Here is a 544,234-nt window from a genome sequence, read left to right as displayed (position 1 = left end):
GGCCTCTGTGAATCGGAGTGAAACGATTGCAGGGGAGCAGAGGTTACCCTGCGTGGAGGGTTTTGCTAGAAACCACTCAGACTTTCAGAGCATGGAAAACAAAATTGCAACAAAATGAGCAAAACCTGAGAGGAATTTTTCAAGCCTCTCTTTGTGTTGCTTTAAGCCTGTGAGGGTTCATTAAACGATTCCACAAGTAGGAAATTATGTCTTCTCGTTCCGTTTTTTATTAAAAAGCACACAAGTATCTCCATGAAGCTGAGCATCTCAAGGCACTCGACAGAAAAACATACAGATCCTGCCCTGCAAACAAAGGTGTCAATCCTCATGTGACAGCACGAGAATAACCAACACAGCTAAGCACAGAGAAAAGGGGCTGGGCACAAAAAGCACGCAAGACTTGGCAAATTCAAAGTCGAAAGCTACAATTTCACAAAAAAAAAAAAAAAAAAAAAATTGAAAAGGAGCTAGCAAAGATGGATGTATAAAAAGTGAAAGGAGCAATGGGAGTGTGCAGGTATGAGTGGATATCTGGTTACATCACAGATGATAAAGTATAAACACAGTGGTGCATGCTTTTAAAAAAAAGAGGAAAAAAAAGTAAAAATCCCCTCGTGCCCTTTTCCCATTTGCATCCCACATGCTTCCGCTGAGCCACTCGGGGCTGTGTAAAAGAGCCCACTGTTCACCAGCAACTGGGGAGCCAGGGGCGGCTCCTGGGCCTGGAAAAAGCCACATTTCACTTATCTTTCCTCCCCTCCTCGCACCCAGATGCTTTGCAAAACAAACAAACTACATATCTACATATCATAGCCAAAACTGCGTATCAGACTACATCCACTGAAAGCCTCACTGTCTGGGGCTGTGGGGTTCAGCAAACCTTGGCTGGGCTGTCCTTGAGCCTGCTGCTTGATTTATGTTTTCAGATGGAAACTATATGAAGCTCTCAGTTATGCCTGGTTTTCTGCCAGAAATCAGTTTGACCTAAACTGGGCTTTATAGAAACCTAAAGTGCAAGGTGAAGTGTCACATAATCCACAGTAAAACCTGTGGCTCTATTTTTTTTTTTTTTCCAATAAAGAAAGCATACATTTTCCTAGGCTGAACTGTGAAGTTTTCACTCATTTTTAGGCTTTCTCTGTGGTTGCTATGAAAGGAGTAGCTGGAAGGCCCAAATTGGCTTTCTTGTCTTGTCTTTTTTTCATGTCACATCGGTGGAGTCTGATACCCAGGCAACAAAGAGGGAATGAATTGGAACCAAAAACGATCTAAGTAATAAGCACTATCTCTGGAGGAAAGGAACTAACACGTGTAGAAGGCTAAGAAATTCTAACAGAGGCAAAAAAATCACTGTGAGCTCAGAGCATCTTAGAAAATAACAACAACAACAATAAAAAAAGTGGGGATAAGAAGCTGAGACAGAGAATATTCCCCAGTCGTGCCTTTAAAAAAAAAAAACCAAAAAACTGTGCATCAGGTTCTGTGCCCTGCAGCCGATTAAACAGAGCAGGCAATGTTCATTAGCGGCATTAGACGTGCGGGTTAATTACTGTAATTTGTAGGATGGGAAGTGCCACCTAGTGGCACGGAGCGCGCCGCCGCGGGAGCGCATCCCACATCCCGCATCCCGCATCCCGCGCTGCCAGGGGTGCCCCAAATCTGCCAAAAACTCCAGAGAAACGCAGCCTATTAATGGTTTATCAAGTGCCAGTGGGAATCACGGCTCCAGGCAAACACGAGAGGCCTCCTGGTCTAATTTAGCCGGGACAATAGGTCCCAGAGACCCAAGATGGATATCCCCGGTGCAGATACATTCCTTTTAATTCTGTTTGGTTTACCAAATAGGAATTCCTCTAGGAAACCTCAACAAAGAAGTGGATTAATGAGAACCCTAGCAGAGAGTGTTTGCTGTATAAGCAATTCCGAGCCTAAGTAAAGCAAGGGGCAAAGTCTGATCAGCGTTCAGTACCAAACTCAAATAAATTCTGACAGAAGTGGGTGAAAAATGCACCAGCTGCAGGTCAGCAAGAAATGCTAACAACCCTCAAACACTCGCCTGCCTGCTTTCATTAAAAAGCAAACAGGGAGAAAAACAAACACTTATTTTCCCCCTGCCTTTTGTTGCTTTGTGGAGTTTGTTTTGACACTCGTCCTTCCTCAGCTGTAGCATCCCCTGATTTCCCTCGTTCTCCTGGCATCTTGCTGTTCCTCAACCCCCTTTTCCTCTGCATGGGCAGCTCTCTCTGCCATGTCCATTCCCTGTCTCTGCTGTCCCAAAGGCTCCTCAAATTCCCCGTTTTTCTTTCATGCACAGAAGCATGACCCTCCCGTCCCGAGCTGCTTCCCTGGAGCAAGGCAGGGAGATCCTCTCCTTGGACTGACCTGAGTCTGCAGTGCAGCAACTTACTGAATGGAGCAGAGGGAGGTTGTTGTGCCTCAGAGAGCTTTGTTGTAGCAGCTTGGTCATAACCATCTTCAAATGGCAAAGCTGTTTGATCCACTGGACACAAAAAAATGAGATATCCTGTGGTGCTGGTGGTGGTGAAGTGTGAAACTGGGGATGCTGCTGGGTACCATTATTTCTGGTTTCAGTAGAAACATCTCAACCCCACAGCTGCCCCTATCCCTCGTGCATCTGAACCAGGGGAAGAAAAATGTAAGAAGGTGATCAAACAGCTCCTTCCTCTAATATGCTGTGGAAGGATGCAGCGGAGGTCAAAGACAACAAAAAGAAATACATCACCTCCCCATCTGACCAGACCTGGACCACATCTCACCCTTCAAAATCAAATACTGGGCAGGTGGTTTTATCTATATTTATGGTTTCTTGGCTCACAGGACCATTGGGAAGGACCAGCAGCCACCACAAGACTTCCATATGGCAGCAGCTTCCAGAGAGTCTTGGGGAGACCTCGTGCCCCCAGTGTGAGAGCTCCTTATCTGCTCATCACCCACCCTATTTGCAGAGTCACCACCCCAAAGAGATAGCAGCAGCTGCTATCTGAGCACTTTGGGCATGGAATTATCCAAAGCTTCTGGGGCTGTTGTGCTGAAGGCTTGTGCTCAGCCAGGAAAGAGGAGAGCCCCTTCGTTGCACTCATGGCGAGAGTAGGTCCACTTGCATTAGTATGGAAAAATCTCACAAAGTTTATGGTATTTCTGTCTGATTTTTTACTAAAAAGGGTATCTTTTAGCTCCTACAGCCAATGTTATGAATGCTAGCATTATTCCCATTCTGGGAGACCCCACTTGCGAGAATAGAGAAAAGGTTTCACTGGGTGTCTAGACACCAGAAACACTTCTTTTTATCCTTCCTTTAGCAGATGGAGGATAAAAATGGCATGTGTCTCACCAAAACTTGGTGAGAAATCCTTGGTGCCAGCCAAGACCAAGTCAGAGCAGAGACCTGGGGATGGTGTGGGGAAGAACATGGAGCTTGAAGCTCTTGGTCAAATCTTGCAGGTTCGGTCTGCGAGGGCACTTTAGCAGCACTTCTTGGCCTTAAGGCTCACCCAGGGGTCTTTGTTTGCTGTAGCTGCCTGCCACAGCCGTTGGAGGAGGTGTGAGGGTGGCTGGTGCTCATGGTGTACATCACAAATCAGCTCTCACTCACTGACAGTCCTGGGCTTCCCAAAACATGGAGCACATCTTCCTCACAAAGAGTAAGATTATTTGGCAAGTCACTTTTTTTTTGTTGTTTTTTCCTGACTCTGATTATTTTTATTTGGTGTTTGGGTCTTCAGGGCAGAGTTACTTCCTCTTTCCAAACTTGTCTCTGCTCCCACTGTGATTCATGTTCTGTGTAAAACTCAAATGAGCTTCACGAGTGCTACATTTCCTTAGCTGAGGCCTTCAAAAAACTAGGAAAAATCGTTTAAAATCAGAGAATATTCAGCAAAGCAGGGTAGCTTTCAACAGAGAGGCACTGAATTTTTCTCTCTGCTTTTACACCCATTCTTTCCCCACTGAACAAAAACTATTTCCTTCATAGGAAATGATAAGTTTTTTTGGGGGGGGGAAATGTCTACAGCTACCCCAAGAGTCTTATAAATTGAGCACGAGATATTTGCAGACATCCCCAGCCCATTTTTTTGTTTGTTTGTTTGTTTCAAATGGCATTATGACAGGTATTATCTTGGACATGTCTGAGAGGCAATCAAAAGCTGTGAGATGCCAGGACAGGATCAGCTCTTTCAACCTATTTAAACTCTTTTACTCAAGGTGGACTATGACTCTTCCTGTAGATATGGGGGTTTTCATCTTTCCTTGCCTGCTAACAGCTACCAAGATTGCCACCTTTCTATTTTGATCTGCAAAAAGAAGTCCCCCAGAGAAGAAAAGCAGAGAGTTTCCTGCATGGTGGGGGGCAAAGAAAAAGCCTGAACTCCCTCTTTCCTCCACTTTTTAGGGTGTTCCTGATCTATTTCATTTCTTCTCTTCCCCTTCACAGACAGCCAAGGAGAAGAAACTGTTGACTGACACTTGTGGAGTCAGCAGGATCTTTCCAGTGACTTCAGCAGGGTTTGGATTAATTACGTTGTGAATGTTTGTTATTGCTTTAGCCAAGGATGAGAAGGCCCAGGAAGAAGAGATTAGTTAAGAAAATCTCTCTTAATCCATTTCAAGAGTTTTCCCTATCAGTGTAGAACCAGACCCAGCGAGTTTACTCTTTGCACAATGGTGGTACCTTCATATCATAAAGAAAAAAAAAAAAAGAAAGAAGAGTATGAAAGACTCATTTCTTTTGGTAACAGTAAGAGAACAAACCCACATTTGATTATTCAGGATTACTTCTGCCGTCAAGCTTATGATGCAGCCACAGAGTTATCAAAACAAAAAAAAGCATGCCCAGGATGGAGTTTATCAGAGGAAGCCCAGGACAGCATGGATTAGCACAACACTTGACTATGGCTCAGGCCACCCTGTGCTGATAAGTTTCTTAGTTCCTTTCCCCCTTGTTTGCCTCGTGCTGTGTTTGGTCCTCACAGGGACCAGCCCTGAGAAGGACCTTGGTGGTGACCTGCCCACACTGACCACTCCTCCCCAGAATCACAAAGCAGCCATTCTTTAAGGAGCCAGGCTGTGGGAAGCAGGCTGCTCTTCCAGCCTGACCTGGAGACACAGCCTGACACTTACACCAGCCAGAACTAAACACCACCAGCTTCCTGACACAGCTTTTGGGGGGATTAGCCGTGGAAACATAAAACATCCCAGTCTGGCCCCTTGTCCTTGGAGTCAAGGCAGAAACACTGAGTCAGAACAGAAGGCAGCATGAGAACACAGGAGAAAAACATCGTCGCCTTTGCCATCATCATCCAGTGCTGCTGAAAGCCTGGACCTCCTCCTGATAAATCCTGTCCTGGAAACCGACTATCGCAGCGCAGATAGTGCCGTGTCTGCATCATTACATTTAATGCAGAAATAATACCCAACCATCAATTGTGGCTTGTTCTGCTACCAAATGAAACACTCTATTCATAGTTTTTCGTAGCTGAGTGCTCTCCCCTCTGCTGAAGAAATATGGAGTAAAAATAGGTGGAGAAGGGTTTTGCCACAAAAGAAACATTGACATAAGCCATCAAGTGTTTTGTTTGAGAAAGTGGTTGTGTACACTATGGTTACCACTGCTGCTAAGCCTGACTCCTTTGGAGAGTTTAATTTGCCTCTGAAAACATATTTCACTTGAAGCATAGGAAAGAGAAGTACTGGGGAAAAAAACTTTTCTTAAATGTGGAATCTGAGAACTTGTAAAAAGTCTATTGTTTCGGGAGATTTTGTGGTTTCTGAAAACACATTGGGGTTTAGATAACTGAATCACTGCAGAATAAGGAAGCAGCCTACATTTCTGTACCTTTGAGAGGAAAGTTGGGCCAATGGACTCATTTTTGAGCACAGCTGGCATGGCACAACCCTTTGCAAGTAGATGGGAGTGGGAAGTTGGACCTTCAGAGCCACTGACCAAGTGGAATAACTTTGAAAGGATCTTTGATTTTGCTTGAACTGATCTTAGTACTGCTGACACCTAAATTGCATGAATTATTTCCTTTACTTTTACGTAAGGTTTTTTCACACACAGCAGCTCAGGAGGAAAAGAAAAAAAATGATGGAAGAGACAAAGAAAAGGTGATTGTGAAGCCACAAAAGATGGCTTAAGAGAACCTATGCCAGACAAATTAGTTTCTCCTTGAGAGACTGTGTTTCAGATCCACAGTATTCTTTCAAGTGACTGGAAACTTGTCCACAGATGTTCAGTTTGATATTTGCACATTGGCTGTAGCCATGGTCTAATTAATTTCAGATATTTTAAAACAATGGTTTCTCATAAAGAACCATTTAGGGCCTGTGTTTCACATTTAAAATGATAATCATTGTTGAGTCAGTAACATAAAACCTGTGCTTAAGAAGTGTGTAATGAAAATAGTATTTTTCTTCATCTCTGGACTACGATGTAGCTGGGAGGATTATTTTTTTTTCTCGAGTGATATTGCTTTAGGATGGAGACAAAGCCTAAACATTTTCCCTTTTGTTGGGTTTTCTCACAGAAATCTGAACATCTGAAAACAATGATTTGTCATGGGAGACTTTGGCAGCCTGAGCGGAGGTTTACTGTTTCTACTTTGCCTAAAATATTTACAAAGAAAAATATCTGACATTCACAGTAAATCAGACAATGTTTCAGGCCCCTGACATAACCCATGGAGGCAGTTTGCGTGGTCTCCAAGAGGAAGAAAGGAGATCCCCTTTCTGGAGAGTTTTTTGGTTCACTGCAGAAACCTTGGCTCTCGGGGAAGGTTGGGGAGGGTTAAATAAAGTGGGATGAAAACACCGAGGGGTTGCAGCGGTCTGTTTTTCCAGCTTGATCCGCTCCTCACTTTCCCCAGTCATCCTTAAAAGCCCCGAGGGTCTCCGGTGTAACCCACCCCCCTTCCTCCGGGGTTTTCTCTCCCTGGCGAGCTGGGGATGCCCGGGAGGAGTTCCTCATCCCTCCCTTCCCAGCCCCACAGGAGCCCTGCGACCACCTCCGCCCGCGCCTTTGTCTGGCCAGCCCCAAAGCCTCCCCCGTGCCCAGGAACCTCCATCCCACCGTGGGAAGGGCTGGGGGGAGCGCAGAGCCCCCCGCCCGCCTCCTCTCCTCGTGGCCCCGCCGCCGAGAGGGTGAGGAAGGGGAGGCTCCGCGCCTCCAGCCCCGGGGCCCCGAGGCTCCGCGGGGGCTCCGGGAGCTCCGCGCCGGGCGGAGAGGAGGAAGAGGAGGAGGAGGAGGAGGAGGAGGAAGGCGGGGAGCGGGCTGGGGAGGAGGGGGAAGGGGGTGGGTTCTGCATCCTCCGCTTTCTTTCCAGCTCCCAGACTGAGCGGCTTTGGCCGGCCGGTTCCCATCAGAGCTCCGGCAATCGGGGGGTGGGAGAGGAAAGGGGAGGGAGAAAGGGTCTTTTCTCTTTGAAAAAATAATCTATTTTCTTTCCCATCGTGAAAAAGAAAAAAGAGGTGCCAGCAGCGAGCCGAGCCGAGGCTGGTTAGCCCCGGGCTATAACTACTGGTTGCTTCTTGCTGGTGCTTGCAGGGCAGAGTGCAGCGCTACCCCCCGGCCCTACTCCCTGCTCAGATTTCTGGTCAGACTCAGTATCTCCCGATCCCCTGGGTGGTGGAGGGGTGGTCAGTCCTTCAGCTGGACCCCCAGCACAGCGGGTGCCCCAGTGGGAGCAGAAACCCGCAACTTCCCCTCGTGGGGTTGTGCTGTTGCAGCCACAGCTCTGAGAGGATGCTCCACAGCACAGCAAGGATCTCGACAGGGCATGGGCAGCAGTCATCCTCTCCTCTTCCCATCCTTTGCCAGGAGCAGTTGTTCAGTCTCCAGTGGACAAGAGTCAATGGGTGATGAAGAAGCAAGATCAGGGCTGCAGAGGTGGCTCCTGCTCTGTTAAATGTCACTCCTCCTGCCTGAAGCCAAGGCAGGGAGCAGAGCAGGAGCAGGTGAAGCTGGAAAATTGGGGACACTGAAGGCTAGAGGTGCAGCTTGACTGGTCACTTAGAAATTCCTTGTTTGTCCTGGAGAGTGGCCTGGAGATACCCAATGCCATGGGGTATGTCCTGCTTTCCTTTCCAGAGGCTTGGGATGGCGGCAGGATAGTCTCCCACCCCTTCACCTAGAAAAGGGAATGTCCCAGAGAGATTCCTACCTTATGCAGGTACCTTCAAAGGGTTTGTCTGCAGCCTGGGAAGGCTGACATTGTATGGGGAAATGGGAACAGTGCCCTCACCGTGTGTCTCACACAACCCCCTTATGTCTGGGGGGGGGGGGCCAGAAGAGGCTTGTTTGAACCAGCGTTGGAGAGATTCTATGTCAGTATCCTCCCTTCATCACAACACTGTGCAGGGGAAGTGTGCCCTGCCTCAGCACTGACACTGCCCATGGCAAGGCAGGCAAGGCCAGCAAAAACAGGAACTGCAAATCGTCCCTGTGAATTTGCATCAAACACCCTCAAAAGCGTGCCCACAACTCTTTATAGTGTTCGAAACCAGAGTGTTGTCTTTCTGTCAGCTCCTCTGACGCACAAGGTTCAAGGATTGAGAAACCTTGTCCCAACGTGGCGTAGGTCCGGTGTGTTCAGGGGTGGCAGTGCCCAGGAGGCACGTGCAGGGACTGACCCATGCACGAGCAACTGGGGGGACTGGTGCTGCTGGGAGGTGGCAGTGGTGGCAGAGAAGCCTCTCTTTAACATCCCAAGTAAGCAATTGTGTATTTACTCTGTGTAAGGAGAAAAAACAAACAAGCTCTGCAAGTCGAGATAAGGATTTCACCCAGCACTCCAGCTCCATTCACCCAGGCCACAGCTCCCACAAAGCTGATCTGGTTTAAGCCTCCAGGTCTCCATTTCTCCCTGCTTGGCTGTCATCTCTTCCACCTCCCACCCCTCCAACTTGGCACCGAGGTTTGTCTTTGGAAACAAGGGCTTTGGGCTTGCCTAAAATCCTCTGTACCCCTGGGGGCACAGCGCTGGAAGAGTAACAGCGAGAGGATCTGGAGGAAAACTCCTTCTGCCTCTTCCTAGTTGTCGTACCTGGGGCTGCCAAAAACGTGCCCAGAGTAGTGCAATCAGACACACCTATTTCTCTAGGCTTTTCTTTTCTGTCTCCAGTTTTATACCTTTCTGGAGGAGGGGGGCTTCTGGCATCTGCTTGAGAGAGAGCACGCCAGAGGCACTGCTCTTGCCAGTATTTTGTGCCTGGTGAGGGTGCCTCACATGTCTCCCACATACTGAAATAGGTACATTTTGGGATGGGGGCTGCCTGGAGAGCACAGCAGACCCTTAATTAACTGGTGAACATCCCTTGTAAAAGGGTGGTTTAGAGTTCTGCTTATGACTTCATCTCTGAGAGGTTTGGACAGCAAATGCAGAGTCTAATCTTAAAAAAAAAAAAAAAAAAGGAAAAAAAAAGAAAAAAAAGTGGCTGGAGATGCATGGGTGGAGAAACTTGGCTCGGGCGGCTGCCGATGCGAGGCTGCCTGTGAATTGGCATCGGCAGGGGAAGTTTGGAACCAGCACCAATATATTCTTTCATTGCAACCTCCGCTGAGACTGGGGAGGCAAAGGGGAAAAAGGCATTTCGGTCCCAGTCACTTTCCCCATTTCAACCGGCTTCGGGAGCCAGGGTGGAGGAGGTCTCTCCATTCTCTTCCCGGTTAATTGTCTAATTGGGGAACAATGCGCCTCTCGCACCCGCCTGCCCCTCTCCGGAGGGCTGGTGCCGGGCGAGCGGAGGGACCCGTCCCGCCGCACCGGGCTGAGGGTCCCCGCTCCGGGTCTGGGGGCCGGGGGGTGCCCCGAGGGGGCGGCCGGGCCGGGCTGGGGGCGGGGGGGCCCCGCTCCGAGGAGGCAGGCGCTGGGAGCTCTCCTGCGCCCAGCAGCTGCGGGAGCTTTGGAAATTGCAAGGAGGCTCTCGCAGAGCTTGTGAACCCTCCTCTCCCCGAGCCAGCGCCCCTCCTCTGCAGCGCTGACGGTACAACGATATAATAATGATGGGTGGCTGAGGCTCGCATTTGAACTTGCAGGCTCGCCGCCTTTGCCCACAGCTCGGTCCCGGCTCCGCGGCTCGGAGTCAGGTGCTCGCCGGCGGGAAGCGAGCGAAGCAGAGGAGACCGAGCTCCGGCAGAAGGGGAGACCCCGGAACCACCGGCTCCTTCCAGCACTAACGAGGGGATTTACTCTTTCATGCGGCCACTGGGATCTCTGGACTAGCCCAGCCACCACGTTGTGATTTTTTGCGATCTCTGCAATACGCTACCTTTTAAGGTAACTATAACTCTTTTATTTCGGGTTGGTTTTTAGAGTTCCCCCCCCCCCCCCTTTTTTTTTTCTATATATATGACTGCCAGCAATCACTTAAGTCTAAGATTTAAAACAATTGTTTTACTTCTTGTACCAACAAAGAGTTTGAACCGCAAATCTTAAGCGGGAGGGAATAGAGATGATTGGTGAATTTAAACAACCTGGGGTAAGTTCAACGGCACGCGGGGGAAGAGGAAAAGGAGGGATGCTCGGGAACCCACAAAAAAAAAATAGAAAAAAGAAAAAAAAAACAACAACAAAAAACCAAACAAATAAAAAAAAAAAAAACCCAAAAAGAACACCCCAAACCCCGGTGCAAAGAGGAGAACAAAGAAAACTAGGGAATAGAAGACTTTGGGGTGGGAGCCCTGACAGAAGTGTTCGGTGCTGGTGGTTTGAATGGATGAGAAGGTAGAGCCAGCCGCACCTTGGCGTGCGATGGAGCTCCGGAGGGAGACGGGAGGAAGCTGTTCCTTACGGGTGTTAAGTACACAAAGCGCCCGTGTGGCAGGAGCGACGAGAACGGACCTTTTCCCCTCGGCCACCAGTTTTCTAGCGCTGGGAAAATCGTGTGCTCTGTGTCCTCCACTCCACTGTGCTCCCCACATCCTTTTTTTTTTTTTTTTTTTTTCCCTCCAATCCCTTCCCCCGATGTTCCTGGAAAGCTGCTCGCAGGGCAGAAAGCGGGTCTGAGGTGCTCAGCATCTCTCCAAAGGAGCCGGAGAGCAGCGTGCCCTGAGCCACATTTTCTCCGCGGAAAGGGGGGCGGTGGGTGAGGAGGAGGATCGCGAGGTCAGTGGAGCAAAACGCCCCCTCTTACACCCACGTCCAGTTTCTGGGGCACGGGCTTTGCCTTCCCCCTCCGCTCCCCGGGATTTCGCCTTTGTGTTACGAAGGAAAAGTGAGAGCACCGTGGAGGGCACGCAGGGAGTTCCGACGGCGGGAAGGAGCGGGGGTGGGTGGGTGTGTGCGGGGACGGCATCGGCATCGGGACCGCGGGCAGCCCCCGCCGGCCCCCGGCACCGTCCCCACACAAAGGGGCGGCGGGGAGCGGGCGGGGGCCGGGGCCGGCCCTCATTGTCCCCCTGGTCACGTCCTCCCGGCCACCCCCTGTCCCTCCCTCTCGGCACCGGCGCTCGGGATTAAGCCCCGATGGCTTTTCTTCTTTTTTTTTTTTTTTTTTTTTTCTTTTTTCTTTCCTCCTTCTCCCTTTTTATCACCCGCTTCCCTCGGTTTTTCTCCCTTTCCCCCATTCTCTTCCTTCCTCCTTGTTCTTCCTCTTTTTCTCCTTCTTTCCCTTTCCCCCCATTGCCCCTCCTTCCTCCCTCCTTTCCTTTTCCCTCTTTTTCCCCTTCCCCCTTTTCCCTCCTCCTTCCCACTTTTCCTTTTTTTCCTTCTTTTTGTTTCCTTCCCCCCTCCCCTTTCTTCCCTTTCCTCACCCGATTTCCCCCGCCTTTTCCCCTTTTTGCCCTGTCCCTCCCTTTTTCCTCCCTTCCCCTTTTTTCCCTTTCCTTCCCTTTTCTCCCTCCACTTTTTCCCTCCTTTTCTTTCTTTTTTTTTTTTTTTTTTTGTTAATTGAGGCGTGAGCGTTGAATCGCTCTGCAAAAAACCAAAAAACAAACCCAAAAAACCATCCCAGGATGGGAGAGCGTAAATGTTGGGTGGGTTCAGGGATTGCCTTTATTTCCGTGCCTTTTTCTTTTTCTTTCTTTCTTTCTTTTTTTTTTTTTAATTATTTTTCTTTTTTTTTTTCGCCTTTCGGTCTGAGCGAAAGGGGAAGTTTCCTCCCCCACAAGGAGCGAGCGAGGCTCGGCGGGGCGAGCCCCGGACGGGGCGGGCGCGGTCCCTCACTGCCGGGGCGAGGGGGAGGCTGTGGCAGGGCTGGTTTTCGGGGGTCTCCGTGTCGCGTGTCCGCCGGCAGCTCGTGGGTTCGGCCCCGGTTTTGGGGTGGCAGGATCGGTCCGGTTTTGGGGTCGCGGCTCGGTGCCGCTGTGGCGCCGCGGGCCCGCTCTCGGCCCGAGGGCGCGGCCGCTGTCGAGGAACGGGGCGGGCGAGGCGGCGGCCCCGCGGCGCCCCCAGGCGGCGAGCGGCGGCACGGCAGCTCCCGCGGCCCCCGGTTTCCCGCCAGAGGGCTCCGGGCCCATCTCCGTGAGGGGAAAAAAAGGCCAAAACCCCCCAGACCACCGCCGTAATAAAGTAATTTAAAGAGACCAACACCCCCTCAAAAACATCTCTGTCGCCGCAGATCTTTGCACTCCCCATGCAGCCCCGGGAGTCCTCTGGACAAAGAGTGGGCGCAGAGGAGGCACCAGGATGAGCAGAGGGATGGAGCAGCTCTGCTGGGAGGAAAGGCTGCCAGAGCTGGGCTTGTTCAGCCTGCAGAGGAGAAGCTCTGGGGTGACCTCACTGGGGCCTTGCAGGGCCTGAAGGAGCTGCAGGAAACCTGCAGAGAGACAATTGCCAAGGGCTGGAGGGACAGGACACAGGGAATGGCTTCCCAGTGCCAGGGGGCAGGGCTGGATGGGAGATTGGGAAGGAATTGTTCCCTGGCAGGGTGGGCAGGCCCTGGCACAGGGTGCCCAGAGCAGCTGGGGCTGCCCCTGGATCCCTGGAGTGTCCAAGGCCAGGCTGGACATTGGGGCTGGGAGCAGCCTGGGACAGTGGCAGGTGTCCCTGCCCATGGCAGGGGTGGCACTGGATGGGCTTTAACTTCCCTCCCAGTCAAAACCTGTGATTCTGTGGCACGGGAGCTGGCAGTGCCCGATGGGCAGTGTTGGACAGCGGGCTGGGACTGGCATGTTTCTGACTGGGCAGCCCCTCACTGCCCGGGCTCAAGGTGTGAGGTGGGACCGGGGCTGTGGGGATGGCAGAGTGAGGTGAGGGCAGCTGCAGCCACCCTTGTGCCCAGCAGTGGCACTGGGTGAACCCCAAGAGGCACTGAGGAGACCCTGCTGAAGTCCACAGGGGGGTCCTGGTGCTGAATCCCATGATGGCAGTGCAGGGTTAGACCTGTGGGTGCCATGACACCTTCACATCGTTTCCTCATGGCTCCACCTCTTGCTCCCTTCACCAGTGAGGGTGCTTGGGAGAGGTGGGCAAGAGAGGCCCTCAGTTCTCCTGGAACAAGCTCATCAGGGTGCCAAGCCTGACAGAGGTCAAGGTGCACTTGGACAACGCTCTCAGGCACAGGATAGGACTGTCAGAGCATCTTGTGCAGGGCAAGGAGCTGCACTTGGCAATCCCTGTGTGTCCAGCTTGGGATATTCAATGTTTCTATAAGGCAGGAGCAAGAAGGTGGAGCTGGGGTGGTGCAGGAGGAGCGGGGTGTGCTCGCTGCTCCTCCATGTGCTGTCTCTGGCAGTTTTCCACTGTGTCTCTGCATGGCTGTCCCAGAGCCTGGAGCTGCTCCTGGCATAAAAGCGCAGGGCTGTGAGGGATGTCCTGAGGCAGCAGCTGCTGCAGCCAGGAGCGCCAGAACACGCTGTGCTCTGGTGACTGCTCCTGTCTGTGCTCCAGCCTGGAGGCAGCACCGCAAGGGTTCAGCCTGGAGGAGTTTCCCCCCCACAGCTGCTGGAGGTCATAAGGAAGGGGCGATGCAGACACCCCAAAGATCTTCTCCAAGGCCTTGGGGGGAATTTTCCAAGGGATAACAGGCCAAGCAGAGGCCACCGATGAATCGTATGCAGGCTGATGTGCCATGTGTCGGCACAGTGGGCTAATTAATCATGTGGCAGAGACGTGGTGAAGCTGGCAAAGTTAATTAGGCAGCGCTGACGGTGAGGCGCATACATGTCAGCAATTAACAGTCAGATGGAGTACCAGGATCAAAGGAGTGCAGAAGCAAAAGAAAGTGCAGGATGTGTGCATTTGAGGAAGGATGGCACCTGTGAAGGTTTCAGAGCTTGGAAAGTAGCGAGGGATGTGTTATGACTGGGATTGGTCATTTCCAGCTTGTTGGGGTTCCACTGGAAACTGTAATTTACTGTTTTACCCATTAGTACGAGCAGCCTTCCTTCTCTTCTCTAGTGACGGGTTCTGTTGGTTTCCACCCTCTTATTTTTCTTCTTTTAATTTTTTACATCCTTCTGACTTTCACTATGTGGGTCAGGTGTTCAGAGGCTGCTTTTTACATGTTTAAAGAACATGTCCAGATTTCACAATGCAGCTGTAGAGCACATGCAGAACCTGAGAAGTTGCAGGTTTTAGAAACATTGTTACCTCTATGAAAATGGCTAATTTCTCATTGCCTCGGCTTCCGAGAAACCGGGAGTAAATTTCGATGGTAAGCTTTAGTCTGTTCCACACCAGGACAATTCACTTTCTGAACCTGGAGTTTTAAACAGAAAGAGAGACATGATGTTCTCCCATCTGGTTAAATTAAAATAGCATTGGTGTGAGATCAAGCTTACACTGCAAACTAAACACAAGCTGGAATTTGGTCAGAACTTACTGCTCCTTTGAGTTTTTCTGTAGTAAGGAAAGGTAGCAGTGCCTGCAAAAAATAGGAGCTATGCTCTTTCCCCTCAGAGACAACCCCTGCTGCTAGTTTTTAAAGATGTGAAGTTTGTCTAGGACTTCGCCATCTTTTGGTTAAAAGATGCTGCACTCAGGGTTGCATCCCATTTAAAAATGTGGCACAAATTCCTGCTGTAGATCCATCTGCCTGTAGTAGCTCCTAATAAAATGGATCAGCCCAGTTGGAAACCAGCCAGCAGGCAACCCAAGTTTGGTCACGTCAAGTGAGGTACTTTTTTAGCAGAAGGTGGAAATTAAACACTTACTCAAGCCTTGCAGCTTGAGTTGGCAAGATTTGCTCACTGTGTCCAGAGTGTTATGGATTTCTTTTACTATGGGTGTAGTGACACCAAGGGAAAGAAGAAAAAATCTTGTGGAAAAAGGTATGGTTAGATGGATTTTGGGTAACTGCAGTGGACGTAGGGGCAGTACAGCAGCCAGACAGCAGACTTCTGTGAACAGCAGAGTGCGGGAATGGGAAACATAAACCAGTTTGAGAGATTTAGCGCTGGAGGCTACAGGGGAACGCAGTCCTCTGCAGCCTCTGCCAGCAGAAGGGCAGGGGGCAGGAGCAGGCACATTCAAGAGCCTGGAAATGTGGGCAAGAATCGGGGTGAGGTGTAAGCAGCAGCCTCTGCCTCACCTGTGGGTCCCCAGGAGGATTTTTGGCACCAGGTCTGCAGAGCTCTGTCTCCTCCTAAGCCAGGCTGCCCTGTGGGGCTGGAAAGGTGCTGCTGTTATGGTCTGTGTGTTTGGAGAGGGTGGCAGGGGTAATTGCACTACTTTTCATTCTGGCAGCTGTAGTGGAACAGCACTGGGCAAGCCAGGAGTGTTTATGGGAACCCACCAAGGCCTGGAGCATGAAAACCAGCCCTCAGGTGTGGAGGGTTGTGTGGGGCTCACACTCCTGACCCTAAGGGCTGAAAATCAGACTGTTGTCCCAGGGCTTTTCATTGCTTGAGTAAGCATTTCAGGATAAAGGAGATTTATAAAAAATCAAGAGGTGGTTTTCCAAGAGTCGAGTGGGGATTTTTGTCAGGTGTCTCATATTAAACTCTTTGCTCAAACAGTGCAATTTCTTGGAGCTCTCCAAGCCCTTGGTGTAGCAGGTGTAATTCCTGCCCTACTCAGTAAAAGGCTAGGAGCCATCACAGCCAGGAGTGCTCTCTTCTGTTCCCATGGATACCTTGAAAATTGTCCTTCCATAGTTGCCTTTCTGTTTTCATCTGTCTCTGTGGGTGTGTGTGTTGTGCTTGGTGACTGGCAGCGTAGCAGCAGGGTTTGTGTTCTTACCAAACGTGGAAGCAGTTGTGTCATGACAGCAATTACAATGAACTTCCAAGGGCAACAGGCTTCCACTGGCACGTGCCAGGCACCCAGGTACACCAGGTCAGAGCCAGAGAACTGAGCCGGGTGGTGGCTGCAAAATGCAACCAGCCCTGTTTGGGTGCAACACCCCTGTTGTCAGGAAAAAGAAAATGCTTTGTTCTTTTCCTTGTCCGGTTTCTTTGATTCCCTTGATTCTGGTCCCAAAAGGCAAGGTTGCCTTCAGGGGAAGGAGGGAGGTAAAACTTACGGGTAAACATGGAGAGCTAAACTTGTAAATATTCTGTTCTGGACCTTGGCTTTGCTGTGGATGTGGCCAGCATGTGACGCATGGGACCATATGTGAGCAGAACATCTCAAAAGGTCTGCAGCCACTCAGCTGTCACAGGGGCCAGAACTTTGTCTTGCAGGCAGGTCCATCACTCATCACCTTGGAAAGTGGAGAATTGTATCAGTCTTCTTTTCGTGCTCTCATCAGAGCTCTTGTGTTACTGTAGGAACTTCACTGCAGTGGTTTTGGTGCTTGACGCTTCCAGCATTTTTGGGATACAAGGGTTGCTATAGGCTCAGACTGACATCACTTTCTTTTAATTGTTGTGAAATAGTGAGGATCACTTAAGTGTTCATCTAAGCAAGCATGTGACTGTATTTCAGAGCTGGTCTGTTGCATTTAAAGGACTTTGATGTCTGCAGCTCTGATCTTGTGCAACCTCCTCACTCATAACAACCATCTACAAGGAGTTTGTACCAGGGCACAGTATAGAATTTTAAAGTTAGCTAATAAATAGTCACTTTTGTTTTCTTCACATGCAGCTTGGCTTGTGTAACTGTAGAAAGAGATAAAAGTCTGGCTGAGTGGTGTGGGGGGTATGTGTTAGGGTCTTCAGAAGAAGTTTTATGGCATGGAAGGCTTAAACTGAATGAAGTCCCGGTTCTCATTTGGGACTCAGTTGTGAAAAGTGCAAATTCCATGAAGTTCGTGTTGCAAAATAATAAAATTAAAAAATAGTGATATCACACTCTACACTCAGCTGACCTGAATGGCTGCAGCAGAGATGGGGCGTCCTTGGCAGTGTGCAGCCTGCTCTGTGGAAAGCAGCTGCATTTCTCCCTCCACGCCCAGGGAATAGGTTGTAGCACATGTTTCCCCGTGCAACCAGCTGACTCTGGCCGTCCATGTACAGGGAATGAAAGCCTCTGGGGTTTTCAGCCCTTTTGGGTGGGAATTTTTAACTTGCCTCACTGGAAAGGCTTGGTTGGAGATGTTTTGCGTCTTTTCCGTGCTGCTCAGACGTTACAGGATGTGTGCCAGTTCACACAGACTCATGTGGAGTTTGGGCTGCAGCTGTGGGCTGTGGGGAGAACTGTCCTGAGGCTGAACACGTCACCAGGAGATTTCTGAGGTTGCCTCTCTGTGTGTCTTGCTGTCACATTCAGTGCAGCCTGAGAAGTTTTTAAAAGGGGAAGTTTTAAATTGTATGTGTGTGCAGCACAGGTTCCGTAGTTATAACACAGACAGGTACATATCTATTGAATATCTGCTTCACTGATCCTTAAAACAGTTCAGCTGCAATCTCTCTTGAACAGGAAAAGCTGTCAGCTTGGTTACTTGCCCAGGTGAAGAGGCCAAGTAGCAGATCTTGCAGAAAATCAAGGTCGTGATAAAAATTTGTCAGCGGTTTGACAAACTGCTGCTGAAAGTAATTTCTTATGTTGGGATGTTCATAGCACATATGGATGAGGGACTATTTATAAACCCTTTGTGGTCATTGATGTTTGCGTGTCTTGCAATGCTTTTTTAAACTTTGGGGATATTTACAGGTTCAAGATGTGTAACTATGAACTGAAATAAAAACTGATAAATACTATTGTGAATATGCAATTTATTATTGTGTATGTATGATACATGTCAAGAGCTTTCCAGCTGTTTGAAGGTGGAGCCTGTAATGGAAATGAGAAGCAAACCCAAAGAGAGCTGACATGTCTGGGAATCACTCAGGACTCAACAACCTGAAACTCATTATAAATCTCTATTCCATAGAGGCACATGGCCATTATAACAAATCTCCACCATAAATTGTTAAGTGAAGGTGTCCTGAGAACAGAAAGGACTGCTTCTGGTACCAGTGACAAATATTGATGTACAACATTTGCTAAGGACACAGTGCAATGCTAACCACTTACTCCTTTGTTCTTCATTTCTAGGTCAAGATGTTGTTAAGTATAAAAAGTATCTTATGGATGTACTCTACATTAGTTATAACATATATGCTACCTAAAGGTAAGTCTGCTGTATACAGAACCATTCATTAAAATTAATTTAGTGGTCTAATTGGTAGGGCATTTCACGGGACTGGGAGAACAGCCCAAACTCAGGAAATTTACTTTCTTTTCCTCTGCCATGCTGCACCACATCACTAATTTTGTTTCTGGGTCCTCCTCGAGGCCCTTGCTGGTTTATATCTGTTGTGCTTGGGCTGCCATGAGCTAAGCTGGGGCAGGTCCCTTGGCTGCTGGGGTCTGCAGCAAGGATGTGTCAGGGCAGCTGCAGGTTTGGGTAGAAAGGAAGGAGCCCTTACTACTTCTTTTGGTGATTACATGCTAAAACTGAGGTATGTATCCATGTGTGGTTGCCATGGTTACTTGAAATTTTGGGTCAGGCCTTCAGTAAGGAAAATATCCCAACAGCTGCTGCAGACTCACAAAATTAGGAAAGCAGCTTTCCCAAGTCTCAAAGCAAGATTTTTCTTTATTTTCTTTCCCCCTTCTTTCCAGGAACTCCTCAAACTGATTTTAGCCTTTGGGAAAATCAAATTTACTATTTTTTTCCCCCACCCAGTTTGAAGACTGTTGCTAATAATGCCTTTAGGTACTCCTGAATGATAAGGAAAAGGATTGGTTCATTAGTGGAACCAGTCAAAAAAAAGGATAACAGGTTTAGATTGGATATAAGGAGGAAAGGTCTGGATCAGACCACAGACCCGACTCACTGCCTTACACAAGCGCAGAATTCAGGGATACAGGGGTTGAGAGAGCAGCACTGTGAACAGGGAGGAGTCGCATGGATCCTTGGAGCTGTAGAACATGAGGTGGCATCTTTACATGTCCGCTCACTTACTCCACCTTTTATTACCTCTTAAATGGCTCATCTTATCTCCAGGGTAGAATTTTTGGTACTTAGGCAAGTTCTTTATGAACATCCCATTCTTTGGAATGTAGACCGGGCTGTGACCTATCCTTACTTGCCCAAATTTTTTCAAAGAGATTCAGAAATACCCTGATGTTCTGAGAGCACACTGTGAACTTGGTGGGGTTTGTTTTTTTAAGTTGGGGGCCATTCTTTTGCCCATGTTCAACCATCTCTTAACCATGTTCAAAGTATGACCATGGTGAGGTAGACAAGGATGAAAAAAATTTCTTTTTTCGTGAATTGGTCCAATTCATGATCCCAAAGAATATGTGGGATCAACTCAGGCCATTACCTTTTGTAGAAAAGTCAGTTGGTGCAATAATATTTTTGAAAATGAGTGTTAGAAGACTACACACAACCTTTATACGTATGGCTTTTGTTTAAAAATACTCTAAAAATAAAATATATCTCAGCTTTCTGAAGAGATAAACATCTTAAGTTTCAACCTTTTCTTTTTAAATCCTTAGTTTGGATATAAAATTGAAGCCTGGAAATCTTTTGTGAAACAAATTCCCGCCATTTATCACTATTCCTGTCTCTGTTTCCTCTTCCATGCTCATCTTTGTGAATGGCCACACTCATAAATATCATGGCGAGCCTGTTAGATTTTATGTAGCCACAAAACTGCTTTTTTTGTTTGAGGGCAGAGTGAGAGAGGCCCTGCATGGCCCCTCTGAGACCTGAATTCTCAGGTTTGTGTGAGGAAGGAAAAGGGGTGTGAGAGGATGGGTCACCTTGGCTGTTTGCTTGGTACAGGTGAAGGATTAATGACACGATTAATGCTCACACTCAAGGCTCATGCCTACTGCTAGTGTGGCATTTGCTCACTTTCCACTAGCTGGTGTGAGGATATTGTGGTTTACAAGCTGGGCCTTGCGGTTATAATCAACGCTGGCATTTCTCTTACCTGTTTTGGGTGGCTATTTGTGGTGTTATGTTGAGTTCTGCAGCTGAGATTTACATTTGCCTGCCTCCCTGTGAGTGTTTTGCAGACTTTAAAAGTAGTTCATCATCACTCTGTGCCTCCTTCTCTTACTCTGCTTGCTCAGACCACAAACCACCTGGTAAAGGACTCAGGAAGGGTTTTTGTTGGGTCTCAGTCCATTACCTGTCAGTGTTTCATACAAGTTTCACTCATTTGAATTCATTAATATCTTCACTAAAAGACTTGTGGTTAATGAAAAGGCTTCTCTTAGGTTCAGTGCTAGTAGCTGGATTGACAAAACACACAATTTCACTGATCCTTTCTATTTCTGCTGCTAGACAGGGCAATATACCATATGTCCCAGCAGGTTGTTGATGAACTGAAAAATGAGATGCAACTTTTTTTTTTTCACTCATAAATTTAGCTAAAAATAAATAGAATATTTTATTCTTTAAGCATGTGGGATTTGTCTGCATAGTCAGTAGCAACATTCTGTTCAGTTAAACTTAATTATGTGGCAAATTCAATCCTCTAAGCAGTGTTACACCATGCAGGGCACTCTTTTCTTCAGATTCCTTGTCCACTGCAAAGTTATTGGCTTGGTCATGGTGGTTAATTTGACACAGAAGGAGAGAATTCTCCCCTTTTTAAAAATTATCTAGATTCCTACTTTAAGGTTTTTTTAACACTTATCACAGATTTCCTTTCCTCCCACCTCAAAAGGAAGATATCCAGCTATGTGTCATTAGTCTGTCACAGCCCATTGATAGGGCTGGACATGGAATACAAGCTCAGCAAAAATGCAAAAGGGAGAAAAAAGGGTTATATGGATTGATACAAGATACTGATAGCTTCTGCATTGGTCAGTACATTCTGCTAGACTAACTAATCTGGATTGCTTCAAGAAATCAAGCTTTTTGGTGTTGTGCAGGAACATCACTTAATCTTGTATTTCAGATATTTTGTCAGCCAAATATTTTGTTTTTCAGTAGGGAAAAACTTCTTCCTCCTTTCTCCTTCTCCTCCTTCATCCCTCCTCTCACCACAACAAGTAGTTTCTTATAAAGTGTGTTCTAATGCTTTCTGAAGTTGGACAGAACTGCAGCTACACAAAATGTCCTATTCTGGGAAGTAGCACAGGTTAGGCTCGATCTAGTTTGCATATCAAGGTGATAAGTGTTGTTTGTCAAGGCTTCCAGCTGGCTGCTGTGAAGACACAAATTTTAAAGGGAGGAAATTTCCTCAGGGTTCAGTGCTGATATTCCAGATCACTCATAATCAGAAACAATGATCTTAAAAAGTTTATTAAAATTCCGTCAGTCAGAATGATTATAATTGAGTCATTCTTCATTTAAGAAGAAAGTTCCTGTAAGGTGTATAGATGACAAGAGATCATAATATATTCTAAATATTTTGAGACTGATTTTAATCTCCCACCTGTGCAACTTGGCAGTAATTCCATCACAACGGATAGAACTGAGGGTTCATTCTCTTTCTTTATCTCTAACCTACTGTAACTCTGTGAAGTTTCAAGAAAATAAAGGTGATATGAAAGGTTTCTGGTTTCATCAGTTTTGATACCATCATCTTGACTCTATCTGAATTGTGTGCCCAAGGAATTCTAGTTTGGTAGGCATGGATGGAAAGGACCTGAGAGCTCCCATTCAGAATTCTGTGTCTTCCCCATCAGTCCATTTTTCTTTTTTTCTGGTACTTTATTATTGAAATGCTTGGGTATCAAGCTGATGATTCTTGTATTGACCCTTTTTAGATGATACCATTAAGATTTTATCCTGTAGAAAATCATCTGCCTCTGTTAAAAATAATCGGGTTAATGAGTAATTTTCATTTTTTCTTCTATTTTCTTCACACCCCCCTTTTTTTTCCTCTTTCTTCTTTTTTTAACTTTTTTTTTTTCTTATTATCCCCCTCTTCCTTTTCTCTCTTCCTTTTTTGCTCGTCTTCTTTGATTCTCTCCCTCTGCCCACCCTTCCATCCCACCCCTTAATTTTCTACTCTTTGTGGAGTGATTGTATCTTTTATCATAGATAAATAGCTAGATCATTTTCATATGCTGGTGTCTCCTATTTCATGTATCACTCTGTTAATGGGTACTATATTGTTATATTCCTAAACTGTATGTCTTAGCTCCTTTCAAAGTAATGATGACCGTGTCCTACCTTTCAAAAATATTATAGTGAAGGACAGTGAAAGAGGTAAAATAGACACTATTGTGCATCAGCTTTTAATCTTCTTTAAGACATTATGTGTGATGAAATAACATCACATAAAAAAGGTAAATCTATCAGAAACCCTCTCTTCAGTTGCTTGGATGAACAGTAGTCAACTTCCCCCTGAGGATATTGTCAGATGGAAGCATTTCACTGTGAAATGTTTGCAGCTGGAGATGACATAAAAAATGATAAAAGTCCTGATCATGTCAAGTCTGAGCCAAGTAGGGACTTTCTGTGTGCTTTACTTCCTTCTTTGCTTTTACATCCTGAAATATTTCATTTCTGTGATGTATTAAAGACCCCGAGGCTACAAGGAAACAGCTTTGAAAGAGTGACTATTTGGGAGACACTCACTGGAAAGGCTTTTGTTTCAGCATGTATGCAATAAAAAGAATAAACCCCTGAGAGAACAATGGGGTCAGGGGTGACAGGAATGCAAAGCCATGGGCTGTGTTTCCTTCTGAGGACAGGAGAAGCTGCCGTGAGGTGAGGCAGGGTGTGAACACCAGCAGCTCCCCTGTATTCAGGCTTTTGGCCAGCGAGGTAACTCATCATCTTTCACTCAGAGTGGTCTTCCTCCTTGCAGTCCATCTGTCACCTAAAATTTCAGTTCTTTTTCCAGAGGTTAATAATTTGGTGACTGTAACAAATGGAGAAAATAAGTCAGAATGAAATTTTCCCAAAGAGAACACGCTCCGTCATCAGCCTACGATGTACCAAGATTGATACAAAGACTTTCTTAGCTTATACTCCCCAGTCCTGTTAGAAATCAGCTAAGGTCCATGGATTTCAGCCTTTGCACAAGTGAATCATTAGCTAACAATGAAATATATCTGTTTCTAATTTTCCTGTTACACTAATGTGATTTCTCCTTTCTCTCTCCTCCTTCTCTCCCCTTTTTCTAGTTAAAGCAGAAAAAAAAACCCTAGTCAAGGGATCTCTCTCTGGAACTTCAGTCCTGCCGTGCTTCTTTTCAACCACACCCACCATATCCTCCAGCTATGCTGCTGAGTACCTCCGGATCAAATGGTCCAAGGTGGAACTGGACAAAAGCGGGAAGGACGCCAAGGAAACCACGGTCCTGGTGGCCCAAAATGGCAACATCAAAATAGGCCAGAGCTACAAGGACAGGGTGTCTGTCCCGAGCCATTCGGAGGAGACTGGTGATGCCTCGCTGACCTTCTCGAAGCTGCGCGCCAGCGATGCCGGGGTCTATCGCTGCGACGTCATGTACGGAGTGGAGGACACACAGGGCATTGTCTCCCTGGTTGTTGAGGGTAAGGATTTGTCTATTTCATTTGTAACCAACAGTGATTCCAGTTAAAACAGTGAATCTTAGTAATTACCACAAAACTAGAGAGGATTTAAAGGAGTGTCTTTAGCAATTTGCCCTTTGAGTGGGGGGGAAAGAAGCAATTTATGATAAAAAGGATGAAAGCCTATGATGAAAAGAAGCCACTGAAGCTGTGATTGAGTGGTCTTGATGTCCCAAACTGTGTTGCCACGAAAAGTGGGAGCCATTCTTTCTGGGACAGGAACATCAAACAAAAACGATGTGTTTCTTTTCACCCAGTAATAAATTTTGGATGGGCAGAAGGAAGCTCATCTGGGAGAAGGTGCAGAAAAACAAGTGGGGAGGTGTTTGCTAAATGTGGGACATGCAGTGATAACAGTTTTCTTGCCATCACTATTATGAAATAGCCTCCAAAATTTTGAGAGGGACAAGTCTGCGTGTTGAGAGACAGAAGAGACAGGACTTTCAGAATTGTTGCGGTTGGAGAAGACATCTAAGATTATCGAGTCCAAGCATTAACCTAGCACTGCCATGTTCACTACTAAACCAGGCCCCCAAATGCCACATTCAAACATTTTTGGAACTCTCCTGGGGATAGTGACAACCTCACTTCCGTGGGAAGCTCCTTCCAGTGCCTGACTACCCTTTCCATGGGGAAATTCCTGCTGCTGTCCACCCTGAGCCACCCTGGCTGCCCCCTCCCTGCCCCAGGGAGTTGTGCAGAGCCACAAGGTCCCCCCTGAGCCTCCTTTGCTCCAGGCTGAGCCCCTTTCCAGCTCCCTCAGCCGCTCCTGGGGCTCCAGAGCCTTCCCCAGCTCCATTCCCTTCCCTGGCCATGCTCCATCCCCTGAATATCTTGTCTTGAGTGGCCCAGAGCTGCCCCCAGGATCTGAGGTGGTCTCTCAGAAGTGCCAGCACAGGGATGGTCACTGCCCTGTGGTTGGGGCAGCCCAGTGGCCATTGGCCTCTTGCCCTACTGGATACCCCTGGGCTCACATCCACCTGCTGTCACCAGCACCCCCAGGGCCTTTCCCAGCTTCCCAGCCCCTCTGCCCCAGCCTGGAGCGTTCCATGGGGTTAAACAAAACAAAAGTATGAGTGGCCAAAGGAGCATGTGATGTGTAGGTGTTTCTGCCCTCGGAGCCTGCTTGTGGAGCACGGTGAGTACGGCTCAGAGGCTGCTGCAGAGCCCCGTTGGGCTGGCACTGAGCCTGAGCTGACAGGCTGTGCTGAAAGGCAGAGCATTAACCCAGGCCCTGTGCCATGCACAGGAAAGTTCTGGACCCAGGTTTCTGCCTGGGCTTAGAACAACACTGAGCTGTGTGGATGGATCTCCTCTCAAGAGGCTTGCTTTGGGCCCTGCTTTGCACATCCCTTTGCAGCTCGGTGTGTTTTGGAAGTTCGGTATTTACTCAGATGAATGAATCCCAAAACAAACATTAATATCTGCTGCTGGAAACCATGGCTTTGGCTAAGACCTTTTTGGTGAGCTTAATACTGTATTGTTCTTCCAATATGCCTAACCTAATGTGAACAGTCTGTTGGCATTGATTCGATGAAGGATTCAAAGGTGTGGCCTTAATTTGGAAATACAATAAATCAGTGTAGCCATTAATGTCTGCATAACTTCATAAACTCTTAGGTCCTAATGACAAAAGCAAAAGAAATCCTGGTTTGAACATTGCTTTTCATAACGAGTGTACCTGGCATTCCTTACTCCTTTTCAAGTGTTCCCTTGACTACATATCTAAATCCAGGAGCAGCAGATGTTTATGACAATAAAATATGGGATGATTTATGTGATACTTTAGCTTTCGTAGTGGCTGCTCTTGTGAAAAAACACTGTGAAGTGTTGAACTGATTAGATTTATGATTTTACCTCAATGAAAATTTCACACACTCCATTTTCTTTCTGCAACTGTTCCTTTCCATGACTACTTTAATGTCAAAATTTCAGGAGAGGAAAAAAGCTAAGTGTTGACCCAAATGGAAAATCACTTTGCTAGACTGTCATTTGTGCCCTCCATTCTCAGTTTTCTGCATTATGTAAACAAATGGCATTTATTAGGCTCATAAGAACTTCATGTGAATGTTTCTGCTCTAATCTTCTGCTCTATTCTTTATGGTTTCTTATGATTACAGCTTTTATTTATAAACCCAAAACCCATTAGTCCTGAATAGAAATTATCTCCATGGTGTTGCCTTTTTGAACCTGCACCCCAAAGTGACACCAGTTGAAGAGGCATGATCCACTGTCCTCCCTCTCTGTGCATTCTGCACTGCCTGTCCTGACTGGGATGCAGGGAGGTATTTCCACGTTAACTGAGGTAATTCCAGAGCTGAGGGATAGCCTGGTTCAGCACTGTGCTTTGGTCAGCTCTCCTGGGTGGAGCTGGGGCGGCTGAAGCCCTGGTAAAATTTTTACCAGTTTTATTATTCTGGTCATTTTATGCTCAGTTGAAAGAACTTATCAGCAGAGTTCTGCTGAAGCAGGCGTAATTCCTCTTTTGCCATTATGATAAATTCGTTGGGTTTTTTTTTTTTTTTTGCTTCTTTGGGTATTTTTAAACCAACTCAGGACTTTTGTTCTAGATATTTTCAGAGTCTCCATTTGTTTTATGGACACTCCCTAATTTTAAACTTTCAAAGAAAAAGCATAATGCAGCATCAATGAAGCCAGGGAGATAAGATTGGACAGGTGGCCTGCTTGTTTTTCAAATTAACCTCTGCTAGTAGCATAATAGATAGCTGGGAGAGCTAACTTGAATAAAATTACTGTAATTGCTATTTCTCTCCTTTAGGTTTGCTGAGAATACAAAACTGCTATTGAGCACACTGTGCATCAAATGAGTGTATTTTACCAGTGATGGAATGTATTGTGAATGAAAAATGGGATTTCTGAGGAAGAACAATTTTCTCTGTAGCACACAGATTTTCCCAGGTTAAGCTGAACAGTGGGTGTTAGTCACTGAAAGTAGAACTTCTAATGCCTAATTATTTTTTTTCCTGAGTCCCAAGCCCAAGACTGTACAAAAGTTACTACTGTGCACCAATGTTTTTTCTGTTTAGCTATCACAACAGACAAATTTGGTAACTTGCATGCAAATACCCAGTTAATTTGCTCTTTTAGATGCCAAATGATCTTTTGAAGTCAGATTCATATGTTATTAACAACAAACTGTTCAGACAAAAGATCTGGCTGTCCCAGAGTCCTGTTCCAATGAAAGCAGCTGATATCAAAGGGCAAACTTAAAAATTTACCCTACTGCTGTCAGAGACTTGTCACCCATTCAATTACCCATGCAGAGGCTTTGTGTTATTCAATCCTTAATAAATATGGCTTGGTTTTTTTCCATTTGCTTTTGAAGGTCTGTAAATTTTCATTATCCACAGGTGGACTCCTTAAGCCACCACTTAACCACAGCTGCTTATCTTAATTATCATTCACAAGGATTGCACGTTTAATCACACACATTGCCTTTGTCTCTGCAGTGCATGTTTCTGCTACATCCATTTTTGGACAGGTAAAAGTTTTCTAAACAATGACAGGATCTTAGAAATTGACATAATTCCATGGCCTTTCTTTGCCTTGGTTATAGGAATTAACTATGCCAGCTGCTTGGGTATCAACAGCTGCTTATATTTGGAAATAGATGATTTTTAAGGTCCCTTCCATCCCAAACCATTTCATGATTCTATCTCAGAGACATCATCAAGACCCCGTGAGTTCACAGGGGATCCTTTATCTGCCGAGCAGTGCTTGACTGTGTGCGCATCAAACAGAGATCAAATATTTTGATCTCAGCACTGTTTAAACTCCTCATCTTAAGCAAAAAAACCCCTGAATTGGCTTGTTTTATTCTAGGGGTGAGAGTAGTTGTGTTCTGGCAGGGGTGGCTCTGCGTGCACAACCCTGGAGATCTGGGAAAGTCACAGCAAAGTGATGACACGTTGGGTTACTTGATCCAGTTTTCCTTTGGCATTGCAAGTCTCCACGCTATGTGCTGAGCCATGTGCCCAAACCCCACAGAGAACACCCATCCACAGGGGTCAGGTGCTCTCCGCACTTCACCCCTGAGATCAGCATTACTATTTTACATTTTGCCCTTGGTGAGAGTGTAAGAGTGAGGAGGGAAACACTTAATTTTAGCCCACACAGGAAGTCTGAGGCAGCCAGGTGCTTGCCTTATGCATTATTTGTGCCTGCAGGGCTGCTCTTGGGACATGCAAGTCTGCAGGATCACTGGAGGGGCACTTTCCTCACACTGGATACCCCCTTTCCTGTTACTAATCATGGGAAATGCTTTCCTGACACCTTGGTTTGCTGCTATAATTACAGTGACCTCTCAGGGGTATTTTGTGTTCAAAATGGCTCTAACAGCATGGCAGTGTTAGATGCTTCAGCTTCTCACAAGCAGAGGAATGGAGAATCTTAGAATATTTTGAGCTGGAAGGGACCCACTGGGATCATCCAAGTCCAATCCTGGATATGTAGAACAAGTCATTCATACTCATTTTAATTCCACATGTTTTCTTCTCTGCCTTCTGTGCATGTTCCTCTGAAATTTTCCCTTTGTCTCAGGAGTAACGCTTCCTTTGTCAGATTCTCTAATTTCATTTCTCTACAGTGTTTTGTGCTTTTCTTCTAACCTTTCTTGGTGTTATTAAACCCACAGTTCAAACTGTCTCACACTGGGAATCCATGGTCTCTCAGCTTTTGGATGTTCCTGGGTGAGGTGAGCTCTCTGCATTAAATATCTCTGGTCACCAGTCAGGGAGATTTACAGACAACTCTTTCAGACTCAGCTTGTAACATTCAGGCAAAGCTAAGTTGGATGAGTTGAATCTCAGAAAGGATTTTATGAAAAGTATTGCTGTACCTTTCTGTGCTCACATTTATTCCTTCTCTCTAGTTATAATGAAGTACACTTTTTGTAAAATACTTTTGAGCTACCTTGTAGAAATCTGACCTGGAAATGAAATGACACAGTACTTTTTATTCTGAAACATTTTTGACTATTCAATGAAGTTCTTGTTTTGTGTGGTGCTATGACATTGGGCAATTAAAAAGAACATGTATGACCCAATGTATTCAAAATTAAGAAATCTGAACAAACCACTCATTTGAGCTGATTTTTTGTTATCCTCGGAGATAATTTGGTTTAAGGAGATCAAAGTAGCAACTGGGATCTTTACACTTTTCTTAGTCTTTTGTCGTAGCTTCTCAGTGAATATTTTTTTGCCAAAAGTGAGATCACTTTATTCTTTTCTAACTGATACTTTGGGAGTTCACTCTTTTCATGGGCCTCATTTTCTCAGTTTCTCTTTGATTCTGCTGCAAATCTGAAAGACTTATTTTTTTCCCCCTTTTTTTTTTTTTTTGGTGATTTCTTTTTAAGGCCTGTAAAGAAAATCCCAGGCTTAAGATCCTGATCTTGTTAACGGAAAGAAACAAGAATTAGGGAGGCAACGTAGATAGTAATTCACATTTTCATTTTTATGCAAACTTGTCTATCTTGCAAGCATTATAATGATAATAAATGAAAGTTGTTTCCGATGTGGGAACGCTGCCACTCAGAGATGGTTAGCCCTGGGAGGTTGTGTGCTGACAACCTAATTGATCTGTTCTCTCTGCAGCAGAAATCCCCTTCTTTATCTCTTAAGTAGGCATTTGAAGAGGTGCTTTTACCTAATCTTTTGGACTTACCTGTCTTGAAACCTTACCACCTCTTGATGTTGAACTTCCGTGCTTCCTTGCTGACTAAATTATCATGGACTGCTGCACTTTTCAGCTCCTGTTTTACTCTCCTGCATAATAGATCCCGAGGAATCTTCCTGGCAAGGGAAGAGCACAATTGGCAGCGGCCACCAAAGGATGCCAGAGAGAAATTTATTTATTAATTATTCACCCGGAGAACTGTAAATGCTGCCCTTTTCCTTCCTTTCACACAGTCCTGTAACCTGTGTTTTTTTGGGTGTGTTTGTAGTGTAAATTGCCTTCTGCACTAAGGACGGGGAGGATCTGAACTGTGTGGTAGCTCTGGCAGTGGGCTGGGGGTTATTTCGGGGGTCTGCACCACAGTGCCCAAGGTCTGAAGACAAAAATTAACAGGATAACCAGCACTGCCATCACAATATTCTTTCTCTTTAGACATTCTCTGCTGTGTGAGGCGACTTCTGAGATTCAGGCTTTATGTTGCCACATCCAACACTGCATGTGGCAGCAGCGTGAGCTGACTGGTGAAAGTGAGCTATACTTTACTATCCATACCAGGAGCTAATAAACTAGCTTCCCCTGCAGTTCCGCAGGGTTTTGATGCATGATACATGGCAAAGTTGCAACCCAAAGGGGTGTAACCAGAGAACCCGGCCCTTACCCGTGGAAACTCTTGTTAGTTAAAAGTTAAACCCTTTACATTCTTATTTTCCGGCCTAAGGCATGAGATAAACGACTAAAAGACGTTCACCCTTGCTCTGACAGAAGTGAGTTTTGGATGCTACAAATTGCTTTCCTGTGAGTGCTCTCTCTTGCTGCTACTCCTTCCTGTAATTACACTGACTTTGTTTGCCAGATGTTCGCTGACAGCATTATACTGCCCTGGTCTGTTTTCCAGTCTTCCAGTCGCTTTATTTGTTCCTAGGACAACTCCTTTCTTGCCTTTTCTTTCGGGGAGGAAATAGACAAAGGGGGGGGGGGGGGGGGAGGGGGGAAGAAGGGGGGAAATCCTTTACAAATGTTTTAAAAGTGCAAAGACCGGGACAATGGGTTTTGCCCCTCTCTCCGTCTAAGTGAAACAATGAAAGTCCTGCACTTTAATCTCCTTAGCCCCAGGGGGTCTTCTAATTATTGCAGCTGTTGCACAGGCTTATGCATAGTGACGTCCTCCTTCCCATTCATCTCGGAGGCTCTTTCATGTCCATTAGCTCCTCACTGGAAACGGAGGAGCCTCCAGCTCTGAGAATAGGTGAAGTTTACCTTGTGGATCTGGGCGAGGAGAACAAAGCATTCCCCGAGTTCCTTTCCAGGATTTACGAATGACCGAAGGCTCCTCTTTGCCTCCGCGAAATCCACTTTAAATTGGCTGGGATATTAACTCTTTAGTCCTGCCTTGTTCAGGTATCACACGGGTCTGGCACGGTGGGAAGGGCAGGGGTGCTTCCAACATGGAAAAAAAGGGAAGGAATGAGAAGTGAAATAGCTGGTTGTGGGAAATGCACTTATGCTTAAGCAGCCCGAAGCTTTAAAAAAAAAAATTCAACTTTAGAGAAATATGTTGCCATCCCCTCTGAGGCAGCAAACCTTTTGGTGACTGTACTGAGAAGCAGAAACTCTTGTGCCCAGTTTGAAGTCATACAGCATCACTGAAGCAATCTTGGAAAAAAAGGTTTAAAAAAGAGACAATTCAAATTCGTACAAAACACATTTAAATTCGGATTAAAGCAATTAACTGAATCCACAAATTGCTTCATATACCTGGGCATTTCTGACTCAGGATCAAACATGCTTTATTACAGAAACACCAATGTTATCAAAGAAAAGTTTTAAAATGTTAAAATATGTTCAAAAATAACATACAGTAAAGCTAGATGCCCAGCTTGTGGATATTATTATGGGCTTATAGATATGAAAAAATATTTTATCTGCTCCTGTTGTGAGCTCTTTTGCCCATTTTTAAAGTCTAGATCCAGAACACCAAGCAGGCCACCTGAACTCGTGTTTTTATTTACTGCAGTACTACTGATATAGCAATGCTCATTTATACCAGCAGGTGTTCTGCTCACAGTGTCAACCACTGTTACTAAATTCTGAATATATTAAAATAAATACTTCTATGCATACTGAATGTTAAAAAAATAGAAATCTCCAGGTAATATTTTTTTGCTATTTTAAGGTTTAAATGCCGATGCTGCCTAGCTCTGTGTTGTGGGGTGGTTTAGCAGTGAGGCTGCGTGGAGCAGGGTGTCCCCCATCCACACTGAAACGCTCCTTTGGCTCCCAGCACAGGATGAAGATGCCCTTTGGAAGCTGTCCCTGTTCTCTGCTTGTTCTTGAAATCCACCCAGAAATTGTTTGGAACGGTGTTGTGGGGCCAGGGCCAAATAATGCAGTGAAATAACCTAACAATTTAACACCCTTAATGGCTGAATTTCAGGCACCGGGAAAATTTAATGCAGTGATACAAACACAGCCATAATTTTCCGGGGTGTATTCTTCACTTGCCACTGTTGCCAAACAACACTTGGATCCATTTGAAGCTGAAATCACGCTGTTGCCTGGAAGAAGCTGTTTCTGATGGGTTTTGTCAGATCTGAAAGGTATTTTATGGGGATGCTCGTGGTCTGCAAGCTTCCAGTTAGTGGCTGCAGCTGGTGACTGCCTATGAAATATGGGGATTCCTGGCCTTTCCTCTTTTATTTCCTGTGTCTCTGCAAGTAGATTTGATAAAAAAATGATGTCTGATGGCTGAGTAATTTTCAGATAATATTTTCTCTATTGATTTCTTAGTGAATCACGACAAGAAGAAAAATGTCTATTTTCTACTTATTGGCTATATGTAGATTTTTGATGACTGGCAAAATTTTACTGGATTTGTTTTCATGAGAAAAAGTTTTCTAAATACATTGGAACATCTTGCATCAACAATCTTCTAAGTGACCTGTATTTCTATTTGCTTGTAAATTAGCAGACTTTCTCTAACAGCAAAGACTCGTTGTAAAATTAATTATTGCTACAATATCACCGTTTTCCCAAACTGTGCTACAGTATGTTGTTTCCTCATCATGAAGTACTCCAGTAAAACCATCAGGAAAAACGAACATTTTATGGTTTAGGGGTTTTTTGTTTTGTTTCCATTCTCTGGATGTTTTATGGTGTTGAAATGCTTCTGAGGATTTTAGAGTACAGTAAGTGAGGTATTGCAAGAGACATGCCTTTGATGCTAAACTGTAAAAGACAGTGGTAATAGGGGGAAATGATTTTGCAAGGTGGAATGGCTGTTTTCCGCCACTTCAGTGCCCTTTATGGTTTGTTCTAGCTGTTGTCAAATTCAGTTGGGAATCGTGTGTGTGTAGAAAATAGAAGGTGGCTTCTAGACAGATCCTGTTTTAAACAAAACCATCTTCACTCCAGGGTTCCCTCTCCAAAGGTCTGACATGCTCCAGAAACTGCTGAAATTGTCAAGGTCCTTTTCAGAACCAGAAGAACCCCCAATAAAAGCACGCTTTGTTTTGTTTGTACCGTTTGTAGCGCGTGCACAAAAGCATGGCTATGAAAAATTGACCAAAAGCCATCTATTGATAAATGCTATATTTGTAGCAATCTTTAATGCATAGGAACACACAACAGGCCTGTCACTGATTAACAAATCTGCTCCAAAAAGCACTTTTTGGGGGGTATTTTGTCATTACCGGCAGCAGCCACTAGAGGGGGAGCATCATTGGTACCGTAACATCTCTCACCTTTTTATATTCTTTTTCGTTCTACCCACCTGTTTTCAGCATTGTGACCACACCTAGGTAAGGCTACAGAGCGGTGATGGCTGCAGAAATGATGCAAAATGTGCCACTAACGGGGGGCTTTTGCCTTCGCAGGTGTCGTGTTCCACTACCGAGCCGCCACCAGCCGGTACACCCTGAATTTCACACAAGCCCACCAGACCTGTCGGGACAACGGCGCCGTCATGGCCAGCCCGGAGCAGCTGAAGGCAGCCTACGAGGATGGGTTTGAGCAGTGTGATGCTGGCTGGGTGTCTGACCAGACTGTCAGGTGAGCGTTTCAAAAGGTTTGAAAAGGTTCAAAAGGTTTCACGCTTTTCCCCAAAATTTGCGTGCCTTGGCTGCGCAGGTTTAAACTGCTGTCTTGCCATAATGATAAATTTCCTGCCTTTCCAGGTATCCAATTAGACATCCACGAGTTGGCTGCTTTGGAGATAAAATGGGAAAGAAAGGAGTCAGGACATACGGGCGGCGCTTCCCCAACGAGACTTACGATGTTTATTGCTACGTGGAGCGCATGGAAGGTGAGATGGGCCTGCAACGCCTGAAAGGGCACTGCAAGACCTAAGAAGTGACTGGGGAGCCTAATGTGGAAGAGCAGAGAAATAGGAAATTCCATTTAAAATAAGTTTTGGCTGCCCCGAATCTGAAGGGGACTGCCGGATGGAGGGAACCTACAGTTTGTGGTCTTGCAGGTCTTAATTAAAGGACAGTGTGGAGTCTGCAAAGAGGCAGTCAGGGTTAAAGCTGCCTATAGTTAGTGCAGAAGATCTCACAAAAGTTGCTGTTGAAGAGTCTTATTTTTTGAATGTTATATAAAAGTATTTTCAAAGAAATGCATTTAATGTTTGAGAAACTATATATGCTATATATAAGTATATACAAAGATAGATACAGTGTATTGCTAACTGTATTATAGTTCATAAAGTGTGTAATTAAGTCTTTTTATATGTCCATGACATAAAATTAGACAGATATTGAATTGCCATCTATGGTTAATAATATCTTTTCAATAAGGGGTCATCTCAGATTCAGAAAGAAACAAACAAGAAAAAAAAATATGTTGCTTCTGGATCTTGTTTAGTAAAATTATTACAGAAATACTTTGCAACCAGGACTAAAGTACATTTTCCACTTACTACGGTGCCCTCAGTGTGTCACACTGCTTCTGTTTGACAGGTTTTTACTCCATTCCAGTGTTCCTTTCTAAAAAAACCCCTGGTAATTCCGAATTAAACATCTTCAGGGATGACCCTTGGCTGTTACACGTTTAATTTAGTGCTCTTGCAGTCAGCAAAACAGTAAATCAGCCTTGGCTCTGAGCAAGCCTGACTTTGTAAGTGTACATATATTTTTAAAAAGCTACTGCAAAATGCAGGTGCTCAGTGTTTTTTGTAATCTGTTTTAGATAAGCTATAGATTGGGTCATGCAAATTTTTGTCCTGCTGGTGACTTACATAGATTTTAGTCACTGAAATCTGTAAATGTTTTATTTTTAGTAGCTGAAGATGTGTCCTAGACAACTTGGAGATTTTTACAATACAAGCAACACAGGTATTGCAAAGCCTCCAGAAAATATATAAGCTTGAGAACTTGAAAGTTGAATTTGAAAATTAAGTGACAGAATTTTCTTTAGTGCTTTTCATTGTCTAAATTTTAGTCATGTCCCATTTATATCCGTCAGTGAGCAGCAGCTGTGAACATCTGCAATTCATGACATTTGATCCTCCATCAGTCCTTGATGGGATTGGGTTCTGAATCACCTCTAAATCAAGGCTTTTAAATTCAGTTTGTGTTTTTCCTAGCTTATAAAAAGAAGTTTTGGTCAAAAAGCCAATCTGCATCATTCCTGGGTGAAGAACAATCCCTTGTTCCTTTCCTTCTTTAAGAACAGAGAAGTGTAACTAATACAGAGAAGCTTATCCTGGGTGCGTGTGAGACAGTGATTTCTCAGGGTCAAAAGTTCTGACTAAACTTTCAAAAATAAATCTTAGAACAAGTCAAAACTGCAGCATTTTTCACTGAGGTTGATGGTCTGTGCTTGGAGCAACCTGGAACCAGACTGCTGTGTGGTTCAAAGAGGTTGCAGTGACCGTGCAGTCCTCATGGGTGAAAATGCACAGGTCCTCAATTTGTCATGGACATTAATTGGTTCTTCTTTGTTATAAAATTTAATTTACCAAGATTTATGACCTGGTTTCCCTCTCTGCATGCATCTGCACTCCTGTCCTATTGCTGTGGGTGATGATCTGTTTAAACATATGCACTGTGGCCTATCAGCTGGACTGTGATGATCTGCTTGCACATGGAACACCCGGATTTTAATGAATATGTAAGCTACAGCACAGTATTACAGAGATTTGGTTCATTATATTGCATTCATTATAGTGAACAAGTTTAATGCCAGATTATTATTATAATAGTTAGCCAAAGACACTCCCCAACTGTTTTTTCCCCCTTTTATTGTTGTTTTTGGTTTTGTTTTGTTTGGTTGGGGCTCTTTTTTTTGGGTATTTTTGGTTGGTTGGTTGGTTTGTTTGTTGGTTTGTGTGTGTGAGAGAGATTCTATTTTTTCTCATTCTCTCAGAAGTTTTCAAATGATCAGGAGTGGCCTCCAGAAGGAGTTTATGGATATAAGAAATAGAAACAGTATAGCTATGTTCTGCTGACATGCAGAGAAGTTAACTTACTCAGTTTGGATGAGGAGAAACAGGCGCATGCTAGGAAGAGAGAGTACATCATGGTGTAGTGCAGGATAAATTATTCCTCAGTGCCTCCACAAAAACTTGAGCCTCTGAGCCAGACTTTCCTTTTTCAGGTGGGGCTGAGGAGCCAAGGTGGCTTTGTCTGTGTAACAGGAGCAGTTTTTGTTAGGACAGAGGTTAGTTTTAAATGAGGAGGAGCTTGTTAGTAGATACACAGCATCTGTGAGTTTATACTTCAGAACAACTCATGCACAGAAGATGGAAATTTAGACAGAACATCAATGGAGTTATGGGAAAGTTGAACTAAACTCGGTTGCTGTATTGGTAGAAAACTCATAGTTCAAGAATTAAGATTCTGCCAAATTTCTGATGGTCCTGTCTACCAAAGGTTGACCCTGCAAGGTTTGACTCTTAGCTCATAACTTAATTCCAAGCAAAATGAATCCATGGTGCTTAGGGTGTGCTTAAATACAACTTTTTCCATGTGAGTTTTAAAGCTCATTTCTGTACCCTGCTCTGATTCAGTGCCAAATCTATTAGACTTGCTTGCACTAAAGAGGGCCTTATTTGGAGGGTCTGTGTCAGTGGAATGACTATTCATGGCACAAGCTGGTGCCTGACTAATGATATCAAAATTTGGGCTATAGCGAGGATGTCACCATGGAAGTCATTGAACAGTTATTGGTCTGTTGGCTGCTATTGGTGTGTTACCCCAGAAGGCCATAAATGGTGGTGGGAATTCTTTGCAATACATTTTAAAATAAATGTGCATTGAATTTGCAGTACTAATTTGGGTATTTGCACTGAGGATTTGTAGGAGCAGCTCCATCTCAATTTTACTCCTTTTTGGCCGTATGGAATCAGGAAGTTAGCCAGAGGCATGGATTTCTCCTTAAATCACAAACTATTAGCCTAAATTGAAACCAGTTGTCTAGGCTAACTCTTACCATTTCCTTGTTCTGAGGAAAGCCAGAGAGATTAAAGACGGCACAATTCTAATTTAAATAGTATGAGTTTTGCTGCGACAGACAGAAGAATAACTATGGGAAGGATTGAAAATTTCTGAGCTCCTAGAGAAAAAAACGAGAGCCTGGAGTCAAAGTATCATTTGAAAGGTACTGGGCATGGTCTCTGATTACAAACTGTTTTACATTCCTCATATTTCATCTCATATTTCAGTGTACCAAGCACTAACAGAAACATTTAGGATACTTTTAACTGCAGGAGATGATTTACTATTAAAGAGTTTAATTTAAAGAGATTGTGCTGCAAAGGTTCGGGTGAGGATCTCTTAACACCACCAGCTGAAGGGGTGTCTCCTGTGGAATAATCCCTTGGATGGAGGTGGGTGGTGGGGGAGAGGGAGCTTGAATTCTTCAGATAAGGAGTGTGTGGTTAGTTTGACAGCGCTGTGGTGCTAGAGATGGAGATAAAACGCTCACCAAAGCCCACTGGTGAGCCCACTGGTGGAGTGAGGGCCTGTGGTGAGCCAAAGCACAAACCACCCCATCAGGATTGTCTCCTGGCCAGACCCCCTCAGAACCCACGTATGCCTGACAAGCCTCTGCCATGTGCTGATGGGGCACTCACGCTAACAGAGTTATTTTTGGGGGGTCTGTGGGGAAGATTATACAGCCTGCCATCTCCCCCCCCACAGTGAGCGCAGGCAAGAAGGATAAAAACCAAAACCAGATGTCCTTTGAATACTTTCCACCTACTCTCATGCGGTTTTGCTATTGTCATGGAAATTTCTGTGGGAATGATGGTTGTAATTAAAGGAGTCAGAGTCTAAAATGTGGCCTCAGGTGAGAAGTTGCTTCTGTGTTTTGGGCAGCTACAGATCTTCTCTGGAGTCTGTTCTGATTCTGGAGCAACAACTAGAATAGGTTTCAAAATGGGGACACAGAGAAAAGCAGCTTTTTTGTCTAGTTCAGGGCCTGTGGTAGAATTACGAGCCTTTCCATTATATTGGACACTGATCCAGCCTTGGATTTGGTGACATCACGCAGGGTTAAGCTCTTGAGAGGATTCCTGTTCAGCCAATGGGTTTGCACAGAACAGACTCAAGACATCCAGGAGAGTTTAGTTAAATAATTTCTGCTGTGCATCAAAAGGAATCGACTGACTTGTTCTGACGTGCAAGAGAAAATGACTTCTTCATCTTGTGCAGCCTCCTGCTTTAAAGTTGAACCAAGCTGCTTAGATGCTTGTGGTTTCCCAGCCCTGCAGAGTGGTTTTGGTAATTAGTGACTTTGTTAAAGACACCTCTTTATTACCCTGGTATGTCAGAGAACCAGCCCTGAACAGCACAGAAAGAGAGGAGGGGGACATGGAAGTTCTTGGTCCTGAAGACACAAGGCTTTAGTCCTCAAAGTGATGATGGCATTCCTTCTTACTTGCACACTTGACTGTGTCCTAGGAATGAAGTTTTGAACAGATTCCACATTTCTGAGGAAAGGAAAGTCGTGGAGGCAGTGTCTCATGCCTTTGACTTGCCAACCACGTGGCTGTGGCTAACCTGTTATGTGGAGCAGTCACTACAGGTTACAGGTGCAGGTGAGAAAATGCCCTTAGAATGCTCTGTATAACATCAGAAAAGATGGCATTTTGTCACTTTTAGCCAATTTTCATATCTGACCCAGAGAATCCTTATCTGCAGCTGTAGTCACAGAACCCAGGAGCTCTAACACTCCCAAAGGACATCTCTGCTTGATGAACGTGGTGGGTTCCATCTCTCAGAAACAAACAAACAAACAGGTCTGGAGTTCAGCACAGGCACATTATGCTCAAAAAAAAAAAAAAAAAAAAAAAGGAAGTGCCAAATCCTTAGTGGGAGATAGTTTTTCTTCTCCTTAAACAAAAACACCACCGAGGAGCTAAAACAAAAAGGCACCGGAACTTTTTTGTCTTGTTTTTATTTAAAGCTTGTGAGAGTTAAGCATTTCCTCCTGTGGGGAATGATTAGCTTGTTGTGTATTTAATATCCCTCTGCATTTTCTGATGTCTGGCTTTAGATGACAGTGAAGGTTGTACAATCTGAGCACCCAACCACAAGGCAAAACTCACCAAATTCCAGATGGGACAGTAATAATCACAGAATCATAGATCATTAAGGCTGGGCAAGACTTTTGAGGTCATCAAGTCTAACCATCAACCCAGCACCACCCCCATGTTCACCATTAAACCATATCCTCATGAAGGCTCTGGATTGTCTTAGAGAGCAAAATGGGGGAAAAGACTGAAAATATAACAAACCTGAGTATTTGTCATTCCCTCACATGAACTGGGTAACAAGAAGGACATGGCACAGGTACTTGGCCAGTACCATCCACAGCAGTTGGTTAAAAGCAGATGTGCAAAAAGCACTCAGAAGGAGATACCCTCCTAAGCTTCTCTGGAGTTTGGGAGAATCATTGAGACCACTGTAAAACTTCTGTCACAGACTTGCACGTGATCCCTTCACCTGCCAGGCGCAGGGGACTTTTACTCTGCCTGGCTCAGTGGCATGTGAAGTTGTGGGATGATGCTCTGCTCTGGGATGAGAGTGCCACATAGTCAGGCTCAAAGATCTCCTCTAGGAAGCAGCAGTCCACCAATCCCTTAACTTTCCTCCGTGTTTTCATCGCAGAAAAAGAAGTTGCTGGTTCTGTTTGTGCTGGAGGGCTTGGATCCAGATCCTTTATGTCTGCCCCAGACAACACAGGTGGTGTGCTGGCCCCTGGCTTTGGTTCTAGCCTGCCCTTCTTCCCACCTTGCTTTTCAGATGTGTGATTAATGACATTCACATCTATCAACATGCCCAGCTCACTGAGACATCTCCTCAGAAGAGAACCAAAGCAATTAAACTTCCTATAAAATCAGCTGATAAGTCTTGTAAACCTTAAACCTTTTCCTCAGGGATTGTAGGCAAATCATCTTTTGTCTTCAAGAGAAAAACCTGACTTCTTCATCTGCCCAGATATTTGGAAAGAGATGGAAAAAAGCATGACTTTCATCAGGTGTCTCTTTTGACCAAGCAAAACAAACACGTGTAAGAGGAATATCCTGGGGATTCTTGGAGTGCTGTGACCGCTGAGGCTGCTCCATCAGCCTGAAGCTTGGTTTGGAACAGGAGCCAGCAATAACACACATTACGTTATTGTCTGCAGCCTAAACACTGTCACGTTCTGCACCCCACCCCCCTGGTATAGCAGGACCAGTTTTTCTTCATCTGCTGGCCTAAGCCCTGGGCTTTGCCTGCACAATATTGCTGAGTTGCTCAGGGTGTGCTCCAGCTATAAAAACATTGCACGTGGCTGTTCAACACACGCAGAATTGAATTTGCCCTGCCTGGTGTTGGTGGCTATGTCACGTGTTTGTCGAGCAGATGAGTTTTCCCTCTTAATTTCCTTGTTTTCAGTGTTTTGGCTGGTAAATTGAGGTGCTTCCAGTCATCATAATAAAAACACTGTAAGAGCGTGGCGGGATCAGTCCTCCTGTTAAATATGGAAACCGCTGTGCTTTCAAAAACAGGAGTAAATTGTAGAGACTGCATGGATTGAATACATTTCATTAACTGCAGAATTTTCTTGGTTTTTAGAGGAAAATTCTGTGCAAGGCTCAAGTCCTTTTCTTTTTGATACTTTGAAGGAGTCAGGATGTTTCAGTCACATGCTGGAAGTGAATGTCTCAAGAAACCCCAGGAAAAAACCTTTCTTTCTTTTTTTTTTTTTTTTTTGTAAGGTGTTATTTGAAGATTGCAGAACAAACTTTTTAACTTTTTAAAGTGTTTCTGGATTTATGTATCAAGCAAGGCCTTTATTAAACTCTTTCTTTGTTTTTCACATTTCATCCCAACAATTATTATGCACATTAAGTGCACATTTAATCACACAAAATTTTAATATATTTTCAAACTGGAGAGACAAATTGAGGAGTCGTAGCTCCTAGAGTAAATTACTGCTATTTGACATCTGACTTTTGCCCATTACTCGATTTTTTAAAAATAAGAATTGTGGAATCATAGAAAAATGCTCTCTAACTAGAGCAATCACAAGATGACATGTTTTAACATCTTTGCCCTTTATCTTATCCCTAGCATTCCTGAAATAAATATGCATTTTCTTGGTATATGACGGAGTTTTGCTGATTTCTCTGCTACCTTTTTGCCTTCCTTGTGAGGTTATTGTGACAAGGTATTGAATACACCAATTAGGTGGCAAATTCTTTGGATTTCACCTATTGGATTGTTTTGGTTAAGATGTGTTCTTCCTTAAATATGTGGAGAGTTTAATTTTTTTTTTTTCTCCTTTTTTTTGGTAAACAACCCGTGACAAAGATGGTGTCTGTATGACCATAGCTGAATTTAAGAGACAAACAAAATAAGCCCATGTGGGGTCAGCAGAATGTATTCAATACAGAGAAAGCTATGACACCCATCTTTTAAGTATGCAGGATTATCACTATTGCAGATACAGGCATACTCCAAGGCAAATTTGAGGCAGACTTCTGCCTAGAAAGTATAGCTTGGATAAGTCAGTTCTCTGCAAAGTGACCTCTCTTAAAGAAGAACCCTGCATTTTGAAATCTTACACCAAGACATAACCCCTCACTAAGTTTCTCTGCCTTAACTGAGTGCAGATGACTGCTCAGAGGAATAAACAGCACTAACTTTAATGATGTTTTGTACAAGCTCCATTTGGAGCCAGTGATCCAAATCACTTGATGGAAAGATTGCTTTTCTAGTAATCTTGCACCGTTTACCCATTTTCTTGTGTATTCTGTAAGTTTCTCTCCGAGGGAATGGTGTGGGGTTAGTTTTTGATCCATTTTTGTTTCCAGAAATCCTGACAATGCCTTGTTCTTCTTCACTTCACTTCATCATCTAACTGGACTGATATCTGGTATATAATTGCAATTAAATTGCATTTTAGCTACTAATTTTCATATACATCATGGCTGCTGTGACAGGGTCAGTGAACAGTCCTCAGAGCAGAGAGGGCTGCTCTGGAGAGGCCTTTCTTTGCTGCTTCACCTGTTTGATGGTGTCGCTTTTGGGACAGGACCGTGGGGTAACTTTCATCCATCACTCTGTGCTGGACATGACACCAGAGCTGCCAGGCAGATGCAGAAGGATGTAACAAAAATTGCTCATTTTCTGTGTGGTCTGAAGAGCTGAATGAAGCATTCTGAGAGTGAACAGCTCTTTGCTTCCCTTATCTGTCCCTCTCCAATAGACACCCTCTGTCCCTCTGCCTCCAAGCTGGGAGCTCCACAGAACGTGTGTAAAGAAAGTCACACTATGGGATTGGTGCTACAGCTGTAATAACAAATCAGAGCCTCTACCTAGGAGGAAAAAGAAAGCTGGCACCTTGCCCCCTTTCACACTTGCGTGCCTTTCGGTCCCCAAACAAGCGTAATATTGATGTGAATGAAACTGCTCGGGGTCTGTGTTCCCTTCAGACCTGTGCAGGGGTGAGACAGATTGCATGGCCAGCGTGGAAAAGCAGTGCTTTCCTGCAACAGTGGCTGTTGTGTTCTGGCCTGCTGTGGCTGAGGGAGGGAGTCCCTGTCTTGCAACAAATATTTTGAATTTGTGCTGCACGCTTGTTTTAGGTCTGGTTGGTTTCACCAGAAGTCTAGGCAAAAACTGGAAAAGGGTCAGTTTACTGCTTCATTCCCAGGACATGAACATGAGAGGCTTGATTTTCTTGAGTGTTTGGGTGAATAAGGCAACCAAGACAACTGCAAAATGGTGATTTACCTTAGAAGCAAAATATTAGATGTGCTATTTGCTTTGTTTTAGTTTCCAGCTGGATGGCTATTACTTACAAACTGTTATTCCTTGGAAGCTGAACTATACTATCAACATTCTAGACTAATTCAGCTTCTCCACACAAAGAGGGCTTTGTGCATGCAACATGTCTTGTGCATTTCCTCACCTTTGTTTCCACATGGGGCAAGATGAAGACTGATGGAAGTCTGACATTAGAAGCTGCTCTAGAGCAGCCAGTGAAGAATATTTCCTACTGTTTGGGTGTTCAAAGTGAGATTCTAGTGATGCCTAAAAGGGCCAGGTAGGAGACTTGCAGAAGTAGAAGATTTGCTTTATGGAAAAAGTAAATTCTGATGGACTGGATTTAATTGGTTCCACTGAGCTGCAAAATCTACTCTAACAGGGGTCATAGGGGGGCCTCCAGGCTGCTGTTATCTCTGCTAGAGACCAAGGAAGGGACTCAGTGTCCAGCCACAGTGTACTTCATGGCATAAGGTTCGCTTATAAATGCTTATGCTTTGTGACAATTTAACTTTCAAATCAAGCCTGGAACATTTGGTTTACAGCTATCTGATTATATTTCTTTTTAAGGAAAATAAATACTCATGTTTTGGGAAAAAGCCCCAACCTTGCAGGACTCTGGGGGGGTCAGAACTGATCTGGATTGATTTATGGTGGAACGTGCTACTCAGCCTTTGTCATTTTTCTTTGTTTCCTCCTCCAGATGAAGTGGTCCATGTCACAGCCCCCGAGAAGTTCACCTTCGAGGAAGCTAGGGAGCTGTGTGAGGAGCGAGGCGGTGTCCTGGCTTCCGTGGGGAACCTCTACGTGGCCTGGAGGAACGGCTTTGACCAGTGTGACTACGGGTGGCTGGCGGACGGCAGCGTCCGGTACCCGGCCTCCGTGGCGCGGCCCCAGTGCGGCGGGGGTCTGCTTGGGGTGAGAACCCTGTATCGCTATGAGAACCAGACAGGCTTCCCTTACCCCGATAGCAAGTTTGATGCCTACTGCTACGAACGTAAGCATTTATTTTTTTTTCTCGGTTGTGATTTCCAGCATGCTTGCCGCGAGACGCGGTTTCTTTGACGCGCGTCTTGTTTTGGTTCGTGCAGCGCGCGGGTTTTTAAAAGCTAAACCGAATGCCTTAAAATAACATTGGCAGATGAAGACAGGCAGAGTTCCAAGGTAAGATTTCAGCCTCAGCAGTGTTTTTACACACCCACAGTCGCCGTGAGCCTGTGGGTGCTCTGTATTTTGGCGCCTGAGCGCACCTTGGTATCTTTGCATCATGTCAGTGGACACAAGGCAGACATTCAAAGCTCACCTGGACATGTCACCTTCTCCAGGTGACTCTGCCTTGGCAGGGGGCTGGACTAGATGGTCTTCAGAGGTCCCTTCCAAAATCACAGATTCTGTGGTTCTGTGATAAGAACAGAAGAAATGTCCTAAAGGTGAATGATGGATGTTCTGTCTCCAGTGACGGCAGAAGGAGAAGCTGTTTACAGGCTGTGTACAAGGCTGGCCACTTTCAGGTCTCTTATATGCCAGTAATTTGGGAGCTATCTCTGGATCCCACGCACATTGTCCCATCATATTCTTTCTCTTTCTTACTCAGTGTTTCATGGGCCACTGGGTAGTCTACATTGCCTTTCTTACTGCTGCTTGTTTCCCTCCTGGCATTTTCGCAGGCACTTCAGGCACTTGCCACATTCACATGGTAGACTTCACCAATCTAAACCAGATGTCCTCCACACCTGTCAGCTTTCTTTGGGGTCAAGCATTCCCCTGTAACCTCATCTATCTTCAGTGCCAGCTGCCTGGCTCTGTTATTATGGTGCAATCTCTCCTTGCACAGTTTCCTGTTGTCCCAAAAGGTTCACCAGATGAATATCCTGCCCAGATGAATATCCTGCTTCCCTGAGAGTTGCAGCCTTCTTGGGAGCACAGCAGGGCTGGACAGCTCAACAATTTCCCTGCAGGCCTCTCTGTCCAAGGAAGTTCCTTGTTGCAAATAGCACAACTGACATTAATGTTGTGTTGAGTTAAAAGAGTTCAGAACTTGGTCATTAACTATGAATATTTAGGTTTTTTTGAACTCAGTCCAGTGTCTGTAACTCAGAACTGCTTGAAATGTGCAGTTTGTACTGTCCCTATTTTTGTGGATGGTGAACCTACTGCAGCTGCAGATCTTTCAAGCTCAGGCACTGAAGACCCTTTTATGAGCAAATCTTACTCTTTGAGAACAAATCCGGACATCTGCTGCAACATTATGGTTTGGCTGCTCTCAGACACTGTTGGTTTGTTGTTTTAATTTTCCTTTATAGTTTGTGGGTATGATGTTCCAAAACTTTGCATGTGGAAATAGTCCTAATGGAACTGCTTACAGGAAAAAGGACTTAAGTTCAGGAGCCTGTGCTCTAATCTGCAGAGCAGCGTTTTGTCATATCACTCCTTCTGTTCCTACTCCAAATTATTTATGACCTGGTTTAAAGTGTTGTGGATAAAAAAGGCTTTAATGAGGGTGTATTTCATAAGTCTCTCTAAAAGACTGGGGTAAGAACTGAACATTTTGCCTGTAAGCTAGTCTTTAGTTAGGACAAATTCCAACCTGCTGTTTGTTTTTGTGAATTTTGCCGCTTTCAAGCAAGGTGTGCCTTTACAATGTTCTTTCCAGAAGTTTTAGTTAGCACAATTTGTGGTAACATACCATTTGTTCTAAAAGTGACTTCGATAGGTACTGGATTGTTGCCTTTTATATAAAGGGTTTTCCTGCAAAGTCCTGCCCTTGGTATATAAAGAATAAATATTTCATCACTTTGCAACCCAGGAATAGACAGTCCAGGACTATCAAACCTTTTACAAGAGAAAATAAGACTAAACAGAACCAAAACAATATGGTAGAGACTGAGCAGCTCTCTAGCACTTTCAATTACAAACAACAGAATATCAGAATTAATTAAACACTGCTAGCTAGAGGACTCAGGTTTTGACAGATACATCTGCTTTTTTGTAGTGAAATGCAGGGGTGTCATGCTGTACCCTCCTTCAGGGTGCCTGTCTGCTGCACATTTCAGAAGTTACTGATAGCTCTTTCTGCCTCTCAGAAGGTGCTTGGGATCTCACAGGAACCAGCTGTGACTCCTCACTGCTTTTGCTAAAAGATTTATCCAAGTGGTGACTAATGAGACTCCCGGCCCAGCATCTTGATCCTCCACATCTCAAGCAGCTGCCTGGTGCAGTGGCTTTAGAGTGAGTCACTCTCTCCCACTGGGGCCTTGGAGCCAGTCCCTTCTTTGGGGCAGGAAAAGGGAGAGGATAAAAAAAATGACACTGCATGAGAGCAGAAGGCTTGAATTTAAGCCCTTTGTTTCAAATCACCTTTTGTCTGGAAGTTTCTTCTGAAACTTCCCATTATCTCTGTTTCAAAGTTGCAGCCTGTCACAAAATCCGCTGTCCCCCAGCTCTGACTGCTTTGGGGTTGACATGAAGCTTTCACACAGCAATTCCCACGACAAAAGTGTCCTGCCCAAGACATGGGCTCTGGGTGTAACCCCAAACCCTCACTGTGTGTCTCACACTCACCTGGGCATGCACAGGAGGTCTGTGCGGGTCTGTGCACACCACAGCAGGTCTGTGCCAAACCAGGCAGCTGTTTCAGTCATCACAAAGACAAGTTGTACCTTTAGGAAAGGGGATATCTCCTTCTTCATCCCTGCTCAGGCTCCTCACTCCTATTTTGTGATTATTAGTCTCTCTGGTGGAAAATCCCAAAATATTAATTTTAATTTGTGGTGTAAAGAAACCTCAATCCATATTTTTGAGCATTTTGTTTGCTTTTAAAGAGAAATCGTATTTATTGAAATACGTGAAAAACTCAGGGAGTAAATTCAATTTAAAATTGATATTCACTAGTTTCAGTACAGCAGCCAACCTGGACAACTTTTAAAATACAGTTAAGTTCAGGATTTTAACTTCAGCAGTGTTCTGGTTACAAAATTACATTGTATGAAGTGTTTTGACTTTATGAAAATAAGAGAGGCCCAGACTAATAATACGTGATTTAAAATCAAAAAGTCTTGTAAAAAACCCCTGAAACTTTCTCCCCTTTGATCACAAGTGCTTTTCACTCTGCAGAAACCACATGGGTCTAAGTTTCTGAAACATTATCTGCGTGTTTCATTTCATCCCTCCAAGGCTTTTGCCAGACCTTTTATTTCTTTTTTTTTCTTCTTTTTTTTTTTTTGTCTCTGAGAGATACCTAATCATGTATCTGCTGGGGCCTGAAGAGGCTTCAGATTAGATACATGATTAAGTACTTGCAGCTCCTTGGAGGCTGTCATCAGAGGGAAAGTTTTTCAAGTGTTAGCATTGTTAACATATAGGACTTATATTAACATGTTTAAATTTGAAAAAAAAAAAATTGAACAGCTGTTGCTGGGCACTTATGCTAATTTACAAGAGATTAAAGGATTTTATCATTAAAATATCCTTTTTAATAGATACATATTTAATAATTGGTTCTTGTGGGGAGGTGGAGGGGATTTATTTAATCCCGTACTTCAGCCTCCCAGTTTCTCCAGGCCTAATTGACTGGATTTTGTAGAAATCTTGTCACAGACTTCAGCTGGCTTTGGATGGGCCTTTTCATCCCCCAGCATCTGTAGAACAAACTGCACTCCAGAAATGCACTAATCAAAACGAATGCATGTTTTTAACTTACATACCTGTGACAAAGCTGAACTTGATGAGCTTCGTACACAGAGGTGGTTCAATTTTTGAAACATAAATCCCGTTTTTGCTGAGAAACACTGATTTATTAAAGCTGAATTCTTTTGTAGACCTGTATTGATTTTGGCGAATCTTTCAGCAAAACATTTTTTACTTGACTCAAAACACGTGTTGACCGTTTCACTCTGGATTTGTCCGTTCTCTTCCCCATTTTCCTCTCTCATTTTGACTTTGTTTCGTGCACCTTTATTGCTTCTCCTTGGTTATACCACTTTGGTTTGGCATTGTGATTTAATTTTAGCTGGAAATTGGAAAATTCCTGTCCTGGGATGGTGTTGCCATGTGTGCTCTTCGGGAGTGGAGTCCACACTGCTTTGATTGCTTCAATACAGCCCCATGAAGAGCGGATCCAAGTCCGCCACTGTTTGGGACTGAGGGCCTCTTGCTTTGATGCTTCATCCATCTAAAGCTCAAAATCAGAGCACGATTTCACAGAAGAAATAGAGGAAATTATGACCTTCCCAGAGTTTTGAGGCATCCTACAGCATGAGCCACCATGATTGCAGGCTCAGCCTCAGGAAACATCCACAGTGCTCCTCTTGTCCAGCAGCAGGAAGGATAAAGACTTTTAGGCACAGCTCAAAAGCTGGCAGGAGAAACGTTGTCTTCCCCTTCTGCTGCATGTGACTTAGCTTGGAAAACCTTGAATAGCTGGGCAGCTCTGTCCTTCTCCACAGCAACCATCAGTCGCTGCATGTCCCAGCTATTTCCTGGATGAGGGAATTATTTCCAGCCTGATGTCAGGGGCTGTGCTATGGGAGATCTGTGGATTTCTGATCAGTTTGGGAATGGACACAGAATAATGAAGACATAGGGCGTGGCGACGCCCGAGGAGCAAGATTGCCAATCTGAAGGGGAAAAAACCCCCCCAAAATAAATTTATCTCAGAAGAAGCACAGTACAGTGCTGGGCACAATAAAGACAGTGTGCTCCACCATTTCACAGTCCAGTACCAGAATGGGCAAATGCCTTTGGGCAGGAGAGGATCCCAAGGTCAGGGCACTGACCACAGGATGTGCAGGGCTGCTGGCTCTGCTCAGGCTGCCTCTCTGTGGAGGTGAAGCTGTACAAAGAGATTACCCCCAGACAACAGCTGTGCAGCCCTTTATTATTTTCCTAGGAAGGTAGATTTCTGTGCTTCTCTCGGGTATGCAGTTTATCAAGACCTGCACAGCTGCAGAGATCCCCAGTAATTTCTTGGACCAGGTGTGGCTGTAATAAATCCCTGCTTCTCTCTGCTGGGCTCATGGTGACAAGCACACACCGCAGAGGCTGCACACACCAACAGCTCCCTGCAGCTTCCTCACCCCACTCTGCCTCAGGGTTTTGAGAGCTCAGTCAGACCACGCTGAAAACTGCAAGAGGATCTCAATTCAGTCCAAATCAGCCTGTGCTGTACATCTCAGCAGTATCTCACCCTGAGAAGGAGGGGAAGGACGTGGTGGCTGGGTGCAGCTCAAACTTTTAAGTGCTGCGTAAAGTAGGAGCAGAAAGAACCTGATTTATCAACCTGACTGATGTACGTGGAGCAGCTGTTTGCAGCACCAGGAGGTGAAGTGTGGGGAGGAGATGCTTCTTTTGCCAGAGCAAGTGAACTTGCATTTACCTGAGCGATTTGAAACTGGGTGCTTTAAGAACAACCCCTAAGTGCAAACACTGTGGCCAGAGGGAGAGAGGAAAGAGAAGAAGATACAGCTGGAGGCATTTCCTTTCATTGCCTCAGGTCGCTGGCTGGGTCAGGTAACAAGGATAGGATCAGGAGCAACAGTGTGAAGGAGTGGAAGATCCACTCCTCCAAGTGTTGAAATGCAGAAAAGACGAATTGATTTTGTTCTTTGTCACCTTTGCTCCGTTACTGCTGTGGGGCCTGGGTATCTCCCATGCCACACACCGGGGTGATTTCCCTCCTTTCACATCAAGTGGGAGGAGCAAAGCAGCAAGAATTCTGCTGTCAGTTCTTACCCAAGTGACAATCTTGGCCCTTTTTGTTCTTCAATTGTTTTTTTGTGGTCACAAAGCAAAGATTATTGCTTTAATTTGGTGCTGGGTTACACATTTAATTAGGAAGAGCTGACTAAAGAGGCTTGCTGTTTTTTTTTTTTTAATTTTTTTTGTCTCTTTGGCAGTTTCATAATAATGTGGAAAGATAAATGCTTTTTTCCTATTGTTCTTTTGTGGATAGATTGGCAGGTTATAATTTGTTCACCGAACTAAACTGGCATGTGGGGAAACCAGGAGATAACATAACGTATCTTTCCCCCTTCAACCATCTGACTTCAGAAGTTATGAAATAGCAAGTGGTTTTACTTAAGAATGTTTGTGTTCACTGAGCTAAAAGAGCTGCTGCCTCTGCTGTTAGCTGGAACAAAAGACCTTGGGCAGTGGTGTGAAGAGGATGCAAAGCTTTTCATTTTAAGTTTTTCTTGCAAATAAGACAGACTGATAGCTTTCAAATTTCTGGTTTTTTGAAGAATTCCATTGGTTTTCTCTGATATGGCACATGCTTTGTAAGCAGGAGCAGATGCTACATTTAGATTTTCATATTTTTCTCCCTATATCTGGCTTTTGATTTCGACGTCGAAACAGAGTGTAGGTAAGTGAGAGTCTACACCTGGAGTTACAGGGAAATTCTTACAGCTGCACCGTCAGATTTTGAATTCTGCTACCAAAAGTCTCATTATTTATGAACAAAATCCCACATCCCCTGGGCACCACTGCTTCTGGAAAGGCGTGAATGAGCAGGTACTGGATCAGTGCCATAATCACAGGTTTTTCAATCGGAGCACTGATTTTTTTTTTAACTGTTTTTTAATCTGTTCTTAATCTTTGACTTGTTCAGCTTGGAAGGTTCTGCCAGTAATTTAAACTCCAGCTGGCAAAACTTTTGGACTCAAGGGAACATTCAGGAGTGTCCTCTCTGCCAGGGTTGGTAGCAGGGAAGGAACAGATACCAAGAAGAAACTTAACATATAAAAATATGTAAAAATTAAGCAAAACAGCTCTCTGCATAGGCATTGTGCTCAAATTGGGCTCGAAGATTTCAAAAATTAATTTTGAGTGCCTCAACATTACTTATATTTTGTAATAATTTATTTTGGCTGTAATTCACAGAAAGAATTCACTTTTTCCAGCTTTTGTTCCAACTTAAACCAATTTTTTGTTGTTCTGGGTGTTAGCAATGACTCAAAACAATCTCTGTCTATAGGGTGTATGTTCTTCCAGGATCTTAGGTACATACCTAAAGGTAAACAGATAAACAATATTTCTGAGTGCAGAAAAACTGCTCAGGTGCTTCAAGTCAGGTACATGGGTAGATCTGGTAATGTTGAAAAAGTATCTGTATAAATTATAATACATATAATTTTAAAAAGAAACATTTCTCCTCCATAAAGTACACTAATACACCCCAAAATTATTATTAGTTAAGTAGCACATACTAAAATCCTTATCTGGTAGCTGCAAAGTTAAACCATGTCTCAAGTTGTGCAGTTTGATTTCTTTGAAAAATTAGTAAGTTTAAATATTGCTCCATTATTTTGAATCCTTGTTTAAACCATGGTGGAAAAGAAGAGGAAGAAAATGCTGTACAGTAAAAGCATAAAAGAAATAAATAGTGAAAAAGAATAGTATCTCTGCAAAGTCCTTTCAAAATCAACTTCATGCATGTTTTTCAATGTAGGAGGAATTGATTAAGGAAAAAAAAACCAAGCAGCTGTTGGTGAGATAATTTGCTTTCTTGCTGCTAATATGTTCATGAATTTTATTAGGAAAATCTGCCTCATGTCTTGAAGCAGAAGGAGGACAAAGGAGATAGCACACTGCATGCATGATGCAAGGAGTACAGTAATGCAAAACATCTGGGTGGAGTGGAGGACAGCTCAAACTGGTGGTGTCTATTAAAAAAGCAACCTTCCCTTTGTTTATTTTTTTCTTTTCACATAGGAAAAAAAAATATGACATGGGTAGATTTCTCATTGAGGAAGCGCTGTCAGGTTCTTTTTTATCCACTCAAATAAGTTTGCAGTCCTGAATGATCTGAGTGAAAAAACTTATCTATAATTTTTTTGACTAAGTGACTTTGGAGGCCCTCTAGTTGATTTTAACCAGAGCTGAACTGCACACAGTTTCCATGGGAGAAAATCTGGCTGTTTATTGATAAACTCTTAAAAAATATGGGCTTTACTTATAACACTCTATAAAGGGAATATTTATTGATTCAGTTATTAATATAAGCAAACCAAATATGCTTGGTGTTTTTGCAGGTTGGCATAATAAATGTGTACCTATTCTGTCAAATCATTAGCAGATAATAAGTCATGAACAATAAGTATCTGCATCCCAGGCATAAATATGTGAAGCCTTGGGACTTCCAAGAATTTCTTGGAAATTTGGAAGCTGAGTAAGCGGTTGTGAGTGAGTGTACACAATTTCCCAGCAGCAATGAAATAAAGTTACCTTTTTTTTCCACAGATTTAAAAAAATTTATCCACATTGCCCTCATTTTTTTCTAGCTCTGTTAGAGGGTATTACATTTTCATATTTGTTCAGAGGGTGATCCTGATGGTCACCCAAAGTGTGGCATCTGGAGCCTGAGTGAGTGTTCATGTTGGCTGCAAAGCCAGTTCGATCCACATTAAGGAAACTGATCCTGTGATTAGAGGGGAGAGTTTGATACTTTGCTGCCTCCTTTCCATTTTGCCATTAAAAAAAAAAAAAAAATTAAAAAACCAGCTGTTGAGGAAAACTGGTGAATTCTTTGGTAGAGATTTAACAGCCACCACTCGGCAGCACACACCGCTTGTGTGCACCCTTCATTTCCCAAGCTGTGAAGCAAAACTTGTGTGGTTTAAACTAGCCCCATGCAAGTAGAGAGGGGAGGAAAAAAATGGCAAGAATCCATTGAGTCTTGATTGTGTGGGCACTGTCTCACAGATTGAAAACAAGAAACAATCACCCACTCTGGGCTGTGGAGCCCCAAACACAAAAATCTCTTGTGTTCAGGCTGTGCTTTGCTTACTGGAGTTTCAAGAACTTTACCCCTTCTTGCTCAACTGAATGTTTTAACTTAAAATAAATAAATAAGTATATAAATTTTATATTATATAAATATATAATTTAGATCTAAGTCCTCTTTGTAAAACCATGAAGTTTTAACATGTGGTAGAGAAAAGAATCTGTTCCTTTTTTTCTGCTGGCAAAGAACACCACCACTTCTAAACACAGTGACGTCATATTTTCTTGCCCTCAGCATTTCCTTTTCACTTTCACTTCTCATTCAGGAAAGCTGAAATATGAACCCTTTTACCTCATTTTCCTACTCTGTAATTCTACCTGTTCTTCTACCATCCTCTGAACAGCCTTCCTGCTTCAGGGCGAATCAAACGCGTCTCTTGAAAAGGTGGCATTTTCAAATCTGAGTGTGTGACTCTGAGCAAATATTTGTGTGACCCTGACTTGCATATGCGGAATTCATATCTGCAGCTATCAAAGGGGCACCTCACCAGTTATGGGTGTGTGAAAAGGTCTGATTTGTGCAAGCATACTGCTTATGCTTGAGTATAAAATGTAAAATAATGTGTTTTGATTGATGTGAGGAGAAGAGACTTGGTTGCTCTATCACAAGCTAAGCAAGATTTTATTTTGCTAAAAGTTCTAGATGTAGTCGTGTCTGTCTGGTAAGCAGTGACTGTTTAATGCATTCTCAATATGCTTAATGTGATTTAAAAACTATACTTTGCTCTTTATTTGCATCCTTATAAGGCTTTTGACTCTCAGTCACTTGGCAGTTAACAGTACTGGTTTAAGACATTCACATCTTCCACCCATCTGCTCCCATGGCCCTTCTGAAGATTACTGACCTGGAAGAACTGGCAGAAGGGAAGATGTTTCCAACCTGGGCTTTTCCTGAGGAAAACCTGTTTTTTGAGCAGTCACCTTTTTCAGGAATTTAAAATCTGCTGACAAACCTTCCAGTGTTGGCACACATTTCCGCCTCAGATGGCATGGAAATGTGGGGTAAAAGGAGCAAGGCCACCAGATTCTTTAGAACATCACAGTTTGGTTCACTGGAAGGACCTTTCTTTGTGCCTGCTGTTTATCTAGGATAGCAGCTCCCTTACCTTTCCCATCATCCAGAGGGTTCAACACTTTGCCTTTGCATGTTCAACACTCCCATGAAGGCATTTCTGTGTGTGGAGGAGTTTCAGATGTGCAACTTTGAAGTGTTTTCCAAAGATCAACATCATTTTAGTATTATTAAGTTTATGATCTTATGGTTCACCATTCTCACCTTTCCCCACAATAAATTTCTCCCAGCATAATTTAAAGGCAGGGCAGCAGCAGTATTATCTGGTGGCATGCTTGATCCTGCTGCTTAAGCACGCTCTCACTGCAGTGAGGGTTCCTTTTTGCAGTTTGTAATTATGTGCTGAAAATAAACTAAAGCAGCATTTCACTCCCTTTATACGTCTGAGTTGGATGCTGCATCAAGCTTTGAAGAAAACCCACAGGTTTGCAGCTCTACTCATTTGTGACACCTTGAAATAAACTTTTACATCCCCAGATCAGTACTTGGCTTACTGATGGCCACTCATATAACACAAGAACTTCTAGGGGTAATTACATAAATGACAAATATGAAGAATATTGCTGCTTTTTTCACTTAATCTGGTTTTAAGTTAGGCATTCTGCAGCTTTATAGTGTGTTATTGCATGTCATTCAAAGCTGTAATCAACCACCTAAAGCCTTTGAACTTTACACTTATTTTTCAGCGTGGCATTCAAATTATGAATTTAAATAATTACTGTACTGACTGTGCTTTTTTTTTTCTTTTCTAAGCTAAAAAAGTCACAACAGAGCCTACGACTGTTGAGCCTGTGACATCCCTGAGAGCTGACAGTGTGAAATCGTCACCTGCTGGAGTTCCTCTCGAACCTCCCATCTCTGAGACTCTGATTACTGAAGTGCCTGCCACCCAAACAGTTACTTTGGAGGAGACAACCCCAGAGTCTGAGGAAGACACGGAAATGACTACTGATGTGGCTGAGGAGAAAAGGGAGATGGAGGTGCTCATGGAGAACATTCCGTTAACCACCCTTCTACCTCAGACTGTCACCGATGGCGAAATATTCACTTATGACACACTGGGAAGGACTGAATACGATGTCTCAGCCAGGCTAACAGAGGCCACGTCCCCAGCTGTGGAACTGGATCACACTTACTCTGAAGCAGAGTTGCCCGAGGAACAAGGTAGGTCTGAAAGCACTGAGGACGCTTTCTTGACCTCTGTAATTTTTCAGGATAGCACAGCTGTAGCTAAGAGTCCCACTGGTTTTTGGGAAGATGCTGAAACAGGAGATGCACAAAAGCATGATGCTGATAATCAGACTGAACAAATAGAAGTGAGTCCTGTGAGGACTGCTACAGATAGCTTCTTACAGACTTCTCAGAGAGAGGCTGCCAGGACAGGGACTTCAGATTCATTGACAAAAGAGAGTGTGTCTCACGGTGCCCACCTTACAAATGCACCCACAAAAAAATCCATGGAGGCAAAATCTGACAAGAAACTTACAACTGTTGTAATCCCTAAATCTTTGCTCACTGATGAGTCTGACCTTGCTGCAGAGGGGGAGGGCAGTGAGAGCATGCACACTGCTGTGCCTGGCACGGGTTCTGGTGTGGCTCCTGGTCATGCCCCAGGATCAGAAGTGCCTGCTGCATCAGAGACACTCCTGGAGGAGCATGCAGTAACCACAGGACAGTTTTCTGCAGTGAAAGAGTCAACGCCGTGGGTTAAATTTAGCTCTGGGACAGTGTTTGACAGCGAGGCCTCGGCTCAAGGCAGCAGAGAGGACCTGAGGGATGTGCAGCCCACCGTGGCATCTGGAACACCTGTATCCTTTTCTGTGTCAGCTGCTGATCAAACAGAATCTGAGGCCATCTCAGGAAGCACAGATTCCCCACCCAGCTCTGGAGAAGGCACCGCATCTCTTATCCCCTCATCTCAGCAGACAGAAGCATCAGCTGTCTTAGAGGAGCACGAGAAAACAAAGCAGCCAGAAATGAAGACAACAGATGTGAGGGTCCCTGACTCCATAGCTGTCATTCCTCCTTGTGTTACAGCAGAATCTGGGGGATGTTCTGCAAGGGAGAAGATCACACAGGCCCCTCCAGGCTCTGGCATGTGGCTGCCAACAGATAAAGAGGAGGGGTATATAACAGAAGAGTCATCTCACACTGAAGGAGAGATTGAGTTTGGTACAGAGGATGGCTTCTCTGGAATGGAGCTTACATCATCTCCAGGGCGCATTGCAGAATCCACAGTGCATCCAGTAGCTCCAATTTCAGCAGCCACAGATGAAACTGAGACGAGCACGGAGCCAGTGGAGACCACAAGGGATGAAGAAGTGCTATCAGCTGATTTTGGTCAGAGTAGAGACACTACAAGTGTCTCCCACATGAGCAGCTCTTTGGATTTGGAAATGACCACAGTATCCAAAATACCAGTGGAAGAAAGTAGTGCAACCATAGGGTCTTTTAGCTCCTCCAGTGTAACTGTATTGCCAAGTGCTGTGCCCACAGCCGTGGGGGTAACTGAGCACGAAGGAGATGAGACATCAGGGACAAAGGGAACTGTTATATGTACAGATGTAACAAAGGTAGATACTGCAGTTCCACAGAAGGAGTATGATGCTTCCCTAGTTCCAGTTACTGTAGAGAGTGAGGTCACTAGAGATATGCCAATTACTGATCAGACTCCTTTTGATGATATCTTTCATACAGAAGCAACAGAAACAACTGCAAAAGATAGCAAGGTGTTCCCAGAGGAACTCTCCACACAGGACCGAGGTTTGGAACCAGGAACTTCCACAGAGCCCACGCTTTCTGTGACATCTGCCCACGCACATGAACCAGGGATGTCACCAGGATCTGAAGCTCCTCAAACAGCAGTTCAGGAGACGCAGGATGAGACAGGCTCAGCTTATGATGAGACATACCCAGCAACAGAGGTACCAGTGCCTGCAGTGACGTTCACAGACCGCGAAGGAGTTCTGGGACCTGAGGAAACCAGCACCTGGCTGCACCTCACGGTGACTCCAAAAGCTGAAACTGCTCCTGACCGAGATGAGGAGGTCACTGAGGTGATGCCCATAACTGCTGGAACTGAAGCAAAGACACAGGACAGCCCAGGAGCCCCCACCAGAGAGGAGGACGGTGATGTGGTCAGCTGGGATTCTGTGCCACCCTCCCATACTATGACAGCAGAGCATTCCACTGTGGAAAGCATTACTCACCTGACTCTGGGAGCTTCTCCAAGCCACGCTACAGAAGGTTCAGGAATGACTACAGAACCTGAGGAAATCAAGCCAGCTGTATTTGCAGCTACTGCAACAGATAAGGCAACGGTTCTCAGCAGTGTCACACCACCTTCCACTGGTGCTGTAGATAAAATTCAGCCCACATCTGCAACCAAGCCTTTTGTCACTCAAAAGTCTCCACGCATCATTCCTGAGGAAGAAGAGGAGGTAACAAGCCATGACATCATCATAATTGATGAATCTGTTTCTCCCAGTAAAGCCACCGCTGAGGATGATCTGCCGGGAAAGATGTTAGAGCCAGAAATCGATAAGGAATATTTCACAGCGTCAACTGCTACGGCAGTGGCACGACCTACTGCTCCACCACAAGTGAAGGAGGCCACAGAGGCCTTGCAACCTCAGGAGGTGTCTCCTTCTACTTCACACCCCGATAATGACATAAGATTGTATGTTATTCAAATCGCAGGCAATGACACAGGTAAGATTTTGCCTTTTAGACTCACAGTCCATCAGAGTGGACAGTTTGTCATGACAAACAGGTGTGCTTTAGAATATGCCGGAGATGTTTCTTGGATCACTGAAGGATGCAAAGTACCACTTTTGTCTAGACAGCAACTAGCTGAATATGGGTAGGTCTATTTTTCTGTCCGTTAAAAGGCCCTCAGGAATGTATTTTATATATGCTGTGTGGTAAGAATAATTTCTATGTAGAGAATGAATATGAAACTGTTTAATTTCTTGTTAAAAGTCATGATGGCTACAGTCCAGTTTTCTTTTTTAATGTTGTCAAGTCACTGATTTAACTCCAGCTGTCTGTGAAACAAGCATTTTAATTTCACAGCTTCCATTCCATGCATTACTAGTCCTAAATGAAGCACTAGATTATTTTAACATTCCATTGGTCTGTAGCAATTAACAATGCCATGTACAGTGTAGTCAGCTAAAAAATGGTTAAAGCACTCTACTGCCTCCTGTGATTTGGAGGAATGGGGTTTTTTCCATATTTTTATAGCATATCATAGCATTTTTAAAATCCATCTTAGAGAATGTGTGGTGTAAATTGATGCAACTTCTAATTCTGCCATATTTTTTAGCTGATGGTTCTGTACATGTGTATGTAGCTTCAATTCCATGGGTATCCAGAACAGAAACTTCTACAGTAGCAATGAACTGTTGGGGTTGATGGTGAATATATCTCCACAATGCAAATGCTGAGGAGTGTGCAGTTTTACATTAAAGAAGCCTGCCAACTGACTACTACTTAAGATTTCATGTTAAAACTTTTATGTTTTAAAATGAAAAGTAAAGGAACTGACAAGCAGTACAAAGCACAGAATTTCTGCTAGGTTCAATGTTTTGTTGTGTTTAATTATCGTATAGTTGTATAATAATTATTTTCTTCTTTTGAAGGAACACAGTAAGAAATGGATTTTTTTTTTTCTGTCTTATATACCTTAACTACATGCATGGCTTTTGAATGGTTGTGTCAGAAACTGTTTTCTCTTTGGTTCTCGGCCATAACCTCCGTGCCTCTGAAGAACTCATCCAGCAGAATTCATAATTATTGGAGTCTTTTGGATGGTTTTGTCAGGTTTGTGCTTGGTAGGGTTCCATTCAAAAATCAAAAGCCAGTAGTGGATTTTTTCCTTGAGATGTGCCGTACATTTCAAACCTTGGCTTGGTATCTTTTCCCACGTTATGCTTATTATCCTGCTTTATATTTACAGGATGCAAATCTGCACAAATTATATCAACAGCAGCTTAGCCTTCTATTTCAGAAAATGGTAGTTCTGAAACTTTTGTTTCTGTGGTGTACTATCATTATTTTGTCTTTATGTGTTACCAGCGTCTTGAGGGTCTCTAGTAAATGATGCAAGTCCAGTAAGTCAGAGCAGAAGGATAACTTCTGAAGACAAGATTTAACCCACATATTGAGTCCTTTTGTACCTGTGGAAATTCACTTAATTTGACTTCAAAATGAGTAGCTGGACTAGGTAGTAGTGACCTTGTTTTTCCTATTAGATTTTTGAGTTATGCTACAGTTTGTTGCATACAGGACAGTGGGTTGTGCTGGGTGAACTGTGTGTTTCAGGTGGTGGAAAGAAGTAGGATGGTGTGGAAGGGTGTGGATGTAGGAGATTTGTCTGCATGTGCATCAGGGAGTGTCTTATTTTACACCTTTTTTTTTCAGGATAGCGTGGGTACTGTGAATCTTTAAATTAAGATTTGTTTCAAAGTGGATTATCTGAAGGACTCTTCATAGCTGCTCTTTCTCTGCCTTGGGTGATCAGGTCTTTAAGACAAACTTTCTTCAGGATTTGTTTTCTTCACCTTCAAAAACTTTCAAAGCTGTGCATGCATTTCCCAGGTACAGATGTGCATATATGTCAGGGTGTTTATAAGCAGACTTAAAAGTATACATCCTTAAAAATCTGCCTTTAAGAATTATTTAGTTTGTAAGGAGAGACAAAAAGTTTATTTTCTTGAAATATTATTAAATTCTCAGTATGCCACTGTCTGTGTTCTGTTTAAGCACAGAGGCCCTCATCCTGTGTCTAGTGCAAGTTTAAAAAGGAGTTTTCCTTGCTTTTCTTTTTTCAGGCCCTGGCAGTGGGAATTCCTCCACTTAGCTATCCACAGACTCATGGCACCCTATACCTGCTTACCCCAAATTCAGTTAGAACTGCCAAAGATTTATTCTCTCTGAGGGTTTGGATTGATTTATTTTATTGCTACGGAAATGAAAGACAGCCTCTGAAAAATCCTGTCAAACCCAGTTTCCCTTCATTGTTCCTTAGTCCATAAACTTTTCTTTGTGCTGGGGAAAATGTGTATAGGGGGTGATGAAGAGGAATGAATTTGGCAAATATTACCAACATATACCTTTCACGAGGATGTAGTTTAACTTCTGATTCGATCATTCTTTATTTGGGAATTTATCCACAGTCATAAAGAACTACATAAACTGTACCTCTGTCTTTCTATTCTCAGCTGACCAGAAACTATAAATACAGTTTTCGTCATTACATCTCTGATAAAACAAAGGTCTTTCCTCCTTTGGCATGTTGTCAAGGTAATACAGCTTAGCATTTTTAGATAAAGTTAATCTGTGAAGGTTATAAGCAAAGGCCTTCTTGGATTTTCAAGTCAAAAGTCCAAAAGTTCCTCCTAAGAAAGGACAGCTTGCTTGCCAAAGCCCTTCAAAAAATAGCTGTTTGAAATAGGAATAATAATGAGAGGTTATATACAGATGGCATTGTCTATAAATGAATATATTTTCCTTTTTGTGTTTGCATAAGTGCTGGAACTATTCACGAGATTATTCTTTCCCCCTCATTCTTCACCTCCTTGTTATTCAGCTTTTGCCAGAAGCAACAGTTTAACAGTGAGGCAGGGCTCAGCAGAAATTCAGCACCATGTTTTGTTTCCTATCACTCAATTACAATAAAAAGCCTTGCTATTACACAGCTGAATATTGCTCTCTGCAGCTCCATTTGCCATCCACAGTGTGGACACTATAACATTTAAGTGCTCCACGGAGGTGCCATTAGGCTCGGTTAGATAGGAGCAGCGTTTTACATTCCACATGGAAGAGAAAGGCTGTGCTAAATGGGTGAATTTCTGAAAACTTGAGATAATTTTATCAGTTTCCGTCAAGCAGGACAGAGAGCATCCCTTGCAGAACAGGGCCTTGTGATGGTGGGAGCAGCCCTGGCTCAGCTGCGTTCACCTGTGGCCAAGCACAGGTGGAAGGAGAGGCAGGAAGGGATTCCTTGTGCCTTGTGCTCCTCCTTCTCAAACCCTCACCAAACTGGCACCAACTTCTCTGAAGAGCTTTGAAGTCTTTGGGCTGGAATGTGCTGTTGATATATGGAATGTGCTGTGGATGTATGGAATGTGGGGGGATATTATTCTTCATTGTTACTGCAGGCTGAAGCTGCAAAGGTGTTGAATTGAATTAAAATCCAGGATATTACTCTATCTCACACCCGCATCCACCTTAATATGAAGTAGTACAATTTATATAACTGAAAGTTTCTATTAAATATTATAATTTCTAAGACTTTCCATTTATTAGACCAAAAAAAAAATGTTTCTCCTAGAGGACCTCTTCTTATCCAAGTGGTAAATAGCTTTTCTCCTAACTTTTAAAATGCATGCTTGCAGTCAATGAAAACTTTCATAAAGGAAGTTTCAGTTACTGTTAAATTTAAAAAAAACCAAACCAAATCATGGAAACAGAAGCAATTTGGAGGCCTGGTGGAAGGTCAAGCACAATTTAAATTCAGGGGGATGCATCTTAGAGCTGATAAGAAAGGACACAGAGCTAAAGAGATAAAGCTGTTTATTTGTGTAAGAGTACAGCAGTTTTGAAAATGTACAAAAAATCCACACTCTTCCATGTGGGCGAACATGAGACAGGTGCACAAATTAATCAGGATAATAAGACTTGTTGTTTCTGACAGCCCATGGCACATGGGCAGATCTAGGGCAGGTGTTTCAATTAATGAGGAAAATATCCTTGCACACGAGGAAACATCCCTTTTTATGCTACAAAAAGGACCACGCACATGTTTCAGAATGGAAAGGACCTGGAACTTCCATTCACTGGAGTGGAACCAGGAGTTTTTCCCCCGGAATCACGAGAGTGAGGAAGCCAAATACCCCTGCACTCTGAGGTGTTACCACATGCACGTCTTCCCACAGCAGCAGATGGGACACAGGAGTTTGTCTTGCACTGTGAGGATGCAGAAGTTGCCACCCTGTGCCCTGTTGTGTCCTCACAGCTCCGATGTTTCATAGTGGTGAGGGCTGCTGCTGGTGCTGGCAGGTCGTGGATTAGCAGCTGGGAAAAAAAAAAAACAAACCTGAAGGAACTTTTCAGCTCATAAAGCTTTTATGAGCTGAAAAATGCTTGTGGGGGTGTTGTTTAACAGTGGTTGAGGGGATGCTGGAAACATAACTCCTGTCTGAATCAGGAGTAATTTGCACACCTGCATTTTTTGGAGACATTTAAAAGTCTTTATTTAGTGAATATGTTTCAAACTGCTTGTTGGACTCTGGGACCCACACCAGCTCTGTCTGGTTTCTTGTCCCCTCCAGCTTTGAAGAGAATGAAATTGTAGGAACTTGTGCTTTGTAGATGTGGAATTTTATGGAAAGGGCTTACAAACCTTTGTGTTTCAACATGTAATTCTCTGACATGCATATTTCTGTCTCAGCAGTGCGAGAGGGCATGTGAAATTTGAATGAAATGCAGAATGGTAATGAGTGATAGTCATAAACCTTAACAAAGGAGGCAAAATAGAGTCTTTTCAGGTCCATCTTAGGCCTTGCCTTGAAATTCATTTAATCTTGTTGTCTTCACGGCTCCTTCTGGAGGGCTGTCAAAGATGGTCATGGCTCTCTTTAAGCCTGATTCTAATATCTAGCCTGAATTGCTTCTTGGCCAGTTTATACCCGTGTTTATTCTTGCCATCATTGTCTTTAGCCGGAATAGGTCTTTTTTCTTCCTGACACTTATCCCTTGATACTTTTATTTCTCTACTCAGTCACAGAGAATGACCATGTCCCCTTTTTCAGCCCTGGTTTTGGTAACTTCTGGGGGGGGGGGGGGGGGCTGTGTGTGTCGAGAGTGGGAATGGAGAGAAGATGCTGGCTCTGCTCTGGGGGCTGGGGGTGTTGGGATGACCAGAGCAGAGGAGAGACAGCAGCAGCAAGCCTCACACTGCCTCTTCCAGGCAGCACCTCACATGCAAGAGAGACTATCTAAGAGCTTGCAGCGTCTAGGCTTGCATCTCTCTTCATCTGTACCCACATTGTTCTCCTTTAAGTTATTTATGCCCTCTGGCAAATAATCTCTCTGGGCAGCATCATTTGTTGTACACGCACACGTGCTAGGTACAGTTTTTGGTGTGCCTTTCAAAAAGTACATGTGCTAATTATTGTGTTAAGAGAGACTTCTGCTGAAGGGGAAGAGACTTTGTCTTTTGTGTGCTGAAATCACCATTTGTTTTTCCTCAAATGAAGTGTATATGCTACTGAAAGCTATGGTTTCTTCATAGGACCTATTTCAAGCCAAGGTTTACTGTCAGGAAAGATGCTGTCTTGCAGCTAGGCTGAACTGAGTTCATTTCGGGTGGGATCTTGAAGCAGCAGCAAAAGTGGCCACATGAGCAGGAGCAATTTCCCACCTAATTAAATGCAAAATCTCCCCTTTTTTTTTTTTTTTTTTTTAAATGGAGGGCTGGGTTTGTCTCCTTATTAACTGTAATATTCTGAAGTTCATTTCCCAGGGAAGCAGGTCTGACTGAAGTAATTTTCATGTCCTGAATGACCAAACTCTTTGTGTTATTCATAAGACCTGGCGTAGAGATGGCCACGTTCTTCTCGTGCCTCGACTAACTGAAGTGTTAAACGCTGAGCAATGTGGCCAGATCCTGATATCATCTTCCCCAGTGTAATTACACCACATTAATTCCAATGAGGTGATTGAGAGCAGAGCTGTTGTGGGGATGTGGGGATGGTAGGCATCAGAATGTCTTCATAACAGTTTGCAGCTTCTGGATCATTGTATAATTAGGTGATTATTTTTCTTCATGCTTGAATTCAATCCAAACTGGTAGATCTGTTGTTTAATTAAACCTGTTGGGGTTTTTCTATATTAAAATAATCTTTTTTTTTCTTTGCTGGTGATGTGGAGAGCTTTTTAAAATACACCATCCATATAAATTCAATTTAAAATGGAACAGCAGTGATGCCCTGTATGAAAGCAAAAAACCAAGTAATTTTAATAAATTCAAGCTTTTTTGTGCACGTCTCCTTTTCTCAAAACAAAGGAAAAGAAAAAAAAAAAAACCCAACCAACCCTACCAGCCCCATATCCAACAGAGCTGAAACTTGATACTTAGAAAGTTTCACAAGAAGCTAAAACTGAATTAACAAGTGGTCTTTAGGCCACTATTGCTGGCTCTTCCTGAAGAAAGACTTATTATAGAACAAAAATTTCTTTTTCCACATTCCTTTCTAGACATCCATAGATACAAGGAACAGTGCCCTCACATTAAATACTGTTCAGAGGATGCCTACACATTCCCTGCTGTTTTTGCATTGTATCCAAGGAGACGTCTCAGATCTAGACATAGGGATTACACATTTCCAGCTTTCTTATAGCTCTTTGTTTATTCATGAGAGAAATGAAGGAATTTTATTCATAGGTACAATGTAGTTTTTCATACTTCTGCTGTGAAGAACAGGAATCCTTTTAGAGGTTTTGTTTATGTGTGGAGAAAGCCTTAAGAAATCCTAATGCAGAAAAGATGAGCTGTCTTTTACATGGTGATGCAATATGACTTAATTTTTTTGAGGAAAGTGGTTTTCTGTACCAAAGTTTTCTGAACGTGTCCAGATTGTAACTTTCTTAGTACAGAGTTTTCGGTGGTCATTTTTTGCAGTTTTTGCACATTTTCAGTTTAATGCTTGGATTAATCCTTGCTAATCCAGCCAGTCTTTTAAAATCTTCCTCTCTTTTTGAAGTGGTTAGGCCATAAATTTGATCAATAATATACAAAACACCCACTGGTGTCTTTCAGAATATTTTCCTGCCACAAATGAGGATGTGTGCAGAGTGGCTCCTGCATATTTTGTGTTGTCTTTGGGAACATATTGCTGAAGTTATCAATGTTTCTTTATGGGGTAATTATTTTTATTTTTTTTTCCAAGCTGCTCAGTGCATTAGGACTTTTCTGACAAGTCTTGTATTACTCCTTTTCTTAAATGAGTAATATTCAGTATGAAAACTCTGCTTCCTGAAGAGGACAGAAGTTGGAATTTTATTACTGGTCAGGAAGGTCTTCCTGTAGTCCCTGCCTGCCTTGCTACTACCTCTGCTAGACTTGATTACCTCTTTGATACTCATCATTAGCTCAAAGAGTGCACAAGAAACATTAATTTTTAACTTTAGACCATACTCTTGGATTTTACATGTAGCACCTCCTCAAGCAGGAGTCCCATAGTTTCAGTGGGAGGTTTTTTGGCATTAGAAAAAGAATTTCCACATATTTGATGTATTTTTTTGGGTTGTTTTTGCCAAAATAGCAGCAAAGAATGTGCCTATATGTACACAGAGTAGCACTGAGATTTTTGATTGTATTTCATTGTGGGATATTTTCCTAAACCATTGCTTTTCTTTTCTTGAAAGTGGTGAGCAAAATGATTCTGGGGTTACTAATATATTCACTACTCTGGCTTGTAGTGAGTTTCCAGTCACATGTTCAGTTAAATATTGAACATTAGAAGCAAAATTCATGAGTCCTTGGGAAATGCTGTGGACACTTGGTCCAACTGACAAGACCAAGGATTAACCCAAAATGTTCTTCAGACATGGACTTGTTCACACCTTAATTGAATTGTTTGACTTCTTGACCTATATATATATATATATATTTTTTTTTTTTTTTTAATTTTTTCTGACCACATACAGAGCCTGTCAGGTGTGAACTAATTCTGCAGAAATATCACCATGTTAGCACAGGATGGAGTTTGTGGCAGTAGTTTATAGTCAAAAATATGTCTCCCTCTGCTGATTTTCAGTAAGGCTACCACAGCAAGGCATCTATTTTCAGCTGTAGTTGGCTTAAAACCTTTGATCTCAATTACTGTCCAAGAGAAATGTCTTTTTCAAAAAAACCCCAAGTGTTTCTAAAAACAAATTAATATTTTCCCAGAACAAATATTCCAGTTTTGTCAGGGAAAAACAAAACAAAACAGAAAGAAAAGAAAGGTGAGATGAAAAAGGTTCTTGAAAGAAGAAATTATGTGATTACATGGTTAAAGAACCACTCATGTTCTGTATGCACTATTTGAAATTCTGTCTGATAGAGAGAAACATTTGTGTCACTCCAGCTGCAGCAGAGGAGCCTTTACAGACTTATGCTGATTTAACTGAGAATCTCTGGTTTATCCCTAGGCTGCTTTGGGTGTTTAATAACCAAAACAATTTTATTTATTAACTCCAATAGATACATTTAAAGAATTTTTATCTTCTTTTTTTTTTTTTTTTCAGAGGTAAGGGATGATACTGAGAATAATCCATTAGAATTGCAATTGCAGAATCCACTTTATGTCTTCTGAGTAATATTTGCAAAGCACAGGACTCAGATCTATGTGCAAAAATCCTTGTGCCACGTATGTCAATATTTATGCATGGAATTACTCTAATTACGTATTCTAAAACTCATTAGCATTTAAGAAGTTATGAAGATCCCACAGTAACTTGAGTTATCACTGCCACTTCTGTAGCAACTAAATAAATTTTTGTACATGCAAAAGGGTCCGACAAGACTGTTTTCCCCGAACAAAGTTGTAGTCATATTTCAGTGAAGAAAAATGAAACACAAAAAAAAAAAAATTGCCACCAGAAAACAATTGTGTCTTGCCACATGACTAATAGCTCAAAATAATGCCCCAAAAGAGCAGGGACTGCAGCCAAAGAATGTGACCAGGGGGCTTGTGCAGGCATTGAATTAAATTCTTACAAGGTACCTGAAAAAATGCTTTAGAAATGGTAGGACATAAAATGCCAGAAAAGCATCATGATAAGGGAAATAAAATTCTCCAGATATCTGTAAAAAGAGAATTTTGGGGTAGAGCAGGTGGGGTAATTGTCATCATAGCTTCAGTTCTCAGAAAAAAAGACATTTCCTTCCTTCCTTTCCTTCCTTTCCTTCCTTTCCTTCCTTTCCTTCCTTTCCTTCCTTTCCTTCCTTTCCTTCCTTTCCTTCCTTTCCTTCCTTTCCTTCCTTTCCTTCCTTTCCTTCCTTTCCTTCCTTTCCTTCCTTTCCTTCCTGTTTTGGAGCTTGAACTGCAAAATATTTTCTGGCTTTATTTTTGCCACATAAAATTCGTCTCAAGAGATAAATCAAGGAGGTAAAATTTAGTATATGCCCAGCATGTGGAACAACCTTTATTATTCCTAAAATAATGTGATGTCAACCTATTATTTTTCCCAAGCTGCCACATTAAGGAGTATACTGCAAATTTTTTTTCCTAAAGCCAAGTGTTTTTGGTATTAGTGGAAAAAGGGAGAGGGGAAGGAATATTCCTTACAGCCCTGAGCAGCCGCAGGAGCACTCAAAGTGTGGGCATATGCTTTGAGATTCTAAGTGTATTCTGACTTTTGCCCCAGTTCATGTTGTGGTACATCAATTTTTGATTCTTTTTGCAGAGGACTCTCTCTCCTCATATTGGTAGGGCCAGAACTGGCTCTTTCTTGTGCCATCTTTGTCATGGCAGAAGCATTTGAGGTTCTCCCAATTAGTAGGATGTAAATGTAATGAAGGGATGGTGGTGAAGTGGGACAGGAAAGCACAAAATCCATTGATATCTCAGTGTTTCCACCTCAGTCATGGAATATCACACAAGAAATAAAGGATGAAGTCATTTTGGTGAACAGTTGCTCTTTCCCAACCAGCTCTTCCTGCAGAGTTGGACTCCCCTCTACACACACCCAGACACACCAGCTAAGTCAGATACAGTCTGACTCCTTGCTTTGTTTTGGATTCCATCTGGAGAAAAATGATTTATTGCATGACAACTGTTTGGGTTTGGGTTGTTTAGCCCTGCAGAGCTTCAGAATTGTCTTCTCTGTAGGCAGCAAGGGATCTGCTGTCATTGGAAGGATGCTCACGTCCAGGACTGCTCAGGAGGAGGCACCATGGGCTGGAGTCGTGTTTTGGTAGTGACATATTGGAGCAGAAAGGAAGTGGGAATGACTGTGCTCAGAATGTTGCATGACAAATATCCAGGCGTTATCCAGGGAGCTGTATCCTGCCTGTGCTGGGGCTCAGCCTCGACACGGCAAAGCTGCCATTTTTAACAACTTGACATTTCACTCAGTCTGCTTCTTTTTAACGAGTTTATTGTCGGGTGGGGGAGACGAACGAAGGAAACGCCGGGTACTGCCAGAGGGCTCCACGATATGCTTTTATAATAAAACAGTTCCTTTCTTTGCGACATGGACTCTGCATCATCCTGTCTGTTGCTTTAGAGTTTGGCAGGGGTGAGTGAGCCCAGAGCCCTGTGCAGAACATATGTCTACCTAAGTGACATCCACTTTCCACAGGTGCCTCTGGCTGTAGCCAACAGCTCCAGCCTGGGGACCTGGCATGGTTGTGACAAGGCTGCAGTGCAGGAACGTGCCAGAAATTGATACTCATGGATTTAGCATGAAAACACCCAAATAAGGTAAAGCAGACGGACTGGATAAGGGAATTTCAGTAGGCAAGACTGACCACCCACCTTGAATTACTTTCAACTCTTACCCAGCCAGCTGTGCAAAAAAGTCACTCCTTACAATTACTTTCTTCCAGAAGTTTACTTGAGTCGTTGAGATTTTTATGCAAGGTAAATTTATGTATATATATGTGTAATGCAATCATCTCTTTTGACTCTCAGAGGGATAACAAAACATAAATTTTGATAAAATTTAGAAGGTAAAAAAACCCCCAATCAATCCAAACCCCAAACTATTGAAACCTGCCCTACATCCTTAAGGATTTGTAAAGGGAGCCAAAGTTAACAAAATTTTAGAAATATATATCCAGCTGGGAAACATTTTAAAGTGAACTAAATAAAACCTTTTGTTTATTTAGAGTGAACAGTAATCAAGAACTGGATTTTACTAGACCTCATCATATATACTAGTCATGTTAATGTGAGGCAGAAGGATTAAAAGCATCAAAAATTTAATTCTTTCTGGACTTTTTTTTTTAAAAACTTTTTTGACATAGGTGTGTATAATAGTAGCCATGTTTCTTTAATGCATTAGACCAGCTCCTTGGCAGTATTCCCACTTTTTCCTGAAGAAGAGAAGGGGTATGCCTGGAGCACTGCTGCACTTTGACTGTGCATAGGTAGGATAATGATACTACAAGATGGCACAAGTTAGAGGAATTGCATGTACTGAAGGCTGACGCTTGGAATTTTGCTTCAGCAGGAAATGTCTGTATTTCAAAATCCTATTTCTTTTGACATTAAATGAAAAGAACAATATATTAACAAAGAAAAAAAAATCCCTTTTCTGTGAAACAAAACACTGCAAAAGATGTTGTCTGATTGGTTTATTTCTGTAAAATGGAATGGTTTTGTTCCAATTTAAATGTAATATCTTAAGGGGAATGGAACCCCTACTTAATAGAAAGGTTTTAATTTTTTTTTTTGTGTTGGGGACAGCTTGTCAAATCCCTTTTTTATTTCCTCAGTATGCTTTTAAAACAAAATATATTCAATGAAACTGACACATTCCTGTGGAATTGGTTGAGGTTTTGGATTTTTGTTTCTTGCTGTAAGAGTTTCAGCAAGCCATGGTCTTAAAGCTGCTCGAATCCACCCAGACTGCAGATCTGGTTCCTGGCAGAGCTGAGCTTCAGGGCAGTCAGTGCATGACATGAAGATGGTTAAGCCTTTCCTCATCCTAGATCCTCTCCCAAGCCCGGGTCTGAGGCTTCACTGGTCTTTCAAAGGGTTTGACCCGTTTTGACTCTCTTCTGCTTTGAGGATTCCTCATCGTTTTCCAGGTGGAGTCTGGATTTTAGTGGTCCATGGGCTCTCTCTGTGGGTAACCTTTGCGATCCCACAAGGAGCATCCCAAAAATGTGCAAGGATTTTGAAACAGCACTTTAAAACCATTTACATGTGTATGCATGTCTTTTATTAACATTTTCATAGAACCACAGAATCATGGAATGGTTTGGGTGGGAAGGGACTTAAAGCCCATCCAGTGCCACCCCTGCCATGGGCAGGGACACCTGCCACTGTCCCAGGCTGCTCCAGCCCCAGTGTCCAGCCTGGCCGTGGACACTGCCAGGGATCCAGGGGCAGCCCCAGCTGCTCTGGGCACCCTGTGCCAGGGCCTGCCCACCCTGCCAGGGAACAATTCCTGCCCAATCTCCCATCCAGCCCTGCCGCCTGGCACTGGGAAGCCATTCCCTGTGTCCTGTCCCTCCAGCCCTTGGCAATTGTCTCTCTGCAGGTTTCCTGCAGCTCCTTCAGGCCCTGCAAGGCCCCAGTGAGGTGACCCCAGAGCTTCTCCTCTGCAGGCTGAACAAGCCCAGCTCTGGCAGCCTTTCCTCCCAGCAGAGCTGCTCCATCCCTCTGATCAACTCTGGCCTCCTCTGTGCTCACTCCAACAATAACTAATAACATTTTAATCTTCATGTAACTCTATTGAAGCCAAACCCAAAACATTCTGATTATCAAGTGCAGGAAATAATTTGACTAATGCAAACTCTTTTGATTTTTCATGCCGACCTGTCTCGTGAATATGGGTTCTTGATGGTGAACGTTATGGATTTTGTGGTAGTGTCACATTATGCAGTGAAGTACTTTTGAAACAGAGTCCAAAATGGTTGTAGTCGTCTCTTTAAAATCTCTTTCTTTTTTTTTCCTATTCAGCTGTATTCTTGTCAAAATATAGGGCCTTATTTAAAGTCCACAGAACATTTTATGTGAATTTCATGGCTTTATCAGACCTCCAGTCCTTCTGCAAAAGACTGGACTGTACTACTGCTCACAAATAACTCAGCATGTGGGTCTGAAACAATAAGTGGACAGATTGCAGGAGCGTGAAATTCTGTTACCTGCAGGATGCCGGATTAGATGTTAAGAGCCCCATTTTGAAAGAGACTTCACAAAACCATAACTCTTCTGAATGAAATATTTTGTGTTTAGAACGTTCGGGAAACATCGTAATATGTTTTCTGTTTAATTCCCTATTAATTCTTCTTCAGACGCTTATCTGATGGTTTTTGAGGGAGAAAAGGCTTTTTACTGCTTGCCCCCTCAAAGATAGTGTTGGAGAAGCTCTTTGTAGAATATTAAAAGTCTTCTTGAGAAAAGAAATATTGCTGCACGTTACACATTTTTGGATGTGTGCAGACGTTATCTCGCGCGCCAGTAACAGGGAGGCAACTTTTCTGTTTGATCCACTGAAAAACTGACGTGGGTTTGGAACCAGTTGTGATGGATGGGAAGGGTTGTAACAAAAATTAATGACACCATGGTCAGTGGCTCTGTGGTTCTGTGCAGTAGCAGGCTAAAATCACCCTGTAGCCAGAGGGATTTCCATTTCTTACGTCTAAGAACTCTTACTGAGATAGATGCCTGTTCCTTGCAGGTCATTTAGAACATCTAGATGTATTAAATGGATTAAGAAACACTCTGTGCTGCATATACAACCATCCACCTGTCCTCTCCATGTCCGTTTCAGTGCATACCTCATCGCTTCCCTCCAAAAGAGGCTTTGCTGATAAATCTCTCCCAGGACTTGTTTGGGTTGGCACTCTGAGCTGACAACCCTTGGCTCTACTCCTTTTTAGCAACTTGTTTTCCCTTTCCTTCTCCTGGAGTCAGAATAACAAAGCAGCTCTTTGAGAAAGGGCTCCTTTTGGCTTGTTTTCCGTGAGCTATTGATAAGCATATTTCATAGCCATACTCCTTCCCTTTAAAGGCCTGGTTTCATCTCTTTTTAGTAGTCTTTGGTCTGTTTTACCTGCAGCTGGAATGGGTGTGAAATATGTAGGAGCAGCATAAGTCAGTGGCATCTAGACTGTTTAAAACTAATTCGAGTGTTTGTATTCCTGCCCTCAGGGTCTAACAGACCAGTTCAACAGACACAGACTTTTTCCTCTATATTCATATTTTATGGTAGGTTTTCATCTCAGTGTCTTATACCCAGTTGACAAGGATGTATGAGCCACATCATTATGTAGATTATTTGCCATCTCAGGAGTTTAAGAGCATTTTTCATAGCTCTTAACCCTGAGCAACCTGAATGAGAACACTGAATAATCAAACCTGTAGGAAGGAAAAGAATTTACAATTAAAAAAAAAAAAAATCATTCAATTTCATTCTTTACTATCTTCTGAAAATCTCATCTTCGGAAAAAAAACCCAAAAACCATACAAAAAACCTCCCAAAGACACTTATTATTTAATGAAAGAGCCTCCTGAATGTCTATTATCAGAATATCTTACCTTTTGCTAAGGTTTTTTTCTGTGGATTTTTGTGGCATGTGGGATCTTGAAAAAGCTAACAAAGTAAAAGTAGGGTCTGATAGAGATCTCTGCATGTGTAAGAATTTGTATTTGTCTTCTAGGTGAATTTGGAACAGATGTTGTTCACTAAATTTATTGCCTACCATAAATGACTTAGCGTGAGCTACTAATTTGAGGGACTCCCAGGTGTGCGCTGCTGAAAAAATACTTCACTGTTGGTCAGAACTTGTTAGTCACGGTGCCCTCCTACAAATTACAGCCCATCCAGTCCCATCCAGTCTTGATAATTTATTTTTTTTTTAATGGACAGTTTCTGTGCAAAGCTGCATGCTTTGTTGCACGGTCTTAATTGCTGTGTATGAAATAATAATTAATCTTTATGGCACACCAGTCTAATACACCAGGTTGTTTCGATGCCTTTTCCTGGTCTTAAAATCAAGAGTCAAACACGGTTAGAAGGGGACAAGGGATTTTACCTTGGTATTTATTTTAAGGATCCCTAGGTGCACACGTCCAGGTCATACGCATCAAGATGCACCCCGCTGAGCATGTGTGTGTCTCCCCAACATCGGGTATAACATTATAGGTTTTACTAATTAGCATATCTATCCAAGATTCCCCAATGAGAGGCTCGAGTGAGCCCCCCTCCCCAAGGAGCCTTCCCCTGGATGGTTCTATCTTGGTTTACAGAATGTGTTCTGGAGAGCACCTTGGGGTCTGGGGCACACTGATCCCTGGCTACGAAGCTTCTAAAATGTTGAGTCTCTCAGCTTGACAAACAAGTCCAAGAATGTAGGCAAAAAGCACTAAGAATACAGAAGTTGTAAAAAGGTATAACGGGGGTATAAAAGAAAAGGCAAAAAGTCTTCATGGCATCAGTTTATACAGATCCCTCCTTCAGCACAGGGCACCTTTCCTGGCCATGCACATTTCTGTGCATGGTTCTCTGGTTCTGTGGGGGGGTGCAGTTATTTTATAGTGAATTTACCGAGAATCAGAAATTCTCAGAGCTCCCTACCAGCTCTGTCTTGGCATTCCTCTCTCACTGACTGAATTCCCATGGGTTTTTGCATGCACAGATTTGAAAGGAAGGTGTGAAACTTCTGTCTCAACTGAAGCTCCTGCTTTTATGAAAATGTGGTTTCTCGATATGTCCAGGGTGGCCTTTAGCTGAAATTCGTGGATTTTGAAAGGGTTGTTATTAGACATGCTCCTCAAAGTCATACTGCCAGTCTTGGAGAGATTACCAAATTCCTGCTTTTCACAAAATTTGAAAGGGAGATCTGGGAAAGCTCAAATAAATGGTTGCAGAAACTTTATTCTTCTGTGGCACTGGGCAGCCTTTCCAAATATTTCTACTTTACTGGAGAAAAATATTCATTCTTTACAAGCATTGCATAAAGTAACTCCCAACAAGCACACGTGAGGGAGAGAGAAGAAATCTCAGCACCGTAGTCATCTAATAGCGCTGTCATAGCACAGGGTAAACACCAGGCTTCTCTGGGCAATGTACAACAGCCAAGCAGAATCCAGGTTAAAAACAACCTTTTTTTTGTTTCACAGGGAGCATTGAGCTTAGTGCTGCACAAACTTGACACTGTAGTTGAAATAAACAATGCTGAAGGTGATTTATTCTCTGTATTCTTCAGCTGGAGCTTTAGCAAAGCTCAGATCCTGTAATAGTTCATGAGTTTAGCTGTAAACACAGCGCGAGACACTAGAACATTAATTCTCAGTGGAGTTGCAATGACCTTTTCAAAACCAAATTGAAGTCAATTTGCACACACAAGCCAGCCCAGGACAAAGAATCACAAACCTTTTGTAGTGCTCTGTGTCAGTTTAACTTGATTGAATACATTCTTTTCCAGAATGATCACCTGATGATTCTGTCTCTGAGGACTCAGTAGTAACAGAGGTTAAATGATCTTCATAGGTAGGAGAATTACTTCAAATTGATGAAGTGCTTAACCTCAGGTTCTCATTGTTTTAGGTCTTGTGGATAGTTTTAGTGAGGAAGATTTGCTTAAAAAATGGAGCTCTGTCACGTACTGGAGATATTTTTTGGGAAGCAATTGTTGCTGACAGTGCTGTAAATTGGATGTGGACAAAGCTCCACTGCCTGTACCAGTTTGTACCAGCAAAGAAAGCAATCCTCTCTGGGCAAAATGGTCATAAACATAGATCCAGAAGAAAGAAACACTGATGGAATAGGATTTCAGCAGGGTTTCCAATTTCAAGTCAGTTGGCCAAGCTGGAAATACGGCTTTTTTTTCTGAGTCTGCTGTATCCTTTTTTTTTTTTTTTTTTTTTTTTTTTTTTTTTTTTTTTTTTTTTTTTAAAATTTTGTTTTAATTAGGATAGCTTCCGTTGTCTGGAACAGAAGGTTTGAAGTAATGTTTTTGCTGAAAGGGCAGGTTTAAATAGTGTCTATGGAATCTGGGGTCATAAATCTTGGAGGAATTCAGGAGGCTTTCTGCAGCTAAAATCTTGCCTTCTTAGATCTTCTTTCTTCCTTTTTATCTCCCTGGCCACCTAGAAACAAACTGTGAGAGGTTTTCAACCTGTGGGAGTGTGTAAATAATTCAGTGAGTGGTAAACAGAAGAAAATTACTGTACTTCATTGATGTTACTGTCTGAGTGGGAGTTGACTTTTGAATCTGTGATATTTTTTTCTAATTTGTTGCATAATGCTTTAAAATTCAAAGTAGCAACAAGTTTGCAAAGCACGACATTATTCACTGACCTAGGATCCAAGTCTAGTGAGCAGAGTGATGTAGATGTTTTGGTGCTCCTAGTAATTTGAATTACTATATACTAAAGAAAAATGAAGATGCAGAGGGAGTTTTTATATGTCTTATTTTATTTTAGACTTTGCCTTGCTTAGCTTTGTCTCAGTTCAGTTATTGGTAAAGGTTAGTTAGTGTCTAAATCCATGGAAACAGTTGCAGCAGGTTGGTCTGAAAAATGGTTTTTCATCTTTGCTGAAAACTGTAGAAGGTAACTCAGGCATGGGTTTGGGACCAAGGACATGTGGAAATCAACAGTACTGAATAATCAATGTGTTCAATATGCAGAGAGGCTCCAACTAGAATGTCACACACCATGGCAGAGTTTAACTTAGTGTCAATAGAGGAACACACTGAATTTACAACAAATTACTGAATTTCTGATTTTTTTGGTTTTGGGGTTTTTTTTCTCTGATGGATTTCTTGTACTTCATGTGTCTACTGTCACTTAGGGATTATGAAAAGCTCTCTTTTTCTTGCAGATCACCCGGTGAATGAATTTTTGGATCTGTTCAATCGCCACATGCTTCCTCATGCAATAGATGAAACCCACATTGATGCAGAGTCCGCTCAGACTGAACCCTGTACTTCAGACTCTGTGCAGGATTCGTCTGAATATATAATACTGGATCCTTTCTTTCCAAACTATGCAGAGTTTGAAGAAGATGAAGACTGTGAAAATACTACTGATGTTACAACTCCTCCAGCTTTGCAGTTCATCAATGGGAAGCAACAAGTTACGAGCGCACCTAAAAGCACAAAAGCTGAGGAAGCGAGGAGTGACCAAATTGAAAGCGTTGCACATTCCAAAAATGTGACCTTTTCTCAAATCAATGAAACAAACACATTTATAATAAATGAATCTGAAGCTTCTGGTACTATGCAACCAAGCAAAGCTGGAGAAGTTATAGGGTCGTTTGAGGTTACACAACCAACGTCAGGGGCTGCAATGTTAGAACCTGTCTATAGTGGGGAGTCTGAAGTTGTTACAACAGATAAATCAGTAGCCACCACTCCTTCACACGAGCAGTCTCTGCAAAACAATAGAGAGACCATGACATGGCAGGGAACTGAGGAGAGCTCTACTAAAGGTAGCAAAAATCTGCTTTTAATTTCTAGTGAATCCTCTGGAGATGGCTCCACCGAATCTGATCTGTCCACTTCAGCCTTAGAAATCACGACAGAAAGGAAAGAGGATGAAAAAAATTCTGGTATAACATCTTCTCCTGATGGTTTTACTGTGGAAAGTTCTGCTGTAACTGCTTCTCTGGAGGCAGCTTTTATTCCTGCTACAGTAGATGAAGGTGTAACTGACCTTATTCCAGAAGAGGCAACCCCTGCTCCAGGAGACCATTATAAAACAACTATTAAACTTATTGCAAATTCCCCTGTTGAAAATGTTCTGGAAACAAGTCATACAGCAAAGCCTGAGATGAGTGCTGCTTCTTTTATGGTTCTAGAAGGCTCTGGAGATGTAAAAGATAGCATCACTTTAACTTCAGCTGTGACAGAGGAAGTAGCAGTAACAGAAACACTTTCAATGAAAGACATTTCCTTGGGCTCCAGCACAGCACTGCCAACACAATTTTCTGTAACTGATTCAGGAATCACCTCTGCTTTGCCCAGAGCTATAAGTACTCCTTACTCTGCTTTTGATCAAAGTCCTGAAGTAACTGTTGCCACCACCTCTGTGTCTGAACTTATTAGGGAAAAAACATTTGCCAGCTCTCTTGTAACTGAAAAGGGTATTGATGATGAAAAAGAAATACAGACCACTGTTTATGCAGGTCACCAAAATTCAGCTACTGCTCCAGAGGAAAATTTGGATTTGAGTGAACTTGGGAGCACTACAAGTGAAGGTGGAACTGTAAGTCAAGGGCCACTCAGAAAAACAGTACCAGGTACCATAGGTTCTGAAATCAAAAAGGTCACCACCATTCCTCTCTTGAGAGAGAAGAAGCTTTTTGTAAATGAAGGATCAGCAGAAGAGCCAGCAGACATATTTTCAGGGGGTCCCACAAGCAAAGTGGTAAGTATTGGCTCCCCATTTATTGATCCAGGTTCTGGAGACATAGATTTTATCATTGAGTCTGCTACTTTGACTTCGGTTCCGTTAAGGCCTGTCACTGAAACACAAACAGAAAGGTATGAAGGAAAAGTTTACAGCACAGATGATGCTTCACCGAAGGATGCAACAACAGAATATGAAAAGCAGTCAAGAATAGATGAATCTGCAGTAACAGTTTTGAGTACTGGGTCAGAGAACCTCACAGAGGGGTCTGGAGTAGAAAGTCAGATGTACCTGGATATGTTTAGCACAAAAACCCCAGGAGAACCAAACAAGGAAACAGTACCAACCTACACAGCTCCTTCTGACATAAAATCTGGTTCTATAAGAGAGATAACATCTCACATTGCACCAGGAATTGACACTGGAGATTCAGAAACAGGTCAGGCCACATCATCTCCAGGATCAGTGGTCAGTAACAACCCTCACGAGGATGTGGTGACACACGGTACTGGCGGTATAAAAGCAGTAGCTGAACCTACAGAAAGCAAAGATGCAAAAGTTGGTTCTTCAACGGTCTCACTGGGCAAGATTTTCCTGATTGAGCATGGCTCTGGAGAAGAAATCAAAGATGACAGCAGCACCACAAAACTTATGTCTAATGGACCTACTGAAGAAATATTTGGAGGTCATTTCTCAATTACTGACCAGGGATCTGGAGAACCAGACACATCCACTGGATCATTTGCAAAAACTGCAGTTGCCCCTACCGGGAGACCAGAAACATGGGAGAAGGATGACAGACAAGCTGTCAGCACATCACCTCTGGATCTTGCCTCCACTACAGACACTGATGAGCAGGTCACAAGTTCTGAACACGAAGTAACCTCTGTGGGAACTGCATGGGACATGAGAACTGAAGAGAAAACCATTGATGAGCTGGCAGTGAGAACATTTTCCACGAAGATTCCTTTGATGGAAGAGATACATTCTGGGGAAGAGAGGCCAAGTGAAATTTCTCCAAAAGCTTTGGAATCTTCTGAAGAAACAACAACAGACCTGTTCTTTAGAAGTACACAGGCTAGCCATGTACACCCGGGATATTTACACGTTCCGACTCTCAGTCCATATTTGGAAGAAAAAGAATTAGAAACTGAACCTGTTAAAAAAATACTTTTGCCATTTAATGATGACAAAGTAACTGAGGCTGTAACAATTGAAAGGAAATTCATCAGCTCTCCAGTCATAGTTATAGAGCAAGAGGAGGAGCTGGTGCCAAACATTTTCCCTACAAAAGATATTCCCCGAACATTCACGACACCTACGGAAGAAAAACTGTCACATGACGAGCTCATTGGTGATCCACTGTTTTCAGGACAGGGGTCGGGAGATGACCTTGCTGTTCTTCCTTCTGTAGTGCCATTTACTGTCGAGGAGATCAAGGCTACCTCAAGTCCTCAAACTTCCCAACCCGCAAATATGGGACCTGAACTTTCCACTGACAAGACACAAGACTTTGAAAGAGGAAGCACTCCAGCAAATGCTGAAGTTAATGAAGAAGTCACAAGCGCTGTAGCTGAGCTGCTGCCAGAAACTGGAGACCAATTCCCCACCTCCACGTTCTTCAGCTCCCCAGCTTTAGCAGAAGCCAGCTCCAAGAGCTTCATCTCTAAAGAGATTGAGGACACCACACATTATTTTGTTGAGAATGAAGAACCTCAGGAGAAGGAAACTGACTATAGGAAAGGCGAAAATGAAACAGACAAGACAATAGCCACTTCTAAAGCTATTTCTCAAGGGGAAAATTCACAATTTCTGATTAAAGGTGGCACAGCTCCTGTATCTGTTATACTGAATGGAACTCCCAATCCTGAAACAGAGGAATCTCCTGTAACATCAACAACAAAAGTGCCAGGCAGAGTATTACCTGAGAGCTCTGGGGAAGGATCTGGCTGGGCTGGTGTTTCAGATTCATCTTCCCCTGATATGTTTACTCATTTCTCAATACCCACTGTGTCCAAAGTAGAACTAAATGTTTCATCTAGTGTTCCTGGACGTGTTTATTCCAATGTTATGACCACAGAGGCACCGAGAGATGGATCACAGACTGCAATCACACGGCTAGCCTCCCTTTTTACAGAAGAAACAGAGGTTGTTGCAAATCCGTCTGCTGTTCATCCAAAGGCAGCTTCATCAGAAGAACTAACAAGCGACACTGGGTTATATGAAAAAATTATTCCCATGATTGATGACAAAAGAAGTGTTATACTGAACGTTTCTGTTTATGGTGATATTACCCTGATTGAAGAACGACTGCAAACCCCACCAGAAGAAACAACTATTATAGACATGGATCACCCAAAGTCAATGCCTGAGGATATAATAAGTGTGCAGACAATGCCAAATCATGTTACACAGTCAACATATGATGATAGCACGACAGCTGAAGGAGAGAACTATCATTCCACTCCCAAGTTTTCCATAGCCAAAGAAAAGACACTTGGATCTGGTTATAGTCTTCCTCTGACTACTTCCAGTCCACCAAGCAGAGAGTTGGTGACTTCTGGGCACAGACCAACCTCAGATGACATGGATTTGGGTTCAGGGAATGACGTGAATTTCTCCACAGAAACACCCACTACCACTGAACCCTCTGAACTGGGCATTTTCCTTCCCACAGTGCCATCTCTGGCAAGCCCTCAGGTACCTCACGAGTCTAAACCTGATGTAACCAGCCCCACAGAAGACACCTATGAGCCAAGTACTTCAGCAAACAACCAAGTAATAGCAGATCAGAGTGAAACAGTCTCTGGCTTTTCTGGGATGGGCCAAGAAGGACTGGCTGATAACCAGCCCGTGGTTCCTTCTCTTACACCGCTTGTAACTGGCAAGCCAGAAGAGGCTTTGACAACCGGCAGGCTTGAGTTAGGTGTTGTCACCACACAGCCTACATCCCAGCTGACAACTGTGTCACCTACCACGAGTGCAGGGAATCGTCCCACCATGTACATGAATATGAAATCAGCATCAGCAGAGTACGAGGAAACAGATCCAGTGAGTTTTTATTCTGTTCCTCAAACTCCTAAATCCTCAGTAACTGTTCATTTAGTAAACGGAGTATCTGAGTATCCTGAGGTAATCATTACGAGCACATCATCATCATCATCATCATCATCATCATCATTGTCATTGTCATCATCATCATCATTGTCATCAAGGGATTCACATCAGTCCAATCATTCATCAGGAGAAATCTTCAAAGAGGTTAGTTCTGATATTACAGTAACATATAAACCACCCACTACTGACCTTCTTGACACAACAGAGCCTTCTCTGCTGGAGCTTTCTCCCGAGCCTGGTTTGGACAGCACAAGCACGGAAAGTACCCCTCACTTTGGTAGGCTTCTAACAGGCAGGCCAGAGGAGACAGAAATCCCTGTAACTGATTTAGCTGGTGAGGAAGAAGCTGATGTTTCTGGAGATTCTCCATCAACACGTGTCTTGCCTACTGCTTTTCTGAATTTTGGAGAAAGAGCGAGCACAGATGTTCCAAAAATCAGTACAACAAAAGTCGAGGTTTCGTCGGGGAGAGTGAATAACCCCCGCCAAGAGGAAGACAGGAGTACTGAGAGACAAAACCCTTGGCTTGCATCCACAACTGTTTCAGACTCACCCAACAGCATTGAAAGTGAAGGATTTAAGCCTGGCCAGGAAGCAGTGACAATGCTAATGTCGACTTCCCAGCTTTTAGAGGGAGGCACAGAAACACAATCAGCTTTGTTTGGTCAGGGGGAGATCACAACCATCTCTTCTAACATTGCAACAAACAGCCTTGCCCCTGGAAACAGTCCCTACCAAAACGAGCCGTCAACAGTGAGCTCTGAGGAGCCAAGCACTGTGGAAGCCGTAACTTCGACATTTTCCCTTCCGGAAGTCACAAACGGATCAGATTTCGTGATTGGCACCAGTGTGGGTTCAGTTGAAGGCACAGCAGTGCAAATTCCAGGTAACTTCCCAACTATGATCCCTGTCGTGTTATGTGTGTTGTGGTACTTGTGAAGGTGTTGCCCAAGCTCTGGTAAGAGGTGTGACAATCAGAGCTCCGTGTGAAATGACAGTGGACCTCGTCACCCTCCAGCTGAGAAATCGGCCTGGTTGTGACTCTGCAAGGTGGAGGAGGATTGGGGGGGGTGCCAAAAAACCCAAGCCCAGTGACTTTCCATTGGTGTTTGCATCGTGGAGCTCTGGATCAGACTGGAGGTAACTAGCCAGTTCTAAAAGACAGGAAGGTAACATTGGCTGTGGTAGGGCATTCAGCTGGAATGATTTCATTCACCAGTTTCCATGTTTCAGTTTTAATCTGATGGCTTTTCTTGTGAGCGTGGTGATAGTTTTTACACAGTTGGTTTATAGGTAGGGCTGTTTCTAACATCTTGACTTAAAAAGCAACAGCGCACATTTTAGGATCAGAGTTTTCTGTAAAAATCTTGACCTACAAGATAACTTTTCACAAAAGAGGAAACCAAGACGTTGTTTTCAGCCTGTCTGTAGCTTTAACTGGTTGATACAGTGTCTGTCTCTTAAAAATTACAAAACTTTTTGTTAGATGTCATTTGCCACAGTATTTTTTTTCCCCATGATGGTTATTGGGCACCATTTCATCAAATACATGGGTGATGCCAGTAGAGTCACTTCAATTCATATTTTGTCTAGGTACAGCCGAGGAAAGAACTGAGCTGGCCAGATTTTGTAGGGTTTTCTATTATTTTTTCTCAACTAATCCAGGTAGCTGTCGATTTGAAAATGTTTACTGGGCAATTATCCAGTCTGTAGGAGGACAAACAGACAGCAAACACACAAAAAACACCATTAAGGTTCTTAACAGAGCCCACATTTGTGACTTTCAGTGAAACAGTCCTAAAACAAGCACCCTGTCGAATGGATGGGATCAGATCCTTTCCAAAACCTCCAAGGTGAAATCCTTAATTACTTGATTACAATCCTAAACTTATGTACATAGGATTTCCCTCTGGGGGCTTTCAGCTGGACCTTCTGCATTCCCACACCTAGACAGGGAACTTGTTATTAAGAAGACTTTGAATGTCTAATTTGCAAAAGTAAAATAGATGTTCTTACTTTTTTTTTTTTTTTTCCATAAATCGTTGTCAGATTGTTTTGGGAAAATGTGATCAAAAAATCTTAATTTTTCTCAAGCCTCTGACTTACAGAACTCTCTTACCCATTTTGTAAGTTTTCAAAGGCAGGGCTTTATTTTTGCATCCCACAAGGACTGTCTCCAGGATTTCCTTCTCTGTCTGAGAAACTAACTCTTAGAAATGGTTTAGTGTGTACTTGTTTGTGTGAGTGAGTGCTCCTAGGCATGAAATCAAATGCACATACCCAGGTATCTAAACTCAGTGGAAATAAACATCACTGGAAGGCATAAACCTCTTCAAGGAAATGGTATTTAAAAGCTAACTCCCGTAACAACCGAAGATTTCACAGCAGGTAAGTTTTCATCTTAATGTTTAGTCCAGTTACAAATGTATTCAGTGCCTTTGTTTGTAGTCTTTAAATGTATTTTTAAGAAAGGCAAGTGGGAAATACACATGTGAGAAAAGAAATAAGACTTTGTGGGCATTGACTGATTAAATATGAGGGAGCCAAACAGCAGCAGCCAGTCAGTATGTTCTGTGTACCCTGTCATTCTGCATAAACTAACCCTGTTCAAGAAAAAAGCATTTTCCATTCATTTTGCATATGTTTAACTGTTTTCAGCTATAATTAATTGTCATGTCATGCAAACTAAATCCTCAGCAGAGTATCATGACTGCCAAATGCAGTACAGATTGCTGTGAAAAAAGTATAATTCTGAGAGTAATTTACATTGGTTTGTAGTAAATGCCATATTGTTGTTAAAGTTGAAAGTAGTGATGCCTGAAGACAAGCTTTACTGTTTTATAAATCTTATTTTCAGTAGTTGAGTATGTTAATAGAGTTTCTGTAGCTACAGTAAAGCCTGCACCACCAATGCAGCAGTGAAGAAAGATTTTTTTTTTCTCCCAAAAATCAAAAATACACCATTTTCTTGAAACTAGGGAGTCAAATTCCTTTTTCTACTTGTTTAACAGGCCAAGATCCATGCAAGAGCAACCCCTGCCTCAATGGTGGTACCTGCTACCCACGTGGTTCCTTCTACATCTGTACCTGTCTGCCAGGTTTCAACGGGGAGCAGTGTGAATTAGGTAATCTGGTGCCATCTGGGTGCTGATTAACTCAGGTTTAAAGCTGTTGTACATGAGATCTGGTGTGGTTTGAAGTTGAAGCCTGCATGGACATTTGAAAAATTCTACACTGAGGCCCTACTTCAGGACAATTGAATGGAGAGTTCCCCATCTTCTCTCCCATTTTCTCTCTCCCCATAAAGTGCACAGATTTGTGCACTTTAACACAGGAGTTAAAGGAGATGTAAATGAACTGCAGGAGCTGGAATTCACAGCGTTGAATTCCAAAACACACCAAATAAAACAAAATAGACATTAATATTTGGGATAGTTCCCTAAGAGCTTCACATCGTTACTTGAAAGGATGGTAAAAAAAACCTGATCCCAAACGTGGCTGTGAAGCTGAGCACTGAACACAAACTTGAAAACTTTTGCAGGAAAATTTAAATATTATCATAATCGTATGCATCTTTGGTATAAATGAGTATTTTGGTAAAAATTCCAGCTGAGAAACCTCCTCCAGTTTCCTGTGACATCTTTGCACCTCCTGTGACTGTAGATTTCAAGAGACTCACCTGTACAGTTCAGACTAACCAGCTTTTCCCTCCAGAAAGCCAGCCAAAGTACGATAAAATGACTGGACCTGGTGTAACATTTGATCAGAGCATATTTTAAAATAGAAATATATTTTTTTAAAGCCTCCCAATGATGCAGCAATTATTTCTAGTTGTTTGTTGGTTTGTGGATAAGTCCAGCTTCTTTCTTGTATTTTAATGAGCGAATGACTACCAGCAGTTCACTTTTGGATGGAGATGTTTGCAAAATCTGCATTGAAGTTTAAGCTGCGATTGTTTCAGAGGAGCAGCACTCATTAGGAAACATCACATGATCTTTATGAAGACACATACTAGGTTATAACTGGTGCAGAAGCAACTTGTGCTGAAAATAATTATATAAAATGAAGTTTTGCTCCAATTTAAAACATGAAGACAAGGTATTTTAGCAGCTAGAGGACGCAGGGATAGATATGTTAGTTGTTTACTGTTCAAGACCATGAGTGCTATGATGTTTTGTCCTTCTCTTGATAAGATTAGACAAGGAAGAAATGAGAAATGCAAACCAATGCCAGGGCCTGCTGCTCTGCAGATTGAAATTAGCAGTCTATTTAATGCTACATGATAAGAGTTCCAATAATTGAGTTTGGTGAAGACATTCGAGGTCCCTGGTGGTTAATGGGAATTTTTGTTGTGCCAGGGTCACATGCACAGGTCAAGTTTTCCCCCAGGAGAAGGCTGCACGCTGCATGGCATTCCTCTTTCTCATCCACACAGTGACCACTGGGATCTTTTGCAATACCTCATTCTTCTGCTCTGAACTGGTCCCAGTCACCAGCGTGACTAAGGCTGCAGAACATTTCCCTCCTGGGAGCTGGGTGGGTAATAAAACCACTTCTATTTTGTGCTGCAGATATCGATGAGTGCCAGTCCAACCCGTGTCGGAACGGAGCCACGTGCATAGACGGCCTCAACACCTTCACCTGCCTGTGCCTGCCCAGCTACGTTGGGGCTCTCTGTGAACAAGGTAAGGGCTGTCCCCTAACCTGTGCTCCTGGACACCCATTTCCATCCCAACAGCCCTCTGGAGTAATGGGGCAAAGCCTCCTAAAAAATGAGAAGGTGGAAGAAACTGACAAAAATCTGCGGGAAGTCACCAGTAGTGAGGAGAGCTCCTAATTTTTGTTAGACTTCCCTGACTTGTGGCTCAGGGTTTTTCCCCATCTCTCATTTTGCACAATCCCTATTGACATGCTAACCTGAGTGGAAGCCATGCTGCCAGGTACCCAATATAAACTGATATATTGGGCAAGTTCTGTGTCAAAACAACAGCTCTCAGGTGTTGCTTTTCAGCGACAGTTTTCAGGTGCCTCCAAGCCTGCTTGCTTTTGTTGGCTTGCGAACTGCTGGGAAGGCACATAATGAGGCTCTCTCATTACTGTAGTGATGCCTAATGATTGGGAGCAGAGTTACTTTCTGGCTGAGTGTTTCTCCTAAAGAATCACATGTAGTGTAAAAGACTTATCAGAATCCATCACCTCCAAAAAAGCATCAGTGAGATGTAGGAATAGTTTAATGAATAAGACAGATTATATATTCATCCACTAGGGACCACAGCTTTGACAACTTCATCCCACAGTTTTTGAAATTATTTGTTCAGGGATTATTTTAGGAAAAGTAGGTGTAGGATTATCATTACAAGGAGATTGTAAAAGTCTTTCTAAGATGGAGAAGTGAAATAAAGATTGAAAAGCCAAGTGCCTGTAGTTGTCAGAAAATTGCCTGCAAGAAATCCCACTGCATTCACAGGAAACATTCACAGTGCAAGATGCTTACTCAATATGTGGGAGGAGGAATAGGGTAGCAACATTTGTTCTGTCAATAAAATTAATGAAGGCATTTCCGTTGGGAAAAAGGAATGGTGTATTAAAGTGTACTTGCTAAAGCTTATGAAATTTTTTTTCCTTTTTCTTCAGCTGAATGATTTTGGTCACAGGTGAATGAACTAAACCTTTGGATTTGCCTAATTAATATTGTGTATTTTCATGTCTGTTTCTCAGCTTCAGTGAAGAGTGGTTTGCAAACTCTTCCAGCTCAACCTGTAGAGATTTGTTTGTTAGATATGAAAAATCTCAGTGCTGATCAGCTCCAGCATTTTCACTGTTTAACCTTTTCAGCAGTCTGGCTAACCTTGTAAGTTGAGAAGGCTTTCTGAATCTTGTCTCCCAAATTAAAAATTGATGGTATTTTCACACCAAAAGAAATAAATGTTCTCACTCCCTTCCTCCTCCCCTTCATTCCAGCAAATCCATAGCAGTCAGTGGCTCTGAGTGCCATGGTAGCTTTAAGCTGCTTTTTATGACCAACCTGAGAGTGCATTTTAGGTGGTTAATGGGAACATTTCCTAGTTTGTCAATCAGAACCAGAGCTGTGCTCTCTCAGCTTTGGAATTTAAATTTCCTCCACTTAAAGTCCTGCAGTGGTTTGGGACTTGGGAAAAGGTTTTAGTGCCAAATTTCCACTCCACCAGACAAAATAAAACTGTGTTGGCGATTCAGACATGGTTGTCTGGCAAGCAGGCTTTATTTCAAGGCATCAGTCCTGACCTCACTAGATTTAAAGACCAGCCAGGACGACAGAATGTGCACCTCGGTGCCACAGGAAAGGTGGAGCTCAGCACACCGAGATTATATTTCATTACTTCTTTTTTTTATTATTTTTTTTAAAATTTCAAATATACTATTCATTTCACAAAGCTTAAAAAAAAAAAAAATCAGGCTGAAGGGATTTCTTAGGCACAGTGCAGAGCATTCAAAATGCCGTGGGAGGGAATGGAATCAGGGAGCATTCGCTGCCGTTGGAAATGAAGCTCAGAGTAGGAGATGACCACATCTGCACCCACTACATTTGTGCAGAAAAAAAATGCAGAGCTCAGAATTTCACCCAAATGCCCCTGTGGGACTGCTCTGGACTAAGGGATCTTCGGCAGGGGTATCATGCTTGTGTCAGCATTTGGAGGGGACAGCGCAGCTGCACATCAGGGAGCTCTGGCAGTGGGGAAGTTAAAGGAACCTTCTGGGTGATCTAATCCAGGCTGAGGCAAATCAGTCCTGAGTCTCAGGGAGCTGGAACTGGCTCCCTGACAGCCCTTCCTCTTGCCAGGTGGAAAGGGTTCAGCAAACTGAGCTCGGGAACATCTTCCTGAAGAGGGCTGCATTTGATGCTAGAAATAGTGCAGCTGAAAGTTCCTTGAAAAGTTGCTTTTAAACTAGATTGTTAGCTCAGTTAAGACAGCACCACTTCTGGTGCATGTGAGATTAAAAGGGATAATATCTTCTTTTGCCCAGTGCCTGTATCTTTTTAAAGGAAAGATGCATATTCTACTTGTCACTTTATGACATTTGAACATCACCCCTTAAAATTCATAAATATCCCCAAAACACTGTTTCAAAGAGTGACTGCGGGCTGCAGTAAATCTTGGTGTGAGTTTTATTCTGGGAGAGCCATGAGTCTTTCCATTGTCATCCCTCTGTGAAAGGCCCCTATGACAACTCTCAGGAAATGGTAGAGACTTGCAATTTGAACCTCAGTTTTAAGGGCGAGTTCTCTTTATGAGAACTGGATGAGCTCCTCTGTAGATTTTCCTCTTCCTTCCTTGGCTGGCTAGACTTTCCTTTTCTTTTTCTCCGTTTGCTGCTCTAGCTGGTGTCTACCTGCTCTCAAGGAGAGTTTTAAACTCAAGGTTTGGCTTTCTTGCAGCTGGACATGTGCGCAAAAATGGCACATGTGTGTTTGTAACAGGACACGCCTCCTCGGGGTAATTCAACCAGCTGTTCCCTTCCAGGTTTTGAAAACAAAAGAACTGTGGTTTTCAGCCACCCTATCAGGAGCCGTGTTTTGTTATAAGCCAAGTTCATTGTTTCAATGTCTGTGATTACTCCAATCTCATTTAATTCACTTTGTTCCCAGGGCTTGGTTGGTTGGGGTTGAAGTAGTTGAGAAGGGCTTAAGGAAAAGATAATTTCTGAAGACAGATGGTCTCTTTCTGATGTCTATCAGCTGAAAAGGGATTATTTTGGATATTTACTAGAGAAATATTTACTAGAGAAAAGTTTCTCCTCAAGATGTGTGGGCTAAGTGCCTCCAGCATTTCCTCATTAGCTGAAGGCAGAGGGTCACTGATAAAATTCACAGCTGAGTAAGACTCTCATTATGTTCTGGTACCTGTGCCAGTCTTTATTTCCTTTAAGCCTCTTCTGGAATTTCTTTAAAGACAAGGGACCTATTGTCAGCAGCTATTGAAAAAGCAGTACCTATTTATGTATCAAACCTGCAGAGAACTGTTTTTTTAATGCGGTATTTAGGGATGTTGTTACACATGTCCAACTGCAGTTACAGAGAACAGAAGCTGTGAGAGCAACTCCTTGCACACACCACTGAAAACCCCTGTAAATTGTCATAAATCCTAGATGCATTTTAAAACACCACAAGTATGGTGAGCAGTGTTTCAGTCTTTCCATCACATGCTGGAATAAGGTTACAGAAATCTGTGATTGGGTACACAATGAGAAGTTAGTGCCTGCACCTACTCTGCTCACTGTGGTTGGGTCAGAAAATTTACAGCCACCTGCAATTAGGGTCTAGTGGTTCAGTAAAGGCACAAAAAATTTATACCCATAGGGAACCCTTTTACCTTTGTGTCACCCTTTCATCTTTCTTCGAGTAAGGGATGCATGCTGGGCACAAAGCACTGCAGAGGTGAAACTGTCCCCACATTTTTACTTGCCTGGTTTGCATTTTTCATCCTCTTGAATCTTCCTTTCCCTATTCGTTTTTTCCCTCTTCTTATCAACCTCTCCTATTAAAAAAAAAAACAAAAAAGCAACTCCCGAAAATGCCAACAACACAAACACCAAAAGCAAAACTCCCCCAAAAACAACCCCAGAATTCCCAACCACTCCCCAAAACAAAAAAATTCTCTTCTCCACCATCTAAAAACATATGTATTTTACAGCCATCTGTATCTGTTCTGTCCCTTTTTTGGTTGTGTTTGTTTGTTTGTTTGTTTTAAGGTTTGGGATACACACCGGCACAGAAGTTACTTAACTTTTACCTTTGTCACTGCTTGGCACCTTTTACCCTAAGAAGAGCAATTGTATTATTCATGAATCATGCTAAAGCAATTATATCTCATTTTGTGAATGCAGTCCTCTCAGTTTTGTGTTTTCAAGCCTCTTTGCCTCCCCAGTGTGCCTTTCAGCAGATCTTCTCTCAAACCCTACACTTCTTCCCTAGCAAAGGCCAGGGAAGGCTTGATTAGAATAGCCTGGAAATCCTCTCTGGCCACATTTTTCTCTGCTCCTTGATATTATCTGACTTGTTTCCTGTGGGACAAAGGAGTCTCTGAACAAGATAAATAATAAAATCTTAAGTGCCTTCGCAAAGGACATAGGTCTGTTATTCAGCCTTGTGTGGTTAAACAAATGTTCTAGAAAACCCAAGGCAGACTAAACTTTAAAAATCACCTAGATGCCAGAGATTAAACCTGTGTCTGCAGCCTACATCTCACACAGAATACAAGAGGGAAAGAAATGAAAACTAACAATTTGGTTAGATAGATTACATTCCTTTATTCGTAGCTGGGATGACTCAAGGCAGAAACAGTTTTCTACAGTTCAACTTCGTGGAAATAGAAGGAGATAATCAGTGTAAGCTGTATTATGCCTTTGCATTTGGTACATTTGTGTCAATACTGATGACTTTTGCGAAATTATTTTGATACCAGACTCCTAAGACAATGACTACATTATTAGAGTCAGAGAAATTCTGACAAGCCTCTGATGTGATATGATTGCACTTTGAAATCCATTTATGCACAGTAAAATCTAGTTTGTGTCATGGGGGATTTAAACCCTTTTTTTAAAAAATAGACACTTTGGTGCGTCAAGATGAAAATGGCCTCTTCCTGCTGTGAATTAAGAACCAGCTCTGTGCTGTGAAAAACTATTTCACAGTTGTTTTTTAGGTGGTAGCAGCTCAAACCTAAGTAATCACTGAGTTAAGGTATTTGCAGTCACCAGCCCTTGGCATATTCTGCAATATTTGGCTGTTTCTGTACTAATGCAAAAAGAGCCCTTTTGGCCAAAGCATTGTTATTGACCACTGGCTACAGTGACTTACTGAACCTGAGAAATCCAGTTCCCATCCCAGAGCATCTCCACAGCTCTGGAAAGGCCGGAACAGTTGGCTTCAGATGCAGTTTTGCTCGGGGGATTGATAAAACTTGCTGGGAAGTAGCGGATTCCCGGTGGGTGGGTAGGGCAGGGGAGGCCAGGCCTTGTGTTTCTGTTCCTCAGCATCCTGCCACTGAGGCCCCTCAGCGTGAGCCACCCCGTGCTGAGATAGCCATGGCTGGAAGACGCTGTAATCTTGTGCTGAAATGTCCTATATGATGCCATTGCATCTGTCATGGCTCGAAACTCTCTGCATTTCCCCTGCTGTTTCTCCCACTCCTCCCCAAAACTCCCTCTTATCACTGGCAAGTCCTTCTCATCCTCGAGCACAGCTCAGACACATTCAGACATCACATTTGTTCTGCCCATCTTATTAATGCTGATTTTTTTCTGTGATTCGTCCCTGCAGAAGCAAGCTTGGAACAGAAACTCTGTTGTTTTTTGACATGCATTCTGTTTACAGCTGCCTAACCTTGACAAAATAACTAACGTCAAATCCACGGATTGTTCCTCTTCCAAGGCTTGTGTTTATTTCTCTTTGGGTTGAAAAGATACAGTAGCTGATGTGAATTCTTTCTGTGATGCGTTCTTATCAGCACAATGCCTCTTGCAAGCACAGACAGCGCGCAATTTCATTACTTTTTGTTTCAGCTTTGCAAACTTCCTGACAAATTGATGCCTAAAGTTGACTTTGTCAAAGAACATGGGTTTTGGGGGAGGGGTAGGGGTGGGAGGTGTGAGTTCAGAAACATAATATTGCATCCTTGCTTCTGGGGGCTGAACAATCGCAATAATTTCCCTTCCTATAATGTTCAGTTATCAGTTTCTTCCAAACTTAAGTTAGTACAGGCACTCAAAGAACCATTTGTCCTTGCAAGTAAAAACTCCCATCCCCACGTACAGGTTCAGAAAACTCTGATGAAATGTAGACTCCCTGCAGTCCAACATCCAGGCATTTCATCCACCCAGGGTTACGGATGAAGATGTCCTCCTGAAATTGCCCAGATTCAGCCTAATTTGATTAGCGGAAACCCACAAAGCGTCCAATTGCAATTATGCATCTTAGATAAGTAATATTCTCACAGCTTGTGCTGAAACTGGGTAAGCAGAAGTGCCTGACAGTGAAGTCTCAAGGATGGCTGTTTGCTTTTGCACGCCTTAACAGACGGGTTTTTTTCTCAAAGCTTTGCCCCACGGAAAACCCATTGGCGTAGAAGAGACGCGCCTGGTTTTGGTGCACTGACAGGGATGTGCTTTGTCTGTTTGCTGCAGACACGGAGACGTGTGACTACGGCTGGCACAAGTTCCAGGGGCAGTGCTACAAGTACTTCGCGCACCGGCGCACGTGGGACACGGCGGAGCGGGAGTGCCGCTTGCAGGGAGCACACCTGACCAGCATCCTGTCCCACGAGGAGCAGATCTTTGTCAACCGTGCGTACCCACAGGGTCCTTCTGCCTCACATTGCGGGTGCCACAAGACCAGAGAGATCTGAAGGTGTCAGAGAGCGTCCAAAGGAGGGTCATGGAGATGGGGAAGGGTTTAGGGAGGAGCTGAGGGCATTTGGCCTGTCCAGTTGGAGGAGACTGAGGTCAGACCTCATTGCAGTCTCCAACATCCTCCTGAGCGGCAGCTCCAATCTGCTCTCTGTGACAGGGACAGGACCCAGGGAACGGCTGGAGATGGACCAGGGCAGGCTCAGGCTGGAGAGCAGGGAAAGGTTCTTCCCCCAGAGGCTGCTGGGCACTGCCCAGGCTCCCCAGGGAATGGTCCCGGCCCCGAGGCTGCCAGAGCTCCAGGAGCGTTGGGACAGCGCTGCCAGGGATGCCCAGGGTGGGGTTGTTGGGGGGTCTGGGCAGGGCCAGGAGTGGGACTGGATCATCCCTGTGGGTCCCTTCCTGCTCAGGATATTCTGTGACTCTAAGCAAGAGGAGTCACTGAGGGCTCAGAGCTGGTGAGATCTCCTCCTCACCACTCAGCTTTTACATCTCCAACTTAAAACACAATTTTAGAATGTTTAAAAGGCACACTTTGTGTTATAAATGTTTACTTCTGCAGTTAATACAAGTTGTCTATCACTATTAAGTTATTATTTGTTAAATAGAAAAAACTTTTTTGGGGAGGAGGAAAACAGGAACTTTTGTTTTTGCATTGAAAGTTTTTGAAACACTTATTTTCTGGAGACTGAAGGGTTTTTGTATATATGACATCAAGCCAATGCCACCATATATCATGTTAGTTAGGCATAAAGAAGTAGTTCCTGTGTGTCACATTGCACAGTCTGGACAACACTGGTCTCAGCCTAACCAAAGCTTGAAAACTGTAGATTAAAATATGTGATTGTAACATTTTTTAAATTTGTTTTTCTCCCCTTCATATGTTCTCAGGTAGTAAACTAATTCTGTTTGCTTTGGTGGACACCATCGGGAGTGAAGAGACAGGGTCGGTTAAACCTGTTAGATGAGAATCTGCATCTTTATACACATCCCAAATTAAAATCAAGAAGCTGAAAAAGAGCCTCTAAACCAGTCGTTAGCACAAAGAGCAGAAGAACCTTCAGAACAGGATGTCTGATTCACTCTGTGCAAATTATTTTCTTTGGTGAAATCTCTTCCATTTATGGGAAGGTTAATAAAAATACCCTTCTGGTTCCCTAGGTATTGGCCACGACTACCAGTGGATTGGCCTCAATGACAAGATGTTTGAGCGTGACTTCCGCTGGACTGATGGTAGCCCACTGGTAAGATGCCTTTGAGCTGAAATCACTCGCTCGTTTCTTTTTGTGGTGGCTTATCAAATTCCCACCAGCAAAGAGGGAAGCTGTGTGGTAAAAAATACCCAAATAACAATAATAATAAAAAAAGAAAAAACCAAAAAAAAAAAAAAAAAACCCTCAAAACCCTGTCACTAAATATGGACCCAAGCAAGCAGCCAGTAAATTCATTTTGGGACACCTAATATTTTGTGGTTTAGTTCTAAAGTCTTTTTCTTAGTTCCTGTTATTGTATGTGTGGGAACTCTCGAAGGATTCAAACAGAAACACTCAGAAATCTGAGACTGGGGTAATTTAAGGGTCTCTGCTGGAGATGCTTTGTGCTCGTCTTGTGCAAGGACATGTGTGGCAATTCTCCTCACTCACCAGGATGCATTTTTGGGTGATGATCTGGCATCCAAGCTCTCTGCTGGGTCTCTGGGGTGCACAGAGGAGCCTCACAAGTATTTCTGGAGCCTGCTCTGTGTGGCAGCTCTGCAGCAGCCAACCTCAGCTGGTTCAGGAGGCCTGTAACCCATAATTTACCTGTAAAATTTTAAGATGCTGTTGATACCTCTTGCTGCCTTAAAACAAAAAAGAAAATCAGCAGAAGGAGATGGAAAACCTCTTCAGCCACGATCAATGAACCTAAGTCAAAGGGCTGATAGACACAGGAAAAAATCAAGCTCTTCCCCATTCAAAATAATCCCTTCTGCAGGAGGGACAGGTGATTTATTTGCTGTTGAGCACCCACTGAAGCACATTACATTAAGAAAAAGCCCAAACTGCTTATTATTTTCCCTTCCAGTTGTGAACTCTTAAATCAGAGAGCATCTGGGCCCAGGTGTTGTTGCTGCAGCTGATGTAGAAAGACACCTGGGCCAAGGCAGGCTTTATTTATTGCCATTTCATGTAAATAACCGGAGCCCTGAAGTTCTCTGAAATGGCACATAAATGAGACTTTTCTTGAGGACATGGCAGTGTGTGGCAGGTGACAGCACAGAGGGATGGGAAACGGTGGTGGAAGTTTCTGTTGTCGGCCTGGTGGCTCAGGGCATCTGGGCTGGGACCAAGGCACCCGCCGGTGATTCCAGACGCCAAACCTTGCAATGCAAAACAGGATAAATGCTTAAATATTCCAAAGACAGGTTTGTTGTGCCAGTGAATGATGAATCACTCTGGTCTGGTGGAAGGTAGGTGTCCCTGCCCATGGTCCCTCCCAGTCCAAAGCACTTTGTGATTCTATGGATTTGAGGAAATTAAAATTAGAGCTGAGATGCTATTTTTTTAATTCAGGCTACTGACTGAATGGAGCATTATATTTTGACTGTAATTTTCAATTTTAAGAAATTAAGATATTCTAGGAACAGAGTGGTACCATCTGTCCAACAGATTTCTGTTCTGATTGATCTTTTTTCCACCTTATTTTTCTTTCATTTTTAACAACTTCCCTCTGTCTCTTCCTTCGGAAACAATTTAGGTGTCTCTTGAAATCATTTATGTTCATTGCTTCTATAGATTTCCCTCATAACTTCTTCCATATGGTTTCTGGATCCCATAGTTCTGAGCAGCTGCCTCATTTGTTCCCTTTTCCCTGTTTTTTAACTCATTTCTCATAATTTCTAACCACTCTTGTGGTTACAGAGATTTATTACTTCTCTAGTAATTAATAGGAATGATAACATAATTAAATATATGCATCAAATCTATTTTCCTGATGATGTCCTAAAATTGCAGTGAATTTAATACTATCCTGGCAGAAAACTTTCATCTTTCATGCATTTGCAGGTGAGCAGAATTCATGATAGCTTTAAACGCATTAGCATAATTTGTGATCATAAAAATTAGCATTATTACACCAATGCTCAGGTTCTAACTGTGTTTTAGAGGTGGCTCTTGCCTATAGCCAAAATTTAAATAGCCTTGATCTGTTTTATGCATCAGGGTGCATCTGTATTCAGCTGTTTCTAAATTTGTTTCCCAACTCTTTGCACTCTCCAAATAAATATTATCTATCCACAATTCTTTTCAACACTTCTGGCATAGGGGAACATTTGTCAAGCCTGGTGGGGATCCCCCTGATATCAGTTTTCTTGGAGATGCTATCGGGAAAGTAATTGTGCAGCTACAAGTGGTGCACATTCATCTTTATCTTGATACTTCTTTGAATTTTCTCCAATAACAGCTTGGTTTAATCCAAAAAATCATGCTTGCATGACTTTATGAAGTCTAATGGATTAAAAATAAACCCCTAACAGTTCTGATGGTTGGTAAACTTAAAAGAAAAAGCAAATTAACAACAACAACAATAGCAGCAAGACATGTTGTGGGTGACAAGTTTTAGTGATTTCTCTGTCACATGAATTTTCTTTCTGAACCGAAACAAGCCCCTAGAATTAGGAATCCCTGAACCACAGGTTCCACCACAGCTTTTGCCGTGTGATATTTTATTGGCAATTTTGGGAAAAGGGATCAAATACCTTTTCTTTTTTTCTTTCTTTGTACCTAAAATATTTTTGAAGCAATGCATTCAATGGAAGGAAATCAGTAATTTTTGACATTTTCAGCCCCTGACAAGTTGTGTTTTTCTGGATTTTTTTAAACTGAGGCCAACAGCTAGCCACCATTAAATATGATATTTGGGCAAAGCATGTACATGAGAGTCTAGAATTAAGGTTCTTACTGGGAAACCTACACTGAACCTAAAGTAGTCTTGACAGGCTCTCAGTCTTTCTGAAAAAGACTGTTTAGGTGCCTAATAGTGGAATAAGCATAATCAGCCACCTTTGATACCTTGGAATTCCTTCTTTTTCACCCCCGTAGAAAATGTTCTCTGTTAACAATTCGTCAAAACCAGCAGTAGCAGCAGTCCAAAAAAAAAAAAAGCCCCTCTATTCCTGTGCACATTTTTTGAGCTTCAACTGGAATTTATGTTGAACTTGCAAAAATAATGCCAGTAAGCAAGCCTTGGAAAAGATGAAGAGTGATCTTGTAAATACATGCTCCAGCTCTCAGAATTCCTGGAGGAAAATGCTGGTGTCTGGAACAGTGAAGCAAGTACAATCAAATCCAGTGAGAAAGCAAGAAATAGTATTTAAATCTTCTCAGCCCACACGACTTTTGTCCATATTTGCATTGAGTCTGCCTGTTTTCCATTAAAAAAACCCAAACAACCTTCTAGGACAAGAGAAATTATCCTAGTAAAGGAGAACCAGGCCCACTCCTAAATCACAATATTGCAAGTTCTGCTCCAGAGTAGAGAACTTGAGGGGGCTTTTTGATTTACCTCTCTGAAATGTCTGATGCATCACTATCTGTGAGATTTTAGGGGGTTTTGGCAGGTTTGTTTCTTAGCTGTAAAGTGGTTTTTAATTCAAAACTAGTTAGCAGTTTCCTGCCTTTTAGCCAAAATGGTACAATCATTGCCAGGGGCTGAGCTGTGCAGATAAAACCTCACCATCTGCTGGTAAAACACACATTTTCAGCTGCTTGTACCCACTGCAACCCAAACACAGACTGGGCCTGAGAAGAGCAAAATTACTTGACTGAAGTAGTTGTGTCCTACCTCTCATGGCCTAAAGTTTAATTGTCAGCTCAGGAGGCATTTTCCATAAAGACAATGGTTTTCAGGTGACTGATATATCATTACTGGCATTTCTTTTGGCCAGACCAATTTGCTTATATTTGGGGTTTTTTTTTGTTGTTGTTGTTTTTTGGTTTTTCACCTCTTATTTATTTATTTTTTCTCTTTTTGAAAGAAGGAACTTCTTTGGTAGTTCTGTTGTTCGGGAGAGGTGGATTCATGTTCTGGAGCTGATGAGCCACACAACAAACCGGTTTTCGGTTCACCAGTCCTTTTTCATATGAAGAGAAAGGAGTTGGTGGCAGCTGTGTTAATGCAGCACAAAAAGTGTGTGTCCTTTCAGGAAACCCAGATCCTCACACGTGGGGCAAGTTCAGTGAGAGCTGGAGATGAGGGGCCACGGCCACTAGCCTGGGCTGGGACTGGAAGCATCATCTGAGGTCGTGGGGACAAGCAGGAAGCTGAAAACTTTGGCAAATCTGCCTAGTCCCTGATTTCAGATAATTTGCCTCAAAGGTGGAGGTGGTGAGAGCAGGTCCTGAGGTGTGTTCAGAGAACTCGCAGCACTCCAGCTCTTTTAGGGCTTTGTTATTCATTACTTCCTGAAAATCAAGCCAATTTCTGCTCCAGACGTTTCAGGTATGATTACATTGATAGATTCAAGAGGCAGGAGAGAATAATACAGTGTATTTTAGAGTATGTTTTGCTAGCTCTGCTTTTCTTCTGTTCAGGGTAGTTATAGGGCTGTTCTGTTGGCTTTGGTGTGGGAGAACATTATTTTCCCTCTGATTTACATTCTACAGTGGAATGAAAATGGCTGTATGTAGTCTTTATTTACATTTAGAAAATTACAGAATCTAAATTGCTCTTGCGCTTTACTGCAGACTTTTCTCCCAGCATTGCCCTAACAGTGAACAACTCTTTCAAGTATGTATCAAGGACAATCTTCATCCCACAATTATCATAAAAAGCTCTAAGCAGTAAAAACAAACACATTTGGGAAATAACACAGTGTTGCAGGAGAAGAAAGCAAGGCCCAAACACTCACACAACTGTGGGAGCAGAGGAATTTGCCTACTTGGATCTTTTTATACTTTAAAAGTGATGCAGTGCAAACTACAGAACAGCAAAACTTACATTATCAGCAGAGGCATTTAATAATTAATCAGAGGGATAAGAGGACACAACGGGACACTTGAAAATATGCCCGGGAAATCGAATTTAAATAATTCACTTAAGCTCTGTGAATGGTAGCTTCTACAGCTGTAAAGCACATCCATCCAAACAGAAAAAAAAAAAAAATTAAAAAAAAAAATCTGGTGTTGCTTTAGGCAGCTCCCGCTTTGTGTTTGGATTGCTGGCGTTTCCCAGCTAAGGACCCTTGTGAGCAGGCACAGCAGAGAAGGAGCCCTTTGGAGCTATTCATGTTATGGATTAAGCACATACAGCTACTTGGGGCTGTGCCCAGGGCCCCCCGCCCCACGAGGGGGGTTATTCACATCCCTGGAAAACGCTGTTGATAATTAGTACTTTGTAGGGCGGTGAGCTCACTGCCATTACATAAGATTAGTGCTGTAATAAGGAGCTGGCCAGTGTCTGTGGCCAGATTGTCTGTCATTCGGAGAGTGCTGCCAGCCAGGAAAGGGACAGGGCATTTTGCCACTTTTAAAGCTGTCCAGAGACCCTGCCTTGGTTCTCCTCCCCTTTGGCACAGGGGCGTTTATGCTTTGTGTTCTGCAAAGCTGGTTCCTCAGGTTGTCAGTGTTAAGAGGTACATTAAAAAAAAAATTAAAAAAAGAAGGAAAATAAACCGGAAACTTAATTCTGGCAAAAACAAAGCCCTCTCTTTTCCTTCCTTTATTGGTCGGTGAATCAGAAGGCTTTAGCTTGAGCAAATCTGTAACTGCACCCCTCTCAGAAAGAGTAACTTCATTGAACACACACACACACAAAAAGCGTGGAGTATGGTAGGGAAGGAGCCTGCCTCTGAGGGTTAAGTAAAGCAAACAAACTAAAAAAGTGCTGTAGTCAGCTGCAAACAAAAAGCTCATTGTGCCCATGTCCCATAGGGTCCTTGGAGAAGGAGATTTTAAACCTACCAAATGTTTTGGTTCTGTGCTGCAGTCAGTCATTATGGCCTCTTTTTAAGATGCTCATTTGACCCACGTTTAAATGGAGGAGAACTATATAATATTATTAATGACAGGTATATTTTTGGCTCAGGATGTGGTAGGAAGGGCCTCTTGGACAAAGTGAGGTTTTGTCTTATTTTTACCAGGGGGGTCAGCAGTTACTTCAGAGACTTTTTACTGCTGGGCTGAAATTACTTGTTACTCTGGGCTAAAATTCTTGGACAGTTTCAGACCTGCAGTAATTGTTGACAAAGTGCAGGATTTTCCTTTTTTTTTTTTTTTTTTTTTTTTTTCCCCAGTGGCTCTTTCTGGTAGCTGTGCACAAAAAGGTTCAGTCACACCCCACACAATTTGCATCACGCTGCCAATGTATATTCGTGTCAGCGTGACTCCAAAAAGAACGTGAATTACGCCAAACCAACACTTCAAATTACACCAAACCCCACTTTGTTCCACAGTAAAACACCTGCCCTGTGGCAAGAGAACTTCTCCAGGTCTTTGCCACTCATTTTTAACATGATTTCTCAGCTGCTAAAGTGATGTCTGAGAGCCCAGCACACAGAGCATACCCTCAAAACTGAAGTGGATGAAAGCTATTATTCTGACAACAAAACATGGTAAAGAGCAGGTAAAAGTCCACGGCTTCATTTAGCTTTGAAAGGGTTAATGAAGGAGGTGTCTTTTCTCAGTAATTATCCCTCTGGAGCAGCTGTGGGCTTTGCTGTGAGTAGACAGTGTCACCTAGCGGGGTTTCATTGCCACGCTCACCGCTTTCTGCTTCTCAGGGAAAAATTGTTGTTCTATGGGGTTGTTTTAAGAACAATCCCAGAGCTACTCATCTGCCCCGCCATACAATCGTCTCTTCCCAAAGCTATAGGATTGACAGTGCTTTTGTGTTTCAATTTCATCAGGTAGCCTTTTTTTCCACTGGTTTAATTTAAATTCATTAGATTTCTTTCCCAAATTATTTATTTGTTTTTTTGCAGAGTTCTTCCTGCTTATTCAATCTGCAATCACTTCTCGTGCATACCCGTAGACACACATTAATGCATGCTTTTCAGAGTCCCTTTCTTTTTTTTTTTTTTTGCAAGCTGCTGCACAGGGCTCAAAAAGTTTTTCAGCACATTCCACCTCTCTGTTACCAAAAAACCCAACTCCTGCAAATGAAGCAGAAGTCCTTAGCAAAGCTCCTCCTGGGAGTTTCTCTTGTTCACAGTGTGTGACTCAGTCATGGGGAGTGTTGGGTTCCTGCCTGGTCCAAATCCTGCCAGTTTCCCAAATCCTATGCAAATAAAACTCAGATTAAGAGCTAAAGGGAAGGCACTCAACTATGACCTATAAAAATACCAGGATCACGACGTGTGATTTTTGTGTGTGCTTTCAGATAGATTTAAATATAGGAGCTTCAAATTGATTTGAGTTTCTCCCAGCAAAGACTTATGTACCCACTTGGTTCCTCCTTCAGGCAATTATTTTAGCATCTGTCTGAATCCTGCATGTGATCTTCCCCGTGATCTTCCCCCTTAAGGCATGAACCATGCCTTTAAATCAAGGTATGTGCTAAGCACTCACTGAATGGAGTTTTTAATCTCAAAAATGCTTTTGGTGAGTTCTGTCAGACTGCTCCCATTCATAAAATTAAACAGAAAATTCCCTTGCAGCACTGGAGGGAACTTTAGTGAAACAGAGCCTGCACTATAAGGTAGTTTATCGTCTTTCCCACGTATAAATGCATTTAAATACTAGGTGAACTTAATGGAAGTATTTCAGACATTGCCAAATCTTCACAGAAATCTGGTTGATTTTTTTTTCCTATGGAAAAGAAATGCAATCCCGTTCAAACTTTCCAAGTGTCTCCTGTAACAGCATCCGTGCTGTATAGCAGCATGAGTCACAAATGAGGGTTTCCTGGACTGATCCATGTGCTCGTTGTAACCTCGTGCAGATCCTGTAGTTCAGCCACCGAGTAATTCCCGAGACTCACTGAAAGTGAGATGTAAGTTTTACTTAAGCTGTCTAATTATAACAACCCCCACAGTGAGGGACTCCTTCAGGGACTTTCCTGATAAAGATTTCTAAGACTTCGTCTGCTATTGTGTTGAAAAAAAATAAAGAAAAAAAAAAAAGTATTCCCGCTCTTATCAGAGTTATGGCAGGACAAGAAAAGGGTGATAGCCAGTGAGGTTTGCAGTGGTGGTTTCAGCTTAGTGATAAATACCAGCCAGGAAATGTTGCTTCACTTCCAGATGAAATGGCACGGAAAGTGTCCAGTCAGCCAGTCCCTACATCTTCCATTGTTGTTTTTTCTTTAATTTGCCTCATTAGTCTGGCATTAAGGAGGAATCAGATAGGGAAGTAGCCTGAATGAAGGGAAATAAAAATCACAACTACGAGCGCCAAAAAGTGCCGAGACAGATTTGTGCTTTAAGCTTATTTAAACATGCTGAAAACATGCTTCCTTTCCCCAGAAGGAAAAGCCTTAACCTGTAAATCTAAGTAGATGTATTTCAAGTAAATGATTTCCTAGCTTCAGTCGTGTGCAGGAGATTACTGGCCTTTACACGATACAGAGGTCAAGCAGTAAAGTTTTGTTGGCATCAGTGGTTTATTTTATTGTGCTTCGTTAAACACAGTGCTTGTTGACTATTTAGGAATGCAAAATCCGAGTGATTGATCTCAGGCGCTTGATGAGCCTTTTGGAGATAAAGGAATGGCTGAAATTCCCAAAGGAGTGTCACAAAGCTGAGATACCCCTGGATCCACCTGAGTGGATTACCCATTAGTAAGGAAATGAGACCATCAAGAAAGGCTGCTTATCTGAGAATTTAAATAACAAATCTCCCACGAGGTGGGATCTTGACCATGAGGAAGATTATGCTCCCTCTGTTTAATTAGCAGTCATCTGAATGAGAATAGGTAGTGACTGGCTAATAAAGTTTTCTGCTTTACAGATTTTGCGACAGTCCTGGCTTTTTTAGCTCATTTTATGTCACAAGTCCCTCTGCCACCCAACATGACTGTGAGTTTATGCAGTGCCATATAAGGAAATCCTCCCCCAAAAATGTGGAACTTAATAGAACGTCCTCATGGGCTTTTGAAACCCATCATATCCAAACTCCTCCTGTGAGGCAAGAGAATATATTTTCCCTGTTTTATGGGCTGGGAATGGCCAGCCAAGTGCATTGTCTAGTGCCACGTAGGAAGCCTAAAGAGCTGAATCCCAACTCAGCTCCAGCTCTACCATGGACCATCCACACTCTGCAGGAGAATTTTTGGGGCGTTTTAGCAGAGAAATACAGAACTAATAAATCCAGTGTGACAGAGAAGGCTTTGATTTCAGCAATAAAGCCAAAAAAGCACAAGGAAGATTAACTAGTGATTACAGTAAAATTAAAGGCATAAAAAGTATAAACTCCAGTTTTTGTCCTGCAATGATGGTCAGACAGAGTGGTGGCTCCCCAAGGACAAAATGAAGGTAGAGAGACCCAACTCCTGTCCCTGGGGGTAGGTCCTGCAGTCACCTGATTACACAGAAACCTCAGGTTTTTGAGGAAAAGTCCCAATTACCCTGCCGTCGTGGGTGTTGAGAGCTTCACAGAGTGGGTGGCACAGTGGTGTCTGCCTGAGCCCGAGGTCGGGGCTTGACCAAGGATGGGTTGTGGTAAATAACACAGAGAATAAAAAATTTCAGCCGAGTTTTGTATCAGTTGGCCAGGGCTTGGAGCAACCTGGTCTAGTGGAAGGTGTCCCTGCCCATGGCAGAGGTGGCACTGGATGATTTTAAAGGTTCCTTTCAACCCAAACAATTCTGAGATTCTGTGATTGCTCTGAACCTTCCTTGCCACAACCACCTCAGTGAAACATGCTGGAGGAGAAGTGTGGTCAGCCAAACCTCCTCTGAAGCACATAGTTTTTTGAGTCTTGTACATAACGCAGACTATATGTCCACAAATATACAGTCTGGAAGTGCTTTGCATGTTAATACAGAGAAAAAATTCACATCTGCTGTGGTAATGTTGCTTAAAAACCAGAGTAGTGAAGGTTTTTAGGTCACTCTGTGCAATCACCCAGTGTAAATATTTCTAATAAGGACTAGAAATCTTACAGCAACTTCTCTTCCATGTATTCACTAAGTATTTGATCCTATCTAGGTTCTGTCTTATGAATGATTCAGCTAAGAGCATTGCCAAAGATTTTTTCCCATTACTTTTTTGCTGATATGGGTTTACTGGAGATCGTGCAATCACCCCAGATCTACACTAGTGTTAAGTGAAAACCAGAGTCATGTTTATGGTCATGCAAAGACCTAATCCATAAGAGAAAAGCAAAATATTAATTTCTTTTTCTAGCAGCCTCATTCCACTCAAACTGTGAGAATCTCCTTGTATCATTGTCCCATTATCAGTGTCTAAATAAGGAATTGAAAAACTACAGAGGAGCTGGGTGGAGACCTAAGAAAGCAATTCAGCAGTCTGGAACTTCCTCTACTAAGCAATTCTGGCACCAGACTCAGGCAAAATCAGAGCTCCTCAGCCAAAATAAATCTGCGCAATGACGATATCAGATGTGAGGTAACAGCAAGTCATGCTGGGGGATATCAGACATTCTTGAACAAGCCACAGGGCCTAGATGTAATCCTTTGCCACTACACTGCAGTCCTGCCAGCTAAGCAAACACAAATTTTGGAGTCATTTTGGCAAGGCAAGTAAGAGCATACGGAGTCTGTGTGCTGAGGGTGGGAGCTGGCAGGCTGCTGAGCACCTCCAGCTCACACGCCCCCGATAACCACTAAATAGCCCTCATTCCCACACTCTCATCCCTATGGAAGCAAGCAGCTCTCCAGGATCATTTCCACACGAAACAGCTGCAAGGCTTGTTGAAATCTTTCCTTTGCTCTCAGGACATTATTGATGAAATTTTCTGCCACTAACCTTGCATTTTTCTTTCATTTTTGTGTGTGTGTATTCACACGTTCTTGAAAGTCAATGGAGTCTGGACTTGAGTAAATGACTTGGTCTGCATTGCAATTTAGGACTATTAAACACTGAAAAGCTGAGATGGAGTTAATTTAGTTCCAAATGAAAAGGGGGATGTTTTATTAGAGGTAATAAATTCAGTGCAGAGCAAATTTATTTGGACTGTGCTGGTTAAATTGCCTGGATAATTAAAACCTATGATGGGTAAGATGACACGTGGTAGGAAAAGGTTAAGTATTTAACTCATTTTTCTTTCACAGTTTGATTCATTGTAAGGTAAATACTACTTGTGTGGGGTATGTTAACTTTATTTCTAAAATGTGTTCACCCAAGCAGTGAATAGGGGTTATTTCACAAAGTTGAGAAAATAGAAAGCTAAACTTTTATGACATTTACACGGGCCAGCTCTGGTCAGAAAGATGTAAGCACTGAGGAAAATATAAGCACTGTAGAAACTGTGTCATTTTGCCCATACAAGGGGCTAGCTGCCTGGTTAATGTCTGGCATTTATGTGAATTCCAGTTCTTACAGATATCTATTTTTATCCTTCATTAATTTCTTCCCAGTGTGACACAACAGAAATCCCAGCAAAAATCACTAGGAGTGGTTTCCAAATATTCTCTCTCTTTTCTTGACATACCATCATGCAAATCTCAGATTCCTGTGCTTTGTTTGGGAACAAGGAGAGGGGTTATCCCACCTCTTCTGGCTGCCAGGACAGGAGGCTGTATGTCTCCTGACAAGAACTGCTGCACAGGTTTCAACCAGTCTGACAAAAGTGTTGCTACTTTTCCTGCTGATTGAAAAAACAGACTGAATCCTCCGAAATTTGCATCCAGAAATGACATTGTGCTGATATTTCATAGCCATTTGAAGGTTCTTTTATGAGGTCTTTTTTTTTGTTTGTTTTTCACATACCAAAAAACAGATTTCTACTTCTAAAAGTAATGGACTTTGAAGAATCGCTTTCTGCTTTTATTCATGTATTTTTGTAGACGTCTGGAGCTGGTTTTTCCACAGAGGGCAGAATTTGGGTCACCATTTCTAAAGCTGAGAGGCTGCTGTCTGGGCTCAGTCTGCCACCTAGGATTTTTAGTGGAAACACCAATCTCCAGTGGTTTCAGGGGCCACATTCTGACTCTTTCACTTACGTTGCACTTAATTCTGCACATCATCCTATGGAATGACTTCATTAAGTGAATGAAGTCATCCAGTGTCATAAATAATCCGAGTCTAGGTAGTCAGTCTGTAATTTCCCACTTAGTAGATGTGGACTAATGAAGGTTATGGGCTATTTACTCTATTTTCTTGCATTATACTTTATGACCCTTATGTAGGAAAGAATGTTCTCGACACACTTCGGATCCAGTTTTCTTCGTGTCTCTTTGTTTTGTTCACCTGACATCAGTTTACAGTAAATGAGAAGTTAGACCAGATTATTTTTCCCCTTGAGATGATCTTTAATAGGGTGGGAAGATATTATACATCTACCTTTGTTCAGCCCATACTTAGCAGCCTGATTCAAACAGTTCAGATTGCTCTTCACCACAGGTGATGCCATGTGCTCTTTTGCTGATGTAAATATTCTCCAGCACTGGGAATGATGGTTTTGCTTCTCTTTTCTGCAGCAATATGAGAACTGGAGACCAAACCAGCCAGACAGCTTCTTTTCTGCTGGAGAAGACTGTGTTGTTATAATCTGGCACGAGAACGGGCAGTGGAATGATGTCCCGTGCAATTATCACCTCACTTATACCTGCAAGAAAGGAACAGGTACAAAAACCATGTTTCCAGTGACAAAACCATAATTTCCTGACTTGCCATTCAATACTTTTTGACATGTTCTCTGGACCTTGATGGATCAGTTTTAAGTCCTTTTGAGTGGTCTGTCATTGAGGATGACACGAAGAGTCTTGAAAATGGGACTTTTTCCTTAAATGCTTGTAGTAACTTCACTGGTTTTCAGGTTTTTGAAAAACCACTTCTTTGTGTGAGTATGCCAACTTTTTGGCTTGAATTTATGTTAGAATTTAAAACAAAAACACAATAGTAACCACAATGTCTGCCATTTTCCAATTTTCATCACTTTTGGTTTATGAGACTGAAGATCTACAGGACAGATTGATCCTCTGTCCTTGTCTGGATGTTCCTCTTGGGAGTCCAGCTGAGGTCCCTTGTCACCTTCCCTTAGCCATTGCTCACAGGTCAGTCCCAGTTCAAACTGGACTCACAAGCTGAAGTTTTGGGTGATGCTCTCTGTTCCTTTCAGTGGCTTGTGGTCAGCCTCCTGTGGTGGAAAACGCAAAGACCTTCGGGAAGATGAAACCTCGTTACGAGATCAACTCCCTCATCAGATACCACTGCAAAGATGGTTTCATCCAGCGCCACATCCCGACCATCCGGTGCCAAGGGAACGGACGATGGGATATGCCTAAAATTACTTGCATGAATCGTGAGTTCTCTGAAAGCAAACCAGTGGCAAACCAGAAACAGTGCTAATTAACCATTAATAAGTAATGAACATGTATTGTAAGAGATGAGCAAAGCTGGCAGGGCAGATTGTGGCAGCCATACTGTCATTCTGTCTGCAGGAAAATACACCAAACTTCCAAAACTAATTGAAATTTTCCTGTTTTGTTTCTGCAGAAGGCATTAAGATTATTTTAAAGTAAGCAGCAACACTGTTAGAAAAATCCTGGAATCAACAGGTTGCTAATAATGCTAATGATTCTTTCTGCAACTGGGTGCATGCCTGTGACACTGTCACAGCTCCAGTTAATCATTTGTTAACCCTCTAATTAACCAAGAGTAAATGGAACTGTGATCTGAAGCGTAGCCAGCCCATTCGCACTTTAATTTTAAACGATTTTCCCTTTCTTTTTTTTTTCTCTCCTCCTTTCTCTCTGCAGCCTCCACATACCAAAGGACTTACTCTAAGAAATACTACTACAAACACTCCTCATCAGGCAAGGGGACGTCGTTAAACTCGTCCAAGCACTACCACCGCTGGATCAGGACGTGGCAGGACTCGAGGCGCTGAGAGCTAAATGGTGAATGGGGATTTCCACCATTTCAGCCAAAGTCATAACTTTCTGTGCCTTTTTCTATCACTTATAGGAGTATTATTAAATCGTTTTGAAACTATGGACTGCAGTATTCACGACGCGTTTTGCAAAAAAAATAAAAAAAAAATTACGGTGTTTATCAGAAAATTTAAGAAATAAATAAAAAAGAGGAGAAGTGCTTATGGGGATAAAAGGAAACCATTTCCAGCCTATAAAGATTATTAGTTTTCTATATGCCATCGGTGTGGACCATTTTATGATATGTACCAGCCTTCCGCAATATTTAAACAGCTCAATTTTAGCACCAATGAAAATGTAAATAAGATGATTTTAATGTTGTTTGACTGTGTGTTGTTTTTAAAATCCTGTATATAAAATGAAAAGTCACACTAATTTCAGGCATATTTATGGTTAGAACGGCCTCAGAGGTCTTCAGTCATTTATGACGTTGTTTCTGTGTTGTTTACCTAGGCTGGAAATGGTTGAAATAATGACTTCACTGACTGAAATTTGCAATTATCAGGTGAAGATAAACACACAAGTGACATGACTTTTTTTTTTTTTTTTTTTTTAATGGGAACTGTGCCAATTCCCACCCGAGGTACAGTTTGTGTCCCGTGAGATGAAAAGTTTAGACAGAGCACATAAAAGTGGCACGAAGCATGAACTAGGGACTGCAATATGGAAAGTTTTTTCTGCTCTCCATTCCAGCTTCAGCACACGTGAGAAAGGACTGCGTGGAGGAGTTGTGTATGACAAGGAGAGCCTGTAAAATTCCAAGTGCTAATACATTAACTTTATCAACCAGGGCCACTTTTTTTTTTTTTTGGAGAAGAGGAAAAAAAAAAGGAAAAAAGGAAAAAAATTACTTTCACAATATTAACCACAAGGTCTATATTACAGGTCTCTGCATTCTAAAATGGAGGTAGACCTGGTGTTTGGGGGATTTTTTTTTTGTAAAAAACAAACAAAAATCAAAAAAGTAAATAATTTTGTATATATAACCATTTTTTAATCTTTTTATAAAGTAATGAATGTTTGTGTATGAATGCTGCAGCTGTGAAGCGTACATAAATAAATGAAGTAAGCCATACTGATTTAATTTATTGGATGTTATTTTACCCATACAAAGAAGATTCAAAGAGCTCACCAGTGCAGTATTAGCCCCTGAGCTCCACTTTTGGAACCATCTCTCAGTTCAGCTTGCTCTTTTTCCCCGGAGAACAAAATTCCTGCTAAACAGGATCATTTGTTTGCGGCTAGATGGGTGAGAACTGTGTGTGACCGACAGAAGAATCAGGATCTTGGCTTTCTCTAAAGAAGTGTGTGCACAGATTGGTTCTAGGTTGTAGCTGGTGCAGTGTGTACGTAGGAGTTTTCTGTTATGATTTCTTGCCCTGGTCAGTGCCACCGCTGACCTCAATGTGTACAGTGAGTGTAGGAGGTGACGTTTGAAACGGCCTCTCCACGGAAAGGACTGTTATTCCTGCAAAGTGCCTTGCACACCTTTGGGCACAGGACAAAAAAAAAAAAACAAAAAAAAAAAAAAGGAAAAAAAATTAGAAAAAAAGAAAAAAATAATAATTAAAAAAAAAAAAAGAAAATAAAGTAAGTTCCTTAGGATGTACCTTTTAAAGTAACATGAAAAATACACGCAGGCGCGAGGTTTACGCCTTTGTGTTCATGTGGGGTTGTGATGGAAAAAAACTGAGAGGGAAAGGAGAAGGATTGAAACCCAGCCAACATAGCAGAGCTGCCCATGGAGAGACCTTGCCACAGCTCGTTGGGAGCTGAAACCAGAGCTCCAGACAACATCCCCTTATCTTGAGGAATGGCAGAGGCTGCTCCCCACCCTCGTGGCGGGGCCTCCCCGCGTTGGCCGGTCCATTCCCCACCCCTCGCCCCCAAACAATGCACATAATACTTTTCTCTATTTATATTATTATCTTGTATAGTGTATAATGTGAATGTCTGGGGTTTTTTTTGTGAATGAAAGTCTAAAATCTTTGTAACTTTTATATCTGCTTCTGTTTCACCAAAGAAACAAGGTTCTGCTATACTGTGACTTGTCTTGTTATTGCATGTCTTCCTGTTTAAATCTATGCAATGTGATTTTTTTCATATGAATACAACCAGACTGTCAGGTACTTCACAATTACCATGGGCTTGGTCAAGTGCCCGCTGGAGTCAAAGAGTCAGCTGGCTGAACTTTAGTAGGTGCTGGATTTGACTTTATATGAGCAGCTTTAGGGGATATTTTAAGATATACATTGTATGTTTTGAAGTCGATTATTGCTTGTAAAAGTCAAGGCTCTGTTCATAAATATACACTAATCTACACATCACTTCCTTGTACCAGAAACACACAGAACAGGAAATATATTTTAACACTTTGCAAACTTTCTCACCATATGTATAAAAAACCCTGCATAGATTTGTTGTTTTCTTGTCTACTTGTTGGATTTAAACAATGTTGTAAGACATTCAGATAACATTGTGATTGTAGTTTTAATTAGGTTAGATGCAGTGCTTATATTGATTTTTTTTTCACCTCCTTCTATTACGCATAATAAAATAGGACTGACAACATTCCTTATTAAAAAAAAAAAAACAACAAAAAAACCCTAAAAAAACCTGTCACCCATGCTTGTTTATTTAGACAGGGAATGGCAAATTATTCAGCTCTGGAGAATTTCTCTAATACTGATGTAAACCTTGAAATGTTTCTGTACCAACACCCTGCACACACTTGTGTCACAGAGTTGGCTCTGCCCTGAAGTCAGGGTGCTACCATGACAAACACCATCATTCCTTCACCTGGAGCATCTGTGAACTCTGTGGAACAATGCTGGGGTTGGAGTGGAGGGATAGAAGACAAAACCAGAGATGTCACAAGGGCCTGGAGTGACTGGACAAGGGGGAATGGCTTCAAACTGGGAGAGAGCAGGACTGGATGGGATATCGGGAAGGAATTGTTCCCTGGCAGGGTGGGCAGGCCCTGGCACAGGGTGCCCAGAGCAGCTGGGGCTGCCCCTGGATCCCTGGAGTGTCCAAGGCCAGGCTGGACATTGGGGCTGGAGCAGCCTGGGACAGTGGGAGGTGTCCCTGCCCCTGGCAGGGGTGGCACTGGGTGGGCTTTAAGGCCGTTTTCAACGTAAACTATTCACTGGTTCTATGATCTGAATACAGATTTTGCATTTTTTTGCCCATGACAGTCTCTGCAGAGTACCCATTTCTGCTCTGAACATCCTCCTGTCCCTTCATGTGTTTCAAACGGTGTTTGAATTCCTGGAGTGCACCCCAGAGGCTGACACCACACAGGGCAGAGATCAGCCAGGCCAAGTCTTTTGGGAGAGCTGCTCGAGCAGCAAGAGAAGGTGCTGGCTGGTGCACACGTTCCTCTTTTCCAGCTACACCCTAATAGATGCACAACCTCATGAAATTAGATAGAGACAGCTCCATGATGGCAGAACTTCTTTGGTTTAATGGGATCTCCTGCCTGAGACATCACAACTCGTCAGAAACTGTAGGAGAAAACACATGTCCCTGGAATCGCAGCAGTTGGCCAGCAGGATGCAGGCAGGGGGCTGCCAGTGGAAAGGATTTGCTGCCAAGAGGGCTTTGGGATCAGACACTGCTTTGCCAGGGCAGTGGCTGGAGGAACACTGAGGTTCAGCATGTGGGTATGGTTAAGGTCAGTGTCTGTGATAGTAATTTTAAGAGAAAAATCTTCATTTCTGTAGGTGACATCTTTGCCCTGAGCACCAACAGAGACCATCCCTGGGCCATGGGAGTTGCAGCAGCTGGTGCAAAAAGGCAAATCCCTCCTTTTCCAGAGAAAACAGAAATTGTGTTATCGATTTTAGGCAGTGACGTGTCCAGGACTCTATGAACACATTGTTTTTCCTGATGAATGGTGAAAAAGATGCAAACAATGCTTGGATGAAACATGGACAAAACCTTGAATGCCACAAAAACCTGTTAGCACGGCAGAGACAAGAAGTAAGGACAGAAATATCATCCAGAAAAAGGTGTTTCATTTCAGCCCTTCAGCAGCAGACATGGAGGAAAGTTTAAGAGCTTTTACAATGCAATTTGGTGGCAAATTCTGTTTTCCATAGCAAATAAATACTTTAAAGTGGGGAAGCTGCCAGCTGTTAGTGCTGCAGAGGCTCAGTCACTGTGTAAATGCTGATAAAACAGAGAAGCAGAACCTTGAGTTCTGCTACTGAGGAATTTATTGCTGAGCCAGGAATGGATTCACGACAGTACCAGAATTTCCAGATGCCAGTAGGTGGGAGAAATGAAGTGAAGCTGAAAATGGCCCAGCAGCTGCATTGTGTGGTGGCTGGAGGAGAAAGTAAAAGGAAGGCAAACACTGTTGGTGGTCCTGCATGGATGCAGTGGTGTAAGGAGCAATTACCAGGCTGCCGGGATTAAGCTCTGGAAGTTACATCACGTAGTGGTGAGCAGTGCTGTGGCAGTAAAAATCCTTACTGAGACAGGAGGGCAGTCATTTTAGGGAGGGGAATAAATGGTGTGGCTGTATCCAGTAGCAGGAGCATGGCAGGAATTTGGGCCCTGTGCTTCTTACAGTCTTTGAGGTGATAATTGCACGTAGTGTTCCTACTTGGTAGAGGAAGAGAGCAAAGCAGAGGTTTGGCACAGGTCACACAAAAAGATCTGCAGCAGATCTGAGTGTTCACTAAAGGCCCTGTTCTTTCACAGCTTTGAAAAAATAAAAAGGGGAACAAGAAAAAATTGACATTTCTAAGCAGCTGGTTTAATTGCAAAAGGCAGCAGGAACCCAGTTTGCTCTTTTCAGAGTTAGAACAAATGTTGGTCTCACAAAAGTACCATGTCTTTGTCAAAATAAATATTCTTAATAAGCTTGGGAAAGGAAGAAGAAGCACCAGATACTGCTGATGGTGCTGTTTGCTTGCTGAACGAGGGATTCCTTTGGTTCCCTGAAGGCAACTTCTTCCACCTCTGCTTAAGCCAGGGCAGCTTCCAGATGCACTCAAATCCTTAGCAACGATCCAAAATCCAGGAATCAAAAGGATTCTTGGGTTACTAAAGATCAAAAATTCTTACCAAGGATCAAAAATTCCAAAATGCATGGATTTTTTAGTACACAGCAGGGTAACAGCCCCTGTGTCTCCCAAAAGTGCATTTTCATGGGAATATGTGCTCTGTTAACAAAACCTGCGTATTCTGGTGAATGTCAAACCATGCTGCAGCCAGGCTGGTATTTGGAGCTTGAAAACAGCTGATGGTAAAAGGCTGAAATGCCAGATCTTCCCCTCTGCTTTTGGGGGAAATAAAGATATTTTCCTCTCAGCAGCCTGAACAGGTGGTGCTGGTTTTCTCATCCTTCCAGGTTATAAGGAGAATCCCGAACTCAGGACAGAGGCACTGATGGTGCCAAAGACATTACACTTCCTTAAAGCTGGCAGAACCCATCTCCCTCATCCCTGCAAGAGGATCTGGAGAAAAGTTCTGTCCCCTTGCACTGTGCCATAACTGACAGATCAGTGGATGAGGCTTTAAGGGAAAAGATATGATTTGGAATAGTGATCCCTTCTCCCCCACGTCCTTCCCGTGCTCTCAGCCTGGCTGACTCCCTGTGGAAAAGCTTCCCAGGCTGACGTTTTCAGAGGCAGAGTAAGAAGGGAGAAAATCATCAAGAAATCAAACCGTTGAGAAAGGGAATTCTGATGGGGGAGATGGAAATGCAGAAAGGGTGATGGGAGAAAAAGTTCATGGGTATTGATTTGAAAATGGAAGATCAGTCTAGGCCAGCTTTGTATTAGGCAGGAATTTGAATTTATACCAATGAATTTAGACCAATCAGACAGTGACACCCCCAGAAAATGCACATCAGTAGAGCAGCTATAGATGATAAAACATATATGCTATTCTAGTTTTTGATAAACTGGCCTAAATGTGTGTGTGCTTTGGTGGTACTTTTTGTTTACACTCTATAGAGGTTTTTTTTTTTAATCTACTTCAGTCCTTCAGGACCTTTTTTTTTTAAGACAAGTCCTTTTAGCCTGTGTTTGCACAATTGGGCTACACTTCCTGTCACTCTCTGGTCCTTGGAAATTGTTAGGAACAGCTAACTTGCACTTGTAAATGCAAACATTAGAGTTTAAAATGACAGGCTGTGTGGACACAGGGATTTTTCAAGTTGAAGTGACATTAACATACTGCTGGAGTGAAATGGCTTCTAAAGATAAGAGCTTTGGACATCCAGCACCACTTAGTGCTGCTCTTGGGAGTGGAGTGGGAGGTTCTTCCTGAAGAAGATATTCCAAATGTGAAAGTTAAGGAAAAACTTGGGGTTTAGACGACAAAAGTCTTTTGAGATTGGCAATATACTGGATAGTAGCTAACTGGATTGGTCCCAAACCAAAGGACAGACACCCACCTGAATTTGGATGTGAAATGCCCAGTTTCACACCTCTGAGCTGTTTTATGGCAAGTAGAGTTAATGGTCTGACCGAACTGCACAGGTTGTTGGGTGACCTTGCAGTCACACAGTGTTTTGGGGTCACCTTGGGAGCTATTCCTGTGTTCATTAACCTTGGGGCACGGCACCACTGAGGTCTGATGCAAACCCCTGCACCCCCTTTCCCTCAGACACATTGCTGACTTTGCGTGGTGAGGGAAACACATTACTTTCTGCTCCCCTACACCACTCAGAGGAGGTTTATATGGGATATTAGGAGCAATTTCTTCACTGAAAGGGTTGTCCAGAACACCAACCCCCTGCAGCTCCAGGCTGGGGCAGAGGGGCTGGAAAGCTGGGAAAGGCCCTGGGGGTGCTGGTGACAGCAGCTGGACACAGCCCAGGGGTGCCCAGGGGCCAAGAGGCCAATGGCCACTGGGCTGTCCCAGCCATGGCGTGGCAGCAGGAGCAGGGCAGTGACCGTCCCTGTGCTGGGCACTGCTGAGGGACCACCTCAGATCCTGGGGCAGCTCTGGGCCCCTCATGTCAAGAGAGACCTTGAGAGACTGGAGTGTCCAGGGCAGGGAACGGAGCTGGGGAGGGGCTGGAGCCCCAGGAGCGGCTGAGGGAGCTGGGAAAGGGGCTCAGGCTGGAGCAAAGGAGGCTCAGGGGGGACCTTGTGGCTCTGCACAAGTCCCTGACAGGAGGGGGCAGCCGGGGGGGTCGGGCTCTGCTCGCAGGGAACAGGGACAGGAGGAGAGGGAACGGCCTCAGGCTGGGCCAGGGCAGGCTCAGGGTGGACAGCAGCAGGAATTTCCCCATGGAAAGGGTGCTCAGGCCTTGGCAGGGGCTGCCCAGGGAGGTTTGGAGTGCCCAGCCCTGGAGGTGTCCCAGGAAGGGCTGGAGGTGGCACTCGGTGCCCTGGGCTGGGGGACAAGGTGGGGACTGGGCAGAGGTGGGACTCCATGGTCCTGGAGGGATTTTCCAGCCTCAGTGATTCTGTGAAATCATACAATTTAATCACAACGAGGTGCTTTATTCAGCCTTTCCTTAAAAATGAGGAAAAGCATCAAAATGGGCACAAACATTACGAATAGACTGTACAAATCTACTAATATATTACATATCTGATTCACGAGCAGGCGAGGAGGAAGAGCTGGAGACTAGAGAAATATTATGAAAAACTCATTGTCGGCGTTAAGTTTTAGTAGAGGTTAGTAAGTGTCCTTCTAAGATCAGCCTCTCCACACTCAGGAATGAGATAAACTCCAGGAAGATTTTATTCACAATTACAACATCTTCGTTTTCACATGCGCAGAAAAATTAAACTCATATAGCTCTGCCCAAGGGCAAAACATCTCTGGATGAAACAGCCAGACGGGTGATAGTAGCAGAATGGAAATTTTTGCATTTTAAGGGACTGTATCTCTCTGTTTTGTACCTTTCCTGCAGCTGCCTAACAGATATCTGAGATACCCTCACCGAGGGAGATGGATGTGAAAAATCTTTTATTTGCTTCCTTGTATTATTTATTTAAAAAACAAAGTAAGTTGAAAAGTGAGACCAAAAAAAAAGGAAAAAAAAGGAAATCAATCAGGAATTTTTTCCCCAAAATCTCAAGAGGAAAAAAAGTACCTGAACAGAGAAAATATTTGGTATCTTTAGGGAAAATTCATTACCTTAAAAATTATTCCTGTTGATGATAGATTCCCAAGTGACTCAGAGACTTTTAATTCCTGTGAGTTTATCAAAATGAGGTTGAATTTTAAGATGTCTTGCAAATCTGCAGCATGTATTTTTGTTCACTGATAATTAATACTGCTGTTCAGCTATTGAAAGAATTGCTTTGGGTAGCTACAATTCCAGTTTTATATCATTACCAGTTTTATGTAATCTGATCTGACATGAATCAGGGCCAGGAAGAAAAAAATACAATAGATTAAAGAATGACTGTACTAATTAATAATCAGTATACGAGCAATGCCAAAAAGCCGTATGTTTTTACACCATCATCCTGCAGGTAAATACATACATCCAAGGATCATGAGGAAATGCATAAGCATAAAGAACTAGGTCGTATGAGATTTTAAACCTCCACACACCTTGTTCTTCATTTAGGTCTGGGCTTGTGCAAACAAATTTCCAACACAAAATGGTTCAGCACACCTGAGATTTCAGGCTCTGATCCAATATGTATTGTTGTCACACAGTATTTGATTTTGCAGTGTGATTAACATTAGGCCCAAAGGCAGTGTTTACTGATTTAAAGTCAAAAACAAATGATGAGACGCCTGTGACTTTCTTCCTTGTGTGTTCAGGAGCAAGTTCAGAATGGCAAGGTTGGAGCTCTGAACACGACTATCAGCAAGATCAAATATTCAGAGAGAAAATGTGCCATGAGGAAACTCTGTTTGCTGCTGATGCCTTGAGAGGCCACCTAGAAACAGAGACTGGACAGGAGTAAGGGAATAAGGCAGGGATTTGTTTGAAAGGCCTTCAAAGGTACCCCTGGGGAGCCAGAGGCCACTGCCCAGATGGACCCCAAGGTGGACCCCAGGTCACAAGTTCTTCACACTTTTATAGGTTGGGTTCATTTGCATAGCAGGGTGAATTCTCCAATTAAAGCTTCAGTTAATGATGGAGTTCCCCCAAGCTCACCTCTCTCTTAAGATGTTGGTTTACACACTTTGGGCTCAGGAGGGTCTGGGTGTCCCTGGAGAGCAGGCCCAGAGAGGCTTTGTTGTGTCTGCCTGGCACAGAGAGCAGAAGTGAACAGGCCACAAGGAACTGCAGAGTCACACACTGGGAAGCACAGGATTGGAAAAATATTAAAACCTAAGGCATCACCATGAGCACAGATGAATTTTTAGTTTTTAAGGCTTGCTTACAAGTCTGTAGAAGAGGCCTTGGGGGTTACTGTGCTCACCGTTTTCTTTCAGCCCCAATCTCAAACCCTCCCGCCCCTCATGGTTACAGGTCAGGCTTTCCCCAGTCCTCCTCCCATGGTGGTAACCACCCCTTTAATCTGCATCACAAGGAAATGCTGGAATGTAACTGATTTTTAATTAATTTTTATTTTTTCAGGTTTCGCTAGGAAACCACTAGGCCGAACATTTCTGCTTTTTAATGAAGGCTGCATAACTGAGTGATTTGGAAAATCAAGAACCCCCCCCAAAATATTACTCGGCCTGTGGTGAAAGAGTTGAATCTGATGCCTTCATGGTGCACGGGAAAAAAGGAACTTCTCTGGTGATCTGCAGAGAGAGACTCATTCAAAATCAATGCTGAGACATAACCATTTGCACCAACAACTACTACGTGCATTTTATTAATAATTTTATTTTGAACTGACTTGGGAAATTCCAGTGATTTTAATAAATTTTTCATTCTGACCTCTATTAAAGTTTCTGGAACTGTAAGGAAAAAACATATATTATTTGCCTGTACCATTTGAGTCTTCACGGTGGCACTGTGTATCCTTTATTAAAGCAGAGAACACTGATGAGAGTGTTAAAAAATGTGTTTTCATAGAAATTGCTGCTTGGGTTTTTATCCTCTTCATATGTTTTTAACTTCACGAGAAAACTGGCCTTTCTGACCAGATCACGACCAATTTTCAGATCTACCCTTGAAGCAGGAAGGTGGAATGTTTGCCTCCCCTTCAGCAGCTGCAAGCAAAGCTGTCAGTCTGTCTTCACACAACAACAATCCAGAAACATCAGGTTATTTTTCCTTCTTTGTGTATTTTACTGAAGGAACACAAGGCCCATTTAAGGACCATTTGGTCAAGCTCCAGCACACAGAAAGAATACACAAAACTGTTCCCCCTCAGGCATAAAAATATGGGTGTGGGGAAGGATTTCTGTAGGTGAATTAAGGGAAAAGAAGGAGAAACAAGTTTCTGTGATGTGTTAACTGAGAGAGATTTACAGGGGTTTGTAATTTAACAGATTCCACCTAAGGATTAGTGTCCACAGACTTTGAGGTTGTTATGTTAGCTTTTTTTTAATCATATGCAACCAGCTATGGACTGTGATAGCTGTTTTGAGTTAAATATCAGTATTTTATAAGCCAACACTTTCTAAACTAGTTTCCCAGGCCTCTGATTCCCTGCTGCTCCTCTGGAGTTTTATTTCCTGTTAGTAGCTGAGCATGGGCAGAGTTATTTTTATTAGCTCCATGATTAGTTACAGTCCCCTGCAACATGAGGTGTCTCTCTCAGAATCTGATTTGGCTTCTGGCAGCCACAGGCCAAACCAAAGTCTCAAGTACTCCATCTGTTGATGTTTCCAGCTCATGAGAAAAAGTGACCTCATGTGGCCTGTGAATTTGTGGTGTTTTCTGCCTTTTTACAAGGAAAATGTGCCACGTGTTTTCTCCTGCAGAGAGGAGGAATATCCTTGGATCTTACCACAGTGATCTGAAGCTGAGGTGGACTACAAGTTACTCTTTCTGCGTGGATGGGCCGCAAAAATTTGGTGATATGCAGATTCAATCTCTGGAGTTTGACCTAAATATTTTCTGTATTGAGGGGAAAAAAAGAAAGGACTGCACTCCCAGCAACTCTTTCTCAGTTTTTCTGTTGAAACAGAAGATTGAAGGGGTTTAATTTTCCCTGCCCTGTAAAAATGTCTTTTTCTAAACTAGATTAGTTAAAGGAATGAAAAATCCTCTACCTTCCTATAACCTTTCCCTTTTTTTTTATATCCCTAGATGGCCTTGGCTAAAATAGCAAATTTAATCTTAAGCCAGAAACACTGTTTCAAATGGAAACTAAAAACCACTTGCTTAAAAGCGTATTTCTTCTCCCTGTCATCCAGTCAACAAGAAAGGCTCCTGAGGATTTTGTATTTTCCTCCTGGCAATAACTGATAAAGGTGGTGTTGGGGAAGATGAAACAGGAAAGCCTTGGAAATATGATTGCCTGACAAAAGATTTTGGGAATATGAAAACTACAGGCAACATCGAAATGAAAGCCACTTTTGAAATACCAGGTCTTAGTTACTGAACAACTAGAAAACAATGGTATGGCCACTGAAGTAATCCCCTCTTGATGGAACAATACCCTCTGCTTGCAGGCAGGTCCAAGGGTCAGAGCAGACCCTACTAGCTCAGCAGAAGGGGTCCAAAGAGTAGTTTTTAGAAGTTAAGATGTAACACTCTATGGTAATATAAGAACTCTTATAGGCTGTATGTAAATGCTATAGGATTTGTATCTTGTATTAGATTGGTTAGTGACAATTAGAATATTCAGTACAGAAGATGATTTATTGTATTGTAACCAGGACTTCAGACATTCTCTCTCTTCTATTCATTCTCTCTCTTCCACTTCTACTCTTGCTCTTACTCTTGCTCTTACACTCTCTCTCTCACCCGTTTACTCTCTTGCTCTCTTGGGCCTGCTCAGAGCTGAGTCTACCAGCTCTGAGCAGTGCCCCAATACCCACGCCCTTTACAATAAACCCCATGTGTCCCAAGACCTGCCTATAGAGATCTCTCGTCTCCATCCGTCACCGTCTACGTCCGGCCGTCCCGACTGGACCCCAGAACCCCGTTAACCTACAAGGTGGGATTCCAAAGAAGGTGCAGAGCTGGGCGTAGGTTTACAACCGTATCAAGAGGATTGAGGGACACAAGAATTGTTCAGCTTTCTGTTCAGCTTTTTTTTCCCTATAATACTTTTAGGATCCTCTGAAAAAACCTCTCCTCTGTGCTTTATTTATTGGACCTGCCCACTGACAAGGGCTGCAATTGCAAATGTCAATGACTCTTTGTGGCAGTGGTCACTGCACTTGTATCCAGTTGAGGATGTGAAACACAACTCGGGCATTCCTCGCAATTTGTATGGAAATTAGAGCACTAAAGCTTGCTCAGTGAAGTTTCATTCCTTAACTGATTTCTGGTTATGAACCGACCTCGTGCACTGTCCCCTGTAAAACTCCCTTTTATTCGCTCCTTAAAGGAAATAAACTCAGTTAATTCGTTTCAGGTTCGTTACTAGTAATAGTCTTTCTAGACTGGATAAACCAATTTCATACCTGTTATCAAATAATTACATCACAATAATGTGCTTTTCCCCCCACCCTGTGGCAAGAGTGAGTGGTTAGGATGACCTGGATGACCTCTCTGAACTCCAGGTCCTTTCCCTTCTTTCCTTTAGAGACTGTGTCAGGATCAATCCCTTCAGCACCCAAGGGGTGGCACAGGAGTGACAGAGATGGGGGACAGCAATGCCATCACCTCCTCACCCCGGATGTCCCCTTCTGCCTCCTCTTTGCTGCAGAGCTGCCCAGCAGCAGGCACAGGGCTCACAGAGTCTTGTCCTTTGAGCAAGCCAACGCTAGATGTCACACACAGGAGGGTTATTGCAAGGGGAAACAGCCTGCAAGAAAAGATTTCCTTTCCTTTTTTTTTTTTTCTGTTTTACTTTCTTTTCACTTCTTTCAGCTTCACCTACGGGTTAACTCGTGATAGACCAGCACATCTATGAACGTTGGTGGCTACAAAAAAAAAAAAAACCTGATGCATTCCGTGAGTTATCCAAAGGAGAAAATAATCCCTTACTCCTGTCACAGGACCAACAGCTGAGGTCTGGGCTCTCTGTCTCCAGACCCCTAGACTTCAGCATGACTCCGTTCTAATTGGGGTTTGCTTAATGTCTCTTGAAGGTGGTAGACTGCCATTTGAAGCTGAATATTACTTAAAATTGTGTTTTCAGATATTGTACGTCGTGGGTGGAAGCTGCTACAGAAATTCCAGCTCTTCCTGCAATTACAATGACAGTGTGGGAAATTAGAATGAAGCCAAACCTGCACTAGATACTCCAGATAAAGCACAATTATCCTCTGCACACAGAGGGTTTCCTGACTAATTTTGGACGGTTCATATTTTCATATTTGCATTAATACCCTCAGTTCTCGGTCTTTGGTAATGACTAGAATTGTGAAATTTTGGCTTTATATAGCACTTTTGATAAGTTTTCTTTTTCCTGATTGTAAAGTTCAGTAGTTTTATTAGTTAAAGTCTGAGCTTTAAAGTGTGAGCCTCAAGTTTTCCCCAAATTATGCAAAATTCCACAAATCATACTTGCAACGCTTTCATTACTTCACCTTGGAGACTCTGGGGCAGGGGGGCAGTTCTTTCTTGTTGTGTGTATCAACACTGCCTCTTATTTCTATTAAAATCACCACAGTTGCCCAGTGCCCACTGCAGTTTCATTTGCAGTCTGGTTGCTTTTTATTACCGAGTAACCATTTTAAATGATTAATTGATGCCTGGAACACAGAACCTCTAACCTTAATTTTGTATACTTTGTTACTTCAATCTTTAGCAGAGAGATATGTTGGTGGTGTGGAAGAATCTGGTAAAAAAAAAAAAAAAGTACATTTTCTGGTAAAAGTGTGCTCACTTGAATGTGTAAGGGAAAATATCCTGTGGCATAGAGCCAGCAAGTCCTCTCCATTTTCAGGATTCTAAAATCTTTGTGGTTTCCTCCAGGGAGTTAAAGCTTCTTCATTTTGTTTCTCAGACCTCTGCAGCATCCCATGTGCTTCTCTCCCTGCCACTCTCCCTAGCCCAGCTCTGTGGATCAGCACATGAAAAATGCAATTTTACAGTATTTTTGGAAATGGTGAAACAAGCCAGGAAAGGGAAAAAAGAGCTCCAGGTATTCTGGATTGGTCACTGTGAGAAGAAATGGCCAACAACCAGTGCTGGAGTAAGATGAAGAATAAAGAAAACAGCTTTTCCATTGTCTCTGCAATTCCCTCTGGGAACTTTTGGTCTTTCTGAGGCTTGTTATATCAAGATAAAGCTGGACACCCAACAGGAACTGAAATCCTGGGCAGGAGTGTGTGGTACCTGGTGAAGCTTGGATGTCCCGTGGTAGCAGAATGCCAGTTTCCACCAGGACTGGCTTCCCAGTCATCTCACAGATGAACGTGAATGGCCATGAATTATGTAGAAAATGGTGACTGGAATAGTTAAAGCCTGAAATTATCGTGAATTTTTACAATTATTTGGTTGCTGGGGGGGAGAAGGAGGTGTTGCCTTGCAGATAGTGGGGTTAAGTTACTCAAAAAGAAACATGCAAGGATGAAAAGCAGAACAGAGGAGATTGTATTCAAACTTTATGTGGCATTATTGCAATGTCTCATTGAAAATGTGACACTGCTATACCTGCATTTAGTTGGAATCACAGAACAGCTGGGGATGGAAGGCACCTCTTGAGTCACCCTGTGCTTGAAGATGGGTCAGCCACAGCAAGCTGACCAGCAATTTTGATTTTTTCCATTTATGGAGATTTTGTAATCTCACTGGACACCTTGTTCCTGTGTTTGACCACTCTCACAATTAAAAAGTTTTTTCGTGTGCTGAGTTTGTGCCCATTGCTTCCTCTCCTGTTACAGAGCATCACCGAGAGGTGCTGGGCTCTGCTTCCTTTTCTCCAGGACTCAGTGACCAGGCATTACAAAGGTCATTCCTAAGTTATGATGTCTTGTAGAAGGGCCAGGCAGTAATGTCATTTGCCTGAGTGCCCTGCAGATGTATTTATCTGCCAAGCAATGTCAGCCTTTTAATCAAACAAATAATTCATGGCCAGCATGTGATGATACCAGCGCCTGGGAATTGTGCACTGTATGGAGTGAAATAAAGCTGTCAGCATGAAAGGGCAGTGTTAGAGCCCAGGACGGATCAATGGAGTCAGAAGAATATTTCTATTTGATTTATAAATAAGTGATCTTTTTTGGAAGGTCTGATTTTTTAGAGCTGTACTCTGGTGATTGCCTTCTTCCATGATCAGCCAAGACTTGAGACGTTTTGAGTAACCTGAACCTCATCTTAGTTAAATGACAAATTCACTACTTTTAGTAAATTCAGCGACATTTTTAAATTGATTTGATTCAGATAGACATAAAGCAATGAAAAAACTCCTACACCAGTGCTCAACGGCTGTTGGACAATGTCCTTGGGGCAAATGGTCCATTTGGCTGCTCATGACTTTCCACAGGATTTGCCAGTTATTTCTCACCCAAATACAGGGTTTAGGCCTAGTTGGTCCCCTGAGTTGCTCATCCTGAGGCGGCTGGGGATGAGCATTTTCCCTCCTGCAGAGCCCTTGGCAGCGGCACCGCAACGCGGTGGCCAGGGGCAAACACCAGCCAAGACAGGGTTGTTTTTTCTTGCGGTCCCAACAAGAGTCTGAGCATGGTCACAGAACGAGGGGTGATTGCTGAGTGAGGAGAGAAACAGCCTTTTCATGGGCTGCTGACAGCTGGCCAGAGCTCGAATTAGTTTTGGGTGTTTATGTTTGTGCGCAAGTGGCCGCGTTCGTGTGGGATCACTTGTGGATCAGTTTGAAACTCCATCGCTCAGCAAATCTAACTCTCAGTGATAATAACAGCTCGGTTGTGCTTTGTTTTTTCCATCTTAATCTGAGGAAATAAAATGTATCTTCTTATTTATTCATTTATGCAAAAACTTTTTCCTTGTATCTAGAGTTTACAAAAAACCCCCATTCCCGAATGCTCTTGTTGGTTTGGTGAATTGTCACATGATTGGAACCCCATTTGAGCCTGAATGCAACTCACTATTAAGCAGTAACAAAAAATTGCCTACCATTAGAAAAAAAGCAATTATTTTCTCTTTCTCTTCACCACAGTTATGTTTCCGCTGTTTTTCTTCACTTTGAATTATACATTTCCTAAAGATACCTTTTTTGGTTAGAAGATGTATTTTTACTTTTCTGCTTCCTTCGTGTCTTCTTCTTTTCACGCTCACCCCCCCCCCCCCCACCCCCCCATCTTTGCCCCAGGGTTTGTTAAAATCTTGATATTGATTTTTTTGTTAGTATGGCATCAAACCAACCAAGTTGGACACAAACGCTAATTTTAGAAATACTGCAATATTTTACCCAAATAAAGTGGCATGCAGGCAGCTTAGAGCAAAAATTATCAACAGTGGCATCTGTACAGTTTCTTCTGTCAGTGACACAGACCTCTGCAACTTTCACATGGGTGCTTATTTCTTCTGAAAACATGTCTCCAAAAACATCCCAAAAGAAGCAGTTGTGTAGAACGAAGCATTACTGTGGAAGTGAATCAGTGTTCTTCCCTTAATAATGGGGCTACTCTTATAACTGGCTTTTTAGAGTTTTAACTTGCAAGAGGAATGAAATTGTGAATCTGTGCTGCATTTCCAAAGCGCAGAGTCCTTGTAATCTTTACCCGAAACTTGTCAAATAGACAAAGAGTGGGAAATACACAATTATTTGCTCATTGTCTGCAAGAGGAATGTCTTTAGAGCAACCTAAGTCAGCTTTGCATCTATTTTTCATTGACTGAAGGGTTGGAATGGGGTTGAGGATCAAACCCAACATCTGGGCGTGCCAAATGCATCAGTCTCCTGGAGACAAAGATTACTTTTGCTAGCTAAAATCTCCTCCAGAGTGAAATTTGTTTAGATAAATGTTGTTTACTGAGAAATGCCTGGAAGCTATTTTCATTAGATTCTTTCCCTTTTTTTTTTTTTTTTGTGTGTGTGTGTGTGTGTCTGTTGTTGGTTGTTTGTGTTTTCTTTTGTAATTTGATTAACGTGAGCCCAATTTCTTATTCAGTCGTGGGACTGGTGGGTAAAATGCACAAAATTCAGTAGAGTTCAAATGGTAAAGAGGTGCATTTATAATTATTCAAAATGAGTATTATTGTTCAAGCACATGTAAAAGAAAACCAAAGTAATGAGAAATGTTGGATATTTCTCATGAAAAAGTGGGGGAGGGTAGTGATGAGGGGGTGATTTTCTCCCTGACCAGAGTCCCGAGCCTCACAGACCTGGCATTTACTCTCTATTGGAAACAGCAGCTTTCACCATCCATTGGGAAAGCTAATCACAACACAGGCTGTCAGACCGTTTCCAAGACCTCTTAGGGCTCTCCCTGGAAAAATCCAGCTGCCCCTGAAGGTCAACAGTGTTTCCCCAGACCCCGACGAGCAGATCTCGGTGTCCTGCTCTGACCACAACAGAAGAGTTGTGGACCACGGTTGCTTCTAGTCCCATCAGGCAGTAAAGCAGAATTTGAAATGCACTGGTGGGTCAAAGGGTTGAACAAGCAGAGAATTTGCTGGAAGATAATCCTGGACACTGCATGGCAATGCTGTGTGGCACAGCAGCTGTAGCTGCGGAGGCTCAGCAGCAAAGGGGACCATCAAGCATTGCACAAAGTGCTAAATTATGAGACAAGAATTTGGATAAGACATTTCCATGACTCCTGTGACCACAGCTGTGAACTCCAGCTGAGATGCAGACAAAACTTGCCTATTTCTTGGCAAGAAACAGCAAGCAGCAGGACTGTCTCTTCAAAAGATGCCTGGCAGTTTATCTTGAGGTGTCCAGTCCATGAGGCTAAGTCAACATTTAAGATGAAGGGGTTAGTGATCTCTCTTTTCTCCCCTCTGTGGGCCCAAAGTCCTCTCCTCTCTGATTTATGAGTTCCTGCTGGTTTCCAAATGGCCCCTGATCCTCCCTCTGAAATCTGAGATCCAGAGGGCCCTCCTGAAGTTTCTCCTTCACACTCAAGTGAAAAAAAAAAATCAGACTCCAAGATTCCTAGTGGATATCTTGTGAGTATCACCCTTCCATCCTATCCCCATAGGTGTTAGCAGAGGAGAGGGGCTATGGATTATCACAGCCCACATGAAGCCCTCATGAAGCGGGGCAAAGTTATGTCCATTTAACGTGGCACACACGAAAGTCAGAGAAATGAGTTGTGTAAGATGACACAGCATTTTGTGACGAGTAAAATGCCGGAACCCAGCCTGCACAGAATCCAACCTGCACTAATTCCTTTCCTGGGATCCCTTCCTGGGATCCCTCATTGCAAGAGGGAGGAAGATTTGCTGATCGAGTGGGAGGCAATCACAAAAAAATCAATCCAAAGTGAAGTGCTCATTCAGTGGCTTCCAATGAAATTTACTGCTTGTCATCTTCCTGACAAGTTTCTTCAGAATGTTCAAAGCTTGAGAGAAATTGACGGTGTTTGAAATTTGGCAGCAGGAAGTGTGATGTGTTTTGGGGCTGTTTGATGTGTTTTTGTTACACATTGGTCCTTATTATTTCTTCCACTATCTTTGTGCAGATTGGAGCAGGATGCTGTGAGCTAACATGGAAATATTTGGCAGCTGAGCAATGGAGCCTGATGTTTTTGGCAGGGGGGAAATGGATGCCATAGCAGTACTAGAGTATGCGCTGTGTTTGAGACACCCCTCAGCTTCCTACAGAGGTCTTTTCCCCGAGTTTTGAATGCAGTGTTTCAGGTGAAGGCAGGGAAAATATTCTTTCAGTAAATTCTACCTGATGCTGGGTGACTTTGCGATGAGCCTTTCTGGTCTCTGTGTCTTCCCTGCGGGTGAGGTGAGGTGGCTGTCTAGGGCAGGACCTAGAGTCCTTTAAAATCCGTGGCCATAAAACACCAAACAAACTCAGAACTGTGTGGCTTTCAGAAAGTCCTTGGCCAAATGCCACTGGATCTTGGGGATATTTGTGATTAACACAGTAACCTTGCTGGAAACTCTGAGCTGTGACTCCTGAAGAGTTTAAAGGACTTAGGCAAGAAACATCTTGTTTTTGTCCATCAGGATAAGCTTAGGGGATGTGGCAGGAACCTTGTGTCCCTTGTCTTCTGTGCTGCATGTCACTGACTGGTCCAGTTGGACACATCCATTTTGGTACTGTCACTGTGGAAAAAGAGCAGGTGAAACCTGAAGGTGTGACTGACAGGAGATTTGCTCGAAACAAATGCCACATTCTACCCCAAAGTCCTTGAATTTATTTTTCTGAAGTAAATTCATCCAGTGTCTTCGTGGGCTCTGCCGACAGTGCTGCCAACACAGCATAAAGCAGTAACATTTATAAAACAGGTTCCACCCTTGCCTTGGTGGTGGTTGCTTTATCTCCCAAACCCTTGGTGCTGAGTTGATTGGAAGGAGAACATCGATTTCTTTATTTTGTTCTGCAGTCATTTGATACAAGATAAGATACCTGCAGGCACCTGATCTGATGGCATGAGTAACAGGAATTTGTTGTCTTTCCAGGTGTTCTTCCACCAGTGGGTGGCCTTTGCTATCTTCCTTGGATAGATGCCCCATTCCTGAATGCTACCACATTTTTGTGGGTGGCATCTCAGCAGCTGTTCCTTCAGAATCAAGATCTCCGTGGCTTTTAACCAAAAGACGTCAGAAGTGCTGCACTCCTTGGCTTATTTCCTCCTTTTCTTTGTCCCAATCTGTCTGTGAGGTGACTTGCCACTGTTCTTTTTCATTAAATAATCTACTGAGCCAAAACATTATTGAGCCAGACAGGGGTGCCAATGAAAACTGACACACACACACACTGCAATGAATCATTTGGGGCTCAGCTGAGACCTTGGCACACGTGTGGCTATCCCACACAATGCCATGTTTTGCTGTTGATTGTGCTCAGGGGTCCTCACACTCTGTGTCAGATATCTGACAGGGATGTATGTCACACTTGACATCTAAATAAAAATATTTAGAGGACTCTTGCTGCTCTGTATGAGGTAAACCCAAACTAACATAGGTTTTCATGCTGGTTTTGTAGCCTGAGTCTGCTGTGTCTCCTTGGACCCTTCACAAGTCTACCCTGGAAATAGAGAGAGGTTAAAATACAAGCATGTGCTGCCTGTGAGGCCTTGGGGGACCAGAAGGGGGATGATGCAGCCAGCATCAGGGACTGGACCTGGAGTGCTTAGGGCAACTGGCCTTGAGGGTCCAGGCTCTCAGGAAGGGATGAGGGAGGCAGGAGGTGCATCCCCAAACCACAACAGAGGACCCAATACCAACCAGGAACAGAAACCAGGAAGAACTTCAATTCATTCAAAAGGAAAATGAAGATTGTGGGGTGGATGCATCAGGGCAAGAGAACTCTTCTTTACTGTGTTAATTTGCCTTTAAGGATGTTGTCATTCTGCAAACTGCTGATAAGTTATCCCGGACTGTTTAGTTTAAGTTTTGTGTTTGTCTTCTTCACTCTGCCTGGAAAAAATCAGAGGCCAGACAGGATGATCAGCAGTGATGCCAAAGCCTGGCTGTACCCTGCAGCATGAGGCTGAGCAAGAGTGAGAGAGAGTGGAGTGGTGGGCCCTTAGAGCCAGAGACACAGCTTATTTTGGGATCTGCTTAATTAGCAGCATGCTTCATTAGAGCCAACAAGCCCTCCCGTTCTCTCTCCAGGACCAGCCTGCTTAGCAGGAGATTGTGCTGCTTCACAAGGCTATTTCTTCACAAAAGTATGCCCATTGTGCAGGAAAATTCACCCCTCAATAGCCACGTGGAAATATTTGTCTGCATTTGCTTCTGATTCCAGCTAAAATGGCTAAATCAGATTTAAGAACCAGTCTCTGAGAGATGGCCCCTGTGAAAGGAGCTGTGATGTGAAATGCTGCCCCTTCCCGCCTCCCTCTTTTCCTTGGCACAGGCATGGAGATTGCTCAACCCCTGGAGCTGTCTGGAGCACAAACCTCTGCAGGAGCACGCTGCAGCCAGGCACTGAGGGAAATCATCTGCAGCCACAGAGAGATAACAACATGCACACGTCCTGGGACCGTGTGAGAGTCAGCATAACAAATCTGGAGACACCATCAAACAGATGAGTTTGTAGTAAACATATGGACTGAAAGAGTTATGGGCAGCCTTTCTCCCCCTTAGGACAAACTCCCAAAATGGGAAGGAGGGGAGTGAGAAATTTGGAGTTTGAAAAGTTCAATTATTCCTGGAAACAAGAATAGCTTTGTGGGGTTTTTTCTTTTTTTTTTTAAAAACAAAACAAGCCGACTCATGAACCTTCACCCACTTCCCTACCTGGTCTCTTTTTTTTCCTTTCAGACTGTGCCAGCTCAGGTTTTCTCTGTGCTGCAGAACACATGAAGCAGGTAGGAAAAAAAATGTCATTGAAAAGAAATACCTATTCTCCAATTGCCCATAATTGGTGTGGCAACATGGATCCAGATTGAGTGAATTAATCTTTTATTTTGGAACTTTTAGGGCAGTAAAGCAGTTACATTTTCTGTTCTGGTGAGGCCAATGTTCCCTGCAGTCTTTACTTGTCATTGAGGCCCTTTCTTTTGTCCCAATCCTGACAGATTTCCACTGCATTTTTCACTTAGTCCTTGTGAATACCTGATAGGGCTGGAGAACCCCAGAGCTGGTCAGAAAAATGCCAACTGAGAAATGTCTGGGGCCTTCATAAGTGTAATTAGGGCTACAGGGCTCTTTGCAATTAAGAATGGACAATTTCCATTACCTTTCATGTAGAATTTGGACTCCACAAAACTGTAAATTTCACCCAGTGGCTTTCGGTTCCATCCCAGTTATTTGTTAAGTGCTGTTTGTTAAGAAGTCATCTGGTCTTTATTTAAAAGCTAGGAAATTAATTGAAACTGATGGAGGATTTCCACAAATGACAAACGCCATCAAACTCATCACTTTCAACCTGATTGAAACAATACTTCACAATGTTTCTGGCATAATACTTGTTTTTATGGATAAGTTAAGGAAGAATGAATGGCCTTTTTTGTGAAATCTTGCCTTGAAGCTGTGGTGTTGTACTGCCAGGTTTTCATTATAATTACTTTTTTATATTGCAAGTCGGTCACTAATTCAATATAAACTTAACAGGAGTTTCAAATATGTCCAAAGTGAGTTCTTAAATACTGATCTAAACTCATTATGAGCATGAACTGGCATAGAGTTTTAGCTGTGTAAGTTCAAAAGTAAATTAAGCCAATAAATGAAGTGTGGGAATTAAATGGCACATCCTGACTCAGTTTTCATTCATTCTTTTGCTCATTAGCCTCATTGCATGTGTTTTTCCCTCTCTCTGTGAGGGAAAAGTGTTGGACAGGTCTGGTAGGGGAAATCAGAGCAGCAGTTGGGAGTCTGCTGTCCTTCAGGTGGGTCACAGGACTAAATCATGGCTCTGTTCACTGGACAGTCAGAATCTGACTGTGTCACATCCTGTGTCTCACCAAATTTATGTTTCAGAGACAGATTCTGAAAATCAGTAACTCAAACTCATCCTGTGCAGGGTAAATGTGGTAACAGCAAACACAGGGCTTCAGAGTCACCTGGGTGGTGTCATCTGGCAATCGCAGTTATCAGAGTTTTCTTCCCAAACTCCCCTTCTATAAACAAAATAAAGCAATTTCAAGCCCACTTTGGAGGGTGTTGTGGTGCTGAGATCCTTAGTGACCTTGCTTTGAAGGTTGCCCAGAGCAGCTGGGGCTGCCCCTGGATCCCTGGCAGTGTCCAAGGCCAGGGTGGACAGGGCTGGGAGCAGCCTGGGACAGTGGAAGGTGTCCCTGCCCATGGCAGGGGGTGGAATGAGATGAGATTTGTGGTCCCTTCCAACCCAAACCATCCTGTGGTTCCATGGCTTGTGTTTGTCTAGTGAGAACTTCTGGGACCCGAGTCTTTCTGCTGCTTGGGTGAATCAGTGACAGGTGAAGTCAACACAATGGGAATGCTTTAAACTTAAAGAAAGTAAAACAGGTTAAGAGTCAAGAACGGAGACAGAAATGTAAGGATCCCAGACTCCCCAGACCTCAAGTTCAAAAAATGTGCAAAACTGACCTTGGGTTTCTCCTCCCCTACCAGAAATTATATCTGCTTGGCCTTGTAGCCCCTAAGGATGAGTCCTCCCTCCCTGTGTTCTGAGAAATCAGAGTGAAACAGGCAAAAAAGAATCCCTGACTGCTAAAGCACGTTACAGAATCAGCCTATTTTATTTTTTTGGTGTGGAAATATTGTTGAAAGGCATTTTTCTTTCAGTTGATTGGGGTAGTGTTTTCCTCATGTCTAGATCTGACTTCCTGAGCAGAAGACATACTTTTACAGAACGCTGTTCATTTAAACTTAGGGGGAAAAAAAAAAGTGTGGGGGGGGTGGGGGTCAGGGAAAATATTTTCTCCCCTAGCTTCTGAAAAATATAATATTTTCTGTATTTTTTGATTTTGGCAAAGACTGCAGTGTATGCCAGCCAGAAAGTAAGTAAAATACAGTCAAAGGCTGCCCTTGTCCACATGTTTGAAATGGACTACCAAAAATGCATCATTTTTTCCAACATTTTTGTTGGGTGGAGCGCGGAAGGTGATTCCCCCTTCACACCCTAACATAAATATTTGTACAGAACAGCTCTAGCTTAACCTGAAAGGAAAATTCTGAGAGTGCTTCAGAAAGCCTGTGGCAGGAAATAAAAACTTAAAACAATTTCCATTAAATTTCTGGCTCTGAACATGATGTCGTGGGCTTGGCATACGCCGTGGGTTTTGAGTCAAACAAACGGCCCTACAGAAAACCCCAGAGTTTTTTGACTACATCTTCACAAACTGTCTCTGTTACTCACCAACCACTGGAAAAGGAGAGGAGGAAATGCTGTACTGCCTTGGGAGAGCTCTTTAAATAAGCCTGCTGTCCTTGTCTACCTCCTCACTGAAAAGCAGAAGAATAGTGAAAGGATTCCCTATCTAAGGGGGAAAAAAATTGCACAGCAACACAGACACAAAGGGGATGTATAACGGATCATAGGACAAGCACTTGTTTTAAAAGTAAAGGGGTCTTAGAGGATTGAAGGTTTGTGTTTGCTGCAGATTGCCCAGCTCTTGCAGTGCTGTTTCCCCCTACCCCAGAAAACCAGGAACGTGCCTAAATTGGGTACTTGGGGAATGGTGATGAGCTGAGATTTAGATTTAGACCTGTCCCTGTTTTTTTCCCATGCTGGTTTGGGTTAAACCTCGTAATTATCAAGTGACCTCTTTGCCAGTGCCTCAGTTGGAGGCTTCACGGCTTTGTAAGGACAGAGCTGAGGCTGGAGGACAACCCCAGCTGCCCTCCCTGCCCTGGATTTACCCTTCTTGCACATTCACAGTTGTGAACCAGCACTGGAAATGTTTCCCCTCTCTGGGCTGTGGCATGGTGGCCCAGGTTTGACCTGCCCTCCTGCTGCAGGTAACCCTTGAGACTCTCCTTCAGTTTTGTTGATGTGGCCCCCACTACCACAAATAGAGAAAGTCAAGAAAAAAAATAATGTTGCAAAAAAGAGATGTCCTGTACAACCCTTCCAGTTTCATTTATAAACTATGGCAACCGATCTCTCAGCTACCTCCTTAAACTGATTTTCTCCTAACTTAAAGCTGAGGACACAAGTCTAATGCATCTTTACCTGAAAGTGGACAGAGGCATCCTTTAAAACCAGTAAATTTTGGCTTTGTTCTGCAAGTGAACTCTTGTTTTTCACTGTATTCCAATCATGTGTGCACACTGACTTGCCAGTGGGCCTCCACTCCTGGTTAAGCACCCAAGAAAGTCAGGAGTAAGGAAAAAGGAGAGGAGAAGACTCAGAGATGACCTTATCACTCCCTACAACTCCCTGAAATGTGGTTGCTGTCCGGTGGGGGTTAGTCTCTTTTTCCAGGCAACAACTGACAGAACAGAAAGACACACAGTCTCAAGCTGCACCAAGGAAAATTTAGGTTCGATGCTAGGAAGAGGTTTTTTACTGGCAGAATAATAAAGTTCTTGAATTGTCTGCCCAGGGAGGTGGTGGAGTCACCATCCCTGGATGTGTTTAAAAAAAGATTGGATATGGCACTCAGTGCCATGGTTTAGCTGAGGTGGTGTTAGGGCACGGGTTGGACTCGGTGACCTTGATGGTCTCCTCCAACCCAGTGATTCTCTGATTCTGTTTCCAGCAGTCTGGGACATTTCTCTTAAGTGGGCTGGTTTGGATGAGTGGGGAGGGCTGGGCAGCGCCCGTTCCTCTCTGAATTCCCTGCATGTGCAAATCTGTAGGGAAGCACCACTTTGCAGTTACCTCCTCCTATTAGGAACCCACAGTTTCAGCCTATCTGCTACCAGCCAGCCCTACACTGCTCTGTGTAATTAGCCAATTAGCGGCTGTCAGCGAGCCCTAAAGCATCTCTCCCTATCTGGGCTCTTTGTAAGCTGCAACAATTCTTGAGTGTCCATAATGCTATCCCAAGAGGAGGCAATGCCTCTTATTTTGTTTGAAGGTTTGTGTTCAGCTGCTCTATGCAGGTTGTGAATCTGCACTGCCATTACCCCAGGAAATGAAGCAAAATCCCTCATCAGGGCTCCTGGAAAGAAAATGAAATGCAGTATTCGCTTGGAAGAGGTGTAAAGAGGCTACTTTGGTTCAGTATAGCTCATTAAAATTACTTTTTGAAGACTTAAACCTTGAATACTTCATTTTCTGGCTCAAAAACTCAATGATCCATCCAGGACCTGAGGAAGCCTCCAGAGGGAGTAGTTGGGGACAAAAGTGTGGCTCTGGGGCTGTTGCTGAACAACTGGGCTGTGAAATTTGACCCTTGCAGAGTCTCTTAGGTTCATCTGATGGCTTCTCCAGCCTGGGTGGCCACTGCCTCGGCTGCATCCGTGCCAAAGGTATTGTTTTTGCAGGAATAGTTTGGTGGAGCAGAGATACCTTGGAGTCCTTGTCCTTGAGTTTGTTTTCTTTCACTCACTGAGTTAGCTCAGCTTCAGAGAAAAAAAACCCAACCCAACAATTAAACATACACACTGCTTTGCATTTTTAATGCTAACAAATAGGTATTTACCAAATGGACAGGGAATCCTTAAACAGCAGAATGAATGTTACATCTTTAAGACAAATCATTGCAGCAAGCTTTTACTAAAGAGTTCTGATTAATAAACCATTGCTTTGCTTTTGGGAAATGTGGTGGATTTATTAATGTGGATTTTCAATCCCTGCATGATGGAAATATTCTGCAGGGCTGCTCAGATACTTGATCTCAGAGCTCTCCTTCATAAATCTAAGTCACATTTCCTGGATATCATTTTTAGTCTGCTAAATAAGGTTTAGGCAAAGACTTTGATAAAAGTGTTTATGTTTTAGGATATGGCTCTAGATGGACTTCTCTGTCAAAGCTGGACTGAAATGATTGCCTAATTTGTAATGGAAATGAAGTTTGAAAAGCTATGCAAGAGTAGATATAAATTGTTGATTGGTCACGGCCTCGTCTTCCCACTGGCATGCATAAATTTTGTCACAAGAGAGACTGTTACATGCACACAAATCACAGTTTTGTGGTGATTGTGGACTACAAGTTCTCACAATTTTTGCTGAAATATCCCTCGGAGCAGAGGTCTTTTCAGCCCATGTGCAGACCAGAGGCTGAGGTGTGTGTGGCTGCACACATGAGAAAGGGGCTGCCCCACCAGCAGCTGCAATGAGGAGTGTCCTGAACAGCTCTTGCGTGCAGTGCATGAAGCTTGACAAGGCCGGCTGTGACCCCAAAATCTTCTTTATATTTTTCTTGAAATCAGAGGAGAGTTTGGCTTGGAAGAGACCTTTATCTAATCCACTCCCTGCCATGGGCAGGGACAACTCCCACTATCCCAAGGTGCTCCAAGCCCTGTCCAACCTGGCCTTGGACACTTCCAGGGATCCAGGGGCAGCCACAGAGCCCTGGCTTAAGACTTGGAAAAGTTTTAAGCAAGGGTTTTTGCCCAGGTCCAATGGCTGGGCAGAGAGCCCTAGCACTCTGTGCATGCAGGACTGTGTCCAGCCATCTCCATCCTCGTCCCCTTAGCATGGAGTGGCTGTCCCTGACTCTTTGCTTCTGTTTTCCAGAGGATCTTTAGGAAAAAAGACAGAAAGTTAAGGTCCTTCTTAGCACCAATTCAGGTGATAGAGCTCCTGGCTGGGCTGATTGCCATGATGAATCCTCTCTGTCACACATATGTTTTATAATTTAATTTCCGGTGGCCATCAGGCTTTGAAAAAAAAATAGGGTGGGCAAATTCTTCATCCACACTGCTCATTGCAGTGGATGTTGCTCATTGCAACTCCTCCTCTTTAAGTTGTATTTTAAACAAAACCACCCTCTTTCTGTATACAAAGCTAAAGCATAGGATTATATCAGAAATTTTGTCTTTTTGTCTTTTTTTACTGCCCCACCTGGGGCAGCAAAAGTGCCGTAGTTCCCATGTGACTCTCCATGACAAGTTCCTCAGCTCTTAACTTTTTTGAGCCCTAACTGTGTTCTAAAAGTGAAGACAATCCAAATACAAATTCACGTTAGTAATTATATTGATCTCCTTGCTGCTGAAATTAGTGCTGCTATATATGTAATAGTAAACCTAAATGAAATAAAATATAGATAAAATAAAAATCTTCTAGTCTGTGAGAAATGAAAAATTCCCCCTTGAAATCCTGCTGAATTCCGTGGTTAACCTTGCTTGAATGATTACTGCATTGCTACTGCAGCTTAGACCTACCCAAGAAAAGCCTTTTCAAAGACTTTGTCACAGGATCGGCTGAAAATTATCAAATTCATCTGTATTGTGGTTCAGTGCAGAATCATTAGCCTTGAAAAATGCATTGGAAAGCTGGACATCTCTATAAATAATGTTAACTGTGATTAAGAATTATCATAAAAATGTGCTATGGGTGTACTTATTCTGCAGGGCTTTCTTTTTTTTTTTCTTTTTTTTTAGTTTTTAGGTTTTTATGTACAATTTATTTTCCCTTTTGAAGAGAAGACTGAGACTTATATGCTATCTTTAGAAATTTGTAAGTGTAGTTATCAACTTTTCTGGAAGTATTCAGCCTTGAAGGTCGTGTTTTAAAAATGGGAAAGGCAGTTTTTCCTGGCGCCGCCCTTGATGCAGCCCTTTTACAATAGCTATCTTTGAGATAATTTGAGAAGAGCTCGTAGAAGCTGTGAGAATTGAAGACCTTTTTCATAGCTCTGTGTTTTGAAGATATTCTTGTCCACTCCAATGTCACCTCTTGGGGTAATAAAGGTGAAGGCGTTCCTGTAGGACCAAGATGCAGGGAAACGGTAAAAAGGGGTTAAAAATACCCCAAATGTTAGTCTTGCGCTGAGCACTCTATTTTCCAGAACTAAATATCCCAAGATACTCCCCTGAGACAAGCTGATGCAGTAAAGCTGAGCTATACTTGATTGCAGTCAGTAACAGCATAAAATCTTATTTTAACTGGCTTTGCACAAAAGCCACGCTGGGTGCATGCTAATCACGCTGTGCTGCATTGATCTCTAAACAAAGAAATGTTTTGTTCATTTCCCGTAAAGAGCAGACAGAAACCAGATTACCTGGATCTTTTGGAGCTGATTAGGATCTAGAGACTTGATGAAAGCAGTGCAATTGCAGTTTAGAGCTGCCAGGTTGCGACACAGTCGGAGGAGCCCAAAAGCTGCTCTCAAACCTTGCTTTATTTGTATCATTGTTTCGGCAGGCTGTGCAAAATACCCCCTGGTTTTAAAAAGTAATTTTGTTTGGGAATGTGTCTGGGAGCCCTGGTTCACGGCTAAGTACGTTGAGGTGCACTCAGTGTCCGAGGCACCCCAACACCACTCCAGGGGGGAGCCTGGAAATGGAGAGCAGGCTGTGGGGAATGGTCTTGTAATTGCCCTCCAAACTGGAGCAACTGGAGCTTCAGCACTGGCCATGGCCAGCCACGTCTACATCTGCACAGTGTTGAGTTTTAGGGCTTTTTTCATCAGGTTGCATTTTAGTTCAGGCCTGGAAACAAAAATCCATGCTATAGATGATTTTTGAAGATGTCCCAGGGCTCAAGGATTGGTTCAGACCCCTGTATTCCCCTTACGGATGGGATGCATTCGATGTTCCACCTCATCCTGAGCTTCAAATTTAGTTTCCTCCAAAGGGAACCTAAATCACATGCACAAAAACTGTATAGAGAGAGGGCAAAAAGTGGAGGTCATTGGGAGATAGAAAATCATATAGCTGCCCTCAATCAATTGCACTGATTTTTTTAATGTACATATGGAGCTGACCTTAACTTGCGTGCCCAGCATTTAAATTGTCAGCTAACTAAAGAAATCACTGTTATTTTTGCTATAATCAAAATTCTAGGACCACTTATCTAGCAGATGTTTAAGTTCAAGGAAAGGCTAAGCAGAGTCAAGTGATCAGTTTAAGTACTTCCACTAGAGACCATTAATAACATAAATGTGAAAGCTAACACTACAGAAATGCTCTTGGCTTCTTCCTGTCATCCCTTCCCTCTGTTTTTTGAGTGTGGTTTTTTCGAGGTGTGGTTTTCTTGTTCCAGGTGAAAATGAAAGATTCCAAATCAGGAGCGCTGACAAGGAACTAAAACCTATAAAAATCATCCTTGAAAGTGAAGAAAGTGTATAGTCACTGATGGCTCATGTTTGCTAACACAGAATATAAATTCGTTTTGTGCTGTGGTTTTTTTAGTTAGTTGTAAGAAGCAGGCACTGACTCCAGACCCGGTTCTGCTGCAAAGAAGACTTCTCAATTTGTCTCTCTTGTGTTGGAGCTGGAATGCGAAAATTTTTAAATCTGACATTTTTCTACAAAATAAAATAAGGAACTTAATTTTCTTTCAGCCATTAAAGAAATCAGGATGAAATTAAGTAGCAAGCAAAAAACATCATGTATATAAATGCAGTGATCATCCGTGTAGGAAGCAAGGAGGTGAAATGCCTTACAATGTGTCTTTTAAGCAAAGAACAGACCCCAAACTGTCCTTATTCAGTACCAAGAAATACCATTTTGGGTTTGTTTGCTGGCATTCAAAAAAATTAATCCATTAAATACCCACTGGGCACACTGGAAAATATACCAGTGAATAATTCATTAGCTGAGGCCCCTATTAGGGCTGTTGTCATTTGTCAAACAAGTGCTTGCCTCTGGAAAAATATTGAAGAAATAGATGGGCTTTACAATTTACTCTGTCGTGGCTTTATGGGTTGAGACATTCTTAGACCCAAAAAAAAAAAGAACAAAAAAGCAGAGGGGAAATATTAGAGTCAAAAGACTGCTGATAAGAATTACTAACCTCCAGATCTAGGCTTGGCAAAGAAGAAGAAGAAATCCCATCCAAACTCTCAAACTCTTGATTTACTGTTGATCTGTTTGGGATTTTTTAATTACATGGTTTAACATGTAGCCTAATAATTATAAGGCCAAATATAACATACTCTGTGTGAAAGATTAGGAACTGATTTATTGTTTTCTGTTGTCTTTCCTTTTTCTTCTTCAAGAACCTTTCAGGACATGCATGTTTTAAGGGGACCATCACTGTTCATGGCATGGGAAGAGGAGAAATTATTTTTCAGTGGTTATCATTTACTAATTTTCAGCAGTGGTGAGTGAGTTGTTTTTGGGGTTTTTTTTAACAACTTTTTAATTTTAATTCTCTTTTTTAATTTGAAAGACAGAGAAATCTTATCTCTTTATATAGCAAATTACCTGGCATTGACATTTTTTTGCTCCACAGTGTATTTGTTAATCTGTTGTAACTGCTTCTGAAAAAGGGAGAAAATGGCTAAAAATATGTGAAATTTGTCTTCTCGAAACCTTCAAGAAGGACAACTGGCAGTTGTTGAACAGCAAGCTGCTGGTGTCATTCCTGAGTAAATGAAAGAATAGCTAAACACCACGGCAGTCTTCTCCTTTGTTTTCTGAGAGTTTGGGTGAAAATCTACACCTCTCTGGTTTTGAGGTAGATCCATCAAGACTTAGATCCAGCCACTTCCAAGCATGAAGACACCTCTGTTTTGAACAGCAGGGTGTCGTTGCAGGGAAGCTGCTGCTGTTAACTAAACCCTTATTACTGAGTGACCATTTCTACAAAAGGCAGTTTTAATAACATTGCGAAATGAAAGCAAGTTCTAAATTTTTTTAAACCAAGTTGCTAGAAAATAAAGGATATTCGTCTCAACCATGTGTTAACGGTAAAATGCATTTCCCTATTCTGAGTGACGAATTTTCCAAAGCTCTTTTTCTCCTGTTTCTAAGCATGGCCAATGTACTGAAACCTTATGGAATATTAGTATTTCCCAGCAAAGTGCTGCAGTGCAGGCAACTTTCAGGGTTAACTTTCTGGCACAGATCAATAAGAGAACGCAGAAATAGTGTGATTACAGAAGCTGAAGAAAAGCTTGGCCAAGTGCTTTGAATAATTAATTCTGGCTTGATGGTGGAAATTTTTCTTGTTTCGATTTACAAAGAGAGATTTTTGTTGGGTTTTAATTTCTAAGGCTGGAGGATTGTATAAATAATTTAATAAATGTCCTCCTACATGAAACACTGTTCTACATCCAATTTCTGGAGATAGATGTGCAGTGTAACATCAGCCATATCTATAAAAATAATTTTAAAAGCACCTCCCTTACTTATGCTTTATTTTATTTTATTTTAGAAAGTGGCAGAGAACACAAAGAAGAAATTGGTACTTGCATTTCTACTTTGAAAATGCTTCAAAGAAGCATAAAACAAAGGATTTGGAGTACAGTTCTCTTTATTTTCTTTGTAAATCATATTCACAGAGTAGTCTTTCTCCTTTCACCCCTTAGTTTTGTAATCATGTTGTTTACTATGGCAAAGTAAGTATTTTCATATGTTGATCTATTCCTTTCCTTATCTGTGTTTTCTGGGACAGAAGTAGAAAAACGTCCAGTCAATAAGGAGAAGTCATCGTTTTGGAAAGAACAACATGATTTAATCGTTAATTCATGGGCCTTAAAATTCTGATACATTGTGAAATAGATAATGACAGAGAACACGACGCTAACAATATTCTCTCATCAACAGAAAATAGCACAGGCTTTAATCCAGTTATTAAGCTGCTTTTTGAAGTTTTTATTCAAGCACCTAGCTAGCATAGTTGAAAATAAGAAAACATCCTGACATTTGACATTACAAAAGGAAATGGAGTCATTAGCTGTAAAAATAAATATAATTCGTGTCTTTTTGTCTATTTGTGCCCACTTCTCAGGTAATCATACACATTTTTTATGGTTTTTATACCTGCTTACATTAGAACTAATTGTTTTTTTACATTTTTTTTTTTCCATACAAACATATTTTCTCCAGGCTATCCAATTAGCTGTTATAATAGCACATAATGTCGTATATCAATACACAGACCTAAATCTAGCCTGATCATAAATTAGACTAACGAGCTCCTCGTGAGCAACACAGCGGGTGTGAGCCCACACCCCGTGACTCCATACATGAAATTATGATCCCTACCAAGCGACATCTCCAACGCGAACTTACAGGCGACAAAACCCAGCGGTAAAATTCGGCCATCTGTGATCACACACCAGCTCGGCGTCCCTCTGGACACACTGACTCCTTGTTGCCCTCCTCGTGCTGCCAAGCCGGGGGAGTACCCTGGGTGGGTGGTGCAGAGCCTGCTCAGCCACCTTGCCGGGGTTGTGCTGGGGTTTGGGGGATGCTGGAGCAGGGGAGGGTCAGGGGATGCTACGCCCGGGCCGTGGTGGCGGCAGCCAGCCCGGAGGAGGAGGAGGTGAGGACACAGAAGGCATAAACTAGTGCAAGCCTGAGATTGCTGAGATTTAGGACCTGGCCAGCCATCTCCAGAGCATTGCAAAGTTGGTGAAAGGCTGAACTTGCCTTTCCCGCAGTGCCTTTGGTCTAGCAGTGAGGGCACTTCAGCCAGCCCCACGAGTGGGTTGGATGTGTACATCTATTTTTTTTTTTATGCAGGCAAAATATCATCCCCATTCCTGCAAAAAAAAAAAAAAAAAAAAAAAAAAAAATTAAAATAAAAAAGAAAAAAGAAAAAAAAAGATGTGTCTGGGTGAAACCCTGTGAGGGGTTTCTTTGGAGAGGTAAAAAAAAAAAAAAAAATTAATGAGGGTTTCTTCACCTCTGTGCAATAAGAAAACCATGCAGCCTCCTCCAGATGTAGCAGATCTTTGGGGAGGGTAGAGCCAGCTGCATAGGGCTCCCCTCTTTACAGCAACTCTGGATCTAGCTGTGGTAATTACTTGGATATTCTCTACAGCTTTTCCTATCCTGCAACCTCCCTGTCCAAACTTCAGAAGAAAAACTGTAGAATAGTCTGCACTTTTTCAAATTTTCTGAAGTTTGGATGGAGGACTGACATGTATTCCTCTTGATCATGGTCCACTCTTGCATACCCCAATCCTTATCCTGCTTGGATATTTAACATTTCTATTTCCATTTCCATTTTTTTTCTCCAAAGGTTTCAGAGAAGGTTCTGAACAGCCTGAGAAAATGTGTGAAATGGGCACCTATGTAAAAAATGGCTGTTCAAAAGAAGGTTGCATGATTTTAGGGACTTGACCTAGAGTAAGTCTCTACTTATAGCTAAGGGTTACCATTTCAAGAAAATCCAATTCCTAGCGGATTAAAAAAAGAGGGGTTTGGCACTGAGATTGCTCCATCTGTAAAGTATGAACAGATATCCACAGAGGATGCAAATATCCCCAGAAGGATGGAAATTTGCTTCTGAGTTCAATGGGAATGAACTCCAATAAAATACTCTATGGCCTCTTTCCACGTATTGTTCCTGGTTTGCTCACAGAGTCTTAAAACAGGACCACAACCACTCCGGGAAAGATATTTATTTACTCATGTCCATGGAAAAATAGCTACACCAAACCGTTCATGAAAGCATACAGGTTGTATCCTAGCTGGATAAATACCACTACACCTCATTTAAGTTATGGAAACAGTGGGCAGCTATAAAACTTTGTATAAATGCAAACGTTGGTCCTCTGAGTTCTTCGTAGTCAGCAAGCATAGAGTAGGAAAAAGAGTTCTCCATTTTTAAGTGTTAGAACCAATACTGAATAGAGAACATCAAAAACCACTTAAGAGATTACCCGAGACCAAGATATTTTTAATCCGTGGCCTCTCTGCCTTTTTTTTGGATATCCAGCTTTGAGACACCATAAGTGGAGTAAATTTTCAGAAAGCCTTGAGCACCTGCTCTCTGAAAAACTGGTTGCATTAAGGTATCTGAAGATGAGCACCAAGAATTGCTGCATCCAAAGTGAGTTTGCATTAGAAATCCCAAATTCCCTCGAACTGGTACTTAGGGAGGACCTAGTGCTTTAGGCAGCTCTGAAAATCCTAGGCACCATGCACAGTGTGTGTTTTTCTCTGACACTGGCAGATTTAGGTAAACATCTTCCACCTAGACCACTGCAGATTTAGTGAAAAGAAGTATTTCAATAGCTTTATTTTCTAAAGGAGGACTAACTAAATAATTCAGGGCTAGCGATATGTATTATTCCTTTGATAGTTTAAAAAACAGACGTACTTTTTTAGATACAAATAAAATGCAAGGAAACGAAGAGTTGTTTTTCTTTTTCTCTTCTAAAACTTAGAATGGTTTCAAATTTTGTCTAATAGTCTTGGTTTAAGACTTCATTATTTCGAATTTTCTTTTTCCTAATTTTTATTTCTTGTGATGTGTAAATAGCTAAGAAATATTAAATATTGTAATGTTCTTTAATTAAGACAATAACATTTCAAAGGCTAATGTAAAATCAAGCTGCTAAAGTTTACAATTTCTCTGTCCAGCAGTTCATTTATACAACTGCCCTGAGTAGATGCTATTATGCTGCTTAGCAAACGGCCTTTAAGGGTTTAAAAATAGCTCAGTAAAGCTACTCAAAGGTAATACAACACTTCTCAGGCATCTCTAATTGGAGTTATGAAGAAAACAGAGTTTTCTCACTACTTAATTATTCACTCAATGACTTATACACAACAAAAATACAATTGAAATGTCCAGGAGAACTAATTGTGCTTCTTCCTATGTCTGGGACCATGAGCTTATTTTTCAGAAAGGCAAGATTTGAGATTGTAAAACTAGTCCTATTTTTGTGGACTGTTTCAGCTGCTTTTATTAAACTCTCTGTTGTTCCCATGTGAACCAGTGAAAACAGTTATTTGCTAACATATATTGTTGTGAGGTTTCTTTGCGAAACCCCACTGATCCCCTTTAACAAAAAGATTGCTTTATTGTAAAATTCCTGATATAATCAATTTGCAATGTTTCTCAAACTGGTGCAAATATGTAAAATCTGTGCTTTTAAAAGCTTCTGCTTTGAGTAGCCTTACACTCCATAATTGTGCCCTAGCAATTGTCAAGCTCTATTGCATGCCCCATTCATGAAAATTATAAGTTTTTTGGGATGACATAGCTTAAAGAATTTGAATCTAAAAGTTCCTTACCTAGAGCTCCCATTAAATTATATTAATTTAAAATATCTATGGAATGATATTTTCACAAAAAAACCACTAAAACAAAACAAAACCAAAAAAACAAACCAATGGGTTGGGGGGGGGGGGGGGGGGAGGGTCTACGAAAACGACTCTTTACAGTAAGTAAAAGAGGTTTATCACAGTTTTGGTAGATTGCATGAGTTCATACCGAGAAAAAAAAAAAAAAAAGAAATCTTTCACACGTTCTCAATGACTTTTTAAAGGAAAACTTTCATGCTGTAGGTACACTCTCTCAGTTGTAGGCTCTGAAGCAGTAGACACCATACAGCTTGTGCTTCTTGTCAGGGAAGCCGACGAAGCGCACGGCGGCCTCGCTGGGGCTGCAGCGCTTCCGCGGCCGGGAGATGGGGTAGCGCACGCTGCCGTCCGCCAGCCAGCCCGCGTCGCAGCGGTCGTAGCCCAGCAGCTTCCAGGCGGCAAAGATCTGCCCCACCTTGGCAATCTGGGACCCGTCCTTCAGGCACGCCTGCACGGCCTCGTCATAGGTCAGCTTGGTGGGGTGGATCAGGTAGTAGAAGCGACCTGGAGGGAAGAAGGCAGGAAGGACGAGCCGTTAGCGGCGCGGAGGTTGAACTCGATGATGCTGGAGGTCTTTCCCAACCTTAAATCCTGTGATTCTATGACCTCAATGGTGTTGCCCAAAGATTTTTAGTTTTTATGTACTTTTCATCTATTCACAGCTCTGTATACTAGTTGTGTAGCTCCTACCCTTTCTCCTTTTCCTACCCTTTCTCTTAGACTTTAGAGTAATAAGCTGACCTTCTAACACGCTCCTGAAATTCTGTTTAGTCTTATTTTCAATTAGAGGACCTACAAGAAGGCATAACAGGAATTGGGGCATAGAAGCCCTTGGACCAACCCAGGGGTGGATTGCTGGGGCAACTGAATCTCCAATGGGATGTACCTGTTAGATAGCCTAATTAATTAACCTTATAAAAATTGTAGAAATTTGATATCCGGTGTGCCCATAGTCCATGACTATGGATGCACCTGGAAGCTTCTAACAAAGTACTGCTTTTTCATCTTACCATTTTAGTACTGTGACAAGGCTTTTTTCTCTTTTGATTTCAGATAACAATACTGTAACGCTGACTTTTGAGGAGAAATGGAGACATCCCACTGAAGGATCACATCAAACCATGGTTCTTTTAGGGCTCTGGCAGCTGGAGTTTGTGTTGTTAAAAATATTGTGATTTTTTAATAAGCTGAGTTGATAAATATCAGGAGGAAAGAAAAAACTTACCCAAAAACCCCCCAGCCATAAAATAGACTATTTGAACAAACAAATAAGAAAAAGGTAATGCTATATTTATTTCTGTTAATATCAAAGTATGGCATCCCCACCTGAATTTATACTCAGTGATAGCATTTAGGGGAGGGCAGCTGGAGGTAACACACGGTCCTTTGCTCTCTGACAGGGTGGTGACCTTGTGTCTGATTAAATACAAACAAAATAATTTTATTTTTTTTGGTGAGAAATCCAAGGTGTCGAACAGCATCTCGGGAGGAGAGTTTGAGCCTGTGGTAGACCAAAATTATTTCTGTTTTAAGTCTTCACCAGCAGTTCTGCTGCTCTGTTTCTCTTTAGGCATCAAAGGATATATCCTCAAGGCAACATGGGGCTGAACTGATAGTGCTGCTAAGAAAAATGTGCCCTGTCTCAAGGTAATGAAAATATATGCCAGAAAATAAAGCCCCAAAAGCGAAGTCTCCCCTCCTAATCCATACACAGCAATGATATTAGCATTGATTCCATCTATCAAGGCAATAAACGTTCATTGTAAGCATTTCAGTCATTATACTTGGGGTTATTTATCATCACTGGTTTGACAGCCAAGTGGACTGCAGAGCAAGCACGTTTCTTTGAAGGCATAAGAGTTTCCAAACAAATTCACAACTTTCCAATGTGCTTGCTCCTGAAGAGGAAAGTTAGCTGAAGAAAAGGAAGGCCTTTATTCTTGTGGGCACCTTTTAATTCCAAAGCACGCACTTTACTGCTTAATTAAGAATGTACTCCAGGACAATATCCATTTTCTGCCTCATAAAAACCAGGTAAATATGCAGAACTCTGCTCAGTTTGAGATTACTTTCTTGGTGGAAAAAAAGTGGTGAGCAAGCTAAGAGTTATGTCAGCTTCAGATTCCTGAAAAAATCAAACAGGGTTTTTTTTCTAAATGAAGGGAAGTCAGGTCAGATGAAACTATAAAGGTAATTGAATTAACCCTGCCTTAAGGGTTGGAAATTGTATATCAAGACACTTGATATCAAGACAAGAACAGTTAAAAAAAAAGGCATTTACATTGCAGCTGTGGTGGAGAAGAAACTTTTTAAAAATTTCATTGCTGTCAGAGACAATATCTACAGAATTTCCACAGGAAAGTATTAAGAACAGATAATCATCCCTTTGTAGAACACTTTCTTTAACTCCATTTCAGCAAGTTGAGACTATTTAAAATTACTATTGACACTAAAGAGAATGCTTATTAAGTGTAAACCTGTTACTGATACACTATTAAGAGGTTTCCCCAAAGCAAACAGGATTTCTGATTTAGGGGAACAGGGGTTTGGACTGATAGTGTGTAAACTTCACCTCGTTTATGAGTTCCTCTTCAAACCATATGTCAATGGAATGTAATTTCCTAGGGATTTGAAGCAAGGTCAGGCTTTTGACATATGACATCAATAATGAAAACTCCCCTATTCTGCTCCTTCCTCAAATAAGAGAAATTTAACAGCAAACCCCACAGGGGTGCAATGTGTATCCAGAACGTCTGATTACATAAAATTCCATTAATAAGCTCTCTACATATTTTCAGTTTTTCAGCTGATAATAGGTGGGAAGGGTTCCTAGCTGTTCAATCTCTGTATTTATTAATTGGTGTAGAAGGAGAGGGAGGCATTTACTGTCTCTCTCTCATTAATGTAGTTGGGTCACTTCTGCAGAGGATGAGCCTGCATGATTTGTCTCCTCACACCCAAATCATGGGGCAGACAGTTTGTGCAAACCTGCTCAAACACCATCTATAACAGCTATTTTAAGATTTTTCATGTAACAGAACAGCTTAAAGAGGAAAACTCCAGCCATTGACCTGAATACCCCACACCCTTGTGACCGTGGGTGTTTGAGGGATGAATCACACTTGGAGATTTCTTGAAGCTCAGTGCTAAATAGAGAGGTTTATTAGTAAGTTTTCTTATTTAAAAAAAAAAAAAAAAAAAAGAAGTTTAAGACCTGGAGACCTGGTAAATATTTTGTCATCCAGTGATCCTCTCAAACAACTGATTTTGAACTAAATATGTGGGAAAAATTTTTTTAAACACACCAATACCAGTAATGATTCTGGTGAGTCAGAAGCAACCACTCCTAATAAAGGGTGTGTAATTTTATTTTGGGTTTATTTCTCTTTTTGGAACAGTAGCTACATGTTCCCAGTGATAAAATACCCTGAAATGGTCAAATGAGCAGTCAGCATTATTCAGACAGGGCTGCCCACACCTTTCTCCCATTTAAATGGCAGGGGTGGTTGGCTTATCACATGTATTGCTGTAATAAACAGGTGGCTCACATCTGTGCTTTTAACATGAATCTCTAAAATTTGTTGTGTTCTTAACTTTGTTAACACGAGATTTTTGCTTGATTCTCCTAGAGCTGATGAAAGATCAATTATGCACTATGGTTCTGTGGACAAAGTATATAACAAAATGAACGTTAATGAGCAGAAAGTGTGATGCAAGCTGTACTTGTACCTAGTTTTATTTTCTTTGGGAATGCTTAATTATAGAGGAGCTGATAAATGTATTTACATTTAGCTCTTTTAGCACTTTTCAGTGTGAAAGATTCTCATGGATTTTCCTTCAAAATAAGTACAGCTCTCCTTCAGAAGACCTTTGAAAATAGATAAAGAATAACCACTCAGCTCTTCCATTATATATTCCTTGGTCTATAGCTATTAGGCTCTGTGGGGAAGACTGTAATAAAAGGATTCATCTGCATTTATTTGCTCAAATTGAACATCTGGAGGGATTGCATCCTATTCCTTGGGACGAGTCAAGGAGAGAAATTGGGGTGATCTGCAGCCCTGAAAAAACTTTGGATCATGTCAGGTTTTTCCACCACACAGGGCAGGAACCCTCAGCTTTTCTAAAGATGACATGGACTAAAGTGGCTTCTACTGGGCAGGACAAATGAAGGAGAAGTTGGCTGTGAGAGAGCAAAGCTGAGCCCTCAGACATCAGGAAATTCCAGTGTGGAATTTCCAAGCTTAAGTTAGATACTCCCCACTTGGGTGCATTCATTTTCAACAGCCTTGATCAGCACAAGGAATGCAAAAACAGATTGGGAAACATATTGCCATCCAGTGTAGGCAGACAATATTTTGTTTTTTTGCAATATTTTGATGGATTTCACAGACAGCATTAAGTGTTACTCTTTGCTTTGTTTTATGGAACAGGTCACTGTATAACATTATAAACTGGTAGCTTGCTGGTACTACTAGATATAAAGTGTATGAAATGATTTCATGTTCTTGGACACAATACATGAACAAGCCTTGTATGAACCAACAGAAAGATTTGAGTATAAATCAGCTTCACGGGCGGAACAAAATGTGGAAGTATTACATTTGCCTTACTCTAAGAAAAGGGATAATAGAGGGCAATTTCGTAAAGTAACAAGATTATTTGATACTGCAGTTTTGCTCAAACTATTTCCTTGTGCAGGTAACAGAAAAGCATGTAAAATTTTTTACTAATGGCATAACCCCTTCATTTTTACCCATTATCTTTTTGTGTATCCAGGTAATCACAGATGGGATCCAATAATTCCAGAGTAAAAACACTGAACTTGGATTTGAATTCACTGCATTGATGATTGCAGTCTCATTTCTTTTTCGTAATGGCTTAAATGCCATGGGTTTTACCCTTCTTATTCTGGTAAAAATCACAATTTACATGTATTTCAAACCAAGACTTTTTGGTTTGACTGCTGAATTTTTTGAAATTGAGCACCCTTTTTGTTTTTTAATGATGCCTGAGATCATAATATATTTGGGGATTTTCTTTCCCTATAGAGAACCCAGTTAGCAAGTATCTAAACCTCACTCAACCTCTTTTTTCTAGAAGCTCCCACAACTGATATATTTTTTGAGCTGTCCTTATCCTTCCCTGCTCCTGTGGCCATTGGCATTTTCCCATCTCCCCTACACAAAGTTGAAGGCTCTGCTGTTTCCTATCAGGAGACTCCAGCAGCCACTGGGAATGCACGATGTCCTAACCACCTCAGATTTTCCTTGGCTGCTCCTGAGCTGAGAGAATCAATATTGGGTGTTGCAGAAATAGCTTTTTTTTTTTTTTTGCCTGCAGCCACTATCTTTGGCAGCTGGCAATCCCAGCCTGGTGGCAAAAGAGGTCATTATAACCTTTTCCCTCTGCAGCGAGAGAGTTGACATATGCCATTAAACACGCCTATCCAAAATGCTGTGCTGGAAACAGGGAACTAGCAGAGTGGCTGGGTTAATTGTGGATATGAAGGTGAGCTCGGGACAGGAATAGTGGAGAGCAGAGCAGGGACAGGTGAGGATAACATAATCTGGTGAGTTGAGGAAATGGAAGCTGAGAGAAGCAGAAATCTGGATTTTCAGCTGATGTCTTGAGAGACATTTGACACTGAGTCATGGAGAATATATATCCTATATCTCTATATTGATATAAATATACCTCTCTCTCTCTTTCTCTCTCTCTCTCCCCCTCTCCCCCCCACTGCTGTGTAATGTTCTGTCTGCAGACCAGTTTCAAGACTCAAGGCTGAGATTCGTCTGTGTCTTTTCTTTGATTGCTCTCCTACCTGTGCACCTTATCCTCACCTTACCTTTCTCCTTCTCTCTCTTTCTTTCTCCTTGTATTAGTGCACAGACAATATTTATCTGTCAGTAGTTATTATTCTCTCTTTTTCCCTGAAATTATGTTTCTTGTTCCTTAAGAGATGCTATTCAGCTTCTGGTGTGTAAAAGGGTGGTGATCAGTGAGCAGTAGTCACAAGGTTTCACCCTGCAAGCATCACAAAAAGTGCGGCTATCACATTGTAATTATTTTTGTTTGATTATTTAATTCCTTGGTACCCTTCCTATAGTACAGGGTTAAATCTGTACAGAAGAGATGACTACATACAGGATTCCACCTTTGATAAATGAAGCAAGAAAAAATTGAGCCAGCATTTACTGGGATGAAGCAGTATGATAAAAAAATCAGCCAAACTTTTGTTTCAGATCACTTTGAACCTAAAGTAATGTTGTTGGCTCGAGGATTTGTTTGGGTTTTTTTGTTGAGGCTTTTGTGGTGGTTTTTTTTTTGTTTGTTTGTTTTGGGTTTTTTGTTAGTTTGTTTTTTTTGTTTTAGTTTTTTCTTTTCCTAGTGTGTATTTTTTTGTTTTGTGGTTGGGGTTTTTTTGGTTTTTTGGGGGGTTTGGTTTTTTTTGTTTGGCTGTTTTTATTTTTTTCTAGGGAGGGTGGTGGAGACTTAGCACTGGAGCACATTTTCTGAAGCCAAGGCTTATGTTTATTTTTTGCTGTGCTGTAGGACGAAACTGCTTCACTGTGGATAAACAATCTGTGCATGAATAAAAAAAGGCCGTGCTCCATGGTCTGAGTGGTCTGCAAGGCAAACATGTGCAAAGTTGTGTAGGAATTATGCACAACTAGGGTGCTGTAGAGGATTGGGCATTCACAGCAATGCTTTCTAAATATCTTCCAGCCTCTAGATAAACCCTGAAATGATAGCAAGCTGAGACTGGGTCATTTAATTTAATTTCACACCTAAAGAAACATCAACTAATAGCAAAAAAAAAACCAGCTTGCAGTTGCTAAAGTAAGGTTTGCATCAGTCCCTCCTCAGAGCAAAACTGATGGGAGGCTTGGCAGCATACTAAAATTGGAAATCTAAATTATTAAGGAATAAAGCTAGAAATAGGTTTGCTGATAAGGAACTATTAGTCATATTAGACCTGGTACATAAGCAGGAGCTGCTTGACACTGCAGAGTAGGTGAAATGATGATCAGAATTTTGTTTTGGTGACATATTTAAGCAATATTAACAGAATTATAATTGAATTCAACAGGAAACCTCAATTAATGAACTTCAGGTATCTTCATCACTTTAACCGAATTAAACTAGTTACACACCAACATTAAAAGGGTATGTATAAATTTTAGTGGGGTTAAAGGGGAAATATTAGAAAGTACTGCCACTATAAGTCCTGAGTTTTAAAAGCTACCTACATAAGCATGTGAGAAAGACGACTTTATTCTGCATGTGTGTCCTTGCAAATTCCACAAAGATTTTAAGTCATTTTTTTCGACTATTTAATTCCTGGCATTTTCCAGGCCCGACACAAGCTTTGACAAACCCAACACAACTTTCTGCCCTTGGAGTTCCTTGCCTAAGCGCAGTCATTTACGAGGGAGGGGTGAAGAAAACGATCTCACCGTTGAAGTTGGAAGTGAAGCAGAAGACGTCGTATCGGCTCTTGTCCTTGTCCCAGAACCCGTAATTCCTGACGCCAGGCACGGTGTTCTTGCCCCCGCAGGGCTCCCTGGGCTTGGTGATGGGGTACTGCACGGAGCCATCGCTGAGCCAGCCGGCGTTGCACCAGTCCAGCCCCGACCTCCAGGCATCGTAGAGCTGGTCAAAGGACGCGATCACCGAGTCCTGCTCCACGCACGCCTGCTGTGCCTCGTGGAAGTTCAGGTTGTACCGCCCCAGCCGCGGGGAGTAGGGGAATACCACACCTGGAGCAGGGGAAGAGGGAGAGTTACGGGGCACTGAAAGAGCAGAGCGAAAGCAAACAGCTTTTTCAGACACCAGAAGGGGAAATAAATGGGAAGTAGAGGTTGGCTCCATGGTGTGTGTCGGACTGTTGGTTTATTTCTGGTGCAACTACACGTTTTTCATGGAAAATTCCCCTTTATCGATTGTAAGATCAATTTCTCATTTAAAAAAAAAGTCAGTTAAACCCCATCTAGCTCTATTTTTGGATTTTTTTTTGTTTGGGGTTATTTTTGTTTGTTTATTTTAATTTTGTTTATTTGGATTTTTTGTTCGTTTGGGGTTTTTTCTGGTGTGTTCGCTTGCTGCTTGGTTGGTTGATTGGTCGGTTTGGTGGGCTGTTTTTAGTGTGGAGTGGGAGTAGGGGAGTTCCTGGCAGTTATTTAGAATGAACAAATTGTTGAATGAATTGCTGAATTTCTATGAATTATTTTTTTTTACTCGTAGACATTAAGATGAAATGTTTCAATCGACATAAAAGACCATTGTGTTCTTTGCATGAACCCTTGCCAAGATTTTCTGAGAGGTTCAAAACAGTTGCTTTTTGTTTGCTTCTTTGCTTTTTTTAATTTTTTTTTTAATTTTTTTATTTTTTTTGTATTTCACATTATTCCAGGAATGGGAGTGTCTACCTTAACAACAGCATGTCAAGACTAATCTGGTAACAGGCACAATTTTACCATCCTGAGGTCTTAAAGTAGGAACACTGTGGGGAAATGAAATCAGTGATGTTGTGTGGGAGACTTTTCTGCTGCTTTCCACCTGGTTTTGGGCAGTTTGCCACCACTCAGGGAGGGAGAACTCCTCACAGAGGACAGGTTTCCCCCAGTGCAGATGGTGGCACAGCCCTGGTAGGAAACCATGCGTGACACCACCTTCCCTGTCTGCCCCTAGAGCACTGATGGCTTACCCTAAGAGAGGGACACTGTGCAAGGAGCGTGGACCTGCCAAATGCTTCCTTCCCCCCCAGAGGACAAGACACAGCCTGTCCCCAGTCCCTGTCTGGTGCTCATCGCTGCCAAGATGTTGCAGACAGGTACAGCAGAGAGACCTCATGACAAAGGACATCCAAGTGGGGCTGGGAAACATGGGGACACCTCCAGAATTGCTTCCAAAGTGATGTCTAATCACAGTCACTGCCCTTATCTGACAGGCTTTATTTTCTCCTGCTTGTTTTATGAAAAAGATCTGAAGTTAAACTTTGTTTCTTGGAGCATGAAAGACGTTTCAGAAAACACTGAAGAACCACCTCCCCATGTGGCTTTGATAAAAGAGAAAAGAGAGACTTGAAACAAAAGTTTGGATCAGACCACCCTAATCTTTGGCAGGGCTTAGAAACTTAACCCAGACCTAAATTTTTTAGGCTTTAGCCTACTCTCATAATAAACTGAAATAAAATGGTATTAGAGAACATCCAGCTCGGAATGTTTATCCTCAGACATCTCTGTAGAACTAAGTGCTGTGGGACACAGGGGACACAGGATAACACATGAGGTGAGCCAAAAACTTTTCACTGGTATAAACATCCATCTTTCTTTTACATTTTTCCTGCTGATGGATCCTCTTGCCTATAACAATTTCATTGTCCTCAGGGCAGTGCAGCATAGGATAGAGAAATTACCTGGTGGTCAAGCAAGGCAGTCACCATGTGATGAAGCCATTCTTCCTTGAAAACAATCTAACCCATTTCTGTATCTATTCCACCAGTTTCTTAAAATCCTTTTCCTTCCTCTTGTCTCCCTCACCCTTCTGTCATCCAAGTGTTATTTTTGTTAAACAAAATCTTTGCTATTACCAAATCTCAGTGACTTGGTCCAAGAAAATAAAGCATACAAATGTAAACTTGGCAGGGTAGTAATAAACAATATTTCGCTCTCCTTCATCATTTAACTAGAGAGTCTGCTTCAGTTCTTTCCTTTTGTAAATCCTTTGTTACAGGGCTTTTCTGTTATGTGATGTTCTGAACCGCAGAGTATGAATGTAATTTAACAACATGTGTTAAATTTAACTTCATAAACAAGACGCTGAAGATGTTTCCTATTTTGCTGGATCTCTGTTGTTCCTTCATCATATCTTTGTTATGAAAATACCCGTTTTTTGTCAGTGCTAATGGAGAGAAGTATTGCCTGGTATAATAAAAATTTAGCAAATGTAATAGGAGTCCAAGCTTTATTACTTTATTTGAAATCTAACACTTACTATTTTTTCAAAACTACATTTCCCCAGACAAGACTCCTTTTCCAGTACATGTGTCTGATTTGCATATACATTAAAAAAAACCCCTATGATGAGGAAAGATCAAGATATAAACTTACATACTTCTAAAAACTGAGCAACAACTAACTGAGAACTATTTAAACAGATTTGATTCCTTAAGGTTTCCAAAATCACTTTTAAAAGGGGCTAACTATGTATGTAAATGTGTTACAAATCTGAGTTTGACAGTTTGGGACATAATGTTTTTATAACATAAATATGCACTAAACTGTAATATTAGCTTTGGGCTATACTCGAGCAGACTGCATAGAAGCCGATTTTTTGTTGGAGTTCATCTGCAGTACAAGCCTGCAACTGATTAGCATTAATTTCACCCTGAGGCTGGGGGGGGCTGGGGGTGGTTTTGCTGAGGAAAATTGACTGGGTATGTGTTTTGTGCACCTTTGCATTACCGTGCAATTTTTTAAACTTTTTTTCCTTCATTTCCTGATCAAACCTTGCTAAAATTCATAGTAAGATGTCACTATTCATATCCACATTCTTAAAATTTAGTGGTGCTGAGATTTAGCTCATTACAGGGTGTCTTCCTCAGTCCTGGATCTTACAAACCCGTCAAAGTCTAATCCATCCCATCTGTTCCTGAATGGACAAAAGCTGTCCTGAGGCTCGTTGCTGTTCCCAAAGCACAGACTGAGCCTCAACTTCTGACTCCAGGCCTGTGTTCTGCCACTAGACAAAACACCCTCTCCCAAACGTTAACAAATTCAGCTTAAAAAAAGGAGGGAGATCAAAACTTCCAGCCTCAGAAGGTTAAAATCCGGTTACTTTGTGGGAAGACAGAGCTAAGGAGCCTTAGCTTGACCTCAGTGATTCCATTCCCTACCCTGAGGAAGCAGCTGAGCCCCGTGTGGTTCCTCAGTGGGGATATTAATTTCCAATATAAGGAATCATGGTGTGGCTGCTCTCCCAAACCCATGGTTCTCTGGAATAGGTTCTGCCCCCAGGGAAGCACCCCCTTGCCCCCCAAAAGAGAGAGGAACAACCTGAGACACATCAGCTTGGCAGAGAATGAATCTTTTAGTGAGAGAGGAGGGGATGTATGCACCTGTGACCAAGCAACTGCAGTCTAGAGAATGAATCCTGTAACGGAAATTGGGATTTCTACCAAATCAGAAGTGGATGTGTTATATAGCCTCCTCACAGGAACACCAGTATTTCTATGGATTTCTCATTCACGTGTGCAAATGTACAAGTCTTCTCCTGTTACTGTGTTTTTGGGGAATTTATTTGTGTTATTTGTATTTCAGAGTTTTATCTGCAGATAACCCCTAAAATTCAGTGCAGTTACTCAGCGGCTTCACACACACTGTCAGTGCAAGGAGTTGTAGCATTTACCCAACAAGGTGAGGAAACAACCTCAAAAAGCTCAACTCCTGTAATGATTTATGGCTGTTAATTAAGCCAGCACCACCCACAATTAGCAGTTGCAAGAGTATTGACATGTAGGAACAAAATAACACGAATTTCTGTTGATCCGTATGGGGGGAAAAAAAAAAAAGATCTTTTCACAGACAGAGTAAAGAAATAGGCTTCTTCAGTTTTAGCCAAAACTGCAAAGTAAGTTTTCTTGCCACCAGTGTAAACACAGGGCAACAGTAGGGTTTGCTATTTACTGTTCTGTAGGGTACAGTTTTCTGCTGGCATACACTCTATGGCAAAATTTTCCATGCTGGATTCCTAAAATTCCATAAAAACCAGTAAGCCCCTCATTTTCACAGAGTCTCCATCCCCATTTTCCTGCCTGTCAGGACTGCCAGCTGTCTGATCATTCAGCCACTGCCAGCCAGCAGGTATCAAACTCCCCAAAAATGAAACTGAACCTTGAAGTAGCGTTCCTCGACCCCACAGCATCCCATAACCACGTTGTCAGTGGGGTTGCTTACTTCCAACAAATAGAAACACACAAACTAGACTGATCTGGGCTAGGGCAGATTATTCCCTTGTATTTCTACAGCCTTTATAAAAAATTTGGAGACTGTTGCCTTTCTTTGCTCTTCTTAGCCTGACTGCTTCTAAATTTTTTAGCACTTTCCTTTTGGGTTGTCAGTTTCAGATATTTTTTTAAACTTTTTATTTCACCTGCATCTTTCAAGGACCATTCCTCAGAGCATGTACAAACACAGCTCTGTCTGCAATGACCTGTCACAGAAGGAATCGCACTGGTCTGTCATGACTTACTCTTGACAACCCTCTCTTGGGTCTTACAAGACTTTTTGCTCTGTTCTAGGGGCCCACAAAAACTGTATCCTATAAAATGGGTTTTTCACCACAGAGCAGAACAGATTATCACACAAAGAATATTTGAAACAGCTTTTTTTTTTTTGTGTGTGTGTGTGCATGAATGTAACAGCAACACTCAGAGGAAAGAAAAATGACATTTTTAGGCTAAATCTGATTTCTCCTGCTCTTGAGAGCATGGAGTTGACTTCCTATTAGTTTCGTTGCTTATATCCTGCTGAAGACCAAATGAACAGATTAAAAAACGATTGTTTTGACAGTTTGGAAAAATTTGTTTATATGAGGCTGATGGATCTGTTTGAGCTATTTTAAAGTAAAGAGTCTGGTTTTGAAAGGGAGGCCTGGGTTTTTATTTCTGTCTTGGACTTAAAGGCCAACATACCTTGAAGCAAGAACACGAATGCTGGTGGTTTTTGGTTCTTGGGGAGCCACACAAAGAATTAGCTTCTATCTAGAAGCTGCTTTCTACAGAGGTTTTTAATGACTTTAAGCAGATCTTCAAATTCCCACTAGCGTTGGAAGTAAAAAGTAATTATTTTATAGCCTGTATTGCAAACTTTGCATGTTCAGCTCTCACCTCCCTTTGAAGAGAGAAACCATTAAAAAAAACTCTAATAGTAAAAATCTGCCTTTGGCTGTTTAGCATTGTCCCACTTTCTCTGTCACCTCTCCCACAGTTCTCCTGAAATAAAGGCACACAAAACCTGTGCCTGAGCAGTAGCTGAGGGCTGGAACCTTCACGTGCCTGAGAGGTCAAGCTCACAAACCCGGTGCAGTGAGATTCATTACAGGGCCAGGTATTCATGAGAAAATAAACTAGTAAGGCACAAACATAAAGAAAATTTAGTGTAGGACTGTAAAAAGCTGCCCTAAAGAAAATTTAGTGTAAGCTAACAATTCATTCTTTGCTTATGACTAGGACAACAGTATCTGCCTGCTGTTGGACACCTTTTAATATGTCAGGCTTTTGACTTTCAGAACACTGAACAAAGAGTGTAAAACCCATGATCCATATTTTATGTGCAGGAGGAGAGTAAGGCCAGTTCAGAGAGAGAAAATGGCTTTGGCAATGAGGTTGATTCTCCATAAAGAATGTCCTGCTTTCCTCAGTACTTGACACTTGTTGCAGCTGCTGTGCCCTGCACAACCCTCCCGAGCCCTTAGACTGGTCCTTGTATTTCAGGCTACAAATGGGATGAAAATGAATAGCCTGAACAGATCCTAAGCTGGTGGTTGTGGAAAACCACAAATGAGTTCCAGTTCCGAGCTTTAGCTGGTGCTCATCACAATCTCTCTAGTCTAGGGCAAAAATATTGTGGTTCTGAATTAAAGAAAAATGAAGAAAACATATCACAAAAATGTAAAGTGTGTAACAAACTCAGACTGAATCTAATTTCAGTGTTTCTTTCAAAGCTAAAAGTGCCCAGCTATTATGAATGCTTTATTTAATGACAATCCCAGAAGGCCTTTAAGGCTAGTAAGAATAGAATGCTATCACAGTGGGAGAAGAAAAAGGGTCCATCCAGGTGGAGGTCAACAATTTTGATATTGATACACAGCCATGGGTTTTGCACGGGGAGCTCACACGGGAGCCATCAGCTGCTTTGCACCGCTCCTGGGCACTCCTGGGTGTAAATGGCTTTGATGCCAATTAACATCCTTAAGGCCACCACCTCAGGACATCAGGCTACTGATGCAAGTGATTCCCACTGTGAGATTAACCTGATTATTTACACCACATGTAGAATGTTAGAATGGGTTGATGTATTTTAATTTTTGTCCAAACATTGTGGGGGTTTTTTCCCCCCCAATCTGTTCTGCTTTGCTCAAATACATTAAATGGCAATTAATGCCAGAACCACAAAAAGCTGCAGGTGAGCTGAACAAATAAGCACAGGGCCATGCAAGCAGAGGAATGTATTCTATCTGTTCTATACCTCCATTGTAATGTTAGTGTATTTTAATACTTATCTTTTTATTAGGAAACTTCAGTGTGCCATAGACCCAAAATAACTGGATTTGGTTGACACAAGCAGGACTGACACAGACACTCTCACCACTCCTATCTCACTTGGAAGGTTACATTTTACCATGAGGTTTTGAAAGGAAATGTGCCTGCCAGTTTAAGAAACACCACTCCATGTTGTCAGAAATGAACAGTCTTACACCTGTCCCCTGTGTGACAAAAATAATTGAAAAGACATTGTTCCTTATGTCAGCCAGGCACTGATTAAAATATATAAACTTTCCTTCGAGCACAGGTTGGAACATACTTGGCTGAAGAAATATGATTCCTTCTCTACTTATGAATTTCCTTATTTTGGAGGAGGGACCCGGGCCTTGTAGCCAAGGCTGGTGCTATATTACAAAACAGTAACAGTAAAAAAGGTAGAAAATCTCCTTTATTTTAGTCGTGTTACTGCATGCAGTAAAGAAAAGATTTCTCACTGCTTTCTCACTGTAGTATCAATCAAATAATGCCTTTCAAGTGTGGATTTCTGCATGTGCACAAGCATTTGTACCAAGCTTCAGGCAAACCTCTTCTGCCTCCATGTTCATCAGCATCTCCCCTTCCCAGGCACAGCAGGAAACACTCACAGCAGAACCCCCTCGCTTTTAAGAGCAGAAAAATAATGAACTTCTGCTGCAGAGGAAGCAAGAGGGTGGGCAGGTGAGGAGAGCCCTGTGTCACTCAGGCAAAGCTGAGCCTGCGAAGAGGAGCTGTTCTCCCTTCAGTGGCTGAGCAGCCCCAGTGGAGGGAAGGCTGATCACACAAGAGCTTTTGGCCAGCAGAGAAGAATAGAGAGTTTTCTCCTCCAGCTCAATTCTGTCTTCACTCATAACTGCTTTACAGAATTTAAATTGAACTTGTAAATGCCCATTTTTCTTTATCTCATAAGTTCGAAAAGAACAGGGTATGTTCTTGTTGAAGACGAGTTCTGTGGGATGGAGCAACCTAAATGCACCACCCTGCTGGCATGGAAACTGGGCAGGGTCTTTCTGCACTTAGGAATAGGAAGTTTCTGTGGCCTCCAGCCAGGAATGGAAGAATAGATAAAGAAGTAAACTAAGCCCATGACATCTGTTTGGTTCCAAGAACCACTCAGACAGTCTTATTGTGCAGGGTAACTGTATATAAATAGCCTTCCCTTCCCTTCCCTTCCCTTCCCTTCCCTTCCCTTCCCTTCCCTTCCCTTCCCTTCCCTTCCCTTCCCTTCCCTTCCCTTCCCTTCCCTTCCCTTCCCTTCCCTTCCCTTCCCTTCCCTTCCCTTCCCTTCCCTTCCCTTCCCTTCCCTTCCCTTCCCTTCCCTTCCCTTCCCTTCCCTTCCCTTCCCTTCCCTTCCCTTTTTTCTTTCCCCCTTCTTCTTTTCCTTTTCCCCTTTTCCTTTCCCCCTTTTCCTTTTCCTTTCCTTTCTTTCCTTTTCCTTTTCTCTTTTTCCTTTTCTTTTTCTCCTTTTCCTCTTTTCTTCTTTTCCTCCTTTCCTCCTTTCCTTTCCTCCTTTCCTCTACTCTCCCTCTCTCAGGATCCCTCTGGCACACACTTGCTGGTAAGTGTGAGAGTATGTGATAGGTCGTCCTGAAACTTTTAATTACCTCTGTGTTCAGTGCAGTGCTTTGGGGAAACAAAAAGGGCCAAACACTCTTTTACATGCATGGAAACTCATAAAATGCATCTGAATTGCTCAAGAAGTAAGGAAAGCTGAAATTTTGTCCTCTTTAAATCCGTTTCACTACTTTTCCAATGCTTTTTACTCTGCTGTTTTCAAGAACAATGCTCAAGAAAATGAGTAGACAATACATGTACAAGTTGTCTTGGCAGGCAATATAAAGATCTAATTTATGTAATTATAAGGCTGGAAAAACCCAAACCCACTGTCTCTGGACAACTACTGTAACATTTTTCATCTTTGCAAGAAGATTTGTATTTTCTGGATAGTGTAAAATATCCTGAAGTTTTGTAAAGTTACTATTAGGGAGGAATTTAATATAATTTCACCTAGGCAAAAAGATGCAGTGGCTTCCGCAAGACAACAGGAGCAAATTAAAAACATGTGGACCTCTTGATACTGTGTTTGTTCATCCTTTCTTGGCTCCTCTCACACCAGGTCTGGCTGGAACCTGAATATTCCTTAGGCTAGCATAAGTTATAGTAGTCCTAATGCTCTTCCAATTTATGGTTGTTCTCATGGGCTGTCAGGCCAAGATTCCCCAGAGCACAACGAATTCTGCTTCTCAGCTTGCTGTTATCACTGATAACATCAGTGACAATACAATATCACTGATAACACAATAGCAGCAGCTCTAGGAGGTAAAAACAAAGCACATGTTCCTCAACACCACATAAATCTGACTCAAAGTGTAGCTCAGGTGTCACCTACCTTCCAAATTGAGGGTCACCACTGCCGTGTCATCCTCCAGCCCTTCGATCACCTCGCACTTGTACCTCCCGTAGTCCTCCAGCATGATGTTGGTGATGACGAGTGAGGCATCGTTCTCGCTGCTCTCCCTCAGGGACACCCTGCCCTGGTAGCTCCCATAGCTCTTCCTGTGGTGTCCCATGGCCACAAACACGTCCACTTCCTTGAGGTAATCGTAGGTGAGTTTGGTCCACTTGACGCGGATTTTGTGTGTTCCTGAGCCGGCCGTGGACGTGTGCTCGTGGTAGAATTTGCATGGCAGTGTGACGTTGCCGCCGCGGTGGGAGAAGATTTTAGCTTGCTCTGCTACCACGAGGAGACGGGGCCCGTTTTCTGTAGCATTTAAGGAGAAAAAACATAGGAAAAAACCCCCAAGAATTAGTTTGCAGTCTTCTTTTTAATAAACGGATGTGGTCAATGCCGTAACAACCACAGCTACATCTGCAGGATCACTTCCCTGCAGTCATTTTGGACCTGCGCAGTAATAAGGTTTATAAACCAGTTATAAATAATTATTTGCTCAGCTGAAAGTACCTCTGTGCCCCCCCACAAAGGCAGAGGCCATCACATATACCCCGTAGTCATGAAGAGGGAGTTGTGTAAATAGATTTACAGAGTTGTACAGCTGGTGAGTGAATGTCATCACCCATAAAAGGCCCCCAAACACATCTCATATTTTTCTGTGGGTTGTTCAAGAGTTGTCTATCAATGCTTTCTTTTTTATTTTCATAATTCAATTTTTCTGGAGGGATGTAGCTTATTCAGGCAGCAGCACACAAAGCTCCTCGAAGTCTGGGATGCAGAGAATCCCACTCACAAAGCAGAAAAACCATTAATGTATCAAACAGCATTACTCATACTGATATTAAAAGTGTCAGCACAGTTCTCAAATAGACACTTCAGGCCTTTTCTATTTGTATTTTATTCTAACTTTTGAGTACGAGTTCCTCTTCTGTCCAGAGTAAGGAAGTCCAGTTATCTCCAAACAGAAAATCTGATCTTCTGCTGCCCACTCTCTTCATCATCCCAATGTGGTTTTTCCTCATCTCTTCTTCTGATTTCCTTAAAACTTGTCACTATTTTGTCTCTTATGTTCTGATCTCACTTTTCAAGCAAACCTGTATGTGCTGTCTGTCTCCTCTCCTCCTCACCCCAGATTCCCGCTAGCAGGTGAAATCATTTTGCTTAGGACAGTCGGCTGGAGCAGGTGCTTGCTTCCAACCCTGAGTCTCTGGGGCTTTTATGGGCTGTGCTGCCTTGGGAAAACCCTGGAAAATGCAGATTTCATGTGGTAGTCAGCAGATGTATCCAAAAGTGAGAATTTTCCCTCCTTTCAGTATCTCTTGCTGGGCATCTCATGTGAAGTTTGCAAAACTGATTGAGCAAGCTCAGCGCTCCTGTTGCATTTGGTGTCCTTGACCACTGAGACGATAAAAACAAAACCCCCAGTAAATCACCAGCTCTCTGGGAAAGCACCACCAGCCTCACTCTGCACTCACAGGCTGTGAAGAAGGACTTTGCAATCCCCCATGCATGTTCAGCAAGTCGATGTAGCTGCCTAGAAATTTGATTCCCCACTCTGTGGCTCGGTCTGGCTCTCTCTAAATCCAGCAGAAGCTATGGATAAGCTCCCAAAAAGAGAGGCTGCTGAGAGGGTGACCCTGTGAAGACAAGCAGCAGTTTTCTGCTGGGGATGAATCTGGGTTGGTTCAGACAAAACTGATGCAAAAATGCCACCAGCCAGGGAGATGTGGATGGCTGAGGCAGGGAAGGACTGGGATGGATGTGGGCTGACAGACAAGGTTTGGGTGATGAGCTCTCCATGCAATGTCTATCCCACCCCTCCAGCTGTCTCTCCACTGCAGGAATCGGTGGTGTGTCCACGGCCATGAGGGGTGTGCAGGAGAGTTTTAGATCATAGGTGTCTCCAGAGAGTCCCAGGCTTCTGAGTCCTGTTGACAGGTCTGTGGTTAAATGAAATATCTGCCTAAACTGCAGCCTCAGCTGGATTTCCCTCTCTGACCACCACTGCACTGAGCTGCACCCCAGGGAATGCAGCATTTTGTGATTATGCAAACATGTCTGGGGCTGGTAATTGCAAAGACAAGCTTGCTGACTGCAAATGTACATCTGCTTGAGGAAAACAGCTGTCCCAAAGGTGCAGTTCTTTGTCAGGAGCTGATGTGTCCAGAGCATAGCTGTTACCTGCACAGGTCAGGGCTCCAGTTTCCTCAGGAATGAACAAATGTGAGCGCTGTGAGGCGTTTCACCTTCCTGCCCAGTGCAAAATCAGTGCTGCAGAGCAGATCACCTGCAGCCCCTTTTAACTGATGTTCTTTTTCACTGCCCTCCTTTCCAGAGGCTCAGGGATGCTCCAATAATCCATCTTCCCCCTTTCAGAGGAGAGCATCCAAGGAAAGAGGTGATCTGAGGCAAGGCACCTTGGAAAGCATTACCAGCAGTTTCCACCGGGGGAGGAGGAGGAGAAGGAAGAAAGTGAAGACAGCCAGCACAGTTTGTCTGCAAATTTTCCTGTTTCCTTCAGGGACAAAGATGTTCCGCAGCCTTCTGTCCACCTTGGGAGGAGAAATGTTATGCTTTGGGGTGGTTATTACCAAGAAATCTGATTCAGAGCTCAGCTATGCTGGGTCTTTAGTACTGAAATAGTCAAGTTAATAAATATTAGCAGAAAGGACTGGGGCAGGAGGGAGAGTCTGACTCAGGCTGTTAATGCTCACTCTTTCTAACAACTGTGCCTGTGCCAGCAAGGCCTGGAGGCTTGCCCAGAGCACTGTCACCTCTGACTCCAGCGTCAGCATCCTAATTTGAGGATGTTCCTCCCTGCTGTGTGCCTCCCACCTCCTCCAGCCCTTTGCAGCAGCCATTACCTGAGTCTCTGTAGGTGTAAAGAGCAGAGGGGATGGTTACCTGGGTAAAGGAAAGGGAAACATGGCTTTTCTCATCCTGGAATGTCTCCTTTTTCTCTGGGGGATCCAAGGGAGACGTGACACTTGAAATGTGCCTCCACCCTCAAGCTTTGTAAAAGGCAGTTCTTTTTTGTAGAAAATGGGATGATGTGCCCTTCTCACTGGAAGGACAGCGAGGCAGAAAATTACATCTCTGCTGGTGCTTCTCCCAGATCTGGGAGAGTTGGAAGGATCTCTGGCTTTCGAGGAAAACCAGATGTCAGATTGGGGAATGAGGCACACTTTGGGCTAGAAGACATGAAGGCAGAAGGGACTTGGGATTAAAAATGAGATGACAGACGTTTGGCAAGAGGCCTAGAGGTCTTTATTATCCAGTAGCCAGTGAGAGCCAGGGCCAAATCTACCTAAGCTGCACATTTTTGGGAGTGTGGCAAAATGAATGCCCTTGGTCTTCCTGGAGCTGATGAATTAAAAAAAACCCAAACCCACAAGAAACCAAACACAGCGCAGGCCAGAATCTCTTCCTTTACAATATGTAATTGTCTCTGGCTGACTGCTGTGAAACTCAGCTCATATAAGCAATGAAGTCTGCTTCCTGGGTTGTCTTAGTGAAACAAGGACCGATCTGTTGTGAAACAGTGATCAGGAGATGGGGGAGACATTGATTTAAAGAGTGGTCAGAGTAGCTCCCTCTGGGCATTCTGACAAGGCCAATCCTTCTGAATAAAATTATTTTTGTCTCTAAATGGCAGGAATATCTGAAAGGTGACTGCAAGAAGGAAAAGGATGGGACCCCCAGGTGTGGTCACAGAGTGCAGCGTGTCACTTGAGGAGGATAACACTTCTTCCTCAGAATTGCTTACTTCGGAAGCACCACCAGAGAATTTGTGAGGTGAACAGCCAAACAACTGTAAACTCTGAAACCCCCAGATTAAAGAGGGTTTAACCCTCATTAAGGAGCTGCCCTTACAAAAAAGGACAGTTTCGATCCTTGCAGGGGACAAGGCAGCTCACATGTGTCACTCCCGAGCCTCAGATGGTGGATGGGCAGTGCTCGGCATCTTCCAGCTGCTCCTTCTGCTGGGGATAGAGGTGGCAACACCCTCGTGGCTCTGGCTTCAGCTCCAAGGGAAGAATTGGGATAAGAAACATTTCCCAGGTGAGGCTTTTCAGCCTTCCAGGCATATTTTGCATGGTCTCAAAGACAGTAGCTAAAAACAGTCCCTGCTGGTGACTAATTTGCTGTATTTTTTCCACTCTTGCTTCCCTACTATTGATTCTGACAGATTGTGGCCTTTTGTTAATCCTCTTGGTGCACTTAGAGGGATGACAAAGTCAGCATAGTGCAGAAGCAGCCAAACTAGCTGAAGCAGAGTTTGCCCAGGGTGTAGAAGATGCCCAGCTGGGCAGGATGACACACGACTCTGGGAGCTGCTTTCCCCAAGCTGTAGGGAAAGGCTGCCTGACAAAAATGAAAACTCACTTAAAAACTTGTTTTTCAGGCTGGCTTTGCTGTATCTCAGTGCTGCCAAGTCTGGTATGAGCTGCAGGGGAAAGGATATTTTGCTACCTTAAGTAGTAAGACACAGGTGGCAGCAGGCTCAGCACCTGTTCTGTCCTCCTCCTGCTCTCTGCCTGCACAGCCTGAAAGCTGCACAGTGAGCACTCCTGTGCTCCTGGTGGTCATTGGTGTGCTCATCTGTAGCCTTGGTGTTGGTCAGTGTGGTGCCCATTTCAAGGACAGTACGGAGGACTTGCTCTATTGGAGCTCTCGCTTCAGTCTCACCTGCTGCCTTGTTGGTTTAGTTCCAAATTTTACTGCTGGACATGTTTTAAGGTTTGTTTGTCTTTTTAGTCGTGGGCTGATTTTTGGTTTGCAGTCTGTTTTGTTGGTTTTTTGTTGGTTTTTTTTTTTTCTTTTATTTTTGCTGTGGGGTTTTCTTCTGGGCTCCTTTTTAAATTTTTCTCCCTTAATTGGCGTCTGCACTCCAGAATGATGGCAAGGTTTGGAGGGCCAAGAACACAGTGTGGGGCAGAGAGGATGAGTCACACCACAACCCTCAGCAAACAGCTTTATCTGCTTTCTCCACCAGGAGTATCCACAATCTTATGCTGAGCTGGCCACAAAACTTGATTATTCCAGCATTTTCATGGAGTGCCTTGCAAAGCGACAGTGGAGGAAAAGATGTGCATTTTTACAGGCAGAAAAAAAATATCATAAGCCAGGGATGACAACACAGAAGTGTTTTGTCAGATAAATTCATGTATTGCCTGAATGTTCCACACTGTTAGCAAGCCCTTAGCTTAATAACACCCTGTGCCATCCTGCTTTAAATAAACAGAATTGTTTCTGGCTTTCCTGCAGTGCTACCAGGGACTTGAGCTCATGATAAGATATCCTCACTTTTCATACAGCAGTGGCAAGTTTTGTTATCCTCAAATTTTTATTTTTGTTATCGAAAATGTTTACTTAAAAATCATAAATATTTTGTGACAACAACAGTTCCCATTTGCTGTAATATGTAGAGAAGTGAGTTATTTTTGCACTGATCTATGGGGGTATTACTCAAAGAATCCTGAGGAAAAACATGAGAGAACATTAGACACGTTTTTTGCACATAATGCAGATTTTTTTCTATCTGTATTTTAACTAAGTAACTTTTTACTTCTCCTTTTGGGAAAAAAAAAATCTGAAATCTTTTATGTATCATCTGCTAAAAGATGCTCTTTTTTGGCTGAAGCACTGAGGCAGTTTTGCTGTGTCATGAGAAAGAGAAGGCAAGGATCCAATTCTGGTGTTCCTGCCTCCAAACAGGCAGGGTAGAACACCCCCAACACATTCCTTCTAAGTTTTGATATAAAATCGGTAGGAGAAATGCTAGATAAATCTCACTTAAAAGCTTCAGCTTCCAAATAATAGTACAGCTAAAAATACCTGTTTTATGTATGGCAGGGAAGAAATCTGTCTTTGTAACGAAGACATTACAAGGCTGAGGAAAAACATTTTTCAGCTGATTCCATCTCCTCAGCTTGAGTAACGTGTTGGAGAGGAATTGTTAAAGAGGACATATTAAGTCAGGTTTAGGTTTCTAGGAGACCTAAGAGCACATAAAACCATCAGGGAAATAACAAACTTCAGCTTTTTCTAAATTATTGCCTTAAATAACTTTTAAGTGTGGTTTGCTTGGGTATAGATAAATCTCACGGAGATCAGAACAGAGCAGAAATCAAGGCAACCTCTCGGCACTTGTTCCTCACAGAAGTAAATCTTCATGGGTGGCATTAGGACTGTTTGACAAAACCAAACTGTTGCACAGAAACATCGAGGAGCTCTTCCAGTTCCTTAATCACCCTTAAATGCTACATATAAAAATATGGAGTTTCACTGATGTAACCAGCAAAGGCAAATTAATGATTTAAATTTATGTTTCATGTGAATCCTTGTGTTTCTGTAACAATTTTTTTTTTTCTTTCCCCAACCCAAATATCCTGGCACCTACCACTTAAGGTCTGCACCAGAACATGCAGCCCAGGGTGCCTTCGATGACAGCACCATCCAACAGGAGATTGGGTTGCTGCTCTCTGCTGACATTTCTACCCCCTGCTGGTGCAAGAGGCCACGATCTGAAGAGGAAAGGAGGTGGTATGGAAATCAAAGAAACAGCTCGATTGCAAGAAGAGACAGCACAGTGCATCGTGGCAGCATTGAAATCGTCCTGAGTGTCAAAACATAAAGGCAAGGAAAAAAACCCGGACATAAAGTAGAGAACAGAAAGGCAAGAAAATGGAGAGAAATGCCAGGCAGCATCATGGAAAATGGAAAGATGCAGAAAGGTGGTAAGAATGAGGGAAGTCAAAAGTAAAGTGGAGTGGCATGAAGATACTCAGGATAAGATTAACTTGAGAAGATAAGATTTAGTGTAAGAGGTCAGAGGAGAAGTTTTTGGCTGGTCCATAAACTCTGTGCAGCTTCTTGTTGGTGCTGGCTTGTTTTGAAGGAAAAGAAGTGTAGATAAAACTCATTATACAGGAGAATAAGTTGGTCAAAGATTCCCTCTGCTTTTGTTATTGGTTATTTGCTTTAACTTATTTGTGTGTGCTTAGGGGGTTTTTGTTATTATTGTTTGCTTGTTTCAATTGGGCAGCATTAAAAAGTTTTCAGTTCATTCCATGTTGAGATATTTTTTGGTATGCATAAATAAATCTGTGCAGAGATCCTGACAGGCAAAGGGGTGCATTCTTGCACCTCAAACATAATGAAATACTCTATAATATAAATTTCTTACATTCAGAGGAAAGCCAAAATGTGAAATTTGATCCTCCAGGAACCAACCTTTGTGTTCCCATCACTGCCTTTCCTTGTATTTCTACAACCTGAACAAACTGGAATCGTGTTAAAGGCTCTGGGTCCCCTTAGGTAATTAACTCAGCAATTACTGTGGTGGCTTAGCCAACTCTGCTTACTTTGCAGGGCAGCTATGCCCAGGGGAATGCCCTTATATCTGAGGGGTGCTCTGCCTTTCTTTGGATAATTGGTCAGCGAGCAGCACCACTAGCAGATCAGAGAGATGGGCAAAGTCAGCACTGCAAGGAGTCCTCCTCTCTCGTGAGGGGTCAGAGAGACTTTGCAAATCTTCAGGAAGAAGTGTGAGTCTCTGATTACATGGATATGCTGGGAGCAGTGTTGTTTTCTTGCTGTGGGCCTCGATGTGGAGTGGGTACACTTTAGTCTCATTTTCACCCGCAGCAGATTATTTCATTTATGTATGTGGCTTTTTCTGAAGAGTGAAACTGGTACCCCCTAAGGCACATGGAGTTTCTCTGGAGTGTGGGGCGAGGGGGATGACACGTTTTATTGAAATACAGTTGTCTCTTTTTATTTTTTGTTATCCTAAAAGTGAGACTGGAATGACAAACTACCAGGGGAAGGGGATAGGGTCAAGCAGCCTGGGATAACAAAGCGCCCTGACCAAAACCATGAAATCCACCACAGGCTTCAGCAAAGAAAATAAAGCCACAGAAGACATATAATACAGCTTTAGATATTTTATAAATTTTGTGCATTGATATTGGAATAAACCCAAAAGGAGAAAAAATATATAAACAAAGCAATAGGGCTGGAGGAAATAAGATGAAAATACTGTGAAAAGTAGGGAGGTGAAACTGTCTCACAGATGAGAAATTTTGCTCAAGTCCAAATTGAGTGTATTAGCCAGCAAGGAGAGAACCAGGAGCTAGAAGTGACACTGTCAACAGGAACAGGGCTGTTGATGAAAGCAGCAAATAATTTCTGAGAAAAATTGAGGTATTTAAAAGAGAATATAGACACAGAACTGTGTCTACTGCAGTTTTAGAGACTGGCAAAGTGTTTAGCAAAAATAAAGAAAAACGGTTTTCCAGAGAGTGGACATTTGAAAGGCAGAGCTCTCTGTCCATGAAAACAAAGTATAATTGCAGAACAGCAGAACTTATGAAATGTTGTTTGTTCTGGCTGAGAAATATTGAATTTGAGAGAGGTGTCAGGAGATTTCACACTGATGGAGGGGCAGCAAATTGGGGTACCCTGACCTACAGGCACTGGGTGTGGCAAACCTGATGGTCGAGGTGCGACCCCATCTGTCACTTTAGGACAGACTACCAGGTGTTCCTGGACAGCAGCAAAATAACACATACAGAAGAAATATAGCAGAAAATAACAAATCAAGAAAGTAATTCAACCATCAACCAGCCAACTAGTCTGACCTCAGCAGCAAACAGGACTTTAGAACAAATTTTTAAGGAAAATTGTTGAGCAGGAATACAGTCAGTACTATAAAGAGGGATAAGATGAAGCAGATACTCACCAAAGAAAGTCAGAGTAATCTGATATCAGATGCATAATAAAACCAAATGTATAAGGCTGAGGAATGTGATGTATCATTTGCTTGGAGCTTAGGGAATTGAGTGATATGGAAAAATGTATGAAAAAAGTGAACTGCCTTCATTACAATTTCTTCAATATTTCCACTAATTTTACCTTATACATTAATTGTGACTTTTGGATTAATAAAATTTTCACAAGGCCTATTAAGCAGCACTGAAGGGAGAAAAGTTAGGATATTTAGAATATTTGAAGAAAGAAGGGCAGAAAAAGTAGGATAACATTTAATGCTGAATGAACAGCCCAGCTTTTTAAGGTCTAGTATTAAGAATTATTAATATGAAGCTTGTACTTGTTAATTTCAAGTGGCAGTGAGGGAGACTGGCTGCTAAATACCATCTATCACCACAGACTATTGATCATCACTGCAGCACAGCTGGGAACAGCAAATTTGATCCAAGGTCTGAAGAACAAAGCATTGTTAACTGGAAAACAGAAATATTAAGGCCAAATGAGAACTTTATCTGGAATAAAGTCCTGGCTGGGTGCACTCAAGGAGTAAGAATTCGGATGAGAGCCAGTGGAGAGATGAATTCCTGACATTATCAGGTTACAGTACCCAGTTGGTACAGTAATCAGGAGGTTATACACTTAGAGAAGAATTTGAAAAAGTACACTCCAGTGATAGCTGTGGGGATACAGTGTTATCTTAATAATGTTTTAAAGCAAACCTCAAAGAAGAAAAAAAAGGAAGCCAAAGGACAACAGCAGGAGAAGAGTAAGACTATAAAATAAACATGGAGAAGCAGGAGGGCATTTTCCACATCAGAAAAGCAGGGTGCAGAACTCTTTTGCAGGAAGGAGATCTGAAACTCAGCTTTTTAAAAAATTAAACTCAGCCTAGAGGAGATTACATGACGTAAAGAATGGGGAATATAGCACAGTTTCCTTCTCTGCCTCAGGAAATCCCTTCCACCTCTGTGTAAGCACTTACATGCACAACATTCACACACCTTTTGTAATTCCAAGGCATTCCCAGGGATGCAACTCAGGAGGAGTTTAGCTACAGGTCACTTGGATTTCAGCTGTGGAGACGGATGCTGGATTTGTTAATGTGATAAGAAACCAGCTTTTGAATGAGGCTACAACACAGCAGTTCCACGGTGTTCCCTGATCTCCATCCCATCTCCAGGTGTGGGATTTGTATCTGCTTATGCAGCCTTGGGCAGAGAGGCATCCCAGCCCTGGTGGGATTCCACAGTGCAGAGAGGAAGGGCAAAAGTCAGGAACAAAAATGCCAAGTCCCAAGCAGTTTCAGCCTCTTTGATTTGTGGTCTGCTTGTGCATTTCAGAGCCTGAGCCAGCTGGTGTTCAGAGCTCGTGGTAGTGCTCACATTTAAATCTTTATCCAGCTTTCCTTGAGGGAACAAACTTGAGGTACAGGTGAGTTTTCATGGGAAGGCAGAATGGTTCAGCTCAAAACTTCTGCCAGCTCTGAGCCATTTGGGTTAGTAATAATTGACACTTGTGAATTACACTAAAGTGCCGACTATTCCACTAATTTAATTTTCCAAAAAGATAAGGCTCAGAGATAAACAGCTGCATTATAGAAAGAAAAGGCAGAATATATGTTTATTAGGCACTGATGTCTGGCTTGAAATTTGCCCTGGGAAACAAGTGTTCATCATTTCAGAGCAGTTCATTTTGACATCACACATTCATTTGACCTTCATCCTGTGAGTCTCCTCAGAGGGAGAGCAGCTATCTGTTACTCCTTGTCTGACCTTGACAATCCATTTTTAATAGGTGCAGGGTGCCTTTAACTTGTGTGGCTTTCCTGTGAACTCCTAAATGTTCAGCCTTCCCTGGTAACCTGCTCTAGTTCGGGAATTAATATTTACACAAACACTCAAACAGCACAATTTGCTGGCTGTTGAGAGAAAGAAATCAAACTTTAAAAAGAGAGAGAGAGAGAAAGGGAGGGAAGGAGGGAGTGGGGACAGTAATTCTGCCTTTCTTAATTTTGCAAAATTAATTTTAGCTAGGCTCAAGGAAGGTAAGAGTGAAAGCAGGAAAATCCCTGTTCATTCTGCCTGTCCTTACTGCATAAAACCCCTGATTCTTCTTATGCAGGATAACCCTCAACGACTGAAGCTGGGACTGAAAAAACAGCTGCATTGTGCTGCAGACTCAAATCCTGCCACAGCTGTAATCTCTGGGACTCAAACATGAACCAAACAGAATTATGCAGAAGGCCAGGATAATATTTAGTGTGAATTAAAGGTATGAGGAAAAGCACATTTCTTTTGGGGTAAGTTACTATATATTTTTTTTCTGATTTACATTGCCCAATTATGATCTCTGATGTGCTCAGCCCTTTAAAATAATACACAGCAATAAATTTCTGTACTGTGGAGGACTATGTATGACAGACCTCTTAAAACCAAATCTATTCCACAATAAACTGAAGTATTTCAGCCCACTGCAGTTGTTTATGGCTTTAGGATGCATGCTTTTTCTCTTTGTCTTAAATCATGGTGTACTTTACTCACTAACCTTTGCAAGGTTGTGACTAAGTGCTATTAAACAGTGCAACTTTCTTTTTTTCACTTTCCTTAGGAGCAATAATAATACAACAGAACCAGAAAAGAACACATTTGGTCCCCAGTAATACAAGTACTCAAAAACCAGTGTGACAGCATTAAAAAAAGAAAAAAAATTAAGGATCATTAAGCACATTATTCTGTTTCCCACAGCAATATGAGGATATTTTTATTTTCTCACTTATTTCCTTACCTTGAATATGAACAATTCTTTCATGCTCCAGACTTGAATTGCCAGGGTGAGGTTCAGCCCAACAGACAGAGATCAGCACCAGAAAAAGTAGACTCTTCATCTTTACGGCCAAAAGAATCTTCTTCACTGTAAGGGCATCACATAGGAAGAGGACTGTGAGTTGTTGGAAACCTTGCACAGTGTTGCACTGCACAACTTGTTAGAGCAGTGATCTTAGGAGGGTTTTTTAATGTATTGAACCCACTCAGCTGAAAGAAGTTGCAACAGCTACTAATTTTTTAGGCATGAATATTGGACCTTTTTATTGTGGACTTTAAATGAAACTGGCAATCCATATTTAACTCTGCCTATGCAGAAATGCAACCAAAAAAAAAAAAACAAAAAAGTGCACAGACAAATATTCCTAAACCAAACTCGTTGCAAGACCACACAGTGAGCAGTACCCGTGTTTCAAAAGAGGTTCTGGTGTACTTTTGGTTTTCCGGAGGTACTCTAGATGTGGTCTGCAAATACAATTAAAACAATCAAAGCTCTATCACTGTATCTGTATCCAGTGCATGATGCAATCTGCTGGTGATAGGTTTTCAAGATTAAAACAATCTTCTTGTAGGTTTTGGCATTTCAATCAAGTCTGCAGCTTAACTTAGCAGTCAGGGTGGCAAATTTGCTCGAGCTAAGAGGTAAAAATGACAAAACATTTATTAGGCTGACTAGGAAGATCAATCTTACTTCAGATCCACTTACCATTTTAAAAGATGCCTAAACACACAATGAAATATTTGAAACCATACACAAAGTAGGTTAGAGTTGAATATGCTACCACTGCAGTTGCCCTGATTGATTTTTCATTCATTTCCACCTAGAATGCTGACGCACTAACTGAGTGTGCCAGGTAGGGTCTCTGCAGTCAGCAGAGCTCAGCGCTGCAGGGAAAATCTCTGCCAGCCTCTGAGAAGTAATTAGGCAAATGAGGACCTGAAATAGAAAAGGAGGCATAAAATGCAAGAGGTTTTATGTGAAGGGTTTGGGCTGCTGTTGTGTTTTGTAGCTGTAATATTTATGAATCTGATTCCTTGAAATAAAAGGTAGCTGTTTCCCAACTTTGCCTTTCAAGAGACTAGGCTTTTTCCCCTCCCCATCACCAAATAGTGGTGGCATTATTAATATGATTTTTCTCAAATGCAGAGAGATAATTCTTTCCTCCTTTTTTTTCTCTTTCAGAGCTAGAAACACATAAAATTTGCAGAGCACTCAGTCAAAACCTGGGTCAAGGTGTGAGCTTTGAAAGCAGTCCCCTACCCCCAAACAGACACAAGCCCTGAAGTGTTTCAAGCCTAGATCTAAATATTGTAACCTGAACCAACCTCTGCTGCAGACTGAAATGCAGAAACGCTATTGCCGTTTTTCCTTATCAGAACATGCACGTTTACTTGCCTGCCCTTCCATTTCTTCAAAGCCAGTTTGGGTGGGAGTTCAAAGCCAACTCAGCATCCCTTAATCCTTCCTGTGGACTGCCTAGAGGTGGGACAAGTGCTGGCTGCACTCTCTTTCCCAGGTGGTCCACGCACAGTAACTCAAGCCTCTGCGGCCACTCCCTCTTTTTCCTGGAAAGCTTGGGAAGCTGGTGACCTCCATTGGGGAGAGCAAGGACGGATGTGGCTCCCTCTAGAGCACATCAGCCCTAGCCTGGGCTCGGGGAGGGTCACCCCAGGGCAGCTGGATGCTCCTTCTTGCACGGTGGCACCGCTGGCCTGGCTGCCTGGCAGAGCAGGGCACACTCGTGTGACACCACACTGCTCTGTCCCCCACAAACCCCACGCCAGCCACACCGCGCCTTCCCCCTCGGAGAGGAAAATGTTTCAGGTTTGGGGTCTGGGGTGTGTTTTTTTTTGGCTATTGTCTAACGTGTGATGGTTCTTTTTCGTTAATGATTTTTACTGATTTAGACGCGGTTTGTTTAACAGAGAAGCTTGGATTTGGAAGGCAAGGTCTGTGGGAGTATTCCCACCTCCAACTGTAGCTTGGAGCCTACGCTGGAGGCAAAACCTCCTGGGCTCTCTGAGTGAGGGAAAAAACCCACAGGGCCTCTGCAGACCTGCCCTGGGAGTGCCTTAACAGCTCATCAGCGTTTTGCCTTTATTTATTTCCACAAATCTGCCCTTTTCTGGGGCACTAGTGAAAAGAAACAGTCACAGGGCCTTACCTGGGGACAGCAGCCGTGCCTCTGCCGAGCACTATGTGCACAGGGTGTGAGGCTCTGCTGAGGAGAGAGAAAGATTCACCTCCTGGTAACATGGATGGAGAACTCCACACGTGCCTCCCTTCCTTGTCTAAGTCTCCATAAATTGGTGGGGGAGATTCCTCCGTGCAGCACCATCGGGTGATGATTTCCAGAACAAAGAATTTCAGGATGCAGGATATACCTTTTAGGGATAGTTACCTGCACCTCCAGGCAAATATGATCTTACCCTAGAGAGTTTGTGTGATAGCATCACACAGGCAGGATGAGAGGCAGGCCAGTGATGATTTGGAGACCTGCTTTTCCTTTTCTTCAGTATCCACCTGAACAAGCCCACATGCTACAGACATGGCAACCTTGTGGCTGCAGACCATCACATTTTTTGGGGTGGGATTTACCCAAGATGGTGGCACTTTAGATTTGTTGATAGGCAGAGACTGTGCCATTGGTAGCAGCAGCTGAGAAAATGTGTGTGCCTGAAGTGAGGAACGAGCTGGTACCACACTCCTCCTGGGATTCCCCACAATGGGAGAGGAGGCAGCAAGCCAAGGCAATGTTACCAGGCCAAGAGTCTGACCCCTGGTACTTTGTAGGTTATCCAAAAAGCAATTAATCAGAGGAATTCACATCCTCAGCCTCTAGCCAAAGCAATAGAAGTCAGACTCCATTTCTGCAGGAGCCTGGGACGACCTCAGGGGAGACATGATAGGTGTGGATGTTTTCATATTAAAATTAATAAAATCTTGGCTGGGAGTGATTTTATTTTTTTTTTTTTGTAAGAAATGGTAAAGATTAGTCATGCTGAAGAAATTCACACTGGTTTCAATTACTGCAGTTTGTGAATCTACTATCTCCCTGGACAGGGACACAAAGAGGCTGGGAAGCAGTTTTAAAGGGAGAACCTCAAGGCTCAGGGAAACATTCAAGGTCACTGTACATACAGTGTTTAAATTCTCAAGAACTGTTCATTCTCAGATACGATTGCAGTTCTGACATTAATCACCATTTTTAAATACTTACGTAGCCTTAACTCATCTGCTGCTGGCATATCTAAAAGGTTGTGAAGTGCCAGTGTTTGTCTTTTAACATAATATTCTGACAATTTACAGAATGCTTTCAAGCAATTCGGCTGCATAAGTGGCAAGCATTTCTCTGAAGGGCAGAGCACTGAAAAACAGCATTGCCTGCCAATGTCTGTTCTGAATAGAATGACATATTTCTTATTTACTTCTGCAGCTGCTGTCTAGCCACACAACATGCAAACATCCACCGTGTGAGGACAAGGTCCTCCTACCTCAACATTCTCTCTCTGGCAGTCGTTAAAAGCCTGTGGAAATGGAAAGCTTTTTTGCTCACAGGAGTTAGTCTTTGTCAGGCGTGAAGAGGTGACGATGTCTTATATCAAATGCTTCTTTCCCTGAGATGTAAAAACCCATGGAAGCCTGAACACAAAAGGACACAAAAGAAACCCAAACTCCTTGGGCAGATCCTCCAGAGGACTTCCTAATAAAACTTTCTGCCCTTCTGTGGAGTATTCTAAATCTAGTACAGGGAGGCCCAGCAAGTAAAGGAATCAGTGCTATCTAAACCAGACAACAGAATCAATAAAATCAGTCTTGATAATTTGGGGTTGAAATAACCCCAAATCTGTGGACTAATCACACCCATGCACAAACCTACTGTACAATATCAGCCTTTACAGGCTCCTCTCTGTGGAGCTCTGATCCATCTGGGAGCTGGTGTTAAGCAGGGAGAGATATCTATGAATGGAACAAAATACGTGTATTTTCAGGGAGACACTGCTAGCAGCAGTAATGAAGGGCCTCTCATCTTTAGACTCTTCTGGAGGGTAATAGAACAGGAGGAAGACCAGTCCAGGCAGTACTCACACATACCCCTCAGCAGCTTTTCTTAAAACTGGAGCTGGAGCAGAACACTTCAGCCCAGCTGATTAAACAGATTTCTGCTCTGTCCAGAGGCTCCGAAAGATCGGATCTTATCTGCCTGTGTAAGTGCCTGGGTTTTGGCAGCTGAGTCAAACCACGACAGTGGAATTCAGCTGCAGATTGTGGACACCTGAGCCCCTGTGTCTGTGGGTAGAATGTTTACATTCCACTCAGAAGCCCAGACTATTGTCACAAGGCAGTTTGTACCTGGTCAGTGTGGTCTGTGCAAGGGAGGTGTGTGCTCGACTGACCTAGGATGCCTTTTGTCCACTCATTTCTGTTTCTGAATAACCTCCATCTCCTCCAGAAATCATCCGTTCTCCAAAGGCAAAAGTAAAACACTCATTTCCAGCTGCAGACTTGAGACCTCAGTTCACCAAATTTAATGAAAAACCACTTCCTGCCATGTTTACCCTTACAACACCTGCTCTGGATTCTGCTATTTACTTACTTTGTTAAGAAGACAAGTTTTTCTCCTTTAAAAAGTCCTCCAGGGTGATGGAACTAGGCAGGACAGATGCAGCAGACGGGTCCACAAGCTAAGTGCAAAATAGAATTGGCTGGTGCCGTGGTAAAAAGAAAGAACAATTGGTGGCATAGGAATGACAATGTTTATATTCTCTATTAGGATGACTTAAAGATTGCATTCCAAGGCCTCTTTCTTCCATGGTACTTCAGTATTTAAGGCAATTTGTGAGCCTGTGTGAGGTTTGGGGCCATCTAAGGTGGCAGACAGTTGCTGTCTGGAGAACAGGTTGGCATCGTGGCTCTCCAGCCATGGGCAGAACAGCTCAGTGCAAAAGCAGCATGACAACCCAAAGACATCTGGAATCCCCTGCAGTCCATTAATTCCTCAGGAGGAATGCTGATAAATGACTTGCAGAGAGAAAGAAAATGTCCTTACAGTCTTTGAAGTGCCTGCCTTGCGTTAAATATGGAATTTATTCCAGGAACAAGGGGTAGCAGAACTTCTGTCATTATTTATAGGGTACAGTCAAGGACATGTGATCTGGAAAATTTGGTACTCTAGGTTTAATACAATCAGGGATAAAGAAAATGTGCTTTACAAAGCACAGAGATCTACCCTGGAAGGAATGCTGATCACTCAGTGCCTCCAGTAGGGTTTTTTGTTTGTTTGTTTGTTTTGTTGTTGTTTTTAATAATGGTCTGTATAAATATATTTTTATTTCAGGAATTTGGATGGCTTTCCTTGAAGTATTTGGGGTGGGGTTTTTTTTGATAACACAGAAAGGTAAATCTGCTTTTTGCTTTTAAATTGGACACATTTTTTTGCAGTCCATTCCGTTAGAGAAGATTGCTTTTACTGCAATCTCCACCTATCAGTGGTCTTCAAAAAATTGAGAGCTGTCTCTCCAGACAGATTGTGTTTGTATTCTGACATCTTCCTCAGCAAAAAGCTCTCCTTGAGCATGCAAGCCTGGAGGTCACTGGGAGTCAGTAAGAAAACTTGATCTCTCTCCCTCATTTTATTTGATTATATGGTTATATTACTAAGAATTTTCAGTATGATTGCTGTCTCTGGGAGCTTGAACTGCCTTTCTGTACCTGAACTCCTTGTGCCAGATTTCATGCGTTAAACTGAATGGTTAATCTTGTCCACCCACCTTTTCTAATCAATCAGAACTGTTGAAGTTTTTGTGTGCAATGAAAAGGCAAAGAAGGTACTCAAAGCCCATTAAGCATAGTGGACACTTTTAAAATTTAACTAATTAGGATGAGACTGGGACAGTAGGGAAGCTCTAGGATTTTTAGTTCCCACTAGCAATTTTCAGGTTATTGAGCACCAAAGCAACACCACTCTCTAAACTCTGCCAGGCACAGCACCCAGGATGACAAGAATTAGGATTTCTAACTTGTAGTCCTATTTCATAGTTTTCTGTGGTGAGTAGTTGCCCATCCCTCCTACAACCCATGCCACATCTCCCCACAGAGATGTCCCATGCCCTCCCAGGCACTGAAATGATGATGGGGCTTTGAAGCAGACCTAGAAGGTGAATTTACACAATCTAAACCTTCTCCAGTTCCCATCAAGTGTGTGCATATCCTTGGTGGGAGAACTGTTACTGCACGTGGAAAACAAAACGAGCCTCAAACACCAACATGCCTCAACCGCCCTACAAGGACAGAGAAAGTTTATTTTCTGGAAATATGTCAGAAAGGAATGAATTCAAAAGAAACCAGGAAAACCACCTACTGATATTCTTTGTACGAATTCCATGTCACTGCAGGCAGCTGCTTTCCAAACTTGTTCAGGTTTTTTGATCGCTCAAGGCGAGTGACCTGATCACCACTCACAGTTTGGTCTTAGACTTTTCGCTTACGAAATACTGTAAAAGTCATGGGAATGTTAAGAAAATGTCCATGTAATGTTAATGCTGTGAGATCTGGAAACAGGCCAGATGCTCTCTGTTTTCTCCAGGGGAGGTGCAGCATCTCCTTTCTGACTGCCCCACGTTTAATTTGGTGGACTCCCCATTCCTTGTCCCCAGCCAAGCTGATGGTACGGGCAATATAAAAATTAAAATTAAAAGCATTAACAGTGCCTTCACATCCTTCAAGGATGCCACTCTGTGAGAGAACAGATGCACTGCCAGACTTCCTGAGAGGGAGCTGGTGCCAGCCTGCTGTAAGGAATTACCAGCAGTAAAACATTTTTGTCATGGATCCTGGTGCAAAGCATAAAACAGGACTCCTTGTCCAGCCAACCATGAGAACTTGGTCCTGTCCTCCTGCCTTTATTTTTTTTTTGTCTTGTGGTCTGAGAATTGCACTGTCTGCAGTCTCAATGTCATTGAGAATGACTTTAAAAAGCCACTCACATTCATAAAGAAATAATAACAGTGATGTAATGCCCTGCATTTTTTCAAATTGCTGCTCCACGTTGCCAATGCAAGTCCCCATTGAATCACTGCTTCTGAGAAGGTAAACACTTTAAGTTTATAACAGCACTGTTTTCATCAAACATCTGCTTCTTGCTGCAAAGATACGTGAGTTTTCCTGGGCTATGTGGTGGTGAAGAGCTGGCTGGCGGTGCAGCCAGATCAAAGCCAGATGGGGATCACTTGTGAAAGCACAACCCTTTCAGCAATTTTTTTTAATTGGATTAATCTGCAATCAATGGCAAAGCATACTTTCTACTGAGATCAGTTGCTCTAAAGAGGGGCGAGGTCTAGGGGTTAGGCCATGGGCTCAGGCTGTGGGGGGACTTGAGTTCAACCCTGCCCTCTCCACCCTTCATGTGGGACCTCGGGGGAAAGGTGCAAGTGATGGGGAGGGTTAATTTTCTGTTTCTGAGCTCCCTAGAGGTGACACCATGATGGTGTTTTTTGTTGCTCAAAGGGTATTGTGGAAATGAATATTTTTAGAGTTAGAAGGGGCTGTGGCATCACTGCAATGAGATTTTATCAGCGCCTAGAATGGAACTGGATTTCTTCACGAACCCACCACTGAAAACCACCACCCATTTCCACGTTCTGACACCCTGTGTGATAGCTGGCCACATGTTTACACACAGGAAAGCATTCAGATGTCCACTTGTACCATTTCCCCTCCTCCCTGCTTTTCTTAACTATCTTTTCATTGCAGTATCTTAGGCCTGAGAATACTGGAAAAACACATGAGTCATATGATTGTTTAGTTAAAGTCTTGTTAGCTAAACTCTATTGAAAACAAATAATAAACATTTGTAAGACTGAGGATGGTTGTAGGAAAATCTTTCCAAATAAAGGCAACCCTTTCAAACTTTAATAAAAGTAAACAGTGTCACCTCAATATTATGCATACACCTTTCTTTTTTTACCTTTTTTTTTTTTTGGCTTGGTTTACAAAAGAATCAACAATAGCAAGGATACAACAAATTAAAACTATGGTCTGAAAAACCACTTTTTGTTTTGAGTCCAAAAATGCATGACTCATTTATTTAAAAAAAAAAAAAAAGTTAAGAGAGGGTTACACAGTCAGCTTTGGTCAGTCAGATCTGAGAAAGATGACAGAAATTAGTATCTTTTTCAAAGGTCCAGACTCTCTATACCTGCAGTTGTAGATACTGACATAGAGAGACTGCAGTTCTGCACTTTGAACTAAGTAAGTTAAAAAGAGCACTAGAAAGAAATAGGAAAAGGCTGTATTAGACTCCAGAGGAAAGGAGAATAATTTGAAAACTGAAGCTGCAAACTGGCAGTGCTGCAGAAATACATCTGTGAGGGAGTGGTTGCTCATGACACATGAACAGTAAATGTGCCAGCAGTGGAGAAGAGCTTCATGAGAGGTAGACCACACCAGAAAAGTTCTGTGCCCAGATGAGGACTGCCCACATTCCTGGTCACCTGGGAGGAGGAGGAGGAGGAGGAGGTGGCTTAGAATGGGACACATTCAGGCAAGGGTTTATTGGGGCAAACAGAAGAAAGGAAAACCTGTTCATAAAAGGAGGCCAAAAGAGCTTGTCTTGGTTGGTCTGGCAAAACACACCTCAGTAAGGATATGATTGCTCTCTATAAATATATCAGAGAGTAAATGCCAGGGAAGCTACAGAATGTTTCAGCTAAGACTTGGGAACAGAACTAGTGGGGCCGTAAATAAGTTTGAGCTTAAGGAACTATATCCTTTAAGGAAAGGATATAGTTTTAAGCTGTAGAAAAACTTCACAGCCTTCATAAAGACATTTTAGCATGGAGGACAGAAACACAGCTAGTTTTAGATCAGAACTTGCTTGCTCTGTGAAAAACTGCCCAGGACGAAGGGGAATGTGGATAGAAGAGGACTAGGTTATGACACAGGGGATCCCTTTTTTTTGTTTTTGTATACCTGATTTTTGGCAAAAACCTCAATATAAGTAGGCCAATCAATTCCTATTTCAAGCAGAAATCTTTTTCTTCCCCCTCATGACAGGTCCAAACTCTCCTGGCTGATGCTATTAATGACACAATGCGGCACACTCAGATGGAGCTTCCTATTGATCCACACAGAGCCACAAACCTGTTCCCAGTAGCACTCAACATTGCCAGCAAAGCACCTTTCTTATCACTGGGACTTCTCTCACGGTATCTGACTCCAGTAATTTCCTAAGTGGACTCTTTGCTTTAAGCAGCAACTGCTGTTCCCCCTGATAAGGATCATTAAATATCTGCAAATGAAATGGAGGCACTTGTGGTTGGCTTGAATGGCTTGGCTGCTGAAGTGCTTGGTCATGCAGGAGGTTTCTCCCTGCCTGCTGCAGTGGTTATGAGCAAAATGTGAGGAAGACAGACCTTACATCCCGAAGGTGTGGCAGAAAGAGAGGAAAATGGCAGTTCCATTTCCACTCCGAACCACTAAGAGTGAGTGTTGTGAAAATAAAGACAATTTCAGGACATGTTTTTAAATCAAAGGTGTAATACGGAAAAGAACGCAGGAACTCCCCCGAGCGCTCTGCGCTGGTGTGACACCCTCATCATGGAAAACCACAGTAGTCTGAGCAAATTTCAGAAAATGCAAAGGAGAGAATTAACTGGACCATTTGCAACTTGCTTGATAAAATCATGATGCAGAACGTATCATGGCAAATAAAAGCCTCTTAAGCTGTGTAAGCACAAGGGCTTGCAGAGCAGGCAGTTTAGTGCACCTTGCACAATTACAAAAGTGCATCATATTGTAGGTTCAGATATATTCAGATGCAGGAAGACACGACTGAGGAGTCTATGCCTAGGAAGCACATTCTGCTGCAGAAAAGTGGCATACATCGAGAAAAAGAGTATGTGGAAAACCACAAACAAGAGAGAATTGGGTTTGGTATACAGAGAGACTGAGAGAACCAAAGTCCAAGGATGGGTTTTAATTTGTAGAGTTGTGACAGGAAACAGAAGACATTTTAAAAAAACATTGATGTAATTGGTAAGTGAACTGGCTTGAGACTTAATTTTGTCTGCCAGCAATATCTGCTGGCTCTTGGTCAGTCTTTAAGATAAAGTAAACCTGTGCAGACTTCAGAAAAAACCTCAAGCAAGCCAAACCAAAACATTAACCCAAGAGCAGGTTTTCTTGACAATCTCTGGACTGGGAAACTCAATTAACAAGGAAATTGTATTGATTTGTTTTAAGCCAGACAAGGCCATACCCGTGCTTAGTCAACAAGAATACCCACGTTAGTAGGCTGAAAATGAGTTGTGTTCCAAAGATTAAATTAATGGCAAATTGATAGGATTCACTTACTTCTTTTTCCAAGTTCCTCCAAAGTTAGTTAATTTCAGGGATCAGCAGTTCTACAGCCATCCAGAATAAACGCCAGGCTTTTGTCTGGGCTTTATGTCCTCAGGACTATGCAGGCTGTTTTTCTGCTTCACAGACGTTATTTCCGGCTCTCCAAAAGCACCTGCCAGGGCTTTAAACACTCCTCAGTCCACATCCTCACCCCTGAGAGGAAGCTCTGCTCCTGAGGCAGGGCTTGTCACACTGTGGAGGGTGACATCCCTGTGACAGACAGGGATCTCCTACAAAAATACACAAGACAGGAGGTCTGCACTCCTCCTGGCCATTTTTTTGGAATAGATATTCTTTCCTCAAGCAATTACAGGGGATCACTGGACACAGGGCAAGGCTGACTTTTGCCTTGACACAGCCATTCTCTATTTTTTTTTTTCAGTTACCAAGACTTCACTGAGCTTTTACACCAAATTCCTGCCCCAGAGAAAATGAGAGAATTTCCATAATAAGCTCCACTCACTGCAAACAGGGCTGTTAAAACTGCGGCCAGGGGTGAGGAACTGAAATACAGTGGAAACAAAGCATCTCCAAAACTGCCTGAAAGGAGAATCCCTGCCTCAAACTGTTGCTTTTGGAAAAAGGATTGATTTCCCCTTTGGTGTGCTAATGGCAGGGGTTGTTGCTACTAGCCTGCGTTGCCCCAAAGGAAAGAGGGGAGAACAGGAGGATGTGATGAGGATTTCCCTGAAAAGCTGGTGTTTCTGCTCATTTCTTCTCGGAAAGTCAGCACTATGGAATACTTGTCATTTTTCTCCACGCCCCGTGTAGCATCACCTACCACAAGTACTTGTCAGACCATGAGGGATCTGTGCATCATCAAGGCTTACCATTTCCTTATTGCTTTTAGAAGTTAAGGTTGTGATTTTCTGCCAGGACCACAAATTATCAAATAAATTAACGGAGATACCAACTTGTACTTAGGCCAGCTTTCATCTCGGTGACATGTATAAATTTCCCAAGCTACAAAAAAACTGCAGAGCACACGGGGCATGGGACCCTGCTCTAGGATCTCTCACTTACCAGGAGTTAAAATCTTGTGGGGTCAGCTCAGTTGCATTTCTTTCTCAGAGGCCAAAGGCATGGATTCCTTCACATCCAAATGTCAGGGTTTGCACTCTAAATGCTGTTCTCCAGCAGTTCTCTTTTGCCGGGGAAGGGTTTTTAAAGAGTCAAATAGCAGAGGTTAAAAAAAAGAGCCCCAAATGCCCAAACCTATCCCTGTGAAGGCCTCCAAAAACCAACCCCAGCACAGCTCCACCTCCCAGCCTGAGGGCTGCCTAACAGAGCTGGGAGCTGTGCTAATCCCTAATTAAGTTTAATCTACACTAAGAGATGGTTTGTTGATTTAGCTAGATAGGTAGGGAGACGCTGACAGGTCAGCCCTGGTGTGGGCATAGCTGCAAGACGGAACAAACACCTCCAAGAGCATAATTGGTAGCAGCTGGTGAGCAAAGTGAACGCTCATTGCAGAAAGCATGTGTTTATCTGCATGTTACATATGTATGGATGCCCATCACAGTTTTGGTTGTTGATAACACTCTGATAAAACAAGATATGTTTCTGACTGCGCCAGTAAGAGCTGGAAAGACTGACCAGTGCACAGGAATTTGTTCATCCTCTCTCTAGAGAAGCCTACCCGTGACAAGGAGAGAAATTATCGGACACAAAAAATAAATAAGAAGAAAATAATTTCCCTCTGTTTTTCAGTCTTGAAACACCAAGATATGTTATTATCTGCCCTGAAGAAAGAATGACTACTCATGCAGTTACTGTGGGTCCCAGGCAGAAAGTGAATACTTATTAATAAACTATTAACTTTCTCTCCTGTGGGACTGGAATCTCACAGGGTGGGCTTGAGCAGAGCCCAGATGCAACCTCCATGCCCACCCCTCCTTCAAAGTTGTGTGGTGGTTAATCTGTTTCTAAAATGGGTTATCCATGTAGAACAGCTATTTTCACATTCTCACCGGAACAGCACTTTAAAGGGGAGACAAGCTTCTCATTTTAGGGGCCATAGGTGTTAATACAGCAAAAAGTAGTAAACAAAATGTCACTGATAACAGAAAATTAGCAAATCTAGTTCCAGTAGGTGATACATGATGGCAACCATAGCAAATATTCTCGTCTTTTGGTCAATTTGAGGAATGGGTGCTATTTAAAAAGCAGCTTCATAGCACCAAAACAAAACAATCTGAGAAGCACAAATATAATTGATGAGCTTTTTAATAATCCAGTCTCACTGGAAAGGCTGTAGACAGTAGAAATCTCTTCCCAAGAAAATCAGGTCATTGCTCAAATTAGATCTGACACAGACATAAAAGCATGCATATAAACCCTGCATTTAAGAGAGATAAATTTCTCACCTCCAACGTGCCACTAGAAGATTACACCACATAGAATTAACGCCTTTGAACCCTGCTGTTTTAATCTCAAATTTATACGACACATCCTTTGAGGTGCAGTCATGGATCTGTTTTGTATAAATGTGGAGTAAGGACCATTTTCCTTGCGCTTCCAGACTAACTTGGGGCATTTGGCTTTGATCTTTGCTGGTGTCAGGATGGAACAATCCCTGCCTTTAGATACCAGAGGCATTTTGGTCTCAGGGAGTCACAGTGTCTCAGATGTGCTGCAGGGGAAAATCAATTAAAGAAATGTGATACCTTCTCTCCCATGGGAAGGGGACGGCAATTGTGGCAAGAGAACAAGTTTTTTTTTTTTTTTTTTATTTCAAGATTGTGGGTGAGGAGCTGGGGGGGGAGTGGAGAAGAACAATTGTTGAGCATCTGACTGGGACCTCAGTTCTCATTATGGTCCACATGGATTATCCAAGAGAAGACAGCTCCTCCTCAGCTGTCACACAGCTCCAGGTGTATAAATCCCACACTGAGTGAAGCAGACTCCAGCCTAGATTTTGGCAGTGAGGGTAAAAGGACAACTGCAGGTTCCCTGCTGAAACAAGTCAGGGAACAGGGGTGGAGGCTGAGTCAGGCCTGCATTCAAACCCACAGACCAGAATAAAGCAGCGGGTGGCTGCAACAGATCCCATCTCCTGAGAGCAGAACGAGAGCAAAAGGGGAAGCCCAAATCAGAGGAGGAGCTGAGGATGGCAGTGGCTGTGCACCTCCCATCACAGTTACTGTCTGAGTTGCTGTGTGACCTCTCTCTCACAGCTGGGACATCAAAGGCTCTAAAGTCAGATGCTATTTAAAAGCAGAAATTCCCTTCATTATTACTATAAAAGGACTGGCACACATATTTTATGAAGGGTTTCAAGCTGGTCATAAGAAAAGACAAAAATAAAAAGGCTTTTGACACTAGTCCTCCACTCCGAACACCTCTGTTTAAATGTCTCAAATTAGATTTTGTTGGAAAAAAGGTACTGGCACACTCATAACCTGACATACTTTCCATTGTAAACTCATTTCTACTATAAACTCTGAACTTAAAAGCTATAAATAGCACCTTGACTAAAACTCAGATTTTCCTTGCGCACTCTGAATTCAGAGACAATGTTTGGACTTCAGCTGATGTCTTGCTTTGCAATTCTTTGCACGTTCTAACATTTATTTACTACTTATTTACCCTTTAATAAAACTCTGCAAGAAAGTATTTTCTGCCTGGTTATTCTGGGGATAAGAGATGTGTTTGCAGGGAAAGGCCTCTCACTTGCAGCTCAGGGAGGGACACAGAGCAGTTCTCTGCTGTGACACAGCAGAGCAAGCAGTAAATTCCAGCAAGGAAAAACATCCAGGACTGTGGCCCAGCATCCAACTTCCCTGTGTTCACTTCAAACTTCTGCAGCTGTTCAGCACCTACAGTTTCTCCATCAACTGTGTTTTTTAGCCAAAATTATATTTTTTTACCTTTCCTCAGGTTTCATTCCCTTCATGAGAAGTTGTGAATATTTTGCTCTGTCTTCCCGCCTGTGTCTTCCCCTTCTGCTTCAAAATTCTCCTTTCTTGTGCTTGTATGTTAAGGATATAAGAAAGTAAAATCTAACAGCCTAGTAGAACACCTAGAAATGGTTCCTCTAGAGGTCCTGAAACATCTGGCATAATGCTACTACTTCAAAAATACACAAAAAACCCCCCCTAACCCTTGCTGAAAAACAAATTAACTAAAAAACCACAAACTAAACAAAACAAACAAAAAAACCCCCACACCCAACAGAAACCCTCCAAACTAAGGAAAATATTTCTGAAGCATGCAAAGATATTTGAGGCTTCTAGGTTTTAATGTTTTACAAGGATAAAGGTGTGCAGGCCCACCCTTCCTTTGGCTGGTCATCACAAAAAAAGGAAAAACAACTTAATTTTCTAGCACTGGCAAAAGAGTCCAGTGGGTGCTGTCAGAGATAAATATCTTTTGGTTTTCAGCAGGCAAAAGGAGAGGTTAAACAACACTGTCTACTCCTCTTGGTTACTGAAGAAAAGTTATTAATTTCACAGGAGACATCCAGAGCTGTAAACACAAGAAACATTTTCAGCAGTCACTGAAGGAATACCCTGACCTGAAAATGTTTTCTGGTCAAGTGTTTCTTGCTGGTCTGTTCCTTGAGTCTTGTGGTGGCTCTGTGCAACATCCCAGAGCAGTGCACAGGGTAATCATGGCACAGGCACTGCAGATAGAGCCTGAATATGTATATTTAGGATTCTCTGCATCGTGGATGCGTCCAGGAAAAATTCAGAAGATTTCTCTTTGATTTGAAACTGCTAAATGTGTTTCAGAACACCAGCTTTAATTTAAAAAAAAGAAATAATAATAATAATAATAAAATATATAATTTTAACTTAGTGTCCACTTAAATGACTTGATTCTAGTTGCCATCTCTCTGTTGGTATTTAAGATGTAGGGATGAAAGGTGATTTGCAAAAACTACGTAATATATTTGTGGTTCTGAAGAAGAGCTTCTGGAGGTGAGCTATGGCAAGGTGGCTGGAGGAACCTGCAGTGTTCTGCCATCTCTCAGAGAGTGCCACAGCTCCTATTTGTTTCAAAACCTGAAAGTATAATGTCAGAAGTGTAGCAATTGCTGGTTAAATACAACACAATTAATGCCTTCATGAGTAACATGTTTTCCAGCTCTATGTCCAAGTTTGTGTTGGCTTTCCTGAAACCCCACGGTCAGAAATGTCCTCTCCCACGTGCTAAAATCTGGAAAACCCCACATTATCTAAACTTCTCATGCAATAAACAAAGGTGAACTTTGTGACATCTTTTATCAAGCACATACCCATAGAAAAATCAGCAGAGCAAGGAGCCAGCACACGACATCATTTTACTTGCTTTGAATAAAAGTACCTAAAATCTTTCCCACTATGCCTACGAATCTATAAATTAGCAATTTCAGAGGCTATCCACACTTTAACAGGGAAATGAAGTCAGAAAATCAAAAGGAATATTATTGGCCTCCGAGTCAATGAGTCAGAAGATGTTAGCATACACAGCCCTCGCTGTAATTATTCAAGATTTTTCAGGCTGCTGTATTAACCTTTAGAAAAGTAAATAGTGGAAAGCTGCACAACTATTTTCAACAAAGCTTGAGCCAGAACTGCCTTTTTTGTCTTCTGCAGAAAGAACAATAACCTCCTTGCTCAAGGCATTTTGACCAGATTTTTATTTTCCTTTTACTTGTGTAGGCACTCACATCTTGGTAAAGTAAGTGCATGGCAGTTACACAGAATATGTCTTAGACACAGTGAATAATGCGGCTTCCCTTGCATTCAAAAAGGCACATAAATTCCCATTTATAATTTCTGTATAGCTTTTTTTTTTTTTTTTTTTACTTTTAATTTTGATCACTAATGTGTCATTTGTAAGTGACAAACTGCATAAATTGTATGTAGGTTTCCTTGTTGTTTCCACATCTTCTCTGTGCTGTTGCATTTTTTTTCTAGAAGCAAGTTGGAAAGTTTCTGGGGCAGATAATGACCTTTTTCTTGTCTTTCCTAAATGATTCCCAGTACTCCTAAGCAATCTAGATTCTTTTATTTCACTCAAATTCACTTTCCTGTAGTCTGTAACATTCAGACATCTCTCCAGTACTTGGAATAATGATTATTTGAAGTACTACAGAAGATGGCAGCCCAAATCTATATGAGTGCTGAGAACTACCCCAGCTTCTAAAGGAAGTGTTGTTTTGGGCTCAGTGGCTGTGATTCAGTGTCTCAACAAAGCTCATAAACCCTGCTGGAAGCACGAGTTTGCATAAAAAAATGTGATATGGTACCAACTGAGCAGCAATTGATGATAGAGATGTACTTTCCATTAAGTTCCTCTGGATTCCTTCATTATAATCCCTCCCAAAGCCATTGGAGATGGCCAGGATTAGATTGGCTGGCATGAAGGCCATCCTGGGACAGTGTCACAAGGAGAAATAAATATGGCCTCAAGATGAAAGCAATAATTGGCCTTGCTTGAACTGGCTGCACAGCCACACTTTATAGGTGACTCTGTGCCACCACCAGATGAACTGCTGAGGCTGCCTGCAGGAATATCGGCATCTTCACACATCCTTGTGAATGGAGGAAGTTTTATCATCCCGTTTTGATAGGTGGAGGAATGAAGGACTATGAGCCTCCAACTTCTTCAAAATCACGGAGGGATTTAAGTCAGAGCAGGGGACTGAAGCAATGCTTCAGCAGCAGCAGTGAAATATCCTTACAGCAAAACGCTCTAACTGCTCGGCAATTCTCTCTCTCCTATTAAAAGCAGTATGTAATTAAAAGGCAACAATTAACATTTGTTTTCAGGTGCCCGAGTCTCAGGTGGATATTGTGCTATGTCCTCTGCTGGCACGGCAAGGTCTTTCCTTGGAACAGCGAGGAGTCAGGATGGCAATAATGACCCCCTGGAAGTCCTCTGTGGGCTCTCCATTGTGCATTGACAAGTTATTGCCCTGAGTGACAGAGAGATGCAAGCAGCAAGGTGCTGGGCTCCAGCTTTTCCGTAACATTGCCTGACTTGCAGTCACCCCAGAATTCCTGCAGCAGTGGAATGATAAACTGTGCTAGAAGGACGCAGCAAGCACTTATCCATAATGGCCTGCTCTGTGCCTGTGGGCCTCTGGCTATCCTCTGCTGTGATTTTATTTCAGGAGGAGGAAAGCAAAGGTCAGCATCACAGGCGAATCTGTTGGCTCATCCCTCGCTGTCCAAGCAGTGCACTCTGTGGAATATATCCGAGGTCATTTTGGGATGAAATACAGCACTTCCCAAGGCTCTCCCAGCACTGAATCAAGCACAAAGCACCCACAGCTTCCTGAGTCAATCTGGAGATGCTCATCAGCTTAGTGCTGGAGAATTGCATTAAAGGTCAAAGCCAGGAGCAATTAAGTGCTGGATGATAGGAAATGGAAGACTCAGTTGGGAAGCCTGAATCATAAATGAGCCTCGTGTTTTCTGTGCTCTGTCCTGCTTTGTTTCCTTCTCTACATTCAGCTAAACACAGTTCTAAGAAGAATTTTCAACATTTTACAACAGTGCCTACCATGCACAGAAGAGCTGAGCTTCCTCCTCACGCCCCTCTGTTCTTTGAGGAAAGGCAATACTGCAATTTTGATACGTTTCACTCTCTCCTGCTGTTTTTGCCCTTCTTCCTTTTTCCTCAAAAGGCAATACCAAGTGCTGCTGAAATGGACCTTTGGCATCATTTTGTAATCTCTTCTCCTTTTTTATTCTTTGTTCTCCCCAGTTTACTCCAGCAGTTCATACATTCAAGCTTTCCATTGTAAGGACAAAGGCCAAAAGAGTTTTCCTACTGGGAGTCAAGAGTCTTATCTGATATTATGGCTTCAAAACTGATGACCTAATAAAACAAACCCACAAAATGTTATGAGAATATTTTTTGTTTTACGCTTTCTAGGCCATTTGCCATATTTAAGCTTCCATGACAGAGGAATATGAACCAAATTTCCCTTGAGGTAAACCCACTTGTGTTTCCTGTGTGTTCTGTTGTCCTTACTAAAGTCTGGAAAGAGCTTATGTACCTCCAGAGAATCAGAATTGCCTTTTTCATGCCAATATTGTGTCCTAAAAACCTGGGAATGGAAAGTTATGGCTGTTGACTAGAAGAATGTTTAGTTCATCCTTTTGCTCATAGTTGTTTGCACATTTTAACTGGACTTGCAAACATTTAATTGCAAAAGAAGAGGAGTATTCTTGCTTCTGGTTTTCCCCCAGGTAACAAATTTCCATGTATAAATTTCCCTGATAATGGGATTGTGACTCCGTGGGCAAAAGAGCCATTCCCCATAGGTGGCACAAGCAGAAAACCAAAATATATTGAATCTAGATCCTGGATTTCTAATGACTTTGGGTCACGGTTAAGGGAACAATCAAGCCTGACACAAAAAATATGTCAAATTGGCTCTTTGGTGTCAAAGGACCTCGAGGATGGTGTGGTCCCACATTAGAGACCTCCACCTCCCTCTCTTTAGATATTTCTCAGGGTGAGCTCTTGCCCTCCACCATGTGGTCACCATTTTTACACTTACCTTTGTAAGATTTTGTTTTATTTTACGTGATAAGCTCAATATCAACTGGAAAGTTGCCACAAATATATATGTAATTTAAAGAAAAAAGCATAAGAGTTGTTCATTCATCATTTTGTGGCAGTTTCAGAAGTTATAATAATGAAGAGTTGATGGATATCATTGCATGTGGAAGGAGGTTTGTTTCCTGATATGATTATTTTGCACTCTGAAAGTCACAGGAATAAATATAGATTTGCTGGAACCCCTAACCAGCTGGAAGTAAAGCCACATTTCCCCAGTACAATACCAGGAAAAGGCTGAAGTCCAAACAAACAAATTGCAGTAATTCAGTAATGATGCAGAAATCAACCAATTCTCCTCAGATAAAATAAAAGAATCTCTATCAATCATCAGAGGCAGCAAATATAAGTCACTCTTAAAATATGGCTTGACAGGACCTGGGTGTCCTGGTCTGGAAATGAATGTCTGTGCTTTCTCTTGACACTTAGAGAGTTTTCCCTCAGTGTGGTAGTTTAACTTTTTATAGTTTTATAATTTTATATTATAATGTTATATTATTATATTATAAAATATAATATGATAATTATAATATTCCAGTAATATAAGAACGATATTATATTATATTATATTATATTATATTATTTTTAAATATTTTTTAAATCCTTGGCAAAGTCATATTTAAGGAGCATCTCATAATTCTCTGCATAATTTTTGCTGCTTGATATGTCTTCAGAAACAGTAAATGTGAAGTTTCTGTCAACTTGGTGTGTAAAATGGATCACTCAGCACAGTAATGTTCACAAGTGAGGATGCCTCTTCTGACTCAGATTTGCAGAATATGATTGATTGAAAACAAATAATTTTCAAGTTTGTGAACCCAAATGAGTTTTGAAGTCAGATTGGGCTGAACTGTTTCTGCAAAGATCTTATATTTGAATTATTTTGTTCAAGAACAGAGTTATGATTTGGGCCACAAAGTGTGAACTCTCATTTTTCTTTTTAGATTTTGTTAAATATTTTTCTGCCTGTTTAGATGCTGAAGTGTCTTTGTATGTTTACCAGTTTACCACACTCTCTTTTGTGAAAACATTACATTCCCCTTTTCTTTTTTCTCCAGTCAGGCAAAACCATTAAAACTTCAAAGCACAGATTCCAAAATAATTCAGTCTCTCCCTACTTTGCATTTTCCGAAAACCTAAGCATATTTTCTATTTCCTTATCCAAGTCACCAATGAAAACCTTGAAGAATACCAATGCTGACCAGCCCTGGCAAAACCCCATTCGAAATGTGCTCCTGTTGTCACAGTGAGCTGTTTATTACCTATCCAGTTTTGAAAACACGTCACACTAGTTTTGTCCGGAAAATATCTCCCCAGCTAGTTTATGAAGATGTTAAACTTGCCACTGCCCTTCTGCCATCCTGCTGGGGAAATGGCCTGGTTGAAAGGTGTTCTGGTTTGATCAGAGTGGAGCTTACACTAAAATGCAGATGGAACCAGCTATGGAGGCTGCTTTGGAAAAGAATGTAGTGGCTGCATGCTTCTCTTAGCCTGCTCTTGGGGGAAAACACATCAAATGCCTGGAAACTGGGAGCAACTACCCATCCATTGGTTACATTTATTGCATCAATGACAATAGCTGAATTGCTGTTCTCCCTGTCTGCTTTTTCAGCTGGGCAAAAGTCTAGAAAACACTTGGGAGATCGACATCTTTGCTGTTTTTCCTTGGTTCTTGGCTCACAGAGGTGACCATGAAGTCCCCACAACACATCAAAATGACATCACATTTTAAATGTGACCAGGCACAGCAGCACAGGCACCACCAGACACACAGTCACTGCATTTACACAGCTTTTTAGAATTATCTAGGTTGGAGAAAGAACTTTAGGATCCTCAAGTTTGCTTACAGTGCACCACTGTAAATGATTTCTAATGAAACCAATCAAAGAATAAATACAGCGACTGAAAAAACTCAACCCAAACCAAAAGATCCGTCTGCCTGCCAGACTTGCTGACAAAAGCTGAATTGTGTCTTGTGTACACATTTTATATCTATATAATGAAAGCTATTAGAAAAACAAGTTACAGAGACTCAGCAAAACGTGACATTTTGCTTCAGATATTTGAAAATCTGGAAATGTAGTTTTTTTGAAAATAAGAGTGTGCACAAAAGTATTTCAGGTTAAACACGAAATTAAAGTCCCAGACTTCCTCTGCTGTGTGTACAGCATCTTGGGTGTTAAAAAAGCTGAGCAAATCACCTCAAGCCATAAGCAGTGTGATCAGAAAATGGTGACACCATCATGGTCTGTTGTAGTTGCACCACTTGTGCATCGCTGCGATTTCAGCAGAACTACCACACAACCTGTAACGTTATTTTTCTCTGATATGGTTCTTATAAATCTCTTGGTTGGGCCCAACACTCCAGCGTTTTCACATTTTGCAGCGTGCTTTTCCTATTTCTGGGCAGCATTATTTTTATGTGGCTCAGGGGTGGTTTTCTTTTTTGCCTGAAAATATGTTTATGGAACAAAACCCCAACCAACAACCACATAAATATACTGGAGTGTAGCATGTTAATGAATAGATGGATAGTTACTCATTATTGACTGGAGATTTTGGGAAGTTATTTTAGCAATGAAAGCTTTTTTTCCCCTACATTGATCATGTCCTTCTTCCATAGGTGCAGGCTTTGATTCCTCTACTCGTTGCAAATGTGCACAGTTTCGCTTAATGCTTTCTTGACACCAACTTATACCTGCTTGTATCTATAAAACTAAACAGATTTGCAGCTTGGAGCTTTATGAGCTGCTTCCTGATCAGCCATGTGTGATACTATATATGCAAATGGATGAATAGTTTTATTCACTGAGGCCTGTTTGGGTTTCTATTGATTTCGCCGAGTTACTGACATGAGTAATGTTGATTATCTCTGGTTTTTCTGGACCAGAATCTCACAGAGCAGATGCACAGAGGCTGCCACTGCTCTGTGTGTGTAGGCACCACTGCAGGAAAGGAATTCTGAACATAAGAAAGTGTTAATCGCAGTAGGTGTAGGTATTCCTCATGGCATAGTTCACTAACACTTGTTAACAATTTAGGTACCAGCTATCTTTATAAGCTGTATTAGCTTTAGGTATCAGGTACCACGACACAAAGCAGTGCTAATTAACATATTACATGCAAAAAACCCCCTTAATATACCTTAATATACTTGCAAAAACACAGAGCAAAAGCGATCAACCCCAAATTTAAATTACCTCTAAGTGACCCCTTGGCAGAGGAGCTGGAACTGGAGCACCTTTAAGTCCCCTTCCAACCCAAATAATTCTAACTTTTCCTTCTTTTTACATCGAAACTCCTGTTCCTTACTGCTTAAGGTTTCTGTCAAACGCATTTCCAATCCAACCTGCCTCCGTGGCCCACAAGCTCCTTGCAGGCTGCACGTGCGTAAGGTAATTAGAAGATGTTATTAATGGAAAGATGTCTCAAGAGGATGGTCTCCTGCAGTAAGGCAAATGCCAAGATGACATTTTCTGGAGCGAGACACATACATCCAGGGACATTCTTCTGCCTCATGACTTTTTTTCCTGCTCTGCCAGGCCATTAGTGATGCAGGTTTTGCCCTGACATGCCCTGCTCCAGGAAGCGGCAGTGCCGCTGTGTGCCAGTGGAAAGCTTGGTCCCAGGAGAGGCTCAGTGGCCTTGCAAAGACTCTCATTAATAAGGTTTGTGTTTCTTTCCATTAGCAGCCCTTGTGATTCACAGCGCCAGGCTGGGTAGAGCTGAAAGGAAAGGTAAGTCACCTAGGAAGCACAGGATTGAGTCAATTAGTCCATTTGCTGCTGTGGTATTTTGCGTTCTTACTCTTTAATTCATAAACTTTTCCTGATTAATGGAACAGCAGACTTTATCCATTAACTCATGGTTGTGTTAACAACCTCCTGTGGCAACGTTTCGTGTGGGTCTTGGGAAAAGATGCCAGGATAATCAATGCACACTGCTGCTGTGTGGCTTCTCCATGCAGGCTTTAAATGCTTTTTTTTTTCAGAGCTACTGGTCATGTTTGAGACACCCATCCCGTTGTCTTAATGTAAAGAAAACAAAAAGTGTGTTTCCAAAGCTGGCAGAACGAGAAGGACACAGGAACTGTTCTGCTGAGTGTGACCAGCAGGTTTGATCTCCTGCTCAGGGATGGCAACGAGGAGAAAGTGAAGCACGGCGAGCTTGACTTTGCCATGTGTTTTAATAATTCTTTGCTCCAACAGCCACTGTGGCACTTATTTTAAAAATGAGCCATGGATTCACCTCGTCTGCAGGCCTAGGGGGTGGCTGCAGTGGAAGCTGTGTTGATGGTGACATTTTTGAAAAGCTGAGGAAGTAGAAGCCTGTAAGTTGGCCATATACCATAAATCCCATCACAAAGTATATCCAGGTGCACGTTTGCCTGCTTAAAACCTCGTTGTTGGATGGGATCCTTTTCGGAGCTATGAGAACCGATAGCACCTGGATACCTACCACTGAGTAAACAATCCTTATAATTGTTAAATAAACAATTTTCCTTTCCCCAGTAAAAAAGACAACTGAAGTGGTGAGTGTGACATCTGAGAAAGGTGGGGAAAAATGGCAGTTGGAAAAAAAAAAGGGATTTACAACCTTTTTTCAGCTACCAGAAATAATACATTTACTTCATTTGTGCTTATCGTTGACACAATATTCAGGGAAAAAAATGGAAAGGGGGTTAAAAAAAAGCATATCCTATGTGATAAAAGACTTTTGGAAGGAGCTTTGAAACCCTTGCTGCTAGACACAGCTTCCCCTGACACAGTATTTGTACAGAAATGTCTTCACTTTTACACTAACAGCTCAGTGCATCAAACTGACTACTAAGTTGTGGCTGTTTGTTACTGAGGGGTTTAAAAAGTCTCTGCAAATAGATGCTAGCGGCAAATTACAAATAAAAGCTGAACTGATTTTTTATCAGACCTAATAAGCACTTAAAACACAGAGATAACCCCCCCATAAAATCTAATTTAAAGAAAAACAAACAAACAAAAAAAACTAGCTGATTTTGTTTTTTAATGGTAAAGGTGAATAAAAGTGACCACTTGCAGTTAAATTGCGCCTGAATTAGTTACAGATGATGCAAATTTACGAAGACTCTGCCAAAAGGCTCGGCAATATCCACTAGGTGGCATCCAGAGATCGTGTTAGAGCTGCCTTATCGCCACAAAACCTCTCTTTCATACAGCAGATAAAGAGCTGCATTATTAATTTATACCACTGCATCCACTCTACACCTAATATTTGTTTAGCCAGCTGCTTCCTCTAATCCTCCTTAAACACCATTGATTGAAATCCTAAGTATATTCAAGACTTTCAAATTTTTTTTAAATTTCTTTTTTTTTTTTTTTTTTACCCCAAAGAACATTTTGTTACCTGCCAGTTACAAGCTGCCTTTTCAAGTGCAGCACTGTGTGCTACAGTTCGTACCAGCGGAGACAGAATGTCTAATACTTCCTCACAAGCAACAGAAGCAAGCCTGTCTTATGAAAGTAACTTTTTCTTCCCCACAAAACTTTTCATTTTCCTAGAGTTTAAGCAACGAAATACACAGGTGTACAGTGAAACAGAAATGCAAAATATTTCAACTTCCAGGAATAGTTTAAGTACTGCTTCAGTGAAAAAGCAAATGAAAAGCAGAAAACATTAATTCCAGTTTTCACACTTTAATCCTTGCAGCGAATTGGAAAACTTCTAATGTATTTAAATGTAAGCAATTGCAAAGTCTCTCTTCACTTGAGGATCTCGAAACACCTTTTAAAGGGTTGTCCGTATTGCTTCCAGATTTTTTACCGAGGGGTAAGGAGGTTAAGTGACTTCAGTAAATAAATATTGATAACAGTTCTTTTGGCTCCAAGCTGTCACCAACAGTGGACAAAAACATGCCCTTTAGTCACATACCAGCATAAAATCAGAAATGTTGGGGGAACCTACAGTGGAAAATGCTCTTCTCACCAATTTTAAGAACTGTAATGCAACAGAAACCCTCCATCCTCTCCTGAAACATCTTCTCCTCCTACCCCAAAACTTTGTACTTCTGCAGAGTTTTGTTTGTTTGGGTTTTTTGGGTTTCTTTTTATTATCTTGGGTTGTTTTAACCAGGCTCACTGGCACTGGGAGGAAACTGAGCCTGCTAGGTTTGTGCTGAGAGGATGCTCTGCTGTGAATTGTGCTGTGAGACTCTGACAGGGACACGACCGTGGACACCACTTTTCTTCCTGATGGTTTTTTGTCTCTTTCTTATTTGAATCTGCTTATACATTCAGGAATCTTATTAGGAAGGCTTTGAAGGAATTGGCCCTTTGGCAAAATTTCCATGAAGACCAGCAGTGTCTTCATTACTACATTGACATTTTTGGGGGTTTAACTTGAAAAAGCTGCTCTCTACATTTTCCCCCCACTTTGCTTTAACTGTAGCATTGAAAAGCATCACAAACTGTTTGTTTCAGGTTTTGTTGTTGTTGTTGTTCCTTTCTGCATTTTTCCTTTTTCCCTTTCCCCTCGACACTAACATAGGTGGGTGTGTAGGGGTTGGAGTCTCAGGCAACTCTCTCAGAACAGCTTTGCCCAGCTGGGCTTTACAGGAGCCCTGATCAGACACAGAACCCCCAGAAAACTAGAGCTGTTTGTGCGTGGCACGAGGACTTTGCCTCCTGCCTGGCACACCTTGGCACAGTTCTGCAGACCCCTGGTTCCTTCCCCACAGGAGCTGGTGATGATTTTGCTGATTGTGATATATATTTCCCCACGTGCTGGAAGTAACCTGTCTCTAGAAGCTGTGTTTATTGAGAGGGTCTGTATCCATAGTTACGTGGCCTCACTTCATCTGTGGTTTCAACTACCACATCATCCATATTCCTAACAGAACAACAGGGCTCTTTCCAGGTTCCTTCTTTCCACATTTAGGCACTTAAACAATCTTGATAGCCATTAATACAAACTCAGAGCTGTTAATCACCTGCACGATTCTCTTGAGCACATTGCCAGGCCCCCAGAGTCTCCTGAAGGTGTTGTATCACTTACATGACATCAAGCAGCAACATATATGGCACCAACTTTCTTGCCCTGAAAGACCCCAGCAGCAATTAAACCCTCACTAATTATATACAAACAGCAATAAACCTCCTTAATTCAAACACACAAAAGCTTTCCAGCCCTGGCTATCTAAACCTACCACACAAGGAGCTTTGCCATGAAAAACGTTTCGAATGGCACCTTTATATGGGTTTGACCCCAAGCCCTGAATAAACAGGCAGTAAAAAGATGCAGTTATCACTGCCCTGGACCAGCTACACTTGTCGAATGCTGAGGCATCCCAACTTTCTCAGTGAGTGGAGATGGTACGGAGACCTGTGCCCAATGGTATTCAGGCTTCCCCTGACAATAAATAGCCAAATATGACATCAGTATGTAACATATCACATCTTATCAAAATCTTCTGGCTTCTAACTGGATGGGCAGTACTTTGTGCAGATTCTGCTTCCAGTCCGTGAAACATTTGTTCAGTCTACCATGCTCTTTTTTTTTCCTACATCCTGAAAACTTCTAAAAGCATCTGAAAGGATGGAGAAATACTTCTAAAAAAAAGACACATCTCTGTGAGAAGAATAATCCCATAGGAGGAAGCCACGGAGCACAAGTATACAACTTTTGTCTTTCAGAGGGAATCTGCAGTTGCAACATGATCCCTCCTTTGGAAACACAGAGCACTTAAAAGTCAAAGACATTGAAGTTAGCCAGTTTCAATCCGTCTTTCACCCTCGCCCCCCGCCTCAGCTGCCAAATTAGAACGCTCAAAAATCCCTCCAGCTCAGGCAGCCCTGCAGCTGATGCCACAGGCGCTGCTTGCAGGGTCCCCATCCGACTCGCAGCAGCAAAGGAGTACAAAAACTTTCCCAAAAGTTTGATTTTTTTTTTTTTTTTTTTACCTTGCGCAGAGCTCCCTGCGAGTTGAGATGCTCTCAGACCTCTCCAGCAGTTTGAAACGGAGGGCAGCAAAGTGCAGGAGGAAGTTTTTTGGTGCTCACCTTAAGTCAGCGTGCGCGTGTGTGTGTCTATGTTCCGAGTGTCTCTCTGTGGCTCTGGGTGGCAGAGGACCTGACTCAGGGAAGAGAGAGCCACTTTCTCACCGAGAGGAAAAGAAAAGCAACACGTCATGAGTTAAGTACGCCTCCAAGATGTCTTAATTACAGCTCAACGTGCTCCCATTCAGACCCCAGGAATGGGAGGAAAAAATAAACCCACCCACGCGGTTTCCCTCTCGCTCACACACCCACACACACCCACCCCGTCCCGGCACGCTGCCCTCTCCCTCCAGGTCCCTGCCCTCGCCCCTCAGGACCAGCCCGCCCAGATCCGCACCTAAAAAAGCCTCTCTCGACTGCAACAAGTCCTGAGCTAAAAACTACACGGGGCTTAAGGCAAAAAAAAAAAAAAAAAAAAAAAAAAAAAAAGAAAAGGGGGAGAAAAGAAAGAATTTGGTAGTGTTCCTCATGAAGAGACCATTGAATTTAGGGATTTAGGGTGTGTGGCACCCTGAGAAACATGACACTTCTGACCACTTGCCTCTGCCCGCTCCCAGCCCCCGCTCCTGATTTACCCCCCACACTCCCATTAACTCTGGGGGTGGGACCCGGGTTTCAGACGGCGAGAAAGTGATGCAGGAAAGGTCTGGGGGGGTTGTAGTGGGGTGGAAACAGCTGGACATAACAGCATCCCCTCCTGTTTTTCTTTTACCCCCAACTTCCAGTAGAATTATTAACCTAGGAAACAAACCCAGCTTCTCTTATCACACCCCAAAACCAGAACACACCTTGCTCAGAGCTCTGGCATCACCAAATCCCAGCAACTGTTGATCCCAAGACTTTCTGCAAATTCTAAACACCACCCCAGGCCAAAGTACTCCTCCAGCGTCAAAAACTTCTGTGTTGTTGTCCACTTCACATCAGGAGACACACAACCCCAAAGGAGCCTGCTAAAATCCGTGGGGTGTGTGGCTTTAACCCCCTGAATGCCACGGCAGGAAAAGCACACACGTCAAACCTCACATCTTACAACTGCAGGTGAAAGGTGGGGACACTGTTGTGACTCTAAATGTGTCTTATTTAAAAGAAAGCAACCAACTAAAACCAAATCAAACAACAGCAGTTGAAAGGAACAGGGGAAAAAAAGGCCCAGCCTTGTTGATGTACTACAGGTTGGCAAATTTGGGCTCAAATAATGTTGTTTTTGTAAAGCAGGTGTTACTTTCCTCCACTTGAGAAAAATGAAGTTCTTGATGTCTAAATCTCCCAACAGCAGTAGGAAATATATGTGGAATTCTTAACCTCTAAAATCTGATGGATTAAAAAGCGCAGGTGGTCCAGCCAACTTGATCTTCTGGATTAATTTTATCCTTTTCCCTCTCCCCCTCCCTCCCACCAGCTCTCTCTCCAATGCTAAACAGAAGAGTGTGACTGTGTCACACCCACTGCAAATCTCCAACATCATTTTCCAGCCTGGACCCTGCTAAGCTTTTATCATTGTGGGTGTCAAACTCTCAGCCTGCACCATCAAAAGAGGCTGCAGCCCATCAATCCTGCTTGATCAGGAAATGCCAGAGCCTGACACATCCTGGTGCAGAGGCACATCTGAGGGGACGTGGGTTTCACCAGCGTCACCGAGCAGGGGTCACCACTGCTGTGCCTCATCGGCGACTTCACAGCACATCCCACTGGAAGGAAAAATAAAACAAAAATAAAACAACCCCCAGGCAAATAAACAGGGCTCTGTCTACAGTCATGGAACATCCTGAGCTGGAAGGGACCCACAAGGATCATCGAGTCCACCTCCTGGCCCTGCACAGGACGCCCCAAAAATCCCTCCTGTGCCTGAGAGAAAGAAGTATCAGGGTATTAGTTTGTGGTTATTAATAAAAGTGGAAAAAAAAAAAAAAAAAAAGGCGTGCAATGCATTTCTCTGGTGTAAAATAACGAGGTGCAGGTGGCCACAGCGGAGGTATTTAGGGACCAAGGATGCTCGGACACGGCCGGGGACTGGGTCCCCATCCCCGGGGCACCGAGGTGGCTCGGGGGTCCCCCCGTGCTGGGGCACCCCGGGGGTCGGGCGGGGCTGCCCACCCGCCTTGGGGCCGGGGCCGAGGGGGTGCTCAGAGCCCCGTGTGGGGCGGCACCGGCCCCTCCCGGCCGAACAAAGGGACGTTTCTTCGGGGCAGCGGGAGCCCGGCCCGCCCGTCCGTCCCCGCCTCCCGCCCGCCGCCTCCGCCGCGGAGGAAGCGGCCTCAGATTTCAATAACAGAAGGGGCTTTGATGGGGCACGGCGAGAAAACACCTCCGGCGGCGGGGCGAGAGGGACGGGGGCGGGAGGAGCCGCGAGGCCCCGCGGGCGGGCGTGATGCGGGATGAGGGATGCGGGATGAGGGATGCGGGATGTGGGATGAAGGATGCGGGATGTGGGATGAAGGATGCGGGATGAAGGATGCGGGATGAAGGATGCGGGATGTGGGATGAGGGATGTGGGATGAGGGATGTGGGATGCGGGATGTGGGGCGGGATGTGGGATGTGGGGCGGGATGAGGGATGCGGGATGAGGGATGCGGGGTGCAGGATGAGGGATGAGAGATGCAGGATGAGGGGTGCGAGACGTGGGGCGGGATGCGGGATGAGGGAGGCTGGGCGGGATGCAGGGTGGGTTCTGGGGCGGTTTGTAGGCGGCGGGGCCTCGGCACAGCGCTCCAGGGACACCCGAGAGGGCGGGCCTGGGACGGCGTCCCCCTCCCGTTCCCATCCTCGGGGCCCTTCTCGCCTCGCTGTCCCCACCCTGTTCCTCCCCACCGTGGCGAGATGCTGCTGCGAGAGCTGGAGCCCCCCCCCAGCACAGTGAAAGTGACCCAAAATGGGCATTTTGCCGAGTTTTTTCACTGCTGTCATGTTTCATGATGTTTATTTCCCCAGGACTCCTCTTTGGGTTGTTTACTCGTTTTATTTGCAGTGGGTTTGGGCTGAGAGACTCCAGCTCATCTACACCCTGTGCTGTGGGGTTTGGGTCAGTAAGTCTTTTAGGAGCCCTGTTTTTGGTTTAGGAGCCCTCTTTTTGGTTTATTAGACACAGTAAACCAAAAGAAACAGCAAAACCGCCCCACAAAGTGAACCTGTGTGGTTTTTCACTGTGTTTTTTCCAGTTATAAGTCAGGTGCAGGTAATGAAGAGGATGAAACATCACAAAGTCTTAGCATAAAGCCTTCTGGTAAATCTTAAAATTAACTCTGGCACCCTTGGTGGTTTTAAGACCAGATAATATAGCGGTGTTGAGCTGCTGGATACCAAGGAGATGTATCTGGGGAAAGCTGATTTTTTGCTAGCTTTTCCATAGTCATCCTTCAGGCACCCACAGCTGAATATTGCTGAGCCAGATGTGGGGCTAGAGGAATGTCATTTTGGGGCAATATGTGTGTTTCCATGTATTAAGCACTAGAGAGATGTTATAGTTTTGTAGAGCAAAGGCATAGGTTTAAAATAAGATGAATTTTAATTTATAAGCTTTGTTTGATGAGATAGATACAATTCTGCAGGAATTTTGGGTTAAAACTGAAAGCTCTGCTCAGCATGACACGAGCTAGTGCACTGTCTCAGAGGAACTTGCCTGATTAGCACTCAACAGAGGTTAAAAAACCCCCCTTATTTCATACAGTTCTGACACTTTTGGGGGCCTAATCTGCATATCTTGATAGTGATGTTTCTGTATCAATCCCGTGGAGGGTTTTTTGAGTGATGTGGAGTTAACTCCAGCTGAAGAGCTGCTCCACATGCAGAGCACTGCTCCGTGCACATCCATCATCTTCGGGAGGCATTAACTAACTGTATCTATAATAGTGATCAAGGATGTTTATTGCCTTTCTTCCAAGCATAGTTTAGACTTTTTCCTTTTATTCCCCTCCCAGTATCTGACCATGAAAGGGTGCAGAGTGAAAGCTGTTTGCTTAAATCCAGCTCAGATAAGATGAACGGATATGAGGTTTGCTTTTACCTAGGAGCACTGTCACGACGGGCAACTTCACAGGCCTGCTGATTGTTATTCCTGGCAGCTCAGACCACAGCAACAACTCAAAAAATGAACATTCAGTATCATTTTATGAAAGATTTTTGAATTTTTTCTTTTTAAAATGGATGCAAAGACAGCATTCTCTGAAAAAGCAAGTGTTGTCATTCACGTTGTATTGGACTACAATGAAAAAGGGTTTTGGAAACTCCCACTGGTGCCACTTAAAACTGGCTATTATTCAGGCTTTCAGGGGAAGGATACTGGGAAAACAGCAGCTAAAGCATAATCTTCCAGATAAACCTAAAGAGCACGAGAGGAAGAGTTTCAGGGTTTTGTTTTTAACAGGTTCATCACTTGTCTGATTTTGCCTTGCTCTCCTCTTGCGTGACTTGCTTTTAAAACTCATAAAAGTCCTGCCATCATGAAATTCTTAAAAATTTTCAAATCACGCTACTTGGTGCCTGTGAGGGTTTTTTGGGGGGGCGGGGGGAGGAAAAGGAGATAAAACCATAAATGTACACAACTGATATAAAAATTAGAGTCCCTCAGTGACGCAGCGAGACGCATTTAGGATTTGTCAGAAAAATCAGGAGTTAGCAAACACTGCCAGGCACATCTTCCTGCAGGAAGATTTCTGTCCTGTGAGAGATGTATAGTCCATTTTCTCTCTGCAACTGCTTTTAGGTTCTCAGCCCTCTTTTGTTGCCAGTTGTCTTCAAGTTTCACCATCACTCTTCCTGTGGGGATCTTGCAGAGCAGTAATGGATCTGCTGCGTGATGCTGGTCCCCAGGGCACCCCAGACATCCCCTCCTTCACTCTGCCTGTGGCCACTCACCGTGAATTTCATTTGCAGGGAGGTGCTCACTCTGAATCCAGGAAAGGGGAAGGATTCAGGCAGCAGAAACCAAGCACACTTGATCCCACTGAGGAGTATGTCAGGTAAAAGCTAATAATATAATGAAAAATGTGAGTTATGCACTTCCTCTGCCTGGAAATTTCAGCAGGGTGGACACTGTGAGTCACTGGTAAGAAGCTACTGAAATCTACAGGAAAAAAAAGGCAGCAGAACATACTCTTTCTATTTATGTTTTTTTTTTTTCTGGAAACAACCCTACACATTCATGCAAATTTTTTACTGAAAAAGAATGAAAAACATAGAAGAGAAATACAAATATGGTGACAAACCAAGCAACATCCATTCAACAATTATGTAATCAAAAGAAAATATATTAAAACACCGGTTTTCCAAAGTGACTGAAAATAAAGGAAATTATTTTATGCCAGCTGAACAGCAGCTTTCCATTTGAGATTATTTATAGATCCTCAGTCTACAGTGTTTTCTCTTTCTTTTTTACAAGTTGGGCTTTTTACACTATGAGGTTGTTCAGACTGGTTGTCAGGTTTCAGTGAGAGCTCGTTAATACTCCTGGCTACATAATCTTTTCCTTTTTTCACAGTATTCTCATTTCTACTGCTTAAGAAATGGAATGCCAAAAAAAAAGTTTGCAAAAAAAATTCAGATTATCTCTCTTCTACCATCACTTTCTCTGGAGACAGATGCATGGGCTCTGTGAAAGGAATTTGCATGGTCTCCATGTAGCCTGATTGTATGAGGAGAACCATTTTCATATAAACACACTTTTGACGTAGCACTTCATCACGCAATCTTTACACAGCTCTCTCCAGAATATTCATTGATTTTTGTCTTCTGATCTGTGTTATCTCTGCCTTGCCTTGGAATTTGATTTGACTTATTAGCAAGTTGGGCTGTGTCCAGGCTTTTCTGAGAATTCTTTTGCTGTTCGTGCTGCATCTCACAAGTAGTTGGGCCTCTTCCACGCGCCAGGCTAAGTGTGTTTTCTCATCTTCTGTAAGCTCAGAAGGTTTTGCTCTTAATTATGTTTCTGTTTTCCTGATAGACCCTGGAGGCGAATTCGTGGGACAGAAGTGGAGTGTGATCAAGAAGCCAAGAAGGAAGAAAAGAAGGAAGATGAGGAGCAAGACTTTGTAATGAAGAGTGTTTAAGCAGAAGCAGGGAATTTTCTGTCACCCGCACTCAAATTAGCAAAATACTTTGCATTTTCACCGTACCTACTGCAGATCTCATGGGTGTCATGAGTGCTCCTGCTCTGCATACCCCAGAAATGAGCAAGTTTTATTCCATTAGGTAGCAGAAATCAGTTTTAGAAAGTGATAAAAGGAAAATATTGAAGGCAATCTTTGAACTGAACAAGTTCAGTAGTGGGTAAGATACTTTTAAAGGCAAACTACCAACTTCTGCTGTGTTAAACACTGATTTTTCAGATAAGTGGAAAGAAAACCATCAGTTCCTGTAAATGACTTGATTTGCTTTTACCACTCATTTTTTAAAGTTACACATATGACTGCAATGCTGGCTGAGTCTCAGAAACCACCAGTGAATGTCCACTGTAACTGCTGGAAAGTCAGGATTTCTCTGTGTGTGGGGATTGTATCATCCCACAAAGATCACAGGTAGTCTCCCACACAGATTAGGTGACGTTTTTCAATCTGTACGAGCACGACTGAATTTTGGTATTCAATATCATGAACCATGTGATTTCAGGCAATTGTGGTGCTCTCAAAATTTGAAGAGAGTCCATGGAATGGTATTTTTATGTGGAAAACTGAGCAAGTTTTTGCTCAGTGTTGGACCATCATCAACAAAATGCTGCTAAAATGACTGTGCTGCCATCTTTCAAGCCACTCAGACAGAAAAAGACACTTTTTATCACTGAACTACCAGGCAACTCAAGCCACTAGAAATAGGTTTCTTTGCTTGCTGCTGCATGTCCTCCCAAGCAGCACCAAAACTCTGAAGGCAAGATTTTGGCCAGTTTTCAAAACAACCACTGAGCAATCTGAGTGCAGCTTCTAACCAGCTGCTTGTCCCAGTGTAAAAAGAGGCAGCTCAGCTTTCCAGTGGCACATTCCCAAGCGCCTGCTTTGCAGGCAGAGGCTGTGCCAGAGGCCTTGGGTAACTGGTGTCTGGTCCTGGCTTGTGCCGGGACCAGCTCTGTGCCTTTGGGCTGGGATGGTGCTGCAGGGCTTGCAGCATTGCAGAGCACTTCTCTTGCTCTGGGTGGTGTTTTCTGAGGCATGTGGAAGTGTGGGGAGTTGTAGGTATACTCAAACAGCAGTGCCTCCAAGGATTTTAGCTTTGGAGGAGTTTGGATCGTGGACCCCACGCAGGAGGCAGTAGCCACTTGGCTGTCAGAAAGGCAGTGGACAGCAGGGCACAAAACCAGCTGGTGTGCAGAGGCAGAGCCCTCGAGGCTCACACTCTGAGGCCAGATGTCCCAGGAGTGTGTTGGACTGACTCTGTGACACACTTTTTGGTCGCTTTCTGTTAGAGTGTGGGATTGCCTGGGTTTGCGCATGTAGTCCCAGGTTTGGATGGGTGAATATTTTTGGCATTCCCACGGCATCCAAAAGGCTCAGACATCTGCATTTACAAGTTTCTGTCAGGAGGTGACCCAGGGACTCCTTTAAGAGTTACTGGCTCACCCTACCTTATTTTACAGCTTCCATGCTCTGTAAGGAGCTCTTGTATTACACTTAGCAATGTACAAACCCCGTTCCTTCTGCATGTGACTGAAACAAGAGACAGGGTTGGTGTCCCACTCATTCTGGGGAAATTATTAACACTTGCTCAGGCCTATTGAAGCAGGATTTCCAGTGTGAGTAAAGGAGCACACTGTCTAGTCCCCATTATCACTGCTCTTTTCAGCTGAATATTCTGTGTAGGTAGAGGAGGTAACATGAACCATAATGCTGTCAGTGTGTGACTGGTACACCTCTTACATCTCTGAGCGAGGCAGTTCATTATCTTTGCTTCCCAGGGGTTGTGAACAAAATTAAAATTTCTCTAAGAACAGATTCCCTGAAGGTTTAGGGTGACCTCTTTTCTCGTTTTGCATGATAGGGCCTCAAATCAAATGCAACGGTTTTCAGTTAATATATTTCATTTGTGACATTGTTGGTATTTAGGCTTAAATTCATATTCTGTCAAATCTCATTAGTTTATTTTAATAAGGATCATCTTGGTTGTAGCTCCCTGGCTTCAATTATAGCTAGGATATCTTTTAATAACCATGAGAAGCTCTGATATCAGTTCCTTATTTGAGCACTGCTTTGTGGTTTCTTATGGGACGTGCCTCAAATGAGAGGTGTTAATATTTGAAAAATATTTTAGGAGAGATGCCTCGTGAAAGGTATCACAGATCTTTTTCCATTTGCATGGCTTAAAAGGTACTTCTGATTATTGTCTTGAAGTCTACTAAGGTTTTTGCGTCCTGGATATCCAGGAATATTTTCTCCAAGGAGTTGTCATGAGCTGGTGAAAGAGAAGAACGTGACAGCCACCCATAACTGTGTTAAAGGATTGTCCTGGGGCAAAGTTTGCAGGGGCAGCAGCTCTGGGGTGGAGGTGCAGCTACAACTGGTTGAGCTGTCCTGGTGATTCCACGTCTGCTGGTGGAACTTGTGCTGCTGCTGCTGGGAATTCATGGATGGCGTGGCTCCCTACAAAGGAAGCAGTCACTTTGTCTTTTGAGTCTGTTAATACATTTTCTGCAGGGAGGCTTCTGTGGTAATAGAATGCTCCTTTTTTGACAGCAGTGTTTTTACCTGCAGGTGTGGCTTTCGTGGTGGTTTTTTTTTGAATTTGCTAGATTGAATGCTCATTATTTGAGTATATATATTGGCCAACAGAAATAATTTTACTCGTCCTCTATGCAGGGTTTCCATCAGTGTAGCTGAGGGAAAGCTGCATGCAATAATTCTCATTTCCTGTTTACTTGTTCTTGGAAAAATTGTCAAAAGGGATGAAAACCTTGTCTGACTTGTGACAAGATCCAGCGAATCACTTTTGATACAATCTCATGATCCCTATCTGGTGGAGTATTTTGAAGTGGAGTCTCTGTCAGTACAAATAAATTAAACATATGCACACATAAGATAGTGCTGCCAAGAACTTAATGAATTTAAATGGCTAGGAGTGCAGCATTTGTACACTGGGGTGCGTTCACACCATGATTTTAAATGCTGTAGACTGTTGGTTTTAATTTCTTGAGTGATTCAGTGTGGAAAATATTCATCAGGTTATAAAAATGTGTTGACTTTGATCCTTCTTTATTTTCTTTTTAGGAAGACTGAAAATCTTTGCCGTCACAGTAAGTGGAAAATCAATATAATAAGAAAATGATGATTTACCTTTTCATATGGAAATATGTCTTCTGAGCACAGTTAGAAAAAGAGTCTTAAAGAGACCAGATTCAGGGAATTTTTCCTTTTTAAATGAGGATGGTTATTTAAGAAAAACAATTTAAATGGGAGAAAAATCTTATTCACCAGTGTTGAAATTAACTTCACCTGCATAAATTCTGAGTTATAATCTATGAAACCATTCATATGAGGAGAACCAAATGCTGTTGGAATGCTGAAGTTTTACAGTTGTGAGCTGTGCCACATTACTAAAAACCAAGCCCTACACAGTAAAAGTCTTTCAGCTCAGCCCAGCTTTCCTCATACTTTTGCAATAAATGCAAAAGGTAAAACCTTAGCAGCAGGAGAATTTATCTGTTTTAAAAGGTACAATACTGCTCTGCAGAGGATCTAGAAGAAAGGAAGCAGAGTTAACACATGAAAAACGGTAAAATAAATAAATAAAAAAATAAAGGTGATGAAGCCTTGCTGGGCAAAACACAGAATGAATAGAGGGCTTCTGTCATTTGTAGAGGATGCAAATTAAAATAGCAGTTCAGGATATAACCCTGCAGAGCTCCAGCCACAGGGACCCTCACCCTGATCTATAAAGAGGATTGGAGTATTTAAAAAAGGGTTTCCTATCTTCAGAGCCCCTGCTCCTTTCAAGCTGTACCACAAACCATTCACCACAAGCGGTAGGCAAATAACTGGCTGAGCTGGGCATGAACTGCAAAAAAACTCTTAGATTTAAAGAAAACAACCCCAGCCAAACAAACAAAAAAAGTTGCTCTTATACTATTTTGTGTCAGTGAATAATGACAGTGATGTTTTCATAACATTCACAAATACATACCTAAATGCCTTCCTAAAATACCTAAAAAGCCATTTTTTAAATGCTTGTTTCGTTTGTACTTTTAAAAATAATTGCTATGTATATGTGTGTGCATGTCTTTTTTTGAACCTGACAGTATTTCTGTCCCCACCAATGAAGATTTCTGTGAAAGATGCCACAGTGAATAAAAAAACAACCCTTCTTTAGTTCTTTCTTGCATCATATACTAATTTTCAGGTGGATCTAATACTGTCTTTTTGTCCAATTATTTGTGCATTATTGGATAATACCAAGAGAGATTAAAGAATTTGTTCTTCAGTCTTCATTTGCTGTGGGAGCCTTTGTGACAAGAGAGCACCACCAAAGCAATTGGTGAAAAGAACTATCCTTCTTTCCAGCAGTGAAAAAAACTTTATGGTCACAGTAAACTCTTAGAACAAGGATGAACAGTGAGGGCAACATTGTTGTATTTTTAAGTATTTAGTGAATAATTAAAATATTACATTATTTTCTTCATGGCAGCAGATTTTTCAGCCCTGCAGACTAAGGCAGATGAGCAGTACATGGGACAGAAACTCAGTCTGAAAGAAGTAGGTTTCGAGGTATAGAATTTTATATTCTCCACATTCCTTAAACATAACAATAATCCAAAATTCTTCTGCCTCTGTTAGTCAGAATACTTGCTGATCTTGGTAGCAGCTGTCCAGTATTAGGGACTACAAAGGAAGAACCTTAATTAAAAAAAAAAAAAAAATTTAAATTCTATGTTACTACGGAAGCTCTCGATTAATTTCCATTTTAGGGAACCAGAAAATTACGTTGTTTGAAAAAGAGGTGTTTATGAGGTATTGGATGCAGCAGGATTACTGAATTTTATAGGTAGATCTGGTCCAGAGTGGTGAAAGAATTCGGCGGTTTTTGCACACATAATCTTATTTGTGTGCAATTATTCTTATAATAAGAATTTCCATGTTTTCTGTAGATTTACCTAATTATTTCTTCACTAAAAACAGATTTATACTTCTGAAGCCACTTAACTCCTTGTACAGTGTGCTGGAAGAGTTATAACATCAAATATAGAGCAAAATACATCTATTGGTGCACAATGTGATGCTGATTCACAGTAAAGTGAGAGGCAGCTGTTTCTGCTGCTAGGTGGAAAACTGAGGATCCACGACCAGTGAAATGCTCCCTGAATAGACTCAGTGGTAAGTTCTGTGATGTGATCCTTAGAGGGATAATTCAAATGCTTGAATTAGGCAACAGAAAGTCAGAATGAGGGCACTGCCTTGAGCAGGGTGGTATGAGAAGGAGACTTCGCCATCTAACAGGCATTTGACTTTGAATTTAGCTACCTACGTTTAACCTGTATTTTATTTTTGGACCTACAGCATTGACTTGGAACTTGCTTTATCACATAATCTTAAATCAAATATCCCCTGCTCGGTGGTCTTTTTAAAGGTGATGGGCAAAATGCTGTTGCCATCTTTAGGCGTGCAATGAAATAAAATGCTGTGATTTTGGTGCCACACTTTCAAGGCAGAAAGAGCAATTGGTATGGGCTGGCTACGATCAGATTAGCGTTCACATTTTTTTGTGAGACCTGCCTTTCTTCCTGGCTATGTAGGTTCACTTTCTGTAAAGGGTATTGATGCCAGTTGTCCTTGTATCACAAGAAAATGAACGTAGTGCTTTCACAGAACAAGACAAATTCAGTCTGAATAAAATTTCCAAAGTATGGCCTTAAGTGCACTTCTGAAAAAAAAATCTAACAAATTCACACCTTGGTTAAAAAAACCCCATGATATCTAATATCTTCGTGTATGAGAAAAATATTCATCCTTACAGAATCAGCTGGTCTTGAGTATGTGCTAAGAGACATTTATGGTCTACAGGTGAGAAATTAAAAGCGACTTGATTTGAAAAAGGAAAAGTGAAAGAGGTCTGGATGCTACAGCTGAAAACCAACACAGGGGCGCTGTTTTCTCAATGGAATAGCAGTCAGAAGGTGACTTTTCTTAGTGAATGGTGAGAGATACTTCTGCTGAGCAGAATTGCCTGTTCCATTTCAGCTCTGTGGGTCTCTTTGAGGGACACCAGTGGAGTGAACTCGCATGGAACAACGCACTGCGAAAAATTCCAGGGGAAGCAGGAAGCAATTGTGCATCTCTGGCTGGAAGCTGGAGGTCTGTGCTTGCAGTGAGTCAGGATTTTTGAGCGTGGAAGGGTGTAAAGGTGCAGTGTGGTGGGGAGGTCACTGAGCCAAGTCCTTGCAAGGACTCATCTTTTGCTGAGCTGCTCATGCTAACCAGCAGAAAAAGCTGTGTATGCAATTGTGGAGGCAATTCTAGTTTGGAGAGAGCTCTGCAATTAAACTTCTCCCAGCACCTGGAGCATCTCATGTCTTTTGATGGTGTGGGTGTCTGTGTGGGTGGACACCACTGCCCTGCAACAAGTGCCTGGAACACTCCTGCTGGAAATTCGAAGATGCAGTTAAAGCTCCTGCTTTATGTCCAGCAGCAAACATTAGACAATGATGTTTGAAGCTTTGCCAAGTTTGGGTGCTGACTTGGGTTCACCCAGGAGGGCATGCTGGAAACTAATAATGAGCAGCATGATGCATTTCAGCATCAGTCAGAGTGATTTTCCTACCCTTGCCTTTCCTCTGCTTTGTTCCCTTGAGCAGTTACTCCCTCTCAGGTCAGATGTTCACTTCAAATATATGTGGGTCTTTCTGGATCACCAATCTTAATCTTTCCCAGTCACTTTTCTGGCTCATTTCTCTTCTGTGCTGATTTCCCTTGAAAATATCAAGTCCTATTCTGTTACAGTGCTGAAGTTACCCCTTTTCCTCCCTACCTCCCTCTTCACCAACATTTTGTGTCCCAATTGAACAGAAGGAGCACTTCTTGTATATTGCAGTTAAAAAAAATGTGTTTAACATCTGCATGTGTTGAGGCTTTTCACAGGCATCATTCATGACCTTTTATGCAGTTCCTGGGATTCTGTTTTACAATTATTTTACAATTATTCAGAATATTTTTCACAGTGGGTCCACTTTTTTCCCCATGCTTTCACAGCTGAACTTACAACATCCACTGATTGCCTTGTGTTGTTCATCTATTTCATGGAGATAACATGGAGCTTTCAAAGTTTCCTTTTTGGCTACCCTGTATCAGTTAAAAATTATTTTTGATTGCAAATTCCATAACATATATGTCAGCAGATCTTAATTTTGATTAATAAATGTGCAGCCAGTTTTGTTAGTTTAATGGGAGAGGGTGGAAAAAGAATGAGCAGAGGCAGGGTTAAATTTGACTTCTGAGGTGGGTATTTGAGCAAAAAGTAAGTCATGGTGGATGAAGCCATAATTTGTTACATTTTTCCTGGAGGAAAAGGCTCCACTCTCCCAAAATGACTTTATTCCGTGCAAGCATTGCTTACAAAAATAAGAAAGAAATGTGGGTTAAAGTCAACAGGTGGAGATGTCAAATGCTGCTGGGGTAGAGCAACTGCTCAGATGGATTTCTCTGATTTCCTGGAGGATGTGAACCTGCATTTCCCTGATAAATGTCTCTATCTTGCTCTGGAGAGCGAGGGAAGAGGCGGGAGAAGAGCCTGCTCAGGTCTCCCACTGAAGCCCTACTGCTTTGAATAAATAATTAAGCTTTCACACCTCTCAGACGAGCGTTCTCATCACAGCTGACACAATCCCATGTCTGTTCTCACCAACTGTTTAAGTATTTTTTGGAAAAGAGAAGCATTACAGTGTCAGAACCGTCAGAACACATTGATAAGAACAGTTATACCCATGCATGCAGCACGTACAGATGTGAATCCACCTCCATTTTCCAGTTTTACTGGTCATTACTGAAAGAGACAAAATTTTCCTGACTCTTTGGTGTCTGGGTGAAACATCTGAGTGCTGGTGTTTGTTCTGGTGGGTGTTTGATTATTTGTGAAGCATGGAATGGTGACGAGAGGAGGGGCAGAGCTCCAGTTAGGGCACAGTGGTTTTGTGCCCACAGTCACAGGAGGAAGGTGAATTGGAAGAATCTTACATGACAACTTGTGGCCCAGGCTATAATTTCCAGTATTTTTCTTGGTAGCTGGACTTCAATATAGCTGTGATTTACCAGAAAATAAATACTTTGGTTTCTTTCCTTGAAACGACTTGCTGCAGCACTTTAAATGGCTCAGTTTTAGTTTTCCTCTGTAGGTAGGTACTGAAGTGACATCAGTTCAGTAATAGACCGAGCAGATCCTATGGGAGAATGACTAACCTTGAAATATTAAAAAATCAAAATATAAGCCTGTGCAATTAGACCAGGAAAGTGGAAGCCTAATGCTCTAGTGAGGGCAAATGGCATATATGAAAATATTAAACAGCTGCTGGCAGAGTGGCACTGAAATATCAGATAATGCCAGTTCTGTTCTCAGATGAATTCCAAAGGCATTTCTTCTTGGAAGCTCTCTTAACACTACTAGGAACCATCTGAATTTTTCATATACCTTGATGGGTTATAAATTAGCTGGGATCACTCTGGAGAAAGACCTCCTCACAGGGGACAAGCTCAGTGGGAACATCTGCTCGGCTGTGCCACAGTGGTCAAAGAGGCAAAGAAGGCAGTGGGTTGTATCAGGGAAAATGTGTAGAACAAAACTGAAATTTCAGTGCTGCTGTTGCATGTATAGATGCATTATCTTTACTTCTGTGCTTAATGCTTCAGGAATTCCAGAATGTCAGGGAAAATGCTGCAAGTGTACAAGCTTGGTGTCTGACTATCCTTTGTTTAGTTTTAAGGTGACAAATGACAGCTAGTTTTATTTTTATTTATAGCCTTGTTTTCATTACATAAAAATAGTGCTTAAAGCTTGAACAAGTATTAACTCTCTGAGCCGTATCATAAATAAAAGTGAGAGAAAATCTTTATATTAAGGTCATCCTGTCTTAAATAAAGATTCAAGTACAAAGCACATCATTTGAGATGTCAGAGGATTTTTCACATGAAGAGAGCTTGAAACAATGGAAAAAGTTTGAATTATTGAGTGTGTAGAGGAATTGTGGCCATAGTAGAAACAAAACTGGGAAGATGGAGCAACAGAGGGAGCTGAGACCCTTTCCTTTCCTCGGAGGAGAACTGAGGGATGCTCAGTGAAATGAAAGATGGCAAAGAGCTTTCAGGAAGGCTGAAGGTGTTAATGTCACTACTCTGCAATTCCTCCCTGAGTGTCTGGTGTTCTCAGGAGATCTCAATGTCTGCCAGAGGCTACTCCAAAATGGCATCTGCTCATGAGTCACTCTCCTTTTCTTATTATTTATTATTTTTTTTTAATTTATAAGAAGAAAAAAACCCTTATAACTGGGCAGAAAAACGCATCAATGCAAACTAAGACAGCTGGTATTTTCCTAAAATCAAAGTAGAGCTTTTGGTAAATGGTAAATGTCTTGGAAAATGTCCTAATTTCCTCTGGAGCAGGGAAATCAGGACGATCTGACGTTTGACTGATGACATTGTGGTCCACATGAAAAGGAGAGAGTCACCTCCCTTCATGCTAAAGCTCTCTGCTGTCTCCCATTTCCTGTTAACTCTTCAAAACCTGTTTAGATTTTCATGAAATACAGTTCCCCTCCTGCTGGGTTTTTTTACTGTGGCGTCTCAGAAAAAACAGGGGAGATTCAGCTTAACAAGGCTCTAGACACTATTAAAACTGGTGTCAGACCTACAGACAATGAGGAAGACTTATAGTGCTTTCCAGAATATTTGTGAGGATTATCCATCCTCAGCCATTACAAAGCTGAGCCTTACAGTATTTTGGGGTGTGGTGCGTGACGTTTTCCATTAATAAGCCCTTGTTTTGGGGCTATTTCTTAGTATATGCTTAAGTCTATAATTTAATATATGTTTTATTGTTAGCATGTTACCGGGAATTTTGTCAAGGTCCTGAAGGGAGTGATTTGAACAAAGACCCTGCTGCTGCTCAAGACCTTTCACATCACACTTAAAGATCTACTTCTACACACAGTTAATTATTTGGAATATCCATACAGTAAAATCATACAATCTTTTAGGCTGGAAAGACCTTTAAGCTCATCCAGTCCCGGCCATGTTATCAAGAATTGGTCACTGAAAGGCAATAAATATTTCAATCTGGGGCCTGTGTGGGCAAGGTGGGAAGAATAATTTTGCAGAGAACAGGTGTGGCAGAATTTTTTCCCAACATTCTGAGGACAAAAGCTAAATTTGTAAATTGTTTTTCACTACAGAGACACAGAGCATGGATGGCTCCCTTCTGTATAATCCAGGAGCACCCCATTATGGTGGGGATGGCTGCCTGAAACCAGATGAGTTTTTCACCTGGCGAGGGAGAACTTTGTTCTTTCCCTGAAATCTGTGCATCTTTGCTCTCCCAGGAGGCATTGGCAAGGATGAGGGATGGAAGCTGCACACCCCATGGGCACTGAGTCCTCCTCCTCAGCTGGTTGTGGCTTTGGAGCTTCTTCGCTGCAGGAGGAATCAAGGGCCAGACATCCAGTGCTGTTTACATGTCTGGAATGCCCTATCTTACACAAATTCCTCTCCTTGCACACATCTTGGTGGGGTGGAGGGGCAGAGCAGGTTTCTTTCTGCTGCTTGCAGAAGCCTGGTGGTTTTGGTGACTGGTTGCGAAGTCAGTGTTCTTTCTTTCTGGAAGAGCTGAACAATGCTCAGCTGGAGCTCCTCCATGGCCTCAGCTTCCCCAGTGAAAATGAATTGGAAGCTGACTGAAGGCTCCCCAGTTTTGCTTTGTGCCATGATAATGTACTTGATACTGCTGGAAGCCCTCACAGAGTAGCGGCAGTGCATCTTTTCCTGTCAGAAACCAAAGACATCCTAGCGAAGATAACAGATAAAGACCTAGGGGCAGAGAGGAGGTCAGCAAGGGACAAGAACATGCCACTTTACAGAGACAAATGGCAAAGGCTGGAGGCAAAACGTCCCTTTGATGTTTCCAAACGACCAAAGAAATCAGCATTGAGTGATCAACGTTGAGACAAGTTTGTTATTGCCTTTTTGTGTTTTAAGCAAGCAGTTTTTCGCCCTCAACAAAGGGTGGAATTAGTGTTTATAAATGATTGTACGTGGCAGGCAATAGTGTCAAGAGTGAGAAGGGACTGCTGTAATCTGAAGATCAGAAGCTCTCTTAGGCAGATAAGGTAGTGCTGACACCTAACTCTTGCTATTTGCTGCCACAAATTCCACTATTTTGAATTTGGTCATGCCGGCGTGATGTTAAAAGTACTGCCAGACCATAAGTCTGAATAGATTTACAGCATTGAAAAATTTGTGTTCAAAAAAGTCAGCCAAGTGACCTAAAATAAAGTAACCACGCTTCATATACACATGCAGGCTGATTTTCTGTGATTAAAAAAAAAAGAAAAAAAAAGTGGCCTTTTTTTTCCAGTTTATAGCAGGGACTTTGCAAGTTAGTAGATTTTAAGTGTTAGAGTGGAGGAAACTTAATGAGAATAGAGACAAAAAAGGAAAAAAAATGTATTTTAAAATTGAATCAATGAGAAAAGCCACACGTGAAGTAGATGAGCTGTGCCAAACTACCATGGACTAGAAAAAGCATGATATTAATATCACCTCACTTTTGGGGTGAAAATTAAAGCTCGCTCTTGATCCATGGATCATGAAAAAAAGGTGAAAGATTGTAAAGAGTGTGTCTGGACCTTTACAGGAAGAAAAAATGTTGAGGAAATCTAAGTAACAATTGATGAATGCTGTTGGTAGTAGCCCTGGTCCAGCTGTTCTGAAGGGAGACATTAATACAATTCTTCCAGGTGTACCTGGAGCAGTGCTCAGGCAGGTCTGCTTAGCAATAGCTCAGGAACAGCTCCCCAAATAATGCAACATACAGTAAATTAAAGATAAAAATTGTTCAGCATTTATTCAGATCTGTGTCTTCTCCATTTAATGGTTTTAGTAGGCATGTTTGTACAGTTAATGTACATCTATTTCTAATAGGAAGACTAACACCCTTCCATCCCCAAATCACTGTTTCCTTAATTAGGAAATATTTTAATTATTATTAATCTCTGTTTCTGAGGGAGAAATAAATATGCTGCAGTCGCATTTGTTCTGTAGCTAAGTTATTGATGCCGTGATTAAGATGTTAATTGATTTGGTGTGACAGCAGGCACAGAAGGAAGAGGTACTCAATCACAGAATCACAGAACCACGGAATATTAAGGGGTTGGAAGGGACCTTAAAGAACATCCAGTCTCAATTCCCTCTGCCGTGGGCAGGCACACCTCCCACTAGACCAGGCTGCTCGAGGCCTGGGTGAGCATCAGTCTGGGGTGACTGGAGACAACATCAGGCTGGAGACAACCTCTCCCTGGGTCAGTGGGACAGGATGGACATGATGGACATGATGGACATGATGGATTTCATCCAAGAGTGCTGGGAGCTGGCCAGTGCCTGTGCAGGGTGAGACATCTGTCACCTCTGGGAGGCCCAGGGATGACCCTCGTGACCAAACGAAGGTGAATGTCGCACCCATATTCCAAAAAGTCCCAAAGGTCAGCTGAAAGGGAAGCTCCAGGCTGGTCAGCCCTGCTCGGTCCCTGGGAAAGCCACGGAGCACGTTCCTGGTATGGGATGGAGAGGGTGCCTTGGAGCTGTCAGCATGGGTTTAAATCACACCTGAGCCACCTGATGTGCTGGGGAGAGGTGACTGGAGGTGTCTGGGGGAGAGCAGTGGGTGTCCTGTGCCTGGGCTAGAGAGGGGCCTTGGCACTGCCACTGTTTCCACACCCAAGCTGGACAGTGATGTCTCAGGGGATGGACAGCGAGGCAGGTAAAAATCCTGGTTGTATGATGGGACTCAGAGGGCTTTGGTCACTCATATTGGTCTGGTAGCAAGAGGGGCATCACTGGGCTGTGTCTGAGACCTCTCTGGTTGAGCATATGTCCTGGTTTAACCCTGGCCAGCCGCTCAGCCCAGTGCACCCACTCACTCAATCCATGCAGTGGGATGGGTGCAGAGTCAGAAGAGTAAAAGTGCTAAAACTGACCATGTGCAATGAGGTGATACAGATTCCCTAGAATACAAACCAAGTTTGCAACTGAGAAGTCTTTTTCTCCCTTTTTTCTAACGCCGTTGGTAGAATTGGGATATTTATTTCACTGGACTAGATGCGACATTTCCTGGGAGAAGATACTTCAGTTTATTTACAGATCATCTACCAATAATTCCAAATGAAAGCAGAGATGAGAAAAAGCCCTCTCTGCGTTGTTCTTCAGAAAAAGCTTAGGAAGGCAGCTTAATCCTTATTTGTACTTTGAAATTCTTAATTTAAAAAGAAATCAAAGCAAAACTGTCTTTTGTAGCTGATAATTTGTTCTTTCAGCAAGAGCTCAATGCCCCAACATGAAGGCAAATGACCCTGTGTCATTACAAGTATCTTTTTCTTATTACCAGGCCAGTTCCTATAAGAATAGAGGGGAATATTCATTTCATGCATATGTTACACTACCCATATGCTCTTTCAAGTACTTTGTTGTGGGTTTCCACTAAATGTTGAATTGTATTTTCTGGTTTAAATGGTGCTTTGTGTTTTCCAAAGATTTCCACCTTGCATTCAGGGTGTCACAATTAAGAGGCAGGTGGCAGAGGCATAACCTGGAGTCTGAGCAGCCTGAGAGGAATAGACTTTTTGAACCTGGGTGCACCAGGACCAAAAGTTTAAATCTTAATCTATACTGAAGATATAAAATTTTAATTAATTTGTTGGTGTTTGCAGGATCTGGTTACCTTTTTATTCTGCCTTTTACTCTGAGATAGTTTCATTGTGAAAAACTTAATCTCTGGGAAATTTGTGGGACTCTGCATTTTCTCTTTTCTCTCCTCTTGTTTCTGCTTTGAAGATCTGTGCAGATCTTGGTATCTGAGATACCAAAGGCAAACTCAGTTTGTTAAAATGCCTGTAAAGCTGATTAAAATCCCTGTAGGTTGCAGAAAGCACCATAAATGGGGCAACCTCTTGGATGCCCTAGCACTGAAAAATCTTGGATGGGCTATTTATCTGTCAAAACCAAAACCTTGCTAATAGATGCTCATTTGGCAAAACATCCAGAGCTGGTACCAGCTCCTGAGTGGGAGCACAGATGTCGTATTTCACCCTGACCTAAACACCTGTCAGACTGCACTGAGCCAGCCTCTCAGGCACCAACAAATCATGACTCTGCTATGAGCATGCTGGGACATTTTAATATACTTTTTTATAGCTGTAAAATAGGTAATGACTTCAGTATATAACAGAAAAGGGTTGGGTTTGGGGTTTTGTTTCTTTTTTTTTTTTAATCCAGCTGGCAGATTGCCACCTTACCCTTTCCCCTTTGGCTCAGTGATTCTGCACTGGGAGCGAGTTGCTTTCAGAACAGATACCCTACCAGAAAGTGAGTGGGCATCTCGCTGATCACAGCACAAAGGGTCACTGTAATGAGGAGACTGGGATTCATCTCGCATCATTGTTTGTAAAAATTTAATTTGACTGTCACAGTGCCTAACGAGGAAACTGAGAGGAACATTTTGAGGCTCACATCAGGGCAATCTTTTGTTTCAAAGACAGGGAAGTCCACTGGTTCCATCAGGGGGTTGGGATGTGGGAGGTTAATTTCAAGTCCTCTGTCTGAAATAGGCTGCACACCTCAGCTTGGGCAGTTCACTTAGGTCAGGCTTTTCTAAGGGCACAACACTACTGAAAACACTGGGAGTTGAGCTTCAGCAAAACTCTGAGGGTTTGGGTCCAAAGGCCCCAAATCACAGGTGCTGTCTGTAGTTTTCATTGAAGTGACCAGTAGTGCAGGGATTGAACTCACGTCTTGAGAAATTCTCTGCTTGAGAAATGTCTCGACTCTTCCCTAGGAGCTTAAGCATCGTCAGCAAGGCAGGAGACAGAGGCCAGGCCTTGTGCCACCTGCCAAGGACACACCTTACCCACACCCATGCTGGCTCCACTGGCCTGTGACCACAGGGCCAGTCCCAGATAAAGCTGGGAAGTCCCAAGGGTGTGAGGCAGAAGGCTGGGCACCAGGCTGCCAGCATCCCAGCTCCAGGAAGGACCATGTGAAGAGGTCTGAGCTGAAACGCAGCTCCTGTCAAGGGTGGCAGCCCCAGGTGGGTTGTCCCAGAGGGATTCCTGGCAGCACAGCTGTTTTCACAGCAGCCTGGTCCCAGGTTATGCAGCTGTGCCATATTGGAGCCATTTGAACACAGACAGCCAAGACCCCTGGAAAGGCTGTGGGTGAAGAGTTTGATCTCAGGCCCTTAATAAAACACAGGTCTTCATCTTCCTCCACCTCTAAGCCCTGAGTGGAAGATGCCGCACTTGGGTCAGGGCAGTCCCCATTACCAGTTCAGACTGGGCAAAGAATGAACTGAGAACAGTCCTGCAAAGAAGAACTACTGGGGGCACTGGTGAAGGAAAAACCGGGCATGACCCATTTTGCCCAGCTGCAGTGGACACGGGACTTCTGTGAGTCTGAAGCCCTGCCACTCACAGACTCCATGATGCTTTCTCTGCCAGGCATGAGCAGATTCATTCACAATAGAATTGCATTAATAGCTGGGGTATCTCTGCAGTAACTCAGAGACATTAGAGTTGAAAAAGGCCTATTTGTACATTTTTGTCCTCCTTCTCTATAAAGGCAGGGTTAAACCTTTTGTTCAGCCACTCCAGTTTTGTCTCTCCAGCTCTATTTGTCTCAGCCCATAGGTTTTCCATTATACCCGAGGGAGTGCTCCGTGGCATGATGCATTCCACTTCTAGGAGCTTATCCAGACACTTGGCTTAGATTATTCCTTGCTTAATTTTCATCTCATTAGTTTTGGTTATTCTCCTTTGTGGTACCTGAGATATATCTTTTCTCTGCTTAGTTTTCATATCCTTCAGCTATTTGTTAATGGTTATCTCGATGCCTTTAAAGCATTCCACAGCCAGACCATGTTTATTTAGATCTTTTCATCTTCCTTCATAAGTCAGTGCCTCCAGCCCACTTTAATCGTATCAGTGGCTTTGCACTGACCTCTCTCAAATTTACAACTCTTCTCAATAATGAGAGTCTTAGGGCTAAACACAATATTCTGAGAACAGCCATACACTGCAGGGAAATTATTTTACCTGTGATTTCAAGTGTGATGTATTTGCAGCTGCAAACTATATTTTCCCCCTGCAGTTTTGCATTGAAAGGTCTGTTTGCTGTCAAGATTACCTAATTTTCTATAAGATGTCCACTTTTTTTTTTTTTTCCCCCCTCCCTCAGATCCATACAAACTATGAAGGAGAAAAATGTTTCAGAGGAATGGGGAGATCAAGGGCACATGGAGCTCTCTCCCAAATGATGTGGAAATATATGGTGGGTTTTTGTATTTTTACTCAAGAAGACAGAAAAATGGGCATAGTTGCTATATCCAAGCATCAGACTCAATGAATTGGCACTGTATATAGTAGAGTTGAGGAAGTGTAATTGCTGTGTTCTTGGGAGTTTTTAGGTTTTAGAATATACACCCAAAGTGGTCATCTGGATGAAAGTCCTTGTCCATGCCAGTGGAGATGGAATAATTTAGTGAACCTTATAAGTGACCCTCATGGAAGGCTTCCACAGTGAAAGTCAGCAGCTTCTATTCAATGTGACAAAGAAAAAAAGCCAGCAGAGGGTAGCAAACAATAAAACGATCGAGGAGAGAGCCACAGAAGGTTCATTTTAGGATTGCTTTTGTTAGGGCCATATACTGGGCAGGAACTCAAAGGAGTTTTGTTATATAGGAAAATGTTTGCTGCAACTGAGAACATCAGTGATGAACATTTTCTATTTAGAAAGACACCCACACTGGCAGAGGGGTGAATGAAGTGTAGATCTAGTTTGTCACTTAATGAGTGATTTGTTGTTATTGTGAGCTCAACTTTTCTAATATTTCTGCCTTTCCTCATGGTGCAGATTTCTTGTTAAGGTACTCCCAAGTTCCTGGATAAACTATGTGGGATTTGTAATGGGAGAAAAAAACCCCCTGACTATGGCAAAAGCGGTAAGTGGAGAACAAATCATGCTCTGCAAACTTCAGGTAGGATTATAAGGAAGAAATACTGTACTTCTTTAAGATTCAAGTTAAAATCCACATTCATTGCTAACATGGCTTAGCAAGCATGCCTGATATTTTTAGCTCATTTTTTCTACAGATTAACTACCGCAATGATCACACTGTATAACTTGTCATAAGAAGTACATGTTTCTCTTGAATACAAAATACTCTCATAAAATGTAGATGACACAACATATAAATTATGGGTACTCTCACAATGTGATAAAACGCAGACTTCTTTTTTTGTGTGAAATATTAGATATTCAGTACTTTATCCAGATTGTCTGAATATTCATCTTGTATTTGTCTTCATTTTGCTGCATCCTCCAGTGGAATTTATGCGATGAATTAAATGGCAAAAACACGAGAGTCACCCCAGATTTATTTAGTGTAAAAAAGGATATGACTGAAAGGAAAAGGGGACTGGGTGTTTACTAGGTGAGTACTACCAGCACAGACCATCCTTTGATCTAGTTTTCATCTCTATTTCTAACAACATGGAGCAACTGGGTGTGACAAAAAAGGCCCTTAGAAATGCCACGTAAACTTGAACATTATAAATAGAAATAGTAACTCATATTTTTTTGGTCCTCACCTCTGTTTGGCTAATGATTCATATGAATAATCAGTATTCAGTTTAGTGGTTTTTCTGTGGCTCAATTTTTAGGCTAAGAGTGCATCCTTTCTCTGTTTAAATATATGTATGTTTATCCACGATGATTTAGCCATGGCCAGAACTCTAATGTGGAAAATACTATCATGAAACATTAAGTTCTTCATTGAATGAGCCTGGTTTTTTTGGAGGAAGTCTTCATTTTGTATGTGATTCCACTGCAATTAATAAAGCTCCAGATTCTAACCAGGATATAAATGGATGTCTGATTACTTATGTATTCAGAGCAGTTATTTCTAATTTGAAATACAGAACCTAAACACACCACTTCCCTCATTTTAGGAGCCCTTGCTCTTATGTTTTGCCATTCATCATTTTCCTTCAACTTCCTGCAGATGCACAGAGATAAAGAGATAGGGAATTTCTCTTTTATGTTTCCTTAATGCATTTTGATAGATAGGGAGTAAAAAATTGTTATCCACACCAGTGTATATAATAGTAGAATGATATTTTCAACCTCTGCTGGTTGAAAGAAAAAAAAATCCCTGAAAATCATAAATGAGTAAAACTTATGAGAATTGATATTTAATTGAGACAAAGCCTAAGTACCCAGAACTTTGACAGATGAAAAATTGAAGTCCCTTTGCAGAGTTAAAGAGTCAAGGAGTAACCACAAACAGTTCAGGTAGATAAGCTGGTTGGTCACTTAGTTACAGCCTTTGATCTCCTGTGATCTTCACCTGCCTCTCCTGGGGAGAAGCAGCCTCAGCACCGCTTTAAGGTGGTGACCTCTCCTGCAAAAGGTCTCCAGGCTTCTGAAGTTTTACCTCAGTGCCCAGTGGAAGCCCTTTAAATGCAGCTGAACAGCATGCAGCTCTTGTAGACACTCTTACGTGCTACTTATGGATGTTTTTAGGGATCCCAATAATTACGGATAATGGTACTCCAGAAATTACCGAAGTAAGAGGAAAATCCTGAGGGCTTTTAATAAAAGCTTGATTGTGTTGATAGAACTCTACAGATTTTATGCCAACAGAAAGTTAACCTGCATTTAACAATAATTGTGAAAAATATCTTTATGTGGTGGCTTTTTTTCCCCCTTTCCTCTTCTGGTCTAATTCTTGAACAGCCAAGTGTCAGCTCTGTTTCATCTTGCCAGCTGTGGATGGCATCAGTTCAGCATGTAGGGTCCAACAGACACAGCAGCATCCCAGCTTTTTGCTGTCATTCCATCTCAGCTCAGCCTGGAAGGAAGTGACACTGAAGCCCATGGGATCCAATGCACCACCAGCAGTGCAGAATTATGACCCGAGACAACCACACTCAGCTCGCCTTTCACACAGTCCCAGAACAAAAAGTGTAGGAAGTAAAGGTGCTTATGGTTATTCTAGGCTAAGCCACAACAGCTTTTCACACACAGGAATCTTGGAAAAATCACACAGGAGCAAGGATACAGTTCTTGTAAGAGAGATCAGCTTGGCTACTTGTGTTTATGAGACACTAATCAAAGAGAATTGAGACCTACAGTCTTTCCAAGTATAAGCTTTCCTCTGAATTCAATAGGACTTGTCAGTGCAAAACAACAGCAGAATATGGCCATGACTGTCACAGTCTTGTGCCTAAACCGAACATGTCATAGTCAGGTACTAAACAGGATCACTGAGAAGTGAATCTGAGTCTGCTGCCAGCCCATTACAAGTCAGTGTCTGATTGTTTCAGAAAGCACAAGCTCAACTGACAGAATTACTTTGTGCTCAGATAATAAAACTGATGTCATTCCATGGCATTTATCTGGATTTACAGGAGCTCTGTGGGCAACTAAATAAAATTCAACCTGTTATTTTTAGAGAACATACAAATTGAAGCTCAGGACAAGTCTATATTGCTCATGTTTAGCAATCACTTTTTTCTCAGAATAAAACACTTTATTTACTAGTTCAGAAACTTTTCAGCATCTGCTGCAGCTTTGCTGAAGTTACAGACTTTCTACTGACACTGAAAGAACTATTTGTGCATTTAATTGTTCCTTTGCAACGCTGAAGAATAATGTTTCATGACTGCTTTCCATGAAGCTTTCAATGCAGTTGTTTCACCTTCTTTCTGTTCCTCTACTTCTTTTCCGACTTACTCCTTCTCACTTAATATATTCATAAAAGTAGGAAAAGTGTGAATTGTCACTGTAATTGTTTTATTCTTCTCTCTTTCAAGAAGATGATCTTAGTTTAGCAGCTTATTAATCACAGAAATAATTACCTTAGCAGCATTCACAGTGTGAGAAATGATTGGCAAAGATGTGTATGTATGTTCACTGAAATATTTGTATTATCCATGTCCTAAAGGCCTGTAATGGCACATAAATCCACGGTTGTTTGTAGGAGGAGTGCAAGGAATGGCACTCACACTGGAGTAACTATTTTCTGCTGTCAAGAACAAACACTCAAATTTCCATACTCTGTAGGGTTTGAATGCTGAACTCATCCAGAATGAGCTTTGCACAGTGAAACTATCACAGTTGTCTTGCTCTTGGCCCCTCCAGCAGTAACAAGAGCTCCACTGTGCTGCCTCTGAATCTCTGACACACCTCAGGGTGAGAACGGACCTGTGGAACAAACCTCGTGTCACAGCGAGGGGAGCCAGGGGAGCGCTGCCCTCGCATCCACAGCAGGACAACTCCCACCCAGAGGCGGGGAGAGGAGAGAGGAGTGGGGTGGGGCCTGGAAATTTACCAGCAGCTTAAATTCACTGTGCCCAACCCCAGGACAGAGGTGGGAAGAGCAGCCTCCTATAGCCCAGAAGCTGCTCTGGTTGCTACACTGGAGTCTCTGCCTGGGACTTGGAGGAGAAATACTGGAGCCCTGATTCAGTGCTGCCCTGCAGCTTTTAATCCTAATTTGTTGTTGCAGCATAGTAAATCTGCACCGTACCATATCATATCTGGATCAAATTAGGCAATTACTGGTGCCAATATACCTTCAAGCTTAGAGAAAACAAAATCGAGGTGCTGAAGGGAAGGTTGCCATGAGATATCGGGGAGGAAAAAATAATTACAGGCTGACTGCAAGTGACATTTCAATAGTGTTATGAACAGAAGTGCAAATGCATTAGGAATTCTTGGATGTGCTCCTTCTTTACCTCCTCACCTCCCGTAATCACTTTTTCCTGTACATGTGTACTCTCTCACACACACTGTTTTCAGAGAAAATTTTCAGAAAGTCCAAACATGAAACTTGAGTCATCCCTCAGTTTTGGGCTGAATTTGAACTTTTTACCTAGTAGTCAAAAAAACTGCCTGAACATACTGTCGCCTTGTTTCAACCCATCAGGTTCCACAAAGGGACCATTTTTGTTACAGGAGCATGAGCACACTGTGGTGGGATTAATCATAAACCTGGGCCTGCGAGTGTCTGTGCGTGTGAATGATGCTTTCTGTGAGCTGAGCTGTGACCAAGAACAAAGTTAAGGCCCAAGCCTCAGAAAGCAGCTTCTGTGCTCTCCTTTAAATGCCCCAATTCATCTCTGGGCAAAGGGGACTAGAACATACCAAGGAGGTCCCCTGAGGTGCCCGGTGCCGTTTGTGTCATGACAAACACACAAGGCGAGGGCTTGTGTCAGATGTACTGTGCACTCCATTGGCAGGCTGGGAAAACTGTGACACTCGTCCAACATTTCCTGCTTTCCTTGTGGATGTAAAATATTTCACCTCAAAATGGCATGTGGCTGGGTGTGTCAGTGTGTCAAGGAGGGGAAGAACGAGGGAAAGCCCCGGAAACTCCCGTCCTTTCGCCTCCGTTCAAATCTGAGTGCGAACTGATGTTTTAAGAGCAAATGTGGCAAAAAATGTCATGTCTTGACAGTGTTCCTGAGTTTCCAGTCTGTGGGGAAAGGGCTCTGGAGTAAAACTTCCTACCCTGTGATTCAGGATCTGGCAGCCCTGCCTGCTTTAATGAGCCACTCAGCCACTGAATTGCCTGAAAGGCAGCCCCGAGAATATCAGCTCCAATGGGCTTGGCTAGGGCTAAAATATTGTGCTGCACTCAGTGTAAAATATTAGTAGTAGTAGTAGTAGTAGTAATATTAGCATTATTACTATTATTACTACTATTATTATTATTATTTCTGGCGACACCCTGAAAATGAGTGTGACACCGACGTCTTAGATCCAATAAAATTCTACTAATGTTTGGCTCCCTGGAACCAATCACCAAGCTGCTTAAGCAGTTTTTTTGAATATTAAAATTTAGAAAACATAAGAAGGGAGCACAGCCCTTGGGACATCTTTTGATATGTTATTTCTGGAAGGCTCCCTAGTGTGTCACCACTTGTTTCTCTTCTTACATGGAACAATTAAGCCAGCAGATTTAAATAGACTTTAAACCTTATCATAGGAAGTTACATTTAAAAAAAGTTCCATAACACCTCTTGTATAAGGGGGCTCTTTGTGCCTTTCCTGGCCTGCATTGTACCTTCCTTGTGCTGAATTGCGTGAGGACAAAGCATCCTCCTTCACTAACCTCAGCTGTCAAATTTGAGTGTTTGCTCTTGATAGCTCAGGTGTGTTACTTGCTCTGGGAAGGTAAATGCAAAGCTGTTCCCCTGGTCCATCCTGCAGGTTGGAAGGAACCTAAGGCAGAAAACAGCCAGCCTCTGGCATTCTTTTTCAAGTCAAAATCTTGCTGCAGATAAAAAGGAAGAGATTTGTGTGTTTGTGATAATTTCTTTAGTGCAGAAAGTATCAACTTCTATCACCTTATAAGCATGGGTTGTTTCCCAGCACCTCAGGTTTCATTATGCTCCAGAAGGTAATGATTATGTGACACTGTTCAGTGAACTTGGCTTCCAGGAGCTCAGTAATACTATCCCAAACATTATGAATTAAATTGATAGTTGATTAAAGCTGATGAGAATAAATTCATTTAAACTGCATATAGAGGTCATCTACTTTTCCAGATAAAGTGTGATGTGATTTTTGCAGCAGTTAATGGACATTTGTCATTGTGATTGAGTCTTCTGCATCAAGATGAGAATAATGGCCTAGAATAACACTCATCTTGTTGATACTTGAATAGCCAGTCTCTTATTTCAGTTAAAGTAATAAGGAAATTAATTGGTAGCAACCACATTGCTGGATTTACTTTTTGAGTCTGAGTTTGGGTTTTTTTTTTTTACGGTGAGGTCACTTTTCCCTCCATGGCTTTTTTTTTTGTCTCTTTTTTTTTGAAAAACATGACCTTCATTATCAAAGCTCTTAAAGAGTGATGAATTAATTCTCATACTATACTCCAAGACTGACCGAATCTCCTTCAGTTTCAAGGGTCTTAAAGAATATGGAGCAAAATTCAATTAATGCAGAACACCGCCCAGATTTTAGTGTGTGTTTATTCAGATTTTATATGACAAACTGTGCTCCTCAGGAACTCAGCTATACATTCCTAGTGAACAAAATTCCCCTGACACCAAATAAATACGTGCTTCAGCCATCATATTTATAAAAGGCCTCTTCATAGCAGTCAGAAAACTCACACAGTCCCCACTGAAGGCAAGAAAAGTCAATTCACTCCTGGCTTGCACCTACCCCACCCCAGTGAGAGGTAAAATAGATGAAGCTGGCATCTTACCTAAAGGATTAAGGCATCAGAGCTCTCTGACTGCAGTAGGAGACAGCCTGTAGGTATTTTAATTTGCTTTTTAATTCATATCTCCACTGATATGAATTACAGCCGGGGAGTGTGAGACTAGAGGCAGTCCTTTAGCTTGCAACATCTGAAACCATGTTTTAGAGGTTAAAATTCAACACCACAAGGCATAGCTGCTAGGGCTTAACAGTGGACCAAAATACTGGACATTTTACTCTACTTTTAGTTCTTGTAGATTTAGAATGTGTAATTTCCAGTCTATAAAGCACTGAAAAGGAGTTCAAGGAGACATACAGTCTATTTCCATGCACTGAGATTAGCTTAAGTTATTTAAGCCTCCCAAGGCAGGTATTTCTGTGCCACAGTGCAGTGGTTCCCTCTCTGAGATGTGTCTAACTCTTCTTTAATGCACAATACAACAGCCAGCATCCCGTCTGAGAGTTTAGGGATCACTCTAGAGAAGAGTAATTGGGTTTTACATCCTCTGCAAAACAAGGCAGTGTTAATATAAAACATAATTTTAAAGCATAATTTTAAATTTGTGGTCTGCCTATAACGCCTGGGACCTTTTCTGCCACTAGACTCATGGTAGGTAGTTGCTTCACCCTTGTTTGGTGTTTGTGAATTTGGGGTCCTCTACCAAGCTAAATTCCTTCCTGGATTTAAAGAAAAACTTCTTTGTTGATATAATTTTGAATTCTGACTCAGTCTTTGAAAGCACTTTCACCTAGTAAGTGTAACATGGTCTAGCTTTAGACATAGCTTAAAAATCAGTCAATCAATCAATCAATCAATCACAGCGGGAGAGAGGAAAATTCCCCATGATAGTCAGGCTCACATCACTCCATTGGCAGGCTGGGAAAACTGTGACACTCGTCCAACATTTCCTGCTTTCCTTGTGGATGTAAAATATTTCACCTCGAAATGGCATGTGGCTGGGTGTGTCAGTGTGTCAAGGAGGGGAAGAATGAGGGAAAGCCCCGGAAACTCCCGTCCTTTCGAGAGGAAAGTTTGAAGCAGGTCAGCAAGGTGATTGATTATATTATTATTTGGTGATTGATAAAGCAGGAAGCAGAGCCAGAACACAGGTGGGGGCCCATGCACCCGTGAGAGGAGAGATGAGACTCCCACGTGGACATAGAAGGAAAAAAGTGTTAGAACACAAGCAGAGAAGCCAAAATAATATCCCCAAGAAAAACAAGCTCCTTGCCAAGGGTTTTGAGTAAATTTAATTCTTGAAATAATCAAGGGGATGATACGTGGTACATGCTTTATAAATAAGTGCTAGTGGGATGCCATTACTCAGTGCTACCTTTTTAACCCTCCCTGTAGGAGACAAAACTTTAAAATCCCAACTCTTTGGTTCAAAGTGGCATTACAGGACATGAATTTCTTTTGTGAGGAGGGGTAAGGTTATGGCAGTGATTGCAGCGAGTGGAAATTCACTACAGGCTGCTGCAGGAAGATCCTTTGGTACAAGACACAGACAACCAATTAAGTCAAAGTTCATCAGCCAAAGGTTACATCCTAAAGCTCTCTGATCTTCACACACTGTATGGATACAGTCGGAGTGGATTTCCCTGGGCTTTCTGCTATTTTATATGATCTGGATTGTATTTTTGCCCTGAAAATATTACAAGATATTTAGTTTTCCTTACATCATGGTTCATTTTTACTGCCACTGGCATTGTGACAGGTACTGCCACCTGCTGCAAACAGCAGTGTATTTTAGTCATTATCTGATTGCATATGGTGCCAGAATGAGGGAAAATGGGAACCTTCCTCATAGCAAGAATAGAATACCACCTCCGAACTGCCAGGAACTGGCTGCATCCTTTTTCTGGAGCTAAGGATATAAGACTGAACCACCCCTGCATCCTTGCAGAAGTCTTTGGGGTTACATTGCCATAAGCCTTGGTGATGATAACAGAATCATGTGGGAGCAGCAAGATCTCGAGATGTTTGGGAATTTGTCTTTGAATCTTATCCTGGCAGCTTTTGCTTCCTCTTTATTCTCAGGCCTTTGTCATTACTTGGGGAGTATCCTTTAAACTTTTGTGGCTTCCACGGAAGTCTCAGCTGTCGGAAATGCCAGTCTTTGCCTTTGTGAATTTTCTGTAAAAAGGCTTTGACAAAAATAGAAGCATGTTGCTGATACTAAAACCATTATTAATCTTACCTTTCTGTCTCCCTGCCTCCACAACCTCACCTGCCTTGTGAGAGTGGCTGCTCCTGCAAACAGCCCCGGGGCTCTTGAATACTCCCAGTTCCCAACCCAAATCTTCCTGCTGCTTTTATTAAAGGTGGTTATTGGTGCTGCTGCACTCAGTCTCCAGCTGTTTCCTCCACACTGGAATGAAATGAAAAAAGTATTTAGTAAGAGTTCAGCTTCTTCATTTCTTAGGCTCTGACTTGCAGCAGTAGTATGTGAATAAACTTAATTTTTTTTTCTCAGGTCTTTCATTTCTGCACCTCTCCAACTCCTTGTTTCATTATGTGATCAGCTAGAACACAGAATCATCAGCCAGCAAAATTTATTTTGGGATGAATAGGAAGAAGGGCTATTTTTCAGATCAGGAATATCCCATATGCCAGACTTGCTCAGGTGCGGGAGCAGATGTACAGGTACAGCAGAGGGGACTCAAAAGGTGCAGATGGGAGACAAAGGGGCAGGCAAGAAGACTAATGCAGGATTACTGCCATGGCCTTATGACCACTCAATTAGGTCCTTTCCTTCTGCAAAAGAGCTTTCAATTAACATTTCTGCTAAACACATTAATTGCTGCATTCCTGGCTTCAGGCTGTTTCCCCCTGCTTGTAGATTCCTTAAAATATGAAATTATAATTTTATAAATGTGCAATTTAGATATTCAGTGTGCTGCCCCTTCTTAAGGTGTAGAAATTGTAAACTTGTGAGCTTTCCTTGGAGTCCATTTATGCAACTTTCAAGCACATAAAAATTGCTGATCTGAGTATGAAATGACCCTTTGTACTTTATAAGATTTAAGACCCTCAAATTATCGGTGTTGAGCTAGGCAATAGCCCAGGTAATTAGTAGCATTTAAATAACTGATTAGACAAAGGAGGGTTTAACCTATTATCACTTAAACCTTCCTTTGAAGTGCAGAATTGTTCCCTTGTGCTTATCCCGGCTTCTTGCCAGAACTGGATGCAGTCACACTCCTCTGTGGCTGCCTTTAAATGACTATGCAGTTTTCTTCTTGTGAGTGGGACAGTATGACACAAATTCTGATTATTTTTTTTCACACCCATGGTGCAACTAATCTTACTGAATCTTAATTCTGTGAATAAGTGCAAAGCTATCTTAATTTTCTGGAGAAATTTATAAGGTTCTCCACTTTTCCTATGTCTTTTTAAAGGAAAATAAAATAAAGTTACTGAGCACAACAGTATTACTGCTTTCTGTTGATTCCTCTCTAATTTCGGTTTCTTTGTCTTCATCTACTTCTGTAATCCTGACTTTGAAAAATTGTACAATGATCCAGGAAATCTATTTCTCTTTTCTTCCTGACACGTTGATCCTTGTGCTTTAGGAAGGCATTAACAATGAATGAAAAAGTAGTCATTACTCATAAGTAAGAAAAATGGTTGTTACAACTGGATAGTCTCAGTTTTAAATCACTGTTTTGTATTATTGTTTATAAGTTCCCTTCTTAACACCCTGCCATCAACAAAGCAACCTAAAGAACAGTTTCAGCATTTGCAAAAACCGCTTCATGCCCAGAAATAGAAAAAATAATCTAAGGAGTTTCTATTTACTGATAAGGCTGGAAGATAGGTTTGAATTGTAAAGAACAGATTGCTGAATATATTAAGCAGCGAAAGAGAACTTGCAGCTGACCAGGTTTGCTAATGGATACTTCTGCATCTTACGGGAATAACTGCAGGTCCAAATAGGCATAAACATTAAGAGAAAAAACCACGTCCCAGAAAGACAAAGAAGGTTGATGAAGTAGCCTTCCACTTTCTGGCTGCAAAGCAAAGTAATTAAAAGGTATCTAAGTGAATGTTATGAGCTGGTGTTCATTTCAAAGACGAAAGAATGATGTCAGCTACTGAATGGTGCATCGGTATAGATGTGACCTGCTATTCTAACCAATTATCTCTTCCCCACAAACATGGGGAAAACACATTGATTTAATCTTGTGATTTTGTTTCTATACACAGACTAAAGTGCTTTTGGCTCCTTGAGCACGAGAGTAATTTACTCTGCTAGTAGTATGTTTCGTGGTCTCGGGTGGATTTGAATACTGCCATTTCCTCTTATTAAGCTTATGCTTCCCCTCCAAAAAAAAAGTAAAAAAAAAAGAAATGAATGCTTTCGCAGGTTACACTTTTGGTGTTTGAATAATCACCTTGTAGCTTTCAGTGTTTGTAAGTGATTAAGATTTAAAAAGAATATTAATTCCACCTCTCCACTCTCTATACTGTAATTTGTGAAGTTTGTATGAAAAATCTAGCCAGTAACCAGCATAACCATCTCCTTCTTGAATAATCACCCAGACTTTGTCTTACAATTTGCTCCGGAATGCAGGCCTGGACCATCGGGACTCCTTGCAGGAAAAGTATTTCCTTAAGCCTCCATTAACTTTGTTTTTACTTTTCGTATGTGTTTCCTTGTCTTTTAATCAGAGTCACACTGAAACAAATGCCTTTATTCTGACATTCTCTATCAAAATTACATCACAGTACTCTTTCTGGTTTTACCCCTTTTCCTTCCAAACATCATAACTTTATGCTGTTTTAACCTACCTTATCCTTGATAATTTTATTTAGGGATCAAAGTATTCCTTTACTCCATCTGTCCATCTAATCCACACTCATATATTGTAGTCAGAACTTGAAAAAAAATAAAGTTACTGGTATCAGAGTACTTAAGTTCTTCAATGATTTAAGCAGATCTAAGTCTGTTTCATTTCAGAAATGTTCTCTCTCTTATTGACACTCCATGTCTCACAGTCCTCAGCCACCAAACCAAATGAAATGTCAGTGATCATTTATCATCCACGGATAGGAAAGAAGTCAGTGTGCAAGGTGAGAGCACTGGGATGCATCCCTCTTCTCTGCACATTTTGAGAGGCCAACAGAGCATCAAATTGAGGCAAAATGCACACTGCCAACATGGTGTCTGTTGTGAAGCTTTGGTGGGCTACACACATCTCCAGGTGGATGGAATTAGGCAATCTTTCCCTACACCACTTGAATCATTAGAAGGGAATGTGATGAGCTTGCTTTTCTTTTTCTTTTCTTTTCTGAATTTCTCTTTCTTTTCGTTCTCTTTCTTCCTTTCTTTCTTCTTTCTTTCTCTTTTTCTTTTTCTTTCTTTCTTTCTTTCTTTCTTTCTCTCTTTGTCTCTCTCTGTCTTTTTCTTTCTTTCTCTCATTCACTCCTTTTTCTCCTTCTTTCATTCTCTCCCGTTTTCTTTCTGCCTCTCTCTCCCCCCGTCTCTCACATTAACTGTTCAGTAAAAGCCACACAAATGACTTTGGCATATGCTCTCGTTTGCACTTCATTCGGGCCCAGGCACTCCTGACCATTTTAATACCCGGCTCGGAACAAGGGGCTGGAAGCCCACGAGGCCGGGGGCTGCCCCGTGCCACGTGCAGTCCTTGGGCTGTGCAAGGGGTGCCGCGGGTGGCCCTTTGTGACACGGGCGCCTCGTGTCAGGGCCCTCGGCGATGCGGGACATCGTGGTGCCCAGAGGCCTTTGTGACACGGGAGCGCCGCGCCCGGCTGAGGCCACACACGGGACCTTGCAGGGCCCTGCGGTGGCCAGTCCCAGGAGCCGCTGTGTCCCGGGAGCTGTCTGTGCTCCAGGCTGCCACAGATGGAGGAGGACAAGGCCTACCCCAACTCCCAGCCCCCCAGCCCCTTGCCCGGCTGGCCGGAAGATCAGGCCCTCAGCGGGCAGTGGCTGGGGGCAGTGGGCAGCTCAGTCCTGCCCCTGTCACAGACTGAGGAGGAGGAGGAGGGGGCCTGTGTCACCACTGAGCAAGAGTGGGAACACGCTGTGCATGAAGAGCTTTCCCCACGGGCAGGCGTCAGCGGCCGACAGCTTTGCCTGTGGGAAGAAGTGACGGTGCGCCAGTTTAGCCGGTGGCAAGAAGAGGTGCCCCGTCAGGAGGTTTGTCCCTGGGCAGCTGTGAGACCCCAGGAGCTGCAGCGCTGGCAGGTACGTGGGAGACTGCAGCGGGCAGATGGGAGACAGCAAGAGCTGTCCCAGTGGGCAGAAAGGGTGCCAGCGCAGGAAGCGTACCAAGGGGATGAAGATGAGGAGGTGCCACGGGCAGAGACACAGAGCCCCGTCCCTGCCCCACAGAGCCCCGCAGGCCGCAGCCAGGCCCTGCTGGACTCAGCGTGCCGCAGCAGCCGTGAGCCTGGCAGCAAGGCTGGGCTCCGGGTGCCGGGCTCTGGCCAGCAGCCAGAGGAGCAGAGGCACCCGGAGCCCAGCGTGGCTGCACGAGACCAAGCAGCAGCTGCAGGAGAAAGGGGAGACAGCCCCATCTCTGCCCCGCACAGCCCCTGCTGCCCCCCCAGCCCCTCGCCCAGCCCGCGGGGGGCCCAGGGCTGGAGTGAGCAGCAGGAGGAGGCCAAGAGGGGCTCAGTCGGGGCAGAGCGAGAGAGCGAGGAGGGGGCCTTGACTGGGGACCTTGAATTTTCCCAGCGTGACGGTGAGGAGGAGCCAGAGCTCTCCCGAGGAGAAACCCAGCAGTACCAGCAAGTGACTCCAGGGCAAGCCTGCGCTGAGCCAGAGCTGTCCCCAGGAGATGCTGCTATCTGCCAAGAGCTCTCTGATTGGGATGAAGGCCTTAAGCAGGAGCTGGCCCAAGAAGACATTGAGAGCTGCCAAGAATTTTCGGACTCGGGAGAGTATCTTGAGAAACGGGTGTCCCCACTAGAAGTTGGTAGCTACGATGTGAGGAACGAGACAACTCTTAGAAAAAATAATAAAACAGAAAAATTGAAAAATTATAAAAATCAGGAAAATATCAAAATTTGGGATCCTAGTGGCTCAAGAGGTATTTCCGGGAACGCAGGGATTAGAGATCTTTGGGCTTAGACAGCACTGGACCTCCGGTGGAAAACCTGCAGTGCTGGGCTGACTTTTAGCTAACCCAAACGTCAGAGAAAAATTATTGAAGGCTCCTAAATAGGAGTAAGGCTTAAGTGCCCAGCACTAGCACCCACTACACCTAAATCTGCAGTGGTCTGCCCCTGCTCTGAGGCTGACTCACTATTTTATAGTGCCCTTGCTCCGCCCCAGTCCGCCCACAGCCCGCCCATAGCACACCCCTTTGGTCCTAAGTGATTGGTGCTTCCCTTTTGACAGATTATCTCTGTCTACCAATAGCTCGTCGTTGTCAGGGGGGTAGTAGCAGCTGGAGTAAGAGTGGTAACATGTCCTTATTGAGATTCAGGTTGCCATGGAGCTTACTTACAGACCAACGGCTAAAGGTCTAAAACTGGCTGTTGGCTGTTAGAAACTGGGGTTTGGAGCTGGTTCTGAGCAAAGTAGAAACCCTTAAAATAAATATTAAAATACATCCAACATATCTTAAAACATTTGCAAAAGTATACAGAGAACATGAGAAAAACAACTTTTATTTTTTTTAAAGTTGGAAAGGGAATTTTAACTGGGACACTTTTAACTAGGGGATTTTAACTGGAACTGGTGCAGATAAACTGCTTTGAACAAGTGAAAACACTAATAGCAGAACTTGATATTTGTACCTAGACTGATGGGTGAACATTAACACTCAATTAAAGTTGTGTAACCCAAAATTAACTAATCAAAACACTTAACATGCAAAGACCAAGCTAATTAGGGAGTTCATGTATGACATACGACGAACTCTCTGACTGGGATGTGTGCAGCGAGCAAGAGCTGTCCCAGGAAGAAGCCAGGAGCTACCAAGAGCTTTCTGACTGGGAAGAAGACACAAAGCAAGGGCTTTTGCAAGGAGGATTTGCTGGCTCCTCAAAGCTCTCAGACTGGCAAGAACAAAGCCAGCAAGAGCTGTCCCCCAGAGAGGTCGGGAGCTGCCGAGAGCACGTGCACTGGGAAGAGCGCAGTGGCCAAGCGCTTCCTGAAGAGCAAGACTCCAGTGGCCAGGAGGCGGCCAAAGGCAATGCTGAGAGAAGAGCCTCCGTGCAGTCCAGCTGGGAAGACGACAGCGACCGAGAGCCGGCGCACGACAGCGGGGAACACGCCGGCGTCCGGAGCACGGCGCTCGTGGCCTTGCCGCGGGAGGACGACGAGTGGGACGACGTGAGCGTCCTGGAGCTGCACGAGGAAGAAGAAGAAGACAGGGAGCAAAGACTGGCAGGCTTGGCACGAGATGGGCTCTCCGTGCCTGTCCCTCGGGAGGCTTGGGTGGAGTCGTGGGTGCAGGCATTGGAGTCGTGCCCCCCAGAGCCGCTCTATGCCACGTCTGACGCTCTGGAAGCCCAAACCCCCGTGGAATACCTGTCTTCTCCTGCCTCGGCCGAGCAGGTGCCAGCGGCAGGGCCAGAGAGGCCAGGGCCTGCCCCGCACGGGCCCCCCGGCCCCCCGCCCGCCCAGCCGGGCGCCCAGGCCCCACATGGGCAGCTGGCTCCCCACAGGAAACGCCCCTCGCGCTTCAGGCGGGTGCTGCGGGCGCTGCGGGGGCTGTTCCGCTGCCCCTGCCTGGCGGCGCAGCCGGAGGATTAGCGGCCGCTGCCAGCAGCAGCAGGCCGGGCCTGGAGACGGCGGCCGGCCTGCAGCCTGCCGGGCGGCCTGAGGGAGCCGCAGCCGCTGCCCTGGCCTGGCCGCGTCCCTGCGGGCCCAGCCAGCCCCGGCTGCTTCGCAGCGTCCCCAGTGGGTCTCCCCAGGAGCAAAGGGGACCCGTGTGGCCAGCCCCGAAGCCGCAGCCATGGGGGACACTTGGTGCCGGGGGGCTCGGCGCTGCATCCCGGCCCATCGTCCAGCTGGGAAGGGACCTGCAACGTCATCGGCTCCCACTGCCAGCCTGGCACCACCACCGGCACCCCTAAACCGTGCCCCCAAGGGCCACATGCGCACGACTCTTGCCCACTTCCAGAGACACTGACTCCAGCACCCACCTCCCGGCTGGAACTCCTTCCAAGGCCTGGCCACCCCGCCAGGGAAGAAGCGTTCCTCGTATTGAAGCTGCACCTCCCCTGCTGGGATCTCAGGCCACTTCCTCTCATCCGGAAAGGATTCCATGCTCATCCTTTGCCATTTCATCCACGACGAATGGGCACACACAGGAGCTGTTGCTCCCAGGACACGACCGCACGCTGCCGGACTCGACACACACCATTCTTGCGAAACAAAAGAAAGTTAGGGTTAAGAAATAGAGGTAGTAAGGAAAAAAAACAAAAATCCCACACCAAAAAAACCACAAAACTCCTCCAAAAACCACAAAAAGAATAAGAGTAGGAATAATTATATTGTATTATCTAATATTATAATATTAGATAAATAGGAATAAAATAGAGAAGAAGAAGAAGAAGAAGAATAAGGATAAGAAGGATAAGAAGAAAATGAAGTTGATGAAGAAGTAATAGTACTAAAGCAGAATAAGAATAGGAGTAACAATAGGAACAAAAATAAGAATAAAAAAATAAGAATAAGAATAAGAATAAATAAAAATAGAAATAAGAATAAAAGTAAGAAAAAGAGTAAGAATCAGAATAAGAGTAGAAATAAGGAAAAACATAAGAGTAAGAAAAAGAAAGAAGGACAAGAACAAGAAGAAATAAAAGACCAAGACCAAGAAAAAGACCAAGAATATGAACAAGAAGAAGAAGAAAAAAACAAGAAGGAGAACAAGAAGAAGAACAAGAAGGAGAACAAGAAGGAGAAGAAGAAGAAGGAGAAGAACAAGAACAAGAAGGAGAGGCAGGGAGGAGCCATTATCCCTCCGAGAGCCCCAAAGCGCTCCCCAGGCTCGCTGCTGAGGCCTTGCAGCACAGCACTGCACAGGAAGCAAAGTGATGCAACAGATGCAGAGGCTGTTGCAAGAGATTGTGCCAAACTTCTCCCCCGCCCGGGGAGGTACCTGGCCATTCCCCCAGCCCAGGGGTCTGCCCATGTGCTGAACTCAATGTTTTCGTGGCACCCTCAGCACCGAGGAGACCTGATGGAGAGCGTCAATGGGAGCGCTGGCATGCACGGAGGGGTGAAGTTTTCAGCCTAATCTGCCTCTGGCACTGTTTCTCTCCCCCCACCTGTTGCCCCTTCCCTTCCCTTGCCGTCCCGTCCCTTGCCGTCCCGTGCCATCCCGTGCCGTCCTGTCCCGTCCCGTCCCGTCCCGTCCCTTCCCTTCCTTTCCCTTCCCTTCCTGTCCCGTCCCCGTCCCGTCCCGTCCCGTCCCTTCCCTTCCCTTCCTTTCCCTTCCCTTCCTGTCCCGTCCCCTTCCCCTCCCCTCCCCTCTGCTCCCCTCCCCTCCTCTCCCGTCCCTTTCCCGTCCCCGTCCCGTCCCCGTCCTGTCCCCTTCCCTTCCCTTCCCTTCCCTTCCCTTCCCTTCCCTTCCCTTCCCTTCCCTTCCCTTCCCTTCCCTTCCCTTCCCTTCCCTTCCCTTCCCTATCCCAGGTTTGATTACAATCACCTGTTTTTCACTTTGGCAGTGGCACCACTGCCCATCTAAGTGTATTTCTTTGGTGTACTTCCACATGTTTTTACCAAAGCAATGTTTTGGTAAGCCTGGAGAGTAATTTACAATAAAGTGTAGTCAAAATAGTCCAGTGGCTGAAGTGCTTCAGTGGGCTTGGGTTAAAAGCTTGTCATGGTTGCAGGACTGAGCTACAGGAATCAGCACAGATTCCTGTGATCTCTAAAATGACAGCTCTGTGATTCTCAAGAGTGAGGAAAACTTAACAGAAAATAATGGGAACTCTTGGTTCCAAGTGCCTTTTTGAACATCTGAGTGTCTCATGGAGCAAATTTATCTACATGTATGTACCAGGAATGCTATTTTTTTGCTCTACACAATTAGACTTTGCTAACATATATTTAAATTATCAAACTTCTTCTTTTGTCTCATATATAAAACATATTAATAACCATTGGAAAAATGATTTGTCTACCACATATCCCTTTTCTTGACACTGGTCTGTAGCAGCTTCTCAAGTCAGAGAATCCAATAGGAGAAGGAATAGGAGATGATGAATATTCCCTTTTTTGCTGGATGTAATCTGAGTTTTAGAAACTCTCCTGGAGCATTTTTTTTTTTTTTTTAATCACTACTGTTATCTTACGTTTCACATTTCAGGAAATCATTTTGCTCATTTATTTGTTTCCTTGGTCTGGGAAGTCTATACAGTGACCCTCCTTGATGGAAAGTTTTTTTCTGGGGTTTCCTTGCTGCACTGGGACCTCATCTAAGAGAACTTCAGAGCTCCTTATTATTTTTCACTGTCCAGACACAGTTTCATTTCACTCACCCACACACACAGGGACACACATCAATACATTTATGAAGCCTAGGTATTTCTGTGCGTTTTTAAGAAAAATGATGTTCAAAAACCTCCCATTGATTTTTTGATAAATGGTTCATGCAGAAACTTGCTCGACAGCCAACAGGAATGAATAAGCTTATTCCAATAAAATCACCACCATGTCTGATTACAATATTTTTCAATGGCGAGTTTTGTGCAGAGAAAGAGATCCCTATGGGGAGGTCATTTGTCAGCTTAAGTCAGAGCTTTAATGTTACTCTGAAATAGCTTAGTTGAAGTTGTGTGTGAGTTTCTCTTTCTCCTTTCAGAGGAATAAAAAAAAAAGGTATAAAGAAAGTAGAAAAAAACCCACAGAGAATCGCAGCACTTGTATAAATCAGGACACGGCGGCCAAAGAGATTTCATGTAAGCTCCTGGTGCCAGTGCATTCATTTTGTGTTCTAATGGGGCACTTATTTGAGAAAAGCCTCTTTTACTTGTACATTTTTCTACATCTACATTTTCTTTAAATCTATTGCATCTTATTTTACCAGGGTCTGCTCCAGCACATTTTAATTATAAGATTATCAGATTCATGTTTATGAGTGCAGTGGCTACAATAGTAAATACTCTGTCTCTAGGAATTAGTTTTGCTCTCAGCTCTTCCCGCAATTATTTTAACTAGACTATAATAATCCCTGTGTCTGAAGCAGTTTCTGCACTAAATAGTTTTTTCAGTGGGATATGAAATTTAAATGGAAATAATTCTACTTGCTTTGCTCCACAGTTGCCAGCCAAATCAGATTTTTTTTTGTGTGTGTAAAGTATGCATTTTTCTGGTCACATTAACCATTTCAACACTAGCTTGAACCTGCTGTCCTCAGTTAACAAGACCTGATTTTGGTGGAGTGACTGGATGAAGAGTAAAGGAAAGTTTTTTCTTTAGAGTGTTTAGCAAATTCTAGCTGGGACTGTGAAAAGTGCAAAGAACAATTTTTGTAGGTTGAGAGTAAAGCTCGAAGAGAGAAGGATTTCTCTTAGCTTTTCCTATGTAGTCTGATGTGCACCTGGAACTAAAAATCTCATTGTTCTTTGAGGAAAAGATCAAACCAGATTGGATGTGCATGTGTGTTCTTCAACCTGTCCAGTTCTGGCAAGGCAATGATGTTTGGTGTCCCTTTGCTTCCAAATCACAATGAAAATTTAATTCCTAGCAGTCCCCACCCTTCACCTCTCTGTTTCTGAGAAGGGTAGATATCACACATTAAATTTTATAAAAAATATTCCAAAAAACTATTCAGTTGTTGGGTGTTGCCACATGTAATTTTTAGGTGGCTTCTTCCCACAGCAGAGGGGTGGGAACGAGGTGGTCTTTAGGGTCCCTTCCAACACAAACTATTCTAAGATTCTATGATTCTGCCCAGAGGGAAATCCCAGTGATTGAGGCACTTCATGGGGACATGTCAGGAAAGAATTCAAGCTGGTCAGGCTGCTGAGCAGGGAACTTGGGTGGAGGTGACCAAGGGAGTGTGGGGCCAGGTCAGACCTGAAACCTTGCCCTTCCTCAGGTGTAGGCACTACTCTGAACAAAACCATCAGGTGGTGCTCAGCACAGCCCATCTTCATCAGGGCTGGGAGGCTGGACCTCTCCTTCAGTGCTGAGCAGAGAGGTTGCTGCCAGTGAGAGTTTTAGGGCGGCTGAAAGACTCAAAATCGTTGGCGAAAGTAGGTTTAGTATAAAAGTGAAAGTGCAGCAAAGTTCGCTGGAAAGGTTCACTCAGCTCCTTACTAGATGGTTAAAGCACATGGAGAAAAAGCAAACAAAAATCTAAAATAAATCAGTCAAAGCCCAAAATCAACCTAAAAATAATCTCTGTGAGGGCTGGGTGGTAAGCAGAGGGGAGAAAAGGGTAATGGTAGGAAAGGGCAAGGATGAAAAGGAGTAAGGAAACCCCTCCCAATGAGTCATGAGGTTCAGAGTGGACCCCCTGGCTAAACTGAGCTGAGGGCTTGAACATTTTAGGCCTAAAGGTTTAACAGCACTTAACAGTACTTAATTGATAAGTTAAGCTATGTTTAGCTTAAGTAAAATGAAAAGATTTATATAGTATAGCACAACATCATTTTGAGGCCTAGTGTGCTTAAAAATCTAAGTTACTTAAGGATCTAGGAGAGGGACATTCCTGGTACATTTGCTGTGGCATATTCATCCTCACACACACACAGAGACCTAAAGAGTCCATACAAGGTTTAGAATAGTGAAAAAGTGCCCTTGAATTCAGTGACTGACTTGTGCAGGATGCCTTTGCGTCCTCTCAGTGGACGAAGGTTGAGGATTGGGAGATCAGCTCAGGATCCAGTGTCACTGTTTGCCAGTGCTCCAGGTGTAGCAAGCTGGAGAGTTCATTGGTCTGAGAAGGGTCCCACTCCCCTGAAGACGCTGCTCACAGCCAGCCTGCTGCTGTCCAAGAGAGCTCAAAAGTCTCTTGACCGCTGCTTGTAGGGGCTGCAAGAAGGTGGTTTAATCATCATAATTTTTCACCCTGGTCATAATTCAGGTCAGTAACTTTCTTTGAAAGTTTGACAACAAAAACATTATTTCACTTGGATTCAGGCAAGAAAAATAAATTTCCAAGGCTATTGGTTAAAAAGCAGGAGCTTGTTAGACAGCACAAATTCCTGGGAGCAGAAAATATTTCTAATGAGCTGGAGAGAGGCTCAGCCCACATGCTGCTCATCAAAGCCAAGGCCTAAAGAGCAGTTCTGAGATCATAGGGCAGCTCAAGAGCCTGGGGGAGGAGCTAAATGCACCACCACATCCTCTCCTTAACCAGATGTGCTTGAGAAGAAACAGGGAAGTTGGGACTATGTCATGCTTTAACCCAGAAGGCAACCAAGCACCTCGCAGCCGCTTGCTCACTCCCTGCGGTGGGGTGGGGGAGAGATTTGGAAGAGTAAAGCTGATAAAATTCATGGGTTGAGATAGAGATTAATTGAGTTTAAAAAGCAAATCAAAAAATGTGTTAACAAGCGAGCAAAATAAGGAATCCATTCCCCACTTCCCATGGTCAGGCAGGTGTTCAGATACCCCCAGGAAAGCCAGACCCATGTGTAACAGTGACTTGGGAAGACAAACACCATCACTCCAAACATCTCCTTCCCCTTCCTCCTACTTCCCCAGCTCTACAGGCTGAACAGGGCACCACATGGAATATCCCTGTGGTCAGCTGGGGTCAGCTGTCCTGGCTGCATCCCCTCCTCATGCACCCGCAGCCCACTAGGTGCTGCGGTGGGTGAGGTGAAGAGCAGCCACCAGCAGAACCAAAAACATCCCTGTGCTATCAACACCATTTCCAGCACAAATCCAAAACACAGCCCCAAACCAGCTTTTGTGATGAAAATTAACTCCACCCCAGCCCAAACCTAGCACTACCTAGATGATCTTGAAGGTCGCTTCCAGTCCAAACCTTTTTGTGATTATGCGGAATGGGTGACTCTTAGAAGAGGGAAGACTGGGTGAATGCTGTAGATTGATTTTGAAAATGAAAACTCATTGTCCTTTGCTGCTGCTGTCCTGTAGGCCACACATTTCATGCAGAGGGTTTCCTTTACTGTTTGAAGGCTCGTGGGCAACACCTTATATCAGGGTCTTGGAGCTTGTAGAGAGATGCCCTGACCCTGGGCACCAGAGCCTGCCAGAGGCACTCTGCCCATGGGCTGTGTTTTGCCTTCAGCTCTGTCACCCTCAGCTAAACACAAGATTTTTAATGTGAAACAGAATGAATTTTAGGCTACTAAAGGGCAAAGTCAACAACGTGGTTGCTAGGTTTGGATAGTGAATGCAAAGAAAGAAGGCAATTACAGTACCTTATCGGCTGGGGCTCCTGCGTCCGCTCTGCTTGTTTCTTCAAGGGCTGACGGGATGGATTCGAGCTTGTTAGGGCTAGGGCCAAGCTCCTGTAATGAGCCACATCCATCTGGCCTCATCTGTACCTTGCAGGAGCCTCCCACCTAGGACAGAGTCTGTCTTTAATGAACTGCTTTGCTTACCAAGGCTGCTGCTAGGTGTAAACACACCACAAGGGGATTGTCAATAACCTCTGATCTTTATAGTTAATTTGATTACTGTTTGAATTTATGAGCTGTTCTGCTTAATTAAATCCGTCTGATGTAGTATCAGCTGCTGATACATAGACATATTTCCAAAATAAAACTTCATACTGGGTTGCTCAGGTAGTGTTGTCACTCTCTCCATCAGCAGATGATGCATTAATACCATATAAATGCCATATAAATGCTGGTCTCAATGCCTGGTTGGTGAATGTACAGGGAATCAACTGAGCTTGTAAGGCTTTAAGTAATTAACCCTGCTAGCACATCAGATTTATTTATAACCATACCACTTCAGGGATAACAAAAATTATAGCTAAAACACTGGGGAATGAAGGGAAACAGCAAGTACAACATGGATTTTTACATGAGAAAATCTCAAAAAAGCAAATACTCAGTTGTTCAGATTTTGTGAATGGATTGAAAACCTTATACAACTTTCATATTGGAAAAGTAAAGCAGGCATTTTTCAGCTTCTTGTGAAATAAGTACCAAAAAAAAAAAAAGCAAACAAAAAAAGTCAGCTGAAACACTTTCTTGAATGGAAAAAGGCATGCAGTTTTCTTTCTGGGTTATATAACCTTTTAAAGCACCCCACATTTTTGTCAATTTTCAGTGAAAATAGCGGTTTCAAAATGAAAAACCATGAATGATGAAATTTATAGAAGTGTTGACTGCAAAATTTTGGGAAGCTCAAAATCATTATTTTATGTCCTTGTTATGCTGACCTCCTCCAGGTAACTTTGATATTAAAATTCATCTTAGTTGTGTTGGGAAAGTCCTCTTCATTGGGAGGGTTTTCTCCTGCATCAGATCTGGGAGGACATGTTGCCCTGAGTGACAGGTGAGACTGAAAAAGTCTCAGCATCTGCAACCTAAGTAAGGGTAGCTGTCTGTTGCATCTTAATGATGTCCAGTGTCACCAACATTAGGTCTCTTTGGGATAATTAGAGATGATCTGTGTTTTCAGGATTTGGGCTTTACAGCTCAAATTCTGAACAAATTCTGTTTTGGTGTCATTTGTGTTGATCTTGCCCAGGACAACAGGGAATCTCCCATTACTCTGTTTGTAATCTTTCAGACTTGGAATAAGTGGGAGCTTTGTTTTCCCTTTGCTTTTGTAGCAGTACCTGATGATATGTGAAGTTTTTATAAAACAAAGAGCTAAGACCAGTTTTATTGAAAGATTCTTACTTTGATGAGAAACCCCAAATTCACCAAGATGCCTGTTTACAGCACATTTGTGTCTCATGGAATCAGAGAATATCCTGATTTGGAAGGGACCTAAAAAGATTATCGAGTTCAACTCCTGGCCCTGCACAGGACAACTCGCAGAATCCCACCACGTGCCTGAGTGTGTTGTACAAATACTGTTCGAGCTCTGGCAAGGGTGATTCATTAATTCCTGGTTGTGACTGTGTCTTACCCCTTGTTCTTCACTCCCAGTCAAAATGTTGAGGTGTTTCTTGGCAGTGCAATAAACTAACAGCTTTTTCCAAGTGAGTGTTGCTTCTTTCAGTGTATGTTTTCCCTGCTAATGCAAAAATTCACAAGATTAGCTGTCCTTATTTACACATTCACAAACCTCGCAGTGGTGTGCTCATTTTGCAGAGGAATTGATGCAGTGCTGGAGCAGTGCAAGGCTGGCAGCCCTGAAAAATGAAGCGCTTCAACCACTGCAAGGCCTCAAGACTGAGGCTTCTCAGGCTAATTTTGCCTCTCTTGGACTGCCTGGAGCTCTGTTTTTTCATGGTGTAATCACATCAGTAATTTTTCTAAAGACCAGATGGCTGTACCTGATTTATTTTACTTTAGATTGTCTTTCTGTGGTACAAGCAGAGTTTTTGTGTAGATAAGTGTAACAAGCCATTATTCTTCTGTAGAATGAAATATTTTTTGAGTGAGACAGTGGCATTGTGTAGAGGAAGGGAGTCCTGGTGTGGTAGCAGGGCTCTTGAGAAATAGGGGTGTGGGATGTGAAGAAGAGGAGAAGCCATGGGGTGATAAGGCACAGGCAGCACTGGAGAGCTTATGGCTATCGGCAATTCATCACTGACCACTTAAACAAGTGAAAACTGGGTAAAGTCAGCTTTTTCAGGTAAAAAGGAGAACAAAGAACAACTATATTATGCGAGAAGTTCTCAAAGTATACTGTGAATTTGGGTGGAGTGTGACTTACAAACCGATGAAGAAAGACCAAAGTGTAAAGCACATTAATAAACGTAAAATAACCCACAAGCAGGTACTGGAATAATGAAGGAGAAGCTCCTACCATCATCAAGCAAAGGACTTGGGGTGCTGACAACTTGCTGTGCTCCTTGCCAGACTGAAGACCTAACCTTCACGACCCAAGGAAGTGGTGAAAACATGAGAAAAGAGCTGGGAAAAATATTAGATTCTAGAAGTGTATTTACAGTTTTAACTATATTGTGATGAGGGTTTTTTTGGTGTTTTTGCTGGTTGTTTGTTTTGTTTTGAGTTTTGGTTGGTTATTTTTCTTTTGTTGTTGTTGTTATTGGTTTTTTTTTTTTTGGTAACACTTTTTATTCTTTTCTTTTAAATCACAGATCTTTGATTAGGCTGTTATGATTTTACTTATCCTGATGCTAAATTCTTGATTTTGCATATAATTGAGTTCCTGTTCTTGGCCATTACAAAATTTTGAGTGTAACTCAGGCAGATCTGTAATCAGGGATATAATCTTGATTAGATTCTCACATAACAATTGGGGTGTTTTCACAGGGAGGGTAAGTAAATCCTGCCCCATGTGACTTTAGATTTCTATGCATTTATAGTTGCCACTAATTTTATAATAATTGAAACATGAATGGAAATAGAATAGAAATAGTCAATTTTTGTGTTGTGGAGGTTCTATTTCTCTTATCTGTTTCCAGTTCTACAGAGCTGTAGCAGCCAAGGCTGTTATGCGTGAGGGCACCATTGCAAAGAGAAGGAGGAACACTTGGATTGCTCTGAGAAAAAACCAGGAAACTTGGGAATTCTGGGAATAACCTAAATGATATCATTTTTTATCACCTACACTTTGCTCATGTCCTGGATTCTTTGTTTCCTTACCCCTCCCATTTAATTAGCAACACAAAAAGGGATAATTTCACTTCAAGACTGGGAGATAGGCAGTGAAGAGTTATGGGATGGTGTAAAACAGGGGTTTGGTTCATGCTATGACAAAGGCAAGGCCCTGCAGAAACAAATTGTTTTTGGGAAAGAAGTTAGAGAGTCAACAGAAACCCATTTTTCTTGGATTTCCCCATGCCAAAGACATTAAAATATAATCTGATGCTCACAACTTTAAAATTTGGGACAGCAAGCTCAATGGAAGGAAAAGCTGAGAACAAACAAGGTGGGAACGGAAAAATGGAAAACCATGGAAAATTTTGAGGAACCCACCCTGAAAGCACATCAGAAAAAAACCCCAACCAACCAACCAGCCAACAGGATGTGGCTGTATTCTATGGCATGGGATCTTATTAACTAGAAGGACTTGCAATTTTTGCTTAATAGAATAAGGAAATGGGGGGAAAAAGAGGAGATCTCATGGAGGTGGTGAAGAAAGGAAAAGAGATGGAGGTGAAAGGAGTTGAAAAGCTCCCCAGAAGTTAAAAAGTTATAAAACTCAACTGTTGGTTGTTTGCAGTAGTTTGCTTTTCGCTTGTAATTTATTTAACCTCTTTGTTCATAAATATTTGTGAAATTAATTAATTAGGGCTTTGGTAAGCACCATCAATTTTGGGTTCGTGTTAGTGGGACAGGAATTATTGTTCCTCCTGCATAAAAAATTATCTTTACCAAAGATATGAGGTGTCTGAGAATGACTTTACAACTCTCAGCACAGACATGACCTGGACTTTTGCATTTATATCTGGGGGAATTTCATTTTCCTTTTTTTTTTTTTTTTTTGAAAGCTCTACATGCCAAAGTGAGATGCAGTTGGGGTTTGGAGGTGAATTTGTTGAATGGAAGGGAAATGTTCTACATGTGGTGGAGATTTATGGCTGAATGGTATCAAATGAACTGTAACTTCTTCAAATTTTTGCTGATATTCACAGATGAACAGAAGTTAATGATAAAACTCTAGATATGAAGTTATAGTAATTTCTCTTTTACAGGCTGCATTTTTTATGTGGGGCTTGGTTAGCACCAACTGGATTGTGTCCCATGGGAAGTGGTGTCCTAAGAAATGAGGGTGGGAACTGGGACAGAATGTTGGTGCCATAGAAAACTTATATTTGATTATGGCCTCTTCCCACGAGGAATTTAATGTAATGGCACCAAGTCCCTGCCCTTCATTACTGCAGGGTATAAGTCATTGGTAACAAAGTAAAAAATAAAATTTCAGTGCTTTCAAAGAACATCTTTTCTGCCACAAACATCCTCAAGCCACTACACTGTTTAAAGTCAGAAATTTAGGAAGTCTGATGGACTCAAAAATTTCAAGGAAACACTAGGAGGGAGACAGAGAGGAAGCCAAGTGGAGAACAAGAAAAAAAATGTTGAAAAAAAAATGTTTGGTTTATTCTAATATCAGGAAATTCTTCCAGATCCCAGAGGCTGCTGAACAGCATAATCCTGGGTGCAAAAATGAGGCACAGGCGTGAAGGTGCGAGAAAATTTTCCAAGCTGGTGATTTGCAGCAGCCCAGCAAAAGATGTACCCAAAGCCTAGGTAAGGTCTTGGCAGTGAAAAGTACCTAGAATTTTTCAGTGGAAAGGGAAAATTGTTCCATAATCCTAAAGTCAGTTGTCAGAAGCTTGAAAGGCTGAATGTTTCATGGTGAATAGCTTATGAGTAATATTATGAGTATATTTAAATGTGCAGAATGTCTTTACTGCTGTCACTTCAGCAAATGAAAATATGAAACCATTTTGCTAGAGTGGAGGTTTCTTGCTCTCAAATGCCCTTTCTAATATCTGTATACATTTTTTTTGTATTTTTTTTCTGTTTGTTGTGGTTTAACCCTGGAAGGCAACTCGGCCCCACAAATCCACTTGCTGGGGAGAGAACTGGAAGGGCAAAAGTGAGAAAAGTTTAGGGTTGAGGTAAAGACATGTCAATAGAGAAAGCCAAGATCAACAAGCCTTTGGTTAGGATGTCTGTTCTCAGTTGATATCTACTTTCTGCAAGTATTCAGTGATTAATCATATTCTCTTTAACTCTTGTTTTCCAGGCTTCAAATGCACTTTTTTTTATCCCCATAGGGATAGTTACAGTCTCCTAGTAGTCCTCTTTACAGGCCCAACTAAATTGACTTTATTTTTGACTAAATTGACTTATTTTTGACTAAATTGACTTTTTTTTGAACTAACTTGAATTTTATTTCAAGGATGCATATGAATGGTCTGTAAAAAAAAGAAGAACCTGCTTCATAAGTTTCAAGGAGAACAATCTTGATGTGGGCCAGGCATGAAAATACACATTGAACAGCAGCATCCCCAGCATTTCCTGGGGTATTTGGTCTTTATAGAAGCAGTAACCCATTTGTGCAAGGATTATTATATGGACATGTTTGTTTCATGAGGACTTTCTCAAGGAGGGTTCAAAACTCACTCTTATCATCAGGCCTGATTTATCTGAGCAGGTTCCAGAAAGTTTTGTTTTGTGACACCTTTTTTTTTTTTTTTTTGGATATGTGTATTTCTCTCACAACCTTAAGTTCTTCTTGTATTGGTTTAAACACTGTTTGCCAAGAAAAAACTGATAAAAAGTGGACTGTCGCATTCAATGGCATTTTTTATTACATGAGGTACTAAAAAGTTATTATATTCAATATGTGTTAGCACTAAAAGTAAGAGAAAAACATTATCACTCGAGAAAGTTCTCTTCTTTGGGATTCTTCTCTTTATGAAAAGAAGTTGTAATGCTGTGGTGAGCCTATATTGTGCAGTCCAATAGTCACTTTAGCATCTTCAGGATGACTGCATCCTCTGTGGCACAGTGCCATCCTGTGGGCCCCGAGGTGATCCAGAGCAGCCACAGGGAGATAACAGTGCAGCCTCTGGCCAGAGCTTTTGTTAAAAAAGCCAGTCTGGTCTGACTTGTCCCAAAAGCCCAGTTTTGATGGCCAAGTATACTTTTGGTGGTATTTGTTCAAAATTGCTATGGGTGGTTACATGCCCGTGGTCAGGACACAGGTCACACATGTGGGAGAGCTTTGCTGTGGTTCACGCCGAGTTTTTCCTCACAACTCATGCTAAAACAAGAGAGACACATCCTAAGGCAGATTCAGGAGGTTTCCCACCTCCCTGAAGCTGTTTCTCTTTACTCATATGCTTGAGAAGTGACTTTGTTGTGTTGAAAGCTTCCTTGTGTTGAAAATACTTCAACTGCCACCGAGAAAATTATCTTGCCTTTTAGAAAGGACATATTTCCTGGCGAGGAGCTGCAACCTTTTCCCCCAGAGGTGGAATCTACATCCTTGCTTTTAATTTTTTGATGGGCCTGGAACAAGGGATCCAGCAGGTCTTGGGGAGCTTTTAAAACAGCTCTAGGAAAGGCAGAAAAAGCCTCTTCTGTCACCCTGAGAGTTCATTCAAGGGTCTGGCTGGTATCAGGCATGTGAGCTGAGCACTCTGTGACCCCAGGTGGATAAAGGCAGTTCATCTGATTTATATACATGCAAATATAATGCTGCTCAATGCAACGGTATTGAGTGAATGCTCTCTGGTGACCATTTACGAAGGCAGAGTGTTAGAAGTGTTAATGTGATCAATAAAAAGGGAAAGGGCCTGGGAGTAGGACTCAATCTAAGCTGTCGAAGCTTTACAGAACATTGCCACTGAAATAAATATTTAGTAACTCTAGACTAAAGGTGCTATTCTTTTGACAGGATGAGTTTCATGCCTCACAGCACAAAAGTTATGAGATTTCAGTCAGTAATCAAATAAGTATATTTTTTCGCAGGAAAAAATACATTGCTTCTCTTCCCCTGACATATCAGTGATTAAAAGAAACAGCCCCGTCTTCTACCCCCTCTGCACGCCATGCTGTCCAATTTCGGGCAAAAAAAAGTGAAGTGGGGGGGCGGGGAGTACAGAGAAAGAATAGGAAGAGGTGAAACACTAGGAGAAAATGTATGTTAACCACACTGGCAAACTTGAACTTGGTGTAGGTGTGCAATAGATGCCACCACAGGGCACTATTACATAGTTTGAGTTGGAGGTTGAGTTGTAGCTGCCTGAGTTTAAAAATTCTCCAGAGCTCTTGATTAAGATCACAGAGAATGCACTGAGACTTAGACATGAAAGGTATTTGGATATAATATCAGTTTCAGCAGGAAAATAGGTCACTTTTTTCACTACCACAAGATTACTGCGTCACTTATGACACAATGTTGTTTTGTAGATATTTTTTGTTATTAACTCATTTTACAAATTTATTTTTAGGCTAAATTCAGACCACCTTACATAGAGCTTCCAGCTATGACAGTGAGGTGGTGCAGAAGTGTGTGTCAGTAACACATAAATAATAAAATTGCAGCAGGTTTCGGTTGGGAAGATGGAGATTTTCAGACAGCTGAGCACTTTGGCAGGTAGGAGAACTCTGGAGAAGGTACATCCTTGGCAAGGTGCTCCTGCTGTGATGCAGCAATGAAATACCTTAATAATGTTGCCTCTTAAAATGCTTTCTGGCTGCTGGAATCCTCCAGGTGAGTAGTGCTGCACATGGACCTTGAAATGATATTTCCATGAGTGTTTCCGTGAGTGTTTCCAACTCATCAGCGTCTGGGGCCTACACTGTACCCACCAAAGGGCATTTTTCTTTAAGTCATAAAACTTTCTTAACTGTGAAGGGCAAAACTGCAAGGGCATGTTTACCTGATAAAGGAATTACCTGAGTCAGATGAATGGTTGGGATAATGCTGCTGGAAACCAGCGGGAGAGAGGGGGCAGAGACAGGGAAACGTGTACTGCTGTGGAATAAATTGTTTGAGGCCAAGTAGCTCAGAACTGGAACATGTTCTGGGAGAGAGGAGGAGCGATAAATTGGCATCTGAGTGTCCTTGAATTCCCGCAGTGTGACAAGTCATCTTCCTGAAGATGGTGAGGGAATGCCTCAGAGCACAGCACAGCAGAGTCTCCTAAATAAATAGCAGGACTAACTATATTTTTAATAATACATGGGTGGCAACCGTTAGCAAATTACTTTGTTTCTCTTCTAAACTCAGCGTATTTCAGATATTTAAAGGTCAGAATTAGCTTAAAATGCCTTGAATTATATTACTGTTTGGTGCCTAGGAAAAGCAGGGAGGATGGCTAAATACAGGGAGAATTTTGGTAACGAGGTTTTTTTTTTCTTTTCAAAATTGAAACACTATTATTAAAAAGACAACCAAAACACAAATTTTTAAAGTAATTTCTGAAAACACTTCTATCAGTGTGATTCTGGAGTCATCCCCCCACTGGCAGCCAGAACTGGGTTCTAACATCACGTTCAGCTGGTTTTGTGCTTTTTAGAGGCACTTTTGACGCTCTCCAATCAGGGTAATTAGGTTGAGGCCAGCCTCAGGTGTGCTGTGCTGTTATCTTTTCCTGTAAGCAAATATGCCCAGGAAAATGAAAACATTGAAGTGTACCTGTTCTCAGATGAGGTCCCTCATGTACTCTGTGGTGCAATGAGGTGTTTGTCTAGCTGATGAATTTCAGCACATCTGCTTAACAAATCTTCACTGATTTTATGTTTTATGGCTTATCTCCAAAAAACTCCAAGGAAGAAAAAAAATCATAGCTCTGAGAAATCCTTGGTGAGCTTTCATGCGTGTTCAACAAATCTTTCTTTTTTCTGTGTATTTTTTTCTCAGTCACTAAGAGAAACCCTTCAAGATTATTTCAATATTTGTTTGCTGAAGATAGATATTGCCTTAGTTCCCAGGAGAAGAATTTCTAGTGAAACATCCCAGTAGTGAAAATTGCTGTCTTGGTATTTAATAAAAGTGTTGATTTATTCATTTTTACTTTTTAGCTTCTTGAATACTCAGGTGAGTCCTACTTTTGAATGTACTGGACATGCTGGACTGGGGAGTGGAATCCACACAATCTGTCACCCTCTGAAGTAATTTATATCACTGTTGGCTAACTAATGATATTTTCGCTGCTTCGTTCAAGTGCTGGGTTTCGTTCTTTTGCGTGTGTTTTGGTTTTGGTTTTTTGAGGGGGTGGTAGGGATTGTAAGAAGTAAATTCCCCTTTAATAAAGGAACACATTATTGCCTTCATGCCATTCAATATATTCCTTGCAATTTTTTTCTAATTATTCATGTGGCTGTTGTGAGCATGAGGTTTTTTAATTGCAAATGTGGAGAAATACCCCAAGATACTGTATTTACGTAAAATACATCAAAACATCTCATTTAAATGAATGGTCTATTGTAGGATGAGTTATATATTAAGGTTGTTTTCTAGTAGCTTAAATTATTTTTTTGTAGAGTTTATTTATTTCATAAAAATGATAGTTGCAGGGAAAAGGTCTTCTCCTTTCTTGACTTTTCTTTTTTTGGCTAAGCTTAAAAATCCCAGCTGTCATGGTAAGGTAAACACTACCAAATATATTTTAGAACACAGAGCATTTTTCTCTGTCCCCTTACTGTATTGACTTCTGTAAAGAAAAAAAAAAAACAAACAACAAACCTGCACAGGACATGGCTAAATATCTGGTAATTTAAAAACAAACAAACAAAAAATAAAAGGGAAAAGACATATAGTCAAGAAGAAAGCTTTTGAGAACACAAAGTACTGGCCTCAGATTGCTCCCACTGAAAGTGCAATTATTGACTTTGGTGGATGCTGAGTGATGTCAGCACTCAGCTCATATATTTTTATTTTTCAAGTCTATTTTCTATTTTTTTAGAACTATAGTCACCTGCTGTAATAAAGAAACACGAAATTGAATTTGAAAATCAAGTAGATGTGGTGAACTGTGAGATGCTGCAGCTAAAACCTGATGTGTACCTCAGGTCCTGTGAGCTCCAAATTCTGCTACACCTACCTGATGGGGAGACAACCTGGCCAAAAAAGTGGTTATTTACAAGCCAAGTGTATTTCTTTTTGGTTGACTGCACCAAAACCTTTCTGTAAGGATCTCTTCAGCTTTATCACAGAAGTCACACAGGGCAAATTTTGTCGCAGTCAAATAAATTTGGTGTTTTGCAACTGTCAAACAGAGCTCAAGTAGAGCCCTTTGGAATAATTTAAGAGAAAGCAGAATTCCTGTGTCCTGGTTTTAAAGTGATGTATATTTCAAAGATTAAATCTCACGGAGGTCAGAGGAGCTTCTAACTTATTCATGGCTACAAAAAAATTTCATTCATGGCTACAAAGAACTTTCAGCTCTCCAAGGGTTTAACGTGGTGGTTTGTTTTTCAAAAATGGTGTAGCAAACCCCACATTTGGAACCCTTATTCCAGGTTATGTTGAGTTATTGCCTTGCCAAATGGCCATCCTTAATGGCTCATGTGTTTCTTTGCAGAGCTGAGAGCAGGCTGGACACTCTTAATAACACACATTTGTTATTTACACTCCACTCAGCATTTCAGAAGTCCACAGAAACATCCTGAATATGCATACTTGTAAAAGAGTGGTAACATTTCTGTATTTTCTAGCAGTTAGATGCTGTAAATTCACCGCTGTCCCTTTCTCCTTCTTATATCTGTATATTGTCCCCTTTCACCAATATAACATTATTTTACAGAAGGCTTATGGGCTCCAAAAAACACTTTTCACTTGTTTCATGTACAAACCATGACCGAACTCCTTTTGAGCCCTCACTGAAACTTCATTTCACAGCAAACCCATTCAAACCACGCTTTCCAGACTTTGCATTTAATTTGTCTGAATCTTTTCCAAACTATTCAATCTTTTTTTTCCCCAATCATATCTTTCACTTGCAGTGGGGCTGATCTCAACGCACAGTCACACACAGAGCTAAAAATTTTTCTTTTTTTCCTTCTTGTACGATTTTTTTGTCCTTTCTTATTCCTCAGACCGGGCACTGTTTGCCCGTCTGGGCTCGGAGGATAATGGCTGTAGCTGAGCTCTGCAGGCAGCACAATCCACAGGTCTGCTGCGGGGTCATTTTGCTGCTGGAGACAGTTTCCTGCCTTTGGAGGAGACATAATGCACATTGTGTAAAACACCAGGTGATCCAAATTCGTTGGAATATTATTTGCTGCTTCACAGTTGCTCCTGCTTGTTTCGATATTGGCGTTACTATCTTTTTTTTTCTTTTTTTTTTCTTATTTTTTCCTTTTTCTCTTTTTTTTTTTTGGGTTCCTTTCATAATCACCGCTGAAGAGGCTGGGTGCATTTTACCAGTGTCAGGTTTCCTTGGTGCTTCTTTCTATAGCCCTTATTGATCAGGCAGATGCATGACCTGCGCTGACAGACGGCTGCCAGAGAGCCAATACGCACCTCTGTTGAGCCACATTTTATTCTTTTGGGGGAAAAAATCAACAATTTTGTTTTAAAAGTGATTGCTGAGCTCTGTCATTAGTCCTTAAAACTATCTTAATACTGGACTGATTTTTTTTATCATATTATTGCCCATTACTACACAGGAAATTCCTTAGAGGGATTGAAGGATATTTTGATTTTCCATATAGAAACCAGATTTTACAAAATCTACTTGCTATCAAAAAAAAAAAAAGTTGGTTCTCATTATCTACCCTACCATTATTTCAGTTTCTCCTCATGATTCTATGAGCTGTCAGTCTTTCCTGTTTTTTTTCTCTTGGAATGTTCGGTTCCAAGATCTCCTCAGAGCATAATTATGCCTGTTCACCAAACGCGTGGTTTTTTGGTGTAAATTCACACAGACCTTCATAAAGAAATAAAGAACAGGTCATATTCTTAATTTTTATAATATCTGATTTTTAAAATCTAAAATTAATGCAATATTAATGCCTGCTTAATGTACTATTCATTAATACAAATGAATTTTCATTATGCATTACTTTAATTATTGCCTCAGGAAGTCGTAGCTGATACTTCTATGCCTAGAGGGGCACAATTCTATTCAATTCAAACTTTACCCCTCCTGCTGGACTTACAGAATTTTCTGCACAACTTCTCTAAGATGCATCCTGTGCACAGGTTCTGAACCCCCAGACCTGCTGAGGCGACTGCAGCAACGGGCTCAAAAACCACACTTGTGATTCCTAAACCAGGGAAAAATGCCCCATAATGCAAAATTGTCTCCTTTATTTCTGTAGAAGAATGGAAAGAGGTGGTAAAAATCTAGCAGCCTTGTTCTTTATAGAATCATGCAATCACAGAGTGGTTTGGGTTGGAAGGGGCTGTAAAGAACATCTCATTCCAACCCCCTTACTGTATTTTCTGTTTTTCTTTCATTAAAAAAAAAAAAAAGAAATTTGTTTTTGCTATGATTGGCTGCAAAATGCAAAATACTTATGCCTTCAAGCAACTTTTCAGTGTCATGCTCTGTACTGTGTTATCAGGTCCTAATAATAATCTTTGTTAACAACTCAAAATTGCTACTGCAAATTTTGATTATTGTAAATTTTATAACGTAAGTCATATATGTTTTTATCTAGTGACCCCATGACAGGGATATTTTGCTCCACATTCTTCCTTGAGGAAAAAGATTAAATATATTTTATAAGGGGCAGCTTTTCTTCCTAAGGATTATGAGTGCTCCAAGGAGCATCTGAAAATGAAGGATATTCTGCACATGTGAGTTGAGTGGAGTTCATTCCCTTGCCATTGACCACCCAAAAACTGAGGCACTTGGCAGCCCTGAAATTTGTTTTCAGAGGATGGATGTTGTGAGTACAGCATTAGCTATTCCAAGTGCTTATAAATAATTGCATCTTGTGTTTCTTACTGTGTTTCAGTGGAAAATAGACTGAAATCCGTATCCACTGGCTTGGGCTTAGGCATTCAAAATTATATCCTATATCCCTTCAGCCTGAAAACTTTATATTTCCAGCCAAAGAGAAACAGATAATGCAGAAGGTCGGGGCTGGAGAAAGTAGCAGCGGAAAATATCTATTAATATTTAAAATTCCTTGTTACCAAAGGTAGGCTTTTTTCCCTAGTGTTTTATCAGAACCCAAATACAGCAGGACAAATGTTTATTCCTAAGTGAAACACTGCAATTGAAATATTCCACGATACATTCACTTTTTAATACATATTCTATAGTTTATATATATATAGACACACATATCCTATAATTTAAAATTTCAGTAATGGCTTCTGTCAAGGCTTTTTGGTTTTATTTTGCCACAGTTGATGTTAACAATTTAGCAATATTTAACATGGGTGGTACAATTGCTGGCTGTGCAGGAGGCAGAGTGTTGTATACAAAAATGGTAAAACCTGGGATAAACAAGGGGTGTCATGGATTGTGTCCCAGGCAACTTTCTGTATTAGACAAATCTGCAAAGGACAAAATATCTGGGAAAAGTGTGATTTCAAAAGAAGAGCATTGTTAATCACATTTGTGTGCACAGGTCAATCCTTGTGTTGTTCTAAATTCTGGCGTGTCAAGAAGGGGAAGCCTCATGGGGCTGGAAAAGGCCAAGAAGGATGTCACAGAGAACCACTGGAAACAGAAATTTATGTGTTTACCCCTCTGGAGGCTTCCCTGTCCTCTTTGTGCTCCTTTTGCCGTGTCCTTCCGCATGGGCATCGCGCCGGTGCCACGGGTACCACTTTCCCTGTCCCCCATGCGTGTCCTCTCCCACAAGAGTCTCAGCAGCTGTCTGATCAGTAATTATTCTCCAGGAAAATGGGATTCTCTGCCAGCACAGCAGCTTGAATGACCTGAGCTTCTGCGTTTTGAAGGTTTCCACGCCGCACTTTGCGGGTGCTCCATGCCCTGCCAGCGTCCCTGCGAGGTTGTGTAAAACTCTCCTTCATTAACATTTATTATTTCTGCTGGTGGCTCACATGCTGGGTGAACAGAATAATGATCTCTGCACATGGGAGGCTCCAGGCTGGTGCTATTAGCAGTGTTTCCATTATGGTTTACAGCTATGCACCCTCAGAGTTCACCAGGATAACAAAAGTGTTGCTTTTCACAACTACTGTGTTACTAAAGGAAAAAGAAAAGGAAAGCTGATATTCTGCACTGCTCCAAATTGTCAAGACGTCACAGTTATCTGAGAAATGACCACTAATAATATCAACTTGCCATCCTTTTACTGTTGGCTGTCATGAGAATAAATAGTGATCATGTTGGTTTTGGAGGAGAATGCAAACAAGGGAAATCATGTTTAAAATGACGCACTACAATTATCCTTCTCTTTCCATTTTCTTTGCACTGGCATTGGGAGATATTTTTAAAGTCATCTTTTAACTACTATTATTTTGGTCCATTTCATAATACATTTTGAAGCATAAATCTCATCATTTTATTCTTTCTATTCTGTCATCCCCTTTGAAGCTATGTAGTATAAATCACAGACTAATGTGAAATTAACTAATAAATTGGTACGTAATAGGCAATCTCTTTGTATCTGCTGAAGTATTCCACCAGCGCTAATAAATACATTATACTGAATATTTGTGAGTGGCTTTTGAAGAATGCAAATTCAGAATGTGTACTTCTGGAGAAGTTTAAACCCTTGACATTCAGTGCTCTGAGAAGACACAGGAGTTCCGGCCTGGATCATTTTGTTTGTTTTGTATTTGTTTTTCTGGTGATAAAAACACAGTTACCTGTAGCCATGGAACTCATTTGGGGAAAGAAACTCCAGCTAAGCACCGCAGAAAATAATCTCTTTATGATGACCTTGTGTCACTGCAAGTACAAAACTGTCTTCACAGCTGAATGCTCTAGCCCTGGGGATTACTAATGAAGGAAAGCAATAGCTTTTAAACTTCTAGTCACCTGAGCTGTGTGTCACATACATTTATTCCCGTCGGAATTTTAAAAATGCATTTATGCAGCATCTTTGGGGATGTTCTCAGAACAGCAATATCACCTTGGTGATAAATTCACATGAATTTTGGGCCCACTGCAGTAAGACACTGTTAGTGATGAATTACCTCCAGGGAGCCCAGGAGCTCAGAGCTGCACATGGCAATCCAGGAAACATCGGTCACTCTCTGTTGTGTGGATGTTCAGTACATCCAGTAAAACACTCTCTGGAAATGCTCAGGGAAACAAATCAGAAAAATACCTCTAAGAATTTCTCCTTTGTTTCTGTTCAGAGCTATGGATAAGAAACAATCACTTGGATAATGAGAAAATCCCCCACAGACTTACAGGCTTAAAAAACTAGGCAGGTGTCTTGTGACCTTCCATTCATTCCTCTCTTCCTGCACATCTGTTCCCTACTGACCACTGCCCTGTGCCCTGGCCAGCCCAGGTTTGTGGTAACAAGCTCTGAAGATGCCAGGTGTTATTTCCTTTGAAAAGTTCTTCATCACCTTAGTCCGCATGCAGGAACTTAGTAATGATTTTATGGATTTCTCTGATTTGTTTTGAAATTAAATGCTCAGTATTAATGCCAGGACCCTAGAAAACCAGCAGCAGAGAAACAGTGCTTTGCCAGAGCTGCTTATATAGCCACAGAAAGGTTTGGGTTGGAAGGAACCTTAAAAATCATCTTGTCCCACCCCCTGCCATGGGCAGGGACACCTGCCACTGTCCCAGGCTGCTCCCAGCCCCAATGTCCAGCCTGGCCTTGGACACTCCAGGGATCCAGGGGCAGCCCCAGCTGCTCTGGGCACCCTGTGCCAGGGCCTGCTCGCCCTGCCAGGGAACAATTCCTGCCCAAGATCCCATCTAAATTTACCTTCTTTCAGGTTATGATGTAACACTTCTGCAGCTGCAGTATGGGTGAGCCTGAGGTAGAGTGTACAGCCAAGTGGCTGCACTGCAAGATAGCTACTTGATGTTAATTGAGAATTACTTCATGTATTCAGTCTTTAAGGAAAGGAAATTATCTACTTTCACTTGACTTATTTTGTTCTCCTTAGCTATTTTTGAAATTTATTGAGACAGTGGGTTTTTTTAATCTCTAGCTAGAAGTAGATGATTAGTCACAGATGAAAAATTGGCATGGAAAAAGAACCCCAGAAAACATGTGCATTAGCAAGTACGGATTTCGATAACGTGAAGAAGTGTATAATATGATTGTATGTAAAGATTTTAGTGAAGGATTTCATATAATGGCTCATAAAACTTGCCCCGGAATGTATAATTCAGGTCAATTGGGAAAACCATGATGAGAAAATGACCAGAACATCATTAAAAAGTGCCATGATAAACAGTATTGTGCCGGGGTGTTGGAAGGTTGCTGTTGAGATATCAAAAGGATTAACACCCGCTGTCAAACACACAACAGCATGAGCTGTGCTCCCTTAAAAGCTTGTAGGCAAATTTTTTTTCTCCCATCTTCATACAGCAAATATTTCTGTGATAAAAAACATTGAAAGCCCTCCCAGTGGCTGGAGGGTGCTGTCCAAACAAAGTAAACCTTTGGGCTTATCAGGAATTTATCAATAAACCTGGCTCCACGCTTATTTTCTCTCTCAAGCTACTTCTGTCTGTCAAGAACCAGATTTTGACAGCAATTAGCACAGTGCCATCACTGAAGACTACCCTCTCCTCCGTAATATTGAAATCTTGTCTTTGGCTCTGACAATAAAGCTAAAAATAATCATCTGCTTCCAACAAAACCCATCTCGTGGGATTACGTGTGAAAACAGAGCAGATACACTCTGCTGGTTCCTTCGTGAGTAAAACGAGAAGTCACCACAGTTGGCAAGCGACAATTTTTTGAAAGTTTTAAAATGTCCCCATGGTTGCTTCTGTCTGAAAGGACTGATTATTCACTGCTGCAGATTTCATAATTTTTCTCAGGCTGAGACAGTTTAATTTTATCTGTTGGGAGAAGTGATGAAAAGAAAAACAACCCACCTACTGGAACCAGCAGAAGCACTCAGAGGATGATGGAACATAAAACAGCACAGTATATATGGTCAAGTGGTTTAATGATACAGTTTTGTTATTTCTTGATAATTAGTGTCACTTGCATGAAAGCTCATCCCTAAAATATATTGATTTACTCAGCCATGATCTGCTCCAGTGGTACCCTCAGGGACAGCTGTGAGAAATAACAAAGGGAGGAGAGGTTGGAGCTGGATGGATATTCAGACAGATGGACAGACAGGTGATTTACATCAGTGTGTGGTGTATAGGTACAGTCCTTCTAATTAAAGAAGGAATTGCCAAAAAAATATGGATAGTGAATCATTTCTAATGTTGTGTGACTGACACCAAAACTCTCTCCCCTCTGCACTCATTGTGCTGCTTGTGAGATCATTACCTTTACGACTCAATGTTCACTTCTCTTTCCATCTCAGATTTCTTATGTAACCAGATTTGTTAATCTCAGTTTTTATTCTGCCCTCATTGGCAGGAATTAGACAGGTACCTGCACACCCAAGAACAATTTTAGTGAGGTAGGGTAGTTTCTCATCATCTGAGGAGCTGTCAGAACCTTTCCTTGGATTTGTTGCACCCAGATATTTGAGTTGAAGAAAATAATCATGGACAGCAGCCTTTTTATTGTCACGCTACAACAGGATGACAGGGGAGCTGTACACCAGATTCTGTGCTGACCTGGTACTGATGCTATGTGCAAAGTGTGCAGTAGAAAATAGTTTTAATTTTAAGCAGCTGGGCGAGGGGCAAGGGGGATGGTTCACTGTCATCAAGAGCAGGCACAGGGTGCTGTTTGTAGAGGAGTGCTGTTAAAAAGTGCCCAGGTTTTCAGTTTGTTCTTCATCACCATAAGATGAGAAGGGTTTTAGAGCAAAGCACACAAATTTTACAGCGTTGTTATCGATGCAGTCAAACATTGCAGGAGTTTTGCAGGAGTTTGACAGCAAGGCACAGGCACAAGGTTTCACTGGGAGGTAGAACTGTGGGCAAACACCCATGAGGTCTTTCACCTCCTCCAGCCCTCCTCTGCACCTGAAAAAAAGTGATGCCACTTGCTATGATGAGCCCCAGCAGGAAACAGAAGCCATCGTGCTCATCCTTCCCAGCCTTGAAAGACGTCAAATCGAAGTAAATTCAGTTTGTAATGGCAGTTGCTTTGTGCATGCAGGACCCTTTCTCTTTTTATTGCTCTGGTTAAATGCACACTGGCATTTTTGTGTCTCATCCAGAATGCAGGAAAAAAAAAACTGCTGAAAGATCCTGCCTTTGATGCTGGAAAATAAAAAGCATGTGAAAGAGAATAAAAAGATGTAAATGATATGTAAACTAAGGAAATAAATGAACTGGAGAGCCATATCTTTTATTCCTCCTAGACTTCCTGATCATCTTTATAACAACTTAGGTGTAAAACCCTATATCTACTGAATCCATATAATTGCTATCATAGCCATATAATTAGTACTGTTCAAAATCCCACTTTACTGGAATTCCAGCATTCCACTCATCCGCTTTATTTTTCTCTGCCTCTACTTGCCTATAGCTCTAAATTGCATGCTTATCTCCCAAAAAAAGGTTTTAAAAGCGTAATATATTCATGTAAAAAGATATCACAGTGACAATTGAAAGGATCTCTTGAATTGCATCTCTTCCAGTAGTCTTGCTCAAGCTGTGCTACGTTATTTCTCTGTCAAAGAATAAGAAATGCATAGCGTGCCCTCTGAGTTCCTTGTCTTTAGGGACTGGGGAGTATAGAGCAGAGTGAACTCTGATACCATAAAGATTTCAAGACAAACATATTTAGCAATTATCCTCAGCGCTATGTTTGGGAAAGATCAAGCAAAACTAATCAATTTTCCAAATCAGAGATTCAATCTCACTGAAACAAAAAGCAAACAAACAGCAGCCTGCCTTTATTCTTCCCATTACCATCCGCCGGCCATTTTCCATCTAGATGTTCCTGTCAAGAAAAGGGAAATATCAGTTTCTCATGTCAGCACAACATCAAAGTAGTGAAATTGAAGGCAGTCCAGGTGACCCTGATGTAAAACTGGTCCAAATTAAGGTACTATATAAATCAATACTTTGCAAACTGTGGAAGAAGCTCCATTTTCCCCACCCTGACTCCAGTGGCACTTCGACAGGTACACACCAGCCCCAGCCTCCCTCAGCTCTCTCAGCAGCTCAGTCACAGCACCACATCTCTTCTGAGCCTGCAGAGGTTCCTACAGCTGATATTTCCAGAACTCCACACGTCCAGCCTTGCAGACAGCAGAGGTGTGTCAGGACCCTGCACTATATATGAAGGTCCCTGGTTTTCACCCGTGCTGGAGAAGTGTTGCTGTACTTGGGTGGGGGTTTCCCCCCCTAAGTGTTGTCAATGTTGTCAGCAGCCTGACAATTTGCCTCCCAAACTTGTCCTTTTGAGGGATCAGCGCTAACCCAAGGTGTGCAGGAAGGCAGAGGGGGAAAATTTAGATGTTGATATGGATATTTTTGAAGGAAGGTCTTGTAAAGAACAAGCACAGTTGTTTTGCAGGGCTAACCTTGAGCTGCTTGGCTTTTTACACAGCCTGTTTGAGCAAGATTTATGGTCTCACTGTTTATGGGTGGCTATATTCGGGCAATGTTATGTGTGTAAAGTGCATTTAAGTGATGTATTTTAAAAACTACCATTACTTAGGAAAAGTCTGAAGGTGGGAATACATTGTCTAAAGCAGGTGTGTTGGCCAGAGCCATCAGTTAAAACTTTGCCTCCTTAACACTTTATTATAAAAGGATTTTATGGTTGAGCATCAAAGGTGACACGCATCTATCAGTCCAAACTGTTTGCAAATTTAGAATGCACAGATCTCTCAGCCAGCTGTGATATTCAGTGAACTTGTATCTGTTTGGATTGGCCTTTTGACTTCACAGCCTATTCACTCCCTTTCCTTGATGAAATTTGATTTTGTGCTAAACTTTTTTTGAGAAACTCGTTTTCACAAGGGATTGCAGGTGTTTGAAATGGCCTGGCTCAAGTCTCTCTATTATTAGCTAAACCATATTATAAAACCCACTGAATTAACATTCTCCTACACATTTCTTTGATGACTTGAGGTTTTGAGGAAGCAGTCGTCCATCGTTGCACTTCCTGAATCAAGGCTGTTCAGAAGGAGCCACTGAGTTAATTTATGCTTTTAATCCCGTGGTGCTTTTTCAGTCTGGCAGCTGTGGAGAAGGTCAGGGGAGGTAAAGCTGCATTTCTGGAGCTGCTGTAGTTCTGAGAAAGCTTGGGTCACTCTTAATTACTGCCAGTCCAGGCTAAGCATGATGGCATTCTTCCTTGTTCTTCAGAGATCCCGGCAGCGCCGTACACCTGGGGAGAATGAAACACACACTTTCTGTGCCATGCACTCGCAGGGATGGAGTGGCAGCCACCTGGAATGTGGCTGGATTTGCCTCTGAATGAAATCCTCTGAAGTGAAGCAGCTTAGCAGCCTTTTATCAATAATTACACCTGCTGCATAAACGAATCACCCAACAGGCCCGTCGATGCATGGCACAGCCGTGATATCTTCCTTGCCAAACAGAGCCCTTGGCAGAACAAAGGAGCTCTGTGCCCTGCCTGGGTCGAGTTTCTGCCTTCCTCTTGTAGTGGTATCTGTGTTCTGCCCAAAGCCAACTCAACAGGTGGGTGCCACAGCTGATAAAATCTTCAGTTTGGGTTACATGCACTGACCTCTGCACCTGTAACTTGTCATGCCCACGTGGCCCCAACCAGTGTGGGTGCTGAGAACATTTTCCTAATGATCAGCCTGCAGTTCAGTTTTCTAAATAGCTCCCTCTTTTCTATTTCTGAGTGTCCCACGGCCTTCACAAATTGTCCATTTTGTAACAGCTGAGTTTATGGCCCTGCCTCCCCTCGAGTTCATGCCTGTATTTGTGAAATGCATGAAAGCATTAAGCAAACGGTGCTACACATTTTCTACACTTTGAAGGGAAGTGTTTCCATCCAGGCATGTGGGGATTCTTCAATATTTAATAAAAAAGAAAAAAAAAAAGAGTACAGTATTTGAAATAATGAAGATTAACACATGCTGACAGTTTATGGGTTAAGCTTCTCCTCTGAGGAGGTTGTTCCTTGTGACTTCAGAACAGTAAATTGTGTAAAGATGGTAAGTAGTCAAAAATAAAATACACACTCCATTATTATTTAGGTAGAGCTTGAATTTACTGAAACAGAGTAGCACTTGGTTATATTAAAAACATATCTGAAACAAGGGGAAATATTTCCATGTTGAACATATACTTCTTCAAAGGAATCTTCAATATTTTTACATGAAATATCCAGAACCAGACACTTCTGAAAATGTATGTGATGAAGAATTATAATTAGAAGCAGAAAATAATAATCTGAATTCACTTCCCCACCCCAGTTTCTATTATTAATGACCTACAGAAATAAACCTCAAGGATACCCTAGCTCTTAAGTGCTTTTCATCATGTACAGGCTATTTCTTTCTTTTCTTTTTCAAATAGTGAGCATAATTTTATGAGATGCATTTCACATATCTTATAAAGAACGAAATACTGCCTCAATTAGAGAGAGGCTTGAGCTGCAAAAAGGCTTAAGTGTTCAGCATTCATTGTCTTCCTTCAGGCTGTGAGGATAAGGCATAACCTCTCTCCTGATGGTAATTGTTTGCTGCATTTATCACATTCATTTTCCCTCACTCTCAAAATATGTCTGCAGAAGGATGGAAGAGTAGGAATGGCTTCAGTAAGAGGGATTGGGCAAGCCTTATCCTCAAATATTACGTAGCATTCCACAAAACTGTGAGAGTCATCCTCTGCATTAATAGCGTTGGTTGTCTGCCTAATATTTGACTAGAAAATGCTACACTTTATTAATTTAAAACTGCATCACTGAAAGTAAAAGGAAAACCTGAATTAGATGCACATTTAATTTTTTATTAGTACATTTGCATGATGCATCCGTTCTAGGCAATATTCTCAGAAAAATATCGTTATAGACTCACAGAAAGGTTTGGGTTGGAAAGGATCTTCAAGATTATCTCCTTCCACCCTCTGCCATGGGCAGGGACACCTCCCACTGTCCCAGGCTGCTCCCAGCCCCAATGTCCAACCTGGCCTTGGACACTCCAGGGATCCAGGGGCAGCCCCAGCTGCTCTGGGCACCCTGTGCCAGGGCCTGCCCACCCTCCCCGGGAAGGATTTCTTCCTAATACCTAATTAAATCTACTCACCTTCATTTTAAGGCAAATTCCCCCTTGTCCAGTCACTGCATGTCCTTGTGAAAAATCCCTCCCCAGAAACCCTTTAGGTACAGGAAGGCTGCTATAAGGTGATATCCAGTAGTTCCACTTCCTTACTTCCAACTCTATTTGGATTAAGATCAACAAACACTTTTCAGGGGCCACAATACATAAAATCTTCCAGTACATGCTGACTTTGAGATACAAGCTGATGGAACCAGAACAAAAAACAAAGGTGCATGACACAAACCACTGTACCCAGAGGTGAACACAGAGCTGATGGCGCTGCCGAGGCTGGAGTAAAAAAACCTGTGTGTCTCTGGGGACTCCTAGATCTGGCAAAAAATCCTGACCTATACAATGAACAAGTACAGGAAAGCTGGATATAGTTGTCTTTGATTTTGGTGGTGAACTCCAAGCATAAGGGACACCTACAGATGCGCAAAACACTCATTTGGCTATCTTTCAGAGTCAGATGGGCTTCAGATGGTGAATTGCACTCTTCACCCATATACCTGTGTCAGAACAAGGCAGGTACCACAGTGCAACTGAGGAATGATCCTCGTCTGATGGGCTGGGTGCTGCTCACAGCCGCAGTGACACCAGCACATCAGTTCTGCAGTGCCACTGAGGTTTCCCTTTGGGTCTCCCCAGGGTGGCTGGGGTGCTCATCTTGCAGAGAGAAGGGGCAGATTCCTCTCCTCCCTCTGCCATGGCTGTCCAGGAGGGCTGGGATGGGAGTTGTGAGGGTACCTCCATCCTCCCTGCTGTCTGTCAGGTCAGTCACACTCCTGCATGTCCTGTGCCACTTATTTTGGTGGCCACTACAAGGATACGCCAGAGTGGAAAAGGCACCATCAAAGCTGCAGGGAATTGGGATAAAAACCCCTACAAAGTTTGTGCTTGGTTGCTACCTTCCCTGAGAAGCTGCTTGTGGCAAATAAATCTGATGTTTTTCTTTGTGTCTCACGTTCTCACCTTTTACTTGGCGCCTGTTTTTCAAGTGTTCACTTTGCAAAACCAAACAGCGTTTTCTAGGTAAATAAGCAGAGTAACACAGAGCGTATGAGCAAGTGCTGATTTTCCATTGTACTGAGAATTAACTCTTTGGTCTTTGTTTCGTTGTCAGCTGCAAGGAATAATTAACACCAGACAAAGAACGAGTGCCACTGTAAGGAGCAGTACAGCTGAGATCTCTTGTCTCATTTGCAATTATGCCTAGAGCTAACAGGATCACACAGCAGGCTGAGATCCTGCATAATTAGTTAAGAGACTTCAGTGTAATAGGGATAGAAAAAAGGTCATGGTGAAGAGGCAGGCGGAGATGCCAGTCATGCAGCTGTGCCTCCTTCTGCATTTTGTGTGTCCCAGGCAAACCTGAGCCCCTCCCCACGATTAAATCCATCACACCTGCACACACCTGTGTGGGGCTGTGCTGCCCTGAAGAGGGCAGAGAAAAGGTGCCTCTTGCAGCTTGGCTCCTCCTGCTTCTTCAAATATATCCAGGCTCCGGCTTGCACATTCAGACACTCCTTTCTTTCCCTCCTTCTCTCACCTACCCCCACCACAGCCCCTTAACTTCAATTTAATAAAGGCTGTGGATTAGTATTCATGGGGATGATCTTTCCTGTTCTTGGAGTGATTCTCTTGCATGCAATCAGATTGTCTCAAGATGAAACCAGATGAAGAAGAAGCCCCTGTGAAATAGTTTGGAAGTGCATTAAGGCAACATTGACATTTGAAATAACTTCAGCCAGCGTTGTGTTATATGAATGAGTCTTTCAAGCAGCTTGGCTATAAAATTAATTTAAGTTAATTTAGGTAAGGGTAACTCAACTTCTGAGAGCCAGACCACACTTCTTAGAGACTGGAAGACCTGGAGAGTCACAGGAGTGCTGGGGGATTAAGTTCAGATGAAGATCTACCCTTTTTCCCCTCCTGTCCCTCTACAATGAATATTCAGTCAAAATAAATTGGATAAAAAGTGATGAAACCAAATTCTGTGCTGCACAGGATTGGAACAGCCCTTTTGAACAGGAGGTGCTGACTCTGCCCATGCTGTTTTTGGCAGTGGTGCTCACAGTTCACAGAGCCTTGTGGTTGGAGTAGCTGCATGCAGAGGCCAGCCCAGTCCTGCCCCTCCTCTCTCTCCACACTTGCTTCAGTTTCTGTGTGCTCTGAATCACGGAGAGAATGTCAAGCCAACACCATGGGGAGGCTCAGAGATTCTGAGGCAAAGTGGGAGCTGGAGTCACCTTCAGTGTGACTCTACCAGCATTGCTTCTCTATTCCTAAAAGCTCTGCCAGGAGTCCTGCTGATGGGAGCTCAATTACTGCCGGGCAGCCAGGGAAGGACTGCTGAAACCCCACCTTTCCCCACTGCTGAAGTGCAGGCAGGGGGATCTGTGTGACATCCTCTGGGATCAGGGCTGGTACAATCAATATTTCTACTGCAGAGCTAGAGGAAAGGCCCCCAGGGAAGATGATAAATAGGAAATGGGAAGGTTATCAAAGTGCCTCTCCCCAGCACAGTCTGATGCACACTTCCCTGGTTTGAAGTCTGTTATGCTGGCCAGGGAGAACCAGCCCAGACTGTCTTGAGACAGTGAAGGAATGCTAATAAGCCTTTGCCTGTTCAATCAAAACACTCCTGTGCTGCAGTTCAGGAGATGGTCTGGGCTAGAAAAGCATCAATACATTCAGGTGATTCACCACGGCATCGGAATACAACCAAAAGGATCACCAGTATGTACAGACAGCTCAGAATAAGGGGGAAAAAGGTAGCTCTGAGAGACTCCTCAGTAATTTACCAACAAATTGTGTCACTGGAGATTCTCACAAGACAGTGCAAGACGATTTCAGTGTCACTTGTGGAAGATATTGGGTGAGAACCAGGCAGTGTTCATTTGAGCCCCGGTAATACAGAGATGTTGGGAGGGTGTATGAAAGGAGCATGGTGCACATCAGAAATCACATCACCCATCACACTGGAACATTAGTGACACATTTCACTCTCCTTCAGCCTAAACAAGGGCCTTAGATCCATGGTTGTTTGATATCAAGGTGTTTGCTCATCTGCGTATTTTCTGGGCTGGTGGCATTGAGGGTGTATCAGGCAGTCCTTCCCTTTGGTATGATGGGGATGCTAAACCAGTACCCTACATCTCATTGTGGAATTTTACTCCGTTTTCTGACTTCAGGAGCACGTTGGTCCATTCAGGCAGTCTAAATGCTTGGCAGACATGAACCTGAACAGAAAGCAACCCTTTGGAGAAGAAATTAACCACAAATGCATTTTTCCTGCAGGCCGGAGGAATGCCTGGGGCAGAGGCAAGGGAAAAGATTGCTAAATGTTTAAAAATACCCAAGCCATTTCAGTTGAAGGGCAGTCTTTGATGCCACGAAAGGATTAACTGGGACATGTTTGCTGAGCCATTCCTGCTGCCCACTCCGTGTTTGCAGATGTGAACTGTGCGTGCCATTCAGTCAGCTCAGCTGCTGCGCTGGGACCAGGGGTGAGTTTCCCTTCACCACATCACACCCAGCCCCTGGGCTGCTCTGGTTTGGAAGCCTGGCTTTGGATTCCCAGAAATATTTGGGGAATGTGACCGTTAGTGAGTGAAAAGCCACTTGTGAATAGCTGGTCTCACTGCCACAGCTGAACAACACTTTCTGTCACGGCTCAGAAACTGGAAAGGAACGGGGAGGGGCAGCAGCCAATGCAGGTGGTGAGTGGCATGTGCTATATATGTATATCATATAAATATTGGGTCAGATTCTTCTGGAAGCCACTCTGACTCCCATCTTTGTGAAGAAGAAAACCTTCTCACTTATTCCGGTCACTGGCCAGCAATGGCTCCTGAAAAATACGGAAATGAACCGCTTGCAATCCCCTCAGTAAAGGGAAAAATGGCTTTAAAATAAAGAAGCACTTCTGACTTTCAAGTACCTCTTCCCATTTCCCTGTGAAGAAATCAGCACTTCCATACGAGCTTCTAAGGAAAGGTAACTGGGGACAAATGTTTTAGCAGGCCCATTTGTGGCTGGACAAAGGGGAAATGGTTTTAAGCTAAAACAGGGTCAATTTAGATTAGATATAAGGAAGAAGTTTTTACAATGAGGGTGGAAGAGGTTTCCCAGAGAGGTGGTGGCTGCCCCATCCCTGGAAACACTCAAGGTCAGGTTGGATGGGGCTCTGAGCGACATGGTCTGGTTCAGGGTGTCCCTGCAGAGGGTTGGACTGTGTGGCCTACAAGTGTCCCCTCCCACCCAAACCATTCTGTGATTCTATGGTAAGCAAACTGGGGTCATAAATAAAATATCTATAAAGAAGCACTGTTCTTCCCATCCACATCAATTTTTCTTAAATGGAAAAAATTTACATCAGCACACACCAGGAGAACAGCTAGATTAGATTGCTGAGCTTAACATCTTTATAATACTACTTCTACTTTCCTCTCCTTATTCCCAGATGAAATATGACATATATGACATGCACCTGTAGAACATGCATGTATATATACATATATATATATAAATATGTATGTAAATGTACACTCCATATTTACAAAATCAACCCATGCTTTAATTGCTTTGTCAAAAATTCTCCATCAGTGCCTTTTCACTCTTAGCAAGGCGCTGTGAGCACACACTTTAGAGAAGCTGTGAACCTGCTATAGTAGCATAAGTCACATGTAATACAGGAATTTCTCCAGGTCAAAAATAGCAGAGGCCCATCCTTCAAGAGAAGGAATGAACGTTCAGACAGACAATTTCTCAGTGTGCATAATTCTGGATCCCAATATGATGTGCGCAAAGTTGTGGTGGGTTGAGTCCAAACATCAGCTAAGCCCCCCCACAGCTGCTGGCTCACTCTCCTCCACAGGCAGCAAAGGGCAGGGAATAGGAAGATAAACTTGATAAAGCTTGTGGGTTGAGATAAAAGCAGTTTAAAGAGTGGAGGAGAGAGAGGACCCCACTGCAACAGGTGAGGCCAGGGCAAACAGTCACCACGCCCAGCACAGGGGCAGCACCTCGCCCTTGGCCTCAGTGAACTCATGGAGGTGCTGACCACAGCTGAGTGCGACTGTCCAGCCAATTACTGGTCCACCCCATGCTCCATCCATCAAACCCACATGTGCTGGTTTTGACTCCACAGTTTAGAGGAGGGAGGTTGTGCGAGGCAGCATCCAATGCTTTAAACAGGTCCAGGTAGGTGACATCAACTGCTCTTCCCTCACCCTGTGCTGTTGCTGTACCACAGAACCCACCAGACTTCTCGGGCACGACTTGCCCTTAGCAGAGCTGCATGAAGATGTCCGAAATCACCTCCTTGTTTTCCTTGTGCCTTAGCATAATTTCCAGAAGGATCTGCTCGATCTTCCCACAGGCACGGTGGTGAGACTGCCCACCCTGTAGTTCCCTGGATGTCCCTTAAGTCACCTATTAAAAATGGGGGTTATGATTCCTCTTTTACAGTCAGGGACACCTCCACCAGACTGCTATGACTCCTCAAATGTGAAAAAGAGCAGCTTAGACACGTCCCCTGACACTTCCCTCATGACCCACAGGTGTATCTCTTCAGGTCCCATGGCCTTGGATGGTCTTCAGCCTGATCTCCTCCTACACTGGGCAGTTCTTCAGCCCCTCCCTTCACCTTCTCCACCTTGGGGAGTGTTACTGGAGCTCCTCTTGGTGAAATTCAGGCAAATTGTTGAGTACCTCAGCATTCTCCATGTCCTGGGTCTCCTTTTTTTATTCCAGAGTGGGCCCACCTTTTCCCTGCTTTTCCTTTTGTCACCAACATACCTATAGAAACTTTTCCATATGCCCTTGATGTTCCTGGAAAGATTAAATTTTATCAGGGCTTTACCTTTCCTAACCTGATCCTGGACAACTTCTCTGTACTCCTCCCAGGATACCTGTGATCTCTTCCATGCTCTAGAGAGTTCCTTTTTGTGTTTTGTGCTTGGCCAGGAGCTCCTTTTTCACCCACACAGGACTCCTGGCATCTTTGTCTGATTTTCTCTTTGTTGGGATATTTTGCTCCTGAGTTTGGTGGAGGTGATCATTGAATATTAATCAGCTTTATTGGGCCCCCTTTCCCTCCAGGACTTGAACCCATCATACTCTACCAAGCAGATCCCTGAAGAGGCCAAATTCTCCCGTCCTGAAACCCAAGGTATTGAACTTGTGTTCCTTCCTCACTACCCAAAGGATCTTGAATTTCACCATTTCACAGTCACCACAGCCTGTCCTGGTAGGCTTAATTATTGGGAAGTCAGGAAGAAAACTTAGGTGGGTTTAGTTATTAGTTATTAGGAAGGAATTGTTCCCTGGCAGGGTGGGCAGGCCCTGGCACAGGGTGCCCAGAGCAGCTGGGGCTGCCCCTGGATCCCTGGAGTGTCCAAGGCCAGGCTGGACACTGGGGCTGGGAGCAGCCTGGGACAGTGGGAGGTGTCCCTGCCCATGGCAGGGGGTCGGATTAGATAATCTTAAAGTTTTCTCCCAATCCAATCCAACCCAACCCAACCTATGATTCTTGTTTGGGGTGGTTGAAGTCCTCCTTGACAACCAGGGCTTGTGAACACGAGGCTGCTCCAGTCTGTCCAAAGAGGGGCTCCTCAACTCTTCCTGCATCCTGTGGCACATCCCTGCCGTGCTGTCAACTGTCCCTGCCTTGTGGCACATCCCTGCTATAATGTCACCTGTCCCTGCCCTCACTTTACTCCTGAAATCTCTGTCATCTCCTCATCCACCCCAGCAGAGCTCCACGAACTCCAGCTGGTCTTCAATTAGACATGACACCCCCCCCTTATCTCCCCTGTTGCCTGTCCTTCCTTATAGAGCCTGTGACTGAAAAGCTTTAGACCCCCAGAAACATTAGAGGGGTAAATCCATCCCAGCCAGACCTGGTACAAGTCCACAGTGTGTCAGTCTATAGCACCTACATCATATTTTCTGACACTTTCCTAAGGAAATAGCATGTATCACTTTTTAGGGGCCCCTTGATCTTGCTTCAGTGCCTCACGTGCATACTTTATGCAGTCTGTGTAGTTGATTGCATTTATTGTGGCCTTTCTCCACAGCTCCTGCCGGCCTCTCACAGCATCTCAGAAAACAAATACATTCATTTAGTCTGCTTTGGATTTTCTGGTCGGATGCAAATGATTAGTGACCTTTCCTACTGTCTTCTGAGGTTTGATTTCCTCCATCTAGTGAGAAGTGTGCCTACTGACCCATCCTCTGACATGTGACCTCAGATAACTGCAGCCCATCAGCTGGCAAACCAGAGAAGGAAATATTACTGTGACAAAGAGGGGATGTTCTGGCCATCCTCCCCATCTCCTCTGCCCCACCTGTGTGTCACCAGGTGGTTCATGCTTACTGTACACTCCCATACACGTGGAGCCTACTTCCAATTTGATACAAACCACGTAAAACCACAATTATTCTTGCTAACATACACTGGTAAAGTGAATTTTGTTGCACTCTTAGCAGGATAAGTTGTGGGACCATGATTCTATGTTCTTACATTCAGAGGAATTTAAATATACATGTTTTCCCTGATATCTGTGTTGCTGAAAGATAATTTGGAATAAATGCAACCATTAAGCTGCACAGCAAAGTTTTGTGCAATTGTGCCTTTTATGTTTTAGTTTCTTAATCTAAAGCAGTCATTTGGATTCTAAAGTGTATCTCTCTATTAAGAAGATTATGCAAATTATATTAAAAAAGACTTTTGGATCAGTAAAATTATCTTTATTTAGTCCTGTTTTAAAATTATCTTCTAATTTGTCCTATTTGATTTCTAAGGCTAAGTGATCACAGGTCACTTAGTAATCAGAAAGTGAAGAGATTGATCTGCTATTAATTCTAAGGTATAAAATACGTGTAATTTTGTTTACCACAGAAGTATCAGAGACTACTTATTTCGTGATGATGTAGCCTGTTGAAACTCATTTTAATCCCTTGAGCTCACTAGCAACAGGTATGGGAAGATGGACATTGATAAATTGTTGCTATTTTGAAGAGATTTACTGATTATTTTCTCTCATTGTCTTCACTAGAATTCCTGGGGTTATATGTTATGGAGAATGTGAGGAAAACCCACTTTTCAGTTCCCCTGAAAAGTCCTCCTATTTTGTGAAAGAGTTGTTATTTATAACTTAAAGTCAGAAAGCTTCAAGATGGAGAAATTTACAACTGAAGTGCTGGCACTCAGCCATCATTCTCCAAAAACACTCCTCTTCTTGTGTGCAGCATTGTATTCTCATTTTTGTAACTGGCAGAGATGTGTAATAAGGGAAAATTGCAATTGTGTGACTCTTCTGCTGAAAGAGAACATGCTGTACTGAGTGTTGAGTGTTGAGACTGCATGTTGGGCAGGCATTCACCAGTGAGTGACTGTGCATGGCTTTTGTCTCTAAAAGAGGATTTTTAGTGAAAGAACGCAAGGGAAACCATTATAATACAAAATCATGTGTATTTCTGGGCTTATTCAAAGTGTAAACCACTGAAGCTTCATCTTTCTTTAGTAAAAAAATTATATATATATATATAATTTAATTGTTTAAATTTGGGAGCAAATGGCTTTTCCATGTGCTGCTTTAACCTCTAAGCTTCTCAAGAAATTGAAATTATCGAGTTAACTAATATAAGACATTTTGGGGAGCAGGCTGAGCAGCAAATAAAAGAGAAAAGGGGCAAGGTTATGAGCAAACACCAGCCCTGCTGTGGCATCTCATAGCAGGTCTGGGCTGCAGCCACTCCTTATCTTCTCAGAAATTAATTTGCCTATGCAGGAGTGGAGGAGAGAGGGTAAGGACTGATAAATATCCCAAGAAATTTGACTTCCAGGAAATGAAATTGTCATTTTACATTTCTGGTGCTCATTCAGAGGGCAGCAGGATGGGAAAAAAAATATTTTTAGATTCATTGAAACCTATAGGGTTTTTTTATCTGGAAGAACAAAGGGAGCACATTGAGAGGAGCACAGCACCGACTGCTGATTTTGCCAGAAGCAAACTTACCTACCACAAAGACCCTGTGGATGAACCCAGGAAAATGCCACGTCATATCTCTGCTCCACATTTGCCGCCAGTGAGGCTGAGGCTAAGTTGTGTCTCTTTCAAGGTGTTGCAATATAACCACTTCAAGAAAACCACCTCGTTTTTCAAAAGTTTTATTGTTAAGTTTGAAGACTAGACAAGGTCGTACTGGTTTTACATCGCTCTACATGATTTAAGTATATACAAAACCATTTGGATATCACACAGCTTGAAAGGTTGCAAAGGTCATTTGTGTCCGAGATACTTCTGTACTTACTGACACATCAGAAGCCAGCACTGAATATTATAGTTCACATTTGTTGTATAGCAAAGATACACCCATTTAGTATCCTTAGTCTTCAAAACTGACACTTAATTTGTGTGCAGCCATTCCTAAAGAGAAAGTCAACCTCAGAACCAGAGCCAGTTAAGGCGACGGGCCCTCAACACAGATAAAAAGGAGCCTCGTGCCAGTGCTTTATTTCCCAGGCTATAAACGTAGCACATTACCCAGCTACATAAAGGTGAAGCCCGCCTGCAAATGCTTAACTGGTTCAGGGTGAAATTTAATTAGGAGAACACTTTTGGTCTTGTTCAATGTCACTCTTAGCAATTAATAGAGAAGTCAAGGATCATTTCCGAGCTTTTCTCTGTCCCCTCTTAAAGGGACATCCCCGGTCCTGCACTTCTGGTTTTGTGGTGCTGGTTGCTTTCACTGGGAGAGAACAGTCATGTTAATTAATACATTGACCCTTATGGCAATGGTATTCACCTAGACAACAAAATCAACTTGAAGGAAAAAATTTAATTCTTTCCCCATATCTGATTCCCACCTGTTTAGTTAAATCTGAGGGATTCCACTTAAATCAAGAGCTATTTCAGACTGATACTGCTGATGCTGGGAGCAGAATGTGGTGCTGGAAATGCCATTCCAAGAAAGCTTTTTGGTAGCTGAGGAATAATGTCACTGGAAAACCCCCCAGCATGCAAGTTGAAATTGTAAGGGCATCACATATATGATTTTTTAATAAATTATCGTGGAGTATTATCACAGGCGTGGAGCTATCCTTGCAGGTTGTGAAGACTGCTGGCAGCTGACACAGGACATGAGGATGAAAATACTCAACACAAAATTCATCCCAAATTAAAATTACTGTGTTGCATTACATGAAAACTCCATATGCAGATGAAGGGATAACAATTAAATTACTAAACCAAGAAATATTAATTCAAAACCAAAACTGAAGTTGCAAAAGGTGAATAACATGAAAAAAACCCCCAACATTAAGAACACAAATAATTCAAAAGAACATCAGCACAAGTTGTTAAAGTAGGAAGTCTAATTTTCTGAAATGGCCTTCTGTTTTTTGGATACAGTCAGTGAAATAGCTACATGCTATTCTTCATATCTGTAATTAAACTCAAGTCAACTGCTATCCCATAACAGGAACATGTATTTAATCCTCTTAAAGTATTGTGTGTGCATCCTAAAGAGATAAATATTACTAGTTTTTTTCTTTTTCTTTTTTCTTTTTCTTTTTTCTTTTTTTTAACCTCAAGCCTAAATTGCAAAATGTAGGCAGTAGCTAATGTGGGGATAGACGTGTCCTCCATTATTCAGATTTCTTTTTTTCTCATTAGAAGTACCACCAAAGTGATTGACTTTCTCTTTAAAATCATTCCTTTTGCTTGAAGACCCCTCCATATATACATCATTAAGGAATGCTGTTAACACAGTTACAGACAAGACAGTAACAGTCTAGTGGCTTTTGTTATGCAGCACAAAGTAAAAAATAAAGAACAAACTTAGCAGTGTTGCACAGGACCTCAACATTTCTTACACATACTTTTACCTTTACAGGACTCTTCTTTAGAAGTCTTTAAATGTCTAAGCCTTATAAAATAAATACTTGTATAAATACAGTTTAAGGATTAAGTCATTTTGTAGAGGCAGGGTGTTCTGTTTGCTAAAATGTGACAGTTTAAGTGACACTATCAGAAAACCGCCACCATTATATCCCCAATTCTTGTATGTAAAATTCCTGGCTGCTATTCTAGAGTCTTTCACAGTTCAATGGATAATATATATTTAGTCTGTGGTGGAGAATGTGTGATTAAATGCAGGTTTTTTTGAAATCCAAACCGTTTTGTTTCCAAGGTAAACTTTGCCCTTTGCAGATTGTGGGCCAGCTAGCTGCTGGCCTGGGAAGCAGTGCCCAAGTTCATATTTCAGAGTTTTGGTGAGAATGTAACAGTGACAGAAAATAGAAGTTCAGTGACATTTGCTAAAACATGCAGCTGCATCTCTCTCTCTCTCTCTCTCTCTCTCTCTCACACATTCTCTCGTTCTCTCCACACCAGCATGTTATGAAATTAAAAGGTTGGCAGTAATCCCAAGTGCTGTTATTTCAGGTAACAGATAAAATGTCCCCTCACTCCCTGTCCCGGGATCTTTTTTAGACTGAGGTGCTGCTCTAATGTAGTCGCAGAGAACTTTACTCCAAGGAAACTTGGATTGCTCTTCAAAGATTGGTATTGTTATCTCAATCAGCAGGGGAAACTGAGGCACGGGGGAGAATGTCCCCCCAACTTCTCCACTTTTCCTACTAAAAACTACTTTTTAAACTGGGGTTGCTATCATGCTGTGTGTGAAGCATTTCTGTAGATGGGGTGTGATAGGAAACAGCCTCCTCTTGGCTCAATGGTGTGTGTCTGAAAAGACTTTTTATGAGCAGAGAGTGACAAGGGTCAGGCTTTGGTGAGCTCCTACGTCACCTCTTTCCTTCTGGGAGGAAAGCTGTGACTTTAGGAAGAGCCTAAAGAGGGGGTTTCCTGGCAGTAAGGGAGTCATTCCTCCTGTGTGTCTTTTAGCGCCTGGTTCCTTCACCCCGCATTTTCCTTCTCACAGAAATTCAGAGAGTTTGTGAAAGTGGAAATTGGGTGGGCAGACCTGTCTAGGGCTGTGTTGCTCACCCCTGGGCAAATCGTCATGACACAGGATTTCTGATGCACTGTGTGGGTACCCAAGATGAGACACCACAAGTACCCTGGTGCCTCACCTCAGTCCCCTTGAAAGAGCTCAGAAACTTTGCAAATCCATAAACTTTGGCAAACTCATTAACTTTGTAACACACTGATTTGGTTACATATGCAAACAGGTGACATCTTCCAAGGAAAACAGCACCAGCAGTGTGATGCTAAACAGAAAAGATGGAGGTCGTGTCTACAGCATGCAAAAGAGAGAAGGAAAATGGGGCAAGTTAGGGAAACCCTCCAGGTGTGTGGACTCTGCTGTCTGGATGAAACAGGAGAAAGGTCGCCTGTAACATCACAGGTACTGTGTTTTACAGTACCACGGAGTGTCTCCCAAAATATGTGTCATAAGTACTGACAGTGTTTGATAGGCACAATTACTATAATGCAGTCATCCCCAAATAGACTTATTGCTAAAAGCTGCAGTATCACTTTTTGCAAGTAAGATGACGGTATGATTTATGGAGAACTCGTCAGCCCAATGTTCCTGAAGCTGCAAATGAGCTTCCTCGTGCTATTTCTCTTCCCTTGTAAAAAGGATGCTGCTCTTTGTTTTTTTTTTTTCCCTCTCTTTTCCCTTAACTCATTTCAACTGGTGGTGAACAACTCAAAGGAGAAAAAAAACCTAGGAGAATAATTCCACAGCAGAAGGGACAACACCAACAGATCTCAAGGGCAAAATCGGATTGGATCATTTTAAAGGGCAGGCTTAGACCTCCTGGCGAAAGACAGCTAGCGGCCTACCATAAAATGAGCGAGCACTGCTTCATGGAAAAACCCCACTCAGCATCCTACAGGCTTTTTGCACAGCTTCTTCTACAGCGGGAGCGCGGGTGGCACGGGGTGGGCTCAGTCCTCGGCCGCGCAGCCCAGCAGCTCGGACCGCAGGGTGATGCGGCCGTACCAGGACCAGGGCAGGATGCGCACATGCCGGGCGTAGATCGGCGGGTCGATGACGTTCTTGCGGTGCGTGTCGTTGTCGAAGTTCCCCTGGAACACCTGCAGGGAAGCAACGAGGAGGTTTTAAGACCGCCCAGGCTGCGGTGGAACTCTGGTGGCGCTGGCTCCGCGATGAGTTTTTATCATCGGGACACGCAGCTTGAGGTTTGAACTGGCAAAGAGAAGGTTTGGGTTAGGTCTGAGGAAGGAATTGTTTCCAGGGAGGCTGTGGCTGCCCCTGGATCCCTGGCAGTGTCCAAGGCCAGGCTGGACATTGGGGCTTGGAGCAGCCTGGGACAGTGGGAGGTGTCCCTGCCCATGGCAGGGAGTGGAACAACAGGAGCTTTGGAGTCCCTTCAACCCAAACCTGTGATTCCACGAGCCCCTGCCTTTGCTAAGACCTTGTGATTTCATGGCATGCCATGACACACTCAGCCCTGGTGCAGGTAGAGCCTTCTCCTCAAAGCTTCACCTGCTGTTCTGCCAAGGCCACGCTCTGAGATTTACACAAAAATCATTAACATTTTAAAAATCAAATGTGTTTTTACTTGGCATTTGTACCACCTCAAATAAATCCCAGGAGATCCTGTTACTGTTTCTGAGAAAATAACATTAATAATTAAAGATAAGAATTTTTATTGTATCACTTATGAATGCAGCTGGGGTGCAACTGTATAAGCCCTCATAAAGTTCGTGATTATCAAGGATATTATCTTCTCATGTCAAACAAAAGTCAGCAGATGAATTAAGGGCATCAGGCTGTGATAAAAGTGAAACATCCTGGAATAGTACAGTGCATGTTATGATCTTATTTCCACCTGTATTGGTTAACCTACACAAAAGTGAGTTATCAAACTCCTACCTGCAATAAATCAGTGCCAGATTTTTCCCCTGCCAGCCATTATTTAAATTCAAAAGGCCACAGCACCAAATTTGGCAAAATGATCAGATTATCCCCTTGGGTTATTTTCAGTTTTTATGGGAAATGTTCATTCCCTTAAAATGTCAGCCAATTCACTTCTCATTTGTAAAAACTGAACCTGATGGCTTTTCGACTTGAAATGAATGACTATCATTTGTATCGTGCAGAGAAGAATATGGACCTCCTGGAGATGTGCTTATATGACTGAATTAATGCAGAATTACAAGTTTCCTGGAAGTTCTTGGGAAAATATCAGAGTTTGAAGTCTGAGGTGACTGATCTAATATTTTAGCCCTGACTCTGGTTCCTTTTGACATCTTCACAGAGCTTTTTGGTCTCCATGCCGCACTCCTTTGGATTTTGGAAGCTTCTCTCCAGTGCTGTCTTTTCAGCACGTCAAACAAAATCTGTGCCCTCCCCAGGTGATGCTCTTTTGCATGGAAGGGGTGAATTCCCCTTCTCCCTTGCCATCACACCAACACAGAGGTGGGAGCATGAAATGATGTGGGAGTTCTGATGGATGGGTAAAGTGGCAGAGAGAATGACCACAGAAACATCAGATTTGTGAGTCTAAGGAAAAAAAACCAAAATTATTTACCCCAGGCAAAACTGTTTGCTGCCTGAGTACAGTGTTGATACATAAATCAGCAGGAGCTTGGGCTAACAAGTTTTGCACCTCAAGTCCAGTTTCATTTGTAGCAAAAAATAACAGGCAGTAAATTAATTATCAAAATTACAATGGCACCTCCCAAAACACAAAATGCAGCTAGGAAAGCCTAAAAGTGTTTTTTTTTTTTTTCATTTGATTTCTTGCACATGCATGCAAAATACCTATTGATATTTTTCACCCGGCTAGGTGCTGAGCAATGCAGAACTGAAGACAGCCCTTGCTGCAGACCTACTGAAAAATTATTTTATTCTCTGTTTCATTCTTCCTATGGAGGATTCATTTCAAAGATAACATTTAAATGAAGGCTTAGAACAAAAAATGTTGTTTACCAGAACCTTTCTACAGCCCCAGTGTTCATATCTGCATATAGATATGCAAAATAAATAAAATTATGTGATGCAAAAGCAGCAACAAATACAGCTGAAGGAGGGAGGATTATGTCATTTACTTACAGCAGGAAAACAAGAATTAAATTTTATTTTTAACTCATGTGTGATTTCATTATCACTTGAAATCTAAGTCATCTCTTTCAGAGGTTATTTTATGCAAATACAAAATACACCTTCCCTCAAAATTCAAGATCTAGTTTCAAGAAATTAACTAAATATGCCAGATCACAAGAAATATTTTAGGGAAATAAATTTATGAGAAAGTGAGGTAAGCTTTGTCACCGTCCACAAGTATGACTTGCATGAAATATAACATTCTAACAGAAATTTACTGTTCTTTGTCTGTGGCCCCATGGCAAATTTCTTATGGGAAAAACCATATTCTCTGCCACTCCTCATTTTCCTTCAGCCTCAATTCACTAATGGAGTCAAGGCATTTGAAAAGAGCACGGAGGACTATGGACAAAACATGACTTATCAGTAGAAAAAAGAAGCTATTTCTGTAGCTGTAAGTAATTTTTCTTTACTTGCTTGTTGCTTCATGTCCAAAATCAATAATAAATAAACCACTTATGCAACTAAAAACTCTTGAAAAGCTGGTGCCTCTCAATGACCACTCCTCACATTTGTTTCTGGGCAGTTTTTTTCAGGATACCTCTGAAGACTGCCACTATTTTTTATGATTTGAGAGGCTGATGTTGGAATTACAGTATTATGCTCTATGTAAAAAAATAGAAATTCCCAATGACGAAATAACCCCAGGGTGATTTGTGCTCAAGAAATAAAGACCAGAATGTAAATTATCAACGTGTCAGTGTGCAGAGCCAGTGCACACCTTCACCTTGAGCTCTGGGTGGCTGCAGGTCTGCTCCTACCTCATCCCAAACAGCAAACACAGAGAAAGAAGCAGCAAGAAGAAGGTTTTTTTTGGGAGTTATTAAACAGATAAGTCTCTCCAGCCTGAGAGGAGATACTGTAGATGTCTATAAAACCGTAAGTGGCATGGGGAAAATCGATAGCATGCAATACTGCAGTGTCCCCTCAGCAGGGCCAGGAGGGGACAAGCAATGATAGCAGGGTCATCCCCAGCCATCTAAAGGTCACAGATCTCCTTTCAACACATAATTGAGGCATAATTGTGGCACAGCTTCCACAGCCTTTAACCACTGCTAAAGACCTGATAAATTGTGAGGGGGGAAAAGGCTGGAGCTATTGAGGACATGGACAGGGAAAAAAAAAAAAAAAAAGGCAGAGCTGGGTAAGGGCAGTAGGGAAAAATAACAAACCTACTTCTCCAGTTTTCTGGTCCTCTGCTACAGGATCCTCCTTCCTTCCCACAGAGCTTCACCCTCCCCAAAATCAGTGACTGCCACATTACAAGGTGACTTTTTTTTTTTTTTGGTACAAGTGGGCCAACAAGCTCCTGCCTTTTGACCACCCTGCTGTAGAACATTACAGATTTTACAGTGTCTGTATCTATTTATGTCAGTCTGAATACTCATAAGGTGTAACTTGCTGGAATATTTACTCAGCAGCTCTAGCAACTTTGCACATACAGACCCTCCACACCTATGTATAGCTCCTCTGTAGCTCAGTCTCTTGCAGCTGATGTTAAAAGAAAGAGCCAGAAAATGCGTGCTGCTGTACTTTTAAATATGATAACCTAATTCATAATTGCTTCATGGAAAAAAAAAAAGGTGAAAGCCCAGAAAATAGGTACTGATATTCTCTGCTGAAAAGATTTCTGAAATACAGAGAATTCTTGTTGATGCTTGTGTCCAGCAAGCAATTTGAATGTCTTGACCTGAAACATTCAGTGAGACTTTTCAGGATAAACAAAGTGTTTTATGACATTAGCAGAAAATCCAGATGATGACAATGTAAGTTGATTAGAATTTTAAAAAGAAAACTGTCCTAAGTTTTAAGACAGAGTAATTTAGGAGAAATACCTGAAGATAAGCAGCTAGGGGAAAGGAATGTTTTCTGCTGTACCTTAACAACATTTTTCACACTGAGCAGAATATTTTAAAAATGTTATTTCATGGAGCAGTTAATCCTGCCCATATTATAGGAAGAATATTTTATAAAGAATATCCAGTCACGGCTCCAGTTTGCTTCAGTGTAGCACATCTCGATATTCAGAAAAATGAAGGTGGCACATGCATGTGTTTGTGGGCACATGCATTTTTGGAGTGAATAAGAGGAGGAAAAGACATTCTTTCTCTCAGTTACTGTACATAAAGTTCATAAATATCATATCCACCAATATCTATTACACGGCTTTATTATTTCTTCAGGTTCAGAATAAAAACTTATGAAGCATACTCTCACATTCTCATACTATCTTTCCCATCTTATCTACATGTTGATGATACAAAAATGGTAGTCCACTGTGCATGGTTTATAGGAGGTTCAAAGCCAAAAAGAGACATATTTTGAAGACCAGACTCCCTCCAGAAATGCATAGAGAAGTTCAAGGTAGGTTGTTAATTTGAGCATTTTGTCTTTTGCCCACTTTGTCCACACCCCCTGATTTTGGTGTGAGGGAGAGATGTTCGTGCACACCTGAAACGAGCACAGCTAGATCTTCATTTGAGACAAATCATGATAATTCAGCTCAAAGCAGTGGAAGTCACTCATAATTTAAACCAGTGCAGATAAAAAAATCGCTTAGATTACCAATTACAACTATTATTACAGACAATCCACTAGTAATAATGTAAGTAATATTACTCGAACAAATGCATTACCTGTGCCAAACATGTAGATTATATGTATGAATTGAATCGATCAGTGTAAACCAGATATGATATTAATTAAACATCATCAGAAAAAACATCAGCAAATCTAGCAGAAAGCTTTTTAACCTGACATGCTTTAACTATTCTTTAAAAAGTAGGTTCCTATCTCCTCTCACCCTGGCAATAGACTGTACACTCAGAAAAGTATAAATTATAACTAGTTCATCATTTTGTGCACAAACCCAGTGGCCATTTGCATACTGGATGTCGTTTACACGCAGTTAATGGCACTGCTGATGGCTGATGATGGCTGGCAGTGCTGCAGACTGCCAGACTCCTTTAGGCTACTTTCAAATGTTCTCATCTTCCTGCAAAAAACAGCCTCTGAAATGCCATTTGACACTGCAGCTGGCCTTGAGTTACCTACAGCAGGCTGTGCAATTTATAAATCACATGTGGAATGTGATTAAAAAAAAAAGAACGATAAAGGTCAGATTTGGTTTGGACATCCTCAGCTTTGGAGGCACAGTGAGCTACTGACCTCTAGTTGAGAAAAACAAGATAGCTATTAGCTCTGGTCCTGTTTCTAAAATATATTTTCTTTCTATGTGCCAGCCTGCAATGCAATTTATTTTGCTTCTTGAAGGCAACAGGCAAAGCTTTCATATTTTTCCAGGCAACTCATTCAAACTACTTAAAATGAATGAGAAAGGCTCCATTTTCTACAGACATGGGGTTTTTTTTATTTCTCCTCCTGTAACTTTTAGTCTGCACTCGCAGGAATTCAGCACAGATGTGAAATGAAATGAGTGGCCATTAAAATAGCAGAAGCCAAGCAGGAGCTGCAGGAGACACTGCTCTTGGAACAGCTTTTCCATTTGAAATGGTGCAAAAACTGAACCCCCTATTTCCTTCTCCTCTGAACCTCTACTATGTTAAGGATTGACCAAATTTACAGGCTGCACACAGTGTGCAAGATACGATATTTCATGTATTTATACAAATATGTAAATAAAATAAAAAGCATTGCATACAACACGATACAAGGGACCAGTCACTTTCTCCTTTGTAAATGAACTTCAAAAAATGATGAAGAGGGATAAGTGAATAGCCCCAGGAATTCAGTGAGATCTGCTGATATGTCAAGACTCATCCTGTAAACAGATCAACAGTGAGATGCTAAGCACCAGATGGGATTAAGTTCTCAGCTCTTGCCTAAATGCATTATAAAGTCACAATATTCACCCACAAATCATTGCTACCAGCGTACCAACCTCTCCATAATTTTTGTGCCTGTGACTTTAAAAGTTATTTTTTCCTGTCATCTTTTCTTCCTCTCCCCTAAATGTTTTTGTGCCACTTTTCTCCTAAAATTTTTTGGTGGTTAAACAGGATCACAGGATGAGTATAGGGTGAATAAATCACCTGCAGAAGAAATAAGAAATCTATGTGTTCTATTCTTCATAAAATAAATCAAGATATCCAGTTAATAAGTAGAATTAATGGGGTTAAAATATGAATAATTTATGCTTGCTGCTGTTGACAGTTGTTAGTATCTACCTTTAACCTCCCTTCTGCATCTCCTGAAAACAACTGCAAAATTTCACACAAGTTTCACTTTGCTGTGGACGCTTGGTTTACTTAACAGTGTGCTTGCATTTGGGAACAAGTCTTTTATCTTACCTTAAGATAAAGAAATTGTAGTGGATCCTGTGCAAAGGTGGTAATATCAGACAGGACCAGTGGTGCTGTTCCTCTCCTGCTCCTCATGGATGAGGTACAGCATTGCTTTTTCTCCTTGTGGTTTTATTTTTATTTACATTTCTGTCCCAGTGTATGCAGGCCAGGTTTTCTATCCAGTGGGCAAACCCCACGGGAGGCACACTGCATCCCCCCAGCTGGAGTAGTGAGGAGGGTTTGGTGTCAAATTGGGTTTTCTGGGTGACATGCCAGTCCTCTGGCTGAAGGAATTTATGTATTTTCAGTAATTAAATGGATGATGGAAACTGAGAAGAAATAGGTTGAAGTACTCCAACGGAAACAAAAAGAAAAAAGGAAGATAAAATCAGTCTCTTGTGTCCTCTGAGGACAGGGTGGATGTATTTCAGCAAGGGGGAAAAGCCACCTTTCCAAACACAGGGGCTGACTGTTTATACTGTAGAATTTTCATCACTGTCTGTTTCTTTGAACATATTAAATAATAATCTGATGGAGGATGGTACAGCCTTGTCTGAGGTGAAGGACATGTGAATGAATTAAGTCTTAGCTCTGAAATTTAACTGTCTGCACCTACTCCAAGGTGACAAGAAGGGGCTTGGGGGCTCTTGAATCCTATTTTATGTTCAGAAGCCCTCAGAGGGCATAGGAGGAGAGGACCACAGTGCCTTTGTAGGTCGAAAGGTGCCTACCTAAGTGCTGTCTTGAGACCCTTTCCAGTCCTACCTCCTATAAAATTTTGCCAAGTTCACTGATTTCTGGCAAGTCAGATTCTGTCCTCAGACTTTTGACTTTTCTGGATGTTTGTGATATGGAAAAAGAAAACCCAACAGATATTTTAGGTTGATGTTTGTGTATCAAAGGCTGAGGCCTAGACTCAAGTGAACTTGTTTGCTTATTTTGTACAAATGTAGATTCAGAAATCCTAACTTCTAATTTTCAGTGAAGTCCATTTGATCTTTTTCTGCTTTTATTTGGTCTTGACTTGTTAAAGAATCATAATAATATGCATCTATTTTATTCTCAGGGAGATTAATTAATATGGGGTGTGATGTGTTTAAATGAGAAAATGATTAAGAGTTTTCCATTGTTCCTAATGGAATATGTGTGTAGCAATTAACAGTCCATCAGATGAAGAAAGCAAAAACAATTTAATTGCTTTGGCCAAAGGTACAAACAAATGTAGACTGGAGCAGTACTTTGAGTAAGAGTGCATTTTCTTTTAGATTTGCTGTGACTGTGTTATCACCAGGAACTCTAACCCACATTCTCCTTTACAGCACAATGAATGCAATAGTTCACAGCACAAGTTTGGCTTGGACATTTCTTGCACAGCAGAACTTTTCATTTTTAAATTTTATTTTAAATGCCAGGCATTTAAAATAGGATGTGTATAAAGTACTGAAGCCACTATCTGTCGCTTAAATTGAATGTATTTGTGGTATGCCTGCGGAAGGCGAGTTGTTTGTTTCCAAGCTTTATCTGACAGCCAGTAATACCAAACACATCCATAATCATTGGTATCAGAACCTTCCGAGCCAGGTGGCTAAACCAACTGATTGTTTTCCCTATCTAAAATCCTTTAGAAAAAAATATGTCAGTTTGGGTTAAAGCCACAGTGAGCTGAAATTTGGGTTTCAGGAGCGGGACTTCACAGTGTCATCTCTGGATAGCAGGGCATGGCAATGCAGACACAGACATGCAGTCATGCACGTACTTAATCTAGTAATATAGGACACATTCCCCTAATCGATGGCATTTTATCAATCATTTAAAATCAGTGTGATGTGGGAGATGCAGTTGTCTAACCCCTCATTATGAGGTCTCCCTGTACTCATACAACACATGTCGATGCACATCAAAAGTTTTCTCACTGTTTGAAAGAAAGTTAATTTAATTGACTGATGTGAAGAATATGTTGGGGTTTTTTTCCCAAAGAATTTTTATGTATACTAAGAAATATAAGTGGAAGTCTGAACATTTATCACCCTGAATACCCAGATTTGAGATGTTATCAGACACATCAGCCATCTGGTATTTCAATAAATTCATCTTTTGTTTCAATCAGACATAACACCAATAGGACATTTAATAAATAATTCACATTTTGTCATCTTGCTTAACATATCCCTAAGCAGTGCATATGCTGTAAAATTTTTTCTTAATGGATGTTATTATGAAATTCGGGTATTTGCAGTATAAAAGTGTTATACAGTTTAGAGGAAAGGTATAATGAATAACGAGAGAAAAGTTAAATGCTTCCGGGTAAATCAATCAGCAACCCTATACTTTCCCTATGCCTCTCATTAAACATTTGCAGAGGAAGTTGTGAAACTTTTTTAATGTTTCTTATTCATTTTATAGCGTAATAAAAATAATATTTTCACTGGGTATTTGAAACCCTAGCCATTAATTTCCAGAAAAAGAAAATCTGTCCAAAATGGCTGGGTAACAAGGATGTGCTTGACAGAAAATCACTGAAAATAGTCTATATGTACCAAAAAATGCACTGAAACTTTTTTTGAATATACAAATACACTGCTACTTATACACCTTCTGCTCTAGGGTTAAATGAAGAAATAGTTCTGATTAATGGAGAACTGTAAAGCTTTATGCCCCGTATTTAATAGCATTAAATCAGGTGCATGGCACTGATAGGTGTGATGTTACTGCACTCTGAGTGTCATTGTGTTATCTGACTCTTTTATTCACCTTGACTCCAATACGTGGGATCCCATGCATGTGGAACCCCAGGAAATAATCTGCAGTCTTCCATCAGTGGTGTTAGCACAACCAAAATACTGATTTTTCTCTTTGCTTTACCTTGTCCTTCTTCTGCTTCTCGTCCTGGTATATTTTCCAGTGCTCCCCATCGTTGCTGTAAGCGAGCTTGTAGGACCCCACAAACTGGACGTGGCCAAAATCTTTAGCTCCTTGGGTGATAATCCCAGTGATCTTTGTAGGGATGAGCAGATCAACCTAAACAGAACAGTTTAAAATTAAAAAAAAAAACAACAACCAACCAAATAAAAGCACCCAAACAAAAACAAATAAATAAAAAATAAAACAACAACAACAAAAAAAAATCCAGAGGAGAACATAATTAGAACAGTTTCTGTTTCCACTCAGGTTTTGCAACACACCAAAGCAAAATGGTGCAGCTCCAACCGTGGTTCTCCCACTGTGTGCTGACACCATGAGCAGTAATTTCACTTCTCCGAGTTCTAAATCAATCAATTTTTTTTTTAATTTCTGGTTTATTTTTTTACTTATTGTTGATACCACCTAATGGCACAACGTGGAATAATCTCACACCTTTCTCCATTGTGCTGAGTGTCATACACGGCCCCAAAAAATCCCAGCTAGTCTACACTAGGAATGATCTCTAGGTAAAAAGTGTTCCCATGTGCTCCTAATAATCAGAATACAAGGCTGATTCCCCAAGTGCCTTCCCATTTCCTTCTCAGTTCATGGGCCCATGGTTTAGTAAGTCTCTTAAAACATTTGCTATCATTCAGATTTCCTCCTGAAATTCCTTCTCACTTTATGCCTTTCCTTCTTTGTCTACCTCAAAAACTCAAACTTTCTCATTTCTTGAATTTTTTTTTTTTTGAGTTCTTTATTTTATAATCTTAGTGCAATACTTTTAAAAACGCAAGGCAGGAGTCTTAAAGCCTAATAAAATCTGAGCTTTCAAGTGGTTTCCATGTGAGTCAGCATGTCTGTGATCAGTTCTTTTTGAACCAGAACCCAACACTGAATGTAACAGATTTGGGCCAGATGTCTTGGATTAAAATGATCAAGAAAGAAAACGCAATAACAAAAGTAAATTGACCTAATAATTTAATTTCAGAGGCAGAATGAAGGAGTTGAACTCCCTATCAAAACTGATATTTTCTTGAAATTTGAGAGTATAACACACACTTTCTGTGTCCTCCAGCAATGTGGAGAGCCAATAAAAATAAAAAAAAAAAATTAAAAAAAAAGGGAGATTTATTTCAAACAACAAATGGCTGTGAAGCAGTCGGCATTTTTAATATTGTCTGTTAAATCAGGCAAGAGAAGCTAAGAGTAAAAATATTGCAGTAAAGTGAGACGAGTGCTGAACTCCACAAGCAGATGACTGATACAGTTTCACAGAAAAAAAAAACCTAAAAAGAGAATGTGAAGAAACAAAGAATCTCTGGCTGATCAAATGCTGAAGTGCTGGGTTTTTGGGAAGCCGAGGCCCCCTGAGCAAACTCATGTTGGATGGGATGTGGGTCTGGGCAGGAGAACAGACGTGCTGTGGAACATAAGAAATTAATCAGGAGAAGAGAAACAAAAACAAATGAGCTTAAGAAGTCAGCTGGTCCTAGATGATGACTTTGAAAGATGGACATTGGGGTTTGGATATGCGTCCCAGGCCACGCTGGAAAGGGGCTTGGAGCAGCCTGGGACAGTGGGAGGTGTCCCTGCCCATGGCAGGGGTGGCACTGGATGGGTTTTGATGTCCCTTCCAACCCAAACCATTCTGGGATTCTGTGACTCTATAAAGAAGAAAACACAGAAAAATGTAAGAGTACATTTATGAGAACAGGAGAGAAAAATGACTGTTTAGGGCAATCAGACAAAGGAAGCCTGGAGAGCCCAACATTTGAGCAAATAGTAGCAAATAACGAGTAGTAAATACTTTTAAGGAAAGAAATGACTTAAAATATTCAATATTGAGACACCAAAACAGTAAGGGGAAATGTCAGTGTCTGCAGAGGGTTCAAAAATTTTGGTTTTACCAGAATGTGCTAATTTTTTGCCATCATTTACTGCCAGCAGCAATGTTGGGGCACCCCAGAATGTGAAGATTCCTGGGAGGCAAAACTCTTTCTGTGTTCTCCTTGTTCAACAGAGAGAGATAAGGACTCAATCAGTGGCCAGTCAGAGCAGGAGCCTGCTTTGGAAGCTTTCATGGATGGCTTGAAGGGACTTTTCTCTCTAAGGAGTGCAGGGGAGCTGGGTTCCACAGCCTAAGTGGGCCTCTGGGAACTGAGCACTGCTAATTATTAAAAAGTCTTTCGTGAATTAATAAACACCAGGTCTCCAGACCTTCCTTCCAAATATTTTGGAGTCTAAATGAATAGTCTGTTTTTCTAAAAAGATTGATCTGGTGGGGAATCACTAAGTGGTCCACACTTTCAGGCAGCTTTTGAACGAAACATTTCAGAGTCAACTTTAGAATCTCTTTATAAATAATTTTGTCATTAGCATTTTACAAGTGTAACCACTTTTTAGCAGAGAATGCTTCTTCTACTAAAAGTCAATGTTTCTCCTGTTAACTTGAAAAAATGCCTCCACAAAACCAGTTGTTTATTTTTAAAATGTTGAAAGTGAGCTGAGAGGATTTCACAAATATTTAACGTGGCCATGATACTCAGAGTACTCCTCATTGAAATTCAGAACAGGGAGAAAAAAAAAAAAATTCTCATTAAGATCCAGGGGATTCCAAAGGTAGAATCACAATAAATCTTTATTATCACATAGATCCAGTGTTAATAAAAATGTCCTAGTAATGATTATTTTGTGCTTATAGGACATATCCAGTGGCCTTGCACTCTTGTTCAGAAAATGATGTGGGAAGCTGGAAGGCAGTTTGGCATATGCTGGTTTTTTTCAAAAAGACTCATATAGGACTGTGCAGAACATGTGTGTGCATATTTATCTAAAAAAAAAAAGTGAAAAAAGAAGTAATGAATAAATAGACTCTCTTCTAGGTCTTGACAATACGGACAAATATTGGTGGAGATGAAGGAAAACAATAAAGGATATAGCACCAGCCTTTCCATCTCATATTTTAGCGTTTTATTTAATTATTTATTCATAAGCAGAAGAGAAGCCTCCAGGCAATAAAGTTGATTATTTAAATTAAAGAAATACAGCTTTTACTTTGTAGCCTCATTACCTTCTACCTTGCTTTCCATTCTTCGTATTGAAACTGCTTTAGAGCAGAAAGGTGAGGAGAATTTACACCACTTTCTAGGTAAAACATCTGCACTAAAGTAGCTTAAATGAAACTCATAACTTCCCATCAGGACACAGAACACTTTTATTCAGTTAGTGCAGTTTGCAAGTAACAGGCAATCAAACAAATTACGAGGGAGAGAAGTTGAATTAACACACAACCAGTATGCACCCTTCAAAGCTGAATGTGATTAAAAGGATTAGAATGTGACTCTGGCTTTTTCAATGCAACAGAATTTAGAAGGAGGTAGAGGCAATTAGTCTGCAACTGATAGGATCATTAGCTGGTTACAAGAAGAGCCATGGTCTACAGTTAATGTACATTTCTACAAGCAGCTGATCAAAAGGCAGTTTAACATCTTGTGTCTGAAAGAACTCTCTTGGGCTATAACTATTCCCTTTTCCCTTTTCCCACCTTGTTTCACATGTTACAGACAATTCAGCGTGGTTTGGAGGAGAATTAATTTAGGGGAAGCACAAAGATAAATGCACCTGAGTATGAAACATTTCTAATGGGGCACTGCACAGGTGTGCAGCAGGAGCTCTGTGTAAGTGTGCAGTTCACGGGATGATCAACAGAGGTTCCTTGCAACCTCAACCATTCTCTTGTTCTCCAACACATGGCCAAACCCAACCATGCTGCCCAAAATGCCAGAGACTGGGAAACCAGGCACAGTTAGACTGCACTCACACTGACAGACACCACCGGGGAGCCGGAGCAGACCTGCAAAACTGACAACACAGAACAGGGTGTTTGCACAGCTGTGCCGCAAAGCTTCCACATCCAGATACCCTGGACCTACTTTTGCAGCACGTCTTCTGGCTTAATTTAATCTGAAGGGAATCCATGCTCTGTGAGGATAGCCCATCATGTGAACCAGTGCGTGAAAAGTGAAGACTGTCTTTAGAAATAACACACTCCTCATCAACCTCGCGCTGTTAAAGGAGGAGAAAGAACCCTCAGTGTTCACCCTGTTCACTCCCGGGAGTGCCAGGCCCTGTTTCACAGTGAAGATAATGGTGAACTGGCTCATCTGACCTTCAGCTGTTCATCACTTCAGGAGCATTTAAAATGTTCAGCTTAGTTCTGTCCTTATGCAGACATTGTATTTCTCTTCCCACTATAGCCAATCCTGAGTTCAGCTTTTCTTTCAATTTTAGACATGCCATTTTTTCCCCACAGGATTTCTTTCATCTACCTTCGTGATCCTGTAGACTGTTTTTCCTTTTTTAATCACTCGTCAGATAACACTGATGAATGCTGGGCAATCCTAATCTACTTGGCAAATACAAAATCATCAGAACCTGGATCGAATGCATATGGCAATAAGAGGGAAGCACTGCCAAGGTGGGGGCAGTTCTTACCCTTAAGGGACTGAAAAAAAGAAGGCCACCATTATCTCCAGCTGCTAATTCACCAAAGTGCAGACCTGCCTGTTAAATATCCTGATATTGCAGTGAGGTCTCAGATTAGTTTTGGATACTTAAGGTAATGGCTGAAACTCATGGCTGGACACCAGACCCCACCAAGAGAGTCCAATGTCCTTTCCAGGCAAATAACCTGTCCTGAGGGGGTTATTTCCTCTTCATTTAAGACCTCACGATTCCCTTGATTTTTCCAGGGTAAAATGGTGCACTCAGAGCTGCTACCTGTACCCAAGCACAAGAAAAGGAGGGACAGGATTGCAGTGTCTATGGCAAAAAGGCAGAAATGCAGCTCTCCTTATCTTATTGCATCAGATGAAGGTGCTTTGCACTCTCCTCCATGCCCAAAATCTGGATATAAAGGAAAATTAGTGCTGGTATAGTATGCCTGCTGCAGATGTGCAACACCTGTATGTTTCTAACAACATTTCAACAGCACTTCTCTTTTGTAAACTGAAACTCAGCATTTCAGGCTTTTTTTCCCTATTAAAACCCCAAAAAACCCAAACCCCAAACCAACCCAAACTATAATCCATCATGACCAATTGGATCTAAAAACTTTTATGGGAAAAAACCAGTCAAGCAACTAGATGCCCTTTGTGGAGATATCTAATTTTCATCACAACATCTTATGTAAGAGAGGGTTTGTTGGTTTTTTTTTTTGTGTAGTTACTTAAATATATATTATTAGGGTAAATATCTATAACCTGAAAAAATTAAAGAAAGTTATGACAGAAAATGAATTGCTCTAGAAGAAGCCATAATTTGATAGAAAGAAACTTTTTTTAGCATTTTGATCAATATTCCGCTGTACAGGATTTTCATGCCTTCTAGGTAAAATAAAATAAAATAAAATATAAAAAATATTTTCATTTAATTGGATATGTATTAGCTATATCAGCTGCCATATGTTTAAAATTAAACTTCTTCTCAAACCCAGGTAGAGATGGGTTGTTTTCAAATAAGGTAAGTCTGGAATGTCACTCTTTTTCTCCTTTAAAAATGTGGGATTTGTTTTGCTGGCTTCTTTTTCATTTTAGCTTAGGCCTTCAACATGATTTTAGCACTGTGACACTATATTTTTAATGCCTGTAGTCCTCTAGGCTATGATAATAAATACTGGTCTTATTTTCTTATTGCTCTTAATTGCTTTTCCCTCTGAATGACTTTACGGCTGCAGTCACTGCACTAAAGAAACAGGTTAGGAAGAATTTCATGTACCATCAGCTGTCTCCAGTACAATTTAAAAGAGACAAATTGGAGGGTGAAGCCTGCTGTTTAAAACCTCCATGGGCCATCAGAAATACCTCCCAGGACATTATGTTGAAAATTTCGGAGTGAAACACACAATCAGGCGGAAAAGTTACCTTATTTCCACATTAGCAGCTACTTCATAAAAAGTACAGATTGTGTGAATCTTTCCTTACTCTATTTACATACTTAATAATCCCTGTTATACAGATATTCCTGGAAAAGGAGGAAAACACCCACCTAAATTACTGTAATATTTTTTCAGCGTTTCAGTAAAAATTCAGGTAAAACAGGTGTATATGATCAACTGCGTGGCCATTTTCAGAGCAGTATGTATTTCTTACAGACCAGATTTCCATAACCCCACTTCACTAAGCTGTGAATAATCCCATTGCATTGATATTTCAAATATAAAATATTAAAAAAAAAAAGAAGAAATTTTTAGCCTTAAGAGTTGGATTTTCAAAAGTGCCAGAGGGAGTTTGTTGCCTGTTTCCTCTGGGAGCTTTAAGGCAGATGATCTGCTGTGGTTGTATCAGCACCCTGATAAATCCTGCCCACAGCACACACATGGTAATGCTGTTTTCCTCCTGATCCTGCAAACCAGAATGAATTCCGTGGATCTGGATAACTCTCACAACTTATCAGGCACTACTCGCAAGGGAAATGGTAGTACCAGGTATTTTAAGGTCTGAAGTGAAGGAAAACTCAGATTTTTGAAATGGTAACATAAGTGATGATCAAATCTATAACCTTTTCTCCCACCACTGGGTATTTCACATCTGTGCATGGGATATTCTTGCTGTAATCATGATTAGAGGGTTTTTGCAGAGATGACACATTTGGCTGCATTGGCTACCAACAGTCAAGAAACCACTAATAAAACGTCTGTCTCTCTGCTGTGGAACACTCAGAGCTCTTCAGCCCTTGAGGATGCCAGGAGATTTAAAAATAGCCCATTAAATTACCAGTGATTAAGCAGGCTTAGACATCTGGTGGAGCTCGGAGAAGCCTTTGAGCTGCATTAATGCACTCCAAGAGTTGATAAAATCTGGAGCACTGTCCTGTGTTAGGTCAAGCAGTCGGAGTTCTTGTGGGAAAGCCAAGGGCAGAACAAAATGTAGCCATTAAAACAGAGCAGAGAGAATAGAAATGTGAATATGATGATGACATGACACGCTGACTGTGCGTTAGGCTGCTTTTCTGTGAAACCCTTCAGCTGGACACTACTGCCAGCAGTGACTGTGCAGTGCAAGCCACTGATCCCAGCACCTATTTATGGACAGAAATAGACAAGGAAATGAGAAAGGAATTTTATTTACATTCATTTCTTTGTATAATAGCCAAAAAGGCAAAATTTGTAAAAATTTCATCGTCCTGTGTGATAATAAGAAGTAGCTTTATTTCTGGAAGACATAATCTACAGTAGATCTTCCTGTACTTATAATAATGATAGTGAGAACTTTTGATCAAATTTTTTGGCTGTGACTAGGGATGAAAATACAGCACAGAAAAGAAAAATTACATGGTTAAAAAAAAAAATTAAAATACCGACTATTTGCCTTTCTGCTTGTCTTTCTTTCAGTTTATAAATAAAGAATAAATTATGTTGAGATGATAAGATTGTCCCACTCTCATCAGATATAGAGAAGAGCAAGACAGGAGTTCTATTACCTCTCTTTATTTTACTGAAACATATCTCAGGTTGATAAGAAAATGTATCAGTAAGATTTTCCTGTCAGTGCTCTGCCCCAGTGGAGATTCCTTAGTTTTCTGTTGAAGACCATTACTGGGAATCTCAGCTGCTGGAGGGGGTAAACCAGCAGCGAAATACTGGCCACAACATGGAGAAGAAAATTTGGAATATAAGCAGGGGAAGGAGGAAGGGTGTACTTAACCATAGATTTCAGAATGGCGTGTGATGGAAAGGGGAAGAGTGGGGATGGTAATATTACATAGCAGCACTTCAAAAGGCAGCCAGGAGAAATGTAGGTGTCTTTGCTTTCATTTGTCTGGGGTTTTTGGTGCATTATGGGTTTTAAACCAAAGTCAAAGACAGGTGAGGCAACGCCTGAAAAGACAAAAATCCTTCCCCAAAAATGAAATATCACAACTTCAGCTAGGCTTTCAGTAGAGGGGATGATACAACACCTTTTATTCCAGCACTGATAAATATCTTTGTGAAAACTGTTGGGATCATGAAGAGGCTCATCTACACACGAGCAGCTCATTTTGTTTTTAAAATGAAAAGTAATGGAGGTAATATGGAAGTTCATTATTTACCTGGTCGTTTTTTTTTTTTCCCCTCAGGTAATTAATAACCTTGGAAATATTTTCTGCAGCACATAAAAATATCTCAATAATATATGAGTATCTGGGCTACAGATCAACGAGCAGAGTGAAGATAAGCTTGCACACCAGATACTGCAAAGTGACTAATAATTAATATAACTACTGAACTGTGGAAACACTAATGAAAACCTGCCTGTAGGTGAAGCTAAGTCTGCCCAGAAGATAAGTGGGGTTAAGGCTGGAAGTTCCCCCTTGTGTTTAAAAGCTGTGACTGCATAACTCCTATTTTCATAGGAAATGCAGTCAAGACAGCATCACCCAGCCATTGTTTCTAGGAATGACTTTGCCCATCAGTCAGCAGGGGTTATTATGCATAACCTATTTCATACAGCTATGCTGCTGTAGCTATAAACTAAAAATGTCAAAATTGTGATACTAGACTTTGAAAACAACAGGAAACTCCTTTTTTTTTTTTTTTTTTTTTTTTTTTTTTTTTTTTTTTTTTTTTTTTTTTTTTTTTGGTGTGTGTGCTACCCTCTGAAATATTAGGGCAAGCTTTTTTTCCAGGTGATACACTGTTAATAACGAGCAGAAAAATATATAATGTGTACACTATGGTGTAGGAAACAGCTGTGCCTTTTTTAGCTAGAGAAGTATTTTTCCAGGTTTACACAAGAAATCAGATTTCTTTTCCCTTTTAGACCGAATGTCTTGTCACTTCTGAGGCAATAATCTCATAATATACTTGCTTGAACGCAATTAAAAGGTCTATTAATCTTCATTCTGCAGGACATAAGAAAGATTATCTGTTATTAGTCAAAAGGACACCCTGGAGCCCCTCTTGCAGAGCTTGGTAAATAGACTTCTGGTCAAAACAAGCCTGGGCTCCTGGCAGGAAAGATCCAACCCTGGGACTCAGCTCTGCCTTTGATCTGGCACAGATGTATTTTCTTGGCTTTCAAAGCACCCCATGAGGCTTTATCGGCTCTGCACCGACTGCGGGGCACAGAGAGCACCAGCCGTGGCTGATTTAGGGGATTAATGCTCTGCTGAAAGCCTTGACCAGACCTGGAGCTAGATGGGAAAATATTTTCCTGTTCCCCAAAGTTAAAAAAGAAATAAACAAATCACTACCTGCTGTCAGAAGTGAAAAAAAACAAACAAAAAAACCCCCAAACCAAAAGAATCAGCCAAACAAAAACCAACCGAATCCACCAACCCCTCCCAAAACAAACAAACAAACACAAACCCCCAGACATAACAAGCCCCTCAATATTCTGAGAGATAAGAAGTGAAGAACTTTGCTTTTGAAAAAGCTGGTCTACATCTTGTCCATTAGGTCTGCCTGGCTTCTTGTTTCAGGTAATGAAAAGAAGGGCCATGAGAGTGGACTTCCACATGCCAGGTAGAAGTAAAAATTGAATAACTTTCACCAGTTCTGACATAAATGTATTCCATTCTAAAGCCTACACGATGGAAGTTCCACAAAAACTCATTGACTGGGAGGTACCATCAGAATTTTCAACAAGAAAGTTGGATTAAATGGACTTTCAAACAGTTTAAACCCTGATTTTAAACTAGAACCCACAGGCACACTGTCAACCAATTCAAACTGCACCATATTAAATTAAATATTAAGTAAAGCTGGTCTGCAACCAGATCTTTAGTATTCAGAATTGTTAAGAGAATTGATTTGTCTCTGCAGTGTGAATGTTACTTTTCATATAATTAAAAGATTGACCCTTTTAATAGTGGAAAGAATTTCTACAGAAGAGAGTTTAAAATTATGTATGAAGTTGTTTCATTTTCAGAACAGGTCAGGAAGTTGAAATATGAGTGCCAAAAGTGAAAATATGACTGCCAAAATATTCTAAATTTAGTAATAAATTTTACAATGCTTCATTTTCACCTAGAATGTTTTCCATGACTTTTCATATAAATAAGAAGAGCATTTCAATTTTTACAACAATTTTTTTTTTTAATAATAAATGACAGCTATTCCTTCCTTTTTACTGTTAAATAATTAATTAAAGGAGCTCTGATGTTTTACTGTATAAGCAACAGGGTAAATCAATGCAGACAAAATATTTCCTAAATTTATCTACACTCTTCTCATTTTGAAAAAGAAATTGACACAGAAGACTGGAGGTGGACATGGAGTGTGATGGTTGAAGCTATGTCTGTTTTGGAATTAAGGTAGAGGAAAATGACAGACTGTCTGTGAATGACCCCTAAAACTCATTTTTAGCCCTCAAGAGTAATTTTTAAAAATATTTCTTTCTTCATTTTTTTAAATTAATACACTCTGTTTGCACCCTAACCCATGTGGGAGCATGAAAAGAATGCAGACACATAAATATACCTGTCTCAGCCTTTCATTCAACATAGACCAGAGTCTTAAATATTTTTTTATAAGGCTAAGAAAGTTGGGATCTAGCTGGCTGAGGCTGAAAAAAATGCCTAAAGTGATGGTTCCCCCAAAAGGAACACTGGACTAAGAACTTCCTGGGTTATAAAAAAAAAAAAAACAAACAAAGAAGGTGGGTTTTTTAGAACTCAAACACAACCATGAGTGGGTTCCTGCACATAAAACCTCTGTAATACTCGTGGAATGCTCAGAATGGACTCGCTGATTGTTAAAGGCCATATCTTTGAGATGACCTTTAAAAGTCCTGCTGTAGATAGGTTAAAAGTATTAAATAATATCACCACTATTTCCAGTATAAATAACTATACCTACGTTCCCAACATCATGCTTGCTGCTTTCTTCAATTGACTTAATAAAGATTTAGATAGAAAAAAATTATAGGTCATTTTCTTGCTGAGCAGGTCAGTGAAAATGTTTCTTTCTTAATATTCCAAAATTCACTAGGACCACTTTGGCCACAACTAATTGCAACCAATATTTCTGTAAAAGAAGAAAACAACAAGGTTTTCTTGAACCAAAGACAGGAAAAGAGAAATGTGCAACTATGGCTGGAGAAGTGTAAAACATGCTCTCAAAAACATAACAGTTTCTTACAGTCAACAAGGCTGGATCCCAAAGAAAGTAATATCTGAGGCAAAGTATTTGCAAATTCTATATTTGCATATACCCACACAACCCCTGCTGACATGTGGTGCAGCTAACAAAGACCTGCACACAGCACAGAGAGGGAACTGTGCTCTGCCATGGAAGAGCACACTGATAGGAGGTGATAAATTATTAACAAAGTCGACATCGTAAAAGTTTTGAACGCCAGCACATGGAGAAGTCTGTGAAATCACAGCATTAAGGAATCTGAAAGGAACATGTTTTCAGCTCTGGGCAATGTGTTTTCCTTGTAGATCCATCAGATATTTCTTGCCTTTTTTTTTTTTTTCCCCTTTTGTTGCCAGTGTTCCTTTCTCAAAGATTAATCTTTCAAACAGCTCCTGCAGCCCTTGCTCTGTCAAGTAGGTATAAGTCTGGTTTACCAAAACCCAGTGTTTACCATCAGAGAATCTGCACCGTTTGGGAAAGCAAATTTTTAAGTCAACCTCAACTTTGAAACCCAGAATTTTTCAGTCAACTTTGAGCATGTGGGAGGTGCTGTGGCACATCCACTTTCATACGACAGGGGTTTAAACATAGTTTTAGGTGTATAAATCATAGAAATAAACTTGACTATCTACCAATTGCATGTAGCAACAAAAATTCCATGTGAAACCATGTGCCAATGCAAATTAGCTTCTAACAGAATGCAAGGCCCTACACTGTCTGGCAGATAAAAATAAAATACCTTTGGGTTTTTTTTTTTTTTTTTTTTTTTTTTTTTTTTGTAGATGCATTTTCCATCAAGATTCAAATAAAAAGTTGTGTTTTCTCCACTGCATGTAAGTAGATGTTTCTCACTCATGCATTGCAGTTCCACAGAGTGGACTGTTCCCTAAGCATTTGCTCTGTAGGCAGAAGAAAGTATAACCCTATTACTGTAACACAAATCAGCAGTAATTTGTGTCTTGCAGCAGATTGTTGTTCTTCTGTCAGATGACTCAGTGAAAGAGCATATTTTTCCAATTTGCTGTGGTATCCGATAGCGAAAATGTTTGCTTTTCCCATGAAAAAAACCTGTATTTTAAAAGCACGGGGATTAATAGAAAATTTATTTATTTTGAGAAACATAATCTTTAATGTTTTTCCTCACTGACTGATTCCAAGCAAGTCTTTACAGAAATGTCTTGCCACCAGCCTTGCCTTTAACCACCTGCCCGGGGTACACCCATGGGGAATATAACTGCTGTGTTTTCCCCAAATGTCACATTAAGCTAGCCAGACTTAAAAGCTTTGTGGGACTGAGTGAGAATATTCTGCTCAGAGCAAGCACTGCGCTGCATTTCAGCTGGGATTAAACTGTCTTCGTTTTAGCCACAAAACACACACAAAAAGGGCTGATTAACCTGCTGAACAAGGGCCAGTGTATTTATTCCCACAAGCTCCAGCAAAAAAAACCCCTTGGCTTTAGGCACACAGGTCCAGGCACCAGAGACCCTGAGTTCACAAGGAGTTACAAGCTCAGTGAACTTGACCTTCTTATATCACAGGCCAGGGGTCTCACCCCAAGGCACAGATCATCCCCCAAGGCTATTGAGTGATATATTCCAGTCCCTTTAAGCTGCAAAACCACTCACAAGGCAGAGGAAGCTTTTCCTGCAGATACTTTTGACTTTATGGCAGGGGAGGTCTAGATTGGACACGAGGAAAAATATATTCACTGAAAGGGCTGCCTAAGTGATTCCCTGATTCTATAAACACTTAAGGGCTACCCTGATCCAGAAGTACCTTGTGACTCTCTGTGGAAAGCGGTCTATATTATGAACAAGAGCAACAGGGCAGACTGAGGGGAAAAAAAAAAAAGTATCTACTACAAAAAAGTGTTGATTTTCTTAGTAGAAAGTGGACATCTTGCTCACAGCAGTGGTTTTACTTGTGGCACTGTGACTCAAGTAAATAATTCCTAAATTCACAGCAAATGTAAACATGATGATATTTTACCAGTATATCCAGAATTACAACTGCAATCAGGCTGTATGAATGTTGATATTATCTTTTATATACAGTAATTTATTTTAGAGGTTGAGACGATGATCCTACGATGGCTGCAGATTTTGAATTTTGGTTTTGAAGAGATACTTGGAGAGCAGAAAAGGGACTTTTTGCGATGATCAGTAGCTCCAGGACAGGGGGAAATGGCTTACCAGTGTCAGAGGGCAGGGCTGGATGGGATCTTGGGAAGGAATTGTTCCCTGGCAGGGTGGGCAGGGGCTGGGATGGAATTCCCAGAGCAGCTGTGGCTGCCCCTGGATCCCTGGAGTGTCCAAGGCCAGGCTGGAAATTGGGGCTTGGAGCAGCCTGGGACAGTGGGAGGTGTCCCTGCCCATGGCAGGGGGTGTTGCGGGATGGGCTTTAGGCTCCCACCCAATCGAAACCCTTCTATGGTTCCATGATTCTATGTCTGCAGTCCTGCTGGTGCACAAGAGCATAAAGATCAGAGGCTGAATCAGCAATGGACAATCATGCTTTTAAAGTTGTCTTTCCTGCATTCCTTACTTCCATTTCTGATTACACATTCAACTGCCAGAGAGAACCTTAAAGAAAAAGCAGATGCATTTCGCTTGTCCGAACAACATGCCTTTGAAATGGACAGTGGCTTTTTAGAAATGAAACAAGAAAAACCCCACATAATCCCTTCAATTTCACTGCGATGCCTCACAGAAAGCCCCACTGGCTGGGGGCAGTGAAATTATCTGCAAGCTGCAGCCTGGCTGCGTTTTGATTGCCTGGGAGTCTTAATGCCTGCAGGATTCTGAAAGAGCTTTTATTTCAGAGTGCTGTAAGATGGCACCAGCTCTTGACAGCAGGTGGGAGGAGTGCCCTGTGGAGACTCTTTAACTGGCTGCAGCTCAGCAGAGCAGGGTGAAACATCAGAGGTGTGCATGGTACCAAGGAACACAATTCATCCCTGGCGCTACACAAATGACTCATGCAGGGTGCACTGAAAACTCAGACAGAAATTCCTACACAAAGTTTTGGAAGAAAACCTCACATTTAAATAAGGGAACTCTTTCAGTACACTTGGAGGGTCCTCCTTTTTGTTCTGAAAATCCTTTGTGGTCAAAAAAATGCTCTTTTATTATAGAAATACTCATGTTTATTTTTAATCTATATCATCTATCTCTGTCTCTACCTCTATCATCATCTCTATCTCTATCTCTATATCTCTATCTCTATCTCTATTTTTATCTCTACCTCTGTCTCTATCTCATCTATCTCTATCTCCCTCTATCATCTCTACTGCTGTCTGTCATCTATATCTCCATCATCTATAGCTATATTATCTATTTCTATATCATCTATAGATGTACACACAAACACACACACACGGCGGTATATACACTTGCACATATTCAGACACACATATTTAAAACTTAGGTAATTTTTGCTTAATGGTTTTCCTGATCTGTGAAGTTGCTCTTGAGGTTACGTGTGCATTCTCCCCTGAAATACTCCTTAATTTAGTTTTCCATCAAAATTCTAAATTATTTCTGGACTGAGATCACCCCTTACCATAGCACTGTGTTTCCCCATGCCAGGAAGAAATACAAAAGGATTTTTATATCTCTCTGTCTATACAGATATAAAAATGTATTTATAATAAATTTAACCATCATCAGGTGAAAGCAGATGTTGAAGTAGAAGACAATTTAGAAAAGAAAAACATTGCTGAATGCAAGTCTTGGAGTAGAGGAAATCAAAGACTGGGAGATGCAGTGAAGGTGATATAATTGAAAAAAAGGTGAATAAAATTCTGTGGGATGTTGTGGCTGTTGTGTCTGGGGCAGCTTTGGCACAGCTTGAGAATTTTCATTTTAGTGGTGCCAAGGGCATATTGGATGATATAAAGCCCCTAAAAGTTTTCAGCAAAACTATGTGAAAAATCAGGAACTTTTATTTACGTTACTTTTATTTAGTCTGAGGTTGATGTTTCCCTCTGTAGGCTCTGGATGCCACGGCCATACAGTATCAGAAAACAATGACTTTTCATTTAGAAGGTTTGAAATATCTGAAGGCTCTCAGTCTAAGCAAAACATGAAATTACACAGGAGGCACGAGCCCTTTTCATGTTCCAATTTATTGATCCCAGTATTTTCCAACAGCGGGATCAATAAATGAGCCTTGGAGCTTCACTGTGGACAGCACCTTCTGCAGAGCATCCATGAGGACAGTTTTTACCCCAGTGAGCAGGCAGGTGACACCTCACAAATTCAAACCATTTCGTGATTTATGCAGTTTAATATCATTAGAAAACAGCAATCACCTGTCATTGTGCCTCCCTTTTCCCATTTTCTCAGCTATCTTCATTTTTGAACCACATTTGAAGGTCCTTCAAAACAAATCTGTGAGCAGCAGGATGCACTTAGTCCTGCACTGGCAGCTAGGAATGCTTCAATACTACCTGAAAGCAGGGGAAATTAAGGACAGGCTCTTCCTGTAAATGGCAGCAAGCCTATCACCTGGGCACATAAGGGATATCCATCTTCCCTGCAAACCTTGTCTCAGCTACATTCTCACTGATGCATGCTGGTGATTTCTTATTTATTATACACATCAATGCTCCCTCAAATATTTTTTTGAATATTGCAGGAATAGCCTCCTTTTATCATTGCTTCCTGCACCAGTTTACCTGCACTCACCCTTACTAACTGGTATGCTGACTCTTCTGAAAATCAACAAAAATATTTTAGGTCAAAATAAGACAAACAAAGTTTTACTGGGCACTGAAAATGCCTTTAACCTGTTGACAAGTCCTTTGCTGAACTTAAGTCACGTCCTGTGTGTCTTAAATTTGCCATTGCAACAGAAGGAAGCATTCTGCATATGGAACACTGTGTTTTATTTGTTTGTGGTTTCTCAGGCTGCATATCAGAGAAGTCAGGCTTATTTCTGCACAGCAGATGAAATTTAATGATCCTGGAGAAATATGGGACTAACCTTTCTGAGGAGAAAACGCTGAATTAAAATAAATGAGATGGGACTTGCCAGTATTTTTTATGTACTACTTAATGTAGAGCTCTGCAATATATATTTTTATCTGCACAAACTCCTTCAGGAGCCAAACCTTTCCTAAACAGAATATCAGATCAATATGAAGCAATATGACATATGGTTTTTGCCTTCCTAAATGCTGATAATTTTATCTGTATTAAATTATACCCCTGTTGTTCCAAGGGTATCTCTGCATGCATGAAAACAATTCACATCTATGTACACAGCTGATGTGTTGCCAGACCACCCCAAGAAATTGCAATTTCATCCACAGCAAACTAGAAATAGAAGCACACAAAAAAAGTGCAGGTACACTACCCAGGTTTCAGGCTGACTCTTTCCCACAAGCTGATGCAAGGAACCATGAGACATGAACCTTCTTCTGCCTTTCGTAACTGTGATCTTAAATTAGTGTGGCTTTCATGGGCTCCAGAGGGGAATATGTCGTGTCTTACTCTCTCAGTTCCCATGAGCACACAGATTAGCCTTGCTTGTCTCTTGTTCCACTGCCTGGAACAGTGCTGGGAGCTGTTGCAGCAGCTACACCACCAGTGACAGGCAGAAAATATAAAGGTTAAACTTCCCACAGCTGCTCAGTTAGGAGTCTTTCATCATTTGTTTCCAAAACTGTTTTACTACTGGAAGGTAGCCACGCAGTCACCTAGCCCTCTTCATCCATGTTGCAATCTGCTTAGTTACCTTAAAAATTAAACTCTGTAACTTTTTTTTTTTTACTCCACTGGAGAGTAAAACCAGCTGAGTACTTCCTAAAGGAAAGTATTTAAAACGTGCTATTCATTATTTTTGACTTACTGCTTAAAATGTAACTCATACCATGCTCACCACCATAAACCATCCCACAGAGGGCTGATTATTTCAAACACCCACCTGAATTTTAATACAGGTTAGAAATGTGTTGACACAGCCAGAGATTAAATGCTTACAACTGCATTTGATCATTAAAGTAACAAATAAAAAGAGAGATCAGTAACCACGTGCTGCAGTTGTTTTCCCTGATATTAGATTTACCTGTGTTGGAGTAGAAACCTTCTCTAGTCTCATAATTTGTTCCTCTTTTGGTGTATAAATGCTAATTTTCATATGTCTGCAGAATATTTAGAGTTTTTACAAAAGCCTGCACCTCCGAATGTGGCACTACTGTGGTGGATAAAACCATGGGAGGCAAGAGGATGCGGGGTAAAGGTGTGTAAACGCAAACCTTTGTTTGTTTTAAGGGGATGGAACATCCACAGGAAAATTAAATCAGGATGTCAACAACACAGCTCAGGCTGCTGCTGTTTCAAGACAGCACAGTTATCTTAATATGAATTATTTTTCAAGCTATGTAGGCTGTATTGGGTATTTCTGTACTGTGACTGACTTAACTTTTAAGTTAACATGAGTCTGGCACCAGTGTTACTTTTAATTGGAAAAATGTTTAAAAGTTTCTCTCCTTTTTTGTCTTGGAAGTGACACACTTCTATTATAAAATCAATATGCACCTCAGGACACCCTTATCAGCTCGCTAAATCCCACAATTTTGGCGTGGTAGACAGCAGTGCAAAGGTGTGGATTACAGCTATTGGGCAAAATCTCCCCACGAATTTGAGAAGAAGTACAGACACTGTTAGTGACAACATTACCACCCCTGGGTAATTCTGATTTAATTTTTGTTCTGGCAGTGTGACCAGTGCATGACTGCAATGTAACACCCAATCTAACGTGCTGCTTCAGATCGATGGGTTTGAACATCATGTGAGGCTTCAGACGGATTCTGCAAAAACAACGGCCGCCGCCTCACCCCTTGTGATGCAGCTAATCAAGAACAGCTCATTAGGTTTTGCAGCATACTTCATGGTAAGCGTGCATAAAACTCAGTAAAAATAAAATGCAAATGCACTGGCAGTGTCACTATGAAATAGTATTTTGTTACAAGTGTTTCGGCGTTTGTTGAAACATTTGAAGTTATTGATCTATGTTTATATGTAATTTATAATTGAAATTATTTGGTTTGCCCAGAGCAGCTGTGGCTGCCCCTGGATCCCTGGCAGTGTCCAAGGCCAGGCTGGACACTGGGGTTTGGAGCAGCCTGGGACAGTGGAAAATGTCCCTGCCCATGGCAGGCGTTGAACAAGATGGGCTTTAAGGTCCCTTCCAACCCAAACCAGTCTGAGATTCTGTGTAATTGGTAAAAATATGCGAAAATATGTACTAATTTGGAAACCTGTACAATAATTAGCACAAAATAAATATGATGAAAAGATTGAGTTCTAAGTAGGGTATCTAAACGGGTCTTCAAGCTTTAGCTTTCACCACCCATGCAGTATCCTTTAATCTGATGTACAGATTAAACCACCACGGGGGTAAAAATAAAAACCAGGCCTAGAAAAGTATATCTTGCAGGCAACATTCCTGCTCCTTCAGGGGATGACAAGAACAGTCAACAGAGAAACACCTGCTTGTTCTTTGTTGGGCGGACAAATTCTCATTTCCATACCAGTTTCCTGGTGCTTCTTGTGCTCCCTGTAATGTTCCCTCATAGCAACTGCAGCAGTGCCAAAAATCCAGGGTTTCCTTACCACTTCTTAGCCTAAATCACCCATTTCTGTTACTTGCTGAAAGCTTCCGCTAACACAAAGAGCTTTCGCCTCAATCAGAGTGCAAAATCTTTCACCCTCTGCACAAGCAAGAGACTCCTGTGAGTTCTCACAGCAAAAATTGAGGCTCTTGTTGCACTTAGATTTTAAATCCTTGTTTTTTCACCCTGCTAGCATTTATAGTGGAGAGAGCCAGTTATGGTCCATGCCTTTGTTGCTTATTTATCAATGTGCCAAAACCATGTTTGGATGTTACAGTAAATTAAGCTTTTTGTACATATATTGCTATCAGCACCTTGTCTGTCCTCCAGTTATGTATTTAAACCAGGCTGAAAACCATTGTCAAATCAAAGCAGCTGTCAGTACTTTTAAAATCTGACTGATTATTATTAACTCTCCAAAATTCTTTGATAAACTATTTCCTGAGCATTTACACAGTAATTTTCAATGCCTTCGTGAAGTGTAAACTCCTCTGTGCAATTTTACTACATAGCAGAAAGAAGATTGTGAGGGTCACTTGACACTAACATGCATAATGGTAATTTAAGAGGTTAGAAATACTGATAATGAAACAACTATTATTAGGTTATAACACAAAATGTGTCATTCTCCTGGCTACCTGCTTATTTGCCATGTAGGTGATTCATTCCACGGCGAAGGTATGTCAGCCATAAAATGGGAAACGCTGCTTGAGAGTGCTTGAGATGAAAAACACAGGGACCGAAAGAGGAATGCATGCACACAGAGGATTTATACGATGTGAGGAGGCTCCTTGGCAGACACCAGGTACTTATCACCCTCCTTGTCCACCTGCCAGTGCCTGAGGGGGCTTTTCAGCTCAGTGATAGGGATGAAACCAGCAGATCTGCTGAAAGCAGATCCCAAGCACTTCATGTTATCTGTCCACACGATCGGGATGTCCTTAGTTCCAGCTCCCAGGATTTTCTCATTTCCTAAGGGCTGACTGGAAAAGGCTTGTGTTAACTTCAGGGGATGCTGGCACTATACCATCTGCCGCATTGAAATTGTTGTGGAGGGATATATTTCGGATTATTAGCCCAATTAATACTGAAAAAAGATCAGTTGGATAACTGTATAAAAATTAGTTCAACTAAAAATACTGCATGACAAATTTGTGTAGACCTTTTCTTTGGTTAAAAGTAGGCTCCTAACCAAAGGTAACCACGCCAGCTCAGCAGTGTCTGAAGGACTCAGACCAGAGGGAACAGGGTGTTTATTTTTTTCCCCCAGAGAGGCATCTCAGGTAAGTGGTGATTTCTCTCTACCTCTCTTTAGGTGAGGCTAGAGAGGTGGAGTGCCAGTGACTTGCTTATATATTTGCCTAAGGAGGTTTAGGAAAAATGCAGACACACCTGTGCACAGTAAAGAATCAAATCAAAGCTCTCTTTTCACAGGAAACATCCCATTGTAAACCAGAGCAACAGGATATGATTCTGCAGAAATGAACCTGAAAGCTCTATAAAGCTAGAGTGGCATCCATAAATTACTCTTTTGGCTTTTTGGCAGTTATACAAGCTCAGTGGAATAAACTGTTTTGATTGTCAGGCTACCCAGGCTCACAGAAATCTTAAAAAAAGGAACAAAAACACCCAACTCCCCCCCAAAAAAACCCACAAAAAACCCCCCCTAAAAAAACTAAACAAAAGAAGTACATCCAAAAGGGAAAATATATTCATATATAGATATATATTTTTGTATATACACACACACGCACATGCACACAGAAAAGCATTTTTCATTCGTTTTCAGCTAAGGGAATTCCTTGAGCCTCATGTGCTCTGTCCATTTAGTAATTTCCAATGGATTTGTTCCTGTACTGGATGACATCATGTCCTGTCTTCCCTTGGACTCAAATCTCCTTCTCACAGCCACAAAATCATTTGTCAGAGTTTCTCTGGTCCTGCTGTTTGTAAAACCACCCCCTAAAACCTGACTGTTGATATCCTCTGGTTCCTGTTGTATGTCCTAGCAGTGTCTGATTATTCCCTAATGGGAGTACAGAGAAGAAAAGGAGGTACAGAAAGCATAAAATTTCTGAATCCTATGTTCATAGAGTCTATAAGCAGCTGCTGGTATGGACTATCACTACTATAAAGAGCTCTTAGTGTGAATATATTTCTTTCATTTGTATAAACCTGCTGCCTGCTACTACCCTGTGTCACCATTTAATTAATATATTGTGAAAAATGCTCCATTCTGTATACCAAACCCACTTTTCTGTACTTTTCTCTGACTTTTTCTGGTTATGGTACCTACAGAGAACTTAGAAGATTTGGCTCAAATTGAAAACAAGCCCATATCTGAACATGCATTAGCTGGCTACTTTTACTTCTGCTTCAATAGGGCATTGTTTATCCTGGATATTGACTTTTCTGTAAAAAAAAAACCCAAAAAACAAAAAAACCTCCAGCATTTTGTATAATATGTCAGTTAATAGCAGTTCTTGAGCTGTAAAAGCCCTCCTAAATAGCTCCTACAACAATGTGGTCCCAAAGCTGGTGTGATAAACTAATTGATACAAGGAGCAGAACTGCCTGCCTTTTTGTGCTAATCCCTGCTACGTGGCAATTAAAATCAAGCGCAGTTCAGTGAAGAGATCTGTGTTTTAACATCAATGCCCTTTCAGAGCCATGGCATTGAGTTTCTTTTTATGCTCTTCCCTTTAATCTGTGAAATAATGCAACGACACAACACAAAGTGACAGATGATCAAATTGTCCAGAAAGCTCCTTGCAGAGTCCCTATTTCAGTTTTAAAGACCACATTGCCTAAATGGCATAAAGTGCCATGCTAAAATGAGATTTACAGGTCTCTGGAAAACTGGGGAGCAGATTAAATTTGAATAATTAATTTTAATGTTTTCATTTATTTTCTTCTGCATTAAAGTTTAACTTGCTTATATCTTTTATATGCAAGAAATAAAATCTAATTCCCAGGATTCAATTCTCATTTCAGCCAAAATGAAACGGAAAGGCTCGTGCAGTGTGGGAGGACTGCAATGTAAATTGATTTGCCACAATTTCCTCCTTCTGAATGACATACCATAATAGATGACAGATTTTTTTTTTTTAATCACAGAGCTAGATGCTACTGAACATGACAGCACTTATTTACAATTGCTCCATTTACCCCAGAATGCCATTATTCCACTTGAAATTTAACTTTTCAGAGGGTCAGAAAATTGCAACACTGTGGTCCTTCACAACCCATCCTCTCTTGCTCTAATAGAAGGTGTCATTATTGTTTCATTAGAACTAAAACCAGATAACTTTTTATGACATTTTTTCCAGTGGAGTGCTACGCAGTCAGAAAATTGAAAAAATCATAGTGGAAAAAAGGTGCATCTGCAGGGATAAAACGTGACTCAGACATACAAAATTCTCAGAAGACCCTTCCTATGTTCTCTTGTATTTTGTCTATGATGTATATTTTAAGTGGAAAATTACATTAAAATTACAAAAAAGAAAATCATGTTGCTCATATTTATAGGGTCGTATTCCCTTGGCAACACAAAATTACATACAGTAGGATGGGGAATAAAGAAAATAATGGGAATAATGTTAAGACTCTCTAATAACAAACCCCAAATACCTCTTAAATTCTCATAAAACAGAGATTTAATTTTTACTATCAAAAGACTTTCTAGGACTCTGAATTGTTGCTGTGAACCTTGGAAAACAAGACTTCTGAGCTCCTCTCAAATAAAAAACAACCCTTCTGGTGTGTTGTGGAAAGCAGAGCAAATGCTACAGTGGCCCTGCAATTTATATGTACATGTGCATATGTTTGGGGGCAAGTGAAAAGAATAAAAGGTTTGGTGGCAGATGCTGAGAAAAATGGTTAAGAAGTAATAACTAAAGGTGTTTTAAGGCAGTTCTGAGGTTTGTTTTGAGTCAAGTGGTCCTCCCAGTGCAGGGAGATCTGCACAGAAGGCACAGCCAGGCTTGCCCAAGGAGCAGAATGAATCTGTCAATTGGTTTTCAGTCACTGCACAACTCTGTCCTGACAGACAGGCTCCCATCAGCTCCTTTGGGTCTGGCTCGCCTTCTCCTGATGTGTGACCCAACATGTGAACTCCTGCTGAGGTGCAGAATTCCTCACCTGTGGCTGAGGTTCACCCCACTCACTGTGCAAGCATGAGGATGCAACTCATGCACAGAAAAAATTGTGGTGTTTTGAGAGATCCTGCTGGGGTGGAGGAGGAACCTCAGCAAGAGGCTCTGAAAGCAACAAGGCTTTCTTCACTGAATCATGGAATGGTTTGGGCTGGAAAGGGCCTTGAAGATCCTCTAGTTCCACCAGTACCACTCCTGCCGTGGGCAGGGACACCTCCCACTGTCCCAGGCTGCTCCAAGCCCCAATGTCCAGCCTGGCCTTGGACACTCCAGGGATCCAGGGGCAGCCCCAGCTGCTCTGGGCACCCTGTGCCAGCCCCTGCCCACCCTGCCAGGGAACAATTCCTGCCCAATCTCCCATCCAGCCCTGCCCTCTGGCACTGGGAAGCCATTCCCTGTGTCCTGTCCCTCCAGCCCTTGGCAATTGTCTCTCTGCAGGTTTCCTGCAGCTCCTTCAGGCCCTGCAAGGCCCCACTGAGGTGACCCCAGAGCTTCTCGTCTGCAGGCTGAACAAGCCCAGCTCTGGCAGCCTTTCCTCCCAGCAGAGCTGCTCCATCCCTCTGCTCATCCTGGTGCCTGCCCTGGCCTGGCTGCAGCAGCTCCAGCTCCTTCCTGAGCTGGGCCCAGGGCTGGGGCAGCTCTGCAGGTGGGGGCTCAGCTGAGGGGGCAGAGGGGCAGAATCCCCCGTGCCCTGCTGCCCACGCTGGGGCCCAGCCCAATCTGTGATGGACCCAGGCTTCTACTGGAGCCTTCATGGAGGCACCCATGGTTTGCACATCCAGCTGATCAGTGAGGTTTATATTCTCAGCATCATCACTTAAGGCAGCTAGTGAGTCAAATAAACACCCTCGAAAAACCTCTTCTTTTTATTCTTTCGATCCATTAAACTGCATCAGCAAAAGTTGTCTGCCACCTCTCTCTCAAAAAAAGAAGAAAAAAGACAATCTTAGCTTCTCCTCCAACTTGCTGTTGAGGCTTCTAAAAGTTGAGGATGGTCAGGATTCTGTAGCAAAGCCCAAAATTGAACCCACAGTGTTTTTCTATCTTGTGCTACAGCAGCAGTGTTTGAGGTAGTGCAGCCAAAGCATAAACAAGACAAACCGAAGAACATCTCAAAGTAAAAAAAAATAAATTCAGATAAAGGAATGTGCAGGGAGGGTCCGTTCCAATATTTATAAATACCATGTCAAGCCTTTGGATTTCTGATGATGCCAAAGGGAGGTCATTAACCATCTGCAGTGAGGTCTTTAAGTGATATTCTGATAGTTTTCTTCTTAATAATTCTTAGCTGAAAACAGTGTTGGTGTGTTGTAACTCTCATTACCTCCTAGCACAGATGACCAATTAAGATGGGTCTAAATATTTCTACTTTTGTCATTGGAAAAATACAGATCTGTGTTTTCTTTAAGGAGGTGTTTTCACTAGCTATATATAGAATTAATTTCTAATTGTGAAAATACTTTTCTGCTTAATTATACAACAAAGAAAGGATGGCTTGAAATAGGATTAATATATCTTGTAGTTAATTAAACATGAAGCTTCTAAGGAGATCACTCCAGCAACAAAAGCAATTAAGGCTTGGTTATGTATAGTACATAATTAAGCAGGAAGTTCTTGTAATCCCAAGGACTAACTTTCCAAGCTTGTACTGCTTTAAAATAACCTATTTCCTGGCTTATTTTACAGAAAACTATCAAATGTAAGTATAAGCACTGTCAGCTCAGGTATCTTCTCAGCACTGTCCTAATGTCATAAATGAATTACAACATTAAAAATCATGTCTCCATTCTGAAAAAAAAAAAGTCTCTATTGATATCTTTATGCCTGTTGAGTAAATGAGTAGATAGAGACACGGCCCCAAAAAAACCAGTGAGGACATTCTGATGAAAGCCTGTTATGATACTTTATATTACAAGTCTCAAGGTGCTCTTGAACAAGACCCAGATAATTGGGGAAATGTTTAGTTGCAGTATTTCCTTGTCTGCAGTGATCTCCCTTTTAAAGTCTCTTATGTTCTAAGATTTTTCTTTAATGTCATGTTTTCTGACAGGGAAACTGCTCGTGCTTTACTTGAGGAGCAAGCGGGATGAATGTTATTAAGCAGAGTGCAAAGAGAGTCTTGCACAGCACATTGCTGTAGAGGCACACCTGACTTAACATGGAAATCAAAAAACAAAATAAAAGCCAAATATTCTGCTGGGATCAACACTTGACTCATGAGGAGGGTGTTATTAGGGAAAAAATACATGATGAAACCAATGACTAGGTTAAGATTCAGAAACTGCTGGAGAAATGCTTTGATCTGCCTTCTGTGATGCTTTAATATGCTGAGATATGACTATTTCATTTTCTGCTTACTGCTAGGTAAATGCCAGCCTGGTTTCAAGCACATTTCCCCCTCCTCTGAAGAAAGATGCAAGATCGTTTGCTGCCTTCGAATTTAGATTAATTTGAAGTTCCTTTTCCACCACTCCTTCTTTATGTTTGTGTCTCAATTTCATTATTTACTTAGCTAAAAAGAGACAATCTCTGTTCCTCGTTTGACAAGATATGAATCAATCTGTTTCTGTGTTCTTTATGCAGGAAATGGAATACAAAAAATGAATAGCAGATTTTGAACAGAAATGTTCTGAAGTCAACTAGAATCTCACAATAAATCTTCATTGTGCTTTCAAAGTGGCATGAAAAGAATGCAAAATTGAGTCTTATTCAGAGAAGAATAGGTTTTCTTGACCCCCGTATATTTTACTCATGAGATCCTGACAGAAACATGAAGAAAATATTAAGTATCTTGCTTAGTCAAGAAATAATATTTGGGAAAATATGTGCAGGGCTAATAAAAATATCATATCCCACTTAATAAAGCACCAAGTTCTTGGAAAACTGAATTAGGCTCAGTTCCACTCCATTCTTTCATCATGTTCTGCCTTTTGTCTCATCTGTATTTGCCTCAGGTATTTTTTGCTACTTAAAGATAGTTGACCTTGACAAGGTTGCTTCACTTCTCTCCATCATCTGTGTTTTGTCATCCTTTTTTCTTGTCAAGACTCAAAATATTGTAGGGCAACAACTGTGACCAGCTCTGCTTGAGTAAAAAGCTAATTCAGGGGTAGCTACAAAAACAACGTACGCTTTTATTAGGAAAAAGTGGATACTTTGGAACACTGCCATGAAAGACAAGGGCACAAATAAGAAACACATTTGGACCCTTAATTTCTGTATTCCTACCTAGACAATCGTGTAGCTATTTTCTTTTTTTTAAGGGAGGGCAAGGAAAATATGCCTCTGCTTCACAGACAGAGAGAGAACATTACCTCAAGCCAGCGGAAATGATAGCTTGGTAAAACAGGCAGGAATTTAAAACAATGAAAAACGAACAACTTTCCATTAAAATTTCATGTATTGCATTTTCAGAAGGTGCTGCTATTCAAGTAACACCAACATTTCCACTGTAAACACACAGCAACAAAAAACTGCTTCAGACTCAGATCCTCTGTACATCAAAATTCACAACAACCGGGCGGTTTTTGCTTACACTCCCAGATTTTTTGAAGCAAGATCAAAACCTGTTATTGTAATAGGAAATGGGTCGTTACTCAATTTAACTTTCGTCTGCAGGGGAGTGATACTCACAGAAAAACTGCAAGTCAGTGAGGGAGCAGGCAGTACTCTCTTGCAGTGCTTTAGAGCTATACAGGATTCCACTGCTTAGGGAAATTTCCCAAGTAATTTTTATTAGTGATAATGAATTTGTTGTGTGTCAAAGACAGGCTCTGGAGCACTGGCTTAACCCCTTAGTTTTTACTGAAGGCTTAATGGAGAGAGTGGGGAATATAATTCAGGGAACATAGTAGGACTTTGTGAAACACAATATTTTTCTCCTATAAAATCTTACCCATAGCTGATTTACAGATTAGACAGGGGTTTTGTTCCTGTTCATGGTTTAATGGTTTAGGAGTTACAGTGGTGGTGCTGGATTGATGGTTGGTCTTATTGATCTTAAAAGTCACTTCCAACCTTGATGATTCTATGATTCTATGATGAAGGCGACATCACACAGATTTTTATCACAGAATATAATCATGCTGTGTCTGTCTGATACCTATTTTCTGGACAACTGGCAAAAAAGAGCTCCGGTACTCTGTCTGTCCTTCTAATAATCTCCCTGTATTTTGCCAGAGTAAAATCAATGATTCTGCAGAGGCTTCAGACTTTCCTACCCAAATGATAGAATACAGCTTAAATAAAGCATCTAAAAGGCAAAATAAACCAAGATTTTATGCTGTCTTATTTAATTTCTAGGCTTAAATTCAATTACTACTATAAACATTTCCATAAAATGAATTGCAGAAGAAAGCTTTGCAAAGTCAAAAGCAATTTAGGAAGGGCAATGCTGAAATGCGCAATTTAGTAACATTATTAATGTGAATAATGCATTTAATTTGAAATTCTTTAGGGAAAAAACTGAGTTAGAGTGTGACCCCTGGAATGGACATCAAATACTGCTGGAAGATAACTCTGAGTAGGAAAACAAGGCATAGCTCCTAATACCATTTCTGTAAGATATGTGTTTGTTAGCACTGTTAAAAACAGATGGGCAACATACGTAGACAAAAAAAAAAAAGAATAAACAAAAAAGTAAAAAAGGCTTTTGTTCATCTTGCCATCTTGAGTTACACACTGTCCTAAAAGCAAATAGTGACCATCTAGTTGCAATACTAAGTCTACAGTTTATGGGCAATTGAAGAAGTGAATAAAGTGACCTGTTTAACATTCTAGCCTAGGCAATGCAAAGTCAGTAAATTCAACAGTGTGCAATTTAGAAGTGGGCATCAGTCTTTATCTGCTTTTGTCTTTGACTAAATCACTCAGAGCTCTTTGTCCATTACTACCTTATCCTACCACTGGCTGCTTGTTTGCAGGAAAATTTATCTACAGCAAGTGTCTGGCTAAGTGTGGGAAAGATCTATGTTAATAACTTACTCCCAACCTGCCTTGAGATGCTGCTGCATCCTGTCAGCTACCAGGCTGCGTGAACAGAATATCACACTGTGAAGCTGCTCATGGAGGTAGGCACCAGAACTAGGAGGTGACAAACCTCAGTGTCCAAATTAAGTCCTTCAAGTAGAAGTGACAGCTGCCAGAAAAGAAAGAGATGATTTTGCGTTGGAAAGATAAAATGGTAGATACTGACTGTAAATACGATTTTGTATCCTGGTAAAAAGCTCAAAAAAAAGGACAATCTCCACACAACTTTTGTTTTGCTGCCTGAAACCTGAGAACTTTAGAATTGTGAGAAATTCTAGTAAAATAAAGCCAGCACCATTTTTTCATCTGGAGAACTAGGCATCACTGCAGTTGCTGTTCCTGTAAAGAGCATAGATTCCTTTCGTGGCCTGGTGGTGACAGCCATGGTTTATTGCACCTGAGAAATACAGGTGTCCTCTGTTTATAAAGTGATGTATCTCAGTTCACAGCTCCTACACAACACCCTGTCTTTCCAAGACCAGCCGCAACGCATGGCTTAGCAATCCAACCCTTCCAGAAGTCATGCAATTTCCTCATTATGTCAATTACCAGATTGGTCCTAAACGAACATTTCATCCTATTCCAATTTTGCATCTTCCAGGCCCTTATTTAATTAAGATGTTGTTAAGCATTTTCTGCTTGTCTCTTGTTGTTTTTTTTTTTTTTCCCCCCACAGTGTGGGTGTTAAAACAATTAAACTGGAGGCCGGACATAAACCTCTTATTTGGCTACTTAACCAGCACTGGTATTAATATATGCTTTGCTAATGACACAAATTGTAAAAGACAATTAAACAATCCACACAATTTCCTCCTTATGAGTTGTTGAACAGCTCTCCAGATGAGTTGTTGAATCACTAAGGTATAGTGATTTCCTATCTTGAAAGATTCTACAGAATTCATTGCAAAAAAACAGAATAATGCATCAAAAAAAGGGGAAAAAGAGTCAGGTGCAATAACAGACAAGACAAGAAGCAAACACCACGTGAGAGAGTAAAAAACATTCCTCATTTTTTAGTGGCAGATGAATGCCGTCATTGAAACCAGCTCAGCTAGCCAATATGAGATGAAAAATAGTGTTCTCTTCCCATATTAAAAAAAGGGAAGGAGTCGCCTCATGTAACTTTCTTCATTTAAAAACTCCTCTTATAATTCAAGCTAATTGTCCATATTTCTCTGTGGCTGGCACAGTAAGGACACATTTCCACTTCTGCAAACTACTCTCTAAAAAAGAGTAGAATCTGGGTTTGGCTTAGCTTTCACACAACTCTTTAATTTGATCACTTGGAAGCTTAAACACTGCAAATAAATGCTAGAAAATGAACATAAGTAGATCTTATGATGGCATGATAGAGATGGGTTTTGTATGTGTGTAACAAAAAGAGGATAATCATTTGGAATGCAATTTTGCCTTTGTTTTCAAACAAGAGTCATTTTGACGTGAAAAAGATGGTTGTGCATTAAACTGAAAGAATAATTTGACTGCAGAGCTGAGACAAACGTGTTCTAATGGCGTTGATAAAAAAATCTTAGTAATATTGTCTAATACTGGAGATAAGTTTGGCAGGAATATACCCAACCCAAACCCTACGCAAATCTATTACACCACTGGCAATCATCACATTTTTAAAACATGCAGGTATAACTGTCGCTCTGCCAGTTTCCCAGCAATCTGTTTATCACCAGCTGCTTTTTCTCTAATAGTGCTTAGCTGATTCCACAATCAGCAGGAGAAACATTGTAATATGACATTGCTGTTGCCTTCAAAAAGCCCAACACATCATCAGTTTTAAGAAAAAATGCTGACAATACCTCGGTATGATTGCAAAGTTAGGACTAGGACAACACACAAAACAATTTGTGCAAAGGGGATGGCTGAGCAGGGAGGAGAAAGCTCCAGGTGTTTGGAGACACCAAATAAAGTGACATGCCAGAATTTAATTAACAGTAAGTAAAGAAAAGGGAATTTAAGCTGCTGCCCTCATTTCACAATTTATAACAGCAGAAAATTAGTAGTAGAGGGGGCATGTATTTTGAGGAAAATGTTAATTCTTTTGAATGCTAGCCTCAGCTAGGAAAATGAGATATGGAGTGGTGAAAATCTATTTACAAGAGCATTCTCCAAGCATCTGAAACATCAATTGCACTTCTTTTCAGTAATCTTTACAGCCTCAGTGCCTCACTTGGGGCATAAGGCAGGAAGTTGTCTATCACATCCTTTAATGCCAAATAAGTGAAGAAATGGGAAGTGGGGTGACCAAATGGAAAAGCAATCCTGGATTGTGTCCAGAAAGAGCCTAAGCGCTCCAAAAACTTGCAGCATCCTCTTTAAGGGAATGACAAGAGTATCTTCGAGGAGTCATGTGGGAAATTCAGCCCCAAGTTAATGACTGAGCTAGAAAAGTCCAGTTTTGGTCATCTCATTTATTTAAGTTTCCCTCCATGTAAAAAAAAAAAAAAGCCCAAAACATTTCTTGATCACTGATGGTGGTGGTTGGTGTAAATAAATGTTATTTGTGGAACCCAGAGCTTCTAGAGTCTAAATCACAGCAGATTTTCAACAACTGCAGCATGAATAGGGTGAATATACTTTTTCTACCTGAAAATGCACAGCCTGTGCCCAGAGACACAAAATACTTCATATTCCTAAATTACGGGTGCAGCAATCCAAAACTCTTTAAAACAAAGAGCTTAATTGTTAGCAGCTGCATTTCAGAATGCACAGAAGATTCAGGGTTATCCTTTTTGAGAGAAAACTGAGGAGAACCATCCCAGCTCCTGACAGAGAAGAATTTATCTCTAGGGTTCATCCAAAAGTGCAAGTAGCATTTGATGCATGATGCAAACATCAGCTCTCAGCAAGCATTATCACAGCAAGTGCTCTGAGACGGATTTCAGCACACCAGCTCTTAAACTGTTGATAGCAACGGTGTTTAGGCAAGAACATCCCGAAACAACATTCAGTCAGATCAGATCTGTTCAAGTCATCCACACACCCCAACAATAACCCTAAAGGGCAGACAGCAGGTTTCCCCCCAGTTTTGCAGGCTTCCTCATGAAAATTAGAAAACATAAGAAAGGCATGTGGAGAACATTCAAAAGGCATGGACAGTAAACATGTTATGTATGATATTGGTAAGCCAGCTATTTTAGCAAAATCCAGGAATCTGAGCTAAATGTCTGACTTTAAGCCCATTTCAGGGTACCACAGAGTCACTCTGGGCCTAATGCTTTGTGGAATGGCTGAGGGAGTAGGGCATCCAGACACATTTGCTTTCACATCCTTTTCCTTACAAATGTGTTTTGACTACACTCTGTGAGAGCAGCAGCGATGATAAATTTTTCAGTCAATGTGTTATAAGGCTTCAATATAACACTCTGTGTTTTAAGGAATAAAAAAACCCCACAAAAACCCACAGAGAACTACCAGCAGAGAACAAAAATGAATGGATGAATTTGAATGATACACATGTCTCTGTTACAGAATCATTACCTATACCTGAAGCATGTGAGAGCATCTCAACTCGTGGCCTGAATTCAGAATAACCAGCCTGTAGCAGAAGCTAATGACCACTTTAAGCACTGAAAAAACAAGTTGATTTAATGCCTTTTGGTTTTTGGTTTTGGTGTTTTGTTTTTTTTTTCCCCAAACATGAAATGTCAGGATTGTTTTTTGAGAACATATCATTATGTGAATGATTTTCAGGAAAAGGTACACTTTCAATTTTGTTTTGACCAGACAATAAAAGTTATTCCTTATAGGTCAAGGACTTGCAGAGACTGTGCAAGTGGTCAGATTAAATTTGCAGGTTCAGGTAAATTCTAATGTAGAAAACTCACCACAGCATGAAAAATTTGAGAATGTAAGGATTAACTATGCAGCCCCTTGCCATTTGTGGTTAATTAAAAATCCACTGTCATCCACAGGAGCAAGAACACGCAACAGGAAATTTCTGTGGAGTCTCTGCACACCCTTGGTTTCACTGATGGGGCTAAAATATGATGCAACTACCTCTATTTCCTGTGGAGAAACATTTTCATCTGCTTCTCCACCATAAAACACAGCAATAAAATGTTCATCCTCTCCAGAAGTTACTAACTGCTGTTCCAACAAGCTCCTCTAAAAAAAAATTCCAGGATCTTCAGCTACTCCAAAGTTAAATAGATAGGTCAATTTCTCCTTCTTTTTACTGGAAGTGTGTAAACTTGGCAGAAAAACCAGTAATCGTATTCCTAACTTGCATAGCAACTGTAGGCAAAAAGGCTAATATGTCATAATATATATGTAGAGGGATTGCAGGGGGTTAGTAGCCACGTCTAGCGCTGTCGAGGTTTCCCACTGAGAGCTGCACTGCAAAGTGGCAGCTGACTGAAAACACTGCTATTTCCAGCAGTTCAAAATATGTAAATGTGTCAGTGGCCAGTCAAACAGGCTTCCACGCTGGTGATTTGTTACAATCTCTCACATTAGTGACTTGTATAAATCATCCCTGGGCTGAAAACAACCCCTGTGCACAGGTTCATAATGAATTCAGGCACTGAATCAGTCCTGCCGGCTCCAGAGTCCTGTCAGAAGGTAATTTTGGGCAGCCTCAATTAGACAAAGATAATTTCTACGCATGGGATTTGCTAAGGTGCACAGAGCTGAAAGTAAATATGCTTTTCCAGGGAGCCTTGGAAGGATAGGAGGGAGGAAAATAAACTCATCTCTCTCACCAGATGAGGAGAATTCAGTGAAACAGATCTGCAACTACCCTTTTTTTCATTAAGAAGGGAAAACTGGGGCTAGTGGAGGCATCCTCGAGCAGAGTTTTCTGCAACTGTGATAACAAAGACATGAAGATCTGTTGGGCTTTCAGAGCTTCATCATTTACCTGCGTCAGAGTTAGGATGGTTACACTAAGAAACAGAAGATTATGAGTACAAAACCAAACCAGAGAACCGTCTCCATGCCTGAAACACAAAGAAGGCAAACACCTGGGAAAATGCACGTGAAACTTTACCTGCAACCACTGTGACTGGTCATTGTGGCCAGAGGTCCAAGCATTAACTTTGCCTTGCTTGTCCAGCCGGGCTTTCCGGGGCTCCCAAGCGAACATGTCCATGTTGAGCGTACGGAAAACGCTGGAGGCAGTGATCTGGAAGTCCTGAATGTGTCCTGATTTCATCCCCAGGGGCTCAGAGCAACCTGGAACAGCAGGGCAAGATCAGTGGCACTCCCTGCTTATCTCTGCTAGGGGTTTAGGTTTTCTGTAATGGCAAAGAAAACCTGCGATACTTGAAGAAAAAGATTTAATCAAGACTACTGATGAAAGAACTTGAAAACAAATAAATGAAAAATAGTCAATTCAAGGCACTTTGTCTCAACAATTGCTTGAGTGAGTCAAAATCAAGATAGAGAATTCAACATGTTTTATCCTGGCATAAATTTATGAAGCAAAACAAAATGAAAAGATGACTTTTGTCTGTGCTTATTTTTATTTTCTTGTCCTGCACGAAAATATTGTTCCCCCTGTTCACTATGATTTTCCTCATGCATTTGTGCCACCTCACATCAACCATGTGTTTCCTTTCTGAAGAAACATTAATTTTTCTAGAAGCCACTGCTGAAGTAAAATGTTAAAACGCACTGAGCTCTTTTGGGTAAAAATCCAGAAAGCCCAAAACCCCACTGAAGGAGGGGGACACTGCAGGAAAACAATTGTGAAGGAGGGAGAATAGTAGGAGGATATCACTTAGGACAAATCAATAGTTAATGGCTTATTTGTTTGTGGACATCCCACACCATTGAGTTATTTTGACTGTAGCAAAGATAGATCTTGGGCTTCTCCCTTCTCTGTTCTGCATGAAAAAGGATAAATATAAAAATTGATAAGTGAGTCTGTTTTCCTCTGCCTTGCTGTTGTATGCTGGGAATGTGGAAGGTACTTTTGGATGCAAAAGGGGGAAGAAACAAGCTGAGACAGGAGAGACACCCTTCAGCAGCACCACTGAAACAGGACTGGAAACCAAAGAAGGCAGATGAGCTGCATGGTTTTAAGATTTAACCAAAAAAAAAAAAAATCAGAAGAAGAAAGGCAAATGGCTGAGAGAGAGAAGGCTGCTAAGAGGACAGGAAAAGTGGATGTTGGCTGGTGCAGGGGAGTGATGCTTGAAAGTTGAGGTAAAGTGAAAGACGGAAAAGATGGAGATGGGAACATAAAAAAAGAAGCTGTTTTCTCATTTCCTTCCTGTCCCAGCAGTCAAAAACCTGCATATGTGCAGTTATTCTAAAGTTTTCACTTCACAAATTCAAGGAACTGACCCAATAGCTGGCTTGACTCTGCTAAATCACCAATAATATTTTAACACACCCATAATTAATTGAGCGTGCCCAGGATGCAACATGGCTTGGCAAGGATTGCACCATCCCTGCAAGTGCACAGAACCTTTGCTTCCTGTCTCCTTGACACAGGTTTTCCAGCTGACACCGAGCTGGTTCCTATCAGGGAAACATCTGACGAGTCACAGGCTGTGCTCTGCTGAGCACAGGGGCAGCTCGTGGTGGAGCCGTGCCTGCTGAGACCACGACCCTGCTCAGCTGGTGGCTCCTGGCAGAGGTGGCCACTTCAATCACCTTCAAAGTTTTCAACTTCTTTTTCACTTTATTTGAGCCAGTTATCAAAGCTGGTTCTCTGTGACTTAAAAGTCTATTTCCCTCACAGTGTGTTCACCCACGTTTAAAGACCCGATTCTTTATTTTTTTAAATTTTTTTTTTAGTTTCTTTGGCATTACAAGCAAAGACCTTTTTGTCAGATTCTGTGTTCTATTCCTCTCATAGGATTAATGCACAGAATTAACTGGAATTATTAGAGATTCAATCAGGAAGGTAAGACCACAGGGCCTTTGTGGGGGGCTAGCAGCAGGAGTAAACATGCATTACCAGACACACATAATAATGCTAACAACATGATCTTTAAAGCAGTATCTCCTGTATTTAAAATTTGAATATTGACATGCTTCATGTTAAATTAAAAAACCCAAACTAATGAAAAACCAAGAGAAAATAGAGTTAACTTCTGAAAAAACCCAGTCTTTCAGATCTGATTCTCAGTGCACAAATGGAAATCGCACAGCCTTGTCTGTAGAATGGACTCATTCAAAAACACAACAAAACAGTTTTCCTGGGAGTGGGAGGGAGCAATTGATAGTAGAAGTAAGAGAGACTAATCTGCTGCTTTGGAGAAGGACTTTGCTAATTATTATATTCTGAAGCATCACTCAGGGATCACAAGGACTATCAGCAAGAATGTTTCATCCCAGGAATCTGAAGGAGGCTCCTGACACAAAACCATGGGTTGTCAGAGCTGTGATTCAGTGCTGGCCCAATCCATCAAAACCAGTTCTATCATTTTTGAGTATAATTATTGATTTATGAAACAACAGCTGTGCCTGCCCCTGTGCCTGTGCATGCGTGCATGAATTAATGGTATTTTACACTCACCTGCCTTCGCCACTGCCCCAAAGGGGGTGGGAAGACAGTTGCTGCAGGTAGCAGGAGAGAGCGAGGAGAGCAATGAGAATCTGAAGAGGCAAACATGATGCACATGGGTGGCAGGACGATGTCTTGGTGCTGTGTCACAGAGAGCAGCCACAGGAGATGGTGACTGTTTGGATGACTGAGCCATAACCCACAGCACAAAGGCAGGGTCATCAAACCAGCACAGAACTCTGTGTCTGCCTATCCCTCATGGGTGTGTGTTTATAATAATGCTTATGTCTCCTTGAAACATCTCTGCACGGCACTGTAGCTTTAAATCTCCTTTTCAGTGTCCCTGTGAAAGGGTTTGATTTCCTCTTTCATTTTTACAACCTGTTAAAGTCAGAGATAGCTGATGCAGACATGGCTACACCCAGTGGAGCATCTTAGGCTGGAATGTTTGAGATGCTTCCAACATCTCTATCTGTGATAAATTATACCTGATATCTCTGTATCTTTAAATCTGACTAGGTATAAGTTTGCAGGACTTTAGTCTACCTCAGTGAAACAGGACTAGGGTAAAAATGGGAAAGAGTGGGGATTAGCACCTGAAAAATGGAACTTTACAAAGGTTATTCTCTGTTGACTCTCCAGAGGGCAGAATCTTTCACTTTTCAGTCTGCACCCTACACCATGCCCCTCATCTACCTCTTCTTTCGACAAAGCTCAAACTCTCAAAGAAAATATTCAAAATCCAATGTAGCAAAGGCAAACCCATGGATCTGCAGGTGAAAGTCTGCATGAACGTTGTCTTGGACAAAGATTTGTGTAGTATTGGCAAAAGCAGCATATGCCAATTATTTGAGGGAAAAGGTGATTTTGTTTTTATTCATACTGAGATTTTTTTTGTTTCTATAAACCGAGAGATTTTTAAATTTCTCCTCATATTCATGAATCATAGAATGGTTTGGGTTCAGAGTGATCACCTGGTTTCAAATCTAATTCCACCCCCATTGCCATGGGCAAGGAGGGACACCTTTCACTAAACCTTGATGCTTGAAGTCCCATCCAACCTGGCCTATAAATAACAAATATAGGATTCCTTTCCAGATTACATAGTTCTCAGGACAAATGAGGAAACGGGAAACTGTCTTTAACTGCAGGTGTGCTAAAGTCTCCCTGTGTGTCAGTTTTGTGTGAAAGGTGCCTGTAGGGGCTGTTAGCATAAAGAAATAGGTACCAGGGAACGACAATTACACACTCTGAGTGAGTCTCACAGGGATGTTCGCATTCTGGGGGCCAGCATCCCTCTGCAGGAATTGAGACACCCCAAACACCAAGAGCTGGCTGGGCTGGTGCACAGGCACCAGAAAACATGACTGTCAGCAGGATATGGCAGGGGCTGCCTGCAAGGAGGTAGATGCTGGAGCACATGAGTGAACTCCATGAGTAAGTGACACTATTGTGTGAACACTGATCTGTTAAAAACAACAGCTTGATGTTGCTATTAATAACAGCTTAATGAATAAAGGCATTCTAATAAACAGTAGCTGTGAGCTGTTTCTCCCCTCACATCAATATTGTGTGAGGGGAAGGGAGTTGAGGGTACAAAGGTGTGCAAAACACGGATAAGGCAGGAACACAGGGCCATGGAAATTAATGCCTAATTTATTGATGGTTGACTCCACTGACGTTGATCGTGGTTTTCAATAAGACCTGACTGTGGGTCCTGGTAAGTAAAGCTATTTATGAGACTAAAGCAGATTGCATTGAACATTGTGCTGAAGTTTGTCCTAAGAAAGGGTTAGCTTTTATGATGATCTGATCCTGCAAGTCTCCCTCTGTTCATCACTCATTCTCTTCTCTAGCACCAGGGCTTGTTAGAGAAGCTAGACCTCTCAAAGTGCTTTTCCACCCAAGACAGACCACCTGGAATTAAGAACGAATTAGTCTGTGTAATTATACCTTTCTTTCGGTAAGGTTGAAATTGTTCTGCTGAGCCTCGGCCGTCCACAGTTTTAAGAAATGATGACCTTGACACTGTTAGGAGACCACTGAAATGAATTCACTTCACTAACTTTCACAGTTCTTTGAGCAAAACAATTCCTAGTCATTCTGGCAAGGACTTGCTCTAAATTGTGGTTCCAGAAATGGAAGACTTAAAAAAAAAAAAAAAAAAAAAAAAAAAAAAAAAAAAAAAATCTAATAGACCAAAGCGGCTAGACAGGAATTTCTATTTACTCTTAAACCTATCTATATTGGAAAAGGGCTACACCTAGATTAATGCATTAACTTTTCATTTCTGAATCTGGTTTTGATGTCACTCGAGGACTGAGAATTATTTAACTCCAGCTGTTTGGATGTATCACTCGTGAACTGGATAGCTATTGTTTGTAGAGTGAACAGGCAGCTACATAAAAATCACTCTTAAATGAATCAGTGGAGTGCTCCTGCCAGTGAAAGGTTTATCTCTTGAAAAAGGATAAAAAATTTACATGCTTTACTGAATTTGTAAGGGAGCATAGTTCTTGTAGAAGGTGGCTAGAGGTCAGGCTTTACATTTCAGAGCCATAATACAAATCTGAGGAGGGTTTATATTGGCTCCACTTGTTCATTTACTTTTTGCTACAAGACACTTTCCCTGCATCTGCTAAACCCAGAAAACAAATCCAAACTGAAATCTCGATTAAAGCAACCCAACCAAATTGCATCTTATTGGAGTGGTCCTCGGTAGCGGGGAAAGCAGCCTCGTCCCTCTGAGAATGCCACACAGCACAGGAGTGGTGTCACTCCACAGCCAGGAGGAATTACCCAAATCAGGTGTGACAATTGCCATGGGTCCACAGCAGTGCACAGCCAGCTCTGGGGCTCTGACCATTTTCAGATCTTGGGTTAGACTCCCTGCCTTGTAGTCGGCTCAGGGCAGTATATTACTAGTCCACACAGCCATCAAAACTTTTCAAGGCTGACCGCTTGGAGATTATCACACAGAGGAAAAGTTAACAAGTGTTATTATGTTGATACCACGCTACGTTCCTACTATTCCTGTCCCACTGCGAGTGACCATGGCCACTTAGCTTGGCCAAGTGTTGCTCATTTTATAACTGAGATAAAAAGATGTGAGTGACTGGATAAACTCCGGCTGGCCAACCGCATCTCACGGGGGAACAAAACGCGTGCGGTCGGGAGCCACTGGGCAGGGTGGGGGGCTGGAGGCTGTGGAAATCCCACCTGTGAGCTCGCAGCCCAGCAGCTCCATCCTGAGGGTGCAGTGCCTCCTGCACACCTGGGGGTACAGCCTCACGTACTGGGCCTTGATGGGCGGTGTGAAGGAGTTGGCGTACGGGGTGTTGTTGTCCACATTCCCACGGAACACCTGCAGGGAAGCAAGGTTTGCACAAAAAAATGTGTCAGGAGGATGGCTGGAGTTCCGTGTCTCCAAAGTATCTGCATTGTTCTGACTGTCCACGTGAGGTTTACCACAAATAGCACCTGTTTTAGCACTTCCAGTGCCCAATACAAGTTTTCCAACAGGATGTCCTGCCTTTGTGCCACATCGTGGCAAGTTTTCCACCTGTGCTGAACTGAGGTCTCTGTCTGGTCACTCTCAGAAACTGAAGCTCCTAACGCAACTAAATTATGTCTTCTTTTCTTGATTAATGTGTAAAATAGCCCCAGTTCAATTTAGCCTGCAATTATTGGCGCTGACTGATGTTTATTTTTTTCCCCTCTGCCTCAAGAACCTGATCCAGCTCCCACTGAAGTGCACTGTAACCCTCCCATCGATCACAGGGGGGAAGTATTAAACCCATCAGCATTCTTCTATTCACTCGTCACTCTAACTATCCTTGTACTGTGTTTCCCCCCTCATTATGCACCTCCTCACACAGCATTTTAATTCCCTAATACAGAAACTACATATAATGCAGCACAGTGCCTTAGTTCTGTGCAAACTTACACAGTAAAGGGAATTTTTTGCCGCTCTGTGTGCACAGCTCCATCAAAAATAAGTGGTAACTATAAACTGTAAACACACACACCCCGCTGGATGATACTGTTTGTGCAGCACAGAGATTAACACTGATGAATGGGCTCTGTGTTTCCAAGGGTTAACACTAACCTGCCAATGTAATAAAACTAAATTGAAAACACAGTAATGAGTAATTACTGGTAAACTAATTAATATGAAAATCAGTTAAGTGTAATAAACAGGATTATTCTATCTTGGGGAAATAATATTTATGCAACCATCAATTAAAGTATAAGGAATTCTTACCAGAGAGAAAATGCAAATTTGGTTTGATTTTTTTTTTTCAGAGAAAAATAGTGAAAGTGAAATCTGTGTCATACTGCCAGGCAATGAGGCTTAAATAGCAGGGACATCTCATACTTCTGAAGGCAGCTAAACCTCAAGATGTATTCAGACATTCAGACATTAAGGTAACTTAATCTTACCATGTCTTCCTTTGTGCCTTTTACTTTGTACATTGTCCACGACTTCCCATCATTACTGTATGCAATTTTATAAGATTTTACATATTCTGGACTTCCAATCCTCTTGGCACCTTGAGTTATAACTCCAGTGACTCGCATCTTCTTCTGCAGGTTTATCTGAAATAACGGCACACTGTTAATGTGAGGGGCACAATCCTTGATTCCTTCGATTGCCTCTTTTTTTCTTAAATGAGATGAAAAAACATAGCTGTAGCATTTAAATGACTGCTTTTACATTTGAATTAATTCTTTTGATCTTTCATGAATTTTATGTGCACGTGCATATAATGAATGAAAAACATTGAAGCAAAAGACTGAACTATGCTTATTTCCTGTATGTATGCACACATATATACATGTATTTTGGATATTCAGAATATTACTGGGATATTGCTTAATTTTGGCATACAGGGTCACTCCTGCATATTTCCTGCCTGAAAGGAAAAAGTAACCCGGTGATAATTTACCAAAGGCTATATCTTCAGTTCTGTTAGAAACCAATTTGCAATACCATACAAAAGATCCTAAGTTAGCTTCAAGTAAAACTTCTAAGTGGAACTAAAACTACATGGAAGTTCTGAGAGCAAAGAAATAAGACTTTTCCTTGACTCTCACTGAACATTCATATATCTAGAGATCAAGGCTGAAATGCTAATCCTAAAGCAGTCAATAGCAAAATATCAATCAGCGGATATGAACATTCCCCGTGTGCTTGTCTGAGCTGAACGCAGCACCTTGAAGTACAAAATGAAGGTGTTCAGAATGAACAAATTCAGCATTACTCCAGCAGCCTTAATTCTGCCTCCTTTATTCACCTGTGGCATGGGGAAGCCAACAGTGTTCTCTGAAATCTCAGAGTGTGATATTCAAACCCAACAGTGCTGGCACTGTCAGCCTCGTCTCTGGGACGAAGTCAATCACGACTCAGTCTGTGGCAGCTGCACTCCCACCCTCTCAGCTGAAATCTGTGACTTTTGCACCAAATGAAGCTCAGCAAAGAGCTGTCACACTATGAGAGCTGCATGGAGGTGCAGGCAGATGTACAGTGCAAAGAAATAGTAGAGAGCAAACAACTGGGACAGGGTAAATAATACATTACACTGCATTAGCACTTGTCTCCTCCAAATGAGGCTTATCTCTGCTCCCCAGTTGCTGGAGCTGACCCAGTGCAGTCCCCACTGTTTGCAACAGCAGCCCCAGCACAGGTATGGGAGGACTCAGAGGCAGATCTGCTGTCCAAATACCTTAATTGCTTTATTCTTTACGGTGTGGCCTGGAGACTTTCTCCCCCTTGGTAATAAAATCTAACCTCTGTGAAGGATGTAAGGTGATCAGACTTCAGTGTTTCAAGATATCTCTGTGTGCACAATAGGAAACCTCTGGTTTCTTTCTCCAAAATATAGAATTTTTTTTTTTTTATGAGCTATTTCTCTGCTACTTTTCTGGAATAGTTGGCTTTTGGTGTAGTTTTACCATAGCTCTCCCTATAAGACATTAAAAAACACTCACACACCTTCAGATTAACAATGTGTGTTTTTAAGGTTTAGACCCATTGAGAGAGGAGAAGCCTTCTGTAAAAACACCAGATTTTTACAGGATCTTTTCCACAAACACCAGGAAAGCTCAGGAACATTTGCAATTCCAGTGGGGAGAGTGGACTCACAACAGGAATTCAGACGGGTATAAATTATAAGAGATTCATGCCTTTTTGCAGCCTTGGAAAATTTTCCCCAATTCCTGGTCCCCCAGAGGGGAAAACAAAACTAAATAAATATGTTATATTTGTAACAGGACAGTTCCAGAAACTGCTATTACTCCCATAACTACATTAAAAATGTAGTTAACATGGAAGAGTATCCAGTTAAAGAGTTCTGTAAGTCTCTTATGAGTATTTCATTCTCTATGTGGAATTTCAGAATATTAATTAACAGGCAAGTAAACCAATTTTCCATGTATTTACAAAATTGCTAATAATGACGAGAATACCCTCTGCAAAACCAAATTAGAAAGCACAGTGAAATAGAAACAGACATTGATTATTTGCTGACTGGTAGCATCTTCACATTTCACTGCGTGGGAAAAGGAACGTATAATGCAGCACCAAATAAATTCTGTTTGATCCAGCGATGCATATAAGTAATGTTTTTTCAGCTTAATTACAAATTTTTTCTTTTTCCAGGTAATAATCTTGTGGAGGGGTTTTTTTGGATGAGAATTTATGGGGATTTTTCTTCCCTGTTTTCTTGCAAGGAATAATTTTTGATGAAACCATGGCTTTAATGACTGGATGTCCTCTTCATCTTTGCAGAATCTTTCCTTTTAGAGCACTTGTTGATCAGTATCCATCCTCTGAGTCACAAGCTGAGCTTTTTTTTAAGCAGCATTGAACTTGATACAACACAAGAAATAAAACCAGGCTGCCTTGTTTTCCAAGGTCTACATATCCTGTCAAGGTTTGCAGAAAAATCCCAGTGAAGTGGGAAAAAAAATGCTTTCATATGCCCATGGTTTGCTTATATAGAAATCCCCCCTGGGCTAATGTCATGCCTTTCAGTAAATATGGATACACCAGGAATTAATTTTCTCATTGTATCTTTGGGTTCCTTTATGTGTTTTCAACTTTTCACGTTAGATCTTAGCAAAAATTGAAAAGATTACAACTTTAGCAATGGCTATAACGAAGGAGGTGCTGAAATTATTCCTATTTAATATACTTCAGTAGGAAGCTGTGGAGAAATGTGAAATACATCTTTTAGCACTGAAAGCTTTTTCAAACATGTTTTTCTGTGGCAATTGTGAGGAAAAACAGCTCAGGAAGCTCTGCTTCGTGGATTCAGACCCAGGACAGAAAGTTACGCATTTTAATTATATGGGTGATCGTGTTTTGAAGGAAAGAAAGTCACCAGCATAAGAGCAAAAGAATAAATATCTTATTTAAAAAGGTAACGGATTCATTTATTAAGGATCCCTTATCACTATCTAGACGAACTGGAAAAAATCAAGGATGAAAGAAGATCAATAGCTTTTTGAGGGATTTACCCCAATAATTTAAGTAATAAGGCAAGGTAAGGGCCTTGTAAGAAGATACTGGCATAGACATTTGAGAAATCTATTTACAGAAAGAGGAGAGAAAGAGAGAAAGAGAGAAAGAGAGAAGGAGAGGAAGAGAGAAAGAGAGAAAGTGTGAAAGAAAGAAAGAGAGAAGAAAGAAAGAAAGAAAGAGAGAAGAAAGAAAGAAAGAAAGAGAGAAGAAAGAAAGAAAAAGAAAGAAAGAGAAAAAAAGAAAGAAAAGAAAGAAAGCAAGAAAGAAAGAAATAAAGAGAAAGAAAAAGAAAGAGAAAGCTGATCAGGTTTACTATTTTACCATTTATCATTTAAATTTATTTTAAGAGGTTTGGATTCAGACTTGACCTCTGCTCAAGCACCTGCATTCACAGGGGTCTCCTGCATCCAGGAACTTCTGTGGGACTTTTCTCACCCATCATATGCCAGGGATTTGGCTGCAATCCGAGGACACCCAGTGACCTAAAACCTTATGACATGAAGAACTTTATGAAACTTGGAAAAGGTTCTGCTTGACGCCTGCAGGTTATGGAATCTGCTCAGATGGGCTTTGCATGTCAATGAGAAGGATTTCTGGGGCTAGAATGAGTGGTGAACACTGAGTTGCTCATGTAAAACCGAGTGTAAAATAAAGCCAGTAGTTGAATATCAATGTATTTAAATTTGGCTCTACAAGAACTGGATAATGTCACACACAGGGTGGGTGGTGCAAAGTCAGTGTGCTGGTGTTGAGGAAAGCACAAAGAGAGCACAGGAATGGAAACAGCTCAGTTTCTGTGACTGGGACAAGAAACACCACCTCAGGTTCTGTGTTGGGTACACAGTTGCATGTTGAATTCATCCAAGTAGCCAAAATAAATCAAATAAAATCACTTGAGGCAGATACCCTCTAAAGCAGCGTATGCCCAAGAGCTGGAGAATAAAATCAACTCCTTTAGTTTCAGAAGTCCCTGAAAGTTCTTCTAATCTTGTTCCTTTCTGCCACCACAGTCCTCCCACCTCCATGATTGCACAGACCACTTTGATGATCACAGCAGGTTACAGAGTCATGGCCTTTCTCCACAGGTGGGGAAAAAGTAACCAGCGTGTTTACTGCTCTCAGCACTCATCCTGTAGGAGTAATTCTCTATTAAACGAGTTACACTAACGCTTTTGACTCCAGTGAGTCACTCAAATCTGTTTGGGGATGCCAAATAATTCAGTTGTCTACTCTGATGAACACACACCCAATCTAGATTTCACTGGAACTTGAAAAAATCCGTATTAGGAAATAAAAGGGGAAGACTTTATCTCTGAGAGAAAGTGGCAATATGAACAAGTTAATTTTATGAGTTCCTGTGGATTGTACAGTGCACCATTTTCAGAGACAATTCAGAGCCAGTCCTGCAAACCTGCATGGTGGGTGTGCAGCTCCACTGGTAGCTGTGAGTTAATGTAGGAGCTTGTTTTCCATAAAGTAGCCCAAAGGGCTCCGCAAAACAAAGGCCATAAGTAACTCCTCAGCATGGTTTACAAACCTTAAAAACCATAGGAAAAAGGGAGATTAAATTCAGAATCATAATGCATGAATGTAACAGAACAGCAGGGACTGGGACAGCTCCAGCAGAAGGTGTTCATCTCCCTCCTACCATTTGTGATCAAATGTTAGTATATTCATTTTGCAGAAGTTATATACTTGACAAAAAAAGATAAAAAACCACTCAGTTGCATCCAGCTTATCTGCATTATTCCAGGCAGGAGAGGAGAAGAGGGATGAGAAAACAGAGTGACTTTAGGAAGACCCCTCTGTGATGCTCCTGGATGGAATCCATAACCATATTCCCCTCATTTGTTATCTTGCTGTTAGCAATAACACCACTAGCATTTCCTACAGAATATCCTTGTCTGAAGTGTTCCTCCAGAGCAAGCTTTCCAGAAATGCTCAAATTAAAGCCTACGTGAAGCCTTGGGTCTGTGAGACCTTAAATGTAGTTTTACATTCATAAACAGGAACGCATTTTATGGAGAACAAAGGCGTTTACCTGTTTCAGTTATGAGATGGAATAGCATTGTCATAAATAATTCTTCATCTTTTCTAGCACAAAGTAAATATATCTGTACTGCTACTCACCATTGCTCATATAAAAATGGGGTTGAATAAGAGATCAAGGTTATACTGGCATTAAAAGATTTATTACCGCAACCCTTCCCTGCTGATCTCATCAGGTTTTGAAGGATTGAAATTTAATTTTTTTGGTCTCTTTTCTTTTTTTTTTTTAAAGTCATAATTCTGACAAATCTAGATAGAAAGCATCCAGAGAAACATTTTTCTGATGAAAAATAGGGACACTTGCAAATGGAAATGTTTTTAATAAACCCAGGAAAGGAACAACCTGACACAATTCCCTCAGTACTGGGATAGTCAGTGAGTCTGAAAGCTCCCTGCCATGCTTCCTTTTCAGCCTCCAAGCACTAGAGCCCCTGAACAGGACAAACAGTGCTGTTTCACCCTGGTTCCACACCAGGAGCGGGGAGCTGCAGAGCTGGGCTGGTGATGAGGAGCAGGAAGGGCACAGCAGGTCAGCCACTATTAACTTCCATGCTGCAAAGCCTCTCTGGCACCTGCACACAAGGTGCTCGTCTATCTCGCCTGTCTGCGGCTTTTTGATACTCTCCTAATCAGCACTGTCAGCAGAGCTCTCCCAGATTTAGTTCAGGGCATTAATGCAGTCAGCACAGTGGCAGTGATGTGTGTTTTAAGCAGCACTCAACGAGGAAATGCAGTGATTTATCCATGGCAGCACTGCAGCTGTTGCTGACATGCTGGAAGGAGGTCTGCACCGTGGAGAAAAACAACATGTTTTATCTTAAAATATTGACATGATAGCATAAATTGTTATCTTGTAATAGGCTAGGAGAACAAACGTTTGCTACAGGTTGCCTTGAAAATAATAATTCCCAGCGTGATTTTGGGATTGTACCTCGAGGACAGAGCAATTAAACACTCAGGTTATTTCTGATCCCAGACCATTTTGTTTCACCCGTGTGGATGCAGGTCCAGCAAAGCATCCTCATAACTTTGCTATTAAATCCTCTGGAAACTCATCCTCCTGTTTTTTCCAGTCTATCACACCTCAGGCTAAGAACAAACACCTCTCAGGATTTCCCTCTACTCACCCACACCTCAGCCTCAGCCAACCCTCTAAAAACAACTCATCACCTTTGCCATCCTCAATAAGACTTATTCCTGTACATGCTTCAAATTAGGCATGCAGAATGAGAGATGTAAATTGGACCACTAATTTAATTTGCCTCTCTGTGAAGAGATCAGAATATAGGTTAGATCTTACTTGCATGGAAAACATAAATACAAGGATTGTTTGGCCCGTGTAATGCTAATGTGGAGGAACATATGTTATGAGAATTATCAAAAAGCACCTACTTCATTTGGCTTTTGTTGAGAACTTCCAATTTATGCCTCAGAGAGTTTACATAATTAGACAGACTAAAAACTTGCTTAGTCTGTTCCTTCTTATTATTAAGTCATTATTTTAGTCCCAAAGGTAGTTGTTATGAATGCCATTAACTGGATTATATGAATTATTCAAATACTGGTATGTTTAGACTGTCATCTCAAGAAGGGGCCCATGATCAATCTCACATTGTTCAGAGGTTTTTAGCCCTGCAAAATATCATCTTATTTGCAAAGTATTGGTCAAATGAGTATTAACTGTCTCAAACTGAAGGTTACCTAAGAAACACGAAGGTCATTCATTGCTGTTATTAGTTTCCTCATATACTTTGAACTCATGAAAACTCTTCCTGGCTTTGGAATGCTAATGGCTCTCAGAAAGAACTTCCCCACTATGTCTAGAAGACATCCTGAAGAATCAGCCTAAGAATATGTAAATAAAAATGTCAGTGAAAATATCGGTATGTACTTCCCCTTGTAAAATAGCTTTGATCAACAGCTTGTAGATCTAGAAGATAGGATGTCAAACTCAGGTCACAAATATGTACTTTTCTTTTCATCCTCCAGGAAAACCATCCTCCTTAGGGAAAAGAAGTGAATTGGAAAAGGTGCAATATTAAAATCACCATGAAAATATGCTCGGGGGAAGTTTTTGGTTGTGAAATAACTTCAGCTATTGAGAGGTACTTTCTCTCACATACTTTCCATCTGTTTTTATGGCACTTTGGCAGATGCACTTTGGTAAAAACTCCAAAGACAAATATGACCTTTTCTCAGGCCCCAAAAGGAAAAATTCCCCTTTTGACTTCAGTGAGCTTTGTCTATGTCCTGTGCATGTTCCTAGACCAAGAAAATATGGATTATAGAATCATTAAGGTTGGAAAAGACATCCAGTGTATTGATTAAAGGAATATTAACTATCTGAAATCTGGGAACTCGCAGGAGATCAGACTTCCCTGGCCGTGTGAGATCCCTACTGTGAGATCCCATTTCAACACAGTGGGAAACTAAATCTGCTTAGTCCCTCCACCAGAATAAACTTATCTAGTGATAATATCTCTATCACATGATGCACAACCTGCATTAAAATACATATCTTTATCCCCTTTCTTCATGGTCAAGTGTAATTCTAATCAATCTTTGAGGATAACCTGTTAGTTGCTCAGACACTGGTGCTGTGGGGAGAGAGGCCAAGGTTTGAGATGGACACAAGGAGAGTGAAGAGGTGAAGCACACAGGGAACAGATGGCTTTGTGATTGACGAAAAGACTACTCCACTCAAATGATTTCTTGGCCCACAGATGCTGTTACACAACAGAGAAGATTGGCTCAAATGATTAATATCTCCTGAACCCTAAAAAATTAGCTATTTGTTGAATCATGACAACCACACTCATGAAATACTTTTTATTATCTTTTAAAATTAGGACTCTAAGAAAAAAAGGTGCTATAGAAACTCTAAAAGTTACTCTTCAGTGAGATTTTCCTTATTTATCTGTACATTTTTCCTCAAAACACTTTTTCTTTCTACAAAAATTTGCAGGCAAAAGATTAGGTTAAAAGCATTAAACATTGCTTGGTTTTGTGATAGACAATCTTTGAAAAGTCTCATTGAGAGAGTCAAAGCTTGAACAATGTCTTTTTATCTTAACCACTCATGGAAGAAGAAGGTTCTGAGAGTGCAGGAGTGAAATATGCTCCCATTTTTCAGTTCACAGAATTTGTGTGTGGTTTAAATCGGAAGGTCTTTGAGGTGACAAATACATGCCACCTTTTCCAGGGGAGGTCAAGGAGGGTGAGTTTACTTTAGCCCCAGTTGTCCGTGGCATTTTCACGGTGCTGGTGACTTCCTGTGTTTCCAACAGCCTAAACCGGTCTGGGGACATCGATGCTGAGGTGAGAGGAACTTGGATTGAGACCTGGGTGAGCAGCAGGTCCAGAGGGTTGGAATCAGTGTCATGGGGTCCAGCTGGAGATGTGCCACTGGTGGTGTCCCCCAAGGTTCAGTACTGGGCCAAGCATTATTTAACTTACCAATGATTGGATGAGGGGTCTGTGCAGTTCACTGGTCACTGAGGGGTCCTCAGCAGTTCACTGACCACACATGGCTGGGATGAGAGGCCGAAATGCCCCAGGGTTCGGAAGGACCCTTGACAGGTTGGAAAGATGGGCACAGAAGGACTGTCTGAAACTTAATAAGGGAAATGCAGGTCCTGCACCTGGGCAGGAACAACTCCAGGCACTAGCATGGGCTGGGGGGGACCTGCTGGAGCAGCTCTGTGGGGAAGGACCAGGGGGTGCTTGTGGGCAACCAACTCAACCTGACCAGCAGAGTGTCCTGGGGGCAAGGAAGGTCAATGGGACTGGGGGGGACACTGGGAGAGCACTGCCAGCAGGTCAGGGAGGGATCCTGCCCTTCTGCCCAGCCTCTGCGGTGTTGTGTCCAGTCCTGGGCTCCCCAGCACAGCAGGGACACGGAGCTCCTGGGGCAGGTCCAGTGGAGGGGGACAAAGATGATTTAGGGCCTGGAGCATCTCCGTGCCCAGGACGGGCTGAGGGAGCCGGGGCTGCTCAGCCTCGAGAGGAGCCCCAGCTGAGAGGGGCCCTCAGCCCTGGGTGTCCCTGGCTGCAGGGAGGGCTCAGGGCAGGGCCCGGGCTCTGCTCCTGGGCCCAGCAGCGGCACCAGAGCCACGGGCAGGGACTGAGCCCGGCAATTCCCCTGCCCAGGAGGCAGAACTGCTGCCCAGGGCAGGGCCCAGCCCTGAGCAGAGCCCAGAGAGGCTCTGGGATCTCCTCCCTGGGGATATTGCAGAGCTGTCTGAACACAATCCTGTGCCCTGTGCTCTGGGCAGGGAGCAGGGAGGTGGGAGCAGGTGACCCACTGTGGGCATTTCCAGCCTGACCCACTCTGGATTTTGTACATATAAATCCCTATGTACCAGACCAAAACACATCTTAATATACTGGTATGTAATCTTACTTTTCCTTGAACTTTGTTTCCTGAACCTTAGCTGTACTGAGATAACTTGAAACAACACTTTTGTAGAAGTCAAGTCTAGCAGGACAGTGACTATGGGTGAGGATTGTTTGCTTTGCCAGTTTTTAAGAGAGTGGTTAGAAGGCAAAAATGACTCATTTGCCTATCACACGTCAGCATGGCATCATGTCACAGATTTGGATGCTGTCCTAGCCACAAGGTGACTGTGATACCCACACATCATTCTATTATGAACCACCACACAGGTGCTGGGGCACCTTTTAGTTGCTTCTTCCTGATGCGAGAAACCACGTGGACACATATTTGTTCCCTTTTGGTGTCACCACTTTCTAAAATTTGATTGCTTTTAATATCAGAGTGGCAAATGAGGAAGAAAAAAAAGCAAACTTAGTTGAAATGGATGGTGTTGCAGATGCAGGGAATAAAGGGTTTAAAGGTCCTGTTGCTTCAGTCCTTCAGCCACATTAGGCACAGCAACTAAGGAAAGCTGGCATGCAGGCTGACAGAGCACGTTAGGGATGCTGTTCATAACAGCATCAAGTTTCAGTTGCCATGGGGATGCTAACTCTGAACTGACTGCTTTGGTGTATCCAGAACCTCAGCCCAAAGTTGTTTGAACGTGTCTGTGCGTGGGCGTCTGTGCATACGGGGGATGAAAGGAGGAGGTGTGATGTGAAATGGATACCAAGATATGGGGCTCCAGGGAGTCTATGGATGATTACACTAAGAAATAGGCTCCCAGTCTCTTTGCTTTCCGCTCTGCTTTGAGTACATAAATCACACTTTTGGCCTGTGAGCTAAATGTATAGATGGTGAGGGAGGTCTGCAGAGAGCAGGCGCTGGTATTGAGTTCACTGAAGTCAGTGAATTTATGGCAGACTTTGGCTAGCAGACAATCTCTTCTAATTCCTGCAGATCAAAGGTCCTGTGTGGCATTGTTTTAATTCAACTGCACTTTCCTTATTAACTTCTGTTCTCCACAGCCAAGGGCTTTCAGGTGCTTGCTGCCACTCAAGAATATCCTCCAAGTAAATCCTTCTGTGATATTAAGCCAAATTTTGAAGTATTGACAAAAAAAAGCAGAACTTTCACAACTTTTTAGCATTTAACTTAGCAGGTTAAATCTTCCTCTATAGTGCACATCACCTTATAGGATGACTCTGAGACTGTACTTCATAAAGGTCACCCAACACTGGGATGAGAGCTACATTAAGTGATATTAAACATTTAAGCTGTGGTGACAGGTATTTTTGGAAGACTGTACACCAGAGCTCATGAATGAGGAAATGAACTTTGACAAAATGAATGGTTTCACAGATGGCAGTTTGCTTGGAGCTCTCACCAACAGATGTTTGAGTGAATGTTGTGCAAGGCCTCTGTGTATTTTGGGTTTTATCATTTCATTAGCAAATAGCTGTCACCTGGTGTGTACTTGCTCTTTGGAAGCTCTTGATGAGGAAGCTGTTAATTTTTTTCTTTCCTTGCCTTTTTTTGAGGAAAAAACCACACCCAATACTTTATGGTTTTCTGCTTGGGGATAAGAATGCTGGAACTTAAGGTTTTTTTTACAAGTAATTTTTGTGTGTGTCATAGTTGTTATGATTAAGTTTGTGAAATTCATAGTCACAGATTTAATTATGCCATGGGACTGCAAGTCCCAAAAATGTGAGGCTGAGCACCAGAAGTGGGATTGAAACCAAAACTGCTGTGGAGACACTTGTGTAAAAACCAAATTAAGCCTCAATCAAAATACAAATTCTACCTAACAGCAATAATATTCCAATACATTCAGACCTTTTTTTAAATAAACATTCTCAGTAATGACCTCCCTCCCCCTAAAAAAATTAATTCTAAATAACACAGAGGTCAGGGAAGTATTTTGCCCTGAATCTGCTGGGGTAGATCCCTTTCCATCACAGGTCATCTTTTTTATTAACAATCTCTGCAGCAAATCTGTTTACTTGGAGTTTAAAGAAATATAGTGAAGACATTTTCTTAAAGCCATGCAAAGTTATTAAAAAAGCAAAATTGAAAAAGCAGAAAGTATTATTTACAGCAGACACACTGAGACAGTAAATAAACCAAATGTATTTTATTTTGGACTGGAGTACTAATATATTCAAATTGCCAATTAGAAGTTGGGCACATTTTCTGTCAAACTGTTTTATTTCTGATTATAGTGTTTCATCTGAACTTTAGCATATCATTTCAGAAAAGCCATTTGGGGAATAAATTTGAAAAATGATGGAATTATAGTTCTCTTTCTGTGTATTCTAAGTAAGAATTGTAGCTTTTCCATTTTGAACTCACTATTTGACTTTCAAAAACTGACCCCAAAAAAGAAACAAATATATAAAATATTGATGGAAAGGGATGAAGTCTTTGAAGAGGAAGAAACCCCAAACTAAATATTTGGAATCATCTAGTATGCAATAGAAACTAGAAGAGAAAAGCTAGCTATCCAACCTGAACCAACTATACTTCCCATTTCTTAATTCTGCAACCAACTGAGCAGTCCACCTCCTTTGTAGATGAATCCTTCAATCCTCCTACTACTCACAATAATAAAGTAAATATTTTAATTTTATTTTATTTTATTTTACTTAAAAAAGCAATTGGTAACCATACCAATGTCTCTGGAGAAACACTTTATGCCATTTTAATGAGGGATAACAAAATAGCGGTTTATTATTCTATTTAATACTTTACATTTATACACAACTATCTCCAGCAACAGGTCAGGTGTTCAAACACATCTCCCACACAGTGGCTTGGTGCTCAGCAATTAGTGCATTTTGTTAACATTCTCCAGATGTAATCTATGCTCGAATCTGTTCTTGGTGTCTGTGGGTTAACACCTTGTAAAAACAATTTCCACGTCCAAAAGACCACAGAACACTTGAAAAACATAACTAAACAACAACCAACCAACCAAAAAAAAACCCCACAACAACAAAAACAACAACAAAAACCTCAATAGGCAGGGATCCTCTTCACAATCACATCCTCCAGGAGCAAAGGAGGCTCAGGGGGGACCTTGTGGCTCTGCACAAGTCCCTGACAGGAGGGGGCAGCCGGGGGGGTCGGGCTCTGCTGGCAGGGAACAGGGACAGGAGGAGAGGGAACGGCCTCAGGCTGGGCCAGGGCAGGCTCAGGGTGGACAGCAGCAGGAATTTCCCCATGGAAAGGGTGCTCAGGCCTTGGCAGGGGCTGCCCAGGGAGGTTTGGAGTGCCCATCCCTGGAGGTGTCCAAGGAAGGGCTGGAGGTGGCACTCAGTGCCCTCGGCTGGGGACAAGGTGAAGGTGGGGATCAGTCATAGGTTGGCCTCAATGGTCTGGGAGGGCTTTTCCAACCTCAGTGATTCTGGGATTCTGTGATTCTCTCGTGTATTTCTGAAGTTGATATTTGGGTCACTCAACCTAGTCCAGCATGCCCTGCAGTGAAGCAGGAGTCACTGGAGTTCTACTGGGAGCTCCTTCTCTGCTCCAGCATCCATGATCTAGGTGGCATGTCTTAATGTTCTTGCATAAATTCTCTGTAAATTGGGCAAATTCCCTGCCCATGGCAGGGGGTCGGAACCAGATGATCTTCCAGGTCCCTTCCAACCCAAACCATTCTATGATACCATGAAAAAAAGGGTAATTTCTCAAGGAAGGAAATGGGAGACAAGTCATGAATAGGGGAAAAATGAATTAAGAAATGTGAGGGTGGTTAAAGCTGGGAGACCAGCCTGGGAGTGATGAAAGTGGGAGAAGAGAAGAAGTGTAAGAAGGGCACGGGCATGGATTCCTAGGCTAGAAATCACTAGAGAGGAGTAACATTCACTAAGTCCTTCTGGCAGCTTGTGTTAGAGATTAGCTGCCCCTATGATTTTGGATACGATAGAGGCATAACAGAAACAATAATCCTGCCCATGGCCATATCTATTCTGATTCATGCTGCCTTAAAAAGAATAAATAATATATGAATTGAAAAATACAGATGCAAGAAATGAGCAGGGATGAAGTGAAATCAGAATAAGACAAATCAACATATTTTAAAGCCAAAAATGCAAAAGGACATAAGGGAAAAGAGAAACTGCTGTTTAAACAAAAACAAAAAACAAACAAGCAAACAAAAAAAAAAGAGTTGCTAGAAAAGACTCATTACTGGAACAGGCAAAGTGAGAGTTTCGGTTATACTTCAGGACCAATTAATGAAAAATAGATGTATGGGATTTTTTTTTTGTCATTGTATTTGCAAACGATAAAAGTTAATATCACTAATAAAGTGGTTAGCAGTACACAGGTGCTATTTTATCACAGCCAGCCTGTGAGGAGAAACAGAGGTCAGGAGAACTTTAAAAGGCAGATATGACTTACTCAGGCTTTAATTTGCTTCCAAAAGCATGGTCAGTGACCCTTTAAATCACAAGCCAATTACAAGCATTGTAGTGCCATTACTACTTACATGCTGAGAGTGTAAATTTAAAATGGCAATTTCAATTTTCAGTTCATTGGGAGAATGCAGGAAAATGAAATTGCATACTAATTAGTTCATGTGTATCAGACACCTGAAAGATTAGAGAAAAAAAACTTCTGCACTCATTACAAGTGAGTTATAAGCAGAGCACTCAAACCTTTTATTTTCCAGGCTGCATATAAATAAAGAAATTAAATGACAAAGAAAATTGATAATGATGGAACAAGGCAAAAATAGCTACAGGCCTGTACATAATCACACTTTGAGGGACTTTGCCCATTATACACGGCTTCCTTTAGAATTTATCTAGCATTAGAAGCTACAAGAGGGGAACAGGCGATTGCTTCAGGTTCCCCGCGCTAAATGTTAATTTACATGTCCTAAAAATGGATTTTCCAGCTTTGCAACTTTCCACTTAATCTCTGCCAAACATTCACACTGTTTTTCAGTGCCTTCTCCAGGACCAGGTGCTTCATCACTCAGAGCAGCATGGGAAAGGTTCCATGTGAAGGCTGCTCGCACTAGGGTCTGGGAAGAAGCTGGTGACACAACAGAATAAAAACTCAGATAGAGGGTTTGAGATCTTTTCTCCCACATGACCAAGGAAAATAGCCAGAAATTTAGCCCAAATCTGACTTTTTGTACCCCTCCACAAGCATTTAAGAAGTGTCTCCCCGGGTAATACAGAATCTGTGAAAAAATAAAACAGGGGATTACTGCTTCCCCTCGCAGCAAAAACTGTTCACCCAAAAGAGGGTCAGACAGTGTTTGTGTCTTAAAGCTTATTTCATGCTTGGAGAACAAGACAGTTCTATGATGTAGAGAACTACTATGCATAAAGTGTGAGACTGTGGATGTCTCTACCTTGCCAGATCTAAAAAGAGTTTCTGCGGAACACTAAAAATCACTTTTTTCCTGCAAGTATCATCTTCATAAAAAGTTTCAGATTTTCCGGTCCCAGAGGTTTTAAAGAAAGAGAAAAGGAAAGAAAGAAATCCTCTCAAGACTTCTGCTCTGAAATTATGAAGAATATTTTTAATTTTGCTCTGAACTGAAAAAAAGAGTACAACAGAAAAGTATTTGGCAAGTTTTGTGAAAATTATAGACTAAAGTTTATTTTGCAAGAAAAATAAGAAGAAAATGAAGGGAGTGCTTAAAACATATTAATTGTGTGACCTAAGCTTCTCAAAAGTCCTTACACCCCATGGCTGTCAAAATTACAGAATAACCTGTATGGGATTGGAATTACCTCCAGAACTCCAAAAAAACCCCCAGATTCTTTAGACCTGATGCCATGGTATGAGACTTTAACACATTTTCTCCACTGGCCCAACATTCCTTGCACGTAAGAGCAAAGGGAAAACTTCCGGAGAGCAAAGTCCGAGGGAACTTGGCAGCTGCCCCCATAGTGCCAAGCACAAATGTGGAAGCATCAGACCATTAGATATCCCCATCCAGATCATCTCCCAGAAAAGACATGTCTAGGGGGCCAGTGCTAAACGATTTTGAAATCTTTTTCCAGCTCATTTAATAAAGCCCACCCTCTTAACACAGCCCAAAAGCTACTGTAATGCTGAGTTTTTCATTATCCATTAAAGTAACATTAGCTTTCTACTCCCATGGAGATAATTCTGCTCAGGTCCCTCTGCGTGATCCTTTCCAGTTCTTTTCAATGTATAAATTTTACAGACTTCCTAACCCCTCTGATCTTTACGACGACAACTGACTTACAACACATTGAAGGGCCTTTGTGTTTTCACTCTGCAATAAATAACAAGCAGTGATACCAGCTTTCGTTCTTCAGAGCTGACAAAATCCAGCACTCCCACTGCACCAGTTTCAGAAAACTTCATCAAACAGTGCTTTGTGTCTGCTCTCCACACAAGAAAAATGAGCAGGTAATCCTGTTTGCTTTCCCCCCAGACATATGGGAGCCTCTCAGAAAAATCACCAGTGGTAGTCAGGGCAAAAACATTGAATATTAACAAATATTAATGCCATGTACACCAAGGCAGCTTCAAGAAGAGTGTGTCTGACACAGCTGAGGGCATTATGGACTGTTCAACTTCGTGCTGGCAGATAAAATGCTCAAACAACATGTTGTGCTAGATCCTGCAGTGGGTCTATTGGAAGGGAAACATCCTCCTCACACGTTGCCCATGCAGATCAGTGCAGAAGGTTTTCCCATAAGTATCTAACTCACCAACCTTTATTAACCAATAGCTGAAATTGCCAAAGCTTTGCCCAATTCATACATCGCGAAGAGAAACAGCATCCAAGCAAAGAGCTACAGCAACCACAAGACAGTCATTACCTTCATTAAAACACTGCTAGGGGACCTCAAAGTTGCAGCTTTGTGGCTTTTACTGAAGATGTGTTGGGCACAGAGAAATCCAGTTCACAGTGAGGGCACTGCTGTTTGAATCACTCTAACAATAACATCCTTGAGTGGGATGAGAACACGTGCATTTTCAGCCCCATGGATGTGGCTGAACTAACAGCTGTTTCAACCTTAATTGAAACAGTTCTTGTTACTTCCAGTAGTACTTAACTTGTGCACCCAGAGCTGCTCAGCAAAGAGTACCAGCTCTGCCACCAGGTTCTAGCATGGCCAAAACCACACTTAAAGCACCTTTAGCATGTGTCAAGATACCTCCACCAAGAGATATTGCTGGGATATGCTTCTAAGGGCCTAACCACCAAAAGCAACATATGTGGAACGCAGCTTCTTTGAAAGGAGCCTGTAAAAATCTGCTTCCATGGTTTAGAGCCACAATGGAACATATGCACGCGGTTTTTTAAATAAAAAAAAGGCTCGTGCATTCGTAAAGTCCAGATTATCACTGTTTTGCAACTAAATAGTCCCTTTTAGCCTCAGCTGTGTCTGTGACAGTGAATAAGAACCTATCTGTTCATTAACCACTTGTCTTCATCAGTTTCTTAAGTGACACTGGCAATTGAATCAAGGGTATTTTTTTCCTCCTCAGCTCCATCTGTTACCTGAATCCATGGCCATCTGTCATTTTCTGCAGCAGTCCAGGCATTCACAAGACCCTTCTTATTAAGTCGTGCATAGTACGGGTACCACTTCTGCAGTCCGAAAAGAGCTCGGTGAGTGGACGATGCGGTAATTTGTTGGTTTGACACAATCCCTCCTTCTATCCCTAGTGGGCCAGAGCATCCTGCAAATGGAAAAAAAAAAAAAAAAAAAAAAAATTCAACTGAAATGATCAACTGTTCTGAGTCCCAGGTGGCTGTAATTACAATAGCATTCAAATAGATCCAAAATGTCATGCCAAATGCAGCTTAGAAGAAATTTAAAGTATTTGACTGTATCATCCTTTTGTAGAAATTAAAAAAAAAAACAACAAAAGTGTTGCTTGCAAATAAGTATTCCCATTATAAAATTAATGAAATTGATTGAACTTTTAATTTCTTTTAGTTTGTTCTAGCTGAAGACTTGTGAGTTTGGGTTTAATGGACACAATGAAAGAAAACAATCCTGATTCAAATATTGAAATGATTACTAAAAGTAAATTTAAAATTCTGTCATTACTTCAAAGCTCCATATTGTTGCTCTTGCCTCAAAGTTCAGCATTCAGCCAATGCACTACAAATTGTTATTGCAGCTATATTTAGAAATATGAAAAGAGACATAAGTTTTCATTCAGTTACATTAAAAATATTTAAAGATTTATATATTTAATCAGCAAACCACAAAGTATGTATTTAACTGAAATGTTCCATTATGTTCATAATTTTATGTATGGTATTCATCATTAATGTATTCACCAGAAATACTTGTAATCTTTTTAAAAATCAATATATTTCTGCATACATTGTTTTTTGAAGCCACTCCATTTGGGCACAGCAATAAAAACATTCAGCTATTGTGAGCAATCCAAACTGAGAAAATTATGAAAATTCATTACATACAAACAATTGGCAGTCTATCTACTATTCAACACCCCCAACTGAGTATGTGAAATTTTCCTGTCCTCAGTTCTGATGCAGAATTTAAAGAGAAGGTAATTACAGGAATTACTCTGGCAGCCAGTGTTACTCAGTTGCCCAAAAGATCTGCTTTGTGGGTCAGCTGCACTTTGGCAATTTTGAACACCACAGGACAGATGTTTACTTACATTTCAGGTTTTCTCAGAAACCTGGCAGTGCATCACCTCAAGCAATACCCAAAAATGAACTCTGAAATCGTACTGTTACGAAATCCTTACACCACATGGGCAGAAAGTCACAAATAATTTAATTCCTCATTAATTTAAAGGTACCGAGAAGAAAGAGTGACCAGTGCAATTTTCTCCTCTCAGCCAGGAGACAGCGCAGGGAGTCACTGGTAGCACAATCCCCAGGTGTGGGGTGTCACTGATGATGGAGACAAATATAAACTGAATCAAAGTTTTAAGTTGATTATGGAGGCAGTGTGATGGACAAGCACATGGCTGTGCTCTGAAAAGGTAAACCATGCAGGTGGAGTTCAGGGAGTGTTCCTTCTTAAACACAAAACCTGGCCCAAACTTACAGGAGATGCTCAAATGAAATCCTGGCCCCACCCAAATTAACAACTGACTTGCACCAAAAAATGATGTCACACAGGTTTTTACCAGCCTACAAAGCTCAGCTAGAAGCTAAACTCCTTATGCTACTTCTCTTTATCAGCCACCAACAGAAGTTTTTCCTTCAGCACTCAACCAATAACTGCACAAAACATGACAAAACACTGCTCTCTCCTGTTCCTGTGTCAGGCGCGAAGCGGCACCAGAAGAAAACAGACCCGTTGTTACCAGTATAGGCAGGCACAATATAGAATACACTCAGAAAACCCACATATGCTGGAAAAGTGTTATTCCTCATTGTGTTTTCATCAGGCATTACCTAAGGTCTATTCAAATCTTAGCCGTTTCTGAAGTATTTTCATTGAGGTAGAATAAAATCTTTTGGTGTGTAAACTGCTGAATCTGCTTGCAAGCCAGAGGTAAATGAGTCTTCTCTCCTAAGAAAAGTGCATGTTTTCAAGAGTTTTCTATATTTAAATATTAAAAAAATCTGTGTTGTTTCATAATGGAAAAGAAAGTTCACAGAGATGTGTGTACGTGTATGTGTAACTCACCAACACACCTCTACCTACAGGACACACACATGAAATAGATTGCCCATCTTTAACAGCTGCAATCATAGACTGATAATTATTTAAAAACAGAGATGTGAGAAAACAGAAGAGAGGTTTTCTGAGGGGACCTTGAAAGGAGGCATGCTGGAGCCATGTTGCTTGATGTTTGCCATGTCTGTTGCTGCATTTCCTATTTGAGATGCATTAAATACTATTTGAAAGATGGGCGAAATCCTTACAAGAGAAAGCTGAATTTTCCTTTCTAACTTGAAGTCAATTTCCTTTCAAAATTTAATTACCAACCAAAACACTTAACTCTATTTTTTCAGCTATGACCATACAAGCTCAGCAGTGTTTATCTTCCTTAGCTTTAGAAGGATTACTCCTGGAATCGAAAGAAAATGGCTACCTTCAGGGAATAGGTACTTTATTGTACAAGCTCCTTTGCAGTTCCAGTCATAGTTTTGTCATGTCTGTCAGTTCTTCAATCTGAGTTCAACACAAAATTTACCACTCCTAAAAGTTAAAACCACTTTGGTGGTCAGTTCAGACATAACAACATCAGAGGTGCGGAAAGCACAAGACTGGGTAATAGTTTCTAAACAATATTATAATTACATTTCTTAAATTATCAGAACATTCTGCTACTTTTCGAAATTTGTTGAACAGCCAAGACTTCAGCAGAAGTTTTATTAAGATATGGTAAATGAGGTCCTCCCACTGTTAAATCTGCCCTCTTACTCACCCTTTAGGTATTTATTTTAATCAGACATCATTTTCTACAAGGAAACCTTTCAATTTACTTTCTTTTATCAGTTAAAATCAAATATTTAACATATTTTTGGATAGTCAAATACCACAGCAAATGGACTTCCCTTAGCCATATGCCCATTAATTTCTTCCAAAAACTCCACTAGTTTAATGAGTCGTTCTTTCTTCTTATAAAAGCTCTAATGGGGCTATTACTCTCTAAATTCACAAGACATTTGCTTTCCCTGAAAACTCTCAACTGAATGACCCATCTCTAGTTCCATTAATTATGTTTTATCACTAAAAGACTGGTTACAGACCAGTTTCTGCACATATGATATTAAATTTCAGACACAAAAAATTCTTTCCTTCAAGTTATAAATTATGTTTTTAGGTGTTTAAGAGTTGTGATATACCATTGACCACTAACAATGAAAACAGTCAAGAAGAGCTTTCTCAGATTGTTTGGTTTCTTTAAAAAAATTGAGATGCATATTTTGCAGAACAAGTACAAGATGTATTATATTTTATTGCTATGCCTCTGTTTCTATTAAATCCATGCTTATTTAAACAGAAATCATGACAGCTTGGGAAATCATAATATCACTACAGTAACTGTGTACAATTCAGACTGGTCAATGTTAGTCATTAATTTAAAAAAATGATATTTTTATTAGTTAATGCAGATACATTGGGGTATGACAATACTCTTTATGAAAAGAAGTAAAAAAAATTAAACAGCAATTAAAAAGCTGCCTAACATGACAGATTCACAAGGCAGATTGTGTCATCTGGATCTGGTATTTCAGTGTTATTAAAAAGCAAGATACTGAGTCAAGTAATATGGGTTTTGATCCTACAGTGACAATTATTGGTATGCGCTGAATGAAACCCACTTAATGCTTCTCTTTTTCTCACCAAACACAACCCTATTCCCACAAAACCTCACTATCCATGGAGATAACAATGCCAAGGTGTACCAAGAGTTACATGAATGGATCCAGGGAAGGATGGGAAAAGTCCGTAACACAGGAAAAGTGAATTTTTCAGTTCTCCTGAAGGTCCCCACCATGCAAAGACAGCAGAGTTATAAACCTGCCTTGAAGGCTTCTTTAACAACCTCAACTTTAATTAGATCTAGAATCATTATGTACCATTTTGCACCAAAAAACAATTGGTTTCTAGTCCAGATTTCCTTTGTAGACCAAGGATATGGGGATCAAACAGGTCCCCAGAAAGAAGATGAGTTCTGTCCTTCCACCCTTATCTCTGGCAACAGCAAATCCCTCCAGCTGAACAATAATATTTGAGCAAAACAAAGTAGATGACAGTTACCTTACTGTGGTTTACATTGATTTCTCCTCAGAAAAACATTAAAATAGGGAAATAAGTTGCTGGTTCCTGTTCTTTATAGCAAAAAAGACAAACTATTTTAAGATACTACAGCAAGAGATAATAAGCAGAAAGCACTGGGTTAATACGTTGCTTGAGCATATTTAATTTGAACTTTTACATTTATGTCAGTCCACAAATTAAGAAAATGTCCAAATGGTTTAAAAATTGCTTGAAAATGTGAGGATTATGCTTCTGCAGCTAGAATGAAAAGATTTCTAGCTATTGATGATGAAACATGCCTGATTTTGCAGCACGAATGCATAACTTTCATTTCCTCTGTTGGTCTGCCTCTAGCTAATGTCATGAGAACAAACAGATGCAAAATTGAAGGCAGGGAGAAAACAAATCTGCTGTAGACATCTGCAATCCTTTCTTCCTCCCAGCACCTCATTTTCTGGAATGAGATTACCCTGGCTGTGCTTAGCAGGGCCTGGTAATGGGGCTGAACACCAACCCTGACAATGGGATTACAGATGACCCGTGGTACTGCAGTAATTCATGTTGCTTCCCACACTGCAGTCCAGGCTCCGGGCTCCTATTTCTTCTTCTCATTCCTCCTGCCACACAGACATCCTTTCCCAGTTTGTTCTGCCAGGGACAGCTCTTAGATAACAGCAAGTCTGATTTTTAGGAAATCATTAGATGGATATGGACAGTCATTTAAGAGTCTGTTACCAAAGTGCCCACCCATATGCAATGTGATGTTTTTGCAGGGCTTGCTTTTTCACAACCATTACATGATAATGCTAAAATCTTCTATATAAGTGCTACCTAAACTGCTTTTGCAGAGAGGCGGTTGGAGACACAGCTTCCACTCCTTCTAGAGGTGTCTGTGGACCCTCTCATGGTTTCAGTGATGTGACAGTCCCCACGTGCCAACTTTACCACTGAACAGTAGGGTTACAGATGACGGCTGATACTGCATTAATTCACTCTGGTGTATGCATAGATTACCCACATGCAGTCTAGGCTTCAGCCTATTCCTTCTTGTTCTTTCACACAGAGATTTCAACTCCCTGCCTATGAGCAATTTTCAACACTGCACTCCCCAGGCTGGGATTCACATCCCTCTGATGGATATTCAGAGGGATTTCCTACCTTGGGCAAGTGTGCAAAAAAATTATACTTCCAGCCTAGCACAGGAGCATATGGAGACAGCAGCTCAGGCAGTGAAAGCAGATTATATCTTTTTCTATACAGTGCTGTGATTGAAATGGAGGGTTGCTATTCAGGACTGGTTTGCTTAGTCTGGTAATTCCTGCATTCTCCTTCTCAAGTAGGATGGTGTTCTGGTTTGGCCAAATTTTGAAATATATCCTCTGAGAGAAGGCAGGTTACAAACCACCCCACCCCCACCAGGTTCAGGAATAATAAATTTTCCTCGAAGGAAAGTGCAGGAGATAAAAACTATTTATTTAACAAACACACGGGAAAAGGATAATAATGTTAAATAATAAAATCTCTCGCTGTGGAGAAAAAACCTGGGAAAGTGTCAGAGTCCTCCCTGTGGTCTCCTCGGAGCTGGGGCTTGGCCCAGGGCCAGGCCCTCTGTGCTCGGTGGAAAGTCCTCCCGACGTGTTCTGATATTGAAGCAGTCCAGTGGAAAAGGGAGAAAATCCAAAATTCCAGGGAAGAAAAAAAGTTCAACTCTCAGTCTCCCTTCAGAGAAAAATTGGCCAAAAGCTGACTGGGAAGCAGCAAACCAGGTGCTTCCTCGCTCCCCTGCTGCAGCTGGGAAAAAAAAAGGCGCTACTTCTGTGTGACCTTGAACAAGCTGCAAGCTGCTTTGAAAAAGCTTTGCTCAGTTTTTCCTCCCCTCTCTCAGACTCAGTTTAAAGGCATAGAAAGGCACAAAATTAATTCCTGGGCATAAGGCAGTGATATGGGATACACATCATAGAGCAACCCCAAGACAGATGGATAGGATTGCAAATTTCACATCAAAACCCATTGACTAATGGATTAATGTTGGGGAACTGCAACAGAGAACAAAGTTGAAGAAGGGACCTATCCAAGAGGACTAAAATTAAAGGAAGATACAACTTCTGATTTAGGAAGATCCTTAAACTGAAGACTCCTTGAAGCTGGGAAAATACACTGGGACAACCATTACTTGGTGCTTGTCCCTTTTCTGACACTCACTCATCAAAAATTCTCTTCTGATCACTGTCTAAAACATGAGTAATAGATTGTCACCAGACCAAGCATTGTTATTCCCATGCTCAAAAAGAGGAGTGCATCTTAAACCTCATATCTGAAAAGACATAATGAGAAAAATATTTTTTTTATTTTTAGTATTTTTTCATGAGTTGATTGTGTTTGTGGTCAACTCCATCACGTTAATAGTACCAACATAATCCCTAGGCATGTTCAAAGTGATTTTAACAGAATTGGGCTGGGAAGAACTTCAGAATGAAGATTTGTGTATCCCTAACTGAGACAATCATGGCATCAAACTATCTGGAGAATTTTCTATCCAAAGAAATGTCAAGTACATTACAACAGCACCATTCCCAACATGTTTCCTGAATTCATTTCTTTTTCAAAAGCTCTGGTGGTGAACATTCAACTGTCAGGGTCCCTCCCCCCTGCCATGTGGTCCTGGGAGAGGGGCCCTGGGGGGGAGACACAGGGTTTCCCTGCCCCTGCCTGGTCAGCCTCGTTCCCCATTGGTTGTTTTGTGTTCCCCTGCGTGGGCAAAGGACCCTCGGGTCCCATGATTGCAGCAGTTCCTCGGCAGATCCTCAGCCATGTGGCTGGGAAAATAAACATCTCTCTGAAACATCTATCAAGAATCAGCCTATATATATTTCTTTTCTACGGGCCTTGTTGATTGATACACGTGTTGCAGTATCCACACTGTAACAGATGGTAGGTAATGCGGGCAGAGCGTTCCCTGATCCCTAAGGACAGTGACTGATTTGTGAGTAAACTCTGGATTTCTCTTCTTGTTTCCATTTTGCTGTTCCATCTCTAAACTATGGAGGAACCGTGGAAAGACTCTTGGCTCTCAGAGCCGCATACGGACATTTATCTTAAACTTGAAAAGATTCTTGAACAACGATTTGTAAATTTTGGCTTAATTCAAGCTCAAAAGGAACTGAAACACTTCCTGGCATGGTTGTTTAAGAACCTTTTCTACGTTTCTTGGGATTTGATTCCTACCAAAGACTTTTGGAAGACCAATTGGACACAGTTAATTTCTGAGTCAAAATATATGCCGATGGAAGAATATTTTCATGACTATTATTTAATTACCAAGACTATTGAGCAATGTCAGCTGTGTCTTGGCGAAGGGAAGCGTGCCTCAGAGACTGTGCAGTCTCACCCACGTGGACCGAGCACTCTCCAAGCAGCAGCGAGGCAGTTCCCGCGCACGGGCAGAGCGGCGCGAGCTGCAGTGTCGGTAGCGTAGCAAGGCACGGCGGGAGTGGCGCGATCTGGTGGTGCCCGCCCGGCCCCGCACAGTGTGTGGTGGAGTGAGCCCTGTGAGAGGGGTGGCACACGGGCGGTGGCGGTGGAGTGGAGCCGCGCCCAGCCGAAATGCGTGCTGGAGCAGGGCGCAGGGGGCTGTTGCTCGGGTGCCCGGACGAGACATGGGCATGGCCCCAGGCAGCAGCAGCACAGCTGAGAGCAGAGGTGGTGGCGAGCGGGGAGCTGAGCAGCGCAGCCCGGCCTGGCCCGCGTGGCCCCGAATGCGACCCCAGGAAGAGCGCACAGGCATGAGCGGCCGCGATGGCCCCAGCAGCTCTGTCATCTCCAACGCAGGAGCAACCGAAAGTGAAAGAGAAAGCAAAAACGCAGTGAGACAGAAAACAGCAGCCGCTCAGAAAAAGGAAAAGATCATCCTAGCTAAGGTTTTAGGAATAGTAAAGTGGTATAATGTTAAACAAAATTATGGTTTTATAACGAGATGTGGCAACCAGCAAGACACATTCGTTCATAGAACTGCTATTAAAAAGAATAACCCTGAAAAATACATCCCAAGTTTAGGAGATGGAGAAGTAGTAGAGTTCAAAATTTTACAAGGTAGAAAAGTGTTACAAGCAGCAGAGGTAACTGGGCCTGATGGTGTTTTTGTGAAAGGCCGTATATATGCTAAAAACCATAGTCATGTTAGACAATATCTCCATTTTAGGCCCCCCCTACAGTCTCCCTTTCATAATCCCACCTTTCCCTTTTATCCTATGTCCTATTACCCCAGTGTATTCCCAATCCATTTTTCCACCCATGGTTTCCCTCACAAAACCATACCTTTGCCAATTGTTTCCCCAAAAATCCCTTTCCAATGCCTAGTGGGGGATGAAGAGGGGGAGGGAAGAAATTAACTGTTGTTGTTTAGAGTTCCAACGGCTACAAATGGAAGAAACCCTCTCCTGCCTCAGTTTCCCCACAAAGCATGCCCAGAGAGTGCTGTCTCCCTTCTGTCAGCCTTAAGATGTTCCAGAGAACCTGTTTGGACATTTAAAGACTCAGGAGGGTGGCTTGTTTTGTTTTGAAACTCTTCTTGTTATGTTTATCCAGTCGTTTTCAACGTTAAATTTTAAATCTCTCTTGTTAAAAATAAACGGGTGAAATGTCGGGGTCTCCTCCCCCTGCCATGTAGCCCTGGGAGAGGGGCCCTGGGACAGAGATGGGGTTTCCCTGCCCCTGGTCAGCCTTGTTCCCCATTGGTTGTTTTGTGTTCCCCTGCGTGGGCAAGGACCCTCGGGTCCCATGACTGTAGGAGTTCCTCGGCTGACCTCCGGCCATCTGGCTCTGAAAATCTCTCTGAAGCATCTACCAAGAATCAGTCCATATATATTTCTTTTCCATGGGCCTCACTGATTGATATGCGTGTTGCAGTATCTGCACTGTAACATTCAACAACCCCACTTGGTGTTTGATCAGTGCAACTTGACTCTTTCTTATTCCAGTTTTTTTTGTGTCCTGATTCTATGACAGTGGACAAAAATGTTCTCTTCTTAGAACAGCACACCTCTCCTTGCCATGTGGGTTACTGGACACCTGCAGGCACGACCCAAAATCCAGAATAAAGTTTAGAATTCAGGAAAATGATTGGCTGAACCTTGGCTGCAACACAAAGTTATTTAACTACCAAATCCAAAATACTTCCTCTGAGTTTATACCACTTATTTAAGTTACAGCATTTGACAATTCACTGATAGACACTACTTTTATTTTATTTTGTTCTCAAGCAGCAAATACGAATTTCTGGAAAAAGAAATAAATTATATTGCAGTAAGGCCTTTAGTCTCTCAAACTGTGTTGAGCTCTCATATAGAAATACATTAATCTTTATGTGAAAAATTATTTTTACTTTTCAAATTGACACTGTGAAAAATAACATTTCTACCATGTCTGAGTGTTGACATTAACCATTGACATAACTCACAGCCACTCAAATACCGCTAAAATTAATCCGAATAAAACAAATTATGGTGCAACACTAAAAACTAACCTTCCTCATAAGATTTTAACTACGTTCATACTATAGAATGTAAATTCATAGTAGCTTTCAAGTAAAATAATTGTCATACTTATCTAAGAGATGACAGACAAAGAAGCCATAGCCCCTAATTGCCTCATAAAAGTAACTGATTATTACTATTTTTAGCTTAGGGTGCAGTGACATGAAAAATACATGGTTCTGAGTTCTTTTTACCAATCCAAACATCTTTTGGTGGACCTGGACTCAGGCAGCTGCGGGTGGAGGAGATTTGTGCAATGGTGGGTCTATTAATTGCCTCCTTTGTTTCTAGCTGTTGCAAATGATCGTGGCAAAGGCTTCAGCCAATTAACAATTTAAGCACAACTTAGGTATTTAAAGCCAAAGTTTGGGGTTTAAAACCAAAGGGCTGCATTGAAAAATAACCTTTATTTGCTACTGCTGGCCCCTGCACAATCCACGCATTTCTCCTCTCCTCGGGTAGTGATAGAAATATTTCTTTGAACAATAGAAGAAAACTCAACAGCTTTCCAGCTATTTTAGGAAATTTGCTAATTGGACACTGTTTTGACAACTACAGACAACTTCTTTCAGAGTTTCTTGGCTTTATATTTGCATTCATATATCTTTAGTGGCATGTAGGTTTCTTTTTTTGTTCATGGAGTGTGCAGCATAAACAAAACCCTACCTATGTACCTATTGCATTATATTGTAGTGTATCTCCTCTTATCCTTGAATTCACTCCAAAGGACCTTTTTTTTGTCACAGAGCAATATTTCTACTCCAAAAATTAATAATTTTAACCTAAAGTAGATAACCAACTAGAACTATTGCCAATTTGAAGGCAGGTCATGACATACACATCCATGTGGTAAACACTTGATCCTTCTTAAATCATCCTGTTCCAAAAAGCAACTTCGAAAAAAAAAACCCAAACCCAAAGCTTCTCTTGAAAGTGAAACTGGAATGACAGGATAGAGCCACACTGAAGGACAATCTGCATTTCTAGCAGGTCCACAACAGAAATCAGTGGGATCCCAGCACCAGGGTAATTAGCATTCCTGCCAGCTGGCTTGACAACGAGCGTGTTCATTTGCCAGGAGAAGAGTGTATTCTTTTCAAGAAGCAATTCTTATTTTGCTGCCTAGAGATGTTCTTTCTGCCTTTTGTGGTTTGGCATTGTTTTTATTCCCCCCTGTCCATCAGAACAGCAACTGCTCCTAGAAATGATAGCATGGCTTGTTACAAGATGTGTTCATTGAAATTGCTGCAAGAGGTATTCATTGGAATAGTTTAAAAACTACATTTTGGCACTCATATGAATCCTGCATTAGAATGGGATACATTTTCTTTGGAAAGAAGCAAAAGGATGGGAATATCCTACAATATACTGGTGAGGTGATATGCTAAATATGAGCTATATCCACCGTCCTGGACACACACGGCATGCAAATGACAGTAATTTAAATCTGGCTGCACAGAAACAGCCCTTCTTATGATCTCTAAGCTGTTTCCATCTTCTTCTATAACCCATCCAACATTTTAATAACTGAAAATTCAGATATCTTCATTTAGATCTTGCTCCCGGAAGACATTTGGTGTAGATATAACCTTATATTCATGTAAAGCAACTTTAAGGATCGGGGTTTGAAGCCCTGTTAAAAAGACAGAATTAATTTAAAGGTTGTGCACTTTTATTAGGGTAGAAAAAAAAATCAGAATGAAGGTTCAAAAAATTCTGGTTTTATATATACGCAGTAGTAGAATTCGTTTATTAGTATAGCAGTGCAGTAAAATGTTTTATTTGTGACTCTGTGGTGTATTTTAAGCATAAATCTCTACATCCAGATTTTTTTAATATCCCCTTATTTTTTTTTTAAATCCCCTTATTTTTCCTTAAATCCCCTTATTTTTCCTTATCAACATCTACTGAACCATAAAAGGGACATTATTCTGAAGTGCTTAGAGAAATATCCAACCAAACAAAGCAAACATAAAGAATGTAATTCATGCAACCCAGCTTCAGCCACCTAAAAATTCCTTATCTACCCCAGACTACCTGCTCAAGCTCTGCTTGTCATCTGTGGGAGGAAACCGGCAACTCTAAACCACAATTTTCATCATGTCATCATCTATTAAGCAAGCATTCAAGACAGATGTAATTAGCTTTCCTGTGTCTACTGACCAAGAACAAACCTAGAGCAGCTTAGTGCCTAGGTTTAGGAGGCTAAAATTAAGTGAAATGAATGCAATGAATTTTAAAAACACTGGAAAGATATTGCTTTAAAAATAAAGGATGATCTATTACCTGCAAAGCTAGAAGTAACTAGGCATTTAACATACCTGGGCTTTACAGAAAGAGGTCTTTGAGAAACAGATGCTGAGGAGGAGATGAGCAAAATAAAAAAAAATGAGTATAATAAAAATAATCCAGACTTTGGTTTTTCTGTTTGACAAACATGATCACAAAAAGGTTGATGTGCCTTTGGAACTGGCAGGAGAGAACCTGTGGGTCCTGGTTGGGAAATTCACCACGAGATGGCAAAGATAGCCAACAAAAACAGCATTGGGCAGACCATTTCCAGCAGGTCAAGGCAGGGGATGTCTCTCCTCAGCAGAGGGAAGACACATCTGGGGTGCTGAGCCCAGTGCTGAGCTCCCCACTGTTACAAAGACAAAGATTTACCAGGGTGAGTCTTGCACAGGGCCATGGTCATTAAAGGAATGGAGCATCTGACCTGCAAGGAGACACTGACAGGGCTGGAAGTGCTCAGCCTGAGGAAGGGAAGGCTCAGGGAGTTCTTATCCATGTGCAAAAATGTCTGGTGGGAGGGAACAAACACCGAGGAGTCATCCCATTAGTAGGACAAGAGGTAATGGGAACGAGTTACAAAATGAGAAATTCCATTTGAACATGACAAAATGGGGTTGGTCTTACTTTTTAAATGGGGGGGGATTTTAGTTTGTTCGGTGTATTTTTTTTTTTAAAATTTTTTTTAGTGTTGTGTTTTTGTTATTGTTGTTATATTTTTGCTTTTGGTGGGTTTTTCTTGGTAGTGTTTGGGGTTTTTCAATGTGGGAATGGTCAAACACTGCACCAGGTTGTACAAGAGGCTGTGGAGATCCATCTTTGGAGACACTAAAAGCCTGAGTGGACGCAGGCGTGGGCAGCTGGCTCAAGAGGTCCCTACTCAAGGAGGGAGGCTGGAGTAGTTGGCCCTGCCAGCCTCATCCTTTCTGAGATGTTCTGGTTCCAAATCTTTGTGACCCCAGTTGTTTTCAAATCAATGCTGACAGACAGGAAAATCCTAGCATCAAACCAGCCCAGAGGATTCCTTCCCAAGTAGGAGCAATCTGACGTTGTTCTCTTGATTTTGGAGTTTTACTGATTTACAGTGGATGAAGATTTGTCCCTGAAGTACTTGACTTTATCCAGTATTACACATTAAATTACACATTACATGAAATAATAGTAAATAATTTGTTCATTAGCACTTTTTCTCCCCTCGGAGTGATTCATAAGCAGAACACTATATATTTTTATATATATATAGATATATGTATGCTTTGTCCATTTTATAATGTGCTTGCAGTTCCAATTTGTAAAAATAAATTTAAATATGAAAGTATTTAACTTCCAGCCAGTCCCAGCCTTTTAGAATGACAGCTGACAAACAAAAATTCTGCTTCTTTTCCTATACCAAATCAATTTTTTGCTGATAGCTGTATGGATAATCAGCATATTTTAAAAAGCAGAAGAAGTTATAACTGTAGGAATTACATCTTCATTTCCAGGGGAAGGTAGAGGACCAAGGAGACTTTTCATTTTACCAGAAGTTTCTGCCTTTGCATGTGCCTGCAGACCATATATGTGAGCTCCCACCACGACAGACTGAAGAGGAGCTACAATCAAGTTATTTGAAGCACTGGTTTGGCTTTGTACATTCAGTTTGACTTCTGTCCTTCTTGCAGATCACACATGTTGTGTGAAGGACAGTCATCTATCGGAGCTCATTATCTCATTTATTGTTTCATGGCTAGGCTTCAGTGGTCCAGCAGCACTGACAGCAGTGTACCAGTGCAGCTGGAGGTTACACAGACACAGCAGGTATATTCCTATATACTCCTTTTTTGAAACGTATTTGCCTCCTTTTTTATCTCTTTTGTAAATCTTTTAATTTTTTTTGTTGCTGTTGTTTTTTGCCAGGCACATCCTTACTTCCATCTCATCTGCTCTCAAGTTCGTGACAGGTATTTCTTCTTCCACCACAAGCAGCTATTTCTTCTTACGCCTTCTCTTAAAACATCATTTTTAAATGCAAGCAAAGCCTAAGCCCTCCCACACGGGCAGGTTTTCACTTGGAATCAATTCCAGATTGTGCAAGAGCTTGTGCATGGAACACTAACTTTTTAAATTTTAAAACTCTGCAGACCTCTAAAATGAGTTTAAAATCACCATTGGCCAAAGGAGATGGTGTAATACCACAGTCATGTGAGCTATAAATGTGGTTTAGCTAATCAGACCATTACGAATAACTAAAAACCTCTAGTTCCAGAGTGTTGGTGCTGCTTTGGGCTTGAGTATTCAGTGTCTCATCTTATGGGCTGGTGCTTGGAGAATACTGGTGACCACAACACAGCTCAGCTTTGCACATTTTAGCTGCTTGGTATTTCAATCATTCTGCAGCTGATCAAATTGTTTGCTCAGTCCTGGTAGCTCAAGTGTTTTTTCCACAAATCCCGTGTTCTGATCTGAGAGATATTGAGCAGCTCAGTTGTAACGCCTCGTGTTAATTGTTGTTCTGAAGACTCATCCTACAGGCAAGACTAAATTGATGCTTTCATTCCCATTGAAGGAATTTAATCAGCATTTCCACTGGGACAAGGGAGCAGATCATGTGTTCCTCTTTCTAGTCAATACAATGCAAATGAAATTGCAAAATAGAATTTACAAACACCTTTTTTTTGTTTTTTTTTTTGCACTTCAGAAGGCTTGGAGAACATGCAGTGCCTGTGATTGTGTCAGATTTTTTGTCTACGACTAGATAAAAAAAAGTCACAGGCTTTGTAACTTCAAGGTGACTCCTAACTACACAATGAAACAGCACATTTTCACATTCCTGGATATGGTGATTTTATAAAGCTATTTACCTCTAAAATCTGATTAACAAGAGGCATTTATCTCCATAGGTTTGTTCCACAGATTTAAAACAAAACAAAATGGATTTTCTTGACCAATTAACATTTTAATTATTATTACTCTGATTTCTGAAGTGTGACTCCCAAGGATGTTAGCAGACAGTGTGGTACTGCAGCACTGAGGTGCAGGTTATGATTAATCTTGTTTTATGCCCTCGCATAAAATAATGCGCGTCAAAGGCAACATCTTCACCAATTTGCATCAGCAGCAGCTAACGAGCACACAGACACTTTCAGACAAGCAAAACTTTTCAAAGGATGCTGTGTTAAGCTTCAGGTCTGCAGGAAGTGACATGAAAATGAAGTGATTAGTTATGTTCCATGCAGCAGAAGACAGCTTTTCAGACAGTAATGGGAAGAATTGCACCTATTTGCTGATATGTCGAAAGAGATTAAGTGCTTTTTATGCTGATGTAGCATCTCCCCAAAAGCAGTGCATTACTCTGTTACCATAGTGGCCAGCATGGTTCATGTGTATAAGCAACGGCCATCAGAACTAATCAAATAAAAAGAAATTGAATGTTACTTTCTACTTCTTAAGAGTGCCATTATTGCTGAGTGACTGCCATGCACTGCCATTATCAAACCCTCTTTCATACTTTTATAATAAGGTCATAAAATTAACTTTCTGCCTTTATGTGCTCTACAAGCTCCATGCTGAGGACACAGACTGAAAATAAAGTTAGGCAACTCCTAGGCACTCCCAGATTTAAAAAAAAATGGAAGAAAAAGGATTTTCGGTGTCTTTCAGGCTTTTTTTCTTTTCTAGCAGTGAAGTGATTTCATGGCATAGTGTTTTCAAGAACTGGGCCAAAAAAAGATTTAGGGGCTACAGAGGTGTACTGATAGTTCTGTAATTAAGATCACCTAAGGAACCTAAGAAAAGGTGTGGAAAAGAGCCAATATTCCCCCAGTAAATGGCAGTTCTGCTTCACTTGTTGGAGTTCTTAAAAGAGATGGTATGCATAAGGATACGAGAAATACAGTGGAAACAGCACACTTGGATTTTCAGAAGGCACTTGGTGAGGTTCCACATGAAAGGATCTTGCCAGGGAGTGGGGAAATGGCCCTGCTGTAGACAGAAGTCTAATTAAAGAACAGAAAATGTCTTTTCAGGACAAAATGTTATCAGTGGCATCCCCCCAGAGTCAGTGCTGTAATCAGTTTTACTCATCAGTGACCTGGAGGAAAATGTGAATGGGGAAACTGTCCAATTTGGAGGTCTCTGGATCAAATGCCCCTCTGATGATGAGCAGCTCTACAAGGGCATGGAAAACTGAGTAAGTGGTCAAAAGGGTGACAGATGAACCTCATTCTACACAAATGGAAGAGACTGCATCTACAACAAAATCCCTAAAATATGGCCGCACTGTGTTGAACGTGGAAATGGCCACTGCGGCTGCAAAGGGCAGAGGATTGTTCAAGCTGGAGAGCAGCAGAATGAGGAGGGACACAACTTTACATAAACATGGACGAGATTAATTCAGAGCCGTTCATCACTTCGACATCACTGAAATTAGGGAGCAGTCACTGAAATTCACAAAATCAGCTTAGCCTGTTTAAAAAGAACATCGTTCCTTGTAGATACAAAAATGCTGCTAGCAAGGATTTTCTTGCTATTTTCTAAGTCCGTGAGAGACTTTTCTCTCTCACAGAAGAGGCAGCAGAGAATATAAACAACCAAGCCACCTGCAACCTTGAAAAGTCTTGTTTATGGTACAGTAGAAAAATATTTTGACAATGGATGTTTTAGGATTTTAGCCAATCGCCCCCAAGGGGTGGCTGATCCTTTGTCCAATTAGACTATGAAGAAAAAAAGTCTATAAAAGAGTTTGTAAAATAACTAAATAAATCAATCTTGCTGCACAATTCTTGCCTGCTGGATCTTCTTCTCCTCCTCCTCCCTATGGCTGCGGGACACGGTGATATAACCTAGGGCCCAGGCCTGCAGTAATAGTTCTTTGCACAGTGGGTTGTGATCTTCTGGAACCTTCAAGAAGATGCAGCATCCAAGGGCTCAAAAACAAATTGGACCAATTCAGGCACTGCAGGTCCAAGGATGATACTAAAGAGACTGGCCAGGGGTGTACTTTTAATATTCCTGTTAAATTATGATTGTCATTACCACAGCCAGAGACACAATATTAAGCCACCCATTGTTGAACTACTGGACGTAATATGAAGGATTTTTACGTTCCTTAAAAATTTACCACTAACATGGTAGTGAAATTTAGCTAAGAATCCTTTTTTTTATTCATATAACCAGAGTATTTAAAAATAAACTCTCCAAGAAAACACTCTGCATGCATAATGCATACCTACAGTAGTTCCATTAGAATAGAAACTAAATGTTAAAAAGCTACTTTTTCAATAGCATATCCTTTTAATGCTGTTTATAGGCTCTTTAGTTGGTGTTCTGTAGGAAATCTAATTATCCAATAATTTAATTTTACACAGAAAAAAAAAAAAGTTGGTTAGGGGATTACCAAGAAGAGGTTTATATTTCTAAGCTGAAAAACTAAGAAATAATATCCTCTTTCCTGAAATAAAAATAAACATGGTCAATGAAGACAATAGATAACTGTGACATTTACATTTCTAGTGTTTAGGTAGCATCATGTATTCAGCAAAATCCAAATCATTTAGCATTTTTGTTTCAAGGCTAAAGTATAAATAAATATTTGAATTTACAGTGGAGAAAATCTCCTCACCTAATTTACAAAATGCTTTTTGAAGGTGTTTGAAGAGGCGTAGGTTGATTTTGTAACTTTCACTAATAACTATGTAAAAACAACTATTCATAAATGTTATAACAAAAGGCAAATGGGTAATCACCTGTCAGCAATACATAAATAGGTGTAACTCCAGTAATTTCCCTTGATTCATTAAACCCTGCTGTCTGAATGTGAGCCAGGAGACCCTATCTGTACTAAGAAACTTCATATGAAGTTGCACAAGGTAAAATTGCAGTGCCAAGCTGTTTGGTTTGGTTCTTTTGATTCAACAAAGTAGAAATAGCACTAAACTAAACTATCAGATAACCATAAGGACTGATCAAAAAATGTTATGCCAGAATAAAAAATTAAACATCTCAGTTTAAATTCCCAATATCTTCTTCATCCCATGTCCTCACTGCCAGTGCAAAAATCTCATATGACCCCAGAATCTTCTTAGTGTTTTTCTTGTCTAAGTCTCACTTTGTAAAATTTCTTGTGACTTCCAATCCCTTTGGCTTTACAAGGACCAAAGCACTGCAATGCTGGGTGCTCTTTTGCTAATTCAGCTGCAACAGGAATTGACAGAGCAGGGAAATTTGTTTCCCAAAATGTCTTGTCTTTTGCAAGAAGACCTAATCTCAGCAAAACTCACAGCAAGGAAGGAACATGAGCACTTGACTAGGATGTCTCTTCAGCATCCTCGTTTGCATCCAACAACGTGAATAACAGTGAACTGGAAATGGGGCAGCTTGAGCTGGAGGTTTATGTGCCTTTCAGGAGCTGTAAAGTTTAAGTGAACAAGACTAGTGTCTGCTCAAAAGAGAAGGAAATTCCTTCCCTGTCTGATCAAATCTGGAATCACATTATCCACGCCCCAGCTCCCGGGACACTGGGAATTCTTGTCTGTGACTCTTACCCTGCCTTCTGAACGTGCTCCATAAAGAATGCCAGTTACACCCGAGACTGGAATCTGCTTTTCCTCAGGCTGCTTCTCCAGTCATAGAGGAGGATGGTGGCCTCTCAGCTTTCCCAAAGGGAAACACTCGTCTGCCTTACATTTCTTATACATGGGCACTGTGGGAAGGCGCAGCTTTTGCTGCTCACAAAAATTGCCCTTCTCCCACCTTTCTTTCCCACTAATTGACCAAACTCCCTACCCAGAAACCTGTCTTGGTGAATTCCTTGGGGTCTGCTTCTCCCTGTACTTTGCAGCTGAAGCAAAGTTGACACAGGTGTCACTGGGCTAGCTGGTGACTAAAATTTAGGCTTTCCATCTATCCCACTTTTTTTAAAGTGTGGAAAGTCTCTGAAATTAGGACTCTCCAACACCAAATACTAATAACAAACAGCCTAAATAATAGCGTTTCAATATTTAAAACAATGTACAATCAATTCTAGAGAAATGTAACTTACATAAACGGGGCAAACACATTGCACACCGTTATTAACTACCATTTTACTTCCAGCAGATATATTTGTATATCTAAGACTAAAGCACAGTTTTTAAAGGACCTGTGCCCCATCTCACCTGCAGAGGACTCAGTGGAAAACCCACACCACCTTCAGCAGAGATGAGGCTGAACTGATTCCACTGTGCACTTTGGGAAAGAAATTTAATTCTTGAGGATTTTCCACCTGACCTTTTTTATCAAGAAAAAATAAAACATCCTATGTCTAAAAATGAATGAAAGCAAGCACTCATTCAAATTCACACCTGATGGAAGGGAAAAAGGCATTGTGAAAGATATCATGGAAGGACCAAGAGGTAAGAAAAATAACAGGAACAGGCTCCAGTAATAACAATAAAATTAATATTCATCTTCCTGTGTGGAAGCTCCTATCCAGAAGAACAAGGACATTTTTCAGAATTACTAAAGAAAAATAATCCTATTTGCTGAGAGCGGACATGAGGATTCAAGTTTGCTTTCAGAGTTGTAAATTTCCCAGCATTATTTGTCTTTCTCTAGCTTTGATGTTGTGAATCACAACACTTTTACTTTCTGCGCTACATCTACGATGAAAGCTCACATCACAGATGGGTGAAATTGAAGTGCATAAAAAGCAGGAAGAGTGTAATTATCGCATCAGGTTTCAGCAATAACAGGAGCATAAATGGGAATTGATATTATCTGAATAACAATAAATATAATATTGCAAACTACACGTTGAAACTGATATTCAGTGAAGGCATGTGATGTTACTGTCAAATATACAGATTTGCCAGTGGAGGGAAAACAGGTTGAGGGGTGGGGTCTACCAGATTTTGCTGGATCAGCAATGGATATTAATGTGATCTTCAGTTTTAAAAGTTTTACATGATATTTTTTGTAAAGAAAATTTCTATCTACACCAAACTAAGAGCTGGCCAAATTACATTCAGCATAAATACTAGAAAACAGTCACCGGTACAAAGGAAAATCAAATTCAGAGTAATTCTGTCAGCTTTCCTTAGAAAGCACTCTATCACAGTTGTGAACATTTAAAGTTTTCAATCTCCTTCATTTCAAAAACTCACTTGCACCCTTCTGAGTCTCTCTTTGTCATCACCATGACTGAAAGAAAATGAAGCCTTTCTCTCTCCCAATTGCGCCTCCACCAAATCTTTCATGTTGGCTCATCCCCTTGCAAGCCCTGGCATCATCTAATGGCATGCAACAAATGGAGGTGGTGGCAGTTGGGGACTGGAATCTCTGCCAGCCCCCAGCATCCCCTCCAGGGTACCTCACACATGGCTGCACCAGTGCCCAGCACTGTGGCTGTGCCGGACTCTCCGTCTGTCCAGAGCAGCAGGAGCCGTGAATCTTCCCTCGGTGGGAAGCTGATCACTGAACATACCACATTTCCTTCTCTTTCTGAAAGCTGCAGGTGGGAGAGCTGTGCTGAGCATGGAGATTTAGTTCATTTAGGGCTCGTGTAACTGTGTTTTGTTCCATTTTATTTTCTCTAGTTCATATGGATTTTCATGTTTCACAGCTTGGTTCGAGCTCCAAGACTTAAATGAAACTCTGAAATGTAACTCAACTTCCAAACCTCCAACTTTTGCAAGGTTTATGCCATGCTCACTTGTATTTCTACCCTGTGCCTGGTTTGTTAAACACTGCAGAGCTCTAGACAGTTTTTTTACGAGGAGTTTGTACAGCCCTGGAGATGATTTTACTCAAATCTATGATTCCTGTGTCCACCAAAGGGTAGCAGCAGACCAGACCAGGCTAATTGTTATGGAAAACCACCCTCCACAATCAATCTATTTGGAAAGAAATAGCCAATATCTTATATAATAAGCCAACTGGACCGCTACCTAAAACAGAAAAAATGTTCCTATGACTTGGCTATTGGGAACTTTTTTAAACTGACTGCAGCTGTAAATTTATATATTTAACATACCCTTATATGTTTATATTTAATATACACCCTTTTCATACATTTATAATCATTAGTTGTCTTTCATTCCATGCTTTTAGGGGCTTTTTTTGGTCGTAATAATCCGTGATTTCTTTTGAGCTTCCTTCAACAATCTACAATGCAGCTTTTATTTCTTTTATAGTACCAATTTCTTACTTGCAAATTATTTTTCATTTCTGTGAGGACATAAAAAAAGAATGTGCGTTATTGACCAGACCAGGAACTTAAGAGCTGTAGGGGCTACTTTGAGAATAATGGAGTGCTGTAATTTTTCTTTTAAGGCTTAGAAATACTGAAATATTCATTGTCATAGGCTTTGCCACAGATAAAAATGCATATAAAAGTTCTTCCAACAAAGGAACAGTGGATCATATTTATAAGACGAGTTTGGATTTTTTCTCCTCTACTTTTTGTGAGTGTCTAGGATTCTGTATTACTGAAAAGTACTGTTCCCTCAGTAGGAAGAAAGGCAGAAGGAATCCCTGAGTCCATCCTCTTTTTACTGAGGGCAACTGAGTCAAGAATGACACAAACCCTTTAGAAAAGCAGAGGTTAAGTAAGAAAACGTGGCAAGAAAGTTGCCCAACAAGGTGGTTCAAGCCAAAGTCAACAATACAGGGTTGAATATAGGGGTCAGTTAATATTGTGGGCTTTGACACCACACAAAAGGTATTATTGCACTTGATGACTCATGGAGTAAGGAAAAAACTACACGTGAAATATTCTTATTGAGCCTTCAGGACTCGCCTGAGTATTTTACAATGAGTTTCTGTCAGGTGTCTCAGTAAAGATTGAATCCTCCTCTGCCTAATCAAAATAAGATATTGAGAAATTAGTTTTCAAAGAGAGACGTTGCTGCACAGTGCAAGTGCAGCAGGATGAAAATGTGCCCGAAAGCACAGGGCTGTGGACTTTGTTTCAACATCAAACACAGAGAGATCAGGCTCATTTCCCTTTTGTGTTGAAAGGGAGAACTATAGCTCTGATCTGCTGAGCCCAGTTTTGCAAACACCTCTGTGCTGTGCACGGGAGGCCTGGACAGGGAAAGTTTCCACTGGAAGGGCCAGGGTGTGCTTTGTTTGAAGGCTCAGTGTTAGAAATGTTAGAGTTTGATTAATATTTCTCACTAGGTCATTGAAATGCCTGGGAGAACATTTCAATGTTAACAATGTGTTCTGTCATTTCTATAACATTTTCTGCCTCTTTGCACTTTCATACCAATGCGCTACGCAGAAATGCCTGGCAGACAATATTCACAGAATGGGGCAGATTCCGCATAACTCATCATTTTCAGCAAGAGATTCAAGACGGGTTTTGTCCAGTGCAAATATAGAGCTGTATTCCATTCAAGACTAGCTGAAATAGTTACAAATGTGCATAAAGCAGAATTCTTATTACTGATGTTAGCCTCTCTTTCAAGTAACAATTCAACTTTTGAAATAATTTTTGCTTCTATTCTTATAACATGTTCAAAAAAGGACAAATTACTGAGGTTGAGTGGAATTACATGGCCTAAAGTCACATTTGACATGTAAAATTCTCCCTCCTGCACTTTCAAGGTGTATTTCTGATATGTTTCTGCTCTGAGATATTTCTGTAATCCAGGGGGCTCACACATCCAATATTACTATTAACTTGATATTAAATGGATAAAATTCTTTTAGGCACGAAATTTTTTCTATTCTTTCTTTTGTCTGAGATTAACCACACATAACCCCATAAATCCACAAGGATATCATGTGAATGTTAAATTAACTACCCTGAGGACATCAAGAAATTAATTCTCTATGATTAGTAATTTTGTATACATATATCTACACGTGCACATATATATGTATGCACATCTATAAAACTTCCTTAATTTTTCCATGGAAGTCCTGAATTTGTCATTGAAATAATGACTAGCAGAAATGTACATATTTACTGACCTTTTCTGCAGTGTGTCTTTGGTGAATAAGCTAACTCTGGCTTTTAAATTTTGTGATCTCTGAAGTGAAACAAAGCAAGAAAAGTATTAAAAATCAAATAAGCCCTTCTCTTTGCCTTAAAAACTAATTAAAGATTTTCTACTTTCTTGATTAGACCACAGTCTGATTCATATTTTTTAACTGGTGTTAAGCCTTGATTTCAGGGCCAGGCTCTTTCCCCTGCCATTCCTTCACACCAGCCCTGTGTGGCTGTGAAGTTCACTGGATCAAAGAACTGATCTGCTCTATTAATTACCTTCCTTTTTTTCTCCCTTGCCAGTCCTTCATTAGTATATTTGTCCAGCTTTGTGTAACGGTGACTTCTGACTTTATATTTACCAGTGTTTGAGATCATGAAACTGGCGGACATTCAAAACCACCAAACCCAGACTCCACAATGCATTATTCACAGAATTAATCAAAGTGATATTTTGAGCTGTAGGAAAGACTAGGCCCTCCTAAATCTCGTTGAAAGAGATTTTTATGATAAACAGTAGTTTAGGGAACTCAAGCCTGTGTTGATTCCTGGCAGGTGAAGGGTTTCACAGTGGCTCACTACAGCCTTTAAGACTCAACATATTTGCTGGAGGTGAGTAAAGAATCTCAGGCCTTGAATCCATGGTTCCTGAGCAAGTAATCTGGAAATAAGATATATATACAATGGGATCTCCTTTACCATTCATCAGATGTAAATCTTCCCCCTGAAAGCACAGCTTTTTAATGTTTCATAAATTGTTTTGTTTTGTCTGTGTGCTTTTTATGCCTTTGTATCTGTTTTCAGCAGGGTTTTTCTGAACCTGAGCATGGAGGCTTCATGCACCCTGAACCCTGCTGAGCCAGGGTTGGTCAGAGCTGGAGCTGTAAGACACAGATATTCAAAATTCACCCAAGACTGAGAGCATTAAGCAGAGGAGTTCAAAGGACAAGTACCTGAAGCCAAAAAGACCCAACATGCTGCCTTGAAAAGACACAAGTGAAATACAGATTGCATGAAAAGGAATAAGAGTCTGTTAGAAAAGATACTGTAAAACAAGTTATTTATGCCATGCTGTAAATCAAGCTGCAGGGTCTTTCCCTGGGAATAATTTTGAGAGATGGAAAATTCTAAAATCCCAGTGCATTAGTGTGTTTTGGATGAAGCTGTCTAGTCTGGGAGTACAAGGCTGTATGTAAGCAGAAGTCTTGGACATCTCTTTATGCCTAGATCTGTCATATTTTCAGATAATTTTTTAAGTAAAAAAGACATTGAAAGAATGGGCATTTTCATGTAAATGGAAAGACAATGCCACTTTGATTTCCACAGAGAGGTAGGATGGCGGCAACCAAGAGCAATATAAACGCAATTGTGTACTAACACACAAAAACAGTGGAAATCAATGAAAACGAGGTGGAAGTACACTGCTTAGCAGGATTTCTGACATGCTAGACAAACAAATTGGTGCATTTGCTTTGAATGCAGTTCTCCTACATACGGGCATGTTGAATCCACAGAAAGGGAGGTGGAGGGGCCATAGCATATGTAAAAAAATATTTACAGTGACTATTCTGATCTAGATCTTTAAAGAAAAAAAAACACGAGAAAATTTGCCATATGCTTTAATGGCAGCAACTCTTTGCAATTAGCAAAACACAGTTCCAAAATGCACAGTGGTGGAATTGTAAGGTGTCCACTGTCTGGTACCATCTGTTTGATTAAAAATACTTAAATGGAAGGGAAACTGATCTAAAATCACCTGTGGAGCTGCTCACATATTACTGCAATTCACTACCCACGCTGCTCATGGGAGATTTTAACAGTACAGATCTGCACTGAATAATGCAAGCAGCCTGACACTGATGAAAGTGCCTGCAAGAGAATGCTGTGGTCCACAAAATGAAAGAAAAAAACAACCAACCCTCCAACCCCAGGAGGAACTGTCTTGGAAGAAGTACTTTATTTATGGAGACTCCAAGACTAAGGAAAGCTGTAATGGACATGATCATAATTGATATCCGGAATTCAGCACAGGAGCAAGAAAACAATTCGGAGAGAGGAAGAACAGAAGGAGATGCAGCTGCATCGAGGAAATGCTGAGGTCTTAAGAAATCTGGGAAGTAATGTGGAATTAATATAGTTTAAATTTTGCATTCAGAAGATGGGGAAAGGTGTTTTCTTCCCGTTCTGTGTTTGCTAAACATCTGCAGGCAGATTCTGTAAATACCAGATGTTTGTTGAAGTGTCTCTTAACAGGCTGATAAGCTCATTCCAGAATGGCTGAATATGTTTTGAGGCCGTCAGTGCTGTGACACTCCACTTTACCCTGATTTTGCCTCATCCTGTGCTTCCCAGAAAGGAGAAGAAGCTGGTTTAAACACCATTTATACCTGAATTGCTAAAAGCAGCCATAGCTAATAAGAGAGAAAGAGAGGAAGAAAGAGAGGAAGGAAGAGAAAAAGAGAGAAAGAGAGAAAGAAAGAGAGAAAGAAAGAGAGAAAGAAAGAAAGAAAGAAAGAAAGAAAGAAAGAAAGAAAGAAAGAAAGAAAAAGAAAGAAAAAGAAAAAGAAAAAGAAAGAAACTGAATATAAACAACTCCAATTCTCATCCACGCCAGAAACAGACTCAGAGGATGGTCAAGGTGCTCCAACTGTGGTTAAAAGGTCATTTTAGTTATTGCAGAGGCTCTTGGGACTACTCAGAAGGATTTGGGGTGAGTGTCACACAAGGCTCTCAGGACTTGGGTGTAGCACAACAGTTGTGTCACACCTGAAAAGTGCTCCACATGAGATAAAATGAAAGGAAAGTTTTTAGGAGATTAGCTAGGAGGAATTAATTGTGGTGAAATAAAATGATGGAATTAAAAAAGAGGGAGAACGTAGGTGGAAATCTAGGAAAAACTGTCCTAGGTACAAAGTACAGGAGTAACACGACAAGTTATTATTGTAAAGCAGTGGTATTTGGGTTATATCAAACTAGATAAACTATTAGAAAATGCATTCTGGAAAAGCAGCTTGCATGGTGCACTTTTGCATTTTTTTATTCTAGATCCAGGATATTTTACATATTCTGTGATGTGACTCAGGAATCTTTGAGCTTTGTGAGGTAATTCTGAGACAGCAGTCAGTAATTTACATAATTAGCATAACAGTATTTAATTATATGATTACTGTAAATATATGTAAAACTTTGATGGTGTAATTAGAATGTGTAATAACTACTTGTAATTACGTAATTAAGTGTGATGACATAACCAAACTTCTAATGGGTAAAAAAAAAAGGGTATTTACAAGCCCAGCTATAGAAAATGGTGTAGTGCAGAATTATAGAGATGGTAAACTATATCTATTTATATTTATGTCAGTATGAATCCTCCAAAATACAAACCAGAAAGACAGAGTGTGGGTAACATATTTTGCAATTCAACAGAAGAATTCTTTAACTATTTCAATAAACTGGAAAATTTAAATTTTTTTGTACATATATACTTTCTGTTATATGCTCTCAAAAATAGAAATATGTATATCTATGCCTATATATACACATACATAAAACTTAGTTTAATATATAAGATATGCAGCTTCACACAGGAAGTTATTTTTGCATGTCACTACACATACATCTATTAAAAAAAAAAGGAATACAAAATAACAGATGATGGTTCAGAAAACACAGTGATCGCTTAAATAGTAGCTGTGACTAACCCATTTCCAGCAAAACAGGAGATTGGGTTTATTTGATCTATTGTCGGAGCAGTCAAAATACAGAGGGGATAAACTCTGAAGAGATGGATGAGATTCCTGGTAGACTTCCAAATGACCATTCAATTGCACCTAATAAGGAAATGCACTAATGGCTTCCCCAGCAAATTTTGGAAAACACTTTCATAGATAGGGGGGTTTTCTATAAATACTTTCAGGTAGCCATAGAGACCTGTGAATTCCTCAAAGCAGATCTTAATCTGGTATTTCTCTCTAGAACTACATACATATCATATTGGGTGCCTCAAATATTTTGGTTTTTTTTCTTGCGGTGTATATATCTGGGAAATTTACTGAAGCTACTTTAAAGATATATTTGTGGTTATTTGTCCATCCTGTTTTCCTCTCTATTCTCCCCCATACATCCACAATATAAACACGGGAAGAAGAATCATATTTTTCAGCTTTGTTACGTTTTCATTTATTTAGTATTCGACTTGTAACAACTTTTTTTTTGCCACACAGCATAGGATTTTCCTTGCACTAGAAATTCCCTTTCTTGAATGTGGAGTGTGAATGAATGGTGGGGGAAGGTGGTTGTAACCTGCCTTCTATCAGAGGATATATTTCCAAATTTGCCCAAACTGGCACATGGAGTAGCTCAGTATTTCAGGTATTTTGAATGTAATACTTAACACTACTAATGTTAATTGTCAAATACTTTCCTGTTTCTTTTTAAGGTATTATATCTTGGAACTATATTAGCTTTTTCCACAATATCATCATTTTAGCATCTTTTGTTTGACTAAAACACACAAGCTTTCATCTTTACAGTATTTTAAACCCAAGAGTCTCTAATATCTAACTGTTAAGGTATATTGCATTTTGTGCCAAAGCAGTTTATTCTATTTTTATTATTTTTGGTCTTCAAGATTACCTAGTCTATCATACATGAAGAACTCCTCTGTAGTAGCAACTTTAGGAATCAAACCTTTACGGTGCATCCATAGTAAATGTTATTGTAAAAATCCTTTGAGGTTGTTCCCAGGACAGATCCATTACTGACTACTGATTCTATTAATGACTTCCCCCCAAACCACTGGTCCAAATTTCAGAGGCTAGAGACATGTTAGAGCAAATAACAGATATTTTTGCCCTGTTTCTACATTTGTTGATATCTGGTAGCAATTACTGTTGCAGACAGGATATTTGGTGAGATGAAACCCCAGCCAGAATAAATTTTTTATATTAAAAAATCAAGTTTTAAAACCATGCTGTACTTACTCTGTTGGCAGTTCCTTCCCATAAATTCACCTGGACATTCACAGGAATAGTTGGCAACAAGATCTGTACAGATTCCACCATTCTTGCAGGGTTCAGCTTCACATTCATTCACATCTGCAGGAAGCACACAAGATGATGCCAGGATTAGCAGAGAAATAGTAAAAGCAATAAACACACGTTTAAAAGAATGGATTAAAAAAAAAGAGAGAAAATTTTTATTATGTCCCATCATACAATATAATTTAAAGATTTGCTCAAGGATTTCCACTGTAAATTCCAGAGGATATCAGGGCCAAAAGTCACAGTTTGGCCTTAAAAAAAATCAAACTGGAGTAGTTCTGATGTAGGAATCAGTAGTGATCTTTGCAACTTCAAGAAATGTAGCAACTTCTTTATCAACAGATGCCAGTTAAGGATGTGTCTCAGTTCATTTTAATTCATTAAACATCTAATTGACAAGGTTGTTTAACCATCTAAAAATTCCCTTCCTGTGCATGAGTTAGTGGGAAAATTGAAACTAATAACTCAATCTAGAAGCCAGCAAATTTCATTAAATTCAAAACACAGAAAAGGTGGGTAATTTCACTTGAGTTCCTCTTTTCCAGTGCACTTTGGCAAATGCTGCAAGAATAAGCCTCCCCTGTGTTTTTCAATGTAGTAGCCTTGAAGTGTGATACCAGATTCCTTTTCTCAAATGTGATGCAGAATTTTTCAGCCACCATTAAATAGGCAGAGGGAGGGCAGTCATGCACCAAAATTAAAATTCTCAGTCTCCACATTTATATTTATTCTGCATGGAGTAGAGATGTTGAACGGAATTTGTATGTTGCTGTCCAAAAGGGCTGCACCTCTGCAGTCAAACATTTTAAACAGGGTAGAGAATGTGGTAAACATGGTAGATGACATGGTAGATAATATGGGAAATCACCAGTAGGCAAAATGCCCTGGGAATTGATGTCATGCTTCTTGCTGTTTTGTTGAATCTGCTTCTGTCCCCAAAATGCAAATGGTTTTTCTGTGCCGGCATACACAAACTAAAGAAAATGCTACAAAAATGTCTAAATCTTATGCAAGATGCCTTTGTGCAGGAGAAGCAAAATTCATTTCTGTCAACAAAGTTGCTTGATAGTTGATAGTTTGACTATGTAACTTTTATACTTTCAACTTGATTTTTTTTTAGTACCGGGAATCTCTGTTCAAAAATTCAGTGTTTTAATACAGTGAATAGGATAATCTTCCCATTGTTGTGAGCAGAAATGCAGAGACAGACTTCCAGCTAAATATGAAGGCCAGTTTCAATTGTTTGAACCAGGAAAATTTTGGATTTTTATACTAAAATTAATGATGGCAATGGATCTCTGAGCTTCTTTTTAACCCCTCATGTTTTATTATATCTTGCTTATAAAGATATCACATACTGGAATAATAAAACTTTAGAGTAAGCTGAATTTTTTCTATTAAAGATGAAGAAGAGGAGTAACAGCTTAGAGTGCAAGAAATAAAACCTGCCAAGGGAAATGACCAAAGAACAGACCTGTTCAGTTTGAAATTAAATTCTTTATATGTATTTATAAAATTTAACAAGATTCTTCAGCTCCCTATTTGCCTTTTTAAGCAAAGCCCATTAAGCTTACATTTTTATCAGGTTATTCATCATTTTAATACAGGCCAACACATTTGTGGGGGGGAAAAAAAATCAAGGTCACTGCGAACTAAAAAACATTAAGTGAACATATGAACTATCCCTCACTTTGGTGAGATGCAGGTGGTAATTTATCCTCTTAAAAGCTTTTCTGTGTAAAGTCAATATCTTCTCAAGATTTTTTTTTTTCCTAATTTGCCATTCCTGTTGTAATATGTGGGAGAAAATGCACAGCTTTCCAGAATATTTCATATTGTCTGTGTGGTGACAGAGAAAATAAACTGAGCTTGAAGCACCACACCATTTTAAAGCAATCCTCGTATTCCATCCCCATGGAGCAATCAGTAATGATCAGAGCAGAAGGATGGAAGCTGTTAATTATTATCCTTGTTACTTGGCTCCTACAATGATTTTTCCCAGTAATTTCAGAACCTTGAGTCCCATCAGTTCAAACAAATATGTCATATTTTGTGAATGAGGAAAGATTGTTCATTGCATCAGGTCTGATGTGTTTAGTTGAAAAGAAAATCAACTAAACTGCATTAAAGAATAAAGAACATTCTTTAGCATGTGTTAAATAATAATTTCTACAAAATTATGTGTTTTCCAGTTATTATTTCATTTGATTGAAAGTGCAGATGCAGAATATTTAATTAAGGGTGGTCTCTATGAATTGTGGTGAGATTATGTTCAAATTTCCAGATATGCCAATTCTGATACCACACTTTACACCAGCTGGTGTGTTCCTTCCTTCTGAAAAACAAACTTTGTTATATATCATGACAAGAAGTAAACTTCACTAGAAATTTGAAAATGCCAGAGTTTCTTGAGTAGTTGCTCCTAAAGGCAATAAAGCCTCATACAGAAAACCCTCCGTCTGTTATCAGATTCTATTTCTTCACTGACAACAAAACATATCTACATAAGAGGGATAGAGGGGTTTATTTTAATGTAAATTAATAATGCACAGTAAAATCACTGCAGGTTGCTCATGATTTCTTCAAGCAAGGTTAGGTCTTAGCTTTGAGGCAGATTCTTATGCTTTGCTCCAAATAAAATACAGAGAAATAGGTGCTGCCAGAGAAATCAGAGTTCCTCACAGAAGGACTTGGTAAAACTGATAAACCCTGAGTGAAAAGGACTCATCAAAAGGCAGAGGGAAAGTCTGGGTTTCTAGATAGTGTCCACGTTAGATAAAAAGCCAACAAACAAACAATAAAGAAAATGGAATAAGAAAACCTAGAGGAACTACAAAGCCCAAAACCCAACAAACAAAAAAAAGTAAATAAGAACACAAAAAAACCCAGCCCAACCCAAACCAAACAAAAACCACACATGAAACCACCCCAAAAACCCTAATCCAAAAAGCCCCAAATGACCACCCCCATGCCCAGCCTCCCAAGACTTCTCTACTGAAGAGGAATTCCGAAATTTAAGGTGATGCAGGGAACAGGGAAACTGACCATTTTCTGAAAATAGATTGTTCCTCGAATGAAATAGCTTGAAGGGCTGAGAGAGTTGATTAGGAAGTAAAGGCTACGCTAAGGTTTCTTTTCATGCTGCAGATGATTAAATTTAAATTTCCTATCTCCTAAGATCAATCCATAACTGGGAAGCTATTAAGCACACTTCTGTTTGAAGCACAGTCATGGTGCAGCCTGGAACAAAACTACACTGCCAGAAACTAGGAAAGTAATAGAGAACTTGTCTTTGTCACATAGTGACTTGGAGAACCATCAAGGGGCAGATTTCTGTGCTTTTGACTTCCTTTGATGGATTTTTTATATATATATACACACTTATTTAATTCTCTAAGTATTTAATAAAATGTGAATAAAAACTATTACTTGCAAGTGTAATATAATTAAAAATACCTAGCCCTCATTTTGGGTTTTACCTGTTAAATATAGTCACATGCATTTTCCTGAAAAATCACCCCCCCCATGAAATGGATATTTAAATTATACAGCTATTTTAATAAAAAAAATTAACGCTTACTTAAAGCCATTTGAGTCCCTCAGGAAGCTGCTTGCTATAAACCTGGCTTTATCTGGAGAAGGGACCAATAAACTCAATTTAACTGCATTTTTTTTTGCCAACACATCCTGTGCTTTGGCTGTGAGTTCATACCAGTGTCTTGTTCCTGTCCCCTGCCTGCTTGTTCTTTACACAGCCCAAATTCCTGGTTCCTGCCACCTGAACCCTTGTTTCTGGTCCAGAACTGCCTTTTGCCATGCAGGCTTCCTGAGGCTCCCTCCTGCCGACCAGAACATTCTTCCCTCATCCTTTGGTTTTGTCCTTGTTTTGGCTTCTGGATCATGCTCAGTCTGCTCATCTCAGCTCCAAGCCATGTTTTAAATCAGTCTTCTATTGTGATAAAGTGGTTGGCCCATCACAGACACAGCATTTATGTTCAAAAGTCTTCACTGGAAGTCAACATGGCCTTTATTGGGAGAATTGATTAAACATAATCCAGTTATGCTTTACTAATATTGCAAATATATATTTTCCCTATAATAAAGTCAATTTAGGATACAATTTAGTACAATTTAGGAACAAAAAATCACCTAGCTGTAACCTCTGTTTCACAACTGGCTTCTCTGAAGACCCACAGCCATACACTGGATAAAGATCAATTTACAGTTTGAGTAACTTGACACTCCCTCCTGTGCCCCATATTTCAATATTTTGAAATACTTCCCTACCTGCTTCTAGTTCAAAATAAAAGTTGTAGGTAACTGACAATGTGTTCAAATATCTTTACATTTGGAAACTGGTATGGCATAATGTGAACAAACAGGTAATATGGAATAATTATCTTTGAGGTTTAGTCTAAGCTATTCTTGTAGTTGCTTGGTGGTTCTTGATAGGTTTTTAAAATGCATTCTAGGTATTTTTTCTTTATTGTGTATTGATCCTGAATTATTTAAATCCACAAAAAAGTACTGTATCAGCAAGATCACACAAAAAATGTATGATCTGTCTTGCAGAGTTGTGTAATATCCTGTTGGTGTTTAAGCTTGAGCTTTCAGATAGTCAGATTTTCATTATTAATTTCCTAATGTCATGAAACTCAGATTACATACTCTTCTATTATTCGCACCAACTTGCACAAATATTTTTATGGAACACTAAATGGCAAAGATCCATGGAACAGAATAAAATTATACTCATTTTGTTTGGTAAATAATCTGATTCATGAGAAACTAAAATTTAATAAAATTATTTTAACAGTGAGCTACTATAACAATGATATGATAAAATCTGAAGTATTACAGCAATTCACTTATAGAAAAACACATCTTCTTTAAGAGTAAGACATTTTTGTTAAAATATTTACCAAAAAAAAAAAAATCAAAAAAAACCAAATCAAAGCATTCTTCCTCATATTCATATGGTTTATAAAAACAAGCCTAAACTGTAAAGTTCTCCTAATTATGTTAACTTGTAGGTTTGTGGTTTTTTTCCTAAAAAGCTAATAAATAAGTAAATAAATGTGTTTAAACAGAATGAAAAAGAATCAGAAAAAGCACAGGTGCATCACCTTCAGTTTTTGACTAAAAGAGAAAATATAAATAATTAACATGATAATTTATTTTAATAATCTTAATTAGATGCTTAGGAAAGTCTCTAATGTGTTTCTGAAAATATGTTTGTCTGTAATTTATGTAAAAAAAAAATAAGCTGTAACTTCAGTTATAACTGATCCGTGATTTAATTAGGATTATACAAAAGCAAGCACAAGCACATGACTGCCTCAACCCTGGTGTGAAACATTTAAAAAGAACTGGAGCACACTCCCATGAAATACAGGAATTTAGTACAGGTTATTAAATCTGAACTGGATGTATTCACGTTCAACACAGGACAAGCATCAGAGGTTTTTTCAGAGAATTCAGAGGTTTGATTGCTTTTTCAAAGCCAGTTTCCTGACCACAGAAGGCTCTAAAAACACTCTGCCAAAAAAACCTGCAGGAAACTTCAAGTGTTATGTCATGCTGAAGGGATTCACTGTTGAGATATCCTTATTATCTGATCTTCAAAATGAGAAGAAAACAGCTTTACACTCGAGACAAAAAAAGAACAAACCTCTTGCTCCCCACCTTTAGAGGCTAAACATTGTATAACCCCTGCTCTCATAATCTCACATAAAGTTTTCTCCCCCTGTGAGTATTTGGTACAAGATACTGTGGTAAATGTTCTCCAGGACTATCCATCACAGATCTGTCTGTTAGAATTCTTCCTGACACTTTCAGTACAAATATTTTATATGAAATTATCCTCCAGCCCTGGGCCCAGCTCAGGAAGGAGCTGGAGCTGCTGCAGCCAGGCCAGGGGAGGCACCAGGATGAGCAGAGGGATGGAGCAGCTCTGCTGGGAGGAAAGGCTGCCAGAGCTGGGCTTGTTCAGCCTGCAGAGGAGAAGCTCTGGGGTGACCTCACTGGGGCCTTGCAGGGCCTGAAGGAGCTGCAGGAAACCTGCAGAGAGACAATTGCCAAGGGCTGGAGGGACAGGACACAGGGAATGGCTTCCCAGTGCCAGGCGGCAGGGCTGGATGGGAGATTGGGCAGGAATTGTTCCCTGGCAGGGTGGGCAGGCCCTGGCACAGGGTGCCCAGAGCAGCTGGGGCTGCCCCTGGATCCCTGGAGTGTCCAAGGCCAGGCTGGACATTGGGGCTTGAAACCACCTGGGATAGTGGAAGTTGCCCCTGCCCATGGCAGGGGGTGATGCTGGATGGGCTTTGAGGTCCCTTCCAACCCAAACCCTTCTGTGGCTCTTTTGGAAGACAAGAAGTCAGGTAAGAGAGTTACTAAGATTGTGTTCTAAACTCAAAAGAAGCCTTCTAAACAAGTAAGCCATGGAAATAAAAATAATATGTGGACATAAGTCAGAGGTTTCTGACTGATGATGCATGAATGTTTGAGACACCCTGGTAACCAGTAATACACTTTAACCACTATACACATAACTAAAACAATTTTGGGGCAAAATTAAATGGTTCTTGTCAAAAATTCCTGCAGAAACTACATCTTAAGTATTCTTACACTCTTTTTCCAAAGCAATTTTATCTCCTCCTAGGCTTCTTTAGAAATTCTAGTTTACACACTTTTCAGTATACTTCTGCAATTAGCCTTCTTGAAACCTAAAAAAAGGAAAATATTTCATGCTACCTGGTAACAATCCAGTGTTGTTTCCCATCCTATTGGTGCTAATATGTGTAGGTCAACTTGTTTTAAGAAAAATTGGAACATACAGCATGATTCTCTTCACTATGATTTGTAAAAAATCCAGGCTCTGAGAAACTGAAAAGTAAAAACTATTTTTAAGTTTTATTTTAATTGATACCTTCCTAAATTTGGTGTGGTAAGTAAAATCTTTGATTTGGACAAAGCAGCATTTTTTTATGACTAATTTCTTTCTCCACCAGTTAATTTGTGATCTTTTCCACCTAGAATTTACACATCTGTTCAATATTCTAGTTCTAGATATTCAGTTATAGTATCAGTGAAAAGAGTAGTGGCATGTATTTATAAATCCAGTTTAAAATAGATTTAGTTATCTATAGCATTTTCCTACCTATCTTTGTGTTCTATAGTGGAACTTCCTCTCTGCTGCCCTCACTTAAAGAAAAAATTAAAACTAAAGTTTTGAAGTGGCTATTTCCATACAGTAGTAAGTGTAACCACATGTTTCAGAATGCTAGGATTAAATGTAAAATACTAGAAAAGTAATTATTAAAAAAAAAGGCAAAACAAGAAAAGACACGATTAAGTATTTTGCAGAACACTTTTTCACTTTAAATTGTCTGCTTCAAAGGATTTCAAATAAGATAGGGGTCTACAAGAATCTTTGCCACAATAGTTATATATCTCATGGTGTTCACAAGATCCTTTTTTTAGTATTTTAGATACTTTTTCACCCCTATTTAATTTTTGAAAACTCTCATAAAATAGATCATGCAGTGAAATTATACTCCTCATAGGTACCTACTCTCTGCTTTGCAAAATACTTATCTTTTCGTTGTAGCCACTGAAAAGTTATTACAATGTTCTCTGTGGAGTCATACTTCCAACACTGGACTAGTCAGTATTTTCTGATCTTCTATTTACCTGTTTAAATGCCTATTTAATGGCTTTTCATCTGATGTAATTTTAATCTAATGTGATTTTTTAATAGCCTAGACAGGATGTTCCTTATTAGTTTTAAAGGAGTTGTTACTTTAAAAGTTTTAATATGTATCGAAGCAGATTTTTCATTTTTAATTACTTTTAATGAATACTGGCATGAAAATCTTTGTCCCATTAAGTAACTTACCATTTAATTTTGCACTGTAGAAGTACATCTTCGGGGCAACTATTCCTAGCGTTACCAATGAACCTTATCAAAATAATTGGCTATTTATATAACAAGCATTTGACAAATCATTTCAACTGTAGTTGAGGAAAAAAAAATCTTATTAAAAAGTGAATCAGCTGGTGAATCATTTTTCATTACAAGCAATGCTCCAAAAATCTCAGCTTCAGGGGTAACTTATGCAGCACTGGACCAAATGGATGATTTGCTAAAAGAGTGTAGGTGGGCACGTGCCAACAAGTTGAATTATTTTTGCAATGAGTTTGAACCCAAATCGGTAAGTTAGCATTATTTTCCTTCATACCTCCCGAAATAACTGTGTCACTTCAAAATGCAGTTGTTTATGCATTTCAGAATGGAGTGAGGGTAGTGTTACGTTGTTTTTACATGAGCATGGCTATGGCACACGTTTTTAAAAATGTCATTAGACAAACAAGTCCTGGAAGATAAAATGATGGATGGTCTAAACTGACAAAGCCACGGGATTGTATTTTTTTCACGTGTCTTAATTTGATATACACAGGGTGAAGTGTATTAATTTATGGCCAATCTATAGAAATCTCATTTAAACAATTAAAATAAGTTGTCCTAGGGACTTGCATAAATGCATATATATGTGCTACATAGAGGTAATTTCTACTCTCTGCTGATAATTTTCAAATTCAGACTCTTAGTTGCTCATAAATATTTGCATGTTTTACTGCTAATGGATCTTCTTTTATTTAACGACCAACTGCAAGTTGGTCAATGTCACCAAGGAAGGAAAAACTTATCACCAATTCTTCCTGTTGAACAGTGGTAATTTCCTTGTCTCCCGTGCAAAGGTGACAAGGAAGATCACATCTGCCTTCCCACAAAATATCCACTAGTTCCACCACATCACCAAGGACTGTCTGGTTCAGAAAGAAAAATATTTATTGCCATGGCTTTTGTCTCTACCTTCCTGACAGTTCTACTGTCTCAGGGTATCTGCATCCTGGTTGGTCTTCCTGACTCACAGAGGATGTTATGTCCTGCACTAAGAACATCTCTTAGAACTGGAGCTGGTATTTATGGCAGCTGACCCAGGCAATGCCACCTTTGCTTGATGATCACATCAAATCAGACCTATCCAAACAGGCTGCATTTTCCACAACCATGTCTAGCAGCTAAGGAGTTGTCTTCCAGTCTATACACAAAATCTGTACCATAACATAGGGGTGTGGGTGCTAAAATTCCTGTAAAATTCTGTCCTTTTGCTGAGAAATGGGAGGAGGTTCTCTCTCCGTTAAGAGTACTGACATAATGAAATCAGAAGTAAACATTTTAAACTCCTAATTTTAGGTTTGGGCAAAGGCTCTTTCACCTTATACTCCCTTCCTAATTTTGGTGTATGTCTTCTGCAGCATTTTTGCGAAGTTACCTTAAATATTAAATGACAAAGGAAATAGGATGAGAAGGGAGCAGATTAATTTCTCTCTAACAATGCTGGTATGGAAAAGAATGTTGCTTTTAAGTAAGCTGTAAAAACTACATGAGAGTAATGACTCTATGCATAAACAGCCCTGCTAGGATCCTGAAAGGATCACACACAATACATTTTCAGAGCCACATGCCACCCTACTGACTTGTGAGGTGGGCAAAATGAGATCTGACAAGATTACAAGGCTTACCTATTATTTGCAGGTAAATAAGAATTTAAATACTCTTTTATGTTGTAATGCATACACATCTGGACCAGGGAACATCAATTCACTGTTGATGTTTTGTTGTAGCTTGGCAATTCCTGAATGTAATTCCTGAACTGAATTTATTGGCAATGCAGACATTTATGGAACCCCAGAATCCCAGAATGGTTTGGGTTAGAAGTCATCATCTAATTCCAAACCCCTGCCATGGGCAGGTACACCTTCCACTATCCCAGGTTCCTCCAAGCCCTGTCCAAGCTGGCCTTGAACTTCCAGGAAGGGGGCATCCACAATTAATGCCATTCGTGTGTCTCTCAATGTTCCTGTCTCCTCACTTCCCTAGGACATAGCACTGGCCCCAGTCCATGACCTGATCCCCCTGAAAATCCCTTATTGCAATTAGTCTGTGCAATTTCAGACAATCCTAGTGAGCTGATTCAAACAGAACTCTGATGGGGATAAATTTTCAGTGAAGATGGGCATCACTGTTTTTGGCAGAATCACACCATGACACCGGAGGACTAAGCAAATTTCAAACCAAAGCATGACTGACAGGAAGCCACGTGCATCCTATGGCATCAGTCATTTAGCAAAAGAGAAGGAAAATAAATCAGATTCTACTAATAGTTTTCAATGTATTTTGAGAAAAACGTTGGCACAGACAGGTTATGTCTGCATAGCATGGTCTTACAGAATTGTAGGTGCAGATTGAAACCATTAGGTCTGAAGACACATCTGCACATCCCTACGCAGGTCTCAGGGATGTTTTGTCTGTTGGGTGGACTGAATTTCCATTTACCCATTGGAATGGTTCAGGACAATTCCTAGTATGTCAAATCCTAGGTATTTTAGACTGCTGGACTATTTTCTTTTGGATTATTTTAATCTCAAAGGGATCCAGCTCTTGTGCTCTCAGCCTGCTGTCACACAAAGCAAAGTGTGGTAAGTAGAGATGATCAAGAGATTTTCTTTAAAAATACACTCCTGACTCAAACTAAAACGCTCAGCTGGATGACCTACAGAAATAATTGTATGTTATTTAAGACAGTAGAATAAATGCAAATTACATGAATATCCTGGGTATTCATATGTGACAGCACCGTGGGTTTTGCGTGAGATATTTTATGAATACGAAGGGATTAATTTGTAATGCAGACTGGTTTCTGCCATTAGACCATTTTATCATCATACTGAGCTTCAAGCACAAGTACTGATTTTTCAAGTTTTGCTTACACAGGTAATGAGTCTGATGCAGTATCCTTCTCTCCTTCTGTTCAATGCTTTCTCTCAAAAGTGTATCCACATGAAAAAATACTGCTTATAACTTCAAAAGAGTAGCTAGACTACTGAATGCACTCCTGCACCTTCCTTCTAAGAGGTGCTTTGGTTTCTTCAAACTTCTCATTGGGCCTGTAGCATAAAAGCAAGCCCTGATGTCTAATTTTGTTTTCCTTCTTTCATTTTTCAGAAAAATTTCCATGCAAATTGTTCAATTTCCAAACAATAAAGCCACACACAAAACTTTCAGCTGGTTTGATGAGCGATATCTGTGTTTTATACATTAATAGGGAACTGCACTGCCATGTGCCAGCATGAGTTCCTAACACAAACACAATATATTAATTCTGCCTCCCTGACACACCTACACATACAGATGGCTGAGCACAGTATTTCATACAGGAGCAGAACAATAAAATCAAGAAAAATATCTGAATTACCAAACTTACCCTCTTTTATTTTTTTCCTAACAGCTGCTTCCTACATGGGTGGATCAGACCACACCCCTGTGTGACAAAATTCTAAGTGATAAGTGTTGTTTCATTAAACAGTCAGATTTCATTTCAAGATTTCGTTTATCTCCATTATCTTCCTCACAGGAATGTGCTGGTGCATCTGTAAGAAACCTGCCGGTGCAACAAAGACTGAAAACAGTTCTTTTAAGACTTCAGGTGGCTGTGTTCATCTTCAACCATCACAGTTGCTGAGAGTGACTTATAAGTTGCTGTGTTTACCAAAATGGGCACAAAAAGTGAAAAAAAAAAAAGCAAAATAGATGCTTTGTCCAGCCAAAGTTTTCATGTGTTCTTCCTTTAAAAAATACATCTCTCTACTGTGGTTCTTCAACTCTTCTCTTCCCTGGGACTCAGTGCACCCTCAGACATTTTATTTTAATATTTTTGTTATAAGAAGAGTAATGTATGATGTAGACATACAATGGGATAATTACTCTTGAATTTAGAGTGAACTCCTTTCATTCAGTACTTTTTATTATTAATTAAAATATAAAGAGAAACTTGTTTAAAACATCGCCATATGTTGTCTTTATAATGTAGAACATGAACAAATGTAATCTTTTTTGCAATCAAGCAGCAATTCCTGCATTTTTGGAACACTTATTTCTTTCCACTTTAAGAAAAAACAAAAAAAAAACCCAAAACCAAAACCAAACTAATCCTTATGAAAGACACTAATTAGGAGAAGACAGATTTACCCGCCTACAAAAAAAGTTTATAATGGCTATTGACAACCTAAGTGACTTTTACATCACAGAAACACACATCTTCTTAAAAGCACCATTCATTATGCAGTTCAGTCAGTGCAGAGGTTGGAAGGAACCCAACCCCTCTGTTCAATATTGCCATAAAACCCCAAAGCAATCAGGAAGATCTATTTCTTCCCACTATGACACCTTATGAAAGAAACTTAGCTGTCACCAAGGGCTGCTTAAGAAAAGCCTCAGCTCCATACCCAATTCTCGTTAAAACAGGGGAAAAAAAAAATCAGAAGGAAACTTTACCACAAAATGCTGCATGAAGAATCTAGAAAGTGTTGTAAGGATCTTCTGACAAATAAACCTTACCGCTTCTCTTTAGGATAGGTCACTGGTGCAGTAAAATACACCACTGAGCAAAGGAGGTTTTGAGAAGGCCACTGAGAAACGATTTAGAAGTACAAGAAAAACCATCACATTGCACAGAAAAGGCAACAATTTTAACTGGTTGCACAGGAAAAGTAAGAGGGCACATAACAAATGTCTGCAAATAACAAGTGGTGTGCAGAAGGCATTCAAAATCTGCTTTTCTTCCAGACAAAGAATGAAACATTTAAAGATGCTGAAAGAGAGCAGGTTTGCAATTGAAAAGGGGATTTTTTCTTTTTCAATATACAGTGAAATACAGCCAATGCTGTGTATGAGGAAATTGTGAAGATCGGTAATTCAACAAGGAAAAAAAAAGCTATTCAAAGTGCGTATGAATAAAAAGAATAAACAATGCTATATGAGCAAATTCTAAGAAGAGTGAAACAAAATTGGTGGGGATATTGTACTTCCTGCCTGGGACCTTAAGGCAATCTCTGGTTTTTACTGAATCAAATAAAATCTTCAAGTAGGGGGCAAGCCTCAGCTCAGTCACCAACTGCTTTAACCAATTTATTTGGACTTCAAGGAAAACAACATCCTTCCAATTGCCCCAAAATTTGTGCCACTGTTGTCCAACCTCACCATGCATTTGTTGTAAGATGATCCATCAGCAAAACTTCCCCTGTTTTCACCTGACAAACCCATAATTTGTCACCTCATTAGAGCATTTCCTTTTTCCAGGAAGTTCCCATACACGTTTCCTCGGACTTCTGTGAATGGGGCAAACCCACCATGTGCTCCCACGCCTGTTGGTTCTGCCATTTCCTTCAGCCCACTCTTATTTTGGGAACATTTTACTGACTTTTCTTCCAGTAGCCTTCAGTGGCTGTTTGCTTTTATATCCTTTACTGGTGATCTCTCTTAGATGTCTTTCAAATTACCCACTTTCTTCCACATTTTAATTAAGTTAAAGTCTAGAAGTTTCAAAAATGAACAAGGATACATCCTTCCTCTTTCCTTTCTTATCTAAGCCACTGATCAAACACAGGAATAGTTTTCAGACTTCAGCTCCACAATGCTTGGAGATACAAGGATATACTTACACATGCAACTGGCTACTGTATTACACAGTTTATTGCTACATCATTAAATATCTTGTTGGTAGTATAATTTGTTAAAACTACTCACAGAGCTAATTTTGGTGAAAATTAACTCCCTCTCCCCCTCCAACCTTAACCTGGTTTAAGTTTAGAACACCCCAAACAGATATTTTTCTCCAAAGGAGAAACCATAGTTTACGTGCGTCATGGAGAGCAAGGGGTGAAAATCTGGTGTAATACAACTGCATGCACAGTGTTACATTAAATTTACCCACTTGGCTCTTGGTATGGCTGGCTTGGAGCAACCTGCATTTGTGCAAGGAAACAATGTGTTTCAGTCTTCAAAACGAAGCAGCTGCATGAAAACCATCTGTGGGAAATGGTTTCTGGAGTGCCCTACCACTAACAAGAGTACATTCATTGTAACACACAAGATCCAGGTTACATTCCGTACCCTCCTTGCAATAATTTCTTCCTGGTAGCTGGAGAAGTCACTGTGATTCTGCACCTGGATGTACAGACAGGCTGGGGAATAAGAGGCTGGGAAGGGACGTCCTGGGGATCCTGGTCAGTGACAAATTGGACATGAGCCAGCAGTGCCCTGGAGCCAGGAGGGACATCCCTGTCCTGGGGGCACCAGGCCCAGCATGGCCGGCCGGGCCAGGGAGGGATTGTCCTGCTCTGCTCTGGGCTGGGGAGGCCTCACCTGGAACATTGTGTGCAGCTCTGGGCATCCCAGTGTAAAAAAGACATTAAACTGTTAGAGAGGGTCCAAAGGAGGGCAATGAGGATGGTGAATGGTGTGGAGGGGCTGCGTGAGGAGCAGCTGAGGGCCCTTGGTGTGTTCAGCTGGAGAGGAGGAGACTGAGGGGAGACTCATCACAGCTACAGCTTCCTCATGAGGGGAAGAGGAAGGGCAGCTCTGATCTGTGACAGGGACAGGACCCAGGGAGCAGCTTGAGCTGTGTCAGGGGAGGTTTAGGTCATATATTAGAGAAAGGTTTTTCCCCAGAGGGTGCTGGGCACTGCCCAGGCTCCCCAGGGAATGGTCACGGCCCCGAGGCTGCCAGAGCTCCAGGAGCGTTGGGACAGTGCTGCCAGGGATGCCCAGGGTGGGGTTGTTGGGGTGTCTGGGCAGGGCCAGGGGTTGGACTTGATAATTCTTGTGGGTGCCTTCCAGCTCAGGAGATTCCATGATTCTACACCAGAACTTGCTGGTAGAGATTATGCATCACGTCATCTGGCCAGCAACGTGTGGCCACTGGCCTTCCCAGCTGTGGCACCACAGGTAAAAGCCACCGACCCATGGATAGCTGGGATGATGCCTCAAGGTACAATGGTAATCTGCTCTGCCACAGGGCCTCACCTGTGCAGTTTCCCAACACATTTTTGTAGCAGATGTGAATATCACAGGCCATCCACAACATGGAGGAAGAAAGCAGAGAACTCAGTAAAACCCTGGGAAAGGCTTGCTTAAGTTATTAAATGTGTTTGATTAATAACCTTTATTCTTGGAGTGCAAGGATTTCAGTTATGTCTGGAAGAGTTAATGATCCTCAGAATATAAACCCACATGCAAATCAAACCCTTAAATCTGAACCTTTTATTGCTTCAAACTTGAATTTTCCTGTTTGGATCTCTGTCATTTCAGCTGGTTGAGTGGCAGCCAGTAATATATATTGTGACTAATGCCTCAATTTCCTACTTTTTCTGGTAGGCAGTCTCTACCTGATAATCACAAGAATGCATACTGTATATGTGTCTCAAAGTTCTGGATATTTTTCTTTTTCTTTCTCTGTTTCTTTATTTCTTTTATTCTTTTTGTGAAAAAGCTGTCCATTTCAGTTTTTGGGGTATTTCCACCTATTTTGACTTGTTCTAGGCTGTTTTAATATAGAATCACAGACCAGCTTGGGTTTTAAGGGACTTTAAAGATCATCTAGTTCCAACCCCCCAGTTGCGGGGGACTTCTCCAGCTCTCATGCAGCCCCTTCAGGCACAGGAAAGGGCTCTGATGTCTTCCTGGGGCCTTCTCTTCTCCAGGTGAACACCCCCAGCCCTCCCAGCATGGCTCCGGGAGGGCTCCTGAGATGAACCTTCATTCCAGTCAGGTAAATAAATGCCTCTTAAATAATGGAGGAATATTTAAAGAATAAATTGTCCATGGGTTTCAACACAAAACCTGTCCAGGTCTCTACCTGAGACAGACCTTCCTGGTTTTGGTTACTTTATGAGCTTTGAAATGGGACATTGTTTCCTTTTTCTGCCTCTAGGTAATCAGAATCTTTTCAGACAACCACAGCCAATTAACATCAGCTTTGCAATAAATAGAGAATATACAGTCAGTAAAATTGCTAATGATCTCTTTTATAATTTACATATTAATTATTTACATGGGTAAATGGTCAACAAATCTCAGAAATACTGACAGGGTGTTTGTTGATGTGAATGATAAAATACCAGCTTTGAGAATGTATCTTGACTGCAAAATCAGTCACCTGGATTAATTGATTTGGCAACAGAATATTAGACATGAAAGAAATCCAAGATAAAAAGCCTTTTGCAAGAGTACCATAACCTGATTTTTGGAATTCCTGACAACGTAGAAGAAGAGATGTGCCTTGCAGTGAGGTCACTTTAATTTATCTCTTTATGATAAATTCGACAGACTTCTTACTTGATTTACAGTGAGTTCAGAATTGAATTGCTAAACTTCATGAAGCAGAGGAATTTGTATCAAAGGAACGCTGTGAATTGAGCTCAGGTCATATTGTATAAGAGTGTTAAAATAACTCCTCCACTGAAAGTCCCACAGTTCTCCCTGACTGCAGATAGCTCCGTGGCTGCCTCTCATAGCTCCCATCCCCAGAGACCCTCTGAACACCTGGATAGGGTATCTGATTTATCATCCCATCTTAAATCAGATTATCTGAAAAGGACTGAATTTCATTCTCCCCCAAAGAGTAACTGTTCACACAAGTTTGTCTCCTCTCAAATCACTTCCACTGCCTTCTGGGGTTGTGGTCTCCCTTAGTGAGTCTGGGCCAGCTGTGTGAGACATTTACCTTGTTCTGAAGTTGATAGAAACCCACTTTGCTGATTTTCAGGATCATTAGCTAACAGCTAATATACCTCAATATTTTTAAAAGGACGCTGTGGACCCAGCAAAAAACTCTGATGAATCACTCCGCGATGCACCAGCTGTATGTTCTTTGCTCATTAATTAGGTGACAAAAGATGGTATTTCACAGGCAGCTCGTGCTCAGCAACGTGTTTTGCTTGATGAAAACCTGTGCTATTTTTTATTTCTTTAACAAAGGTCACCTTCTTGATATTTGATGGAAGAAGGGTTGTGTGCCACGTGACTGGTTCCGTGACGGAGCATCCCTGAGTCCATGTGAGGGTATTTTCACATGAGCTCACCCATGTGGCTGGACATCAACCACTCATCTCCATGCTCCCAGTGGAGGAGGTGGATGTATATCTTCACAGGATTAGGTCAGTGGAACTGCCCATGTTACCTACGCAATTAGCTGAGAGTGTGACCAAAGTTAATGAAATTTAATATCCTTATTCCAGGCTTTGGAGACAATTTCTGTAGAGTATTTGAGGGACATTACAGACATGAAGTTGTTAGCTGAACTGGACTGTACTGGTCCCTGACACTTCAAATTACAGACAAGTATCTAAATGGAGCAATTAATTCAGGTAGGCTGGATTCAGTGCTTATTCACTCTGATCTGAATGACTGAACTAATTTTTACGTGTGAGTGGAACTGGATTCTTGACTCTTTACTTGAGTTTTTTACCTTCTAAGTAACAACTGGCTTCCAAATTCATCAACAGTGTACGATTTTATGAACCATGCTACCCTTGGTTTGAGAACCATTCATGCACGAAATAGAGAGCCCGAAATTTCTCTCGTGAGCTTCTCCTCAGGCAAGCACTTGTTTTAAATGACCTTTGCGTGTGAAAAAACCCAGCTGCTATTTAAGTGACAGACAATACAGATTATATTCATAGGTTAGCACACAACCTGCTCAGTCACCAGCAGATGAATATCCCTCACTAATTGGTTTTGAGTGCTGGTGGGGTGGTGTGAGAAGCAGAAAAGCTCCTGACTCTGTGTGCGCACTACCCAGCAGTAACTAAAACATTCCTGAATTATCAATGATGGTTCCAGCGCAAATTCAAAACACAGGCTCACACCAGCTGCTGTGAAGACATGTAACTCTGCTCTAGCCAAATCCAGCACATCCAAAATTTCTTTTCCCACAGGGTTAATTGTCAGTTCTCCAACTACACACTCTAAGACAAGGATACCGACTCGCTGTTCCCAATATGACCTGAAAATAGGAAACACTCTCCAAATAAATGATGGTTAGAAATAGATCTAGAAACTGTATTTTAAACGGGGTTTAAAATACATCTGTAAATCTGTATTTAAATGTATTTAAAATACATTTTTGTGTCTGATGTAAGTCTGGAGGTTCTGCCCTTGAACTCAGATGCTGTGATTCAAAACATTTCTTCACTATTTATAAAGACATAGGTAAAGAAAGATTTAGAAGATATACTTATTCACAAATTTCAGTTATTCTTTCCCTTTTTTTAGCCTTAATCAAAGCAAACCCACAAACACCACTGAGATAAGAAGACATCCCCACTATTTCAAATGTGTTTCTGCATTAAATCCATGCAAAATGTGTTTACCTTGTCCTTGCCATGGTCTAAAACATGCGTAGCAAATTATGCCCTGTTGAGTCCAGTGGGTTGGTAGTCAGGTCATTTTCTGAAGGCAACAGCAGCAGCGTTCAGTGGTATTAGCTTGCTCATAATATAAAGGCCAAAGTCTGATATACTTCAGAAAACCAGATCCGATATTAATCCTCAACAGTTCAGGCAATAAAGAGGCTCCTATCTATAAATACAATAAAATTTACCATGTGGAACTTACTGTGCTGGCAGTGAATCCCATTAAATCCCTGTGGACATTTACAAACATATCCTATGAATGTGTCGCCTCGGTACGCTTCACTAATTTCACACATCCCACCATTATGACATGGATTAGGAAGGCAGGGTCCTGAGAGAAGGGGAAAAAAAAAGACAGAGAGAAGTATGTACACATCCACAATAACAGCCATAATAATGTCAGTCATTTATAAGCATTCATTAAAGAAATAAAATGCCTCACACAAGCCTTTATATTCCACTAACTCAGTAAAATACACCCTTCACTTACTTCAGATAACTTGCCAGCATGGATTTTTATGAACAAGAAAAAATACGAAGCATGTCACTACTCATTAATCACAGCATTATTTTTTAATGTGAGAGAAGACAGCAGACAGTGAAGCAAAATCTTTCTCTCCTGTTAAAGATAACAGGCATTCTAGCTTTTGCACCACTGAGGAAATAGGTATTAATCAAACATGCCTATCATGCACAGAGTGGCATGTACAATGTCCCTGAATGATCACTACATGTCAAGTTAGCAGGCTGAGGAGATCCTTGCTATGGCTCCAGGTGACTTTCTGAAATGTGAGTATCTGGGCCAGCAGTTAGCAGCTACCAAGCCATTGCTTTTCCTCTCTGTGCCTCTGTAGCATATCCACTTCAAGATGGTTTCAAAAAACTCTTCTGACTGAATTTTCCTTTTCCCCAACACACCACATGCTAGGATGCATAAAATTTCAGCATGGAGATCTGTAAGGATTGTCATTACTAAAACTTTAAATATCTCTGAATAACAAAATCGTTTGACCTGAGGTCTAGAGTTTACTCATTTAACAGCACTGTAAAAGAGCTACTTACATTTTATTATGTTACTAGTACTACCCACAATATGACTGCTACCAGAAGAAAACTTCATTTTGATGATTTTTTTTCCAATCTCATTTTAAAGAAATCGCAGACATTGTTTAGAAAGCCCCCATATGCAAGTTTGTCTATGAAAAGATTTGTAAATTCAATGTAATGCATGTTATTTGCAACCTTTGCTATGTACCCAGAAAAGTGATGATTGCTGCTTGTTGAAATGCAGTGTCATAATCATTCACTCACTTAAAATTGCATTTGGAAAAAAAACCCAAAACAAACAAAAGAGAAAATAAATCTACAGCACAATTTACTGATAATCAGGACTCATAATTTCAGAATCACAGAATCCCTGAGGTGGGAAAAGACCGCCAAGGCCATCAGGTCCAAGCTGTGCCCGATGCCCACTTTGTCCCCAGCTCAGGACACTGAGTGCCACCTCCAGCCCTTCCTGGGACACCTCCAGGGATGGGCACTCCAAACCTCCCTGGGCAGCCCCTGCCAAGGCCTGAGCACCCTTTCCATGGGGAAATTCCTGCTGCTGTCCACCCTGAGCCTGCCCTGGCCCAGCCTGAGGCCGTTCCCTCTCCTCCTGTCCCTGTTCCCTGCGAGCAGAGCCGGAACCCCCCGGCTGCCCCCTCCTGTCAGGGACTTGTGCAGAGCCACAAGGTCCCTCCTGAGCCTCCTTTGCTCCAGCCTGAGCCCCTTTCCAGCTCCCTCAGCCGCTCCTGGGGCTCCAGCCCCTCCCCAGCTCCGTTCCCTTCTCTGGACACTCCAGTCTCTCAAGGTCTCTCTTGACATGAGGGGCCCAGAGCTGCCCCAGGATCTGAGGTGGTCCCTCAGCAGTGCCCAGCACAGGGACGGTCACTGCCCTGCTCCTGCTGCCACGCCATGGCTGGGACAGCCCAGTGGCCATTGGCCTCTTGGCCCCTGGGCACCCCTGGGCTGTGTCCAGCTGCTGTCACCAGCACCCCCAGGGCCTTTCCCAGCTTTCCAGCCCCTCTGCCCCAGCCTGGAGCTGCAGGGGGTTGGTGTGACCTGACAAGTCACCTCTTTGGACCAAAAAATGAATGAATTGAATGATTTAGACTTAAAAGAGCTGCAAGTTTAGTGTGTCTGAGCGTCTGCCTGTTCAAGTTCTCAATTACAAGCCCAGGTTTGACACATTCTCACAGCAGCACCATTCATCCAGACGTCACATTAGTGCAAACCCCACTCTCCCAGCAAATATTAATTTGCAGAGCATAAAAATTAACTGAATGATGAGGATGTCAGAACACATTCCCCAGTTATTATTGCCCATGTGGCTATTGCAATTTGAGAAGCCACGCAGGTGCACATTTCTATTACTACTTTTGTCATCAGCCTGTTCCAAGACAGAGCCCTGCAGAGGCTTTGCTTGTGTACATCATTAAACATGGGGTATGTCTCACTGAACCAAAAAAACAATGGACATGAACGTACTGCAGATTATTCCAAACGGAATTAGTAGCAAAAAATGGGCAAAACTCGTGAAGAGGAAAACAAGGAGAATGGCTGCTGCATATTTTGCCTTTTCCCATCTGCATTCTGTATTACACTTTAAAAGTGAAGGTACACTACATTCTTAATTCTAGGAACACTTGTGTCTTTCAAGTATTCCTGCTTCTGTTCATTGTATTTCTCCTTCATAATAATTTGGGAAGAAATATGTCTAATAATTTGCACTTTTAGCTGCCCAATAAATATGAACTGTGTACTTCTTTCCAAACCTCTCCTTCCAACACAGTGCTGCAGTTTGGGGAGTACCTGCAGGCAGCCTCATATGTTAATTGTTTCTGTGCAAGCAGATCTCTAATCTTCCAAGAACAATAAATCTTTTAATAATTACTTTCTCATTTTGCTTTCTGCTTTCTCAATATGGTTTGTTAAGCACGCGTTCGGCCTGCTTTCATCGATTTTCTTTCTATTTTGCATTTTCTCAGATCAGTCCAAACTGCAAAGGCTTAAAAGGTCATCTGAGGTGCATAGTGATAAATATACTGGTGCATGACAGTATTTCTAACTAATTTTTTTCTTCCATGAAGCCTTTTTTCTGGAAAAAAAAAAAGCCCCATACCAACAGCATGAACATTTTTTTCCTGATTATGGTTGTTGTGGACAAATAATATCACTATTTTCAATGTAAATATTGAGTATTTTGTTGCGGTATTTTTGTTTGCTTTTGCTGTTGTTCACAGAAACTGGGAGTTCAAAAAATGATTTTTAGAGCAACAAAACCTCCTCATTAATTACGCTGAAATTAAAAAATGACAATCACCAAGTTTTGACGAGTTAACATTTATTTATTGATAAAGACGTGGGTTAGAGCAACCGTGCATTCTAAATGAATGAATGATTGAAAATTCATTTCAGTCTGTGTCACCCTACCACTGCTTCTCCTAATTCCACAAAGGATGAGACTTTGAATTCACACATCTTGAGGTTATTTAAATTGCATTAACATCCAAATATGTGATTCTTTTTAATTTATTTGTTTATTATGCATTTATTTATTTATCTACAGGACCCCTGATGCAATTTCTGCAGATTTGAGTGTCTTGAAGGATCTGGGGTCTAATCCTGCCATCATTCCACTGAAGCACCAAAAATGTAATGTGTAAGATATGGGCACAGATGCCAGAGGATGAGAGGTCCCAGCAAACTTCCATGGGGATGTGTAGGTTTTTAAACAACATGGTATGGAATTCTGGATAATTAATTCCATGACAGTCTGATTAATATGGCCTGTTACTCAGATCTATTGCAGCAAGTTCAAAAATATCTTTTTTTTTACAAAAAAAAAAAAGGCAAAAACTAATAAAAAAATCCCAAAACAACCAACAAAAGAACGAAGCAAATATGTCAACTAATTTTCAAAAACAGTGGACTTCAGGGATTGTTTTTTTTTTTTCAGATCAATAGTGCTGTAATATTTTTACAGGTAATCTTTAAGTGGCTTCCAACACAAAGAGAACAACAACATTTGATCAATATTAATGAGCAGAGGAATTCAATGGTATGGTTTCCAGGCATTTTTATCCATGTTCATATAAAATAATGTCAGCAAGATTAATTGTGCACTCAAAGTAATAGATCTATTCACTTTGCTGCTCTTTTGAGTCCTTCTTTGTTCAGTTCCAGGGGTATTAGCCAACATAATAAGTGCAGTCCAAAATACCTCATTCTGCTATTCAACGGAAATCCCATGTTGTTTTTGAAAAAAATATTGAAAGTTAACTTAAAGCATAGCAGGTTTTAAATTTTAGATGTTCTTACTAAAACCTCTGAGACTTTATAGATGTATGAATCAAACAAATGCATCCTCAGCAGAGCTGCAAAGGGGCTCAAGGCAGAACCATGTTATCTGTTTTCTTCTTTGACAAGTAGAGTCAACGAAAGTTTCATAATAAAATCTTGTGTCATGCAATACTGCAGTAGAAAAATGCATATTTGAGTAAACCTGTCAGTTCATCTATAGCAGAGAAAGCCAGGAAAGCAAGGAAAACAGTTCAGTGGCAGCCTCTAATAAACAGCATAAGCATTTATTTTGCCAGATATAAAATCTGCTGATGCTTTGGTGGGAAAGACATTCAAAATTACAGGAGATGTCATTAAACAAGAAATCAGCATTAGCCCATCTTCCTGATTCGGTTGGATTCCCCAAACTCAGAAGTTTGCTAAAACAGAAAGGTGACCAAAAATCAAATCCCACCTTTTTTTACTAGGTCAAGATTAAGAGACAAATATAAAAAATGTAAGGAGAAAATAAAGAAAAAAAAGTATACTCCAGTGGAGTGAAACATGCAAAATAACCCATTTTTTTACAAGTAAAATTAAGGAAAATGAAATAAAAACATTAAGACTTTTGATGGCATCAATCCATTTTCTCTATATGTAGAAATAATATGACTTTAATGAAGAATACTAAATTAGATATTGACCTTGATATACATCAAGGCGAAAATACAAAGCTAATTGCTTCATTTATTCTGTGGAGTATTACTGAAGTAGGATTAATAGATAATGTTATTCTGATGATATAATAAGCTGCAAATCCCATTAAAAAAATATTGGGAGCTATCATCAAACTAATAAAAAGTATCAAATAATTTTGCTTTTCATTTTAAAGAAAAGTACTCTCCAGCTGCTTGCCTTGGTGGCATCAGCTTTTCTTATGTTCCTCTTGGCTTTACAAGAATGTCAAATAAGGTTTCTCCCCCTCTGATAATTTGAAATTTTCATCAGAGGTGTCTCACACAGTTTTAACAGCAGTAATTTGAATTTTTCCTCTGTGTTCGGATCATACATGATACTTTAGGTGCTTCCTCTGCCAAAGCAAAGTCTTCAAAAAAAGCTGTGACAGAGCTCACTTAGCAGGAGCTCCTGTTTTTTGAAATTAGTAGGTGCAAAGGAAGACAGTGTCAAAACCAAGTTATTTGAACTTTATGGGAAGGCAAGAATCAGCCTCCTTGCTGCAGGAGGTAGCAGAATGGCACAAGCTGCCCATGGTCAGGAGGTTAAGGATTATCACACTGAATTAGGCTCAGTGTCCAGGTAATCCAACACTCCACTGCCTCTGCTCAGCAGTTCCTGCAACCTGAGGACAAAGATGAACCATCCTGCCATGGAAATAAACAAAAATCTGCACCAGATATTTTGGCAATATTTGTGATGGGCTTATTTTCCGAGTCTTTGTATTTGACATGATTTTCTAACTGACATATTTGTTTTCTTCACATAGCTAAAAATTATACCACCATTATAAGCACAGATGATAGACCACCTTTTTTCCAGAAGTATACTGACCTTTTTCTTCCCTCATCACCCTTTTAAAAACTCAAAATAGATTTTTGAAAGGTCTGCCCCTTCAAATGTGAGATTGCAGAATTCACACTTCAGCAGACACAAATCCAAAGTATAACCTAATCCTATTCAAAGGAGACCACTTTCCACAGAGACACACAGACGAGCATCCAAATTCATCAGGAATGTCCCTACAGGTTCTGACAGAAAACTGCTTTATTGAACAAAAAGGTCAGGAAAATAACAAAAGCTTTTGAGGGTCTCTGATCTTCCTCACATTTACTACTTTGGCTGTTAATTTAATATTATTGTGAAGACTTTACCCGGCACAGAGGCTGGTTTTGAATGCCCCCAGCTGCCTGCCTTGCAGTGCACAGTTTTGGGGACATTTGAGGAGCACATTCCCAGCAGATGTGCTCTTGACCTTCTGAAGGCACTGCAATCATGAAAATGTCTTCTAGACAACATGCTCATTCTGCCACTAAAGCATGAAGCATCAGCAGTAAAGAACTAATGTTTTGTAGTTCAGTATTTGCTCACTCTTACTCAAAAACTCTTTTTTTTTTTTTGGTCACTTAAAAGTAATTCTGTAATAAAGCAAAATAAAGTTAAAATATACACAAACATCTACACATTTTAGGGCCCAACTCCAGTTATACCGGTGCATCATGAAAAATTGATAATCGTCAGTTAATGATGATGATGATCATGATAAACTTGATGTATTTTGAACTAACTCTTCCTTCAAATCTTCTGAAGTGTAACAAGAAATTCTTTCTTTCCCAGCATACTCAAATATTTTTAAAATAAAGAGAAAAGGAAATAAACCAAACCGCAACAGCTCCCTCCTACCCTTCAAAAAATTCCTTTTTGAATTTGCTACTGCTGCTTCTATTTCAGTTAGGATACAAATATACCTTGCATCAAAAAATACGTATTGACCTACACCTTGCTTTTTGTTTGGTTATTTTAAGCTGAAAATAGGCTCTGCAGAACATCATTCACAGTTTATGCAGAATATTGATAACAATAACTGATTGCTGCATGTTATTCCAGTTAATGCATGAAAGCAGAAGAAGTAATTAGATGACACACACTGTCATCTCATGAACACTCTCAAAATACCAGCTCTGGGGGGGAAAAAAAGAAAAAAATCTCTTCAGCCTGGGTCATAAGTGAATTAGTAGTGTATTAGTTTCTATCTGCCTATATATTCAATATATATAAATATAATGGCAGAGATCCAGACTTAATTGCACTGTGATTAAATATTTATCATGTTTTTAATGCAGCAAATGGAGCGTGCTGATTATAATGATCAAGGTGTCTCCATCTGGATGCAGCAAAAGATAAAGTTTGTCCCCTGAGTGCAAAATGCTTTTGGGTCATTTCTGCACATTTCTCTCCAATTCCATTCTGTAGAATTCTTCTACAGGGAAGAAATTTAACATGATTGTCCAGCCATCTTCCAACCATTTTTAAGCTGAATAGCTAGAATATTTTCTGAAAAGATGCAATTTATACATGATGCCTGTACAATGCCTTTCCTTAAGAGTCTTAAACTTCTCGCCCAAGCCTTTGATGGCTAATTATACCAAAATTTGAGGCATGGTGAGTGTAGCAGGCACTGTAGTGATTTTACAGAGGGTGAGACATAAAAATACTCTAAAAGCTGGGGAAAGAGTTCAATGCACTACAAGACATTTTCCACCAGATCTCTTCCCTTATTTCTCTTCATATTCCTCCACTTCCAATTTTCAGCACTGCTTTCCACCTCTTTGTACCCTTTGCCACCTAAATATGTTTCTGAATAATGCCCACAGTATTCTCCCCCCACCAGATCTCTCATAAACCTCCTTAGCAAGAGTTAATCTGAGATCTTTTCTGCATCTCTGCATCACCTTTCACAGGAGGATTTTATCTTCCCAGAGAACACCTGCTCAGTTTACAGAAAATACATTTTCAAGCCCTTTTCTTTCCCCTCCTCTAACTTTCCACTCAGGCAGCATCACTGCTATTTTTCTCCAAGATGATCCTTTGTCTGACTTCTGCCACTCTTTCTGACCTGAGTGTGGCATCTTGGTTGCTACACTCCTTTTGTGGTTTATTTTGTATCATCTTTAAAACCAGATTAATTTTTCAACTTAGATTAGAAATATTCTCCTAATATATTTTTCAGTTGATTCTGGTTTACATGAAACAGAAAAAAAAAAAAACCCACCCTCTGCAAACACAGAGAATCATTTTGTAAAATCTTTGCTGAAGGACTGCAGACTTGAATTTTTAATGCTAAAACATTCAGAGAAATATTAGATTAGATTTCAGTTGGGATGTCTGGAAGACTTAGTTCAAAAGGGCAGTCCTGACAACACTGTCTACAGATTCTACATTAAAATAAACTCTCCAAATCCATTTTCTACATGGCTGGAACAAATCCATGTCTGTGTTTACATTGAAAATGGCTTTAGTAAAACAGACCCAGCAATAAAGAAACTATATATAGTTTGGTATCTAATGCAGAACCTCAATTGCAATTGTGTGCAACAGTGCAACAGTGTTATTTTTATCACCATAATTCTTGCCATCATATACCAAGATGTCATTTTTCATTGTTTCACTGCACTTTAAACTGCCAATGATAAGGATTTCTCATTCTTTTTCTCCATGTTCCACTATAACTGGAAAATTAAAAAAAACCCTGCAAAGATTATGTGAACCTTAATTATAACAGCAAATAGAATAAATCCAGTTAGTCCTCTTGCTGAGGATTCCAGTGGGAACTAAAAAATGTCACAGCCTAAACTTAGGCTATTCATATTTGTATGAGTCAAGTCCTAATTACGAGTGCTGCATTAATGACACAGAAACAGCAGAACAGAACCTCAGAGGGTGGTTATCCTTAGGACATGAAATATTGATAAAAAGTGATGAAAGAGAATCACTAACTGTGAAATATATATAGTTCAAATAGGCATAAAGTTGTCCACAGCAGAAACCAAGGGAAATAGAGAAGAGTTACACTCCAGTCATTTATTTCCCTGAGGATGTAGGACAGAGGAAATATATCCTTTCCTCTTCCACTTTTTTCCCCAAGCTGTCATCAAACGCTTCTATTTCCATGTAAAAAACCCCTAAATCCTTTTGAATTCCAGATCCTGTCACCATTCTCCAACTTTTTCTCCTTTCCTAGCTAGACCATTCTCTTTTTTCTCCTCATCTCCCACTCCTGCTCCACATAGGATTTTGTCAACCCAGAAACCCACACACTAAGCACCCCAGTTTAAAATCATAACACGTTTGTAGTCACAAGACTTCAGTTTGGAAGATACACATCAGGATCACTTGAGATCTGCTTCCTTTGCACCAGCTATATTTACAGCAGAAATACAAGTTAATTTCTCATGATTAGTGTGGTTCACATGAAGTCAGTTGCACCTGGATGGAAGTACTGACTTATTTTGGTGGGTAATGGTAGTAAATCCTGCACAGCAAGACTGAAGATTGGTATTTTCTGATAAAAAATGCTTTAACTCAAAATTCCTGCTTTTGTTATTACACACAATGTAATAGTTTGTTATAACAAGAAGTTCAAGTAGATTTCTCAGCCCAGGTAAACAGCTGGGGCCTGAGCTGCAGCACACCCCAGGGAGCTAATCTCTTCCTTTAGGGAATGGCATGGCAGAGTTCCACTGGACCTGCCTTATAGCCCCTACAATCAAGAGCCAAACAAGATTAAGGTGATAAAAAGATGTTACCATTTATTGAAGGTCCTCCAGGCTCACTTATGGCAGAATGCACACGTGATACAGGGCTTCAACAGCTTTATCAGTTTTAAATTAGTTTAATTGACAAGAATCCCCAATTAAAAGTACAGTTAATGAAATAATTCCCCTCTTGGTTCATCCTCCTAACAAAGCCTCCCCCCTTGCTTTTAGTCCTATGTTGTTTATGTCTAAATACATGGGAAAGTGGAAGAATGGCCTTGGTTCGCTGAAGAAGCAAGACTGGAACAGGATTCCAGGAATATCTTTGTCTAACAGGGTAGGAAAAGTGCTGGAGTCAACTAAGAAACTATGGAATTAAAAAATACAGAGCCATGAATATATGAAAAATACATAAAAAGTGAAAATCTTTTGGCAGCAGAGTCACACAGTCTTTCTTAGTGTCCACCCTCAGCTGTGTCATGGGTAGCTCATCAGACACATCCAACTCCATGACTTAAACAGTTTGGGGCAAAGATCTTATCTGGAATTTCATAGGACATTATATTGTATTGCCTGTAATCTGCTAGCAAGTGTTGCAACAAGGCTTGATAAGAAGTACATTGCCTTACACCTTCTATCCCTGCCCCTGCTCATGGGAGGTTAGAGCAGAGCACACACCTGGCAGGATTTTTGATTTGTGTTTTGTTTAAAAAAAATTGCCCAGTATTACTGTTTTGCAGAGAAAAAAAAAATTAGAAAATAGTAGAAACATTTTGTCATTTAGGAGGCTGGATTAAAAAAAGAATATTGAGATATTTTGGGTCAACATGGAAAGATATTGAAATACTCTCACTCTTTCCCTTAGTGTATATTAATAAATAAACTGTTCTGCAGTTTGAACAGGACGAAATATTGTCAAAAAGTTGAAACTAATGAAATTCATGAATAACTGTAACACTGACTTGTAATATTACTGCAGAGTGTTAATGCATGCTTTGCAAATCAATGTTAAAATATGGTGCTGCAGGCAAATTGAATATATAAATCTCTACCCAGACCTTTTTGTTATTGGGCTGTGGCTTCCTCATTGTAGCTGTTGTAGCCATTTCAAAGCATTTCTCAGGTTATTTGACACAAATAACTTTAGAAGGATATAAAAATATAGTTCACATTAGTTTAGTAAGAGACAACTGAACATTCATGGGAGCGTGTTGCAATTAAAATTACAATTTTGTTCATAATTGGAGCACATTACAATTTCATAATTGTTATTTTTATCCCAACAGTTGTCATACTGCCTCAACTCCCATGGCAGCTGGTGGACGTTTTGTCTAGAATTAGAATTGGACTGTGAAATATTTTGGCCTTTTACTTAACTTCAGTCACTCTGTTAATTTTCATTTAGCATTTTATTACCTTACAGTACTGTGGATCTTATGTAAATGTTATTGCCATGATTTTGTTTAGAAGCCACATAGCACTTATTTGTAAGGAAGACTATTGAAAGACAGCAGTTTTATATAAATGAAAAAAAAAAAAGAAAGAAAAAACCACACAAATAATTTCCAAACTGTTTCCAAACTAATTTTTTAAACTACTACAAATTTAAAGATATGATCTTACATTACACAACAGATAGGCAGCTGAATGCCATGTCTTTCTTTCCTTAAGCCTAATAATGGGCATTTATGTTCTGAGGTAAAGCATGGTTTATCTAAAAGATTTCCAGTAGAAAAATGCAAGGTGCATTTTAATTGCTGTAGTAAAACTTCAAAATAATATCCAATGAAAAAAGAATCTATTCCATTTCTAAGACAAAAGAAAACAGGAAGGTCTTGGCTCTTACAAACAGTCATTACCATGTGGAAAGTAAATACATGAGTAAAAATGATGTGAATGAGGTGGTACATATTTGTTATTGCAAGAAATCATCTAAGAAGTAGCTGTATAATCCCCATGGTCGTGTCTGAGTAAGCTCATTCAAGCCTTTGCTTGATACTTCCATGTCCCTTAAGCAATTTATATTCTTTATGATAAGAAAGACATCTGACTTTTACCTGTTGTTTCAGTGACACAATTTAAAGAGGGCTGTTTAGTCTCTCTCAATATTAATGACAACAAGTCACTGTTCGTTAAAATAATAAGACCAAATCTTCCTTCAACATTCTTATTTCTCTGTTGAAACTGTGACAGACTTAAAGATCTCAAAATACAAGATACAACTATTCTAGGAATACAACCACCTGATCCCTTACGGCAAACAGTATTGATGGAAGAGCCAAGAGAGTTTGGGATAGAAGGGATTGGCTTTTTTTTTTTTACTTGGGAGTTGTTTGGGGGAGATTAGACATGAAGAAACAATTACTTGTCTGATGTTTCTCCATTTTACCTACCAGCTCAATGAAATGTGCTGCAAACCTTTCCTTCTCACAGCCTTCCTGCCACCCATGAGCCCACATCAGGAAACGATCCTAAATGTCACATCTTTCCCTGACTGTACAACCATCCCCAAAGGAGGCTGGATTTAACAGAAGTACCAAATTCTCTCAGTTCAGCCATGTTCTCTCTACTTTGTCACCTGCCAGAGCTTTCCTTGGCACTTCCTCTGTGCTTTCTTTAGCAGCCATCCAGTCTGCTTAAGCTTAGGTTCTTTAGCAATCAGATATAATTAAATATGGATTACTGAAAGGGTGAGGTTGTAAGAATTAACACTTTTTTTTTTTCCAAAAATCAGAGTAGACTTTTGTTCATTTTCTTCTTTCTTACTAAACAAGACCTACTGATTAAAAAAAAAAAATAATTAATTAATTTAAAGAGATAGAATAAAAAAAGATCCTAGGACAACAAACACACAAGGTACAAGACTGAACATATAAAAAAGGTTTCCCTTGGGTGTTTCATGCACTTAAAAAATGTAGAGATTATGCAAATATTGCATATATTGCAATGTATTTCACATTCATCCTGCTGTTTAATATCATAGCAAGGGGAGTATTAATAATAACATGTGACAGTGGATATTCTTTACTGGTTTTAATATTAAAATATTGGGGTTTGCATCTTTTCTTTCTCTTGCTTTTTTGCACCCAACAACTGGACAGCTTTCAATACTTAAACCTTTCCACTTCTTTCTAACCAGATTACTTTTTCTATTATTTTTTTATTTCTTGATTTTATTATATTTCTAATTTAAACCTTTCCTGGTACCTTTTCCTAACATGATACTGGAGCACTACAGTCATGCCAAGGGCTCTTTCAGGACTCACACTCGTTACCTTTGCTGAGAATCTGCAAATCTTATGTTGAAAGAGTCAGGAAGAAGAGTGTACAGCTTCACCTGAAAATCATTAGATTTCAGGAAGCCTCATAACAGCCACTCTTGTTTGTTTTATATAACTAGAAATATTTGCACCCCGATCTTCAGCATCTTGCTGAAGTACAGTTATGAATCGATCTAGATTTTTTTAGGCTGAAAAACCTTGAAGCAAAGAGCATTTAATATGTTAACTATATATTGTGGAAAGAGATATCATAAAATAAGAAAATTAAGAAAAAATATAAAAATAAGAAATCAACAGCTTTACAAAAGATGCGCTCCTGGAAACCTCAGGAGACGAGTGATAAATGTGTGTGCACTCGTATGTGTACAGACACCAAATTCGAGGTTCACTTGTGGTCCTTCCCATGGAAACCAGAAAAAGGGATTTATTAAATCCAGAGTTTATTCCTGATTGACATTAACCAAACACACTCCTATACACGTACACTACATCTACATGTAGGGAGAACACAGGAATAATTGCTGTCCTTATTTTAAATATCTAACTAACTGGGAAGACTCATCCTCCTCAAGTGTTTCTTCTCTTTGATAGCAAAGACTGAGCTAAATTGAACTCTTCCCTCTTGAGGAGGAAACCAGGATGGGGTGACATCTACCCATTCTGTTGCTGAGCTGTTGCCCAAAAATAAGGCTACAGAGCAAACAATGTTGGCGCAATTCAGTGTCAAATGCACAACTGCCAGTGGATGTGTGTGTGCCAAAACAGGCCCTCAGAACACATATTGCACCACTCAAACCTTACAATATTGAATACTATTTGGGTTAAAATGTCTACATGGGAAGGTCTGGATGGTTATCCATGAAAAATATGTTTGGCCTCTTTAAATGCATGCTTGTTTTATGTTCTTACCTTTGCTATCTTGCACTACCTTTGCACAGGACCAGCTGTTCCACAAATGGGTCATTACTCAGTATGTTTTTTGCCTCCTGAATTGGTGCACAATACAAAGCCTTGGCAACCAAAAACTACTTAAATTTCCACTGTAAAGGAGTGAAATTCCTTCCTCAGTAGTCTTTATGTTTTCACAGTCAATCCAGTGCTTTAAAGATGGTCATAAGACTCTTTAAACCCAAAGTAAGCATACAGTAAGCCTCTTTGTGGTGCTATTTTTTGATTAAAGTCCTCTTAATCAGGCTTGTTAACCTGTTTCTAAATCATCAACTAACCGCCAGTCCTGTTTGGTTTGCTTTCATTAGTGTTTGCTTATTTTTATTTCCATATATCTAACGACTGGGAATCTTTAGTGAAATTTAATCCCAATGTGTCAACAGAGATGACAATTTCTTCTTCTTCACTCTAGCTTTCTACACACATTCCCACCAAATTCCCCTCCCTACTGGGAGCACACATGCCACTGCATGGCAAGACAGATCAGGGAGCTGAACCAAGTGAACACTGACTCTGTCAGGGAAATTGCATTATGGATGAGGCACTTTCAGCTGGAACAGCCACTTGATGTAGCTCCACATAGAGCTGTGCAGTGCTAGCACAAGCACAAAGGAGAGAGCAGGAGAGCATGGGTGTTCTGGAAGAGGGAGTCAGAAATGAAAAGTCTGTGTGGAGGAAACAACCCTTGCAACATCAGCCAACCCCACTGCTGCCTTTCCCTATGCATGCCTGTCCTCAGACCCACTCCCTCTGTGCCCATGATCAACTCATTAATCCCACTTTTTTGCCTGTCAGCTTCTTTCCCCATGAATTTCTTATCTTGGTTTTCAGCACTTCTCAGACAAAAAATCTGTCCTTTCTAGCAGGAGAGGATTTTTGTCAACTCTTCTCTATCAAGTTTAGACTTTTCACAGAATCCCAGATTCAGTGAGGTTGGAAAAAACCTCCACGAGCATCGAGTCCAACCTGTGACCAATCCCCTACTTGTCAGATCACTGAGTGCCACATCCAGTGGTTCTTTGAACACTTCCAAGACATTGTGTCCCCCCACAAAAAGCTGCTCTTTTTTCACAGTTCTCCTGTGTTTCAACTCTACTTCTTGGGAGTACAGAGGACTCAAGGAGCAGCAGGGTCCACTGAGATCCCTGCAGCAACAAGAACAGTACTTTGTTCATTTTGTTCATTCCTGCTTCACCTTCAGAGGATGAAGAAATAAATATCAAACAATAATCTTTGGCTTTTTTGTTCACTTCTCTTAGCTGGCTAGAGCTAGAGCTAGTCCTGCTCTTTTTATCTGTCCTAGCAAGGAGAAGACACCTGTAAAACCTCTTTTTGGGGAACACTGCTTCCCAGATGGAAAAGCAGTAAAGGTACCCTGTTGATACAGACCTGGTACCAAGAGACTATATATTCACCTGGTTTAATAGAATCATAGAATTTTGGCTGGAAAGGGACTTTAAAATATCATCCAATTCCACCCTCTGCCATGGTCAGGGACACCTTCCACTAGACCAGGTTTCTCAGACCCCCATCTGACCTGGCGTTGATCTGAGCTGAGTTCAGCCTGAGGCAGATGCCTGGCATGAAAAGCTTCATCTTGGAAAACTTATGCCTCAAAATTCAGGCAAGAAAAGGAAAAACAATCATAAAAAAAAGTTTGTGATGTAAAGCAGTGTCTAGTTTAGGGGATACCATATGATCTTCCACTTGTATTGTGGAACATTTGTTCATCACACATACATTGTGATGAATGTTGTATAACCACCACAAATATCACCCTCTGAAATGATGCAGATTATAGAAAAATGCCCGTATATGAGTTTCTCAGCCAGCTGCCAGCACTGCAGGCTAATCTCAACCTCCTAGCTCCCTTTTTTTGTCAATCTTGGAAAGAAGTGAGCCATTTTGCCAAACTATGTTATTTTTATGATATATGGACAGACAGTCACTAAGGAATGGGCTAAAAATACTAATTGATTTTCATTCCTGACCTAAGCAAGATTTCCAGCTTTCAAATGAGACAGGCTACTCTAATAGCCTTCAGTGCCACCTGGCATCCAGGACTATTTTTACTGCATAAGCCTCATTTCCATCAGAATGGGGTTCAATATGACCTTTATAAAATTTTCTGGTTTAGTCTATATTTTGCTTGGAATAGATGGAAAAGTAATTAGTAAGCTAGCTTCAGGCACTGGAAAAAAATAAAATATTCAGTTCGAGAAGAAAAAGGAAAGGAATGGCTACAAATGCGTAAACCAAGTTCAGCAAGACAGTAAATCTGTGGTACAGACCCTGGGGGAATGGCAAATCCCTTCCCTTAGAATAATTCTGAAAGATGATTTTCCTCTTTGAAATGTGTGAAATAGAATAGCTTTGTACACCACAGCAAAGTCACTGTGACCTGAAAGACAGCCTGGGACCTGTCACAAAACCACAGCTCCAGCTCCTGCTGTGCAGTGGGCAGGAAACTGAAGTCCTTGAGACTTGACCAGATGCATTCTTGATGGTTTGAGGGTGACACAGAGAGCAGATTAAACATCTCATCCTCTTCTTTTGAAAGTTTAATTTCAATAACTTTAAAGAAAAAAAACCTGGTTTGGTTTCTCTTTTCTGATCATCTTAGAATCATAAAAATGGTTTGCGCTGGAAGGAACCAAAAAGATCATCCAGGTCCAATAATCATCATAGTAATCATTAAAGAAGTTACAATTTTTTTTTCTCTTTTTTTTTTTTACAATCAATAAAAGCCTCTAGGGCATTATTTTCAAGTGGAAAAGGACCCTTTGTGAAATCCAGTTTCACATCCACATCGGTTAAGTATTTTAAGGACAGACATGTGGTATAGCTGTTATATAAGCTTATAATGATATTTTTCATGTAAATATTAATGCCAGTAAGATCTCAAATGTTTTTTCATTTGAAGTTTCAGTGTCATGCTCTGAGAACCAAGGGCATGTGTCCATCACTTCAACCAAATGGATCTCTCAGGCTGTTTGATGAGCAGGGCAGTGCCAAATGGTAAAAGCATTTTCTGACATGAAGTAAGGAAAGGAAAAATTTATTACAAAAATTGTCTCTTCAAGAAAAGATCTATTTAATATTTGAATGATAGACTGGTTTGGGTTGGAAGGGACTGTCATAGGTTAGCAAGCATAGTCCCGGAAGGGACGTCCTTGCTAAGGGGTGCTTACAGTTTCCTCTAGGAACTGATAGAACCTATCAGCTGGCCAGTTTGAATATGGACAATTCTTTAAGCCACTTAAAGTTGTGACCACCTCTGTGATCCACACTTAAGAACAGGCAAACCTCCCCCCCAAGCTCTCTCTCGTTTCCGGCGCTGGGACACGGTGGCTGCGGGCCCCGAGTGGGGGCCAGCGGGCCCGGCCAGGCCCTGCTTGGGCCAGGCTGGGCCGGGCCACGGCCATCCTGGAGCCATGGACCTGTTCCAGCCATGGAACCCCCCCCCCACTGCCTTGCCGTGGGCAGCCGGAGCGGCTCGGCTCTCCCCCCTCTCCACTGCGATGAGAAAAATTCAACATTCCAGCTGCAAAGCTGCAAGGCCGAGGTGAGAGTAACCCTTTTTATTGCTATGAAGAGCTGAAAACCCTAGGGAGGAGAGAGAGGAGATGCTTAAAGCTGAAATTCTGTTGTGAAGCTATGATATATCAGAGTATCCCGTTGTAATTCCATGAAGGTATGGGGGGTGGAGTGTTCAACTCGTGAGCAAAAGCACCTGCGCTGAGATAGGCAGATGCTGCCGCAGCTGTAATTTCATGAGAAGTTTGGACAGGGAGAGATGGATCAGATGAGGACTTTTGCTCCAAATGGGAAAGGAGAAAACCTCAGTTCCTAGAGATGCTCCCAGAGATAGTCCTAACGATGAAGATGATGAAGACCCTTTGCTCCCAGGGAAGGAGAAGGGCCTCTGTTTTTTTCCTGAACGGCTCAACCTTAAAATTGTACCCCAAAAACTTCAAGAGTGGACCCTCGAAAGCAGTTGCGGGAAAAGCTGCAAGTCGGGGGAAGGGACTCACATGCAGGCAGAGAGACTCCTCTTCCTAAATGGACTGAACAATATTTGGAAGTGGGCGGCTGCCTCGTTGTGATACTGTTTTCATAGCATGAGCAAGAAGAGACTTCTCTTTCTAAGAATTTATTATGGCAGTGGTAAACAGACTGAACATCTTAAGGGTTGTCTTTTCACATTGTCAGTGGGAGAAGGGAGGAAGGTGGGGGGAGGAGGAGAGTTCTGAAGGTGGTATAATTTTTTTTTCCTTCTTTTAGGTCTGTTAATAAAGTTCTTTATATTCTTTCAAGTTTGGTGCCTGCTTTGCATTTCTCCTAATTCTTATCTCACAGCAGATAAACAGTAATGAGTATTTTGGACCAAACCACTACAGGGACCTTAAAGCCCATCCAGTGCCATCCCTGCCATGGGCAGGGACACCTCCCACTGTCCCAGGCTGCTCCAAGCCCCAATGTCCAGCCTGGCCTTGGACACTCCAGGGATCCAGGGGCAGCCCCAGCTGCTCTGGGCACCCTGTGCCAGGGCCTGCCCACCCTGCCAGGGAAAAATTCCTTCCTGATTTCCCATCTAAATCTACCTATTTTTAAGCTGTCTTATATAAAATTATTTTAAACTGTCTAATATAAATCCATCTAAGCTGGTGCCAAATGGAACCCTCCAACCTTCAAGTCTACATCATTATAAAAAATCAAAACCATAAAAAAATGATATTCTATCAAAGTAATTTTAAACTGGTACATGAGAAAATCTGGGATTTTAATAATAATATGTCTAATGTTTAAAATCTATCAAAAAGGAAAATCCAGTAAATTTTTAAATGCAAGGACATTTAGATAGAGAAGAAACTGACTCTTTTACAACATATTTATAGTACAAGTGCCATTCTGTTGTTTGGGTTTTTTTAAAACTCTACATGTCTCATGAACAATTTTATTTCTGAGCAGTCAATAATTCCACCAGAAATACTCTCCTAAGAGTCATCAAGGCTATGCCCAGCAAGTCAGCTTTGAAATATCTATTGACCAAAATAATTTATAACTACCTTTAATTTTTCATCTTTTTAAATCTATTTTCTTTCTCTAAACGGTATTTTTTTAAGTCTGTGAATAAAAAGACAAACACCAAGGCAATATGCTTTGGTGTCCTGCTTTAAAAGTCTTCTTAAACACACCAAATCCAGGGAAGAAACCAACCACCAGAGAAACCTGGAGTTTTCCTAGCAGAGATAAGCAGACACATAACTTGTAAGCAGTTTAGATTTCAGGTACTGCTTATCACCATGCTCCTAGAGTAAGGGTAATGGGCAACTCTTAATAGCTTTAGATCTTTATTTTTCATGACTTTTTGATAACTGTAAGTATTATGTCTAGGACAACTTGCATCCTGGAACTTTTGCTATTCCATTCTAATTATTTTCTAAAATTCCATTAATTTCCTCTAATGAAAGAAACTTAATTCTGTAGATGTTTCCAGCAGAAGTCTCTTTCATTTGATACTTTTCAACTTTCCTTGTTTCTCAAAAGTGATTTTCCCCACCCCCCCATATTATTTACTTCTTTAGGAAAAACATGCAAAATCACTTTTATATAATTTGAAATTCTAAATAAAAAGAGAACAGCATAAATATTACATGGAATTGTAGAAGAATAATATTATTTTCCAGGGGAAAAAATAGACTGCTTGTAGCAGTTGCACGCAAATATTCAGTGCCATGAGGTTGTTGAAGGGTTTATTTTTTAGTAATGTCTTTGAAAAAGGAGCTCCTGTCATATATTGAGTCTTTAATCTCTGCAACACCTAAATTTAATTAAGAAAATAGTAAAACTCACACTGTAAAGGAGCTTTTATTAGCATGAAATCCTAAATGTGTTTGCATATGTTATATAGCTGGGGTGCAAAGACGAAAATGCCAGTTTCCTAAAGAGTTAGGCCTAAAAAAAAAATCAATGGCAGAGGCAAGGAATGGCTCCAGTTAAGTGATGATCTCAAAGGAGATGTATTTATTACTTCAGTCAAAAGCACTGTGTAGAGACAAGTGAACAAACTGCTGCACGTCATGCTGTGCTCTGTCTCATCACGTCCTGGAAGAATTACTCTTTAATAATGGGAGAAATGACTCCAGGCTCCTCGAAGCAATGTTGGGGGGAATCCACAAAACCACGGGGAAACATTTTTGGGATGCAAAGCTTCAAACGGCAGGACATCCAGCAGGAGTTGCTACATTGGGCTTAAAAGCAGTTGTCAGCAAAGCAGCCTCCTCCTGGCTCAACAAAAAACTTTAAAGACTCATGACACATATGGATGGGATAAAAACACAAGGAAATGAGAAAATTGTCCTGAGATTTTCCTAGCTTTGGTGCATGAGCATCTGGAAAAGCTATTTAATTGATAAATAATTAAATAAACAACTTAAGTTATTTATTTGATTAAATTTTATATTAAATAAATCAAAATAAAGGAAGAAAGGTGGTAAAGTGACTCAAAAGAGAGTTTAGATGTCCACAACAACATAAAATCATAGGCATTTAACTGAAATGATAAAAGAGAACTAGAAGAATGCTTACCCAGAAGTAGTGCTAAGGAAAACTTTGTTGAAACTGTGAGGAAAACCTGGAAAAACTCCTTGGTTTATCTTTGTGTATAAAGTAACATGGATGAAAGACAGTGGGTTATAATTAGAGTTCATTAGTCTGAAGCTTTCTGAAACGGAAGGAACTCAGTGAAATAGCATTTTCTATAGAGAGATAACTACAGGGCACTTACTATTACAGGATTATTAATCTTGAATCTAGTGATTCCAACACTCAAAGTAAAATTTTAGTAACTTTGCTTCTACAAGATTCCCTGCAGATGGCATTGCCAGAGCAGCTAGACCCTATCCCAAAAGGCAGAACACAGGAAATAGCCTTGTTTGATCCCTTTGATTAAACAGGAAAGGAAATTTTAGTTTTGGTCCTGATTAGAGGTCAATTAAAAGTTTGTAATTTTCATAAAACATTGAAATCATATTTATAGTCTTCATAAAAATACTAGATCCAGTTTATCCTACCTCAGGATCTTTTACAAGGGAAGGCACTGTTTGGAAAAATGCTATGTGTATGAATAATGCTTAGATAAATTTTATTAACTGGAGGAAACTTGCTGCTTTTTTTGTGGAAAAGAGCAAAATCTGTTATTTGATAAAACTGCCTCTACCAGGCACATGCGACTGAATGGCTCTGGGTGAGTGCATGAGGTTTTGAAGGCAGTTTCTATTTATTTTTCTGCACAGCAGCAACTTCCAAACTGCATGACTGCATTCCCAGTCTGAGGGAGGGGAATCAGCTTTAAGCAGAACCTACAGTTTTGTAAATGCCAATACAATCTGAGAAATAAGTTGTATTAAAACAATCCTGTAAGAATGCAGAACTAATCTGTTACTTTCAAAATAGCAAAGTCTGGTCATATCTTACAGTAAAATCAATAGAACCTATAAATTATGGAGCATCTGAAGAGCTAGTATTGCTTCTGAAGTTTTAAGATAGAAATTAATAAAGGTTGCACTTTATTAACGGTTTTTTCTCTTAGTATAAATCATATCTGTAGTGCAGCCCATGTGGCTGCGCTATAAATTCCACTTCTCCTCCACTTGCCCGTTTTCAGCTGATCTATCTGGTTAGCTTGGCCAGACCACTGTTAGGAGCTATCACAAAAACAGCAGTGGGGTTCAAACTACAGGGAGGGAGGTCATGTCTTCACGAGATGCTCTAAAAAAAAAGTGTGTATTTAAACCATTTCCCTAAAGGGAAAAAAGCTAGGGTTTTATTCTTTCCTATGCAAAAACCCCCATCCTGTTGTAACTAACATTTCTATTGAGCAGCTGAAGTAGGTTTCTGCTAAAACCACTTTCCATGAAAATTTCAAGACTGACAGATCTCTCAAGAAATGGAGAGTTGAAAGCTGATGTTCAGTAATTACAATGCATAGTCCATGGGGGTGTGTGAGTTTCTCCAAATCCCTCTTTTCTCTGTTTCACAATGCTGTTTCTCATCTCAGTCCTGCTTCCTTGCTCATTCTGTTGCTACATTCATGTTTAAAGCTCCCTTTTGCTTCTTTCTGTATTCAGTTCTAGTCTTAACTACTCTCCCTCTCTCACATTCTACTCTTGGCTTTGTTCTCCTTCCTTTCATTTTTTATTCTCTGCCGTATCCTAATTACTTATATTGCTCTCCAGCTGTAGGTTAGCGTTGTAAACAGTGTTCAATCCTTCCCTGCCACCTTCCTCTCTTCTTTCACTTTCCTCACCTTTTCTCTTCTGCTCCTCTGGAGACCTTTCCTTCTTTTAACAAGCCACTATAAAGTGATTCCCCATTTATTTGACGTTTTAGCTCACTGAGTTTGTACAACTCAGTGCCATTTCAAACATGTTAGGCTGCTCAGTGGCATTCTTCTCTGGTACACTGTCTTCTTTTTCCTTTAAATACTCCCCAGCTAATGGATTGCCAATTAATTAGAAATAGTTAATCTTCACAATAAAATAAACACAGCGCATTTGTGTCTCTCTGGGAGCTCCTAAACTAATTTTTATGACTGTGATGGTAACCATTCTCACTACTTGGCAGCTTGTCAATGGAAATAAAAGTTTCCTGAGCAGATACCCAAGCCATCATTTGGAGAATGTTTTCTCTGAGCAGGATGCTCCTGCATCTGCTGCCTTTCCCTTCCTTCACTGATCGTGCCCAGGTCTTTGAGGAAGTCAGCTGTGGGGCATCAAGCAGATGACTGAGTTTCACCAGCATAAAGACAGAGAAAAATCTAACATAAAGGAAAAAAAAAAAACCAAAAAAACACTTTTTTTTTTTTTTTTAAGTCCTGATTGCTTTTGACTCATTTTATTATCTGAAGCTTGATGTGCCAGCTTAACCACAAACAAAACAAAAAGGAAGGAATGTGCCACTGATATTTTTAAATGCTACAGGAGGAGTATATTTCCTACTGACTCTAAACTGGGGGGAAAAGAAGACAAAAAGAAGGTGGGAACAGACAGAAGAGGATAGAACCCAGCTGTGATGTGTCCATTTAACACGTTATACACAAAATGAAACTGGCTAAAATGATTTTTAAAAGACATAGCTCTCAAGAAATGGTTACCACAGTGCAGATGTAATGTAAATTATTCATACCTGCTGAAGTTGGTTCCTCTTCAATGGAGGCTGTGCAAAAAGGTGTCAGGAGTGGGGAGGGAGGCAGGGACAGGGAATGGGAAGGGAAGAGGAAGGAAGGGGAAGAGAGAGAGAAAAAGAGAAAAAATACAAATGAAGAAAGCCATGTAATACTAATGGTTGTATTGTTTACATTTTCTTAATATAAAAGCAATTAGATACAATGAAAAACTTTATTCTCATCATCCTCCCCCCCTTCTGCTCCCTTCAGTTTCTTCCCAGCCTGGTGGGAATTGCTGATTCTGAAATTGAGCAGTTAGGGAGCCAAAGTGGCAGTTTTGGGGTGGTTTGTGTGTCTGTGTGTGTGTATCTCTCAGGGACAGAGCTACCCACTGGGCTCTCCATTCCAGATGTTTATTTTGCTGGGAAAGGCAACAAAACTCCTGCCTTCACCTTTCCCTTTTGTTGACAGATAGCCATTAAATTGCCTTGCCATCAAAAAGCACTGATGACTCTGGGCTATCTATTACCCTCACGTTCAAAAGAAGGAAACAGATGTATTCCCAGCAAAAGTGCATTTTAAAAGTACATCAGTGACCTAGTTCTTTCTCTCCTTTTAGTCGGTGTGTTTTATACACACATGCATCACAAAAACGGTCTCTTCACAGTCTTGAAAAACTTTTGGATGACAGCAAAAGCTGAATTCTGAAACACTGAATAAAGTGTTTCTCACTTGGATACTGCAAAAGAACCTAGAAGTGAGAGAAGTCTCCATAAATGTGATATAGAGGCCCTCTTGAGGTATCAAACACGTGTATCCATACTTTACTTTTTCTCTTTTAACGACTGCCTGCTACCAGTTGAAATGGAAGCTCCTTCTGTTTGATTTCTTGCAGAACCAGTTCAAACAACGCTCCTTCATCCATGGCAAGCATTGATCCACCCTGACAGCCTCAGAGCTTGCACATGGTGTGGGTAAAAATTTCAAACATTTTCTCAAAGACCAGCACTAGGCTGGGTAAACTGACTTTTCTTCTTCCTTTGCTACCACCCCATGTTTTATGCAGGGAGAAACTAGGAGAGGAGCAGGGAGACCCTCCCACCTTTTAGCAAAAATTTGTCAACAGACATCAAGTGCATTTGGGAGTGGCCAAAAACCTTGGTTAATGCAGTACAATATTCTATTTGCAACTGTATGTGACAACCAGCGCTGAACACATCAGTTATTCCTAATTGCAGAGTAACTTGGTGGCCTTTTGGGGACTGTCAAATCTAATCGAGAGGAAATAACAAGTTAGTCTCTCAAGCACCAGCCAACCTTCTCGTGTCTAGCCACAGTCACTGGAGGTAAACAGGTGATTTTTATTTCTACATTTTCACATTCAGATAAACCCTGAAGAAGGCTACACGGCTAGGACAACATAATGTTATGTCAGACATAATTTAAAAGTGCTCAACATGGTACTTAGCTCAGCCATGCCTTCTGTAACTCCTTATTTAATGTTTGAATGTGTATTTTGAAACTAGATTAATCCTTTACACAGTTTACATATATAAAGTGTACATGTATCACATCAAGCTTTCATCGTGTTCTTCTACTACTTAAACTAAATTGAAATAAAATGTATTTGTGGTAGTAGAGTGTTGGGGTTTTAAGAGTTCTAGGTTTTTTTCTGTTAAAGGAATTTTTCCCCATACTGTTGCTAATTGCTGGGTATTTAAGGAAAACAAAGAGCTACCCACTGAGGGTGGGGTGCGCCTGGCTACTCTTTTGTTTCACCTGGGTGCGGGGACAGTTGGGTCTCTGCATCCAGAGAGAGAGGAAGCTGTTTTTTCCTGCGGCCGCTTTTCTTTCTGCTGGAAACAACACTGGGATCCCAAAGCTGCCTTCCCTGCCCCGCTCGGAGCCGGGCAGTGGCCGCCCTGCCCCGCTGCTGCTGCGAGCCTTCGCTGCATTGTAGCCGTGCTCGCCCTGCCTGCCCAGACCTCCGGGGGGTTCCCCGCTTGGATATATCATGTCTGCCACCCGGTATTTGTGCTCATCCCTGCCACTCCAGCCCGCTATTCCAGCCTGCTGTTCCCGAGGGTCTGGCCGGACACCGGGATCAGCTGCCCAGGGGTTTGTGAAGCCTTTGTCCCATCCCTTCCCGGGATCCCAGGGCACCAGAGCCGCGTGCTCCCCGAGCTCGCTCCGGAGCGCCCCCTGCAGCCGCGGGGGAACCATCGCACCTGCCCTGCTCACCGGGAGCCGCCAGCGCCCCTGCCGGCTGCGAGCGGAACTGCACCCGAGGGGAAAGGGCCTGACAGCCGAGAAGGCTGGCACTGGGTTTGTGATTGTTTGCTGTTACTGCCAGAGTTATTGCTGTTTGTTTGACTGGTTATACACATATAGATATATAATAGTAAAGAACTGTTATTCCTATTTCCCGCATCTTTGCCTAAAAGCACCTTGATTTCAAAATTATAACAACTCGGAGAGAAGGGGGTTGCATCTGCCATTCCAAGGGAGGCTTCTGCCTTCCTTAGCAGACATCTGTCTTTCAAACCAAGACATAGAGGATTTCGAGGCAATGAAAGAAAGAAGGGGAAATACCATCCCACTGTTTTTAACTTGAAATAATTGGCTAAATCATTAATTTAACAACACAACAGCTGATTATAAACACACACCAAAAAACCCCCAAAAACCAAGCAAACCAGCCAACCAACAAAAAAAAAGACAAACAACCCCCCACCCCCAAACACCACAAAAACAACGACAACAAGCCCCCAAACCAGAATATTTGAAATATTTAAATCTTAGAACAACAGAATCTGAAGTAAATAAACAAACTACAAATTAAGTCAATAAAGTAGGTTGCAATTTCTCAAGGTACCAGTGGAAGAGACGACTATACAGACAGAGCAGAACATGAAAGCTGGAAGTTGAAATTTTACAAATGCCCCAAATCCATATTAGCTCCCAGCTCTACTGCTGCTTGAATGAAAAATAATTCAAAGTACTGGAGACTGTGCTCTAAAACTGGTTAAACAAAATTGTCCAATTACACCAGGAATACTTATTCCAGTAACCATTTCCTTCAGACTGCTATTTGAATAATATTCTGAGACTTAATTATGGGGATGAATAGCAGCATTAGCAATTCAAAGCTGGATTCTGTTATTAGTCAGATGGTTGTTTCAGAGGGACCACTCTGTGCTTAGGTACACATCTAAATAAAACAGGATAGCTGAATCTCAGCTGAATAAATCACTCAGATGCCAAGACAGCTATGCCAATAATATTACTTTTCTGTTTATTTAATTAATTTTGGCTGTTTGATTGCTGGTTTAAGCTCTTCCAGGAATAGACCATGTTCTTTTCTTGTCTGAGTTAGAGTTAGTGAGAACTGCTTTTGCAAAAAGACCTAATTCTACTTGTCAATGCTGTATTTCTTAATCCTAGACAGAAATTAAAGATGAATATTAAAAATGGAGATGCAAATGCAGTTATGAAGTTGTTCATAATTCATACAGACTTTTAGAAAAAAATTAACTTAATCTCTTGCTTTTTGTGACAAGATATTTTTCCCTCCCTTTAGATTAGTAAACCATGTTTAAAAAAAACCAGGCTTCAGTAAGAAATTGAGTACTCAAAGAATACATCTACTTTTGTTTTATTGTACCATCTCAAATGCAATATCAGCACTCTGCTTCCCACTTCGTAAGGAAATGCACTCAATTATCACACCAAAAATTTCCAACACGACACCACTGTTTTGGTTTTTTTTCCCATCAGCAGTGATTTAAAACATTTAGTTATTTTAAAAAAGCTATTTATATAGTGACTCATCCCCAGGGTAATTATCTGTAATTTACTCTTTGCTTGTTTCAGAGGAGTGGAGAGGGAGTAAGATGGAGTTGCCTTGCTCAACTGGGCTGGCACAAGCTGGTGACTCACTACGGTGGGTGGTGGGTCCCCATCAACCTGAAATTCTCCTTCTGACTCCTGAAATGTATGACTCCCACAGAGGAGCCAGTAATTTAACAAAAAAAAAAGCCACAGAAAAGTCACAGGCATCCCCAAGTCATGGTCTGATAACAGCACTGCATGACTTTACACTGTAAATTACTCTACATCTTTAAAGCATTTTCAATGACACATTTCTTCCACTTTTAATGGATCATTGGCAAATTATAATAGGACATACGACAGGAGAAATGTTGGATTTTACCTTCTTTGGAAATACCTGATGTTCACTGGGGTAAACTTAATCTTGTTTTTCTTGCATGACATCAGTGGGATAAAAAACCCCAAGAATACATAGGCAGGTTTGGAAAGCCTATACCAGGATACATGCCATCCAACATTGGCTTAAGAGAGGGAATGCAGAAAGACAATGCTTGGATAGTATCTGAATATCTCTGCCAGACTCCTGACTATTTCTCTTACAAGGTAGAGACCTTGACAGGTGTGGGAAAAAAACCCTGAATTTTGAAGCATAAATATCTCGGTTTAGGCAGATCCAGTGTAACAGCCTGCTATACTGTGCTATATCTTATGATACATTACACTGGCTTTGCATTACATTAAAGCTTGTGTTGATTTTACATTAATGTGAAATATGATTTTTTAACATTCAAATAAAATGTAGGTCTCATATATGAAAGAATAAACTTAGATATATATGGCATTATGCCTATGGAAAATCTGTGCAAGAGGTCTGCAACATTATCCAAAGGAATGGTAAGCTCCAAGAGCAAATGACATTTTTCTGAATGCAACATCAAAAATAAATTATATTCTGCTCATCATCAAATCTCAGCCTCTCATAGGACCTGCATGCAAGGAAGACCGACTGACTTTCCAAAATCGCAGCTCTAGTCATTAAGAATGTGACTTTAATGCTACAGATATTTCACTGAAAACGTGTGCTTAAGAAGCCTGTCTCTTCCCTCTCTCCCCATCTGGCAGACTTCAGCACTCACAGGCCCTTGGAGCACCATTTGCCTCCTTCCTGCTTCAGCTGGCCAAGTTGTTTTTGCAGTCATTCATGAGAAAAAAACCCAAACAAACCAAAAAACCCTACAAAAATCCCAAACAAATAGACAAAAAAGGCACAACAGAGAGAAAAGGAGCAAACAAAAACAAAACCAGAAGGAACACACCAGTGCATGTCAGAGATAACTTTCCATGAACTGATGAAACTCTGCTTGGGTGACAGATGTTGGATGGAGGACAAATACGTTCATTAAGAAACCCTAAAAATGGCCCTTGGCACTTAGTAGAGAAGATGTATCACTTTTCACAGGTTAACATCGATTTAAGCACTTAAAACCTATGAAAAATTCACTTTTTATTCATTGTTTTATTTCAAGGAAAAAGAATTCTAATAAAAAGTGTGTGTCTGAGCAAAATGTCAGGTGTTATTAAATATAATACTACTGTCTTAAAATGACAGAAATGCCAATAAAGGCATCTAATTCATTCTCACTAGTCTTCCTTTTTTACCAATCATCAGGACCATCACTGCTGGGTAAGAATATGTTTAAATATCAAATAAAAATTTTATTTAGGTGAAATACTGTTATTTTGTAGAAGACAAGATTAGACAATGATTTTTTTTTGTGTGGATTCCTTCACATTTACACCTCTCTAGAATAAGGAAGGAGTGCCCTAGTACTTGACAGAGCAACATTCTTATGGAAAACAGTGTAAAGAAATTTAGTTTTAAAGCAATTATTGAGTTCTTAGTCAGCTCCAGTTCTTGCCAAGGATTTCAGTGCTGCCAAAGGCACAACACTACTGAAAGTTTTAATTCTGAAACTGGGAGTAGTCTGTCATGGCTTGAAATATCACACAGTTTTACACACACATGCACACACGATGCCATATGCAGTTTTGAGAAGGTGTGAATGTTCCAAAAGAGCAGAAAATGTAATGAGAAGGTACCCTGGCACTTGGGTATCCAAACAACAAGTGTACTCAAATGGCTAAAAGTGGGTAAGGCTGCAAATCAGTGTGCAGTAGACTTTGCTTCTTTAAATGTCAAAGAGCACTCTCCAGCAAGCAAATGAATAAGCTTAAAATAAATTTTTACAGCTAAAAAAAGGCTGTAAAATACAGTTACAGACACAGGTACCTGCTAGCATCTGTTACACTTGTGGATGCAAAAACCTACCTGGGAAATCCCCATAGTCACACATAGAAAGCTTTGCCTTTCAAGCCAAACAATTTCGTCTTTTCATATTTCAGTCACTTGCCTGAAGCTGTTTCACTTGGTTGTTTTGTGTGTTTTAAGGGAAATTTTACTACCAGTTCTTATGTGAATGCAGAATTTTAAAATAACATCACATACCAAACTGCAAAGTAATAATGGTGACAATATTTTTTATTTTATGGTTATTCTCCCACCTGGGGGAAAAAAAATACAATAAAAGCCCACTCAGATGTTCACAGAGTGTTTGCTGGCTCTGGACTGGTACAGGAGGCTGGATTAAGTCTCTCAGTGTGGTATTTGATCTGTACCACACCACTTGAAAATATTCAATGTTCAACATCCAACAGCATTAACAAGGATTCAAATGACAATAAAAAAATGCCCAAAACAGATGAGAAAATAGCAGTTAAGACAAATAAACACCAACTCTATTCAGTCCTGTAATATCAGACACTAACCTTAATGCATGAACTTCTGTGTCACTATTTGCCATTTTTAACCCCAAAATAACTTCAACCTGGCTTGCTGCCAGTGAATTACACCCAGACTGAGCGCGTTGCCTCATGGAAACACATACTGGGAAGTTCAATAAATACACAGGAAACCACAGAGACTTTCAAACTGTAAAGTTTCAGGATAAATATGAATCCTCCAATTTTCAGCGCTTTCCCAAACACTTTGCAAGTTTTGGCAAGCTGTCTAATGTGCCAGTTGCAAAGATTGTGCTGCCATCCTTTTTGGGGAACGAAGCTGTATAAACCAGCAGGCAGACAGCAACTTTATCATAAAATCATTAAGATTGGGCAACACCTCTTAAAACATTCAGCCACCATGTTAAATTCTTTAGATCGAAAGCAGAAGAAAGTATTCAACAGTCACAGTTTCATAGGAAATACATCATCATTAATAAAACTCCACAGGGCCAGGGGCATACAGTCCTTGGTGCCAATGACTGGCTTCATTATAGGTCCTACAAAAGAATTAACTGGGTTTTTTTCCTTTTATTTATTCCCATATAAGTCTAGAGTACTCTGTTCAGCATGACTGGGGGCCAGCATGCTGCTTTACCAAGGTAATTTCCACACGACACGACCTCCATCACAGGAAACCTGAACTGTGAATTGCATAATGTGCCAAGAGGAGAATTCAAAGGAGCAGATGGCAGATAAAATGAAAGATGTGATGTTGGAGGGGTCCCATGCAGGGAGACATGTCTCTTTGGTTCAATGTGTGATTTTTTAATCATTTTTCGGTAAATTCAGGAATAAGGAGAGTGCCCCACAGTAAAGCTACACGGCATGAGCACAGGTGTGAGAGAAGGATCAAGTCCTGGTGCAAGAAAGGCAAAGCAGGTATTTTCAAATTATTTAAAGGATATGTTCATTGCTCATGTAAAATTTGGAGACTGGAACCTCCTGCTTAAGGAATAATAGACAAGTATTCACTTCTAAATTTTCTGAGTGGGCAGAAACAAAAGAAGATCCTATGAACTTTGCAGCTAATATTGGGTTTATATTTAACTTCAGTACAACCAGAATAAAACTAAATATACCTTTCTGAATCCATTATTTCATAGCACTGGAAAATATAATTTAAAAATACCTGTGATATGGAATGTGGCAAAACAGTGTCAGCAATGCCCAGTTTCAGTAAAACACTGCCCTTATCTAGATATCAAAAATTTATTATCACAGATGTGGGGTCAAAAACAGTGATAATAAGCCATATACCAATTTGTCAAAGGTTATCTGCAGAGGCTATATTGAACCCAGACCTCTTCAAAAATAACATTTTTCTACCCTAAAATACTGCAAATCTTGGCCAATTTGAACAAATTTCTGTGTCCTGTACTGGTTTTACTGAGCACACAAACTTTCTTGCTGACACCTGTACTTCCACAAACCACAAGGCCAAACAAGAAACATGCTCAAGTATAAAAGCAGATGATTTTTCTCTGTTGCTCACGCTAACGTGGCTTTGCAAAGTGCAGACTAGGCAAAAGGACTGTGATAGGAGATAGAAAAAATACACCTGGTGTGAAGTTTCTTTATTCTTCTCAGAAATGCTGCATTTTTCCTCTTATTTTTCATCTATATCATTCTTAATTTTTCCAAAAATAACTAAAAATTGTGGCCTTTTCTCATGAACAAGGGAAGAACATGTACACTAATTTTTCTTTTATCTCAGTGAATAAAGCTGTTGACTGGAAGCCAACAGTTTATCAGCCTCTCTGAATTCAGCCCTGAAAGAAACATTTTCACAGCAGCCATCAGTGAGCACTCTGCTGCTGCTCCATGCCCTTCACTTTTCATTAGTGTGGGAGTCAGGCCTATTGATTTTTTCTCTTTTTTTTTAAAGATGTTTTTATTTCATCCTGACTGTATGGATTTCTCCATGTCTCATACTTTCCCATACGTTTCTCAGAGCAGATTTATGCGTTTTCAGTGCAGAGTTCTGGGTTTCCAAGGGGTGCTTAACACCCTTTCCTGTGCCTGCAATTCAAAATCATTCCCAACCAGCACCTCCCACTCTGAGAAAAAAGAGCTGCCAGGCTCTGGAGTGCTGTTCTAAAATTCTCCCCTTCATTTTGGATTTTCCACTCTTCTGTTCTGCAAACAGATGGCAAAACCTCTCCTTGCATTGCCCCCTTCAAGCTCAAGTTGGATGGAGTCTAGAACACTTCCACACATTCCCGTCTCACTGCGCGCTGTCGCAGCCCATCACAAAAACAAGGATTACTATTATAATCTGCTCTCCTTGGCACTGGAGATGTAGGAAATGCTTTTCACTTGGGTCGTTTCAGGTCAGAATAATGGAAATCAATACTTTTGTCCTTCCTTCTGGGTTCAGCGATGCCTTGTGTTTGTCAAAAAGAGGAGTCAAGAAACAGGACTTGCACAGAAGAAGCTAGATTGGAATGCCAGGACAAGGGGGAATGGCTTCCCAGTGCCAGAGGACAGGGCTGGATGGGATCTTGGGAAGGAACTGTTCCCTGGGAGGGTGGGCAGGCCCTGGCACAGGGTGCCCAGAGCAGCTGGGGCTGCCCCTGGATCCCTGGCAGTGTCCAAGGCCAGGCTGGACATTGGGGCTTGGAGCAGCCTGGGGCAGTGGAAGGAGCGTCCCTGCCCATGGCAGGGGGTGAAATTGGTTGGACTTTAAGGTCCCTTCCAGCCCAAACCATTGTGGGATTCTGTGGTTATTGAAATATGAAAAATTAAAAGGACTAATTTCCTTTCTCCCTCCACAGTCTTTATCTCCAGCACTCAGGGAAAATACATTCAAGTGTGTGATCCTGGAGATCTGGGAAAATGACCAGCAGATACTGACATGGTCAAGAAAGCCTTGGCTGGAACTGGATTGATTTTCATTACAGTTAAGTACACTTACAAAAAATATATTACTAGCTTACCTTCTCCATCAATTTCTTTGTTCAGGACAAAACCTGAAAAATAATATTTTTTTTGTTTTTTTCCCCATTTTTTTAGTTTTTTGTTCCCCACACCTAAATCCTAACAAGAAGTATATATTAAGTAGAAGTGGAAAACTTTTTATTTGGGTCAACCAAAAAAATTGTCACGCTTGTAGTGAACCACCTCATCTTCAATCCTTTCAAGAGGAAAAAAACCCAACTCACTCATTTTATAACCCTTGGAATATTCTTTTAAAAAATTCAAAATTAGACATCAGTAAACACTGTCTCAAAAAATTAAAATGAAAGTAATGCATTTTCATAAATATTTTCCTAATTTTTTTAAGTTACACTTCTTTCTGTTAGTTTTTAGGCCAAAGATCTGTGTTTGTTTTTAAAGTTAAAAATTCCTTCTGAATTTAACACTCTCTCATGAATAATTTGCATGGCCCCTGTGGCATTTTCCAGTTAATATTCATGCAAGGAAAAGTTCAGGTTCAGAGATGGGTGATCCAAATGCTAACAGATGCAGTTTTATTGCATTGTCAATTGCTCAACTTTATACAGCATTATTAATGTTAACACAAAATACTGACTTAACTAAGTCAATGGAGTTGTTGAAGTCTAACAAGGACTTAAATTAAAGACAAAGACAAAATGCAGAAGACAAAAATTAATCCCAAACACTAATTTTTCCCCCTCCAAAACCTTTTGCGCCAGGAATTTTATGATGACTTCACCAAACAGAAAGTAATCCCCTTAATGAAATTCATTGGATTATTAAAAATTACCTTAAATCACCTATTTTAAAGTCTATGTTAATTACTGTATACAGCATTCTGCAAGCTCTTTCTACATCAAAGATTGTTGTGACTAAGTACAAGGTACATTGAAGAAATCAGACACAAAAAATAGCAGTCATGAAATATTCATCTGGTGAGCAAATCGTTCCACTTCATAAATATTCTATGTTTTAACCTAGTGAATTTTATCCATGACTCTGCATGAAAAGGACACAATGACACGCTATAGATTTAAAAAATACACACACAAATATATATATAAACATACGTGCCCTACTCTGTGTAAGCTGACAAAGCAAAGTGTCTGCTAAAACTGAATGGGCAAAATGTGGCTGAGTTTTCTTCACTTATGTATCTTCTTCCTGATTCTCTGTAAGATCTTTAGGTGAGATCCACTTTATAAGTGTAAAAGGGACTGACTACATATATTGTCTTCTGCTGACCTGGAATAAATCAATGAAATTCACATTTATATTACCTTCCACTGGCTGTTCTCCTTTTCCTGTACTACCTTGCAGCTTGAGAATTATTCCAATGGCCCCTCACACCACTTTATAATGTAGATATCCACTGCAATCACCAGAGTTTAGTCTAGCCAGGACAAATTCCAGCTTACAACTTTGGGATAATTAATTCCTCTGCAACTAGGTCAGTCTTTCCCAGTAGAAAGTGATCATGTAAATTTTGCTACCATTTCGCCATCACAAATGCAAACCTCAGTGAGTGAAAGGCTTCGTGAGGTTCTTTCTAGATGTTTTCCAAAACATTTTCAGTCTTCATCCCACAAGTCTGGGGGAGGACAGTAGCTGCTGGCTGCTCTGTAAAAAGGTGATCAATCAAGTTTCAAAAGAAGAGGGGTTTTCCCCCCCCCATTTTTTTTTTTTTTTTTTGGTGGTTTTGAGGTTTTTTTTGTTTGGTTTTGTTTTGTTGTTGTGCTTTTTGGTGGTGGTGCTTTTTGTTGTTGGGGGTTTTTTGTTTTGTTTGGGGTTTTTTGGGTTTTTTGAGGGTTTTTGGTTGGTTCGTTGTGGGATGTTTTGTTTGTTTTGGGATTGCTTTGGTTTTGTTCTGCGGTTTTTGGTTGATTTGGGGGTTTATTTGTTTGGGTTTCTGTTGGTTTTTCTGGTTTGTTTTTGGGTTTTTGTTAGTTTGTTCGTTTGTTTTTGTTTTGTTTTTTGGGTTTTTTTTTAATACTTCCAGAAGCTTCTGTTCTCCCTCAGGGAAAGGACAGCTTAATTTAACGAAATTTCCTTTTCTTCTTCAGTCATACCTGATTTTACTAAGCAACTTAAACAGTGAAAGTAAATTGAGTAACTTGGTAAAAACTAAGAAATATCAGATGCTTTTGTTTCCAAAGAACATTAAGGAGGAAAGATGTTAATGGTATATCCATGTTATCCGTGAAAACTGAGCCAGTAAACTTAAGGAAAACAAAATTTTTTCTGTCTATATTTCTTTTTCTTCAGCTTCTAAAGTCCTTTGGCCTTTTTCAGATATCTTGAAACCTTTAAAGGATACTTGTGATCACTATTCTTGCTCTGCACTGCACAGTGGCATGGCGGATGCTGTATTTTCTTAATCTGAATTACTGTTCAAAAAAATCCTTCCGATCAAAATCTTGAAAATGCTCAACAGTACTGAAAAATTATAATTTCTCATCCAGTTTTACATTGAGTAACAGCCCTCGCTAAAATTTGGATTAGAATCATATCTGCAATATCCAGTTGTCTACACAAGAGTGATTCTGCTGAGTGTTTGCAGGACAGATTAACATCTTTTCCTGCTTAATGGCTTTTCCATCAGCAATTTATATGGTAAATATAGTCTTTTATATTGTAAATACTTCCTATTTACCCACTGATCAAATAATTACAGAATCACAGAATTATTTAGGTTGGAAAAGACTTCTAAGATGATAGAGACCAATCTTTGTCCTAACCCCACCTTGTCACTTCCCTTGTCTTTCTGGCCACACTATTTTTGATACAAATCCTGTTGCTGAAACACCATCCATTTTCCATCATCTCACCCACTCTTTTTCGTATTAATAAGAATAAATATTACAGTGAATGAGATTCCTCAACATTGAGATATAAAATATTTTTTAAAAAATATATAAAATTAGTTTGGTACCTCCTGTAATGATTTTAAAACAGATTTGGGTTAAGTTTTCTGGTTCTTGTGCCTGCATTTCAGCAAAGGCTTGAAAATATCAAAGAAAGAGAAAACAGAATGTTACCAGAACAACAGTAGAAATAATCAGAATTAAGGGTTAGAGAGTTCTGTTACTGGTTGATGAAAACATAAATAGAGAATCACCTGAGCAGTATTTACACACAGAAAATAAATCCAAGGCTGAAAAGCTGGTTTTTATTAGTTTATTTGTTTAATTGCTGACGTCCACCTCAAAAGATGAAGCTGCATTTCTAGATGAAGTTGTAACTGCAGATTGTACCACAGTGGCAGTCAGGTAAAGGGGCAGGCGAAAAAAATCCTTGAAATACACATCATCTAAACAATGCCGTTTTCCAGCTACTTTTAGAGCAGAGACTGACAGCTAGATCAGCCAGGCTTCCCTCACCTTATCAAAATCTCTTCTATAAAGCCCCTCTTCTTCCTGGATTTATCCTATTTGTAAGCTTCCTGGGGACAGCAAAGCTTGGGGATGGCTCTTTGGACTCCAGGCAGCGATGTTTGGGTATGATGGCACACTGTGATTGACAGAGGTCCTCCTGCATGTCCTAATGATGGCCTGTTCTGCTCCTGATGCTGATGAATCCTCATAGACAGTTGCAAATCTGAGCTACAAGCAAATCAAGTTACAAGCTTGTGAATAATGGGCCCTGAACACCCGTTAAAAATGTTGACATGCACGTAGACTGCTTTTTACCTTTTTAACTTGTTCTAGTCTCCGTGAAGTGAGAATACACAGCACCTGTGTCCTCAGCTCCTCTGCCAAAGGGTTTGGTAACCCTTCTCCAGTCTGAGAGGATACTTTTTCTGCTCCCAAAGAGTGGAAATGTGTGGTCCTGCAGATGATCTAGTCCTACAGATCCCATTAAATTGCAAAAAAACTCAATTTCCCTGAAGCTTCTCTTGAACCACGCAGTCACTCCCCTCTCCCTCTCTTGTGATGCTGCTTAGCTGCTTTGCTAGGCTGTTTTGATTCCTTTTAATCAGGCTCCCTTCACCACTTTGTTCTCACCAGGCAGGCCATCACTGCTATGTTTCACTGTACTGCACTCTGGTTTTCTATTAATCACATCCCCTTTTCTGCTCCACATCTCACCAGACAGGGTGGTGCCACTGTGATTCGGGTACCACACACTGGCTAACGACATGAAAAAAAATTTTTTCTATGTTTATGATGCGAAATTCTCTCCTTCCTATCCAAATATGGTTGTGAAGGCTGTAAAAATGCAAATAAACTAGATTTATAGTGTCACCCACAAGTCATGTCTCCTCTCCTACTCAACCTGTAGAGTTCTCAGCCTCCAAGCAGAACTGTCACACCAAGCCAAGTGATTTCAGCATAGAAAATGTAGTTTTTAGGGCTGCCAAGTCGAAGCAGAGCAGCACAGCTACTACGGAACATTTTTGAATGAACACAGTTCATGAGAAACAGAGATTCAACACTGCTTGTTACAGGATATGAAATTAACTTCAGTGGCAAATGAAATTATTAAAAAAAAAGCCATCTAATTCAATTACTGTAGTTTTAATATGGGTTTTTTTTCCTAAAAAAGTCTCGCGTATTCCTCCTAGAGTATTGCCACCAGTTTGATTTCAGCAAGGCCAGAAAAAACCTGTGTAATTTAATTCTTTCTGTATTTAACTGTAAGATGCATGAAAGAAATGCTTAACACATCCCAATTTCTATCAGTATCAAGATTCATAGCCTGCTAGTTTAATATTTACATTCCTTATTTAGTAAACTTTTTATGTCATGGTCTTTAAGCATTCATTTATTCAGCTGCAATACGTGAAATATAATTAATCTATTCCATTTTGAGCTACTGATTCTTTGAAACTGCTCAGGTCCCTTCTTCCACCCTGAGAGGGCAAGTGATGAATGCACTGATGTTTCATAAACATCCACCTTGCATTCAGACTGATATAGTTATTTACTTTGTTTATGCTACCTTGGTCAGGATCTGTTGGTTTAGCTCACGTAAAACTGATCCCAAAGTCACTACCAGTGAGGACAAAGTTAATCCACTGTTCACTTTTGTTGCTGACTTAAGCTAATGTATTGTTCAGCTACAAGCTAATGATTACTGCAGATGTTTCTTATTTCATGCCAGGAAAAGCAGAAGCTGAAATTAAATATTTTCTTTTTATGACTGTCATCGTTCCCCTTATAAATTACAGCCCATTCAGTCATATTTTTGAATAAATCAAATGACACTGATAATGCAGTTTTCCTATCTGCAAAGATTAATCTTAAAGGACCAAATTCTGGCCTCATTAGACTGTTCATAATGAATAATATAAGTGATGATTAAAAAGTTGACCTGCCTAAGATGGAGAGGAAAGTAATAGGAATTTTTAATCAAGACATGCTTCTCTTTCTCAATTGCAGCAAGATTACATTTGTACTTGAATATATTGGCATACATCTGTCTCCATGTTATTTCACACCCTTACTGCCCTCATCTTTCTTACACATGGAGAAAACCAAGATAGTTTCAAAAAATGCTTTCTGTTTGATTTAACGTCAATTCAAATTGAGTTTGACAGAACTGGGTACTTTATATGTACTGGATGCTTTATATTTCTAGATAATAGTAATATAACACACTGAAATTTAGCTCTTAAAAATATTTTTCTTACTGGTTTCTAAGGGCTTCAAGTCTTGATCCACTACCACGATTCTGCTGCAAGCCTTGATCTCATCACTGCCTGTGCAAATGCAGATCTTGTGCTAAAAAAGGGCTGCAACAACTTCTCAGAAACTTTTCTCAGGTGTATTTAAGTTGCTAAGAATCTTTTCCAATGATGAGAACTCCTCTTTGCAACAGTAGGAATGTTTTTAGTTCATACTGTCCCAACAGGAGAAAGCTGGTTAATGTAGGGAAAAGACACATCTGCCATAAGAACATGGGTTTTGTGTGCAGAACTAAACTCAAAAACATGGTTTGGAAAACCTGAAAACCGTGTGGTGGTGTTTTATGATGTCTTTTAATCAACATTAGTACTTAGACAAGTATAGTCTGCTGAGCCCCATGATACTCACTGTAGGCTCTCACTGAGAATATAATTTTCATCTTATTTAAATTCAAGTTGTTGGAACTGAGCTTTTCACCCTTTCTAAAGCTCTAGTCACTGCAACTGATGAATAAATAAGGAAGCAAGAATTTTTTTAATGAGTGCATATGTTACTATCATGTTGGAGAAGAACTGGGCATAAAATGTCTCAGTTCTTCAGCATATTTCTAATAACATATTACCTCTTCTTCAGGTACATCCTTTCCTGGCACCTCCCCCTTGATGGCTTTTGCTACAACACATCTGACAGTCTGGGGACTAACATACTCTTTTTTTTTCTTGCTTTATTTTTGGGGGTTTTGTTATTATTTGTTTGGTTTTATAAAGGACATTAAATGTTCATTATTAGCCAATTCATTTAACCTTAAATATGCATTTGAAGTTGCTTCCAGTCTATGTTGGAAATGAATCATCATCAACAAATGAGGAATTTTACGTCTGCCCCATTTCTTTTTGCATCATGAAACACATCAGACTCCATGAAAACCCCTAAGTATGTTTACAAGCAGTTGCCACAGCAGCAGTTGATCTTTCCTCTCTAGTTTTTCCCACATCTGCATTTGGAAAGGACCAGTTGAGCAAAAACAGTCAACAGAAGCCAAATCGTTATTGCTGTTCAAACCCATGAGGAGCTACAAAAAACACTGGCTGGGATTTAGAGAAAAGACTCTGGAATTAACAGATATCTTGGATTTCCTCAAACTCTGAAACCACAGGCATATCACTCCATACCCTATCTTCCAGAGTGAGGGATCTTACGCAGAAAAAATATCTGCAAGCCCTGGAACCTCTTTCCATGACCTTTTAGGTGGGTAAAAGGAACAAAAAATACATTATGCAGAAGACACATCTTTCATAACATATGTTTGTGTGGATGCACTGACACAAAGGGAAAGGGCCAGGAAGAGCTGTCTATGAATGGAAATGCAATATGTGAGGCGTCTCCACGAGGATTTGAAGTCTGAGAATTTGTATCCCGTTCTCGATGCAGAAGAAGCTTTTATGGCAAAACTAAACATTCCTGGATATTTTGACCGCGTTGATTAGTCTGTTAGGAAGTAAGTGTAGGACATCATTCAGGCTGGGAGAATTGGGATTGCTCAGCCTGAAGAAGAGGAGGATTTGGGGTGACCTTGTTGTGGCCTTGCAGTGCCTGAACGAGCTGACAGGAAAGATGGAGAGAGACAACTGACAGGGGATAGGGTGACAGGACACAGGGAATGGCTTCCCACTGACAGAGAGTAGGTTTGGATGAGATATTAGGAGGAATAGCTCCTCTGTGAGGATGGGCAGGCCCTGGCACAGGGTGCCCAGAGCAGCTGGGGCTGCCCCTGGATCCCTGGCAGTGCCCAAGACAGGCTGGACATTGGGGCTTGGAGCAGCCTGGGACAGTGCGAGATGTCTCTGCCCATGGCAGGGATGGAATGGGATGGGCTTTAAGGTCCCTTCCAACCCAAAACATTCTGTGATTCCATGATGAGAGTACTGTGCTTATGGACAGGCAAACAAAGCAGGTTGCATATGCATGTCTCATACCCATCCATTTGAAAAAAACATTAAAACCTTGCATGCATTCATGCATATTGGAATTACATATCTGTCAAAAGCATAGATCAGAAGAGTGGAACTACACATATTTGCACCACTTATGCATGAAGTGACCCATGAACCGAACAGAATCATAAATAACAAGGAAGCTGAAGTGTGATTTCACCAAACTGTGAAGCTCTTGAATTCTACCTCACCCTTTTCCTAATTTCAGAGACAACAAATTAAGGTCATGTCTGAGTCAACCTTCTGAATTTTCCAGACTTCAGAATTCCCTGATTTAGAGTGGAGCCATTCCAGTGCATGTTTCAAAATGAAGATGGCATCCATAACTCTAGAGTATGCACCTCAAATTAGTATTCTAACAGTACAGATACAGCCACAGGGGAACAGCTGAAACATTAATTTCAATCATCTCATTGATTTATTTCTCCTAATATAGGAAATAATATATTGACTCTCCTAACTCATGGTACAATGGCAGTTCTCAAGCAGGTGTTCAGCTCAAGTAATGCACGTGAAATACTAGCTCTGCAACCATAATTCAGCATGAAACCTCATGCCTTAATAATTCTGGTCATTAATATAACATAAATATGAATTAATTATTATTAATCATTATTTTATAGCATCATCAAGTTGGAGAAAGCCGTACACCTGTGATACAACCTGAAAAAACCCCAGCTGAATTATTCATATGCTTCATACAGTCAGCATTTCACTTAAGTCCTCATTATTCTCGTTACCCATGAATGCCCAAAAAGAAGAGCGTGTGGCATGTAGCATCTTTTCACCCCAAAAGAACCACCCCAGATAATTCACTGGGTAAATGAAGGAAGAAAAGAAGAGGCATTTCAGCCTTGTCATTAACACCTGACATGAGCTGCTGCAGGACAGGTGCATCTGACTAAATAGTAATAAGTCCAGACAAAAACTAAAACCCTGAAACAGGGTAGGAAGCGTGAGACGCCCTTCTGATATTTTACTTTCTGTTATTTTGACAGATAATTTTTATAGGTAATTATTTTTTATTATATTTTATTTTATTATCTCATATGCAATTCCCCTGCTTTCTAGATTCCTTGCAATAAAACATGCATTTTTTTTGTAGCTTAATAAGAAAAACTTTCAACCATAGAAATTATGGAGTTCCTGTGATCACACTTATATTTGGGGAAAAAAGTAAAGGAAGAAGAAACAACAACAAACCAAACCAATCATCAAGAACTAAAGGATTTAGTTATTCCCCTTACCTAGGAAAAATGTGATTTTTAGAACAAATGAATCCCATGTTGAAACAAGTTTAAAGGTCTCATCTGATTGATATGAGCACAGTTCTTCTACATTCTACATTCTTCTAAAAAGAACAGTTCTCAATGTCCTCAACATAATAAAGGGTAAGGTGTGTTTGCTCAAGACAATACTAGTTTTATGTATTCCTGTTTACAATCTTCCATAAGTGCACTTAGTATTCTGGAACTGAACAAGAAAAAAAAAATTGTAAGAGAGTAGATATATCATTCCACAGTATTTTAAATGCTTAAGGGAATTTTGCATCTGGATGATGAACACCAAAGACCCTTAAGCAAGTAACTTAACAGAGATTTTAAATCAAAAAGGAAAAAGCATAGAAAGGAATCAGGTCACACAGAGTTATGCAGTGAAAAGAAATTTCTGAGGTACTAAATAGCAACTTTTTCCAGTTAGAAATATTAAATTTATTAGGAGAAACATTTGGATACTCTCATTCTTCTGCTTCTGAACAGAAGAGTTTTTATTGCTGGAGAAAAGCAAAAAGGTTCCTGAACTATTGCATCTGTTTTTTTAGTAACAAAGAAGTATTCCTTTAATTCATTACTTAAAAACAAGTAAACAAACACAGAGAGCAAAAAGTAAGAAAAAGTGATTCCAAAACATGATGTATTTTGCTCTGTTTAATGAGCCCTTTATATAAATAGCTTTGAAAAAAGAATCTGGTAAAACACTTAAAGGGGAAGAGAAACAAAAAAAACAAATAGTGTCCATCTGTCTCTGGATCCAATATTCAGCTTTTAATTTGTGTTTCTTTTACTCTGGCACCAAATTGCATTTAGGACTTGCATTAAGTTCAACACCACCAGGTTTTCCATCTGATCATTTTTTCCTAAGAAGTATAAAATCTTCTAATCTGAATCTCCTAGGATGCCAGAATTAACATCTCATTAAAGACCAATTTGCTTTTTCAGCTAAAGAATCAGCTTCCTTCTGGCATTTTTATTTTTAGCAAGTTGCTTCCATACTGTTGAGTCACATCCTTCTACATAAAAATCCAGGAGAAAACTATATTATATCAAATGGGAAAACAAACACAGGCAGTGCATCAAGAACATTTCTTAAGTATAAATTTTATGAGAAATTGTGTTGCCTGGTCTCTTAAAAATCACCATAACTACTTACTTTGCATTAGCCAAGAAACTAAAGAAACAGGAAAATAAAGCTACCACCCCATTGCCAGCAAAACAGAAGAGTAATTAATCTTGAGCATGATAATGCTTAATGATCCCTGATCAGTAAGAATTAATAATTCCTAATGAGTGGTGTGTTTGAAAAGTATAAAAAGGCCCGCAAAGCTTAATTTCTTTAGAACTGGACAAGATCACAGAGACCTCAACTATATGGCAATGATAATGGCATACCTTAAAAAATGATCTAGTAATAGAAACTGTCTTAAAGGCAGTAATAATTTATTATGAACCATAAAATATGTATGGCTTCCATATGTTAACAACAATGATGATAATAATAATAATTATAATAATAGTAATATTTTAAAAGTGGTGAGAGACCCATTTTAAACACCAGGACAGGGACACTGAAGAGCAAAGTCAACGTGACGTGGAACATCACAACAAACAGCCTGGCAGCTGTGTCAGTGAGTCTCACAGGCACCTGGACCACTCCAGAGGTACTCAGGGATGTGAAAATGTGCAGGATATTGTTACCAGAGTATTTATTTCATTAGATCTTGATGTGTCATGTACTCTGCTGCTTTAGTCCGATGCAGCTGCTGCCCACCAAGACCTATTTGAATTACTTGAACACTTCTCTTTCCAGACAGCGCTAAGACCACCTATCCAAAGAGCAATTTCCCCCTGTCTGTCAGCATAAGCTCTCCAGATTTTTATGTGCTGCCTATTTCACTGGCAGATCTGACAAAGCATAACCAGTTTATTCTACCTACTTCTTTTGAAGCTGGTTTAAAAAATACATAAGGCCATAGACACAACACATTTCTGGGAAAACGGCTCTTTTTTTTTTTATTCTGTTCCTTTTTCTTTCTCTTCTTCTCCCAATATAACAGGGTAAAACCTTGTGGAAATGGACCCGGCTCACAAGAGATGCCTCCCTTCCAGAACACACAGCCCAGGCAGGTGCCAGCTCTTGTTTCTGGAGCACCCTGCATTTTACAGGCTCAGAACACTTCGACTTTCAAGTTCAATAACACCTGGATGGAAAGTCCACAGTTTGTCCCAGTTCTCCATGGCCTACATGCATGCTTTTCTCAATATTTCTGCATGCAAGTCTTGCCATCAGTGTTGGAGCTTTTAATCAAAACATGATGCGCTATTGAGTCCTTCATCCCTCCAACTGAAAGCAGGGTCTGGGGATGTGTTTTTGCAAATAAACCCAGGCTCAAAAACCTTGTTTTTCTTTGCAAGGTCTCATCCTGGGCAGTAGGCCTGCCAACAAGAGCCTGGATGTTTTCCATTTGTCCTTCTAATTAGACACATAAAATTCATAAAATCTCCTTCAGAGTGTACCACTGGTCACCCTCTAATGTGTGACCAGAACTGCTTATCCCTGGCCAGTTTGTACTTTCAAATAACAAATTTGGGAACAGAAAAATAAGAAATGTGATATGAATTCCAGCATAGGGTTTATTTGACAGGGCATTTCTCATTCAGGAATTAAAGTTTTCACTACCTACAAACATTGTGTGTGGTCATACTGAGATCAGTGGTACCGCATACACTTTTAAGGTCTGTCATGTATTTCAAAATACTGTATACAGGAAACATTCTGATTAAACCTAACTATTGTATGAACCATGTTTTTTTACAATTGGCAGCAGCATTCTGGGCTGCATTAGGCAGAGCACTGGCAGTGGGTTAGGGTGTGTGATCCTTCTGTCTGCCTACAATAAGACACATCTGCAGTGGTGTGTCCAGCCCTGGGACTCCCCAGGACAAGAGGCTCAAGGACATTGTGGAGCAAAGGGCAAGAGATGAAGAAGGAACGTAGGGATTGTTCACACAAAGAGGCATCAACAAGGCCATGTGCCTCAGAGGTGAATTCATGATCCCGCTTTGCTCAGCGTTTGTTGGGTCACACCTGGAGCACTCTGCCCAGGTTTGGTCCCTGTTGTGATGGAGAGGGCCCAGAAAAGGGCCACAAAGAGGATCCAAGGGCTGGGAAATCTCACAGGTGAGGAAAGGCTGAGAGACCTGGGTTTGTTCAGCCTTGAGGAGAGGAAGCTGAGGGGAACCCTCCCCACACGTTCCACTGTTTAAAGGGTGGCCACAGAGGAGGTGGAGACTCCCTTTGTACACGGAGCCACACGGAAAAGACAAGGGGTAAGGGGTCTCAGGGACTCCTGGGGAGGCTCTGATTGGACACAAGAGGAACAATTTTCAATCCTTTCAACCATGACAATCACCCATTGGAGTAATCTGTCCAGGGAAGTGATGGACTCCCCAACACTGGACATTTTTAAGATTCAGCTGGGCAGGGCTCTGGCCCATCTTGCCTGGACCATGATTTTGCCAAGAAAGTTTGACCCAGATGATCCTTGAGGTCCCTTCCAACCTGGGATTCTGTGAATCTGGGAATACCCATTATTGCACTCGTCACCAGTTGTGACTCGAAACCTTATTTTCACAACAGATTTGCTGGCAATCAACACCAAAGGCAATTGTTTTGGCAGAAATATTGTAAATTATGCCTTGCAACATTTTCTTCCCTGCAATCAATGCCATTTATCAAGTTATTCCACTCTCATGCATTCAGACCATTCAATTTAGATTTCTGTGCATTATGCACTTTTCAGCCTACCCAGAAACGAAACATTGGGGCCTAATTTTTCAAATTATTTTTATTAATATGTATTGATTGCTTTTAACAGAGTTCTGTAACCTGTGAGAACATCTTGATTACGTGATAATTTCTGTTTTAAAAATGTGGTTTGCAGCTAACTCCACATAAAACCACTGTTATAACAGAAATGTGAAGCTTTAGGCTTCAGAATAGAACACTGAGGAATGCCCTCAACATGCTGAACATGCAACTGCTACAGACTTACTAAGAGGAAAGTCACCAGTCTACATCCAAACTACAAATTCTTATTATAAGGAAAGGAAGAAGGAAGTGGGGTTTAGTGAATACCTTGGGGATGTTTCCCACTGGAAGTAAACAAACAGAAATCACGTTCCCACAAAATCAGCTTTGTTTTAATTGGGAGCCGCGTTGATGGGGCCCTGCTCCTCAACCACTTTCACCATTCAGGAGAGGAAGTCTGAACATTTCAAAGAATGTCTCCAGCAATAAGCTGCTGCTTAAGAAAACTCACACCTTCCATCTTTGCCTATGAGGAAAGAAATCAGCACAGAATCCAAATAAGTACCATAGAGAAAGCCCTGCAGGGAAGAATCTGTTTTCTATCCCTCCCCTCCCACTTTCTTGCTCTTTTCCCAGAAGAACCTAACCTCTGACCATGGAACCTGATTATTCTTGCTGAATTCAAATAAACACAGGCCCATCTCACCTCTGATGTTAAACTTCTTTTACCAACAGAACCATTGAAATTGTTTTTGAGAGTGAGAATATCAGCAAAAAGATAATAATTTCCTTTGCAATTTTTCCAAATAATAAATCAGTATCAAGTGTAAAGCATGACAGTTCACAGCCATATATTAAAGTCTCCCTGCTGACAATAAGAAACGTGGCAAATGAGTCACTTGCATAGATTTTGCTAATATAGGAATACATATAATCAATTTGGGTGACACTTATACCCAAAGCAGTGAAAATAGATGCTGAAATCTGGAGTCCGCACTCTATTTCCCAGTATCCTGGGCAATCTGCACCTAGGACTGTATTGCACTAGGGAGAGGAGTGCCAGCAGGCCAAGGGATGTGATTATTTCCCTAAAATCAGACTGTCAAGCCTGGAGCAGAAAATAGAAATAAAGACACCAGAGCCAGGGACTTCTCAGTGGTACATAGTGACAGCACAATGAGAAAAAACTAAATTTCAAAAAATTACACTTAAATATATTTGGGGTTTGGGGGTTTATCTGTTTGTTTCCTTGCTTTTTTTCCCTGCACAGGTGATCAAACACTGGTACAGATTGCTGTGACAAGCTGTAAAATCTCCACTTCTGGAAATATTCAAAATTCAACTGGACACAACCCTGAGAAATCTACACTCCTGGATTATCCACTGAGAGGTGGGGTTAGGCTATAGACCTCCACAGTTGCCTCACATCTTCAACTATTCTGATTTTGTGAGTGCCAGTGCTTTTATTTGTATTATTCAGGCCACCTAATTTACAGATAAAGTGAATACTTTCATATCAGTTGCAAACTAGATGCACATGATGTTAAGTAATTGGAATTCTTTTGTAAGAGTGCATTCATTTCACCATTTCCACCTCGGAAAATCCATTAGTACATATGTTCAATGTGTGGTGCAAACAACCCTCCTTATAAAAAAAAATCACATATTGTTAAGTGACACTAAACTGTGCCGTAAATCAAATCCCTCCTGGTGGGAGAGAATATTTTAAAGTCCTTGCAAGGAGTTTCAAAGCACAAACCCAGACTTTTCCTGGAGTTTCAATGCTTCCAGATAGTTGTTTATTGTCTTATCTGAGGAACTGAGCCACTAGCGTGACCCAGGCATAACATAGAGAACAGAAAGCAGGAGAGAAGTCCAATTATCAAGATTTACACAGTCTTTTAAAGATATTTTAACCAATAGTCACTAAAAACGTATATTATTTTTTCACTTTCCTACCAATTATTCAGTAACATAGCCAGGAACTGTGGAATTCTCTATCCAATCATTCCAAACTACTTTTACTTCAGAATATGGAGTGGTAGAAGAAGGAGAAGGAGGTTTAGAGAACAACAGCAATCCTCCATTTTGATATTTTTTACTCTCATCTATTTACTATAAAGAGAAGCCCAAAACCTCTAAATTTTTCACCCTGTGACAATCTTACATAGTAGTCTATCACCTAATTCACACCATTGTATTTTCTAGTTCTTGTCTGATCGTTGGTAATTTCTTCCAAAGTTGGAGGTAAAACAATGTTGTTCAGGGGGGTAAGAACCCTTAAAAACAGGCAGAGAAATATTCTGGGCACTCTGGGTTCCTACAGTTAAGACTATAAAAGCATCTTTGAAATCATTCAGTCATTTCCAATCATGGCATTGAAAAGCATCTACAAGACCGACTGGAAATGAGTGACAGGAATTTCTTCTGTACTAATTTATTTCAGAAGCCCTTGTCCTGTCAGTGCAGAGGTCAGGAAAGCAGAAGTAGACTCTTAGGTTGTGCAAATAAAGCCACAAAGCAAACAAATCACAGCACGCTGGGCCTAATCCAGCTCACTGAATTTTTTATTTAACAGCAGGAAAAGGGAAGAACCCCTTTGATTCCTGCATTTCTGGCTGAGAGACAGCAGCTGTCAAAGAAATAGTTTACTTTGGATACTGGAAAGACTGAACTGATATAGAAAACTGCAATGTACTAAACAAGGAACCCCACAGTCACTTCTTAATCACTTGGCAGAATAAAGATGTTGTGGAAAACTGGCACGTCTGGTTTACCTTTCAACCCTTCTCCCTTCACTCAGTCTCCATGCTGCACTTAGACCCAACATCCCTTGATCATCAACTACAAGATCATTAACTTGCTCTTCCACCCTTCCAAAATGCACACAGGCATTTTTTTTACCATGTTTCTCAATAATGAGATCCTCTCAGTGAGTATTGAGAGCTGACATAAAAGGTATAGACACTTTCCAAAAGGATGCTAGCAGCCTATTTGACATCTGTTGGTTTTTTTCATTTAAATAAACTAAACAAGTTCACCAGTTTATCCTCTCAGACAGTTATTGAATTTCAGATTTGGAAGATCAAAACCGAGTAGTTTTAAGATGCTCAGAATTCAAACATGAACGTGGTCACTCATGGAGCATGCTCTCATTGCCTTATGGCATAATAAACCTACCTGCTCTTTTTTAGTCATTAATGTTGCATTTCTCCCCCCATTTTCCCTTATGCACACACTAAACAAAGCAGGAGGAATTTTTATTTCAAAGAAAACTTCCCCCAGTGTCATTTCATAGCTCCCCTTTTGTGCTGTCCATGGCTAACTAGTCACCCAAGTTGACAGGCAGCGCATTAAGAATTTTCCTGAGCAGAATTCATTAAAGACTCTTATTAATTGTCTGTAACAGTTGTTGTTTATTGTACTTCTGTAATTTACATTATTCCTGAGAATTGCTCGTGAGTTATTTAAAAGATGTGAAGTCTGTCAATTTCTCTGCAATGCATTTCAATGCCAATATTAATTACTTGAAAATTATTTTGTTTCAATTTACATTAAAATTAATGCTTCCATATACGTGGACAGGTGTCTGCTGAAGAGTTAACTCAGACCATAGTGTTCTTATCATCTTTGGAAAACATCCTGCTATTTGGAATGTTTCATATAATCACCTTTTATCTGTTTAGATAAATCCTTCTCTACCTCGCTGGAGGATGTGTTGTACAGAAAACAACAGACATTTTGCTGCCTGTCTCTATTTTATTCTCTGCCAGTTTATCAGGTATTTAAAATCTGTTAGAGCACTGAAAAACCTGGCTGCACAAATAAGGGGGATATTACAGATCTATCACCTCCACTCAAGTCTTTTAGCATGGCTAGGTATAGTATATAAGTAAACATTGGAAGTAAAATGGGATTGTCATTAACAAAAGAGTGGGATTAGCAATTTAAAATATACAAATTAGTATCACAAGCATTTTATATAAATTTTGGTTTAGGCACACTCAAAGTTACAGGGTCAGAAAAAAATTAAATATGGCAGAAAAATAATATTTTTCCATGGGTAAATTTGTAAAAACACATTATCAACTAATCTTCTTAGCTTGAAATTGGTACTATGATCAATATCAGGTTGTTTTAAATTTTAGTTCTGTTAAGGTAATAAAGGGAGTTGCATTCTTGCGCATCCATGCAGCTCCCAAACTGTCTTGAATCTATGTTGATCTATTTAGGGAAGACTTCTGCCTAAATATTTGATCTTCCTGGGTACTTGTGTGCATCTATTTTTTTTTTCCTCTGCATAGTTCACGACTTGCTGTCTGAATGGGATTGCCTTTTATTTACCCACATTAATGCATGATTAAGTAAAATCCCTGTTGTTTTTTACTGTGAAAATCCTCCTGTTTAAGGTATGTTCCTTGAAAAATTTATGACTTCCCAGCTGGCGCCCAGAGTTCAACAGTGCATCCTGTCACCGAACGAAGTCTGATGGTCTCTAATGAGGGGGATGCAGAGAACACTCAGCTGCTTTTAAAATTTTCTGTACAGCTCTTTTGAGGGAGACAGAGTGACAAAGGCTCTTCTCTGTGTTGTTTTTTTTTTCCTCACCCTCCTCTTTTCTTCCTACGTGGTACCTCTTGACATCCTGAATACCAATTTTTAACCAAGTGTTTTCAACTACACAGAAAATTGTCAAGAAACCTTTTTGAGATATGAGGGATTAAGAGATTAGCTTTTCGGCAAAAACTCATTAAAAAGCCAAAGAGGAGCAACCTTTGCGAGCATTACTTCTTAGATCTTACATCTAATAAACACTCTTAGTAAAAGTGATCATTCAGGGTCTTGCACTCCTGGGCTCCTCTAGACCCACCTTGCAACATTATTTTGCTTGAAACACTTCAGTATTGGAATTAATGGAATCTGATTGACTAACAGCTTATATTAATTGTCATCATTTCCATAGGAAAAAAATCAAATTATTTTCCAGAAATACCATTTTTTTTCCAGTGGCTTATATGACTGTGTATACAGGGGTACAAAATTCAGAATAATATTTTACTGAAAAGTAAGAGATTATTTTAAAATCTATTTTTATAGTTTTTAACACGGCCAGACTGAATCCATACGTGTAGCAAACAAGACAAACATAAACTAAATTAACATTCTAGATTAGTTACTACAGGAATATTAATAAGTTCTTTACTTAAACAATGTTGCCCAGCAAATATTTCCCATGGATTGAAAACTAGAAATGCAACATCCTGCTTGTGTAAGTGCTGTGATTGCCACATATTGTCAAGTTATTTACTTATGCTTTACTCTGTTTACCAAACTGAGTTTTAGTTGAAGTGCTTGAAGATTTTAGTTAAGTATATGTGTATTTTTAAAGCCCTATTAATGCTCATCTGCTAATTACAGTAGCAATTATCACAATATGATTTATTCTCAGATTCACTCATGCCTGGCATCCTCCCACTTATGTGCCATGCAATTTTGTGCCAGCCAATTACACAATAAACCCAAAAGTTTCCTGAAGTGAAGCCATGTCTAGGCCATCTTAGGGTAGCACAACCTATATACATAGGATAAATTCAAGCAGGGATAAAAAATATAGGGAGAGGGATGGAAAATAGGATTTGAGGCAGTGTCTCCCGGCTTCTTGCGTGGCTGCATCGAGGCAACAAGCACCTCCTTGTGCAACCCAAATTTTAGGTGGTAACCACCTACAATGACATTTTAGAGTCAGAAAAAAGCACAGCTGGTACCTGAAGTTGGTTGTTCTCCCACAGGAAGTAACTCCATTTGTTTGCAGGAAATTTAAGTTAAGGGGAATTAAATGAAATCCAAAATTCCTCTAAAACTGCATTGTGGACATGTAGAATTCACTCTCAAAACAGCAGTAGCATCATTTTCAGGAAAGAAAATGAACAAAAGAAACCCCATAAATAAAAGAGCCCTGTGTTTCTAAGTTTTGCTCCCTTTATCTCATGAGAGAGATATACTTAATCCTCAGAACAGTGTACCCAGGTTCTCCCTGCATAGTTTTTATTTATTTATTAAAAAATGAGAACCACACAGATTTAGGACAGTTGCAGTGTCGAGCCCAGCTGTGACAGTTCCAACATTTTGCACTGTAAACATATTTTTATGCCTTCTTTGGGATTATACAAGAGCTCAATGAACTTTCAGTGAACTATCTACCATATTTTCCTTCAGATTCTGATTTTCTTCTCAAGTTTTGTTAAGATGGAGGCCTGACCTGCTGGATGTTTTGGATCTACCACTGACATTTGTGTTTGCTCTGTGTCAAGTGCACATCACAAAATTTCAGTACATTTGACTTGTGCTCTATGCACTCATCTAATGATTAATTAGAGCCTCCAGATGGGTAATTATTTTGAAATTCAAACAAGTGACTACTATGTGTTATTCTAGTTTTCTCCTATGCTGTTCCTGTCTCTTCATTTGCATAAGAAATTAATCTTTACTCTGGACATCAGCATAAAACTATTGGAACGGAGGCTTTGAAAGGGCACTGGTTGCAGAAGGATACATAGAATTATCTGGAATGGATCTTTGAAAAATGTTGGTCACTTGTAAGTCACCACAATGGACTTTTTGTGAAGTGGAGCACTGGACTTCTCTCAGCAACAATGTTCTCAGACGCTCTTTCAACTTTCTGTTAATTATTATAGAGATGTCTATGGCACAGATATAAGGTTAAAAACCCAATAATGATCAACATAACAACCCCATCACCCTACAAGACACCATGGACAGGATCACTACTTGGTCAGCCACAGATTAATGGGGCCCTTGAGTTATTTCAGCAAGTAAATTTGCACTTACCGACCTCCACAAGGCTGGAGCAGTTGGGGTCTGTGAAGCCCTCGGGACACTCGCAGGAGTAGAAGTCGTCGTTCAGCCCCGACAGACAGATGCCACCATTCTGGCAGGGGTTGGAGTCACACACGTCCGCTGTGGGGCACAGGGAAAGGAAAACAAGGTTCTTGTAGAAAAATCACCAAAAGTTACGCACAGGCTGTAAAAGTGGCCGATTTTTGTTAACCAAATAATGGCAAACTCTATGTCCTTTGAATGACTTTTGGCTGACTCAATTTTGTCTTTATTTAAGAGCACACCTCCACATAATCGTCTTTCCCTAATCTTCCACTCCGTAAAATGTGATAGCCTTAAACTCAATTCATTCTCAAAAGACAATAGCAAGCAGCATTTTTTTACTTTTTTGTAACTTGAAGACAGTCAGGATATCTACAGATTGCATTCTGTCACCATTGGGATAACTGGAAGCAATCCTAAAGAACCCCCTAGGCTTTGCTCAACTTCAATTTAACACTTTTTCTCAGATAATTAACCTTATATTGACATGAATTTTATTTATCTCCATCTTGAAAGGCAGATTTGTGCTCTCTATTACTCATCATTGTATTTAAAAATAACAATATTTTGTGCAGTAAATACATCTGAAAGAAAGATCTACAGATAAATCATTATTAGAAAAAAGAACTTTTTTTTTTTTCTAATTGAAAATTGCCAGGTTTTTGCCATGTCATTGCAAAGAGTTAGAGAAATTAATTTGGTTTATGTCAGCAGTACTGACATTAGAGTATGTTTTGGATTATATTGGCAGTAAACTCAAAACTCAGGATTTCAACACCTTTCGTGCACATGAATTTCAGATTAATCCTTGGTGGGAAAATTTCCCATCTAACTGTTGGTTAAGAAATTTAACTGATGCACGAAACTGCCTTTTTGAATTCTGTGCATCAGTTGCACAGAAAAACTGCAGTTGTGCAGTAGTTTTCCAGATTATTTGTAATTTTGTTTATTTTTTTGTCGGCTTTAGGGTGTCTTCGTGACACAGAGAACTATCATGTACTTGATATTAACAGTTTTGTCTTGAAGACTGTCCATCTGATGGAGAAGCAAAGTTGTTTGAGAACAGTAAATGATATTTCCTAGCTGAATTTAAATAAGTCAAGGCTTCTCATTTTCTGTTTTTGTTGCATTATTGGGGTAGCAAAGGATGCTTGTTTATTACTTTATGGGGCTTAGGCTATTGGTTGTGAAAGAACAGCTACTATTAAATGACTGCTCTGACAAATGTATTCCCACACCTCTAATTAAATTAATAAACTAAATAGCATCTGGAGCAGGAACATTTATTATGCAAATCTGTATGGATATTCTGATAAAAATGAGAGAGGATATTTTCACTACATATTTCCTGATTTGGTGTCCTTCTGATTTCAATTATGCCATTGTTGTAAAAGGAAAAGAGACAAAACACCGTTTGCATTTGTAAATTTTGTGTTGAACGACAAGCAGAATGCACACCCAATTTTATATTATATTTCCAGAAAATGAAATCCCCTGCAATTACCAAAGTGTGGACAGTCAACCGTGTGGTTTTCATTGGTCTGAAAATTCCTGTTGGCTTTTTCAGTCTGAAATAAAGTGACCCGACCTACAGTTTGGGACTAATAAAGCAGATGTTTTCCTCTGTCAACAGCCATTTATTTCCATGTTCAGGAAATAACTGCACTAATTGCTCTTTTGACCCACCACCTTGGCCTGTCAGTCACCAGTGTAGTTTTTGCAATGTCATTATACCACATCACAGAAATAAAGTGAATACATAGGATATCAAAAAAAAAAAAGGGTTTAAAAACAAGGGAGAAAACACAAGGAACAAAAAGTTCCAACCAAAAAAAAACACCCCCAAAAAACCAAAACCAAAAAATAAACAAAACAAAAAAACCCCGACCTCCCCAACCCTAACTTGTCTCATTCACATAGTGCTAATGAGGACTAAAGAGGAAAAGTCTATACTTTAAACAACAATGGTTAAATTATATCATAGTATAAAATCAAATATGATATAGTGAGGAAATGAAAGGCTCCACAATTCTACTTAAGATGAGGTACCAGGTTCTGCAAATGTTGAAATGTATCAGAAGTCACGTAAAATGTTATCTCTGTTATTTATAGCTTATTGTCTGTGAAATTGTGCTGAACAAAATAAATATCACTTTGGAATCAAGAATATTCTCCTTGATTTACATTTAGTGCCTCTTGAGAGGACATTCATGTTGAAATATTGAAACCTAATTTGTTATACATTCCACTCAGTTTGATCAACAGAACTTGATTTTGACGGCTCTGTTATTAGTGAGAAAAGCTGATATGAGTGCATTTGGTCTTAACACAACTGACAAAGGTATTTGTTACCATTAAAATGTGACACAGCTTTTGACACCACAGTGGTTTTATAATTTAACCTGAGAGATTTTTGGAATGGAAGAGTAAAATAAACCCAAAAAAGGAAATATATAATTTACAATAAATCTTGCAGGAGTGTGCTCTGTGCTGATGGCTTTCCATGGTGATTGGCAATATGCTGTTTGTGTAACACACCGTGTAATTTGACAAATTTCTTTAGATTAAACAAACATTCCAAGAGAAATTCAGTTATTAAAAAAAAAAAATCAAAAGACAAATTATTATGGTACTTTTATTAAGACATTCTGAAAGGATTCTAGTAAGAGTCAATGTCAAATAAAAACAGTAATTCATGTTTGTCTTTCCTATGTCTGAATAACCTTGCACATTTCTTTATGTGGCCACTCAAGTGTAAAAGAGAGTCTGAAGACTGTACATAAACCTTTGATACTTGATTTAGTATCAAATGGTATTAAATCTGTGGGATTTTTTTATTATTATTTTTCTGCACATCTTTAATTTCTTCAGAACATTTTGAAGTCAAATAAGTCCTTTAGGGAATTGTCCATCCTCTCTTTGGAAACCATGGTTGGTTAAGAATAAAAAAAAAAGCATGACAAAAAGAATAAAATCAAAGCGATCCATGCAAACCCAAAATTAAAATTTTAATTAAGAACCCTCCCTAATTCTCCAAACTCGGGAAAAATTATATAGCAAAACTCAAATTAAATGGTGATATATTTGCTCTCTAATAAAAACTAGGAATTTTTTTTTAAGGAATATGATGGTTTTTGCCCACAGTGAATAACTCAATCAATGAACCTGGATCTTTTTCATTAAAAGCATCCAGAGAAAAACCATTCTGTAAGTCCATCATACTCCTTTGCATGTGTTCACATAACTACTTTTAAGCCACGTCCTTCTCAATAAAATGCTGGGTGTACAACTATTGCTTGTTTCCACATGCAGGTAGTGGTGGGGAGTCAGGCAGAAGTTGTATACCCGCTCTTTGCTGAACTTTAAACATTTATACAACATATTTTTTTGATCCCATAAAACCCCACGAAACATTGCGTGATTCCTGACTGAGGAGTTCAATCCTTTGCCTGACAGCAAAGGACAGCCTGAAAGAAGGCACCCAACCCTTGTGTATAAATAATGCAGCACTCTGTGGTGTTAACAGCTAGCCCATCAATTCTTGTCAGGAACAGAAATTCACAGTTTATGAAAACAACTTGTGTGATATGAAGGCTGAAGAAGATGTGCAGAGGGAGAAGTCCCATCCCACAGCCACCTGCCCCTTTGTAAAGCACTCATTCTAAAACCAGACAGACCAGCCAGCTGCCATTGTTATACTCTAATTAATTTGCAGTGAAAAATGAAAAATACGAAAAAGAATTAATTATTCCAACTTAAAACTCTTCACTATTTAGTGTTATCTTTTCTGGGACAGAAAGACCTGCCAAAAGCTGAGGTCCTAAATCAGGCATGAGAGAAGCATTCCAGTCCCTATGAACAACATCATTAGCCTGAAATGGAGAAAATTTCCCTCAACTACCTTATAACACCTAGAAGGATAACTATTAGGATTTCTGGCAGAAGTGCTGCTCTGGGAGACATTGGCTTGAGACAATGATCTGATGATAAAGAAAGAAACCCACCTTCAAAAAATCATGGAGATTCACAACGTTTCCAAACTGTAATGACAGAAGCAGTTGAATAAAGACCATTCAGGTGTTTGGGCCACATTTCCTTCTACAATTTAGAAATAGAGCACATTCTGTGAAATAGCAAGTGTGGATGGAAAAATTCAACTGCCTTTATTCTTTCATGTAATGGGCATTAAATATAAAGATGAACACATTGAGTATACCTGATATAATGAGGCAATGAAATATACAGCAGCTGATACTGAGCTAAATGTGCTGATGCTGTGGCTGCAAAGAGAATGATACATGAGTTTATGGTGTTAGACGCACAGATTTTTAGGGAGACACAAAGATTTTCACTGGTATTCTTTACAGCGTCTGTTTTAAAAGTTCAAGCTTTTGGTTCCACCATTGATGGGAAGAGGAGGGCCATAATTTCTATCTAAAACAGCAGACATAATTGTACTCAATTTCCTGTGTGGCTACAGGAAATATGGCTTATTTTAAAAGCGCTTTCAAAAGAAATAAAAATAATGGCCATTCGTTTTCATGAGAATGAAACTTGTTCCAAAGGAGAAATCTCCAGGCAGCACCAAAAAATAAACAGCCCAGGAAATAACCAGTCAACAGAAATCTGGTCTAGATATAGCAAAAACAAGCACCAGTTCTGAAGCCCAGAAGAGCACCTAAACTTCAGAAGAAGACTGAGAAAGTACTTGCTACTTGTAGCATTTTCACGTTAAAATCAATTTTCAGAATAAGAGCCTTAATAGTTTCCTGATTTACAGAATCATCTGCAGTGTCCAAGTTCACACCTATTTCTCCACAGCTGAAGCACCACTGAGAAGCAGAAGCATAAATCATGTTGAGGACACACCTGTGCAGAGATACAAAGTGTGAACATAGAAACAGATGAGCTCTGCAGCTCTTTTTAAGAAATTTGTAAGCTGTTTCTTCAGCTTTAATGGCAAAGCAGCTAATTTGTTTCTCCTAAGGTAAAAAAGACAGTTGCAGTAATTAAATTGTCTCATTTACTATTTGAAAAATAAGGTTTCTAGATACCAATAGCTCATCTACCAGCTTCTGCTTCTTTTCTTGGCTGATTTGCTTATTGTGCAGGTAGAAAGTTCAGCTAAATTTCTAGCTGGAACATTCATGGCAGAGTGCCTAAATGGTTTTAGAAAATGCATAAAATGATAACATCAACTTTGAATGTCCACTTGCTGGATAGGAAAACTACAGGAGAATGTAAATCAGAATAACCAATCCATGATTTTATCTCACAAATATCAAGGTAGTTACTTCTGGAAGCCTCTGGCATGAAGAGACTCCACGCAGTTAAGCTGTAGCTTGTAGTTCTGGTGGAGAACTGCAATGTATTTGTTGTAAACCAGGTGTAAAAATTTTTTTAGAATTTTAACTTTTTCTGAGCTTGTAATCTGAGGGGATGCACTGGCTGATTTCTCAAGACCTGAGATGGCATTACAAAAAGAAAGCCAGATTATTCTAAGCAGAGAATTGTCATTTGAATCCTGGGTGAAGATGAAGTGCTGACTTAAGATTTGGATTTAATCTAATAGTACAATACTGTAAAAATGTGTCCCTACTTCAAGACTTAGAATAGAGCCCTATAGTAATGTCTGCAGAGATTAATTTCTATCATAATAAATCCCCTTCTGCCTTAAAAAAGTATAATCTCTTGCCTTTCTAAAGGTCTGCACCATGAGCTACTTTATTAATTTGAATGTGAAAGAGCAGCAGGTCACTGCACTTCAGCCTGCTGTGTTATAGACCTTTTAAGCATCTGATGTTTGACAATATGAAACACAAGTAGAAACAGAAAACAGCTTAAAAAGTAAACTCCTCTCTCTTCCACAGGTTACAGAGAGTTCATTTCTATGCCAACAGGCTCTTCAGGGAGAAAAAAAGATGAACTATTCCTGTCATGTCACATCTTCATTAGTAAAAAATGGATCAAAAACGATTAAAGGGGGAACGTGGTTATATAACACAGTTCTGAATATTTTTACAACTTGTGGGAAATCTTTCATGCACAGGCTGCCGTGTGGATTTGAGGAAAGCTGCCACCAGTCGAGACAGAGTTTCATCAAAGGCAAGGAGAGATATTCCCCTGCCTGCTCAGCTGACGGCACCGGTGACACACCACCCCCGGCACCCAACCCCAGCCAGCAGCAGAGATGCTTCCTGCAGAATCAGGGAGAAGGAACAAAAATGCCTTTAATGAGGATACCCTGATCAACACAGCCTCCCACATCTCTTCTCTCTGCATGCTCAACAGAGCTGGCAAAAATTACCCAGGCACTCCTTTCATGCATTCCTTTGGTTCTGGGTGTTGCTCACCTCAGCTGTGTTCATACAGGGTTTTGCCACTTGCTAAGACTCAGGTGAATAAATCTGTGTTCCTGCACCTGTTCACATCTATGGAGTGAAAGGGGTTCGTGAAAAGGGAATGAATAAGACCCAGACTGGAGACTCTCCACACAAGACACTTAGGATAAACTGTCTCTCCATTATTTTTTGGTTTTGTTCAATTAAAATTTTCGGAAGAGATGACGAGTCATGATGGAAATACCTTATCATTTCCAGTCACTTGTCCTTTACTTTTAAATCTGATCAGGACATTTTTAGCATTGTGTTCACTTGAAATGTCTCAGTTAATAAAATATTCATATTTCTTGCCCACCCCATTTTCCACAGAGGAACAATGCATACATATATTTTAATTGTTAGCACAATCGTTCAAAATTAACACTTCTAAGTGATTATGTTCTTCTCTAGACAGGTGAAATCTCCCTTCCTTCTTGTTCTTATGGACTGAGAGCATTCAGATGCACATATTTTTACTGGTCTTGACAGTGCTCTTTCCACTTTCTGCTTTCACTTCATCAGTGAAGCAAGAAGACTTCAAACAAAACCCTAACACTTACTGTGGATTTATCGCTTTGAAAATTCCCAATTTTTGTCCACATCTTAGATCCTGTTTTTGCCTTTCCATTTCTGTTTTTTATGATCCGCAGCATTTCAGGTTGGCAATTTGGAAGAACCAGGGTGTGTGTCTATGTTTGTGCATACACACACATATATTTATCTCCACATTTTTATATTTATACATTCTTTATATATATGGAAATGAAAGTGGTTTGTCCTTCCTTTGTTTTCCCTACATTAGATATAGTCATTCACTGGTTGCTAGGCAATCTTTAATCTCAGCACTGGTGAATTTATGTTTTCCCATCCTAAGCAAATCCAAATTTGAAAGTTGAGCAATTACAAAGTCATCATTAACAGTTTTAAAAACTCTGATTATGCTTCATTATACACTTCTATCTTCACCAAAATGAAATACTTTAGAATATAAATTCTAAGCATATTCTCACGACACTTTGAAAACTATTAATTGATTTCTAGTTACTTGAATTTTTGGATATCCACTCTTAAACACCTTATTTGGTGATATTTTCTTACAAGAGATGCCAGCACAATTGAAGTGATGATGGTTTTCATATTTACACTATACGAAGCCTGTGGATTTTGCTTGAGGTTTAATCACTTCTCTCTGTGTGATATCAAGGTGCCCCAATGACTGGTCATTGGTTCAGAATGTTAAGCAACCATTAGAGCCTCCACTTGAGTTCAGCTTTTTCGGAAATGAATCCAGCTGATCCCCACCAAAACCCCTCTGCAGACAGGAGTAAAAGGAGTGTAGGATGTGGAGGCAACCAAAGCATTCCCTACCAAAGCCTACCAATCCTCCAGATGACCATTTTAACCAAAATGCCAACACTGAACCTGCTTTCCTACATGGACATCCTCCACAATGACCTCTTCTATTACACCAAACCCTACATGTAAAGAGAATAAAGCAAAATATTCTGTAACTTTTAATCATTACAGTTAACCCCTCTTACTGCATTAATTTCACACATTTTTTTGGCCGCATGGATATTTAGGTCTTTCACCACGGAAGTCCTGTCACTGTCAAAAAACATGTGTCACCTAAAGAGATACAGCAGAAATGCCAGTTTTCATAATTTTCTTTCTGACTTTACAGGAAGGTGATACTGATCACATTCAGAATATTAATTAGGCACTGCAGATATGAGCCTCTTGTGTGAGGGATATGAAATAATAAGGGTATTACAGCTATCAGCTGCAATAAAGAACTGATTCTGTTCGTTTTGGACATTGCAGCTGGCAGTACCATGTAAGCTCTGTGGATGAGTGATGAAAATCGTTTAGGTCATTTTTGCTAAGAGCCTCTGGAAAGGACAGATGCAATTTTTACCTTATTTGTTCCAACTTGTTCACAAACAGGATGAAATCTGAAACTTTTACACTAAAAAAGACTCCCGTATAAATTCTATGAAATACTTGTAAAGGAGGTTTCTTCCTCAACTTTTGTCAAATATGATATAAACCTGGATGAGATAATGAATCTGCCAGATTCATTGCAACTAGAGCCACCAAGCAAGAACCTCAGGATGGGTCAACTTGGAAGGGCCCACAGTGCTCATCTGGTGTTGCCTCCCTGCTCCAGCAGGGCCATCCCAGAGCACAGGGCACAGCAGTGTTTCCAGGAAATTCTGCAATATCCCCAGGGATGAGACCCCAGAGCCTCTCTGGGCTCTGCTCAGGGCTGGACACTGCCCAGGGCAGAAGTTCTGCCTCCTGTGCAGGGCAATTGCTGGGTTCAGGCCCTGCCCTGAGCCCTCCCTGCAGCCAGGGACACCCAGGGCTGAGTGTAGGAACCCAGAGTGCCCAGAATATTTCTCTGCCTGTTTTTAAGCGTTTTTACCCCCCTGAACAACACTGTTTTAGCTTCAAACCTTGGAAAAAATTACCAACAGTCAGACAACAACTAGAAAATACAATGGTGTGAATTAGGTGATAGACTACTATGTAAGATTGTCACAGGGTGAAAAATTTAGAGGTTTTGGGCTTCTCTTTATAGTAAATAGATAAGAGTAAAAAATATCAAAATGGAGGATTGTTGTTGTTCTCTAGACCTTCTTCTCCTTCTTCTACCACTCCATATTCTGCACTAAAAGTAATTTGGAATGATTGGATAGAAAATTCCAAAGTTCCTAGTCGTGTTACTGAATAATTGGTAGGAAAGTGAAAATAATGTACGTTTTTAGTGACTATTGGTTAAAATATCTTTAAAAAGCTGTGTAAATCTCGATAATTAGTCTCACTCCTACTTTTCTTCCTTCTAAGCTGTACCTGGGTCACGCTAGTGGCTCAGTTCCTCAGATAAGACTTAATAAACAACTATCTGGAAGCATTGAAACTAAAGGAGACGTCTCAGTTTATCTTTTAAACTCCTTGCAATGACTTTCAGCAAAATCTCTCCCATCAGGAGAGACTTGATTTATGGCATGGTAAAGTGTCAGCTGAGGGCCCCTCTCAGCTGGGGCTCCTCTCGAGGCAGAGCAGCCCCGGCTCCCTCAGCCTGTCCTGGGCACGGAGATGCTCCAGGGCCCTCCTCATCCTCACAGTCTCTGCCAATCCCACTCTGGGAGCTCCCTGTTCCTGCTGTGCTGAGGATCCAGAGCTGGACACAGAACTCCAAGAGCTGAGTGTAGACCTCTGAGGGCACATAATCCATGCAGAAGCATGTGACATGAAGACACCTAAACTCAGATTTAGCCAAGGTGTAAATTGGACTATGATAAATCCATTTGTTGCTGCCGCGTTTTAGGCAATGCCTCACATTTTTACAACCACTTCACTACATGATGGTTTACAAGAATATTAAGTAATAAAACAGTTTATATATGCCAAAACCTTGTCTCAGTATGGACATACTGCACAAACAAACTGCATTCTTGGCAGCGGTTTTTAATTTATTTTTATTATCTGCTGTACATTGTAAACCAAACCTAAAAAAGGTGAGCAGCTGCTTGGAAATCCTCTCTGCTTCCTATGGAGCAACATTTGAAAATGAAGAGCTGGGAACAGACATTGAAAAATGATGAAAAACAACAAGTCAGACAGAAAAGAGAGTAAATTACAGATGTTCACAACTGCAGTGACCAAGAATGTGATGCTTTTACTATACTCTATTGTAACAGGGAGCTTAAGTGTCATTTTAATAATGGTACATAGAGATCCTTGACTACTGAGCCAGACAAATACTCTCTTTCAGCTTCTGAACACAGACAAATGTTCATAAAGCAATCAATTTCTTGTCTGGCATCACAAGATGACCAAACATCTATCTGGAGGAATGAAGTGCATGATAACTTCTTCTAGTCACAAGGCCAAGTCATTGACCTGCCCTTCAACATCCCAGATACATCCCAGATGCCACAGTAGACCTGGAAATAAATTTGATCTCCCACTCTGACTTAATAGTGGGAAAAAGCACAAGGAGGGTTTACCTATCTGGTCTCTATTTTATTTTTTTTTTTCATTTGTTTTTGTGGGGTTTTTTTCCTGCAGCTTTTCTTTATTACCAACACCCAGGTAATGTAGTGTGGTTGTAAAGCAGTGAAATGCAATGTAAACCCTGTTAATTCTGCATAGGATGTCCACATAATTTCATGTTTGAAATGCAGTTGCTGTTCTTTGACACTTCACAGAATCCCAAGTCTGCATGCAGGGTATATATTCTTAAATCACGGGACTAAGCATTGAGTAAATCCCAGAGGAAGGAAAAAATATGAAGAAGGAGGTGAGAATAATGAATATTATGAATGCATATTCATAAATAAATTTAAGCTATTAAAAAAAAACCCCAACCAATTCTTTCCTTTTTTCATCCAGTGCACAGGAACACAGGGAAGAAGGTGATCACAGTTTGATACAAATAAAGTTATAAATGTACATCAGTGCCTTCTGATCCTTTTCCACTTTCCACACTTCTGAACATGGGACACCACAACAGAGGACTGTAGGGTTTTTTTCAGGTTAAGAACAAGGTCTTTACTTGGATTTGTACAGGACTAGCACCACACCAGTGGAATATATTTATTATGTATATATACACATCTATATTCTGGCATTCTGTGATTACCACCAGTCTCCTACTTCTTCCTGTCCTTCTATTTCAGCTTATTTTCAAATACATTCATAGAATTAACTTCATTCCGTCTTCTTTCTCCCTTCACTCAAAACACAAAATGCACACCAGCTCCCGACTCCAGCTCCCACCTTAACTTACAAGTTTTATTTTCTACCTTTTGCCATGGCTGCCAGCAACAAACAACACAGTAGTTACAGCACAAGCAGGTGATTATAGAAGCCTCATTATTCACCAACATATAAAAGAGTTATTGTGAGTGCACAAATATGTTGCTCCAGCCTGATCTTGACAAACAAAGAGACCACAATAAAAAGACTGATAAATAGATTATAAAATTCAAGTCTGAAATTCAACGTATTTCTTCTCAAATGAAGGTATTAACAACAACCCAGAGGCTCATTAGGGAATACTTTTCTCTTTCCCTCTACTTGGGAGTCTCATTAAAGGAATCACCTGTTATTTTGTGTGTGTTGTAGTTGTGTTTTTGCCACTGGAACTTTGTATTTATTGGAGTACAGCAGTACAGGCTTATATATATTTTTTTTGTAATAAGTGCTGGTCCCTCCCTTTCCTAAAGCCAAATTATTTTCCCTAGCCCTGTGCACTCCTCTGTGTTGCTGGGACCTACAAACTTGTTAACTGCTGCCATTTCCCTGCTTTGATGACTTGACCTCAACCTAACTCTCTGAAAATTCATTTTCCAGTGAGCTGTGCCAGATTACGAGGCAGTTACACCCACAGTTAGTCACCACTGTGGGGCTAGGACATTATTCCCCACTCTAAATTCAGAGTTTTCTGCCCCAAAAGAGGTGTTGTTTGGCGCCAGCCCTGCAGCCAGGACACAGCCACTGCTGCCGCAGGTTGAGCTGCCTCAAAGACAAGGAGTGCACAACGCTGAACATCCTGGATGATAAAAGCACTGTTTGCATAACACTTGGCACCCCTGCAGGTTTAAGGAACAATAAATCTCTCCCAGAAAACTTGGAAGTAAAAAAACTCTTCCAGGGAGCTGGATCAGACCTCTGGTGCTGGCCTATGAGCTGTTACACAACAGCTCCTAACAAGGTCAGTAGAATCGGTCTAAATCCAAAGGGTTCCTGCCCCAATCTGGTGCCAGCCCAAATTAAATCCATTAACTCCATGGTGCAGCTCCTGCTCAATTGTCAATGGCAGCAGTATTTGAATTGTTTTCTCCATTGCTTAATGGAAACACCAGAACAATTTTTAAGACAATTTCTTAGGCTTTAATTTCCTCATGGTATTTCTTCTGTCCTTTCCTCCAATTTCCTGTCTCGTTTTTCAATCCAGCCACATTTAAACCACATTTTCTATTTCTCATATGTTTCTGATTAGTTCTTCACTTTTTAGCCAGACATTTTTTTGTGGTTTTTTTTTTTAATTTTTATGTTTTTATTTTATTTTTTTTTATTTTATTTCAGCCTCGGTGGTAGAGTTTGTCTTTCAATTTGTGTACAGCCTTTAATGGTTTTCCACTCGTTATTTATCTACTACAGATTTCTTGCTATGCAGTTTAAAGCTATTATTTTTAAGAAACATCGAGAAACTCTCGAGTCCTTTAGTGTATTCTAGTGGCATATCAATTATGTCTCAGTAGTGCTTCAGATTGCCAGGTTACTAACCCAGAAATTGCTGTAAATGGCTCCTTCTAGTCTTGCTCTAAACCAAACATGCAAGAAGCATGCAAGACAATTTGGAGAAATCAATAAAAAAAACATTAATCCCCTGCTTGTGTTGTACAAAAAAAAGCCTGAAAGGAAGGAGACATTTATTACACTGGACAAAGGTATTTGCTGAATTCTCCTCCTATGTTATTCAGAAATAAAGTGATTTAGGTTATGAAAGCTGCATTTGAAGTACCAGGATATTTTATACAGTTCAAGTAACCTCAAACAACAATTCCAGCATTTTGCAATCTGTGCCTTCTTTATTCACCTACCCTGGTAGGTGACTGAAAGGAAGACAATGTGATATGAATATTTTCCTTCTCAGCAGCTGCCAAGGAAGCCTGACAACACTGTCTGAAAAGCTCAACTATTGAAAGCAATCTACAGGGCATCACAATAGAAAGCATCTTGAATCATTATAGATCAAAGGAAGGCACTATTGCACTCCACTACAGCTCTATTGAAACATGCTACAAATGAATAAATAAAAGTTAAGCATGAAGTAAATTTGGTAAGTTTCATTGTCAGGAGTGACATGAAGACAACTGGTCTTGCCACACAAAAAGTATTAACATGAAAATAGTTTAAAAACTGGGATCAAAGTACTCAAAAGTAAACAAAACTATGAAAAACATACCATTTATCACTGCTAGAGACCTCTGCATTTGTCTTCAAAATCACTGGTTGGAAACTGTGGTTGTAAGCATTTCTGGAAATGCTTATCTATTCAGCAGCATTAGATGTAAGTTCCACAAACTTTTATTTCCTGGGGTACTTCACTGCTTTTACTTTTAACAGCAAAATTATCAGTACCTCTCTACAATCATCCACTTTCTCATCAATCCAATGCCTGGTCCTAAAGAAATCAGATACTTTCTAATAGATCAGGTCCAAAGCTTATTGATTTTTTTTTTTTTTTTTTTTTTTTTTTTGGGTTACAAAGCCCTGCTGCAGCTCCAATCCAAGTAAACAGAAGCAAACACAATTAAAAATGGAGTGTGGAAACAGCAAACACACCTCTGCTTATGGCCATCCTAAAAACAAAACAAAACAAACAAACCCCAAAAAAAACCAACCCAAGAAAAACGCACAAAAAAAGCCCCAAAACAACAAAAAATCCCACAAAAACTACATGAGGTCCTTTAGTGAGTCCCCATAGGTGATTTATCTAATCTTTCTAGTGCCAAGTCTTTAAACACCACTGCCCTTTTGCTTTGCTTGTTTGTAACAAGCAGTGCCCAAGAGTTGAGGTACTTCTGGTGTACCAAAGATAAGTGATATCACCCAGCTATGCCAAAGAGAAAATGAAAAATTAAGCAGTAGAGGTCATGATTGGATTAAGCCTGCCTCTATGTAATGAACCTATTTTATTGTGAATGACACAAATTCTCTAGACATAAAGTTCCCTTTCTGTGGTATCAGAGTCTATGATTGCATGACTCTATCTCCAGTTCTTGCTGTCTTTATAATGAAGGGAGAGGTGACTGACACTCCCTACATTCCTCTTCTAGCAGTGTATTAAGCACTTTTGCTAATAAAACCTCTATTTTAATGCGATTTAACTGTGTTTTTTTCCTCTCTGAACAAATTTGGCAAGAGCCTGGATGTTTTCTGATAGCTCGAGGGTTTAGGGGATTTTTTTGTGTGTTGGTTTTGTTTTGTTTTGTTTTGTTTTGTGCCTGCACCTCACTGTTGTCATGCAGGTCAAAGTTCCAGGTGAGCATAAAATAGAAGCAAAAGTCCCAAACACTCATCTTTTCAGTGACAGACTATCTGTCAGACTATCAGAGAATCTGAGCAGGGCATTTCTCAGGGTAGAACAAAACCAAAAGGTCTCAGTAGCCATAAAGGAAGGAGATTTGATTTTTACTACAGTTCTGTGGCAATATTAGCAAGTTCAGTGGATTTTTTTTTTTTTTAATTTTGTTTGTTGGGTTTTGTCATTTGGTTGCTTTGTGTTTTGTTTTTTCCTTGGGGGGAGGATTTTTTGTTGGTTTCTGTGGGTGTTTTTCGCTTATTTGGTGGGGCTTTTTTTCTTTTCCTCTTTGTTTTGGTTTGGTTTTTTGGTTGGTTTTTTTTGGGGGGGTTTTTGGGTTTTTTTGGTTGGTTGGTTGGTTTTGATTTTGTTTTTTTTTTTGGCTAAGGGTGGTAAGGGGAAAATATTATCCTTCCTTATCAGAATCAAGATCTAAAAGCCAGTCTACCATGTCCATTCTCCTGCATGCCAGGTCACTTTGAAATGGATTACACTGCCCTCCCAGAATCCAAGCAGGAAAAGAGACATCAATTGTTTAGAATTCACGGAAAATTTTAAATAATCCCAATGAAAAATCACCAACCTCCAAGCACATCTTATTTTAGATGTTTTTTTAAAGAATGCTGTTTGAGATGCTGCTCTAAGAAGGTCTGGAGTTCAGCATTTGTGAAAGGCCACTCTGACAAGTTTAGATGCCTTGACATTCAGCTGCAGAGGGGCCACACGAGATTTCTAAATGTGAAATTCCAATTCTAGATCTGCTGAATGAGAACTCTCACAATAATCCTAACATTTCAAAGATTTACCTGACTTGAAGTGCAATCGGTTCTGTGGACATCCAAGGGGCTCTGGAAAGACAAAGCAGCCTCCCTGCACTGAGCATCTTGGAGGTTTTGTGCTCCCAATCTTGGGCATCAGATTAAATGGGAACCAGGATTTGGGAGCACCAATACAGGTGCTCCCAAATCAAACCAATTCTGTGTACACATAGATGATTTTAGTTCTGAAATTCACAATCCTTCAGAAATGTGGTGCTTATTATCATTTTGGCATTCAAGATGTTTAGCTAATTCCAGTGTGCTCCCCAGGTGTTTGGGCACAGGAATTGTGCACACATGTCACACTGCTCCTCTCACTTCCCTCCTTCCCCTCACCTCTTATTTTTAAACAAACAAAACCATCAGGATGTGTCAAGATTTCCTTCAGATGTCCGTGTGGCTAACATGTTTCACAGAATCACAGAATCATTTAGGCTGGAAAAACATCCAAAATCTTCCAGTCCCAGCCTGCCCAATACCCACCTTGTCCACAGCCCACATCTCTGAGTGTCACATCCAGCCCTCCCTTGGACACCTCCAGGGATGGGCACTCCAAACCTCCCTGGGCAGCCCCTGCCAAGGTCTGAGCGCCCTTTCCATGGGGAAATTCCCGCTGCTGTCCACCCTGAGCCTCCCCTGGCCCTGCCTGAGGCCATTCCCTCTTGTCCTGTCGCTGATTGCTTGTGACATGCACCTGGCTGCACCCTCCTGTCAGGTAGAAGGGAGGTGGTCTACCTGAAGTGTTTTGCTTATTTTAGGAGGGACTGTATTCTGAACTCCAGCCTACAAACCCAAAAATAGCAAGTAACAAAGTGGTGGGTAATATTATGGGCTGGTAATTTACAGTACCACTAAATATTAGAGCATCTCTCAAGAGCTGCTTGTGTTCAAGCAGAACACACCCATTTTCTCATCATTCCCCCTGTGTCCTGCTCTTCTCCTCATTCTCTTAGCTCCCTGCAGTCCAGCTGGCAACCACAAGCAAAGGCAGGTATTGTGTCAGAAGCACACTCACTTAAAAGCAGCACACCTCACAGTCCCCCTGCAATATTGTGAGGTGGATTTAGAGTGTTCATTACATATCTAACCTGATGCAAAATTCCAGCTTGAACCAAGCCTGGATTTGACCTGCAGTCTGGTCATTCTCTTTCACAATGCTGGCATTTCCACAAAGATTTTATCTCTGAGTTCCTCGCATTTTCCCTTCTAATTCCCCCTCTCCAGAGAAATTCCAGACCACCTAAAATCTGCAGTGCTCTACCCCCGTGTAGTAACCAGGCAGCAAAATATTCCGTGTAATTACATGATAAATGACACAAAAAAGTGTCCTGTGGAAAACTCCAGCAGAGCAGTGGCTGATCCTGTGTCTGCTGCTGTCTGGCCTTCCATAGGAAAGAGGAGAGATTCCAGCCCCCAGGCCATGAGCAGCACACTGTCAAGCCACCAGCAACCAGAGGAACACCTCACAGTGCAAGAAATGCTGCCACTTCTCATTGTCAAAGCAGAATGTAGTAGGTGTAAAGTAACATCTTCTCCTCCAGGGCTTCCCTGGGATTTCATGGTTAGCATGACAAAATAAACTGGGAGAAGTCATAATAGTTTTATTTTCTAAATATGAAATGCACTGGGAAGCCAGTGCCTGTGTTTTTATTATTTATTCATGAGGCTAAAAACTGACTACAGAGTTTGCAAGACTCTCTTGAAACTTGTTTTTAATAAGGATGCTCTTGTGACACTTTCTGTCAGTAATGTGATGTAACATAATGCCATGGGGCATATCTTTGTGTTAAAATGGCAAAAAAGTTATCACTATTACCACCACATTCAGGAAGTGTTAATTATACATGATAGACTTTTAAGTCAGTTATTACTTTCTACTTCAGGGACAAGGGGATTAAAATAAATAACAAAAACATGGGGATGCCCCACTGACAGGTTAGTGATTCCTTAGTTACATACTAGGCTTGACTTAATTAAGTTATAAATATTATGTTTATTTTATTATGAAAAACTCAATAACTCTTTTTCCGTGTGCCATAAAAATCCTCATTTTTGTTTGTTTCAGAATGCATAAAGACACATGCACTGTCTACACTCACTCATATATTGACTTTTTTTACTTGTTCTATATTAAAATAAAAAGTGAAAAATCTCATCAAAGTCATCAGAATATATTGATACAGGAATAAATGTGGTGTGAGGAAAATAATTGAACTCCTTCTCTTCAGACTTAGAGAGAAAACAAGATGTTCAGCAGTGTAACTAAGCGCATATTTATTGCAAATAAGTCACCATACTCACACCTGGTCTTTTTTTTAGTCCATCCAAGAACACTTGCCAGGCAGAACATTAAAGTCTGAAAAATATTATTTGAATAATCCCTTTATATATCTCATGCCATGAGCCAACAGCATCATTTCCACCCATAACACATTTCTTTCATCTCTAGTCCTATCTAAATTTCAATTTTTCTTCAAGCACATAGAAATTAAAAGGGGAAGGGGAAAAAAAAGGCAGAAAGCAGTAAAAGATAACATCAGATAAGCCAAGCTCTGAATACCAAATGATTTTCAGGGACCTAACATGTTTGCTGTCATTATCACCCTCTCCATGGCAAAAATCAAAAGGGATTATCTGGGCCATAATTAGGGATAGATTCCAAAGTGTTTGCTTTTTGCAATCAGATCTTGTTGTTCTCTTCCTTTAAAAGGTCGATGAGGATTATTCAAAAAACCCCCAAAAAAACAAGCTAGCAGTGTACTATAGAGAAGCAGGTGGGAGAAGCCTTTACGAGGGAATGGCAGCTTGTTTTGGGATCTTGTACTGGCACGGGCATGAACGTTGCTACAACACAATATAAATATAATAATAATTCAGTTTTCAATTCAGTATTTCTCAATATACCTCATACACAGTCAACACAAAGTCCCACATGGAAATGATTTGGAAAAGAAAGTTTCTCCCTTAAATCTGACATTACATTACCATTACTTCATTTTGGGGTTGGAAAAATAAAACCAAACCACAATGTCTCACTCTAAAGCTTCTGTTGGTGCTGTTATTAGTTCAGCCTTACCATGAAAAAAAAATTTTAGTTAGATGATTTCAGTTAGAAATTTAGTTAGCTGACCTTGCTAAGACACTAATTAAATGAAAAGCACCCTTGATATGTAAAGAATAGGAATTCTCATGCTACCAAAATTTAATTGTATTATAAATAGACTGCATTTATACAACGTAAAATTGTATACATTTAATTGTACAAATAAATACATTGCTAGCTTAATTTTCAAGGAATCTAGCTGACTTACCATTTGAATTAATAAAATGTCTGTATTTCACAAGAAACTGCATCACTGAGAGACATAATTAAGTACTTTAATAGTATCTAAATATTTATGTGGCTCCAGAGAATGTAGAAATGTTGGCCTTATGTCTAAGCTATTCAAATAAGGACCTTTAGGATGCCAGCATCTGGCTTTGATTCAGGCTATGGAAACTTTTAAGTTCTTAGTTTTCCCCAAATTTTAATTCTGCAAAGAGAAGGCTTTGTAAAAACAAATCACTGCAACGACTCCAGAATTTAATTTATCATTAATACAATAAGAGGTGACAAGTGACTTTCTGTAAGTAATTGCATCTTCAGTGAAGTCCAAAAAACATATAAGCTACAGCTGAAATAATGAACAATCAGAGCAATTTATGATGAAATACGATTAGTATGATGAATCATGGTAATTTATGATGAAATTCATAACTCTCCAGGGTTGGCATGAGAGCCTGATGTGTGAGATGAAAGCACAGCATTAACTACATTTTTAAGCCATTCCAAATGCTGCTTATGAGCTCTTAATCCTTGAAATTCTGCACAGAACACCCAACTGCATTTTGTGGATACAGGTGTAGAACTCTTAAACTATTTTGTTTTTTCACAGAGTCTGTTTTTTTCATTTTTTTGAGGAGACAGGCAAGGACACACAAAGCAATAATCTAATCTGTTATCCATTGCATGTGAATGATTCTTGCTGATAACTCATCACAGAAAAGGCATGTGGACCGCTAAAGCTAAAACCCCAGCTCTTCCAATGTCAACCCAGTACCACCCAGCCTAACAGACAGGTTGGAATAAAGTATTGTATCCTTTTCTTATCAGTCCACTTACCCAAGATATACTTCTAGGCAACAAAATTATCATATATTTATATCGTTGTTTTGTTTGGGTTTTTTTCTTTTTTTTTTGTTCTGTTTTGGTTTGGTTTGTCTTGTTCTTTCAAACACGATCCTACCAGCAGACATATTTGCATTAATATAAATGTAACATCAGTTTTTGGATGAACTAGTCTTAACTGGCCCTTTCAGGAAAATCCCTTAGGACAGTCTTCTTTTAAAGAATTGGAAATTGGTGCAATTGGATGAAAAAAAATTACAAATCTCAACACACTCAAGTCACAGCATAAGAAAATGCAATTATCAAACAAGCAAGACAATTTCCAAACTTTGCCAAAACTAAAATGCAGATATGACTCAGTTCTTTGTCAGACAGACAATGAAAGTCTAATGTGGCTATTGACTGTCCTCCCACACAGCATTGACTGAAATGTTTGTCCCAAATTTTTGGTTTTAGTTTTAGAGGTTTTAGTGTTTTCTTTAAAAACCTCAATACAAGCAAGGAATTGAGTGTACCTCTCATGTCTGGCAGTCTTCTTTATAACATTAAATTTATAACTCATATGTGAGTTTGGAGAACAGAGATGATCCTAAACAGAATCAAGAAATTTAAGAAAATCAAGGGCACATTAAAGCTTTTCCTCCTTTTCAAAATAAGAAGAACAAATAATGACTTAATCTTGAGTCATGACGTGAAACAATTCTTGATTTTTCAAAAGCTTTGAGGTAGACAACACAATTCAATTACAGTTCCAGATTTTGCCAGAAACACTGATGATGTACAATGTGTTACATAGGGGCCGAACTTTTCTGGTGCTAATTAAACACAGAAAGAAGCCACAGTGTGACAGTAGCCAGGTACCAAAGGGGCAGAAAAAAGCCCAACACAAACACTGGAGATTAAAAAATGTTGTTGGGTTTTTTTGTTTGGTTGGCTTTTTTGGTTTCTTTGCAGAAACAAAAAGTAATTCTGAAGCTTACTTGTTATATTTATTAAAGTCCAAGGAGTCAAACAAACAGTCAAGTTCACAAATATAATTTATCTAACAGATCATCCATCCCCATTAAACAACAGTTGTAGGGAATGTTATGCAGCATCAGTCATAGTAACCAGCAAGAGTGACAGGCACAACAGTGAGACCTTCCTGGGTGCCTCCTTCTTAATAATTACTTTGCAAAAAGAAAGCAATTAATTGTTTTTACAATTTTTTTTTTTTTTTTTTTTTTTAAATTTAGAGGCCCCATGAAGCATGCAATATGAATATGTTACTAAAACTGCAGTGAGGAGGGCAGAGGAAAGCAAAACATATTTACAGAATCCAATTTCTCTCTTAAGACACCCAAAACCATCTGAACATTGCAGTAAATGACCAGAAAAAAAGATGGGGTGAGAATTGAAAAAGAAAAAAAAATTAATGCTTTAACTAAAATTAAATTGATAATTGTAGTGGTTGGTTACCCAAGTTGTCACTTCTCCTTTTGAACCAGAGGTTCCAAAACTGGCCAAAATAAAACTCTAAGGAAAAACTGTGACAATTAATCTGATCATGTCCTGACTTCTGATGATCTTTATAGGGCCCATATTTGATTTCACTCTAAATCTACACAGGACCCCTGGGGATTGATTATGTGGAGTTCACAATTATCCAGCAAATATTACAAGAGTTTCTGAGGAGAAAATAATAATATTACAATTATACTGTGCTATTTGCATCTATTTAGGAACACTCAGAATGTAATTTGGGAATGTGTTTTGTTCGTCCTCTCTGTTTCCTCACTTGCAGTGACCCCTTTGCATCCTTCTGCCTTCCTTGGAAGGGTGTGGTTGACAAAATGGCAGCAGGAGGAAACTCATTTCACATGACCAGGCTCTTCCTGTGGCCATGGAAGAATCTCATCTCCAAAGGAGTGAACCCAAATATGTTTTCAGCATGGACCCTGTTGATGCAAACACCCCACCAGTATGAAATGAGATGAAACAGGTGACCCCGCAAGCCCCCAGGAGTTAATCTGACAGATTTCCCCCCAGGCAATCAGGTCCATGGCAAAAAATTCCTCCAATTGGAAAAGAAAAAAAGTGAAGTCTTGTCTTCCTCACAAAATACCCTGTCAGAACAGGTCGTGGAAAGATTAATGTTATTAGTAAGTTGTCATACAACAACTCTGTATTAATTTGAGCCTCAACCTCACAATCTGTCTCCTCGAATGCATATTATAAGTCTCATTAAAGTTAATGAGGTTTTGACGAGGCTTCAAACTTACAGACTGGATTTTTTGATTGTGCACCAGACATTTCAATCAGACTGGTTTAATCCATTCTAGTTTTTGCCAGATTGCTTTGGGGTTTGCATCTTCCCCCCTCACAAAACTATTTTCTTGTAGTGAATTTCAGGGATCTGTGTCTTTAATTATGAAGTTAGCTTAATCACAAGTACAGGTACTGTATACTCATGTTATGATACATCATTTATTTTGAAATGTCTGCTGTTAATAGAGCTTCTTGGGTTATTTATGCAAGATGAAGACCTCCACAGGCTGACTGGAATGTAAATGGAGCATGGGAGCATGCAAGTATGCTGGACAAAATACCTTCCCAAGAATTCCCCTTATTAATTGGAAATTAATATTAATTTAATATTAAAATGTCTTCTTCCAAAGCAAACAAAAATAGCCTAACAAAATAAACCAAAACAAACAAAAATCAACAGCAACAGCAAGAAGAAAGACATCCAAAAGCACAGCAGAATCCACATGGATACATCTATGTGACAGTACTACTCCTCAAGGTAATGAAGAAATTTGCCACAGTCAGAACATCAGGGCTTTGCACACCACAATGCAGGACAATCCACAGATATCATCCATTGCTTTATGCTATTTTTCTCTGGGGCACTCACTATTTGAAAAAAAAAAAAAAAAAGAAAATAATTACACAAGTATGCAGATTTTCTCATTAAAATGTCTCATCGAGGCTTTGAAATTGTCACTAAAGCATGGATTTAAGCAGTTCAAAGAAACTCAGGAAATAGTTGTTGAGGATCTTTGTTCTCAATTGCAGTGAAGGGAGAACTGCACTTACACAAGCTAATCTGAAAGCTTCCATAATTCTTTCAAGATATGAAACATATTTTGTGGAAAATAAAGAACTGATCCAGAGTTCTTATGTGTTACTACAACACCTGAAAGAACAGTACTTAGTACAGATCTGGACGCTCAGAGATCATTACTGACTTTCTGACCTCACCCTCCTCTTCAGGTGATTTATGAGGTAATTTTAATGAGATTGCCACAGAAGTGAGTACTCACCCAACAAAACTTTACATGTGTAATATTGTTTGTGAGCAATTCTCCACAAATGAGAGCTCCTAAATTTTAGAATCTGGCATCATTTCAAATTCTCCCAGCTCCACCTGAAATATTACATCCATTTAAGAGCTGCTTTCTGGCTGAACTGAGAACAATTATCACTCAGTGGAATTAGGAAGAGATGTAGGAAAACAAGTATGAAATGGTTTCGAGAGCCCCACCCGCAATAATGACTCAGTGAGCTGCATGATTTCCCTTTAAAGCAGCCTAGAATTCAGGCAGAGTTCCTTCCACGTGACATTGAGGTGTTATCCATCTCACCTGACCTCAAAAGTCTTTGCTGTAATGTTTACAGATGTTCTGTCGCCTATGTTCTGCTCTCAGTTAAATTTTGCGACCAAGAACACCTGCAAAATTTAACTGAGTTTTCTACTGTAATTTAGATTTATTCCTTTTTTCTTTTTTTGTGTTCTTTCTTCATTTAACAAAAATTCATTTCCAAAACTGGGAGTAAATCTGACAGTTTGCAGAACATCCCGTGGCAGAAACACCCATGTTGCAGAGTGCTGCATCCAGCACCCCACCTGTGAAAACCTGGCTTAAGAAAACATCCAAAAGTGCCAAAAAAGCATCCTTTACTCTGATCAGGTACAGGCCATGAGATTTTGTGTGCCTTTAATAATTAATTAGTTATGAATATACAAAAATGAGGTGTCCAAGGCCAGGTTGGATGGAACTTGGAGCAGCCTGGGACAGTGGGAGGTGTCCCTGCCCATGGCAGGGGTGGCACTGGACGGGCTTTAAGGTCCGTTCCCACTCAAACCATTCTATAATTCTTTGATCCTATGAAATGCACCAAATCCTGGAATAACTACATTGTCATATCCACAGTGAAAGGTTACCAAACATTCCCTTGATTCGATTTTGTTTGGGTTTTTGTTTTTTTCCTGTAATTAGAAAAGTAACATTTATTGAAGTAGCTGCCCCAAATTCGTCTGTATATCTCACTTAAGGCAGTTGCACACATGCAGACAAGCACTGCTCTGTAACCTGAAATTAGGTTCCAAGTGCTCAGTGAATATTGAATACATAAGCTGTGCAAGTTGTTTTGGACTAGATTAATGGCTACTTCTTAGAGTGTGAATCTGCTGCATAAGAAATAAAAATATGTAAAAGGTTAAGTAACTGAGGAGCTAAATATTAAATCTGAGATGCATATTAATTATATAAATATTAATTAGCTGCATTTTAAAATTTTTTAGATATCTATCAGCTTTGAAACAGAAAAAACAAAACGCTTTCTGTTTTCACAGAATTTTATTGAACCACCTGATGTTATCCACATTCTTTAATGGCAATTAAAGCATTTCTTATTATTTGGTCATAAAGTGGTACAAAATATATTACCTATAAATAAACTAAATGTGGGAATTTTTTCTATTTCGGTAGGTAACTAGATTCCACTGAGAATAGCCTGAAAAACAGTGTAAAGAAAGAAGTAAAGAAAATTACAGCCCAATCCATCATAACATCCTGGGCACACCTTTGTGGGAGTTTGTGAGAGCAAACAAAAAGAACATTTAGTCTTAACTTGATACTAAAACAGTTTTCTTGTTATTTTATTTAAATAAAATTCAACCATTACAAGAAATGGTTGTAGAGAAATTATTTTAAAAATCAATACAGCAGCAATTCCCAGCTAAAATACAAATAGCAGCATGTAAAATGTACTGGTGTTACGTGCTTTGTAATGTTGCATTGCATTTGGAATAACAAATCTGGTAAATTTGTACAAGCTGCAACATTTTGAGTAGAGGTGCAGTAGTTATGTTCTTAAATCAAAATTCACCAGTTCCATGGAACCAACAGCTGTCCTTACCCAAATATATTAAACATATGAGATTGGACTCACTTCTCTATTTTTCGTTTTACACAACTTCTAACCAGACACTCCCTAGGAGCTCTCCAGGCTTGCATAAATCAGCTTAATTTGCAGATACTCAGCTGAATCTTATTCTGTGTCCACTTTTCACCTTTAAAAACAGAAAAGGATTTGTAAAATGTACCCACAACATTGTTTTACCTAGGTGGATAAAACTGGACATTTTCTAAAATGTAATTCCTACTAAGTCCTTATTTGAACTACTCATTTTTCAGGGGTATATGGAGATCTAGATGGTGGTAACAACACTGATTCAGGACGGACTAAGGCTTGGGATATCCTCCCTTCAGTTACACCAGAAAAATAAACCACAATCCTTCCTCAGACAAATCAACCTGCTCCTCCTCTTTCACGGCCAAAAATTGCAGGTGAGAAGATCTGGTGAGGACTGGCTCATCAGTACAGTTTTAATTATTGTAATTAATAATGTCAGTATTGGAAAGATTCAGAAATGAACTATTGCCTTTTAAATCTCTTTCCTTTTAAATCTCTTTCCTTTTAGATCTCACATTGGTTTGCCCAGCTTTCAGGTTCATGTATTTCTTAAATAGCTTCTGCAGAAGAGTGTGACTGCACAAGTAAAGCCAAAATCCTTTTACTAACAGAAACTCACAAAGGTCATTGCAATATGAGCAAAACTCTTAGATTCAAAATAAATGCCTGTATCTCTCTCAGAAAAATTCCTACTTCATAAAATTCTGAGATGTCTGACCTTCTCAACAGAGCAGATTTAGAGCTATGTCACTCCACGTTGGCAATATTGCTTTGACTTTTCAGGGATATTCTTACCAGTCAAAATAAACCTTCAGGTGCTGCAATCTGAAAAATCGCTACAAAAATCCATTTATTTGATGATTATATTGCGTGTCCAACATTTTCTACCTTGTAACAGTAACAACAACAGGATACAAATGTCTGACTCAGTGCACAAAAACCCCAAACCATACACCCAAGAACAGCACTGAGATGTCAGTACTTGCTAGAGGAACCATTTATTATAAACCCAAAAAATAAATTATGCTTTCTCCACTGAAATGTTATTTTTGTCAGTGTTGTCAATAAAATATTGTTCAATGTTTCTACTTCTCAAAATAGTCTTTGAGTGATTGGTCAAAGCATAGATGGAGGCAAACCAAGCAGCTTGATGTGATGCTTGCAATTTAACTTCACTCTTTCCATCTGTCATTTGCAAGAAAACACAGAAATATGAAGATATAAGCAGAGAATAGTCTAAAACTGAACTTAGATAAAATAATTAGTGTGTTGGTGGCATTAATTCAAATTTAATATGCCTTGAGTTCAACAGATGTGCAACATTCAAAGGCAGACAAATGGCACATGTAATAGGTACCACAGTCAGCGGACAGGCAATAAAGTTCAAAACTTTAATAGGAACATAAGAATATTTGCACAGATAAGTAATTTTTACAAGGGAAAAGTTTCTCTGCCATGGCCCTTTCTTTAGAATTACACCGATAGAAGATTCACCTTTCCCTCACCCTTTTCCTCCTAATCATCTTGTTTCACTACAGTTAAGGACATACTTGAAAAAAATGCTTCTCCTGACATGAAGGGAAGCCAATTTTATAGTATTTCTCTCTCCAGGAGAAAAAGCAGCTGTGCAGAGTGCATCCCACATTCCTTTTGGGAGAAAAGATTTTGGAGAGAAGAGGGTTAGTCCATGTCACACCCACTGAACAAGGGGCAGAAGTCCAATACTTGATCATGGAAGCATTTACTCTTCCTTGGTCTTACTGTCACGTATATCGGCAATACCAGGCCCGTGTAAAAAAGGGAAAAAAATTTTCACAAGACTTCTCCTACAAAACCCAAGAGGGCAACAGGATAAGCAGCAAGAAAAATGAGTAATCAGTTGAAACACTGTAATAAGTGCAAGACATAATTGGACTAATCAGGGTGTAAGGGTTGTAAACCACAAAAAAGAACATTCCTAAGTGTGTGGAGACAGGCAAGGAGAACAAGCTCTTTTCAGAATACGCCCAGATATCTTCAGGTTTGTCTGACAACATTCCATGAAGCTGAAAGTTTGAATTTACAGATTCCCAGAATCCCAGGGTATCTGGGACTGGAAGGCACCTCTGGAACTCACCCACTCCAATGCCCTGCCAGGATCCCCTGGAGCAGTGGCACAGGAACGTGTCCAGCTGGCCTCGGGATGTCTCCAGAGAGGGACACTCCAGGCCCTCCCTGGGCAGCTGTTCCAGGCCTCTGCCCCTCCATGGACAGAAGCTCTTCCTCCTGCTGGGCTGGAGCTTGGTGTGGTTTATTTTATGGCCACTGCTCCCCACCCTGTCCCTGGCAGCACGGAACAGAGCCTGGCACCATCCTCTGGCACCCTCGGAGGTGTTTGTATGGATTGATGGGATCCCCTCTCAGCCTTCCCTTCTCCGGCCTGGCCAGGCCCAGCTCCCGCAGTCTCTGCTCATCCCAGAGCCGCTCCAGACCCCAAATCCTCTCTGTGGCCTCGCCTGGACCCTGTCCAGCAGCTGCTGGTCTCTCCTGTCCTGAGGAGCCCAGGACTGGCCCCAGCACTGCAGAGGTGCCTCAGCTGGGCAGGGCAGAGGGGCAGGATCTCCTCCCTCACCTGCTGCCCACACTCCACCTGATGCACCTCATGTTGTTCTCTTTATCCCATTGTAAAAATCTTCCTCAATTGGAAGATAAATAGGAGGCAAAAATTTTTTTTTTACATTTCCGCACACTATCAACCTATGTTACCCACATTTTCTGTGAAACTTTAAAACTGCTGCCAAGGAACTTAACTTCAAGGTACTAAATCCAAGCAGTCAGGTTTTTTAAGGTCTCCTAACTTTTTTTTTCAGATATAAAGTTATAAAAATACTAACAATGTGGATTCATTTCTATGGTCATCAAAATTTGAAGGAGAACAATACCAGTTTACCAGTTTTCCAAGAAGCTGCAGTCTATTTAAGGCAAAAATTTTATTATATACTTTATTAGGTTCTACTTTGCTATCTGTGCTGATTGTGCCTTCTGGGAGATCCAGTTCCCATTTTAAGATCTGTCTAGTGAACAGCTTAAAGAGTATCACTGTGTACCGACAGATGCTCACAGCAAACCAGTAAGAGTTTTCCACCAGACTGAGGAAAAAAAGGGACTACACAATGCTGAATAGGATTGTGGGATATAAATCTTATGTCTTTGGGATGTAAATTAAAGACAGATACAACTGATGCCATGAAGATTTTTTGCCTTTTCTTTTATACCCGTGTTTTACCTTTTTACAACTTCTGTATTCTCAGTGCTTTTGCCTACATTCAGAAGATTGAGGGTTTGCATCCCTTCGTGGTTGCCAGCAACTGATGCTTTTCCTGGTCTTAAAATCAAGAGTCAAACACGGTTAGAAGGGGAAAAGGGATTTTACCTTGGTATTTATTTTAAGGGTCCTTAGGTGCACACGTCCAGGTTGAATGCACCGAAATGCACCCCGCCGAATGCCCACCCCAAAGGATCGGGTATAACATTATAGGTGTTACTAATTAGCAGATCTATCAAAGATTCCCCAATGAGAGGCTCAAGTGAGCCCCCCTCCCCAAGGAGCCTTCCCCTGGATGGTTCTATCTTAGTTTACAGAATGTGTTCTGGAGAGGACCTTGGGGGCTGGGGCACACTGATCCCTGGCTACGAAGCTTCTAAAATGTTGAGTCTCTCAGCTTGACAAACAAGTCCAAGAATGTAGGCAAAAAGCACTAGGAATAGAGAAGTTGTGAAAAGGTATAACAGGGGTATAAAAGAAAAGGCAAAAAGTCTTCATGGCATCACAAGTAATCAAGAGTTAGACAATTCTGGGCTCAGGAGCTGATGTTTGTGGTTTTCAGCTACTCCTGGTAACAAATATTTAATGTGGGGCATAGTACCGTTAATTTTAATTTTCTCATGTGTTAGTAGATGAAAGTAAGATAGTGTTAAAGAAAATGGAAATGTTCAAACCATGGAAAGGGTCTTGCTGTTAATCACTTAATCTTGTCTAAATAGCTTCTGAACTCTTACACATTGTTATTACATCACTTTCCAGCACTGGCAATCATTTGATTGTCTTCCAAAATGGATCTTCCAGGACACCTAAGCCTTGATTTTAGTATTAGGATACCTCTTTCAGAAATTTAGTCTCTGTCTTATGATGGTCAAAACTGGTACTTGTACCCACCATGGATAACTCACTACTTGCTATATGAATATTTCCTCCTAACACCTTACTGTGATTGTTTAACCACTGCTGGCTCTTCAAGAGCTCAGACTTACTCTGAAACATCTGCTTTTTAAACATGTGTGAATTGAATGTTGATATTGTTAGAAATGTTTTCTGCATTTAAGCCTCGGTTCTGTGTGATGAAAAAATTCATTAAGGGCAGATGAAAAAAGAAAAAAAAAAAGAAAAATCTTATATAAAATTTTTTCTGAGCACTTCTCAGATCTCTGGAACCTTGCAGTTGTTATGGTCTCAAGATGTAAAATGGAAACAGACTTCACATCAGTCAGCAGTACGTTGCAACAGTGTCTGTCCCCATTCCCAGTCGTTATTCCACATTCCCTAACAAACTCTGAAACCTCCACACAGTTGTCCACACAGTAGATTAAACACTAAACCACCCAAAGGCCCCATTTTAGGAGAGTAAGCCTAGGAAAATAAGTGTTCAAATCCATTCCTGTTGATATCCCCAAGCAGATTTCTTCCTCCCTTCCAGCTTTCCCTCCTCATGGATTACTGGGTGGGACTGGCAGAACTACTGCTTACACAGACAAGATGAGGCACAGGGAGAAAGAACATAAAATATAGAATAGAGAGGGTGTTTGCAAGGTAACCTCATTTCAAATAAACAACAACAAGCCACTATGGTCATTCTCATGTTTCTGTCTGGGCAATTCCTGTCACCAGAGACAAAGTGTGAGGGGAAAAAAGAAAAAAATCCCAGCCATGCAGGCTAAAAAAAAAAAAGGATATTGAGTGCAAAGTAAGTTCTCTCCATCCCCATGACTGAATCTTTACAAAGAGACAGACACTAGTAAAGTCCTTGGAGGAAAGAAAAATGCTTTCATATCTTTTTTTCCCTCAGATTACTTGCTCTGCTCTTGCCTGCTGGGTTTTTTAGAAAGGAGTACATTTGTAAAGGAAGACTTGTCTTCTGCCTTAGAGGTTATCACAAAATCTATATTGGACACCACACCTCGAGCTTCCAGGTATTTACTGTTTTTTCCTCTCTCTGATCTCTCCAGGCAAATGACATTTTTTTCCCTATGTTCTGCACACATTTCCTTTTTTGAATACAGAAAATTGGTGGTAGTGGTGGTAGTACCTGAATATACAAGACATCCTTTCAGTCCTGACTATTGCACCAGTCAAAGAGAGTAAATTAATCCTGATTTCACTCTGAAAGTGGCACCTCCTCAGCAGAGATCCTTCTTGGATTGTCATACACATTTCAATTATCATTTCAGAACCTCCCTGCATCCCTTGGAAATTAGTAAGACAGAGGAGTACACGCTACACCTGAATGGCTGACAGCCATGGCAACACTCTGAATTGTCACCTGAGAGCAGAACAGGGGATTGATTGGCACTTACTCATGCACCAGCCAGACTCTCCCGTGATTACTCTATCTAAATATCATTTTCCTTTTTCACAGGGCATCACCTCCCTGAAATTTTCACTGCATTCACTTTTAAGAGACAACTTATCATACCCACTGCTTCAGCTTGCAGTTTGTCCACACCTGTGCATCCATCATGAGTTTAATTGTAACAGATAACTCCATGCATGGGCAATTTCACCCATTTTAGATTAATCTATAAGAGATATTGCTATACAGGTTCATGTGCAGAGAACTCCTTGGCATGATGAGACACACAACAGCCTTTCCATATTCTCTGTGCTCTTCCTCTCATGTTTATCTTGATGCTAAGATAAATATTTGTCTATCTTGAGTCTCGAGAGAACATTTTTTTTAGCAGATGAGGTAGAAGTAGATTGCTATGCGGATACAGAAAAATAAGTTTTGGTTACTACTTGGTTTTGTTGATTGTATTGTAACATCATGAAATTTAATAACCTAAAATAAATACAAAATATCCAGTAAAATTTACCAGAGTAGGTTGGAGATAGAAATTTCAAAGTAATTGTGTTGGGTTGACCCTGAGTTGATGGACAGTCTTTAAGACCAATTACGCTTCTCACAATTTACATATTTAAACCGCACGGAAAGGCGGGACTTCCCCTTTTGGTCGGAGCTCGCCTGCTGGAAGGTGGGGGGGCTCCGAGCCTCCCGGCCCCGCTGGGCCGGGCCGGGGCCACTGCCCCTTTCCCCCTTTCCCATCGCTGCGGCACAGACCCTGGGTCACTGAGGGGGACTGTCCCAGAGCCGCAGGCAGCTAAAACCAGCCATGGACTGCTCACAGCTAAACCCATCCAGCGCGGCTTCTGGGGACAGGCGGGTCCCTCTCCTCTCCATGCGGAGCCGGCGGGAGCCGGCAGAGCCTCCTGTCTGCAGCCAGCACACTCCGTGCTGAACTGAAGAGGACACCACGCAGCCAGCAGCACAGAGGGAGCGAGGCTTTCCCCACCGTAAAGCCCGAACAAGAACACTCTTCAACATGGCGGCTTCAGAGTCAGAGAGAAAGCGAAGTGAGTCCCGTGGGACGGAGCTGAGCATGGCGACGGGAGAAAAGAGGGCGGTGCCGCGATTCTGGCGCGCAGCTTAAAAGAAACCTTCTTGCATGCCGTGGTAAGAAACTGTAATACCACAAACTGTTTGTCTCTTTAATCCATTTGAAGAACATGGGGGGGGGGGGTGGAGAATCAACGTGTGCCTATGAAGTTTGTGAAGAGTGCCTATGCCAGGCTATATAGAAGCAGTGAGAGGCTGTTAGAGACTTGTGGCGAAGAAAAGCCTCTGTGTGCAGGCCAAAATAACTCATCCTTAAAAAGATGAATAACCCCATGTGATGGCCCGTGTTCTGTAGTGTGAAAGAACTGTGAAATTCTTCATGGGAGAGATGTCTACACGTAGCAGACTGTTTGTTTCCGGGCGGGTCTGCTATTGGTGGCAGTTTGGGAACCACGTGCAACTGAAGGAAAACCCTTTTTTTCCTTAAGCATAAGAGAGAGACTTTTCAAGAACTACAACACTGACTAACATCCCATGTTCTGTTATCCCTTGTGTGAGCTGGATAAAAGGAGAGAAGTGCTGGAAAGAGGGGGGGGGGGGGAGAATTTACTTTAATTTTGTTTTGTTGTTTTCTCTTTACTTTTAATTCTGTTAGTAATAAAGCTCTTTCATTGTACTGCAACTGTTTAAGGTTTGTGGCCTGCTTTGCTTTTCTCCTAATTCTTATCTCACAGAAGGAAAATAAGTAAATAATGAATATTTTGAATCAAAACCACTACATTTAATTGGTGTTTCTGCCCGGTTACGAACTCAACCCGCTACATTTATGGTGGAGAATGCGGGCAATTAATGAGCGCTGTGAGATGAAGATTAATTAGGAGAAAATAATAAGCAAAGCAAGTAGAAAGTTATAAAATTAAGTAGAATAATAGAAGAAATTTGCTTTGTAGTAGTGGTAAAAATTCTAGGGGTGGAGGTTTATGTAATTTGTTTTCTTTTAGCTCTGGTTTTGCTATTTTAAGTAACTTTTGGATATGTAAATTTTGAGAAGCGAGGGGTGGAATGTGTTGGGTTGACCCTGAGTTGATGGACAGTCTTTAAGACCAATTACGCTTCTCACAATTTACATATTTAAACCGCACGGAAAGGCGGGACTTCCCCTTTTGGTCGGAGCTCGCCTGCTGGAAGGTGGGGGGGCTCCGAGCCTCCCGGCCCCGCTGGGCCGGGCCGGGGCCACTGCCCCTTTCCCCCTTTCCCATCGCTGCGGCACGGACCCTGGGTCACTGAGGGGGACTGTCCCAGAGCCGCAGGCAGCTAAAACCAGCCATGGACTGCTCACAGCTAAACCCATCCAGCGCGGCTTCTGGGGACAGGCGGGTCCCTCTCCTCTCCATGCGGAGCCGGCGGGAGCCGGCAGAGCCTCCTGTCTGCAGCCAGCACACTCCGTGCTGAACTGAAGAGGACACCACGCAGCCAGCAGCACAGAGGGAGCGAGGCTTTCCCCACCGTAAAGCCCGAACAAGAACACTCTTCAACATGGCGGCTTCAGAGTCAGAGAGAAAGCGAAGTGAGTCCCGTGGGACGGAGCTGAGCATGGCGACAGGAGAAAAGAGGGCGGTGCCGCGATTCTGGCGCGCAGCTTAAAAGAAACCTTCTTGCATGCCGTGGTAAGAAACTGTAATACCACAAACTGTTTGTCTCTTTAATCCATTTGAAGAACATGGGGGGGGGGGGTGGAGAATCAACGTGTGCCTATGAAGTTTGTGAAGAGTGCCTATGCCAGGCTATATAGAAGCAGTGAGAGGCTGTTAGAGACTTGTGGCGAAGAAAAGCCTCTGTGTGCAGGCCAAAATAACTTATCCTTAAAAAGATGAATAACCCCATGTGATGGCCCGTGTTCTGTAGTGTGAAAGAACTGTGAAATTCTTCATGGGAGAGATGTCTACACGTAGCAGACTGTTTGTTTCCGGGCGGGTCTGCTATTGGTGGCAGTTTGGGAACCACGTGCAACTGAAGGAAAACCTTTTTTTCCTTAAGCATAAGAGAGAGACTTTTCAAGAACTACAACACTGACTAACATCCCATGTTCTGTTATCCCTTGTGTGAGCTGGATAAAAGGAGAGAAGTGCTGGAAAGAGGGGGGGGGGGGGAGAATTTACTTTAATTTTGTTTTGTTGTTTTCTCTTTACTTTTAATTCTGTTAGTAATAAAGCTCTTTCATTGTACTGCAACTGTTTAAGGTTTGTGGCCTGCTTTGCTTTTCTCCTAATTCTTATCTCACAGAAGGAAAATAAGTAAATAATGAATATTTTGAATCAAAACCACTACATTTAATTGGTGTTTCTGCCCGGTTACGAACTCAACCCGCTACAGTAATTTTACAGGATTTGTGCTTTCACTGGTGTTTCTAGCAACCTAGGTTGCTGATGCCCACAATAAAAGCACATGGGAAGTCCTTGTCTGTAAAGAATCTGAAACAACAGATTCCAGTTTCTCAGTAGCCATTAGCCAGCTTGGTTCTTCCCATATCTCCCCTTCTTACCACTGGATGTAAAACGTGGGTTATTTTCTCTCTGTTGAAAAGCAGGAGTTTATTACTTTCTGGTACTACTTGAGTAGAAGAAGTGAGTGTATATATCTATATGAAAGCAAGGATATTACAAGATATAAATTCTTATTTCTGGATTTAGATGCTAGAGCTGCTTGATATGGGCAGAAACATTCTGACATGGATTTCCAAAATCCTGCTCTAAAGCCTTGTCACATAAAAGAGTATAAGATTTTAATACCTTTTTATACTTCCTGCTAACTCACCATCAAATAATCCAAATGTGTATTATATGTTTTCTAGTACCAGATAACAGTGGGGATCACAGCCTCCATGGAGCCAAAGCACTCAGCAACTCTCTCAGCTGGGCAAGTGGAAAGGAAAATTAAAAATCTCTCAGTCTTTCATTTGGATGATTCAATAAAACTGCCTTCCACATACAAGCTTGGATGGAGCTCTGCCATTTGCAGAAGGATTTTGGGTTTTTTGTCATTGTTTGCTATTTTGAAAAGACTGAAAATAGGGGTTTTCATATTGTCCTTCTGGAGTTGTGTCTGTGTGCTGGAACACACGGAATTTGGAAGCTGGTGAGTAACAACACCTCCAGAGCAGGGTGCCACAACCTGAGAGAGTCTGGATAATGAAGACAGACAAGTCTTACCTCATGTGTGGGGTTCTTGACAGAAATGTCTCAGGGAGACCCAAAGAAACACCTTATAAAAGATGGGGTGAGCAGCAATAAAATAAAAAAATAATAACACTGTCTTTAAAAGCAGTGGATAACAAACATCGCCACATTAATCCAAAGGCTGGTTCTAGCTATCTGTGAACACTCGGAAAAACTATGACTTTCTGCCAAGAACGTACTGTAAATTAATATTTTTAAAGAAAATTGGTCCAGATTTTAAATAGGAAAAGTCTAAAATACATGGAAGGAAGCAGAACCTGCATCAGGACTAAAGTTCGCAGTTCCCTGACAAGGAAAAGTTCTTGTTTGCAAACTCTGAAATGCAGAAGCACTTGCCAGGAAGTTGAGTGAATTATTCTCCATCTTAAAATAATCTGAATGTCAAAATGAACAGAGGAAGCAACCCCTGGGGTCTGTATCAACAGCAGCTCTGAAAAGCTGCGTGTTAAGTGTGGGTTTATAACTTCCTTCTTGTTGTCTTTGGCCAGGTCAGCCACTCATTCACAACCATAGAACCTTGCTTTCTGCTGGAGTGAAGTCTTCCAGGTTTTCGACTTCAGACAGTGTTTAAGGAAGGAAAACATTTAAATCATCTACGCCAATGAGGAGAGTGAGAATACGTTTTGTAAGAATACAAACTGGAGCTCCTGTGCATCATAGCTGAGCAAGCTGAATTATACTGTAAAAGAAGATTAGCTACCCATGGAAAAAGAGAATGGGCTGAAAATTGTCAATTACAGTTGAACTTCAATAATAATCTGGATTCCCAGAGGGAAAATATTAATGTTTTCCAGATGGTATAGGTATTTCCAATTTGTATCCTGAAGCAAGATTTCATTTTGAAATGTGATTGCTGTGATTTCCTCAGTAAAGCAAAAAACACTCCAAACCCACAGCATGTATTATTGCAGGAAACAAAGACCAGCATTTTCGGTTTGGAGGGAGAAATTTTTTCTCTGTTTTGGTCAGCAAAACAGTTATTCACAAAGCCAACATCATGAATCAGTGGTGAGAGATATTGGAGACACCACTGGGTTTATATTTACTGGAAGTGCCACAAGATACAAAATGATTGACACAGGTAATTATGGGAAAAGGAAAAATGATCTCATGGTTCAAAGAGTGGAATGAAACCTCAGAGTTATCTTGTCTTTCACCCAGACTGCTCCTAGAGGGTGGCTACCTGTGATGCTCAGTTTTTGAACTCCAGATGTTACAAACAAAACTGATGAGACTGTAAATCCCCTGCAACAGTATAGAGTAGATCTGTTAGCTGGACTTTTAAAATCCTCCTTAAAGGAAGAGAATACTGTGACAACATCAGGCAGCCAGAGTGCCCTGTCTCAGTTTCCTCTTTCAGTAGATGCAATTACCTGGTCTCATTTTAGAGGGTTGTTATGTAAATATTTTCAGACTCATTCAGGGAGCTTGCAAAGGGACTACAAAGATCATCACTGATGAGGCCTGCAAGGAAATTAGTCACAGTATTTCATGAGCAGGTTTTGAATAGTATGCAATAAATAATGCCTAACTCTGCTGTGATTACAAGGCAAACAGGCTTCAAGCCACAACTCTGAGATATATAACAAGGAAAAGAAGCCCAGCTTCATACAGGTTTGGGCTCTGGACAGGTATTGTGCCAGTCTGCCAACCAGAACTGCAGAGCCAGAGTGGTCTGAAGGGCAGTCTGAGAAGCATTTCTTGATGGAGCTGAAAAATTACTGTTCAGGTAGAATGGGACTAAGTACAGTCATATTGGGCAGGGAGAAGCTCTCTGCAGAACCAACAGGAGTTTAGAGCAGAGGTTTACAAAACCAGTGAAAAGCTTTGAACCTGAGAAAAACCTATGGCAATAAAGCGTGACAAGACACCTCTTTCTTACCAAAAAACTGGATTAAGAAATTATTCTATTTGCTTTAAACTGGGACCGTCTTCTCCAAGGGCATGGGAAACTAGATGTGTGCCCACAACACAACGATTGAATCCACTCTGTTGTTTAATCACATACCTGTCTCTATTTGCAAATCTTAATGTTCTGCAAAAGTTTTGATCAGCATCCATGCGGGAAGAACTTTGAATATTCTTGCTGGCTTTCTTTTAAACGCTTGAACCAACAAAAAAAGTTTCAATTTACCTGAGCAACAGGTACACATGCTCACATGTTTGACAGGAAAAGAGGAAAAAGTACCTGGTTGTATCTGTAAGCACTATACACAACTGCTATCTTGTACCCTTTTATTCAAAAGAATTCTGTGTTGCCACTGAGATCATTGCATAATGAGTACAACAATAAATGCAAGGAGCTGCTGAAGAGTCACCTGTTACAGAACGAGGAGATGCACTGCTGAGTGAAAATTTAATATTCCTTTAGCTTTTTTTTTTTCCTTAGATACTTTGTAGCTGAACAGGAAAGAGGCATCAACTCAGACTTTACCAAAAGTTATAAACATTGCAGAACACTGACTAACCGGAGACACAAAGCTTTCTTCCATGGGCAGAACATATTGAAAATTTTCCTCAGTTACCAAACTTGGTTATTTTGGTAAGACCTAACTTTAGACTAATACTTAAAAAACATTAAAATAATCCCTAAAATTCACTATTTCTGTGTGGCTCACTGGGAAGGAAGCGCTCAACTGAGAACACCTTTCTGAGGGGGAGCAAATTGAAGTGGAGAGCAGGAACAGCCCAATGCTCAATGAATTTTAACATTCTTCAAGGTGGCATCATCTAACTAATTAAACTGGTTACATTTGAGAGCTTCAAAAGCCTAGAGATAAATTCCTAATCTTGAGTAGTCTTAAAAACCTTGATTATTAATTTGTTAATTGTGTGAAGGCATTTGCTACTAACTTCATCAGTTCAGGAAGAGAAAATAAAACAACCTTTGTCTATTGCTCAAAGCCTTTTAAAATAATAATGTGAATTTTTAAACTCTGAATCCCACTGCAGCCACTGATAGAAAGTAATTGAATTCTTTACCAGAAAGAAAATTTAAAGTTAACAGAAGGATGGTTAAAACTATCTTCAGACTTCAAAGCAGCAGTTTTTTTAGTCTCCATTCCGATATTATTGGAAATATTGTTCATCATGAGACCTGTGTAGGAAGGAATCTATCCCCAGTGTGGCCACAATCTTTACTGTAAAAGGGAGTCTTTTATGCTTTATTTTTAATGTTGTGTGTTATTATTATTACTATTTATTATGAAGACTAGTGAAGCACCATTGCCACTATGCAAAAAGCAAGGAGAATTATCTGAGTTAAGCAGAAGTGAGAGTGAACAGGAGCAGGGGGAAGAGGAAGAGGAGGAGAAGGGAAGTAACAAGAAGAAGGCAGCAGGAGTAAATGGTGGCTGTGGATTCATCACAACTGAAATATCCCATTGTGTTCCATTCTATTCTACTCAAACGTGAGAAGTAGCTTGAACCCAGCTCTCCCAGCTCCTAGTCTTTGAAAGGGTTTTTACCTTACTGAAAAATTTCTCTCACAAGTTTCATAGGCAGGAATTTCATTCACGCAGACCTGTCACATCTCCCTGCTCATAAGGAGGATTCTCTCTTGGATTTCCTGCATCAAACACAAGCTGGGAAAAAAGACAGTTTTGATTTCCCTTTTTTGTTTCAGAGTGCACCACCAAAAGCTGTGCCCTCTCTTCCCGCGCAGTTCATCCCCACCTTCCACCCCTCTCTTCCCCCAGGGCTGACCTGCCAATAAACCTGTACATCAGCTGTATATTCCTTCTGGGTGTAGCCCTCCTTCCTGAAGGATGAAAGAAGGATGGAGGATGAAATTGGACAGATTTTCATCACTACACAGACTAAAGCTACCTTTTCTAGGAAAGTTTTTAAGTCAAAAGGAGAGGGGAATGTGTACAGAATTGGTTCCATTTTTTGTGCAGTGTCCCCCACCCACACAAACATCCAGACCTTGGATCTACAGCCCCTTCTGGGTGTTTTTCCTCCCAGACATAAATAGCATTTTTCCTTGGTATAGTTGGCCAGGCACACCCACACCTCCCTAATTTCCAAGAACTGTTTTCATCTGCTTTCCTAAACAAAAATATGTGTGCATTTTAATTGAATTTATTTTTAAAATGTGCATCAGTTCACTGAGTAGAATACTAAGAAATTCAGAATAGGTACCTCCTTAGGAGGTGAAAATAGCTGGCTCTAGATAATTAATTCCACATCTTGTCCCATTCCACACCAAAATATACAGCCCAATTATCCATCATCATTTATCAGCCAGCCCACTCTACAAATATGCTAAATACCAGTAACAGTTTAAAATCTGTTCTTGCAATCAAAATACATAACTAGAAAAGTTTTCACTGAAGTATTTAAATATTTTAAGAACGCTTTCTGACAAGCCAAATGTGATTTACAGTGGGGACAGAGAAGAACACACAGTGAGGAGGTTAAAAATAGGGGGAAGAAAAGCTAGAAAATTTATTCACATTTGTTACTCACAAAATGACATCTGAAATGATGTAGTTCTTTAAATGGGAGAAGATATGCTGCTGATACCTAAATGAAGGAGCTGAGCCCCATGCAAGCTCCAAACAATTACTATGGCTAGTTACCAGCTCTCTGTCAAAGGTCTGTGTGGCGCCAGTCAAGGGTTGTACAAGAATTCTTAACATCCACTCTTCATTTTCATTAAAATGACCAGAAGCAGATTTTCTCAACCTGCCAGTCTTTTCAGAGCTAAATCAAAAGGCTCCTTCTGACATCAAGCCTTGGAACTGTCTCTGATGGAGAATGCTGCCTGCCACATGAATTAAATTTTAAAAATTAGTTACCTCATTAAGAACTAATGTATGTTCAGCAGGAAGACAATCCTACACAGCGAGAAATTATATGGGCCAGATGATTAGGCTGAACAGCCAGCAGAATAAACGTGTTCCCTTCCAGCAGGTAGAATTCCTGAGCTAAAGTTTCCAAGTTAATTGTTCTCTTGCGTTTAAATCCCAGTTTTCATTGAGTAATTGCATAATAGACCAGGTAAGGCTAGTGAGGCTTCAGTGAGTAGGTGAGAGAACTAAGGAACACCACAACTCTAAAGATGCTGAATGTACAGGGCTAGAGAAGGAAGCAGTGGATCTTGCCGATAGAAACAGGGAAAAATCATCTTCTTCCACCTACTCTTTAATTACCCAACATTAGTAGCCCACAGATACAAGCTCCCAGAGAGCTGGAGAGGAACTGAGGACAGAGGGCCAGGACACAGGGAATGGCTTCCCAGTGCCAGAGGGCAGGGCTGGATGGGAGATTGGGCAGGAATTGTTCCCTGGCAGGGTGGGCAGGCCCTGGCACAGGGTGCCCAGAGCAGCTGGGGCTGCCCCTGGATCCCTGGAGTGTCCAAGGCCAGGCTGGACATTGGGGCTTGGAGCAGCCTGGGACAGTGGGAGGTGTCCCTGCCCATGGCAGGGGTGGGAATGGGATGGACTTTAAGGTCCCTTCCATCCCAAACCATTCTGGGATCCTTTATGCTCATCAACCTCACATCAATCATGTTAGCAGCTCAATCTGTTATGTGAGTGGGGTTCTGCAACACAGTTGCTATGAAAAAAATAACCCACACCAGAAAGCCAGGAACCAAACAAAAAAAGACTGTTATCCAGAAAAAAAAGATTTAAAAAAAAAGCAAACCAAGGTATGCTCAAACATACTCCAGCAAATGTGAGTGCAGAAGATAGAAAATCTGTTGAAAGTCTGTTTCCATGTGCTTCACTCTGTGTTTCCTGAATCTCTCCTGACTAAATGCTCAAGCAGTTGGAGGACAAAAAAAAAAAATAATGCTGAAAATTTACATCGAAAGTGAAAGCCACAGATACAGCTTCACCGCTGTCCTACCATTTCTAAGGTAAATTATTTCCTTCTGTAGTTTATAAAGGGAATGTAGGGAGGCAGAATCTGTAGCACTGCAACAAAGAGCCCAGAGTACCTTGGCAATATTTTTTACCTTTCAAAAACTCTCGCCTTTGAAATACCAAAATTCACACACAAACCAAACACACATAAATAAAACCACCTACAAAAAATACATTTTGGACCCACAGGCTTCTTCAATCCAAACCCCCCTGTTTCTCCTATGTTAAATATAATGTATTAATAAGAAATGCTGTGATCTCTGTTATGTCTTTATGTCTGTTATTGTGCATTCTTTAAATATAAGTGTATGGTACATTCTAAAAAATGTCTGGCCAGTGTATTCTCCACATTGTTTATGCAGTTTGAGTGTATTAAACCACATTGGACATTACATTTTACTTCCACACGTATAAACCCCATGTTTGTGGTCCAGAAGCTGCCAAATAACAGTCCTCTGTAGTTCAAGGAAAAACAAACAAATTGGTGGAGTTCAGGAATCCACACAAATGATAATACAAGTGTGGGATTTTAAGAAAGAATGTGCTACACCCATTAATTTATGGTTATTTTTCTGTTTTTCCTTAATCTGCCCTCAGCTGTTAAAGAAGTGTGTTTTAATTTAAAGCTGTTAGATTCTAATTAAATATCATTTCCACATATATTATGAAACACTACCACCACTGTTGGTTTGTTGTGAATTTTTTGTAGCTATGAAGCAATAAAAGGTGAAAGAGATTTTTCCCCCAAAACATTATAGCAAGCACTGAAAGCAGTAAATATTTCCTGACATCTGAAAGTCTTCCTAACACATCATTGAACTCAGAAAGACCCTTTATAGTACAAAAAGTATGCTCAGGATTAGGTTTAAAGTGGGAACTCATTCTACAGATCTTTTTAACACTGTTTGTGGCTGTTTTGTCAACCGTATTCCATGGGCATTTGAATTGTTTAATGTTTGCTTGCTCCCATAAATCAGGACAGGATCAGGAGGACAAGGAAGAGAAGAAATGTTACAAAAAAGATTAAAAAAAAAGCCTCACGTGAATTTTTACTATGGTTCGCAATAATGTCATAAAGGAGCAGGCATGGAAGAAAAAGAAGAATCAAGTGAGAGAAATATTCCTAATGAGTGATAATGTCATGCAAAATCTGGTTGAGATAACACCAATGTTAAATAAGTGTCTTTTAAAAGGACAGAGCTGTTGACAAAATACAGTTGAATCTTACAGTTTATCACTGCCCCAAAAGGAGGCTCAAAATGATCTCACTGCCTGTGGGTGAATATCTGCCACTTCCCCTGTGTACTTTTCCAAGCTGATGTCTTTTGTTGTGCTCACAGACACCTTCCACACAGATTTCTGTGCTCTTTCACTTGGAAAAGGAGCACTATTGTTCTCCTTCCTCCTCCTCACCCATGGTTTTTCTTCACTAAACAACAAATTGATAGACAAAGCTAAAAGTAAAACCAAGCTGAAGACTGGAGAGACATCCTATTGTATCCCTGTCTCAAACATCCCTTCGAAAACACCTCCAAAGAAATCTTTCACTATGGTAACACATTTTGTGTTGACACCATTCCCCACTGAAATGCAGATGACAATAGCATTTATGAGCACATCTGCACTGCTCTTTTAGGCTTTTTTTTTTTCCTACCAGCTCTCAGGCTTGTGCCATAATTGCAGTGGACACCTGGAGGGACAGCCATATGTCATGGATGCCGTCTATCCAGAGTCATCAGAACCCTCAGCTTTGCCCCTCACATTCCAACTATCACAGGCATGACGACACCCATGACAACAGACATCCTGCCTGTGTCTCCCAGCCTAATTAGAAGTGTCACTTTTCTTGTCTCAGACACTCTGCAGTGAAATTCTAATGAGTCTAATGCGTGTCTAAAACCATCATCTTCTACAGCAGACCCCAAAATAGATCATTATCATAACAGGTCAGCTACATCCTCATTCTCCATATGATTTAATTGCAGCTGCTGCTCTTTATGCAAGACGCTGGAGGACTTGTATTCACCAGCCCCATGTTAGCAGGGCCTCCTGTCAGCATCATTAGCACGGGAAATGCAAAGTGAATCCAGACTTCACGTGGATAATGAGCGTGCTGGAAAGAGTGGCTCCAGCAAAGAGCCACTTGTTTCTGATCCACGCCATTAAATAGGTCTTTTAGCATTTCCATTATCAGTCTTTCTGCTGATACAAAGCTGGGGAATGTTGCCAATACATTGATACAGCAGAGGAATAATTGGATGGGCTCAGGGAGCAGAGTAGTACCGGTGGGACAGCATTTACCAGAACAACGAGACAGTTCTCAGCATGGAGGTATCTATATGTCCCTCTGAGATTTGGGCTCAAAGATCTAATTGATCATAGGGTCCCTAAAATTTTACCCCATGGAAAAGGTGGGTGGCATGCTCAGGATGTATTAGATGAGGTATTTCTGATAGAGATGGCAAAAATCTCAGTATGATTCTGGAAGATCTCAGTGAACTCTTGAATTATGTACACCCATGGTCACTGATTGAAAGTGAATTTAAGCACACACAGAGGACCAGAGAGCTTACCACGAACATGGAATCCTGAATAAATAGATAGAACAACACATTCTGATTAATTTCAACCACTGTTCTCTCCTGATGCTTTCCCTACATGTTTATAGCATCAGTACTGACATGAGCACTCCTGCATGTAAATTATTCATACTTAACTGTCTGAAAATTGGAAGTGGTTTTTGCATATTCTTTCAATGATTACTAATGCCCAGCTCAGGAACTACTGGATTATAGCTCAGCTCACATTTTAACCAAGTCAGGAGAAGTCAGGAGCATATTTCTCTCATGTTTGTGTGAAACACACTGGCAAAAGGAGCAGTTCTACCAGGGCATTATTTACTTCAGAGCTTGGAATGTCTGATTTAGAACAAAATCCTCTGAACTTGCATTTGCTGTGCATCCAAAATTACATTGCAGTGGTATAGATAATACAGCCTGACACCTAATATGAGCAAAAGCCTTCAAAACTTCTGCTGCTAAGCAGGCTTAATGACGTAGATGTTACCAAAAAAACCCACCAAAACCCAGCAAGTAATAACAACAATAAGAGAAAAAGTATATATTAGGCATGTAATGAGAAATATATCCAGTGCAGGTACTATGGCCATTATCTGACACCACAGAGAACATGAAGTTACTCTGTTCAAGGTGTCTGCCACTTATCTACGTCGTATTCAGCTTAATTAAACCCATGCGCCTGTTACACCTTCTCAGCCTTCTCTGAGCCAGCTGATTTTGATCAAGGGCACACATTTAAATTTTTTTTGGCTCATAAGCAATACATCTGGGTAAGGACAGCAGACCTGATTGTTACATCTCCAGCTGCAAAGGAGTAGAGGAAAGGAATGGGTTTTACTTAAACTTGTAAGTGTGGCTTTCATGAACCTGTCCATTTAAGGACTGATGGAAAAGCAAACTCAGATCAAGGCATTTTGTACTTTTACTAAAATTCTAGCTCTCAGAGTGATTGCACTCCGTCCAAACAGAATGACAGAATGCACAGAAAGGACCTTTAAAAGAAATTTGACACAAGGCTATCACTGGATGCAGTGGTCAAACATAGTCATTTTCCATGACCATATGCACACCAAAATCTCTAAAATAAATGCAACTGCCCTGCCAAGATGCTTTCCACTACCTGGAATACTGTACATAACCTATATAATAATGCTTAGAGGGTTTGCATGTTCAAAAATAACTTCTTTAACTTGCACTTCGGGTTACTTAGCACTTCTAAAATAATGTTTCTCCTTCAGACATGACTAACAGGAGTAACTAAAATTCACTTAGCAATTTCCATCATTAAAAAAAAAAAAAAAAATCCCAGGGAACCCCACATGTTTGAAAGTGGAAAATTTTACTGAGAATTTACTTTATTCGCCTCAAATACTCCCACATGAGACTCAAGAACCGTGTGAGAAGCACAGCCAGGCTATTAAATTCCTTCACATTTTCTTGACATCTCAACCCCCAGGTGACCAAGACTATCAGTTTATGGAAAAGGGCAAGACCAAGACAGTGAATTCAGAAAGACACAAATCATTGCTCCATTATAAAGAAAAAAATAATTCAAAAGGGAATTTATCAGATTAAGTAATTTTCCTTTTTTCTAAATGAAGAAACCAACCTGCAAAAAGTGTGAAGTTTAATTTTTCTGTTATAAACATGGAAAAAAAATTACTCTTTACTAACTGGGCAATTAAAACAGACAGGAAAAAAGATAATTTCACACAGAAATAGGTGGTTCCATTTAGATGTTTTATACTGTGGTATGGTTTTTAAGTACCTAGTACCTAGCAAGACACTCAAGGAATTAATAGCACACATTCTGCTGTCTGATGAGATGACAAGCATCTCTGATTTTACACAGATGAAACAGCCTGGTGATCTTTTTTATGACAGTCCCTCCTGTCTGCTGATTCATGGCTTATAAGTACTTGGCAAAGGGCAGCTTTCAAATTTCCTCCTGGGATGCTGTTCCAGCTCCTTCTGTCCCAGTAAACACACTTCAAAAATCATTACTAAACCAAGTATGTGTGTGTTTGTGTGATGGGAAGGGGAAGAAACCAGGGGGAAAAAGGGTGAAAAGAGACAAGAAAGTAGAAAGTACAAAATTCTGTCACTGGTCTGTGCCTTCTGGCACAGCCCCGAGGCTAAGAGTAAAACTGGGATGGTTTTTGCAGGTGACACAGCCCTGTGTGAGGTTTTTTCTCTATATCCCCCACCAGGGACATGGAGTTTGCCTTTGGCACTGCAGTGCTGAGCACCATCAACCCATTGCTGGACCAGACAGCACAGAGGGGATAAACATGTCCAGCCTCTTTGTCCTGCACTCACAGCAAATGCTGGGCTCGGGCAAAACTGGGTTTTCCTCTCCACTTTTGTAGTGCAGAGTCTTACCCATTCTCCTGTGTGTATATCTGCACACATCCCCTGTTTTTTTTGTTTTTAAAAAACACAACAAACTCAAGGAACCTGACTGCCTCAAAGCCCCCCATAAAACACCAGCTCTCTGTTTTAAGAAAGGACCTGCTCCACACAGACCATTTGCAGGTGTAACCACCCTACAGCAGCAGGATCTTCCATACCACTGGCTAATTAATAAGCGAGTTGCATGTAAATCAAAGAGCATGCTGAATATAATCAAATGCTTCTCCAGGTGTTATTACATAATGCTAGGACTTATGTTTAGTTAAGAGACAGAAAATGCTGTTTATACTACCCAGTTGATTTTCCTGTTATCATCAGGCAATTTTACTAAAGCAGATCCAGAACTGTTTCGAGCAGGTCTGTGCTGCCCAGAGTTTCTCAGGTAAATCTGACATCTGGGAAGAAGCTGTGGATTGCATGAGGCAGCAGATTCACCAGGAGCAAGGGATGAAACTTGCATAAGGAGACCCAAGAGTTTATGGCTTTGAAAACGAGACCCCAATTTACCAGTCCACAAAAGACCTGCGAAGTGCACGCACTCACAGTCCCCAAACAGACCCCAGGGAGCCACAGCACGGTTTGTACACATCTATTGCTCTGGGTAATGAGCTGTCCAAATGGTTTACCAGTCATGAAGTAGGTCTTCATCATGACAAATGCTTCAGGAGCACAAAACAAGAAGTATTCCCAAATGCAGACACCTGGAGTCCCTGGATAAGGCTCTCATCCAGGAAAAGGACATTTTCATCAATTACCCAGGTTTGAATGCTTCAGCTTGAGTGTGGAATGTCCCAGTAAGATAACCAGTGTTTCATTAGAGGTCACTTTATTCAGGTAAGAGTCCTACTTTTTATAACTTCACAACTGAAACGTCCTCAGTCTTCCTAAAAATCTCCAAAAGCTGCACAGCCTTGAGCCCCAGCCTCTGCTTTAACAAACAAGGAGAAGGTGTCCACTGCTATACAGGGAAGTACTGCAGGAGGTCTTACGAACAGACCTATCAAATTTATTTATAGACTCATTTGCTGGTGTGAGGTTTTTTCCTTAACAGATTTAGTTTCACCCTCAAATATGTGTTTGTAATACACAGTTGCAATTTTTTATTGGTTAAAGTGAAAAAATCACCCCAAACCCAACTTATATATTTTGAGGACGTTTTTACTTAGAAAGCATTTGACTTACTCCTTAAATACCTCAAATGATATTATTATTGTCTATACCATTAAGTCCTTTTATCCCTTTGACTTCTCTGTCCTAGTCTATCATTTTGATGATTCTGCTGTCCTTATGTTTTCCTGCCGTAACAGTCCTCGACTGAAATAGTGCCAGATGATTTAAATCTTCTCATGGCAACCCTAGTGAAAGGAAAGCACATTATTCCCATTTCAGATTGCCACATCACTGCTGCATACAGAGGACTGTCAGGTCAAATAAGCTGCTGCTGAAGTGCAGCCAAAAATTCAGCTTCCAGCTGAAAACCAGCAAAGGGAACACTGGAATGACTGGGTGTTTGTTCATTAATCTGGGAGGGAATTTATCTGTTTACGTTTAGGATTAAGTACGCTCAGATACTAATCATTTTCAATAGGTTTGTACTACTTGATGAGTATTTGAATTTGAAACCTTGATAACAATTAAGACCTTGATGAGAGACTGACATTTTTGATGGTAGGCACTGTATTCAGGTAATATCCCAATTCTTATGGCACGCCCAATATAAATTCTTAACTTTTCTTTGCTCTCTTCTTTTTATGAAGAGCAACTGTTTCATCCTTTGTAAGAAAACACTTACTATATATATTCATTTCTTTCTAGAGATAGTTATGGAAGTCTGAAAATTCATTTGCTTCAAGAAATTCTTCTATTATATTACTCAGTCATTTTAATTGCAAATTTTAAGCTGATCCACTATATGCATCTAATTATCTTTAAATGAAAAATGCTTGTAATTCTAGTGCAGAAAATTACTATTTCTGTTTAATGGAAGCCTGTAATCAGTATGATTTACTTTCTTACTTCTAAAAACTTCAGTAGCTATGGAGTGAATAAAAGAAATGGGAAATGTCTTAAAAATAACTCTAACATAGCTGGAATCAATGGAGTGTATTTAAAACCTCTGAATTTGAAGGACAAATATTTGAAAGCTGCAGGTCTTGGTGATCAAGAAACAATCCGTCCAGGCAGTAATCTTGGAACTATCCCATGTGTCTGTAGCAATTTGGTGGGTTTTACTTGGATTTACTGACTTTGGTAACTTGGGCAGAGAAGACCACCACCAGAATGTCGAAAAGAAACAGAAGAAAGCATCATGGAATCTTTATCATGATAGCTCTAAGGAATTCAAAATACAGATGACTTTAAAGAGAGGTTGCTCTATCTTTCTCCATGAAGACATAGAGTAGCCACATAATTTGCCTGAAACATGATTAAAAAAATGAAAACAATTTGATCTTTTTTAAATTTACTATTAAGTAATTTATGACTAAAAAATACAGAAATTTAATGACAAGCCAGATCTTTGCTCTCCTGTGTTGCTAAATAGAAGTTGCCACTTGCTGATTTCCAAGAATGACACAGACAAATTTATCCTGCCCCTTGACTAACAGCACCTTCAGTTGTAACCTTCTTGGAACAGTAAGAAGCAAACAGAGATCCATATAAAACACACAGGGAACACAGCCCCAGCAGGAAACTCCCCAGGCAGGCTGATTCTAGTAAATATCATATTTAGATGCCTGAAACATTACTCATACAGTAAGACTTTATAGTATCAACATACTCAAAAGCATCTTGGCTTTATTGTACTAATTCTTGATGTTCTACAGCTATCTAGCCAATTTCCAGACTCTTCTCTTAAGGTTACATGGAATTATTTGAACACAGTGGGGATTTTTGGGCTTTTGTGGGGTTTTTTTAGTTTTGTTTTGTTTGGGGTATTTTTTGTTTTTCTTTTGTTTTTGGAATTGGGTTTAGGGGTTTGGTTTTTTTGTGTGTGTGCTAGGGTTCTCTGTTTGGGTTTTTTTGTTTGTTTGTTTTGGGTTTTTTGTGGGTTTTTTTGTGGGTTTTTGTTGTTTGGTTGGTTGGTTGGGTGGTTTTTTTGTTATCCAGGTAGACAAATGTTTACAAATAGTACTGCACAAATGGGTAGAGGAAGCAAACACTGGAAAAAAATTACCTTCCTACATGTACACAAACTTTGCATAACTCATGTCTGTAAAATAGAGTAGAGGAGAAACAAGCAGCACATGCTTCAAGGTGCTGCTCTCTGTAATAAACCTGGGGCAAGACTCTCAGCTGGAGGAGGACAGAGATGCTCCAGAATTCTGGCTTCCAACCAGAAGCAAGCAGGGCTACTTTTGAAAACAGCAGCTGCTGACAACAAGTAGAAACAAAAGCATAAATAACCTTAAGTTACTTTTGCCTCTCTGGTTCATTTCCTCTGAGACTCTGCTATTGCTATTTCCACAAAGATGCTCTGCCATTTTATTTTTTCCTGCAGGACTAAACAGAAGAAGTTAACCTGTGCAAAATCTGTCTTCCATTCTGTGTTTAGTCTGAGAGTAAATAATGTCCACTTAAGGTCTTTTTACAATCTGAGGTTTAAAAAGTTAAGGAGGTCAAAAAGATTGATACATTCCATCACCTTTTCCCAGAGAGACAGGCAAAAAATTACAAAGATTTAAAGCTGGTTTACTTTTAGCTAGAGTTTAAGACAACTAATTTTTATCTGAAAGAGGAAATAGAAATTAATTTCAACTGTTTAAAGAATTGAGCAAATTAATGTATAATTTTTTGAACATTATCCTTCCTCAGTTTTTACAGAGAGGGGATACAGCATAAGGAGATACTCTATCAAAGTTCCATTATTTACAAGTCTTACAGATGCAGTTTTTCAAATACTAATTAAGGACAAGACACTCAAATATCCTGAAAATGGGAGCTAGAGACAAAAAGGACAGCTCCTCATCTTCCTCTGGCAACACAGACTCTGCAAATAGAACATGAATGGAAGTCAGGGTCCCACATCAAATTCCCTCACAAGCCCTGTTTCCCACTGGACAATTCTGACTCTGAAAGTACAAAACTGATAAGAGATTTTCTCCCAAAAATTCTCCTATATGGTCTCAACTGTCAGTAAGTACTTTGATTCTTTCAAGTGTGCATTCTTCTCTCTCTCTCTCTGTGTGTGTGTGTGGTTTTCTTTAGGTTTGTTTTGTTTTGAAGTTCCTAAGGATGGAAAAGCAGAGAAAACAAATAAGTTTCACTAATGGGGAGCAATGACCTCTCCCTGTGGCCTAAGTTAGCAGACCAGTGCCTCAAACTACCAACATGTGCTGTTCATCACAACCTGTTCCAGAGATGTGCTTCTCCTCCAGCAGGATAAATTGGAATCTGACTGATGCTGCCTAACATGAAATCACATTCCTTCCTCCTTTTCTTGCATGAAACATGCTCTCGTGCCCAATGAGTTTATTGAACCTTTACACATGGTCATCTGAGACTTTTGTGGGTATTGCCTAAAGTAAATAATTTTCTAAGTCAGTTCAATTAAGTCATCCACCAGGCTGCTTTTTGAAAGGTAATGAGACTGGTGAGATGTTCATGCAATAATGATCCAGCATTCTGCGTAATATTATAACACATAACATATTATTTCACTTGAAAACAATGTTAAAAAATGCTCTTTTCCTTTACCTCTTTTTTTTTTTTTCCCAATGACTTACACTTTGACTTCCATGAACTAAATTTTAAATGATCTTTCAGTTGACTACATGACTGGTTCCAAGACTTATAGTCCCCTAATTTTCCACATTAAATTGGAACAATTATGGAACATACCAGACGAAGGCATCTGGACTTCCTGTCCATGGAAATGAGTGCAAAGGAGAATGTCATGGCAGCAAGAAGGGTAAGGGGTTTTCAGACCTCAGCCCAGCACAGTGCAATACTGGTACACAATCTTGTGTCTGAGAGTGTGGAATTTCTCCAATGTCCCCCTCATTTCTCACTGCAGAGCAAAGACTCTCTCCTGCTTACCCTTTTCTTTGGAAGAGGAACAGGCACTGGAACTTCAGCACCAATAACTTGGATTTTTCTCCAAGGTCTTTATAATAGATTCATCCTCTCTTATTCAAATTACCATTTTTCACTCTACGTCAGCTCAAGCAGTGTGGTTACAGAGAATATTTTTCTCCCACACACTGATGACTAGAACCAGCTGGACATATTCAACTAGTTGGTTTAGAAACTTCGTCAGGGAAAGTTTTTCCCTTTTTCCTACATACTTCAAAGGGCAGACAGAAAAGCTCTTCCTAACTCACACTGGAAGTTCTGTAAAGAGAGATACGGATGAAGGAGAACAAAGAGTTGAGCCCTAATCTTCACTGTCCCCAAAAAGCACATTAAAAAGTGAACTACCCCTCCAAGTCTTCAAGGACCTTGATTTCCTGACATTACATGAAGAATCCTGAACTATAACAGCTTATATGGAACAAAAATAACATTGCAATACTGACCAGTATTATTTTGCTTGCCGCTTGATTCTACAACGGGTGAGAGTTAGGACCTGGATGATGTTCTCCCCATTTTTTTCCTTAGTTATTCCCCCAGGACACCGCCTTTCCCAGCCACCGGCACAGCTAATCACTGCAAGTTCCCATCTGCTGGGGTTCCTACTAACTTGCCATTTCTCACTCAGGCCTTCAGAAATGAGCAGCAGCTTTCCAAATGCTGTTACCAAGCACTGCACAGGGCTCTTGTTCATCTTGATAATTACAGTCCTTTTGTGGCTCCATTTCCATGCTATCTCCTACCACATCCCACATATGTCACCACTCTGTGTTTTCAAAGCTCTTCAAAGCATCTCTTAATGCATCATCAATAACTCAGCAACAAAAAGTCCAGCAGAACCTTCCATGTTTTTGAAAATTTGTCACCAAAGCACCCTGTGTTTCATTCTCTCCCATGTCACCTTTTAGCTTTGAGAAGATGTTTTTAAGAGGTTCAACAAAGCTGCCTTTCATCTTCTCTGAACCCATCCTTAAAGCTCTGGGTCACACCATACCCCTGACCTTTGGTTATGCCAGGGGATTGCTGTAGCCACTTTGACCATCACAGTCTCATTTCACCAGGCTCCATCGGTGCTCAGGCAGCTTTCTCTCTTATCCTGAGGCTGCAAGGTTTGCGTATTCTTTCATTTTTTTTGGTATGGTTGGCTAATACAATCCATGGTGTCAACCAATATGTCCCTAGAACTGTGAGAACAGAATGACACATTTACTTAACCATGGTCTTCGAAGAACTGCCGTGAAAGCTTTTGCCATGCTGCTGGTTCAACTATTCAATACACATTCTTATAAAAAGAGAGACCGATGTACTACTTACCGCAATTATTATTCTTAATATTTTCAAGGCAGTTTCATGCTCAAGATCAGAAATTATATGAGCAGCAATGGGATGTTTGCACAACTGTACTCCAAGCCAATGGCTAAAATATAAAACACATTCTTGTTCTTGCTCCTGCACCAGCTCCTCGCTTCCTGCAGGACTCAAAGGGGCTGCACATGCAGGAACATGAAAAAATCTGTTTTACATTTGAGATGTGCACCAGGTGAAGGAAGGAAACCTTATGAAAGGAAATGTATCAGTTCTCTCTTTCTCTCATTCTCTTTGTTGAGCCCAGACCTGGATCACCCAGGTGAGAGGACCAATGTGGGATCTAAGGACTGGTGGTATTTGTTCTTCTTCTCTTTCTTCCATCTTCATGTCTCTCCTCTCCTGCTGGTATCTGGTCATAGTTACCTTATTCTACCCCTTACTCCATACCAAAGTTTATTAAGAGGACCAGGAGCTTGTCAGCTATAATGGTAATTGCAGAAGTTGAGATCTTGGTACCTGAAGTTTGTTGCTGGAGCTTGTAAAATTTAAGGGCTTGCTAACCAAAGCTTTTGAGAGTTAATAGTGGCTAATTGCTGGAGTTAAGGCAACTATATAATAAACCATAAGATTTCCCATGACACATGGACAGGTGGTTTTTTTCAGCCTGATGAGAATTTATAATGAACATCTTGCCCCCTACCAAATGGGTCAAGACATTTGGGACTCTCTCCCTCTGGGATCCTGGTGTGCAAGCATGTTCAGAAGTCTGAACATTAATCCTGGACACAACCCTCAGCTGAGGATTTTTGTGATAAAGGATGAAATGTTTACATGTCAGGGTGCACCTTCCACAACACAGCACTGCTAGGGTGGGCATTTTCCTTCTTCTAAGTTCTACTGAGTGCTCTCAATCTCTGACGAAGGCAATCAAAGGCGATGAAAACTGCCTGGCTTATTGGACCGACATGTTTTCATTTGTCAAGCAAAAGAAACCTTTCATACCAAACACAGCTCATGAGCAATGGCCAGTAATCAAAACCATTTAATTCACGCATATTTTTATTTCTCCTCTTATGCAGGTTGCCATATACTGATCAGCTGTGTTTACACACTGCTTTCATTAATAAACCAGAGCAGGGTACATTCATTTTACTAGCTAATTTGCTTGAAACTGATTTCCTGAGGCAGAGCTAGTGAACTGAAGCGCCTATAGTTTTTGTGAAAAATATAAAACCACTTTCCATTAGTTTTAAAGATCAGCTGCTTTATTATACAAAATAGCTCATTTTTTACCTCAGTCAAGAAATAGGGAGGTTTTAAATTAGATAATTAATTATTAGAAAATGTCTGTTCTTCCCCCAGAGTGTAACCAAAATGAATCACCAATTCAGTTCATTTTAACTTCTTCCCTTAACACTCATATCAGCAGAGTTGTTAAACTCTTCGCATGATCACTGAATCTTAAATCTATAAACCTCATCATCTCAGCAGGAGGTTTTCATCTGAGATCTCTTGTGCCAAATCCAGAATTCATTTTAAAATGCGGGCTCATAACTTCATTCCAATGTGTTTGAAAAAGCCATGGTTTTCTGTCACAATCTGGAAATTTGACATTTCTGTTACCATCTCTAGGAGGAAAACATCCAAGAAGAATCTCTACGTATTGCTACCCATTTATTTTTTTCCACTTGGATTTCATAAACAAAAATAAAGGAAAGTTAATAATGCAAGTAAATCTTTGTTTTGGGGTTCTTACTGCCAGCCCACACAACTGCAAGACTATAAAGTGAAAACTGCAAAATGAAAAAAACACAACATTGAAAATCACAGCTTGTTTAATGTTGCTTAGTCTACTTTATTAACGATAAGCAACAATTACAAAGTAAATGAGCAAACAAAACCAAAAAACACCAGATGCATCCTGTATATCTTAATTTTTATTTTGCTGGCATCTACATAAAATACAATCCTATTCTTTCCATTGAAAGGAGAGACTATTCTACAGCAAGGAATTGAGCAATGCTTTATCTCACACAGATACTCAAAATGGGGATTATGAGGGGCATGAAACGTCATCCTCACCCCCACTGAGGGTCACATGTACAGAGAAAGTGACTCTGACTCTCCTGCCAGGCACTGCTATCTCTGTCTCCTCAGTCTCACCCTTCTGCAGGGACTCAATCTGCTCCTCAATCTGCCCCTGCAATGACACAGCCCTGGTCCCACAGGTCCCTCTGCTTGCAGGGCAGGAGGTCCAGTCCCCAACAACACCTCACACCCATTTAAACAGTTCTTTCCTGGATGTGGAAACAGTGGCAATGCCAAGGCCCCTCTCTAGCCCAGGCACAGGACACCCACTGCTCTCCCCCAGACACCTCCAGTCACCTCTCCCCAGCACATCAGGTGGCTCAGGTGTGATTTAAACCCATGCTGACAGCTCCAAGGCACCCTCTCCATCCCATACCAGGAACGTGCTCCGTGGCTTTCCCAGGGACCGAGCAGGGCTGACCAGCCTGGAGCTTCCCTTTCAGCTGACCTTTGGGACTTTTTGGAATATGGGTGCGACATTCACCTTCGTTTGGTCACGAGGGTCATCCCTGGGCCTCCCAGAGGTGACAGATGTCTCACCCTGCACAGGCACTGGCCAGCTCCCAGCACTCTTGGATGAAATCCATCATGTCCATCATGTCCATCATGTCCATCCTGTCCCACTGACCCAGGGGGAGGTTGTGTTATTTAAATTTTCCCCCCTCCATTCTCAGTCCCCTGTAACTGCAGAAGCAGAGGTGGTGGAGGGGTCTGAGATGTGACATCAGAAACTATGAGTTTCCAGCTTCCCCGATCATGGAGATTTCCACCCACAGCTCACTTGGGGGTGCTCCCTTAGATCTCCCTCCTCCCTTGCAACACAGGACTGGAGCTGTTGGCAAAAGTAAGCAGCCACCTGCACGACCTACACTTGAAAGACAGAGGTGTTCATTTTGGGTACAAATAGTGCTACTCAACTGGCACATTGCAAAAGGATGACTTTGCCATTCTGTATTAAAATAATTGATAAATGTTTTACATAACTGCTGGCAAGAAACACAGATTAAGGGCCCCGGATGAGATCATAAAGAGACTCCCAATAGTTAAGGCATGACACACTTAATGCAGTGCTGGCAGTTTTTATCTCTGTTTTTGCCTGAAAAACAGGAATCCGAACCCAAGAATCCAATTTAACAATCAAAAATTTCAGAGCGGTTTTAGCCCACTCTCCAGTAGGCTGTAATAGAGTCCTTTTTTCCCAAAGGTTCTTTGAAACCATAAAATCCTAAGCTATGTCTATAATAATAAAAAACCGCACATCTGATCTGAAGATTTAATTATTTAGTTTGGACATAAAGTGACAGCTTGCAATATAGATAATAGTTTTGGCAAAGCTGCAGACGTTAATCTAGAGGCAGCTTCAGTGTAAAGTTATTCTGGCTGTATTCAATAGAAGTGTCATTGCATTATTAAAATCAAGAGAAGCCACAAAAATCCATATTCCTCAAAAAGTTAAATCTGAAAAGCAACCTACTTTCAACATTGAGTTTGGATTAACATCTATCAGGGCTCTTGGTCTTTGAACCACCAACGGAAAAATCAAAAATCCTGAAGCTCAGATGAGTTCAAATCGGGAAACTAAAAGAAAAATAAACCAAAGGGAAAGAAAAAGGGGTGAAATAATAGACCGGGGAAAAGCAGTGAGTTAGTGTATAATATAAATCCAGACCCTGAAAATACTTTCAAATATCATCATGTTTGACACAGTGAAGTTTTTTGTCTGCATTTCCTGCCCTAAGTGTACTGCAGCTGCACTTGGCTCTAGTTCTTGGCCATTATAACTTCTAAAATGGCTAATTATCAGACCTACTAGAAAGCTTTCAATTAACTGAAGAGTTCCAGGAAAAGTGAAAAATTCCATGTAAAGCCTTTGTGCAAATGAAGAAATTAGGATTCCATGAAAACCTCAGGCTTGAAGAAACAAAAAAAACCGGGCCAAACAGAACAGAATTACACCTTTTTCCACAGCAATACATGAATAAATAAGTAAATATATAAATAAATTCCTTTTTTACTCTTCTAGACAACAGTACATGCAGTCTGAAAATTCAAGGTAGTTAGTGATAAACAAACTAGGTCACTACACAGATACCAAGGATAAATATAGTTATTTTTAATGCAAGGGAACATTCCCAGACAATTTTTTGACAGCCTGAGAGAGCTGTACTGAATGCAGAAACTTGTTTTGTCTACAAACATCACCACCACTCTTCACTTTTTGGTGAACACTTGCAGAATGTAAATTCTGTATAAAGATCTGTCCTGCGTTAGTGCATACAGATATGTTAGGAAAAGGCAAAAGCCAATAAAAAAATTGTGTGGTAGTACAGCAACGCTCCCTCCTCCCCAGATAATCCTTGCACAATTCCTGCCACTGCCATTTTCTATCAGACTCCCCATGGGGTCTGACAGGACCATGTGGGAACACACATGTGCTGCCCCAAGAAAACACTGGGACCACACCACAAACTCCATAGAGATGAAATTTCTTCCAAGTCCTCATTTCCACCAGGAGAATACAGGGTCTGCTATGCCTTAAAGACCATCAAGACTAAATTGTCTCCCTCTTCACCCAAGCAGAAGAAATAGGAATTCATCAATCACCGTTGGAATGTTGCCCATCCTTCAGGTTGCTCCCCAAAGCACAAACCCTGGGTGAAGCCAAAGGGCAGCGGTGACTCAGGGAGGGTAGGAGGAAAAAGAAGTTGGTATTTTATTTTTTAAACTACATCTGCTTTGAAGAAGCACCTTCCATAAGGCAAATTTCAGTAGATATACACTCTAGCCTGTAATCTCCTAGAACAGCAATTTAGTGTCTTTTATGTTGCTCTTTTTCAAAGAACATATGTAATATCTCTAAAATCTTCAGTAATCTTACTTCTGTATCTTAACAGAAAAATGGGGCTGAGCAAAAACAGGCTCTTTCCGCAGCTCCTTTTCCTACAGAAAATTACTTCTGAGATCCTACATAAAAGGCTTTTAAAAATTAGCCCAACGGTTACAAGATACATACCATGCTGCAAACAGGCCAGGCATTTTCAATTTCAATTGTAAAAGCTTCTTACACCTCATTTTGAAAACGAAGAAGAATCTCCTGCGTGCACCGTAAAAAAGTGAGAATAACACTGAATGACATTAAATGAGAGTTCTCCTGAAACAGCATTTCCAGATGATTCCCTGCTTGTGAGATCCTTGAAAGTCTTAGGGTAAATATTTCCAGTATACCAACACTTCTCTCACACACACACAAAATGAGATGGATATTAAGGCAGCTGCTGTGCCTGCAACACTACAGGAGACCCATAACATGGCTTTTGTCAGGCATAAGTCATCAGAACTCATCATTTCTCTTAAAAGTAGATGCCTTTTTCTACTTGATGTATTGACCTTTGTTTTCAGACTTCAGGGATGGAAGGTACGGACACGTCAAGGATAAGAGATGGGTGGCAACGACAGGAAAAAAGCTTGATGTGACACAAGGGACAAAAGATTGCTATGAAAGATGCTAGCACAAGACTTCATGATTATCTGACAGACTAGAACATTAATAGAGTGAAAGGGTAGCATCCTGAAACTCAAAAACCACTCAAAAATCACTAAAAGTACAGGTTTTTGCTACAATTCTTCAGCTCTACAAATGGTGCTCCTCTAGATTTAAAAAAATTTATATTAAAAAATTATAATTACATATCAGTGATTTTTATTCCAGTGAAGTTGGGGTACAGTTTTGGAATATTTTCCTTCCTGCCTCTGCCTCAAAAGGAAATGTCTAGATAGAATTTAAGATTGTTCAGATTTTTCTACAAGTATAATGCTTTAGCTGGAATTCAACTGGAAACAAAACCAATATACCAATTTTTAATTGTTTATTACTCTCTACAGGGAATTTTAAAAAACCCCACAAAACCTCAAGAATTTGTTTATCAAAAAATCCAAACAATCAAGCAGTGAGCTAATTTGTAAAAATGGTCAGTCACCAGTCTCAGACATTTTGAAGTTTTCTCTTTTTCCTCATGATGTAACTGAAGCGGGCAATAATTTTACCCATTTTGTCTTCTTTCTTTCTTCCTGCTCAGCATTCAGCTGGTCTGAGTGAAGGAGCCAGAACCACGTCGACTCCCTGGTAGTTGTAAAACAGATTTCTTGCTTGGAATTAAGCCAGAGCAGGATTTCTAAGGCAGGCAGCTCCTCCTGTTTCCACTGAGAGCACATGGGGAGCTTCTGAGCCTCGCCTGCTCGGTATGGCCCAGGAGGGATCTTTATCCCCAAGATAAATATTTGCAACAAAATAATTAGGGAAGAAAAACACTGTAATCTGTCTTCAGCAAAATAACCTAGTGGGGTTAGTCTAGTTAATCAACACTGGATCTGCCCCAGGATGATGAGGTGGCCACTTAGGACCAGGAGATGTCCAGGGTAACGTGGAATTTGCTCCTCTGCCTTCATCCATGCCAAGGCAAAGCAGCGAGGAATACAAGAGATACTCATGGATCTGACTCCAGCACATTTCCACAGTGGGGAATACACAGCTATACACGAGGCAGGGGGAAATCTGGCACCCTGTGCCTTAGGGTCGGTGCAGAAACTTATTTCTTGGCAAAAAAATGTGTAAAACTGGCACTGAGAAAATTATCTGAATGAACCAGCTGAGGACACAGGAGTGTTCAACAACCCTGCCCATGCCACTTGCTCCGCCCTCCTTGTCCCCATCTCCTTTCCTTGCACCTTCATTAGGACTGGCCTGCTCCTACCCTAAGCCATCCCAAGAATACAAACTTCCAGAGAATTTTACTGCTCTATGTGAGACTATCACCAGTGCTGGCATTAGGGAAAAGCCAGTGGCAAAGAAATTAGGGAAAAGCTAGTGGCAGAGAAATTAGATGGGCTTTGGCCACACTATCAAATCTCACAGAGTTGCTCGTCTCAGCTTTGTCTTGCAGTAAAAACTTTGGAGACTTGGGAAGATTCCTACAGACCAGACACTTGTTTCACCCCTTCCTGACCAAACTGCTCTGACCCACAGGTCAGAGCTGCACCTTTACCGCTCTACTTTTACTCACACTCAGCATTTTGGCTTCAAGCTGACAGAGAGAAGGTTTAGATTAAATATTCAAAGGAAATTGTTCCCTGGGAGGGTGGGCAGGCCCTGGCACAGGGTGCCCAGAGCAGCTGGGGCTGCCCCTGGATCCCTGGAGTGTCCAAGGCCAGGCTGGACATTGGGGCTGGGAGCAGCCTGGGACAGTGGGAGGTGTCCCTGCCCATGGCAGGGGGTGGCACTGGATGGGCTTTAAGGTCCCTCCCCAACCAAAACCATTATATTGCTGTATAATTCTCTGGTTTAAAATGCACATTGTTATATAATTATTCATCTCTACCAAAAGATATTGAGGCATACTAGAGCAATCACTGCACTTACTGTGAGAAACCAATATAGATGTGGTATTAACATTAAGTCAATATATGTAGTCAATCACACTTTATTCCAGCTGATTTCTGAGCTCTTGTTCAGAATGTTGCTTTGATTTTTTTTCTTCCCCAATGGATTTCACAAAAGAAAGGATACATCTAACACTACACTCCCAGACATGCCTGACATTTCTTCAATTACATTTTTTTTTGTTGTTATGACTTTAGTGACAGGCTGAACCACAGGACCCACGTTTGGAGAAGATTTTAAGGTTAAGTAAAACCACCCTAGGAAAGAATCAGAGCGTCCATGTAACTGTGCCACAGTACAAAAATGAAGCATTTCTAAGAGAAATTTCTGAAAGGATTCGTCTCCCTGAATAAGGATATCAGGTTGAAGAGAAGCCTGGTGAAGAAAGCCAAGATGACTGAATAGGATGGGCTTGATCACACCCAGGAAAATGAAAGTCATTATCAAAGAGGTTGATCTTTACCCTGGAGGGCTATCTATAAGGAATGCATTATTCTGTACAAGGTCTGAAGGTAAACCGTAAAAAAAGACGTTAAAGAAATTACACAAAAGCATCATTAAAGGCACATATATAGCATGCAGCAGAGAAGGGAGATGCTAGGTCATTTCAGCTACTTCCCATGACAACAGCACATCATTTCCCCATCCACACTGTACACTATTCAGAGTATCAAGCTAATCTTCCCTTAAAATTGTTCAAATAAACAGCATTGCATGGTTTTAAAATAGTTCTGGAATAGTATCTGAAAGCAATCAGCTAGTGGGTCTTAGTTTTTAACCTAGAAAAGACCTTGCAAAGCAATCCCATGCAATTCCTCACACAAGCAAGGAATCTGACAAGTTACATTGCATATAATAGTTTCTCCATCTCTACTTCAAAAGCCTGAGCTGCAAAAGGAGTAAAACAAAACAAACAAACAAAAAAAAAAACTAAAGCAGGATGGTCAGAAGAACTGTACTAGAGTAATCAGGGAGGAAACCCAGATTTCAGGGGCTGGTTTTGTGCAATGACACCTGGCAGTGATAGAAGCATGAGGCAGAGAAGGACTGAAAGGTATAAGTAAATGCTAAACATAAAATAAATCTATTTTATTTTTTTCCTATTTTTCATGCCTCTGCTTAGCGCATGCAAGTCTTATCCATAAGTGTTTCTTGTGTGATCTGTTGTAGCTTCACTGTTGCAGAAACCTAAGCCATGGGTAGTCAGATGCCAGAAATTACTGTTATTTATGCTCTGCTGTCACAGCTCTCCATAATTATGCAGGTTGACACAGCATCCTGACAATGATAGGGGAAAAAAACCCAGTTTTTGCAGAGATTTTGTCAGCCTCCCTACACAGAAGCTCAGCAAATAAAATTACTGCAGTTAAAAATTAGCAAAGCAGTCATCTCTTTCATGTTTGATTTGGGGTTTTTTTTTTGATCTGTCAAAAAGTTCTATTGTGAGAGTACCCAAAGGCAAAGAATAAAAAGCTTTCTATGTCTAAATGGTAGCTTTATCCTACAGTAGGACCATGATCTGACTCTGCACAGATAAGTGCCTTGTGTTGCTTAGAACTGAAAACAATCAAGGAAAAAGTAGTTGCAAGGGGTGAGGGGCAGGAAGAAGGAGAGAAGGTTATTTGGAAAATGCTGAAAAAATGCCCTCTTAAAGTTGAAACTCTGGAGTTCAAATCCATAGTTTGAAGCACTGCACAGGTACCTGAGCTCGTGCTGTCCCAGGCAGGCAAGCTACACTCCAGAGTGAATCTGTTCACTGGTTAAACTACTGTGAGTTCAGAATTGCAACATTCTGATAGAGCCTTCTGGGTTAGAAAATTTCTCCATCAGCTTTGATCAAGAGACACCACTTGATGCAGAAAGTGCTTCCTGGGCAGATTATGCCTCTGTATCTGACCCCACTCTCCCACACACCACCTGGGAGAGGAGGCAGCAGAGAAGTCCCACATCCAACCTCCCACCTCCCCTGGGGGAGGCTTCGCTCCCCTCCCTGTCCTCTGCAGCCTCTGGGGTCACAAACAACCCACAAATCTGAGGCACATTTTTCTCTCACATCATCAGTTTCCTGCCGGGATGTGCCAAGCTCCTGCCCTGGCTCTGCTCAAGGAGTGCTGATCTTCTTGAGCCTCCTTATCCATCTGCTGCTTCTCCCTGCTGTCATCTGCTCACTTCAGCTCGCTGCTTTAAATACTGCGCCTGAAATCCTAACTCCTAAAACCAAATACTTGTCATTCTGCTGCCGCAGTTGGGAGAGCCAAGATAATCCAGGATCCTCCACTTAAATGAGGCGAGGCAGAAGGATGGCTCGGCTAAGCAGGAATATTCTCTTGGAAATAAGGCAAAAAAGGAAGGTGTGTGCCCAGTGTGAGCAGGGCCAGGTGGCTCTGTGGGAAGAACACTGAGATCTTGCTGTCACTGTAGGGAGAAAACTTGTGTGGCCAAAGCTCAGCTGGAGCTGGGGCTGCCAGAACTGTGGGGCACAAGAAAAAGATATTTTCTGAATGAAATAATGGCAATAGGCACTGCAAAAATACCATTGGCCCCTTCCGGGATGAGGATGGTCTCTTCACATACAGGACAGGGACAAGGCTCAATGCATCCTTTGCCTCCTCCTTTGACATGGATGGACCAAGGGCATCCCAGTGCCCTGAGCTGGAGGACCATGACTGTGACAATGATCAGCCCCCAGTCAACCCTGAAACTGCGTGGGATCTGCTGCTCCAGCTGGATCCCTACAAATCTGTGGGGCCTAATGGGATTCATCCAAGAGTCCTCAAACAGCTGCTGATGTCATCACAAAACCCCTCTCAATGATTTTTGAGCAGTCTTGGGAATCCAGAGAGGTCCCAGCTGACTGGAATCTGGAGAACATTGTCTCAGTTTTCAGGAAGGGAAAGATGGACTCTGGAAACTACAGGCCTGTCAGTCTCACTTCAGGGCCTCGTAAAGCTATGGAGAAGATTATTCTGGGAGGTATTGAAAAACACCTGGAGGACAAGGCAGTCACCAGCATGGCTGCATGAGGGGAAAGTCCTGCTTGTCAAACCTGATGTCTTTCATGACAAGGTGACTCACCCAGTGGATCAAGGGAAGCCAGCCGATGGACCTTTCTGGATTTCAGGAAAGCTTTGGACACTGTATCTCCCAGGATTGCTCTGGACAAACTGTCCATCCCACAGCTGAATAAACACATCATGAGATGGGTGAGCAGCTGGCTCATGGGCCAGGCACGAAGGGTTACGGTGGCTGGGGTGACATCAGACTGGCGACCTGTCACTACTGATGTTCTGCAGGACTCCATCCTCGGTCCTGTGCTTCTTAACATCCCCACGAATGACTTGGATGCAGGACTGGAAGGAATCCGGAGCAAGTTCAAAGACAATAAAACTGGGGGGAGCTGTCGACTCCCTGGAGGGCAGGGAGGCCGTGACAAATGAGAGGCCTGGGCCAGCACCAACCGTGTGAGGTTCAGCTGCAGAAGGTGCTGGATTCTGCCCCTGGGGTGGGGTAACCCTGGGTGTACGGACAGGCTGGGGAATGGGAATGCAAAGCAGTGCCAGGGAAAGGAACCTGGTGGTCCTGGTCAGCGGCTGTGCCCTGTCCTGGGGGCACCAGGCCCAGCATGGCCGGCCGGGCCAGGGAGGGATTGTCCTGCTCTGCTCTGGGCTGGGGAGGCCTCACCTGGAACATTGTGTGCAGCTCTGGGCATCCCAGTGTAAAAAAGACATTAAACTGTTAGAGAGGGTCCAAAGGAGGGCAATGAGGATGGTGAATGGTGTGGAGGGGCTGCGTGAGGAGCAGCTGAGGGCCCTTGGTGTGTTCAGCTGGAGAGGAGGAGACTGAGGGGAGACTCATCACAGCTACAGCTTCCTCATGAGGGGAAGAGGAAGGGCAGCTCTGATCTGTGACAGGGACAGGACCCAGGGAGCAGCTTGAGCTGTGTCAGGGGAGGTTTAGGTCATATATTAGAGAAAGGTTTTTCCCCAGAGGGTGCTGGGCACTGCCCAGGCTCCCCAGGGAATGGGCACGGCCCCGAGGCTGCCAGAGCTCCAGGAGCGTTGGGACAGTGCTGCCAGGGATGCCCAGGGTGGGGTTGTTGGGGTGTCTGGGCAGGGCCAGGAGCTGGACTCAATGGACATTGTGGGTCCCTTCCAACTCATCATATTCTGTGGTTGTGTATGAGTACTTTTTTCTCAATTTTCAAACAACTTCACCAAAGATATATATACATAAATCATAATTTTTAAGTCTTACGTACATAAGTCTTATATATATAAGCGCAAAACCCCCTTTTGCCTACAAATGACCTCCTTTTAAAAAGTTTTAGGCATGTGGAGTGAGGAATACTATCAATAACCTAAAAAAAAAAATCCTAGACAGCGATTTTGTTGCGTATAACAAATTCTTACTTGAAATACAGATCTGTGCATCGTGAATTCATAGGATGAATAGGTCTTATCTAACATTTCCCAAACTTCTAAGTATCAGACCAGATGTGAGGCACATAAGTGGCTGCAATTCCTCCGTATGGTCTCTGGAGTGTAGATATACCCAAATTACACCTGAAGCACAGTATGTTTGCATATAGCTGTTATATATTATGTAAAATTAAGATGTTTTTATGTGTCTTTCATATGATAACGCATTCACACACACACACCACATGTAGTTATTAGCTGGATTAGCTAGAGACTTTATTAGGTAATCATGGTCTGCTTCATTTCTCAGCTTTCGAAACTTAAAATAGAAGAACACCCCCGCTGTGATGAAAGGTAACACAGCTTGCTGATTAGAGAGAAAAAACCCACACAAACAAATGAATAAAAAACCCCACAAGTATGTTAAGTATATTCCCTCACCAGCAAGACTGAGATTTGATAAAAGCCCAAAGCACAAAGAGATGGTGCAGGTTCTATGCCTCCAGATTCCTGGGACACAGCTGCTTAGTCAATCCCTGCCTTCAGAGCACACAGACCCACAGCTGCAGGTACCGGTTTTGGACAGATCCTTGCTCTGTTCCCACAATATCAATGGCCAAAAAGCTGTTCTACCCCCTACACAGATTGTTAGAAAATCAGCCATACCCTGCTGTCACTACACACAGTGAGTTGTTCTCCCTAAAATATTTCCTACTACTAAAGTTTCCTACGAAAAGGGAAACTTAGACCCATTATTCCTCATATAACACGTGTGGCACAACACACCAAATTTAGGATGGTGTTGCCTTTCCCGTAGGTTCTCCCCTTAACTTTAAATGCAAATGTTTGTTGGTCCTCCGATGTAAAACAGCATTTTCCAGAAGTTTTAATTTTGCTGATATTAATGTCCTTACAACCCTTCTTTGGACCTGAATCTTTTGACTCATCTTTTATTTTCTAACACATCACCCGACTAAGATTTCACTGAATTTTCACTGTGAACCTGGTTTGAGTCTTAAATTAATACCTGTTTGCTGTTCAACCTAGTTCAAACTCAAGCTGGGCTTCAAGTATGCTACAACAAAGTGCAGTATCACAGAATCACATAAATGGTCTGGGTTGGGAGAGACCTCAAAGATCACACAGTGCCACCCCCTGCCATGGGCAGGGATGCTGTCCACCCTCCCAAAGTGCTCCAAGCCCTGTCCAGCCTGGCCTTGGACACTCCCAGGGATTTCCAGGGATCCAGGGGCAGCCACAGCTTCTCTGGGCACCCTGTGCCAGGGCCTGCCCACCCTCACAGGTAGAAATTTTTTCTTCACATCTAATCTCACTTGTAATACAGCACTGACTATCCTTCAGGATTTCAGAAATCCTGTCTCTGTGGCTTACCAAAGTTTGAGAGACTAAGAAGATGAAAACAGTAACACGCCAACTCCTGTGTGACTCACAATAAATTGATTCATCTCTTACTCTTGCAGTTTCTTAAACACAGCTTCCCCAGATGTCTTTCCTTCGCTGAAGGGGTATCAGGACGTGAGTTTGTTACTGCTGTTTTAGGGACATGTGCCTCATAAACAGTTAATTTGAGGCATAAAAATCTTGATAAAAAGTTGCTGTCTTTTGAAATAACTCCCAGAGTGGATCATTTCCTTGATTTTCAGCTGGACGGCAATTGAAAAAATGTGGAGGAGGGAAGATAAGATAAGACAGTGACCCTTTCCTCTGTGCCGCCATTGACATGCAACCTTGTATGAAGCCTATCCTTTGAAAAGAGACATAAAGGATAAGGACATAAAGGGCAGTGTAATAGGAAGCTGGACTCAAAAAACCCAACTAATACTACCAGAACAATTAATTCCAGTTATAACAATGCATGGCTTGACATCAAATTTTGTCCTAGGCTGACCAGACATGTACAGAATACAACAGTATATCCACTATATGCTTTCTGGAGGCTATACGAGCCGTCATGGAAAATCAATTTGAATACAAATGTAATTTGTTAAAAGAACAGTGAAAATCATTATGCAGGGTCACACTGTCAGCAGTTTGTACAGAAGCAGATGCTGTCCAAAGATGCAAAGGCATTCGGTAAAACAGAAGAATCCTGGTCTTTAAAAGCCTCTGTGATCTTTTCAGCCTTTCAGTATAGATACAGGAGAACAAAGCTACAGTTTACTTCTCTTGTTTCTCAGCACTTTTGCTCCTTGCAGCTGATTCCAGCTGCAGAAAGAGGCTTTATAGAAACTTCTAAGCCTCAGAGAGAGTGAAGGTTCCCACTGTAATGGAGAAAAAGCAACATCTTTGAAACACTTCCTTCAAAGTTCCAAAGCTTTTCTCTTGGGCTGACAGGACACAGTCATAAAATAAAGAACTAGACTTGCCTGTTTTCAGCAATGTCAATACCATTTTTGGGCAAATCACACATAAAAACACAGCAGACAGCTAAGTGGAGAAGCATGATACAACCCAGGGATCAGGTGCACTATAAAGACAACTCAAATAGTAATTTGTCAGAAGGTCCTGTTGCAGAAATGTTTATCACGAAGACATGGGATACACTGATCTGCTGTGCACCTGCAGTCCCATTACTGTTGTTGATCAGCTTACCCCATGGCCAGAGGCATCTGGGAATCAAAACAGCCACCACTTTTAAACTGTGCTGTCCTTTCATTTGATCCCCGTCTTCACTGACTGTTTTTAAAGCTGTTGACTTATTTACCCCTAAAAAAATATACAGTGGTACTCATGAACCTGTTTTATTGTAGGTGGGATGCAGTGGATTTCTTCCTCCTGAAATAATCTCTTGTAGTCTCTGTAGTCACTCTGGTAGTTACTGCCTGTCCATGCACAGTAAAGCACCAGAGTGCCTGGCATTCAAATTCGACCAAGGAACAGAAACAGCAGCAAATGTAAAAGCTTATAGCTGTTTTTAAATATGTATAAAAGGACATTGCTTATTAAAAACGCACCTGCATCTTTCTTGCAAACTAAGGGGTAGAAGTCACTGCACCCTTGAAGGATGGTTTCATCATGTACTTGCATATAAACACATCACTGAAGATCAGGCTCCTGTTACAGTGCATGAGATTGCAAATTTATCAGACTGGCCAGGAAGAAGAAAATTACAGTCTCCCACTGAGATGACTTTTTCATCCATTACTATCTTTCAATCTTTCTCACCCTTTTCTCTCCCTTAAAACCGACAACAACAACTAAAGAGACAAAAAACCCCACCTCAAATTTGCTGGCATACTATGTATTTGTTCCAAACACAAAAAGCAGGAGGTGTTTTTAAGACGTCATGGATAAACAGGATTTCGACCTCCATCATTGCTTTGCAGAGCTCCAACAAGAAAAGCAGTTGGTCTTTTTCTTTAGCGGTAGGCTTGAAATGCAGGTCAGTAATGAAGTATATGACTTGACTTTGATCTGCGCTTGGAATTTACCCCAAAGGCAGGTGGGAACTGACCACTGCACAGATGACACTTCCACTGGTTTTCATTCTACACCATTACGGGAATGGACTCGTAGTGAGTAGTGTTGAAACAAGTTCTGCACTGTTCAAAACCTGCTTTTGGAAGAGTTTTGGTTACTTACAGTGCTTAGAGTCATTGCAACTTTGAGAGGATCTATTAAGAGTAAATGTTATGACAGCCACCAAAATTAACCCAGTTTATCAGACTTGTCAAGCAGCATTTTTCTCTGTTTCAGCACAAAAAAAAAGACTCAGTATAATTTTCTTCTGTTTCTTTTCGAGAGCCAAGGACAACCACAGCTTAAGCAATCACAGAGCAAATGGATTTTTTTCCTTCCTATTTCACTTCTGCTAGAAAACCTATTAAGTTCTCTCTGTTCTGAAGTTACCTGAAAACAGGGCAAAACCATAGACTTTAATGAGAAAACGTCACAGATGTGAGCTATCAGAAGTTCCAAAGAAGCCCAGTGCAAAGCACTTATGACAAGTCCAGACTTTGTGGCAGATACAGTTATCTTTTGCTTAATAAAGAGACTTTGGGGAATAAACTGCAGGTACAAGGACATATTGCATAAGCTATCACATGCTCACTGCAACTGTGTGAATGTTACCAGATTTTGAGAAGCCACCGTGCTGAATAATTTAAGGACTAATAAAATATTCAGCTTTTACTGATACACTGGTTTCATTTTGAAACCTAAAAAAAGAAAAAAAAAAAAAAAAGAACGAAAGAAAGAAAAAAAGTTAATAATGAGGGGAACAGGTCTAAAAGTCAGTGGGAATATTCTGGTACTCATTAGGACAACAGTTGTTCTACCAAGCAGGAGGATAGAGGGGTCTCCACGCCGGGTGGGATCACACAGAGAAACAGAACATCCGCGGCACAGGAGGACGCTCGGAGCTCGCAGAGGGCGAGGAGAGTCCACGGGGGGCTGCGGGCAAGAGGAGGGGACCCACGGTGGTCCCGGAGACGAGCCAAGCGCCTTCCCCGGCGGCGCGGAGGGTGCCCGGGTGGGAGAGCCGGGATGGGCAGGACGCGACGGGACGGGCAGCGAGGGATCGCCCACCGCCCCGGGCAGCCCCCCGAGCCTTCTGCAGACGGGGGACCGGGCCCACAGCCCCACCATCAGCTCCTCGCACGATGAGCTCCTACAACTTTTTAACGCGAGGAGGGTAAACCTCCCCTAGCCTGGACGAACCGATTAATAGAATTAATAAAGAGAACTCCCAAGAGATCTAAAGTTGTCTCTCTGGGGTAGGGTTGGCTTTTTCCTTGTCGGGAAGGTTCTTGGTTTTGGTGGGGGTTTTTTTTTGTCTTGTTTTTGTTTGGAAGGGGGTGAGACACCGAGAAGGCGCCGCGGGTGTTTTAGATGGAGAAGACCTAATAGGGGGAGGCAGAGAAAGGCAGCGAAAGGGTCGCCTGGCAAGAGCTGCTCGCTGCTGTCGAGATGCTCAAGCTCCCGAACGTGTTTGCAAACTGTTCCGCGGTTTGCTGGGTTTCCGGCTCGGAGCTAACAGGCTCCAAATTGCAATGAAGACCGGCGGCTGGGGAGCGGTGGGGGGAGGAAGGGAAAAGCGGTGGGGACAGCTCTGCGGATATTAAATCTTCCCAGCCGCTCATCTGGATTACATTTAAGCTCTCACGGCATTTCTTTCCCCTCTAATTTCATAGTTTCAAAACAGAAGGTGTCTGAGGATGAATCTTCCGCCGGCTTCTATTTCAAATGTAGAGGTAAGTATTTTTTTTTTTTTTTTTTCCTTATCTATAAAGAGAAAAGGAGAGCCCAGAGAGCGGCACCCTGCTAAGAGCCACCTCCCCGGTCCCTCGCGCACTTGGACTCCGACTTTACAGGAGCTCCGGCGCGACCGCGACCCCGACCCCCGTCTCCCGTCCGTCCCCGCCGTCCTCCGTCCCCTCACCTCGGGCGGGGCGCGGCGCCGCCAGGCTCCCGCAGAGCGCCAGCCAGGCCAGCACCGCGCGGCTCATCCTCCTCCTCCTCCTCCTCCTCCTCCTCCTCCTGCTGCTCTCCTCCGCCTCAGTCGAGGGATGCGGGCGGCGGGCGCTGGCGGTGCCTCCGCCCGGTGAGGCGATGCGAGGCGCTGCGAGGATGCGCAGGTCCCTCCTGGCGCTGCGCGGCGTGGAGCGTCCCCCGGCCGAGCGCAGCCCCCGCCGCTCCGCTGCCACCGCCCTACGCGCGGCGCGGAGCCCGTCCCGCCGCCCGCCCGCTCTGCGCGCCCGCCAGGTGCCGCCGCGCCTCCAGCATGGCCCGGCCGCCGCCTCCGTGCCGTGTCCCGCCGCCTCCTCCTCCTCCTCTTTCTCCTCTCTCCCTTCCTCCTCCTCCTCCTCCTCCTCCTTCTCCTGCCGCTGCCCTGCCCGCCCCGCGCGGATCCCGGGGGCGGTGCCGCTGGACACACCCCGGCCCCGCCCCGCCCGCGGCCGCGCCCCCGCGGTGCGGAGGGTGCGGGAGGGAGCCCCAGCACGGGGCTGGGACTCCGCGGCCCCCGGCTTGTTCCGAGGATGCTCTGGTTTGCGCGGACCGCGGGCGCAGGTATGCGTGGCCGGGGTTCCTCTCCCGCTGCAAATCGCGTGTCCTCATCTAGTTTGGTTTTAGGTGAGTGCCTGTCCTCCTCTATGAGGGAGCGGATGCCTTTCACTAAGGTGTTTTGCCCTCTGCGGAGGAATTTTGCCCTCCACAAACTTCTGTCCTGTAGGTACTGTCCAAGCCTTGCGCTTTGCTGGGTGCTGCCTCGGCTTAAAATCCTTCCTGAACATCCACACAGGGACAACTCACATAGAATCACAGGATTGTGGCACGGTTTGGGTCGGAAGGGACCTCAGAGCTTAGCACATCCCAACCCCTACGCCACGGGCAGGGACACCTTCCACCAGACCAGGAGATGCAAAGATTCCTTCTTCCACCTGCCTCCCTCCTCAGGTAGGATGTCATCCTGCCCGAAACTGAAAGGGAGTCAAAGCAAGAATGAAAGATGCGGTGTTATTTCGGAAGCAGCCTAAGGTGGAGGATAAGAAGATGTCATGTCAGACCACTACACACTTTTTTATTTTTATCTCTTTTCCCTACCTGGGTATCTAGAGCCACGACAGTGAAAAAAGTATTAATTGCCTAGTGGGCGTCAAAAGACTCTCCAGATAGTTTATATCTGTAATTTGCATCCTCTCTACATGCCTTCATGGTGAAAGACCACATATAAGTATTATATTAAGCTTTAAAGCAATTGCCGAGTGAGAAGGATGTACTAAGAAGGGCTTCGCTGTTGAGAAGCATTTCTGCAGATACAATCTGAAAGTCCGAGCTGCTTGCATGACAACAAGAAGAGACATCGTGAAATTAGGAGTGGAAACGACCCCTTTAGTCGTCTGATCTGTTGGTTACTTTGGTTAGCATCTCGCAGCAGTTACAGCATTTCATTTTGCAAGCCCTTTGTCTGCCATTAAATGCCTGCCAGTGACAGGGTGACAGCCCTTGCCTAAAGCTCTGTTTTTACATCTGAGCTCGCAATTAATCACATTTTTCTTTGACACTGGAAGTGTTTTGGTTTCAACACCTTACATTGTCAACATAGATTTAAAAGGACCAGGCTTCTTTGCGCTGGTTAAACTATGAAATTAACAGAAATGACGCACTTTGATAAAGAGCATTTGACACTCAGAATCCCAGGTCATTTTCTACTTGCGCACAGCTCAGTGGTGCCTGCACCAAGTGTGCGCTTCACCCATCACGGCAGGGCAAGGCTCCCTGGTGGCACTCTGACAGCAGTGGTGGGGCGGTGCAGTTATCCAGCAGATCAGGACAGATAAAGAAAAAAACAATCTCCCAACATTCGTTAATTTAGCCCACACTAGCAGAAAAAATGTGTTACCATGAGCTGTAGTCCAGTGCATCACTCTGGCCACGTGGGAGCTTGTAGGATCCACCAAAACTTTTCCCTGTCCTCACTAACCAGCACTAGCACAGCTCACCTGGCAGCACACAGGTGAGCTGCAGCCACGCCTTCATCACGCTGCACAGGTATCCCTGTGATTGCATCATCACCTCTACAGCAATTTGGATTTTACTCATCAGTCTCCACGCCAGGAATCTCCCTGAAAAACTGCTGTCTGGGAAGAAAGTACTTCTCCCCGAGGGTTGCTTTGCTGTCAGTACGGAGATAGTGGAAATTTAGGAAGCCTTAACAAAGCTTCTGATATTAATGCATCGTTTCTCTACAACGGTGCTAATTTTACTGCTTATCTCTGGTTTACAACCAAGAATCCAGCTGTCATAATTACAAGGCAAGCTGCACTGTAGCTGCTGTGGCAGCCCAGCGTGCCTGCACCCCCAAGTGGCAGCCTTGTCTGTGTTTTTTTTTTTTTATTTTTCTTGAGGGAATAATCCCGTGAAGCAGCTCCTTTAGTTCCCCAATTAGGATAAATCTAAAGGGACTAACTACACTCGGTACCGGGAGGCCTTTTTCCACTGAGAGCCTGTGACTAGCAGCTGATTAAAATGACACAAAAACAGCTTCTTCAAAGCCAGGCATTGTTTATTCAGCCAAAAGGGATGAAACAACAAAAGGCTTTTCTGCCTGGTTCTTACCTAAAGTGCAATGCCTTTTTGTTTTCAGGTCCTCAATAAGTTTTTTTCAATAAAATCTTTCTTCCCACCTCAGAATAATCAGACTGTTCCTGCAGCTTTTTTGCTGCCCCACTCTGCTGCGCTCCTCTTCCCGTGCTGCTTCCTCCTGCTTGCTCCCCTGTGTTTTGGGGATGACCCCTATGTTTCGCAGGAGATTCCTTCATCCAGCACCTTCTTTCTACCCCAGTTTCTTCCCTTAGCACGGGGCAACACAACGCACTGCCGCAGCTCAGTGCTGTGAGGTTGGCTCCGAAGTGCAGACTGTTCCTTCCAACCCAAACGTACCAATTACCTGCATCTAGGTGCTCTTAATATGGATTTGTCTGAAGCCAGTCTGTGCTATTTACTGCTCTAGCCTGTGTTCTATCCAAGAGTTCCTTTGCTGTTTTTCTGTGGACTCACATTTTTATCATTGGGGATGTTGTAGTTCACGGCACTCCCTTCCTATGGTGATCCGTCCCTGACCTCACCTTCTCAATGAAGATTCTACCCTGATGTCCTTCAATGTCCTCCAAGGTTCAGAAATTATGCTTTTTTTTTGCTATTTGTTGTTTTTCTTGGAGCAGCTGCCTTGCTGACAGCAGGAAAACCTGTTTCTGACTATATAAGTACTATAGGTATGCAAATATCAGTTTTCTGAGGGAAACCCCAGGACCTTCAGGACATCCTGAAGGTTCTCTTTTCCCTGTTTGGGTTACATATTTGCAAATCCTTGCTGTCTTGCCAGTGGTGAAGGCACTTTGCTGAAATATGGGCAGGATGGGTCTGGGATGTCACAAGCCATTGCAGCTCAAGCTGACATTCTTCCTTTTATATCAGCATTAGTATATATTCACAATATATAAACACTGCATTTTTATATTTGTATTTTGATATTTACCCCTAAGGCAAAATTCTTCCTCCTGCCGTGTGGATTTATTATATGCTGTGTGGTTTGGAATTTAAGAGAGAAATGGGCCCAAAAACTGCCAGATATTAATCCTTAATATTTCTATCTTCCTTTTCCTGCCACTGATAGAACTTGAAGGTTACTTTTCACTTTCCAGACTGTTCCTAAACTTCAGGATAATTCCCACTATTTTACTTACTCTAATACCCAAATACGTATTTTATTTGTTTACCAATCACTCATGGTCAAGAACTCCTTTGCACCCAAATTTTGTTATATTCTTCCATCTAAATTATCAGCTCTGTTTGTCAGAAATATCTGCCTGATAGGATTGCCAGACAGGGACTGCGGAGACTGCCTAAATCTGCAACATCCCTCCCTCAGGCTAAGGATTCCTGTAGACCTTCTGGAGCAGAAGGGGTAGAGTGGAGAGACAGATGAATTGCTGCCTTTCCAAGGGAAAAAACCCCCAGTATTTCAACTGGGAAAGAGCTAATCCATGTCTGGTAATGCACCTACTCCTTCCCTCCATCTTACTTTCATTAGTAGCTTACACTTCCTGCATTATTTTCTGTCTTGCCTCAAAAGCTCCAATTGACCCTTTGAAGTCCTACAGTATATTAAACAGGGAAAAAGAAATATAGCCTGTAGAAATGTAGGCAGCCACACTGCCCTTAGATAAAGAGCCATCAGTAAAGGAACAGTGACAGCAATTGTGAATGTATAACACGAAGATGATTTTGGCGTAAGAGAAGAATAATGGCTAATGTTTGGTAGTGACACTCTAAGACTTGTTACACAAAAAGGTGAACCACAGTTACTCCCACCTGTGCTGCAGCAGTAGGAGAGCAAGAGCCGATCCTTCCTGTTTGCCAACCTCTTGCCAATTTTAGATGTCATCCAGACAACGTGAGTATAACCTGACAATTATCCTGTAACACCTTTAGGGTATCTTGGATACTGGCTTTGTGCAGGAGATTAGCTTTATCACCAGCTCCCATCACAGCACCGGCCAGATCAGAACCTTCTTAGAGCCAGAGATCAGGACAGTCTCAGACAGCATGGGCACAGATTATAGTGCCACCTCTGCTATAATTAGGGCTATAAAAAGCCTCTGCTGCATGCAGCAGAACTTTCTTTTTTCCTAATAATATGTACTTTGTTCTTCAGGGATTTGTCAGACACCATTCCCCATAACCGGCTGCTCTGATTCTGCAAGTCATCTGTGTGTGTTTGACTCAGGAAAAGAAGACATAATACATCTGTCACCACCACAGCAATGCTGCCAGAATTATTCCTGGGGTTGACACTGCCTCTAAAAAAGGGAACAGTTCATTCTTTTATCTCTTCCCAAACGCAGCCTGATCCCCCACTTCTTGAACATGTGAGGTTTCCCGTTAACGCTACGTGGATTTTATGCTTCCCTCAAACCTTTCTGGTTCAAAAGCATTGTCATATAATACTCCATCACAGGAAAGGGGGAGAAGTAGCTGTGTAACACAGAGAAACACTCAAACTCCATTAAAAGGAAAAAAAGTATTTTTTCTTTCAGTCTTTTGCAATAGAGATTTTTTTTTCTCTTTGACTATAGAAAGGAGCCAACAAAATCAGTGCCATAGTTGGGTTTGACTACTTTTATTTTGGAAACAAGCTTTTACTGCCTACAGAGGATAATGTTAAAGAATCCTGTCTAAATGTCAGAGTGTGTTTTAAAATTAATCCTTTTCCTCCCAAAATGCAAACATGTGAAGTGCACAAGAGCACAGAAGAGGAGTGCACAGGCTGAGGTGTGAACACAACCCAATAATAAGGCACTCCCATGTTTTGTTCTGTAAAGTCTTCTGCACATCCCTGAAGCTGAGAAACTGGGAGCTGATTAATTGCAGTTGGGATTATTCCCTGCCTGCTTGTGAAAGGATTTTAGATTCACCATGGTTCTTTCAGCGGGGCTAAGGTGAGAGGAAGCTGAGTGCTGGTGCACATGTGTCTGCTCAAGGTCTGTGCAGACAGTTCACCACCAGTGCCACGTGGTTCTGCCACACCAGAAAATCTTGAGTTAGAGATTAATCTCACTCCTCTGAGTGAGGAGTCACAGTTAAGGTAAAAAGGCAAAGTTCTGCCCCGATGAAGTGACACCTGCAGCAAGCTGCAGACAGTGGGTTATAGAATCATAGAAGCATGAAATGGTTTGTGTTGGACAGGACTTTTGATGTAATCCAGTGCCACCCCCTGCCATGGCAGGGACACCTCCCACTGTCCCAGGCTGCTCCAAGCCCCAGTGTCCAGCCTGGCCTTGGACACTTCCAGGGATCCAGGGGCAGCCCCAGCTGCTCTGGGCACCCTGTGCCAGGGCCTGCCCACCCTCCCAGGGAAAAATTCCTTCCTAATATCTGATCTAAACTTATTCTCTCTCAGTTTGAGAGGGTCTTCTGGCATGGGAGCAGATTTCTGCTCAGGACCCTTGTAGGTGTTGATGCTGTGGGTTATGCTGTCAGATGGCTGTTCCCAGGAAAACTCAGAGGACTGCAGGATACCTGCATTTGTGAGAGGTTGATGGGCACCCAGAGCATCCACAGTGCTGCTTCACCCCTCACTTTGCTGCCTACACATTTTTTAAATGCCATCAGACTCCACAGTGAGGAGGACTCTGACTGGTACCTCAGATATCACATTCCCATGCCCTCCATGGCCTGTACACCTCTTCCACCTGCAAATATGAGTACTTAAAGGAAATCAGTCAGTGGAAGAGAGACTATCTGACTGAACAGCCCTCAGTTCCTTACAAAACCCAGCTAACACACACCTCTCTCCTTCTTGAGTTTATTTTTCTCCACTGATCCCCGGTTCCTACTTCTTCCAATTGCAAAGTGTTTGCTCTGCAGTAGTAAAGCTTGTTCTTCCCCCCTCTCTGGATTGTTTCTGCTCCCATTTACAACAAAGCCAAATCACCACCATTAATAGGGGTTTTGGGTCATTTGCACCCTTCTAAACAGCTGCTCAGGGAGAGGAGTCCAATAGCTCTTTGAGATCTTCAGCAAAGCTGGCCTTGCCTCTCACACCTCAGTATTAGGAGCTATCTGCCCCCTGAAGGATTGAAGGAACATCTTTGAAGTGCAGCCCAGTTGTCCAGGTTTGCTGGAGGTGGAAGGATTCCCTCTCATGCAATACATATTGCATCCTCAGAAATCTGAGTTCCCTGGTTTGGCCAACACTTGACCAAAATCAAGCTGAATTTCTACAAACCACACCAGGGCTGTGCTAGAAGAAAGCTGCTAAAACTCCAAACACAGCTTTTCAGAGGCTACATTAAATTTGTAACAACCAAGGTGCTGTTTTGGTTTTAGTGCTGAAGTTGCTGTTTTGCAAAGTTAAATGTGTTTCACCAAGGTCTTTATCTTGCTGTTATTTATACTAGACTTTCAAGGAGAAAACCGTGAATGAACTTGGTGAAAGAGTTCATTTCAGACACCTACCAAACATATTTTCATGTTAGTAAGAATATGCTTCAACCATTTAAACTCTAAGGAGTTTTTACAGTGTCTGAGGCTGTGTGCTGTTACAGATCTTTGCAATAAATAATAGCAGGTTTTTTGGTTTTGTTTGGGATTTTTTTTGTCTGTGTATTAATTTGTTTTATTCTGAGGGAGAAAACAAGATTTGAAACCTAATTTTAGAAATTACTTTGTCTTTCTTTCAACTCTCATATTGCAGAGTTTTAACGGTTCATTCACACAGCATTTCAGAACTCATGGAGGAACCATTAAATCACTATAAAGTATTTAAGGGCAGGGTAGCATCTGCATTCAGGCATTTAACTGCAGTCTTTGCCAAAGATCTTGTGATTTCAAAATCAGAGAATATAATTAGAGCCAAGAGATTTTTGGCTGTTAGTCTCTCATGAAGGGATGCACTTCAAATCAACATTACATACACTTGAAAGATTTCAATTATTAGTTTTGTGTGAATCAAGAAGACGACTAACCAAAATGGCTACTTCAATCTTCTGGTATTTGGCAGTCCAGCATGACAGTTTGTAGATAATTCATGTCAGAATATGACAATGTGAGAGATTTTAGAAATAATTTTATGCCACTGCAGTGTGCCATCCTGACTCCATGTATGACAAAAAATTTTGTTATAGAAAGTTATTCTTAAGTGTTCTTGGGTTGCTTCTTTTTTTTTTTTTTTTTTTATTCTTAAGTTGGTTGGTTGGAGTTGTTGTTGTTGTTTTGTTTTTTAGGTTAAGAGCTAGAGATGTGTGTTAGAAATTTATATTCATCACATAACCACACAAAAAAGAAAAGAGAAAAAAAAAGGTTGAGGGAAGGAGATGTGCTAGTTCCAGTTACATTTCTGAAAGGTAATATTTTTCATGACTGGCAGAATGTTTTTCCCCAAGATGGAAAAGGGCATACTCATCTAAAGAAGACACAAGAATCCTCTTTCGTTTTCATATTGTTGGTGGTACAGCAGCCAGAAAACTTTCTTGACACAAGACTCTGAGATTTCAACCTGCATTCTGATTCAATGCAACTGCTTCATCTGCCTTTCTGGTATATCAATTAAATATCCTGACTGTTTCCTTCCCCTCAGGGACTCTACTTTTCCAATGAGTGCTCTGGTTCTCATTATAATTTTGAGAAATCTTCATTTTGTCTCATTTGATTTCATCTCGATTGACAATCAGAGCAGATTTTCCAGGCAGCTGCTGTACAGGCTGGGGTGTAACAGCATCAGCCCTTTCCCTGGGGAATTTACAGCTTAAGACCAGAGCCAAAACCACAAAGTGCTGTGGAGGAACAAAGTGAATGGGAAAAAGTAAACACAATCTTTTGTGACCAAATAAGATCTGTGCACACAATTCTCTTTGTTAATTGTGTAGCAAATTTGGGGAAATAAAAAAATCGAGGATGACTTGGGTTATGTGAGTTAAAATCTCCTTCAGCCTTCAGACTGGCATTTGTATTCTCACAGGAGGATTGTGCAGGCCCCAGAGAACCAGCAACATCATCTCTCTTTTTTTTAGGTTCACAATCAAGACGTCTCTCCCTGGAGGAGGAGGGTGCTGCAGTATTTCTTTAGCAGTCAATTTTAATAATAACAACACTAATAACAACTACCACCACCACAACCAAGAACAATAAGAATAAAACCAATAAAACAGATTGCATTATTATTACTATTATTATTGTTGTTGTTATTAGTACTCCTCTAATGGAGATAGAGAAATTCAGAATGCCAACATGTATTTAAATAAAGGAATATAGAATAGACAATGTTTATGACACCACTGTACGGGCACACTGGCCATATAATTCAACAGAATTCATAATGTATTATGACTACGTGTTTTTAATAATATGGACAAATCCTAATAGCATTGAAATATATAAACATGCACATAAAAGTTTTCATTTTTTGTTAGGTTTGTACATTTTTCTGTCCACTTACTCCTTTCACATATCCTGAAGTGCTGCCGAGTGGTGGTTCTGTCACATAAAAATCTTCAATGTTTAAAATTGGGAAATTTGTGTTTTAAGCAAGAACACTTTAAAGGGCCATTTTCATCAGACATTTCTCTCAGTCTGGAAAGCTCCCATTTAAATATTGCCTTTATGATAAAGGATGTTTCTGTATATGTTTAATTCTTAAATGTACTCAATAATTAGAATTTTCACAAAGGCAGGTTTGTTCTTTTTTCCCAACTCTTTTGATTCCAGCCAGCTAAATAGGAAAGATTAATTGCTGCTATAAAAATCAATTATAAATGATGTATGGATATAATATGGAAGTTTATTATCTGTCAAGTTGGGCTTTTTGGGGATTTTTTTTGTTGGTTTTTTTTTGTTTTTTTTTGTTGGGTTTATTTTTCTTTTTTTTGTTTGTTTGGTTTGGTTTGGTTTTTTTAAAATTTTTTGGGGTTTTTTGTTTGTTGGTTTGGTTTTTGGTTTTGTTTTTTTTTAAATTTTTAAAATTTTGGTTGTTTTGTTTTTTTTAAAAGCAGTCAAATATTTTAGTATCTTGCAGATTAGGTAAATCTGGTAAATTCGTTCCCCAGAATTGTAATGGTGTATAAAACCTATTAATTAGTAAGGGTCTGTAGCTTTGGTAATCAAACTGGCAATACCAGAGCACTACAGCTGGAGAAGAACAATATTAATTCTCAAAATCCTTCTTTTCATTATGGGGATAGGAAAAGAAAAAAAATAAAGGTAGATGCTGATAAGAGCAGCTAAAGATAATCTTTACAAAAAAAATTTTGATCATTAAACTTTGACAATTTGGGGACTGAAATGCAGCTTTTCAAACATACATATGCATGCAATTAAGAATGACCCATTTACACACAGATTTTTCTTCTGTGCCAAAACATCTTCTTCAGTACTGACAAGATTTAAATTTACTTTTACAGTCCTCAGAGTAATACAAGAATATTGTGCCTGAAATACAAAAAAAAAAAAAAAAAAAATTATGGCCTTTGAGCCCGAAGAAAAGTCACATTCTATCAGTCAGACGGGGAAGAGCTGTACTTCAATGCCAAATGTTATTTGTTGACTCACATATCATTCCTGCTTCTGGCAAATAAAGGCCCTGGAGATAAAAGGGATGCCCCAACTTACCAGTCCTTCAGAGAGGCTTTTTTCCCCCGTTTATCTGATTGTATCTGATGATACAGAACTGGGGGAGTGGCTGATCCACCTGGAGGCTGAGCTGCCACTCAGAGGGACCTGGACAGGCTGGAGAGTTGGGTGGAGAGAAACCCAGGGAGGTTCTTCCCACAGGGGCAGGAGCAGGTGCTGCCCCTGGGCACGAAGAAGCCCAGGGCCAGCACAGGCTGGGGGGCCCTGCTGGGGCACTCTGCAGGAAGGACCTGGGGGTGCTGGTGGGGCACAAGGTGCCCATGGGCCGACAGAGTGTCCTGGGGCCAGGAGGGCCAGGGGGAGCCTGGGGGCATCGGGTGGAGTGTGGGCAGCAGGTGAGGGAGGGGATCCTGCCCCTCTGCCCTGCCCAGCTGAGGCACCTCTGCAGTGCTGGGGCCAGTCCTGGGCTCCTCAGGACAGGAGAGACCAGCAGCTGCTGGACAGGGTCCAGGCGAGGCCACAGAGAGGATTTGGGGTCTGGAGCGGCTCTGGGATGAGCAGAGACTGCGGGAGCTGGGCCTGGCCAGGCCGGAGAAGGGAAGGCTGAGAGGGGATCCCATCAATCCATACAAACACCTCCGAGGGTGCCAGAGGATGGTGCCAGGCTCTGTTCCGTGCTGCCAGGGACAGGGTGGGGAGCAGTGGCCATAAAATAAACCACACCAAGCTCCAGCCCAGCAGGAGGAAGAGCTTCTGTCCATGGAGGGGCAGAGGCCTGGAACAGCTGCCCAGGGAGGGCCTGGAGTGTCCCTCTCTGGAGACATCCCGAGGCCAGCTGGACACGTTCCTGTGCCACTGCTCCAGGGGATCCTGCCTGGGGTTGGGCACTGGGCTGGGTGAGCTCCAGAGGTCCCTTCCTGTCCCAGATACCCTGGGATTCTGGGATTAGGATCTGATTTGGTTCTTTGGTTATAAAGTAGAAAAATATAGCCTTTACACTGACATTCAATGAAACTCATCAGAGAGAGTAAAAATTGCATCTGTACCTGATCCATCTTAGACTCCCAAAGATGAACTGCCCCACTGTGAACTACACAAAGGAAATTTTCTGCATCTGCCTACTTGACATAATATTGTAAATATTTTTATATTAATCACATATCAGTGATGATCTGAATAAAAAATTCCTTTCAATTTTTGGAAAAAAATAATCACTTGATTTAGTGTATTCATTTTGGATTGCAAACACACAATTTCTTTATTAAACTTTAGACAATCTGGAGTTGAATGGCAGCAAGTCCTAGCCAGAAGTCATCCAAAGTTTTACTCTTACTCCTCCAAAAGTCTTCAGTCTTTTAGTGGTTTTTTGGGTTTTGACTTGTTTTTTTTTTCTTTTGGGTGGTTTTTTTTTGGGTTTTTTTTTTTTTTTCATTTGGTTTTTTTGGTGGGTTTCTGTTTGTTTTGTTTTTTTAATTTTGTTTTGGTTTTGTGTTTTGGGTTGGTTTTTTTCAGCAAGATGACTTGTTTGATATTCCTTTGATGCATGTTTCTTACTCCCTTTTCCTGTTCACTGTGAGAGTTCTGGAAGGCCATACTCCCACAGTGACTTTAGGATTTTTCTTTTCAGCTACTTGAAATAACTTCTAGAGTCTAGACATTTAGTTTCCCTAAAACACTGGGAAGATCAGTTGCCAAATAATGACAGTTTTATCTCCCCATGGGCAGGAAAAGAACACACAGTTTAGACAGCAGTTGCTCACACTGGTGAGAAGGTGCAGAATAATCAGTATAAAGAGGTGAGGAAGTCTTTCTCCATGAAAAAATAAACAAATTACATTAAAAATAAATAAAATTAAAAGTAAATAAAAAATAAAATTAATTTAAAATTAATTTTAAAAAAACAAGAAATAAAAATAAAAATGGAGATGCTTTCATGGGAAGCAGAATGATCAGAGGTTCTTCTTACTTGAAGGGCCACAGAAAATAACTAGAAACATCATCAAAGACTGAGGAATGTAAGTGGAGGAGATAAACTCATTTAAAGGAGATTTAAACACTGTACAGAGGATAAATACTATAAATTGTGAGAAGGGGGTGACCTGATTGTACTGCAGTCTGGCTTTATAGTGGAGGACAGATATTTTCGTGGTTGGATATTTTCATTTGTCATGGAGACATTGCAGTTAATTTTGATAAAATAAAAAAAGAAGACCCCACAACACATGTAGAAAACTGGGCATAATTAGTTCTGTTGCTTACAGAGGAAATATTTTTTTAATTGCTTTTTAATACAGATGCTTTGGAAATGGAAATGTAGTACATTTTGTAAATGGACTGACTGGTTGTACAAAAGGCAAAATAAACATTTCTCTCTGCCTTTATCTACAATAACGAAGGAGATGCATCCATGAACAAATGTTAGCATTAATACTTTGATGAGTTGCAAGAAATACACACTTAATCAGCAATTTTAAATACTAAACTATTACACATAAAGTTGGTGATATCATCTCTAATAAAAACAATAGATACTATTTAACAGTACAGACAACCAGCATTTGCTGGAGCCCATAGTAAGTGTTCTGGCTGAACTTCAAATGCCTTATATACTCAATCTGCAGCTTGTTTTTTTTGTTTTATCACCTCTTATTTCCATACACTTTAAAAAGTTACCCATTGAGATCATCCTTTTAGGACAATATTTTATCTTTCTATGATTGTGTGTCATGGAACCACAGATCTATGAGTATTTTGGGTTGGAAGGGATCTTAAATCTCATTTTGTTCCACCCCCTGCCATAGGCAGGGACACCTTCCACTATCCTAGGTTCTTCAAAGTCCCATCCAACCTGGCCTTGGACACTTCCAGGGATCCAGGGGCAGCCACAGCTGCTCTGGGCACCCTGAGCTGGAGGTAGCTCTGCGGGTGGGGTCTCACCTGAGATGGGCAGAGAGGCAGAATTCCTTCCTCCCTTGATGCTTTTGGTTCAGGGTAAAGGCAAAAAGGGAGGCTGGAGTGTGAACTGCTCTCTTTTCCACATGGAACTCTTCCTGTAGCTGATTCTTGCTGTCCCAACTAGATTAATCTGCAAGATCAGAAACTTTATGAACACGAACATAAGGCCATTGTTCCTCAGGATTTCCTTTCACAATGATCCTTATCACAACAAAAACATCAGTGCAAAGAGCAGTGTGATTTGCAGTGCTTTTGTAATGCTTTGCAATGTTAAATGACAGCAGTCGGGGTAAACAATTCAAGGCAAGAATTCGCTTTAACAGCACCATTTTGCCAGCTGGAGTAATTTGTACATTCATGACAAAGACCTTGAAAAACCCCAGTCTTTTAAAACATTCATTATCATACCCAATGACAATTATTATGTCTGTTTGCTGTCTGAGAAAACATTTTCCTCCCATCTTTGATATCTTTGATAGCCTGTTCAATTAAGAAACTGCAGTGATGTGTTTGATTTTTTTTCCTAAACTGGAAGGGTGTTTAAAACATCTTTAATCTTTTCTTCCCCAGCACTGAAATTTAAAAATACTGTTACATTTGATTGCAAGAAAAAGATACATTTTATTGCAAACAATCAAGCAAATCAAACCTCAACATAAGAGATGGGTACTTGAGAAACAAAATGTCAAAACACTTTCTTGGAATCTAAGCACAGGTAATTTTTTTTTTCATTTGGCACAATGGAAGTTAAATGGAGTAATGCAGAACAAAAACCTGAAATTACCTAAGTAATATACTCTATTTTAAAGGCAGAAATCTAAGAAATGCACTGATTAGAGAATGTGTATTTACTAACACCTGTGATTTTCCAGCCTTTTATGTCTGCTGCTCTTGGAAAGGCAGCCTGATTGACTGATTGATTGATTGATTGATTGATAATTGACGGATAGCCTCCCTTAACATGCCTGTATCTTGTCATCTCTTAATCCATACACAAATTATCATAACCCATGGTGTTAAAATATGCGTGCAGAGCACTCAATCAAACTCAAACCAAAATTACAAGCAAACAATGTAGAAAACCATTGTTTGTTTCCACTGGCAAAGTTGAGTATGTTTATGACGTACATACAGTATAAATTAATGATTTCTACTACAATGATGATAATAATAATAATAATCATCATAATCATCATTTATATTAATTAATTTTATTATTGATATGTAATTTTATTTTTACTTAATTAATAAAAGGGAAACACATTATTCCACAGCTGCTCTAAACCCATATAACGTCGTGAAATCTTTTCCCTTATTTGTTTTAAAACCGGATTTACACTTGCAAAACAATGCTTATAAGTTCATTCTTACTCTCCTTTATTTTGCATGGTCAATATCTCCCCTTTTCCCCTGAAACCATGATTTACAGGAAATAAGTTTACAGCAAAACAAGATTAAGAAAAATTGCTTAAAAACCTCTGAATTATTCAGAAGAGGGAGGGGCACTGTGTGATACATTGAGGAAGAGATAAAGCTTTCACCATCAGATATATGTTTCCTGCAAATGTAACTTGTTAAATTTGGTTCTGCTGCATTCCAATACATCAATTCCCAATCCCTAAACAAGAATTATTTCCCCTTTTATATGTTATGTCTTCAGCCATAATTGTGCAGAAAAGATGCTTCCACAGCAATGTTCAAAAATCCAACAGTACTCCATCAGGAACGCCTCCAAAATTCAATCAAACCTAATGAACAATACATTAATCTTTTGTTTCCTTAGTTCAGCAACAATTCTTGAAATTCTTTTCAGTGTTTATTTACATCTACTTGGCTTACACTGTAATTTTTCCTAATTTTATTTTTTTTAATGTACATTGGGTTGATTAACTATGGGCAGCCTGCATTGATTATCTTTATATTCTCTCCGTTTCTTGTATATAAAGAGAGAATTCACAATGCCATCTCCTGGAGCAAATTAAGACCTAGTTGTTCCCCATTTGTTATGATCACTCTACTTGAGAGTGAAAACATAAGTGAAAAATACAGGTCATTCCTCTCAGAAGTAGGAAGCACCACAAACATTGTGATTTTTAAGCTGTATTGTTCCCATTAAAAAGTGCTAATTGTTAAAAAATTATCAGTGCTATATTTTAGCTTTGAGATGTGTGAAAAGTTGTCCAGAATAAGAAGAGTATAAGCAGCTGAGAAATGCCTGGAAAGTATGAGAGATCTCCACATGCTGTGCAAAACCTTTTCCCTGTAGCTGATATTGTGTGTTGGGAATTGTTGTACTGAACTGTGACAGAATTCCACAACACCTGAAACACCTGAAATGCTGAGGCACACAGGTTCCTGTGCTGGAAGCTGCTGCAGGAGGGATAATAGAGGGATTTCAGTCTGCAGGACCCCTTTGCATGCCTTTGCAGGTGTTCAGGCACAGTTCTGAATTCAAACCAGAAGGAAAGTTTCAGATCGGTTTTCTCAGTTTTACTGTTTAACAGAACTTAAATGTCTCTTAAATGGAAATCATTTAGATAGTGCTAATAAGTCAATGCCATGGGTTTTTTTAGGTTACCTAAGCAGGTGTTTATTGGGTATTTGGCAGCCTTGGGATTGATTATTTGATTGTTTTTTATGGCAGAATTCCCTCTTTGTAGAGACCTCACAGAAGTGAAGGTCTTGGGAACTCAGCTTCCTGTCCCAGACTTTCCCTGTTATACTTCCAGAGTCACATTACACAATTTCCTCCATTATTAACTTGGTGACAGACCTGTCTTTGAGGAAAATATTAAATAATTTTCAGCTCTCTTCCAGTTATTTTTTTATTTTAGTCTTGAAATATGTTGTAATGGATTCCTAGAGATAGTTCTCACCTGATCCACTAGTTTTGCTCATACCAGACCCCCAAACTGGAAGTGTTTGAGCTGTGTTAAAAGCAGACTGTCTGCAGCTGATCACTCTGCTTCTCCCTCCTACCCACCCTGACAGCCTCTTCCAGCATTCATGGAATTATCCAGGATTGATGGGCTGCTCCTTCCGCATTCCTTACAGACTCTCATGGCTGGGTACAGGTGTGAAAAGCGTATGCTAATGTTGCATTCCTTTTGTAACTGCACATGCATCACCCCCTGAACCACCAGGAGGCCTGGAAATGCTGGGATTCAAACTAATCTGGGTACAGCTTTCCTATCTGTTTGGTGGATGTGAGAACCTGTGTGTAACACAGGTGATTTAGGAGCTGCGGTGCCAGAAGGTGAGTGGGGGCAGTGTCCAGGACATAACCGGGAGGTAGGTGTTACTAATGCTGACGTTTTGTGGCTCATCAGGCACATAATGGGATGGTCAGCAGGGTCTGGGTGCAGCCACGAAGTCCCAGGGCTACCCCAGGGATGGAAAAAGAAGTGGTGGTGGAAGAAGTCCTAGCCCAGGGCGCAGAGACCACCACTTGTGCTCCTGGTGTCCTGACAGTGTAGCCCAAGGTGACACATCCCACAGGACGTGGCTGCCCTGTTAGCTGCAGAATGACACTATAAAGGTCACAAACACCAGTGTGCTCTCAGATCACCCTGCTATGGGCAAAATAAATGGATCCTCTAGTGGCCAGCCTTTTTTTTTTTTTTTTTTTTTTTTTTGTAAATGGGGGTGATATTGATTCCTGACCAGGCAAACAGCTTTGCAGTGTAATAAATAAGTGGGAGACTCTCAGAAGTGACATTAAATGAAATGCAGAAGTACCTTCTCATAGATATTTATCGCAAAAATATTGAGAGGACTGAAACAACACAAAAGGAGGAAAAACCTTGTAAATATTGTCAGGTACTGAACTGAAAGTACCATCTAGCAAGCCACGTTAAAAGAACGTATGTTTCTCTTCGATGAGAAATTAAGTAATGTGAATCCTCAGCTAGTGGTTTCTTTGAAATGCCATTAACTTATTAGGTTGAATTTAGGATGAAACTCAAAACCTTCTGCTATTTCTAGCACATAGGTGCTACTAGTCAGAATTATGCTTGGAAATATGAATGAAGGTTATTGCTAAAAACTTGTCTGTGCCCTTTGAGAGGCTTTTCTGCAAGCAGAAGGAAATGGTGACAGCTTCATGCATTAGTTAAAAACTTTTTCTCTCTGTCCAAATGTGTTACATGTTTGATTAATGGATTTTTGGTGAATGATTTCTAAGACTCTTTGCTATGTCTTGTCAAACAGCACACACACAGCATGCTAAACACAGCTTCAGAAATGCATAAACACATAATTAGGTTTTTTGTGCTTTACTTATTGAACATAAGGCAGAAGAGACTGCAAAAATTCTTCATTAGCTAAATTCTGTTTACAATATGTTGTAAGGTATAAAGTGTACAAAATTTTCCATTACTTTTAAAAATAGTAGTTAGAGCAAGGAAATTATTAAAGAGTTTATGTAGAAAAGTGATTTAAAACATAAGTTTCTTTGGTTTATTTTTTGTTTGTCTGTTTTGACTTTTGCTCTTTAGTTTTGCTGGGTTGTTTTTGTTTGCTTGGGATCTTTGGGGATTTTGGGGGGTTGATGCTTCTATTTTGGGTCATCCTCCTCCTAGACTAAAAAATAATAAAGATCAAATATTTTATACTGAGCTTTGAAACGGATGGCAGTGCTGGAACTAAAATTGTTTCTGTGTCAGGTCTGGACTCTTTGTCTGAGAATAGGACTCAGGCTTTTCCTTAGATCCTGGTATTCACCATGGAAGGGAGGAAAGGAGTTTGACAAACAGGTCATTCATCATGACATTGTCTACATTAAATTTGGACTAGTAGTTCTTCATTAGGTTATCTAATTCTGAAGTGGGTTTTTTTACTTGTTTTGCCAGAGTTTTGCTACTTCTGAGAAAAATATATGAACACAGAGAAGATAAAAGATAAAATCTAATATATTTCTTTAATTTGACAAATTAAGCTGGGCTGTGATTATTAAACTTCATCATCAGTCATAAAGTCAAACCACAGAGAATCACAGAAACAGAGTATTAGTGTAGATAACACAAGATGCTACCTGTACATTTTTCTTTCAGACATTCAGTAATTATCATTTTTTAATTTTCTCTATGAACAAAACCCACAAATTTCAACTTCCAACTTTCTCTTTGTGTTTTTTTCTGTTAAATATTATGTTGTTCTTTTCCTTGGGGAAAAAACCCAGCACAAGCCAAACCAAAAGGAAAACAATCTCACTGATAAAGAACATTTTTTAAGATTGTTTTTTTAATGTGGGCTGAAGCAGAGCTTCTTGGATTTCTTATAATCCAAAAAATGGATTTAAATCCATTAAATATTACCAAAATTAAGTACAAGAAGTTGAAGAGAGATTTTAGGTATGCGCAGTCAGGGATATGGAAGCAACCATCAAACTTTGTCTCTTCATCTTTCAGACACACAATTCTGCAAAGATTCACCATGTTTTAGTATGAAAAGCACAGGACACCTCAGTACCTTTGAATTTATGTTTGGAGTTGCCCCTTCTCCTTCCTTTTCCCCTTCTACTCTGAGTTGCACATTTTAACCTCCCATACTCCCATGGATCATATAAACCACTGGAATAGACGGTGTGCAGAATTTTAGTACAGAAATCTGTTTCACACCATTGAACTTAATTAGTTTTATTGTGCCATTTTGGTCCTATTTTGCAGGTTTCCTCTGGATGACAAAGAAATGGATTCCTTGAAGGAAGGTTAAAGATTTTAACTTGATTTATCTTATACTGGGCCTGTGCTTGCCATAAAAGCAAGGAAAGAGAAACAGTAATTACTTCTTATAAAGGATATTGCTTAATCAAAAATATATATCTGGAAAATGTAAGACTGTCCATGCCATATGACAGATTCTGCCTTTGTAACCCTGCATCCCCAAAAAGTCTCAAAAAGGACATAAAAACTTTAAAATCCAGTCCCCACAGCTCAGTACAGACAGAATCCTGAGTCTGTTCAATATGAGGAGAAATAATGGCTTTGTAGAAGAAATTACAAGATTATGGAAGCTTTTTATAGCAATCAATTAATGCAACCTGAGAGCCATTGATAAGAGAAAGAAAAAAAAAAGAACAACCAACTTTTCTTAAACTTATCTGTAGAAAAAAATTATCTACTCTTTCCTATCATTGAATAATTCATCGAGAATCACACAACATTTCTAAAACCTAAAAAAACATAAATAGTTGCATCACTCAGGCTAGAAAACAATTCCCAGGCTTCTAAAAATTCATTGAGCTTAGATAAGGAAATATCTTGTCTTCTCTGACGTCAGTGTCTAATGAGGCATTACTTTTGCTGTATAAGAAAATACAGACAGCAACTGGTTATTTATACATGCAGGAAAAGACACTGATTTCTAGCTGTAGTCCTAGAAATACTGCCAAGCCATCTTTAAAGGGAATAAAATTTGAGGGTGAGGTTTGTTGAAGGATGCACTCTGTACATGGAGGACTTGCTATTAATTAATTTAGTTCCAGGTTAGCAGTAAATGCCTAATTTTGTGAATCAAAGGTGCTAAATTCTGTTCTTATCCAAGCACGTGGAAGAGTTGCTCATTAATTTGATAGTTCAAAAGGCAATTTGGCATTGTTCCTGATATTTGGGAGAGGAGCACTACATGCAGTAGTATTTCTAGTGGTAAACAGAGTGTTTTCTTCCTCCTGCTACCCTATGGAGGAGGACTTTGGAACAACAGATGCTCCTTGTTCTTTGAGGCTGAAGTAGTCTCCATGGAGCAATTTTAAAAGTATTTACTGTTTAGGGTGTTTTCTCCCCTCTAGTTTCTTAAGAACACTTAACTGAGTCACCGGGATAGACATTATAAAAAATTTATGTCTGTATTTTCAGTGACGAAGGCTACAATAGGAAATAATCTAGTGACAAAACACTGTTATTACTTACTTTAAGTGCTTTACAGAAGCACTGTAAGTTGGTTTTCTGCTTCTTATTGAACAGAGAGAAGGTATGGCTGTCTCTTCCAGCTTTAGCTTGCCATTTGTTCCTATTTGGGTGATAATATTTGGATAATTAGAAGTAAATTATTGAAGAAAGTTCTTTTTAGTTAAAAAAAAAAAAAAACCAGAATAAGCCTTCCTCTTTTTTTTCCTATCAGATAATATTTATAAATTAAATATCACAGAGCCCTAGATTGTTTTGTATACCAACACACAGCTTCTGCTATAGATGATCCCTAAGATTCTGTCACCTCGGGTCTTGCAGAAGTTTCCAGTGTAGGGGTGCTGCTCTCCAGACATCCCTGTCCTGCTTTCTGCTTGCAGGAAGCATTTTAATGATGTGGAACAATTTAATTTTATGGCACTTAACGGCCGTTTTATGGCATTTAATGGTGGTGCAATTTAAATTTTAATGATGGGTATGAGGGCATTTTGGTTTTCACTCAGTACTTCCCACTCTGCCCCAACCATCAGGAGACCACTGCAGTTCCCAAACTGAAAGCAGCACTGTACCCTGCCTGGGTATGAGTTGTACATGACCAAGATAATAAAATAATTGCCATTATTTTGGGCTAATGGACACTTCAGAGGGATGAATTTGTTCAAGCTCGATGATACACTGATGTTCTTACTCTCATCTTGGGATCAAAGGGTATCTCTGTAGCAAGGGATAGAATTAAGAGTAAAAGCCATAAAAGCCATAATGTAAGATTTTTTGAAGTGGAAAATCCGATGTGGGCCAGATATGTTTCTTATCATCATTATGACTGCAGAAAAAATTCAGAATCCTCCAACATCCAGTGAATGGCTTTGGAGAACAGTGAGTATATTGTTCGAGGATTTATCTTCCTTTCCATTTCACCCCTTCCTACGCCTGCAGTCATAGAAGGCAACAAACAGATGCTAATTACTTTCCCTGGGAAATGTCAATTAGCCAGCTGAGTGAGTTCATAGCATGTTAAAACACATTAAAAAGAGTAAGAGCTTTTTTTAAAGCAGAATTTTATCAAAATGCTCTCTCATTCCTTTGACACTCAGAACAGAATCCAAACTCTTGATCATCATTATGGATAAATGCAAAGAAAACAATAATCCTGAATATCTAGACTACAGAGTTCATGCTAAATAGCTGACCCAATTCCATGAAAATATATGGAATTCCATAGTTCACTTTGCTTCTTAAGCCAAATATGAAGAGATATTTAAATATAGATACACAGAGACATCTTCCCTTCCCTTCCCTTCCCTTCCCTTCCCTTCCCTTTCCTTCCCTTCCCTTCCCTTCCCTTCCCTTCCCTTCCCTTCCCTTCCCTTCCCTTCCCTTCCCTTCCCTTCCCTCTCACTACTAAGTAGGTAATTGATCATTTTGTATGAAGTGACCAAGCCAGATCTGCCCCTTGCTGGCTGTGTAAACCAATTTGGAATATTATCTTTGTCCCTATCAATGTGATAAGTCAATTTTGTAAACTTTTTGTTGAATTTATGACGTGGGACAACACATGTCCATGGAAAATACCCAAAGACCCAAAAGGATCAGTTGTTAATTGATGCTTATCACCCAAGCTGCCAGACAATTTTAAACAAATTGATTAATCCTTTCCTAAAAATGCTTTATTTTGGTATTGTCAATCTCAGCTGCTGGGGTTCTTTTCCTTAAACCGAACTTTTTAAAAGAAAGTTGTTTATAAAGTAAGTTTAGAACAAATTTAGCTACTTTTGAAGGGTACAGTTTATGTTTTCTTCATCAAATTTCAGTCTTGGGCGGATAAGAGATTGTGCTGACATCCCTGAGGGAAGAGCTATCAATTGCAGAGATATATTTAAAGTAAATTCTTGAATTTGTTGAAAAAAAATTGGATACTACTTGAAGAAAAAAGTGAACAGCTCTTGAATGAAACTGATTTTTGCACATACCCATCCCCATCTCAGTGAAGAGATGAAAAATCTACAAGTCAACATCATCTCTGGAAAACTTAAGCACGGGGGAGACTTAGAGATTGGTGTAATTCAAATTTTAAGTCGACCTAAACATACACAGCTGTGTTAATTTTAATCCAATTTGTCAGAGAGCAGCTGATTTTTTAATATCTGCCAGTAAACACAGAATCAATTACTGAAATGTAATATTGTATTTTTTTTACAGTAGCCTGAAATGAACTTACGCCATCAGGAAAATCCTACTCCTGCTTTTTTTTCCTTTGTAACATGCAGTGGAATATAACTGGCTTTTTAGCAACCTGAAAATGCTAACACACACTATTACTGCCTACTTATTATGTTCCATACTTGGAGGTTTTTTCATTTCATTATAGCACCAAAAAAAGCTGTCTCTTTACTTTTTATTGCTCTTCTTTTGTGCAGTTTTCATTTTCTCAGGAGAACTGCAAGAACAACCCACATAAATAAAACTCTGCCAATACAGGAATTTAGTCCCTTGCTTTTCCAGTTATGAAATGAAATAGAAGTTCTAAAAGATATAATTTTAGCATTATCTACCTTACCTTGGAAAGGCCCTTTCTCAAGATGAAACATGGTTGTATAATGACAGGACTCAGGATGTGATTTCAAAAATCATGACAAACTGGCAGGGATTTAAGTACTGCAATGATATAAACAATTTTTATGAAAGCATTGTTTAGTTATCACCAAATTTGAATTAAAAAAATACGAAATTTTCAGATTACATTATAACCCCCTGTTGACTTTAAAAAAAATACTTTCAGAGGATATCATGAGGCTGAGGAAAACAAGAAAAATAGTCTTTCTTTGGAATAACTATGATTCTTAAAACTATTTGTGAAACAAATGCTCAAACAGTATTTTAGCTAAAAGTCTTAAATTTTATGAGTGAACAGTAGGAACCCACTGCCACTGATTCTATAATAAAGGAACATTTTGGGAAGAAGTACACATGCCAGTTAAAAAACGTCACTAGAAAATCAAACCCTAATTAAGATCACTGCTTTTTTTCTCTCTGCAGTATACACTGAAGCTGTAGGGGTAGAGAATCTGATGCCAAATGAGTTAAATTAAGTCACACAAGCAGTTCTGCTTATAACAATGCAGATTCGCCTATGGTGTTCACAGTAAACACCATCCCCATCTATGCACAGTCAGGAATCTTTATGACAGAAAATCTTTCATGCTTATTTCTCACTGTTCTGTCTACATTCTTCCTCTCAACATTTTTATTGAGTCAATAATCAAGAATACTTTCTGTGTGATATACTTCATAATGGTAAAGTTTGCTAGCAGGGCCAAGCATCCTATTCCCTATTAAATTAAACTTGCCTAAGTAAAAGACTTTTCTTTTTTCCTATAGTTACATTATTTAATTATTGCAAATCAATATTTCTAAAACCTTTTCCTCTGTAATCTTTATAGAATCTTTAAGTTTCTTGTGCTCTGTTTCTTCTGTGTATTACCGTGTCTCCTTTGAGACTAATCCACTTCAGAGGGCTTTGGTTTAAGATCGTAAAACTGTTTGGTTTATAAAATTTGAGTTAGTGAAAACTTGGTCCTTATGAGTCCATGAGTTGGCTCAGAAAAGTGAATATACCTCATTACACTTTGGGAAAACCCTTCAATGGCTTACAAAAAATATAAGTTCTGGTAATTATTAAATGTTATAGTGTGTTAAAATTATTACTTTAATAAAACTTAAAGGATATTATTGCACTACAAGCATGTTTCCCCCTAGAAAAGATTCCCCAGGGAAGAAAATTAATCTAAAATTATCTTAAAGAAAATCTACTCTACTTTATTTGTGCAGAAAAAATAATTAATAAATGGCAATTTAGTTCATGGAAACCTCTATATCAGAATGATATTTATCTAAGAGGAAACCTCCTTCTTATATTCTCAGAATACAATAATGGTTGTTACAACAGTTATAAAATAAAGAGAAAAGATTAAGTGCAAGTGGGTTTTGACATAAATGATTTTATATACATTTGAGGCACACATCTGTCAATAACTGCTTAACCACACAGAAACACAAAAATATATCAAAAAATATAAGATCACTGGCAGAAAAAGTCAATAGGTCACATTGTTTTCATGAGTTTTAAGATGTTTTTAGCAACAAAATGATTTAGAAAAAACCAGATAATTCCAACCACTTTTCACATCCCTAATGCTGCAGGGTTAGGCACCAACATTCCTCTTCTCAGCCAGGGGAGAGGAATAGTCTTCTAAATGATCTGATCTACTTTGGGTTAGATGAGATTTTAGATTAAGGATGAGATGAATTGTTCACTTTTTCTCACCATCCACAGTAAAAAAAGTCCTCGTGACCAGCTCATCCGCAGAACTCCAGAAAAATCCACAGGATGGGTCTGATCCATCAGGTGTTTTCAGATTATTAGCTGCTAAATATATGATGAGAGCTGAAATGAAATAGCTGTGCATATGGACAGAGAGAAGGATGGGCTTGAAGCTCCTGCAACCCAAGTCAGTGCTCTTGCTCTGAGGAGCTCTTATTGATGGTCAAGGTCACTTTACACTCCAGACAGAGAATAAGGTTATCACCCCATCTCTGAATCCCAGTGCACAGAGTTTTAAGGTAAAATATCACCCGTTTTATTTGCTTTTTGATGTCATCCCTCTGTCTTTTACACACCCTGGCAGCCCTAGGATGGAATGGACGGAGGCAGCTACACCTACAACCAGAAGTAACATGAACAAATACTGGTGAAAAGTTCTTTGAAAGCTATTAAAACCAAAGGTACATTATCATCTCTGCCTCAGAAAAGCACTAAACTTTGCTAAAAGCTGGGCAGGCCTTTTGAAGCACCACTTTCAAGTTACAGGATACTTGTCAGCTGTGTAAAGCTATTGTTGTCATTCACCCTTGGCTTTCTTCTTTAACATCAATAGCTTCAGTGTGATACAGCAAGGCTGGTTGTATGTTTTTATATGCCTTTTCTTCATTTATCCTTGAGAAGCCAAAGCAGATCTTTGCTAGTTCCCCTGAGCCCTTTTCCAAGGCACCTGTACTTTGTGACAGAGTGGATTCTCCTCATTGGTAAAGTGCCTCAATATTCACTGTTGTGATCCCTATCTCAGTACTGCATGCCAAAAACCCTTTGAAAAATCTGTTTTCTCAATCTCAGGTGAAAGGACTTTCCAACACCCATCACTGGCAGGGATATTTTGTTATTCACTTTATGGGGCTTTGATGGGATCAAGTCCGGTGTAATAATCTGTAAAACAAACCATGGTCTAGCTCTGCAGTCACTGAGAGTCAGGAGAATTTATGACTTCCCCAGAGATGTTCAGTATCTCAAAAAAAAAAAAAAACCAAAAACCAACCCAAACCAAAAATGAAACCACAGCCAAAATGTTCTTCTTTTCTTACATACCCTCTGAAACATAAACACCTGTCGTTCTGAACTGATAGGACTCAACATATGTGTAATGCATCTTCCTTTGAAATCTTTGGTCAGAATCTCGAAGCAAAAACTCCATCCCTTTAAATTTATATGCATATGAAAATTTATAGCTGAAGAAGCCTAAGAAAAAGAGAAAGGAAAAGTGAAACAGACAAAAAAGCACAACAAAACCAACCATTCTAGGGAGGGAAATGAAATCTGAATACTGAAAGTTTTTTATTGTAAGTAAAGAAATGATTACATCATTGTAGAATTCTTGCTGCTCTTTTAGTTAATCAGGCAATCAAAGCCTTGAAGATAAAATCTAAAAGTCCTTCTTAAATTCCCTTTTCTGGGCTCATCTGATTCTTTTCTTTGTCTCTAAGATGGAATTAAAGGCTCCATCAGATTTCACATTTTAGGTTTCTCTAATTGTTTTAGAATATCAAACCTGAACTTTGGAGATATTTTATTTATCGAAAGAATAATATTTGCTAAATTTAACATCTATCACTTTTACTTGAAAGTTTTGCATTATTCTTTCTTTTTCTGGGGAATTAAAACCCTTTGTCTTTAGAAACCTTTCTAACATTTTATTTTTCCTTTTTCAGAGTATTCTTCCATGAAAAATAGCTTATTTTAAATGAATGTAGGATGGCTTGAAATGAAATTAAAAATTAAGTTCCTAATGTGCTCCAGGCGTGATCATCCCACCCTCAGAAATCCTCCTTCTGTTCTCCACTCACATATAAATATGTCAATGACAACTTTTCCTCCAGTAACTTAAAAAGAGAAAGAAGATTTCACAAGTAGGTCATGTACTGATGAGTCTCAGGTCAGCAAAAATTAGTTTTTGTACATCTCATTTTAGCTGTGATCTCTGGGATATCTTGTCCAGTCCAGGCCAATCAGTTCTGAATCATCTTTTTCTTCATCTCACCTGCCTCTATTTCCCTTCTGGACACCTATTCCCACCCCCTTGGATCAACTGGCTCATGCCTTCCCCTCAGGTGACCCAATCCTAATACATAATAGCATTTCCTAGTGGAAAATGTGTTATTTTTGACCAAAGGTCCACGTATTGCAGGATATTATTTTCATTATCTATTATTCTTCTGGATAATATTGAGAAATGTATATTCAGAAGAAATTTTTTTGCTCTGTATTTTCTATGGTTTCAATATCCAGCATATAGGCTCTTTGCCATTTCTGGTATGACACTTTTAAAGCTGGGCTTCAAATTCTTCTGCAGGTTGTTAAAACTCCAGAAAGTAGGAAAATTACCAATTTCTTTTGTGTTGTTATGAAAAGAAGGCAAAACAAAAATATTTTAAGCTTTTAACCATGACTACTTACATAAATACGCACATGAAGCTTTATAGATCCATTTTTAGGTTTTGTCCCACAACTCAAAATCTTACTAAGTTTCTTTAAACCTTGTCAATCTTAAAGAAAATAAATATCTCTGAGTTATTGGACTGGTAAGCGGCTTTTACTTTGGCAGAACAAGACACACAGTGATAGTGAGAACTTGGCCTAATTCTTTAAAAGAAAGTATGATATGCTTTGGATTAATCTTGTACCATATACCGCAGGTACGAGAATAAGAAATTAGCTTTTGATAACATTTAAAGTAAATAATCTGAAATGTATTTGAATTTATTTTTACGTTTTTGTAAAAATGAGGATTCAAAAAGGCACCAAGGCTCAAAGTTTGAGTATGGAATCACAATTCAGCGCTCACTAATTATGTCTTTGTTAAGGACGTTGAACTCTGAAAATAAGATTGCAGACTAGATGGTGACGCTGTTTTAATATTCTTTTCCTTTTGTTACTAGTGTTTAAAGAACAGTTTACTCATCCACTTCAGATAATTTGAGTTTATGGCTTATGCCCCGCCTTGCCATTCTAAACATCAAAAACTGATAGGAAAAAAATGGAAAAGAGTAAATCTGAAAAGTTTTTCCTTTTTTTTTTTTTTCTGAAAATATAAAAATCACTTATCATACTCCTAGTAGCAGGATTTATTTCTGTCGTTTCACCAAGAGAACCAACCACCTGTGGAATCCAAGTGTGTGATTCACACATACAAGTTAAGAAAGATGCATAGTCCAAAAAAAAAAAAAGCTTTCAGTTTACTCTGTATAATTAAAGTGTAGTGGGATTTTCACAGTGATTCAGCTACTGAGCACTTGCTGCTGCAGTCAATGATGAACTTTCCACTGAATTCAGGAATCTGGGGCACTTTTTAAAGAGCCTTGCAAAACACAACATGGAAGAAGAGGGGAAGAAAGTAAAACTTAGGATAAGAAGCAAAAAAATGAAAAGATTTTTTACCTCTCGTGTAAAAATCTTTAACAATTTCCTTACTGCTAACACAGTAATTACTATAAACTAATGTTTTTGGATGTAATTTTTTTTCCCAAGTCACAGAGCAAGGTAAAGGCATGTTTCCTGCATCCTTAAGGGTATAAAATCAAGCCTCATTCACAATCTTTACCTGAGAAAAACCTATTCTCACAAAAGGCCTGGTGGAGGAACCATCCCTCATTCCTGCACTCTGTGCTGTGTTTTTTCTCAGCTGTGTAGATAAGGCAGGACAGGCATAAATCTTCTTGCAGGTGTGAGGTGTCCTTCCAGCTGGGCGGGTGATTTGTTTTTCTGGACTCAAAACCTCCTGAAACCGAGAATTCTGAGTGTAAAAGTCCTGTAATGAAGATGTACCACTGAGGAAAGGGAGAACAGCTTGTGGCTAAGTAGTCCAAAGTGCCTTGACCTCTGTTTCTTATGGAATTACTGGAAGAACTCTGTATTTTTTGTGTGACAAAGGGTCTGTGGCTTAGGAGAGACTAATATTAGTTGTGCCAAGACATATATATTTTTTTCTGGAGTCCATTTTGAGGATTTTGCCTCTTCTGAGCTTATAGCTCTAAAAATACTGGTTTTAATTAGCTGTTGAACACAGTCCAATTCACTCTTTTCTTCCATTTCTGAGAAAAAAAATCTGTGCTCATCAGATTACCTTGAAATTGTTTAAGCAGTGAGGAAATCATGAGCTGTTAATAGTGGATGCAAAATGAAAATAGTTTCTGAATTATTATGTTTATAGGTAATGATCCTATCACTGAAAATGAATATAATCAATGCTAGAATTTATAAATATAACTAACAGAAATATGTAATTGTAAATAAATGCTTTAATTCAATTTATAGTTTTAATTTTTTTTCCTTAGTATCTGCATTTCCTTGAAAACCTTTCCTGCTCATACATTTCAAAGTGTTATTACTTTACTGAGTACCAAATGGGAACTGGATCTCTCATGTTAAACATTTTTTAGCTTCAGAAGCTGGGTGGACTCTTTCTTAAAGAACTTCCCAATGATCTGCCAATTTTTGACACCATTATTGTAAAGCATAGTGAAATACTCCCCCAAAAGGAGATTTATAGCACCACTGCAGCACAGGAGAGTATCGTCTGCGTAGCAAGGTCCTTAAATATGCAAGGCTGTCACAGATGCTCTCTCATATGTCATTTCCATTCATAATAATTATAAGGGCTATGGACAGGGGATAAATGAAACATGGATGGCAGAGGTTCCTTTCTGCTCCTGTAATTTTTGGATTTACAGTAAATCCTTGGATTTTAAGTATTTGGAGGTAGAGAAATGTGAGAAGAACCTAGCAGCTGTGTTATTTTAGGGTAACGTCCTCCTCAAGTGCTGATATCCTGGGAGGTGTCACAATTTTGCTTTGCATCCTTTAATAAGAATATTTTTCTACATCCCTTAAAAAGTCACTCTTGAATCTCTGACCTCTTTTCATATTTTCTTAAGATATCCAAACTGAAAAACAGAAAATATCAGAGTATTTTAGTACATTATTATATGAGCAGATTATTTAATATTTAATTGATCAGTATTTTGTATTTAGCAGATTATTTGTGGGTTATTTCTGTCATTTGTGCTACAAAGCCTGTAACTAATCACTTAGTTACTAATTAATAACTAATCGAGCTACCTGTGAGGAGGGGTTACTGCTGCGTCATGCCTGGGGGGAGGCAGGAGTTTGGGGCATCACCACTGAGATGTAGATGAAAGCAGAAAGATGCTGGAATCTGTTTTTCTGGTCAAGACAGGGATAAATGAGTCAGTCCAATGCCACTGTGTTGTGTCAGAGCTCAGTTTATAAACTGCAATCTTTAACTTCAATATCACAGAATCACGGAATGGTTTGGGATGGAAGGGACCTCAAAGCCCATCCAGCATCACCCCCTGCCATGGGCAGGGACACCTGCCACTGTCCCAGGCTGCTCCCAGCCCCAGTGTCCAGCCTGGCCTTGGACACTCCAGGGATCCAGGGGCAGCCCCAGCTGCTCTGGGCACCCTGTGCCAGGGCCTGCCCACCCTGCCAGGGAACAATTCCTGCCCAATCTCCCATCCAGCCCTGCCCTCTGGCACTGGGAAGCCATTCCCTGTGTCCTGTCCCTCCAGCCCTTGGCAATTGTCTCTCTGCAGGTTTCCTGCAGCTCCTTCAGGCCCTGCAAGGCCCCAGTGAGGTGACCCCAGAGCTTCTCCTCTGCAGGCTGAACAAGCCCAGCTCTGGCAGCCTTTCCTCCCAGCAGAGCTGCTCCATCCCTCTGCTCATCCTGGTGCCTGCCCTGGCCTGGCTGCAGCAGCTCCAGCTCCTTCCTGAGCTGGGCCCAGGGCTGGGGCAGCTCTGCAGGTGGGGGCTCAGCTGAGGGGGCAGAGGGGCAGAATCCCCCCTGCCCTGCTGCCCACGCTGGGCCCAGCCCAGCCCAGGGGGTTTGGGGTCCCAGCTCAGGGGGTTTGGGGTCCCAGCTCAGGGAGATTTGGGGTTTCAGCTCAGGGGGTTTGGGGTCCCAGCACAGAGGGTTTGGGATCCCAGCTCAGGGGGTTTGGGATCCCAGCACAGGGGGTTTGGGGTCCCAGCTCAGGGGGTTTGGGGTTCCAGCTCAGGGGGTTTGGGATCCCAGCACAGGGGGTTTGGGGTCCCAGCTCAGGGGGTTTGGGGTCCCAGCACAGAGGGTTTGGGGTCCCAGCTCTCCCCCACAGCACCCCCATGGCTTCTCCCAGGGCTGCTCCATCTGCCCATCCCCAGCCTGGATCCAGCCCGGGGCTGCCCTGACCCAGGAGCAGCCCCAGCCCCTGGCCTGGTTAACCCTATGAGACCTCCGTGGGTCATTCTGGGGATGTCCAGGTGCCCCAGGATGCCTTCCTCTCATTGTGTGCACACTTGAAAACTGAGTTCCTTTTGTGCTGTGCTGCTGCTTTAAGAAAATTTGGGGAAATTGATGGATGTTAATTTGACAGCCCCTGCATCTCTGTCCTCATAAGAGATTTCGAAATGCTCTTTGTCAGGGGGTGACTGATTAAGTAGTAGCACTGTGCTACAGAGCTGAGAAAAAATTGATTGGCCTGACCAAAACTTTCATTTTTTCATTTAGGTCAAGCCTTTGTTGGAGATTGTGGTATTTTGATTAAGTTTTTCTCATTAATTTTCATTTTCATAAATCCAAGGTTTCCTGTAGATTCCCAGGCAAAGATGTTAATCACATAAAGACTCCTCAACCTTATAGGGCACCTGAACTGAAAAAAAAAGCAGATTTGGAAAAATACCAGTGCCAATATATGTTTGATATTAAGTGTGCCACTGTTCCCAATGTGTTCACTGTTCCCACGGAATGTCCTCTAGTTCTGAAACAAAACTCGTTTGTCTTCGCTGTAAGAGTACAATAAAAATGAACTTAAGCTCATACTTTTGACAGTCCTGATGTTTTTCTTTGAAACTTGCTTAAAGCAATTTGTATTGAGGGATGACTCTGTTTAAGGTGGGTTTGGGAGCTTCTGACTTGTGTCCACATGTGGTAGCAGGTTCCTGGTTTGATGGTAACACATTCTCATTTTCCCCAGCTATGACTGGAAACCTGTGGTAGTCATTGTTATACTTCACAATTAAAGGTGATATCAGCACAGAAATATGTGGTGTCTAACATATATCTGCAGTTTGGTGTGTTATGCTGTGTTCTTTACCTCATTCTCAGAATACCACAATCACTGAGGTTGGAAAAGCCCTCCCAGACCATTGAGTCCAACCTGTGCCTGATGCCCACCTTGTCCCCAGCCCAGAGCACCGAGTGCCACCTCCAGGGATGGGCACTCCAAACCTCCCTGGGCAGCCCCTGCCAAGGCCTGAGCACCCTTTCCATGGGGAAATTCCTGCTGCTGTCCACCCTGAGCCTGCCCTGGCCCAGCCTGAGGCCGCTCCCTCTCCTCCTGTCCCTGTTCCCTGCGAGCAGAGCCCGACTCCCCCGGCTGCCCCCTCCTGTCAGGGACTTGTGCAGAGCCACAAGGTCCCCCCTGAGCCTCCTTTGCTCCAGCCTGAGCCCCTTTCCCAGCTCCCTCAGCCGCTCCTGGGGCTCCAGCCCCTCCCCAGCTCCGTTCCCTTCTCTGGACACTCCAGTCTCTCAAGGTCTCTCTTGACATGAGGGGCCCAGAGCTGCCCCAGGATCTGAGGTGGTCCCTCAGCAGTGCCCAGCACAGGGACGGTCACTGCCCTGCTCCTGCTGCCACGCCATGACTGGGACAGCCCAGTGGCCATTGGCCTCTTGGCCCCTGGGCACCCCTGGGCTGTGTCCAGCTGCTGTCACCAGCACCCCCAGGGCCTTTCCCAGCTTTCCAGCCCCTCTGCCCCAGCCTGGAGCTGCAGGGGGTTGGTGTGACCCAAGGGCAGGGCCCAGCACTTGGCCTTGTTGACCGCCACACGACTGGCCTCAGCCCATGGCCCAGCCTGTCCAGCTCCCTCTGCAGAACCTTCCTGCCCTGAAGCAGATCAACACTTCCACCCAAGCTGCTGTCATCCACAAACTCACTGAGGGAGCACTTGATCTCCTCATCCAGACATCAATAAAGATATTGAACAGAACTGGGCCCAGTGCTGAGCCCTGGGGAACACCAGAAGGGACCATCCACAACCTGGATCTAGCACCAGTCCCCACCTCTCTCTGGGCCCAGACACTGGCCAGTGTTTAACACAGAGAAGAGTTCACCTGCCCACGCTTATTCCCAAACATAAATTAATTTTTGCACCTCATGAGTGAAATGGGGATGAACTGCTTGGGGAAAAACATTTTCCAGTCCCTAGCAGTGCAATGTTATATGGTCAATATCAAAGCATTAATTCTGCCTGAAAGAGCAGTAGGCCCTGGGAGTGTGAGTCTGAGGTTTTGCAGACATTCTGCAGGCTAAGACCCTAAGCTTCTTATGTTGGTTGATTCTTTAGTGTTTAATCTGTTTTGCTAAGGACCTTTAATATAAACATTAATATTTTATAGTATGATATTCCTTGCAAATAGCCAGAAAGCCCAGGAGCCTGTCTTAAGTGGAAGTTCCTTAAATTTTCTGAACAAGGCAGAAGGCCACATTGGAAGAAATTTTTCATCATTATCAAGAATTCACAAGAA

The 544,234-nt window shown here is 41.2% G+C and overlaps 3 protein-coding genes and 2 long non-coding RNA genes across 14 annotated transcripts; 3 read left to right on the top strand and 2 right to left on the bottom strand.

Moving 5' to 3' along the window:
* Positions 1 to 9,946: 9,946 nt before the first annotated feature.
* VCAN (versican) lies at positions 9,947 to 108,668 on the top strand. 5 transcript variants are annotated; one of them, XM_048291530.1, is made up of 16 exons: positions 9,950 to 10,289; positions 18,372 to 18,447; positions 23,421 to 23,792; positions 33,401 to 33,575; positions 33,701 to 33,828; positions 43,488 to 43,781; positions 54,390 to 54,800; positions 56,334 to 57,347; positions 75,192 to 80,723; positions 82,849 to 82,962; positions 84,409 to 84,522; positions 91,001 to 91,159; positions 92,384 to 92,466; positions 104,798 to 104,942; positions 105,439 to 105,621; positions 106,079 to 108,668. In XM_048291530.1, the coding sequence occupies exons 2-16, from the start codon at positions 18,378 to 18,380 to the stop codon at positions 106,207 to 106,209; spliced, it is 8,925 nt and encodes a 2,974-aa protein (XP_048147487.1). In that variant the 5' UTR covers positions 9,950 to 10,289; positions 18,372 to 18,377; the 3' UTR covers positions 106,210 to 108,668. The 5 variants fall into 5 exon arrangements, with proteins under 5 accessions (XP_048147486.1, XP_048147487.1, XP_048147488.1 ...); XM_048291529.1 differs by having other exon boundaries at positions 9,947 to 10,289; positions 54,390 to 57,347; XM_048291531.1 differs by lacking the exon at positions 56,334 to 57,347 and having other exon boundaries at positions 9,952 to 10,289.
* A 29,708-nt stretch (positions 108,669 to 138,376) lies between these two features.
* Positions 138,377 to 197,389, bottom strand: HAPLN1 (hyaluronan and proteoglycan link protein 1). 3 transcript variants are annotated; one of them, XM_048292853.1, is made up of 5 exons: positions 197,091 to 197,389; positions 170,161 to 170,286; positions 158,539 to 158,910; positions 149,305 to 149,607; positions 138,377 to 142,348 (listed from the first exon to the last, which is right to left on the bottom strand). In XM_048292853.1, exons 2-5 carry the CDS (start codon positions 170,258 to 170,260, stop codon positions 142,059 to 142,061), a joined length of 1,065 nt encoding a protein of 354 aa, XP_048148810.1. In that variant the 5' UTR covers positions 170,261 to 170,286; positions 197,091 to 197,389; the 3' UTR covers positions 138,377 to 142,058. The 3 variants fall into 3 exon arrangements, with proteins under 3 accessions (XP_048148810.1, XP_048148811.1, XP_048148812.1); XM_048292854.1 differs by having other exon boundaries at positions 197,190 to 197,389; XM_048292855.1 differs by lacking the exon at positions 197,091 to 197,389 and adding an exon at positions 181,624 to 181,730.
* Positions 197,390 to 199,871: 2,482 nt separating this feature from the next.
* Positions 199,872 to 207,585, top strand: LOC125320506. Of its 3 annotated transcripts, none has more exons than XR_007201138.1 (3): positions 199,872 to 200,205; positions 200,342 to 202,141; positions 203,122 to 207,585. It is a non-coding gene; the product is annotated as an uncharacterized LOC125320506 (long non-coding RNA). The 3 variants fall into 3 exon arrangements; XR_007201137.1 differs by having other exon boundaries at positions 199,872 to 200,406; positions 202,056 to 202,141; XR_007201136.1 differs by having other exon boundaries at positions 199,872 to 202,141.
* A 195-nt stretch (positions 207,586 to 207,780) lies between these two features.
* On the top strand, positions 207,781 to 212,170 carry LOC125320507. The gene is made up of 3 exons (XR_007201139.1): positions 207,781 to 207,862; positions 208,274 to 208,468; positions 209,156 to 212,170. It is a non-coding gene; the product is annotated as an uncharacterized LOC125320507 (long non-coding RNA).
* A 61,373-nt stretch (positions 212,171 to 273,543) lies between these two features.
* On the bottom strand, positions 273,544 to 511,567 carry EDIL3 (EGF like repeats and discoidin domains 3). 2 transcript variants are annotated; one of them, XM_048292961.1, is made up of 11 exons: positions 511,280 to 511,567; positions 442,049 to 442,177; positions 412,902 to 412,931; positions 390,093 to 390,221; positions 371,513 to 371,626; positions 343,550 to 343,731; positions 326,537 to 326,692; positions 325,313 to 325,457; positions 319,625 to 319,809; positions 286,659 to 286,814; positions 273,544 to 277,457 (listed from the first exon to the last, which is right to left on the bottom strand). In XM_048292961.1, exons 1-11 carry the CDS (start codon positions 511,344 to 511,346, stop codon positions 277,308 to 277,310), a joined length of 1,443 nt encoding a protein of 480 aa, XP_048148918.1. In that variant the 5' UTR covers positions 511,347 to 511,567; the 3' UTR covers positions 273,544 to 277,307. The 2 variants fall into 2 exon arrangements, with proteins under 2 accessions (XP_048148918.1, XP_048148919.1); XM_048292962.1 differs by lacking the exon at positions 412,902 to 412,931.
* Positions 511,568 to 544,234: the final 32,667 nt, after the last annotated feature.

This window comes from Corvus hawaiiensis, chromosome Z (assembly GCF_020740725.1).
Source record: "Corvus hawaiiensis isolate bCorHaw1 chromosome Z, bCorHaw1.pri.cur, whole genome shotgun sequence".
In the NCBI taxonomy this organism is placed as follows: Eukaryota; Metazoa; Chordata; class Aves; order Passeriformes; family Corvidae; genus Corvus; species Corvus hawaiiensis.
The sequence above is the reverse complement of the archived record's forward strand: the minus strand, read 5'-3'. Positions and strand labels throughout refer to the sequence as shown.

Excerpts from the sequence above, each read along its gene's own strand:
- VCAN (XM_048291529.1), top strand. The coding sequence starts at position 18,378 with ATGTTGTTAAGTATAAAAAGTATCTTATGGATGTACTCTACATTAGTT. Across the intron at positions 82,963-84,408 it reads CGGGGAGCAGTGTGAATTAG|ATATCGATGAGTGCCAGTCC; the intron begins GTAATCTGGTGC and ends TTTGTGCTGCAG. Across the intron at positions 104,943-105,438 it reads TACCTGCAAGAAAGGAACAG|TGGCTTGTGGTCAGCCTCCT; the intron begins GTACAAAAACCA and ends TGTTCCTTTCAG.
- HAPLN1 (XM_048292853.1), bottom strand. The coding sequence starts at position 170,260 with ATGAAGAGTCTACTTTTTCTGGTGCTGATCTCTGTCTGTTGGGCTGAA. Across the intron at positions 158,911-170,160 it reads AAGAATTGTTCATATTCAAG|AAAACGGGCCCCGTCTCCTC; the intron begins GTAAGGAAATAA and ends TAAATGCTACAG. Across the intron at positions 149,608-158,538 it reads GGTGACCCTCAATTTGGAAG|GTGTGGTATTCCCCTACTCC; the intron begins GTAGGTGACACC and ends CCCCTGCTCCAG.
- EDIL3 (XM_048292961.1), bottom strand. The coding sequence starts at position 511,346 with ATGAGCCGCGCGGTGCTGGCCTGGCTGGCGCTCTGCGGGAGCCTGGCG. Across the intron at positions 442,178-511,279 it reads GGCGCCGCGCCCCGCCCGAG|CGGACGTGTGTGACTCCAAC; the intron begins GTGAGGGGACGG and ends TGTGCCCCACAG. Across the intron at positions 412,932-442,048 it reads CTCCAGCCTTGTGGAGGTCG|CCTCCATTGAAGAGGAACCA; the intron begins GTAAGTGCAAAT and ends CTTTTTGCACAG.